This window comes from Dermochelys coriacea, chromosome 22, assembly GCF_009764565.3.
Source record: "Dermochelys coriacea isolate rDerCor1 chromosome 22, rDerCor1.pri.v4, whole genome shotgun sequence".
Lineage (NCBI taxonomy): Eukaryota > Metazoa > Chordata > Testudines > Dermochelyidae > Dermochelys > Dermochelys coriacea.
The window spans coordinates 11,182,558-11,644,751 of NC_050089.1; the positions used below are offsets into that span (position 1 = coordinate 11,182,558).

The 462,194-nt window shown below is 45.6% G+C and overlaps 3 protein-coding genes and 2 long non-coding RNA genes across 22 annotated transcripts in view; 2 read left to right on the forward strand and 3 right to left on the reverse strand.

The window, feature by feature from the left end:
- SC5D (sterol-C5-desaturase) overlaps positions 1-6,046 on the reverse strand; it is a 15,476-nt gene extending 9,430 nt beyond the window's left edge. Inside the window, exon 1 of one of the 3 annotated variants that reach the window (XM_038380433.2) lies at positions 5,893-6,046. The gene's annotated coding sequence lies outside the window, so the exon portion shown is untranslated. Of the gene's footprint in view, positions 1-2,022; positions 2,201-5,892 lie in introns of those variants that run through there. The other 2 variants (XM_043501050.1, XM_038380434.2) reach the window with 2 other exon arrangements.
- Positions 6,047-18,890: 12,844 nt separating this feature from the next.
- LOC122457230 lies at positions 18,891-34,617 on the forward strand. Of its 3 annotated transcripts, XR_006276693.1 has the most exons (7): positions 18,891-19,137; positions 19,936-19,990; positions 25,991-26,110; positions 27,146-27,358; positions 27,804-27,945; positions 32,874-32,995; positions 34,323-34,617. It is a non-coding gene; the product is annotated as an uncharacterized LOC122457230 (long non-coding RNA). The 3 variants fall into 3 exon arrangements; XR_006276692.1 differs by lacking the exon at positions 18,891-19,137 and having other exon boundaries at positions 19,785-19,990; XR_006276694.1 differs by lacking the exons at positions 18,891-19,137; positions 19,936-19,990 and adding an exon at positions 25,176-25,669.
- A 4,382-nt stretch (positions 34,618-38,999) lies between these two features.
- LOC119846594 (tubulin-specific chaperone cofactor E-like protein) lies at positions 39,000-137,086 on the reverse strand. Of its 9 annotated transcripts, XM_038380425.2 has the most exons (31): positions 136,933-137,045; positions 133,315-133,426; positions 128,846-128,995; positions 125,606-125,745; positions 123,123-123,304; positions 121,182-121,438; positions 117,230-117,356; positions 115,221-115,337; positions 99,177-99,241; positions 95,953-96,086; positions 93,882-94,169; positions 86,340-86,477; positions 85,114-85,279; positions 81,853-82,265; positions 80,834-81,404; positions 78,218-78,810; positions 74,950-75,523; positions 70,332-70,942; positions 67,763-68,324; positions 62,790-62,989; positions 56,625-57,008; positions 55,440-55,726; positions 53,247-53,527; positions 51,586-51,696; positions 47,434-47,636; positions 46,412-46,575; positions 45,426-45,674; positions 44,018-44,180; positions 43,063-43,150; positions 41,641-41,757; positions 39,000-40,708 (listed from the first exon to the last, which is right to left on the reverse strand). In XM_038380425.2, exons 2-31 carry the CDS (start codon positions 133,316-133,318, stop codon positions 40,608-40,610), a joined length of 7,440 nt encoding a protein of 2,479 aa, XP_038236353.1. In that variant the 5' UTR covers positions 133,319-133,426; positions 136,933-137,045; the 3' UTR covers positions 39,000-40,607. The 9 variants fall into 9 exon arrangements, 8 of the variants coding, with proteins under 8 accessions (XP_038236353.1, XP_043356990.1, XP_043356989.1 ...); XM_043501055.1 differs by lacking the exons at positions 115,221-115,337; positions 117,230-117,356; positions 121,182-121,438; ... (3 more) ...; positions 133,315-133,426; positions 136,933-137,045 and adding exons at positions 100,363-100,506; positions 104,144-104,221; positions 105,697-107,537; XM_043501054.1 differs by lacking the exons at positions 115,221-115,337; positions 117,230-117,356; positions 121,182-121,438; ... (3 more) ...; positions 133,315-133,426; positions 136,933-137,045 and adding exons at positions 100,363-100,506; positions 104,144-104,221; positions 105,413-107,537.
- Positions 137,087-137,324: 238 nt separating this feature from the next.
- On the forward strand, positions 137,325-175,428 carry LOC119846597. 2 transcript variants are annotated; one of them, XR_005289912.2, is made up of 3 exons: positions 137,325-137,354; positions 146,142-146,315; positions 171,903-175,428. It is a non-coding gene; the product is annotated as an uncharacterized LOC119846597 (long non-coding RNA). The 2 variants fall into 2 exon arrangements; XR_006276695.1 differs by having other exon boundaries at positions 137,331-137,358.
- On the reverse strand, positions 154,291-449,146 carry GRIK4 (glutamate ionotropic receptor kainate type subunit 4). Of its 5 annotated transcripts, none has more exons than XM_038380428.2 (20): positions 449,011-449,146; positions 346,904-347,035; positions 268,939-269,103; positions 255,350-255,447; positions 251,234-251,399; positions 243,666-243,844; positions 238,595-238,648; positions 218,652-218,813; positions 210,871-211,023; positions 209,374-209,478; positions 195,468-195,575; positions 194,279-194,482; positions 177,299-177,412; positions 169,085-169,194; positions 166,477-166,650; positions 166,003-166,168; positions 163,539-163,764; positions 161,897-162,025; positions 158,511-158,629; positions 154,291-157,871 (listed from the first exon to the last, which is right to left on the reverse strand). In XM_038380428.2, exons 2-20 carry the CDS (start codon positions 346,983-346,985, stop codon positions 157,506-157,508), a joined length of 2,880 nt encoding a protein of 959 aa, XP_038236356.1. In that variant the 5' UTR covers positions 346,986-347,035; positions 449,011-449,146; the 3' UTR covers positions 154,291-157,505. The 5 variants fall into 5 exon arrangements, 4 of the variants coding, with proteins under 4 accessions (XP_038236356.1, XP_043356993.1, XP_038236354.1 ...); XM_043501058.1 differs by having other exon boundaries at positions 166,495-166,650; positions 449,011-449,132; XM_038380426.2 differs by lacking the exon at positions 449,011-449,146 and adding an exon at positions 355,027-355,158.
- Between the last annotated feature and the right edge of the window lie 13,048 nt (positions 449,147-462,194).

Genomic DNA, 462,194 nt, shown 5'->3' on the forward strand with positions numbered 1-462,194 from the left:
AGACCACCAAGTCATTTCACAGCTCAGATCAAAAGTAAGCAGAGGGGACCAGATCATGATCCCTTTACTCTTAAGAGGTGACCTGTTAAAATACAAAGGCATGACAGATGTGAAGAACTTTCACCAATGTGAGTAAGGCATTCAGTCTCAAGAGTGACCCAAGCCAGATGAGAAGAACCAGTGATGTCACAAGAGGGACCCTTTTTTTGTTTCCAAGACACCTGCTGGAGTCTTTAAAATAGAAGACATTTACAAATGTCTCCTCCTGTGCAATTTTAGAAGGTAAAACTGCTCCAGTTAGAGATCATGCAAAGATAATACACCCCCGAAAAGAAAAGGAGCTGGCAGGTAGAGCGAAGACAGTTTCTGCCCCCATCTGCCACTGATGTGCATGCAGTGCATGTGCATGATACTCCCACAGCCAGAACTGAACCTCCCACCCTGATGAGATTGTCTCTGAACTGGGAATGTGGGGGTTAGTGCCTACCCCACCACCCTGCACCCCCTTATCATTCCCCCCATCTCCTGCTCCCTCCCCCCCTCACACTCCTTGGCTAAATCCTCCCTACTCCCCCTAGTTATCCTTCCCCCCCCCCCATCTCCTGCTCCCTCCTCCTGCACCTGCCTGCACCCCCTCTCCTTGCCTAACTCCCCCTGCACCCCCTAGTTATCCTTCCCCCCCCATCTCCTGCTCCCTCCTCCTGCACCTGCCTGCACCCTGTCTCCTTGCCTAACTCCCCCTGCACCCCCTAGTTATCCTTCCCCCCATCTCCTGCTCCCTCCTCCTTCACCTGCCTGTACCCCCTCTCCTTGCCTAAAAACTCCTCCCTACTCCCTCTGTACCCCCTAGTTATCCTTCCCCCCCCCCATCTCCTGCTCCCTCCTCCTGCACCCCCTCTCCTTGCCTAACTCCCCCCGGCACCCCCTAGTTATCCTTCCCCCCATCTCCTGCTCCCTCCTCCTGCACCTGCCTGCACCTCCTCTCCTTGCCTAACTCCCCCTGCACCCCCTAGTTATCCTTCCCCCCCATCTCCTGCTCCCTCCTCCTGCACCCCCTCTCCTTGCCTAAAAACTCCTCCCTACTCCCCCTGCACCCCCTAGTTATCCTTCCCCCCTGCTCCCTCCTCCTGCACCCCCTCTCCTTGCCTAACTCCCCCTACTCCCCCTGCAACCCTAGTTATCCTTCCCCCCATCTCCTGCTCCCTCCTCCTGCACCCCCTCTCCTTGCCTAACTCCCCCTACTCCCCCTAGTTATCCTTCCCCCCCCCCCCATCTCCTGCTCCCTCCTCCTGCACCCCCTCTCCTTGCCTAACTCCCCCTAGTTATCCTTCCCCCCCATCTCCTGCTCCCTCCTCCTGCACCCCCTCTCCTTGCCTAACTCCCCCTGCACCCCCTAGTTATCCTTCCCCCATCTCCTGCTCCCTCCTCGTGCACCCCCTCTCCTTGCCTAACTCCCCCCTACTCCCCCTGCACCCCTAGTTATCCTTCCCCCATCTCCTGCTCCCTCCTCCTGCACCCCCTCTCCTTGCCTAACTCCCCCTGCACCCCCTAGTTATCCTTCCCCCCCATCTCCTGCTCCCTCCTCCTGCACCCCCTCTCCTTGCCTAACTCCCCCTGCACCCCCTAGTTATCCTTCCCCCCATCTCCTGCTCCCTCCTCCTGCACCCCCTCTCCTTGCCTAACTCCCCCTGCACCCCCTAGTTATCCTTCCCCCATCTCCTGCTCCCTCCTCCTGCACCTGCCTGCACCCCCTCTCCTTGCCTAAAAACTCCCCCCTACTCCCCCTGCACCCCCTAGTTATCCTTCCCCCCATCTCCTGCTCCCTCCTCCTGCACCCCCTCTCCTTGCCTAACTCCCCCCTACTCCCCCTGCACCCCCCACTTATCCTCCCCCCCCCCCGTCTCCTTCTGCTCCCTCCTCCTTCACCCCCCCCCTTGGCTAAAAGCTCCTCCCTGGTCTCCTCCTTGCTCCCCGAGTCTCCCCCCAGTGGGCCCCGCGTGCACCCCCTCCCTAGTCTCCTACCTGCCCCCGGCCGAGCCCCTCCCCGCTGACGGCCCGGGCCCGAGTCCGCGGCGAGCGGCTGCAGGCTGAGATGGGGGCGTGGCCACCTCGGCTTCCCCCTCCCCCAGCGCGGCAGGGAGGCGGGGCTTAGCGGTAGCCTGATGAGGCGTCAGAGCCCGGCCCGGCCCGCGAGGTGCGTGACGCAGGCGGCGCGCGGCTGCAGCGCTCCCGCAATAGGTGGGCGGCGGCTCCGCCCCGCGAGCGCTCCGGGGGCGGGGCCGGGGGCTGCGCGCGTGCCCCGCGCCCTGCTAACCAAAGGCTCGGTCGCGGCGGCGGCGGCGGCGGGCGTGCCGTTTTCAGGGGTGTTACGGGGGGGGGGCGCCCCCGCGTGGGGGGAGGTTGGCACCTTTCTGCCGCTTAAACAGCTGCGAGCAGAGCAAGCAGCCCCCAGAAGGAAGGGCTAGATTAGTCGAGTGTCCCCTTGATCGCTGCACCGCAGGCTTGCGGCGATGGTGCAAATCGTGCTCTCCCTAACAAGATTACCAAAGGAGGTATTCGAATCCGACATGTAGGGCTGGAAAAGGCGTCTCCAGAGGAGATCAAGTGTAGCCCCTTGCACCCAGGGCCAAGTAAACCTAGACCATCCCTGGCGGATGTTTGTGTAACGTGTACTTAAAAAAAACCTTCATTGATGGCGATTGCACAGCCTCCCTATTCGCGTTTAGCTACCCCTATAGTTATAAAGGGCCAGAATCAGTGAGCTAGCTCTTGTACCTGGAAGCTTTTGATAACCATTGGCATGTCTAAGCTATCGAAGGGAGAACAAACAAGTCTGTTTAAAACAAAACAGGACCCATTCTGGGGACGTGGGGTTCTTGTATTGCCATGGAAATGGATGCTGTAGAAAAACCCCAAGGTGATCCAGTAGGTGTGGACTGGAGGAAGGAAGGAAAAAATACCTTCCAGTCATCTGGGAAATATTTCCCCAACCTTTAGAAAGGTTAGCTGATTACTCAACACAGAACAAACCGATGAAGTGAGCTGTAGCTCACGAAAGCTTATGCTCTAATAAATTTGTTAGTCTAAGGTGCCACAAGTACTCCTTTTCTTTTTGCGAATACAGACTAACACGGCTGCTACTCTGAAACTAGTTAGATGCTGTATGCCATGCATCTATTTTACTTAGATCAATCACTGTGGGGCCTGTACCACAAGATATCTGGTATGCATTTTAAGCAGTTCACTGCCATACCCTTTCTGAAGGGAGGTTACTGGCTGTTCAGTTAGAAGGTCCCAATTGGAGACTAATAACTACTCATCCTGCATAATGTTTTGTGGACTGTATTTTACAATACAACAAACATCTAAACTATGCTGCTGTGAACGCAGGAAATGTATCAAATCAAACCAGTGAACCATCTAGCATATATCCTAAGGTGGCCCATATCAGACACCTGAAGGAAGCTGTGGTAATGCCTGTAGTAGAAAGGGAGCAACCTGCTTTCAGGAGATGTTTCTTTCCAATTGCTATACATTGCTAAATGATCCTGATTTTCAAGCACCAATATATGTGCTAGTTTCTCAAAACCCAATAAAGCTACATTACTAACAAAGGCCCTGATCCTGAACTGTTAGTCAGTGGGAGTTTTACCATTGACTTGAATGGGTGCTGGACTAGTCCCAAAGAAAATACTGCCTAAACTCAACAGGACCTAACTACCAGTCACAAGCATACCACAATAAAAAGCCTATTTAAAATGATCTCATTAATAAAACAGGAGTGGCAACAACTGGTAGGCATTTGTTTCTCTCCAAATCTGTTAATGGCTTTGAAATGTTAGTTGGTATGCAAAATGGCTGATTCTCTGTCACTTAGGAAGGATTAAAACTCCTGCAACTTGTTCTATGAGCAATAACCACACAATTGAGTGCTTGGAAAGTCCATGCTTTGCAAATCTGAATTTCAATCAGCAGGTATCAAGAATTGCTCCTATAGTGTTCAAATGTTTTGTCAGTGCTAGGTTTTCTAGCATTATTTCTCCATAAAGCAAAATCACATTACACTTTTAAGGACTTGAAAGCATGCTGTGTATGACTTCCTTGTTTTATTCAGAGAAAAAAAATGAAATGTATAGTGTAGTTTGAGAGGGATAGAGATTGTTGCTGATACTGTTAAAACAGCAGACAGTCATCCCTTACTGTGACACCATTAACAATATTTGTTACAGCCATAGGAATAGGAAATGTATAATGGTGAAGATAGAGGACCTATATAGGGCTTGAGTCTTTGTTTCTCTATATATTCTACATGGATCTCTATGCATCCGTGCAGTGCCTCCCACATCTATACTGTTACTTTTAGCAGCATGACAGGTTTCAGAGTAGCAGCCATGTTAGTCTGTATTCCCAATACTGTATTAGTCTGGTCACTCGATTACAGACCTAAGAGTGGCTATCCTTCAACAAAAAAAGCTTCAAAAACCAGACTCCAACAAGAGACTGCTGAATTGGAATTAATTTGCAAACTGGATACAATTAACTTAGGCTTGAAGAGAGACTGGGAATGGATGAGTCATTACACAAAGTAAAACTATTTCCCCATGGTATTTCTCCTACCCCACCCCCCCACTGTTCCTCTGATGTTCTTGTTAACTGCTGGAAATAGCCTACCTTGCTTGTCACCATGAAAGGTTTTCCTCCTCCCCCCCCCCACCCTCCTCCCACTGCTGGTGATGGCTTATCTTAAGTGATCACTCCTTGCTTTTTTTCCCCCACCAAATGCATCCGATGGAGAGCTGTAGCTCACAAAAGCTTATGCTCTAATAAATTTGTTAGTCTCTAAGGTGCCACAAGTACTCCTTTTCTTTTAGGAGTGTAGCACCCTGCTGCCTTCCAGTTGCCAGAGTCTTTCCCCACCACAAAGACAGGCTCTAGCAGCAGTCAAAGGCTCCAGAGCCTTTCACTGCCTGATGTAGCTACACACCATAGTGACAAGCATGAATGCAGCCTGATTTCACCTTGGCGTGTAGCTACACATGCACTGCCTGTACTCTACAGTGCAACAGAAAGTGAAGCTGATCAGGGCATGTAGAGTCAAGGGCAAAGGAAGAACAGAGGGAACAAATGGTGAAAAGACCAAACTTATAACCAAAATTTTCAAACTTGACTGAATACAGACTAACACAGCTGCTACTCTGAAAGTTAACCCTGACTCAGTTATTGTTCTCCACTCCACCCCAGAGTTGCATCTAGTGACCTTACTAAAATTGGGGCCCCACTGTGTGCTAAGTAGTTAGTGCATACTGGAAGAGATGGTCTCTCCCTTGACTAGCTTATACTTCAAATATAAAAAGAGTGGAGGGGAAAGAGAGGTACAGACAGGAGGAGTGACTTTGGCCACCCTCACACAGCAGGTGGGTGGCAGAGCTGGAAGTAGAATTTGTGTCTCCTGGACTTCTTTTCCAGTCCCCTGTCTACTAGGCCAGGGGTTCTCAACCTTTGTCTGAGCTTCCCTCCCACACCCCACAACATGCTGTAAAAACTCCACAGCCCACCTATGCCACAGCAACTTTTTCTGTATGTAAAAAAATCAGGGCAAGCATTAGTGGGTTGTAAGCAGGGCATTTACCAGGGGCCACACATCACACAGTCCCCACAAATCTAAGTTACTTAGTGTAATGGGGTTCACTCACCACTGTGGTGCCTCCTGCTGGCTGTCCTGGGGATTAGCTCTGTTCACCAGTGCACTGTCCTCTGGTGGTGCCTCACCACCATCATGCCTGCTCTAGGACCCATGACTCTCTAAGGACCACAGCATCCTCTTCTGTAACAGCTCTCTGCCTGTGCTTCCCCCCTTCCAGGGGATCTGCAGTCCACTGTTCAGCCACTTACCTTACTTCAGTCAGCAAACCCCAGCAGCCATCCAGAAATTGTCTCTCACTCCCCCAGTCCCTGCTAGCAGTACTGCTCTGTCCAGGGTGCTGGTCATTCTTTCAGTCTTCCAGGAACAGTCTTTCCTCTATGAGCCCCCAGTAAAGAACTGTCCTCCAGTACTTTGCAGCTCTCTTTTTATATGGGCCTGCTTGGCCCTGATTGGCTGTTCCCTTCAGCCCTTCTCTGATTGGCTGCCTCCTGTGCAGCCTCCCTAGGGCTTTATTAACCCCTTAGAGCCCAGTGCAGGGCAGGCACCCCATCACACTTAGGCTTTGGTTTCAGCCCTGGGCGGGGCTCAGGGCCCCAGGCTTCAGCCCAAGAGGTGGGGCTTCTGCTTTCTGCCCTGGGACCCAGCAAATCTAATGCTGGCCCTACTTGGTGGACTCCCTGATATCTGCTCGTGGTCCCCACAGGGGGCCCCGGACCCCTGGTTGAGAACCACTGTACTAGACCTCTTCCATTTAGGCAACTAAGTACATATGGCCTACTCTTCAGAGGTGCTGAGATAACTGAAGTCCGTGGATCCTGTGGAGGCTTAGCACATCTGAAAAATCAGGCCACTTTTTAGCTAGGCACCCAAATATGCATTTAAGGGGCCTAAGCTTAAGTACTGTACCCAAGTTGATTTCAGGGGACTTGCACGGGCATAAAACTGGAGTGATGATGATGATGAATCAGACCCAAAATACATGTAGATTTTAATCTTGATCATGTCTGTTTATGAGGACAGTGAGGGGCATGACACAAAATGTAGATTACTGAAAATACATTCTACATTTCAAAGTCAAGTCAACTCCTGGTAAGGTGTTTGAAATTCCATTCTTGATAAAACCCAAGCTATCACTCCTTAGTTACAGCAACAATCAGCATAGCAATTGGAAGAGGCACAAACATTCGAGCTTCAGGTTTGTACACTCCAAAGAAAATGGCTATCAGATATACGTGAAATGAGGAGTACCGTTTTTTGAGCTGTTCAAAGTCAAATGATCCAGGTTATATTCAGACACAAGTGGACAAACGGTGCGTATTGTCTTGACATACAGCCTCTGTCTCATTCTTTTGCTTTTTCCTTACATATTGTCTTCCTTTTGTGCTGTAATTTAACACGATGCTGTTTGGAATATTTCTGTTTTTGCTGCAGCACAAGGTACAACAAGCTGGAGACAGTGTTTTCTAATAGTTAAAGCAGGAGACATGGATTCTCTTCGTACTACAGCAGGAGTCAGCAACCTTTCAGAAGTGGGGTGCCGAGTCTTCATTTATTCACTCTAATTTCAGTCTTCGCGTGCCAGCGATACATTTTAATGTTTTTTGGAAGGTCTCTTTCTATAAGTCTATAATATATAATTAAATATTGTTGTATGGAAAGTAAATAAGGTTTTTAAAATGTTTAAGAAGCTTCATTTAAAATTAAATTAAAATGCAGAGCCCCCCTGGGCCGATGGCCAGGACCCAGGCAGTGTGAGTGCCACTGAAAATCAGCTCCGTGCCATAGGTTGCCTACCCCTGTACTACAGCTACTGATTTACTCTGTGACCTTGGCCGTCACTTAACCTCTCTGTACCTCAGCTTTTTCTATCCATCTATTCTCACTTTAAATCTATTTACTATATTTTGCTGTTTCGAGTGATTTAACTTTTAAATCCCTAAAGGTTATGCCATAAAAATGCCTTAAACCTTCAGAGCAAGGTAAGCAGTACATCGTGTTATATTGCATATTGAAATATAGGGTCAGCTTATGAAAGGGTCATACAGTTTTTGCCATTTTTACTGACCCATCTGGGGAGGGCAGCTTATAAACGAACGGGCTACTTGGTACAAAAAATAAAACAGATCTGTTAAAGATCTCTGCCACTATGGCTGCATAAAACTGACCGTGGTTAGGCTTATGGTGGGTGAAGTCCACTGCCTATCATGCAAACTAGTTTTGTCTCTTTTTTCCCTTTTTGCTCCCTGCTCTGTCTATACCCATCTCTTCTTTCTTGTCTTACACTTAGACTATAAGCTCTTGGGGGGAAGAGCTGTCATTTTGTTCTGTGTTTGTGCAGCAGCTAACACAATGGGGTCCCTGGCCATGACTGGAGCTCCTACATGTTAACAAATAATAATAATAATTAATAATAAATAAAGTATCAATGTAGCCTTAAATATTTTCACTGGGGAAGGCACCCCAAATGTCACAGATAAATGCAAGATGGAACAAATTGTTTAATAGCACATATTCTAAGGGACCTTTCCCAAACCAGAAGAAGAATTGTGTGTAGCTCAAAAGCTTCTCTCTCTCACCCACAGAAGTCGCTCTAGTAAAAGATGGTACCTCACCTACCTTGTCTCTCTAATTTCCTGGGACCCACACAGCTACACTGCATGCATAACTCCACACAAAGAGTTTGGGGAGCAAACTACCTCCATTATAATATTCAGATCCAGGGTTAGGATACTCACCCAGGACATGGGAAAACCTTGGTCAGTTTCCTCTTTCTTCCTGGTGCAGAAAAGGGAGTTGAAGAGGATCTGTGTGTCCAGAGAAGAGGCCTCATCCATATCTATTAGCCCAGTGGTTAGATAAGATACAGGGGTGGTGGTAGACTCTGGGTCAGTTCTTCCATTCTAGCTCATGAGAATGGATTTGAATAGGGCTGTTTCTTGAACCAAGTGAGTGCCCCAATCACTAAACTAAGAGATATTCAGATGTTGGTTGCCCTTCATACATTCTTGAAACTGTTCCACTTTCATAAAATAATAATTGGGCAACAAAGAACATGAAAACCCCTCTATAGTCCAGGGTTTTGGATAGTTGACCAGGTATCTAGTGGGTCACGTTAAAATCCCCTTTCTTCTTAATGAAAAGGGAGTTCAACACAGATCTCTTGCCTCTTAAATGAATATTCTAAGTGCTGAGGTATTGTGAGCTGATGGCTCCCTCTGTCTTTTCTGTTGCAGGTGGGCCCCTTTCAGTAACTATTACTTGACAAGTGGGGGAGGCCCTCTCTGTGACTCCCTCCGTGGCCCTGTGGGTTGGCTACTTGCTTGCAAATGGGTGAGCCGCTGGTTCAAGCCCCCTTTCTGTTTCTTGAGATCAAGCCTTGGGACCTTAATCTCTTGCCTCGCAAGTGTTCCACTTTCACTATATATTAACCAGGGCAAAGGATGGTCTCCAAGCCCTCTATAGTACGGGGGTTAAGGTGCTCACCTGCTGTGTGCGTGCTCCTGGTTCAACTCCACTGGGTGCCGAGTCAGATGGCAGAGATGCCTCAATCTCTTACCGCTCAAGGCTTCCATTTTAACTATATATTAACTGGGGTGAGCTAAGCTCTTAAGTCCCTCTATGGTACGGGGATTAGGGTGCTCGCTTGACCCCAAGGCACTCCCCTTTTTTTTTCTGATGAAGCTGTTCCACTTACATGACATATTCATGGGGCCAGCAACCCACCCACCCAGCAGCCTGCTGTAGTGCGATGGGTGTGGTGTGCATCCAGCATGTGGGAGGCTGGGGTTCAAGGCCCCTTTCTTCTTGCTGAGAAGGGATTGGAACTTTCATCTCCTGCCTCTCAGGTGAATGGCCTAAGTGCTGGGCTCGGAGGTTTCCCCACGTGGGGGCTCTCTCGATCTTTTCCGTTGCGCCCTTCCTCTTGCTCGTGAAGCTGTTCAACTTTACTGAAGTCTTCTTGGGGTCAGCCGCCCCAGCAGCTCCCTGGGTAGTCCAGCGATTAGGCTCCTGGGCTGGCTTGTGGCCGCTGTGACTTCAAATCTTCTCTTTGCCTGTTGCGAGGGCCTCTGAAAAGATCTCCCCAACAGTTCTGGGGTGGGCAGGTCCCACGCTTTTTGCCCGCAGAAGGTGTTGCACGTTCATTATCTATCGTTTGGGCAAAGGCAGCGCCATCCCTCCTTCCCTGGTCCGGTGGTTGGGCCGTGGGTGTGGGATGTGGGGGCTGTGTGTTCGATTCCCCCGCCTTGTCCCTCTGCGGATGCTCCGAAGGCCTTGAGATCAGTGTCTAATGCAGGCCCGGTGGGTGCTCCCTGCTTTTGGGGTTCTGCATTGGGGGCCGCCTCCCTCTTGCCTGTGGAAGCTGTTCCACTTTAATTAAATGGTTGTCGGGCCTCAAGCCACCCCAGTTCCTTCCGTAGTCTGATGGTTAGCCTGGGTGCCTGGGATGAGGGGAGCTGTGGGTTCGAATCTCCCCCGGTGCGCGTGCTCGCGCTCGCCTCTTTCTTGGGTAGCGTTGGGGGGGGCCTTCCTTCTTGCCTTTCAAAGCTTTTCCGCTTTAATTAAATGGTATGTGGCCCTCCTCTTGACACAGCACCTGCTGTGGGCTGGTGGTCACGCTATGTGCCTGGGGTGCTGGAGGTGGTGGGTTCGAACCTCGCCTGAGCTTGGTCGGTGTCGCTGTTGGGGGGGGGTGTGTGTGTGTCCCCCTGGACCTTTCTGTATTAGCGAGGGCCTTGCCCGCTTCCTTCTTGCCTCTTGAAGCTGTTCCACTTTAGTTAACTGGGCTCTGGGCCGGCCTCCCGCCTACCCTCACTCTCTAGTCCAGTGGTTAGGATACTCGCCTGGGTTGTAGGAGATCCTGGTTCAAATCCCCCAGCTGTCTGTTCAGCAGGGATTTGCACAGGGATTTCCTGCCTCCTAGGCGACCGTCCTTTAGGGTGGGCCATCCTTGTCCGAACCCCCTCTCTTTCTTAAGAGGCCGTTGTCTTCTTGGGACGGAGAGGGGATTCGGACAGGGATCGCTCGCCAGTGACTCTCCCCAGGAGGTGGCGGCCCCCAGTTCACACCCCTCAAAAGAGCAGGGGAGTGCCCTGGGGTCTGCCACAACCTGGGCGTGTATCCTGATCACGGTGGACAAGAGTGAGAGGGGGGTTTTACCGTTTTGGGGCATGTCCTGTTGAATTAAAAAAGCAAGAGGCCCTGTGGCAGGCCTCTTGCTCAGGTAGGAGGGGGCGGCTCTCAACCAGCAGCAGCCCTCCTGTCCCACAGGGCGGGGATGCGAACCAGGGTCTCCTGCAATCCAAGCGAGCACCCTAACCCCCGTACCATAGAGGGACTTGAGAGGTTTGGTGGCCCCGGTTAATATAGAGTTAAACTGGAAGGCTTGAGCAATAAGAGATTGAAGCAGCCCCTGGCATCTGACTGGGCACCCAGGGGAGTTGAACCGGGAGCACCCACGGGGCAGGTGAGCTCCTTAACCCCCGTACCATAGAGGGACTTGAGCAGTTCGGTGGCCCCGGTTAATATAGAGTTAAACTGGAAGGCTTGAGCAATAAGAGATTGAAGCAGCCCCTGGCATCTGACTGGGCACCCAGGGGAGTTGAACCGGGAACACGCACACGGCGGGTGAGCCCCTTCACCCCTGTACCATAGAGGGCTTGGAGAGCGTCCTTGGCCCCGGTTAATATATAGTGAAAGTGGCACACTTGCCAGGCAAGAGATTGAGGTCTCAAGCCTTAATCTCAACAAAGAGAAAGGGGGTTTGAAGCAGCGGCTCACTGCTTCTGGGGCACGGAGCCCAACCCCAGGGCTACCCAGGGAGCCCTGGTGAGCTGGCTTCCCAATGCTCATGGAATATTTACTGAAAACGGCCCGCCTTCAACAGAAGAGAGCGAGGGATCCCCCACATCCCTCTGGCCAGGCACTTAGGCCTTTCAGTTGCGAGATAAGTCATCAAGGCTCAAGCCCCTTCTCTTCAAGAAGCAAGAAAGCAAGAAAGCCGGAGATTAGAACCCCAAGCTCCCCCATGCCGGTCAGCTCGCCAAGCCACTAGCCTACCCAGGACTGCTTGCTTTGCTTTGCTTTGCTTTGCCTTGCCTTTGGCCCAGTGACTATGTAACCGACCGTGGCCCTCCTGCCACAGAAAAGACGGAGTGAGCCCCCACATGGGGAAACCTCCGAGCCCAGCACTTAGGCCATTCGCCTGAGAGGCAGGAGATGAAAGTTCCAATCCCTTCTCCGCAAGAAGAAAGGGGCCTTGAACCCCAGCCTCCCACATGCTGGACTACAGCAGGCTGTTGGGTGGGTGGGCTGCTGGCCCCATGAATATGTCATGTAAGTGGACCAGCTTCAGCAGGAAAAAAAAGGCACAGGGGCCCAAGCGCCCCAGGAGAATCCCTCTTAGTCCAGAAGCTGGATCTTCACTTGCGAGCAGGGAGATGGCTGCTTAAGTCCTTCCTCAGCAAGCTGGGGGAGGAGTTGAACCGGCATCACCACCCACACACTGGGTAAGTGCCCAAACCACTGGACTACAGAGGGATTCATGCGGCAAGGCTGGCCAGTTGCCCCTTAATGGAAGTGGCCCAGCCCCGACAAGCTACAACGAGCAAGCCTCCTCAGGCGGTCCTTTCCTTCAGTAGTGGGGCTCACGCTGGAGAGAATGCAGAGCCCGCTTCACCTCCCCGGCACTCACCAGGCGGGGAGAAGGAAATCGACCCAGCGTCTTCCCCTCCCAGGTACCGCCCTCCGCTTGCCAGCCACGGCCAGGAAGCCCTCAGGTGACTTAGGCGCCTAACCCATTTAGCGTGAGCTGGTCAGGGACCGGCCGAACGCCCCACAAAACAGCCCAGGGGGAAGGAGACAGAGCCCCCCCCCACCCTCTCCCGCCCATGTAACTTTTAACCTCGTGGTTAGGGGACCTCGCCCGTGATGGGGGTTGGGGGCTGCTTCAGGTTCAGCTGGGAAAAAAGGGACAGTTGAGGTTGGATCTGATAGAGGGCTAGCCAGTCATGACTGGGATGGAGAACGTGAATCGGGACGTGCTATGTACCCCTTCACGCAAGGCAAGAACCAGGGGGGTCACCCGCTGACATGAGCAGGCGGCAGGTTTCACCCAAACCAAAGGCAGGACTTCTCCCCGCCACGCACGGTCAGGCTGTGGAACTCGTTGCCAGTGGCTGTGGGGTGGGCCAAAACCGTAAGTGGGTTTGAAAAGAACGACTGAGAAAGTGCGTGGCGAACGGGTCCCTCCGTGGCTATTAGCCGAAGCGGTCAGTGACGCGGCCCCCTGCTCCGGGCGTCCTTCGCACGCTGACTGCCAGCTGCTGGGGAGGGGGGGGGCGACGGGACGGACGGTTTGAGAATCGGCCTCTTCCGTTCACTGCCTTTGAAGCAGCCGGCGTTGGCCGCTCTGGGAAGGCAGGAGAGTGGGCTAGCTGGGCCATCGGTCTGATGCAGTCTGCCCGTTCACGTTCTTACCTCGCCCCTCTGCCTGATGAGCCCAAGGGATTTGCCAAGGGCTCACCTACGGCCCGGGTGAGTGCCCTAATCTTTGGGTCCTGGGCTACAGCGATGGGAGCACCCTCCGTTGAAGCTGTTACGCTTTAATGACAGGCGGCTGGGAGCAGTTCAAGGCAGTGGCTCCCTCTCTGATCCCGTGGTTAGGCTTCAGAGAGGGGCCATGAGGCTGGCTCGTTCAAATCCCCCTTCTCCCTGCTGGGAAGGTGGCGGGGGTTTGAAGAGGGCTCTCCCGGAGCCCGTCTAGGCTCTGGGGTTCCGCGGCTCTAGCGATGGGGGGAGGGTCTCGTGCGCCCTTCCTCTTGCTCGTGAAGCTGTTCAACTTTACTGAAGTCTTCTTGGGGTCAGCCGCCCCAGCAGCTTCCTGGGTAGTCCAGCGATTAGGCTCCTGGGCTGGCTTGTGGCCGCTGTGACTTCAAATCTTCTCTTTGCCTGTTGCGAGGGCCTCTGAAAAGATCTCCCCAACAGTTCTGGGGTGGGCAGGTCCCACGCTTTTTGCCCGCAGAAGGTGTTGCACGTTCATTATCTATCGTTTGGGCAAAGGCAGCGCCATCCCTCCTTCCCTGGTCCGGTGGTTGGGCCGTGGGTGTGGGATGTGGGGGCTGTGTGTTCGATTCCCCCGCCTTGTCCCTCTGCGGATGCTCCGAAGGCCTTGAGATCAGTGTCTAATGCAGGCCCGGTGGGTGCTCCCTGCTTTTGGGGTTCTGCATTGGGGGCCGCCTCCCTCTTGCCTGTGGAAGCTGTTCCACTTTAATTAAATGGTTGTCGGGCCTCAAGCCACCCCAGTTCCTTCCGTAGTCTGATGGTTAGCCTGGGTGCCTGGGATGAGGGGAGCTGTGGGTTCGAATCTCCCCCGGTGCGCGTGCTCGCGCTCGCCTCTTTCTTGGGTAGCGTTGGGGGGGGCCTTCCTTCTTGCCTTTCAAAGCTTTTCCGCTTTAATTAAATGGTATGTGGCCCTCCTCTTGACACAGCACCCGCTGTGGGCTGGTGGTCACGCTATGCCCTTGGGGTGCCGGAGGTGGTGGGTTCGAACCTCGCCTGAGCTTGGTCGGTGTCGCTGTTGGGGGTGTGTGTGTGTGTGTCCCCCTGGACCTTTCTGTATTAGCGAGGGCCTTGCCCGCTTCCTTCTTGCCTCTTGAAGCTGTTCCACTTTAGTTAACTGGGCTCTGGGCCGGCCTCCCGCCTACCCTCACTCTCTAGTCCAGTGGTTAGGATACTCGCCTGGGTTGTAGGAGATCCTGGTTCAAATCCCCCAGCTGTCTGTTCAGCAGGGATTTGCACAGGGATTTCCCGCCTCCTAGGCGACCGTCCTTTAGGGTGGGCCATCCTTGTCCGAAGCCCCTCTCTTTCTTAAGAGGCCGTTGTCTTCTTGGGACAGAGAGGGGATTTGGACAGGGATCGCTCGCCAGTGACTCTCCCCAGGAGGTGGCGGCCCCCAGTTCACACCCCTCAAAGTTGAACCGGGATCACGCACACGGCGGGAGAGCACCTTAACCCCCGTACCATAGAGGGCTTGGAGAGGGTCCTTTGCCCCGGTTAATATATAGTTAAAATGGAACACTTGCGAGGCAAGAGATTAAGGTCCCAAGGCTTGATCTCAACAAAGAGAAAGGGGGTTTGAACGAGCAGCTCACTGGTTTCAGGGTCAAGCAGCCAACCCACAGGGCCACCAAGAGAGTCACAGAGAAGTACTGGCCCAATTCTCATGTAATAGTTACTGAAAGGGGCCTAGTTGCAACAGAAAAGACAGAGGGAGAGCCCACATCCCACTACCTCCTAGCCAGGCACTGAGGCCCTTCGGTTGAGAGATAAGTGCTCAACTTCCTTCTCAGAAGAGGAAATGGGAGGAGAACCATCAGCCTACAGAGGGAAATCCGTCAGCCTGAGGCCCAACAACCATTTAATTAAAAGGAACAGCTTCCACGGGTAAGAGGGAGGCAACCCCCGCCCTTACATTGCAGAACCCCAAAGATCTGGGAACACCCACCAGGGCTGCAGTTGCCACCTGTCCAAATCTCTTCTTAGCACAGGCACAAGGGGGATTTGCAGCAGGGTCCCCCACAGCCCTTGTGAGGACCCTAACCATTGCACTAAAAGCTACACAGAAGGCCTGTGCCTCCTTCCCCCTCTGCTCACATCCTTTTTGTGGGGTCTTCAGCAGGTACATATCAATCTGACACAAAATGGTTCATGCATCTAAGTCACCTTACTCCAGGAGGGGTTCCTGGCTGCAGATCGCAAATAGATCTCGGTCCCGAACTGCTTAAAAGTATCAGGGCTTAGCACCGCCCCTCTTCTCAGCATCTCCCAGTGGCTAGCTTTGGCAGTTTAGTGCCTCTCATTCTTGTTTTTACATATCCCATTCTTTGGTACCTGTCTCTGTCCCTTCCTCCAAGACAGAGCCCAAGCTCCTAACTCAGGAATTGGGAATCCCATTGTTGTTCCAATGATTTTCTAGGCATCTGGAAGCCAGGGCAATGGTGAGATCTATACCCCTTTGTAGGTCCACAGTGCTGAGACAGAGGGGAGTGGAGACAGGGTATACTTGGTCCATATTACAGGCAAAGAGCACTGTCACTGTAAGGAAGCTGAGAAGAGACATGCCACAATCCTATCGCTCTGAGACCAGAGGAGAGGGGTTGCTGAGAGTGGGCATGCTCAGTTCATACCACAGACACATCACTAATATGTGTAGCCCAAAAGCGTCTCTCTTTCACCCGGAGAAGTTGGTTCAATAAAAGATATTACATCATCCACCTCTTATATCCTCTTCCATGGTCTCAACCACACTGCAAACAACATAAAATGTGCAGTCAGGTAATACTTGGTCAGAGCCTTATCCTTTGTGCAAAGATGCTGATGCTTCCCACAGTCCTCATTGAGTGATTGCTCCATGGCCATGTCATGCTATACATCACGAAAGGGTCTGGCAGTCTGGTATACTGCACCCTATCAACTAGGGCATAATATATATCTGGCTTCTCCTCCTCCAGAAGTCTTGCTTCTGCTGCATTTTACACAACCCCATCTAGCATAATTCACATGACCACACTGCAATTCAAGTGTAATCATCTCTGCCAATGTCTCAAGCGACAAGAACTTGTTATTATCTCTGTTTGCTGCACTGTATCCCTCAGGAGTTGGCCAACATCCATTACATAGTTTTCCCAGAGCAGAAATGTATCTCAACAGTTTTTCCACTTGGGTAACGTAAGTGTCCATGAGCTGGTGGATTGATTGGGTTCTATTCATGATGTCTGCCAGAACATTCTTTGCTTCCATGCTCTTTCCTCTGTGTGCCTTGTCCACATCTTCAAATGCTTCCGTGCAAGGTCAAGCTTTCTCCAAGATGCGTCTCTTCTCATCTGGGAAAACATCATTGTTCATGGAATCGCCAAGTGCCACCCCTTTCAAATGATTCATTGCTTCCTTCATAGGTTTCTGGATTCTCACATCACAGTTATGTGCTTTCGCTCTTACAGCATGGCTGATCACTGAAGCACCATTGATGCTTGCTTCCACAAGGAGGTCTTCAAACCCACTTTCCTGTATCACACTGCCTATGTCACCCAGGAAATTCACGGTACGATGCGCGCCTCCCATCTCAAAGGGGTCATTGTCAAATTCGGTTCGAATCCTCCATTTAATCAATTGTGCTTTGCAATACATTGCTTCATCATACATGACATAAGTCCAGTCTTGGCCCCGAGAGTGGAACATATCTTGAAAATATTTCATCCTGGTGTACGCTGTATTAACATCAGTTGCTGGTGCAGGAATCATTGCACAATAGCCAATATTCGTAACATATAAAATAGCAGACAGAAAAACTTCTCCAATCAGTCCATTCTACAAATAATGACAGATATTTTGATGTATTACTTGGTACAAAGAAATTCATACTGTCCTGTAACTACAGACTTCTGCTTTATCCAAAGACAAACAAGGACGGGAAAATGCACAAAACGTATCGCCCGGGGCTAAATATTTCCCACACTTTCCAAAACAGCACTATTTTGATTACATAGTTGCATTATCAATTGTATTTAGAAAATTTCTGCTGATTTCAGTGAAAATTAGACTGTTTCTTCGAGTTATGGCCCTTTTAATGATTTTTTGATTTTTTTCAGATTGGATGCCCACTAACATTTGAACATTACATGATATAGAATAACTGCCCCACTTCCTGCATCTGCAAACACCCTACTGATGACCACCAGATAGGTGCTTAACAGGTGCTTACTGATGAATTTTTTCTAGCTGATGTGTTACCTTAATTCATTAATAAGACCCCTTTTTAAATCTGACAGGTAGAGTAATGGGCAGGGTGTTTTTAGCACCTGTCTTCAGTGCCCAGCAAAAATGGGGCAACAATAGGGCAAGGTTGGAGCTGGCAGGTCTTTACAGGTTGCTTGTAACGCAGTGTAACTCATTTCATCATATGCCGAGCTGGGCTTTCTGTGACCCGTCAGCAAGAACAGTGGCTGGTAAATCACGCCTTACGGTCCCTTTTTGAGTGCAGTTATATTTAGTGCATTTACTCGACCATCGTTAAAACATTGTGTGTTTCTGGGTAGCTGGGAATGACAATAAGAAACAAGGCCCAGATTGCTGTCATTGGTCCAGCTGTGCAGGCTACAGCTGCATATTTAACATGTTATTCTTTATATCTAACCTCTACCCCCATCTCACGTTTTTACCAAAACAAGGAGGCAATCAGCTGAAAGGGGGCTTCTCCTTGAAGCAAAATGTTATAGATTTATCAGCTCCACCCCCCTTCTTTCCCTCTCACCTCCTTTTCCAAAGTGACTTGCAAGAAAAGAGATTCTTTTGCTTCTTGATGACAGAGCTGGAAGGCCTGAAAGTTCCCCTCGTGCCCTCAGAAAACACCCCTTTTCAGTGTTTTAACTTAAAAATAAAATCTGGTTTTGATGGCAATCTCCTTGGAGGAGCAGCAAACTGCAACCCGGGGGACTATTTAGAGACCTTTTCTCCCACCTGTTCAAGGAACATTTCCGTTCAGTACCTATTACAAAAATCCATTTATTTCTCTGTTCCTTGGATTTCACTTCTTTGCTGCTTATGTTGCCATTATCACACAGTGCTTGTCTGTTTCCAGTTAATTTCACTTGGGCTGGGTTAGCTGAGCACTCTGCTCAATGTAGAGGTTCTTACAGGTCAGGAGCTCTGAAAAGCAGATTAGAAAACACCATACAAAATTTTTTTAGAAAATCCTATCAGACTACCTTTACACATCAGTCAAAAAGAGGGATATCACCCCACCAGTCTCCCTTTGTGGACCAGCATCCAGACCCTCCAGTTAGCTCATGTCTGTTCAATTCCCATAAAATACAGTATCCATCCACTTTCTTCAATACTCAGTTATCCATTAGTACCTATCATCTCAGTCCTCCCTCAGAGCTTTTGATTAGAGAATTGCACCATAGATCCCTCAAAGTCTTCCCATCTGTATCCATACTAATAGTTACCTAAAGCTAGGCACATTTAAAGCCCCAGCTGCTGTAAGGGAGAAGTCATGCTTGGTGCATACTCATCAGATCTTTAATAATAGCTCTGATTTCAACAGCTATCTGGATTATGTACTGTCTGGATTATGAAAGTGAAGTATTGCTGTCCCATCTCACTGCATCCAGGCCTCTGATTGTTGGCTGGATTTTGATCTTTGCAGGTTAAAGGCTGTGACAGGGTGTGCATACCCTGCACTAGGCAGGAAAGGGTTAATCCCCCACTATGGGCCGAGAAAGCCCGCCCCTCAGACCATGCTGGGCATGCACCAAATGCTGTGCTAGTATAAAAGGAGAGCAGCTCAGCTCAATCTGGTCTGACTACCAAGAAGAAAGGATGTGTGGTGGAGGTTGTAGTACAGGAGCTGGAGATCCTGTGACCTGCACTGAAGACATGTTGCCCTGTGGACTGCAGCTTCAGGAGCCTGGTAGAATGTGACCTAGGGAGCGTGAGTGAGTGCTGTCTCACCCATCTAAGGCTAGCATGTTGAGTCTGGATTCTCTACTGACCCAGTGGTGGATCACTGCTATTGTTAGGGCACTAGGTTGGGACCCAGTGGAGTCAGTTGGCCTGGGTCTCCCTACCCTGGCTGCCACCCCATCTGGTGGTGGCCACTGGATCTAGCTGCTAGGCCATGCTGCCCTGCACCTGAGGGCTGTGGTAGGGACTCTGGCCATTGGACCTCATTGTGGTGATGCCCAAGACAGTCTGGTAGACTGTAGCTGTTGTCTCAGCACACCCACTATCCACCCTGCCAGGAGATAGGGTGTGCATACAATGCCATACAAACATGCAGATGAATGTTTTGAAATTACAAAAAATAAAAGCTAGTGTTCCTGGAGCAGCCCTTAACAGCTATGTTTTCCCAAGGCACAAAGGGCAGGTAGGTACCCTACTCCACTTTGTGCCTTTGAAAATCCACCCCTGCCCCTGATCTGCAGTATGAGCTTGGATTATTGTCATTTCCCCTCAGAAAATTTTAGTTGAATAAAGAAAACCATCCCTTTTACAGGCAATTGTAGCTGCATGAGGCTCAGTTGAGCAGACTCTCTCCCATTGGGGTATTGAAGGTGCTCCAGTCTGCAGGATCTTGTAACAATATTGGGGTGGGGTTGGAAACCAGACTAGGTTAGACAGTAAGGAGGAAAGGTGTTTACTCTATTTCCTTCTTCGAGTGCCCCACCCCAGACACCAGCATCCTATGTAGAGTGGAGACTATAGTACAACAATACTCTTAAAATACTCAACAGGAAAGAAGAAATTTGGCAAAGCAGTACCATGCATGGCCCAAGCTGCCCCTGTGAGGTAAGGGGAATTGGCTAACAACTGATTAACTGTATGTTGTTCGTTTTTACTTCATGTGCTCCATCTCTCAGACCAAGCAGCTTATGATCCTAATCGCTCCCTATGGGGGCAGTTCCTTCATAGCTCCTGCCACCAGTAGTTGATGTTTTGTAGCAGAAGTTGTGCTCCAGCTGTGTTACTCTTTACTGGGGAATTGTGATTAGGAGCACATGTCTTTAAACAGATGTCCTGCTTGTTTATTCAGAGTCCCTCTGAGAATCTCTCTTCTGTCAGGCCTGTGTCTTAAAAGTGGGGACAAGACAGGTGCTAAAGTGGCATAAACAGCTACACAACTGGCCTGCTAGATTGTGCACCCACATCTTAAACAGGCCATGAGCTTTGAACAATCAGTCCTTCTAAGGCAGGGGTGGGCAAACTATAGCCCAGGGGTGCCATCTAGCCCTTCAGATGTTTTAATCCATCCCTTGAGCTCCCAACAGGGAGCAGGGTCCAGGGCTTGCCCTGCTCTGTGTGGCTCCTGGAAGCAGTGGCATGTCCCTCTTCCAGCTCCTATGCATAGAGGCAGCCAGGGGCTCTGCATGCTGCCCCAAGCACCACCCCCACAGCTTGCAGCCAGTGGGAGCTGCAGGGGAGATGCTTGCAGACAGGGCTGTGTGCCTAGCTGCCTGGCTGCGCCTCAGTGTAGGAGCTGGAGAGGGGACATGCTGCTGCTTCAGGGAGCTTCCTGAGGTAAGAGCCATCTGGAGCTCTGACACCCTCCCCAGCCCTGATCCCCTCCCTCCAAACCTGTCTGTCCCAGCCCAGAGGACCCTCCTGCACCCCAGCCAGAGCCTGCCCAGCCCAAAGCACCCTCCCACACCCTGAACTCCTAATTTCTGGCCCCATCCCAGAGCCCACATCCCCAGCTGGAGCCCTCACCCAATTTCATGAACATTCATGGCACACCATACAATTTCCTTATCCAGATGTGGCCCTTGGGCCAAAAAGTTTGCCCATCCCTGTTCTAAGGAAATGAAGTTGACTGCAATGGGGCCAATATTCTTTGTATTGTCTCCTCCCTGGTGCCCCACAGTAGACAGAGCACCTGCTCTGTCAGAACAATAAAGCACTCTTCCTCCTGGCAGTCAGTGATGTCTTCCATCTAAGACCCTCCACTCACCTGCTGAGTGAAGCCACCTCCCATTCCAATCAAAACTTGCCTAGTCCAGGTGAAATCGACTGGAAACAGATGGGCACTACTGGCCAGATATTGAAAGGTATTTAGGTGTCTACAGATGAAGATAAGCAACCTAGTGAAGTTTTCAAAAGCTTCTAACTCCCATTGGTTTTTTAGTAGGAGTTGGGTGTTGGGGCACTTTGGAAAGTCTCCTTAGGTGCCTAAATACCTGATTCTAAATTTAATAATTTCTTCAGTACTGGGCTTGGAAGGCAATATTAGTATTTTTCCTCCTTTCAGTGCCAGTTTCAGCCTGAGCTCTTGCCAGATTCCAAAGGTGACATACTTGTACTACCACAAGTAATGCTTTGCACTGGTGCAGCATGTCTGCAGTAGGGGTTTGCCCAAGTGTAGCTATGCAAGTAGTCTAACGTCTTGTTAGATGAGCTCATTGTTTGCTAATAACTGTTTGTTTCCAAGAGCCAGAACTTAAACACAGATGCAGGTGAAAAGTTTTGTGCCAAGTTAACTATGTAATTGCAGACTTTACACACCCTGGCCCACATGTTTACTATAAAACTTTTCTCTTGCTATCCCCATCTTAGATTACTCTCCATGATTTATGACAGGTTTCAGAGTAGCAGCTGTGTTAGTCTGTATTCGCAAAAAGAAAAGGAGTACTTGTGGCACCTTAGACTAACAAACTAACAAAACAAACAAAAGCTTATGCTCTAATAAATTTTAGTCTCTAAGGTGCCACAAGTACTCCTTTTCTTTTCATGATTTATGAGGACTGCTTTCTTGCACATCCCTCCATTTTTGCCATTAAAGTGAACTGGTTTAACAAAACCAGAAAATGGAACTGACAAGGCCTGAATGGAAACCTTTGCTTTTAAAATTAAAAGCATTCTAAATATTTTATGCCAGTTTTTTACTGAGTTTGTCATGTGCAGCCTAAACAAAACCTTAAAATGAATTGTTCCCCTCTGATCCCTAAAACTGAGGAAAGGGCCAGGCTGTTTGAGCTAACCAATGTCAATTTTAGTGTTTCTCTTTTAGTCCCAGCTCTGCCACAGACCTGCTGGGTGACCTTGGGCAAGTCACATGCCTGCTCTGACTCTATTCCCTATCTGTAAAATGGGGATAATACTTGTGACTGGTTGGATTACAAAACCCCCTTGGGGCTGCCAGCTGATATGCCAAGACTACTTCTGCCCCTACCTTCCCTGCCAGCTTGGAACTTCAGAACCCTGCCTGGTTGTGCCAGACATGCTTGCTGGCCACAAATACAGACCCAGGTCTGAACTACATCCCAAAAACTGCAAGCTTAACTGAAAGCAGCTTAAGTGTTCCTGTCTTTAACACAAAGAAAAGGAGTACTTGTGGCACCTTAGAGACTAACAAATTTATTAGAGCATAAGCTTTCGTGAGCTACAGCTCACTTCATCAGATGCATCCGATGAAGTGAGCTATAGCTCACAAAAGCTTATGCTCTAATAAATTTGTTAGTCTCTAAGGTGCCACAAGTACTCCTTTTCTTTTTGCGAATACAGACTAACACGGCTGCTACTCTGAAACCTGTCTTTAACACAGATGCCCAGCTTTCAATGGGGTTTAAAATCCCAAATCTCTTTTTACCCTGTATAAAGCTTAGTGGGCAAACAATTTGAGTTTACCCTGGCTAACACTGATAGAGAGGCACAGCTGTTTCCCCCCAGGTATTACATAGTTTGGGTTAAATAATTAGTAAAAAGTGACTTTATTAAAGACAAAGTAGGATTTAAGTGGTTCCAAGTAGTAACAGATGGAACAAAGCAAATTACCAAGCAAAATAAAATAAAACCTGCAAGTCTAGGCCTGATACAGTAAGAAAACTGAATACAGATAAAACCTCACCCTTAGAGGTGTTCCAATAAGATTCCTTTTATAGACTAGTTTCCTTCTAGTCTGGGTTCAGCAATCACTCACCCCCTGTAGTTACTGTCCTTTGTCCCAGTTTTTTAGGTAGCTTCTCCACCCCCAAAGGATCTCTTGAGCCAGCTGAAGACACAATGGAGGGGTCTCCTGGGGTTTAAATAGGCTTTCTCTTGTGGGTGCACACCCCTCCCTCTCCCTGTGTAGAATCTAGCTACAAAATGGAGATTTGGAGTCACATGGGCAAGTCGCATGTCCATGCATGACTCAGAACTTACAGGTAGCAGCCATTGTTTACATGCTACCTTGAATGTCCTCAGGTAGACTATTTATGTGGATTGGAGCCTTCCAAGATCCATTGTCCATTAAGTATTTTTTTATTGGGCACTTGCACATTCCCCTCTCAAGAATCTGACCAAATGTTTTACTAAGGCTATTCGCATCTGATGAAGTGAGCGGTAGCTCATGGAAGCTTATGCTCGAATACCTTTGTTAGTCTCAGGTGCCACAAGTCCTCCTTTTCTTTTTAAGTCTACTTAGAAATCAAGCAAGTACACAGCCAATATTCCTAACTTCGAACACAAAAATGATACATGCATACAAATGGGAGGAATGTATTCCGTAGATCATAACCTTTAGAGATATTACATGGCAGTGTAGCATACAACCTATTTCAGTTATGTCCTATATACATTAACATATTCCCATAAAGCAGCATGGGGTGCAAGGTCACAATACTTCTTTGTAAAGCAGTTTGAGATCGAAGCATGAAGTGCTATGTAGCAGCTAGGTATTCCCACTGGATCAGGAAAGTTGGTTAGAATTAGAGGGCTCACACCAGGTTTGAAAATCAAACCAAAACAGTCTATCCTCACAACATTAAATAGACTTGCATTTTGAGTCATAGGGGTGGTATTGTTAACCCCCAGTAATGTCACTATACCTTACTTGTATCCCATTTGGCAGCTACTTAACTAGCATGTGGACCTGCTGTTACTTTATAGACTTGAAGCTCGGGTCACTATGATCTAGCTTGATTACATCAACACAGGTCAGACAACATCACCCAATACTCTCCATCAATCCCATAACCATATGATGATTTATGAGCTGGCATGTGCATCTACACTACCTTCTACTCCATGCACTCAGAACTGTTCAGCTGTGTCATATGCCCTATAGTGCCAGTAGCTCAGTTTCCTTCCTTCCTTCAGTGAGTGAGGGACTCTGCTTTTTGGAAAAGATCAGAGTACTTGCCCTAATATTATCCGCATGGCCATGATGCCTGGCATAAAGACAACTCTGAAGTTATCAGATTGTGGATTTGTAACTTTATAAGAGCTTCCAGGCCCCTCTATCCAGGATTATAAAGTGTTCATGGCAACCTTTGTGGGGGCTACCAAATACTAGTGCCAGCCAAGACCTACATTAGTCAGCAGTGGAGACACTGGCATAGATATCATTTGAAAATAACATGTTAAGTATGGTGTTGAGGAGAAATCCTAATTTACATGTCAGGATTTTTTGACAGACACTGGGAATTTTGGCACATCCTTTGCTGTGATAGTGATCTGTAGTCTATCAACTGACAAGCTTGCAATTTTTAGCTTCAGCCTAGAGTGAATTAAAGCCTCTGTTACCTTGAAATAGGTTTATAAGGGAAATAGCATATCTAAGACTGAGCTGCTGTCTGGAATAAGTTGCTCTAGGCAGATTGAAAAATCTCTCTAGTGGATAGATCAATTTAAATTTTCCACTGTACACTAGGCCAGGTAATTGGCTTTCAGTACAGGAGCTCACCACACTGATCCTAGGTGTTCGGTTCAGAAACTGCTCTGCACAGTTAGAAATGAGCAGAGGGGAAATTAGAGGGAGCTGTTCTAGTAAGGGAAGTGGCTAGATACCTGCTCCCTTTCCAGGACATCTTGCAGCTTGCCCCCATGGCTTCCCTGGGCAGTCCGGCTACCTGATGCAGGATTCGAGGGGAAATGCCCCAGTGCTGCACAGAAGCCTCCATTAAGTGTGAGATCCATGCACACGGAGGGGTTGGTAGGAGGTTGCAGGCTGACATCCTTCCCCTTCAGCTTCCACAGGAAATCTGTGGAAAAGCACAACCTTTCTCCAGCTGAACCCCCCCCCTCCCACAGTGAAGGGGGGTTGCAGAGCCAGCGGCTAGCTCGGGAGTACACACAGCATGGTTTCAATGGGGCTGCATTGCCCTGGAACAAGAGGCTCAGGGTCCTAACACTTTGCAGATCCTAGCAGGGATGGGGTGGAGGTAAAGGAATGGTCATTCCCTGGGGGAACCTCACATGTAAGAGCAGGGAAGACATGGAATATCCCAGGAGATTTCATCCCCTAATCTCCTTGGGTATTGGAGGAGGTGGATCTGGGTCTTGGTTTTCCTTCAGGTAAATAGTCAGTACCCTGAGTACTTTGTTTCGCCTGCAACATTTTCCTCTGCCTTCTAGGAACATGTAGCCCAGTGCCACTATTCCTCTGACCTCACACAGCTTGCACAGAACTTGGTCTACTTGTATATCTCCCAGCTTCTGTTAGAGGCGCTCGTGCTGGATGTGTTCCTGGAGACCTCTGCAGAATTTTTGAAGGTGCATGATGTCCATGCCTCTTGTTCATTCCTTGTTGTATCCAACAGGATGAATTTCCTGGTGGGGCTTTTGCAATGCAGAAACCTGTCACAAGACATCAGATTCTAAGATAGGGTTGTCATGTGGGTCTTGCTGTGACTTTGCATTGTGGGTGGCTGTAGGAGGTGACTTTGATTTCTCTGGTCCATTGTGGATTCCACAGCTATTTCAGTGACTGGGATTATAGCAAACAAGTGGCTCTGCGATTAATTGTACATTCATTAGATCAGTTTTCATCAAAAGAAGAGGAGTCTTTAAATGTTTCCTCTTTTGTCCCTGCAGGGGTTTTCTGTGCATGTAGAAATACACTTGACTTGTATCTGGCTCCTCTATTTGATAGGATCAGAGGCAGCAGGCACTGAAGTCCAGCAATGGGAGATCATCAAAGGGGAAAAAATCCAAGTGAGTTATTAAATCGTTCCTTGTTTCATTTGAGAATTAATGAGTGGCTATTCATGCCAAAAGATCATTGATCCGGTAATTTGCAAGAACAGTTGGCAATCTGAACAGTCTGGATTGCAGGAAAGACTGTTTTCTTTGGCCAATAAACTGACTGTTTCTAGAGATTTTGTTGGGGTGAAAACTAGACTCGCCTAGAGGTAAGGGGCAAGTCTAGGACTTGGGAGCCCTGGGTTCTATTCCTGGCTCTGCCATTGGCCTGCTTGGGAACCATGGGCAAGTCCCTGTAATTCTGTGCGCAAAAATAATACCAACCTCCTTTGTAAAGCACTTTGAGATTTATGGATAAGAGCTGGGTATTACCATCAAGTTACTCTACTGAATGACCTATATTGTCATTTCCCTTCTCTTTGCTGACTTCCTCTTTGTCCATGTGGAACAGATAGTAGTACATGTTAGACTTGAGCATAAAATGTCCATACCCACTGAGGTTTCAAAAGGCTGGAGCTAAGAGGATGTGCAAATGGGTACTGCTTCAAGGTGCACAGAAACCCAGCATCCCTCCATGAATTGTATTTACACTGCAGCCCTCACTTTTTTGGATCAGGGCATACAGAAACACAGCCATGAGGAAGGCAGCACTAGGCAGCTCAGGGCATAATGACTTTTTCATGAATATCACTGGCTCCAATCCAGCCCAGATCAGTAGCAACTAAGATACCATCTGACTATTCAGTGGCTTTGGCATGAGATGAGTTTGGTAGGTCTCAGTCCAGTATCTAGTGGGCTAGTGGCCATTTCACAAGAGCCCTTAGCAGTGTGCACTGACCTTCCTTACCAAGTCTCAGCAGAGGGGAGAAAAAACTACCTGAGGGGTGGGGTGTCTCAGTCATATGGGCACATAAGCCAGGAACAAAACCCAAAGACCTTGGCTCTCAGTCCTCTAGACATTCTTGCCTGTTGCAGTAGTTTGAACAGTGACCAGTCAACTAGGTGTGTTCAGAAAGATAGAACTTTGTTTTTTCACTCTTGTGCCAGGCGTCATTTAATGGAGTCCACTTCCACTTCCACTCTGAAGCATCTTCCTGATGTTACTGGATGAGATCTTTGTGGAAGTTCTCGGATCTCTCTGCTGATGTCTTCAGAAGTGCTATGAAGGATTTTGTGGATGACTACTTAACCAGGGCTGCTCATCTTGAAAGCATGGATGGAATAGTAACCAAGGTGGTTCAGATGGTCTTGCCTAGCATTGTGAGTAAAATGCATGTCTCTGTGCACATGCAAGCATGTGCACAAACACCAGGTTTGAATTTGGAGCTGGTGGAGGATGCTGGACTGACTGCCCTGCAGTGTGAAGCTTTCTAAGTATCTAAAGAACAGCTATAACAGCCAGTGGCAGGACAAAGTTCCTCACTGTCTCAGGCCTCCCCTGGGGGGACCACCACTAATGCTGAGGGGGCATATTTGGGCCTTAGCCTCTTGGCTAAGCCTGCCAGTTCATGCCATAGACTTCTGGCCATTCCTAACTGGACTTGGAACCAATGGCTTGGGTCACTGAGGCCACTGACCAGCCATCAATGACTTTTGGTCAGTAACCAGCTGGGCTGGATATTTTGCCCCATAGTTATCATAGCCTACCAAGCAAAAGTGCTAATCGCTTCAGATGCAGAAATGTTTTTCTTCTGCATTGACTCAGCTCCAAGAGGCATCACCAAAAGATGGAATATGAGGCTATTTTCCAAGAGGTCATTTCACAGGTCGTTGAGGACACTAAAGCCTTAGCTCACTTGGTCCTCGGTGACTACAATGCCAAGATGATAAAGCTGCAGCAAAGCCAGGTACTGTTGAAGCATGTGTGGCAGCATGGGTTATTCCATGTAAGAAATTAATTCCAGTGCCCTGGTGAGAAACCCACATGGGCCATCAGACATGACAGCAAGTCACCATCTGGTACAATTGAAAAGCCAAGTTCAATATACAGTACATCCAGAATAGTTCAGTAGGAGGAGCTTTTTAAAAGGATGGACAGACTCAGAGTTATGCATTCTCTTGATTATAAAATTAAGAGTACTGGACCATGATTAAGAGGCATCATCCCAGTATTGGAATAACTCTCTAACATAGGTTTTGTTAGATGTAATAGATAAAAACATGCTCATACCCCCAACATTTTCAAACCTGGGGCATGAAGTTAAGCTCCCAAACAGAAGTGGCCTGATTTTTTCCCCACGAGTCCCCCAAATGCCTAATCAAGATATAGACCCCCCTCTTTTCAGACACAGCAAGGGAGTGCCCTGAAGAGCTTGCAACTTCAGTGGACAAGACAGACAATTGGGGAAACTGAGGCACAAATTGTGATTGCCCTAGGGCCACACAGGGAGGCAGTGGCAGGGCTAGGAATAGAACTGAGATCTGACTTGTGGCCCTGTTTTATGTCATGAGACTCTCCTGAAACTGAAATCTTGCATTTTGAACATTACAGCCTCATTACTCTTGTTCACTGTTGGGTAACAGGGCTCCTCCCAGAGAGAAGGGGAGGACAGGAAGTAAAAGCTGAGCTGAACACCCTTATGAGCCATTATCCATCTGGCTGCCCAGTGCAAGTCTCATCTCGCTCCTCCCATAACTGTTGGGTTTGCTAGATGCCAATCAAAAGCCCCCTGGACCAAATACACCCCTGGTAAAACCCCACTGACTTCCATGGGGATGAATGAGTCAGTCTGTAGATATCTATAATGGAAAAGATATTACAGATCAATGACTAGCTGACACAATCCTCTTTATCACTTGTGTTGATATCATGGGCAACTCAACCCTCCTGTTCTCCCCTGCCCTGCCCTGTCCCATTCCCCACCACATCTCCTCTGCCTTCATGCTTTTCTTTTCACTAATCATCTCTGAACTAAACCCCATCCTCACCCCCCCAAAATTGTGGCACTAACATGACAGTTGCACTGTTATCTGGGTCACTGCATTGCTCGTCTGTTTAGATTGAAAGCTGCCTGGTTCAAGACCATCTACTACTCTGCATTTGTACAGTGCCTAGCACAATGGGGCTTGGACCTTAGTTGGTCCTGAGGCACTACTCTAAATAAGCATGATTAGTCATAAGACACAAGCTTTCTCAGCAAAGCAATAGTGGGAAGCATGTGGGGGTTTCCTATTGATCCCTTCATTTCCTGTGGGGGCAGAGACCAGCAGAAAGTGCCTTTCCTCCCAGTTACACAGAACCCAGGCAGACCACCCTTAAAGGAAAAACCACCTCACTACTGAGGCGGTGGAAAGGCACAACGTGAAAAGCTCTTTGGCTGGGCACTAAAGTAGAAACAGGACTTGATGTCTGAGTCACTAGCAGGTGAGGTATAGATTGCACCCTGTCAAATGGCAGGAACCCTGGTGTATATTGACATGGATTACATGTCTCTGAATAGACACCTTACAGTGTACAGAAAGCTTGTTTGGGGAGATTACACAGCCCTGTCTGATATGCAGATGCATGTAGATGGCTGGCTGCATTACACTTCACAATAATAGGAATGGCTTTCCAAGTAACTAGAGCTTGAAGGACAGAGCCTGGGCTGAATGATGGGCCATGCAAGTGAGCCACATTTCTAAGCGGTGAGGAGATGGGTTTGCTCAGCACAGCAAGTTGAGTGGAACAAACACCCCTTATTGCTCTCCAAGAGATTACAGGGAATTATATTAGTTTGATTGAAAAATATTTATTGGAATTGCAGCTTTAAGACAGTGTGCACAGGGAGAGGCATTTTTTCCTGCAGACAGTCTCTTTACCAAGTTTCAGAGTAGCAGCCGTGTTAGTCTGTATTCGCAAAAAGAAAAGGAGTACTTGTGGCACCTTAGAGACTAACAAATTTATTAGAGCATAAGCTTTCGTAAATGCATCCGATGAAGTGAGCTGTAGCTCACGAAAGCTTATGCTCTAATAAATTTGTTAGTCTCTTTACCAAATTAGCCCTTAGAACAGTGAGCCCAGGCCTTCTCATGGTAGCCTGACAATAGCTTGACCTGCTTATCAGCCTTATGTGCCTTCTCATTGCTAGTTCCCTTCCTCTTCCCATCTCTCCTCTGCTCTCCCCCTCCTGCCTCCCTGAGGTGCTATTTCCTTGTAGACCCTCTGTCCTTAGAGGCCCCAGCTGAGATTCAGGGCCTGTACAACAGTCCCTCCCCTGAGGATCTAGTGGTTTAAATAGACCAGATCAATGAAGGGTGGAGACAGGACACTGCTATCCCCATTTTACAGATGGGGGAAACAAAGGCCTGGAGAGATGAAGTGGCTGAATCTGTAGCAGAGCTAGGAATTGAACCCACATCACCTGAGTGCCCCTCCACTGCTTGAACCACAAGCCTGTCCTTCCATGTGTTCCCAGGGGTTCTGTCCCCCTGCCCTGCCCAGCAATCTGTTCTGCAGGTCGCATGCCAAGCACAAAACCAGGAGGGTTTTCTGCAGCAGGAGAAGAGCATGATGAGACTTCCTCCAGTGAACAGGGAAAGCCAGCTTGGAAACAGTCTTTCTCCCCAAAATCCTCCCCAAACCCTACACCCCCTTTCCTGGGGAAGGCTTGATAAAAATCCTCACCAATTTGCATGGGTGAACAGACCCAAACCCTTGGATCTTAAGAACAATGAAAAAGCAATCAGGTTCTTAAAAGAATTTTATTTGAAGAAAAAAATAAAAATCATCTCTGTAAAATCAGGATGGTAAATACCTTGCAGGGTAATCAGATTCAAAACAGAATCCCTCTAGGCAAAACCTTAAGTTACAAAAAGACAAACAGGAATCTACATTCCATTCAGCACAGCTTATTTTATCAACCATTTAAACAAAACAGAGTCTAACACATCTAGCTAGATTACTTACTAAGTGCTAAGACTCCATTCCTGTTCTGTTCCTGGCAAAAGCATCACACACAGACCCTTTGTTTCTCCCTCCCTCCTGCTTGGAAAGTATCTTGTCTCCTCATTGGTCGTTGTGGTCAGGTGCCAGCAAGGTTATCCTAGCTTCTTAACCCTTTACAGGTGAAAGGGTTTTTCTTCTGGCCAGGAGTGACTTTAAAAGTGTTTACCCTTCCCTTTATATTTATGACACAAGCAATGAGCTGCTTTCCTTTGGTGCTCCTGCTCTGCTTGCCCTTTGGAGAGAGGAAAGCTTTCCAATAGCTGAACAAATCTTTATGCTCCAGTTTCCTTTTTGTGAATATACGGCTACAGAACCAAACTTGGCAGTTTCACTTTGATGCATCCAATGAAGTGAGCTGTAGCTCATGAAAGCTTATGCTCAAATAAATTTGTTAGCCTTTAAGGTGCCAAAAGCACTCTTCTTTTTTGTTTCACTTCAGGGACTGTACAAACATTTGTTCTGGTGGTCATGTTGTAGATGCTAAAGGCCAAAATGCCTTGATCTCTTCCTGCATCTGGGCCAGCAGACCTCCCCTGCTCACTTCCACACATAGCCACCTAACTTCTGTTTTAGCCTGCACTGGAGAGAGCTCATCTGCATTGAACTCCCCTGCTCTCCCCCACCAACCCAGAGTTTTGCTTTGTTTCAAATGGTGCAATCGTTGCTGCCCTTTCTGTGGTCAGTCAGTAAAATGACTCTAGGCCCCTGGTGTTCAGCTGATGAACTCTGCCCTGCCCCTTCCACAGCTGACCCAGCTTTATTTATTATTGGGCCCTGGCTGATTAGCTGTATTGCCCATGTCTGAGCTAGGGATTCAGAATTGCTCCAGGAGTATTCATATTTCTAGCAAACTGGAGAGCATGGGACAGCTCCTCTGCACAGCTTTGGCATCCAGTGATATAGTTTAACCTGCTGTGGGGAAGACCCCCTTCCCTCAGTGGCACAGAGCAGCTGTAGTGGACCCTTTGCCTAGCCTTCTCCAGGGCCCATCTTAGCTGGTGTCCAGGGGCAAGGGGGTTGTCTGGGTGGGGCATCTGCACTCTTGTTGGCTTCTTGGGGCTACACCCCCCCTGGGAGGAGAGGGGCAATTCTGTTTCATGGAGATATCAATATTTTGATCATTGGGTTCATTCAGATTTCAGAACAAAAATCCAAAATTCCAATGTCCTCCATGAAAGGAATGGAGCTTTGGCTCCAGGGGAATTGAATCTAGTGGGCAGACAGCCCCAGAGCTGTAGGCCCTGGAAGCCCTGAGGTCCTGACTCCAAAGCAGTCCGGATGGCAAGCTAACTCCCAGGACTCCCCATCAGCTCACCAGGCAGGCTGGGGAGGAGCCACAAGCCTGGATTCTCAGGGTTTCCAGTCTCTCAGTTCTTCACCAGGCTACCAAGGAGCTGGGCAAGGGCACTGGCAGGAAACAAGATAGATTTTTTTGAGGTTGCATCAGAAACCTGTCTCCCTGAAACATTTTGATGGGAGGGGGTCTTGTTGGAATTTTGTCCACAAAAGTGGCTCCAAGGCTGCTACAGCTTACCCCCCTAGGGATCAGTCCCAGAATTGCAACCACTGCATGCATGGCATTAGGAGGGCATTGCCTGCTTGCCACCAGGCTCTGGATGAACTCGAAGGGCGTTTTAAATCCAGGGAGTCTGATGCTTTTGCAAACAATCTCAAACAAGCTCCCAGCAGCCCTTTTTATGCCAAGCCAGTGCTCTGACCTCTTCTGTTTACATGCATGTGAGCACAGCTGGCAGAATGGGGCAGTTGTCTCCAGGAGCAGCAAAAAAGGTTCTGAACAACTGGCAGAAAACTTTTCCTTTTGAAAAGTAATTAAGGCTTCTCTTTCAGATTACAGCAATTGCTAGTAAACAACTTATTGACACCTTTCTTCTGGAGCACTTGATCAGCATGACTAGTACATATGATCCTGGATTTGGAGGGAAGGAGCACGCCAGTGTTCTAGCGAGCAAGTGTTGAACAGCTGAGAAGGAGCAATTTCTGCACCTTAAACATTGTACATGGTGCTTATTTACACCTTCAATGTGAGCATCCAACATGCAGTTTGAAGACTGCTAGCCTTGCAACACCTGAATGAAGTGGGCAAATATTGTTACCTTAAGGGAGGAAGCATGACCTAGTGGGTAAGGCACTGCACTAGCAGTCAAGAGACCTGAACTCTGACTGTGGGCAAGTTACTGCCTCAGTTCCCCCCACAAATGGGAATGACACCTGAAGTGCATTGAGATCTAAACAGGTGTTATCTATGAGCTAATAGTATCAGTCAGCAGGTCTGAGCCTGACCCTTTAATATCCAGATGGCAGGGTGCCAAATTAACAAATAACTTACAGCAGGGTTAAGTGACTTGGGCAAGGTCAAACTGCAGGTCAGTAGCAGAGTTGGGGAAAAATATTGTAATCCCCAGATCTAACCGCTACATGTACTCCTTCCTATAACCTTCTGATCACTGGCTCACTGTCCAGATCACTTTACCTCTATCCATAACATTACTACTTTGATTTTGCACTAGCACCCACATGGGTGCAGTACAGTAGGTAAAATGTGCCTCAAACTTCTTCCAGTTGAAGGGCTCAGCCTAGCTCTATACTGAGGCCAACTGCCATAAGATGAGGCCCAAACAACATACATGGCTACAATACAGGAGCCACACAAGCATGGCTTATTTTCATTAAACCTGAAATGCTCCATAGGGTAGAGGGCTTTTTCAAAAACGGGCACCATCTCTGTATGCTAGTCTTCTAGCCATGGGGCGTTTGAGGCACAGTTGTTTGTAGGGTGCTCAGAGATGCTCAGAGGAAAGGCACTACTTAAATCTGCTTATGGGAACAATGAGACTATTGTAAACTTCTCAGGGCAGGACCCATCTTTCTGCTTTGTACAATGCCTAGTACAGCTGGGTCCTGGTCAGAGACTAGGGCTCCTAAGCACCGCAGTGGTTAATACCATGGCACAATCAGCTTTGGTTTGTGGGAGGTTTCAGGGGCCTAACTTGTCTGGATTAGGACTGCAGTGTATTGTTGGATACAGTGACTAATGGGCTCAATCTCACATGTCATTAATGTGAGCAGAACCCCTCTGTGCTGGTTGCTTCCCTTTACCTCATGCAAGAAAGTCATGCAGAACCAGGCCCCTAAGTGGAGGATAGGAAATGCTGTTTGTGTCTACAACTAGAAAGTAACCTGTGCTGATTTTCTCTCCCCTTCTTTCTCCCCCCCCAGATGTGGGTCCTCCACACAGCTGCTCAAAGATCTTACCTGAATCCTTTTTTCTCCACCCAGGTTGGATGTTTGATATTCTCATCAGGCAGTTCTTTAGCATTCAGGAGCAGCAGAAGACTACCTCTGATGGAAATCTCCCAGCGGAACATTTTCAAAAAGCTTTTATCGAGGTGGTAAGTAACCTCGTATTCTTAGAGGTTGATTTTTGCTGTCTTGTAGCTCCCCCTGTACAGCAAGGTGGGGGGGGGGGGAGAAAAATCCACCATGTACCACCAGGGCTAATTAAGGATGAAGGGTTGATTGTAACACAAGGGATTATACAGAGCCGTACTCTGATTTTGTTTTCTGCTGAACCCAGCCTGCTCTCTCCCCCATATTAAGATAGACCACCACTAATATTCTGAATTCATTTTAACCCTTAGGATGCTCAGTGTCCTCTTCTCCCCATGCCTCTTCTAGACTCTACACTTGTCCTTCTCCAGAAGGTTACATCACTCTGCATTTCAGCCCTTTATCCTTCAGAGGCAGGTATACTGAGTACTGCACAGCTAGCTATGCAGGAGACCTTTTTTGTAGGTGATGCCATACTCCACAGATCCTTTTTTCTCTGCACAGGCATTAAAGATCCCACAGCACATCTCATCACAATAGGCATTTGCCCAGATGCTAAGTGATGGCATTTCATTGTTTCCAGGATACAGTCCTTAAAATGACACCTGGCACACAAGAAAGTAGTACCTTAGCTTGACAGGAACATAGCATTATTTCAGAGTTGACTCTGTAGATTAGGTTGAATTGGAAGGCCCAAAGGCTGCACATAATTTCAGGATGAATTCAGGGTAAAGTTGTCTATTACATCTAATATCTGGAAATAGCCACTAGATGGCAATATGGTAAGCAATTTTTAAATTTATTGCTACATTAAAGGAACAATAGACCCTAAAATCCTTAATTTGTAGGTTTTTCCTGTGCCTTCAGGTTTTTATTTCTCAAGACTACAGCACCTTCACTGCCTCGGATCTGAAGGGATATTGCTTTTGTCTTGGATTACTCCAGAGACACAACTTTTAAAATCTGAAACAAGCTGTAGTTTGAGTCATCTCTGAAAATTGGATCCATCTTTTCAGCATGTCAAGTCTCCTTTATTTAGCATCACTTGCTAAAATACCTTGGTTTAAAGAAAGCATTAAGCTCCCTTTTTTTCTTCCAGATCAACTCCCAACCTCAGTTTTCCATATTAAGTCTGGGATTTCTTGTCTTAGATGTTACCTTGTCAGAACTAAACTGGCAGAGGAAGACATGGAAGATCTCCTGGAATATGAAAGGGGAGTACAGGCAGCTGGGTGAATGTCTTACAGGCTGCTTTTTGCAGAACTAAACAGTAAATGCACCTTCCTTAACAATGGATATCAACAGGCAATGAACAAATTCAGGTTGGAAGTTAGATTTCTAACCAGGTGGGGTGGGGGTGGGAGGCAAGGTTCTGGAACAGCCTCTGAACAGGAATTGTGGGGCAAACAACTTAATTATGGGCACATTTATGAATGCAATTAGGTGAAGGAACTGCTTGGGGTGCTAGGGGCCAGGCCTCAACATATGTCTTTATATTCCTAAAAGTCAGGCTTCAGGTTTCAGTTGGCCATCAGCAGGGGCAAGGAGGGGATATTCCAATCACCCTCTCTACCAGTGCATCATTTTTTCTCCCCTTCCTCTGAAGATCAGGGCCACCAAGAAAGAGGGCTAGAGCTGTGAGGTAGCACCAAGCATTCTCTCAGGTGCTGGAGTGGCTGGTTCTTGCTCATTTGATCAAGGTCTGATTGCCACATGGGGGGTCAGGAAGAAACTTCCCCTGGTCAAATTGTTAGTGGCCCTGGGGCATTTCACTTTCTGTAAGGGGTGAGCAGGTCACTGCCCAGGATTATCTGGGTGTCTCTCTCCATTACTTCCCTGCCAGTGTGGGGACCTTGGCCCTAGTGCATCTCAGTCTCTCCTATTCTCTGTGTGGTTCATAATAGTCTAGCCTTCTAGGGGCCACAATGCTTCTAATTTCAGTGGTTTAAGAGCAATTGCAGGGTTGTGCTGGTGCCCTATGATACACAGGAGGCTAGCCTAGGTGAGCTAGTGGTTGCTCCTGGCCTTTACTGCTACAGCAGTGTTCCTGTGAGAAAAAACATCACCTGTTTGCTATAAACATGCATGGCTACACTAGACCTTACTTTGGTATTTGCAATATACTCATGAAGACATAGTGCCCATTAAACCTTCCTTTCTCCTGGAGGAGAAGAGATCCTTCTGGTAGGCAGCACACCCCCTTTCCAAATTCTCAATCACCTTTCACCCCCTCCATAAGACACCCAATTCCAGCCCAGCTGTATTACCTTTACAACCCTTTTCCTTACTGCTGTTTCCCTCACCTCGATTTTAGGCATGCAGGCCCATCTCCCCAAGATCTGATCCCTCTGTTCATCACAGGAATAACACTTCTCCAATGTGGGGAGGTTTTCCTACAACAGCAGGAAAGGGGTGATGCAATCCTGTTTCCATCAGTTAACAGAAACCCTGCCCCTGATATCCAGACTAGGCCTTCAACACCCCCATCCCTAAGTGCATTGAGCTCTACAGACAACTAGTGCTATCTATGAGCTAATAGTATTAAAGACAACAGGTCTGAGCCTGACCCTTTAATATTTGGATGGCAGGGTGCCCAATTAACAAAAACTTACAGCAGGGTTAAGTGACTTGGCCAAGGTCAAACAGCAGATCAGTAGTAGAACCAGGTGTCCTGTTTACATCCTCTAGCCCTTAACTTAACCACCCTCGGTTTCCCTTTTTAGTCATGTTCCTCCAAAGCCACTCTTACTACTAAATAGGAAGTTCAGATCAAAGGATTACATGGAAATTACAGGGGAGAGAAAACAGCAGGGGCACTTAAGTTATAGGAAGGAGTACATGTAGTGGTTAGATCTGGGGATTACAATATTTTTTCCCCAACTCTGCTACTGACCTTAGAGCTTGTCCACATGGAGTTATTCAGGAACACCTACTACACCTGGAATTTACATCCAACCTTAATTGAAATCAACTTTCAAATGTAGAGAAGCCCTAAGACTTTTTGTCCATACTGAGCCGGTACAAATTAGACACAAGCATTTTTACCACTGTCACCAGGCTATAATGTCGTCTTGCAATATCTAAGAGAAGTATATCCTCTAAAATGCACAGTGCAAGTAGCTGCATCAGCCAAATACTCCACAAAATAGGATTGTGTTTTTTTCCTCACTTGTCAGTACAAAGCATGTTTGGTCCCTTTATTATGCTGCTGTTTTATGCATCAGCGAGATTTCAGCATGCAAAATTAAACCATCATTGCTAGAAAAGAGCCATATTAGTCGGAGCCGAGCAACAGCCGGCTCCTTCATCAGATTGCATAAGAGGAATTCACATGCAGTGAAAAAAGGATTGCTAAATATTACATGACAATTCCCTCCTCCTGTTATGTGCCTTTCCACACCTCACTGAGATAGCTTATCCTCCCAGATTTGTCAACATGCTGGGGAAAATAGGTTCTGGCATAAAATACAAGTCGCCTGCATTTCCCTCAGTGACATGGTATTGCAAAGAGGAAGATAGAGAGGCGCTATTCCAGTGATCTCTTTTGAATGATTTAGGTGTTTGCGTTTCCTAAAAGCAATTTAGCTTAGGAGCACTACACTGGAAATTTTCTTTCTCCAAGGCACTTATCATTCCCTCCAGGAGGCTGCTGCAGTAAAAACATATTGAGCCAGATCCTGACCCCCCCCAAATTTTGCTTGCTTTGCACAACTCTGGCAGTGTTAAGCAGACCAAATGCTGGCTTAAATGACTCCCTGGGTTAGGATCATAGAACACCGCTGCACTCCTCAGGTAGCAAAATAGCCTGTGCAATTTAGAGCTTTCTCTACACTGTGCCAAAGTCCTGAACTGGGGGAGGACTTGAAGAGGGTGTAACACCACCTTTTCCCTCTCACCTCCACTGAATGCAATTTAGCTGCTACAATCTCAAAGCATTGGCAATCCCCATTTTGCAGATGGAGGCATAAAAAGATTAAGTGAGTGGACAAAGGTCACAAATAAAACACAAACCACCTACTTTCACCACTAGACCAGGCTTCCTCCTTCAAAGCATAAGGTAGGCAGTGCCAGAACCTTAGGAGAGTTACCAAGAATGGAGCTGATTTCAGCCACCTTCAGAGCTGGTGGGTACCTCATTTAAAACAAGACTAAAGCAAGCAAGAAAATCCTCTTCACGTATGTTGAGATTCAGAAGGGCCCACAGTAACTTCTGAGCTTCACAGAGGACAGAACAGTCACAAAAGCACACGTTAGGTGAATAGATTCCAAGGCCAAAATGTACTATTGTGATCATCTAGTCTGACCTTGTGCATCACCCAGGCCAGAGACCCTCACCCAGCGATTCCTGCATTAAGCCCAATAGCCTGGGGTGGAATTAGTGCACATCTTTCAGAAAGACAGCGAGAGTCTTAACTTAAAGACTACAAGTGATGGAAAATGTACTGCATTCCTTGCCCATCTGTTCTAATGGTTAATTACCCTCTCTGTTAAAAGCATGCATCTTATTTCCAGCTTGATGTTCTTTAACTTGAAATAAAGAATCAGCCCTATCTTTGCATATGAAGTTCATGTGATCGTGTGTCCCCAGCTTTAAATAAGAATGAGCATTCAAGTGCACCAAGGAAATGAGAATATTTGAACACAACATTTATTTAAGAATAAAACATGTTTAAATTACTTGGCTGATTCATATAATAAAAAAAAGTGGTGGTAGTAGTGGGGAAAGTTTGCCCAGATGCAAACAAGAAAAAAACTCCAGTAGGGAAAAGCTGCTTTTTGGGTACAAAGCAATCATTATTTGCAGACAGCGTGCAGATACCATTAGAGGAAAGAAATGGTAGCTCGGGCTAAAAAATTTAAGATTTCAGAGCATGTCAAACCTTTCAATCATCTCAGCACTAAATTGCATCAGAGGCGATTCACTCCTCTCAATAGGCACGTTGCTGCAATGGAATTAAATGGCTGTTTTGCAATTGAGAGAACGACAGGGGTACAAGCTGAGAGGTGTTGTTATGGGTGCTTGACTCTGATCAATTACATTTATTATTGATAATGTCATAGACAGACAGGGTGTTTTCTAGTAAGTAAAAATAAAAAAATCCACATGGTTAGGAGCAGAAAATGTTCCTGCTGTGACCAACTTACGATCTAAAGACAGGACTGAGAAGAGAATGAACAGGCAGCACTGGAGTTATGTGGGATCATTAACACACTTAGAGCCAGAAGAGCAAGATGGGTCTGAAATGGATTTGCAAGAGGGGCTGAGAAGGAATTTGAAGGGTAAGAAGACTGTTTGATGTCCAGGGGACACGTGGGAGCTATCGAAGGAAATGAAAGCGGTGACCGTACTAGCAGACTAAACTAGTTATAGTTCAAACTGTTCATTGCGTCCATACTAACGATGTTGAATTGGTTTAAGAACGGTTTTGGGTATCCCGCGTCCACACTAGTGGTGTTCTAAACCATTTCCTCACCTCTCAGAATTCTCAGTGCCACTCCCAGAAGCAGTGGATTCTGGGAGAGATCAAAACACCTTGCGGACTAGTTGAACCCTCTTAGTTTGTCTGTTTCCACAGTGGAACCAAACCGGTTTAGACTGATCTGCTTTTTAGCCTGCTGAAAGCCTAGCCTGCTCCAACCAGTTCTTGCACCCCTATTGAAATATATCTGTGTGATACAAAGTGCCCTAAGACTAAACTGGTTCTTACACAGGTAAATTTCTCTAGCACAGGCAAAGCTAGAGGGAGCAGTCAGAAGAGAAACTTAGCTGGAGCTTATGGCCTGATCCAAAGCCCACTGAAGTCAAGGGAAACACTGCTATTGGCTACAGTGAATGGCTAATGGCTGTTAGGGGGCAGGATCGGGAAAGGGGAAGCAAGAGGGAATACTGTAAGCAGAGAGGCCGGGGAGCATTGTAAGGGTGTCAAAGAGGTGCCAGAAGTGAATATGAGAAGAAGGCAGTATGGAGACTTAAGAAAGGGGAAAGATCTTGGTCAAGTGTTTTCTGCTGTGGCTCCATACCTGAAATTTTGGCTGCTGTTACTGCCCATTGTATTAAAGTAGCTCGTAACTTCATTTAAATAGTTGTACCAGGCAACCGCCTTCAGCGTTGTGATAGTTAAAAGCATTTGTTGTTGTTTGTGGTACAGGTTGTGAGTCAGGGGCACATGCTTTTATCCTACAGGGATTCAGAGTAAGTAAATTACAGTACTTTAAATAGAAGCCTTGAATTGATTACGAGGTCGGCTCTGATTTATAGATAAAACACCATAGTGACAGCTGGGTTACGATGAGAAGAATGAGCCAGGCTTGAGGTCCAATGGAAGAGCTGGAGGCTAGAGGGAAAGACAGAGAACAGTTCTGAAAATCAAAAAAGGTGCAGTTCCAAATAATCCAAGGCTGTATCATTTAGAGATCAAAACGTGAGAGTCTCGAAAGGACAAACTTCTACACTGTGACAGCATGAGTCTGCCGATCAGGGGTATGAGTCACAGTAATAATATCGCCTTGCAATTTACTAGCATCCTTTGACCAAGGATCACCAGGTGCTGCACAAGCCCCCTAGTGATGAAGATGGTGATATTATTGTTGTAGATGGGGAATGCAAGGCACAGAAAGGTGAAAGCCCTGCGTTTTCAGAAGGGTCCGCTAAAGTGAATTTGAGATTCCGAGAAGTTGATTTTCAGATGTTCTGAGCACCAGCAGCTTCCACTGACCTCAACAAGATGTGTGTGTGCATGCTCAGCACCTTGGAGACATGCTGAAATCCCAAGGTATCTCCCAGTTGGGTACCCAAAAATGGAAGCACCCCAACCTAGCTGATGTTTGAGCAGGAATGGCTTTCCCAGGAATCAGCATCGAATCCAAGAGCTGTGACTTTCTAATCCCCCATCTCCCTGCTCTAGCTGCTAGATGACAATGCTCCTTCCCAGTTTTATTCCTTTAATGTTCTGTGCCTCTGAAACACACACATTTATTTCAGGAAGCTCCAAAGTCCAATTCTTTTTCCAGCAGTTCCCTTCAGTTCCATTCCTCACCATTCTCTCTTAATTTTGCTGATGGTTAATGGTAGAAATGGGCCCAAACCCTGGATCTGGATCTAGTTTTTAGCTTTGTCTCTTGGAGACAGAACTATTTTTCTATGGTCTTTCCATACAGATTTAAAGGGGGGTTTGCAAAGAAGAATCCCTTTTCCCATCTGCGTCACGCTGCTCATCTGTTCCATCTACCCTGGCCCATTCCCAGCCTCCCTAAGGCAGATAGTCACCTCTGCAGCTCTTGCCATCTTCTTGCAATGTCCCAGTAACGCAGCTGCACAGGGGCCCGTCGACCCTGCTCGTGCAGATCTGCTCGCAACCTCCGTTATCCTCGCACCAGTCTAACCCTGGAACAGGAGAGATCGGGGGCTCAGGAGAGAGCAGCACGCAGTTGTACGGAAAAGGGCATTACAAAGCTTAAGAGCTAGAAATGATCCTGAAAGTATTTCCTTGATTAAAGCATTCCCCCGCTCCCACCCTCCGTTGCATTTACACCCAGCTCTAGGGTGCCATTCAACCTGCTGCTGAAGGGTAGGGAGGCTTTGATTCAGACCCACCCACATCAATTCTTTAGACAGCCCTGCACTTAGCTTAGGAACAGAGAGTCTGCTCCCACTTAAGTCAATGGCAAAATCACTGACCCCAAGTGCACTGATCAGTGCTCATCAGGCAGAGCCTGCAAAGCACAGACCAGTGCAATCTTGGTTGGCCATGGGCTGGGTGAAGACCCATCTATCCATTCTTCCTCTAGATCAGCACACGGGAGAGTGGGTTGGAGAGAAGGAGGAAAGATGAACCTTCCGCTGGTCAGGATGGTGGGGAAATGGAGAAGAGAAGCTGAGGAAGAGGAGCAGGAGGAGAAGGAAGGTGTGGCGGAGAGGGGAGTTAGGATGGAAAGGAAAACTGAGGAGGAAGCCATTTCCTAGAAGAGTGGTTCTCAACCTTTTCCCAGTTGCCAACCCCTAAACTATTTTGAATGGAGATGTGGACCCCTTTGGAAATCTTAGACATATTCTGCAGTCAGGGGGCTGTGGACCACACAGGGTAAGAACCACTGCCCTAGAAATCACCTCACTGGGGGCTGGCAGTGGGTGCTTAGCGTTTCTAATAATGAGACTCTCTCTCTAGTTCGGTACCCAAGGACTGAGATGCCTAGAGCTGGTGGATGCCTTTGAGAAGTTGGGTCCAGGGTAAGAGATGCCTTAGACATACCTCGACTAAAGAGATGGGGAAGGACGGATACATGTAGGGATGAATGGGCAGACATGTAGCTTGGGGTTTTGGGTGAGGAAGTGGCTCCACAAGGGACTCTCTCTCCCCTACAAAGCGATGCACAGAACTGAAAAGAGTTGCGAGCTCAGGAGAACCGGGAAGTGAAACTGACCATGCATCAAACGTGAAACTGGCTAGCTGAGTTTTAGTGCCCTGCTGCATAAAATGTACATGTGACAAATGTAAACACAAATGGTGAAACCTGGACGATTAAAATGGGATGCTTCCTACTGTAATACATTCAGATGGGGTAAAAGGACCCTGTTTCTCAATATATTTATTATTTATCTTGAGTTTGTCCATTTAATAAAATCAAAGGTTCAGAATAGTTTACACAGGAGGGAATATTTTCCTCCACATTCTTAGCTGTGCATACTTACGCTTTCTCCGGATGGGCCCTACAGAGATGATCTGCTCCTTGGGCTCTTTGGTATACTCAGTGGCCATCCTGGAATTCTGGGGGCAGTTCTGAACAAACAAGAACGCAAGGGGCGATTACTGCAAGGCTTTGTGATCACCGTGCGCTAGTCTCTGATCTCAAACCCTGGGTTTGGCCCTGCTCCCATTGAGAGCTGTTGCACAGCTCCCGTTGAGGCTGCAGTGGTGTTGGATTAGCATCATTAAAGGAAAATTCTGGCCCTTCTTCTCTGATACAATGGACCTGAACTTGTTCTGCTGGGTGGGATTCCATGTAGCCTAATTGCACAGGGGCAAACCATGTGCCAGGATCTGGGAGAATGGGGGAGTGAGGAAAGGAATGTTATGTCAATAAGGAAAAGTTATTTGTTTGTTCCCCTAATATAAGAACTAGGGGCCACCAAATGAAATTAATGGGCAGCAGGTTTAAAACAAATAAAAGGAAGTTCTTCTTCACTCAGCGCACAGTCAACCTGTGGAACTCCTTGCCTGAGGAGGTTCTGAAAGCTAGGACTATAACAGGGTTTAAAAGAGAACTGGATAAATTCGTGGAGGTTAAGTCCATTAATGACTATTAGCCAGGATGGGTAAGGAATGGTGTCCCTAGCCTCTGTTTATCAGAGGGTGGAGATGGATGGCAGGAGAGGGATCACAAGATCATTACCTGTTAGGTTCACTCCCTTTGGGGCACCTGGCATTGGCCACTGTCGGTAGACAGGATACTGGGCTGGATGGACCTTTGGTCTGACCTAGTATGGCCATTCTTATGTTAATCTATTGGGCATTGCTCCCTTTGGAGCAATGCCCGGGAGTAGCCCCCAGGAAACTGTTCTCCTGCCACAGAGTGGCCTTGGGGAAATGATTCCAGCATGGACCACCACCCAACCCACAGAACATGCTAAGGCTGCACGCACGTACTATTTTGCAGGAGTATTTTTCCGAGTCACAGAGGGAGACGGCGCAGTGGAGATGAACCTCATCGTAATCCCCGATGAACTTGAAGACGGTGACGTGGAAGCGACAGGTCAGGGATACCCCATTCTCCTCAATCCCAATGGTGTTATCCTTAATATTTTGGCAACTAGGAGGAAAATACAGAGTCTCAGCTGGGTCCAGGAACGGTTGCGAGCTTTTAAAAAATTCCACAGATCCCCAGTGCTTGTGGGTTATGTCTACAGGGAAACTAAATGATCCTTTTCTCTAGATGTTACTTGAACTTTGTGGGAGGGGAGCTTGAACTCCCCCTTATGAGCCCTCTCAACTCTGGACTGTTCAGAATCCAAGCCCCAGTTTGTCAGCTCGAGGCCATGCCTTATTAAAAAAAAATTTCCCCTTCACTGTTTGCTGCAGTGAGGTAAGTAAACTGAGGTAATGCCAAGCTATTCTGATGACTAATAAAACTTTGAATTTCTACAGCCCCTGCCATCCAAGGATCTCCGAGCCTTTACACCAGTAATTAATGATGCCTCGCGACATTCTAGAAGCACTGCGGGGTTACCTGACTTGCCCACGTCATGCAAGGATTCAGTGGTGGAAGCAGATGTACATATTCTGTTCCCAACCTTGCAGTACAGAAGGGTCCACTGGCTCTACATGCCCAAGCTGCAACACTTGGGGCTTGATTTTCAGAGGTGTAGAACTTACAGGCTCCTGTAAGTTCAATAGCAGCTGCATGAGCCCAAAACTATCTGAACATCAGTCCCTCCTGGATGTCTTGTGTTGAGCATCCAAATTAGTGGACACTCTTGAACATTTAAGCCCTTCTCTTTTGTGCATCAATTTCTACATCTGCCATATGAGGGTAATGGCACCTTGCAAAGCACCTAGTCACTCCTGGATGAAAAGATCTATGTAAGTGCAAAGCTTTATTGTTATTAACTCCAAATGCAGGTGGTAACATATTAAAACTGTTAGAATTTCTTCCAGAAATAATCCACAAATGGGCCAACATTTAACCAGGTCTACTGATATCTGCAAACATCTGCCTGTCTAGGGAATAGCATGGAGTCCAGGTTCTCCACCACCAGAGGCAATGCTAGATATCCAACTACAGCCTTCTTCTAGGTTCTTAAACTGTGCTCTTCAGCATGACACTTGAGCGCCTCTGGCCGTTCACTTAGGATGCTAGGAATAGCCACAGAGGTACAGATCAGTGGTCCTTCTATTTTGGTATTGGACAGCAGACCTTAGTGCATGCATTAGAGGAAGAAATAAGCCTCCTGTAATGTTCATAGGTTCAGATCATCTGGTGCTTTACACCAGACAATGGTTTTTAGATCCCCAAAGGAAAGCAAAACAGAGAAAAATCTTGCCAGATGTCACTGACCCTCCTTCGATGATGAAGTATCTGAGTTTGTCATTGCTGTCCCGAGAAGGGGTTGCATAACATTTGTTCAGCGTTAGAATTAGGTGTGTGGAATCTGCCCCGACAACGAAGACCCCGACATAAAGCACGTCCCGGGTGGTTAGAACCACTTCACCCTGTCGGTAGGGATGCTTATAGGATGAGTTTTTGTACAATGCCATCTTGGTTGTGAAACTGCCTTCTTGTGTTGGGACTGTCAGGTTAATCACACTAAAGGAGAGAAATAAAGCTCATGAGAAAGCAACAGAAAGATCGTCCTCTACAAAGGGGGAGGGTAATGGATAGGGTCTAAGGGACAGGGACCAGGAGATGGAGCTTTTCGTATCTAGGTTACTAGTTTGAATACTGCAAAACTGAAAATTGTTACCATCCAATGGACGTTTGGTGGCTGATGTGATCCCACTTTGATGTTCTCAATCCCACAACTGACACCATAATTATCATCGACTGGCAGCATATAACGGAGGCCAAAGGCTGAATGGGCCATGCAAATTCCCTAAAAGTGCCCTCTACAGATCAAGGTTTAGACAAATTGTTGGAGCAGCATGAGAGAAGCTAGCCCTCCATGGCCCACACTGTTCTTGTACTGTGGATTCATAATGTAAAGACCATTATGATAACTGAGGCAAAGCAATTTCACCCAGTAATTCCTGCATTATGCCCATATCTTATGGTTGAGCTAGAGCACATTTTTTACAAAAAAAAAAACAACCCTCCACCCCTTCCATTCTTGATTTAAAGATATTAAGTGATGTAGAATCCACCACGTCCCTTGTGGGGGTAGTTGTTGTAGTTAGTTACCCTCACTGTTAACATTTCTAGCCTGAATTAAGCTAGCTCCCTTTTCCAGATTAAATAGAGGAGACTTTAACCTCCAGGCTCTCAGACCAGCATTAAATTCACACACACAAACAAGAAAATCTAAAGCACACACAGGCCAGTCTTACCTAAGCATTGGCCTCACTACTGAATCCAGAGAAATTTTGATATCAAGCTCATAAGCGCACGAGAATTCCACATTGATGGTTCGGTCCCGGGTAATTATGTTTCCAGTGTTGTTTGCACTTTCAATCCACACAGTGTTTTTGTACACGATATGAGTGCCATTGGACTGTGTAAGAGAAAACAAAACAAATTTTATTCTTTTTAGGGATTAACACATCCATCACAATTCCAGTTCACAGCTCTGAAAGCAGCACATTAAAGTCACTACATAAAAAATAATTTGCAGACAGATTGTGAACTGTTTGGCGGTAAGGATGGCTTTTTGTTTTATATTTGTGCAGCTCCTGGTCCAATGGGGCTTTGATCCCTGACTGGAGCTTCTGGACATTGCAGTAATAGACTATAAATAATAATGATAATAATAATAAATCAGCTTGCATTTACTACTAGACTGAAAAAAAAGACTCTAAATGTGTACAGAAGTTATGTTAAATTTATAACAGCACCATTCATCATAAAAGATCACAATGCAACATATACACACTACACGCACCGCTGAAATGCAACCACCTCTGGGGAAGAACACCATCTGTTTAACAGTCCTCATGAATACCATGTTCCAGTGAAATATCAGGGGAAAGTTTAAGTAGGCAAAATTTAAGCACCCAGTCTGGAATTTGGACAGTACACAAGCGCTAACACCTTGTATCTTGTCATGCACACTAAAGTGTTTGGAGCTGACTATTAGAACACAAAGATAGAAAGAAAGAACGCACACTGTGAAGAGTGTGTATGTGATCATCCCCTAATGTAATTTAATGAAGCACTGAAGCATTATTCAGCCATCGTGACATTTGAGCTCAAATAATAAACCTGACTCTAAAATGAATGCGTGTTTCTCTCTCTCCTTTCTTTGCTGTTTGGTTCTGTTCCATGGCATGTGTTTCCACATATCACCCCAGCAGCATCTACTTTGTAACCATGCGCCATTAAATATAAGCTGCCTCCTCCACTCCTCTCTCACCTGCACAATGTTTCCGCAGTTCCCCTTGGTGTTGTTGATCTGGAAGGAGATGAAGTCTTCTCCTTCGATGCCGGGGCAGTGGCGGTCATTCACGCGCACGCCTTCTCTCTCAAAGCCCAGCTGGAAGAGCTTGCACTTGGAGATGGACACTTCCATCTGTGCCGCTTTGCAGATCACCTCTGCGTCGATGATGTCATGCGTGTCTAGGAGCAACACGGGCGGTTTTAAAGGATGATAACAATTGAGAGTCGGCACTGAGCTGGCCAATCAGGACGGGATGTTCTGGGCACATCAGCGTTAGAGATTATAGAACTACCAGTTATTGTACCATCAGTAAAGTTTGGACCAGCGAAGGATGTATAGAATAGGGATGGATCTGATCCAGAATCCAGATGGATCTAGGTCCGACAGTCCCACCTATCCCCCTGACTTTGGGAAATTCAGATCCCGATCTGAATCTGAACTCATGACTCTGGCCCCTCACTACAGAAAGGATTTCGAAAAAATTGCAGCAAGTTCAGCAAAGGGCAACGGAAATGATTAGGGGGCGGGGGCACATGACTCATGAGGAGGGGCTGAGGGAACTGGGCTTATTTAGTCTGCAGAAGAGAAGAGTGAGGGGGGATTTGATAGCGGCCTTCAACTACCTGAAATGGGGTTCCAAAGAGGATGGAGCTAGGCTGTTCTCAGTGGTGGCAGATGACAGAACAAGAAGCAATGGTCTCAAGTTGCAGTGCGGGAGGTCTAGGTAGGATATTAGGAAAAACTATTGCACTAGGAGGGTGGTGAAGCACTGGAATGGGTTACCTAGGGAGGTGGTGGAATCTCCATCCTTAGAGGCTTTTAAGGCCTAGGATGATTTAGTTGGGGTTGGACAAGGTGACCTCCTGAGGTCTCTTCCAACCCTAATCTTCTATGATTTTACAATGTACTAAAACGGCCCCTACAATTCAGGCCCATCCCTAGCATAAACTGAACAATGAAATGACCCACAGTACCCACAGCTGTTAGATGAGATGAGGATAGAAGAGGTTAATTGTTCAGAAGGGTGAACTCCCTTTTGTAGGCTCAGTTTGCAGCCACGGTTCAGTTGAAGGTGCAAGGTAGATTAGCCAGAAATGCAAGTGCTCAGATTTGCACAGGCAGTTCATTTTGTGGATGCAGATTGCACCCACCGACAGGGAAGCTGGCACTAAGTCCTGGCCTGAAGCACTTGCAGCGGATGTGTGAGCTGCTGTCTTGAAAGTGACCAGCCAGGATTAGGCAGTGGGCTCTCCCATCCATACAGCATCAATGAATCACTCCAAAGACAAGCCTCGGAATTCAGAGGTAGATAGTATCTCACTTACACATAGTAGGCTGGGAGTTTGGCGACTAGATAGCAAGTGTGAAAAATCAGGACGCGGTGTGTGTGAGAGAGAGAGAGAGAGAGAGTGTGTGTGTGAGAGTGTGTGTGTGTGAGTGTTAAGTGCCCATACCCCCTAGAGTATGGCTATAACAGCTCATGTCCTCTATAGATGGGTATATGCCCAGTGGGTTATATGGGTAGCCCTTTGGGATGAAAGCTGGTACATAAATGTCAGTTATTATTATTATTTGTATTGGGATAGCTCCTAGGAGCCTACTCATGGACTGTGCTTGTCGTCACTGGACAGACATAACAAAACAGCGATCCCAAAGAGTTCACTATCTAAGTATCCTTACCCTTGCTATACAAATGAGGCAACTTAGGCACAGAGCAGGAAAAGGACTTGCCCAAAGTCACACGATGAGTCTGAAGACTAGAACCCTGGAGTCCTGACTCCTTGGGCACCAGCTGTAACCACCAGACCATACTCTCTTAATCTCCAGGTCTTTTCTGGAGTCTTATTTATTTTGTTAACTGAATGTTATTTGTGCTGCCTTCATAGTTCCATTATCTGTGCAAAATAAAACAAGGCAGATTAACTGTAACTTCATTAAGATGGTTATGCTTGGTGCTTAGGAGTGTGCGTTTGCATATATTACTTGTTCTGGTGGTGTGAAGCTGCTGTGATTGTACCCTGTATGCCGCCTCTTATGCATGCTACGTGGATCTGAGTCCCTGCCAACATGCCTGTGAGCTGGCTACTCTTCTGCATCGTCACGCTAGTTGGTCTGATGATGACACTGTGAGAAAAGTTGCTAAATTTCCTAAAAGTTCTTGGCATCTCAATCTTGTCCTGCAGCTTAAGCTGTCTTGATTCTTCTTTGCTCTTGGAGTTGTGACAACAGAACGAGTCTGAAACTTCAGGACATCTGGGTTCTTTTCTCAGCTCTGCCAAAGATTTACTGGGTGACCGTGAAAATGTCACTTAACTGCTCTGTGCCTCAGTTTCCCCCATCTCTAAAATGGGGGTAGCATTTCCCTACCTCCCAGGGTGGGGAATTAATTCAATGTCTGGAGAGTGCTTTGAGATCCTCAAATGGAAAGACTATGGGATGGGCAAAGTGACTTCCTTTGGAAGAGCTTTGGACAATGCTTTCGTAAAGGTTATTTGTATGGGGGATTGATAGGACATGGCTCAGGCCCTCTGTGCTGGCCCAGGCGGTTTTTGGGGAGTGGTGATTTTCTCTAGGGATTGTATCTATGAGCAGATCCAGGGGGACATTAGCCACCGCTTACCACATCTGTTTCCGTGCCCCTCCCCTCAGGGGAGGCTGGTTTGTACTGAAGGCTGAGGTTCTTTTCTCACCAAATCCTTTTCCTATATTAGCCAGTTTTAAGTTGGCATTTGTCGTGTTCTCACCTACCTTAGACTGAGCTTGTTTTGCACGGTCTGTGCCATTATGTCACTCGAGCTGGGGAGGGGAATGCATGCACAGTACAGAAGAAGGGTCAAAAATAGCTTGTAAAATCCAATGCCTCTGAACCCTGTTAATGGGACGGCTGCTCCCTATTCCCCATAACTGCAAGATGAAGAACAAAGCTGAGCAGGTTTTCATTGCCACTGAACTTAGATGACAAGCAATTTATATCCATTGATTGAGGAGAAGAGGACTGGGCAAACTGATTTTTGATTTTTAAAAATGTATGTAGGTTTGTATGGAAATTAGGTGAGGCTCTGGGGCTCCCAGCAAGTTGAAAACAAGGCTGACTAAAATAGCAGAAAATATACCATTGGAAACGCTTCTTCATTGGCCCTTGATGGAAACACTAGCTGAAATAATAGGAGTTTTCAATATCTAGGACTGAATCCTCATGTCATATAGATCTGCATAGCATCACCAAAATCAGAAGAATTATGCCAGTTTACATCTGCTGAGTATTTGCCCCCATATTTCCTTGATTGTATGAAAGTCTGCTTCAGGCAGGAGTCATCTTTCAGCATGGACAGGCTGTGTGATGTGTCTGTGGCTACTTGTGAATTTCTGGTTTTGGTTCATGGTATGTTATCCCACACACTAACATGTTGTGTGTCTGTAGTATTGTCTGGTTTTGTATTGTCCGGTCTTGCAACTTTGACAAGTTGTAAAATTGCATCATTCCATAATTTGATTGGAAATCGCATGATGCATGCAATATTTGGAAACATATATGAGCTGTAAAGTCATTTACCTTTTTGTACTTTTCATTGTCCGTTTCTTTATGAAAATCAATAAAAATCACAAAAAAATCTCCATTTTTACCGGTGGGACCAGATTTTGGATGCGATCTGACATGTTGGGAGTTACAAATCAACCCAACAGCACTTTGGGTTCTACAGCACATTCCATTTGAAGATCTCATAATGCTTGCCGAACATTAGTGACTTTAGGCTCACAACACCCATGTGAAGCAGTTATCATTAGCCCTATTTTACAGATTGGGAAACTGAAGCATGGGGAAGTGACTTGCCCAGGGTCACAATGCAAGTCAGTGGCAGGGACATGAGTAGAACCAAGGAGCCTCGACAACCAAGTCTTGGTGCTTTAATCACATAAACACCTTTCCTCCCTAGTGTATTGTAGCTCCACTGGATTTGAGGTTGGAACTTTTTGTGGGTCTGAGTGGGAAGTGGTTGCTGAAGGAGTTGGCTTATCTGTGTTCCATATAAATATGTAAGGCCCATTTTTAACTTAGTTAAAAACACGAGAGCCAATGTTGCAATTAGCTTCCTGAGACGCCAAGTGGATGCATGTGGGGTCACTCACTGTTTCCATAGGGTGGAGGTTCGATACAACCACACAACTCCCCTCCGTTGTCAAGCTCACAGCTTCTGTTGGGACAGTCGGCCCCCACACAGGGATCTTCAACCACTCCTGCTAAAAAGGAAAAGACAGACAAAGACAACAACTTTATTTTCAGACCAGTACCCAGACAATTCTTTATTACCCCACTAAACCCCTGCAGTGTAGCTAACTCCAGCAATTTTATCTCATGCTATTTGATGTGTTTTTAAAGCCCCAGCTCCTGGAGCCATGTGAATACATGAGAATATCAGCTTTCCATTTTAAAAAAAAGTGAGTTTCTAGCCCTCCTGGTTGCAGAGAAAAGCTTGAAAGCATAAAATGAGTCTGACCTAAAGGCTCAGGAACTAGAAGGCTAAGGTACCCACCAAATTATTTTTAAATGAATATATTTTTTTTAAAAAAATCTCATGATTATTAAGCCAATCTCATGATTTCTTGGGGCTGGAATTGTGATTTTATGAGTACTTGAGGTTAACAATGCTGCCCTCAAAGTCCTTACTCAGGCGAGGACTGGACTGGCATCAGACTCCCACTGAGTCTGGAGAAAGTGAAGTTCCCACAGCATGGACCGATATTAATAAACAATTTATTCAGCCTGGGCTTCTGGGTACTTTACCAACAAAGCATCAACTCAAACTATTTGGATCATTTACCACCTACCCCTAAAACAGCAGCAGGAGAACATCTCCAATGTCCTTAGCCCTAGTTCAGGCAAAAGCTTGCCACAGCCAGTATACTTTGGAGGTGAGCATGATCCAGTTGGGGTGGACTACTAGGGGGAACATGCTGCTTAGTTGAGGAGCCTCCAGAGACAGTGTCTTGTCTTTAGAACTGGTTGGAGAATGAAATCTGCCCTGCCCCTGCACCCCATGAAAATTTCCACTTTTCAGCAAAAACTTGAAAATCAAAATATTTGTATTCCAAAACGTTATCTATGTGCCTCATGGGAGTTGTAGTTCAGGGACCTCATGCTCCCTTTCTCCTCTATAGGCCAGGCTCCCTGGTCAGACTACATCTCCCATGATGCACCATGGTCTCCTCCTCATGTTGGTGAGAGGTTGCATCACAGGAGTCCTGGTCATGGTGCATCATGGGAAATGTAGTCTAGCTGGGGAGACCACAGAGGAGAAAGAGGACATGAAGAAACCAACCTACTGCTCCCATGAGGTACTGCAGCAGAATATCTGAATAAAAAGATTTTGGTTTTCAGGCGTTCAGTTTTTCAATGACACATCGAAATTCTCCACAGAAAGCATGCTCGCTTTGTGAAAAATATCAAGTTTATCCAAAACTCAGTTTTCTGTTGAAAAAACAAAAACAGTTTAGATGAAAAATTTTTGACCAACAATACTCGTCTCCACTCCTCAATCGAGGGCGAGCTACCACAGAAGTCCCTCTGTTGACTCAGCAGCCACAGTAGCACAACGGGATGGAGGTCGCCTCTAAGGTAGCCAGGTTCTAAACGATTTAGGGGATCTATCGCTAATTGCTCTGGCTCCTATCTCTCTGCATTAGCCTCATGCTGATTGAACCTGCAGTCTGGCTGGATACAGAGGATGGTGCTCCTAAGCGATAGGCACTACGGGCCAGGGAACGGAACAGGGTTAGAATAGCGCTCTTACAGCAATTCTCCTTCTCTATCCACTCGGTGCTGAGGATCCCAAAGGAGCGGCAGGCCTCCCCATAGGCGGCGAGAGAGCCGCAGAGCTGGAACTTCTTGTGATTGTAGCAGCCGTCGAGGAAGCAGGACTCGTAGAAGGGCAGGGGATCCAGCAGCCCGTAGCAGGGCTGGAAGAAACCTTTCATGTCCGTCAGCTTGAGGCAGTAGCCATCGCTCTGTAGCTTCTGGATCTGCACGTTGTCGCAGGCGGCAGCGTACTGGGAGTACTGGAGCTCGTTACAGCTGGGAGCGAGAGATTAAATGAAGGACATGAGCCTGGAATCGTGTGAAACAACCAGTCCCTAAATCCTCCCCTGAGGCGAGGCCACAGACAAATAGACCGCTCAGGTCAACTTGTTCTTTCCTCACTATTACCCCACGGTCCCCTCCCATGTATTTCCTAGTTCTTTTCACCTCTCATTACGAGACCCTCATGAATCCAGGGTGAAATTCACCCCTGTGCAGAAGGCCTGTACAAGACTATGGGCCACTTAAATCCCATGCCAGCCAGAGATCCAAGTGGGCCGTAGTCCTTGGGCTGGCCCCTCTGATGATTAGATTCCTCCCTAATCTTTAGTAAGCATCTCTTCACATCCAAGGCCAGGTTTTTACAGGGCTGGCCTCTCTTTCCATGTACAAGATTTGCATCTTCATTGCTTGCATCCATAATTCCTGGTGGGTGGGATTTGCAAATGTGATTAAGCGATCTATGAACCCAAGCATCACTGACTGATTTAGGTACTTTTCCCATCTTGCCCTCTTTGGCTAGAAGTTTCAAAGGAATCTAAGGGTACCCAAATCCTATTGAACTTTAGCAGCAGTTGAGTGCCTAACTCCCTTAGGCTATTTAGAAAATCCCAGCCTTAATTCCTCCTGCTTTCACAGCTAACTCTCTGACTTGCACCTCCAATCAGGTACGTAGCTATCATCACCTAAATGGTAGACTCTGTGTTTGCCATTAGCCATATGTGCAAGTACCATGGGCAGAACTTTGGCAGGTGCAGATTACTTGGGCAGAGGGAGCCATTGAAAACCTGGCCTGTTCCTGGCACACCTAAAACTCCCTCTAACTTCTGTAGAAGTTTTGAGTGTGTAGCCCATGCCCTCTGTCCCCCTCTAACGTCATCAGGGACTCCGAGAGGTCAATGAGCCTGTTCAGCTGTGGCTAACAGAGCCGGGTCTTTTGGTTCAGGCAGTTGCAGCACATGCTCTAAGATGCGGAGATCTCAGGTTCAATCCCGTACGCCAATGACCCACTCCAAGGGGGCAGCAAAGTAAATGGTGGCCCGTACAGGGATTTGAGCTGGGAAGATCTCTGCAGTTTAGGACAAGCCATGTATAGAGGCTGACGTGCCGACTGCAGTGCACCACTAGGAGTGCAGGTTAGGGCCCAGGACATATGTTTAAAGCTGACTTCCAAGTAGGTAAGGCCAATAAGCCTTATCTCTATTTACACAAAGGCTCCTTTACCCCATTTTGGCAGCGTAAAGGAGCCCTAAAGTGGGAGTATATGTAATTTACCCGTACGTTAAGGTCCCTTTGCATAACCAGAGTGGAGTGATATGGCCTTAGTGTAAATGATCTTATAGGGTTTAGGAATTGTCTTTTTGTCATATGTTTGTACAGCACCTAGCACAATGGGCTCTGGCTCCTAGGTGCTATGGCAAGGCAAATGAACAACACTAATGAGGGTAGGGTGACCGAACAGCAAGTGTGAAAAATCAGGACAGTGGTGGGGGGTAATAGGTACCTACATAAGACAAAGCCCTGAATATCGGGACTGTCCCTATAAAATCGGGATGTCTGGTCACCCTAAATGAGGGTGAAACCAACAGGGTTCTATCGAAATTACTCTACAAACCAAGAGAAATGAAGAGCAATGATCTTATTTCTATAGGTTTGATTTGAGCCTTCCTATGGGATTCTACAGGGGGATAGAATTCGCTATTAAATTCCATGGCAAGGTTCACACTGCTCCAGATTATTGTTCCCTATTAAATACTACAGGACTTTTCCTCCAGGGCTTGTTCCCCTGCACCCAGCTGTGGATGGGTTCCTGATACACAACGTGGGCGCCCACTGGCGTCAATGGTCAAACACTCACTGACTCCAAGAGGAGCCTCGGGCACATCTACACACGAGGCCCCAGGCTCACCTCTTCTGCATGCCATTGGTTTTCCAGCTCTGGGCCAGAACCACGCTGCTGATGACCGGCTTCCCCCTCAGGGTGACGTAATCGTCGGTCCGGTCCCCGTTGAAGTTGCCACATAGGCCACACACTTTGTTCTGCAGCCGCTCGCTGATGCTTATTTTGATGACATTGAAGCCATTGTAGAGGATCTGGATATCCGGGCTGGTGTCGATCACCAAGAAGCCCTCCATGCTGTAGATTTTGGTCGAGAGCCCGGTGACGAAGGGGATGGTCACCTGGGTGCCATTCACCTACTCAAGGGGAGGAGATAATGCTGAAGCCACTCACCTCTCAACACTCCAAGGGACAGAGTGAACCTGATAGGCACAGGTCCCCACAGCGGACAGCATGGGGAACATCCCTTCATGCTGCCCCTCCCTGCCACCAGCCAGCTCCGTAATGGAGGCAGGGCAAGGCCAGGATCCATCCTACTTCCTGTCCCTTTTGGAGTCATCTTAGCATTCTAGGAAGGAGAAGTGCCTGGGATGTGCATTAGATTGTACCAACCCTTCGCACGGGGTAAGCTCAGCTTGACGGAAATCGGGAGCTCTTTGAGACAGGGACCATCTGTTGGGTCAGCACCTAGCCCACAACGGGGTCCTGGGCCCACGGGGCTCACGCAGTACAAATAATCAGTAACCATAGGCAAACCGTGCTCAAACCCATCACTCACGACAGCTTCCAGGGAGGCAGATCCAGCGAGGAAGCACTGCAAAAACCTTCCCCTTTGATTTACCTCCCTTCTGCCCTAAGGAGAACAACATTCCCAGCCGCCGCCTTCCCCTCCCACAAGCAAAGCTTCCTAGAACCTAAAAAGGGAGATGAGCCAGAGGCTGCATGAACTTCCCTAGAGCCTTTGCTACTGCCAGCTGGTTACCCGGTGTGGAAGATGCTCAGATATTACGGTGATGGGCTGAGTACAACACCCTAACAGACAGTGAAGTCAGGGGTGACGGGGATGTTCCTAATGTGGGGAAGGGATGGCAATTGGCTTTTCCACTTTGGGGAATCCCAACCCAGCTCTGCTTCTGGGTGGCCAGATACTTTCCCTCCTCTCTGTCCCAGTGAGCTCGAGCTCAGCCTCGGGGAGTGGCTAATCCCCTAAGAGTTTCAGGGAGGAGCAGAGGAAACCCACGACCGGCACTTTACCTTGATGGTGTTCCGGTCACTGATGAGAATCTGCTCCTCATTGATGTAGAAATATACTGGAGAGATGATGGTGAGGTTGGGCGATGACCACTTGTCGAAGTTGATGATCAGCTGGAAGGAGAAGTCGGGGAGCTTCTGGCAGATGGTGGAGAGGACGAAGGCGCAGTTGGCCGGGAAGTGGAGGAAGGCGCCGTCGAAGGTGCGGAAGACCCCGCCGCCCGCTGCCAGGCAGTAGGAGCTCTTGGTGCTGAAGCAGCCACGGACGCCGTTGTGGAGGGCGCACTCCTCGTCTGACTTGCACTGCCGCGGGTCGCACTGGATGAGGTTGCGGCGGAAGCAACGGCAGCGCCGGGTGCAGTCGCTGCTCCAGAACAGCTGCTTGGGCTGAAGAAGGAAGCGAGAGGAAAAGCCATTTTACTGGGAATAACCTACTGTGCTCAACCATACGGCGCATCACCAGAGCCTCTGGGCTCATGTCAAATTGTGGAGTGATCTAAACTCTCTCAGCGCAGTTGCCCACCCACTGTCCTGGCCAAATCTTATGGAAGGAGATGGGCCTTATTTGCAGTAGTATTATCGTAATGCCAAGAGGTTCCAGCTGCGATCAGGGGCCCGTTATAGAATCATAGGCCCATAGGGTTAGACGGGACCGCCAAGGTCATCTAGTCTAACTCCCTGCCAAGATGCAAGACTGTGCTAGGCGCTGTACATACACACAGTAAGAGACAACACCCTGAAGAGCTGGCAATCTAAACAGGTAGGAGAGACATAGGGTGGGAAGAAGAAAGGATTATTATCCCCATGTTGTACCTGAGGAGCTGAGGCCCGGAGAGATAAGTGACTTGCCCATGGTCACCCGGGGAGTCTGTGGCAGAGCTGAGATGGGACACGGATTGCGCTGTAGGTCAACAGGCCTGGGCTCTGTCAGACCCAGAGAGGTTGAATTCTGGTTGGAGGAGCTTTCTGTTGCCATCTCCTCTGGAGATTTAAATGGCAGCAAATCAATTTGGACAGCTCAGGCTCAGCTAATCTGAACTGTGGGACAGAATTGACAACACTTCAGCCAGTAGCAGGCAGTGGTAGCACATACATGCTAGCAGTAATGTGGCAATCTCAGATCAGATCATTGATCTAGCCAGTCCAATATCCCACCTCGAGAAATGGCCAATACCTGATCCTTCAGAGCAAGGTGGAAAAAACAACAACCCTATAATGCCAATAGCACAGTATTGTACACAGGGCAAAGAGTCTTTGCAGAGCCCTGGAGAGGTTCAGCTTATGCCCTAAAGCCTGAAATTTAATTAGCCTTTTGCAGAAGCACAAAACAGTGATTAATCATCATAAAATCAGCCAGCCCTTTGAAAAAGCCCAGCTGCGGGATTGGACTGTACGCAGTGACATTCAATAGACAAAAGGGTGACCAATAGATAAAAAAAAATCCAACTGCACTGAAACCTTTGGAAGCTGCAGAATTGAGGAAATTTGAAGTTGCCGTTTCCACAGCAACCTTCCCCTCTTTCACTCAAGCTCACAGTGCTAAAAATATCCTATTGACCAACTTTTTGTACTGTTCCAGCAGAACACAAATTGACTTCAGCCCCTGTATCAGATTCATAGAACAATTGGACGTACGGGCTGGCTTTGCTTCTGATAAGAATGTAGGCACCACGGTTTTTGAAGGAGAAAAACAGCCCCCCCACGCAGGAGTATGGATGAAGACAACTAGTAAACAAGCCAGTCTTTTCAAGAAGCATCCTGCATTTGGGTTGATTTTTTTTGCTTTAACGAGAGACGTGTTAAATCTTCTCTAGAGACAGATTTTCAAAGGGTGGAATCCTCTCATGAGCCCACAACTTTCACCCACACCCACATACTTTTGGGCACGATCATCTTTGTATGTGGACTGTTGTCTTGGGCTAAATTCCATCACCCTTGCATGCAAAGAATGGAATCTATCACCCTGGCGTGCAGATAAGCTTGCAAAAAGCGCATGCAAAATTGGGTGATGGTAAGCATTTAGAAAGGTAAGAACTGAGACAGAATTGTGACACTTCTGAAAAGCCAGGACTGAAGAGTCCAGTTTTCAAATGTGGGCTCTGTAACTACACTCTAGTCTACAGAAAATAATGTCGACTGGTACAGTTATAGTGTGAATCCCCCTAGTGGAGGTAGCGGAGTTTCTGCAGGCACCAATATGCTTTACCAGTTTAACTGTGTCTAAACTGGGGCCTTTGCTGGTATAAAAGTTTCAGGGGGCAGGGGGAATCATCCCCCTAACCAACACTACTATGCTGTCAGAGGTTTCTAGACCTGGCCTCGAACAGTTGAGTACGCCCCAGCTCTAGACACGCAGATCTGCATATACATGCTCATCTGACACCCCTGTGTCAGTCAACCCCTGACCATGAAATTCAGTAAGTTAGTGGCAGTGAGGAATAGAACTCAGGAGTCCTGACTCCTGGTCCCCCTTCCCTCAGCTCATTGAACATTTCTTCCCTATACTGCTAAATAATAACATAGGGACTAGGTGGGTGAGGTAATATCTGTTATTGGACCATCTTCTGTTGGTGAGAGAGAGACAAGCTTTCAAGCTTACACAGAGCTCATCTCTGTCACCAACAGAAGTTGGTCCAATAAAAGATATTAACTCACCCATCTTGTCTCTCTGATATCCTGGGACTGTCATGGCTACAACAACACTGCATGCAAATAACATACATATATAGCTTCACTGATCTGACATTTTCAATGGGGAAAAAAATTACTCTGGGACTAATGTCCACCCATCCAATTGTCCCTCATTTTAGTCCCAAAGTTATGCATGTTCCACATAAATGGGGTGCCCTCACACTCTTACTGTTGAAAATTATTTCCATCAGAAATGCTGGATCGTGAAAATGCGGTGATAGACAGAGTTACTGACATTAATGGAAGGAATCCCACAACATTTTGGCTCTCCTCCAGCTACTGTGTACCCCTCATCTGAGGGCTTTCTGTGCTCAGCATTTGGGTCCGAGCATTTTGAGAGATGCTAACCAATTTTGGTGCCCAATTTATGCCTAAAATAATAAACAAGAACAACAACAGAATCGAGTTATAAGTTACTGAAAAACAGTGCGATTTAGTAGCAGGACAGCAGCTGAACCCTACCTATGACACAATGGTTCTGCTAGGCATGGCAGCATTAACTTCCAAGAGCACTAATGCCGCCACTTTATTATTGTTATTTGTATTACTGTAGTGCCTAGGAGCCACAGTCAAGAATCACGACCCCTTTGTGCTAGGCGCTGCACAAACACACAACAAATAAAAACATTTTTTGCATCTACAATAAGAAACCAAAGGTTTTTGGTCAATGAACTGTTTCATCCTGCAACCTAACGACATCAAAGCCTTGACTATTGGCACGAGATCCTTCTCTGCCGTTCCAGCAACCTAGACCAGCCTTCTCCTATCTCTCCACTTCATCCTTCTCATTCCATCTCTCTTCTTCCTCTTGATTCTTCTCTTTCCTCTGCTGTTTATTGTTTTAACCCTGTAAAATCCATTATGAGATTTGGGGAGCCTGATTCCCTCCTCTCACTTACATCAGTGTAAATTAAGAGTAAATCCACTAAAGTCAGTAGTGTTGAATGGGTTTAAACAAGGGAGAAATCAGACCCACTGCTATATGCAAATGATGCTATGCAAATTAAAGTTTCATTGTGTTGTATTTTTACTGCGAGCTAGACTAAGTTTCAGTCTCATTATTAAGAATTTGTTGTTCCATTGCAGGGATTAAGCTGATGAATATTACATAACCTGAAGAACTATATGGCTAAATACATTAAGGTTATTAATTATGCTGGTATCGGTCTCTAGATAACAGCAGGGAAACGTACTCTGCATTCCTGCTTCACAGTGCTGCAGCTAACAGAGGAGAGAAACTCTGTTAAATGGACCCACAAATTATCCTCCAGGAAGATTTCACTGTCCCACAGAGCTGGTAGCAGAGAGCAAAATAGAATTCCCATCTTTACATCCAAAGTTTATTGGAGGCCTGTCCAATTAGAAGGCAACAAGGGACAGAAGAAACCATAGTAAATGGAGAGTGTTTCCATTCTCCATCTCTGTTTTGTTCTTATTTAGGGACCATTTACTATGCAATTCCACAGGCAGCTCAGGGAAGAAAAACTGCATAATTTGCACTGTGCGCACTCAAATTTTACAATTTTTGTTATTTATTTTTTTTGCTGCTTGGCAGAATATAGATGAGGAGAGCTCCTTGAAGACACCCTTATTTAGATGCAATACCGCCATCTTCCCAGAAGTTGTTAGCTAAGAGCAACGGACACAGAGGAAAAACACAAGGCACCTGTACAGAAACAAAGGAGGGGAAAGCAGGACTTATACGCACAGTGGGACTGATTCTCATTTGCATTGTGGCCCCTTTACACCATTATGGCAGCATAAAGGGGTCTTGAAGTGAGCGGAAATTACACTGACTTCCCTTTACTCCGGCAGAGTGACGTGAAGTGGCATCAGACCCAATGGTCCCTTTAAGCTGCGAGCAAGTGCAGGCACACACCAATGTGGCAGCTACTGCACCCCTCATGTGTCCAGGAGCTCAGGCAGCACCCAGCACCCAGGTTCAATCTGCCATAACCCGCAGCTGCTCTTCTGGGCACCGGGGACCAGCAGGAAGCCACTAGCCAGCAGGGAGGAGAGGTAAGGAGAAGAATGAGAGAGGCAGGGGCTTTGGAGACCCCAGCAGGGGTCCTGCTCTGTCTGCCAGGCCTTCCTGTGGGAAGCCAGAGCAGCAACTCTTGGTGCCATAGGAAGCCTTGAGCCAGCAGGGAAGAGTAAGAAAAGTGGACTAGGGAAAGAGCAGAAGCACCATTTAGGTGGGTGGTGGGAGAGGCTCTTCACGATCCCATTCCAGGGTGCACAGAGCCAGCTGTGGAGATGCCAGTTCCTGCCGCTTGCAGGCTGCCAGGGCTGAAATGAGCCCTTGCCAGCCCTGCCCAGTGTGAGGAACGGGGAGGGAGAACCTGTGCCACCATCACAGCTGGGGCAGGGGTCCCGGTTCATGCACTCCTCTTCATGCCTGCTCTGGGCTGCAACAGCAATTCCCTCCTGGAGACCCCAGAGTCAGAGGGGAGAGCAGGGCTGGCTAAGGGACAGAGAGGGAAAAACCCTAAAATCCCTTCCCCCAAAGAAACCTCGAGCCTATAAGGAGCAGGATGGGAGGAGATAGCGGCTCCTGGGAGGGGCCGGTGGGGGCTCCCCCTCAAGGGCTGTATAGGGTCTCATGGGGGGGGGAGGCATAGCTCTTGGTTTCCTGGTTTTCTAACTTTGTATTCCAAAACTCTGGAGAGTTAATCGGTTCTCAGCCCACTCCTATGCATGCGTGTGCGACCCGGTATATCCATTAATGACACGTCACTTTACCAACACCTTACACTTTTCAATGCCATATAGTGTGAGACCAAAAAAAAAAAAAATGTGAGCTTGCCCAAGGACAGAAATGGAGTTTGCAGCCCACACAGAACAAAGAAAAGTTAGTGGGAACATTGGTCTGGCCGAGAGTAATGTTTTCAAAAGAGAACCCAGACATCTGGTCATTTAAGATCTTGGTACTTTTTAGAACATCAGGGTCTGGTAGCCTCAATGCCTTAGGCCGCTTTCAGAAGAGATTTGGGGCATATCTACACTACAAGTGACTGCGTCCACACACTGGCTTTAATCTAGCTAGCACTGGTATCAATAATAGTGTAAACAAGGTAACATGGGCTTCAATATAGGATAGCAAGCAACGTCCATACCCAGGCTCTCTGGCTGGTGTATGTTATGGTTGCTAGCCCATCCTGAAGCCCGCACTGACATATTCACACATCTATTGTTACAAGGCAAGGTTCTAGTGTAAATGGAAAGCTGGCTGTGGATTGTTTCTGCACGGGCACAGAGTAGCTGTGTGGGTATGCACCCCAGTGTGGATGCACGGCACTAGTGTAAAAAGTGATTTGCACAGGGGAAGGCCCCACTGATACAATTCACTTTTTACACTAGTGCAGCACATCTAACCCTATGTAGCTACATCAGTGGGGGGGAGGGTGGGGTACAACTCAGCCGGACAGAAAAAGAAGCAAAGAAAAGAGGGAAGGTGGAAGACGAGGACGGTCCTACCTCATAATATTTGCCATCTAAGTAGCAGCCGCAGTTGTGGGGAAGGATGCAGCTCTTGCCATTCAGGACGTAACCAGGGTCACACTGGCACCCTTCCACACAGTAATGGTTACAGTCGCTTTTCAGCCGGATGGCAGCACAGCGAGGCTGGCACACAGTCACACAGCTCTCGTAGTGACTGTTGGGTGGACAGCTGACAGCTGGAATGCAAAGCACAGGGTTTAGCATGCAGGAGAAAATGGGCAGTCAACCGCTTTGACTGAATTAACAGCCACCCCAACTCCTACTCCACAATGGCACAGTCCAGTAAGCTTAACTCGAGTGTTAATACTAAGCTATAGGGTAAAATGGCAGGTATTCTCTTGCCCCCTGATGGGGAGGAAAAGCTACAGTCCAGGTCTGAAGAGGTGAAAAGCTGATACATAGACTCCCTCAGCTATCCAGTCCCCGCCCCCCCCCCCAATTCCAAGAGCTAAAGAAGAGCAAGACTCAGAGGTCGGCCAATGGGCACATCCAAAGATCGCAAAGCACCTTGCAGGCACTGATTAAGATTCACCCCACCAGGTAAGGCACATTTATCCCAGTGTTACTGCTGGGTAAATTGAGGCACAGAGGAGGAAGTTGATCAAGGCAAAGAAGAGAACCCAGACAGCTAGTCATTTAAGATCTTGGTACTTTTTAGAATATCAGTGACTGATACCCCAGGTCCCTGAGCCAATTTTGTCCAAATTCCTCAGGCACTGAATTTGGATACAGTGTTTCATCCTCACTTGCTAAAGCCAAGGGACTGTGCTGCTGTGCTCTGTTAAGCTGCAATTTATATTCCACCCCAGAAACGGCTGCATTTTACTGGTGCGTGAAATCATCCCGATATTAGAGTAGCTCATTCATTTGGGATGGAAGCTGTTGCATTAATGTAAGATGATCGGCATGGTCCTAGGTTATTGTGAGCCACACTTAAAAGTTTCCATTTTAACATGAAATCCCCTAAAGCTTCAATGATGGGTTTGGGGTTGGGGAGATGTGGTCTGCCTGTGGCTTAGTCTTTCACCTCTAGAGGGCCAGCTTCAAATCTCAGAATAGGTATGGTTGGCCTCCCATCCTTAGCCCCCATCTGTGCACAGCACAGAATCCATTTTGAACGGCCAGTGGTCTTTGCCAAGAAAGACCCATAGAGTTATTGCTGGCTATGACTGAAGACCGTTAGCAGAACTACTACACCACTGTATTCTCAGCCAAGCAAGCGAACAGCCAGCAAAGCACCCTCACTTAATGTACCACCTTCTTCTCCTCCTCCTTCTCTATGCTTCTCTGGACTCTAGTGGTGCCCAGAAGCCATAACCAAGATCAGGGCTCCATTGGGCAAGGCACGATACACATGCTATGAACCAGTCCCTGCCCTGAAGACCTTACAAGCTTAAAATATAAGAAAGAAGAAGAGGAGGGGAAACAGATGGCCAGAGAGCTACGGGTGACTAGGCCAAACTCTCCCAACAGGCTAGTGCCAGAACCCTGGACTAGAACCCAGGGCCCCTGAGAGCCAGTCCAGCACCTTATCACTAGACTACACTACTTCTCTCCTTTCACCTATCCCCTTAGCTCCCTCTAATATTCCCACCTATGTATCACCTCTCCTGACTTCTCCTCTATTCAGTTCACAGCACAGAATGCAAGCCATGGAAGCCAACCCAGGCCCACAATGTACCTAGCTCCAGCACCTAGGAGCAAGTCCCTCTGACTCGGGAGCATTACGTTTTAAGTCATGACTTTGCGACTAGAAAAAAGAATAAACCAAATTTAATTTTAAATCTTGTTATTGATGAAAATTACTTTTTGTCTGATTTGCCAGATGGTCTGTCTGCCGCAGAGGTTTGCCGTTCCATTTATGAGGGAGTTTAATTGAACAATGCATTGTCATCTTATTGACAATAGCAGGCAGCATCATTAGAACAAACACAGAATCTTCCCCTCCTATATAACTAATCAAATTCTTATTTAACAAATGAAGAAGAGCTGCTCTCTTTTGAACTTTGGAGTTAACCCTTCCCCTCCCTGGATTTGCTACAAGATGCAAGGTGCTCTAAACTATGTGGCTCCTGATGATTCAATTGTGCTCTTTGTGGGTTTTCTACAGGGTTTAAACCGCAGACTTTCAGCACAGATCTTCTACCACTTGAGCTAAAGGAGTAGCTCCATTAGCAGGCATCAGTAGTAGGCTGTTATTAATTGGCCCAATCACTAGAGACGGGAACATGACACACTGTGCCAGTGTGCTACTTCTACATTACAGCTGTATAGAGGGAGGCAGCTACAACACACTCATGCCCCTGGTGCAATAAAAGCACCACCTATCTATACAGACACTTACCATCCCCTCCCTTGGGATGGTATCTGAGCGTCTCACAATCATTAATGTATTTATCCTCACAGCACTCCTGAGGACAGTATCATCCCCTTTTTACACTGGTGAAACTGAGACACACAGAGAGTAAGAGACTTGCCCAGGGTCACACAGAGAGTCTGAGGCAGAGCCAGAAATTGAACCCCCATCTTCTGAGTCCTAAGACATACTTTCTCCACAGATCCATTGGGCAGGGCAGAGGAGAAACGAATCAGGCTGTGTTGAAGCACTTGACTAGCCAAGATTTTAGCAGGGTCCAGAGACGACATTAAACCTCAGCCAGGTTCCTTTGCCACTAGAGCCATGCTCTGACTTGGTTGGGGTGTAACTGTGTTGTAAACGGGTTCCCTGACAGCTGTCTTTATAACATGAACAGGATCTCAAGCCCTGCCCACAATACATTTGAGTCCCCAGGCTTAGCCGGTTAGACAGTTCTAGCCTGGAGGGACTTGTTTCCAAAGGGAGCTGAGCCCCTGCAGCTCCCCTTGAAGTGCACCCGCCCTGTGTGTGAGATCCCTGTTGTTAAACCATGCTACAAGGCCCATCTGCAGGCTTTGTAATGTGGTTATCACACAACAGGCTACTGGCATAGCGCATGCCCACACAAAACATGGTTGAAAGATGGTCCGAAAGCGTGCCAGTGTCTTGTGCTTTCAGCCAGCTTGGGAGCAGGCCCGTGCCCGGGCTCTTGCATGGCTCCGCCACTGAATGGAGAGAAACGCAAACCAACAGCCTGTCTACAAACCCAGTCACGTTGGGGAATCCTGTTACAACTCACTTGCCTGCTAACCCGTTTACAGACATGGTTCCGATCTGTAATGCCGACTGGACCTTATCCAGGAGATGTCTGGTTTAAAGTCTTAGTCTCACCCGGGCTTTAGCCTTTTTGCGAAACACAGTGACAGGCTAGTGGCAGTGCATGTTGGAATCATGGCCCCAACACTGCAATTGGATCCATGCAGGCAGACGCTTTTTTACCAAACCCAAGGGCTTCACTGGGGCTCTGCAAGCGCTGGATTGCAGAAGTGGGGCCTGTGTTTGAAACAGGATTTGGTATCACTTCTCATGGTTTTATTTGCAGTGTGGACAGGGCTTAATCCAATGAAGGGCGGTTTGTAGCACCATCCCACTAACTCAGTTCTCAGGGAAATAAAAACCCTGTTCTCATCCAGATTGGGGAGACCCAACTAGAAATCTCCTAGCATTAACCACGGCATGCCACCAATCCTAGCACCTGAGTAGATTTGCATACAATACAAACAATAGCCCTCCTGACTGTTAAACAATAGCCCTCCTGATCTTTAAACCGCCCAGGCTCAGGGTTTTCCAACAAGTTTGGAGAAATACCCGGAGACAAACTTGTTTCCTGCCAAGTGCTTAGGAAACCTTCAGATTTAGTGACTGCCCCATAATTCATCCTCCTGCAGCTCCATTTCCTTTATGGATCTGTTGATATGAGAGAGAATCTCCCGTGACTCTGGTACACATCTCTTTCATGCTGAGTTATTTGTTGAACTATTTTTCTTCCCTGTCTCGTATCATCAGTATAATTTTTAATCCATTATTTTTGGTTTTGTCATTATTATGGGACCTAACCTTGGTTCTTCTCCTTAGGAATCCCCGGAGCGTCAAGGATTCCTCGCCCGAATATTCACCACCTCCCCCCAGAAAAGCCAGGCATCACGGCATACATACTCATCATTAATAATAATAACATTTGCATAGCGCTTTCCTGCCATGCATCTCAGAACATTCCCCAACACTAGGCCACCATGGTTCCTGTTCTACACAAGGAGGTTCAATGACCTGCACAAGGTCCCACAGCAGGTCAGTGACAGAGCTGGAAACAGAATTCAGGTATCCTGGCTCCCAGTTCTGTTCCCTTTCCACTGGGCAACACTGTCTCATGAGGCTCATCCCTCCACAGAGGTGTCTATGATGCTGCCACTTCTCAGAACTTTGCAGTGCAGCTCCATGTAGCTGCTACGGAGATTACCTACGCTGCTTGACTGGGACCTGAACTCTGATTCCCTCGCCTTGCCTGGTCACCAGACTTGGGGTGCTAGTGGAAAATGCCAGGCTGACAGTCTGGGAGACTGAGTTCCTCTGATTATGCATGGGTAAGGGCACTGCTCTGCAGGGATCACTGAGAACTAGCTCAGTCTCCATGGCCCACTCAGTGCCTGCTGCCAAGGTGGCCAACCAGGGGGCCAATTAGCACCAGTAGCAGTGGTAGTTTTGTGTTGCAGACACTTGCCCACTAGGAACTGGGCCAAGGCCACTAAATTCATCTCACGCCAGTCACCCAGAACAGCCATCAGATGGCACCAGTTACAGCCTGGATTTGAATCTAGCTCCGTCTACTGTGTATTGCCATTTTCTCACCATATCATCCCCCTCTCTTTGGAGAGGGAAGCTTTAGTTTTTGCACACAAAAAGATAGACCCTTTGGTGCAAAGTGGCATTGCTCTATTGAAGTCGATGGAGCGACACCAGCTGAGGACCTGGTCCGAAAGCAGACGATCATCCAAGTAATTTACGGGGCAAAGGTAGAAGGAAAAGTTCTGCTTACAGCACGAGGTGAAGTTCCTCCAGCCGGTGATGGCTATTCCCTGGGTTTGGCAGGTGGTGGCGTAATTCTGCAGCCAGCTGCAGGCAGTTTGGACAGATCCCCCATCAATGCAGGTGTCAAATAGGCAGTTCTTGTAGAAGAAGCCAGGGTTGACTTTGCTATGGCACTTGGCAAAGAGGCTGCTCTTGCTGGGGATTAGGCTGCACAGCTGCTGGGGTTTCCAGAACCCTTCCATCTTACTGCAGGCGGGGCACCTGTCACCACAGCCCACCTGGCAAAAGGTGTCCCGCTTCACCCAGCTCTGGCCGAAGTCATTGATGTTGGAGGCCACCAGCCCACTGGAGGTTTCCAGTTCATCGCCGGGATTGCCGTTGTAGCGGCCACAGAGGCCGTAGGTGTTGTTCTGGAGGTTTCGCGGGACGGTGACGGAGAGGAAGGTCTTCCAGTCATACACCACCTTCAGCCCAAAGTCAGTCTCCACCACAATGTGGAAGCCAAAGGCAAAGATGTTCACCTTCCCTTGGCCCAGCTTCAAGGGTAGGTAGAGACGCTCATTGTTAATCTGCAAGGACACAGAAGTGGGTGGGTAATCATTAATCAGCAAGGACTTGAAGGTGGGATCAAGGGATGCCATTTGTTTTAGGATATGCACCACATGGGAAATGCTCTATTGTGCAAGCTCTAACTGTGATGCAGATCTTAGAAGAAGAAAGTGATGATTACCATAATAATTATAACAACAACAACAACAACAACAACCACCACCTGGATGAAGCACAGGAGGATGCTGCATTGGGCAGGAGTTGGGCTAGATTTGGCTCCCAGCTTTTTCCAGACTGGGGTTCCCTTTTCCATACTGTGTGCTGTTTGTGAGCACCTCTGTTCCAGGACTGGTGTAGACAGTGCAAAGAAACAAGCTACCCAATGGGTACTTCTGTCCCGCAATCACAGGGTGTGACTGCAGCTCAAGTAGATGTACCTGAGCTAACATTATTCCAGCTACCTCGAGTACCTGAGCAGCGAAGCCGCAGTAGTACAAGCCTGCCTGGGACCCTAGATAATTACTCAGGTGGAGAGCTCATGCTGAAGCAGTTGCTGCTGGGGCTTCACTGTGCTAGTTCCCAACCTAGCCATATTAAAACGAGCTCACGTACGTCTACATGATTGCATTGACATGTCTTAAGAAAATACCCAAAATCTACATCACTGATTTTTTCTCTCACAACAAACCGATCTGCAGGTCCCAGACATCTGCTACCACTTGAAAGAGAAGCCACAAAAGTGACAATAACTAGAAATGGGCCCAGAGCTGTGAAGTTCTGACCCAGATTTGGATCTCAATCTGAGCATTCCCAAAGCCTGGGCACGTTTAGAATTCAGTGTTTTGCTTTGGCTCTTACTGGAAATAGGTTCTATTGGGACACCAGAATCCAGACTCCACAGACTTTTGTCTCACAGCCCCCAATGGGGGGAACTGACAGTATGGACAGCCCAGATAAGCGCCAGTGGAATATCAGCTCATCACAGGGAACTTCCTGCTGCTAAGAAGTGCTCCATGCTACCCAAGGACGCTGCATCATGTCTTACGGGGTGTTCAGTGATCACTTAAAGAAAAGGAGAACTTGTGGCACCTTAGAGACTAACAAATTTATTTGAGCATAAGCTTTCGGGAGCCACAGCTCACTTCACCGGATGCATCCGATGAAGTGAGCTGTAGCTCAAGAAAACTTACGCTCAAATAAATTTGTTAGTCTCTAAGGTGCCACAAGTTCTCCTTTTCTTTTTGCGAATACAGACTAACACGGCTGCTACTCTGAAATCAGTGATCACTTAGTGTTTCTGCTTTTTGCAAGAGCTCTGTTTTATTCAGAGTCCAGTTCCAGGTAGCTATGCATAACAAGAGCTTAAAGGCACTCCTCTAACACCACGCCGCAGCTTGTTTCGTTACCAGCTCCCAGGTTCTGCTCCGAAAACAATCAGACCTTGTAGGTCAGTTAGAACCTCACCCACTTTGCTTGCAGCTCCTAAGAGAGCTCAGAAATACAATCCCTTTCCTGCCTTGATATGGTTACCCAGTTATCCTGCAAGTCCTCCTCATGCAGCTCCCCCGTGGAGTTCCCACAAGAGTTTCATATGCACAGACAGGCTTGGACCCTCCAATGCAGCTTGCTGGGGCTTTATCCTTCCAGAAAGCATTGGTACAAACAAATATCACTATTGATCTCTATAAAATGATGGAGGAAGCACAGGGAAAAACAGAAGGCCCCTTAAGAAAGTCAAGTCAATGGTAGCCTCATGAAATGAAAGACGCGGAGCAAATGCTCAGAAGGAACCATAAGGAATTCTGGAGACAGAATTCGTTCAGGACTCAAGAGCTACAGCAGACGAGGGTGAACAAGACCATCGGTCAGGATCTACCAAAACGTCACCACTTTCCAATAGCGTCAACTCCTGCCCTGTCCCTGATTATCCCATGTATCCTGTGCTCAATTGAGTCCCACAACTCCAGCCTGCTGCCTCTCCCTCCAACTCTCTACCCTCTGGGTCATGCTGTGACCAGCCGACTCACCAGCACCGTGTATTTGTAGGCCCGGTGGATGACAATGTTGTAATTGAAGACGTCCACCTCAACTTGCTTCACCCACAAGGCCAGGGACGGGTCCCGGTCCTCGTTCTTGGCCGTGACGGTGAATCCTGGGAAAGTATCCGACCTCTCCACCCGCTGCCTGGAGATCGTTGTGCAAAGGACCAGCGGGCAGCTGCTCTGGAAGTCAAACGAGAACCCATCAAAGGTCAAGTAATGGCCATAGCCGGAGACGATGCAGGAGGCATCTGTGCGGGGCTGGCAGTAGTAGAGGCCGTTCTCCTCCAGGCAGTACTCGTCATCCTTGCAGGAGATGTTCTCGCAGTGCACGCTGTTGTCAGACCCGTTGCAGTAGCAGAAGAACTGGCAGTCGAGGTCCATCCAGAAGGTCTGGTTGGTGGAGAGCTGATGCCCCTCAAAACTGCAGCCACACTCACTCCTGGGGACACACTGGGACCCTTGGAAGGCAAAGCCCTCGTTGCACTGGCAGCCCTCCATGCAGGTGTCCACGCAGACGGGGCCGATGACCAGGGTTTCGCAGGTCTCGGTGCAGGTCATGCACTCCTCGAAGTGGCTATTTTCAGGGCACTGGAGAGCTAGAGGCAATGAAACACACACAACATCAATGGCTTATTGGGGAGAAAGGCTCCACGGTCATCGGCAATGGAGATTCAGGTCAGAGAGAAGAAGGATGTGGGATCAATGAGACAAAGAGCAAGTTGTGTTATTGGGGACAGTGCCACACAAGCTAATGTAAAAGAAAACAGAACCGTACCCCTCCCTGGCCCTTGCATCCTCCTGTCCCATTTTCACCTCCCATCTCCTCTGACTTCTCCCTCCCCATCCTGCCACCATATCTGGTTTCCTGTTCATCCCCCCTGCCTCCTGCAGAGGCTTCCTCTCCGTCTCATCTCAGGATCCAGTTCAGTATGGCCCTCTTGCTCTTTTGATAATTTCTGTGGATTTTCTTCCCCTGGCCTCCCTCAGAGCTTCTCCCCCTCCATCTCTCTGGTCTTGTCCTTCTCCTTTTCCCTTTGACTGCCCCATCTGTCTGAAACACCTGTCTTCATCAGAGATGCTGGCCTAGTTGACCGCATGAATCACACCTTAACTTCTTTCTTTTGCCTTCAGCTCACAGCTGCAACCTTGTCTGAGACTCACCTTCCTCACCCAGCATTGCCCTCCTCCATGAATCCCTTCCTGTCCCCTCCCTGCCACCACATACACACCAGCACATGGCATTCAGACTCTTTGCCCTTGCCTCCAAGAACTCCTAGCTCCAGGCCTCCACCTCTAGGCTCTCGCTTCCTCTACGTCTTCTGGTTCTCTTGCCTTAGTGCTCCCTTCATCTCTTTCACCCACTCTCAGCTTCATACCCTCGACCAATGCATCCCCCTACACCTGGATCAACCTCCCCTCTGCGTATCTGCTCCACCTCTCCTCCTTCTCCTTTAGGAATCCTTCCCACCTTCTTCTCTGCATCTTCCTGTTTATTTATTCTTCCAGGTCTCATCTCCTGTATCTCAGGACCACATCTGGGAGATGCTGAGAATGCTCAAGCCCCACTGGTCTCAGCAGTAGCTCAGAGGGCTCAGCACCTTGCTGGATCACAGTCCCTTACACGGCAAGTTCTTTGAGCCAGGGAACAGATGCTATTTACTACAAGTTTGTGCAGCAACTGTGCGCATTTGCAGAGTCATATCAGTGATCTGTATCAATAACCACAGACTACGTGTGACATGTCCTCAACAGCACGAAGAGACCATTATGTTCTACTGGGAGGCAGTGGATAGAGCACTAGACAGGACTCAGGAGTCCTGCGTTCTATTCCCAACTCTGCCACTGACTCTGCCAGGTGACCTTCGCTAAGTCACTTTCCCTCTCTGTGCCTCAGTTTGCCATCGGTCTTTTGATTTGGCCCTCCTTTGCAGTCTGTAGCATGGTGAGATCTACTGATGAAATGTGCTATATAAGAGCTAGGGATTATGATGTTAAACATCAGTTTGCCAACAGTTCATTCTAAACTGCAGGTGGTCTACTTTTCTGGACTCATTGTCCTCATCCTGCTTCTCTCCTATCGTCACCATTAATATTTGTATTACAGTATAATACAGGATAGTCCCTGGCTTAAATAATTTACAGTCTAAACAGGCAAGCTGGACAAAGGTAGGAGGGGAAACTGAGGCACGGAGCAAGAAAGTGACTTGTCCAAGATCACAAAGCAGGTCAGTGTCAGAGACAGGAATAGAACCTCAGGTCTCCTGACTCTGAGAGCCCTATCCACTAGATCATGCTGCCTCTCCTTCCCTCCCACTTCCACAGACTCCCATAAGCCCTCAGTTTGAGAGAGGAAGGCTGATTCATTGCCTGTTATGCACTTCTGCGGTGTGGGATTTTTACATGTGCTTTTGAATTATGAATGTTACAACATCGACGGCATGCTGACAGCGACAGCAAAAAAACACAACTTATTCAAATTACTTTCTGCTGATGGCTTACACTATTGTTAGAATCCATCTGCAATTCTGGAACACTCAGACACAGTGTAATACAACTCCTGATGTCTCCTGAAATGCCATCATGAAATTACTTAATTGGGAGACCTCTTTCTGCAAGTGCTTAAAAAAATAGCCTGAGCACAACAAGCAACAGCTTTGTGTCTTTGTGCCCAAACAAGATTACCTTCTTAATGTGTACAATTTTCCCATTTACTTGCCAATTCTTCCCGACAAGTATAAATGTTTTCTTTCTGCAACACAAGACTGTACTTTGCTACAATGCTACTGGGGCTGAAGCTGGTGCTCATCTGAATAAGGACCTGGCTACTATTTCCTTTTGTTGACCCCAATGCATGGCTTAAAATAGCGACATAAGAGACTACTTCTTCTTGCATCATTGGTTACTGTTACAAAAAACCTGTATTGACTGAAGCTGGTGAAATAGCAAAAAACTACCACCAATCCTTCATTTACAGAGATTTTTTGTGAATCAGAGGATCAAGTTCTGTTCAGTGAGGTCATACTGGGCTAGATGCAGGAATTACTGCGTGAAATTCTCTGGCCTGCGCTAGGCAGAATATCAGATAAGATGATCACAATGTTTCCTTCTGAACTTAAAATTTATAGGTGAAATTATGTCTCCTTTGAACTCCCATTGAATTCAACAGGGCCAGGTTTTTACCCTATGAATCTATGTTGCACTCAGACACCACCGTGATGGGCAACCTTATAAAAACCTAAACAGAGGAAACAATAGATACTATTAATTATGAATTATTATTATTTATAATAGTCATACACCAGGATATACCCGCTGTGCTAGGCACTGTATAAAACGCAGAACAAAAGACGGTCCCTGACCAAAAAAACTCACAATTTTCCATGAAAATGTTTGGTTTGGTCAAAAAGCCATTTTTTCCCCTCTCCAAAAATGTTGAATAGATTCATTGATTTTAAGGCCAGAAGATCATCTAGTCTGACCTCCTGCATAGCACAGGCCTGACAAAAACACGTTTTGACACTTTGCATCATGGTGTCACACCCCAATGGTGCCCCCTCCCTCAGGGAGTCTCCAGGGAAGGCAGATCAACATTGTATGGGGCTAACACTGTTGCAAGCATCGCAAAGCATTTTGGGGAGGGTCAAAGATGTGTGAGTGGAGAGTGGAAGTTTCCTTTGCAGAATACAAGAGGCCAGGGGGAGAGAAAAAAGAAGAGCAGAGAACGGGTTAACTCAACACTTCAGCTATCTACATGTGAAGATAAGACGCTGCCCTGGCCCAAAGTCATGGGCTTGACGAGAAATCAGCAGCTGCCCAGCCGTGAGAAGAGGAGAACTAAGTTGAGTAGAGCTCCAGAGATAGCAGTCAGAAGCAAATGAGACGGCGACAGCGAAAGCCAATAGAAGGGAAAACAATCTCCAGAGCCGGGATGTTTTGGGAAACTGAGGAGGCCACAGCAAGCCAGTTTGGACTGGCACAAAGAGCACCAGAAGCAGAGGTCCCTGAGTGGAATACCTCCCCCCTCAAGATGCCCAGGACTTAAAACCCTGCTGAGAGCGGAAGCAACTCGGAGAGCAACAGCAGACTTGGACGGCTTGGGCCCAGGACAGCACTCCCGTCCACCTTCCCTGCACCCTCTTCTTCTGACATTACACCCAGACCTGGCCAGTCTTGAGTAGTGCATATGTGAGTATGAAAGTGGGTTTGGGGCATTAATGCTTTCTTTCTTCCCCTGAGTGACGTGGGAGCATTCCCAACACTCTCTGCTGTTATTTTATTGTTTTATTAATAAAGCCTTAAAATTTAGACACTTGGTGTGCCTCGTCATCTCCTCCCCAAAAAGATCCTGTGGCCCAAGCCTGATCAACTGTGGCCTCAGGCAGATTGGTAATGAAAATCTGTCACAATGGGACAACTAAGACATTTTAGTCGATAGTCCTTAGATGCACAGGCTGGAGGTGCAGCTTTGAGGGGAAGGATCTGGGGGCGGAGGGGAAGGAAGGATGGCAAGGGAGGAGGGAAAAAAATGAACATATTTGTCCTCAGAAGAAGAAGTTCAAGTTCACCCCATCCAAAGTCAATCAAAGACTTTTCCCCAACTTACGGCAAAAGTTGAAGCTCCTCCACTGGCCGACCTCCACCTCCGCATTCTTACAGGCGCTAGCGTAACGAGCTACCGAGTCACAGAGCTCCGACTGGTTGCCCCCGCTCTGGCACAAGCGAAAGAGGCACGTTCTGTAGTAGGCCGACGCATTGACCACACCGTGACAGTCCAGGAAGGAGCTGTTGGTGGGGTCATTGATGATCCCACACTTGGAGCGGCTCCGGTAGTACTTGAGCAGCTCCGAGTCGTTGTTGCAGGCCTTGAGCAGGTCCCCGCACTCCCCATTGCAGATCTCGTCGAAGGTGGTCCAGCTCTGCAGGAAAACCACCAGGTTGTCCGTGCACTTGCCATTGGGGAAGCAGAACTCGTCACTGCTGTTCCCGTTGAAGAAGCCGCACAGTCCGGCAGTGCAGTTGAAGTAGGCAGTCGAGAGGCGTATCTGCAGCATGCCCAGGTTGGAGTACTGGATTCTCACAAGCCCTTTGGACTCAATCACTGTGCCGTTTTTGCTCCGGTAAATTTCCAACTGGCCGAAGGGGAGGAAAAACGGCAGCTCCACTTCATAGCCATTCACCTGCAAACGAAAGCGCACAGTGGATGTGAAATGCTCGCCGCGATGGAGGTGACCAATGAAAGCAGAGAGCCCTTGTGTCCTACTCCTGCAGCTAGCGGCATACAGTGCTATTGCTCTGCATCACATCGTCATCTGCGTCAAATACAGCCTGGACAATGAGCATTTAAACTGGTGCTAAGTTATTTTAAGAGTAGGTTGGACAAACACTTGTCAGGGATGATCTAGATAATACTTAGTCCTGCCATGAGTACAGGGGACTGGACTAGATGACTTCTCGAGGTCCCTTCCAATTCTATGATTCTATAATGGATTCTCATTCTGATGCTGTACTTCAAACCAAGCCTGCCTGAAAACAACCCATGTGCCACCAGTAGGACAAATACCACAGTACGAGAACCACTGATCTATGCTACATCTCCCATCACCCTCATGAGATCAGAATGAAAGAGTTAGTGGAAGAAACAGGAAGGTAAGGGAGGGCCCATTGTAAGCCGAGCAGGTTGAATGTTTTATAACAAGCCTGGGGTCGTCTAGAAACCGCATGGCTGCCTTCACCCTGCACACAGAACTCACTGGAACTTCATAGCAACATCTGGATTATAAACTCTTTGGGGTAGCAACTGTCTTTTTCCTGTGTTTGTACAGTGCACAGCAGATTGGAGTCCTGGTCCATGGCTGAGGCTCCTAGGTGCTGCCACAATACACGTAAATAATCTGAGATAGAACCAAAATTCTCCTTCAAGAAAGAGCACAGGTCTTAAGCTACAGGAGAATCCCCATTAGCAGTATGGAGCCTATGACACACAGCTCAACAGTTCTGATTGCCACCAGTATAGGGCAGTGGTGCATGTGCACACTACCCAGTATGTTGTGAAGCAGTGGTAAATCTGTGTAACTGCAAGCATGACAGAAGACAGAAGCATCACACAGATTCATGTATGACAGCGACACCCTTTCCATGCTGACATTCATGGCTGGTAAAACCAACGAATTTGGATCTGAATAAATAAGGATCGCTGTCAGCTTGACACCCCATGTTCTTAGAGCACATTCATTTGTAAGCAGCTCTGGCTTAAAACAAGGTTGCAGGGACTATTTGTAAGTAATACTGTAATGGATTTCAGATTTTTTTCTATCCATGTGTCCTGGTCAAAGTTGCTCACTCAAGAAATCAAACAGTGATTTATCCAACTGCCAGCAATACAGACTCGAACGGGAATTTGACCAATCAAGTTGGGCTCTTGTGGTGTCTTTCATCATCCTTCACCACTAATAACATTCAGCAAGCAGAATTCAGCTGAGAACTGCAACAGTGACTTTAGTTAACGATGCATGAGCCAGAAGAGCATCCTCGCTTCTCTCCTGTGGCTGTCCTGACTCAGCAAGGCTAAGAAGAGCAAAAGCTCACTGGTAACAATAAAGCAAGCAAAGCCTCACAGGGAGCAAAAACATTCAGTAAGAAGCTTCCTTGTTTTCCGTAGCTGCTTTGTTGACTACAACTACGCTGTAACCCCAGGCTCTGCAGGAAACGGTATTTTAATAAAACCCACAGACTTGCCATACAGGCATTGTACATTGATTTCCACCTACGTCCCTTTTGTCTTGGCATCCATTCAGAGTCTCCATGGGCCAGTCGCTCCCAGCACCAGCTTTCCCAAGCAGCGTCTGGATCTGCTACAAATTAAATCCTTCGTCTTCCGTGCTGTCTCATTCCAGGACGTCTGTTTTCTTGGCTCAGCCTCTATCTCCTCCACCCCCACCTGGCTTCACCTCTCTCAGTTAGAAGGACAAAACAATCAGGTGCAAATAATATACCCACAACTGGTCTGTGTCAGCTGACTGGGGCTCAGGCTGAGGGGCTGTAGAATTATAGTGTAGATGTTCAAGGTTGGGCTGGAGCTTGGGCTCTAGGACCCTCCCCACTCATGGAGTCTCAAAGCCTGGACTCCAGCTTGAGCCCAAACATCTACACGGCAATGTTATAGCACCACAGCCTGAGTGAGCTGGCGCAGTCCAGCCATGGAGTTTTGCTGCAGCATAGACATAACCCTCAGGGTCTTCGGAGATGACAAAGGTTAAGGATGGGATTTGGGGGCAGCTCTTTTGAAAATCTCAACCAAAATGTCCACCAGCATGTTTTGGCGTTGGCAGTGTTGTCTAGTAGGAAGAGTCAGGGCTGCTGGACTCTAATCCCAGCTGTGCCACTCTGCCTCAGTTTACCCCTCTGTAAAATGTGGATAAATACCATCTCTTTCTTAGGGAGAGGAACAGTGGGTTCATCGCTTGTATCATCAAGCCATCCTGCTTAGGGTAATGGCAACATTTGTTTCCAGTGGCCCCAGCAAAGCAGCCCTTTGGTTATTCCTCAGACCCTGGGAGTTTCTGTGGGCACCTAACGACAGCTACAGCCTAAAGGGCCTTGTGCTTGGGGTCCTATAGAGCTTGCCTCTGGTATATCCAGCATGCTGCCAAACCTCCAGGAGGTGGGGGCACCACAGCACTCATGGTTACCCTTCACAGTGCAGGTGGTGACAAATCACAAGACTTTATTGAGTCATATGTGTAAAGAGTTTGGCGATTCTCAGATGCAATATGCCATGGAAGCACAAAGCTCTCTTGCTCTCTGTGAGCAGCAGAGAGAGACTCCTCCCTGGCTTCCCCCAATTGAAGACTGTCCCTTGATAGGATTCTTACCTTGATTTCAGATGCACTGGAACCGCCAACTTTGACCTCCTGGCTGGCTACCTGGATTCTCAGGGGTCGGAGCCAGTTAGGTTTGGATTCGGGTTTCTTTTTGCTGATGTCAACCTCCAGGAAGTGTGGTCTCTCAGAGCAGGTTTTGAGCAAGGTGTAGGAATGCTCCAGGGGGAACATGAATGACACCCCATCAAAGGACTGTAGCACCTGGTTCTGGCTCACCAAGCACAAGCTCTCTCGCTTGGGGTAACAGTCCCGGTAGCCATTCTCTACCGCACACACCTCTCCTTCCTGGCAGGTGGCATTTAAGCAGCTGACCTCTGCACCGTCCTCACACCGGCACTGCACCGTGCAGTCTGCGGTGGCCCAGAAAGACTCCCCTACGGCATAGTACCTGCCGTCGACATCGCAGCCACACTGGTGGATGGGGACACACTGGTCCGCGCTGAGGACGTGGCCTTGGTTGCATTCACAGCCCTCGGTGCAAGGAGAGCTGCAGGCCAGCGGAGCTGTTAGATCCGAACATGTGGCTGGGCAGCTGTTAGTGCAAACTGAGTAGTGGCTGAATTCTGGACACTGGACAGCTGCAGCTAGGAGAGGGAAGGTTGAGGAGAGGCTGTTACAAGGCTACTCGTGTTATTCAGGGCTGAACTGTTTTCAACTATGGACCAGATCCTCTGCTGCGGTAAATCAGCAGAGCTGCACCAAAGCGTATGGGCCACTTTACACCAAGTGAGGATCTGGCCCAAAATTTCTGTGGTCACCTAACCCTGATTTCAGAGAAAGTGCTCCTAATTCACACACCTGAGAGATCACAAAGGAGCCCTCTCAGCACCCACACTAACTGTCCTTTTTCCGGTTCACACCCACAGCATTCCCCATCCCATCACAATCTCACAGCACTGTGGGTTTCTCTCCCACAGTTCCCAACACAGCTCCTCATCTGTGTTCCCCCTCGAATTTTCTACTTGTGAAACTTGTGAGAATAAGAGATGAAGGGAGGGGAGGAGGAGGAAACAAGAAATCAGAGAGGGGAGAGAACGGAAAGAGATTAAGGAAAATCAGGGATGGGACTATCGGCTGAGACATAAAATCTCCCAGAGAATTTCATAGACCCAGACACCATTCCGGTGGTGGTAGTTACATTCATTTAGATTCCCTCCTAACTCTGACTGCTATGCAATTATATGAATTATTACTCTTCCCTTATTACTCTTTGGGTTATTATTATTATTAGGCGGTCATATGCCATAACGATAAGTGAGATAATGTGTCAGTCTGTCTACCTATCTATGTAAGACAATGATCAACAGACAGATAGTAAGTATGGTGATGACAAATAGAAAAAGACACATTAGTATTCAATATTACCGCTGACCTACTATATGGATTTCTCTCTCGTTATCATCAATCTCTTATTGCTTTCTAATTTATCATAAGGCAGTATCATTTGCAATGTTGTAGCCGTGTTGGTCCCAGGATGTTAGAGACACCACGTGGGTGAGGTCATAACTTTTTCTGTAGGTGAAAGAGACAAGCTCTTGAGCTTCGAGGCTGAACAAGAGCGCTGTGTAGCTCGAAAGCTTGCCTCTTTCAGCAACAGAAGTTGGCCCCAGAACCGATTCGAGTTTGCCCACCTTGTCCCTCTTACCATTCAGCACTCTGATGCCAGAGAAATGAGCCTAGCATGAATCCCTAGGTAGAGAGATGCGATTAGATTGCCATTATTAATAAGTATTATTATCCCCTTACTGCTCTGTGGTTGACACCGCTACATACACTGGCCGGCAGAGGTAATTTAGCCACTTGCTTTAACCAGTCACATTTGTGGCGGAGGGTAGCCTGGAAAAAGGCAACCATTCCACTTCTGCCATTCTGAACTGGGACACAGGTGTTGCCACTGCACACTGGGTGCATCAGATTTAGCATCCTGTCTCCTGGCAGTAGCTGATGGTTCAGAGGGAGATAGGCGAAAGGCCTCCATTACACCCCCTTCGTCTCTAAATCACTGAGGTGATATCCCCCCCAGATTGCACTCAGTGAGTCAGACAGCACCACACACACAAGGAAAAGTCCTTTCCTGACACCTCACAGAGGGGGTCAGCTTACATCCTGCACTATGGGACGCGGGACCCCATTCTCCTCTCACTTGCACTGATATAAATCAGGAGTAACCCTGCTGACGTCAGCTGAGTTCCCTCTGCACAAAAGTGGCACAAGAGAGAAAGCAGATGGAGAGATTTAGATTTAGCATCTCAGCTGATGGCAATGGCCATTAAATGAGCCAGTCCTGTCTTGAGTCCAGCCACAATACCTGGCACACCAGCACTGAGTTCCATAGGGCGCTCAACTTTCCTTCTATTTGTTCAAAACACTAACTGCCCTTTAATTACTAGGCTTGCCCTTGTCCTTCTTGTATTGCATTTCAGGATTAAAAGGAGGGACTGCTCGGGTTTTACCGTAACGCTGCCTGCCTCAATCAAGTCCCCACCAGCTCGTCTCTGGGCTTATCTCAGGCAGGGTTTTCACTTCAACGGGAGTCTGCTGCAGGTCCCCGAAACCACTTCCCACCTCCTCAGGGCAGCCGTTCAGCCGGAGTACGTGCAGACTTACCACATCCTGTCTGGGTTCGCCAGTCTCCCACTGGAATGCCCAGGGCTTGGCACACCAAGGCGTAAGCCTGGATCGTCTGGCAGAGGCCAGTGCCGTTGTCTCGGATGCTGCACAGGTCATACACGCAGCTGTGGACGAAGGCCGTGGGGTCCACAATGGCACCACATTCCCACAAGGGGCCACCCGTCTTGTTGATGAAGCCACAATACTCGGGGGTGAAGTAGAGAGACTCCATGGCAGTGTCGCAGAAGCTGCAGTTGTCTAAGCAGCCTGGGGAGCATTTCCACTCTGGGTGGTACACTCGCCAGCTCTCCCCCAGGTCCAGCACCGACGCCGCTGGCCTCCCATCCGAGCGAAGGGTATCGTCTTGAGGATCCTTGTTGTAGTTCCCGCACAGCCCACAGGTGGCGTTGATGTAGGTGCCTGGGACAGAGATGGAGGCATAGTGTTGCCCATCGTAGGTCACCAAGACGCCAAAATCAGTCTCCACCGCGGTTGACAAACCGCTCTGGTAGATTTTTATGGCTCCCAGTTCCAAGGAGAGGGGTAAGGAGGTCACCAAATCGTCTACCTGCAGGAGCAAAGCAAAAGAGTAAAATCAGCAAAATGGCAGGGTTTCCACGTGGTTAGGAGCCCAGGGGGTGGTTCTGCCAGATTTCCACTGCAGCAGCTGAACTGGATCCTGGGAAATGGGCCCCTTCCAATGTTGGAATCTGAGCAAGATGGTGAATTGGGAACCAGTGATTTCAATCCAGCCCCAACAATATTTGGAGAGAGGGTTGGATTTTAAGGGTCTGGTTTGGGCCTTTCCAATTTTCAGCACTACCTACGCTAATACTCCCCCTCCCCACCACCTCCCCGCGGAGTCCTACAAGGCCTGGATTCCAGACAAAGACACTGGTCCAGATCCTGAGCTGCTACAAATCATCATAGACCCACTGACTTCAACAGAGCTAAACCGCTTTGCACCAGCCAAGGATCTGACCCAAGGAGTTTTCCTTCTTTGCTGGGGCTCTTACCTTAACTTTCCCAAAGCTCCCATTGGGGATAACAATCTTGTGAGAATAAACCTCCACCGAGATATCCTTCAACCAGGAGACGGAGGAGCCACCTCGGTTCTCATTCTTGGCCTCCACACTGAAGAAGGGCAGGTTAGATTCTGGCCAGCACTGCCGGGTGAGGAGGTAGGCACAGGAACCCTGGAAGTGAAAGAGGAAGCCATCGAAGGTGTGGTAGTGTGGGTCTCCAAACACCACGCAGGTGCTGCTCTCCACCGGCACGCATTGGTAGAACTTGTCCTTCTGCTCACACACTTCATAGGGGCCGCAAACCATCTCCTGGCAGAAGATCTCATTGTTAAAGTCCAGGCAACGACACTTGGTGGAGCAGTTGGCGTTGTCCCAGAATATCTCGCCTGGATGGAGAAACTGCCCTAAAAGAACCCCACATTGCGTTACTTGTCAGAACACAGGACCCATGACACGACTTAGAAGAACAATCGAGAGTTCCAAGTCATTTGTTCTTTCTGATCCAGGTCCAACACTTGAGAAAGTTTACTGGCCTTGAAAGCAGGACCACCAGCTCAGTAGCTTTCTAACAGGGCATCCCATGTGATATGGAAGTAACATCACACCGCCCTCTAGCATTACAACATGTCACAGCCCAATTCAGCAATGCATTGGAAACACATGATTAACTTTAAGCAGGTGAGAAGTCTCATTGACGTCAATGGCACTACTCAGATGATTAACATTAAGCATGTGCTTTGGTGAATCATGACCTCTGTTACTGATGGGCAAAATCAGGTAGATTTTCTAGTTTTGAGAACTGCTCAAACTATTTTGGGGAGGGGGGAGTGCACAGAACTAGTTTGGGTTCATGAACCTTTTCTCCCTGGAATTTGAAGTCATGTGTGCTTAATATATTGCAATATATTAAGTCAACCTGTTTTGGTTACCCTTTATAAGAGTGACTGTGAATCCAGTGTAATTATTCTGTAATTACACTATAATTAACCCTTTTGATAGCTGTAGTTACTAATTTCACACAACTGGAAGGTGACGGAGTAATTATGGAACAAACACAACATCGTCAATGTACCTGAATTCTAAAAAATACATATACTAACTATAAAACCAAAGGCATATTAATAAGTAATTCCATAACATAGTTGGCCTTGAGTTATATGAATTAGCAATTATTATCAAACAGCATAACAGCAGTGTAACTACACTTTATTGGGAAGTCTATTTCATGTTTTTCTAGCTGAATGGAGACCTGAAAGGAGGGAGGAAGAGCTAAGAATTCAGACTGGCAAAAGCGAGTGTCTTTCCCCCCCGACCCTTTAGAGTCTCTCTCTCTCTCTTCCATCTGCTCCCTCTTCACATCCTCTCTGTATGTTTTTTTTCACTCTGCCCACCCTCTGCTCATCTCTCCCCTGGATTTTCCTCTCTCTCACATTCTCTGTTCTTTTTCTTTTTTTCTTTCCACCACAAAAATCTCTCCTAAACATAATGAGACCCCAATTATGTTTGCTTTGGAGCCAACCTTTCAACCCCACGATATTCAAGTGGGTTCCAAATTAGGCAAAACAAACCTGCTCAGGCCCACTTCCTACTACTGTAAAGCTGAGATTCTTCTCTTACAAATGGCATTGAGCTGTCAGCTGTGATTTCCACGTTCATCTAAGGGATTTAGATGCACTGCTTTCATTAACCTGAAGACGGAATTGTGTGTTTAAGTCCCTTTGAAAATTTCAGCCTTCATTCTGAGCACTGGTGGGTCAAGCTTAGAACATAAGAATGGCCATACTGCATCAGACCAATGGTCCATCTAGCCCAGTATCCTGTCTTCCGACAATGGCCAATGCCATGTGCCCCAGAGGAAATGAACAAAACAGGTACTCATCATGTGATCCATCCCGTTGCTCATTCCCAGCTTCCAGCAAACAGAGGCTAGGGACACCATCCCTGCTGTACATCAGACCTTGAACATTTTTAGGGGCTACGCAGGTCCTTCGGACTAGCAGAGCTATATCAGCACTAGTCAAGGGCTGCTTATAAACAAACAAACTGCAGATCTCAGACCAGTATACATTTTCAATCCTCAACATTTCAGGCTTCCAGCAGCGAGTGAAAATTCTCTCCTGTTAGAAAGATTTCAGGAGCGAAGGAGACACTCGAGACAGTTTTATTTGTAAAATGATAATGCAATAATCTTCATGCCGCCAAGTCCCCCTGGTATCACAATGAGTGCTTCTATCATTTTATACCTATGCACAGTCAGTGGCACACTGACATACCCAGCAGGTTGTGCCGGGCTATTGAATTTATCCTATGCATAAAAGTGGCAATCCATAATTCAGAAGCAAGGGAAAGGAAATCAGAGTATTGTCTTTTCACACCGATGGCATTTCCATCAGGCCAGCCAGAAGTGTCTCTTTTGCTATTGTTACTCTAGCTTATCTGCAATGCCGAAAGTACAGGGATAGCAATCCTTACTGAGAATTTAAACCCCTAGTTTCACAGGTTTATAACTCTGAGGTGGGGGAAATGTAGGCTTTTAATTACAGCTGGATACTAAAATCACAGAAGGATGGGAACAAGGCCAGCGTATATTATAGCTTCCCATTGACATTAATGAGTTACACAGCCATATGCAAGACAAAAGAACAGACTCCCCGCTCTTTATGGGCCCATTCGCCCCTTTTAAAATGCCGTGAAGTTAGGCCTTCTCCGTGCTAGCAAATTGTCCTAATTACAGTCACTGGTGCCAAATGCAGCCACTAGTTTAGCTGCCGCAGCGCAAACCTCTAGTGGAGACAGGGAAAGCCGCTATTTGGACTAGCCCTGCTTGAAACCAAACTAACTTGCCCCAGTGCCAATTGCAGCTTATCGTGTCTTACCCAATCTACACCACTAAGGGTTTGCTACCCAGGGATGAAGTCTTGGCCCTACTGGCAAAACTTCCATTGACAACAGGGTCAGGATGTCATCCCTGGCATCGGGCGACCATCATTAGGAAATGTAGCGACCTCTGCAGGGTCTAGAAATGAAGTTTTCTGACTCTCAGTCCCCCACACCAACCACTAGGCCATTCTGCCTTCCAAAGAGGCAGCCTCTATCCCAGAGTGTTTACAATCTACCTTTACACAAGTTGCAAAGAATACGGGCAATACAATAGCAAAGCAACAGCAGCAGCATATTCTGTCATTAACTTTCAAACTGGGCTGTCTTGTGTTATATGGTAAATTTCAAAGACATGAAAGAAGCAATTTTTACCTCTAAGGCTGCAGCCATTGGCTGGGTCAATTTCTCTCCCATCTATTTTGAATACCCAGCGTCCAGGGACATTTACATTGGTTGTATCTTCAATATTGATTATCTCTGGGGTTCTGGACCCAGGAATGCTAAAATAATTGGTGCTGTTTCCACCGTTGAATCCTGCCTGGAACACAGAAAGAGCAAAATTCACCTGAAAACACAGAGACCACCCTTCCCTTAAGTCTGTTCTGTCTCATATTTCTTGCCATCACTGATGTTAATAACCCTGATTTGTCTGTAAATTTTGCAGTCGATTATCTTGTGTTCACCTCCCCTCTCACATAAGATCACATAAGATCCCAGTGGCAGCTACAGCAACTCTGTACATAGAAAAATCACACTGGGAAACTAATTGGAACTGATTAATTTTTTTTTAACCTAGACCTTTTTTTTTTTTATTACCATATTTTAAATACAAAAAAAGCTATTTGGCCAAAAGGAAATCTTTCGTTCGCGGTTGTTTTATTTGTCTGCTTGTTTTTGACACAAAAATTGAAAATTATTTTTTGTTTTGTTTTTTCAAAAACAAACATTTTCAGTAAAAATCCTGTTGTTTTCAATTTTCAGAAACAAAACAAAACTTACTTTTTCTTTTTGATTTTCAATGCGAAGCCAAACAATTTTTGGAAGGAAGGAAGGAGAGAAAATGGAAAGGAAAAGGGCGTGCGAGTGGATGGATGGAGATGAATGGATGAGAGGTTTTTTAATTAAAAAAATGTTTCTTTTCAGCCAGCTCTCAATTTCACGTATTTTTAGCTACCTTTACAATGTTAGGTGTTTAACTTTTATCAAAAGGAGTAAAACACACAGTTGCCTTCTGCTCTTCATTTCATATCCCTCCTCTTTCCCCTTCAGACTGGGAAGAAGAAAACAAACCAGCACCACATGACCAGCCAGGTCTCCTCCGTTCATCATCAAGTGCCCTGTGAACCAAATGATCTACAGACCCTGGAGGGATCCTCTCTGGGGAGTGAACCCGAGATCTCTGGATCTAAAAGCATGAACCTCGTGCGCTTAAGCTAAACGACCTGGTCTAGCCACTAGAAGACAAAAGCCATGCTGTGTTAAGGCGGGTCACGTCTTCACTAGATCATATTTCTCTGCTGACGCTGTCAGAACAAGGACAGGTTGGAGGTTAGAGCACAAACAAAGATGATTGTGAAGATGCACAGCAGGAGCCTTACCTGGGCCATCACTCCACCGAGTCCAGTTAAAGGATCTCCCCCACTTGCTGTTCCAGTGGTCCACAGGATTTCTTCATAATTAAACATTGCAAACGTGGACACCCCATCTGAAATCAGGAGAGCTTGAAAGGTGTTCACCTGTTTAAAACAGAGACAGGCAAATTCACAAAGTGAGATCGCCCTTCCCACATCTTTTGCGCCATTTTTCTGCGCTGCCTTCTTCTGCATCAATCTCATATGAAATGCAATAGGGAAGATTAATAATTAAACAGCAAAAGCTAAGTGTTGTATAGGATGCCACCCAACAGCTGATTCAATCCCCCTTAACTGCATCCATAGCTTTCCAAAGCGTGATTCCATCTGGGACACCATGGGAGACAGATTAAATCTGTGATCTATTTTAGCACCGATAGATGGCAGCATGAGAGCAAGCCCTGAGAAAGCAATCAGCTGGGCTTGGATTGCTACAACCTGTTATTTTAGCGTTCTTCTATTCATCACAGTGTTATCTTACTGGGTTACTTTCCCCATTTGGATGCTATAATAATGTTAACAATGGCTTCTATAAACAGTCAAAGTGTATTGTTCCCAAGGAAATCTTGCTTTCCCAAGCTGCAGGAATCCCAGATCAAACTGCAAACATTTATTTCAGGTTTCAGAGTAGCAGCCGTGTTAGTCTGTATTCGCAAAAAGAAAAGGAGTACTTGTGGCACCTTAGAGACTAACAAATTCACGAAAGCTTATGCTCTAATAAATTTGTTAGTCTCTAAGGTGCCACAAGTACTCCTTTTCTTTTTGCAAACATTTATTGACAACTTTCACATTGTTTTTAAACAATTCTTCAATTTTTAACTATAAATACTTCAGATAAATTCATTCAGCAACAAGCCAGCACCCCATGCTAGGAGGTACATTGTCATCTTCTAAAGAGGACATAAAAGAGCTCTTGACCATAGAATCCCAGAGCATTGTCCATAAAGCCCTATCCTACCTGGGTCCACATGAGCTAATTATCTTCCAGCTAATCCTGGAAATCCAGTTGCAGGATCTGCCCCTAAGAGCACACTGGCAAATTCCACCTGAAATAATTCAACCTTACCCATCTAAATTCCACCTGCATTTCCAACTGGATATGGTATCCTTCACTTCCTGTCCTAAACCATTCTACTTTGGTCACTCTATGCTGATTAACAGTCATGCTTTCCTCCCAAGAGTTGGCTGCATTTCAGTGGTGGGTGAAATTAACCATGTATGTTCCCTCACTTATTTTACAGGGATAGTGTGTGTCTAATTAACCAAGGTCTGGAAAAGTGATTTGAGATCTTTGCATGAGAAGTGGCTAAAGTAGTGCACCATATCATCAGGTAACGTTAAAAAGTCCAGATGACTCATGAAAACATACTGAGTCATCCAGAACCAGAGCCTCAGCTGATGTGAGCTGATAGAGCTCCACTGAAATCTAGGTAGCTATGCCAGTTTACACTAGCAGAGGATCTGGCTCACTGTAAAAGGGACCATGTCAAAGTGATATTGGTTTTGTAGAGACTTCTGATAGTCAATTCATGCCATTTTTATTTTTTGTTTAAAGTAAATCCATTGTTTTGATCATCATTTTAAAAAGAAGTCAGAGGCCTACATTCATTTCAGTTTATTATTAATTATTATTATTATTATTATTTGTGTAGTGATAGCTTCCAGCAGCCCCAGTAATAGACCAGGACCCCACCATGCTAGGCACTGTACAAGGAGAGAACCCAAAGGTGGTTTCTGCCCCAAAGAGTTTAAAGTCTAATTATAAGACAAAAGGCAACAGATGGTTGCAGACAGACTGATGGAGGAATACAAGGAAACAGTGAGACAGCATTGGTCAGCACAATAGGCTGTGGTATCAGAACACCAGTGGCCTAACCACTGTCATGAGTTTTGTAGGCATCACAACAATGGAGAGCTTGAAGAAGGATAACGAGGTAGCTTTGCAGATGTGAATGGAGAGCTCCTCCCAGCCGGGAAGGGCAGAATGGGAGACTGCATGAAAATTTAACAAGTGTATGATGGAGGCTGGCACTATTGGCCAATCGGTGGTGGGAGTCGACATTTCGATAGTGAATGAGAGATGACAGGTAGGCTGGGGATATACCTGGAATGGTGCTGAAGATGAAGACAAACACTTTGTGTTTGATATGATGGAGAAGGTCAAGCTACTGTCTTTAATGGCATTAGATCAGGGATAAAGCATGCCCAATAAATCTGAAAACCCACTCCAGAGTAGGAAAGAAATACTTTTCTAACTTAAACTGACATTTTTACTGATTTTTTTTTATATACTGACAGTCAATTTTTTTTAACCCAGCCAGTATATTTCCTGGTCTTTGCAACTCAATTTCCAATACTGCAAGGTATGAAACTTAAAATGCATAAAATCTATAGCCTGCAGTGCCTGTAGGAATGCAAAAAGAAAAGGAAAGGAAAAGGAAAGGAGTACTTGTGGCACCTTAGAGACTAACAAATTTATTAGAGCATAAGCTTTCCTGAGCTACAGCTCACTTCATCGGATGTAGGAATGCAGAACATGATGGGGAAAAAATCTTCCTCTCAGGATGTGATTTTCCCCTAAGTGCAGCCAGCTCCATAAAAGTGATATTCACCCCAGTGAATCATGAGCAGGCATGATCCAAAGCCCACTGAAGTCAATGAAAAGATCCCATTGACATCAAAGGACATTAGATCAGGACCTTAAGGTGTAGGTCTGCCTTAAAAGGGTTTACATAAAAATAGCACCTTTTTACCCAACCAGTTTACTCCCACTGGGTCCAATTGTGCCTCCAGGGAAATCAGTGTTAATGTTCCAATTGATGTCAATGATTTGTGGGAGGTCATTGTCACGCTCTACCTGGCCTTGGTGAGACCTCTGCTGGCGTACTGTGTCTTCTTGTGGGTGTCACCCTTTCAGACAGACATAGACAAATTGGAGGGAATCCAAAGGAGAGCAACAAAAACAATCACAGCTTTAGAAAATCTGACCTATGAGGAAAGGTTAAGAAAGATGGGCCTGTTGAGTCTTGAGAAAAGAAGACTGGGGAGTGGAGGGGTGGTCTGATAGTCTTCAAATATCACAAGGGCTGCTATGAAAGGGGATCAATTGTTCTCCATGCCTACTGGAAGTAGGACAACACGTAATCGGCATAATCTGCAGCAAGGGAGATTTAGGTTAGATAGGAGGAAAATAATTCTACCTATAAGGATAGTTAAGCACTGGATCAGGTTCCCTAGGGAGGTTGTGGAATCCCCATCATTTTAAGAACAGGTTAGACAAATACTTGTCGGGATGTTCTAGGTTTACTTGGTCCTGCCGAGGGGCTGAACTAGTTGACCTCTATGTTCAAGCTCTACATTTCCGTGATACAGGCTTGGCTCCCTGTGAGAATTCAGAGCCAGATCTGCTGGCTTTTGAGACAAAAATGAAGCTGCGACCTTGACAGCTGATCACAGAGGGTGAAGGGTGCACTTGTCTGGAGCTCCACTCACGTCAATGGGGCTCTGAGGGCTGCAGGAGTCCACCCCTGCAAAGCCAGCAGAGCTAAGAGAGCGTGAGCTGGGCCCCATTCATTTCATACATTCTACACAGATGAGGAGGGCTGCTCCTGCGGCCTGTGACTCAAAAGATCTGGATCCAATTCTCAGCTGTGTCGCAGACTCCCTATGTGACCTTCAGCAAATCGCTGCAGAACTTCCCGCTTCTGCCAAGTGGGGATTAACAATCCTTCCTTTCTCCTACCCCTTGTCTGTCCTGTCTATATAGATTATAAACTCTGATGCGGAGGCTGGCTCTTACTAGTGATATGTACAGCACCTAGCACTTGGGGCCCTGATTTTGGCTGAGGCCTCCATGCTATTACTAAAATAATAAAACTAAAGTTCTAGTCAGTTAAACCTGTGCAAACCCACCAAAGATGAGGGCACACAGACATCGCTGAGGTCCAATGTGGCCAGCAGAACCCTTATAATCGGAAATGATGTACCCAGACAGAAAGTTCCCCGTTTGAATCTCAGGACTGAAGTTTGCAGCACTAACTGGCAGGAAAAATCTCTTGCCAATTGAGCATACTTGATCCAGAATCACAATAACCACGGAATTCCAGATAAAGTTGGGTGAAAAACTGGTTTTTCGATTCACTGGCAATCCTGAAAATTACCTCCAGCTGCCCCCCCGCCCCCAATTTTTTATTTCAGTTCAGTCGGAAACCATGATTTTTCAAAATTTTTCATGAATCAAAAAAAGGGGGGGGAGTAATTTTTGGCTTGAACAAAAAAACAGTGCATTGAAAGGGAACAAAATGTTTTGACTGCAATATTTTCAAACTTTTTTTTTTTTTTTAACAAAATGGAACAAAATTTCAAAACAAAACATCATTCTGAACCAAAATCGAAAGGTTTCATTTTGAAAATGTTGAAAGGAAACAATTCAATTGTGGGGTGGATATGGGGGCTGAAGACAGGTGTTGACCAAAATAATTCAGCAAAATGAACACAAATTCTCAAAGCGTTTCAGTGCCTCCAAATCTGCATTTTTGGCTGAAAAAGTTTTCAGCTGAAAATTTTGGCCTGTCCCTAATCCCTGATGCCATTTTTACTGAGTCACTCTTCAAACCAGGCATTAAGAAGGTTTTGCACAGGTTTTCTGCATTGGGGTGTATTTGACCTTCAAAAGTAGCATATTCTATTTTACATGTAAATCAAACGCATTCTCTGATATTGTACAGGAAGGATGCTATATACCAAAATAAATTGCATTGTGTGCAATTTTCCCAGCAATACAGGGATCTCAGTACTGCTTCTGGCTCAAAACACTTTGGAACTGTGTGTCAATGAGATTGGAAAAATGCATTAAATTTCAAACAACCCTAACAAATGGAAAAGAACAGGGCTCTTTGTCATAGCTGACTTCTTAAGAGATCAGACTCTTTTGTGTTTATGGAATTAAAGAACAGCTAATCCAGCCAAATCACTGGCAGGGCTTTATGACCAATTATGATAAATCTTTTGCTGCACTGATCGTCATTGTGATAATGCTGCCAATAATCTTTTTGATTTCCTACATCTATTTGGGATTTCAAAGCAGCTGTTCGACTCGTATTCCTGAAACATCCTGACTGCTCGCTCTGATTAACATGGCTTAGAAATAAATGCAGCCATGGTCACAATAAAAACCCATAAGGTCATTTGTGGCCCCAAAAAGGACCCCATTCTCTGTCCCCAGTCACAGGTTTTTAAGAGAGCAGATTTCAGCCAAAGATTAATTTATTGTGGCTTCCTGAATATGAGAGTTTTCTTAAGAAGCAGCTTCACTTCTGGAGCCCGTTAGGGAGAAGAGAACTTGCTTTGCCTAATTTTGAATCCAATGTGGCCTTGGACGTTTGATTCTAGCTGAAAAATCATTTGGCTCACATTTAACTCAGAGTGGACGTGAGTGGGGTAGGAGCAGGGAGAGGGGGAGAGAGAGATTACAGAATCCAGTGAGGGGAAAAATAAGATGGACAATGGAGCAGTGAGTGGGAGAAAAAATTAGAATGAAAAGCTAAAGTCCCCCATCCTTCCTGCCCTCACAAGCCATTTGTTTCTTTCAGCCCCTGTTGTACTTTGTCTTTTATTTGCCCTAGAGAATCCACTGTGCTAGGTGCTGTATAGTCATTGAGTAAAATTACCAAAGAATTTACAACCCTATGCCTTGATCCTGCAACGCTCTCCATGTACACAGACTTTTCCTCCTACTCAGAGCCCCAGTGAAGTCAAAGAGGGCCCACCCATGCAGATCACATCTCGGAAGTAGGATATAAAGTTATAAATTCTTTGGGGCAGGGCCTATACTAAATGCCTGGCATTACGGGGACACTACTGTAATAAAAACATCTGTAGGCTCACCTGACGCAAACGCTCACATTCAAGATACTGCGCAGGGCTCTTGCTTGTGCCAGGGCAGCTGTTGGGAGGTGGTTCTATACAGAACACAGCACTGAATACTACTGTTATGTTCATGGCACACACACAAAGATAAAAACATATATACTGTGCCTGGAAGGTTGCAGGGTAATGCTATTTTATTTCTTAGACTCCAGAACCCTAACACACAACAACCCAAAACCAGCAAGAGACAAAGCAGGCTGCTCCCTTATACAAGGAATCACAATTCACCCCACCTTGTTCTAAGCTGTCTGCCTGCTGACTGACTCTGATCACAGGCTTCCCTACAAAGCTCCCTAGCCTGAAAGCAAGTTCAGGAAACCACTTACAAATGAAAGTGACAGCCAACAATTCCAATGCAGTTTTCAAATACTCCACACTTACAACTAGAAAAACTTGTCTTGAAATTGAATCATACTTTGGAAAAACTAAAGGACAGGGGATTAGAGAGTCTCTGAGAGTTTCACAGCCCCTTAATGGGAACAAATGTATCCTGTCCCTATTTAAAGAAAAAGCCCTGAATCAGTCTTCCATTAATAAATATTTGGCCCTTCTTTATAAAGTGTGCAGAATCCAACCTCTGAAGCACCTTGCAAAGCAGTTAAGTATGATCTCCATTTTACAGATGGGGAAACTGAGGTACAGAGAAGCTCAAGGGACTTGATCAAGGCCACACAGCAAGGCATGGATAAGAAAATAGACTCCACTCTCATATCTAATCAGTATATAATAATAACAATTAGCTGTTACTGTAATACGAATAAAGTCCTCAAAAGAGACTGGAGCCCCACTGAGCTAGCTACTGTACAAACACATGGTAAAAAGAAAAGGCGTACTTGTGGCACCTTAGAGACTAACAAATTTATTTGAGCATAAGCTTTCATGAGCTACAGCTCACTTCATCGGCTGCATCACGAAAGCTTATGCTCAAATAAATTTGTTAGTCTCTAAGGTGCCACAAGTACGCCTTTTCTTTTTGCGAATACAGACTAACACGGCTGCTACTTTGAAACACATGGTAAGAGACAATTAATCTTTCCTCTGATGAGTTCACATAACTAGATAAGACAGACTAAGGGTGGGAGAAAGGAAGGATTATTATCCTAATTTTACCAATGGGGACTTGAGGGCCAGAGAGATTAAGTGACTTGCCCAAGGTCATCCAGGAAGTCAGTGGCAGAGCTGGGAATTGAACCCAGGTCTCTTGAGTCCTACTTCATCCATCTGCCCATTAACTTAGGCCACATCTACAAGAGGAGTGCTTTACCAGTGTAGGAATGCCTGAATACCACCCCAGCATAGCATGCCTGGTGTGGACAGGTTTTATTATCAGTATAGTGAAACCACTCCCGCCAAGAGAAAGAAGCTGTCATGGTAGATGTTATACAGTATAACTGCACCTCCACTAGGGGTTTCTGATGGCACTGCTCTGTCGGTCAGGATCACACCCCTTCAAACTCCAGACCAACATCACTACGCTAAGGTCTATAGCATGTAGACCTGACAGCCGCCATTGCTGCTTCAGAAAACAACACCTTTCTAATGTCATCACACAAGTCAAGAGATTGAAACGTTTGCCCTTACAGGGGTCGTGCTGCTGCCTCCGTAGAAGGTGACCTCCTCCCAGGTGACAACAAAAAGCCAGACGGCCGAGAAAGAGGGCAAGTTTTTGAAGTACTTCCTGATGTCTTTAGAGACTTTCTTCAGCAGGGCGGGGTCCATGGTCTCCCTGTAGTAGATTTCTCCTCGGATTCCATTGTGAACGTCTGCCCAAAATGGAGCAATAAAGGCCCGGCCATCTGCAAGGGGGAAAGGCTCTGGGGTGAACTGGCTGACTAGCACATTGAAAGAAATCACGCCATTGTTGTTGACCTAGAAAAAGAGGAGAACGGTTTGATTTAAGCCAATCAAAGCCTTGGCTGCAAGCGGAGAAAAGTCATCTTAAAATTATACCTGTGCTGATGGCGTTTTTGGTGAAGGCTGGTTTATGCAATTATGTGATGGAAATAGGCCTATCCATCTAGGTACTTCTATGTCTCTCATCGCTCTAGCGAGCAAGGCCTGCGCTATGAAAGATCTTAAGCTGGGGCTAGGAAGACAGAGATCAGGAACTGCAGAGGGTACAACCCCACATAGATCAAACTGTGAAGGTTACTCAGCCACAACAGTTCTTTGAGATGAGCCCCTCTGGATCCACATCATAGGAGAATTATTTACCAGGGTGATTTTGTGACCGACATAACTGGCACCAGGTCACTGAGTGTGTTCAGATTAATCAAGTCCTTAGCAAGCAGTTCTGCAGAATCCTTGGTACTGGACTCATTTGACCCAAACACTTCCAGGGAGCTCAATATCTGTTATGTTAAGCACAAACCTGTCAGTGCCAGGCCTTCAGCACTACACTGGGGACACTGGTGTCAGAGAACCATAGAATCATAGAATATCAGGGTTGGAAGGGACCTCAGAAGGTCATCTAGTCCAACCTCCTGCTCAAAGCAGGACCAACACCAACTAAATCATCCCAGCCAGGGTTTTGTCAAGCCGGGCCTTAAAAACCTCTAAAGATGGAAATTCCACCACCTCCCTAGGTAACCCATTCCAGTGCTTCACCACCCTCCTAGTGAAATAGTGTTGCCTAATATCCAACCTAGACCTCCCCCACCGCAACTTGAGACCATTGCTCTTGTTCTGTCATCTGCCATCACTGATAACAGCCTAGCTCCATCCTCTTTGGAATCCCCCTTCAGGTAGGTGAAGGCTGCTATCAAATCCCCCCTCACTCTTCTCTTCTGCGACTAAATAACCCCAGTTCCATCAGCTTCTCCTTGTAAATCATGTGACCCCGGCCCACATGCTGGGCACCAGACAATGGCAGCAAGTGGTTCTACTACAAGTGGGAATAGGCAAAGGCCACCTGAAATAAAAACTGAGATTATTATCCCGAGCCTCCAGGAAATGACTGTATCGTGCACACGCTATGCATATATCACTGACACTGGGAGAGCATGGGTCTTTATCCCCCTTGGAATGGCTGGTGCACCAAGGTCCCACGTTCAAATCCCGCTGTTGTGCCAGACAGGGTTGGCCTGGGCTGGGCTCAGCCCAATAGCTGAATGGAAAATCCCTGAATCTGAGATCGGGATCAAATTTTGCTGACTCGGTCCCATCTTGAACACAGTTTTGATGCAGCAAAGTTAACCCTTTCTTAGCGCAGCCTGGCAGGTATCCTTCTCCCATGCCTGGCTTCCTGTGATGCCAATGGGAAGCAGCAAGACCAGCCCAGAACTTTCTCAGGCACCCACCAGAGAGTGGAAGAAATCCTTTCCCCCCCCGCAGCTCTGTATGTTCTTGTTTCTTGTCATGCAAATGGAATAATGCTCATGGCGTCAAGGCCTTAGCTTTGGCATTTAATCACCTGCAAAGGTAATTTATTGCCTTTTATACTCCTTTCCTGTGAACATTAGCCCATTAAGTACACCTTTGACTTTTTTAATCATAAAACCTATCAGTTCATGAAATCTAAGAACTTGTCAGGTAGGTACTAATAAATCTTCCATGTCTTGAACACTGGGAGAGTGTGCTTCAAATGCAGCTACTAATGAGGGGGAAACGAGTAAAAAAGCAGTGTCTGCCCCAGAGTTGCTCCTCTACTTACATAAATGCTCCTGTATGGGATTCCAAAAAAGATGAACGGGATGGACAGCTTAATCTCAGAGGAGCTTCCATCATCCACTTTGGGGGTTTTCGTATCATTCTGCCAGAACGGATACAAAATCTCCATGGACTGAGCTGGAAGAGGACAGTATAATTATATAATGATATAAGGACTGGTCCTGTTCCCACTGACTGCAATGGTACAGGATCAGACCCATAGCATCACACCTCCTGATGCTCTTTACATACTTTGTACTTCACCCACTACTGAAATGCAGCCACCTCTGGGGTGGAGAATGGCAGCTGGTTAATAACATGCCCCAGTACTATGCAAGAGTTTAGAAGAGGGGATGAAAAGAATAGTCTCTACAACTGCAGCTGCAGGAGGGATTTTGTATTGGTGGAATGTCGCTACCCAAACTGGAATTTGGCCAGGCATAAGATTTGATGTCACTTCCCTTGTATAAAAAGCTACAGGATCCTTCATGACCCCCAAACGGTCAAGGCCTCTATTTTACATCGTATTTAGCATCTTCAGCAGGACAGCGTCTCCTAACATAATAGCTGGGGCATTAGTTCAGTGCTATCTCAGAGGGAAGAACAATAAGGAGGAGGGTCCAGTGGTTAGGATGCTAACCTGTGACTCAGGAGACCCAGGGTAATTCTCTGCTTCTCCCCAGACTTCGTTTGTGATCTTGGACAAGTTATTTAGCCTCTCTAGGCCTCAGTTTCTCACGTGTAAGATGGGGTTAACAGTACCGCCCTGCCTCACAGGTGTGTAGGGATAAATACATGAAAGATCTGATATCACAGTAAAGGGGACCAGAAACATACCTAAGATAGATAGATGGATGGATAATGACATCTGCTGAATTAACACTCCTTCCTGTAGCACTCTGCCTTTTTCTTTGAACTCTTCCATTCACATAACAACCGGGCCTGGCCTTGTTTAGCTTATGAGAGGATATTAGGGGAAAGCCTGAGCTGCTATTGCTAGGACAGTTTAATCAAAAATTTCCCACTGAAATCAGGTTTTCCATTAAATTAAACATTGCACAGAAAGTAGCTTCTTTCCCCCTACATCTTTTGACAGAAAAAATTAAAAATCAGTTTTCAGCCACAGATTTTTTGTCGAAAAAGTTGAAATTTTCCACTGAAAATTTTGACAAAAACTAAACATGCTCAGTGAATTTTTCCACAGGGAACAAAACCCCATTTCCCACCTGCTCTAATTGCTAGGTCTACAATCGCGGATTATGCCTCTATAGAAAGAGCTATGCAGCCAATCCTGTGCCACTCGGAGACATCTGTTATAACATAATTCTCCATTTATTTAGCCCTATGAGGTGATCTACCACAGAGGGAACACACATTTCCTTAGCTAGAAAAGAAATGGACTGTCCTCATTATATTCAATCAATGCTGACCCAAAGAGCTAGGCTCAAAACAATTCCATCTGTTTAAGTTGATTCAGGACATTCTTTTATCTTCTAGGTCCTAACCTGCAATTTCAGAGGCTGCTAGCTGACGGGTGATTGCTCTGAGCCTGGGTTTTAAAGATGCATTGGGTTTTCTTCCCATTCCGTGCAAGTATAAGCTGTTCGGTTGTTGTAACATTTCAGATGTCCTTCACTAAAATCTCGTTTATAATAGGGACAAGGGAAGCTGACCCTTTTATGAAGGTTCTAACGGATACAGCTTTCTAGCTCAAAAGAAAAATACCTGAACTGAAAGTCAAAAAAAGGGCTTTTTTAAAAAGTGTGTGTGTGTGTGTGTATATTAATTTCCATGCTGGAGAGAGTTTAAGTGGTGTGTGACAGAATCCTGAATGCATGACTACACTTATATACATATTTTGTAAGGGCTATGGCAAATATCCTGTTGCCAGGTAGTAAAATAAGTCATTTCACAGCTGTAATGTATCCAGCAGGCTATTACATCTGAGGTCCAGCTATAAATTATAGCTTTTTTTTTTTAAATAATGTGATACTCAGCACAACCTTTTAAGCAATCACTTTTTAAGCACTAGCACTGGAGTCTAACTCTGCATGTATAGCCTCTCCTATCCAAGTATCCCAACAGGCTTGGCTAGCAAAGGAATCTAGCCTTAATGCCCTGAGCTTCAGGCAGATTATTATCCTCATTTTGCAGGTGGGGAAACTGAAGCACAGTGGTTAAATTATTTGCCTGTAGCCACACAAGTGAAACAGCAGGCATCAGTAACAAGATCTCAAGCCACATAGACCTAAACCTTAACCACTAGACCAGGATATCTCCCGCAAACAAATTAAATCAGTCATGTAATATGAATATGCTGAGTTAGCATGACAAAAAAAACACAAAAACAAACGCATCTACCCACAACTGGCCCCATTCCACTGTTCTTGACCCTCTTGAAATCAAATTTAAATTAAAAAAAAAAAGAAAGCAACAAGAAATCTTCTGGAGATTTTCCTGTCCCTTTTACAAAACCACACAAGGGAAAAAAAAAACAAAAAAACAAACACATGGATGGAAGTTTTGTAGAGTGAATGATCTTAATAAATGTTTCCTCAAAGCTATATAAACCACAGGGAATATCAATGAGGATACACCTAAGACTTGGAATTTGGATGACTCCACAAACAGAGCTGGAGCTCTAACAAAAGTAAATTAGCACACAGTGTTTGGTAGCTTGACTTCCCCGCAGACTCTTTCTACCCACCCGCCTTTCATTCTACATAAGTTTGTTTGGCAGGTGAACTGTCAAAACTCTAGAAATGTTTTAAAGTGCTGCTTTCATGACAATTGTGATAGCATCCCATACTCCTGAATTCTGCATGAAGAATGTGCAGAGACTCTTTAGTCTGTTGATTATTTTGACTTCATATTTGAAACCGAAAGGGCAAGATGTAAATTGGCCTAGCTCCATTAATTTCAGTGGAACTATGACAATTGATATGAGTTGAGGATCTGTCCCTTGCTGTGAATAAATGCCAGCGCTGCAAAATTATCATGTATATTTACCAGGCAAGGCACAAAAATCTACTTGTTTGCCCTTTGCTATTATGATTTAAAAATAAATTACCCTACTATTGTACTTGCTCTCAGACAAGTATCTGAGTAGAATTTTGCAAGGCTTTCTATGCACATGAAGTTTGCATGTAGCAAATTTCTGAGGCAAGCGCTTTCCTATTGTAAATGTAGAGTATCAGTATCCGAGGACCAAAAGTCAGAAATACTAACCTTGCTGCCATACAATCATGAACACAAAGGCCACCCAGGTTCTAATGAGTGACGGATAATTCATCCTAAAAGGAAGAAGAAAAAAAAGAGCAACTAATCATCAATCCAAAACCAGATCTGCTAAGCAAATCTCAGGCTAATGGCTAATAGTGCCTTGAAATTGTGTGATTGCTCCAGAGATGCAGAAAATTGGGAAATGTAGGTCCTTACCCATGACCTAGCCCAAAAATGACAAGCTAGTTAGGTAATATAATGAAATCACTGATGATAAAACAACTTGCCGTCCAGGTATTCTCAGGGTATATGTACAGCATGATTTCAGGAATCAGAAGTGAACCAGTATGTTGGAATTAATGAATAGCACACAGCTCCCAGTGTGTCTTCAATCCCCCTATTAATCCAACACAGTTCTTTGCTGATCTGCTTCATGTGAAGATATTACTGCAGACTTTAAGATGAATAGCTTTTCATTGTAAGAAAATGAGAGTGAATTATAAACCGTAGTGTGTTTATATAGTTAGAAGACTTCAAATGTTGGTTTAACTAATCCTTTGTACTGGGTGGTAATACAATGATCACTTAACATTCTTGACTGGTGTGAAGGAAGCACAAACATTTACACAGCTTGACAACTTCCTTGCTATACAGAAATTAAACTATATACAGAATGGGGTGGAAATACATTTGGATAAATTAAAGAGAAATTTTGTGTGCTTTTTTAATTTCTTTTATGCTTACTATAATTTGTTATATATTATTAATCAAAGAGGAAGTAGGACTACAGTAGCTGCTTTGATTTCATTACTTTATCATTTCTATTAATTAAACAGAGGGAAAGGGTTTTTATATACCATTTATATAAAACTACAGTGTATACACAATACACACAGTGAGTGAATGAAATATGTATGATCAGATTCAAGTATAAATTACAGTGATATATTTATACAGAGAGAATAATTACACTTCTATATTAAATATATATCTATTCATGCATTATATTACATATACGATTGTACTCCAACATTATAGACATTACATCTCTATATAACAAAATACATCTATAGACCTATTTATATAATGGAGTACACATATATAGCTATATCTATTTCTATATATACAAAAATGTAACATACATATATATATATAGCTAGATACATTGTCTGTATACCTACATATTACTTACACTTGAATCCAATTATAATGATGTTTGAAATAGTGAAACACCATATATAATCAAGTCGAATGACAGTTCCACACTTCTCCAATGCTTCTCAATGTGTCATTGCAATTAGATTGAAAAAATAATCTTGCTTACAGCAAAGTTGTTCTGGAGTGAGAAAAATTAATTTAACTATGAAAGGGTTCCGCTGTATTCCTTACTGTAGAAAAGCAGCAAGTCTCATGCTAGAATTTTATATAGATCTTAAATCTAAGTCACTGTGGATTCATTAATTGAGAACACACACAATGACTAGTGGAGAATATAAATATATTATATTAAAACTTAGAAGATGTTCCTCTGGGGAACATGACAGAAAATAAAAGAAACAATGCTTAATTTAGTATATCCCCTAAAAAAAAAAATATTTTTTTTAAAAAGTATGAAAAAAATACCAACCTGTTTTGCAGAGAAGGGAAGAAATTAAGTCCGAAATTTTAAATTGAATCTTGGTAAACCGGGAGGAAATCTTATGTCAATGAAGAATACATTTCAGTGCTCTTTTACCAATTATTGCTGATGTCTGAAATGATGTCTCAATCCCTTTTGCTCTTTCAATTGAAAATTCAGTTTTTCTCTGTGTTGTTTTAGGGCCAGAATAGTGTTGAGTTGCAATCAAAACTTTTTGCTCTATTAATTAATGGTAAATTAATCTACAGATCAGATTATGGGCTGTAAAAGCGGAGAGGTTTCTTTCTGGTAGAAAAAATCCCTAATCCTTCAGGTAGAGTTAGATGGAAATGTCAGTAAGTTGGAGCTGGATTTGTGGCTGTTCTGATCAGAATCGCTTTTCACTAGGGAAGGAAAAAAACAACCCACAAAAGAAACAAGCCCCTTCCTCCTTTGTGCAAGTGGAAAAAAAGCTTCTATATAGTGTTACAGAATTAGCATTAAACAGCATAGGGATTAAAACACTAAACAAAGTCAGAGCCCTTGAAATGTCCATGAAGTTAATTTTCCATCAAAGTCTTGTTTGAGTTTTCATAAACCAACTTAGTTCAGCTTTGGCCGAGAGGAAAATAAAAGCTATTTAAAGAAAAGTTCTTTCCAAATCTTCTTCAGGAGATTTTATTCTTACTCCTGATCCTACCACCCCTAAGAGGGAGTGGGATTGACCTGGTTTTAAAAATCTAAGGATTTTAGCAAAAATTAGTTAATATTTACATTGCAGCAGGATCTGGAAGCCAAGTATTTCAGCATTTCATTGTGCTAGGTGCAGTATGTGCACCATAAGTGAAGGTCTCTGGCCCAAACTGCTTATAATCAAAGATCCTGATCCATGTCCCCAGTTGAAATCAATGGGACTAAATGGTAGTTAAAAAAAAAAAAATCAGCACATGTGTAAGTGTAGTGCAAGACTGGGGCCAATAAATCAAACAAGCGGGTTGAGTAGGAGGAGTAAAAAGGGAATTTTTTGTTTTATTTTTTTTTTAATAGGAAGATTTAGGTTTCAGTTCCACAAATACGTCCCCATGCGCTTAATTTCATGCATTTGCGTAGCCCCATTGATTTTAGTAGGGCTACTGGTGTGTAAAGCCAAACATGGGAGGAAACATTTGCTGGATCTAGGCCTTCAAGTATGTTACCGACACAAACCTCCTACTTGTAAACCTGATTCCCAGTCTATTGAAGAGAAGAAAGCCCTCAAGGGGGAATATAGGGCTAGAGTCTTCTAATACTACCAGCCATTCAGTGCCTTTGGAGTCATTCCAAAGGCAAAAACAAAACAAAACAAAATAAGCCCATCTCTCTCTCTTCAGAAGGCTCTTCACAGATTACCTGCAAAGGGAAAATAAACCGGGCTTGTACTCCTATATGCTGCTTTATGATGAATACCGAAAATCGGAATGTATCCTTTTCTCCTCTGATTGTTTTATGTTTCAAATTCAGCTTCTGTCTGACTCAGGAAGTTCTATGATGACTAGAGCTGCTTTGATTTTACAGCTTGCCTGACAATTTGGAGTGAACTTTTTATCTTCCAGATTTTGTTTTTTCTTTTGTTCTGCATTGTACCGTGCTGAGCACATTATGGCTAACCAAATAAGTAATATTTTACTTTCCCCACTGAGGCTCAAGACAAGCAAATCATTCAAAAAGGTGGGCTAGAATTTCCAGAGGCTAGTCCTAAAGCAAGTAAGCGAAGGTCAAAATAACCACATAGATGGGAACTGGGTCATATAATTTCCCCAAGTAAGGATTTGAACAAGTCCAAAAAAGGTTTTCTGAAGCTGATGTTGGAGTCTGCTGGAAAGAGGATTTTTCCAGATAGTAATTTCCTCCAGGGAAGATATCACCTGTCTCCCCATTATATCTCCCTTTATTGCTTATTGCAGGACTGCTGGCCTGGCCCAGCCCTGCTACCTTACAATTGCCATCTGCACCTGTAGCCATTCCTCTACTGAGAGCTTTAACTCTCTCTGTGCTGCAGGAGAGGTTCCTGACTCGATTTCAAATCTGGTTGACAATTAAACCTAGACTTAGATCCAGGACTCTCAGAAATTAAAGAACGAAAAAGATCCAGCAGATGGGTTTCCTTCAGCTTTGCCAGTACAGGATTGCTCCCTCCCCACTGTGAGAGTGTGCCATCTATTCTAATTATAAATGGCATGCAATGGGGCTCCGGGAGACTACTCTGCAGGAGATAGATCTCTCTGTCAGGGAACGTTTGCTACTATTCAGATTAAATTTTCCTTTTAATTTCATCTCATTATCCCATTTATCTCTATCACTCCCTTTGAATGGTTATAGACACTTCAGGTTGCTGTATGGGGGTTTCTTCCCAAAGGTTAGTGTGTACCTAAAGATATGTCTGCACTGCAAATTGCGAGCTGTGATTGTCATATAGACACTCTGGAGCTAGCTTTAATCTATCTAGCTCTGGAAATGCAGCAGTGAAGTTACGGCAGAGTGGGCTTCAGCACGGGATAGCTACCTGAGTGATTACCCAGGTGGGCTTGTATAGCAGCGCTAAAGTCCATGCTGCTACGACTTCATTGCTCTGGTACCCAAAGTAGCTCGCTTAATGCTAGTTTGGGTACATCTACGTGAGCTGCAATCGCACCCCATGATTGCAGTATAGACATACCCTCAATCTAGCTGCCAATGCTAGAGAGGACGATTTACTAATTTTGGTACCAGACATAAGAATTTAATTACATGCTCTATACAAGAGAGAAAGACAAAGACAATGAGAGTAATTTTCCCTCACTTCTAGAGAAGGCATGTTAAACCATAGAATAATCTGGATTATGCAATTTAATATGCTCAGATTATTCAGTACAGGTGAGATACAATGTGCTGCATGTTGACCACAGTACACAAAAGGGACTTGGGTGATGCATGGGAAATGGGGGTGATTAAACCTTAACCTCTAGGTTGCTTGTGGACACCTAGGGCTATGTCAGCCTTGTTCTAAAGTTGTTAGCTAATCGTTGGTAGCACGTGTAGTAATAATATTTAGCTCTTTTATGCCATTTTTATCTGCAGATCTCAAAGCCCTTAAAAAGATGATTTACTCCAATTTTATAGATGGGAAAGCTAAGGCACAGAGAGGCAAAGTGACTTGCCCAAGGCCATCTAGCAAACCAGAGGAGCAGACACGAATCAAACCCCAAGCTTCCTGAGTCCCAATCCAGTGCTCTATTGCTGAGCCCCCAGTGCTTCCCAGTGACTGAAATGAGTTGGGGGGTCTCAGCTCAGTCTCTAAAAGACTAGCATCCACTTTAGAAGAAAAAACCCGCACAACCTGTATAATGGTATGAGCCATCTCATTCTACACGAGAAGTTCTTGTCGGATGTAGCACAGGAGGAAGTTGCTTTGTGTCTGAAACAATGGAACAATTCAAGGTCAGCAGGCAAACCAATATGTCCTTGAGAAAGGCTGTTAACAGCCAGAACATTAGACGTGCTGTTTATCTGCCCTAACACTGTCTAGCCCATGTGACTCTCCAGGAGTTGCGCTACATGTTAAAGAAACACTATGGGGTTAAGTCTTTCTTTACCTCCACGCAAACAGCGTGATGTTCCAAACCAAGTCAGAAGCCAAAGAAACAATTTTATACTTTTAAAATCAATTTCACATTCCATTTTTATTTCAAGTATTAGCTCCAAGCTATTTACAAATAGCCAAAAAATATGAAATCCAATAACCTGACCTTAATTTTAGTGCTTCTGTCTTTGCGGATAAAACTCATTTAACTTGAATGGCAGTGTGGTGAGTGGGTTTATTCCCACTTGTGCCACAACTGTAACACCCTAAGGCAATTTTGTTCTGCGGAGAAATAAGTACAGAAGCTTTGAGACTTTGTAAAGCATAGTAAGAATCCTCAATAGAAAATGCTCTATTAGGCCATCGCTATAGTACCTATTGCTGTGATATCCACGATTGTATTAAAGGTATTATCACTAGAGTTTAAGTTAACCTAGGTATATGGGACCAGGCTTTATATTAAAGTAGTAAATTATTTTGCATAGGTGCTTGGAGCTTGGTGGATGCAGGGAGGAAAAAGGGATGAAGAGATAAGAGCTTAAGGGTAGATTTTCCAAAGCACTTAGCCTTGGCCCAAACTCTGCTCTCACTCAAGTCTATGGGAGTGTTATCATTGACTTTAATGGGAGCAGAATTAGGTCAACACTAAAAGCTTTTCAAAATCCAACTCTAAAGCTGTGGGCTCCTGCTGACTTTATACCTGTGCTTAAAATAATGGCATGGGAACACTGAGCACTGACAATTCAAAATCACTTTCAACCAGTCTCAACAAGAGGAATCTTTCAGGAGCAAGACAACGTGCATTAGCTTTTGGAGACACAAACTGCCTTAACAGATATTTATTGCACCAAGGAACTGATGTTCTAACTATCCCAAAGGCAGAGAGGTTAGTATGCATGGGGTAGGGGGTGCAGGAGAAGTTTTGCTATAAGAAACAAATAAGAAAGTTGTCAAGAAACCCGCTGGACACTTTTTGTGTGTGCGCAAAAGTTCAAATAAGTTTATTGAAATGATCAAACCAATTACCTAATCGATGTGCCTTCCTCAGCAAACTCTGCCAATGAACCAAAAGGAGATTTTTGGAACAGGAAGCACATTCCCCCGACTCCAGTACCCAGGAGAGAAACCAGAACACAGGTGAAAAGGGAGACTTGGAGCATATTTTTCTTGCTAAAGATTACAGTTTTATAAATAGTGCTAAGAATAGACCTTCACATTTAAATCATACTCAAAAAAGGAAAAACAAAGGAATTTCCAGTAACTTCAGGAGACAAATCAGTGAGGCAGAAGGTTGAGAAATGGCTGACTACCTTCTCCATATAATGGAGAAGGAGTCTGCTTGAACATCTACAAAAAAAAAACCCAACAGCCAAATTATGATGGCACATGTACTGAGAATACACACCACAGCTTCTGGGATGCTTTGAATTTTCAAATCTGTACACGGACAAAACCAAAAGCATGTCATTTACAATCACAAATGGCAACTGATGGAGGAACAATTTTGTACTTGGAATCTTTAGGGTCCAATCTACTGTGGACAAAGAAACGGGTCACACTGTAGTGCAAAGACTATGGGTATGTCTATACTACATACGTTGACGGAAGGGGTTTTTCCATCAATGTAATTAAGCCACCTGAGAGGCGGTGTTAGGTTGACAGAAGAACTTGTCTGTTGACCTAGCTGCATCTACACTGTTGGTTAGGCCGAAAGGCACTCAGGGTGTGAAATTGTTCACAGCCCTGAGCAATATAGCTAGGTCAATCTAATTTTTAAGTGTAGACCAGGCCTATGATTACGTTTGTTATGGTTCGTTATGATTATGGTTTCCCAAGATCATGCTGTATATTAGGCCTAACTGTCCACCCGGAGTACATACTTAACTCCCATGAGGGTTAATAGCAGTTTCTAACACACACATGGATGCACCTTTTGTTACAACTGTACATCCCATACATTTGCTGTTTTAAGCAATCTAGCTGTACCATCTGGTCACATTGTGGATATTCAAGACGCACACAAATCATAAAGCAAAATGTCACAGCATTTAACCTCATTATACAAAGCTGTGTAATGTTCTGATTTGTAATTCCTGCCTAGTTCCCTGTAAACTAGGTAGTTAAAAAATCCACACTATGTAAAGTAACCAGGGGAAGCTTATGTGCATGAAGTAACATCAATAACAAAACAATAGCTGGCAAAAGTAGCACTTGGTTAAAGGATGCAGGAGGAGCAGGAGGGGTTTTTTGTGTGTTTTTTTTTTTAAATAAAAACATAACTGGACCATTTATTGAACTGGGAATGTCTACAAATACAGAGCATTTCGGCATTCTGGACCACTAGGCATCAACTAGAATTAGGTGAAAATTTCTGCAATTTTATTCCCTTTACAATTTTAGGTTTCCAAAATTCTATGAAATTGCTCACAAGCAACCTCATTTTAAATGGGAATATTGTGCAAAAATAGGACCCAATTTCCAATGGCAATAAAATTGGAAGATGATCAAATTTTGAGCATTTTGAATTTTGTGCAATTCCCGTCCCTGCATTCAAGGGCTGAGCATCTGGATGTGTAAAACATTCTCTTTTTTGGAGTGGCCTTTTTTCTTACCCAGCTGAAGTCTACTGAAATTTTTATACAAAATGCATAACTGGACAGACTGTGAATGGTTCTATAACACTGGCTAGAGACAGCCTGTTCCCCAGAGTGGTGAAACTGCAGTGTATGTGCAGTGGCTTTTGCAAACCTGGGTGGATCATTGATCTGGTTTATATGATAGTGCTAAATCTCATATCTGTGAAGAAGGCGTTATCCTTGTTCACTAAAAACCCTTGTTTTTCTACTCAGTTTTCCCGTTCCTACTAGGTCCATCATAAAAATAACATTTAACTGTTGTTCAGAGCCAACATGGCGACAGCACCAATTTTGTTTCTGGATATAATCAAAACTTTTCACAGGCAAAGAAACTTACAAGCACATAATTGGCCTTTTGTAAGATCCCATCGAATGCTTTAATTTACTTTATTTCCTTCTCTAAAACCAAGATATTTAATTGTGCTAAGACAGTTGGTCAATAATTAGTGTCTCGTTAATACCAGTTACAATGCCATAAATATACCCAAGATAGGTGATTACTGTTCTATAGAATTAGATCAGATATTCCTTTGTATCTGCATCAGTCACATAACCTGCACAAGCTTATGACTGATGGGCAACATACTCATACAGTAGGTCAACAGGAGAAATAAGCTTCTAATATTAAACAACCATATCTTCATAAAACTTTGCTTTATAATAAAATATCTTATTAAACACAACTTCTTCTATGTGTATGTATGTATATATCATACATGTGTTGGCTTGGCGTTCCATTGCAGGGCAGCAAATGGATTTACTGCCCAAATGGGCAGAAAATACATCCTCAGTTATGCTACAGCTTATAAAGCACATTCTGCAACAAGAGTCCTTAAAAGTAAAACTTTATATTACACTGTCACCATTTCATGGTTCTTTATTCTTATTGGATCAAGTCAGGTCATGTGGATTCCATATTAAACATGCAAGCCTTGGTCTGTTTTATATTGCTCATCTTGATGTTCCCAGGAGATCAACTCTTACAGCAGAAGACCAGGCACAAATAATTAACTTATCTTGAATCCTCTTATTTCTACGTTTACTCTAGATGTGGAACCAGTCTCAGCTGAATAGTTCCTGGATACTGAATCTGAAGCGTATGAGATTATATTCCTCCCTGGACAATCCAGGTAAAATATGAAAAGAATACACAACTCCAAGAATATAAAGGAGTTCAGTAACTCAGACAAAAGCGTCATGAGAAAGAAAGTGCATGGGGAGGGAGAGGATGTTAAAGAACTAAGGTCAGAAGTTCATACGTAACTAGAGCCCTGACTACACTGCTTGAAAAACATTTTTTAAAAATGTAGTTGCTTAAAAGTCAGTGTAAAGTCTTCAACTTGTCAAGGTGACAGAGGAACAAAGGAGGGCCCTGTAAAGGGAAACAGCTGTGTGATTTACAAGAGATACATAAAAGGGCTGAGGATTTCACAGCAGGATCATAAGAAAGAGACCCAGCTCTAAAGGAAAAAAGTGCCTATTTAAAATCAGCACACTATGCCCATGGAGAGTTTGGTGGAGGCCATGAGGGAGTGAATCTGAATCGTGAACATCTGCTTTACAATCAATGTAAGTGGTTTCTCATCTACTCACCTTCTACAAACTGATTTAAGTAAAACTGATACCTATCTTAAACAGGGGGTCCACATTAAATTGGTAGGTGAAAAAGTGCTAGATTAGGATAAATTCCTGGAGTAAGAGTAAGAAATAGGATTTTATAATAAGGAATAGGACTCCGTCAGGAGAATGATTTTAGTCTTTCTACTTTCAACACAAACTGTCCAAAGGGCAAGTGCTTGTTAGTGGATCTTGCAGGCAATAGGGAAAGGACATTCAAAGCAACTCCACTATGCTGTTCAGCATACTGTTGTACCATTAATTTGGATTCCCAGTTGACACAAAACCCATCCAAGAACAGCCAGAGTTTTCTGCAAATTAGCATATAAACATATTTGGTGAAAATACTGTTCATTCCAACCTTCGGTAACATAAGACGTGTCATTCAACTACACACAATGCCAGAGGGCTAGTGAAGTTGAATAGTTTGCACAAGATCAGAGTAGACGTGACTACTCTAGAGAGTGAGTTTTGGGAGTAAAATGTATATTTTTTTTATTTGTACATTTTCTCTCTCCCATTTTATTTACTCTTGCAAACCAAGTGTAGTTTAGGATGCTCTGAATACCTGAGTTCTAACTCAAGCTGAATACTGCTTAAAATCCTTTCACTAACCTCAACAACAACAAAAATTTAAAGACATCACTTTGCTGGATAAACAGCAATTCAGCTATTTATACCAGAGTCAAATAACTGGGTGGAAAGTGCCGAGTCCAATCTTTAATGTAACAGAAGTACTGACCAAATTCTGCATTGAGCTCTGACTCCCTTATTGATGGACTGTAATACCCCTCTTAGCTTGAAGAACTGACCATTCATGCTAAATTCACGAGTATACCGGAAGAGTAACAAGAACATCCAGGTATCAGACATCCTGAAACACACACACACACACACACACACACACACTGAAGTCAGTTATCTCCTCTTAAGTTCATTCACATTGGATGATGGCATGTCTCTTGCAGATTTGGGCACACTACCTGGGCTAAGAAGTCAACTGGTATAAAAACAAAACAAAACCTCAACCCATCAACCAACCTAAAAACCCTGCAAAAAGTCTTTTACTCGTGTGTGTTTGTGTGAATGCACAAAGCCAGAAGAGGTTATTTAGATTTGGGCTCCACAAAAAATTTGTCTCCATCCTGAATGCCATAAGAATGTAATGCCCGTGAGTTGTATTTCATCTCCTCGGGACCAAAGGGAACTTCGTGGTCAAAGTAGTAGAGCAACATGTTGCTTGTTGACAAATGCACTACAGTTTTTAATTGTTTCTTTAATTCTGCCACCGTCTGATCTAGACGGATGGATATTTCCTCCACCTTATCTTTGAAGTGAACTTCAACCTTTGCGCTGCTCCGGGGCCGAAGATCCACTACTGCTAAGGGTTCCAGCTTTCCGTATTTTGTTACTAGCTCATGATACCTAGAAAATAAAAAAATAGAAATCTACGTCATACCTGCTCATACAATTGTCACACTGCTCACAAATTACTTGTGCTCTGTAACTATAATACTGACACCTTCGACCTGCAGATCTCCAAGGGGTCTCTGCAGATAAGTTGCAAGGCTCAATTAATTCCTGCGAGTTAAGCATTGTAACCATTTTAGAGATTGGTAAACTGAGGCTCAGAGGGGTTGAAGGATTTGGCCAAGACACAGAGTGATTCAGCAATGGCCAAAAACAAAACCCAGGCATCTTAACAAGTCACCCTGCCCCTCTTTTTAACAACTAAACCACATGACATTCACCAGTTAATCTGCAATCAAGTTAAGAGCCAATCAATTAACTTGAGGTGAAATCTCTAGTGAAGACCATCCCCTGTTGCGTGAAGAACACTGTTTAAGACTGCAATAATTTAGAAGTAATACAGAGCCCTCCTCATACACTGACACTGTGCAGGAACAGCAAAAAATGCACCAAATATCTGGCTTCACATTTGCCACTAAATCTTGGAGATTTAAGGGAGGTCCTCGTTATAACTCACTAACTAAATGGACAATATTCATTCCAGATGAAAATTAAATGGCCTTCCACAAAGGATGAATCTAGACCATGATGTTTGTACTCGTATCATTTTCCATTACAATGCTTGGGAAGAAGTACACATGTTTTGATACGAATTGCCATACTAGGAACAAAAGCAGAAGAGCCATCTACTATAGTAACCTTGTCTCAGACTATGGCCAAAGCTGCAAAGGAGCAAAGACATTAGACTGAATGGAAGGCAGAATATAGTGGTTTTAGAAGAAGGCATTATCAGCAACTCAAGATATATATGGAATACCTGTGTACTGCTCTGAAAATACTCATTTACTCAGTTAAGGAAACTGAGAAAAGTTATTCAATAACTGGAAATTCAAACCACCTATCTTGACTTTGGGAGAATATTGTTCTAACCATAGCTTACGTCTCTTGCCCAAATACATGACAAAAAATATCAGAATTAAATAGTACAAAGCATTTTGATCAAAATTTTCAAAAACTAGTGAGTTTGGGTGCCTCAATTTTAAGGTACTTCAGACACTTTAAAGGAACCTGATTTTCAGGAAGTGCTGCACACCCATCAGAAGGCCACTTTGATCTGATACAACATTAGACTTCCTCTGAATCCAGCAAGCTGCAGCATGGATCACTGAACTTTCCCTGGCTGGAGGAGGGTGCGGAGAGAAGTACTGGCTTGGTGGCCATGAGGGTTTGATGGAGTTGTGAAAACAATGAAAGGCTTATCCGCATGAGGAAACTGACCCGTAGAACTACAACAATCTAACTATACCCCTGTTGCTATGCTGGGGTAATTCCCCAGGGGGACACACTATTCCAGAATAAAAGTGAATAATTATACCAGAATAAGGTAGCGTTTATTCCAGGATTACATCCACCAAGAATTATACTGCTACAGTTCTGCCGGCCAATTTCCCCATGTAAACGAACTTTAAGAATTGTCTTGAAAAGGTCCAGGCACAGAGAGACATTCCCTGGAAGAGGCAAGTCTCTTCTCTACTGCCCGCCGCAGCTGGTATCTCTCCCATCAGGAAAGAAAGGTAGCACTTCTACTGACGGGCTGGGAAAGTGGCAAAAAGTCAACACAAAGTACAAGGTAATTGAAATGACAAAGCTAGAGAGCTGCAGACAGGAGGTAACATTTCAGAGCCTCTCCACAGTGGGCTGCACAGAAAGCTCTTTTTGTTTCCCATCTGACTCAGGGATTAATGTAATCAGTGCTGTGTCACTGCCCCACTCAGGGGATGATGGAGCCTGGCAATATGGAAGCCCCCGGGGACTCATGTTAAAGGTAGGAACGTTCCTTCACAACAGCAAGCCCTCTGTCTGCACTGAGCGTGAAGTAATGGCCACAGCGCACTAGGATTTCCCTATCCTCTCAGGCAAAACAAGCCTTCAATGGGGAGGAGTGCCCAAATACAGGTTACTGTCCTGTTCTCACAATAAACAGGGAGATACAATCAGGCCTATTTAGAAAACCATTAGTTCTGAGAGGAGGAAACATATTCCTCATATTTTACAAACAAATAATTAAATTAGCATTAATCACCTTGACACCAGGAATGAGGATTTCCCCAGTACATTTCCTCATGCCTCCAGCAGGAGACAGAGTAAGAGAGAGAATGCACTTCTCCAGGAACCTGCTCTCTCTGCAGGGCATCTCCTGCTATTTAGGGTTGCCAATTTTGGTTGGACATATTCCTAGCAGTTTCGTCCCATGATGCAATCTTTAAAATTAAATCTTTAATTCCTGGAGACTCCAGGACAATCCTGGAGGGTTGGCAACCTTAATATTTGCAGAAAAGTAAAGAGTTTAGTTATGCAGAGAGCGTGGCAGACTCAGAAGGTCTGTGTGTACCTGAGATGCACCGAGCTCCTGCTGCAAAAGGGCTGCAGGTGAAAAGCGTGGATGAATAGGGGGACCAGTACAGTGGAAAAGGAGAATGAGGGAAAGTGAAAACACACACTGTGAACATGCTGCGTGTTATGAAACATTAGCCCATTTCCCCTCTTGGGGAAAAGACAGAGAAATCTCACAGCCTGTTTCTTGTACCATAATCAGATTTTGCAGTAAAACAACTGAATTCCCCCAAGTCCATAAAGACTAACACATAGTACTCGTTTGGTACTTCAATACCAAGATAATAGGCACCTCTGAGACTTACATAATCACCTTCCACAGCCTGATAGACACTGACTGCCAGTGAAGAGGATCCTGAAGAAGGGAACCTGGCTAAAACGGTTTGATGTTCTATGTATTAACAGGTTTCAGAGTAGCAGCCGTGTTAGTCTCTATTCGCAAAAAGAAAAGGAGTACTTGTGGCACCTTAGAGACTAACAAATTTATTTGAGCATAAGCTTTCGTGAGCTACAGCTCACTTCATTCGATGCTGTAGCTCACGAAAGCTTATGCTCAAATAATTTTGTTAGTCTCTAAGGTGCCACAAGTACTCCTTTTCTTTTTATGTATGAACAGTGGCCCAGACAAGCACGTAACTCGTTAGAAATCCACCGACCAGAGGTGTCACTCAAGAAGCAGGCCTTAGTTTTAACACAAGCCACTGAAGGGTGGCAAGTTCTACTATACATTTAACTCCTTTTCCGATTCATGCAGCATGTAGGCTGTGAATACTTACAATGCAATCGGGCTGATTTAAAGAGACAGAATACTATTTTCTTTACAGAGAGGTGTATCCTGTTATCTAGCCAAGAGAGTCATTTCTGTTTGCAAACTTTTCATGTACAGACATGTCCAGCTCAGCTGTTTTTGGGAGAATTTCCAGGATCCCTGTATGAGCAATGCAGACTGCATCCCTGCCAATTAATCAGCTATAGTTGCTCTTGATCTAACTAGGAACAGACTTTAAAGACAGGTTTGAGAGCAGATGCCAGACTTGGGGGCGGGACGTGAGAGAGGTAAGAAAATTCACTTCAGAAACAAGGGACACTAGGTATGTGTCGGGGGAGGGGATGGGGGTACAATGGTCCAGGAAGTGAAACCTGAACTCAGCATTGGAGACACCTCAGCCATCTGTAGCATGGTCTGAAAAGGCACACAAGCTCTCTGGAGTGGAAAAACAGCCTTTAAGGCTGCACAAGTCTCTCAGAGAAGCTGTAGGGATGAAGGCATTCAGACAAAGAGCTCATTGATCAGGAAGATGGATGCAATGGTCTTTAAAGGCCAGGAACTGGAGGGGACACACATTTCTTTCATCTTCACGTTAAGTCTTACACAGATAGTGTAGCGAGATAGCAAGCTGCTCGGTAAAGCTTCCACCCTAAATCTAAATACGCTTTACAGGAGTTAGATGATTATTACTATTTCAGACTGTGAGAGCATCCAGAGGACCCAACTAGAATCAGTTTCACTGTGCTAGGTGCGCACAAACACATAGGAGAACACAGTCCCTACCGCAAAGCTTACAATCTTCATAGAAGCTTGATGTATAATTGAGTCTAAACCCAATTCTCCTTCTCTCATTAATTTATCATTTAATTACATATAAGGCACCTATCACTGCAGTATTTAAACAGTCATTTTCACTGAAGTCATTCAGAGGCTGCATGCAAGAAACTGTTTAGTTCTTTTAGTACCATCTCCTGCCCCTCCCAAAACACCCTCAGGATGATTTATTAATCGACCCTTCTGATGTAGTGATTGCATAGGTAGGTTAAAACTGCAGAACTGTTTTTAAGCAGTTTTGCCTAGTTGTTAAGTATGGGACCAACCATCCGGACGCCTGGATTCTGTTCTCAGCTCTGCAACCAACTCCCTGTGTGACCCATTGTGTCACCCGAGTTCTCTGTTCCTCAGTTTACTCATCTACTTCCTTACCTCAGGGAAGGGATTTGTGAGGCTTCGTAGTTTGTAAAATGCACTAGGTCTCTGGATACAATGCAAAGTACTAGGAGCAATGACTTGATGCTTGATCGAACCTTCCTCATTCCATTAAGAAGCAGTAAACACATATAGGTATCAAAGGCTACTGACCGCACAGGTGCTATCGAAGTTTATTTGTTTACTGACATCAGATAATGGAGCATATTGTTTTTGGCAAAAAACCCACACAAGCTTGCGTTCTTAGTTTTTAGAAGAGGGAAAGCTTTTACCCCTATGTACATTCTACCCAACAGATGGCGTGAGGATTAGCCATTTTGTTTTGGCACCAGAGAGAAGTATTAATACGGGCTTCAAGAGACTCCAGGATGCAGGGGGATTAGTGAGATGGCAGTGGGGGTTGCCTAGAAGAGGCAATGAGGATCATGGGCAGAACAGTCGAACAGCTCTTGGAAGGGACAGTTTAAGGCTGGATCTGACACAGTAGTGAATCAGTAAGAAATCAGACACACCCCACGTAGGAGTGTGGCGAGAAGATCAATTAATATGGACTGAGGGAGGAAAGGATGGTAGGAGGGTAAGGGATTTTTTGGTGTTACAAGGCCCAGACCTGATTTCCAGTGTCATTTCTCAGCTGTAAGACACACTTTCATCTGAACACTTTCAAATTGTCTAGTGAACATCATTCTCCTTTCCTGTGCACTGCGCTTTCTCTGAATTCCAGCTCTGAAGTTCATACCTGAATGGGACTTCCTCTGGTGGGAAGTCCAGGTAATACCGAATGAAGAATCGCTCAGAGTCCTCTCGCTCCCCATCGGTAATGACACTCCCATTAAGCTTGATGATAGATGGCAATCTGCATGAATAAACCGAGAAACACTGTTAATGAGGATACGAAAACCTAGCCATGATGATCAGCAAGATTCTAGCTTGTGTCTAGCTTAACAGCAGCAGCATGTGATTTTATCCTCAGGGCCGCATAGCTTTGATCCCAAAACCTTGCTCTCAAAGTACTACGCAGAGTCTTGGACAGTAATTAGAATTATGCATCATTTGACTATATTTTTATTTCTGTGCATACATAATAAATAGTTAGCACTTCTCTAGTGCCTGACCATCAGAGGATTTCAAATCACTTTTCGAACATTTGTTACTTACCTGAAAGATAAGTACATTCCTACTATACCCATTGTACTGATGGTGAAACTGAGGCATGGAGAACTTAAGTGGCTTACCCAAGCACCATGACTCAATGGCAGACTCAGGAATGCAATCCAGAAGTCCTGACTCCCAGGATTAAGCATTAGAGTCACCAGCCTAAATTTTCAAAAGTGACTAATGATTTTTGGGTGCCTCACTGGAGACACATGAAAGCAGCCTACCACCCACCCTTTGAAAATGGGGCCCCTTTAAGCTATCTCAAATTGGTCCCCCAAAAGCATTAGTTACTTCTCAAAATTTAAGCCACTGCCTCCCACATTCTATAGAGGAAACTGCATCAGATTCACGTTCCTTCAATTAAGGTTCAGTTTGTGGTCTAATCAGGATATAAATTTCCTTTTAATTAAAAATAGTTCAGTATGTTAATATGGGTCAGTGTATTGTAGGTATTAATTAGAGCTGATCATCACTTTCATGGAAACTTTTCTTGTTTTTTGGACAATTTTTGAATTTTTTTTTCATTTTGCTCAAAAATGTCCCATACAATTAAAAAAAAATCAGTTTTTGGAAATAAAAAAAATTTACAATTTTCTATTTCCCTCTCCCACCTTTTTCCCCAGCGAGGGGAAGATGAGGGGGTGATTGGTTTTCAGTTTTTGGAATTTTTTGTTTTTCATCAAACAAATTGAAAACATTGTTTCATCCAGAATATTCCATGGATATTTATATAGCGTTTTTCTACCAACTGTAACAGGTACACAATATTATAGTATAGCATATATAATTGCACTTAGTTCACTCACACCAAAAGGGGTTGCTACACATTTTAACCATTTAGGGCACACCCAACCAAGAATCTTACTCACCTTCCTGAACAGCTAGGTATCCCACCCACTGGAAATGAGGGACCCCAGGAGGCATAATCCCAGCTTTCATGACCTTGATGCTACCCTTTTATCATATACTAAATGTTCTATTTAAAACACGAGAGATTGGAAACGTGAAAACATTCTCAAAGCAATATTTACTGTACAAATAGAAAAGCAACACAACCAACGTTTCCCCAATAGAGTGTCTAACTCGGAAATATCCAGTGATGCGGATTCTGTATCTGTTGAAACAAGTATTTAGAATTTTTAATGGACAAATAAGACTGTATTATTCAGAGATTTGAGATAATCCTAAATAACCTAATTGTTTTGAGGGCCTACTTCAAGACCCATTTTAAAGTCAATAGTCTTTGGACCAGTACTCATCGTTCCTGACAGACTATAATGGGAGCCTTCTATTTATGCTATTTCCACTTCCATGTCCTCTTCTCATTCTGCAGAAGTTCCAAGTCCTTTTGCAGCTAACATTATATAAGAATGGCCATACTGAGTCAGAGCAAAGGTCCATCAAGCCCAGTATCCTGTCTTCCGACAGTAGCCAATGCCAGGTGTTCCAGAGGGAATGAGCAGAACAGGTAATCATCAAGTGCATCTATACCACATGAATCAGCAGTGCCCCTAACAAACACTTCATCTCATTTCCCACCCAAAATTGTGCAGTATGTTTTACTGAGCAGAGCAAACTGAAACACCAGACCTGGCTATTAACAGCTTCCTGCGCTCTTCGGTGGTGTAGGACTGCAGAAGAGGGATTCCTAGCAATCTCACTTCCTCGAGCTTGGGGAAAGAGTTTAGTTTGTCAATGTCTTCCCAGCAATGCAGACCTGCTTTAAGAAATGAGTTGTTTAAACACACATACACACAGAGCATATACAATAGATCAAAGGTCGCACAAGACAGGTGTAGCCAATTCGTTCATTTTATCATCCATTTATCAGTGTGTTATTTAGCATACGAGTTGACCCTAACACTATTTCATGGATCTCAACAGGAGAATGACAATCCACGTTTGTTTGACAAGTCAGTGCATTGCCGATGAAATGCTAGAGACTGAATTCCTTTATTCATGGACATGAAGGAGCAGCATTAGCTTACCCATGCTGTCCTACCAGTCCGGAGGGACAATCTCTGAGAGGGGAGTTCAATCTCCATGGCCTATTCAATCCCTGGCATCTTGGCTGATTGGCAATTAGCATAACTTATTATGGCTATTTCGATAAAAAGGACTCTGGTTAGTACCACTGAAGCCAGACTTGTGTCACTTCAGGGACCACCAAGCAGCCATCAAATGTTAACTTTCAGGGTCTACACCAAGCTAGGTCTGGATTTGAACTTGTGACCTGCAGGTATCCTATTCCCATGAGCTTTCTGCAAATCTGTGCTGGGTTCTGAGAATTGAAGCAAAGTTGTGAGGAAAGCTGGGGATCAGGTGACAATCTATTTGCTTGTGTGTTCAAGATTAACTCTGATGCTTATCTTTTCTTCTGCCAAGGCAAAAGGAAGCTAGGTGCTTCTTACATGCATTGTCTAGCTGTTAAGTCTAACATACCAAGTATTACACGCTTCTGTTAGAAATTGGTGGAATGTTTTCACCACTATAATTGCTAAAAGGAAATCAGCATCTCTAAAAAATTAAAGCAAACCCAAGTCAGGTAATTAAGTAAAGGTCAGACACTTCTGTTGTTCCAGGGACTGCAGTGGTCTCAGAAGGTAAGTGATCATTCAGACCAGAATTGCAATTACTTTGTGTAGCAGGGCATATTGAAGAGAGATATTTGTCCCCTTCTTCCATGTCAAGTATAATATCCTAGTCAAGTCAACTTGCGATTAAAATACATTCCCTGGGTAATGAAGTCAGCCATGCGTGCATACCACAAGAACAGGGATACAAGTAACAGTGATACTGGCTCAAAACCCTTCCCGCTTCTACCTGTGGACCACTCAGCTGGTAGTGATAGCAGAAAATGATTGATGGGTAACTGGGTCATATTCATCCTCTCATTAAACTATTGCCAAGAACCTGGCCTTTGCAGGTCAAAATGATACTGTGCCTGGGAGAAAGCGAACAGTTCGAGGCAATTGCATTTGAAAAGGAAACAGCTTATTTATACTGCTGGAGGTGTCCATGCTGAGAAGAAAATCTGCTTGAACTCCCATTATCCCACACTGAGATGTTCCAGCACAACTCCTGTGAAAACCAATCACCTTCAAATCACTGGAGATCGCTGCTAAACCACAGCAGCCAGCAAGACAAGAAGCAGGTTTAAGCAGGACCAAGTTCATCAATATTCAATATGCAAAAGCCTCAGTAATATCAACAGACAATAGCTGTTGCAGGGGCAGGAACAGCAGGTATTAGACTAGGACAGGCAGAAACAAGGCTTAAAAAATGATTTAAAGTAGGCAGAGGAATGAGTAATAAACCCAGAAGTGTACGGTCTAATGCTTTAATTCACTTACGTTAGGGCGTGAATAAGACCACATCACTATCAACTATTCATCCTCCAGAAAATTGAAAGATATGGGATCTTGCAGCAGTGGCCATAACTGTTATTTCACCAGTGAAGCATGGCGACATTCTTTCAAACAGCAGTCACAATTCAACTAACGAATTACCAAAGCTATCCAAAATAAAGTGGTGCATTTCATCTATTTGACACCTTTTCACTCCATGTCATGCCTTTATTTAGATAGTTACTTTGGCAACTCCAGTGGCTGTGGAGAAGATTTTAAATGATCAGTTTTCAAGAAATCTCCATACCCCAAGTTCCCCCCTCCACATGCGATTTAATTCACGGTTATGTCCTCATTCGGCTTTCTGTTCAACCGGGGGCTCCTCAGATCATCAATGTGCTGCACAGATCCAACGGGGTTGAACGTCTGGTTCCATCCCAGCAAAACTGCTTCCCGCAGGATGCTCCTCTCAATGACTGAGCATTTTTCAAGTCTGATTTAAAAGGTTTGTTTTCCTGTAGTTAGCTGCAGTTTTATTAAATGGTGTCAGGTTTCAGAGTGGTAGTGGTGTTAGTCTGTATCAGCAAAAAGAACGAGGAGTACTTGTGGCACCTTAGATACTGCCTGGTGCTTACATTGGATAGCATGTTGATATCTGTGAAAGAGGCTTTATTAATACTTCAATCCCTCTATGGCTCTGTATAATAAACCAACAACAACTACAATAATGCATTAAGTGAACCTATACTAGAGTCTTTAACATGTGCATTGATTCTAATAAGTTAGGGAGAGGAAAAAGGCCCATGACTGCTGGTGATTATCAGGCAGCCAAACTGGAACAAAAACTCACCAGGAAATTCATGGCAGAGTTCTTGAGAATGAGCAGATCAAACAAACACTAGGAAAACAGCTATAATTGAGCAGATTTTTTTTACATAGCACTTTATTCCAAGGTTTTCCAAATTCAGCTAATGAAGCATGCACATCTGGGAGATGGAAGTCAAAAGTCATTTAGCACCTGTGATCTGTCCCATAGCTACCCATCATTGGGGCTTGGAGATACAAAGTGTGTTCACTGCTATGCCAGTTGCTTCTCCAGCCTCAGCTTTCGGATGAGAAAAGTATCTGGGGCATATTTGTAAGGAGGCCTCCACCAAAGCTCCTGGCACACCGCCTTCCATACGTACAGCTAAAGAATCTAACATCTAAACACAGGAGATGGGGTTTGCTCTACTTGATTCCCTGTGCGTGCTCCAGTAATGCACATAAAAATGTGTGCACCTGTAAGTGGATGCTGGGTCTAAAGGTTGATTAAACTGTAACCTAGCCTCAGAATGCAAACTGGCTCCTTAGTCACTGACATTCCAAACTACTCTGACTTATTCTTCCTGAAAACATGGTGGCTGGAGAGCACAGAATGCCTGCCAACCTTTTGAATCCATAGCAAAGTTGAATTTTTCATTACTGCTATCAGTGGTTTGTCCTCATCAGGATGGTAGCTCAACTTACTGTAGTGAATCTTGTGTACTTGGGTGTGAATGACAGCAGCAGGTCGAAACTTTAGTCTGAACCATTGTTTAGAGAGCGAGAAAGCGCCAGAAGTGGCAGGAGAAGCCAAAAGAAACAGAAATGGGTAGGCAGATGTCTTGTTTATCGTCTTCTCCTCACGTTTCTCAAGTTATCAGACTAGTGTGGTTTGGGGTTAGAGGGAGTATGACTTGTGTTAGACCATTCTCTAGCCCAGTTAGTGACCTACCACACTAGCCAGACAGCTTGTGTTACAGCCCTGCTTGGGCTACACTTATGAAGAGCTTTCAGACTTTGTTTAAAAGCTGGGGTAGACAAGACCGAAAACAACTGTAGTTTCTGGCACTAGTATGTCCAGTAAGTTTATGCTACCCAGAAGTCTAACAAGGATATTCTACTGTACAGGCTTGTGCTTTCCTCACCTTCTCTGATCTGCTTAACACACAAGTAGCCAGCAGGAAGCAATTGATTGCAGACTGCTCATTTCTAGCAAAGATGTAGGATGCCACTAGCAAAATAACATACCTCTCCCCACTCTGTTAAAGCATAGGTTTCAATTTGCACCAAAATGAGATTACTACTCCTCCCCTCTGCCAAAGCAAAGGCTTAGATCAGGCATTATCATTTACACATGGAATATAAAGAACATGCTGCTTTCAGTACCTCACCTGATCTGTGCAAGCTGATGGATCGCAGGTTAGGGAACAGCCTTGCCAAAGAATCATTTGATTCTTCAATGGTTGTCAGGTGATTGTTGGCCAGGACAAGCGTGTCCAGTGATGGAAACATAATTCCGAGCTTTCGGATTTCAGTCCAGTCTTGAAGATTATTGTCAGTTATGTGGAGTAATTTGAGAGACTGACAGCAAACTGGAGAACAAGACACTGTTTCATAGTCGTTAAGGCACAGAAAGAGCTCCTCCAAGCTGCACACAGAAAGAAATATGCTCTTACTTGAAGGCTTCTTGTTAAATTGTAACGGTCTTACCTAGAGGCCCCTGTACACACAGTTTTCAAGAATTACTTAAACATGAAGGGCCCCAGCACTCTCTGAAACCTCAGTGTAGATACGATTTCCTATAGCATCTTTCAGCTACATGGCTACCAAAGTGCTCCAAACTCCGGAGTATATTTTCAGCCTGGCCTCCACTTAGACACCATTTGTGAGCGTGCAGATTTGTGCATGTACTCCACTGGTGCCAGTACCCACTAAAAGTTCTGACAACTCTTTGGAATAGTTTCACAAGTAGCCTTTAAACGGTTAACACATGCACATAAAGAAATGTTAAGAGTTTATACCCAACAAAATCCATTGGCCAAGGCCAACTAATAGGTGTTGCAGGTGAAAACACCACTAGCGGAAGGGCTTGAACAAGCATGCTGTTTTTTAGCAATGTTTGCACCTTGCATCAATTTGGGCGTGAGTGGGCTCAACACTGCACAAGTGGAGGCTGAAAATTAATTCACATATATTAAATTTATGGACATTCCCATCACCAAAGTCATGGAAGTTGTAAAAGAGATTTAAAATGAACACCAGGAACATTAAAGATTGTACATACTATAACCCCTAGCTCCTGGCCAAAAGTCATCCACCACTCACGTGACTACTTTTAGGGGGAAAGGTGGTATGCATTTGTCAGATGACAGCAATGCTACCTAACTGCTTTAAATAAGGCATGACAAAATAAATAATAATAATGGTGAATCCCTTTAACTGGAAAAAGACTCTGATAAGCAGCCTCCCATCCCAAATAAGAGGCCAACAAAAAGTAATCGACTGAAGCCATTTAAAATGAAATATTGTACTGAATAAAGAAATTGGAATAAAAATAATGCTCAGTGGATTTTTTTTATTTTAATATTTACCACCTTTCTGTATTAAGACTGGAACTTAGAATTTCACATCTGATTAAATCTTTCTCAGACTACGTTGGCAATGGCCGAACATGTCTCTATTAGACAGAATTTATGCTACCATTGTCCCATTTAAGCAGCAATCATTACTATTAGCTATCAGTAGGCTAAACTGGTTTCCTGGGAACAAAGTGGCTGTCTCAATTAAGGGTGTACTGGGTAAGCAGAATACTGTAATAATAGATTTCTTTACAAATTTGCATGAAGAGGAATCTGGTATCCAACTGAAATTGCAAAGGCATTTCAGGGAGCCAGAGTGCCACTGTCAAGGTGGAAACTGGACAGGATCCTGAGATTAACGCATGAAAAGTGCGATGAGATCTTTAATGACAATTGACCAGGGCCTCAGATTTATGTCCCAGCCAAAAGCCATTAGCACAGTGCATTGCCATTCACTCAGCCACGACTGAGTGGAAAAGAGTGTCACATGCTGAATCATCAAGGCTGTAATATTAATTCATGCCAGTATTTAGATTTATTCAATGTGTGTATGCACCTATGCAAAGCTCTATGCAAGTTCAGATAAAGAAATACAATAAAACATTCAGTTTGCCCATTGGCAAGAGTTAAACCCTTACAAGTCCCAAAGAAACTAAATCCCATTCCTCTGCTCAGCTCACTCACCCCCACCCAGCAGCCTTTCCTGCTCTGAGCTGGGCACTTCTCCTTCCATACCATGCTCCCCATGCTTACTCTGGTAGTTCCTGCAGTATTGTATGGACTGTTTCCCAGGAAGCTTTGCTGTTGTTTAGCACCAGTTTGCGAACACCAGCGAAAGATCCAGCACATGTTCTCTCTAAAACTGACAAATTCAGAGGGTTGGAACTCAGGTTTAGAAACTCCAAGTGAGGAACATTTGACACAATTTTACTGACCTAGTGGGGGAGAGGAAAAAAAAAAACAAGAGAAAGAAGCATATCAGGAGGTAATCAGACCTCATTCAATAATATTCCATCTTGTAGAAAGGGATCCTCCAGCAGGATCGTGAGCCAAAGAAATTATATGGATACAAAAAAAAAAAAATAAGGCTTTTAGATAGCTATCTGTAATTCATACTTAAACTATTCACTGATCTCAATTGATTGGCTAATTGCACATTCACCTCAACAGTTCATTTAATTACACTCTGAAGGCAGCTTGATAAGGGAAAGCATATCCCTTGGGAGAGATCAGAAAGTCCACCTGAATACCTGCCTAAGAAATAGCAAGTCACAGAAGCCAGCATCTTAGAAGGCTGCTGGACCTTTCTCTAGGCAGAGAGAAGCAAGAGCATGTCCCTCAAGTGTACGATTGTTACACAGATCAGTTGCTCAGTTTTTCCACTGTTTCCCACCAGGAAGAGACCACACAATTTTGCCTAAAATAAAAGGCTGATAGAATTTCATTGTACATGCACAATGGATTCCTTATTAGATTCCATTAATCTATGAAAGTACCAGCTTTCTTACTCACATGGTGCTGGAGTTGAAAGGTTATGAATTCAATCCAAACATACATATAACAGTGCTTGGGGCTAGCTATTCCGTTGGCATGTATCAGGTGCATATGTGCATAGCTTGGAGTTAGGATGAATGATTAGAAAAAGAGGACAGCCAGGATATATGTATTGAGGGTGCAGAATATATTAAGGGGCATGTGATTGGGTGCGAAGAAGTGGGTGATGCAAATGACTTGGGGGAAATATAGCAGAGGAGCTGGCTGTATAAATGGGAAAACAGGAATAGGGACACCATCTGGGAGAGATGGTGAATGGATGTACATGCCTTTCAACTGATTAAGGCCTTTAGAACATGTTTCACAACTAAAATGAGCGCAACCACAAATAAGCACTCAAACAGACCAGATTGATAGAAACTACGTTACCAACTGGTGGACTTTCGGGGCCAAAATAAAATGAGCTGCTGGTGCTCTCACTCCTGCTCCCAATGAACACCACCACAGGATCATCATCACAGCTAGCACAAATGGACTCTTAAATTGGCAGTCGTCATAGAATGTGAACAAGCCCCAGGGAAACTGAACTCCTATCCTAACGCACAGAAAGGGCCCCTCCAGGTAAGCGCTGAGCAAAAAGCAGCACGGGAAAACCTATGCTGTCCCTGGCCTAGCAGATCTGTCCTGTGGTCAGAAGACTTACATCAATACAATATCCACTTGTGATTAGGAACTAATTTAAGATAATTTTTTTTAAAAATAAGGTTAGGTTTCAATTCAGCTTTTTTCATGTCAATTTCAAGTAATGAACAGTAGGATAAAAGCAGAGCGCGAGCAGGTAAGGACACAAGACAGTTTAATGTACTCTAATTATTCTACTACTACTATATTGCATTTATGTAGTGCATTTCATCCAAGCACCTCAAAGCCCTTTACAAGCATTAATTAATTAAACCTCACAAGACCCCTGTAAGGTAGACGAGTATTATTAATCCTGTTTTGAAGAGGAGAAATCTGGAGCACAGAGAGGGTTTCTAACTTTCCCAAATCATACAGAATCAGTGGCAAAACTGCGAATAGGACTCAGGAGTCTCAGCTGCCAGTCCTCTGCTCAAACCCTCTTGATTGCACTCCTTCTGTTAGTGATCCATATTGCTCATCAGCCTCTTGGTGCATGGAATGATGGTTCCAATGCTTTACACTGAAGGAAAGTATATTTCTCATCTGCAGGACGAGTTCAGAAATTACTAAGGAAAGTGAGTTAAATGCCTGAGAGCTGGTCTTTGCTATGAAGTCAGGTAAGCTTAACTACATCACTCGGGGCTATGAAAAATGTCATGCCCTGGGGGATGTAATTATGCTGACGTAAGCCCCAGCACAGACACCGCTAGATCGATGGAAGAATTTTTCTGTTAACCTAGCTACTGCCTCTCAGAGACGTGGATTTACTAATATTGACAGAAGAACCCCTTCTATTGCTGTAGTAAGCGTCTACACTACAGCTGTGCCACTGTAGCATTTTGAATGTAGACATACCCTGAATGTGGCATAGCGATCAAGTTTATTTACTTTGACAGCTACAGAGCAACAAACATGATCTTCAAATGTGAACTACAACACTCTATAATGGACACATTTACTTACTTTGAAATGACTGAGAAGATCCCATATCTAGCAATATAAATAAGCGAGAGCAGCAGTTATTGCTGCTATTTAGCAAGGCACAGGCATAATCGCTTTACCTCATGCCAGTTGTCAAGTTTGTTGTCAGAGAGATCCAGCTCAGACACATGAGCACAGAAGGCAGCAATTTCATTCTCCTCTCCCGCGCAGGTTATTCCACAGCTGTTCAACACCAACACACTTGGAAGGTTGAGGCGATCTGAAATGGGGGAGGAACAAGATGCCATCCAGTCAGCCTCATATTTTCCCAGCTATAGAAGATAATCCCTTAGTCTCATCAAAGAACACAAACAAGTAAGAAATCCAGCAAAAGGAAGGGATTAATCAATAATTTAGTAGTTATATAATAATTTACATTTGCCAAGCAAGTCAGGTTAAAGTCATACATTTTAAAACAGATAACTGTATTACCAACTCCATTTTAGATGGCTAAAATGGGGAAAAATAAGAATGTGAAGTAATTTCACTATTTATGCTGTTTGCATTTTCTCTCACCTATCTCAAAGAAAACACACGGGTCAGTTCCATTTTAGTTTCTAATCAGTTTCTAATCAATTTTACTTTTAGCACAAGGCTGCAAAATTTCAGTGGCAAATATGGCAAAAGAATGTTCATTTAAAAAACTGCCTCCACTGAATTTTTTACAAAACAAATCAAGGTAGCACTTGTATTGATCTTAGGTTTTATAAAAGCTTGGTTGATGTATACCATTACACAATTGAACCTGGGCTTAAATTTGACCTGAGAGAGACCCTTTGCTTAACAAAACTTCACTGTGATGCAGCTATTATGCTTATTTTATCAACAGGGAAACAGACACAAAAAAAGTTCATAGCCTCATTTTCTTAGGTGATGAGTACCCAAACATCCCATTGTAGATAATTGTAATTGTAGGTTCCTAGCACTTCAGAAAACTTAGGCCATGAGTGACTTGCCCTAAGACACAAAGGTCAGAAGCAGAGCCAGGAACAGAAACTGACTTCCAGTTCTGTGTTGTGACTACTATATTATGCTGCCTCTCATGGTAGAATTTCCACTGCCAAGAATTCTCTCCAAAAATGTTTGGTTTATAATAAGAAGCTATTTCAACAGGGAAAGTCATCATGTGGATAAATCGTACCATATTTTACACGTGTCAAGCACAATATAATTTTTTTCTTACCCACTCTGGTAAAGCACTTTGACATCTTCTGATACGCACAACATAAGAGATTATCTTCATAAAACTCTTTCCCCTAACCCCTTTTCCCTCCTGTATTTTAAAGTTACTGGACAAGAGAAGAACTGTAAGAGTAAGGGATTATTGGAGGTCAATTTGAGATTTGAAGTTACCTAGCTCATTGATGGTAAATTGTATTAAACTACATAACTGTAATTATCGTATTATTTGTAATTTATTTTTAAGTTATGTCAGGGGTGCCTAGACCATATGGATAGGGACCCTCTTGTTAGCTTCTGTAGCAATCTATATAAATAAGAGGGTACACTGAAAATTTTGTTAAGGTGATTCTCTACTGAGATTAACTTTGAGTGACATATGGTACATTTTGTCCTTGACTGAATTTTCTGACTTTTGTTCTCTGCTGTCAAACCCAGTTATCATTTTCACCCAGTGAATTTCCTTGTTTTTTCCTCCTTTGGGGCTGCTTATGATACAAACCAATCTGATGGGAATTTAAACTACAGTCACAACTAGAGATGGGCAAGAGGTTAACAAACAGTGGCTCTGGTTTGCTAAATCCCAAACCATAAATTGTCTGAATAAAAAGTGAACCAAATCCAAATACCTCAGAGTGTGAGGAAAGATTAGATAAAAGGTTGCAAAGTTGATCCAGTTCCAGCTAAAGCCTTTGGAAATAGGGATTTTTATTTTATAGATCCTAGGAAGTTCAGGTGTGGGTGTTTGTAATAGTAAGCCTATACCAGAGGACATGCATCTCTGGATCGGCCACAAGGCAGTAAGGATATTGGGTAAGGAGAAAGGAGCATTTCTTTAGGGTGTTGGTGCAATGTGTCTTAGTAGCCCTAGTGTCTGCATCCAACAGGCATCCCAAAGTAAATAGGAAAGCGACCTAACAGCATAAAAGACTGAAGTCATTGTGATTCTGCTGGACCAAGGACCCAAACCTGTGATGTGCTAAACCCCCTCAACAGCTATAGACTTCAAATCAGAGCTGAAGGCACTCTGCATGTTACTAGATTGGGCCCAGAAAATACAGAACAGCTGTGCTGGGTGGAATCCAGAGCAATTTTAAATGTTTAAGACACCTGTGCCAAATACACATTGCTGCAGCCACTGAAAAATTATTGAAATGGGGACAAGCTGGGCAGACTTTACATCCCTGGATCTCAGTGCTGTATAGGGCTTTACTTTATTGGCAAGAGAACCTTGCACCAGGATTCTTTCAAACTGGCAGTAGAGTGGGGTGGGGAGAGTCAAACTAATTTTTCAGCAACTGTCTCCTTGCCAGTAATTAAGAGCTTTAATTAACCTCTGAGTAACTGAAATGAGCAGGAGTTCGCATTTCACAGATGAGGAAATGGAGGTGAGGTAATAGTCCCAAAGTCAGAGAGGACGCGGAGAAGCAGACTGGGGACTACAACTCAAGAGTTCTTGGCTCCCAGTTTTGTGCCTAGAAACCTGCCCCAGCACCTTTGATCCAATCCTGTAAGCCTGTTCAATTTCAAGTGGCTGCTGTGGACAATGCCAGGCTAGCAGTGTGCATCTATACGGTGCCCCGATCCTAACTAGGGATTATGGGCCCTACTGCAGTATACATATTAAATAGTGATACAAGCCATACAGCAACACAAGTGTGATTATTTGGTTTTGTAATTCAGTAGGATTCTTCCTCCTGGATGAGAGGAAAGCTTGGTTCTCAACCAGGAGTCTGGGGCACCCTGGGAGGCCCAAGCAGGTTTCAGGGGGGCACCAAGCATGGCCAGCATTAGACTCGCTAGAGCTCAGGGCAGAAAGCTAGAGCCCTGCCACACGGGACTGCAGCCCCATCACCCGGTGCTGAAGACAAAGCCCAAAGAACTTAGCTTTGCGGTGCTCCCTTTTGTGTGGGGCCCCGGGCAATTGCCCTGCTTGCTTCCCCCTAATGCTGGCCCTAGCTTTTATATATAGAAAAACAGTTGTCATGGCACAGCTGGGCCAGGGAGTTTTTATAGCATGTGAGGGGTGGGTGGGGGGGCGGCATGGGCTCAGAAAGGAAAAGGTTGAGAATCCCTGAGCTATGGGATGAAATGATCCTGCCCTCAAGTCCTTGTACGCACAGCTCCAGTAGGAACCCTACCTTTCATAGGTGATCCCTGTGGCGTTGCTGGGACATGCACCCCCATTCCAGGACCTCGACGATATGGGAAGTTCTCAGGGCTGTATTTCTCACAAAGAACTTGCATGAAACTCCTTCCGCTGGGCTGATCCATGTTCCCTTCTTGGAATTCTACAGTTAATGCAGAAAACATCAGACAATATACACAATCCACTACTAATCAGCTCATCTCCGAAAGGCAGCAGTGAATCTTATGCTACACTTCCTTAAGTAGCGGACAATTTTTTAAAAAGCTAAGCACAGCTTGGCAGTAAACAGAGTATACCACCATATATTTTACTCTTCAACCCACAAGCACCCTGAAATACTACCAGGTACTTCCTCAAGACAGTGACCCACAGCAGAAATGGGCTGCTTACTGAACTTATCAGTAACCGTGAACACTTCCTAGACTCCCTGGATCAACAGGTTTGAATCCTGACAGAGTCAACTCAGCCCTTCATCACTGCAAAGGGGATAACACTGAGTTCCATGACGTTTACTGTGCAGAGATGTTTTAAACAGGACCATACAAATTAAAATTTTGCCTGCTCTGCATGGACATTTACGATCCCATGGAACTTAATTTAAAGCTTCGTCTCAGAGTCGTTGGCTAAAATCCCCAACCCCAAAGTTATGCAGCATGCTGTCTGACATGCTCCACCCCAGAAGTGGCTGCATTTCAGTGATGCCATGTGCATATAGTTCTTAAAATACATTGGGACGTGTCAGAATGAATGGCACTATGTAAATATTATAATCATTAGTCCACATACGATAGCCATTACACACCCAGAGAAACAACATATTGCTATTATTTAAGCACACAAGACACAGTAGTTAGAATTCCAAAGGAATTAATACAACTATACCCACGACAAAACTATAAAATCCTAAATTACAACTGAGCTGCCATTGTCATCATAACAATATCTTGCACCTACATAGCTCTTGTTTCCCCACAAGGATTGCAGAGAACTTTACAAACATTAATGAATCCTCATAATGCTCTTGTAAGGCAGGTAAGTGTTATCTCCATTTTACAGATGAGGAAGCTAAGGCAGAGAGGTGTGTGACTTGCTCACAGTCACAGGTCTCTGGCATAGCTTAGATCAGAACTGCAGGGTACAGGCTCTAACTCAAATTATTTATCTTAGGTTTGTCTAGGGAGCCCATCATCATAGACAAGAGTGCCTCATTCACAGCAAGTTTTAGTGTGAAAAAGATCATCAGCCTTTTTCAGCTGACCATTTCCGAAGGTGTTAAACTGGGACTGCTACCCAGGCATGGAGAAAGGATGGAAAGATACAGGCTTTTGATTTGGATGTTAAGACTGTGCCATGAATCAATAGCACAAACATATGAAGAAATTGCTTGGCCAGCCATAAAAAAAAATCTCGCAAGTTCAATTTTGCAGGTCCCTAATGTATTTCGAAGACGCATGTCACTTGGGTAATTTTGCACCGCATAAAGCGAGGTAACATGGAAATTACAAAGCAGAGGCTCTTTTATATACCAAATCAAAGGGCTTTGTGTATTGTGGTTTGCTGACCTTTACAAAATAGTATCAAATGTCGGCTGGCAATTACTCAGCGCCTAGATACTATGGTGACTGGCATTCTACATGTACCCCAGATAGAAGTTAGCTCATCTGTCCTAATTTCCTACCCAGGGGTAGGAACATTTCATAATATTTATGATAAAAAGAAATAGTATTTCATAAAGTCAAAGGAACTGCACAGCACAAGGACTTAATATAGCCCCTGCATCCTAAAATGTAGCCTGCAAGGTATCTGGGTTGAGGAGAAATCTAGAAAGACTAGTGATTTTAACAGCCCAGGGCACAAGTCTACAGTGACTTAGCGCTTTGAAGATGTTGAACAATACAGAAGTACTAAGGATTATTTTCCTCTATAAAGTCTCTGAGGACATCCTGTTTGTTTCAGGACTTTGTCTTTTTAAAAGAAACACTGCCATCCCACCCTTTCAAAGAGTCTGCAAAGGCTTCGCATAACTGCATGCAGGGTGGGGAAAAAGCTGAGCAACCGCAAGTTTTCATTGCTGCTAAACTTAACCAAAAAAAAAGTAGCCAGCTGTTTCGATTGCTGAAGGCAGCAAATCAAACCAAGAATATGGCACTGCCTAAAGTCAACTTGATACATCAAGTCAAGACACTGTGGTCTAGCATTTAGATCATTGGAACGGAACTCAGGAGATCTGGGTTCTATTCCTGGCTCTGCCTCTGGAAGAACTTGGGCAAGTCACTTCACCTTCCTGTACCTCAGTTTCCCTAATTGTAAAGAAAAATGAAGAAATGATAATGAGCTCCTTTGTAAAGCATCTTCAGATCTATTAATGAAAAAAAAATAAGGACTAGGTGTTATTATTATGTTTGCAGGACCAGGGCTATAACGTTCCCCCCCCGCAAAAAAATCCTAGCATACGAAAGCTGCCTAAAATTATTCTCCTAAATTTCCTGAAACACAGTCGAACAAGCATAAATGAGGTCAAAATTGGGCCACTGGTGTCTGAGTTTTCCAAGTAAGGTACAAATAATGGAATATTTTCTATTACCAACAGAAAGGTCAACTCAAGCTTGTACATTTCTCTTCATCAGTCTGGCGGCTCCAAGTATCTGCCTTCCCTCTACCTAACCAGAAGACTGTGTTCATGTCCCCTCCCCACTGCAATTTACTCTTCCTTAGATCCACTATGGGTGGAGATGGATGGCAGATTATGAAAGGAAGAGGAAAACATCTGCTGCATAGATTTCCCGCTGCTGTGAATGATCTGCTTGGAGACCGTGACTTTGCTTTTTCTTGGATGATTAATCTCTGGTCACAAGCTGTTGAAGTACCTCTATCACAAAGGAATCAAATATCATAAGCAGTGAGATGACCTAAACCTACCACCACCATTCTATAAAAGATAAGTTATGCTTGGTAGGTAGGGATTCTGAAGCCCTGTGCTACACAGAATCATAGAACCGAAAGGGAACTCGAGAGGTCATCTAGTCCAATTCCCTGCACTCAAGGCAGGACTAAGTATTATCTAGACTATCCCTGACAGGCGTTTTGTCCAGTGTGCTCTTAAAAATCCCCAATGATAGAGATTCTACCACTTCCCTAGGCAATTTATTCCAGTGCTTAACCACTCTGACAGTTAGGAAGTTTTTCCTAATGTCCAACCTAAACCGCCCTTGCTGCAATTTAAGCCCATTGCTTTTTGTCCTATCCGCAGAAGTTAAAAAGAATTTTTCTCCCTCCTCTTTGTAACAACCTTTTATGTACTTGAAAACTGTATGTCCCCTCTCAAGTCTTCTCTTCTCCAGAGTAAACAAACCCAATTTTTTCCATCTTCCCTCATGTGTCATGTTTTCTAGACCTTTAATCATTTTTGTTGCTCTTCTCTGGGCTTTCTCCAATTTGTCCACATCTTTCCTGAAATGTGGTGCCCAGAACTCGACAAAATACTCCAGTTGTGGTGTAGAGCGGAAGAATTACTTCTCGTGTCTTGCTTACAATACTCCTGCTAGTACATCCCAGAATGATCTTTGCTTTTTTTGCAACAGCGTTACACTGTTGACTCACATTTAGCTTGTGATCCACTATGACCCCCAGATTCCTTTCCGCAGTACTCCTTCCTAGGCAGTCATTTCCCATTTGTATGTGTGCAACTGATTGTTCCTTCCTAAGTGGAGTACTTTGCATTTGTCCTTATTGAATTTCATCCTATTTACTTCAGACCACTTCTCCAGTTTGTCCAGATCATTTTGAATTTTAATCCTATCCTCCAAAGCACTTGCAACCCTTCCCAGCTTGGTATCAACTGCAAACTTATAAGTGTACTCTCTATGTCATTATCTAAATCACTGATGAAGATATTGAACAGAACCGGACCCAGAATCGATCCCTGAGGGACCCCACTCGTTATGCCCTTCCAGCATAGCTGTGAACCACTGATAATACTCTCTGGGAATGATTTTCCAACATAGAACACAACAACACAACATATAATGGGAATAAAAGTATCTTCTGCTGAAATTCCATTTGTGTGGACACTATTTTTGTAAGAGTTTGCCATTTTGTCTTAAGCCACTTTTTCTTTTAAGTACTCTATCGTCACATGAGGCTGATCACCCATTTGGCGCACACTCCTTCCCCCGAGGCAGCTTCATTTGAGTGATGCATTGTGTAGCGTTTGTGAATGGCAATACTCAAGGAAGGGTCCCTCTCTCAGAACACACACATTTCATGTTGAAATGCACAATGTGCTGCAGGGATGATACATGCTAATGATCAAGGCTTTGGGCTGAAATGCCTTGATCTTAACATACAGTTGTAGCTCAGTCACACGGAAGAGACAGATATTTGCTACCAAACATGCACTCAGACCTTCTGTGTTGGAACTTTTAAAATTTTAGAGTTTTTAAACAAAAGAAACTCACTTACCCATAAAGCGCTCTTTCCTTTACTTAGCTTTTTAGTCAACTCCACCGCTGTTCATGCACTGAGCTAACATTGGTTGGAAAATTCCACATGAGAAAGTCACCTCAATACAACACTGAAAAAGAAAACGTCGGAAATAATTTAAAAAATATTTCATATTGAATTTTCAGCTTAGCAAACCAATTTTGTCTCCAGAGGACAGCAAGCTTAGGGTCTGAGTAACTTTCCCAATTCCCTTCCTGAACAGTTAACACTAGTCGTAATCATTCTAGATGCATTTTGCTTTTCCAAAGCTGCACCACTGTTCTACCATGCAAGTATGCATCAATATGGCAAAATATTCAGGGTTAATAATAAAGGATTAAACAGAAAATGCAAGGACAGCATATGGTATTTCATAGCATGTCTCACACATACAATGGAACAACATGATAATTTGCACTGTGAGCATTTTTACACAGCTGATTAAAGGGACATCAACTAGTTTAAAAAAAATCTTAATTTTGGATCTAAGCGTTAATGTGGAAATAACTACAAAACCTACTCTGAAAAGGTACCCATGATATTTTAAAAATGTCAATGAAAAGTGTTTTTCTGGATTTAAACATTCCTCTAAAGTGTTGTGAATTCAACCAACTATATGCTAAGTGTAAGAGAATCAGAAAGCTAAACTGACTAGTAACCAGAGTGAAACTGACTCATCCCAGCCAATGAAATATAAAAGAGACAAACCAAGGGAAGCGAAATGTATATCAGAATTTTATGCTTTCATTTCCAGTGATCTAAGGCACACAGAGGTCAACTTTAATGAAGTTCCAGAGCAGAGCCAAACCAGTCTTTCACCTAAACAATAATGCATTTTGATATGCACAAGGACACAAAAATACTGTTTTTTAAAGGGATGAATGCAACAGAACATGCTCTTTGCTTAATGAAGTTAGGATGTGCATCTCCCATGAAATACTGGGGAAAGTTATTTTTCAAGACCTTTAAAATATTGCACGAACGATAACTCCTACTCACTGTTATGAGGGTTTTGTTAGGAGTTCCTAAGACACATCGGAACACTGAACCATCTATCTGAAACGGTTAATACTACTGGGAGAAAGAAAAGAAACATGTGACAGATGCTAGTCATAACACTTAACATGCTTATGGAAGGGACTCAGACACTATGTTGGGGGACTGGGAACAAGAACCCGAGTAGAATAATGCTTATGTCGTTGACAGAAAACCATAAGCCCACATGCCGTACCAACTGGACAAGATATTCCTCACTTCCTGTCCTAGACAGTTGTATAGTGTTGCTCTGTGCTGTGAAACAGATGCCTAGTTCCACCCTAGATGTGCTTGCATTTCAATGTGGGGAAAAGGGTACTGAAAGGTTTCTTTAGTTAAATGTTATAAAGTATATTGAAATCTTTGGAGGGAGGGAGCAACAAGCAAGCTGTTCAAACCCAGAGAACAAGAACATGACAATAGCAGCCAACGTGGATTTGTCAAGTACAAATCGTGTCAAACCAAAGTAATTTCCTTTTTTGCCTGTGTAACCAGTCTAGTGGATGGGGTGAAAAGCAGTAGAGGGGAGATAGATAGATATATATATATATATATATATATATATATTTGGACTTCAGTAAGGCTCTTGGCACAGTCCCTCATGAAATTCTCAGAAGTAACCTAGGGAAATATTGTCTAGATGAAATTACTATAAGGTGGGTGATAAATGGTTGAAAGACCGAGTAGCTACCATAGTTCACTGAAAAACTGGCAAGTTATATCAAATGGGGCCCTTCAGAGATCTGTCCTGTCTGGCACTATTAAATTCTTTCATTAGCCATTTGCATGAAGGAGTGGAGAATATGTTTATAAAGCTTGCAGATGACACCAAGGTGGGAGGATTTGCAAGCACTTTCTAAGACAAGATTAAAATTCAAATATATTTTGATAAACTGGAGAATTGGTCTGAAATCAATAAGATGATATTCAGTAATGACAAATGCAAAGTACTGCACTTCAGATGGAAAACTCAAATGCACGAAGATAAAATATTGTAGGAAATAACAGCAGTATGACAGAAGATGATCCAGCGGTTATATTGGATCACAAATTGAGTGAGAGTCTACAGTGTGCTGCTGTTGTGGGGGGAAAAGGCAAATGTCATTCTGAGATGTGTTAACAAGAGTATCATATATAAGACACAGCAGGTAACTGTTCCACTCTAATCAGTGCTGGTGAGGCCACAGTTGGAGTACCATGTCTAGTTTAGTACTTTAAGGAAAATGTGGACCAATTGGAGAGAGTGCAGAAGAGCGCAACGAAAGTGGTAAGAGGTTTAGAAAACATGACCCAGGAGGAAAAGTTGAAAGAAATGGGCATGTTTATGTTAACTGAAGGCTGAATTTTCAAATACATAAAAGGTTGTTATAAAGAGAATGAGAGTACTTGAGGCACCTTAGCGACTAACAGATTTATTTTGAGCATAATAAAATAAATAAATAAATAAATTTGTTAGTCTCTAAGGTGCCACAAGTACTCCTTTTCTTTTTGCAAATACAGACTAACACGGCTGCTACTCTGAAACCTGTCATAAAGAGAATGGTGATCACTTTTTCTCTGTGTCCACCGAGGGTAGAAGAAGTAGTCACCTTAGTTTGCAGCAAAGGAGATGTAGGTTGGATATTAAGATAAAGTATTGTTATAGTTAAAAAGCTTGTTGCTTGGTAAGAGGTTACCAAGGGATATGGTGGAATTCACACCCTTTGGGGGGTTTTATGAACTAGTTAGACAAACACCTGTCAGGGATGGCCCAGATATACTTAATCCTGCCTCAGTGAAGGGGGTGCAGGAAAGGGACTAGATAACCTTTCAAGGTTCCTTCCTGTCCTACATTTCTGATTCTAAGGTGGGAGAAGTGCAGATTATTATAGCACGTATTAGGTACAGCCAAAACCAGTACAAAGTTAATACGCAGCTGAGTTTAACTGAACCTTATACTTTTTTTTTTTTTTTTAAGTCACATGCATCACTTTTTCTCCTCCATGATGTAGTGAAAATAAGCCAATATCTAGGACATTCATGCACTTGACTAGCGATACTCAGCCTCGGGAGGGCGGGCGGGGGGAGATCAAAAGATACATCTAAATGAAACTGGCTTATATCTGAACTCTCCAGGTGCAACCTGGCATTAAAGGCTAGTTTCACAGACGGTCCGAAGAAAAGCCTTCCCTCTGTTTCTCTCACAAATCACCCAGGCCCCTCGGGCCCGGCCTTCAGCAGAGTCAGGAATCGCCCGAAGATCTGAGGGATCCGGAGTCACTCCGTATCCCCCCCCCCCTCCCCAAATCAGGGCCACAGCACCCAGGGTGCAGCAAGCACTCAGCCCGCCTGAGGCCCGGGGGGCAGCGACCCCTCTCTCCCAGGGTTGCGCAGCCCCCCCCCCCCGCCCCCGCAACTCTCAGGAGCCCAGGGGGCACCCGGGGCGCAGTGCCCTGGGCCAGGGCAGCCCCCGCCCGCTGCGAGGAGGCCCTGGACGGCCCCAGCGCCATGGGGCGCCCGGCGGGACACTGAGAGGCCCCCCCCGGGGGTGGGGGTTGGGACGCGCAGGGCCCCGGCTCTCACCCGGCCCCGCTCTTCCCCCGCCCCGACGCCGCGTCCTGCACTGAGGCCTGACCCGGAAACAGCTTCTCGGCCACCCAACATCACGTGAGCGCCAGCGGCGCGGGTCACGTGAGCAACGGGCGGCTGGGGAGGGGGATGACAGGGAGGTTACCATGGCGACGGCGAGGCTTCGGGGCCTCGCCCGGCATGCATTGCGCTCCCCGGGGCCTGGAGGTCCTCTTTGGGGGCGTCCGCGTCCTCCTCCCCCGCCAGTGACTTCACACCTCATGACATCACAGTCACACGGGGGGGTGACATCATCGCATGACCCCAGGCTGCTGTGTTGCATCATCTCCGTACAACAAGCTGAGCACTGCAAAAAAACAAAACAAAACAAAACAAACCAAACCCCCCCCCCCCAGCAAGAAATACCCCTGGCGCAGGTAGGTGAGAACTGCTTATTGTTCATTACTGCTGATGCTCCTATTTGGAGGAGGGGTGCAAAGAGAAGCGTCCTTTCTGTTTGAAATGCACTGTTGCAACCCTAATCCTCGCACTGACATCACATCCTCGCGCTGCGCCATGGTGACCTCAGGCAGGGACATCCCATCCCGCACTCAGGTTGCCCTTGTCGGGCCATGACGTGGTAGCATGAGGCTGTGGCTTTGCATCATCACTCTCCTTCTTTGGAAGATTATTTGAAAAAGCTCTGTGGACATGCTGGAGACGGGGCCAAAAGAGAGTCTGGGATCCGAACCCCCTTAGCTGGAGGGAAGCTTAGCTCCAGACCCAAATTGTGCAACTCACACCCATCTGTAACCAACACAGACATGTCCTGCTGTAAATACAACCATAGGATACAGTGCTGCTGTTGCCCCAGGGAAACAGAAAAAAGTATTCTATGGAGAAAAAGTTATTGCTATCTCATCGATATTGTATTCCAAATTTAGAAAAAAAAATACAAATGAGGGCAAAAAAGAGTGACAGGGGTGGATTTTTGTTCCACAGATCTGAAACCTAATCCACAGGCAGTTTGGATAAAGGTCCTATTTTAAATACCGCACTGCCTTTCCACCCACCTTTCAGCTAATACTTACAGAGGCTTGCAGGAAAGCCCAGCCATCATTTACAAGTTTGTCTGTTTCTGTTGCTTAATCCCTCCGTCATGGCTCCTCTCTGCATGTGACTGGCCATGATGTCACAAGGGAGTATGATAAGATACGTAGAGGATAGAGCAGCAGCACTGGATAAACTTGCCTGGCAACAAATCTTCCTGATTTCCCACAAACATCCTCAGTGATACTAGACGATAAGAAGTAGAAACTGTCTAAAATGAGGGATTTCGCTTCTGCTACAAGTCATCAGTGAAGGAAATTTGTCAGTAGGGTTACATCAAGGATGGTGAAAATAAGTGGGTTAAAATCTTTCCATGAGACATCAGCAGCTCTGTACCTCTCCAGCATCACCAGCACAATACTACTGTTACAAAAAGGCACCTATCCACAGCACACGAAGACAATTGAAAACAATAGTATCATCATGGATGCTATCTAGATGGATAGAAGGGAGGCCAGTGTACAGCGGTAACCTGGGCTGCGAGAAACCCACATCTCTACCACATACTTCCTGTGTGACTTTAAGGAAGTCATTTAGTTTCTCTGTGCCTGTTTCTGTATTAGTAAAATAGAGATAATACCACTCCCTTCTTTGCAGGGTTATTGTGAGGGCAAATACATTAAAGACGTGTGGCATTCAGATATTGCAGTGATGGGGGCCAGCTAATTATATCGGATCTATTGTGATCTTTGGGATAGTAGCTTTGTCATCCTACCTAGCTAAAGCACATACCATGCTGTTGGTATAATACAAGTAATAACACAACTGATTGAGCTGAGGGCAAAACTCTTGGGACAGAGTAATATCAGCAGTTGCCTCCACAGTGAAACTCCACACCAGAGATCACAAAGGCCCAAGCCTGAGCATTTTCAGAGCACTCTGCTGTAATAGTAAAAAGAAAAGGAGTACTTGTGGCACCTTAGAGACTAACAAATTTATTAGAGCATAAGCTTTCGTGAGCTACAGCTCACTTCATCGGATGCATTTGGTGGAAAAAACAGAGGAGAGATTTATATACACACACACAGAGAACATGAAACAATGGGTTTATCATACACACTGTAAGGAGAGTGGTTTCAGAGTAGCAGCCGTGTTAGTCTGTATTCGCAAAAAGAAAAGGAGTACTTGTGGCACCTTAAAGACTAACAAATTTATTAGAGCATAAGCTTTCGTGAGCTACAGCTCACTTCATCGGATGCATTTGGTGGAAAAAAACAGAGGAGAGATTTATATACACACACACAGAGAACATGAAACAATGGGTTTATCATACACACTGTAAGGAGAGTGATCACTTAAGATAAGCCATCACCAACAGCAGGGGGGGGAAGGAGGAAAACCTTTCATGGTGACAAGCAGGTAGGCTAATTCCAGCAGTTAACAAGAATATCAGAGGAACAGTGGGGGGTGGGGTGGGAGGGAGAAATACCATGGGGAAATAGTTTTACTTTGTGTAAGTAATGATGATGAAGATGTCATCAATGTAGCGCAAGTAGAGTAGGGGCATTAGGGAACGAGAGCTGAGGAAGCGTTGTTCTAAGTCAGCCATAAAAATGTTGGCATACTGTGGGGCCATGCGGGTACCCATCGCAGTGCCGCTGATTTGAAGGTATACATTGTCACCAAATGTGAAATAGTTATGGGTCAGGACAAAGTCACAAAGTTCTGCCACCAGGTTAGCCGTGACAGTATCGGGGATACTGTTCCTGACGGCTTGTAGTCCATCTTTGTGTGGAATGTTGGTGTAGAGGGCTTCTACATCCATAGTGGCTAGGATGGTGTTTTTAGGAAGATCACCAATGGACTGTAGTTTCCTCAGGAAATCGGTGGTGTCTCGAAGATAGCTGGGAGTGCTGGTAACGAAGGGCCTGAGGAGGGAGTCTACATAGCCAGACAATCCTGCTGTCAGGGTGCCAATGCCTGAGATGATGGGGCGTCCAGGATTTCCAGGTTTATGGATCTTGGGTAGCAGATAGAATACCCCAGGTCCTGGCTCCAGGGGTGTGTCTGTGCGGATTTGTTCTTGTGCTTTTTCAGGGAGTTTCTTGAGCAAATGCTGTAGTTTCTTTTGGTAACTCTCAGTGGGATCAGAGGGTAATGGCTTGTAGAAAGTGGTGTTGGAGAGCTGCCTAGTAGCCTCTTGTTCATACTCTGACCTATTCATGATGACGACAGCACCTCCTTTGTCAGCCTTTTTGATTATGATGTCAGAGTTGTTTCTGAGGCTGTGGATGGCACTGTGTTCTGCATGGCTGAGGTTATGGGGTAAGCGATGCTGCTTTTCCACAATTTCAGCTCGTGCACGTCGGCGGAAGCAGTCTATGTAGAAATCCAGGCTGCTGTTTCGACCTTCAGGAGGAGTCCACCTAGAATCCTTCTTTTTGTAGTGTTGGCAGGAAGGTCTCTGTGGGTTAATATGTTGGTCAGAGGTGTGTTGGAAATATTCCTTGAGTCTGAGATGTCGAAAATAGGATTCTAGGTCACCACAGAACTGTATCATGTTCGTGGGGGTGGAGGGGCAAAAGGAGAGGCCCCGAGATAGGACAGATTCTTCCGCTGGGCTAAGAGTATAGTTGGATAGATTAACAATATTGCTGGGTGGGTTACGGGAACCATTGTTGTGGCCCCTTGTGGCATATAGTAGTTTAGATAGCTTAGTGTCCTTTTTCTTTTGTAGAGAATCAAAGTGTGTTTTGTAAATGGCTTGTCTAGTTTTTGTAAAGTCCAGCCACGAGGAAGTTTGTGTGGAAGGTTGGTTCTTTATGAGAGTATCCAGTTTTGAGAGCTCATTCTTAATCTTTCCCTGTTTGCTGTAGAGGATGTTGATCAGGTGGTTCCGCAGTTTCCTTGAGAGTGTGTGGCACAAGCTGTCAGCATAGTCTGTGTGGTATGTAGATTGTAATGGATTTTTTACCTTCAGTCCTTTCGGTATGATGTCCATCTGTTTGCATTTGGAGAGGAAGATGATGTCTGTCTGTATCTGTGCGAGTTTTTTCATGAAGTTGACAGATTTCCACTCTATACGGCTAAATTCAGTGCCTTGCATAAGCACAGGTTTCAGAGTAGCAGCCGTGTTAGTCTGTATTCGCAAAAAGAAAAGGAGTACTTGTGGCACCTTAGAGACTAACAAATGGATGAGTCATTACACAAAGTAAAACTATTTCCCCATGGTATTTCTCCCTCCCACCCCACCCCCCACTGTTCCTCTGATATTCTTGTTAACTGCTGGAATTAGCCTACCTGCTTGTCACCATGAAAGGTTTTCCTCCTTCCCCCCCCTGCTGCTGGTGATGGCTTATCTTAAGTGATCACTCTCCTTACAGTGTGTATGATAAACCCATTGTTTCATGTTCTCTGTGTGTGTGTATATAAATCTCTCCTCTGTTTTTTCCACCAAATGCATCCGATGAAGTGAGCTGTAGCTCACGAAAGCTTATGCTCTAATAAATTTGTTAGTCTCTAAGGTGCCACAAGTACTCCTTTTCTTTTTGCGAATACAGACTAACACGGCTGCTACTCTGAAACCTGCTGTAATAGTAGTTGTCAGCATAGCATCTAGGTATCAGTTACAAGGCTAAGAGCTGCATTAAGCTAGTTCAGAACTGGTCCTGCCTACTGCCACTCTTTGGTTCAGCCTCTTTCTCTGATTTCTCAGCTCTGCTAGTTGCTGAGCCTTCATTCATGCAGGAAGGCTTTTAAAATAAAATATTAGGTTTGCAACTGTAATAAAAAAAAGGCTGGTAAGAAATATATCGATTTCCTGGTCCCGGTCACCTGTCCTCATTCAGGGTTACAAAAGGTTCCTACCCTGTCAATGTCTGGTCAGTTACCACAGTTGCTGTCACAGTATGGGCCTGTGCTTTCACATGTTGCATCCCCAGTGTCACCCTGAAGTTTAGGTGTGTGTAATACCCTTGAAGTCAGAGCCGTGGATTTGTTACCATGGCAATATGCAGTGTTAGAAGCTACGCTATCAACACTCCAAAATATACACACAGCTTTCACAGGGCTGGTTTTCTTTTTAACAGAGAAGAAACACTTATCTACATGCCTTTGAATGGAATATTTGCTTCCTTTTATACATTCCTGAGAGTGCTTTGTCTCTGTTTTCTTTGCTTCCCACCTCCTCATCTGTTTTCATAAGAGAAAGAACCTAGATGCATTCAGAATATGCAGTCTTCTTCTAACAACCCTCATGTTTTTGCACAAGTTACCTAAACTATTCAATTACTAGTACACAAAGAGTAAGAATGTACCTTAGCTTATAACTTATGCCATCAGATGGCATTTTGATTCCAAATTCATTTTAATTGCTGTGTTCTAAAGTTACAGATTCAACTGGACATAATAGATTTCCTTGTTGACCTCTACTGGGTCAATACTGTGAGTGTGAGATTATGACCAGTACATTCCCATCGCTAAATACAAGTCTGCTTTAATGGGGATTACATAACTCAGAGAATTGTTAATGGGATATAGTCTTTCACCTCTAGCTGCCAGTCTGAATTTAGCCCAACCTGGTAGTGATTGAAAGTGCTTATCTGTTGGCTGTCTCATGGTCCATGTGAAAAGAGTTTGGTGGGTTCCAATCCAATTTGTAGTAGACCGGTATCCACATCATAAAACCACACCTGCAACTAAGTGCACCCCTTCGCTGACAGTCTCAGCAGAGAACTCAAGGACCAAATAGGTCATGGGAACTAAATTCACCTCTTCACATTTCCTCTAATGGTTGAGGACCCTGTAGGTGGGAAAATATGGGGGTAAGTTGTACTGCTACTTATCTGTAATGTAGCTATTCTGTGAATGGACAGTAGGCTTCACTCAATAGGGCATTAGTCCTGCATCATTCATCACTAATAAATTCATGCTGGGTGAAAGACGAGTTTAATCCTTATTTCATTATTCTGACACATTTTAGAGAGGAACCAGTACCCTGGATGCAAACATCCCCAAACCCAGAGAAAGTTTGGCTCAAGATTCATATCCCATGGCTTATGCCCAACTCTACTGTACCATATTTAATTTCACGTAATAAGAATGGTTGGGACCTATGGGAATGAGGCACCCAAGCCCCATTGATTTTCAGTAGTATTTGGGTGCCCTATTCACATTCCCAGCTAATAAAAATAATAGTTAACACCTTTAAAGCTATGGATCCAAACACATTTCAGAAAAGTTGGTAAGTCTCATTATCCCAAATTTACAGATGGAGAAACTGAGGCATGGAGAGGTGAGGTGAATTGCTCAAGGTCACACAGGGAGTCAATGGCATAGCCAGTATGAGTTTAATATCTACTGGATGCGGCTGCCTCCAAATCATCATCTAAATATTGAAATGATTCATTAGTTTTATTTTTTCATGTTTGGCAAAAATTTAAACATCTGTGGCTTTTTACTTTTTTTTTTTTTTTTTTTTTTTTTTAAGCTTTTACATCCATTTGCTTATTGGTTTGACAACCACTTCTTCCTTCACCCTTGGGGATTATTCTTCAAATCCTCAGAGAGACTTCAATTTTCTCACACATCTCTCTTCCTTTCACTTAATTTAAACATTTTTGGCCAATTTCATGATTTTAATAATGAGAAATAAATTTGGAGTTTTAATAAGCGTTGAGAGAAGAACTTTCATTTCGGCTGGGGATTAAGAAGGGAGTTAAAGGTGAAAATCCCGTTAGACATATCATCCGAACTTGAGCTCTAGAGTAGCAGCAGGGCCTGATCCTGAGAGATACTAAGGCCCTCCACTTCCATTAACATCAGTGTGGGTATGTCTATTCTGCATCTGAGAACGAATTTCCCAGCACAAAGCCACTGACTTGTGGTAGTGGGGCTTGTGCTAGCACACTAAAAATAGCAGTACAGTTGATGCAGCTCAGGCTGGAGCTTGGGTTCTATAACTTGGGGTGGGGGCAGTTCAGAGTACCGTCTACACAACTATTTTTAGCATGCTAGCATGAGTCCAGCTAGCACACATTTGTGGACCCAGGCTGTGGGGCTCACTGTCGAATACACTGTAGACATACATGGAGATTTTGAGGGCTCTGAGCACCTTGCAATACTGAGCCTTTTAAAATGTGATGCTATAATATAAATGCACAGCATTGGTAGCTCTCAGATATTTATCTAATAACTTTAAAATCCAACTTCACTTACAGCTATTCCCAACTGATCAGCTCAAAGCAGCTTCTCACTAAACCATTAATTTAAGGTCACAATTCACAATGACCTCAGATTTCACGTAAGAGCTTCATGAATCATTTTGTGGGTCTTTGTAAGTTATCCAGGACTAATGCAGTCTCGCGCTACTTTTCAAGTAGGCATCACTAGACTATAATCATTTAAGTATAATATCACCGCCTGCAGATATCACTTGATTCACTTTTGATTTAACAAAATCAGATTGCAAAGTAAAAAAACCAAATCAATAAATAGCACCACATTTCTGCTAGTTTTTGGTTGGTTTCTGAACTCACCTTGAGATGATCATGGGACAAAATGGACTTTAACCCTTTTGTTTAAGATTTTTCCTGCTTTCCTGGCTACCCATTAACAGCTAAAGGGGAGAGCTTTTCAGATAATTCCCTGAAACATGCAAAAGTCTTGTGCTGTCTATTTGCAGAGCAGATGAATTTTACCCAGCAAATATGCAGTGTAGCTGTAGCCATGTTGGTCCCAGAATATTAAAGAGACAAGGTGGGTGAGATATTTTTATTGGACCAACTTCTGTTGGAGAGAGAGACAAGCTTTCAAGCCACACAAAGTTGGTCCAATAAAAGATATTACCTCGTCCACCCTCTCACCCAGATAGGGAATAAACAGCTGAGCTTCCAGGCACACTGCAAGGTCTAACTTGCCATCAGCTACCTGATATTTAATAGTTTTATACAGTTTAAGGCCAGAAGGGATCATTAGATTCTCTAATCTGACCACTTGTATATCATATACCATTAAATTTCACCCAGATACCCTTATATTGAGCCCAAGGACATTTGTTAAATCAAAGCATTTCAGTCATCAGGGGACTAAATTGTTGTGTGCCCATGGCAGAGAACAGGAGTGACCAAGGTGCCACCAAATGTCCAAGGCCCCTGGAGAGGCAGATGCCCAGATGATCCCAGCAGGCGATCCACACCCCATACTGTAGAAGAAGGTGAAAAAACCCCAAAGTCCCTGAATAGGGCAGTGATGGTTTGAGACTCTGGCAGCGATTGCACAGGGAAGCTGATGAATGTTTGTTATATTTATGCTGTCTCTTTGATTTGGTCTGATCTGGTATAATTGATGAGTCTGTTAATTTATCTGTGTGTTTTTACAAGATAGACAAGGGAGGCCAGAACACTTCAGGTGGGGTGGTTTTTTTGGTACAGTTTAATAAAAATAGGGAATACATAACAAACAGATCAAGGGACTGTCGGAATGTCCCAGCTCACTTCTGTTGTCAGGTTACAGCACAAAAAAAGCAGGTGTTTCTGAGATACTATTATTAATTGTATTACCATAATGCCTCAGAGTCCCAGTCACAGACTAGGACCTCATTATGTTTGTACAGGCCTAGCACAATGTGCTGAGGTTCCAAAGCATAAATGTCTGTATAGTGCAAAAGCAATGCAACTGGCACCAAAACCAATCTGAGCAAACGGCAAACAGCAATATGGAGGCACTGCAGCCTACTGGTTAGAGTGCAGAATTTGGGGTTCTAACCTCAGCTGTGCTGCTGACGTATTGCGCAGAATTGGCAAGCCATTTCATGTTTCTGTGCCTTATGTGTAAAAAGAGGCTAATGATACTTACCTAGGATTACTGAGATAACGTCTGTACAACATTTTGAGCATGTTGGGTGAAATCCTGGCTCCAATGAAGTCATTGGCGAAACTGCTGTTGACTTCAATGGGACCAGTATTTCACTTGTAAAGTGCAATCTGAGTTGGAGTTTTGTTACCAGACATAGCAGTGAATGCGGGGGACCAAAAGGTGTTAATATGAATGCCATGATCACCGAGTAGGTGTGTCCCACCAAGAGAGCTGCCTGGTGTGTTAGCATTACAATGTATCCCCACTCAGAACACTGCTGAGGCCTTGATTGAGAAATACCTTCCTTGTATCCTCTATAGGAAAAAAGCTCTCTGCACCCACAAGGAATGGCAGACCTTCCATTCAGCTCCCAGAGCTCAGACACCAGCAGCACTAAGAGATACCTGAGAGGGCACCATGGGCATTAGCGTGCAAATCAGCTCAGCAAACTCTGGACTCCTGCCACATAACAACGCACCTGTGAAACACAGCAGGTATGAAAGGCAAGCATGGGCACAGATTATGCTAAGAGTTCTCACCAAGCTGAGAAGGGTCCCTGGTGCAGCCCACCTATACCCTCCTAAGGGGTGAATAACTCCTTCGGTAAGCTGGGGGGTTGTCTGTAATTCTCCAAAGAGGAGCCAGCACTATCTGTCCTCCGCACAATTTGCGGAGACCTGATTCTAGCTCATTCTCTGCCCAGAATGGAACACAAGGAGCAGCCAAGAAAGAATCCGCTGTCAGCTGTTCGTCACGTCATAGGGTCTGACAGCCAAGAGCACAAGTGGCATGAGAAAGTGTCAGCTTTCTAAACCCTAACCCAAAGCATCTATGGACCTAGCTAGAGGGGAACAGGTGATAAGGCTCCAGGCATGGAACTGGCTGGGCCTTCCTTTGCCAGCCCTGCTGGAGTATGGCTTCTTTCGGAGTTGGGAGGAAAAATCACGAGCTCTGTAGCTCTCCCTGATCTTGGAAAGGGATGTACATAGGATCTGGCCCTTGGAAAGATGCCGGCCTATTTATAGGATTTCAGCTTTCCTTATGTTGAAGCAATTATTATTTGCTAACACATGGCAATTCTCCAGCACCTTTCATCCAAAGCTTTCAAAGCCCTTTGCAAATGCAAATGAATTAAGCCTCACAATATGCCTCCCCTCACTCCCATGTATCAATCTACAGCGCTTATCTGGTCCCCATTGCCCTAGTATCTGAGTGTCACACAGTCTTTAATGTATTTGTCCTCACAGGGCAGTGCTATTATCCCCATTATACAGATGGGAAACTGAGGCACAGAAAGGCTAAAGGATTTGCTCAGGGTCACACAGGGAGTCAGTGGCAGATCAAGAAATTGAATCCCCAACTCTCCCAAGTTCCAGCTAGCGCCCTAACCGCTGCATGATCCTTTTCTTCATAGTAGTGATAATCTTCCCATTTTACTTGTGGGAAAATTGAGGCACAGAGAGGTTTAAGGAATTGCTCCAAGTCCCAGAGCAAGTCAGCAGGAGTCCCAACCCCCTGCTTTAACGATGTGGTTACTTTGTTCTCTGTAAACAAAATAACCATATGCAAAAGCAAGGACAGGCTGAGTGGCCAAGGACACAGCAAGGACACAGACTGAGGTATTGTGGCATGCTATGGCCCTCCATCTTTGGTTAGGTCCCTTTGACATTGTGATTTGTCCATGTAGGTCAAAGGTGTTCCCAACACACAGGTCATGTGCAGTGCTGATAGACTGGTAACATCAGATCTGATTTAAAGACAACAGGTCGAATACTACGTGGTGCCTCACAGGGAGTCCAGCCCAGTGTGTGCATGAGTGTTTGAGTTTCATAGTTTTGCACCTCTGGGATTCTGGGCTGTTCCAGGGACCAGCTTTAAGTCTCTGGCCTAAATTAGAGTAGCCTCTGGAGCTAGATTAATTTACAGCTACTTCCCCCCAGCCATCCGTGGTCTGTTCTGTAGTTCAAAATAGCTGGATTATCCCAGATGCTCCCCCTCCTGTCCTATGACATCCCTGGCCTCTCCCCAACACTGGTGATGGTGGGTACTGTAGGGGGTGGCACGCTGCAAAAGTTCCCCAAGGGAGTAATCCTGCAGTATTCTGCCTCCAGAATGGCACAAAGGGGCTCTAATGAGGGATGGGATCTTGCCCAGGGGCTGCTTGTGTGGGTTGGTAGTAACTGGGGTTTACAATTTACAGAACATGGGGGAGTCACTAGGATCCAGGGCTGTCTCTGCAAAGGCTGTGTCCTTATATTGTCTCCTGGCCCTGAGCTCTATTCAGTTCCTTGGTGATGGCTCTAGTAGAGCTATTCTGCTACAGCTGTGCTGGTCAACTTCCCCATGTAGCCAAGTCCTAAGAAATCTCAGCTGTTACTTTTGATTAGAATTTGGTATAGAAATCTGCATTACATTCACACACACATCTGCCCAGCTCCATGCCATCTGAAATTACCAACAAACAGACCCTCTTAATGTGAGAGTGAGTTGTATTGACACTGGACCCTTAGTACAGAGGCACTTAGCCGTGTCACTCTGGATTTCAGGGTCCTTACTATGCTCTGACCTCCATTTAGGCAGTGTATAGACTAAGCCTGTCATGGCTGATAAATGGCGCAGGAATAAAACTGGAGGCTGTGTGTTCATCTAGTCCTGGTTTAATCCTGCAAGCAATAATCAGAGCATCTCCTGTGATCCTCAGGCTGTTTATTGTAGACTGTGGAAGATCAATAGATGTTTGGCAGACAAATCAGTCATCTTAACTCTCACCTGGGAATAAGAGAAGTATTTTTTCTATGCTCATTTGCATTTGCTTTGGGCTTAGAAATAAATTACATCAAATCTCAGTTCAGCGAGAAAGCCTGGAGAAAGTCAAAGGATTAAACTCATCAACATCACCTGGGGCCTAGGGAAGGGCTGATGTGAGACAGGAAGTGTTCTCTCTTTGCCCCCCCAACAATTCATGTCGCTTTAGAGCCCAAACAGAGCTGCGGAGATACAGGGCCAGATCATCAACTGTATAAATCAGTATAGCTTGACTGATGTCTATGGAACTGTGTTGTTTACATGAGTGAAGGATCTGGCTCATATGGTGTATTAAACCCTCTCTGTGCTGCACTTCAGTTTGTGTCTATAATACACAGTTTGTGTTAGATCCCTAGCTGGTGTAAATCCTTTGAACATAATTCCCTTGAAGTCCATACTGATTTATAGCATCTGAGGATTTGCCTATTTAAGAATGCTAGCAGCTCATTAACAAAAACCTAAGCCTATTAGAAATGATTCCATTGTTAGTACCTTTAAATTCCAGTGGGCACCTTTAAGCAAACATTCCATTGCAACCCTAGTGCATGAGAACTGGAAAGCACAACTGACCAGAAACAAAAGTGAAACTGACTAGCCTATTCTCATAGATCCAACTGAGAAAAAGGGAATGCCAAATAACGTAAATAGTGCAAAAAGTAAATATTAAATCTTTTCAGTTTTGATAATCCAAGCTGTTATTTGTCACAGTGATAACAATGTTTCTTTTGAAACAAATGGTTCAGTATTTGATGTGTGATATGAAAATATATCTAGAAAATATATAATCACAAACATGACTGTAAAAAGAAAAGGAGTACTTGTGGCACCTTAGAGACTAACAAATTTATTAGAGCATAAGCTTTCGTGAGCTACAGCTCACTTCATCGGATGCATTACTGTGTCTGTCTTAAAGCTGGCCAGTGATATCTGGGTCTTAGAAGATTGACAGCTCTGTTGGTAACCACAGTGCTGGAGTATGAAGAGGAAACTAGAATACTGGGCTAATAAAGTTAGCTTCCTTCTCTTTTATTATTGATCTCTCTTTAGCAGACCTTTTTGGAAGCTGGTTTTATGTTGCACTTTACTGTTAAATGGCTGCCAGGTTCCACCTGAGAAGCAGCTGCACATTAATGGGGTTTTAGCTGATCCCTGCCTACAGTTTGTGAAGTACTTTTATCCCAAAGATGCAATATTATTTGCTGTAAAAGGGAGTATTAATTCAGCTGGAATGGAGTGCATTCCTTCCTGAAAAATCTCTGAGTTGTATCCATTGTACTGATCCAACTGATAAGAGACTGAATTTCTCACCATCGCATCAAGTATCAGAGGAGCCTGCTTTTACTGAATTCATCACTACTGCTTTCAGGTGTGTGTTTTCAATCAGTTTGTGGCCATCAAATCAGAATGGGATTTCTGGCACTTTGGGTTCTTTATATTCTACTCAGCAGGCATTTGTGCACATTTATCTTCTCCTTTACAAACTCTATTCAAGTTCCAGCTTCTCCTTTAATTTACAAATTATGCCCACCAGCATTTAGACTTTTCCCAGTACAGCAGCAGCATCTTTGGAAAGCAATTTATAAGACACTGGATTTTTAGGTATTGTGGTTCTCCCCAATTTTTCTTTTAGATCTCTAGTTAAAATCTGGTTTAGAATTTTTGCAGATTTAGGGCCCAGTTCTGATCTCATTTATGCTACTGTTGTATCAGCATAACTCTACTTGTTTCTATGGAGTTACTCTTGATTTACACCAATGTGAATTTAGCATCAGGCCTTTAAACGTACAACCACATCCCCATTTCCCCTGAAATCAATAGAACTATGCCAATTTTACACCTGCTGGCAATTGGGCCCAAAAGTCCTGTTAGAAGGGATAGGAAGGACAAGTGGGATACTATAGGTAATTACAGGTTTCATAGTAGCAGCCGTGTTAGTCTGTATTCGCAAAAAGAAAAGGAGTACTTGTGGCACCTTAGAGACTAACAAATTTATTAGAGCATAAGCTTTCGTGAGCTACAGCTCATTTCATCGGATGCATTTGGTGGAAAAAACAGAGGGGAGATTGATATACACACACAGAGAACATGAAACAATGGGTTTATCATACACACTGTAAAGAGAGTGATCACTTAAGATAAGCCATCACCAGCAGCGGGGGGGGGGGGGGGGAGGAAAACCTTTCATGGTGACAAGCAAGGTAGGCTAACTCCAGCAGTTAAGAAGAATATCTGAGGAACGGTGGGGTGGGGGGGAGAAATAACATGGGGAAATAGTTTTACTTTGTGTAATGACTCATCCCTTCCCAGTCTCTATTCAAGCCTAAGTTAATTGTATCCAGTTTGCAAATTAATTCCAATTCCGCAGTCTCTCGTTGGAGTCTGTTTTTGAAGCTTTTTTGTTGAAGGATAGCCACTCTTAGGTCTGTAATCGAGTGACCAGAGAGATTGAAGTGTTCTCCAGCTGGTTTTTGAATGTTATAATTCTTGACATCTGATTTGTGTCCATTCATTCTTTTACGTAGAGACTGTCCAGTTTGGCCAATGTACATGGCAGAGGGGCATTGCTGGCACATGATGGCATATATCACATTGGTAGATGCGCAGGTGAACGAGCCTCTGATAGTGTGGCTGATGTGATTAGGCCCTATGATGGTATCCCCTGAATAGATATGTGGACAGAGTTGGCAACAGGTTTTGTTGCAAGGATAGGTTCCTGGGTTAGTGGTTCTGTTGTGTGGTGTGTGGTTGCTGGTGAGTATTTGCTTCAGATTGGGGGGCTGTCTGTAAGCAAGGACTAATGCATCCGATGAAGTGAGCTGTAGCTCACGAAAGCTTATGCTCTAATAAATTTGTTAGTCTCTAAGGTGCCACAAGTACTCCTTTTCTTTATAGGTAATTAGTTCAGGACAAAGAGATCCAAATCCAGTTAGCTGTGGTTTGTCTCTTTGAACAAGCATATTTTCCTGTTCTCATAGGCAACATATAACATGGTTTCCTTAAACTCAGTGTTGAACCCTGCCTCTGTTTCTCCTTTCTCACATACCCTAGCAGACCAACTCACCAGACAGCTGTATCAATGAAACAAAGCTCTTTCCTTCCCTTTTCCCAGGAACCTATTTACTGTTCAAACAAACTCAATTTAACACTAGTCAAAAGAAGAATACCAGGTCCTGTTGCATGGCCCCTTGTAAGGTATCTACTTCAGAGGGCTTTAGCTTCTAAGGCTGCTTTCACTTTTACCCACCCAGGTCTTTCACCTAGCTAGCATTACACTAAACCCACCCTGCACCCTGTATCTCTCATCCCTGAGCTAACTTCCTGTCAGACCTTTCTCTCACTTGGAGGAAGGCAACTGATTAATCATAGGCAGGAAGGCTGACCCTTAAAGGGCAACCCCATCCTATGACACCACCATCAAGGAACATTTTTGGTTCTGAAAGGGTTAAACAGTCTTCTTCACTATTATCCAGTCAGGAGAACTGAACTAAAAAGAGATTTTTGTCATTTTCAGCTTGCCATAGTCCTGCTGGCTTGCAAGCCACAAAATGTCCCTCTTGTGTTTTAATGTTCAGTAATAACCCCTATGCTAGACTTGTGAAGGCCATGGGTCCACATCAACACCTTCCCAGTGCCTACAGTTAGTTACAGGCTAGACTTCAGGGAGTGGTGCTGAGTGAAAAATTAAACTGCCTGGAATGCAAAATGAATGAAACTTTCATCACAAAAGAATCCCCAGTTTTAGTTATTCTCATACTAGAGCCTCTCCTAACCAATAAGACTGGCCAAGCTGCAGGATGTGTTTTCTTGTATTAACAGGGGAGGAAGGTAACCAAAGGAATTTAGGTAATAGGAACACTCAGTTTACATGCCTCCTGGGTTCAGCAGTGAAGCTCTTGTAATGGAAGAGGGAGGCAGGGGGCTCTGGTGAAACAATTAAAAAGGATTAAAGCCCAGTATTATATTTTAATTGATCTAATCGTCGCCTCCCAGTGGAATCCACAGAGCTATCTTACTAGAATTACCCCCATTTTATCAAGAGATGGCTACGGTGGGAAAGTACAATTTGGATGGCAAACCACTCCAAATCTTGACCTTCATTAACATGTGAATGGGATTGGCCAATGAAAGAGGCCATCAAAATGGTTTCCAGGGTGAGAACAAAAAAGGGGGGGGGGGGAGGGAGCATGTGTTCCTGCTCTGTTTGTGTACTTATACGTAGGCCATACTTATAGGATGGGGAACTCTATCCCCGAAAGCAGTGACTATGAAAAAGATTTGGGGGTCATGGTGGATAATCAGCTGAACATGAGTTCCCAGTGTGATTCTGTGGCCAAAAGTGTGCATGTGTAATGTAGGGCTGCATAAACAGGAATAGCAAGGAAGCATAGAGGTTATTTTACCTCTTTAATTTGGCAGTGGTGCAACCACTGCTAGAAGTTAAAGCTAGATACATTCAGAGTGGAAATAAGGTGTACATTTTTAATGGTGTGAATAATTGGACCATTGGAACAAGTTACCAAGGTTTGTGGTAGAATCCCCATTTTTAATTCAAGGGGGGAAAGTTTTCTATAAAATATGGTCTCGGAATTATTTTGGGGCAGCACAATGCCCTGTGTTTGACAGGTCAGACTAGCTGAGCACAAGGGTCCCGTCTCGCTTTTGAGTGTGAGCGCATCATGTAAGCCTCTTCTCTGTGTGTGTTCTGAAAGACACCAGCCAAGGCTTTCAAACCAAATCAGCTTTTATCCATCCACTACTAGTTCAAGGTTTATTTATATTTTTATTGTAAACAATCTGATCAAACAAAAAAACCCACAACCCCTCAATATACAGACTCTGATAGAAAATACAGCCTGGGAAAGGAAAGCTGACAAAAAATAGATAAAAGTAAAGACAAATCAAGAGCGAACTGGGCTGGTTTATTTTTCCTGATGTCCTCAGTCTGAATGATGACTGGGAGATTCCCTCAGCCTAGCAAAAGGAAAAATGTCTGGCACTGTCAAGTTCCCTCTTTATTCACTGCGGCAACGGGGTGGGGGGGAATCAGATATGATAAATGATGGACGGGACTCTTTTCTTTTGCTAATCTGTAAATAAATTTTCAACAGCGAGTTTCTTTTGATGAATAGTGCCTGGCGTACATAAGAACATGTTGGCCTTTAAACAAACATAAGAGGTTTTCAGATGTCTCTGATGTGTTGAAGTTTTTTTTAAGTTTTTGTTTAGGCTGGCAAATCGTAGAATGCATGCTATGAGTTACCACTATTTGCCTTTAAACTCAACAGCCCACCTCCCCAGGTGGTAGAAATCCACTCAGCACAATTGGCTTTAATGCAGTGGCACTGACTTTCACCAGTGGAGGAGCTGGTACAAGGAGTCTAGCTAGATGCTAAGACTCAGAGCCCCAACAGTATTTAGGCTCCTAACTTCTATTGAAGTCAGTGGATGTTAGGTGCCTTCATACATTTGAGGATCTGGGCCTGCTTTGTGCTTCACTTTGTGTAAATTGAGCTGGCCCAATTAACATCAGTTTAGCTGTATTGATTTACACCTGTGGAAGATTTGACCCCAGGAATCTAGCTAGCTGCTAATATAATGCCAACTTTGGATGTCAGAGGTGGGGATCAAACCTGAGACCTCTTGAGCCAAATGATGTGTGTTTTCAGCTAAGGCTATAGCAGGCTCCTCAATAGCTACCTAGCCTAGCCACTGCTATAAGGGGACAGAGTGCCACACCAAGTAAGCAGGATTACATACTCCCCCGAGGCAGGATACTTCAGAGATTTCCCTGAGTTGAGTTCCCTGTATGAGCTATTACTTGTAATACCAACCATTTTGGATGTCATCAGCAGGGATCAAACCTGGGACCTCTTGAGCAAAATGCATGTGGTGCTACTGCATGAGCAGACAGCCACATTTCTCTTAGCTAATCCTGTAGTAGGCTTTTCAATCTCTGGTTGGCCTAGACACCAGTAGAGAGTGGACAGAGTGCCACACTGAGCAGATGTGGGTTACGCTCAGACTTTGCTCCAAACCCTCAGCTGGTGTAAGCTGCCCCTGACCCACTGACAAAATATAGCTACATTAATGTACATCACTTGAGGGGCTGGTTCTCTCTGCACACACTGAGCAGAACTCTGACTTAGGCCCTGTCCATATTTGCATCAAAAGAATGCTGGCTGTGACCATGTTAAAGCACACATTGCTAGCATGGCTTCCCTGCCCAAGAAGGAAAGGGATTATATTTTTCCTTCCTCCCCACCTTCTAGCTAAATGGTTCCAGAGAGATTTTAAGCAGCTATCCACCCAACCTTCCCTTCTCAGGGCAGAAGCGAACAATATCTGATGGGGCTAGGACAAATCTTCTCCTAAGGGCAGGTTACTCCATAACTTTCTGGTCTCTTCCAATCCCCATCCCTGCTATTCTGCTAGTGATGCTTGCCAACCCAGGTCCTTTTTGTCTACCTCTCCCATACTGCCCCCAGGCACGGGACACCCTGCCTGAGCTGCTCGGCAAAGCCACTGCTCTCTTCTCCCCAAGACTCACTTCTACGATGTCAACAAGTAACTAGCCACAACTGACTGTGGCAAGGTTTTGGTGTATTTGGGGGTAGTCTTGAATTGACTCACCCCTCCTGCTTCCAGCCAAGAACCCCAAAAGCATTATGAGCCAGATCCTCAGTGTAAATGTGTGTAGCTCTAAAGTTAATGGAATTATTTTGATTTACAGACCCTAAGGAGCTGGCCCTGTTACTGGAACATTGCATTATCAGAAAGTGGCCAATTCTCACATGCTCACTCTATGGGTACATTTCAATTTGTCTCTACCCTCCCAGCTCTGTTTGCTTGTTTTGTTTAGAATGTGGGATCTGCATAGATTCATAGATTCTGAGCTCAGAAAGGACCATTATGATAATCTGGTCTGACCTCCTGCATAACCCAGGCCAGAGACCCTCACTGAGAGCAGGGATTGTTCCCTTATCTTTTTTTTTTTGGGTGCTGCCAAAAAGAGCTACTATGTAATAATCTTCAGTGCCCATTGCTGGTATCTGCATTCTCTGGGGTTCTTTATACCCACCTGTAAAGTATCTGTCTACAGGTTAGGTGGACCATTGGTCTGATCTGCTACAGGGAATCCTATGTGTAGGGAAACTATGCTAGACCCTTTTCCAGCAATCTGGTTTAAAAGAGCTGTGGCTTGCGTTGTTCTGATCTCACTGCAGCATAGGGCCAAGGGGATTGTGTTATTTTTTCTAAAGTGACCATGTGTCCTGCCCAGCTTTTTTTCCTTTGTTTTCTTCGGGAGTGATTACAGACAATGACAGCAACAGAGGTTTTAGGTATTATGCAAGTAGCTAGAAATTTGCAGAGGCCAAAACAGCAACCTGCTGCAGTGAAGATCAAGTGGGCTGGAAGTACCTCTCTGATCCCCTGGGGGCGCTGTTGGGCTGCATCCATGAGTGATGGAACTCAAACTGCCTCAAATCTTTAAAAGTGTGGAGGGGGAATCATAATTGTACAAGGACATCTTTTATTTCAGTACATTGAAAATAAAAAGAAATAAAAAAATTCAACAGGATATACCTTTGCTCAAGGTTTGTGTTTATCACCACCCCCTATAACTTCTCCCCTTTTAATTTCACAATCAGAAATTGCATAGAATTTTGTTTTTCAATCAGAAAATTAAACTCTTCAATGTAAACCCCACATTTGTACCAAGCAGAGGGCAAACTGCTGCTGCTGTGGAAGGAAGGATTTTCTCACTGAAGACCCAGAGTAATCTTCCTATTGAACCTGACCTCTCTGCCCCATGACCTTCATTCAAGGACATTTGGTAGCAAGGAAATCTGCAGATCCCAGATGCCACCTGGGTCACACGCAGGCCCAGCTACTGAGCCTGGGGACAGTGTTAAGGGTTCATAGGATGGGAATGTTGTACCTATGAGCACCAGTTTCTATCATGATGTCTACAACTGTACTTTCAGAAGCCCGTGACAATGGGTAGTAAGTGCAACTGCCCTCTGCTGGGGGGAAAAGGCAGCATTCCTAAGAGAGCATATGGGATCCAACACCACCTGCCAGTTACAACTTCCTCAATGCTTCATACTCACCCTCCCTGACAGAAAAAAACAAACAAAAAAAAGACAGAGAACCCCTGAAATTCCAGGTGTTTCAAGGCCTCTTTGAATTCACTGTGTGTGTTGGTTGGTTTTTGGCATTTTTATTTTTAATAACTCCTTGAATGGACTTTCATTTCATCCGCTGCTTCTGTTTGGGAATCATCTCCTGTCCCTCCCTTCCACGCCCCACATGCCACATCGCTGCAAAGGAGGGAGAGTTCAGCACCTGAAATCTGGTGTGCTGGAGACTCCAGGCCCTGATGTACCAAAAATAAAATAAAATAAAATAGATTACTCCTCTCTTCCCCTCCCCCCACCCCATCAAATAAAAATACCTCCCAGAGAACATCCCTACTGAGTCTGTGTGATCAAGACAGATGACACTAGTGTCCTTTTCTCCTATCTTAGGATGGGATAGTTCTGACAATGACTCTTCCCCCCCTAGTTGGGGCATTTTTGGTATATGAATTGCCCTCTGTGTGTGTCGGACCTACCCCAAAACCAGATTTTTGAGGTGGAGGAAAGCTGCTGGAGACAGGCCAACCAGAGAATCTTTCACCTAGTGGTTCAGAATCCAAGTGGAATGAATGTCCTCTTAGATAGGAGAGGTATCAAAAATCTCTGGCTGGTTCTGGTTCTCAGCCTGAAGGTTTGTCTTGATCTTGATAACTGCTTTTAATTTAAAAACAAGTCTGACATCGTACAAGTCCATGTTCTGTAAAATGGAACATGAGTTTCTTTGCCCACCCCTGCCCCACTCTACTCGGGTTCGCTGCTGTTGGTGGCTTTCTCCCATTCCAAGCTCTCTTCGCTTTGTGCAAGTGAACCTGGAGCAGGCCGTGCCCGGAGGCCCTGGAACCTCCGACACTCTGGGCACACCCGAATGTGCGTGCAGCCTCGGGCCACCAGAGCGGCTTCTTGTGCAAGTCTTTGCGCCAGCGGGTCTGGCTCACCACCACCGCATAGTTTCCCGTTGCTGAGAGTGGTTGTACTGCAGGGTCGGCGTTCCTCCGCAATAATGGGCCGAGTCCGTATCATCCCCCCTCGCCTTCGCCGAGGATGGAAACTGTCTTTGCAGAGGATGATACTGCGCAGCTCTGTCACCATCTCCTGACAGACAGACACCTGGAAGGCACACACAAGCAAGAGGCCAATTTCCAAGATACTGCTCAGATCTCAACATCTGTACCAATTCTGAATCCTGATGCTCAACTGTTCTGAATGCCAAAACTAGTGCTTGGGATCTTCACCTGTTCTCATAATCGGCATTTAGCACTGCCACCTGTTCTAGATTCCACAAACTGGAATTCCCACTGATTCTGGACCCCAATATCCACATCAGAGGCCCTCATATGTTCTAGATCCTCAAGATCATGTCAGGGATCCTTATCCATTCTAAACAGAAATTCATGTGTTCTAAACCCCACCAACTGCACATGGAATTTCCATATGTTCCAGACTCCCAACAACTGCAAATAGAATTTGTAGCTAATCTACATCTTACTAACTACACATAAGATGTTTGTAAGTTCTAGACCTGGCTGAGCGCATTGGAAATTTTACATGCTCTATACCTGGAATTCTCTTGTGTTTTAGGTCTCACTGCCTGCAACATTCATACCTAGACCCACAACCCTCATCTATTCCAGACCCATCCCACTTTTTTATAGGCTTCTCTATGGTGCTCCTCACTGCAGTACCTGAGGACTTCACAAACATTAATGTGCATACTTCCTGCAACATCAGTGACAGTCCTGAGCCTACCTCTGTCTGTTCAGAGTGTCGTAGGCTCCACAAAAATTCCAGCATTGCCATAAAAATGGCTACGATTAAGCCACATATGAGAACCACAAAGATTCCACCAATATTCTCCATTCCCAGACCTGAAATAAAGCAAAGGAAAAAAATAAACTGGAGAGGAAGAGACAACAAATGTTGTGTTCGGAACCACATAGAAATCTTGACTCTTCTAATTATCTTTGAGCTCATCCACTCAGGAAACAAAAACAGTACAATGGGCCCTTTGCTGTCCAGTCAAAATTAACTAGCACAGCTTGAACTGTAAATACCAAATTACTTACAATGATCTGCTTGCGATTGAAGAATTCTTCCTAGGAAGTATGATTTAGCAAATAATTTCAAACAACAAATACCTCTGAGAGAAGTGTAAAGCTGTTTGCAGATAAACAAAGCAGGAAAAGGAAGAAAGATCAATCAGATAAATTATGTCCTACAAATTATTTACTCAGCGGTTGTCGCTATGAAGTCAGTAAATGGACATGAGAAAGCATCATTGACAAAGCAAAGAGAAGGAAGAGATGGAAATCAGAACATTAGGAGAGGGCAGGACCAAGAGCAATTCCTTCATTCACATGCAATAATGCTGATAGAAAATGATTACTATTTACATCTGGAGGACGCAACTGAGATCAGGGCTGCGGTTTGTTAGGTGACAGTAAGAGACAGTCCCTGCCCCAAACAGCTTAGAATCTAAATAGACAAGACAGGCAAAAGGAGAAACAGAAGCACAAGGAGAAGTGACTTAGTCAAGGTCACACATTAGGTCACTGGTGGAACCAGAACCCCCTCCGTCCCTCTCCAATGGCCTAGTCACTAAGACTACGCCCCAGATAAAGTTCAGGGAGCTGGGCCCGTAGCTCAGCATGTAGAATCCCAGAAATGACTTCTTTCAGCACTACTTGTTGTTCTAGGGTCGCAGGTGGACTGGACAGTTGATTGAATTGATGACAATGAAGCATAAGCTTTCGTGAGCTACAGCTCACTTCATCGGATGCATTTGGTGGAAAAGACTTATGCTCTAATAAATTTGTTAGTCTCTAAGGTGCCACAAGTACTCCTTTTCTTTTTGCGAATACAGACTAACACGGTTGCTACTCTGAAACAGGGCATAAAATGTATCCCATAGTCACAGCCCAGGCCCAGCTCAAACCCCACCTCCCATCCCCCCAAACTCACAACCCAGACCCTATCTCGGCCTCCCATAAACACTGCCCAATATCAGCTCAGACTCCCCTCATCCCCATGCCCGGCTCAGAGGCTTCTGCCCCACCCTCACCCACAGGCCTGGCTCAGCCTTCCTTCAAAGAATGGGTTAGAATATAGCTGGGTTTTCATTTAAAACAATAATCCTCCCAAGCACTTTTCATTACCTGCATGCAACTCTTACGAGCTGATTATTACCATCCCAGTTCCACAAATGGGGAAACTGAGGCACAGAACAGGGAAGTGACTTGCCTGATGCCATGCAGTGAGTCAGTGGCAAAGCCAGAAACAGAACCCAGGAGTCCTGGCTCCCAGTCCCCCTGCTCCGCCTACATCAGAACTGACCCCTTTTTCTAATTTTGCCCTTCAGGGTCTGTCTGGAGTTTGCTCTCTCTAGAGCTTGCTGAGTGCCCCTCCCCTCCCTGGAAGGTAATGCCTTTAATAATTTATCAGTTGATTTTCATCCCTTTGAAGCTCGGTTATGCATTTGGGATGTCAAGATAAAGCAATTAGCGCTCTCGCAAGTCACTGGGCAGCTGTTTCTGTCCAACAAGGCACTCAGAGACTCTCCTGTAATCCAATACTCCCAGTGAGAGGGGCCTGGAACTTGTGCCGAATGGCTAGAAATAGGGATTATTGTGTGATTTTAAGAGAGACCTATAGAGAATTTGAGCTACTTGTGCTGAGGCCTGTTTTGCTCACAATTGAAGGCCACTTGCAATAGAACAGAACAGGCCAAACCAGGAGCAGCGTACCTAGACATCCCCTCTGCTCCCCACACTTCCTTCCCCTAAAACTTTGGGGGTTTAACAGGTGTGAATGGAAACCCTACCGCCAAATATCCCTATGCTTTGGGTGGGCGTGGAATCCAAGGCAGGGTGCACATTTTCCAAATGGCTTCAAGAGACACTATCTGTAGCATTTCTCTGATGCCCATTACTGTAGGATGAGAGCATCTCATACTCTTTAATGTATTGAACCCCATAACCCGCTGTGAGGTAGGAAGTGCTGTTATCCTTGTTGCAGAGAAGGGGAACTGAGAGACAGACAGACAAAGGGACTTGTCCAAGATCACAGAGGAAATCTGTAGTGGAGCAGGGACTTGAACCCATGTCTCCCATGTCCCAAGTTAGTGCTCACTGGATCATCCTTCCCCTGGGAAAGTTAAGGGGCTGACCTCAAAACCCAGACCCAAGGAATTTAGAATCTAATTCCAGATGTTGGGGCTCAGATCACATCTGTAACTCCCAGCAACTAGCATTCTTCCCTGTGATCTAAAGTACACAGCAATGTTTCCTGATAGCAAAGCAGCATACAGAAGAAGTTTCCATGCCAGACAAAGCCCATGTGTTGTCCATACAATCTGGTTATAAACTGGAAAAAACCCCTCACATCAGATGTGCCATGAAAACGAAATGGCAATCAGAAGCTTGCTTGGCTCTTCGTCTCCGGGCTTGTAAGGATCAAAAGGCTGTTCTCTCAGCCAGGGAACCTTTTAGCCTGGCAGAAAAAAAAAACTTGCTTGCTTAAATTAGAGCAACTGCCAAAAATGTAGCGATTGCTTTAAGCTGGCAACTGTTTCTAACGCTGGGACATCAGCCTAAGGCCATGGCTTTTGTGGCAATTTGCGTCGCTTTACCCTGGGGGACTTGCTCTTCCATTTTAAAGCCTTATTAATAAAGTCCCCATTCCCCTTTTCCTGTCCTAAAGGAGCTTTAGATTAACCCATTAACCCAAGGTTCTGTGATGATATTCCATTTTCTCTTAAAGGAGTCCAGGATTTCGATACAATCCTTTCAGCCATCTATTTCCCCATGTAATGCTGAGAACATTCATTAGAAGCTAATTTACCCTCCATATGCCTTCAAGATTTGTCATTTGGTTGTTGCGACTATCTTTGCCCCAGGCAAAAACACACAGCATGAGGCTCAGCAGAGCTGTTTGGTTTTCTCCTTGCATTGTTATGGAAGAAATCTCAGGTCAGAATAATTGCAAAACCAAACGAAACCAAACCTCCGGCTGGTATCGTTCATGGATGATGCTTGAGCTCATTCTGCTAGCATCTATGATAATGTGACTGCTGTACATCCTTAATAATAGACTGTGTACCAGGCAGGAGGCACCTACATCTCAGAGTCAGGGTTTACCTTTGGCTCTGTGGTCTTCCTCTTTGGGGCACTTGCCCCCTTCCCACCACTTTCGCTTCAAGATTTCCAGGCGGTTGTTCTCTTGCAGCTGGAGAATGGCCAGGTCGAATTCATCTCGGAATATGGAGCCTGCAACACCCATGGGGAGGGGAGTTAAGATATAGTTCAGGCAGCTCCCCTCTCCACACCATATATGCTGCCCTGTCAATGTGCCTGAACTGGAGAGAACCCCCCTTCCAAGCAGATAGAGGGGAGTTCAGTCCTGATGGCCCATTCAGTCCTCACCATTGAAATGGCCAACAAATCAGTGCCAGCTGTGGGCGATGATTTGGTCCCTGTGGACCACATGGGGATCAAAAGTGTCTCCCACAGGCCGCCACACAGCCAGCATAAGGGAAAAACTTTTGGTCGCTGCCATGTGGGACAGGATTCAAATGGGCAACTGCACAACTCATTCCCATTCCCCTGAATTATCCAGTTCAATTCCCTTTCATTGTGCCTGTAACTGTAGCTCTGTTCTGGTCATCAATCTCGTATGGAGTGGAGGACAAGAATAGAAACCGCTCTCTGTCTATAGCAGCAATTAATCTCACCACCAGGCAAACCCAAACGCTCACTGGAAGCCAGGTTCAAGCCCCCAGCCACAAGCTCCCTCTGTATTCTTCGCTATCAGAGATCTAGAAGACAGACCCTCAGACAGATTATGCTGTACAACAGGGTAAATTCAGAGTAACTCAGTTAAATTCCACCAGTGTAAAAAGTAGCAGCATGTGCTTTATCCACTGCAATTCTACTGTTTCACAGGACACAGCCAGCTAGTTTAAGCCTGTAATTTAGATTTAGTAAATGAAAGGTTTTTTTTTAACAAAACCTAATAGAAATGTTAAAATACACAGTTATTCTAGGATTTAAACCTTCCTCTACAATAGTACCAATCAAAAAACAATCGCAATATGTATGAGAACCAGAAAAGAAGCTATTAATGATACTATTTCAGTGTTGCTAATCCCAGGTATTCAAAAGTCACGAAGCAGGCATCTCCTCTCCCCAAATCATGAGACTGGCCTAAGAATCAAGAGATATTTATAGATAAATTTGGGGTCTTTTTTATTTGACAGCTGGAGTTGGAACCTTTAAGTTTCATATTTCAGGCTTTTCTCTTTAACCACGAGGGCTAATGACATTTTCATTTTCCAAAACATGAAAGCTGAGATTATCTGCTAATAACCTGAATCCAGAAGCTGAGGCTCCAAGAAAAACACCAGACTTGTGATAAAATCCCTGGAGTTCTCAGCACTGTTATTTTACACCTGTGCACTGGAGCTAGAAGCAGGAAGTGAAACTAACAAATCTAGTCTTACTTTTTGTGCTGAGCGAAGGGCAAAACAGCAAACAACGAGCACAAATGCAGCAAAAATAATGGCATATTTTAAAAATCTTTCATTTTATATAATCTAAAGGGATGCAGATGAACAATTAAAGTATATTTGATTTTTCCTCTGGATGGTGTCTCTTTGAAATAAAAGTGACACACGGCACATCTGTGAAAAGTGACATTGCTTCTAGAGCTGTTTCAGCCTTTCAAATGCTCCGATCCTCTGCAGAGAGCTGAGAATAGCTATAATTTTTCTTCACCGCCTACCGACTGGCATGCCAATCCCGTAGCCCTTGGTGTCCAGAAGGCCCCCGACCTGCGTGAGGTTGCAATTGCGCTGACGGTAATACTCGTTCATGGTGGACTCCAGCAGGAAAGCGTAGTTGGAATTCAGCACCCTCGCGATCCCTTCCTCCGTGCTCTTCACAAACACACTTGGCTGCTTGGAGTACATGTAATTCCACATCCGCTGGTACGTTTGGTAACGGGAATTCTGCAAGAAAGAGGAAGAAAGAAGAGCTGTTGCAGAGGACCCCATCTGATAGGTTAGGTCCCAAATTAAAAAGCATATTGAAATAGAAGGCTGAGATTTTTTCAAGGAGCTTAAGGGGGCCAGATGCCCAATTCCCTTAGGCTTTCAGTTTAAAAACATTTTTAAAAATGATAAAACATGAAAATATGTTTTCACAGTGACATTTGAAAAACAGTCCAGTGGGAAATATTTTTGTTTGGCTGGTTTGCTTTTAAATCAACCAACATTCCCATGCAGCAATTGCAACCCAAATGTTGCAGCACTGAGTTAGTGCATGAGCATGAAAAAGCGTAATGGCCCAAAAACTCTAGGCCACAAAGTTTGGACCCAAACTTTCTTGGAGTCTGAAGATGTTTGGATCTGGGGTTTTGGTGCAGCCCATTGACTTCAATGGGCTTTGGATCAGGTCCCATATTGGGACCAGTAACAACATCCAATCTGAATTTCCCTCAAAGCTTACAGCTGTTGGAATCTAGGGTTTTGTGTTTGAAACAAAAGGGAAACTGACTAAGCTAATCTCTACTTCCCGAGCTGAGTGAAGGGCAAACATTAGACCAGCAGCATAGATAATGAAATTAAATTACAGTTCAAATGTACTCAGATTTAGTATTTCTAAGTTTTTATGTTTAATTATTATTATTTAATATAAGGGGGGGTTCTGTTGCCCTGCATCTTGTGCAATCGCTTATGCCAATGCAAAGTGATTGCAAAATGGGAGTAAAAATGCCACATTCTGATTTACTTTTCACTCAGTTTACACAGTATAAATGACGATGCAAAGTGCAATGGAGACTTAAGCCCACGATTTGTAACTTGCAGTGTCCCTGAAGAGAGCAGAACTAAGTAAATGCATTAGCCACAGTCTTTTATCCACTCATGCTCTGTTCCATTCGTGTTAGACATAGCATTCTGCTTAAGCGTCCCTTTGTCAAACCTCTTGGGTCTGCAAAATTGGGCTGGAAAGATCAGACTCACTCATAAGATTTTCAGGGCTTCCTGCTTCAATTCAAACCGAAAATAAAGCGAGAAAAGTGCTTGCCCCTTGGTAATTCAGCATTTAATAAATAAATAAATAATCCTTGTACATCTTTTTGTGTGTTCAAAGCACTATGCACAAGATTAACTCATTCATTCCCACTCTGGACAGAACAGGGAAATGCAGAGATATATGGAAGTCTATGATGGGCTAAATGGTGTGAAAACCTTTGCATGTGAGCAGACTCTAACACAGGCACGAACCCTGAATTGCACCAGCACACACAGGTCTGCTTGAGCAAATCAGAGTTGGCCAACACCTATGTGCTTATACAAACTGAGTCTTGTATATGCAGAAGTTAGGGCCGCCTAACAATGCATACACACTTATGAAAAATTGGCTCAGAATACTTAGTTGTCAGGGATGGTAGTATCAAATGGGTACAGCATATGGCTATGAACAACTTTACTACCCACTCTCTGGTGTTCCGTGCACAAACTGATCTTCTTAGTACGAGAAGCAAGGCATTTGCCTGGCTGTCCTGCAAAGATATCCCATGAATCTAGCCATCTAGCTTCCAAGGTGCGTTTCCATTGCTGTGCTAGAAAATGCCTGCTTCAAATTCCACCTCTTAGCCTTCCCTCACTTATCTCAGCTCTGGCACAATCTGGTCCCACCGCTTGTCTCTGAGCAACTTGGCCCAGCTCCTCAAAAATAGGATCTGGGCCTTTGTGCCCAACCCTGAGGACAACTCCCCTTAGATTTAGTCTGTCGCTCACCGAGAGGTTAGGCTGAGGATACAATCTGAATTAAGGAGTTGAGAATTTGGCCTATTGAAAATACAACCAAGAAAAAACAGAAATTTCTTTGTAAATAACCCTCACAAGCTCAGATTCCCCTCTTCCCATCCTAATCTCAGTCTATTCATATTTCTTGCTATATCATCAGTCTAATGGGCAAGGAACCTTGATTTCGTACACATCTATAAGGCACTGTGCACACAAATGGGACCATATAAATAATCTCATTATGGTATCAGTGACTATGAAATGGGCCCAAACTGCTATGGATGCCACTTGGTCTGGGCTCTCCTAAAATTTCCCCCCCCAAACCGGAGACTAAAATGGGACACACCGAAGACAGGACAAGGTGTGTTACCTGGGAAACATCTGATTCTAACAGAGGGATACTCCACTTCCTGATAGCAAGAGAATGGGGTTCACCTGGAAAAAGGTCATGCTGGAGCCTCCGTGAATGGTGCCGTACTCAATAGCTGTCTGGTCAGCCAGGTCATCCACTGATTCTATGGGCACATCCATCCGCTGCACAGTCAGAAAGGCTGCCAGGTTGGCTGTGTAGGAGGAGATGATGATCAAGGTGAATGCCCACCTGGGGAAGGGAGGATGAAGAAAAGGTGAACTGAGATTCCCTCTAGCATTCAATCTGATCTCATTCTTCTTAACAGAATTCCTGTTAACTGCAGGATTGTCCCAATCTGGAGCTCCTTTGAGAGGAGTGTGGAGTAATAACCTACTATCCGAGCCTCATCTGCTGTTGGCCAACACGTGAAAACCCTTGTAAAAATGGTATCATGGTGTTTTACCCTAAAGCTCCAAAACAGCTTTCAGCAGTGATACTACAGTGCCATGGACCGTGACTGTAGGCTGTTTACAGTTCTGATGGGCATGTTTCCTTACCAGACTCCACTGACGCACCGTGTGGACAGAGCTCGAGGGGCAATAGTAGATCCTTGCTGCATGAAACCCCCGACTGGAAACCACAGGCTGTTGCCGAGAGAGTACTGGTTCACTAGGAGATTGCACCTCCCTTGCGAGCAGGGGTGGGGGCTGTACCATTCGTATGGTGTTAGTCTACAGTGACAAGAAACAACCGGGCCAAATATGTTCATGTTACAGGAAATACCATATACAAAAGGGGGGAAAGAAAAGTGATGAGGCTCTAACTCGTCCCCTGAACAGGAGGCAGAATTTCTAAGTAGGAAACTTCGCTGGCAACAAGCATCAAGGGGATCATTACAGAGTTCAAACACAAAGTTGGAGCCTGGTGTTTAGAAAGTGCCATGTGCTCTGATTAGCTCACGGGGGTGGAGCTGAAATCCACAAGGAACACACTGTAGAAAGGATAGCGATTGCTAGATCAACCTGGCTGTGGAGTGTCATTGAAATGACCGTAGCTCATATCTCCAGAGTAGCACTTACTTTGCTTCCCATGTGGAATTGGTGCTAAGGAGGGACAGAACTCACTGGCATCACAGGTGAGGAGTTATCTGAGCACCTTGCCTGTGAATCAGCAAAGTGGCTCTCATTCCCCATCCTCAACTTCTACATCTCTTTCCTTCTCCTTCTCACCCCCCAGGCCCACGTCTCTTTTTCATCCCCTTTTTCCTGGTAGGAGGAGAAATCCTCTTGTGACTGGCTTGCTCCCACAGCCAGCATCCTTAGAAATGGGGCCCAGGCACACACGAGTTGTCAGGCTGGAGGGTGTCTTGTTCCTGCAGAGAAACTCTTTTCTGAGTGAGCGTTCTTCCTTTTCCTAACTGAGGCATGCACATGGCCCAAGGAATGGACAGACAGGTTTGCTGCAAGAGGGAACTGGTGCAAACTTTGTCAGTGTAATAAGGTGGCTGGATTCTCTGGCTGACTCAGCCGTTAAGCAGGGGTTTGGGACTCTATACAGATCTGCAGATTAATGATTGTTAGGGGTGGTATGCTTCCCTACACTCCACCCAGAATTGGGAGCAGCCCTCTGGGAGAGGGACCTAGGAGCTGAGGGAGATGGGGAGGAACCATAGGAGCAGCCAAACCGGGGGAGAAGGCTGGAGTTGAAGTGCATGTGGTGTTGTTATTAATAAAACCAGACCCCAGGCGGTTGATTTTTTGATGCTATGATTGCTGCTTGTGTTGGGAACTGGGTGGGAACTCCACCGGCTCTCACTGACATTAGCCAAACTACGGTACGTATTATTGCTTCTGTATCTCATTGTGCCTTGTGACTCCAGAGAGGTGGCGTTTCCTCTCTTTGTATGTTTGACAGCGAAATGCTGTCCTGAGAGAAGCTTTTCTGCCAATCACAAGGGCCAAAAGGCCCTGCAGGGAGCTACAAACTCCTGAGCAAGGTGGGAGAGTATTTTCTAAGAACCTGCCTCCCCTAAGATCAGAAATCACGTAAGCACCATTCTAGAGAATCATGTTTAAAACATGTACAGAAGGCTACCCTGGCTCCAAATGTCAGTGCACGTAGTGCCTGACTGCATTGTTAAGCGGTTTACAGAGCAGTGTTATTGAAGCTGTAACATGATTTTGAAAACCATTAAAGCCCTGTCAATCTTACAACTCCAGCCAGGCCAGGGGACGCAGTGACTACACAGTTCCATTTTGTAATGAGGGTTGGGTATTAGCCATGCCCTGAACAGTGCCCTTGGGCATGTCTTTAGCACACTGCCAGGACATAGAGAACATTTGAGGAGCCCATCTAGGCTCCCAAAAGAACCATGCACTAGGTCAGGGGAAAACAGCATTGTAGCACGGTCCCCGCCTCCACAACTGGAGAAATACTGCAGAGGAGCCTTCAGTAATATGATTACCCCTGACCACAGATAACCTGAGTTGACACCTGTCCAGCAAGACCCGTACTTAAACTGTGAGTCTCCAGAAAGATGCTAATGCTGTTTCCAATCTCTGTCCAGTCAGGGCCTTGACAGGGTAGGAGAAACCAGCATAGATCCTGGGAACACTTGTGAGTTTGTTTTCCGAGGACGATCTCTACATCCTGCCATCTGTCCGGATCTGCTGGCCTTCACGGTTCCCATTGAAAGCGCTCAGCTGGGCTTCTCCGTGCTGAGTTTAGCATGCAAACAGAGCAAGGCTCTGCCTGTTTGTGCTGCGTGAGACCTAATCTCAGCCCTCCCCCTTCCAGGCTTTAACGCTGCCTCTGGCACTGGCTGATGCCAATGCAGCCAAACACATGCGAATCTGACTGATCTGCTACTGCCCCAGTCTTACTGCAACGATGCCAATACCTCTCAGTGGGAGTCACGGGGCTGCCATTTGCATCAGTGGCATGTGTTTGGGCATGTGTCTGAACAGCAAAGACAGACAGATGTGGGTGGTGGATGATATGACACCCAATCCCTGTTACTGTTGCTCCCAAACTTTTGCCCGAAGCAGAGACCCCCCGGCACAACCTAACCCCTCCCCACACCACATCCCCCCATGGAGTTCTCAAATTCTGACACTAGGTGGCACCATGAGGATGGGAAAGGAACTGCAATAAAAGTAACAGTACCGAGCAACCAGGAAGAGGACACAGCTGACAGCCAGGTAGGCAAGTAACATGAAGAGCCAGACACCAGGAGAAAAGGGGTCCAGGAAAGAGAAGTAGCCAGGTTTGCGCCCCTAAGATGGAGACAAAAAGAGTCCAGCAGGTTTTTTTTTTTTAAATCAAAAAGTCCATTCTGCAACATAACACAATGAAATACATAGACCCGGCAGTGAAATCACAGGAGCAATGCAGGATTAATGCAGGCAAACAAGAGAAGAGATCAGTAAATGATCTGGAGGAGACGCAGGTGGAACAGAAAGCAAAAGGAACAAGGCATTAAGCTCTGCAGCAGCTCACCAGCCAACATACATTTCCCAGATTGGCCCTCTTCTTTACCCCTTCACTTTGATATATAATAGGAATATAGGCACATGGAAATCATCAGACCAGATCAGACCAGGGCTCCACTTAGGCCAGCATCCTGTCTCAGACAGTGGCCAGAACCTGCTGCTTCAGAGGAAGGTGAAATGTAATGGTATAACCTAACCTTAGAGACAGTTCCTTCCTGACTCACATTTGTTAGAGGTTGGCATACACCTTGAAGCATGAAGGTTTACATCTATGGGCTAAAATCACTGCTGGCATAACTCCATTGACCTCACTGGAGATACACCAGTGAGGTAGTTGCCCCAATATCTTTATCTTACATTTCTATAGTGAACCTGAAGGATCTCAAAAGTATGATTCCCTGATTCTGCAATCATTACTTATGCAAACAATCTTTACCTAGCAGCCAGGTAGTGGTAAATGGGAGCATTTGTAGGTGAGTAAAAGAGCACCAGATCCCATTAGAGTGAGAAGTGGAGAAAATGTTTGCATAAAGTTTCACATGAAAAAGAAATATTTGCAATGTTGTTTCTGCAGCCCTTGAAATGTTCCTTTTCTGCAAAGTTCAGTAAAATGGTTACTTTATCTCAGGAAATGTGTCTGAATTTCATGTAAAAAGAAAAGGAGTACTTGTGGCACCTTAGAGACTAACAAATGTATTTGAGCATAAGCTTTCGTGAGCTACAGCTCACTTCATCGGATGCATTGTGTAGCTCACAAAAGCTCATGCTCTCTAAGGTGCCACAAGTACTCCTTTTCTTTTTGCGAATACAAACTAACACGGCTGCTACTCTGAAACCTGAATTTCATGTGTTTTCTCTGCAAAGCCACCTTTGTTTGAAAACAGACACTCCTCTGGTGGAAAAAACAGGCTGTTTTTCTGTCAAAATACCTTAATTTTTTAGCAGAAAAAATGGTGAAATTTTGTGAAGTTTTCTAATTGGGGTGAATCTCAAATGTTGAGCATGTCCCGTTTTGCTGAGAATTTTTCTCACTCCTCTCCAAACTACACAGATACAGTGCCTCTGAAATGGAGAGGGCTACAATCCATCAGCACCACTGCACGCTGCTTACCCATGGGGAGGAGTAAAAAATGAGGCGAAAGACACTGGCATAAAGACTTGCTCTTTCAGAATAAGCTCCATAAGTTCCTTAATACCCATGCAAAGAAGAAAGCATCTTGTGACGTGTTATTCAGAGATTTTGGGCCCCGACACCTGCGTGGGCATTGTAGGTGCTCAGCATTTGTGCAAATCAAGCTACTTGATTTTAAGGTCTCAGCAGAAAAACCCACACAGCAAAAAGCATGCAACTCAGTGATCCACTATGGAGGGATGAAGGGCTTAGTTAACCCAGTTAGGATTTGAACCTGTTGCCCGTGGGAATCTACAACTTCCGCATAGATGGCTAAGTCACTTACACGATCACCAAACATCCTAGTGTATGATTTCCTAAAGCACTTGTAATCTTGAAGCCAGCTGAGACTTAGATCTTCTTATATTAAAGTCAGACTAGAAATGACCTTTTCTCCACCCTCTCTGCATCGTTTCCAGACTCTGAGAGATGGACATTGAGACGTGGTATATGGATCCTTCTATTACATCTCAGCTGAGTTCTCTGTACCTTCCTTATTGGTATCTCACTCTGATGCCTCTCAAAAGCATATACTGGCATTTGCTCAATTTGGCTCACTTGAGCAGTCACCTCCCAGTGTGTCCTGGAGAAAAAGAACTTCCAGTGAGGCAGCTGTTGAATTGCGAGATTGTTTGCTTTACACAGGAGTCATCTTCAACAGACAGCAACTTCATTTTCCCCTTAGTTCACTGGCTTACTATGCCCAGGTGTGGCACTACATAAAGTAATAACAACAATAAATAACACCTAACCATTACCGCCCCTATGAAACCCGCTTCCCTCACAAATCAGATTCCCGATTTTTTAGCTGTCTTTAAACACAAAGCAATTAATTTTTTCCCAAAAAAATTCCCTAGAAATATAGCCACAATATATTTTTTCCAGGCCCAGAAATGTCAGTGACTGTTAAGGGAAATTGTCCTGCAGAGGCCAGTTTCACAATGAACTATGCCTAATTTGAAGCAAAAATGGATTTTCATAGATTTTTGAACTTTGGGAATTCAAAACCAATTAGGATTTTGCTAAAAAATAACACCAATTTTTCAGCGAAAAAGCCCCCTTTGCTTAATTTGCCCTAGTTTTGGGTTGTGTTCCAAAATCCCATTTCCAACAAGGTCTATCATAATGTCTCAAGAGTCTTATAAAACAAATCAAGGCCCAAATTCAAGTCAAGATGGACCAAATCAAAAACCCCAGATTCAATGTACAAGTGAATGGGGGAGAGGAATGAACCGTGAAACAGACTACATTCATCTTTTGTTCCTCTCTCTTCCTTTCGTTACCCATTGTAATATTCTGTCTGTCTTTATATCTTTTCTAGAAAACAAGGAGGGAGACGAATGTGTGACTGCCAACACTTGGAAATGAACTGGGGACCTCTAGAACTGAATATATTAGCTCAAGCTATTAGAGACTCGAGAACCAGGCACTCAGGGATGTAACAGATTCACATCTCTGAAACAGGAACAGTGGGGAGCTGTCTAACATGCTGACCAGTGGCTTACACATATACTCCTGTGCAAAAGCTACTGATGGCTGCTGGATGCTACTATTGCTCATTGGAAGAGCCAGCTTGGACAAACCCTGCAGGAAGCACAGATGCAGCAAGTTCGTAAATGGGACTCAAAAGTTAGCCCGAGGCACAAAAACCCTGGACTGAAATAAGCAGCCAACACCTCTGGAAAAAGGAAGCTTAGCTATAAGGAAGCTCTGGTTCTGTGCTGGCTATTAGGTTATTGTGGGCCACATTCTTGATGATGTTTATAGCTATTTATAGTGACACCTTTGCTGTGTGTTTTTCTTTGGGCTATTTTTTGGTCCTTTCTTTCACCAACGTAGTGAGGAATCAAATTCTATTTCTTGTACCTTGTTGTTTATAAGCCAGCACAGCCGCTTGGTCTCTATGCCAGGTGAAAGCCAAAATGTTTGCACTTGGGACAGTTGTTACACTGGGGAGCTGTAGAGCTAAAAGCATGAGCTGTTGTGGGAGTCAGTGCTCCCCAGCTGGGGCTGTAGCTGACTGACCTAGTCTGTGATCAGGCATCAAGAGGGGACCTGTAACACACTCTCCAGTGGGTTACACACGTGCCCCTGGAGCCCAGCCTGCTGTGTTTTGCACAGCTGTACTTGTGACTAGGTGAGCAGAGTCTATAACACTGCACATTGTGCTGGCCCGAGCCACACTGCGTATTCATGCTTCATTTCCCCACCAGTTGGTCTGTGGGACCTGGAGCAAAGAACAACACTAGAGCGACACCGCGAATCAGCAGAAAGCCTGTACGTACAGGCCACGCCCAAAGCTGGCGCCGAATTCAGTGCACGAGGGCCGTGAGGTTGCACTGAAGTGGTCACAACTTCCACTGCACCAAGAATGCAGGAGGGGCACAGACCACAAGGGTAGTGGATGCAGTCAGGACAGCTACAGGACGTGCTGACTGCACCCTTTCACCAGCTGCTGCTGGTGCAGTTCTCATATAGTCCTGACTATAAACTAAAGCTCCCACTGGCACAGCACACCAAGGAAAGCAGTGGTAGTACCACCCCTTGAAATGAATACCTATTTCCCCCCCCCCCCCCCCGGGGCCAAGGAGTGCAGTGAATACCTGCCTGCACCATCGTCAGTGCATTTGTCCCTGCAGTGGGAAAGAGAAGCAGATTTACCATGAAACAAACTGTGCGGTGGCACGGGGCCCCCAATGACAGGGGAGGCCCCCCAAAATGCAGGACAAATATTTGACAACCTGCCCCTGAGTCCCGGCCGGCGGCGCAGCAGGGCTCAGGCAGGCTGCCTGCATGCTGTGGCCAGTGGCCCCACGCCGCTCCCGGAAGCTGCCAGCTACTGGCACATTTTTGCGCACCCCTGGTGGGGGGAGGTGGCTCTGCGCGCTGCCCCTGCCCTAGGCAGCGCACAGAGACCCGCTACCCCCTTCCCTGCAAGAAGGAGGGTGAAGAGGCGGATGGAGGAGGATGACGAAAAAAAGAATGAAAAACGGAGGGGGGAGGAATAAGAGAGAATGTTCTTTTTCTTGGCTGGGTTCCCAGGGGGGCCCCCAAAAATGAAGCTGCCTACAGGGCCCCACTAATTCTAAATCTGCCACTGGTGGAAAAGTAAAGAAATTGACCTGAAGAGGCAGAGTGGCCCAATGGGTAGAACAGCAGACTGAAAATCAGAAGATTCAGGTTCTAATCCTGCCTCCACTCTTCTAAAGAGGTTCTTCTACCACTTCCATTGCCATGGTATCTGAGCAACTTCCAGTAGTGCATTAAGTACCATGGCTAACATCTTCCGTTGATCTGCTGTGTGACTTTGGGCACATCGTTTCCCTTCCCACCCTTTGTCTGTCCTGTCTATTTAGATTGTAAGTCTTTGGAGGCAAGGACTCACCATGTGTCTGTGCAGCACCCAGCACAATGGGACCGTGATCTCAGCACATGTTATTGTAAGACAAATAATACTATCCTGCTCTACTACCCCCAGATGCCTACAGAAAACAGCTCCCTTCCTCGTCCAAACATACTTGTCTAGAGCTCATGTTCATTCTCTGCTTCTCTCCACAGTATCCCCTTGGCTGGACAAAGATTGAGGGGTGGGGGAGACACTCTCTCAGCAGCCTGTGAGTCAGAAAGTCCATTAGAGTCCCCGTATCAGAAATCCAGACTCGATTATATCACAACAAGTGAAACTGAGAAAAATGACAGCCCCATTTAAAGCTGCCATATTTGGTTATGTGTGATAGGAAAGACACACAGCACGGTGGTTGGATGGGGGCGGGGGAAGAAAGGATTTGGAACTGAAGTTAAACAGAAAATAAAATACAATGTCATTAAGCTGTGGGCGGGGGAAACTGAGACGTGGCGACGACTCCTCGGCAGGAAATTTATTTGTAGTTATTTGTTAGGAAACGTCTGATCGGAGTCATGGATTAACATACGTCAGCTGCAGTTCTCCATGTGCGGGGAATGGGAAAGGAGAAGAGCAGATGGGGATCTGTAGTTGCCTTCGTCTGCTCTGCAAACTGAATCCTTGAAGGAAAACCTCAAGGATAAGCTATCGTGCCTTCCCCTGCTAAATAAATATTTACTGGTTTAATTCGTTAATTACCACACTGCTCGTATGCACTACCTTCCTGCAAAGTGGGAAACCCAACCCACTCCAAGGGGGCAGGAGAGGGACCTAATGCAGGGCACCTGGGGTGATTCCGCTTTGGCTTGAGCGGTGGTGCTGCGGTGGAGACGGTTTGTGGCATCTGCAGCTACGGAATCCACCTCTAGGGATTGGGGGTGCTCCCTGCACAGCAGGGTTTGGAAGGATCGTGAGTGGGGAAAGAGTTATGCGGATGGGATCTGCTGCTAAACAGATCCACCAGTGATTGCTTGCCAGTGCCCCCAGGCAGCTGGGACACAGGAATTACTGCAGCCTCGGTGGTTCAGGATCCATTGAGTGGCGTTTGTACAGGGTGCCTTGCACCTGGCTGTTGGAGACAGACAACTAGTCTGATTCAGCGTGGCAATTCCTATGCACTGATGCTTGATGAGATAGCTGAGGATTTAGCCCTGAGTAACAGACCCATGGCATAACAACATTTGCAAAACACTTCCTAGACCTGCAGCTGTTTAAAATGTTTGTCTAGATTCAGGGGCAGCAACAGTTAATGCCACACCCTTAGAGGGCGTTACCTCTCCCAAGCCCTGTACTACTATCCTCAGCACTTCCCTGCATGACAGGTAAGTAAGGCTTGTGTTTGGGGTGAGGGAAGTTGCCCAAGGTCACAGAGTACGTCAGAAGCAGAGCATGCTCATTATTCCATTCCCCTCCCTTTAAATGTCTGAGAAAGAGAGAAAAGAAAAAGAAAAAAAAAACTCACCAGAACCCAAGCAGGTTGAAATTCTCAGAAACACATCTGGGACATAGAGGAAGCTGGGAGGTGAGGGGGGTGGGAGTTGCAGAAAGCATGCGTTGCAAGGCTGGAATATTTACACGCATTTGATATTGGAGAGCATGAAAGGGTCTGATCCTGTTTGATTAGTTAACTCATTGATCCTTCATTTTGCGCGTACCAAAGGAAATGGAATTTTAACTAGATTTTAATTACTTGTTTGTTCTTGGCAGGAGACAACCAGGCACACAGATATGTATGTGCAAGTTTGTTTATGTTGGTGTCAGATGCTGCATCTTTAACAGCCTTGTGTATTGAGACAGGGTGTGGGGAGGGATAGAAGAGGCTTTAATTGTTTTATCTTGTTGTTGTTGTTCAGCTGATGGGTAATCAAGACTGTATTTCTTATCGCCTACGGAGCCGTACAAAGCACATATCAAAACACCAACTGGGTATATTACAGCATCTTGTTATAAACAGCCTCAGTGCCACAGTCTGTCCTTGGTTACCCCTGGGAAGCTCTACTGACTTCAGGTGGCTCACATAGGCGGTAACTGGCAAATGTTGGAGCTCTGTTCCATGGGGTTCTGTTCCTAGTTCCGCAGCTGACTTGCTGCCTGTCCTACAAGTCACTTCACTTGGCTGTGCCTTAGTTTCCCGGCTATCATATGGCAATACTATCTGCCCACATTTATAAAGGGCTTTGAGATCTAAGGATGAAAAAGCATGATAGTAATATTATTTTGTATCTTGTCCAAAACACAGCCCCACCCGGCAGCACTGTTCCTTGGGGCATTGGATCAGTACAGACACAGAGCCATCTGAATCCCTAATGCCTCCTCTGACATCCTAGGTATTCCTCTATTGAGGGCCAGATTCGGTCACACAGACTCATATTGAGCTGAACCTTACGCTATGAGTAGTTTCACTGAAATCAATGGGACTGCTTGAGAAGTAAAATACAGTTTTATTCCACAAGTGAGTAAGGGTGACAGGATCAAGCCCCTGGTTTATAGCACCAATTTATACTTTAGATAAGCCAACTCTACAGGTCTCCAGTCCAAATACTAAATAGGCTCAATCCTGCTTGTCTTCAGAAACACCATGAAATGATGCCAGAAAATAGCATAGCTGGATAGTAATAAGCTGCAGTGTTTGTAATGGTAGTGCACCTGCTGCATTCAAAACCTGCTCCAGAGCCCGCAGAACCAAATGGGAGCCTTTCCACTGACTTCATGGGCTTTGGATCAGCCTTGTAGGGTACACCCACATTGCAATAAAAGAGCCGCAGTATGGCTGCAGCTGGGCTGGGGCAGCTGACTCAGGCTCGTGGGGCTAAAAATTGCAGGTAGACACTCAAGCTCAGATTGGAACCCGGACTCCAAAACCCCACAAGGGGATGGATCTTAGAGCCTGGTCTCCAAACATATACTCTGCTATTTTTAGCCCCTCAGCCCGAACCCCTTGAGCCCGAGTCGGCCAACCCAGGTGCCAAGACTCGGTGCTGGAGGGGGAGTGGGTTACTGCAGTGTAGACATAACCTTTGAGTCAGGTGGGGGCAGATCATGCAGTCCTCTGTGTGCTGAGCTCCCCCTGGAACCAGTGGGATTTGGCACTGGGAGTCTGAATGGCAGTGTCTCTACACTGAACCCATGCAACTGAAACAGGGTGTGGGGGGGAGGGGAAACAGGGGAGGGGGGTGGGGTTGGGGGTCCAGCACATTTGCATTTAAATAAGAAACCAAATATTTGTCTGAGTCATTCATTATTACCCTAAAACTATGTGCGTTTGCATGCAAATAACTATAATGACATACATGGTTATAAAATAAGTCTCTTACCATATGAACTCGGTAGAGAATGCTAATTCCCAAAGTCATGAAAGGTTTAGAGAAATCAATCACCTTCTCCCGTTCAGCCGTGATTGTCAGGCCAGCCACTGCCAAATCGGCTTTCTAAAGAGGAAGGAATGCAGAGAAGATCAACAGCCTGCCTCAAAGGCTGGACCCAAGGGGGCAGAGAAACCACACCACTAGCAGAAGGATCCCCAGCTCCGAAGGACTTGTCCCAACAAAACCCATGGCCAAGGACACCAACCTATTCACTATGGGGGAAATCCTGGCCCTGTTGAAGTCAATGAGAGTTCTGCCATTGACTTCAATAAGCCAGGATGTTTCCCTCCTGGGTGTAACTTCACCTTGAGCAGAGGACTTTGGGTAAGGCCTAGGCCCCACTCAGGCAGAGCCTAGGCCTTGTGCAGGGAATCTGCAAGGGGTAAATTTCACCCCACGTCACTGCAGAGTGTGGTGTTGTCCAGAAACAGTCAGTGCTCTCCCCCAGCCTTAGGCCAAGCTCAGAACAAAGACCAGTTGTCCCTTTTCAAAGATCAGAGCTCTGAGACACTCACCTCCCATGCTTTCTCCCTCTTCTTGACCATAATACGTGGGGGCCCGGGGAGTTCCAAGACTCTCTTACCTCCAGCCTCAGTTTATCCATCTGCAAAATACTACTCTCCTCCCTGGCTCTATAGACCATGGAGGTCCTTGGTTGTTCTCACAATTCCCCCCTGCTGCCTGTGGGCATATTTTCCTCTTTGATGGTCATTCACATTCAGAGCTCTGAGGTCTTGCTCAGTGTTATCACTCCATCTTCTCCATGGTCGACCATGAGGTCAGACACCATAAGGATGTCCTTCCATGAGACACTAAGCTGGTCTGTTGTCCATCATTCCAACTACATACCCAGGCCACTTTGGGATTCTTGGATGAAAACAGCCATAGAAGCACTGAGTGTTGTAACGGTTTGAAGAGGATACAATCCCGACCCTACAAGGCATGTCCTCCCCTCTCCAAACAGGATTCTTGTTACTTACAGAGTACCACAGGAGGGATCTCACAGTTTAAACAAGATCATTAGAGATGCCTCCCAAACCACAAAATCTGCAGCATTGCCAACCCCAAGAGTTCAAAAATCACGAGTCAGTCATGAAAAACAAAACAAAACATGAGATTGGCTTAAAAATCATGAGATTAAAAATAATAGTCTCTTTGCATTGACCTTCTAGGTTTTTGAACTTTTAGGTGGTGGCTCAAGTCACATTTTTCAAGCGTTTCTCCACCACAACCCTGCAGGCTAGAAATGTACTTTTAAAACAAATGAAAGCTGAGTGTCTCGTATAATCACTTGACTCCATGAGACGGAGCTTTTTAAACAAACTCGTAAGACTCCCGATAAAATCGCAAGAGTTTGGCACCATCTCCGAACTCTCCCAGTGATCAGAAGAGGTATTTGAATGCAAGCTTTGCATTGGGACGAGGAGCAGGATGACAGATCATGTGAAGGAGGAAAATGACACTGAGATGAAGGACTTGATGACAATGACACTGATGTGGATTGTGAACATCTGAGAGACAGATGGCAGTTTGGATAGAAGTCACAAAACAGCTCTAGTAAATCCTTTTTATACTCTTGGCTCCAGCTGACCCTTTCCATCCAGCAGCAATTTTTGAGGTTTCCACAATGGAACAAAGCCGAAAGCTTTTGAACATTTTCGCAAAAAACAGAATTGGGACTAAATGTCCATTTACAGAGCAAAACCTGAGCTTTTTAATTTGCAAAGGTGTGAGACTATGGTCTAGTGGTTAGGGTGCTGGCTGGTGATGTGGGGGAGACAGCTTTGAGATCCAGCTCTGCCTGAATCAGAGCAGAGTTTTTCATCACAGATCTCTCTGAATCAAACAGAGCAGGGATTTGAACCTCACGCTCCCCTATCCCAAGTCAGTGAGCTAACCGTCAGGCAATAGAGAATGAGTGAATCGATCCCTCTCTGTTGAAACCAATACATCCCCATTAAACATTTTATTTAGTCTTTCCAAGCAGTTCTCCTCTTGGGCAGAAACAAAAAGAGATCATCAGCAAGAAAGGAACCCCAAATAGCACTAGTGAAATATTTTGGGGACAAAAATTCACACGCCTCACCCAGTTACTCCTGTACTGAGCCCAATCACTTGGATTAGACTAAAGTAGCCCTCAGAGACCATTGTGTGCCACAGGCCGAGAAAAGGAGGGGCCAAGGTACATCAATGCACAAAGCCCCTGGAATGGCAGGGAATTGAAATATGTGCAGATCATCCTAGCAAGCAATCTGCGCCCTATGTTGCAGAGAAAGGCAGAAAAACACACACACAAAAAGGAAAAAAAGACCCCCTCCCCCCACCCATGTCCCTTTTGATCTGATTAGGGAAAATTTCCTTCCTCACCCTGAAAATGGCAATCAGTAAGAACCACCAGCCAAGCACCAGAGAAAGAATTTCCGTTCAGCCTCAGAACACCAGACCCACTCTCTCCAGTGTCCCATCTCCAGCGCTTCAGAGGAAGAAGAAAATAAAACAAATCCAGAATGCAAGGAGAGGGACTATTTCCTTCCTGACCCCGTAGGCAACCAGCCGAAGCCCTGTGCAGAATCTAATGCAGATCCATTAGTGAACAGTAGCTACTGCAACCTCAATACTGTAGTCGCACCTGTGGAGCAGTTCCATAGCTGTTTTGTGGCTTGGGAACCCCAGTGAATTGCAGCACAGTTTGGCTCTCTGGCTTGTGAGATGCATAGGAGACAACAGCCTACTACTGCTGCCTGCAAATATATTTGGTCTAATATGAACAGAAATGTTTGCATGAAATAAATGAACAACAATCAACTATAAAAAACAAAAACATTTTCTCCCTTTGCACTGAAACAGTGTCGGAAACTGCTAGCTAGAAGAGTTAGAAAATGAAATCCGTGATAAACCAAATGTGAAAATAGTCTTCTTAGATTCATTATTTAAGATCAGTTAAATTAAAACAAGCAAATGAAATAATCCCCCATTAGAGACCATCATCAGAATTTGAACTGTCAGCACTGTGGCACAGACCTGGGGTTAAAGGAATCTCTCCATCAGCTGGCAGCAGAAGCAGGCTGATATCCTCTATGTGGGCCAACCACTAGAGGGCAACACAACTCACATTCTCACAAGGTTGTAATACACTTAAGTGCCATCAATGGGGTAAAGCAAATCAGATTTTAAAAAAAATCCATCCAGATTTAATAATCTTCTAATGCAGCTAAGTGATTTTAATGTTAAATATGATTTTTATTATTGTAGCTCTCTTTAATGGCTTCAATTGCTTTTTTTTTTTTTTTTTAAAATAAGGTCTGCACTGTTCTCTCAAATATATGTTTCTGTTATTTGCGGGTAAGAGGGAGCTGTCCCAGTCATGCAGGTGGCAGGAAAAAACAGCTTGTGTTTGGCATCCCTGAGTTTCACAAGGTTTGCAAGGCAATCAATGCACTATAAAGTCTTGAAGGCCTGATAAAATACGTGACTTATTTCTCCAGATCCGTGCCCTAGTTGTAAATGCACTGTGAGATGGCAAGTTTGCATGTGTGCTTCCTTCTGCATGCTGTCTGAACCTGCCGTTGTTGCAGGATTTTCTTAAGAATAACTGGATTAATCATCTTCTGGCAGAAGTGGGCAAAAAAACACCACCACCACAACCTTCCTCCATTCAAAGTCTCTAGGCTAAAGAGCTATAAAATACAGGAGAAGCGGCAAGAGCAAAAACAAAATATTGGTTTATTGGAACTCTGCTTTATTAGCTGCAGGAAGAAAGGGGGAGAAAGGCTAGCAGAGCAGAAAAATCTACCCATGAGTTAGCAGGGTGCATGGGTCGAGGAGGTGACAGAATCATAGAACTGGAAGGGACCTCGAGAGATTATATAGTCCAGTCCCCTGCACACGTGGCAGGACTAATTATACCTCATGTCACATAAGGTTTATTGGAGTAACTGGTGCCAAATTCTGTGACTGTATGCAGCTATAGATGATGCTTATGAAGTTCAGGCTGGAATTAGTCATAGGTCAGGGGAAATTTCTATCTATCCAGCTTTCCACCTAAGGTATTTTAAAAAGGTATCTATCATCATAACCTGGCATGATGTCTAGATACTTGATTAACTGGTGTTATATAAATACCACCAGAATACAACAGATTGGATCTATTGATCTGCATGCCATGGTATCTAAGAAATTCTATCATTCGGAGAAGCCTAAGATAGATCAAACAGGAGATCGTCAAAGAGACTGTATCTGAGGTGCTAACCGGAATAGCACTAAGAATGCTTTTGTCCACATCAATCAACAGGTCAGTTTTCTTAATCCCTTCTCTGGTTGCAGAGCTTCTGTGTACATGGTCCTTCCCCGTGTCTCCCAATGCTAAAGGGGTATCTTCCCTGTTTCAGCTCAGCCGTGGGGCCCCTTTGGCCTTAGACGTGGTTGTGATCTACAATCAGCTGTATTGGCTGCCGTGACATCTCTTTCCAAAGCACAGCTGCAGCCAGTGCAAAGGATTCTGGGGCACATGTGGAACCTCAAAAGACACCCAGTGCAGATGACTGAGAACAGAAACAGGGACATGCTTTTCCAGGATGAAGTGACACAGGTCGGGAGGGGAGGCTTAGAAGGGAGAATTCAGAGGACCCACTGAGCCAGTATGATGACCTTTCTCTCTGCATAAATGGCATGGTGCTTTAAGGAGGAGGAGGTTTGTAACTCCACCTAATGGTAAGATCAATTCTGCCCATGTGCCAGGAACAATATCTGTGTGATAGCTGTTGATCAAAAGATAGGTGGGAGTCAGTGGACTTGTAGGCAGGAGAGCTCAGCAACTAACTCTGTGTAAGTTAGCAACTAACTGTGGTGTTGGTCCTGCTTTGAGCAGGGGGTTGGACTAGATGACCTCCTGAGGTCTCTTCCAACCCTAATCTTCTATGATTCCATGTGAGGAAAGTAGTACCCCTAAGAGATAATCATGGCCGGACATGGGGAGAGGCTACATGTTTGATACAACATCCCTGAGGGAGGAGAAACTAAGTCAGATTGTCTTGGCAAGAAGCAAAGCAACCTCTACGATCCTGGAAGACTGTGTTCCAAGGTTACCGCATCTCAGTGTCACAGTAAATCCTATTTCCTGTACTGTATGTCGAGAAGGCTTATACAAATTTGAAGAGATTGTTCGCCTGAGACTGTGGAGGTAGGAGAAACTATTCTTTTTAAAATATCCAGCTTCAGTGATGAAGAAGGAAAAACCTATATAAAGGAATCACAAGTGTCCTTTATTCTGAATATAGGCCCCTTGCACACAAACTCGCAGCATTTTCTTCTCCTGGTCAGGAATTATTTTGAGCATCTAAACTTGTTGGCCGAGGGTCAGATCCTCAACTGGTGTAAATTAGCATAGCTCCACTGATGTTAAAATACCAGTACAAAGGGGCAGTAAAGTAGCCAGACATAGCCAGCTGATAATGCCCCACCCTCTGATGCAGAGCAGGCATACCCAGCACCAATTCACCCTCAGCCCTGGCATACAGGTGAGCAGGGGATGGTGGCAGAGTTTACTGTGCTCCAGCTATCTCCAGCTCGCATACTTTTCTTTCACAACCTTTCCAGCTGGCAGAACTTAGAGCAGCCCCAGGTTGCTCTAACCTACACAAGATCTAGTGCAAATCCATCCCTCTCTGTGATGCACAGAGTGGAAACTCTGTGACTCAGAGGACCTGGGCCTTCATTTCTTTATTATTATTGTGCAGTATCTGAGGCTCTCTCTCACACACACTGGGAAATCACGCAGAGCTACATTCTGACAGCATTAAACTTTGGTGAGCCATCCCAGTCATATTCTGTGCCTGAATATCATCTGACTAGAAATTGTGCCTTTTGCCTCAAACGGCCAAGAGAGACAGGGTCCCCCCCCCCCATGACACACTGAGGTCAACGTATCTTAGTATCACTGGAAGCTTCGCAAATGTTAACGCTCTACATCCACTTCCCACTTGAACAAAGGCAGAAGTTATTTTGATTTCATACCGCTACATCTTGGGAAGACATGCGTCTTCCTTCCTTGCTGCTTTTGCACTCTGCCCAAGTTCAAGCCATTTGTGTGTCTCACGCTGCCATTGTCTACACTCTGTTCCAGCTATAAATGTTAAATACACTCAAAAAGACAAAGTGCATTATTGTAGCACAGCCAGATGCTTCCAGAGCAGAAGACTGCTGAAATGAGAACAAAACACTCGCTGGATCAGAGGATCCCCTCATGGACTGGTGTTTGAAATGAAATGTATGACCTGCCTTAACTAAAGCTGCCATTAAGCATTACTGCTGTCTGCGTTCTGAACACACATGCGGAAACACACTTGCGCTGCAGCTGGGAATGTTATTAACTGGTGAGGCTGAGCCTAGATTCTGAGCTGTTACACTATTAAACAGCCTTAAGAAGTAAAACGCTGGGATTTTCCATCCAGAAGACACAGCTCTCTCCTCCGGTACTGCCATCACTGTAGAGGCAGACATGGCTCATGCTGATGCTAAAAGAGATAGATGGCGCATGATGTCAGTCAACAGTTTGGTAAGAACGGACCTCATGCAAAAGTTCCCCATGGCACTTAGGACGGCCTGGGAGATGATCCCATCCCTGGCCCTTAATAATAGCAATGCCTGTTTTTTATAGAGCATTTCTCATCACTAAAAGAAAAGGAGTACTTGTGGCACCTTAGAGACTAACAAATTTATTAGAGCATAAGCTTTCGTGAGCTACAGCTCACTTCATCGGATGCATTTGGTGGAAAAAACAGAGGAGAGATTTATATACACACACACAGAGAACATGAAACAATGGGTTTATCATACACACTGTAAGGAGAGTGATCACTTAAGATAAGCCATCACCAACAGCAGGGGGGGGAAGGAGGAAAACCTTTCATGGTGACAAGCAGGTAGGCTAATTCCAGCAGTTAACAAGAATATCAGAGGAACAGTGGGGGGTGGGGTGGGAGGGAGAAATACCATGGGGAAATAGTTTTACTTTGTGTAATGACTCATCCATTCCCAGTCTCTATTCAAGCCTAAGTTAATTGTATCCAGTTTGCAAATTAATTCCAATTCAGCAGTCTCTCGTTGGAGTCTGTTTTTGAAGCTTTTTTGTTGAAGTATAGCCACTCTTAGGTCTGTGATCGAGTGACCAGAGAGATTGAAGTGTTCTCCAACTGGTTTTTGAATGTTATAATTCTTGACGTCTGATTTGTGTCCATTCATTCTTTTACGTAGAGACTGTCCAGTTTGGCCAATGTACATGGCAGAGGGGCATTGCTGGCACATGATGGCATATATCACATTGGTAGATGCGCAGGTGAACGAGTCTCTAAGGTGCCACAAGTACTCCTTTTCTTTTTGCGAATACAGACTAACACGGCTGCTACTCTGAAACCTGTTTCTCATCACTAGATCTCAAAGCCCTTTAGATCCTCCCAACACACCTGTGAGGTAGGGGATTATAATTATCCTAATGTTATAGATGGGGAACTCAGGCACAGAGAGGCTAAGTGATGTGCAAGGTTCAAAATCATGCAGGAAGTGGAGCAGGGAAATGATTGGGGTCTCCCACAGCCTAAGCCTGGGCCCTAACCATTGGACACAAAACTACCTCCCTTCAATTTCTCACGTGCTTCCTGCCAAGTTGGTGGAACGAAACTTAGTGAAAACCCCGAAGACTGATTTTTGGGCAGATGATTTTGTGTGACTTCACCCCTAGTGACACACACCAGGTTGACAGGCCTGGAAGCACTGGGCTTTAGGAGTGCGAGTCCTGGACTTCCAATGAGATCTCTGCTTCTAAATCCCTTAACAGCTTCTGAAAAATCCTGTCGTTTTATCCACAGAACAGGGACGGGATGATCAATGTCAGGGCAAGCTTCCTCCTGCAGTGCCCACTCATGTGCTTCTCCCCTGGACCATATCTGAGATAGAAAAGGGAGCTTCAATCTTCTTCACTCATTCAGTTCTTAAGACTGCCAACTAAGGGCCAATTAGTGCTATTACATGGCAACTACCTTTAGTCACTATGGAAACAGGCTTGATTCCAGCCGAAGACCTAGAAGATCTCGATGCAGAAGTCTCCATGGTTCATCACCCTTCGAGTCCATCAAAAGGGAGAATTTTCATTCTGGTTTGCCTAAGGGTGGAAGGGAATAGAGCACGATACCACAGCACTTGAGGGAGTGGCTGTGTGCATGCGATATTTTTACATCACATGCTAGGGATGGGAGAACCAGTTCGGACAAGAGCAGCGCTGCCAAATCACTACCCCCCCTCTATAACTGAACCTGAAACTCTCAATAGCAATGGAGCAAAGGCATGTGGGGCCCTTATCTGCTAGCAGGTAATGCCTTGCAAAACACTTGGCCCCACCCCAGCCTGTCTCAGCTGCTCCAAGTGGACACTTCTTCCTCCAGCTCCCACATGAGGCATCCTGCCAGCACCAACACCTGGCAGAGATCAGCTGTGCCGTGATCCTGTGCTTTCTCTGCTCTTAAGTCCCAAGGATCCCACCTGTATCCTCCCCTGACCCCAGAGTCTGAAATCTTTGGCTAACATTCCCCACCTTCCTATGGGTTTTTTGATGCCTCTGAACTACCCTGGCTGCAAGGGGAGGGGGACCTGAAATACCCCAGGATATAACTAATCTGGCAAAACGCCTAGTAGCCGGGGTGGCACCCTGCCTCTTTCACCTAATTTGTGCCATCCAAACTGTTTCCCAAGTCTAGTACTTTGGGGGGGGGTATTTCTTGCTGCCTTTATTCCCCTTCTCCCAACCCCACCAAATATATTGAGGCTTGCTCGATACTTAAAACTAATACAGGCATTGCTAAGTCAGCCAGGGGGAGTGAAAAACACACACACCCTAGTGACAAAGCTATGTCGACAGCTCTTCAAACCCCAGCGTAGACACAGCTGTGCCAACGGAAGACAGCTGCTGTCGACACAGCTAACATCACTTGGGAAGGTGGTGTTCTTACTCCTTCCATCAGCCTACGCTGCGTCTATACTGGGGCAATGTCAGCGCAGGCTCTCTATTGTAGACACAGCCTTATGTTTCTCACTGTCTGCAGTGCAGCTGCAATGCAGCTGAGCTCTCTGTAGGCTCACAAGGCTGGATGAGGAATTTTTAATAGCAGAGTTTGTTCAGCTGACAGCCTGCTCACCTGGCTAGTGGTTAGCGTGTGCTCAGGATTGCAAGGGAAAGTGTGATGCTCCAAACGAGTGGTCTGTCTAGATCAAATATGCTGAATTGCACTGTGGGTGTGGCTGGTCTGTATGGATCCACATACTGATTGTTTACACTCCAGCTGCCCACTGGGTTTTACAGTAGCCATTTGGCATCTGCTGCAGTTCCCATTGTAGTCAATGGAAGCAGCAGGATTGGGCCCTAGAACTTGATATTGTTACATACATTTGAATGAGGGAGCTGCTGTTTTTAAGGCCATGTGTGAATCGCCGGCTTGTGAATGGCAATAGACCAAAAACCCCAGGGGCTGAAGTCTGCTGTTCACCACAACACAGAGATCAGTAGGAGGACAAGCTTCTCCGCCAGCCCCACCTCCAGCAGTGTCTCTCAGCCCCAATGCTGAGTCACCACCTTCAGGAATGGAAGCAAAATTCAGAGTCTGTGGTCCTTTGGGTCCTTGGCAACAGCAAGGGTGAAAAACTGTGGGACGTGGATGCTTATCCACTGGGAACAAAAACACAACCATTTCACGCAGACCACCAAACAGCCACTAGCAGGGACAGCACTCGCTTCCAAGGCAGGCTGGATTCAAACAATGGCCTAGCAATGAAACACTCCACATCCCCTTAACAATCCTTAACAAGCCCTTCAGTCTCACCTGGTCCTAGAAGGTGTCAAGTACTCTCAGCGTCCATTGAAGTCAATGGGAGTTGAGGGTGCCCTACACTAAAAGTCTGCTTGGGCCTAATTTCAGAGCATGCCCTAAACCTAAGGGACCGCAGTCAGGACCCGTTAGGTTGGTGTAGTCAGCATGCTTCGTGATGGGAGACTGGCTGATCCGACCCAAGCCTGAGTGTGTGTGCTCTGCGGGTTGCACCTGACTGGAGCCTGACACTTGCACTCGGGTCCTGTCAGGTTTGGGTCTGATTGCAAGAGTCTACCCCACCCTTCCAAAGAGGTGTTCAGGTTCCAGGCAAGGTGAGCAGCCAGGTTGGCTGGAAGTGAACTATCCTAGAGGATCTGGTCCTATTTAAAGGAGCACTGATGCTTTCTGTCTACCTGCCCTCTGAGCTCTACTGTGGATTCAAACTAAAGAACAAGAACTAGCTCAGTGCGACTCTCAATGTGCTGAGAGCGAGGAGAGTTCTGCAGGATGTAACACAGGGCAATTAAAGACACCTCTGTTGGAAAAGATGGCTGCAAACTACAGAATTAGTCACACGGGGTCCATAGCTTACATGGCAGACTCTTCCTTAGATGGTGACATTCCCTTTGCTTATCCTCTCTATCTCTTCTTTCCACCCCCTCAATTTGTCTAGACCTATTTGTCTTATTTGGCTTTACATGAGTCAGATCTACCAATGCAGTATCACATGAATGTACTCCCTGCACCCCCATCCCCCCGCCCTGCTTTTCTAACTGAACACTGGCACCAACACCCTATGGTACTGCGAAGTAAAGAACAAACTGCTACCAGGTGGAGGGAAGGACGCAGGTTCCCACCTGCCAAAGGCACGTCACGTGGTTTTTAAATAGTTTGCTTTGTGCTTGATTACCTCACCCCCATAGGAAGATACTATCCTGGCCCATCACAGCTAACCCTAAGAACACTCACAGAGTTGTTCTTGTACCCACGACTAGGCACTTTCGAGAGATGATTGAAATGATGCCTACAGCAGCTGGCAGGGGACATCGGGTGCACAGCTAGTCTACCAGGGAATATGCTCATACAGTTATTACCTTGTCCTCCCTCTCTAGCAGTTTGTTTCACCCACCTGTTGCATCTTGTTGTTAACCTAGATGGTAAATGCTTTGGGGGGAGGGACTGTCTACTACACATCAGTACCTCTCTCTCACGGTGATGCTCTGATCCCTGATTCGAGCCTTTTACAAGCCACCACAACAGATATAATAAATAAGGAATGAGGATGACAGGGGTGCCTTGTAGCAAGGCTGCAGCTTAAGTTCCTGCTGATTAAGTTGCATGGTGAGCAACTTGTCCCTTAGTTTATCCTCATTCTTTATGAAAATGGGGGATGAGACACAGGTGGATTCCAAGCCTTTGATAGCTGTTGCTTCTGAATCCCTCAAAGCAAACCTTGCTCCCCAGCGTTGTCACAGCATGGGAGTTAATCCCTGAAGTCTCATCACAAGATGACGCACAGGCACTGCAAAGAGACATTGAGCATAGCCAGCCACTCGCTACCAAAAGGCAGCCAATGCAGTTGTATCAGAATAAAGGGGAAGCTGTCACATTGCCTTGAAAATAGCTATTGGCTTGTATCAGGCTAGTGAATGCATTCCGGCTCTAGGATGAGAGCGCCATCAGGGACACAAAGTGAGAGACGATATTGTAAAAGGAAAAAAAAGAGACATATTCTCTCAGCCCATCCCTGCAGGTTGGGGCGCTGAACACAAGGCAATGTGCAAGCTCTGTTATTCTGTCCTGTTTCCTTGTGATAGTCAGTGCTCATACAAGGTGTCAGCCTGACAACTGGAGACTGAAGTGTTCAATCCAGCCACAGGGTAGGAAGAGCAAAGGAAGGTATGATGCTGTCTTACTACTGTGCCTCGTTCCTGAGCCCACCTCTGAGGATGAGAAAGGAGGCCAGTCTTCACAGCCCTTGATTCACAAAGGCACCTATTAGCACGCTAGTTTCTGGGAAATATGGATACTTTTATTAGGAACTGGGTGGATTCCTCCCAAATTAATTTCACCTCCGTCAAACCGTCAGATGGTAACAATTTTATGTGACCACTGGCCCGAGCTGGATCCAAACTGCTGACCTACATATGAAAGACGATGGCCCTTTCACTAATCTCCTGAGTCGTCCTGTCTGCATGTTCCTCAGCTTTTAATTAGTTTTGCGTACAGGTCGATAGATATGCACTTGTCTATTTGGGTCAATAACAAACTTGTATTTCTATAGCATCCTTTTCAATCATATCTGAGGGCCCTGCAGAATTAGCCATAATAGAATTACCAGTACTAGAGATTTAATCAATGGCTGGTTAAATTAGAAGCAATACAATGAAATACTTTTTCCTTCCAGTGCCTAGTTGCTCTGTGGAGATTCAGTGCCCCAGGGGCTGGGGGTCATCAGGTCAAATACTGAAGCAGGATATTAAAATAGGGATGGATAATTTTCTGACCTTCCTAGTTACACAGGCAAAGAGCATGGTAACCAAATCTCATGCTTCTAGCCATTAACAGACTTCCTGCAGGGGTCAAGAAGGAATCACCCTCTAACCATTGTACATCACTGCATAAGCAATTAGGTGCTTTGCCTTCCTCTGCACCATCAGGTATTGGCCAATGTTGTAGGTATGGTAACATAGCTGAAGGACAAGAGGTCTGAAGTACTATGGAAAATGCCTCACTGAACAGCACAGAAATCACGGTCAAGGGGTACGATCCTAGGAGGGGTTACAGTGGCTTTAAAAACCTTTGTGCCCTGATTCTGGGCTGCTCTGAGAGCTGGAGGGGCCCCTGGAATAACTTAGACAGCTCTCGGGACCTGTCGGGCAGCCTCCCAGAGCTGCCCTGGGGGCCACAGTTCTGCCTGGAATCTCCACAGGGCTCCTGTCCAGAGCTTCAATTCTGCCAGGGCTTTTGAGGAGATCCTCAGAGGGCAGCCTTCCCTCTGTCATCCACAGGGACTAGGCTGTGAAAATCCTCTCCTGGTCAAATAGGGATTATTTAAAGCTCCCTTATGCCACCTTAGCCCTCTTATCCAGCTCAGGGGCCAAGAAAGGGCTGACTATCCTACCCCATGTTGTTACTGATAATCATTCATGGGTGGGGAAGCTTCCTCTTCATCTAATCCTGCTAGATCAACCAAGAAAAGACACGTTCCAAAATCTTACCTCTTTGGCATTTACAGAGCCCGATTTGTGGTGATGGCCACTAAAGCTCAGATCCTGCAAACACTTAGCCACGAGCTTAACTCTACACATGAGGGCAGTCACACCAACGTCTATGGGGCCACTCAGGTGCTGAGCGCGAAGTACGTGCAAAGCACCTGCAGGATCAATGCTTAAGTTTGTGGGTGCAAAAAACCCAGCAACAAAACCTGCAGATGCAAAACTATCTGTAAAATTAGAGGGTGGGCTGCCAATCACGCCCCTGGAAGCTAAGGTACTTTTGTAGTTTTATTCACTAAGCAAATGTGCATGTTTTATTTAAAAGAGAAAAAAAACCCACCCCACACACGTGTGTGCGCGTGCCCAGAAATGACTACGTCCAATTCAGTGAGAAACCAGAGTTCAGATTCTGTCCTAAATACTAATGAGGTACAAACCCTATTTCTGTTGTGAACTTAATTTCTGTTGGGTTGAGCTGCTTTTCCCAAATTGCTCTGAGCTGGGATCCAGATATGGGGCTGGAATACTTCAGACCTTTCGAATGGGAAGGGATGTTAGCAGCAGAGTTTGGTGGTTTTACTTAGGCCTTGTCTATACTGGCGTTGCAGCCACTGCTTAGCTGCACACGTGCAAACCTCTAGTGTAGGCATGATTTACACTGGAGCGGTGTGATCTGTACAGTGCAGCTTACCCCAGTAAAAGCTCCTGGCAGACACTAGGTGAATGGCCTTTAGTATACAGGAGTTCAGACTACATAATAAATAATAATAATACCTAGCTCTTATATAGCACTGTTCAACTATAGATCTTAAAGCACTTTACACAAGAGGTCAGTAGCATTATTCTCATTTTACACATGGGGAAACAGAGGCACTGAGAGGTGAAGGGACTAACCCCAGGTCATCCAGCAGACCAGTGACAGAGCCAGGAATAGACTCCAGGATTCCTGAGTCTCAGTCCAGTTGCTAACCACTTGGACCACTGCCCCCGCCGTGCATTGGATAATGGTCCTCCCCGGCCTTCAAAAAGTAAGAAAATTTGTGTCTGGTTAGAGACGTGCAACCGTGCAGGTACAGTGGGGTCTAGACTGGGAGTTCTGCCAAGTGAATTATTATTTAGTCTCTCGTGAATTATTATTTCTATAGCAATCATGCCTAGACAGGCCATTTGTCTGATTTTAAACTGGACAGTCCTGTTTTTAAATAGTTTGTCCCCTGTTTGCTACAGAGACAAAACTGGACATGGTTTTGCCAGTAGCCTGCACAAGGGATGCCATTTTGAAAAGCACAGGGATCCCCCCGAGGCCTGCAGGAGCTTGCATGCATGGTGCAGGCAAAGTCCTGCTGCCAGCTCGTCAAAATGGCATTCTCCGGGAGGCATGATCTCACACGTGCTGTGCATGCGAGATCATTCTGTCAGGGCTGGGGTCACGCCATTCCCATCCTAGCGGTGCTTCAGAGCCCCAGTCACGGACCACTATCCTGTTGTACTGGGTGCCACACAAACACCTAGGCGGCACATGTGGAGTTCAGTACGAGAGCCCATGTGCTGAATAAACCCAGAGAAAGTATCCTGTGTACAACCTCCCTCCCATTTCCATTGCTAGTGGCGCTGAGGGTGGGTTGAGTGGGAACAATGAGATGGAATTAAGAAGGAAGTTACATTTGTGCTGAATGTCAGGGGAAAAATAAACCTTCCTTAAGTATGAGCTCTATCTGGCTGCCGGATCTATCAAAGGAAGAAACATTTGAAGCTGGTCTGGAGAAAAACACTAGACATGATACTGTAGGGAGTACCCCTGCAGTGGCTGGTAGGGTTGGGAAAGACAGGGTCAGAACCAAAGTCCACTGAAGGCAACTGAAATATTCCAATGGCCTCTGACCTGCACAGGAACAAAAACCCTCCTGAACTAGAATTAAATGAGTTATAAATACTTTGTTTCTGTGTGGAGATGGTTCAAACATGTATGTTCCCAAAAAACAGCAGTTAGCATTTAATAGAGAGGCACTGTCAAGGTTAGTAGGCCAAAAATGTCACAGGTGTGTATCTTTCTTCCCTTTGTTTACAGAGATCACACACTGCTTTGTGTGCTTTCCTCCTCACCTTCTGAAAGAAATGTCGCAGCACTGTTTTATATATAGCTAGAGATGGATAAAATCTATGCCAACAGCCCAAAGGATTTGCAAACAATTGGCCAGAAAAGAAAAAGAAAAAAAAAAAAAGAGGCCAGAATTGTAGCTGGGGTCAGTTTCCATAGCTCCATGGGGAAGACGGATGGTTTAGGAGTTAGGATGCTAGTTTGAAAGAACTGCTCTGCCACAGACTTCTTGGGCAAATCATTTAACTCTGTGCCTCAGGATAATGGTACTTCCCCTACTTCACAGGGACAAGGGTGTTGAGAGGATAAATACATTAAGGGCTTGTCTACAAGACCATTTAGTTTGCGGCAAGATGGGGCGTGAATCTAGCCTGCCACACCCCAACTGTCTGCATGCACCCTGCTGACACATGCTAACTGCTGGTTAGGGTCCTTTGACCTCTGCCACTTTGAAACAGGAGTAGATTAAAGAGCGCTAACAAGGCCAGCTTGCTGCAAGCTAAATGTTCGTGTGGACAAACCTTAAGGATTGTGATCTGTATCTGATCGATACATCTGAAGAAGTGGGGTTTTTACCCACAAAAGCTTATGCCCAAATAAATCTGTTAGTCTTTAAGGTGCCACTGGACTCGTTATTGTTTTTATGGATACAGACTAACACGGCTACCCCCAGATACTTAAGGATTGTGAGGCACTCTACTACAATGAGAGGGGCCAGATAACTACCTTAGACTGATTTTAATGGAGCTATGGTGATTTCCACCAGCCGAGTTCTGCAGTCCAGTTCGCACAAGCACCCCTATAACACCAAGCCAGTGAGTAAACAAATACAGGTTTCAATAACACCACACTTAATCATTTGCTCTTATGTTCCTGGTTTTAACAAGGACCTCATATTTATTTAAGCCTCAGGGGGTCCCGAAGAAAGGATAATTATCCTGTTTTGCTAGTGGGGGGAAACTGAAAGATGGAGATGTGACACAGACTATCCACGCTCACACACTCAGGCAGTCACTGGCAAATCCAGAAACAGAACCCAGCAGAGACCTCAGATTTCCTGCTCCACCCACTGGACAACATTCCCAGCCACAGCTAGGAACAGAACCTGGCAGTCATGACTCCCAGGCCCCTAACTAGATAGACCCTGAATCCTGACTTCGAGCCTCCTGCTCCAAGCACCAGATAACATCCCCCCCGGCCCCTGAGCCTGGGCTAGGTCCAAAGAGGGGGGCTCATTGAAAAGTTTTTGCTGAAACTGTTTTTCTGTGAGAACTTTGACTGTCAGCTAAACAAAAGTTTTTGCAGAAAGTGTCTGCTTTTTTTGCAGAAACTGTTGTTTCTATCAAAAACTTTGTCTGAAAACCCTAAACTTGTGGATTTTTTGCCAAAACATGCTTTTCTTTTTAATGAAACATTGCAATTTTCCAGGGGGCGGGGAATGATTTTCCAACCAGCTCTACTCAGGACTCTCAGGCCCCTACTCCAACTACTAAATCACATTCCTTAATGCAGCAAAGGCAAGGATCCAGCAGGCCTAGTTCCTGCTCTAACCGCTGGGAACACTGTCACAGTAAGTTAAAATGCATTTACAATTATGAAAAAAAACACTTTTAATGCAGATATTCATGTCAGATTCTCATTTACTGAATAAAACCACAATCATCATCATCATCTTATGATTCCTTATAAGTACTGAAGCCCTTTGCTGTTGAGTTATTTAACTCTTATAAAGGCTTAAAACAAATGCTGTCTCACTCACCCGAGCAATGAGCTCTCCCACCATGCCAGTCCACGTGCCATTCACCTCGGGCACGCCATACACCCCGTCACCAACCAGGTGGATCTTGTAGTTGAAATGCAGGATCTCCGCCAGCTCCTTCAACATGTCCACGCAGAAGCCTTCATAGCGGTCGTTCCCCTCCAGTGCTTGGTGGTTCCCCTTCAGCATTAAATAAGGGTTTTCCTGCATTGAAACTGGGCAGCTGTCATTCCCATCTTAGCCATGGAATCACAACAGCACTGCATTTAGTGTGAATCAGTAAGCGGGGCTGATGAAGGGGGCTCACTGGGAAGTGCCATGGGAGGCAGGGGCTCTGGCAAAAGAAACCGGCCAGTGGAATTCTCTGAACATGTTCGATCTACCAAGGTGTAGAGGGCATTCTAGGCCGTGGCCAGAGTTCCAACAATCTTGAACTAGCTGGAAATAATTTAGAGCAGCCCCAAGGCTGCTGGGGTGTGTGTGTGTGTGTGTGTCAAACTGGCTTCTGTAGTCGCAGCCTTGGTGGCTGGAGAGTTAGGGAGGGAAAGACGGTATAAGGACACCTCTGCTGTAGTTTGGGTCTTGATTCAAGCAGAGCTCATCTGGACCCACAGAACTGGCTCCCAGCATGTTTCATGGGCATGTAGATGTTGGCAGCAGGGGCACTGGTAAAACCTCAGTGGGGTAGTGGACTCTGGGCAAGATGGGGGGGGGGGTAGGTAGCACAAAGACTTTGTGAGGTGAGGATGGTAGTGATGCACCCTCACAATCCCAGTCTATTACCATTACATTCATCTTAATCATTTTTTGTCATTTTTATGGAGAGAAGGGACAACTCTCCTGCCCCACCTAACAGCTGTATCCAGAACAAGAACATCACTCGGAGATGAATTTAAAATTGCAGCTTATCCCCATCACAGCCCTCTCCCCAGCTGCTTCTGAAGTCATCAAATATCATTTCCATATGAAACATCAACTTGAGTTTAATTACACTGTCATAAATTGTCCTCAGTGCTGTAATTAGATATTTGATCTTCTGTTCTTCATGAAATCAATGTGCAGTACTGAACTGCAGGGGGCAGAGGAGGGGTGGAAGAAGGGAATAATATCCTGGCTGACTGAGAATGACATCCCTAGACGCTGGGCTGGAGAAGAGCTAATGGGAGCTGTCGGTGACCCCCTCACTTACCAGGATGGTAGTGACGATGAGAGTGGTGTTGAAGAGACTATCTGATATGTTGGAGGAGAAGATTCTGCTGTCCATGGTAAGTCCTTCAGAAACGTGCCAGTGACCAATCTGTAGAGGTAAAGAGCAGAATAATGAAATTTACCGTGCAAATTACCATACACGCCCGCCATATGGCTGCTGTGACTGACAATGATCAGGCCAGCCCTGTGAAAGATATTTATTAACGCTCTATTACCTTTACAGTGCACCCCACCAACATTATGGCAGAGAGATTATTCCGCTGGTAGGCAGCCTTGGCACACACCACTTGTGCCACAGCGCTAGGAAGCACCCAGGTTCAAATTGCTAGCGATTAATTCAGGCATCTATACTGTGACCACAGCCAGGCGCCTGATTCGGAGAGATGCACAGTAGGGGGGATGGGGTGCCTACTGTTATTTGATGCACCAGGACTAAAGCTTTCTCTTCACAGGTGTGTTTTTAACACAAGATAACTACGCACCTGAGCTATCCCACTGTAAAATCCCAGTGGAGACAAGGCACTGTGGTTTTAGCGCAAGGTAGCTAGGTGGGATCAGTGTTATACCCCCACCCATGATTCATCCTCATAAAAACCACAGTGCTTTCTCCTCACCAGGATTTTACCTCAGGAGTTCCATTCCTGGTTCTGACACTGATTCACCAGGCAGCCTCGGGCAAGTGACTTTTCCTCACAGCTACCCATCTGCAGGGATCACAATACATGACTGACCTCAAAGGGTACCAATAGACTCAAGTCATGGTAAAGTACTCTGAGAGCCTTGAAGAATAAGCCCTACAGGAAGTAGTATCACAGCCTCCTGGCCTCCATTACCAAATATCAGACCTAACCGGTACAGTGCTGACACGAACTTCTTCTAACCCTGCCATGTGGCGTCACCTTAACAACGTGCTTAGAAACTAACCCACAGCCTCAGCAGCACTGCACAGTGATTAATCTCCCCAAGCCCCCACCCGCACTGCCGCCTGGAGATTAATTAACCCCCCAAACTACAGCACTTAGGCTAATCAACCCCAACAATTCTATACAGAGACTAAGCCACCCTATCCAAACCTTGGTGTTATTGTATTAAAACTAATTACCTGTCCAACGCCATGGAAGAGAGACACAATTCCTACCTGACGCTATGACATGCGTGTCCAGGAGAATACCACAACAAGGTAATGTAACGGGCAGCAGGTCTCATCCATTCCACCCTTGGCAGAGTCCCTTTCACACTGGGAAGCCTCTCTGCACCTTATAAGATCCCAGCCCTCAGCATGTTGCAGAGCTGATTGTGGAGTATATCCCTTGACCTTGATGAGGCGAGTTGTCTTTCTTGTAATGCTGCCCTAATAGCTAGGTGATGACCCCATAATGTTTGGGGTACCTGCAAGGAACTCTTTGTAGCAAAGGACGTCTGTTCCATGATGCTCTAATGCTGACCCAAGCAGACTTGGACACTGGAGTTCTAAGGCAGATTACCCCTTTGCTGCACCCTGGTTTGCAGAGTGTTAGGAATAAAACCATTTCCCTTTGCACCAAGTGTAATCTAATTATGTTAGGGAGCGAGACAGAGGAAGGTAACATAGGTTATAGGTGGAGCTGGCTGGAAAGCAGGAATTCCAGGTAGCAAAAAAATGGAGGGTTCAAAATTAGTTTTTCTTATGCATCAGAATGAGACAGACCTGCTCGCAAACTGACCCCCTGTGATGAGGGCACTCACTGGGGACGTGAGACACCTGGGTTCAGGCCCCGGCTCGGAATCAGGCAGAGCAGGACTTGACCCCGAGTTCCTCGGAAGCTTCCACAAAAGTTTTGGTTTCGATGAATCTGCTTTTTCCGATATGCTACGTTTCATTGAAACATTCCTGACCATCTCTAATTACAGGCCTGATCCAGACCTGATGTAAATGGGTGCATCACCATTGAAATTAACAGAGTGACATTGATTTACCCCAACTGAGGAACTGGCCCTGGGAGGTCAATGGCTTTTCTTGGCAGTACTTTTCCACCAACATGACTCATGTCTGATAACCAGTGTGGCTCCAAATCATTTCTCAATTCATTTTCATGATCCAAATGCAATCTGAAATAACAGCAACACTTCCTTAATAAGGACTGGGTGACTCAGAGAGCTGGGAATGGGAGGCAAGCTCTTTCACTTCTAGGGTGCTGGTTCAAATCCAGCTGAAAATGCTAACTGACCTCAAGGTGTTGTCCCCTAAAGCATGTTTGTTGCATCCGCCTCCCATCCCCATATCATAAGGAGGCACAAGTCGTATGTGGCAATGGGGCAGTGATGAAGAAGTGCTTGGAAATACCCAGAACCAGGGCAACTTTGTCTGTAGTCTCTGCACAGAGGCAAGGGACTGACTGGGCTGTCAAAGAGCTCACAGAGCAAATTTGCAGAAAAACAAATTAATGCAGAATTCAAAATAGCCACCAGAGTGTTAAAGTCCATAACATATCCAGTAGTCCTTCCTAGAGACCCAGGACTAGCACAGTCAAGGTTAGGCCTCTGGCCAAGCCAGGTTAGGTTAAGAGGGTTAGGGCAGGGCAAGCCACGCTTCCCTGTCCTGGCTTCACGTGGAACTGGCTCCTGGTGGAAGCAACCAGCCTTTTTATTTGGCCTGTTAGGCCCTGATTGGCCTCTGCTTGCTCCCTGCCCTTCTAGGGGCAACTCTTGCTGGTTCTGCCTGAAGCTGATCATGCGATGCCTCTCTAGGCAGCATTGGTGGTCCAAACTCCACCACCTTCTTAGGGCAAAGTGTGCGAAGGCAATGGGCAGCAAGCGCTTGGTACACCCCACATCAGGGCCATACACAAGGCATTTCCCCTCTCCTCCCTAGAGGTGGCATATCTAGGTTGGAGAGTGAATAGAGGAACCACATGGCAGCGTGTGGTAGTTCATGCTATATCTGCTCTGCAGATAGCACAGGGAAAGTTCAGCCTCCAGGGCTGCCAATCTGGCACCTTTCACAACATGAATAATGCTCTGGGAAAAGCATGTGTCACACTAGGATTTCAGTGTGTGCCATAGCCATTAACTCATCAAAGCTCACAGCCCCTCCATGAGGCCAGGAAGGGCCATTAGCCTCACCTGACAGATGGGGAGACTGAGGCATAGTGAGTGGCAGCAGGTCACAGAGCACAAGCTGGGAATAGAACCCAGGAGTCCTTGGCATCTAGACCAGGGGTGGGCAAACTACAGCCCACTTGCTGGATCTGGCCTGCCAGCGGTTTTAATCCGGTCCTCGAGCTGCCGCTAGGGAGCGGGTTCTGGGCCTGCCCTGCTCTGGTGCTCCAGCCAGGGAGCAGGGTTGGGGGCTGCTACACATAGCTCCAGGAAACAGCGGCATGGCCTCCTCCGGCTCCTACGTGAAGGGGCAGCCGGGGGCTCCGCTCTGCACATTGCCCCTGCCTCAAGCGCTGCCCCCACAACTCCTATTGGCCAGGAACCGCCTGGGCCTTGCCTCTGCATAGGAGCTGGAGAAGGGACATGCTGCTGCTTCTGGGAGCCACTTGAGGTAAGTGCCACCTGGAGCCTGCACCCCTGAACCTCGCCCCGCGCCCCAACCCTCTGCCCCAGTCCTAATCCCCCTCCCGCCCTCCAAACCTCTCGATCCCAGCCCAGAGCACCCTCCTGCATGCCAAACTCATCCCCAGCCCCACCCCAGAGCCCACAACCCCAGCTGGAGCCTTTGCCCCTCCTCCCCCCCCAACCCCAGCCCAGAGCCCCCTCCCACACCCTGAACTCTTCATTTCTTGCCCTACCCTGGAGCCCGCACCCCCAACCAGAGTCCTCGCCCCTTCCCACACCCCAACCCCAATTTTGTGAGCATTCATGGCCCACCATACAATTTCTATTCCCAGATATGGCCCTCAGGCCAAAAAGTTCACCCACCCTGATCTAGACCTTGTTGAACTCTATTAGAAAATCAGCCTCGGTTTAACTCAAAATCAATCTAGTTACCTCTGTGCAACCCCCTAATATAGACACATTGAAACAGCTTTCATTGTGCCTTGGCTGAGTGCAGTAATCAGTCTGGGGCAGTCCCTGCATTGAAGTCCATGGGAGTTTGGTCATTCACACGGTCAACAGTGTGCCCTTGTTGCCAAGAAGGCTAACAGCATTTTGGGCTGTATAAGTAGGAGCACTGCCAGCAGATCGAGGGACGTGATCATTCCCCTCTATTGGGCATTGGTGAGGCCTCATCTGGAGTCCTGTGTCCGGTTTTGGGTCCCACGCTATAAGAAGAATATGGAAAAATTGGAAAGAGTCCAGCGGAGGGCAACAAAAATGATTAGGGGGCTGGAGCACGTGACTTATCAGGAGAGGCTAAGGGAACTGGGGTTATTTAGTCTGCAGAAGAGAAGAATGAGGGGGAATTTGATAGCTGCTTTCAACTACCTGGAAGGGGGTTCCAAAGAGGATGGAGCTCGGCTGTTCTCAGTGGTGGCAGATGACAGAACAAGAAGCAATGATCTCAAGTTGCAGTGGGGGAGGTTTAGGTTGGATATTAGGAAAAACTTTTTCACTAGGAGGGTGGTGAAACACTGGAATGCGTTACCTTGGAAAGCGGTGGAATCTCCTTCCTTAGAGGTTTTTAAGGCCAGGCTTGACAAAGCCTTGGCTGAGATGGTTTAGTTGGGGATTGGTCCTGCTTTGAGCAGGGGGTTAGCCTAGATGACCTCCTGAGGTCCCTTCCAACCCTGATATTCTATGATTCTATAGATGCAGGATCAAGCCTTTAAACTCAGGCTTCACTGATGTAACATGATGGATTTTAGCTACACTGGACTTTATCACAAGGCTAGCACAAGCCCCCAGTCACCTGCTATAATGACTAGACAACATTCCCTCCCGTCTTGCTTCGCTAAGATAGCGATCAGTTCTCAGTAATGCATTATTTTGTCAGATCTGATAATGGGAGATTAGTGACAGATTATCTTTAATTTTAACAACTCTTGCTGTTGTCAGATTCTTCCCTTCCCTGCTGGCATACTGTAATTGACTGCCTCCTCCTCCTCTGGCATGACAGATGATTTGACCCTTCTTATAGCATAACACTGAGGCTAAATACATCGATATGTCAAGGTTATTCCCACTCCGTGCTGTGCTGGTACTGACTCCCTTGATGGTATGGTAATGGCACTAATTGACTCCCCACAATGCTCAGTGCTTCTGAAGTTTAATGTATTGGAAGATTACTAGGATCCTCCGATCTTTTCTCTCTCCAATGCAGATGCCAAGGAAATTTTAATCATATACGTATATGTGATTTTTATATACATGTATATGGTTCTTTATAGAAATAAAGAACCACCAATAAAATCTCTTCAATACACCTCAGAAAACAATCAGATACCCTATCCAGAACTGGGAAAGATGGCCTTGTGATTAAGACCCTGAGGATATGTTTACACAGTCTGTGGCAGCGAGCCTCCCAGCCTGGCTCACTCCACCGTGCTAAAAATAGGGCTTTGACATTGGTTATCAGGCTGGGGCTCGGCTCTGAGGCCCACCCTCTATCCTAGGCTTCAGAGCCCGAGATCCACCCTGAGTTGTAGCATCTACATAGCTACATAGAGTGAGTCCCACACACCTGAGTCTGTTGGCCCAGGCTGGGAGGCTTGCTGCCACGGGCTGTATAGATGTACCTGACTAGGCAAAGACTCAGGAGAGCTGGGTTCAGCTTCTGGTTCTGCTATAGACTCCCTGTGTGGCCTCAGGCAAGCTACTTAACCTAGTTTCCCTCTCTGTAAAATGGGGATAATTGCCCTTCCTTTGTCTATCTTGTCTATTTAGATTGTAAGCTCTTTTGGGCAGGGACTCTCTGTTACCAGGCATACGTACAGTACCTACCATACTGAGGCCCTGACCTCTGTTAGGGCCTCAAGGCATTACTGTGATAAACATAATGTGTATCCAGACAGGGCAGCTGAACCTGTGAAGAACAAGACAGCAGCCTTGACTGCATCCCTCCCTAACCTCCCTGGGCAGACGAGGTCTCTAGACTTCGCTGCCCCACAAAGGAGTGATCGGAATGTGTGATACCCTCACAGATTTATCATCTCCATAGAAAATGGCCGCCAGCTAACATAAGATGAGCATGGTGTGCCAGTCCCACTCCTTCAATCCCTTAAACTCCCAGGGTTGACAGGGATTGGCACAAATGAGCCTGAGCTCCCAACCCCTTAAAGCACAAGGTGACAAAACACCACTCAAACGAAGGATGGATTTTCATTACATGCCTTTTCCGCCCCACTCCATCTTCACCCCTGCAACTAGGGACCAGGGTAAAGCTGACTCTGAATATGAATGCCTTGAAACAGCTAGACACCTCCAGCATGATGAAGGTGGATTTCTTCTGAGCTCTGATTAGCAAGCGGTGTCATGCTGAGCTCATTTGTCACATACCCCCAACACACACACTCCTCATGCCCGAGAAAGAGAGTTCGCATTTGAAGAGCCTTGTCGATGCTAACAGGTAAATAGGAGGTTTCCGGCAGGAGACATAATTAGGCACTTGGCAAACAGCTCCTTATCAGCCCCAAGAGAGAGGGGGATTAGAATCTCTTGCAGAACAGAAACTTGAAGAAAACTGCACAAATCTGCTAGGCCTGCTGCTGCTAAAGGATGCTGGAAGACCCCTATTGCAGGGCAGTGAGCTCACAGCCTCTGAATGCCTAGCATGCTCAGAGGGGCTGGCAGCTAACATGTGGAGGGTCGCCTATTAAACCTGCATGACTAACAGACACACGTGACAAACCTGTGGGTCTTCCTGTCCCACTTCCCAGCTGGGAAGACCCTCCCTCGGCCCACTCCCCAGCTAATGTGACCATCCTTGGCACAATCCCAGAACACCGCCTAGCCAGGGTCCCCCCTGCCTACTCTCCCCTTGGGGCAACCTCTGCCCACTCCCCAGTCAGGGCAACATTCTCTCCCCCTGGCTAGGGTGACAATCCCCATGCCCAGCTCATTCGCAGGGCCTCTTAGACCCATTCCTTAGCTGGGGCAATAACCTCCAGAAGTTGTCCACTCAGGGCCTAATCTTTTGCTAAGAGTCTCCCATGAGGTGCTGAGTACCATCAGACCATAAGGAAGTCCATGGGAGACAAGGGCACTCATTCCTTTGCAGAATCAGGCCCAGAACCCACACCAGAGGCTGGGGTGGGGAGGAGCACAGGTCCTGAGGCAGCTGCTTAGCCATTTACATGCTAAAAGGGCTTGATGGGTTGAAGTGGCTGTAATTGCAGAGGGTCTCTGATCTGTCAGCTCATCTGCATCTCATCAGCATACCAATTAGGCACCCTCCTGCCATTCCCACCACTCTGTGTTTAGGCATGGAAGCCTTTTTGCACATAAGTGGATAATTGGACACCCCCCCCACAAAGAGGGAATGTGGTGTCTCGTGGAGGTGAGGCTGTGGAGATTGGTGGATTCTAATCCCAGTCTTGCCATTAATTCCCCCCAAATTTTCTTCCCCTTCTAGGGATCACCTGCAAGTTACACATACCCCATCTTCCCCTTTTAAAGTGCCAAATCCCAGTCCCCAGGGTTTAATCTAAACCCCAGAGAGATGGCTACAATGCTTTTTAAAAGGTGGGAAGGGGAGAGAAAGCAAAAAGAAATGTACAAAGTCAGCCCCGTCAGATCTCCAGATCCCAGACACATGCTAATGAGCTTCTGCCTTATCAGGCATCTTGTGAACAGAGGGCTCTCATACAGCTGAGGATATAGTTCCACAAGGAAATGCGTTCAGTGCATTACATAAATATATTAAAAGTTAAACACTTAAAGTCCTGGCTCTCCTGCCCAAAAGCAACGAGGAGTTTGAAAATCTGAGCATCTCAAATTTGTTTGCTAGCTGAAATCTGGATCAGCTTCAACTTCTGGTGAATTTTCTCTCAAAGCTGATGAGCTGGAAGCCCCTGTGGCTGAAACTGACAGACATGGGCAGAGAGCATGAGCCTGTTAAAAAGGCAACAAGGATGCTTCAAACAACATTAGACGGAAGTCAGCTAATTTGACTCTTGGGAGCAGTTTGTCTCCAGGACACAAATGTTTGCTCCTGAGTGGTGGATTTAGTTAAATGATTTCTAACCATTTATTTATTCAGTATATAATAATATGGGAATTCCTCCCATGGTTGGCTGAGAAGAGGAAAATTGGCAAATAATCAGCAGCCCACTAGAGCTATTCTAATCTCAAGGCATTATACTACTGCTGGGGTTTGAGGGCTCTTGATTCCCACTTGAAAACACGGACAATTAAAGGTGTGCTCAGCACCTTGCAGGATCCAGCACTGGATTTCAGAAACCTGGATCAGCACTTCCTACTTGGGTGAGAAGTACCCAGCCAGGCAGGAACTGTGCTCCATGGTTGGAGGCGGTCCAGATGAATTGATGAGGCTGGTGGGATGTTTCATCTGGGAGGAAGCTCGAAGATTCAGGAGTGGGCAGAAGACATGTTTTGGGGGCCTGAAAGGGAGAGCCTGAGCATGGGGCAGGCAGGGTATAAGAGCCTGCTTGGAGGGCTTGTAACTCGGGTGGACCTGGGCCCTGCTTAGCCTTAATCCGCCATCTAGGCATTGGCCTGACCCCCAGGTAAGAGGTGCAGGTTGGGGCTGCCTCCTCCAGCTCAGAGGTAGAGGCCCAGCTGAGGAATTATGCTGCCACTGGAATACAAACCAGCATTGTGCAGAATAAAGTCACCTGGACAGACTTATGACAAGGAATGATTTATTTAAGGCCACCAAACATTCTGACCAGGCAGCCGACACCAGCAGGGCTTTCCATTGTCCAGGTGCCTTGTCAGCATAACCTGTAGTAACTGATCACCTCTTGCTGGTGGGCTGTTTGCAAAGCTTAACTCCAACGGGAGATGTGCGATACCTCTGAAAAGCAGGCCACATACTTAGCTGCCTATGGTGCATAACCTGTGGTAGAAAAGGTTGCCCTTTTCTGGCTCCACCTATTGCTCCCAGTAAACTGGGATTTTCAAGAATGCACTTGTTCTTCAAGGCTCTGATAGGATCCTTCATGAATCCCATTCACTTTGTGCTGTGCTATCAGACTCTCCACATTGCACGTTCCAGGTACGTTACTTGGTTGGGATTGGTCACGTTAGTCACACGGCACCATCTCTGTTTCTGGATGGGTGTACTTAGCAGACAATGGCAGTGAACAGAAGTAATTCAGGTCAAAATTTGGTCTGTACAATCCTTACTTCTGGTGAGGGTTTGTGAAATAGAAGAACCCTAGAATGGGTTACCTAGGGAGGTGGTGGAATCTCCTTCCTTAGAGGTTTTCGAGATCAGGCTTGACAAAGCCCTGGCTGGGATGATTTAGTTGGGGATAGGTCCTGCTTTGAGCAGGGGGTTGGACTAGATGACCTCCTGAGGTCCCTTCCAACCCTGATATTCTATGATTCTAACCCAGCTGACTTCCAGGGGGAAGGTTGCAGGACTGGCCATTAGGGAAAAGCAAGGCAAAGCATTTTGCTACTTGTAAACCAAGCAAGCTTGATCTGGCATCAAACAGGGAACCCCGGGATGCCTCTTATCCAGTCACTGCTCTTCATGCAGAACTGCTCTTCGCCCCTTGAGATTGTATCGCAGCAGCATGTTTAAACACTGTCATCTGCAGGCAGACAGACCCTGGGTGTGTGAAACATTTGACTGGACCATTTGCCAGGTTTGTTCAACAAATAGAATATTCTTTTGCGTCCTAGAAAATGAGTCTCCCTCCAAACCCTAAAAGAGAGACAATCTCTTTTATTGGACCAGCTTCCATTGGCGACAAAGACGAGTTTTTGAGCTCCACAGAGCTATCTAATATCCTGCGACCAAGACGGCGACATCACCATTCCAAACCCTAAAAGTGATTGCCCGCTGACGGCAAAATCTTTGTCGTGTCAGACATTCTCCAGGAGCTGGAACACAGCTGTGAGACGAGCAGGGGCTTCCATGCACTCAAAACTTCACTGCAGAGCTCTCAGCAAAACACAGATTCAGAAGGATCTGCATATTTATGGCAAAACTCTCCCTCGCATTTAAAATGTATTACAAAAATATAGCAATCAGGTTGGGTATTAAAGCCATGTCTTTCCCTGGCTCCCGCCTAACGGCTACTCTCATTAGTGCAGGCGGGTTTGGATCTGTCACTTTTGTTCATAACAAGTGGGTCTAGGGAAATGGCTAAAAAGGGCTCTGATGCTGTAAGAGATCTCTCCGTGTCGGAAGTGACGGCCCGTTTCCCTGCTCACTCAGAGGGAGCTGAAGGCAGAGCTGTCACATGCCAGAGGTAGAAACTGGCAGGCAACATTCCAGCCGAGGCTGAAAGTAGCTGCTGCAGCAATGTAAGAACTTTCCTGAGGCCAGGTCTCAGGCAGAGCCGAGTAAGATGTCGCTGCTTTTGTTCTGTGATGAGGCACTTCCAGCTGGCAAACATCTGGACAACGGGTGGTCTCGGAGACAAGGGTTCTTGCCACTGGGCTGATCTGTAACTTCCCAGTGAGCTGCCCAGATAGGAATATTAAAGATGAGACCCCCCGTTCCAAGGCTCCTTAGTCTGCTTCATAGATCAGGGTTGCTTTCTCCTGGAAAACACAACCTCCATGGAGCGGCTTCATCCAGTCCTACAGAGCCTGGGCCAAGTTCCAAGCTGGTGTAAGCAGGTTCAGCTCCATCAACTTCAACGCGTGAATTTGGCACCCGGCTTCCACCACTGCACTCCTCTCTGCCCCACCCGACAATCTTGCCATTGTGGAACCCTTCTCCTCTGAAGCACTTGCCATGTGGCACAGCCTCCCTCTGGAATCTCTCCATCTCCTTGCAAACCTCAGCTAAAATCCCTCTTTCCTCTCCAGGCTCTCTCCAAAATAAACAGGCACTTCTTTATTAAAAATAGATAGGTTAGAAATAGAGGCAGTGTGACCTAGTGGCTAGGGCACTGGACTGAGAACCAGGTTCTATTCCTGGATCTGCCACTGGCCTGCTGGGTGATGTCGAACAGTCACGTCCCCTCGTCATGCCTCAGTTTCCCCATCTATATTATGGGGAAAATATATCTCATTTGTAAAGCGCTTTGAGATCTACTGTTGTAAGGTTTCTTGCACCCTCACTCGACACATCTGGTGCTGGCCATTGGAGACAGAGTACTCTGCTAAACGGACCATGGGTCTGATCCAATCTGGCAATTCCCATGTACTTAATATGGTGAGGTAAGTCACATCCACCCTGTCTCATTTTATCTGCCTCCAAAGTTAAAACGACAAAACCACCAATGTGGGAAAGAGAACAAAAATGAGCAGAAGAGATGGGCTGAGGAACTAGTTCAACCATTAATGAATTAAGTGGTGGGTTCCTGCCCTGCTGCAGAACCCAGAGGTCCATAAAGAGAACCACAGAGATACAGCACTGAATCTCTGTAGATGGCAGGAAATACACCAATACTCCTAGTCACCACTGAGAGCAGCAAATGCACAGAGTCTGGTGCATCTCATTGCTCCACTACCCCTTGGATCTTGCAATGACTCTGCAACCAAAGGGTCTGGCGTGAAGCCCCTTTGGGGAATGTCTACGTTGCGACTGGTACAGCATGTGTTGGCATTCCTGAGCTAGCAGTGCGGCTGTGGCTCAGGTCTGCCTGAGTAGGCTGCAACTGTGCCTCCCACCTGCTGTGCAGGCACATCTGTGTCCGTGCATTGGCAGGGAAGGAATCTCACTGGCCAGTTTCTCCCTCTGTCAGCTTGGGGCTGTAGCAATCAAAAGGCCGACTCTGCAAGAGACAGAGTGGCATTGGGTGAGCACCGAGAACGAGAGCACGAGAGAGTGAGCCATGGTTGAGTGAGGGCCGTTGAACAGCAGCGGCAGAGGACGCGGGGATGAGCGAGCGCTGTGCTGCAATCACAAGAGAGTGAACGAAGGGCAGACAGGTGTCGATACAAGAGCATTAGAGAATCAGGCGCATTAAATATGCCAAAGACTAACCACTTAATGGACTGTGGAGGGTGCAGATGTCTCATGCATAGCACAAATTCTATAATTCAATCAAAAAAAGTCACTATGAGCTGGAAGGATGAAGTGCTTCTTGCAGAAAAGGAAGCAAGCATGGATCAGTGCTACAGGTGATTTGGATTCTGGTAACTCCACCGATACACACTGATCAGTTAGTCTGCTGGGAGCCTTTCCTGGTGCACTAACCAGCCTCTACTCAGGCTGAAACGAGACTCCTTTTGCTCTGCATTTGCCTGGTTATCCTCCATCTCCAAGAGAGTCCAGCCAATGGGGAGGTGCTGAGTGGGGGGGGATTCACCTGCTGCTGGTAGGAGTCATCTCCTCTCTGGGGCCACTCTTAAGCCACCCCTGCCCAGGTGCCCATAAAGACTCACTGGCCAAAATGGTTTGCCTAAAGTTAGGCTCCTAAATCCTTACTGAGGCCCATAAATAGAAGTGACCTGATTTTCAAAGGTGCTGCTTTCCTGCAGGTTCATAGTGACTCCAGTGGATTTGTGGGTGCTTAGCACTTCTGAAAGCCTGGATGCTTATATAGGCACCCAGATTTGAAAACTAATGAAAGTCAGGCTGTGCCCCAACAGAACGGGATGGTTGTACAAGCAATACACAGGGAGGAGAAGAGTAGCTAGCCCCCATGACCAATACAGAAGGAGGTGCAGGGTAAGGAGGAAAACAAACAACAGGAGGGATTGGCAAGTAGTTTCAGGTGATGATTATTACAACTAGTCAGGAACCAGAATGTCTATTCCACAGGAAATTCTGATATTTGTGAGAGGGGAAAAAGATCTTTCCAAATTGGAACGAAATTTCAAAATTTTCCACAAAAGGAAAATTCCCCAAAGCTTTGATTCAGTCAGAACCACTGAAACATTTTGTTTCAATGTTATCGTTTTGATTCATTTTATTTAATCAACTTTCATAGTCCAGTTTTCCAGTTCAAATCGACTTTTCGTTTTGAAAGTTTTAAATACATAAAAAATGGCCAAAATCAGAAACGACGTGTTTCCATTGACCCAAACCAAACAAATGTTCAGATTTTTGATTCACAAACATTTTGGAGACACTTATTTTTCATCCTGATTTGGAAGGGGGAAAATTTTGACATCTTGAACATTTTCACAGGATAGGAAAACCATTTCCCAGCCTGCTCTAATAACAGGGCCTTTTCTTGGTTTAGCTGATGTCTCTTGACAATGGGTTTAACTTAAACTGAAAAAAAAAAAGCCACTCATATAGGAAAATAAGAGGGTCTACACAGTAGGTAAAGCCAGTATAACTATACCTGTGTAACTGCTAAAACTTTCTCATGTAACTTTCCCCCAAATCATTTAGGGATAGGTTTAAGATGACTTGAAATAAACCATTCTTAATCTGAAATAAGTGTGTCCACAAAGCAGTTTGCACCAGTTTAAACCAGTGCAAGTCTGTGTGCAAACATGGCCTGTGTGTGGATTTGTATCCAGGACATGCTTTGTAGGCACTGAATCTTATCTTCTTTTAGAGAGGGCTGCTGTCACACTGGGGCTGATGCTGGGTGTTGCTAGTCATGCTGGAGAGATGGTCCCTTAAGGTGGTAATTTAAAATGCTTGGAGATGTCTTGGGGTTGTCTCTTAACAAAGGGGAACATAGGGTTTCACTGTAAACTTCCTTCTAAGTCATGAACAATGAGAGAGTTGCAGCTAAAAACAACATTGGGGTTGTTCTTTGCTAAGGGTCAGGTCATGCAAGGCAAGGAGTACTCTCCACTCCCATTGACTTTAGGGGGAGTGGAGGTGAGGACGGGATCTCAGCACCTCCCAGGAGGCACTCAGCACCTGGCAGGTTCAGACGCTAGGAAGAGGCCTGCTGGGCCAATCTTACCTGTCTGAAGCCATTTCGTGTGTACTGCAGGATTTTCAGGGCATAGTTCGACCGTTGACCTTTGCTGTTGAATTCGATGTGGCCGGTGAGACCTTCCAATTCTACCTGTCCAAGAGAGAGAGAGTTACAGCACCAAATTGAGATCGTTCCCCCTTATAGTCTTGAACAGAGCCCACACGTGGCAGCTGTTTACCCAGTTAGTAGGACAGAGCTGTGGAGCTCTGACATCTATCCACGGGAATGGAGTATAAACAGTATGGCCATGGGACAATTCTAATTGCTTTCAGAATCTGCCTGGAGTAGAAATGAGACAGAAGAGAGGGGAAAATATCCCAAAACAAAACAAAGACTTGTAAGTTGCGAGGCTTCCAGAATTCCACTGCTCATGAAGGTTCCATTCATTACCTTTTTAGCCACTCCCCAGCCTGCCCTCCCCTGCAACCCCATTCCATCTCCATGGCCCCAAGGCTGCCCATTCCTGAGTTGCAGAGGTGAGTATTTAATTGCGTCACATTGAAAGAGGTGACTGGGGATTCTGTGGCAAACCATGCCGTGCCATTGCACTGCATGGAGCTTGGGTTAACAGGGGGTCACATTGCAAAGAGTCCCATGACAAGAGTCATATCCCACACAGCGGATTTAAATCCTGCTTAGTGCTGCTCAAGCACCTTATTAGCAGTGAGTACAAGTTAATGATACAAGAGCTGGAAGAAGCTCCGTCATTTTGGGGTTACGGGAATTTGTGTGAACATTTGATTAGGGATGGGGCAATGAAGTGGTGTTTAAATCAGGAGTAGGTTAATGTGTGTGTGTGTGGAGGGGGGAAGGAGTCAGATGTTGAGACCAAAGCCACATCAGTGAGTCTTTTACCATCTTGGGATGAAATCTCATGAGAGTAGCTGCTCTCATGAGATTTTAATTGCATCCAAAACAGAACCAGAAAAAAATGTTCAGACTGGATACAAACTGGAACCAAAAAAAACACACTACGTTCATTTCTGGGACTTCAAATTGAAACTCTCGAGGAATCTCAGGGGTTCAGACCTGGGGTTTTGTTTTGACCTGTAGTTACTTTTGATCCATACGAGTTCATAACACCCCAAGTTCAGAAAAGTCCAAATCAACCCCCCCGGCAGGAGAAACTCATCTACAATATCTGAGCTTCTCCTGGTTGCAAGGTGGGACCATAAATCAGCTCAAGTTCACTTGAAACTGGACATTCACAAAGCTTAGCCTGGCTTAATTTAAAAAGTTTGCTGAGCTTTGTGTTTGCCACAAAGCCTGAAAGTTGGCGAATTTCAAGTAGTTCCTAGGCTGGCTACAAACATTTCTCTCATGGCTTTCTCCTTCATTCCCAGCGCTACCTTCAAACAGGTTGGTATCCTGCACTTTGACTGCAGGGACATCATCTCACACACGTTCACATGTGCATGTCTTTTGCTCCTGGCAGTTGGGGGATGGATACAGATAAATCAGCAAACTTCAGTCACTTCTCACCATTCTTAGGTAGTTCATCAAGCTGGTGCCATGTTGCCAAATCTGTGCGGATCCACAGGACAGGGGTTTCACACCAATCTCCTGGCTCCGGTTTAACTCCTGCACCGCTGTCACCACAGCATAAACGGCATCAAACAACAAGGCAGAAGAGAGCTGTGGACAGGAGAGAGAGAGGTGGGAGCTCAGAGGAGCAGCACCAAAGGTTGGAAAATTAAATAAGATCCAACCTGCACTTAGTGAAGGAACAAGTCCATTGTTTCTGCCATATGTGTGCACACAATTACACACACATTGTAAAATAAATCTGTATGCACCCATACAGTACACCAGTGTAGAAGCTTACATCGGCTCACACACCATAGAGCAACTCCATTCAACACCATGCTACAGTTACCCTACCATATCTGTCATGCCTTGAGCTACCTCGCCTCACATCCCACTCACGGTCTGAGCTGGGGTTAGTGAGAAGGAGCTAGACAAGGCATCTGAGCCAGATTGCCCAGTGCCCTGTGCCTTGGGCAGTCACTCATGCTTGCGCAAAGTGAGCATAAAATGCTACCATTCTGATTTGGTACAGAACTAGATAAGTTTGTGGAGGATAGGTCCATCAATGGCTATTAGCCAAGAAAGTCAGGGAGGCAACTCTATGCTCTTGGTGTCCCTAAACCTCTGACGGCCAGAAGCTGGGAGTGGACGACAGGGGATGGATCACTGGATAATTGCCCTGTTCTGGTCATTCCCTCTGAAGCATCAGGCCCTGGCCACTATCAGAAGACAGGATAGATGGAGCATTGCTCTCACCCAGTATGGCCTTTATGTTCTTCGGTGTGAGTCATTGCACAAGGGTAGGACAACGGAGAATCAGGCCCATAGACTCCTTTAATCATCATTCTCTTGGGGTCTCCATGTCATTCATTGTGGTAGGCGTAACTCATGTTGCCATTCTGGATTCAAGTCCATTCCTTGGACTTCCTCCGCCTCGTCTCAGGCTTATTACCTTACCTTCCACATCTCGGGTAGTTTCTTCTTACTGCTCTTCGCATCCCCGCTTTCCTCCCTTCTGCACTTATCCACCTCTCTTCCTTTCTTTGTCCTCCAGTCCCCACACTGGCCTCTTAATCCCTTTACCATAATGCTCTGGTCCCCTTTTCCATTGCCGGCCGTCCTTCTAAAGGAATTGTTGCTACAGGAGATTTCAGAATCCATATTGACTGTTCCCCCTTCGACCCACTTGCTTCTAATCATTTCTATTTACCATCTTGTCTCATGCGGAGCATTACTTTCCCCATGCGCAATTGTTTCGATGTTTTTGATCTAGTTAACAACCGGTCATTTTCTATCTCCTCTTCATTGTTATGACTAAGATTTCACTTTCAATTATCGTCACTTCCTGACTGCATTGGCATTTGGTTGCCACATCTTGTTACTGTCAAAGTTCCATTTTCCTCCCCCCACCCTTCATAGAGTCTCCTCTCTACCATTGCAGCATCCAACAACATATTTGCTCTTTAGCTTGTTGAGCCTTCTCCTCACCTTCCCCCATATGTGGACATTTACAGTTCAACTATATCTATCGCTCAGGTTCCACTCAGATGCCTTGTCTAGCTCCTTCTCACTAACCCCAGCTCTGATCACATTTATTCTCTTCCCAGTTACCCTAAGGGGGGACAGTCTTATTAAATAGACCCTTTGGCTTCCTCCGCCTTATCTGTGTGTATAAAGTGAGCCAGATTTAACCCACTAGGCTTGATCCTACCCTGCTGAAGTCAACAGCAAAAGTCCAGCTGACTTCAGTGGTCTGGTATCAGGCTGTTAATGAGCAACTCAGGGCTTTGCAGACACTATGAAAAACTAACGCTTCTATGCTTAGTGCTATCAAACCCTGACCATCCGCTCTAATAATTCCCCAATTTCCGTCTCCCACCCCTCAACACCTCTCACATTTGTTCTATCAAGGTAGACGGAGCTCAGACAATTTGCTAGTACTTCTGGCATCACCCCACCTAATATGATGTCTAATTTTCTCCCTGCTCTAGTCTGTGTATGTTTTGACACCACCCTCCTCACCATAGTATGTGCGCACTTTCCAGGAGCGCACCCAGTGACAGGAGTAGCAACCATCATGTGTGATTTGTACTCTCGGGATCTGATTGATCTCATCTGTAATAATGATGAACCCTGTTGTCGATACCTGTTGCTGGAGGGCTTCAAAGCGCTCTCCAACTATGGATTAACTGAGCTTCAAGCCATGCCTGGCGAGTCGGTAAGTATCATTATCTCCACTGTGCGGAAGAGTAACCTGAGGCACAGAAGAGGATGAGTGACTTGCCCAAGGACACACGGGAGTTTGCGGCAGAGTTGGGAACAGAACCCAGGCATCCTGATCCCCAGTCCCCCTGTCTGAACCATCAGATAACATACCGTCCCTCTCTGCCTATCCCTTTGTGTTTGGCGATAAGTCTTCCAGCTTTCTCCCTAAATAGTTACATCGTCCTTTAAGAATTCCCCTCCAGGGCTGCATTTTCCAGAGTTGTTAAAGGAGTGAATATATCCTCCCTCCTCACCCCATTGACTCAAATCATCTCTTTGCTCTCCAAGTTCCATTGCTTGTTACTGCAACTAGGAATTCTCCATCCTCAGCTGGCTGGGTGCTCTGGCTTCTGTTCAGCAAAGTACATATGCACATGCTTAACTTCATTGGGACTTACATGTGTGCTTTTCTGTCACGGGGCTCTTATCAGTAGCGACAGGTCAAATTCTGACCTGGGGTAAGAAGATGCAGCTCCACAGCCATCGGGAGTTTCTATCCCCTTACCCCAGCTCTGAAAACTGGTCCCAGTTGTCTCTGGTTGGGTTTACATTTCCCTTCTCTTTGAGCAGCTAACGATCTTTTATTAGCTACTAAGCAAGAGGCTTGTAGATCTAAGTGAAGCATTTGACATTATTGATTGGAATATTTTACACTTTAGCCTCAGACAATTAGCTGGTATTTCTGGCGTTATACTTCCCTTTTCAAACATGCCTTTTTGGTTTGGTTTGCTGCCGGGGGTGACTTCTTCTGCTAAGGGGATCCTCCCCCATCCCCCAAGTCCTACACTTCCCTCTCTCTTTTCTCTACTTACAGCTTTCCTGGGAAGCACCTGATTTCCAATTCTAGCGCTGTGTATCAGGCCAGCCATTCCCTATCCACACGGGCTCAGAACTATGAGTCTATGCCAGTTTCATGATTTTGAGGGGCCTGATTCAGGGCTTTTGAACCCTGAGGGACAGCAATACTGCAACATGCACAAAAAGATCCCAGCACCCACCCTTCAACGTCTTCACCAGCTCCCCCCCTTTATTTCAGGAACCTGCTTTTAAAGCCCACTATGGACTTGCCCTATCCAAAATCATGAACTGTATTCTGCTCGAGTCCTCTCCTCGCTCCTTCTGGTCACCTAGTATCAGAATCCTCTATGCCACTTCCACTCTTCCCATTGCTGTTGGTGCAAGAGCCTTCTCCTCTTCTGCTTCTGCCATTTGGAGCAGTCTTTTCTGTCTCTCACTCTGGTTCATCAGCTCTCTGGCTCGTTTCAAATCTCAGCCAAAAACAATATTGTCTCCCTCGCCTGTGCCTCCTAATTGCTATTTCCGTCTGTCATTATTTATTCGTAAACTCTGTTAACTGTATTTAACTCAGTCAAGCAAATTGGGGTATAGTTTGCATGGAAGACGCTCGTGCAAAATTCAGTTGCATTTCACTGTAGCACAGCTGCTAGCCGATTTTTTGGTTCTTCCAACCACCTGGTTTAAAACTCATTCACTTTGGCTTCCCCAATCCCTCTCTCTCCTCTGCCCCTTATCAAATCTCCTCCTCCTCCTTTGACAAGGGTCATTTAAAAAAAAACATGTCTTTTTTCATTCTGACACTAAAAAAACCCAAACAATTTGCACCTTAACACGAGTCTCTCACTTTTGTGCATTCTTGATTTGTGCTGATTGTTGTCATTTTGTGCCACCTCCGTGGTGAACAGTGCCTGCGCAACATTGCATGTGAAAGACCCAACGGTTTTGATGGTGGTTCCTACTCACATGATCATGTGGGTGTAGGTGAGTAAAGAGCCGCCCCCCCATATCTTGCAGGGACGTCACTGCATGGCTGGAAAACCAGGGGAGCAACTCCCCAGATAGGGAGTAGGGGGATGGAGCATAGGTAGAGTTGTGTTCCTCTATGTGTAATCAGCTGCATGAGGAGTGAGTGTGGTACACCCTGAATCTAAGGGAGCATGAGGGAAAAGAAGGGCTGTCACTGTGTTATTAAGCACTGGGAGCAACTCGCTTGCAAAGGGGCAAGGAGCACACAAAGCCATAGCTCCGCCCCCTCGGTGCACAAGCCAGCTGGGCTAGTGGGGAGTAGGTTGCATGTGTCACAAGGTTACCCTCCCCCTGCCCAGCACAAACAAAGCATTGCAGAACGTGCTGTACCTTTCTGATGCAGGATACCCTCGATTCTGCCCCATGGCACGGCTCAGCTCCTCGCTGGCCGCCCCGTGCAGCTAAAATCTCCAGATCTAGCCCTGTGGGGTACAGCTACAGCGCAGCTGGGAGCAAGCCCCAGAGCCTGTGTAGGCAGTGCTGGCAGGGCTTGAGGTAGCGTACTAAAAATAGCAGGGTGGATGGTGTGGCTCCAGCAGAGGCTCGGGATAGCCACCCGAGCACGGACCCAGGAGATTGGGTGAGCCTGAGGATCAGAGCTGCCACCCGAGCCATGATGCTCACACTGCTAGTTTTAGCACGCTAGCTTCCGTCTGTCTACTCAGGCTTGGATGCTGGCTTCCGGCTGCAGTGTAGATATATTTACAGAAATACAAAGAGATCCATCATAGTTTAAAGAGAAGATTTTTGTTTTATTTACCAAAATCTCTCGTGTCAAGACCAATGTTTAAAGCCAAGCTGCTCTCCAAGGATTATAGGCAGGTTTAGGAGGGGTGAAGGGAAGTCATTCCTGAAACATTGTCATCTGTATATTTGCCCCCAAACATAACACAGAGAATTAAAACCATTAAAATCCTGTGAAATAGACTTTACAATCTGGATTTCATTCAATGAAATAAACACTTAATTACAAACATCTGTTTCAGCCTAAATTCTAATTACCTAATCTAGCCATCTGTAATTTTAATGATTTTCTCTGATTTCTTTTCCTTGCAACGTGATTAATGAGATTGGCATTTGAAGAAGTAGCTTCCCCCGCCCTTCCTTAGACTCTTTCCCATCTCTAGCAAGAAAGCCCAGGGATCTCAGTTTACACTTCACTTCCCGTTGAGTCTGGATGTTGAACTCCTTTCTTTACACAATCCCAGGAGCCTTCAGCTCCCTTACGCTACGGGGGTAAATCCCCAAATCCCTACGTAGACAGAGACTTTCCCAAAAACAGACCTGTCGGACGTTAACTGCAGCTGGTGTTTAAAACGAAAAAGACAGAGGCCAATTGATTGTGCCATGATAATGCTCCTAGTGGGCAGAAGGGGAGAAAATAAGCGCAGTACTTCTGACTTATGTCATTCTAACAGCCCCTCTATACCTGCCCTGCCAGATATCCGGCAGGGTTTAGTTCTTATCCCTGGGAGGCCGCATGGCTCAGGAATGAAGAATGATGCTCAGAGACCAGGGTGATGGGGGAACACGCACAGGGAGAACCTCTAAACAGGACAGTTAGGGTGCTCTTGTGGTTAAGACTCTGGGACTTAGGAGACCTAGGTTCAACTCCTGACTCTGCCACAGCTGTGGGGGAGGTCATTTAGTAACACTGAGGTGGTGTTGCCTAGTAGGTAGAGCATTGGATTGACACTTTTAGGAGACCTGGATTCTATTCCTGGCTCTGCTACTGGGTCACCCTGTGCCTCATTGTTCCCATCTGTAAAATGGGCATAAAGATACTGACCTCCTTGGTAAAGTGCTTTGAGATGAGAAGAGCTAGATATTATTACTTGATCTCTCTGTGTTTCATTTCCCCATCTGCAAAATGGGAACAATAATCCTTCTTTTCTTCCATCTTTTACCTCGACCATTTAGATTGAGAGATCTTTGGGGCAGGGGCTGTCTCTTGCTATGTGTATGTACAGTGCCTAGCACAATAGGGCTCTGCCCTCAGTTGGGGCCTGAATATGCTACAATAATAAACTGTAATAATAGTGAGGTCGGTAATAGCCGAAAATCATAACCATCTGATAGGTGGCGGGAGGGAGAGGGGGGGAATGTGCCATAAACTGGTAAGTTTCACTCCTGTCCCTGCTGGATGGGAGACCACACTGTGATTAACTGACATCAGGGCTAGCTTGCTCAATAGGATCAAATGTGCCAGGGCAACTGAACTCCCTTCCCATGCTCCTCTAGAGGTGGCCTTACCAGATCAGGAGTAAGCCTGCCCTGCTACCAAACCCGTTCTGTGCAGGAATTGAGCATCCAGCTGTATTAATATGACAGCAATGGAGACTTTAGACAGAGGCTCCCAATCCAACACCATTCACAACCCTGAAATACACTGAGAACTCTAAGGGGGGGAGCTTCCTGGCTTTTTCATCTAAAGAGCTTTTCTGCTCATTCATGGCCAACTGGAGAGAAGAGATCAGGATTATATTTTTCCCCTTAAGCACTTGGGTTTCTAGGGGTTATTTTTTGTTTGATTGTCTTATTCAAAAAGCTTTATTTTTAATGCATCTCAACGGCCCTGCAGCTGTCGCCCAAGCAGGCGGCTTCCAGGGAGAGATTGCATCAAGATTCAGCAAACCAGGCAGTGAGTTAGCTGCAGCCACCTGGGCTCAAGGGGTGGGAAGAGGATGTCAGGGAGGAGCTGGCTAGAACACCAAAGAGCAGTGCCTTGGTAGTCGTCGGGTGCGAACCAGGGCTGGCAGTTTGTGTCAAGCAAATGCAAAGTAGAGAGAACTCCTCATTTGTTCACGTAAGGTCAATTTGCAGCGAGAACAATGGGACTTTCAGGAATGCTGGCGCTGCCTCAGGAAATCGAGGGAATTTTTTATTTCATTTGTCAGCACATACATTCTTTGGTCATTGGCTTTTTCTCTCCCCTCCACGATCTGGCAAAGCTGCTCCGCAAACCTTCCAATCTTGTGGGGCAGATTTCAGCCGTGATTTCAGAGAAATTTGCAGCAGCATCAGGAGACACTGACATATGCAAGGTAGCACAGTCCAGGCCTAACCCCTTTGGCTTTTAGCTAAGCCCTGTGAGGCCTCCTACCTGAACATCCTAGATTATCCAGGTTTCGTCTCCCAGCCCCTCTCCAACGGCTCTAATGGCATCTGTCAAATAGATTTCCTTTAGCATTGGCAAGATTGAAGGGTCTCACCTTGCTATTCTCCAGAGCTAGAGGCTCTCTCATAAGTCACAGCAGGTTACCCCAAGGCCGCACCCACCTCCTTTACTCACCTATGACGTCCTCCTGGTTCACGTCTGTTTCTTTCTCCTGCCTCTATGCCCCTGCTCTCCTGATCTTTACTCGTCTCCCCATCTCCCACCTCTGGGGTACATACTTTATACAGCCACTGAAAAGCCCCCCTTTTAAAACCCAAGCTTCCTCCTCCCCACTCCAGACACCTTTTAATACCAACCTCAGGGCTTCTCCTCAGCTGATGGGCTCTTCAGCTGGGTTCCATTCGCAGCTGTCCCCCATTCAGGCCCTCCCACCCCCCATAGCTTGTCTCCTTTGCCCCAGCCACTTGCTGCCCCATTACAGGCTTCGACTACTGTTCCAAGTGCCACGGTGGGGACTATTTTTACTTACTGCCGGCCCAGTAAAGGGAGCATGATCACAGTTCTCCTGCCACGACTGGTTGAGGCTCTGGACAAACTCTTGGAAGAAAGCATGCAACTGGTTGAAGGTGGAAAATCCCAGGATGTTAACCCGGTCATCCAGAAAGCTGTCCAGCTGCTGGAGCGAGAACTCCTAAAGCATCCCAGCAAACAGAAAAAAGCATTAGGAGACAGCGGTAGATACTTCAAAGGCTCACAATGTGAATGAAGGAAGGGATGGCTCTGAATAAACGGCTGGGAAGACTTGCAGATGGGGTTTAACACCTCTATGTCGACAGTTCAAATACGCCAGGCCCAGGCAATCAGTAACCAAAAGTCAGCGTCATACGACTGTTAATTGGCCGTGACATGAAGGCAGGTGGATCCCTCTCTCAAGTTCTTAATGGGCACATGAGCTAAGCCCACCCCCACAAGTGGCAACTTGTGCAAAGAGGCCAAAGACTCGGTGGATTTTGGCACCTCCTTTCTCATTCCCTTGCGATGGGCGTTCCGGAGCGGAGCTGAAGCCCACTGGTAAGAGGGAAGCTTGTGTAGGGCCAGGGAAGGATGAAGCCACATTCACAGCAGCGGTGCTTAAATAAAGCACAGCGATCTCAGGCCCGAGAAGCATGGTTAAAACAATGTCAAACTGAGTGCTGAAAAGGGAAGTGCTGTGCCCAGCTGGGCCGCGGGGGTGCCATTCTGTGTGGCCCCCATCTGGCACAGCAGCATCACCCCCCACACAGTAAAAGAACCAGTGCGACGCGAGGGCTAGTGAGGTAGAGACTGGAGTCTTTCAACTGGGTTAACAGTTAGGACAGTCAGAGAGAAGCCCGATCCAAAGGGGTTGGAATTCTGTACGGGGAGGGGAGCCCAGCTCAAGGAGGCACCAGGCTCTTGCAACAAAGTTTTCTCTCCATGCAAATGTCTCTGTTCCTGTATATTCCTCCCAAGCCCCCGTGGCATTCAGAGTGCAGCATGAGACCTGCCACCACCCAGGCAAAAGTATCTTTCTGCAGACAAATAAAGACCTTCGGCATCCAGGCCTGTCACTCTGGCACATTTAGTGCTACATCCACTTCAATGATGGCTCCTCTCATTCCACAAACTGCTTTGATGGAGAGATGCAGTCCTGGACCAGCCCTCCTTGCTAATCCCCTCCATGGCTTGCTTCTCCAAAAGGCCCAAGGGATTGCTGCTCTTTTCAGACAGAGAGAGGAGCCCAAGCAACAGAACTGCTCCAGTCCCTGGAGAGATCTGTGACTGTGCTCTGTTTCCAGGCTGCAGCACTCATCTGGGAATCACAAGCGTTCCCTGCTACAGCTGAGAGCTCCAGCCAGGTACAGTGCAAGGTATACAGTTGTCCGTCCAAACTGAGGGAGGATTTCCAACCCTTCTGGGGTGGCAGACCATGGCGGCCCTTATCTAGATAGGATCTCATGCTATTTCATTACCTTCCGTTTCTAGCCTCTGCAATAACCATTAACTGGGCTCTGGCCCAAGGTACAGATACTGCTGAGTTGACCCCCATGGACCATTGCTGCCACTTTCCAGATAGGCAATTTCAGGGGGTTTGCCCGATGTTACAAATGGGACTTTCATTTAAACATAAAACCAGTCCCACTGCACAGGTCCAGCCTGGATTGTCTCCACCTGCTAGTCAGAGGGAATTAGCTCAAAGCCCTACTTCTTGAGGCGCACAGGAATTGGTTGGGCGGGAGGGTGAGTCCCAAGGCCCTTGTGATACTGGGGAGAGGGTAAGATGGGAGTATGGCAGGTGATCTTGCAATTAGAGCCAAAGACTGGGAGTCAAAAAGCTTCTGGTCTATTCCTAGCTCTGCTACCGACTTGCTGGATGACCTTAGTCAAGACACTTTACCTCTGTCTGTGCCTCAATTTCCCCATCTGTAAAAGGGGAAAATATCACCTCACATAACTTGTGACGCTTCATTGATGAAAGCCCACTGGGCTCCTCAGACGGAAGTTACTAGAGAACTTTTTTACTTAGATTGTCAGATCTTTAGGGGCAGGGAACATCTTTTTGTTCTGTGTTTGTACAGCGCCAAGCACAATGGGGCCCTGGGTCCATGACTGGGGCACTTAGGTGCTCCACTATACGAACAACACAAAACAATAAAAGCAAAGCAGTAGAGCTTTATTCCATTGATACCCACAGGGGAACCAGTGGTGCCAGAAAAACGTGGGGGAACTTAGTTCTCCTTGGGAGATACAAGTGCCTTCTTTCTTTCTTTCTTTCTTTTTGCTAATTGCTAAAAGGTAGCTAAAAGGCAGTGGTTACAGGTTTGGAAGCTGCCAGATACCCTTTCCCTCCCATCACTAATACAAATTCCCTCTTGCTTTGTGGAACAGGAATTTTCAGCCAGTCCTGCCCTTTGTGCGCACATGGGAAAAGTATGTCACTGAGTCAAAGAGGTGCAATTACAAGGCTCCTCCAGCACGGTGAACTCCTAGGAGGATGAGAGTCGACACAGGAGTCTTTTAGACTCAAATGCATGAACATTAGGTAACATGAAATTGCCTGTGAACTATTGATGCATTTGACTGATATTACCATCCTGCCTCCCTGACAGGTTATCCATTTACTCACTGCATCTCTGTCAACCTGCAGAACAAGGGCAGATGGCTAATGAGAGTCAGGGCCTGAGGAGATTCTGTATGCAGATGGTGTAGCCAGCAGCATGCCAACCCCTTCAGAAAACAACACCATCTCCACAGCTGAAGCCATGGGCAGGAAGGCAAAATGTTTGGGGCACAATGGATCGAATCCTGAGAGGTGCCCTTAGCGCTTGCTGGCTTTGTTGTGTTGGTGGGGAAACTGAGGCATGGCACCGGCAGATCTCCAGCTGAAGCCAATGGGAGCTACAGGTGCTCTGGACTCATGAAAGTCAGCCCATTTAAGACGTCTTAGGATGGACCTACCAAAAATGGAAGGGTCCAAAAATCAGTGGATTTAAAAAAAAACAACACTGGCCTTTGCGACGTTGATTTGAGGGCATTCAGCACCTTGCAGAATTGGTCCCCTAGTAATACTAATAGCCAGCTTTTATCTAGCACTTTTCATCTGTTGATCCCAAGCCACTCTGTAAAGGAAGTCAGCATCATTATCTCCCTTTTTGCATACAGGGAAACTGAGGTACACAAAGGTGACATGACTTGTCCAAGGTCACCCAGTGGGCCAGTGGCAGAGAATTGAAGCCAGATCCCCTGAACATCAAGTCAGTGCTCTATCCACTAAGCCCCACTGCCTCCTTTGCTGACTAGCCCGTAGGCGCCTGCTTACAAAACAGAGAGACAAATTCAAAATCTCTCCTCTGTTTTTTCCACCAAATGCATCCGATGAAGTGAGCTGTAGCTCACGAAAGCTTATGCTCTAATAAATTTGTTAGTCTCTAAGGTGCCACAAGTACTCCTTTTCTTTTTACTCAAATTAATGTTAACAAAAGACTTTTCCAGCTCAAATTACATTGACACTTTTCACTACATGGTTCTCTCTATTTTTCTAGGCTAACCTCCAGCTGTTAAAAAAAAAAGTTTTTATTTATCCATCACATTCAGAAGGCACCCATCACCACGGTATCTGGGCACCGAATGGCCTGTACATAAAGCCCATGCAGATGCCAGCCCAGCCACCCTGCATCCCCCTGGCCCCACCTCCAACCCCAGCCACCTCTCGGAAAGGTTTTTCTGCAGCTGTTCTCGTGGAAATTCTGTGCACCCAGGTCACAAATATGTAAATGAACCGAGAGTTGACTGTAGAATGAGATGTGGATTAAACAGCCCCTGGAGGAGATGCTTCATTTGGAATGGGATGAAAGAGATTTGGTGAGGCCAGAGGAGCAGTGGAGGGCATAGAGGTGACAGTGCCTGACTGATTTAGAAGCTGCCTGTGCAGCCTCCATCCCTTAGTTATTTTTTTCTTAGGGTCCCTGACACTGCTTGACATTTTCAGAGCCACGTTTTCCAAACAAAAACTCATTTGCAATTCAAGGCCTGTGCTGCCCAGCTGATTTCCAGTGCTTGATGAACCATCGCTCAGCTCCACTCTAGCTAGCACCAGCCAAAGGGAAGATGTGGATTTTCAATGACTAGCTGCACCTGGAGCAGTTCAGTGCTGTTGCATTCGATGCGCCGGTGCAAGGCAAATGGGAGTAGGGGGAGACTGCTCTTAGAGACGCTGCTGGCTAGGTTCTTATATGGCCCCGTTCACCACAGCACCTCATGTGCCTGACTGGATTTAGCCTCACAGAGGTAGGAAATTATTATCCCCATTTTAGAAATGGAGAACTGAGTGCTTACATGGTCATGTAGGAAGTCTGGAGAAGAGCCAGGATTTGAACCCACGTCCACCAACAACCCTTAAGATCTACCTCAACTTGCTACATAGAGGTAAAAGGTGATAACGCTACAGAAGGCATCTACACTACAGAAAATGTCAAAGTTAGGTCAGGGTTAGCTAACCCTGATATCACCTCAACCACTTCTCTTATCTAGGGTGCTTATATGGCTCCTATTACAATAATATCTGAGCACCTCAGAAACTTTACTGCATTTATCCTCACAAAATGCCTGGGAGGTAGGGCCATGCTGTTATCCTCGCTGCACATATAGGAAACTGAGGCACTCAGAGACAAAGTGACTTGCCCACAGCCACCCAAGAAGTTTGTGGCAGAGCACAGAACTGAAGCTGGGTCTTGTAGGTCCCAGCCTAGCACCCTAACTGCTGGATTATCCATCCTCTCTTTGGGCTTCCCAATCCCCATTCGACCACTGCTGAACCATCTGAAGCCCTGGGCTAACACATCTGTGTCAGTATAGCATTAGTATAATATGAGGTTACATACTATGCTATCATCATATAGCATGTTCTATATTTTGAGTAGGCCCAACCAATGCCTGGTATCAGAACTCCAAACCCGCACGGAAAGTTTGGAGCAGAAATTTGCACCTGGAACCCACCTCTCTGAAGGATGCAGCTATGGGCTAGCCACTTTCGGGGGGGGGGGGGGATGCAATTCACTCCCAGCACTACTCTGCTTCTTAGCAGCGAATTGGAAGGATCATTGAGGTGCGCACAGGATGTTACTGGTTTGCTGCCACACCCTGCCTTCCCTTTCCTCCTCTCTTTTAGTCACTGGTGCCTTTGTTCTCTCCTGTCTGCCGCTGATGGCCTGTGCTTTTGCAGGTTGGAAGACTGCATGTCATGTAATAGCTCCCAAGAGCAAGGAGCTGCCGAGAGACTAATTCATACCTGTCAGTAAATTCTATTTAGTTGCATACTCCAAGCCCTTAAACCTGCCACTCCAGCCTTCCCAGCCTCCTTTCCTGTGCTACCTCTCACTGATTGATCACCTTGGCCAGAGACAGGTCATGTGTCATTCACAGCAAACTCTGCACTCCCCATACCTCTCTCGGGACAAGAACTCACACACCAATGCTTTCATAACCATGCACACTCATACAAGAGACGCCTTTGGTCATCTGGCTACCAGATGAACCCACAAGCAGGTGCAAATGACAGGCAAGTAAGTACACTCATGGAAGTTACTCATGCACCAACACACTGACCAGAACATAAACAAGATAGGTTTCTCTCAGTAATAAAATAAAACTTAAAAAAAAAAATCTGTACTTTGCATTTCCATTGTACATTCCTTTGCAAGATCTCAAAGAGCTATACTATCTCTCTTGTACTGAGCCTCAAAGCAATCCTGGGATGTGACTAAGTATTGGTGTTATCCTTATCTTACTCGGGGGGAAACTGAAGCACGGAGACATCAAGGCCAAAAATGTCAAGTGTCCACTCTTTTTTAGGCACTCGATTCAAGACTCCTTGGGTCAGACTTTCAAAGATGTTGAGCACCCACAATGGCCACTAGCTTCATGGGACTGGGAAAGAGGGAAGGGTGCTGGAGGTCAGAAAATCAGGCCCAGAATGTCTGAAGTTGGGCACCCAAAATTGATGGAACCTTCTGAAAATAGAGGCCTTACGAGTGAATTGCTCAGTGCATCTGTAGCAAAGTCAGAGACTAGAACTCAGGTCTCCTTATTTCCAGTCCATGGCTTCACCCACAAAATGTGTACAGTTAAATGACACTTAGCAATTATATGACATGCTCTATTTTCAAAGCGCTAGGCACCCATTCACTAATTGAATAGAAAGGGGTTCCCTGGGAGACAGCACTGCAGGAATTATTACAGGCTGAAGTCACGCCTGGATTTCTGTTCTTCATGCAGTGCTTGGCCTGCATTCTCAAACCTAACCCTTTAGCTCATCTAGAGAAGCTGCCTAATAAAAACAGCACAGCCGGCCACTGTCAGTCACATTTTCAGCATGGGGAGCTTGAACTTGGTGGCTGTGAATTATGATCTTGAGATTTATGGAACACATTCTCCAGTCAGTGGGAATATAAACCCATCCCCAGGTTTCAGCATCTTGCTCCACACAAGTCTCTGACTCACACACAATGATTAAGGGCCTGACCTGAACTGGGGCTAAGCACCAACAAATCTCACCGCTTTCAGCCCACGCTGGGGACATGGCTGCTGTACTACTTGGATTGAAACCTTATTTAAAACTCTGTTCCCAACTTGCTAGGTCTGTCCATTCTCTTTCTATAACAAAATAGCAGAAATGTACTGCCCTCACATTGTCTCTTTCAGCAGTCTCTCTTAAAGTGCTTTGTTAATTCACTAAGTTCCGCATTCACCCTGACCAGGTAGCGGTGGTATTATGACCGCTTTACAGATGAGGAAATCAAGGCACACAGTTGCTAAGGAGCCAATCCCGCTTCAACTGAAATAATGGAAAAGCTCCCGTTGACGTCAGTGGAGGCAGGAATATGGCCTAAGACCATAATCCATTGCTGTTCAGCAATGCTCTTAAAGCAGGGACTTAGCGTGATGACCAGGGCTTGCACTGGGGGCCCCAAGAGCTAAAAGCATAAGCTAAAGAGCCCGGCTCTATAGCTGGGCAGCGTAACAATCCATATCCTCTGCGGCATGGCAAAGAAGGGGAACTCTAACACACACTCACCAGTAGATCACACAAACAAATACTTAAATCCTATTGAAATCAATGAGGCTCAATTCATAACACTAGTCACTCCAATTCCAAGGACCCCATCGACAATCACAGCTTGTACTAATGGGTCTTTGCATGGCTCCAGAGAGCAATTTGGGAAGAACAATATTTACTGCGCTGACCACAGAGCCATTTCCCTGCTTGATTTAAGTGAGCTGCACTTTGTTTCTATGCGTGGTGTTCTGCTGCCAGCTGTCCAAGGGGTTCTTAAAGTCATGGACACCCACCCTTATGTCATGTTGCCATGCCATATGATCTGACTCAAAGGTTGACTCAAATATTTTTCTTGTGCAGATTTTGGTTCAGAGCATCTCTGAAAGGTTCCATCTGCCCTCCATGCTTACAGTTGCCAGAGCTTAATTTTGAATATAGAATTTGTTTTTCTAGACGAGTCTCAGGCATATGACTGACATTACCCGTCCCTCTCAGTTGGACACAAATCAACTAAGCTGCAATTCCAACCGAACCAGCTTTTTCTAAGACTTCTATGTTGGACACCCGGTCCTTCCATTTGATACCCAGCAGTTGTCATAGGCGTCTCTAATGGAAACTGTCAAGCTTTTTAACGTGCCATTGATAAATGGTCCATCCTTCACACCCAGAGAGCAATGTTGTGAGGACAACAGCATTATACACTTGGATTTTTGTCTGTAGATTGTACACTTGGATTTTTGTCCATGTTGCTTCCAGATCATGTGCGGTGCTGGCTTTCTGAATTCACCCATCCACTTCGTGACTGTTTGTCACTTCATTCTTTAACATGCTGCCGAGGTAAGTGAATGGTTTGACGGCTTTGAGCACGGAACCTTCCGAGCGTATTGCTGGATCTTTGTAAAGTTGCTGAGGAACTGGGTGATACATAGCCTCAACATAGCCATAGTTCAGCTGATGGTAAGGCCAAAGTTACAAGCTGCCATAGCAAAGCGGTTTGTGAGATCTTGTACTGCTGTTTCAGAGTGTGCCACAAGGCACAGTCATGGGTGTAGAGCAGTTCCTGGATCAACACTTCAATCACCTTGCTATTCACATGCAGTTTAGAGAGATTAAAGAGCTAGACAGTGCGAAAGCATAGAAAGATGCTGTTTGAAGAACCATGGAGGGCGTCCTTTAGCATCGCAGTGAAGACTAAACAAAAAAGGCTAGGAGCGAGGCAAATCTTTGCTTCGCCCCAAACATGATTGGAAACGGGTCTGTTAAATCACAAATGAAACTTAAACACGTGGGTAAATGCTTTACTGAATCGGAGCCTAATGTCCAGAGCCGCAAAGGAATTTAGGCTCCTACCTTCCATAGAAATCAACGGAAGATAGGAGCCTAAATATCTTTGGGGTTCTGGCCCTAAATGACTTGTGCACGTTCCCAATGGCAGAACCAAGGATGGAGCAAGAGAGTCAATTTCAGGTCTTCTCTAGCCACTGCACACACTGCCTCAGTGTAACGCTGATCAAGATTGATCATGGTCTTGGAATTTTTTTTTAACCAATTCCTGTTTAAGATATGCACCCCCTCCTTACCACAAGTTCCAGGTACAATGGGTTAACACTAACAGTGAGAGGGAGCAGTGCTTAGGTGGGCGGACCAGGAATCAGGACACCTGGATTCCGTTCCCAGCCTGGGCTGCGTGACCTTGATCAAATCACCTCTACTCTCTCTGTTGCCCAATTTCCCCAATACTCACCTAGCTCACAGGGGAGTTGAGAGACTTAATTAATATTTACAAAGAGGTTCAAGAGTCTTGGTTGAAAGACATTAGGCAAGAGTATTATTGCTATTATAATAACCCAACGATAGGTACACGTATTTTAAACTCAAGGCTCAGAAGCCTTGAGATTTATCTGCATTGTCACGCTGCTGATTTCACATCAGTGATTGGCTTCTGGTAATTGCTCATCTCTTAATGCTGAGAAGGACAGTTTGCTATTGTTAGTTTCTGTGTGTCAGCTATTGAGTGCCTTCCACTTCTGTTAATTTGGCTGGCAATATTGTTCTGCGTCCCCTTTGCGCGCACAGAATCTCGCTCCTTTGCGAAATTCTTACCATGTTTTTAATAAACCAAGTCACCTGGGGAAGCAAAGTAACAGGGTCGCCTCTCACCCTGGGAAGAATTGCCAGGATTTGTTCTTTTTGATTGCAGTGACACTGAGACCTTGACACACACGAGTGTGTCTTCCCCTACTGATTACTGTAAGGGCTTCATTGAATTGGTAGCCTCCAAACGGTCCTCAAATGCTGCTGCTGCCTGGGTCTAAGATTAAATTATGGGTAGAGCCTTTCCAAGTTCATGGCCATGGAAAACGTGTCACAGACTGTGAAATCTGGTCTCCCCCTCCAGCCCCGGCCCCTGTGAAATCTGCTTTTTGTGTGCTTTTCCCATATGCTATACAGATTTCAAGGGGGAGACCAGCGTTTCTCAAATTGGGGGTCCTGACCCCAAAGGGAGTTGCAGGGGCGGTCACAAGATTATTTTAGGGGGATCATGGTGTTGCCACCCTTACTTCTGCGCTGCTGCCTGTAGAGCTAGGTGGCCAGAGAGCTGCGGCTGCTGACTGAGGGCCCAGCTCTGCAGTCAGCAGTGCAGAAGTAAGGGTGGCAACACCGTACCAGGCCATCCTTACTTCTGCGTTGCTGATGGCAGTGGCTTGGCCTTCAGCGCTGGGCTCCCAGCCAGCAGCCGCCGCTCCCCAGCTGCCCAGCTCCGAAGGCAGCGCCGCCACCAGCAGCAGTGCAGAAGTAAGGATAGCCGTACCGCAACCCCCCCTACAATAACCTTGTGGACCCCCCCACACTCCTTTTTGGGTCAGAGCCCTACAATAATAACACCATGACATTTCAGATTTAAATAGCTGAAATCATGAAATTTACTGTTTTTAAAAGCCTATGACTGTGAAATTGACCAAAATGGACCATGAATTTCATAGGGCCCTAATTATGGGACAGATCCCCAGCAGGCATAAATTAGCCAAATTCCAGTGCCTTCAGTGGAATCACTCTGATCTACCCCAGCTGTGGATCTGGCTCATTGACTTCAGTGGCGCTAGGCTGATTTCCTCCAACTGGGGATCTGCCCTGCGGGGCCAGAACATATTCACCTCTTTCTTTTTGTCTTTCTGTTTGTGTATGTGGGGGAAGGAATGGGGGCCTGGAAGGGTATTTAATAATGGCTCAGATCCTGAATTCCTTACTCCATCTTCATTGAGGCAAAACTCCAATTGATCTCAATAGCAGTTTTGCCCAAGTAAAAGCCGAGTAAGGACCTCAGGATTTGGTCTAACAATTTATACTTTGAAGTTACATAGCAGTTTTTATGCAAGGATCTGAAGGTACTTTACCAACATGGGGCCAGATCCTCAGCTAGTGTAAACTGGAATACCTCTATTGACTTCACTGATGATTTACAACAGCTGAAGTTAATGAAGTGGGGAAATTTCCATTATTAGTATTCCCATTTTAGTGCAAGAGGATGGACTTGATTACTTCTTGAGGTCCCTTCCAGTCCTATGTTTCTGTGATTCTATGCCCCTCTGTAGCAAGGTGTGCTCACCACCATGGTGCCTCCTGGAATTGGCTCTGTCCAGCTCTGGAGTGCCCTCTACGGGTGGTGTCTCACCCGTTGTCTGCTCTGCTGTTTGTGTTGACCACCGGGTAACGTGTCGCTCTCTGGACCACAGTGTCCTCTTCAGGACACTGCCCTCCAGTAGTGCCCACTACTCCATTCTCACCCCCTTCTGGGGGCGGGGGTGGGGGGTAACAGCAGTCCTTTGGCTTGCCCCGGCTCAGTGGCCAACCACAACCCAAAGTTTAGCCCCTCACCTCAGGGGCAAGTTGCAGCCTGTATCGGCCACACTCCTCCGCAGCCAGGTGCAGTGTAAGGGGACAGGGGAGAGAACCCAGGCCTGCTCGCTACTCTCGGTCCTGACCCAGGGACCCTCTAGCGGCAGCCTCTCTCTGCCCTCCTTCTCTCCTCTTGTCTGCCTATCTTCCCTGGGCCACTTCCCCTTTGGCCCTTGTACCTTCTTGACCATTTTTAGCAGGGGCTGCAGCTTGGCAGGTAATGGGCCAAAGCTTTCCTCTGCTCTCCCAAGCCTGACCACCACCGCTCTGTCCAAGGTGCTACCTCCTTATCTCAGGAGCCAGTACTCCTTCCTTACTAGTCAGGGAGAGACTGCCCTCTGCTCTCTGCTGCAGCCTTTATATAGGGCTCAGCCTGGCCCTGACTGGTACCCCACATGTCCTTGCTGATTGGTTGCCGATCTGCGCAGCCTCTCTAGCCTGTTCCAGACCTTTTTCTCATGGAGTGGGGCAGATGCCCCACTACACCCCCACTCCACAATCTATGAAAATGAACAAATGGACACACCAGACACCAATGTAATTACACCAGCCTTTTGTGTGTGGCTACGGGTTGATTTTATGAATGGGACACTTGAATATTGCACAGCTTTGTCCCTTAAGATAGTCAGTCCCTCCTAAACCTGGGGCACCCTTACCAATGAAAGCATGTTAGTCCTCTCCTATGTTAGGTGTAACACCAGGAGAAGACCTGCCTTTGGAATTTGATGCTCTCCCTGCTGTGGATTTTGTTGCCTTCAGGGTCCATAAATGCTGAATTGCTGAGCCTGTTAATCATTTCTAAGTTGCTCTAAAAAGCATATTTATTTGGTCACTAAAGTGTACAGGATTATGCTAAATGCGTTATGGCTTTTTTGAACGGCTCAATTCGCTTACAATATATTGACTGAGTCAATAATGGTATAATAAACCACAAGTAAAAAATCAATTTCCCCAGCAGAAGAAAGTCATTTGAATGATGAATTTTTGCTTTTTCCCCTATGGGTTCATTCAGACATATTGGGTCAATTGAGCATTCTGAGAGTTGTAGTCTTAATGACCTTCAAAAGTAGGGTTTCTTGGGGTCATCATCTTTATTGACAGGTGGATCTCAAAAGTTCCAGAATTTCTAAGCAGAACAGAATCCAAAACTTCCAATCCTTTTCAAAAGTTCATCCAAACACTACAGACCCCTTGAGATCAAAAGCAAGTCCCTGGTGCAACTCCACTGAATTTAATGGAGTCGCACCCAGGACGAATTAGGTCCTTTTGTGTCTGTAGAACTGAGACTTGAAATAGGAGAAGGGGGACTAAGATTTTTCAAAGGCATTAAGGGATTTGGACACCCTCCCCATTAAAATGAATGGGAGTTGTGTCTAAATCTCTGAGTCAGCCTGGAAATTCCCAATCAGGATCTTTTCATCAGGCCCTAAGTCTGGAGAGAAGTGTCTCACTCTGATGGCACCCCGACATTTCTTCTTTGGACCGGGAATGGGAAGTCGTGAGGCCACTGCCAAATTAAACAAATTTGGGGAAACAAGTTAAATACTTTTCAAACCTCAGCAAAATTAAGATCAGATATATTGAACCAGTAAGGGGTACAGAGAGCTTCCTCCATGGGCTGACTCTTCTATAATTGTCCACGAGAAACTTTCTTACACTCTCCTTGGAGACTGGATTGGAGGCACCAATGATGTGATTGGATATGGCAAGCCTCAAGTTCCTCTGCATCCTAAATGATGCTTTGGGCCACTTGTATTTTAACTGAATTGTCATTCTTAATCCCAATGGGTGAAATTCACCCCGGGTCAGAGTGCCGACCCAAGACCCTAACATAGAGAAAAGTTTAAATGGTATAAAGGGCCTTGTACCTGGACCCTTGGCACCGGAATGAACTCCACCCAAATACACGAATTAGAGATTGCCTCTGCAAAATTCAAATTTGGAAGGATGTTTATATCAATTTGGTTCAGGCCCATCATCTTTTTTATTATTTGTATCACAGCAGAGCTAAGTTGCCCCAACTAAGATCAGGGCCCCGTCATGCAAGGCACCGGACAAATGTGTAGCAAGATTCAGTCCTCACCCCAAGGAGTTAACAGCCTAAATAGACATGACAGACAAAGAGTGGGAGGGGAAACAGAGGCAGTGAGAGGTGAAATAACTTGCCCAAAGTCACATAGCAGGTCAGTGACAGATCCAGGAATAAAAATCTAGTCTCTTCACTCCCAGTCCAGTACCCTAATTCACCACACCACTTTATGAGCCTTCAGGAGGCAGGCATGAGATAAACATAAGTGGAGATAAAGTGATTTACAAACTAAAGCTGAAATTTTTTGAATTTGTCTACGGGATTTATCCACTAGATTCCCATTCATTTCTAACTGGGCATCCAAGCCAATTAGGTAGCTATCACAATCTCACCCTTTATATAGAAGAATCTTTTCCCTTCACTGAAAAAACCTTCACAGATTTACGCCAGCTCTGACAATGGAACAAAGCAGCAGTTATCATGGCACAGCAACAGGACACAATACTGTCAGAGAACACAACAACATACAAAGAATATACTGTCTGACTCCAGGCACTGCTAAAATTCCTTCATACCTTCCCTCTTGTACTAGTAATTTTAATAGTTTCAATTATTTCCATCTAATCTCCCTTATAAATATTTTGAAATTTAAATCCAGCCTCGGGTCCATATTTTAAAAAAGGGCAAAACAACAACAAGCTACATGGAATTAATGAGCTACAAAGAATTAATTCCATCATAGGATTTTGAAGACATCCAAAGCCTCTCGTGATCTGCTCTGGTGGTTTCAAATATTTCTAGGGCTAGGACATGCAATTATTTCCTTGCAATTCATGGTAGCTTATCTGCAATTCTATGCATCATCCTTATTATTATTATAAATCAAATGCCACCATGTCTACATTTCCTCCCCCCAAATGGTTATCAAGTCAAGTTTCTCTGCCAAAGAAATTTTTTCAATTAGGAATTTTAGTCGCTATGGACTAGACTGGGACTTGGCCAGCATATCCACATAAGCACTCAGGAAGGAGTAAGGCCTCTCTCCCCTATGTGCCCCTGCAGGAGCTACATGGGTCTGGATGCACACAGATAAATAGGTACTATGTGCCTGCTTACTTTCTGCTCCTGGAACACATGGGTGGTGAGTGATAGGGGGAAGGAGTGGAATTTTATCCCCAGCCAGCCAGCGCAACCAGGTAAGAGAATGGCATCGGCACCTGCTATTGAGTTAGCAGCAACTAGCTACAAGAGGGAAGACAAAGGGGGCATGTGTGTTTGTGTCTCTGAGATGCCATTGCTGTTGGGACCACTCCCAGGACAACGTAGATTACACACCCTCTTAAGAGATGTGCCTAAATGCACAGGCTAGCCCTGTATCTTTCAGAAGCGTGGGAATGTGTGTATGCGTGGGTGTTGTTTGTAAGTATGTGAAGCTGCCATAGGCTCCAGCACTGGGCTTTGGCTCTACTCCCTGTTTTTTCTCTTTTTTACATTTACATGGTCACTTTTCATCCCGGAAGAAATCAAAGTGCTTGGCAAATTTGTACATATGCACAGAGCACCACTGAAATGCCGCCACCTCTGGGTGGATGGTGAAAAACCTAGCAGTGTATAACACCTCATGAGCTAGTGAGGAGAGGGGACAATCTGTACAAGGCTACTGGAGAGGACTTCTACTTACAAAAAAGAGTGCTTCCTGAGAGCCTTAATGTTCCTGGGCCAGCCCAGATGACTATTTTTAAGGCCGCCCTCCTCTCCCTTGACAAGATAGCCACAGACAATTTAAAATTTCCCCCCAGGCTGGGGTGGAGGACAGAGTGTGGTTCAAAAAGACGGAATGGGACCAGGAATCAATAGAGACGTAGGTTCCATTCCTAGCACTATCACTGAGCTGCTCTAGGGCTTCATTTCCCCTCACTGTGCCTCAGTTTCCCCATCTGAAAAGCAGGGATGACAATACCCTCCTTGGAGATCTATGGATGAAAAGTGCTACACAAACTCTCTTTCATTAGATTTATTCTGATTCCTGGCCGAAAGTGTGGCCAAACTCCTCACGATGACAAAGAAAATGTTTACCCCGTGGTTCACTAGAGAAAGCCAATAATGAATTCACAGCTACCCATAAGTTATTCTATAGGTATTCACTTCAGAGCCCTTGCATCCAGCCCTCAGCCTATATGTAAATGCACAAAGGGCTGGAAGATCCCTCTGCCGGAGGTTGGCATTTGCTTTCACATGCCAAGCTTCCTCCCTGCTGAATTGACTAATTAGTAGAGTTTAAGCTCTGTGAATCACTGATCATTATATGTAGCAGCCAGCCTCCCCACTGGAGCCGCTCTGTGTGAAAGCTGTCAAGTCCCAGCAACCTGCCTCCATCCGGTGCCCCAGAGGAGAAAAGAAATAATATAGAGGTGCGTAACTGCCCATTGTTCAGGAAGCTCTTGTTGTAATGAGCTTAATGCCTGGAGATACACCCTCCAGTTCCTCCTGCCTGTGTTTAACTCAGACTCCAACCCCCCCGTCCTTTCTCTTACATCCGACTATTTTCTCCAGCTCCTATTAGTTTCATATCCATGCCTTTAACTACATGTACTGTCAGTTCCTCGTTTGGCAGGTTCTTCCTCCATTTAAACTGTCTTTCTGCCTGCTCTCCCAGAGAGCAGTTCACAGTGATTTTATCTTTTCTATTAGGCAGTGATTGCAAAACCGCAGTGGGTTCATTAGCGGCTTGATAATCCCTCCGGATTTATTAGTTTAAATTGCTCACTTCCATCTCTCATTCCCATTTAAATATTACTAATTTCCTTAAATATCTCTTCCATCTGCCCAGGTTTCGCCCAGCATCACCCTTCTTCTTAATGATCCCTGTCAAAAATCCAGTCAACTCTATGGAGAGCTGGTCTTTTTAACAAAGTGGAAAAATAAACTGGAGTAAATAGATGCTTTTCTTCATTGATCTCAAGCATGGCTCTAGGATTCTCTTCTTTCTAACCTATCGCTCTAAACTGGGTTAGAGAAACTGGCTTCAGTTGAAAACTTCAGATCCAGATCAAGAGTCAAAACCTGAACTGCCCCTCATGCAAATTCAGAGGTGTTCTTCATTTTTTGTATTGTGGTAGCCCACAGGAGTTCCAGTCACAGACCAGGACCCCATTGTGCTAGGCACTGTACAGACACAGATAATTTATTATTTGTATCATGGTAACATCTACAAGCCCCAGTCAAGCATCAGGTCCCAACTGTGCTAGGAGACAAGTAACAAAGTCAACAATCTCATCCCGAGAGAGCTACATGATTTAGTTGGGGTTGGTCCTGCTTTGAGCAGGGAGTTGGACTAGATGACCTCCTGAGGTCTCTTCCAAACCTAATCTTCTATGATTCTATGTCACAGGATGTGATAGGTGAATGAGACAGATACACTGGGTGGGGATGATATGAGGGGTTTGATTTAGGCCCATCTCTACTGAATATTACCATGGACCATTGCATACAGCAGGGCTCACATCAAGAACCGCTTAACATACACAATTTGGGGGTGTAGACTTCCATAACAATAGCTCTGGTAATAATATATTGCACTTTCTCTCAGGGAACCTCAGGGTGCTTATAAACACTAATAAATTAAGCCTCACAACACATCCTATGAGGCAGGAATTATTCTCCCCATTTACAGATGGAGAAACTGAGGCACATAGCTGTTAAAGAGACGTGCCCAAGATCACACACAAAGTCACTGAAAGAGCTAGGAATAGAAACCCAGGCTTGTGCTCTAACTATTTGGCAACACAGCTTCTGTTAGAAATAGTGAGGATGAGTTTATGTTTAATCGGGTTGCATACTAGTTGTGGGAGAACTAGATCTACTAGGAAATTTTAATCCCTTAGTACAGCATTGGAACAGTATTAGCTTTTGGAACCAGACAGTCTAGAATTCAGTAGATTTCACAATGGCCTGAAGAGTTAACTCATGAGAATGGGGAATCAATGGAATCAACTGAGCTGGGTGGGGGGTTTCCCTGGTCGTCTTCATTCTGGCTTGGGTTCCCTACAACCAAGAACTAACTCTGGATCTCAGTCCTCTGAAACCAACTGGATTTGCTGGGGTTAAGAATTAATCAGCTTGTTACCCTCCTGTAGTGAGGGCACAGTAGGGCTGATTCGCTCCATCCTGGCAGTCTGTAGGATTGACAGACAACCCACAGTCCAACTAGATTTAACATCCAGGCCAACTTGTGGCAACGGGATGAGCTTCTTGGCCGCTCTGTGATGGGAACACAAGCGGGTCGTTCTTTTTCACATTTGCCATACCCTGGCTTCCTGGGACACAGGTTACTTGGAATGACAGACCACACAGGGATGATACCTGCACACACAATCCAACCCCATTTTTGTTGGGGTCTTGAGGCTCAGGCAGCTCTCAGCCTTGATATAGGAGCAGCCCAACAGGGCCTCCTCTGCCTGGCAATCATATCTAGACTGAGGACTGTCTCACAACACCTCCTGCTCCTTACCCATTAGATGGAGCTATAGGAGAAGCAGAGGCCCCCCCTCTTATAGAGCTGGTACTTTACACCCAGTACTGATAACAGACTAAGTGATAATCCCAGATCTTGGGAATCAGATGTGCTGATACCAGTTGGCATCGAAAGCAAAATACAATGGTTGTCAGCAGGGACCAGGAACCAAATGATACTGACCGGGATTAAGAGCCAGCCCTACTGATGCTCAAGAGCACTGGGAACTAACTGAGCCTGATGCCCATCAGGCCTCAGAACCAACTGGGGTTGGGGGACTGATAGTTGTTGGGTTTGAGAAACAATTAAAACACCCATTGTTGGGATTGGAGACTGATAGGAATGATAATTCTTGGAACGGGGACACAATTGCATCAGCTTGTTTGGATTAGGAACTAAGGGGAAGAGTCAGGAGCCGGGACTATCTCTCACTGCGTGTATGTACAGCACCTAGCACAATATGGCTCTGATCTTCTTCAAGTCATCTTGGTGTGATGATACATAAAAGAATGCTCACTGGAAGGAGGAACCCTTGGACTAGAAATCACAATATGGAACCACCACCACCAGAATATAAAGTAACCCGACATTTGAGGATCCTAGCAGCTTGGGCTCTGCACTCAAGATTTATGTTACCGGCTGAGCTCTAGTAGGGCTTTTTTACTACTCACCCAGTTGCCAGTCATTTATATTAAATTAATTAGGACTAGGACCAAATGGACTAGTCCACAGTGGAACGGTATTGACTAAGGTTAGGAACGATGGAGTGGACTCTGAGCATGAACTGGAATTATATTAGCGCAGGGAGGGAGACTGTGTGGAATTTCTCTCTTTCTGACACCTCCTTTCACACTCCAGCTCTTCACATCACTCCCCCCTTGCTCTCAGTGTTGTCACCCATCCATTTCATTCTCTCTCTCCTACGTTTGGATCACCCTTCCTACACTCTTGGCTCCATCTGTTTCCGTCTGTCTCCCACCCAAATACATAGACACACAGCACGCTTCAGCTCTCGACTTTCCTGGCACTCATGCACCCAGGCATAAATATTCATAGAAATTATAGAATCAGAGAATCATATGGGCTGGAAGGCACCTCCAGTTAATCATCTGGTCCATCCCCCTGCATCAAGATAGGATAGATTTCATTATCCCTAAATCATCCCTACTTGATAGGTGTCTGGGCTCTTCTGAGCTATCCCGCACCCTGCTTGGCAGCTTGTTTTCAAGACCCGCTAGAGGGTAGAGCATTTTAGCCTGGCTTACCCCCTGCATTTACTTAAACCCACTGCCTCTTATTTAGCACAGTGCATGGGAATCTAGCCACATGATGTCCATTAGTGATAACAGGAGCTGTGAAGCTAACTCCAATCAGCCACGTTACAAAATATACCCTCTCCACCTGTTGCATTCACACAATCCCCTTCTTGTCTCACACATGCATTCCATCTCCCTCTCCTCATAATGCACACAGTCACTCCCCCTTGTAACACACAGACATATGTCTGAAATCCCTCTCTGTGTGTGACTCTGCAGCCCTCTCTCTGGCTACTGCAACAGCCTGCTCCCCTTTCGCCCAAGCTAGAGCTTCACGTGGCGTGAACTGGGATGGTGATATGGCTCTGGGCTGACTTCCGCCAGTTGAGAATCCAACCCAAATTTGTTACGGAGTATTTCCGCCTCAGGAAAACGTGGTTGATTTGGTTTGGTTTGGTTTTTTTAGATTTGCCATCTTTTTTTTTTTAATTTAATTTCCATCCTTGAGAATCGCAGATGGGCCAATGGAAAGTTTCTTTAAGGGATGGTTTAACTTTCAGCTCTGAGTTTACGCTACCAAAGCCTGTGGCTGCATTTAAAGCCTGCAGCCTTTACTCACACAAGAAGTCCTTGTTCATGCAAGTAGTCACACTGGGTAAGTAGGTGTTGCAGGATCAGTTGATTAGAGTCTCATCCAAAGCCCATTGAAATCAGCGCAAAGGCTCCCATTATCTTCTAAGGCTTTGGATCAGGTCCTTCGATTAGGACCTAAGCTGTAAATTATGCTTTTACCTACCCCTAACACCTCTTTATCCCAGCTCATCCAGGGGAGGAGGGATGGTCTTGTGGTTAGAGCCCAGCTTTCCCCATCAGGAAATCAGGTGTCTCTGTTACTGGTTCTAAAGAGCCGTACGTCTCAGTGTATGGAGTATGAGAGCCCCCTTAGTGTTTGTGTCTATGGACTGATGGTGCCTGTTTCCCATTCTACAGAATCGGTGCCACTGGTGTATTAAGCCTTTTTCACTGCACACACGTCAGAGCAAGGTCTTGGTTTAGATCTCCCCAGCATCTCTCCCCAACTTTATAAATCCTCCTCCACCCCCCTGAGCTTGTGGTTCCACCAAACACCACCAAGACGGAGCAGGGGTGCTGCCATTAACATGACACTAAATGCAGGGGAGAGGAGCTGAGAAAACAGTCTTACCAGATTAGTGAAGATATACGTGTAATAGGCTGACGCCATTCCCAGTTCAGCTGCCTGTGAAGGAGAGGAAAGGAGATTAGGCTGGAGTGTGACATTCTTCCATCTCAGCAGCAGTACTGGGGGAGCCTGTATCAGATTTTCTTTTCATATCTATCACTTTGCATGAAGGACTCTGTTGTCCTTTTAAAAGCCATAAAGGGTAGCACTCAGAAGCACCGTTTGGCCTATTAAAATAAAGACGGGGATCTACTTTTTCAGAGGGGCTAAGCAGTTGCAGCTCCCACTGAAGTTAATGGAAGTTGCAGGTTATTATGAAGTATTACTTAGTTCTATTTCAGTAGTGCCTATGGACCCAAACTGGCCCCATTGTATAAACAAACAACCCAAAGATGTATTGATTTTTTTAAATCCCAGATCATTTTGACCATCTAATTCAACCTCATGCATAATGAAGGACAGAGGATTCCTCCTTACATCTAGCTCTAACCCAGGATTTAGACAATTCATCACAGGTGAATAAAGACAAAGGGAACCAGGAAGGAAGACATAACAATCGAAATAGGACCATTTGCATAAACTACTAGTAAGAATGGTTTTAACAGTCCCCAGTTGCCAGATGACGTGTTGAAGATTAAACCCAGATTGTGGTCTTTACAAGATTCAATTCTAATATCAGGGCTGGTCTACACACAGAGTTGGTACCAGTGTAACTATATTGGCAAGGGAGGTAAGTTTTAAAAAAAAAATCATGATATTTCTACTGGTACAACCCCTAATGTAGACACAGTTATACCAGTATAAAAAGTGCCTTGTACCAGTACAGCATATTTCCGTTCCCATATGGAACAGAATCTTTATACTGGCATTACTGTATCCACACTAGGTGGGATTGCATGAGGTTAGCTATATCAGTAGAGTTAAAGCAGTACAATTTGTGTGCACGGACAATCTGTAAGGGAAGGAATAGACAGCAATGTATTGTTGGGTAAAGTAAAGAGGCACTGCTGAAAAATAATTCTGGTGGCACTTTTCATCCTCTTGTATCAGGTGGCTTGGTTCCCCTGTCAGTTTCACTCCTCTTCCAGTTTCAGTTAAATCCATTATTTGTTCTGCACTGTAATGGTCCAACCATTGAATGTGAATTTGCAATGTGCAGATCATCCCAAATTATTTTTGGGGAGCTCCTCCACTTCCCTTATTTTATCTGCCCCCCAGCTGGAGGTTGATGGTGTCAGGAAGTGGGGGGATGAAACAGATACAAACGAGGTGGAGCTCTTGGCCTCACTAACCAGCAATAGGTAAAGATTCAAAGCAAGGCAGACAATGCTGCTCCCTGCCTTCACCATGGAGGAGCCCTCACTGCTTTTCCCACTCCCCTTTCTCAGACAGATGCCTGTGATCAAAGAAACAGCAATGTAGGGCCGGAAGGGACCTCAAGAGATTATCTAGCGTACCCCGCTGTGCTAAAGCAGGATTAATTATACCTACACTATTCATGACATGTGTTTGTTTCACGAGTACTTAAAAATCTCCAGTGACGGGGATTCCACAACCTCCCTGGGAAGCCTATTCCAGAGCTTAACTACCCTTAGAATTAGAAAGTTTTTCCTACTATCTAATCTAAATCTTCCTTGCTGCAGATCACGCCAATTACATCTGGTCCTACTCTCAGTGGACCTGGAGGACAATTAATCACCATCCTTTTTATAACAGCCCTTCACATATTTGAAGACCATTATTATGTCCCCTTTAGCCTTCTCTTCTCTAAACGAAACATTTCTTTCAACCTTTCCTTGCAGGTCATGTTTTCTAACCCTCATCACTTTTATTGATCTTGATGAACATAACAAATCTACAGCCTCCACTGATGCATGAACAGCTGGTGCGATGCATCCTCTGCAGGGAAAATGAAAAGGAGATTTTCTGGCCTGGTAGCTATTTGCTGGGACCCTTTGCTGATAAGCTGAAAGCTGGAAAATGAAGTACAGAAAGACGGGGGGGGGGGGGGGAATCAGAGGAACTTTAACGCCAACACCACTTAGCACTTATGCACAACATGTTAGGATAAAAGCCTCAAAACACTCTGGACAACCTCTACTCCCCCGACATTGACATACCATTGACTTCTGTGGGAGCAGAATTCAGCCAAGGTTGAGTGCTTTAAAAATCCCGTCCCAAGAACTAGGAAGTGCTTTACAGACATTAAGCAGCTAATCTGCACAGACACCTCAATGACACAGATCAATAGGACACCCTGTCTTTTACAGGTTGGGAAAGGGAGACTGTGAGAACGTAACTTGCCCTAGAACACAGCAAGTCAGTAGCAGAGAGAAGATTAGATCCTCCGGCAATGTGCTCTGACCACCACCAGATCAGTGCCTCTCATCTTCTGACTGCTGCACATCACAGTTTTCACTGTCTGGGGAGAGCAGCAATGTCTGCTTTCCCTGTGACCTACTCTGAAATCAGCAAGTGGGATTTCAAGGGAAGAAAATCAAAGAAAGCAACAAGCTGTCTCCTTTCCTCCTTTGATCTCATCCATTTAACATACATATTGGCAAAGCTGGGGCAGGCTGGCTATATAAGAAGCAACCATGTGTCTCTAGACCATATGGGGAGGGGAATATATGAGAGGTTGTAGCTTCTGCCTCATTGTCCAAAGGTAGCAGAGCCCAAGAAAGGGCTGGTAATACAGAGTTTGATCCAAAGTCTTTTACAATTAATGTCAGTCTCTCTGTTTGGATTGAGCCCAAAGAAGGAAACTGTTTTATCATCATTATCTTCACCCATTGTTCTGCTTTCTCTCCCAGTATACAGAGAAATAACTTCCAGTTTCACCAGTTGCAAGAAGTTCAGAAATCATAAGAGCGGTGTTCATTTCCCTTTCCCCTTGGAAACCTCCCATAGGGCGACTGCATTAAATGTTATTGAATTACTGCAAAATCTTTTCAGTCTTTGACATCTTCATCAGTCATGGCCTGAGAATCCCCCAGTGATGGGAAGGGAGAGAGCGTGTGTCTAAAAAGCCCCTGTGCTCTGGCTGTGGAAAATTACTATGGCAACAGGCTGAGGGGCTAGCCCTCAACAGTGAGCGAGCTCATTCAAATTCTTTATTAACTCAGAGATGAAATTTATAAATAAATTTACAAATCCACCCCAACCTGAACCCTCTTCTTTGATTTCCCGCACATAAGAAGCTTCAGAGGGGTTAGTGAAATAACAAAAATCAAAAAAGGAAAGTTGTTCCTCAGTGAAAACTACTATGTTGTATTTACATGTGCAATTAAAACGATATTGGAATGAATTGATAAGAAATCCAGCTGGCGTCACTTGCGACAGTGCAGCCTCTATTAGCAGTCTTAGTCTAACGTCAGCCTCTGGACCAAAGTCTGGCATCTGTACCAGCAAAGATTAGCGAGGGGACGCACATCAGCCATCATGCCTCACGTCCCAAGAGTAGCTATCTACAATTGAAATTCTGCCACTGTTTCTTTGCATCCCCCAAGGCAACATTCGTATTTTTTTCACCATAGTAGTAAAGCAAAGGGAGCCTGAGTTGGTCAGGAATTTTTCAATCTAATGTTTTTTTGTTTGGAAAATACCAATTTGTGGAAACCGAAACGTTCCGCGGGAAAGGGTCAGCTTCGACGAAGTTCCCGTTTTGGGAAAAGTGTCAAAATGTCCCCTTTCCTCATTTTTAAAATGAAAAATTCCTTTTTTCAGTTCGAAATGATGTATCATTTTGAAATTTAAGTGAATTGTGGGGGGGGAATCTAATAAATAATTGAAAGGTCAAAATCAAAACAAAATGTTGGGACTGACCCAATCTAAGTTTTTTCTCCACATTTTGATCCACAAAAATGTTTGAGATGTCAACTTTTCATCCCGATTCAGGATGGGGACATTTTCCGAAATTGTGGAAATTTTCCTGGGATGGGAAAACTATTTCCGGTCGAGCTGGAAACATAACTGACTAGAGAGCATGCGCTACAGGTGTCCCCCTGTGCTGATTGACAGCGCATCTGAGTCTGTTACAGCTGCAGCATGGGAGCCTGGGTTCTTTAGCTCAAGCTGTAGCAGCTTATGCTTTTAGCCCTGGAGGTCCCCACTTCAATCCCTGATGAGTCAGCCAAGATGGCGGCTGTCATACAAAGTCTCACCAACTCTGGTAGGATGGTACCGTGGCACATGGTTTCCTTGTGGACAAGATTCTTTGTGGAAACTAGCATGTAGTTGTACAGCCAGTAGGACTGACAGTTGTACAGGATATCACGAGGCTAATACACCAGGCCTAGAAAACATGCATTCTGTTCTAGGAGTGAAAATGACAAACAGCATCATGGCCCTGATCCAAAACTCACTGAAACCAATGGAGAGTCCCACTGGCTCCAATGGCCTTTGGATTAGATTCCTTAGACTCAGATGATTGACTCCATACTACCACACCTTCTACACTGCCAGGAATCCCTCGTCTAGGCCCATTGGTATACTGAGAGATGAATCTATGGAGCCAGAACTTATATTTATTTCATCTGATAATTGGCTAAAAAGCCTCCCGTTCCATACAGGCTCTGGAGAACTGCACTAAAGTGGAAGCCCAAACTGGATTCAATGCTCCGATTAAATCAAACTCTCAAAACAAACACAACAACTGTACAGGAGACAATAAAATAAACAAACATAATCTGGTAAAAAATAACTAGACAGAGAAACACAACAGAGATGTACTCAGAAAAGAGAGTCCACACCGTCGGCAGACTGACTTTCAAAAGAGCTGAGCTACCCCTGCTCAAAGCCAATAGGAGCACTAAGAGTTTGGCACCGTGACACCTCTGGGGCATGCACTCGGAGTATTTAATCTATTTGTTCTACAGCTAGAATCCCGGAGGCAGTGAGCAAACTGTTGTTCCCAGGACCTCAGCATCGATCAGTGGAAATCTCCCTGTAGCGTAGATAATTTTCAGCTGCATGGTAGGAGTTTTTAAGCTACGGAACCATACAATGCGCATGCAGAAGGATCATTTGGTGGAAGCAAGGCAGTTTACAAAGCTGTAATTTCACCGCTGCCTACCTTCTGGAGGACGATGTGAGACATGGAGGCATTCGCATGTACAATGATGGTGGAGGTTTTGTCGTCTCTGATTTCTTTTAAGAGTGGGGTAGGATCCCCGCTGTCATCCAGCATCCGGACTGAGAGGGTGTCCTTCGAGATAAGGAACTGACGAAGCAACTTCTCTAGGTTTAAAAGGCCTTCAAATAAAAGAAACACAAACAGAACTTTTGAATCAAGAGTAGCCCACCCATGACAACAGCTATCCTTTCCCAGAGGAACCAGTCCTTTGCAAACCTATTGGACAAATGGTGTAGCAACATGCTGCAAAGCGAAGAAGCCACAACCAGCAGGGGAGGGGAAGGGACGGAGCAATTTGTAACTCTCTGTGGCCATCTGACGGAACAGCCTGCAGCCCTCTCTCAGAAGGAAGATCATCTTGACACCGGGCCTTTCTGAAGGTAATTCTTTATAAAGCTTTTTTCGGGAGGGGGCTTGTCATTCTGTGTGTGTATAGCTCAAGCACACTGGGCCTTGATCCCAGACTGGGCCTTCAAAGTGCTACCCCAGCACAAATAATAATAATAAACTACCAAATGTATTCTGCAGAAGAGCTCTGTGGAGCTCGAAAGCTCGTCTCTCTCACCAACAGAAATTAGTCCAATAAAGGATATTACCTTGCCCACCTTACTGCTCTAATATCCAACATGGCCACAGACCAACACAACAACCAAATGCATTCTAGGCATTTACAGAGAAATAAGAGGACACGGTAGAATGGCAGTGTGGTCTAGTGGGTGGGGCTCTGGGCTTGGTCTCTGGAGACCTTGATTCTATTCCCATCTCAGATCACTTCTCTGCTCGTCTTCCCACTTTTTTTTTTTTTGGTCTTCTCTATTTAGACCAGTGATACTCAGACTTCAGCAGTTCAGGAGCCAAATTAGCGATCAACATTACCCAAAAGAGCCACAGTAGTGCGAATGACAGGGAAAAGATTTAGTTGTTATATAGATTCTGACAGCATACAAGTTAATAACTTAGTGCAAGTTGATAACTTAATTGGTTAATCATATAGTAAAAGCATCCTGATTGATTAATAACTTGGACTAGTTAATAATTAAATCACACAGTGTTTTAATATCATGTGCTGCAAAGAGCTGCAGGAGACACATTAGAGAGCCACAGTCTGAGCATCATTAATTCACACTATAAGTTCTTTGGAGCAGTGGTTGTCTCACTCTGCCTCTGTGCTTTTTGGCACTTCTGTCATATAAATAACAACAACAAGAATGTCCCTAGCCCAAATACCTTACGATCCAAAGCCCTGATTTGGCAAACTCTCATGTATGCAATGAAGCCAGTAAAACTCCTGGCATGATGAAAGATTATGTGGCATCCGGCCCTATATTGAGATGGAAAGGGAGGAGTTTGTTTGGTTAGCTTTTTTCAAAGGAGGAATTAAACAAACGGAAACTGGACTAGTTAACTACCAGCATCCCTCCAAAGGAAGAGAACAAGGAACAGATCCCAAACCCAGAGCTTAAGGCCAGTGCCCTGGCAGTCAGAGGGGCACTCAGAGTAAGTCTACCCTGTAATAAATAAATAAACCTGTGGCCCTGAGTCTCCGAGCCTGGCTCAACTGACTGGGGCTTGCGGTACAGGATGAAAAATAGCCATGCAGACATTCCCACTTGGGCTGAAACTCAGGCTCTGAGGCTGACCTCTCTCACTTGGTTTCAGAGCTTGAACTCCAGCCCAAGTGGGAATGTCTACAATAATATTTTTGGAACTGTAGCGTTGAGTCCCGTGAACCCAAGTCAATTGACCTGGCTCTGACTCTTGCTGCCACAGGATTGTTTTTTGTTTGCAGTGTAGACGTACTCTCACCGTTCTTGTGCTTCGAGCCCAGCACTCAACTCTTCAACTAAATGTCATTTTGACGGCACTCAACAGTTTATTCACACAGAAAGTCAAGGTCTGGGGAAGCAATACAAGGCGGGACAATGCAATGCAATCAAGAGGGAGAGTGCTGCTCTCAAGAATGCCTAACTCTTTACAAAAGGCAACAAAGCGATGCATTAAAGAGATAAAGCCTAGATGAGTGGAGTCTCATTCACGGAGAGGTTTTTCAGCAAACCAGTGTGCATGCACTGAGCTCTTTACCATGTAGTGCCCCCTGCCTTTCCTCCTTAATCCAGGAGGAACTCATCTGGGGACTAAAGCAACTGCAGTCAGCAGGATTTCTCTGGGATGAAATTAACTTCCTAGTCTATTTCTGCATGGAGGGTGAAATTCTAAGAGGACCTATATGCCACCTGTTATTTTATGGGTTTAAGTGGGACCTAAGTGTTGTCTAAGTTTTGTGCCAGATCTCTGCATAGTTTAATTTTCTCCTCACCTGCAATCTCCTTTCCTACCAAGGAGCAGAGACACTTCCAGCAATAACTGTTGGTTATTATTAATCACGTTTATTGCGGTCATGCCTAAAGGCCAGCCAAGAATAGGGTCTCATCCTACCGGCATAGAGTAGTAGATGGTCACGGCCTCAGAGAGTTTACAATCTATAGACAAGCCAGACACAGGTTGGGGGAAAGGGTACAAATAAAACTACTCTGCTATTATTTAGGCAAACTCTGAACTGGCGCTCACATGAGAAAGATTTGAGAAGCACCTTCACTCACCACGATTCCATTAAGCCCTCAGAAAAGGAGGCTTTTGTGTTTCCTCTGTCTTTCTAAAAGTGGTCCAGTTTCATGGCAATTTTGCATTTCTCTTGTTTAAGAAAAGGACATTGAGGAGGACCCCTCCCTCCCCCCATCTTTCTGAATGAGCAAAACTGGATGCAAGTACCCAAGCTGCGGCTACCAACCTGAGCTGATTTTAAACCAGTGGTCTGGTGGTGAGCAGACCTCTGTCTCATTAACTGATGCCCCAGTACTTTAAATCTCAAAAGCTGGAATGGAGTCACGGGAGGATAATCCCAAGACTACTGGGAACCCCTGGGTGTGTTATTTCTTTGGAAGGCGTTCCTAAAGCAAACATGAATTATTTTGTATTATTAGCATTGCAGTCGTGACAGGAGGCTTTAACTGAGATCGTGGCCCCCGAGTGCTTGGAATCATACAAAGTTACAGTCAGAGACCACCCCCTGCCCAGAGAGATGTGCAGCATAGGCAGGACAAAGGAAAGATTATCACCACCATTTCACAGGTACAGGAAAGCGAGGCTCAGAGAGATTCTTGCCCAAGGTCACACGTGGAGCCAGGAATTGAACCCAGGCCTTCTGAGTCTCACGCTGGTGCCTTAAAAACAAGACAATCCATTGTCTCAATGACCGGATTTGGCCCACAACTCCCCTCTGAGGTTGGTCAGTGTCATTAGCCCCATGTGGCAGATGGGGAATCTGATACCCAGAGAGGAGAAATAACTTAGCCATCATCACACAGGACTAGAACCCCCACCTCCCGATTCCTAGCCCAGTAAATGAACAACATCCCCGCCCCCCCACTCCCCCAAAGCATAGCAGGGGGACTCTCATAGGAGGGCACTGGCTGTTTACAGAACAACAGTCACTGGGCATCTACAGTGCAACACCAAGACCACCAGGAAACATTTAAACTCTTCCTGCAAGGAGCAGCCGTAGGTTATGAGAATTCCACGGACACCCCTCCCTGCCGGCTTCAGTGGCAAGGCTAATCACACAATGACGGGAGGCAGTGCGGGCTGGCGGAAAGGGCACTAGCCCAGCAGCGAGGAGAGAAGCTGTCTACTCCCAGCACTTGCTGGGTGGCCTAGAGTGATGAAGTGAGCTGTAGCTCACGAAAGCTTATGCTCAAATAAATGTGTTAGTCTCTAAGGTGCCACAAGTACTCCTTTTCTTTTTTTAATAGTACTAGAGATTCAGATTTAAACAGTACGAGGGGAAATATTTATTTTTTATATATAGTATTATTATTTTATCAACTACAAGTGGTTAATAATGTAGTGAAAGCCTCCCGATTGTGTGATTTAATTATTAACCAATGTTTTAACGTCATGTGCTGCAAGGAGACACAGTAAAGAGCCACTTGTGCCTCGCGAACCACCGTCTGAGTATCGCTGCTCTTGTGGCTAAAGCCGGTGAGTGGGACTTAGGAATACGACAGTGAATAATAGAGTTTTCAGTCTGGGGCCTGAAACGACCGAGCTAAAAAAATGCTGGTCAATTCGAACGGAAAGCCTTCTTCCCCCCTGCACCCTGTAAATTGTTGTTAAAACAAAAACTTGAAAAAAATTTGTTTTAAGTTGATTCCAAATGATTTCGGTGGGGGGTGGGGAGGAGTTGTTTCAAGCCAACTATTTTTTCACATACCACTCCTCCCCCCCTTTATTTTTAATTGGCCAAATGTGGCCTTCTCCTTTGCTTTGAGCCACCCCTGGTTCTTGGACTGAATTAAGCAGCTTGCCTTGTTTTCCCTCCCACTGCCAGGGTGCAGATCACAGCTTGTACAACACATGGTCGAGATTGTGATAGCAACTGCGATCTCTACCCACGACAGATCGGAGCTGGAGTTGTGTCCTATTTGCAGCGGGTTTTCTAAAAACATGCAGCGCCTTCCAGGTTAGGGTGAATTATCCCTTGCAGCCTCTCTGAGATGGGGAAACGGAGTCACGGTGCCAGAGTCTGCTCCCGAGTGCACTGGTTTTGCACTGGCGTAACAACATGGACTGCAAGAGAGAGTTAATTTCTGTTCACTCCAGCATAGGTGACAACTGGCCCACAGCCGAGACTTTTCCAGGGTCGCAGTGAGAGTCAGTAGCAAGACTAAGAACAGAACCCAGGAGTCCTGTCACACAGTCCTGCGTCAAATCAAACAGCTCAGACTCTCTGCTTCTTGGGCTTGAGTTTCTAGCTATCGCACCAAAACAAACAACATTGTCCCTCAAAATGGAATTTCCTTATCAATTAATGGCCAGATTGTGTGCGGTCCTGGCTCGGCCAGAAAGGGGGATGCAAACAGCCCCACTCTCCCATGCCCTTGCTCAAGGACAGTGGCCAATAGCTGATTTCAGAGTAGCAGCCGTGTTAGTCTGTATTCGCAAAAAGAAAAGGAGGACTTGTGGCACCTTAGAGACTAACAAATTTATTAGAGCATAAGCTTTCGTGAGCTACAGCTCACTTCATAGCTCATGAAAGCTTATGCTCTAATAAATTTGTTAGTCTCTAAGGTGGCCAATAGCAGTCTCTGTGCTTGGGGTGCTGATTTCTGCTTTCCCCCACGGAGCAGGACTATGGTCCATTCCTGTCCTCTGTGCCAGCATAAAGGCTAGTGCAAAGAGCAGGATGCGGGAGTTGTAGTTGCATGAGGCACCTTCTCTCCTGGACTCCTCTGGGCCTGGGACAGGGCTCCTCCTACTCAGGGCTTGTGGCTAAATGTCACACTTGCCCTAAGGGGTAACTTCCTGGAGCCAGCAATTGAATTATCCAGCAGTTCCTGAATAAAGCTATCTGGATTGATTCAATTAAGGGTGGTCATTGAATTATTTAACACAAGCCATTTCGTTCCTCAGATTCTTCGATCCAGTTAAATGAAGGATCAAATTAACCAGGGACTGAATTAAGTGGGAGGCACCTGAGTGTGTCAGCTTGTGGATGGGCAGGTGCAGTCAGATCCCCAGTTATGGGTCCATGTGTTCCCGAGTGTGTGTGCATCGCACTGTGTGTTGCCGGGGGGTGGAGATAAGGAAAAGCTGCACATGAGGTATAAAAAAGATGTTATGAAAAATAGGTTCATGGCAATGTTAAAGGTATAGCCAGAAAAGTCAGAGTAAAAAAATACCAGAGTTAAGGCTGCGGCAGTAACATCAATGCAGTGTCGTTGCACACCTTGGGCCAGATCCTCAGCTGGAATAAACTGGAGTCAATGGTGATTTTGCTGATTTACACCACCTGAGGATCTGGCCCTCAGCAAGTGCACAATTTGGGAAGTGGGCACAAGGACCCTTTTGGCATCCATGCCGGAGCTGGTCAGATTGGAAGTCCTATTGCTCTCCTGAATGCAAGGACAGATCCAGGCTGCTCGCTTACATTTTGCTGGCACTAGGCTGCTTCCAGAAGGCCTTGTGCCTGGCTAAGTGATGCACAGTGTCCCCTGGAGCTCCCACTAGGGCAAAAAGAAAAGGAGTACTTGTGGCACCTTAGAGACTAACAAATTTATTAGAGCATAAGCTTTCGTGAGCTACAGCTCACTTGCATCCGATGAAGTGAGCTGTAGCTCACGAAAGCTTATGTTCTAATAAATTTGTTAGTCTCTAAGGTGCCACAAGTACTCCTTTTCTTTTTGCGAATACAGACTAACACGGCTGCTACTCTGAAACCCACTAGGGCAGTGCACCTCTTCACCACACCCTACAGCAGGCTCCTTGATACAGGAACACTTTAGCCCTAATGCATCCAGCTACCACTTTGAAAAGAAAATACCCACGTGCTAATGGGAACTCTTAACCATGTCATGTCCTGACTTCTGGTGAGGTTAGCTGCAATCTTAATGATATGTCCTGAAAAGACCCAAGCATGTGAGGGCACGGCAGCGAAAGGATGGTGCATGCATAAAAATGGGTGTTGTGTGCTTGTGTACACAAGTGTGTCTACCTGTGTGCAGCAGAGATGAGCCAAAGCTGCAGAGTTTGGATCTGAACTTCTCCCCGGTTTGTGGGTGGGTGTTCGGACCCAGAGATCTAGTATGGGCCCATCCGCATTGTACACAAAAGTCAGATTTATAAGGCCTGTGCTCATGCTCAGAGATGCACATGTCAGTAACCACCCAGATCTACATGCCTGCATGCTAACATCAAAACACATGGGGCCCAATTCCCCTCTCGCTGACTCCAGTCTAAATCGGGAGTGAATCCCAGGATGTCAATGGCGTTACACTGGAGCACAAAACCAGTGGAGGAGGGAGGCCTAATGTGCGTAGAAGTTATCAGGCAGGCTTACCGCTGTGCAATTACTGGGGCATGCATGGCGGCAGAATCATGCGCAAGTGAGTAAGTCAGCACCCAGGATTGCATAGAATGGGCTGGACATTAGCAAAATCCAGCGTGCACTTGGTTTAGGTCACAGACTGCACACAAGTCTCAGAAAGACGCATTTCCAAATCGTGCTTTATCAGAAACTGATCTCAGGCTTTTTCAGTTATGGAAACCCATCCATCAGCTAAAACGCTCTCTATGAAACCAAAAGGCAGCCAATGTCCTTCCCCCCAGCCCCATCTCTCACAAACTGCTGCTGGAAATATCTGGACTTGGTTCTAAATGTGGACCTCCAGCTGCAGGCCTCTCACTCGCCTCTGATTTCACCAAGTTCCCTTCTTGCCCCGGACAGGAAAGACCCCGTCATTAGTGAAATGGATTATTTTAGGCCACTATAATCAGAGAAAAGCACAGGCCTCCAGCAATTGACACCAGCTTTGCCGGTGGGATTTCATTAACCAGTGCTTAGACCCTAGAGGCATTTTTACATAGCAGAGAGAGGAAACAGATGTGGGAAGGGGATAAAATGAGAAGCAAGTGGAAGCAGCAGGGGGTTAACACAAACCAGGGCCACTTACATTCAGCTTTGGCACAGATGAGGCAGGCAGTGGTGCAATTAAAGAAGTTCAGGATCCCAGCTACGGCCACGCTGATGTCGGTGTTGCTGGGGTGGAGGTTCAAGGTGGTGAATCGCTGGAACTGGAACTTGAGGAATTCCTCTGGGGCAACTTTAAAATGAGGGACCTGGGAAAATGAGAAAGAACAGAAGATGCAGAAAGAAAGAGAGGAAGATCAATTGCAGAAGATGCATTTCTCCAGTAAAAAAACAGTCAACTCAGTGCCACATGGGAAGCAGGCGAGAGAAAAGACAACCCAGCAAAACTGCGTAGAATATTCTACTGAATGGAAAAGACAATGGATGGAAGCATAGGCACCAACTCCATGGGTGCTCTGGGGCTGGAGCCCCCATGGGGGAAAAAAGTGGGTGCTCAGCACCCACCAGCTACAGCTGATCGGCGGCACTCCTGATCAACTGTTTGGTGGCTGCAGGAGTCACTTGCGAGAGGGTGGAGAGCAGGGAGCGGCCAGTGCTTTGGGAGACGGGTTTGAGCATGAGTAGGAAGAGGTGGAGCGAGGGCAGGGCCTCAGGAGAAGGGACGGAGTGGGGGTGGGATCTTGGGGCGGAGCGGGGGTGAAGCACCCCTAGTTAAAAATAAAAGTCAGTGCCTGTGGATGGAATCCTAAATAGGTTTTTGCTCTTGTGGATCCTGAGAAGGAGAAAATCACAGCAGCAAGAAGCGTCTGACTTGGAGTGAATGGGAGAAATGGACCAGGGAGTCCCCAGCTGAGACCCTTAAAGAAAGTCTAGCAGTAAGAGCCTCGCTGAAACCTTTAGGAATGACTGAAAGAAGAACATGATGACCCCATGCTGGTGAATCTCATGAAAAGGAGAAACAGCTGCAGCAGCCTAAAGTTTTGCGCTGTTTGATCTGCGGAGAAGTAACAGGCTATTTCAAAAGGATCGGAGCTAATATTTCATTTGCCATTCATAAATGGGAGTGGAAGTAGCACTGAGACGCTGCATGCCAGGGAATACGGACAACTTGGGGCCAAGGAGCCCATGGTGCAGATGGAATGTGAGCGATGGGAGACCAGCAAGGATAAGGGTCAGCGGGACAGAGAAAGGATTTGTTTGTTTGTTTTTTAACAGCATGGATTATTTGGAAGAAACAGAACACAAAAAGGGGAACATCTGGTTCTGCTTCATTAGAGCAATGTCAAGTCCTTTTTGCTTCCATTAGCAGCACTTCCAGAAGCTATCACCCCACGCCTCTGATCCGTCTCCTCTTGGGGAAGGCTGTTAGTGGGCTGCGATGGCTGCTTTATTGGAGGCATAAGCTGTTTTGTTAGTAATAGAAAAGTTAAAGAGTAATAAGCTGCTATCTGCCTTGATCTCACTCCGCAGCCCTCAGCCTGGGCTCCATGAACAGGGAGAGAAGCAGACTGTATGCCACAGGCAGATTCCTTTAACTAATGTAGACGGGACATCTACAATCTGGGCTTGTTGATCATTCTCTGAAGCCAGATGGAGTCTGAGGCTCATGGCAAAGACGATTAATGAGACAGAGAGATGCGCAGGCAGAGGTGTACACTAGACCCCACCACAAACGTCTGCAGGGTGCGATCCCCAAAGAGGTGGGCCCAAGTCACAAAGCTGAGGGTTGCTCCAATCCACAGCTTTGGGTCAGCCCAAAACAGAGACAGGAGGTCTAATTTTTGTCTCCTTCCCAGTGGCTTTACGCCAGTGTACCGCCAGTGACTTCACCACAATGGTCTTTAGGTTAAGGCATTGGACTGTGACTCAGGAGATCTACCTGCTCCGCCACAGATGCCTTGTGTCCCCCTCAGGCAAGTCACTTCCCCTCTGCGTGCATCCTTTCCCCATTGGTACAAGAGCACTTCCTTTGTCTGCCTTGTCTGGTTAGACTGTAAGCTTTTCAGGACAGAGGTTGTCTTACTAATGTACTTAACACCTGGCACAATGGGGCCCTGATCTTGGCTGAGGCCACTAGGTGCTACTGTAAAACAAATAACGACAAGTCATTCCTGATTCTTACCAGTGTAAATGACAGCAGAGAGGATTAGGTTCAATAATCAGACAGATAAGACTGGATCTGAACTTCCTAGCACCCCAGCTTTGATTCAGGACCACCTCTAAAAAGAGGAAGAGAATTGCTTAGGGTGGAACATGGGGAGTTTAGCTAGAAATAACTAGCTGAGATCAAAGAGGCACAGAGTTAAGATGAATATCAGGAAAAACCTGATGCTCTGTTATGGCAGATTGGTCTTTGCCTGGGAAGTGGTGGATGCTAGAGGCAGTTAACCCTGCAATGGATCAAGCAACTAGAAAAGAAAGGACAGTAGCTGCAGTAGCTGAGGGAGTTGGGTCTAGCAGATCCCTTCCAGCTCTAATGCCTCTGATTCTAGGAAATAAAGCAATGCAAGTTATTTACAAACACAAGCTATTTACCATGTTGCATTTCAGACGTTCCTACACCGTGGAGGCACCCGAGACAGAGTCCAGTAAATGGCTGAGAGATGTTATCAGGCTATGAAGGGATGAACTATAAGAAGAGAGCTCAATTTCTTTTCCCCAGAGCATAGACGGATCAGTGTACGCCAGCAGTTGAGGGTTTATAAAATATTAAATCAGAGACATAATCTGGATGTAGATTAAAAAGGTCTGTAGTGAAGAAACATCACCAAACAGAAAGGGAATATAATCTTCCAGGAGGATCATGTACAAACTAATGACTGTCAGGAGCTTCTGCACTGAGTTATGTTGGCCAAGCAGGTGCTGGCTTTTGCGACTGTAACTGATGAGGCAGTTCTTGCTGGATCCTAGAGAAGTCAGAGGAATGGGTAGTGCAGGAGAAAGTGGGAGATGGGGTGAGACTAGCAGAGAAGCAGAAGGAGATGTGGTGAGAGAGAGGGGAGGAAGAACAAGGAGTTAAGAGAAGGGAATAGGAAAGATGGGACCCATGCACTAAATTACAAGTTCAGGTACACCTTGCTGCAGCCCACAGATGGTTAGAGGAAGGATGGCCTAGTGGACAAGGCACTGGACTGGACTGGAACTCAGGAGACCTGGATTCAAGTCTCAGCTCTGCCAGAGACATCACAGGGCCACCTGGGGCAAGTCGCTTCACCTGTCCTGTGTCTCAATTCCCCAGGTGTAAAATGCGGATAATAGCACTGCCCTGCCTCGCAGTGGTGTTGCGAGGATCAAGCCTGCTAGTGCTTGTGAGGTGCTCAGATACTAGGGTGATGCAAGGCTCTGTAAGTGCCCTGCTGGGCAGAAAGAAACTGACATAGCAGTAGTTAGACCCATGTTGGGGTCTGTGTGCGCATGGTGGGGCAACGGACAGGAAAGCAGCAAGAGGCCTTCCTAGGACTGGCGGAAGAAAAGCAGCAGCCAGACCCTGGAGAGGAAGAAGAAGGAGAGCAACAGTGAGGAGGAGCTGGAAGCAGAAATGGGTGGAGGAACGGCAGTAGTCCTTGGCTGACATCTGTGGGGGAAGAGAATGACAGAAAAGCAGAAGATGCCAGCGGGGACCCTATGAAGGAGAAAGTGACTCGGCAGCAGGACACCTTCCCTGCTGGTTCTGCAGAGGAGGCACTCGTGGCTCAAAGCCAGAAAGTCGAATGGGATCGGAACTAGGAAGGCGAATAATCATCTCATGTGCAGTTAATAAATCAGAGGGGAGATGCTGCGTCATAGGGCATTCAGGTAACATTCAGCAGAAACAGCAAAGGACCCACAGTCCCTCTAGAGCCTGACAGAGAGACGGAGAGAGAGAGAGGGTGGGGGGTAGAACTCTGCTTGAGGGTCTCCAGCAAAGCCTGCACTGCCCTGAGTCATGTGCGTTCGGAAGAGAATTTGCAGTGGACATGAGATTGTGCTAGAGTAGGGAAAAGAGACCGGGGGAACTATTCTGCACTCCTTCGACCCCCAACAGTGGGCTTCCTCCCTGTCCCAGACAGACTGAATTTGATGCCCTTCCAGTACAACCTAGCAGCCCAATGCCCTGTGGACATGCAATGCCACCATCAGGCTACGGGAGCCCTGCAAGGCAGCTCCGTCAGTCTCTCAGACAGCCTCGAGATATTCCCACCGGTGGGATTTCACTCACCTCTTTCTCTCCGCAGATATTGCTGATAATAGAGCTTGAGGCCGGACTCGACGAAGGTCCCAGGACAGCTACCACCCCTTTCGGAAGAATCTGGCACACTGGGGTCACCATGGAGAATTAGAGAGCAGGAGAGGAAATGTGTTAATCAATCGGGAGTTATTCCAGATTCTTAGTAAGTATCAAATCCTACTGTATCTTCTTTCCCATCCCCAGGGGCTGAGAGTACAAATTCATCCATGCCCCCACCCTACACAGAACCCATTGCCTTTGTACCCAGGACTTCATGGAGTCATCGCCACCCTGTTCCTCGTATTTCCTAAGGGGTCAAGTTCCTGACCCACAACCCATCTCCTGTTCCCTGGAATGCCACAGTCCCACTGCCCTATACGCCAGACCGTGCAGCATCCCAAACCTTGTGAAATCCCCACCACCCAAAGCCCATATCACCACTATGACAGGTTTCAGAGTAGCAGCCGTGTTAGTCTGTATTCGCAAAAAGAAAAGGAGAACTTGTGGCACCTTAGAGACTAACAAATTTATCACCACCATGCGTCTTCAGTCCAAAGCTCACAGCAAACCCAAACCTCACAACAAACCCCCCACACCAATCCCATGGAATCCCCCTCAATAACCCCGCTTTCCTGTTATCCCACCATGCTCTCCTTCAACCCCAGGCAGAGCCTCTTCCCTTTGCCTCATAACCAGGACATTTCTCTTTTCAGACCTGACGCTTTTTGGATCCACCTGCATTGCTGCAGGACATCTTTCATTGAAGTTTATGGAAGATACTAAAAGAAGGACATTACCCTGGTTAAAGCAACATTGACACAAGCCAAACCGACACAAATCTGCTAGCTCATCCTATGAAGAGCTGAACAATAAATATGAATTATTGTACTTGGTTTGTTTTTACCATGTGTTCTGCTCAGTGGCAGTGAGCACTCTGGAGCCATGCCACCAGTTTGCTACAATATTAATAGGACCCTGAAAAACTCAGGAAGCTGAATTGTCTCCCCCTCAGCCTCCGCCTGGGTTTAACAGGAACCTTTTGTGCTTTTAGTCGTAGCATGACTGAGCTGGATAGGGCTCCAAAGACTGTCCAATTGGTGTCAACTCGGTGGTGGAATTCAATCCCTACCAACACATCTAGGGCTGTTCCTCTGGAGTAATTTGTATAAGTGAAGCCTCCATAGATTGAAACCAGCAGCTTCGTCATTTCTGAGCCCCAAAGACACCTGGAAGGATATTCTGAATTTAATGTGGGTGAGGAGTTGTTCTGAAAGACATCATAGGCCCAGGGTAACTGAAAAACTGTGGTTGATTGAATACCCACCACTCTCCCACCTCTTCCCCAACCAGACCAAAGCAGCCCTGTGAGCAAATACAAAGCTGTATTTGCTGCACTAGCATGAATGTGAGTTTCTTCCAAGGAAAGAGGATACCACTGGTTCACCAGAGTCATTTGCCTTCCCTACAGGACCATCTTGTCAACGTTTTCAGAACCAAACATTTGTGAACTTCCCGATTTAAAAAAACAGGTCATGCATCTAAGTTGTGGTCTCTTAGATATCAAGTGGCTTGTCTGTCTTGAGGTATGATTCTTTCATAACAGTTGTGAGATTTAGTCAAAATTCAGTGGCTGGAAGTTGAAGCTAGAAATATTCAACGTGGCACAACGTTGTTTTCTTTTAAACAGTGAGGGTAATTAAACATTGGTGCTGCCTTGCCAAGGGATACAGTGGATTCTCCCTTACTTAAAGTCTTTAAATCCAGATTGGATGTCTTCCAAAAGAAGATACGTTTTCATTCGACAAGCTATTGGACTCAATGCAGGAATCAGTAGGTGAATGTTATGCAGGAGATCAGACTAGATGATCATAGTGGTCCTTTCTGGTCTTAAAATCTACAAAGTAGATAATTTAGTGGTTAGAGTAGAAAGTTGGGAGCCAGGACTCCTGGATTCTATGCTAAGTCCTGCCGATGACTTGGTCACGAATCAAAACTAGACATCACTGCACTGACAGCAGCAGTAGTTTGACAGTGCAGAATAACTCTATGTAGGGACCAGGGATAGCTCAGTGGCTTGAGCATTGGCCTACTAAACCCAGGGTTGTGAGTTCAATCCTTGAGGGGGCCATTTAGGGATCTGGGGCAAAAATCTTTGTAGACTGAAGTCAGGAAGTGAAGAACATTTCATTGAACCTGCTGTAAGGATTAATAGGATGTGGGACAATGCCTGTATTGGAATTTGGCTCCCTACTTTTCTGAAAGAGGGCAAGTGGCTAGGATGTCAGTTCTAGGAGTCATTTAATTCTTTGCTTCTCCAAACCATAGTGCCCCTAACAGCACAAAAATTCAGTCTGCTCCCCAGTAAATTGCCAGTCCCCTTCCTGCGGCTCCTAGAAGTTCTGCTGAGGACTCCATCCATGTACTGAGCTAGCCTGACCGTGCTTGGGTTGCAAGAACTGAAAGTGGTATGACTGTAGGCTTACTTATATGGCACTTATTGGTTGATGCAACAACACTGCCCCTCCCAGATTTGTGTTTGTTTCCTTTTGGAGAAGATACTTAAAAAAACTACTTTGAATTGTCTGAACTCGATGGAGTCAATTCTTAACCTCACAATCATTTGTTAAGTTGGGCACAAGCAAACAATCCACATTTTAACATAATCAAATGTAAATGTATACATCTAGGAACAAAGAATGCAAGCCATACTTATATGATGGAGGGACTCTATCCTGGGAAGCAGTGATTGTGAAAAAGATTTGGGGATCCTGGTGAATAACCAGCTGAACAGGAGCTCCAAGTGTGCCACTGTGTGGCCAATGGTCTAATGTGACTCTTGGATGTATAAACAGGAGGCTCTCAAATAGGAGAAGAGAGGTTATTTTACCTCTATCTTTGGCAATGGTGTGACCACTGCTGGAATACTGTCTCCAGTTCTGGAATCCACTGTTCAAGAAGAATGTTGATAAATTGGAGAAGATTCAGAGAAGAGCCACAAGAATGATGAAAGGATTGGACCACACGCCTTATTGTGAAAGACTCAATCTATTTAGCTTAACAAAGAAACGGGTAAGGGGTGACTTGATCACGGTTTATAAGTACCCCATGGGGAACAAAAATCTGATAATAAAGGACTTGTCAGTCTAGTAGAAAAGATATAATATCCAATGGCTGGAACTTAAAGCTGGACAAATTCAGGCTAGAAATTAGGTGCACATTTTTACCTGTAAGGGTAACTACCATTGGAACAAGTTACCAAGGTTAATGGTGGATTTTCTATCACTGGCCATTTAAAATCAAGGTTGGATATTTTTCCAAAAAAAAAAAAAAGTGCTCTAGTTCAAACAGGAAATTAATTCAGAGAAGTCCAAATGATCTGTGTTTTACAGGAGGTCAGACTAGATGATTACAGTGGTCCAATCTGACTTCAGGATCCATGTCTGTGAGTTCAGGCAAATCATGTCATCTCTCTGTTCATCTGTAAAATAGGGATGATGCTAACTCTAACAGGGAGATTATAGGGTTTGCTGAACTCATGTTTGTAAAGAGCTCTGAGTTCCTTGGGTGAAAAAAAACCTTGTGCATTGCAAAGTCAGTCAGTACATCATCCCAGCCTCCCTGAAATTTACATCCTAAAAATGAAAAATTAGATAGCTCTTAAAAAGTTCAATCCTAAAATTGGCAAAAAAGCAAGAAAGCAAACAAAACCAAACCACACATCCACACCTTAGAAAACCAGGATAAAATAATTCCAGGTGAACTGGGGAAATTTAATCACACCATCATCCTTCTCTTTGTTTAAAAAAAAAAAGTATCAATCTAGCACTGGTAAAACATGACAAATGAATACCACTGAAAACCTCTGTCCACAATATAACACAAGAAAGTACAAGCTTCCCACACAGGTCTCCTTCTATTTGCCTCCATGTTGATTGGAAGGAACCACCTCTAAGCCAGCAACTCAATGGCTGGCCATTCTGCTGCAAAATACCAGGATGTAATGGAGGGTTTTTTTTTTTTTTTTTTTTTTACCATGGGGAAGTGACTGAGATCAATCAAATTCATTTCATGTGGGACACCAAACATCCTGTAGATAGTTACAAATGACCTGGACTGGGTTTGTGCAGAAAACCTGGAGGTGAAAGGCTCAATATTCAACTACCAAGTTGTCCAGTTCCCAGGATGCTTCTAAGTTCTTACAGGAAGTTTAAATGCCATGCAAACATCTCCTCTTGGTTTTGTTCACTCTGTTCAGTCTAGTGGATGTTTGGTGGATGTTTTTCTCCAGCAACTTCATATGGATCTGGCACTTGCTTCTCTGTGCTTAGAAATTTGCAGACACTTATACCTCTTGAATAGCCTTTTTTGAATAAGAATATTAGCAATTTGCAAACTGTGCATTCTGCTTTAGAAACATTCATCAGTCCTTGGTGACAGCTGAGCGCCTTCAACTATTCTGCAGAGTATCAGGCACCTGCCAGCATCTAGGAAGAAGGTATGGGCTCCCTTTCCTGTTTGAGTGCCTTTGAATAAGTCAAAAGTCCTAGGAGGGATTTTTGTCATGCATGCAGGAGAAAGTTTGGCGAGCACTTTCCCTTTGTCTCGCAAGTAGCCAAGAAAAAGGGACTAGGAGAATAGGTTAAGTAGTCATAGCAACTGAGTTGCAACGATTGTCAGAGGAAGAACAGGCAGCTTATTACTCTCAGAGTGAAACACACTGAGGAATTACAGAAAAAACATTGCAACAAAGTGGAGATGCCTGAGGCAGAGGATTAGACCACGTAAGGAGAGCACCTCTTATAACCCAAACACTCTTCCTATCTCAGGGTACTTTAACCATGGAGATGAACTGCAGCAGGTAGCTCATGTCTGGATTCTAAGCCTACTACATACACCGGTCTTCTGTGCTCAGACACCAGCCCTTTGGAGGATGCAGAATTGTCCACATAATGCCACATTCATCCCTGGTGTAACTGGACTGATGAAAATGGACCCAGAGAACCACAGATGCTAGTACAGCCGCTGGCATAGAAGACTCTGGGAACTTCAACTGATGAATATTTATTAGACACTAGACTCTCCAGGCCAGATTCTCAGGTGGTATGAATTGGAATAGGTCTGCTGACAGTCCAAGATCTGGGCCAGTCTTCACCTGTGTTACCAGTACTATGCCCCTCCCCAACCCCAACTTTGGAACAGTCTCTTGGAGGAAACCCTTCGATGTGCCAGATCCCCAAGGAGTCAGACTCTTCCTTCAGGATCAGCCTCACTGCTCAGCCTGTCCAGCTGAAACGGACTGCTGTTTAGAGACTTGTACACTTTCCAGGGACTAATGCACCTCCCCCAATACTTGAAGTGACACTCAACCAGTGGTTCTCAAAACAGTAGGGTTTAATAATCAAGTGGAACCCAGCACTGGATGTCCTTAGGTTAGCACAGAGACATAAAAGTTTAAGCACTGTCCATTCTGGTCAATCCACAGCAATTCACCAGCGAACTCAATTTTCAGGCTCTCTCTCCCTCTAACTTTCTTCCTGAGTCAGTTCCCAGATGAGAGAGCTCCCAGCTTCTTCCAGAAGCCAACTGTCATACTCCTACCTCACACCTTTCAGTCCTTTGCTCTCAAGCTGGGATATCTGTTCTGCTTCCTTGATGAGAGTCAGGATAATTGTCCTCCCGCTGGGTCATTGGTTGCTCAGTGGCAATGTCCTGGTGACTGGGCTTTCCAATGTCTTCTCAGATTTTCCATTGATACGGGTCACCTTGGCCAGGTTTTTTTTTTTTAAATGACCCATTCAGCCTGCTCAGACAGCTAGGTGGCCCATACACCCCTATATCTCTTAGTCTTCCCTGAGAGCAAACTTAATCCTATTTCCCCCACTGGGTAGCAATGCAAAATACGGGGGGAAAGCTGAGAGACACTTCAGATTCATACAAATATTACAAAAAAATCCCACTTTGTCACACCACCCATCTTTGTGGTGTCGAAGCTGCTGTCATATGTGAACGCCCGGGCACATGCATGTTGAAATCATCAGTGGTACAGGCTGGGCAATCGTGGATTCAATCACAACCAGTGTTGAGGCTCCGGATGAAACCATCCTCCTCTAGGAAATGCCAAAAATTTCAACTTGTTCCGTAACGCTCTAACTCACCCCATTGTATCTGGGGATGACAGCACGTTCTGTGGGGCATGTTCTTTTGGAGATCCTGGTGATACCGAGAGATTAGGTCAGCTGGAGCCACAATATTCCAATGTTGTTTTGTAGCTGAACTTCTCAAAATTTCAGAAGTGGTGGATCCAGGGGTTGGGACTGGTTATGTCTCTGCTAGACACCAGGGCTCAAGATTTCAAAACTTCGTACACCACAACCCTGATTTAGCGATGAACTTAAATAGATGCTTGAAGTTAAGCTGGTTGTTACAACCTGGCCCGTACCCCACTGTATGGTCCCCAGTCTGTTGAGAGTAGATCCAGGCACTGGGTCCCACTTGCTTTTAAGCCAGCTAGGTGCAGGTAGAAGTCTAGTCACTATTTCTAGTTCTGGGCACAAAATCAGTGTCTGAGACCTCCCAAGACCCTCCTCTCAGGCACTTACACATATCCCCCAGAGCTCCAACTAAGTTTTGGCCACCCCAAGCTTCTAGGGTTAGCCCCTTTGGGGACAACATGGCAGGAAAGCAAGGAACACAAGCTTAGCAGAGGGATTTCTTAACCACACACACCTAACTCTTCAAGCACTCAAGAGTTAAAGATCTTGGAAACAAAACTGAAGTCCTGAGAGGCCCCCTTCGCCTGAGCTGATCTCACCTCTTCTTGTGAGTCCAAGGTTTGCAAGAGGTTCAGGCTAGGCAGAGTCCCTCCCTCACAGAGCAGCACCCAGTTCTTAGCCAGACCTCTGTCTCTCCTCTGTGTGCTTCACTGGGATGCTCCAGCCCCCTCCCCAAGTCATGCTGGCCCCACTGTAGAAAAAATGTTGTTCCACAGGAGTGAGCCAGTGGTGGAGAGTCATTCAAAGTTGGTGGCCCCAGATTCCCACCTTGATGGCTTCCCTGTGATAAGAAAAGGAGTACTTGTGGCACCTTAGAGACTAACAAATTTATTTGAGCATAAGCTTTCGTGAGCTACAGCTCACTTCATCGGATGCATTCAGTGTTCCCTGTGATAGTCCTTCAACTAGGTGTCAATCCCTTTTCCCAGATAAGGCACCTGACTGGAATGCATTTCCATAAGTTGCCCTCAGGCAAGTTTAGATATGCATTCAATGCATACTGCATAATATAATTTGATACAGACCTATCCCCCTCTGTGACATAGGTGTTTATGTGCTTTCCTGAATCAAGGCCTTTATACGAAAGTTAGGAAACGAGCATGGGTGTGCATGTTCAGACAAACTGCAAGATACATTTTAAATGAATCTCTGAGCAAGTAACGATTTCTGTAAATAAAAAACAAAACAGAGTTCAGATTAGATACATATAGCTATTTAATAAAGATGGTGGCTTTCATCTCTAAGGATCTCCAAGCAATTTGTATATTCATACATAAACTCTGTCACTATTGAAAGCACTTCACACACCAGTAAGTGCATCTACCTCAGGTGAAGACTGTGGCAGCTAGTAGGCAACACATAGCAACCCTTCAGAACAATATGGGACAGATTCAGTGGGTTTTAGCCCACGAAAGCTTATGCCCAAATAAATTTGTTAATCTATAAGGTGCCACAAGTACTCCCCCAAGTAAAGAAGAATATTGAATCCAAATGAAACTACACAAGGGGGTTACAAATGCAATTACCCTAGCTGGAATTTGGCGGGGTCTAACATCCGAGCTCTTGCGAAAAGCATTGTGGGATCTTTATTAACCACAAATGGCTAAGCCTTGTTTCTCTTCTGAAAGACAACACTTCCAGCAATGCAATGACCCCAGTGGAATACTAGGTTGCTAACTCCAAGTGAGACCACCGCTTACTGAAATTGCCAACACTATTTCATGCAGCATCCTGCATATTCCCACATCTTATTACTGACCTGGCCCAGCCTGTTTAGCTTGTGAAATCTGATGGGTTAACAGCACAACATGGCATGGCTACTACTATGGAAGCATCAGCTAAGCATGTAGAAATATTATTTTTGTGTGTACATTAAAGCCAAAAATCCCCCAGTTGGTCATGTTAGCGACTGAACTGCCTCTAGGTGTTTGGATGAGCAGAAGGAAGATTCTTAGAAGATACATTAGATCAAAGGAGACAGATTGATAAGTAGAAAAACAGTCCTTTCCTGGACCTCAAGAGAAGATGGTTTAGATAAAGATGTGATTAAACAGCCCATTTTGGATCTTTGTAAAGAGATTTGAACCATCAAACACACTGAGAAAAGCAGGCTTTACCTGTAATGACAAACTGCCCCATCCATAACCCTTTTACTGCAGGCTTACTTCAAACCATAGTAATTTACAGATGCTTTCCTTACAAGAACAAGTTGATACATTTGCTTCCCTTTAGATATAAAGCAGCGGTGGCAAACCATGCATGAATTTGATTAAGACCTGTTCTTTTTCTATCTGTTCTAGGAATGGCATATTTGTAGCCATATGCATTAAAATACCTCACTCAACCTAAAAAAGAAAAGAAAAATAGTTTTAAAATAAAATGAAAAGAAACCCACAAAAGCCTTTCTCCTTTCAAACTATTAATCATCTGTGATACAAAATGTCATTTTTCAGCTGCAATAGCAACATTCCTAGAAGCAGTCAGCTACATATATTAACTGTGATGTTTAGGGGCAATTCAAAAAGCGTGAAATCTGAGAACAATATTAAAGAATATTAAAATTTTTGCTGTGATAGGTTAAAACATCTAAGCTACTTTTATTAATATTAAATGCAATGACAGCATTAGCATCATGTTAAAGTTGAGAAGTCAGATATTCAAAAAGCCAGGCAATCCTTAACTCTAAAGGGCCTGGTTCTCCTCTAACGTTCATGCAAATCATGAATAACTTTATTGACATTAATCACAGAGCTGTGCAGGTACTGGCTTTTCTGTTTTGTGAGAGATTCCACAATTTAAAAAATAAATTAAATTCTGAAACAGAACAAAAACAAACAAAAAAATTGACATTTCCCGAGAAACAAAATTCTGAACAATAATAATTTTGGGTTAAATGAAATAAAACTGAAACATATTGTTCTGATTTCACTTTTATATTACACTATATGTTTCAGAATTTTAAAAAAATGAAAAAGACAAGTCATTGCAAAATAGGAATTCAAAGCGTTTTTCTCTGAAAAGGTTGAAATGGAACATTGTCACCTCATTAGATGCTCCATTCTGTTTTTTTCTTCCAAAACGAAATGTCGTCAAACTTGACATGTTTCTGCAAAACATTTCACTTCTGACGAACTGGCATTTTCCAACAGAAAAATTTTCCAGTGAGAAAACTTCCAACCAGCTCTTGTTAAATGTACACTGGTATAAGGGAGAGGGGAATCGGCTACAAGATTTTTACCATGTTAAATTTGGCCACCTTGCAAACCCTGCCTGTTATCTGGCAGAGGTTAAATAATACAAACAGTGATACACGGAGGAGGTTTGTGTTAAACAAAAAAAAAGGGGAATAGAAAATGCTACCATGCAATTCAAACACGTGATACAATGAGTGCGCAGAACAAAGAATCAAGGGAAACAATGCACCATTCTCATTTCCTCTCCTACTAAGGGCTGCTGGAAGGAAACGGGCTGTATTCTGGAGTGGGACACACTTGCCAGGGAGTGCAAATGGGAAATGGACCCTGGTAACACCCACACAGTTTGTTCAGCGCTCCTCTTCTCTCTGCCCACTATGAAGCAGGTTAGGGAACCTTCCCATGAACGATGCTCTACTTACTAGCTCTGCCTGGCCATGGGGGGAATAAAACAGAATGACCATGACACTAATCAGACATGAGGACTAGAAAAAGGATTATATGCAGGATCCTAAAGTGATCAACAGGCAGAGACAGAGGATTACTGCTTCAAACAGTCTCTCAGATGCCGTATGCAAGGCCGGGTCTATGCTTAAAAATTAGATTAACCTAGCTACGTCGCCCAGGTCTGTGAAAAAATTCACACAGTGAGTACTGTACTTAGGCTGACCTAACCCTGCAGTGTGGATGTGACTAGGTCAACAGAAGAATTCTTCCATCCACCTTGAGGGGGTGGATTATCTGCATAGACGGAAAAAGCCCTTCTGTTGATGTAGGAAGTGTCTATGACACTGGAGCAATACTGCTGCAGCCCCCTAGCTGTGCCGCTGTAGTGGTTGTAATGTAAATATGCCCTGAAGTTTTCAGCCTACCCGTCTCATGGGTGATGGGCTCATATGTACCAATAGAAATGCAAGTATTTCCTGACCTGTACGGTATTCACCCAATGCAGAGAAACGACTCCATGAACAACATAGATGCCTGTTTGGGGAATCAAGGAGCAGACTCTTGACATCACATGTACAGTGATGAGCACCAGAACTCCCATTAAATCATCTGGCCATGGAGGGGTCTCTGTACCATGCAGGAATCAAGGCCGAAGGTTATGAAAAGTAGTTACTGAAGATGTCCAGCCAATGCTCACTTTTAACATCCTACAGTCTCACCCTAATGGGAAAGCCCTACAGAACTAAACAGAGAGGAAACCAATAGGGTTCTATAGTCATTGAATAGGATTGCATAGAAATTGCTCTAAAAACTTACATAATTTAATGTTTGCAGTGTTGCTGTAATCATGTGGGTCCCAGGATACTAGAGAGACAAGTTTTTTCCACCAAATGCATCCGATGAAGTGAGCTGTAGCTCACGAAAGCTTATGCTCTAATAAATTTGTTAGTCTCTAAGGTGCCACAAGTACTCCTTTTCTTTTTAGAGAGACAAGGTGGGTGAGATAATATCTTTTATTGGATCAACTTCTGCTGCTGAAAGAAACAAACTTTTGAGCTGACAAAGAGCTCAGCATAGCTCGATAACTTGTCTTTCTCACCAATAGAAGTTGGTCTAATTAAAAGATATTACCTCACCAATCTTGTCTCTCTATGTAATTTCACATACTTTCTATGGGCTTTTAAAACCAACTGGTAGAGGAGAATTACAGCCTTGCTATACTATGCTCGAAAAGAGAAGACTGAGAGGAGGGCATGGGAGGGAAAGTTGTTTTATAACAAGGACGATGATCAATTGTTCTCCATGTCCACTGAGAGTTGGACATAAAGTAATTGTCTTATTTTGCAGCAAAGGAGATTTAGGTTAGATATTAGGAAAATCTGTCTATCTCTAAGGATAAGTAAGCACTGGAATGGGTTACCTAGGGAGGTTGTGGAACCCCGGCCATTGGAGGTTTTTAAGAACAGATTAGACAAAATACCTGTCAGGGATGATTTAGGTATATTTAATTCTGCTTCATTGTTATGGTCTGCACTAGATGACTTCTTGATGTCTCTTCCAGCCATGCATTTCAATGATTCAATCATCATCATGCTGCTAAAGTGTAATGGCCTGCCACATTGCTCCGCATATGAGGGTATGTCTACACATACTGCACTGCAGCGGTTATGGGTTAAACTTAAAAAAAATAATTCTATTGGAAGGTAATCATACACTATTGAATTCCAGAGGATGTTTCTGTAAGGGGCAGTCACTATAGGTTTGAGGGATTTTGGCAGGGCTGGGAGGACCACAAATAACCAAAGGACTTAGGTGACATCTGACTTAACACTCTTCAGTGTTAAAAAAAATAAAAATAAGGCCAGCTTTTAAGTCTTGGATGGGGTTGTGAAAAGCTGGTATCTAAAGCCACAAACCTTCAGGGCACATCTAGACTAGAGATTAATCTATATTAGGGAAGCTGACAGCAATATAGGGTGTAAATTTCCTCTAGGAAAACAGCTCAAGAGTTTTAACACACAACATACCACAGTTTAAAAAAAATTACTTAGCACCTAGTGTAAACAAATAAATTGGTGTCTTAAGATACTGGACCAGCTACCATGTTTGTCTCTGCGTGACAGCAAGCATTAAGCTGAGTTTAAGAATGTGTCAATTGAGAAATTTTTAGCTAACACATTGTAACCCTATTTCTTTTCCAAGCCTAGACATGCCCTAAGTAGATTATGTCTACACTTCAAACGCTACAGCGGCACAGCTTCAGTGTAGACTCTTATTACAGCAACCCATCTCTAGAATCAGAGAATCTCAAGGTTGGAAGGGACCTCAGGAGGTCATCTAGTCCCACCCCCTGCTCAAAGCAGGACCAATCCCCTGTTAATCCACCTCCCTGAGAAGCTGTCGCTAGGTCCATCCACCTAGAACTGCCTACAGTGGGGAGTTCGGTGGGCTTAACTATATCCTTCACGTGTGTGGATTTTTCACCCTCTAGAGTGATGTGGCTGGGTTGATCTAATTTTCTAGTGTAGACCTGCCCTGTTAGACAGCTCTGCAGTGGAAATTTTGTACTCAGGCGAATTTCAGGCCACATCTACACTACAGCCTATGCTGGCCTCATGCATGTAGCTCAGGGGTGTGAATAAACTGCCCCTCTGAGCAATGTAAGTCACATCGACATAAGCGCTCTTGTGCACAGCACTATGTCCCAGCACAGCTTCTTCTCTTCGCGGAGGTGGTTTTATTATGCGGACAGGAGAGCTCTCGCCCACCGGCATAGAGCCCCTTTACCAGACACGCTGCAGTGGCACCGCTGCAGTGCAGTATGTGTAGACATACCCTCATATGCAGAGCAATGTGGCAGGCCATTACACTTTAGCAGCATGATGTTGAGGTGTCTGAGGAAAGGGTAATACCCCTTTAAATAGCTTGTGAACACCACTAGAGGGCACACCAACTTTTAAAAAGGAAGACTACCCTGCTCCTATGCCCTACTTCACTTGGGGAGCTGTGACAAACCTGTGCCTTTAAGACACTATCAAAGCTAGAGAGCCATTCAGTGTCTGAACAAGGGGTTTTGATCTTCCCAGGGCTCGTGACAGAGTAGTGTTTACTACAGTGAGCGGCCACACTGGATTATAATGAGACTATTCGCCAATGTGGGCATCACAATCAGTATGAAACTTCTGCAGAACCCGCCCACTGGACACCTACGATGCCGTTGTAGAGAATCATAGAATATCAGGGTTGGAAGAGACCTCAGGAGGTCATCTAGTCCAACCCCCTGCTCAGGACCAATCCCCAACTAAACCATCCCAGCCAGGGCTTTGTCAAGCTGGGCCTTAAAAACCTCTAAGGATGGAGGTTTCACCACCTCCCTAGGTAACGCATTCCAGCACTTCACCAACATCCTAGTGAAACAGTGTTTCCTAATATCCCACCTGGACCTCCCCCACTGCAACTTGAGACCATTGCTCCTTGTTCTGTCATCTGCCACCACTGAGAACAGCCGAGCTCCATCCTCTTTGGTAGTTGAAGGCTGCTATCAAATCCCCCCTCGCTCTTCTCTTCTGCAGACTGAACAACCCCAGTTCTCTCAGCCTCTACTCATAAGAGAGGCACTTAGAGACACACAGACAAGAAAGGAATGGTGACATTGCGATGTACGTACTGGTTTCAGCTGTCTCATATTCGCTGTCTCTCAGCAGCTCAAAAATGTCCACCTCCACTTTGGCTTTCCCCGCTCGCTCTGGTGCACGGTTAATACAATTCTTCGCTAGAGTAATAGACAGCCTCTCCCCTCTGCTGCACTCCATCGGGTCATCCAAAATGGCGGCTAGGAAACAAGGCGAAAGGTCAGCAACAGAAATCGGTCCGACTATCCTGGCAAATTTTACTGGCCAGTTTGCAAAGCTGGTTTTCAATAGCGCATGAACCAGCTACATAATGATATCAATAAATAAGGCCCCAATCTTGCAGCTGGATCCAGGCAAACTGAAACCTACACCCAGGCACAGACCTGCTAAGGTCTTGTATTGTCATCAAGCCTTGCGTAGGCATAGGGTGAGCTACGCGCCTTTCCGCTAAGCTCTGTTTGTTTTACCGTCAACTTACCCACCCTCACCCTCTCTGTCTGTTTCATCCCCTCTCACATGTACATTGTGAGCTCTCCAAAGCCGAGCTTTGTTACCTGTCTGTGCAGTGCCTAGCACCGTAGGATTCTCCTCCTTGATTGAGAGCCCAAGGTGTTACCCTAGTACAAGTAGCATGTTGTGTACTTGGATCCATGGGCAGGGGCAAGTCCAAGATTTGTATTAATGACCAGAACCATTATGATTTGTTGAGATTTATGACATTCTCACACACACACAAACCCACACACACACACAATGGACTTTGTTCGTTCATTTAACAAAGTCTCTACGCTGCGCTAACACCAGCAAATCAGCTCTCACAATCTGGATATTTCTGGAAGCAAGTGGGCCCAGGTGGGAGTGATGGGAGAAATATTTTTCAACAGACGGCACTTGATTCTTGATCTTATCTCCTGGGCCCAAATTTGCTGTCCATCAAGGCGCAGTGTAAAACCATCTGCCTATTCAAATCCATCTTATGCAGGGGAGATATCTTCGTGTACTTAGTGTTTGTATGTTTCTAGAAGGTAAAAATAGATTGGAGTTTAGCAGCATTAATCTAAATACTTCACAGTGTGTTAGTAAAATTTCTGCAGTAGGGTTTTCTGAGTCTTGTTAATAACAGAGCTCATGCAGGGCTTAGCTATTAAATCTTAGCTGGGGAGAGAGCATTGTTTTTCAGTGTGTCAATAAGAAAGGGCCCAATGCTTATCTCCCTCACACTGGTTTTACAACAGCATCACATCCACCAAAACAGAGTTATGTGGGTGTAAATCTCTCTCTCACACACACACACACACACACACACACACACACAATACTAGCTACAGCGACTGGGGGCCTCGTTCAAGCTTTGAAATGCATCACTTTGCTGCGGAAGCTTTTCTGGCGAAAGAACTGACAGATGAAATAAAGCAAATTGGCTGTAACCTGAAGTGCAGTGCTGCTCTAACAGCGAAGGGAGAAAGCAAGAGAGTAGACATGCCGAGGGCATATGGGAAGTTAAAGGAGGATGTCGGCGAGGGCCAGCGGTTTTCAACCTGTGGTCTGCAGATCCTTGGGGGTCCACAGACTATGTCTAGGATTTCTAAAGGGGTTTGCACCTCCATTCAAGAATTTTTAGGGGTCCACAAAAAAGGTTGAATACCAGTGGGCTAGGCAAAAAGAGAAACTCCCAGCTGGGACCAAAAGATCACAAAGTTATCCCAAGAAGCTGCCATTTGAGCCAGGTGATGGTATCTCTGTCTATCCCAGTCATAGGAACTATAATACTGGATCAGACCCATGATTCATCTAGCCCACTATTCTGTCTCCAGGGGCCTGCACCAACTGTTTAAAGGGAAGGTGCAAAAATCCTGTGGTGGGCAGTTATGGAATAACCTGCGCCCAGGGAAAGTTTCCTCCTGATGCCCCATTTGCCAGATGTTTCAGGCTGAGACCCCCTGAGGGGCTGAGAACTAGACATGATTCTGGGATAAATGCATAAGGATTAAATTGTGGTTGCCCTGGGTGTACAAGGACACCCATGCAGGAGGTAGCTGCACCGCTTCTGAGCTCCTCTCCATGAAATTCAATCTATGGAAGGCATAATGCCGGCACTCCTGTGTTCCTCAGCTATACCCCACCCCACCTAGCCTCCACAGCCACAACCTGGACCTACACCACTGTCACCCAGTTTCATTCCAAAGACTTGGGAACCTGAGGAAACATTTTGAGCAACCTGGCCTACACTGAGAGTTTATAAGGAAACCCCAACTGGGCCCCTGGGATTTGGGGTTTCATTTCACACAGCTCCAGCTTCAGGCCATGACTCTAAAAGGCAGTGAGCTCTGGCTTTCCTCTCCATTAAGGGACAGAACTTCCACTGCAGTGAAAGGAGAGGCACACCCATGGATGGAAAGCAGGCGAGAGAAATAAGCCGGATATTGCGCACCCCCCTCCTCTCGCTCAGTTATTCAGGAGCATTCTGAGCTCAGTTCGAGAGCCCCAGAATGCCAGCCAATGCTGCACCAGGCAAGCTGGTGAGAAATAAATAAATAGATAGATAAATAAAGTTCACAGAGATCTGATCGCCTCTAATGAGAAGCGCTCCAATCTGGCACATTTCACACGCAGTGAAAGCTTGTTGTGATTTTAAAACAAGCAAAGTGGCTGCATCATTGGGGCTATTAAGGATGTGTTTCTGGAGTGTTTGGGCAGTTGACAAGCAGAATCATCTTTGCACTACAAGGTTTTCTCTCTCCCTCCCATCTGGCGTTTACAATAAAACAACATGTCATGCTCAAATGTCGGCTTGGTAGCTGGGTTCTATATGACATGGGCTAGTGGAAGACAAGTCAGACCTTGCAATGGCAGCTGTAAAGCCGTCAGTCATTCAGGGCCAGCACTTAGCTTGAGGTACAAGGAGCAGAGTATAAAAGAGACATGACATGTTGAGATTTCCAGTCAGTTCCATTTGTTTATTTTTTTAGGTCACCTAAGGAATTTGCCTGGCCGTATTATAGTTTGTACTGGGAATGAATGAGAAAGAAAGTGAACATTACAGAGACTGGTTAGAAATTAAATCAGTTCATTGAGTAGATGCAGGCATTGGAGTCTGCACTTTGTATTGTCCATACTATAGGTACTTGGATACGATGGGAATGTGTATCAGCAAGACAGACAGATGGGTGTGTATGGGGACAGATGAAAGACAGATGGGTGGGGGCAGGGGGATAGATAGATCCACTAAGGGACCTCCTCTTCTCGTTTTGCTCCAGTTTTCAGGGTATTAAATCCAGCCAGCTTCCGATAAGGAAACACATGGCAGCTATTCTTGTAAGATGGGTCTCCCTGAACAGATGTCTTGGCGAGTATTCAGTCCTTCAGGCAACACCAGTTCTTCTGCTCTGCTTACATAAAAGCACCATCGTTATCTGCAAAGCATGTACAGTCAATCTTTATCTCGCTATGTGACTAGAGGAGGTTGCACTTTCTTCTAAGGCCAGGACTACAGGATTTTTGAAAGTTGTTAATGGCTATTTTAAATGATAAAACATCCAGGAGTGTGCGAGTGAGGGAAAGCACCCCAAAAAGCCAACGGTCAACTTGCTTTTTCTTGGCTTCCTTTCACTCCCCTTCTTCCATCACTACAGCATAGAGAAGGCCCAAATCAACCACTGTACCTCCAGATCCCAAGACTTCAGCAGCTGAGATCTGAACTTTGTGGCTCATTCCTATTTCCATAAAGTCTCAATCTGAATGCACTTGAACTTTGCACCTTGTATTGAGAACACGTGTGTGAGAGGAAAGAAAATGGCCCACCGGCACACAGCACATTGCAAAAACTCAGAGGCAGCCTAAACACAGGGAACATAAGCACCTTCCTAGGACCCCAGTCTGCAGAGACTGCCAACATCTCTTATCTCCCTCTGACGGCAGGAATAGAGAATGGGTACCAGGTACCTCCTAGATTCCATCATCCTACTAGATCTGGGGTTGATGGGAATAAATATTACGGCTCATTATGTCCCCAGTCACTAAAGCTGGTTGTCAGAATCGCCTCTCTGTTTAAGGAGTCAAATCAATCCCAATTCTACCTACTGCAGTAACTCTCAGCACACCATGACTAAACCTAGCAACCAAAGTAGACAGTGGTCTACGATGCTCCAGCAAACATGGTTGGTCATCTAGGACTTCACCTGGAATGGTATACTGAACAGTCTGGTTTCCTGGAACTTCAGGTTGGGAACAGGGAAAGAACTTGGATCATCTCACTTGACAGCTGTCAGGATGGCAGGAGAGAGATTACTTGATCATTACCTGTTAGGTTCACTCCCTCTGGGGCACCTGGCATTGGCCACTGTCGGCGGACAGGATACTGTGCTGGATGGACCTTTGGTCTGACCCAGTATGGCCCTTCTTATGTTCACTATACTTCAAATTTTGCTGCACTTAGATCTTCATTGCAGCAGTGGGGAAAGAACTCAATTCCTCTTTCTCCAAAAGCACAAGATCCTAGCTCCTTGAGCTAAAGGAACTAGGACACACAGCTAAGCAGTTCTGATTCCATCCAGAAGGCAGAAGGGGCACCTATACAAAGTTGCCAGTTCCTTCAAATATCTGTGGCAGATTCCTAATTCCCTGCAGGGCTTGTAATTTTGTGTCTTTAGTTTTTGCACATCCGCATGCTTACTGTGAGACTAGTGCATTTGTACTAAATATTAAGCCAGCCCATGAATCTGACTCGGTAATGAGGATGAACTGAGCTTTATTTATCATTCCATCTAGCAGACCAAAAGATTAATTTAATATTTTAAAAGGTTGATTTTAAAACTTTATGTCTGGGGACACATTGCCAAATCTAGTCTAATAGCAGCCTCATTATGTGCAGACTAAAGTCCTTATTTAAATTCACTTTCATCTAGTCCCGTCTATAAAATATGGAGAGATGTATCAAGTAAATCTTAATCCTGAAAAATTTACACCAATACTTTGAACTTCGTTAGCCACAGAATGGCTTCACTGCTTCTCTCCCAGTCATAATAAATATCTCCTCCTTAGAACTTTCAGGGCTTTCCTGTTATAGAATCATGGGCAACTTTCAGAAGTGGCCACTTGTGTGTGGGCTTGATTTAAAACCATTTGGGATTTCAGTGCTACTTAGCAGCACCCATTTCTATTGGAGTCAATAGGAGCTGTAGCTGCTCAGGGCTTCTGAAAATAAGCCCCAAAGCATCTCAAGCAGAGCTGGTCAGGAAATGTTTTTGGTTCTTGTGGGAAATGTTGAAGATGGATAAAGTTTTAATTTAAACTCTTCCTAAAAAGTTTTCAGGTTTGCATAAAAAAACCCCAGATTTGCCAAAACCTGAAACATTTAATCTGAAACCTATAAAACTGTTGGGTCAATGTTCACATTTCGGCTGCCAAAAATATACTTTTGGTTTTCATTCTCCCCCCCTTCCCCCCAGCAGTTCCCCTCCTTCCAAAAAAAAGGTTTGGCAGAAATTGCCAACACACCCCACCACCCAGCACATTTTCTCTTGAAAAAGTTTTTCCAACAGTAAATTTTCAACCATCTCTAATCTTAAACAGGGCCTCCCAAATTAGTGAACACTTGCAAATTGGGCCATAAACACTTCATCTATTAGTTCTCCTGGTCGTTAGAGATATGGCTGATCATATTCCTCCTCCTTCTTTTATCCAGCTGCTAAAGTGCATTAGAAAAACAGCTAAAAATACAGTCAGTACGTTCCTCATATACCTTTTCATGTGAGTGATTGCTCTCATTGTCATGGGGATGAATGGGAGGGGATGTGTCCACCAAAGAGTCTATATTAAGAGTTGAATGTAAACTGCTGTAAATGTCTGCAAACCCCTGATGCAAGCTGTCCACTAACAAAGAGAGTGTTTCTAGCAATCTCCCAAGAGATGGTGGCTTCTACTACAGCCCTTGCTGTATAAGGGTATAAGACCCTGATCCCACAAACACACACAGGATTCATTTTAAACAGAGGGAAACTACTGAATGCATCTGATGAAGTGAGCTGTAGCTCATGAAAGCTTATGCTCAAATAAATTTGTTAGTCTCTAAGGTGCTACAAGTACTCCTTTTCTTTTTGCGAATAGAGACTAACACGGCTGCTACTCCGAAACCTGAAAATACTCAATGTGAGAGTTTTTACTGTAGTGTTTTCACACTAACCATAGCACAGGAGCAAGAGCGCCACCCTCTTCCAACTTCTCTCCCCTACTCTTGAAGAAATTCCTCTAGGAAAAAGAGAAGTGTTCATTCTCCCTGATTCAGTCAACCCTTGTCCGTTCTGCTGACCCTGCCAACACGAGGACCAGTTAGTTCCAACAGTCTGGATTGTTTTCATGACATGGAGAGCTGTCCACTTGGAGCTGCGCTGAGACTGACCAACTCACCCTATAAAGACCACCAGCCAATTTTCAGACAGCAATTAATTTAATCTGCTGCCTTAGAGTCAACCGGTGCCCAAGAGGCTAAAAGCTCTATATTCTATTCCTCTGAACCATCCACTTCCCTTGTGCTTTTAGTCTGTGAACAGTATTATAATATAAGCAAACAGATGAGACTATTGCATGTTTATTACATATCACTACTTAATTCATGATCCAACCAAGATCTAATGAAGTGGCATTTTTACAACAACAACAGGGAACAGATGGTACTGGAAGGTTTATATACTGATGCAACAACACTGTTTGTTGACCTTTCCCAGTTAAATTTATTAAGTGCCGTTAAATCTCTTAAGATGGCTTTCGTACCATTGGGAATACACTGACAACCGACAATCCATCAAAAGCAACTGTTATTTCCAAGTTACAGTCTTGAATATACAATGTTATGGAAGCATGGACTTGAGAAAAGGACTTCACTTCCTAAAGTACAGTACTCTGGGGTCAAGAGGTCCATTTAGCCAAGGTATTTTCAAGGTGTATATCACTCAGACATCTAATATGTACTTCATATTTTTTGTATTTATGTCCTAAATATACTTCCAACCCCTTGTATGTTCCAAGATGATTTGTAAGCTCAAAACTGAAGTTGTATCCTGAGTTCAACCCAAATAATGCAGAAGAGCTAGGTTCAATCCAGATGCGTGCTAGCACTTAAACTGAACTCAGAATCCTGGGGTTTCAATCCTGCCCTGACAAATGATCCAAAAGCATGCGATTTAATGTAGCTAGCTCTTTAGCACTGGAGCCAATTTAAGCATCCTGGGTGGTTCCAATTCTCAGAAATGTGTTATCCCCTTTGAAATGCCAAGAGCCCCATTCCGACACACCAGCAGTAATGCTCTGCCACAGAAAATGGCTCTGCAATGATAATTGTCCTCAAGTCCTCCCACACCTCTTTCCTATTCTTCTCTGCACGTCCTGCACAGATCATAGGCCTGCTGTGTTGATATTACCACATGATTTTACCTGCTCACAATTTAATCGGTTTTGTAACCTAAAATTGTTCGGCTAAAGCGGTAATTCCAATTTTTGGGTTAGGTTAAAGATAGTAGCAAGGTTTGCTTATTTTGTGACTTTCCCCTCTGCTGGTTACAATATCAGTCCTTCAGGCTGTCAATTCAGTAAACTGTGAGGAATTTACAAACTCCCTCATTACAAGTCTGTCAAGTAGAACTCCAGTGGAGAAACAGGTGCGTTTGTGTTTCCATTTTAGTCTCATTGAAAAAAGATACCTGAGTTTCAGAATCTCTCCTTCAAAAACAGACGATAGCATTCATCAGATCAGCATAGCAGAGGACTATTTACTGCTTTCGGCCAACATTTGAAATCTGCATTTAAATGGAGCTTTCCTCTCATTTATGAGATCCAGAGAGAGTGAATTCAGGAGAGAGAGAATGAGGGAGAGGTGGCAAGAAACGATAACACAGCACATGGCTTTGCATTGCCACTGCTTGAAATGTAGCATCTCTTTTCTCTTTCTTAATAATTGTTTTGTGTGCATTAAACAATGACAAAAAATAGCTATGCAACAGCTGCCCAAAATTGCCTAGGATGGCAAACAATGGATTCCAGCTCTGTCCTATGTCCCTGGTGGGCCTGCAAAAGATGCTGACTGTGGGGGGTGGGGAGGGGTGTTAATACGCAAATGCCACATGTCTACCAGACAACTATGGGAAAGTCTTATCTTTGTGTCTAGGTAAACATGGTCCATCTGAGGAAGAACGTTGCCAGGTTACTGGATGCTATTTCCTCCTTTCCACGGGCGGATGCACAATGTAATCTCAGGTAAAGCAGCTCTCGTTGCATGGAGAGGAGTGGTATCTCTTCCCCAGAAGTCCTAACCGCCTGCCACTGAGGCAAGACATTCACAGGCCACTGTACCTATGAGGGGTTGGTTTGATTCGCTCAAGGGTGAACTTCTCAGTGGCACTCAAGAGGAGCTGGATCAGCCCCATTCAGCCTTGCCTGGTCCCGCAGAACAACCACCACCAACAAAACACCCTTTCACAGTTGAAACAGAAAAACATTCAGGCTGTCATTCTGACGGCAGGTGCCTGGAAGATGGGTCTTGTCTCTTCCTCGCTCACTCCCCCTCCCTTCGCTTCACCGGTGGGAACAAACACTCTAATGAGACACGTTCCTGGTCTTCTGAGAGAGATCACCTGCTTTGCAGAATACAGAGTTTTGGGGACAAGGCGGTTAGCTGGCTGCACTAGCATGAAACAGCAACAGTCTGTTGGAACCAGAGACGAGTCTGAGAAACGGAAACTTTGGCTCAGAGTATTCTGTCTCTTGTAGACACCAGACGTGAAATCTTGGCTCCACTGAAGTCAATGGCAAAACCCACTGATGTCAAGGAAGACAAGGTTCCACCCCAGATGCAAAAAATGCCAAACCGTGACAAAGCTCCAATTTGGTTTCACAAATCATGTAGCTTGGGAACTGGGAAAACCTGTCTAGGTCCCAGAGACATGTGGGGTACAGTCCAAAATTGAGGCAGAAGTGTTGGGAGAAGGATAAGTAAATAGCTCAACCTCCCCTGGATGCTTCTGGGTGTAGGATGGTGCGCGGATATATAGGAGGCATATTAAGGCAAGGAATAAGCTGCTTGGGCTGTGAGGGGAAGGCACTATCCAAGGCACCCTGATCATGAGCAGAACGGGCCATGAGATCAGACAAGGAGGTCCTCTCCATCTATTCTGAGCAGTCCCAGACTGGATAATACCATGAATCCACATCTGGAGGGATCCAGTTTAGACCCTGCCATCTACCCTGCTGGTCAGAGACGTCATCCATCCCGATGGTGAATACCTGCGGGCCACCCTGCTGTGGCAGCCTCCGAGACAGCATCAGAAAGGTGCCATGAGATCCTGTAAGTTGTAAAAGTCACAGAGGCGGGGTCTGTGGAGCAGCCATTTGATAGTTTGAGACCAAAGCCATTCACAATGAACCCACGTTCCTTGCTCCTTCCTCTGACTCCACCTCAGGTGACTTGCAAATGCTGCCACACAAAAATGAGATTTGGAGACTCAAACCTTTTCTCAGCCAAGGTGCCCCTGCGAGGGGATTAACATGGCAACAGCAAAACTGGGCTGGAACCCTTACAAATCACCAGCCTCTTCGGTCCTGGGCAGAAGTAACAGGAGATAGAATGAAGGGGCCCCAGTTCTGCCCACTGCAGGATAGGAGTGAAATCAACAGACTTGTATCCCGCAGGAAGGAAACCAGAGCCCGGACATACAGAGGATTTCAGAAATGTTCCCCCACAAAATGGGCGAAGTTCTAGGGTGGGAGAGCAGGGTGATCATTTGATCTGAGTCAGTGTGGCTCATCTCTAGCTTTCATTAAAGATAAGAAGGAAATTGTGGATCCATATTTTGGTATCTTCTGCTGCCCCAAAGCACAGCATGGAAGCAGGAGACTGTTCTGCTCTTTAGGGTTGCTTCAGTCCATCATCAATATAGGAACCAACTAGGAAATTCAAATTCAGAACCTGGATCCTCCTTTCCCCCGCCTCCAAAGTCTTGAGGTCTTTGTAGCTGGAATTGTGTATCTGGGATCTTTTGTTTCAATATTGTCAAGTTGAGCTGGGCTTTAAGAGGAAGTTTTCCTGCCTGTTTCATGGTCTCGGGTGACCAGCTGCGGTTGGTACAAGGATAGCACTAAAAACCCTGACAAGACGAGCTAACTAGGCAAGACCAGGAGGCGAGCAAGAGCTTAATGAAGTCAGTGGAGAATTTGAACATGGGGTTGGGGGAGATATAGCTCAACAAACTCCCAAGCCCTTGCCAGACAAAAACCAAGGAAGCAAGAAATAATATTTAAAGATTCTAGGTCTTGTAAAGACAAGCCAGGAGGAGCCTGTCAGGGTTTATAGCAGCAATAATGGACATGAGAGACCCACTGTGTGTTTCAGCTGTTGGATTCTGCATTCGATAGACAGCCAGCAGCAGCTGGGTTTTGCAGAGAGATCACCCGCAGCATGGTAAGCAGAAAGAGAGACCACTCCAGTGCCCTAAGTGACCCTCCTACATCCATGACACTTCACCTCACAGACTGCTCAGATTACACTAACTAAGAAGATTCAGCTGTTAAGTCCATCTCCCAAGGAGTGTCCAGATTTCTCCAAATAGTGGTGCTAGTGAACGCCTGCTGAAGGGTGCAGTTTTCAGTTAAGTCTTATAACCAAGACCCTAGTCACACATGCTCACTTAAAGAGTCCACAGCACCTTCCCACCAAAGTCAGGAGATAGAAATGTATATGTCCTGGTTTAAATCTAAGATAACTGAATTTTGGTCTCTCTCTCTCTCCCTCCACCCTTCACCTTAGTTCCAACTGATATCTACCCTTCCTTTTCTGAAATGGCATAAAACATTCCTGATTGGCTATAATGTTTCACCCCAGAGGTGGCTGCATTTTACTGGTGAAGTATAAGGTTAAGTCTGTAAAATGCTTTGGAACAAAGTGTTGTGACAAGATCAATGCTTCTAATGTTGACACTGCTGTAGCTGTCCCAGATTGAGCCTTCCTTCAAGATTTGAGAGATTAGGGGCCTGATCCAGCATCAGTGGGTATCTTTCCATTTACTTCAATGGGTTTTGAATAAGCCCTTAAGTAAGCAGGGAGTGGGGCCCATATCTTTTTAGCACGTACTGCAAGATCTCTGCATCTGGCCTGGACAGTCATTTTACTCTTTCTTCAACATTTACTTCCCTCCTTTGAGGGACACTGGGACTTGAATATTACTAAACAACATCCTTGCTGAGTTGTTTCAGATTGGCAGTCACCAATGCATTGCAGAGGCTGCTCGGCTTGAATTGAGAGCCCAGTGTGCAGAGGTGCTAGACTCATATTTCCAAGCTTGCCACAGCTAATTGATTAATTGCATATATAGGGAAAGCAAATAGCCTCAGACACATCTCCAATATCAAGGTGAGAAGAGGAGAAGAATAGGAAAGATTTTGTGCTTTCTCCAATGGGGAGAGCTTCTGGATATTCACCACCTAGTCATAACAGCTGAAGGACCTAACAGAGATCGGGGCTTCATTGTGCTAGGTGCTGTACATATGCATAGTTAAAGACAGTCCCTGTCCTGAATAAGCAGATAAGGGAAGTGTGAAAAGATTATCGTCTCCGTATCATAGAGGGGGAAACTGAGGCACAAGGAGGCTAAGTGATTTGCCCAAGATCACAAAGGATGTGTGTGGCAGAGCCAGTAATTGAACCAAAGAAGTCTCCTGATCCCCTGTCCAGCATCTTACTGACAAGACCATGCTCCCTTTTTGGTTATTAACAACACTACCACTATTACTTAATACTTATGAAGCACCTTCCACCCACAGACCTTAAAGTGCTTTCCAAAATGGGGGGCGGGGGGACAGAGATGAGCTTTATTAGCCCCATTTTACAGATGGCAAAACAGAGGCACAGGGAAGTGATGACACCTAAACTGGTCAATGATTCAGAGCAATCTAGATTGCTTGGTAAACTTGGCACAAGCAAACAATATGCACTCTAATATGGCTAAATGTAAACGTACACTTCTCGGAACAAAGAATGCTGGCCATACTTACGGGATGGGGGACTCTATCCTGGGAAACAGTGAGTCTGAAACAGATTTGGGGGTCATGGTGGATAATCAGCAGAACATGAACTCCCAGTGTGATGCTGTGGCCAAGACAGCTAATATAATCCTGGGATTATGAAGAGGGTAATTTTGAGTAGGAGTCGAGAGGTTATTTTGCCTTTGTATTTGGCACTGGTGCAATCACTGCTGGGATACTGTGTTCGGTTCTGGTGCCCACAATACAAGAAGGTCGTTGATAAATTGGAGAAGGTTCTGAGAAGATCCACAAGAATGATTAAAGGATTAGAAAACATGACATATAGTGATAGACTCAAGGAGCTCAATCTATTTAGTTTAACAAAGAGGTTAAGGAGTGACTTGATTACAGTCTATATGGGGGACAAACATTTAATATTGGGCTCTTTAATCTAGTTGAGAAAGGTAGAACACAATCAAATGGCTGAAAGTTGAAGCTTGACCAATTCCAACAGGAAATAAGACATAAAACGTTAAGAGTCCGAGTAAGTAACCACTGAAACAATTTGCCAAGGGTCCCAGTGGATTCTCCATCATTGGCACTTTTCAAATCAGGATTGGAAGTTGTTCTAAAAGATCGGCTCTGGGAATTATTTTGGCGCAGTTCTCTGGCCTGTGTTATACAGGAGGTCAGACTAGATGATCACAGTGGTCCCTTCTGTCCTAGGAATCTATGACCCATCCAAGGTCACCCAGTGAGTCAGCAGCGGAGCAAGGGAATGAATGCATGGATGATGTGCTTGCACAGCACCATACCGAACACAGATAAAGAATCAGCCCCTGCATTAAGGAATTTATGGTTTAATTCAGACACAGGCAATGCACTTCAGAAACAGCCTGGTCTCTAAGTGGTGAAGATGACTTTGATGGATTGTAATAAGAAAGCCTCCAGGAGACAGGTGTTTTAGGGAGAGAGTTGAATGTGCAGCTTCCAGGTGGCTGAGCACTATTCAAATGTCTAGGCAGAGGTTGCTTGGTGCAAGAGAAAAGAGAGGAAGTTTTAAGAGTAGGAGGTGATTATGAATGCATAGAAGAATGATAACGAGGGAGTTCATTTCAGGACAGTGAAGGGGAGCAGAAAAACATGAGAGAAGAGATGGCAGGTAACCCACCGCCCACCTCACCCACATCACAAAAGCCCCAGACATATTAATTAAACTGCACGAAGGTGCTTTATTGAATTTGGAACAATGAGACCAGAGCACTGGCTGATGCACCTCAGGATCGCTTTCATCTCTTTGCTTTGCAATCGGAAAAAACAACAGTCCCCTCTGAGCTACATCAAAATGAGATGCTAAAGAGTTGCTCCACCAGTGGTGGAAACCTTTCAGATCCAATTTCCCTCAGTCTGTTCATCCTTTCCTTTTTACCTAGCCCCCAGGAATTTAATAGATTATTTTAACATCTTCATCCCTTCTCTCTGGTGTGCGGTGTTAATTGAGTTTTTACTAACTATTCTCTGCTCCTACAGGAGAAACAAGTCAGGGATCCTTTCCTCTGGACCCTTTTAAAATGGTTTCATTCCCTTGCAACCCTCATAGTTGCAAAAGGGCTTGTTGCACCAGTCCCAGTTTCTGCATCTGTTTGCTGCTTACAGAGAGAGTGACTCTGCGTTAATGGGTGAGAATTAGGCTCTCTGTTACTTTTGCAAACTGATGCAAGGAATGCAAAGCGCAGCTTTCATTCAACCCCAGATTAGCACTTGTTCCATTTATTTTTAGCCCCTCTCAGCCGCAGGAAGACTGCTCTGAGCTCGCTCCACAGAGTTGCTGCACTCACATTACCACCCTTGTCTCAGTTTGGGATCCACAGCGGTAATATGTGCACACACTCTTATTTGTGCACCGGTCCCGGGACACCTCTAATTGGTCCACGCATCTTCTACAGTGCCTAGGGAAACTAAGACTCTCTATGGCTCTGAGAATACACAATGCGTGGGAAGTGCAGCGAAAAACAAAACAAGCATGTGAGAGAGAGAATATGTGCACCCAAATATACATCATCAGGAGATGGTCGGACAGGCAGGCAGAGAAGACTGCACTAATAATCCCTTCTAACACACACCCACGTCATTTTTACAATACTTGGCAACGTTACAGTGCCTTCCATCCAAGGATCTCACTGCAGTTTACAGTCAATACATGAAGCCTCACAACAATCTTGTAAGAACATAAGAATGGCCAGACTGGGTCAGACCAATGGTCCATCTAGCTCAGTATCCTGTCTTCTGACAGTGGCCAACAGCACTATCTCCGTTTTAGAGATGGGTTAACTAAGCACATCAAGGTTTAGGCTAAAATTGTCAAGAGTAGTCACCTAACTTGAGCCATCTCTGGCCAGTTGCACAGGGGCTGACTACCTGCTATGCCAGCTGAAGTCAAGGGAAGCCTCTGGTGCTCAACTGTTCTCAGAAATCAGGCCCTAAGTGTCTCAGTTGGGTACCCAAAATACATGGTCACTTCTGACAATTTGAGCCTAAATGACCTACACAAATGGCTGAGATTAGCTCCCAAATTTCCTGATACCCAATCCTGAGCCTTAACCACAAGACAACACAACACAACACATCTTAGGCAACTATATGGTTTACTCCTGGGCAATTTCTACACCACTGCGCATGCACAGAATTCACGTCCCCCGCAGATTTCTTTGCTTCCCCAGCAGAAAAATGACTTTCTGACAGGGAAGCAAAGGCAAGCTGCAAGAGCAGTCATGTGCTACTCTTTAGCACAGCAGGTTAATCATTTCAAGCACCCAGAGCAGCTGGTGGAGAGGTAAATCACTGTAGTGCTGGGGACACCCCAGCCAGTGACTCCTACCCTGAGCCAGGATCAGCTGCTAGTTTTGGATGGACTGGAGGTAGGAGTGGATGGGACTTCTTCTTCCCCTGCAAGGAGTGGCTGAGTGTCACACCCACCCCCAGAAACCTCCTTCCAGCTACAGGAAGCTCAGTATCCTCCCCAGTTTCTTCCCCCCATTGCTCCTCAACTGTGGGGGGAGGGGTCACTGTACAGGGAGCTGCTCCACATCCACCCAACCCCCATCCATCCGGACCTTCCATACCCAGACACCCCCGCCAAGCCTCACCCCATATATCCAGAACCCCCCTACTTGAACCCCACCCCATTGAACCTCAACCTCTGCATCTGGATCCCCCCTGCACCCAGACCCCCTGAATCTGGACCCCCACCCCTTCACCCAGACCACCCCCACTGAGCTCCCTGCACTCAAACCCTCACCCTGATGCCTCACAGCCTGCACCACCCCGAGCCTCCACAGCCAGGCCCCCATGCCACTAAACTCCAGCTAGCTGCATCCAGACCCCTCCACCCCACCAAGTCCCACTCTCCCAGCATCCAGACCCCTCCCCTGCTGAGATCCCCACACCCAGACCCCTCCGCTGAGCCTCAACCACCTTAACCTGGAAGCCCCTGCAAATTCCCATTGCCCCTGCACCTGGAGCCCCCCCCCACCCATGAGCCTCTGTGCATCCAGACCCCCCCAGTGAGCTGCCTGCACACAGATTGTTCCACACAGATTCCTATCACCCCACACCTGGATCCCTCCACATTGAACCCCTCCACACTTGGATCATGCCTGGTTGAGCCTGCCTGCCCCACACCTGGTGCACCTGGCACAGAGGGGCAGGGCCCCAGGGTGTTTTTGGGACAGGCCCAGGCCTTGTGCTGTGTCAAGGTCGGGTGCAGACTTGCCACCGAGTCCGTGTTCCGGAGGTTGCGGGGAGGGGGCTGCAGGGTGATCACCCACCTTCGTGCAGCCAGTGGCCTGTACTCCCCGCTGCCATGCTGGAGCCTCTGCATTTATTTACTGACAAATAAAACTTGCAGAATTTTAAAATAGTGTGTGCAGAATTTTTAATTTTTTGGTGCTGAATGCCCTTAGGAGAAACGGTTCCCATCATTGTAATTTCTGAATAACTCAAAGGCTTTAATGTATTTGTCCTCATGTGAGGCACTGCAGTGCTTTTATCACCCTTGTCCAGATGGGGAACTGAGGCCCAGAGAAACTAAGTGACTTACCTAAGATCACACAATCAATCTGTAGCAGAGCAGGGAACTGAACCCAGCATCTCCCATGCTCGTGCTCTAACCACTGGCAAACATCCTTCTTAAGACTACCCTGAGGTTTCCAGTACAATGTTGTTCACTTTGCTACACAAACAATTTTTGTTGGACCGTTGGGTGGGCACTTCATATTGATTCTGCTGAATCTATCTGAGAGAGAAAAGAGGGAAAGCGTGAGAGAAAGAGGTTTAAAGATGATGAACAGAAACAGGGAAAAAATGGAAAAGAACCCAAGAGGCAGGAAAAATCAATTGTATAAAGTAAATTAAAAACCACAGTGGAAAGTGTTAGTGAAGAAGATGAAAGAAACACAAAGAAACATAACTCAGGAGACTGAACAACTCAAGAATTAAGCGTGAGAGAGGTACCAGAAGATAACCAGGCTGTAAGGTGGAACAGAATGGTGGGATTAGACTGAAACTGAGACCTACTCCAGTTCATGAATGAGAAATAACAAAACCAGTCAGACTTGAATTGTAAAGCAAAGGTTGAGTGGAGGTTCTCATAAGTGAATTACATCCCCAGTAGTTTATGATGATGCTTCTTAGAGAGGATATTGAATTAGTTACATTAATCCATCGAGGAACCGGATCAGGTTCACAATGATAAGCTTAAAGAATAGAGTTATCCAAAGGCTGCGGTTTATGTTATAAAAAAGCCAGCATTTGAGTTGATTAGTTAAATGAAGTAGTGGTTCAGATAGTTAAATCCCGCTTGCTTTTGCCCATCTTCACAAGAACACAGACGGCAGCCACAGACGCTCAGTGTTTGCAAGCCTGAGCACAAACGAAAAGGGAATCTTGGAAAGCTGGGAGAAGAATCTTGGAGAAGGCTCAGCTTATATTCCGGAAGGTGACACAGGCCTCTCACTGGGGGATTGCTCTTGATGCTGTCGGACAAAAAGCTCGGTTTGCTGGCAGCTGTTGACGTTGTATTTCACCCAGCTTTCAGTAGCTATGAAGGCATCGAAAGCGACACTAACAAAGGCTTTAAGACCAGTGGGCTACACCAGCTGCACTTACTGATTCAACTCCTTTGATTACTCCAGCCACCAAAAATGGCCTGGAAAAATGTAGTGCTTTATCATCCTTCCGTCCTCTGTGTAAATGGCGACTCTGAACCTTACGCTCCAGGAGGGCAATAGATAGCATTACAAATATTCTGACCTAGCACCCCTTCCTTCTTTGCATTCACATACAGGGTTCATCTACATTGCAGCTGGGGGTGTAATTTCCAACTCAGCAAAATGTACAGGGGCTAGCTTCAACTGAGCTAGCGGACTAAAAATACCAGCGTAGCCACAGCGGTGTGGGCCAGCCACCCAACGACTCTCCCTAGGGTCTCAGACGGTTTGTGCTCAGGCGGCTAACCTCGGCTGCCACCTGCACCACAGTAGCTATACAGCTATTTTTAGTGCTCTAGCTCAATCAAGGCTAGCGCGGGTACGTCTACCGAAGCTGGAAAGGACACACCCAGCTGCAGCATAGACGTCCCCACCGTTCTGACCGGGAAGTACAATCAACTTAGACTGAGATTCTGACAAGCATCCCTGCTCAGAGCAGCACATCAGCACATGAAGCGAATGGGTGAAATCCTGGCTCCTCTGAAGACCATGGCAAATATTTCGTACCATGGGACCTAAACACCTGCTTAAAGCTGTGCTGTCCCGAATAGAGATGGACTTAGGTATGTGCTTAAGTGCCTTCCTGAGTCAAGGCCTTACAAATAACAAAAATATCTTATGACAGGTGCTCCCTTCTCTTTCTGATTTCCCAGTTTCTCCCTAGTCTAGAGGTTTTACGCAGCTCTGGTGTTCCTGCCTCCAGCTGAATAACCTACTTAGGGGAGACCAAAGCTTGTTTAAACTGATCTGTCAGACCTGTTAATTCAAGGTCTGTTTACAAACGTAATTGTTATTTAGAGCAGATCAAGTTATTTGTTGTGGATCAATTACAATACATTTTTTGGTCCTGTCTTTCCTCCCCACCCCCATACACTTGTGAACCATTTGCAATTCTATCCTGATTCCTGAGAAAGTATTTGTCAAATATTTGTGGAGTGCTTCATGCAAACAGATTTCCACCTTTGGGACACTCTTGCAAACTATCCATCTTGACTATAAACTACCAGATATTAGTGATGTAGCAGTATAGATCAGTGTTTCTCAACCCGCAGCCCACGGGCTGCTTGCAGCCCAATCAGCACACAGCTTTGGCCCATGTGATATCCTCAGGGCCATACAGGCAGTATATACATTGTGTGGACACAGCCCATATAAAATAGAGTAGCTGCATATGCGGCCCACAATGGTAAATACGTTGAGAACCACTTGTATAGATTCAGCCCCAAGAGATGTGCATTCTAGGAGATGGAAGGAAAGCAATCTACTGAGACTGGAAGCTGATGTTTTAATTCCAGCTTTTTTATTATTCATAAACTCCCCAGGGAGCGAAATAAGGGCACCGCAAAAGGCAAAGGGAGTTTTGACTTCAGAGGGAGCAGGACTGGGCCAGGAGTCCCTATTGAACTCAGCAGAGGCTCCTAGGAATGTTATCGGCTCCTTTCTCATCCTTCTCTATTCTTTCTTTCTTTTTCTTTTTCCTCTCTGTTCTTTTAACGCAATCTTATCAGGTTGGGAACTGAATAATAATAATAAAAATAATAAACCTTGTTTACGACTGGCTGCGGAATTGGATGCAGTTTCCTTTCATCCATTTGCCGTCCAAGAAATTGCCTTTTAAGTGGATAACGATGATTGCGAGGGTCCAGTTATTACCTTGAAACCTCACATTTTGATATAGCCAATATTGTTCTGTTATATAAATAACAGTTATTACTGTAAAGTGATTTTTTCCCCTTTGCATTTCCAAAGGGTTCCTGCAGGAGATGGCAAAGAAAATGGAATCCATTAATATTACACTTAGGCCCTGTTGCTTTTACACTTTAACTCCCATCATTAATCTTCTAAAGTGTCTTTAAACAAATGTCATTTATTCCACCTTGCCTACAATTCTCCTCCCGCCTTCCAAGTCTCCCCGCCCTGCATCCTTTCCAGTGAAGTGGGAGCTCTTTACCTCCTGACTCATCAGCCAATGCTGTGTTCCTGCCAGACAAGGAAGGAGCACTTCTGGTCTTTTCCAGGCTGTTTGCTGGTAATTAAAAAAGCACCCACAAATGGGAAACACGAGTGGGAGTTGTGAAATCAGCGTTTCCATGCTCTGCGTAATGGGGGTAGGGGGCAAGAGACACAGGAAGCCTCTGCTTAGAGATGTTCTCTTATAATAATCACAGGGTGAAATTCACTTAAGTAGAGCTCACAGTATCTGCTGGCTCTCATCACTGAGCAAATTTCACCTGCAGTACAAAGCGTCTTCTACAAGCACAACCACCAGTTATCTGACATGGTTACAGCAACCTGGGGTGAGTTGTACCCACACAGCTGCTCCTTTCACAAGACAATCACATATCAGTGAGTTCTGGGAAAATCTGGGTCACTATCTAAGGTACTTATGTGGCCCGCATCAAAGTATACCTGAGCACCTCACAATGCTTAATGTGCATATCCTCACAACACCCTTTGAGTTAGGCTATTGCACCCATTTTACAGATGGGGAACTGGGTGGAGAAACTGATCATCTCAAGATTACACAATAAGTCTGTGGAGGAGCAGAGAATTGAACCTGAGTCGCAGGCTAGTGCCCTAACCACTGGACCATTCTGCCACAACAAGGGATAGAATGCCAGAGCACATGGGGCAATGTACTCTGCAACATCTTACTGTACAGATACAAGGACTGGCCAGGTCACTTACAGACACACCAATAGGTAGTCCCATCTATACTGCAGACTCACCAGACCAGTATGCTAAGCCAATTATAAGAGGACAACAAACTGCAAACCTCAGCTCTTAACAAGGACAAAATGCTTAGTTGCCATAGTGACTATTAACCACGCAGCAAATGGACATAAACTACAGTTGAAGCCAACCTTTGGGCTTACAAGCACTTTTTTGAGCATAGCCTAGACAGGGCCATTCATGGCTTGACATTGGGCTTGGCGAAAAAAAAATTCCATTTCATGAAAAATGTCAAGGTTTTGACATTTGTTTTTGTTCTGATGCGGAATGAAAACGAGACCAGTCAAAATGTTTTGCAAAAAACAAAATGATGAGAGAGACCAACCCACCTCAGAAAAGCCAATAACCAACTGGTTAAGGCACTGACCTAACACATGGGAGATCTAGGTTCCAGTCCCTACTCCATATCAGGCAGAGCAGGGGCCCAAGTGAGTGCCCTAGCTATTGCAGTCACAGTGTACACAACCAGAGTTAGAAACAAAAACATAAATACTTTTCCTGAAAGATTGCAACATAACACTACTATATTTCTAAAACTCCAGAATCTAACATACAACAAATACAGAGTGAGACAAAGCAGGCTGCTCTTTGAGGCAAAACTCACCCCATCTCACTCAACACTGGCTCTTTTGCAAACTGGCTGCTGATCACATGCTTCACTACAGAGCCCTCTCACCTGCAAGCAGGACCCTTTAAAAGTTAAAGTGATCGCTTGTAATTTTAAAACATCTCCCCAACACTTACTGCTTTGGAGATGCCTATGCCGTACCCACAATGTGCTAGATGCTGTCCACACATATATTGTAGGAAGACAAGCCACTCATTCTCTAATTCTCTTGCATTCCTACAGAATTTCCCTCACACACACACACACACACACACACACACACACACACACACACACTCTCTCTCTCTCTGCCTTGGCCACAGACATCCTGTGGACTTAATCTCTCTGTTCCTCAATTCCCTATCTGTAAAACAGGGGCAATGTTTCCTTTCTTAGACCTTTTGTCTTTTTTTTTTCTTCTTTTCTATTTAGACTGTAAGCGCTTTGGGTCAGTCATAATCTCTAACTGTATGTTTGTATGGTGCCTAGCACAATGTGGTCTCTAGGGACATCTATTACTCTCTTTCACACACACAGAAGCATTTAAACCAGACAGATAAATTGAGGGGATTATGTCAAGTTACAAAATTGCTTTAAGCTGCACGGGCTAATGGTTAGAGCAGGGGACTAGGAGCCAGGTTTCTGGGTTCTATTACCTACTCTGCCTCTGAACTTTGGTAAGTCGAGTCGTTTCTCTGTGCACCTATCAATTAGGGATAAAAATACTTAACCACTCCCCATGCACCCATCCTGCAAAGTACTGCCATCATTATCCTGGGGGTTCACACACAAACATGTTAAAGCTTTGGATTCAAGGGCTGCCTGCCTTAGCACGTGTTTCTCCATATAGGTGAAAAGAAAAGGAGTACTTGTGGCACCTTAGAGACTAACAAATTTATTAGAGCATAAGCTTTCGTGAGCTACAGCTCACTGCATCGGACGCATTGGATAAATGCATCCGATGAAGTGAGCTGTAGCTCACGAAAGCTTATGCTCTAATAAATTTGTTAGTCTCTAAGGTGCCACAAGTACTCCTTTTCTTTTTGCGAATACAGACTAACACGGCTGCTACTCTGAAATCCATATAGGTGGAGATCATTGCTCCTGTGGCTGTCTCCCATAAAGCCATTTGCCTCTCCCACGCTAAAGCCAGGAATTAGCTCTCTGATGAGGACATTCTGAGCTTCAATTGCCTTTTTTTCCGCCCTGGCCGGGAAAGCAGGCAGCCTGCAGGAAGCAGGTGGCTCTTTGCCATTGCGGGTTCTTTAGTAGGATGAGTCACTGATTTGTAATCTTCTCCCTAGCCCTGCTGCTCTCACAGCGGAACGGATATCATTAGAGATTCTTGGATTGTAGAGATGATATCTTCTCATCCTTGCTCTTCAGAATCTTAACTATATGTTCCTGGCTACAAATATGCCAGGTCCACTCTTTGGCTTTCTGCAGGGGTCTCCTCTAAGCTGCCCTGCTCCCTCAAAACTCAGCTTGCCTATCCCAAAAGCGCTTGACTGTGTTTGTCGTGTTCCTGATTAAACATCTATTGAGGAGTCTGAATCAGTGAGACCAAACAGGGAAAGCAAATTGGTGCCAAATGAGCCCTGATACCTTTCCAACTTACAAATAAAAAGCATTTTTGAGGGAGGGTGGGAGCAGGCTGTGTGGGTGTGTTAAAGCCATCAGTGAGCCTCGGAAACACGCATCACACATGCTATACATTGAAACATACTTAGTGTAGCAAAACCTGCATTAACAACATTCTTGCATGGGCAACACCCTCTGCTAAGCAACCACTTCAGAACATCCAAAACTGGCTTGCAGTACAATTGAGTATGACCACTAGCATCATTTCTACTGAGAGTGACGTTTTGCTCATCCCTTATGTGGGCAACTTTGAAGACTGGGTCGTTTTTGCATGAAAAAGATCACTTGAAAATCAGTTCATTTTGGGCATGAAAAACCCTGAAGATTTGGAAATGTACCCAAAATCAGGTAGCATCAAAGCATATGCAAACAAGCAAAATGGGTGGACTCCTCAAAGACCTGCAAAAGTGTCACATTAGACTGGAGAAAAGGAGAGGAAATATCTTTTACTGGCCCAACTTCCACCAGTAGAAGAGAGAAGCTTTTGAACAACACAGGTGTCTTCTTCAGGTCTCTGACTGGAAGATGTTTGGGGGGCAGGGACCATTTTGTTCAGTGTTTGTTCAATACCTAGCTTGATTGGGTCTTGCTCCACAACTAGGACTCCTAGATGCTACTGTAATACAATAATAATAATAATGATTCACCCCCATTATGAAGAATAGAATTTTTGGATTTGTAAAATGGGCTGGAATGAAATGACGACATTTTTGGTCAACCTATTGTCTAATAACAATCCAATCCCTCACCTCCCTGTTAACACATATGCACCATTTTATTCTAAGCAGGAATTTTGTCCTGCCATCCATCCACCCACCCACCCTCCCGATTCTAAGATACACAACAAGGTCTGTGACAACCCTTCCCCCTTCTAGGGCTGCAAGTCCAGTGTCTGCTTTGTGCTCCAGAGGTGTGTGGGGAAAATTTGGACTTTTCCCCACATTTTTTCTTATTACATTTTCTAACCTTTAAAAGACAAATTGCAAGAATGAATTAAGAAAACTCCACTGTGTTCAGTCTCAGGCACCTTTGCCAGACCACTCCTCTCTGGCTAGCCCTCTTAGGATACGTCCATACTGTGTTAAAAACCCATGGCCGTCCCATGTCAGCTGACTCAGACTTGGACTATGGGACTGTTTAATTGTGGGGCAGACATTTGCGCTCGGACTTGCAGGGTCTCTGAGCTCAAACATCTATACTGCAATTAAACAGCCTCATAGCTTGAGCCCCACAAGTGAGATCAGCTGACACAGGCCAGCCTCAATGTAGACATACCCTGAGAAACCTACTATACACACTGATGAAGATAGCTTGCAAAAGACACCATCTCCCTCCATTCATGGACTACTCCTCATTTCTCATGCAAAGACCTTGGCTCATAAGGACCTATAAAGAACCTGCCTCTGCAACAAACTCAACATCAGACCAGACCATCCTGTCATTCCATTTTACAAGGATCAACAGATTCTCTGACTTGGCAGGGAATAAATAGAATACCTGGACTGAAAAGGTTGCTGATGCCTATTTGCTTGGTATTTTGGGTCCCAATTAAATCAATTAGTGTACACATAGAACACTAATATTGGAGATGCAGAAGATGTTTTATTATCTACATAGAAAATCAGTTTGTGTGTCCAGATGGTCACTGGAGACACAGTAATTACTACTGTCACTGTAGCTATGCATGTTTGGGCCAGTTTCAGTGGCAACAGCAGCATTTAACTGTTTGGAGTGCCGCCGGTGCCATCTGGGCAAGGCTGGGTTCACTGCCTGCCTGGCATTGATGGAACACACACTACTCCCCAATTCACACAATTGCCACTTATTGGTAGCGACTTTCCAGGTACAGTATAAAAGGGGACCAGAGTGACACAAAACTCCTTTAGTGCCTAACAGATCGCCCAGACACAGAACCACCCTCCGGCACCAAGAGGAAAGGGTGGGGCTCATTTCTGTACCCGCAAAGCCAGCTATTCATTCAGGGCACTTCAGATGGGCCTGATCGACTCCCACTGAAGTGACTGACTTAAAGGAATGCGATCAAACTCCATAAAACCAAGGCTAGTAACAGTTTTTTCTCTCTCAAGCAGTGGTGCATTTGCAGGGGCATGGACTCCATGAAATGAAGACCCCCACAGCCTGAACTGTGACTGAGCTTTTAGCTCCCTGCCCCGCAATCCTGGGAGCATCCAGCAGCTAGGCAGCTACCTATCCTAAATTTGAGCAGCCTCGGGGCTGCTCTATTTTACATCTGCTACTAATGCCTTGAGGGAGACATTCCAGCTGCTAAAGTCACTCTGGCATAGGGATGCCTCATCAAGGTCTCCTTTTCCCTGGGTGCCCTGGGGTCAGGAGTTGGGGGGATGCCACTGGAGCCACTACAGTGGCTCTGTGCCAACCACATAGGGGGAGGGGCCTTCATGTGACTGGCTAAGCTTTCTTTGAGATTGCTGTGCTCCACCTGAGAGGTACAAAGCAGATTTAACGCACTAGAAGATGTGGCCCTATGTGTCTTTAACATGTCGCACCCACTTCTGTGATCCTCATCCAATGCCAAATTCCCTCTAATGACCCTCCCAACCTCCCCAGTGTGACTAATGGTTGCCAAGACTACCCAGTGTTCTTTTTGCAAGGGAAAGAGTATGACGGGAGGGCAGCCAGATGGTGGGCAGACTTGGGAGCGTGGGGAGAACTGCCACATGGGCCCTTGCCAGAAGCCCAGCCCCTGTGGTTAAGAATAGCCAAGCACCTTGTTTACATTCCCTTTCTGTGAGGCAGAAGTCAGGGGGTAGAAGCAGCTGCCTCTAAATAAAGCACAATCTCGTTAATTTACCTTGAAACACTGTCCCTGATTTTTTACAACAGAATTCTGGAGCAAATCTCATTGTGGGAGACTGAATGCTCTGAGGACTTTGGAATGAAGTGGCCGGCGATCCTTCTTTATTTTTTTAAAAAAAAGGGGGGGGGGCTGAACATGGACTTACTTGGCCAGATCCTTAGAAGATGTAAATCAGTGCAGCTCTGCTGACTGCACCAGAGCTGCGCTGAGTTATGCCCACTGAGAGGCTGGCCCTTTTCCCCGAGCCGGGACTTAGGAATCAGAGCTTCCTGCTGCTCCCAACAAAAGGATAATCCACATAAGTGGACTCTGCAACTGGAGGCTCAGTGTAAGGGAATCTCACACATTCAGAGCCCAGGCAGGGGAAGAACACGGCACCTCATCTCTCCAAGGAACTGTGCTGCCCTCTGTTCTCCAAAGCTGGGGAGCAGCATTGTCTAGTTGTTTGACAGGGACAGGGTATCGAAACTCTTAGATTCCAGTCTCAATTCTGCGCTCATGGCGTGAACCCTGAATAGTCACTTAACTGTTCCGTGCCTCAGTTGCCCCATCTGTAACACAGGGATAATATTTATCTTTGTAAAGAGAGGAAGAGTGTACTTGTGAGCTGAGACCTCAGGGAACTGGGATTATTCCGTTCTACCATAGACTCCCTCTGTGACCCTGGGTAAGTCACTTAGTCCTTCTTAGTATGTCTACACTGCAATCAGCAGTGTGGTTGCAGCACATGTAGATGCACTTGGGCTAGCTTTAGTCTGGCTAGCTCGGGTGCCAACAGCACTCAGGCCGCAGCATGGGCGGGCCACCAAGTACAAGGCTTCCAATGAGCCTGAGTACATACACAGGCAGCTAGCTGAACTGCTACTGGTACCCAGCCTTAGCTAAATTGAAGCTAGCAGAGATATGTCTATGCATGCTGCAATCATACCTCTGACTGCACTGTAGACACACCCTCAGTATCTCCACTTCCCATGTGCCCTTTGGGAATAATCACACTTCTCCACGCTTTGTCCATCTTGTCTATTTAAACTGTAAACTCTGTCTGTCTGTCTCTCTCTATCCATGCAGCACCTAACCCAGTGTAGCCAGGCCTCTAGGTTCTACCATAACACACTCATGAAACAACCTACATGAAAAAAGCACTCTAGATCTATGGCTGAAAAAATGCAAGATAAAGACCGTCATTATTAAAAAGAAAGAGGGGAGGGGAGAAACTTGGAAAATACTAAAAACTTACCCTAATTCTACTAAGACTGAACAGGTAACAGGCAGAATATCTCTTTATGAGACATGATTCATCCCTCTTCTGACCCTTTGTTGCCTTGATTTACCTTTCTTATTGAGGCAATCCAGAACCAGCATAGCTAGGTAGCAGATGGAAAGAGCCGCCTGTCTGAGAGGATAATTGCAGGGTTCTACAGTCTGGAATTATATAAAGAAATTTATTTTTCCTTTTCTTTCTTACACTTGATGGTTTTGAGTTCAGTAGGGAGGGGAGAAAATAACTTGGTTTTGGATTTTTTACTTCAGCAGAGAAAGATTCAAATGAAAAAACAGAATAGCACTAACTGGGAAATTGCATATAGGGGAGAGCAAACTGGCTGGGCTTGTCTTTCTCCATCCTCCAGGTCTATTTCCCCATTTTCCTAAACTGTCGCATTAACTCATTTTCAAGATAAGACAAATTACTCTTCTACATTTCCAAATTTTTAATTAAATAATCTCTATATAATGGGGAAAATAAGTAGGGATGGAGAAAATGTAGGAGGAGCCACAAGCCCTTTCGCTCATATCTGCAAACCTCTATCAGACTGCATGGGAACATACACCATTCTCCTTTCCTGGAAGCCACAGGTTCAAATCCCAGCCGGTGAAACTCAGCCCTTCACCCTTCTGTGGAAGATACACTGAGGTTCTGTGCAATTTATATCTTTGGGTCATTCAGAGATCTTACCAGCTGAGGTTCTAATTGGACATTAAAGCATCCATGGGAGATTTTGGGTGCATATCTGGGTGTTTGGGAAGGAGAATGAAGGACCTTTGTCCGAGACTCCTTGGCCAAAATTTCCCCTCTTCTAGTTGGTTACCTTTCTCCACCCCAGAGATGGCTGCATTTCAGTGATGCTGCCTGGATAATGTTTGCAGAGTATCTAGGATGCATCACATTGGAAGCTGCTTTATAAATGGAGGGAGGGATGTTCAGAAGGGCTCAGCATTGGCTTACATCTTCTCCCACTGAAGTTTACTATTACCTTCAATGGGAGCAGCTAGACCAATGCTACCCACATCAGAAAATCCCACCTATAAATATTTGAAGTAGGAAACATTTCATCCCTCTTCCTTCATATTGCTTGTGTTTGACTAAGAGAACCTCCTCTCCTTCCCTACTGTATCTCTTTGACAGAGAAATGTTAATATTAGTAGCACAATCAGAAATTATGGGCTTGATGCAGGAATTACTGGCAGCAATTATATGGCCTGTGCTACCCAAGAGATCAGACTGGATGATCATAATGGTCCCTTCCAGAGATGGGACAGAAGCAAAACATGCTCAAAGGCTGGGGAATTTAAAATCTGAATCTGAATTTTGCACTTCAGGCCCATCGCTAACTACTACGTTATGAAGAGATATTATAAAACCTTGTATTCCCAACCAGGCAATTTATCAGCATGTATCAAATCTATTCCTTTCCTGCATCACACTGGAGGTTGATTCTGTAACATTGATGCTCTGTGATCCAAATCTCATTAGACCACAAGACTGGTTTGTCATTGGACTTTAAAATTTTACTATAAATCTGAATAAATGGAAGAGTTAATAATCCAGGTTCACTCATAAAACAAACACAACACAGAGGTTCTGGTCCAAACTTCCCCCTTTTTCTGTGATTTGCACTTATTGTTAACTTAATGAGACCAAAAACTTGAAATCTAATCCTAAAATTTCTTCTAAGCTGGTCTGCTCCTCAAGTGCTCCCCTGCAGAATCTGTGTCTCACTGTCCATATCTCACAATACCCCTAATAGGACTCACCTGGTCTGCCTATCAGAGTAAGTCAGCAGAATAGCTCTACATTCATATGCAGGGTCCCAGAACCTGACACCCTGCTGAAAGACAATTTTGCTCTTTCTTTAATTTCCTACCTGATAGCTGCTGAGTGAACAGACTGGGGTTAGGGCCATCACTCCATTAAAACCGTGTTTTCTTATGCAACCCTCCAGTAGTATCAGCTGCTCTGCTGGAGGAAATTCTGAACCTTAAAATCCCAAGGTTTGCTCATTGCTGCAGTAAATCCACTTGCTAATGCCATCCAACCACCTTTCAGCAGAACAGAAGGCAACTCCCCTTTGGAAAAAGGGGTCAAGAGTGAGGTGGCAAAGTTTGCAGACAATACAAAATTACTCAAGATAGCTAAGTCTAAAGCTGACAGCAAAGAGTTACAAAGGGATCTCCCAAAACTAGATGACTGGGCAAGAAAATGGCAGATGAAATTCAATGGTGATATGTGCAAAGCAACACACACTGGAAAACTTAATTCCAACTATACATACAAAACAGTGAGGTCAAAATTAGTCGTTACCACTCAAGAATGAGATCTTGGAATCACTGTGGATAGTTCTCTGAAAACAGCTGCTCAATGTGCAACAGCAGGCAAAAAAGCAAACAGCATGTTAAGAACCATTAGGAAAGGGATAAACCACAAAACAGAAAATTTCATAATGCCAGTATATAAATCCACAGTACGCCCACTCCTTGAATACTCTGTGCAGTTCTGGTCATCCGATCTCAAAAAACATATATTCAAGTTGGAAAAAGTACAGAGAAGGGCAAAAGGAAAATGATTAGGGGGTATGGAATATCTTCCCCATATGAGGAAAGATTTAAAAGATTGGGGCTGTTCAGTTTAGAAAAGAGATGACAAAGGAGGGAATATGATAGAGGTGTATAAAATCATGACTGATTTGGAGAAAGTGAAATAATACATACTTTGAATCATATACACATAACACAAGAACTGGGGTGACCCAATGAAATTAATAGGCAGGAAGCTTATAACAAACAAAAGGGAATACTTCTTCACACAACACACAGTTAGCCTGTGAAACTCGTTGCCAGGAGATGTTGTGAAGGCCAAAACTATAACTGCGTTCCAAAAAGAATTAGATAAGTTCATTGAGGGTAGGTCCATCAATAGCTATTAGTCAAGATGATCAGGTATGTTACCCCAAGCATGGGGTGTCCCTAAATATCTGACTGCAGAAAGCTAGGACTGGATGACCGAACATAGATCACTCGATAATTGCCCTGTTCTGTTCACTGCCTCTGAAGCATCTGGCATCAGCCACTGTCAGAAGACAGGATACTGGGACAGATGGACCATTGGTCTGACCCAGTCTGGCTATTCTTATGTTCTTAGTCTTTGTGGTGATAATCTATGGTGTGATCTGGGCATGCATCCAGCTGCTTGGAAATTTTATGATGTCCCGTCAGGTGGAGCTGGGTCTGAAAGGACCAATACAGAAGCATCTTCAAAGTGTTTCCTTATTGTTGTTTTTTAATCTCTCTTTCCCTCTGTTACATTTATGTTGCTGGCAATTGCTTCACAGAGTCTCAGATTCTCTTGTGCTATGACTGGGCCAAGCTTCTCCAGCAGCACCAATGGAAATAGCTTCCCCACTGTGCAGAAGCACGGCCTGCCATTTCATTTCCTGCATGTACTTAATTTTAGTCCTGAATATATAGCGCTTACTTAAAAAACACAACCTTTCTCCCCACAGATGGAGGGCAGTCTGTGTCACATGCGCTGGAAAGTCTGATATTGCAGGAAGCTTCTCTATAAAGGCGATATGCAGGAGCCAGAGCAAGCAATGTTTAGGTGGGAGTCTAGCATTGGTAGGGGCACATTCTGAGACAGCTATTGCACGCCAAAGACTGGAAATATGGCAGCTGCCCCCTGCCCCTCCTTTGCATGGCTTCCTAGACATTAAGAGTAAAATCCTGGCCCCATTGAAATCAATGGAAGTTTTGCCATGCACTTGAAGGGGGCTAGGATTTCTCAACAGTTCTCACCTATGGGACTGATCCAGAGCTCACTGGAGACAATGGAAAGACTCCCACTTACAGCTCCTGCCCCAAGGAGCTTACAATCTGAGTATATGATGAGACACAACAGCTAGATACAACCGATGACGGGGAGCACAAGATAACAGATATTATTACTATTAGTGTAAAAGGATTCCTGCTTTGACAGGGTTACTGGGCTAGTGGATGCGGGGGAAGCAGAAGATGTGATATACCTGGATTTTAGTAAGGCTTTTGACATAGTCCCACACGGCATTCTCATAAGCCAACTAGGGAGATGTGGCCTTGATGAAATTACTGTAAGGTGGGTACACAATGGGTTGAAAGACCATACACCAAAGAGTAGCTATCAATGGTTTGCTGTCAAACTGGGAGGGTGTATCAAGTGGGATCCCACAAGGGTTAGTCCTGGGTCTGGTGCTGTTCAATATTTTCATTAGTGATTTGGATAATGGAGTGGAGAGTACGCTTATAAAATTTGCAGATAACACCAAGCTGGGAGGGGCTGGGAGCACTTTGAAGGACAGGATTAGAATTCAAAACAGCCCTGACAAATTGGAGAATTGGTCTGAAATCAACAATAATGATGTTGATTATTGTTGATTAATGTTGATCAACAATAAAGGTAAGTGCCAAGTACTTCACTTTGGAAGGAGAAAATCAAATGCACAAACTACAAAATGGGCAATAACTGGCTAGGTGGTGGGGGTGTAGAACTGCTGAAAAGGATCTAGGGGTGATAGCGGACCACAAATTGAATATGAGCCAACAACGTTGTGAACAGTTGTGGAAAAAAAGTGAGCATCATTTTGGGAGGTATTAATCGGAATGTCATATGTAAGAAACGGGAGGTCATTGTTCTGCTCTAATCAGCACTGATGAGACCTCAGCTGGGGCACTGTGTCCAGGTCTGGGCACCATGCTGCAGGGAAGATGTGGATAAATTGGAGAGAGCCCAGAGGAGAGCAACAAAAACAACAAAAGGTTTAGAAAACTTGACCTACGAGGAACGGCTCCAAAACCTGGGCATGTTTAGTCTTGAGAAAAGAACACTGAGAGGGGAAGACGGGGGGGGGGGGGGGCTGAGAACAGTCTTCCAATAGGGTAAGGGCTACTAGAAAGAGAATGCTGATCAATTCTTCTCCATCTCCACTGAAGGTAGGACAAGAAGTAATGGGCTTAATCGGCAGCAAGGGAGATTTAGGTTAGATATTAGGGAAAAAAACTTTCCAACTATATGGGGAAACTCTGGAATAGGTTGTGGGATAGCAGGGGACTGGACTTTGTGACTTCTTGGGATCCCTTCCAGCCCTACGTGTCTGTGATTCAATGGGTTTAGGATCTGGCCCTACCACAGGATCCCAGTCACCTAAGTGTAACCCACGGGTGAGTGTGTGTTCCAGGGCCTCTTCTGTGCTGATCCACAGAGGGTCTGAGTCAGTTCCAGTCCCAGGTATTCAGCTTTAGCTGAAGCAGCTCCTGCTTTTAGCACTTGCGGGGAGGGAAGGAGGGGGCCACAGAGCAAGCCTCTGAGCAGAGCAGCATCAGCTCCAAGCCAGTGCAGTAGCATTAAAGAAAAATCCACGCTGACAACCTCCACCAATAACACAATCAGTGGGTGCTTCTTTAGCACCTTTCCCCCCAGGGGATCTCACAGCTCTTCACACACACTAACTACTGAATCATCTCAATGGCGCCCTGAGGTAGGGATACATTATTATAGATGGCTAAACTGAGGCACGGCCTTTAGGGATGAGGTTTTCAAAGGCACGGAAGGGAGTTAGGCATCCAACTACCATTGACTTTCAATAGGAGTTGGGCTTCAAATACCCTTAGCCTCTTTTGAAAAATCCCAGCTTTAACCTATGTGCCTCAGTTTACCCGCCTATAATGGGAGATTTATGCTGGGAGTTTCAAAGGCACCTTAGGGAGCTGCCCCCACCCCAGGCTATACAGTGAGTGAGTGGCTGGCACAGCTGTAAACAGAACCCACATTTCCCAGTCTCCTGTTCTACGTTCGAGAACACAATTTTCTGGTGTTTTCCTGTATTCTTCTTCTTTGTATTGTGGGAACACTAGAAGTTCCAATCAGGGCCTTGTGGCGCTGGGCAGTGGACACTAGGTCTGCTGGAAAAATTTTCGTCAAAACAAAAGGAAAATTTCCACAGACGTGTTTGGCTTCCGTGGAAAATTTCACCTTTGAAAATCTTTTTTTTTTAATTGAAATTTTCCACAGCGCGTGTGCGCACGAGGAGACTTTCTGATCAGGCCTGTTGTAAACACATAGGAAAGAGCCAGTCTCTGCCCCAGAGAGCTTACAATCAAAGACCTAGGAATAATAATAATAATAATACCTAGCTCTCATAAAGGCACTTTGCATAAGTAGCTCTCAAAGCACTTCTGACTCTCTAATGCATTTATCATCACTGCCCTGTGCGGTAGGGCAGTGCTATTAGCCCCATTGTACAGACTGGGAATTGAGGCACAGAGAGGCTAAGTGACTTGCCCAGGGACACACAGGAAGTCTGTGGCAGGGAAAGGAATTTAATCCAGGTCTTCCAAATTGTAAGCTAATGCCCTAACCATTGGGCCATCCTGCCTCTATTCAACAGCAGATAACTGGTGGATACAGACAGGGGAAGCTCAGGGTAGGAGGGCGACTATTATGATTAGTGTAATAAGCATCAGTCAGAGTACTCCGGCTGCTTAGCCATTCTCAAAGTGCTTTGTATCATAGCAGCCCCCTGAGGCCCCCCAGTCAGGATCAAGGCTTCCTGCATAACCCAGTTATCTGGAATCTATGGAAAGTGATATTTGCTCTATTTGATTTGATAAGGTTAATTTAAAAGCAAACACAAAAAGACCTCCATGTTTCTTATTTCCCTTGTTATCTGATGAAGAGATTCCCATAACAGAAATGCAGCAAGGGGGGAGAAAATCCATATTTATTTGCCACAGACCCAGAGGAACAACAGAAGATTTCGCAAAAAGGCAATTTGTATTAAGCAAGAGCCAAACAAAAATTCATTGTTTATTGATCTCCACAGCCAGGCTGCGTTGGCTTAATTAGCCAAAACTAAGACAAAGGAAATGCTTCTAATGGTAACCTTGAGTGCACCAACTGCTCATACTGGATGTCGGGCCACATTCTGACCTTTGTCGCACCAACAGCAATTAAGATAAGAATCCAGTCCTTTAAATGCACTCCTCGGTAAGGGCACAATTCAGCGCTGTGTAGAAGGGCAGCCCCAAACCTATACATGCTGTAAGGCTAATGTGGGATTTAAGCAATTCATTGGCTATATGCTGTCCTTCCACACAGGCCTGAATGTCCTTTCCTCCCCTCCCACCATCCTTTGGGGCTGCTGGATTTGCATCGAAGTCAATGGCAAAATTCTCCCTGGCTTCCCGACAGACCAGCAGGTTGATGACCAGTTCTTTAAAGAGAGGCTTGCGGGGATAGGGCTAAGCAAATAAATTGATTTTTCAGTTCAGCCCATGAACCATAAAATTCTGTTCCGTTTGAACTCAAACTCAATTTTTTTCTTACCTAAATGAAAAAAAAAAGGGGGGTTGGTTTTTCAATCCGTTTTGGGTCATTTCCAGGTGATCTTCGCCCATTTGTTTTGGGTTTTTTTTGTTAATTACCTAAACTCTTGAATGAAATGTCTTTTTGAAACAAAAAGTCAAATGTTTTGCTTCAAAATGAAACCCTCTGACCTTTGGAAATTTTCCCCATTTTTTTTGGCCAACGGCTGGTCAAATTCAGCATGAATTTACAAGTAGCTTCAGTGCTCTCAATAAGGCATTTTTTTGGCAAGGATTTAGGTGGAAGTCCCTTCACCCAAGCTATTTAAAACTGGAGACGACCCTGTGGGGATAGACCCTGGATCGGCTACGGTGGGATGGAAACAATCACCCTTTAAGCCTTCTTTGTCTAATTTCTACAATTACCAAACAGTGTCTTGATCCTTACTGAGCATTTCTGTTATTAGGCAAAATTCATCCTTGTGCAGGGGGTCTGTGCCTCACCCAAATCCCACTAAAATCATGAGTGGGACTTAAAGGATGCACGTGCTTTGTGCTGGTTCTCTGCCTAGAGGTGAATTACACTTGGTGAGTTCCCATTATTTCAAAAACAATCCTTGTATTATCCTCTCTATTGCCTTGGTGCTGCCTGCACTCCCAGACGCCCTCAGACGGCTGAAGGAAAATATATATATATGTTACACAAAGCCAAGGCAAAAGCATGCGACTATCCAAGGCTGTGATATGAGTAACATCAACTAAAGTGTCTTTTATTGCCTCATTTTTTATGAGGAAACAGAAAATAAATGACCCCGGCTCTTTCATCCCTGGCAGCAGGTGTTGTAGCTAGACAGGTACTTAAAATAATAATAAAAAAAATCTGCCAACCTTTAATTCCATTCAGAATTTCCCACACAATCCATTACAACACCACAAGGAATGGGATGGATCCATAAAGGGGATTTATTGTACCACATTACACTTTTTCCTTCTCTGGGGCTGTCTAGTCAAGGATCACAACCCACAGTGAATGAAGCCTCATGACAACTCCCCAGTTCTGAGGGAGGCAGGTACTGTTGTCCCCATTTTATAGATTAGGAAACTGAGGCCCAGAGTAATTATATGACATCTGCAAAGTTACACAGAATCAGTGAATAGAACCCAGACCTTTTAAGCCAGACTCTGATCTTTTCACTAGAAGGCAGGTGGAGTTGTGCAAATGCAAAAAGCAATAGTTACCAGTCATGCAAAATAACTGTACTTTGCAGTTACAGAGGGCCTTTCACCCCCTAGGAATCCTAAAGAGCTTTACAAACCCAGGATCAAATCGCACCCTTATTTACATGGCCCATAACTCCATTGACTTCCCTACACAAAGCGTAAGTCAAGGCAGAATGTGGTCCTTAAATTATACAGAAGGATCATTTCACCTGCTAGGGAAATGCAGCCTGCTAGGGGATGAAACAGAAGCACTTCATGTTTACATCAATTTAGGCTATGAAGAGATATACAGCATGCAATTAAACAACAGGGGAAATGTAGGAATGCAGCCTGTTCACCCACGTGCTGGAATCTCGCCAGTACATCACAGTTAATCCCCTCCATCTCACCAAAAATGTAGCAGGAGCTTTCATGCTCAGGAATGGTCAAGGCCTCAGCATGGCATCTCATCCGCAACAGGGGACGTCCTACACCAAAAATGTCCCCAAACACCATGCTGGGGTCAGCACTGACTCAGAACGCAGCTACTGAGACCCCCTCGTCACTCTCTGCAGCAAAGCAGCTCTCAATGCCCGGCTGCAGCATCGCGGTCGGTACCACCTCGGAGGGGCTGCTCAGTGTGCAAGACCCGATAGCACAGCGCGAGGCCCGGCTGTGAGCAACACTAGAGCCACTGTTCCCTGATTGCATGCCACACATTTTGTTTTTTATATTTTGCTGCTGGATAGTACTCAACTTCTCCTCCATATGTTCTGGGCTTTTGCATAATCAGCAGTCCATTTGCCGGCGACATTGTGATGCTGCTCACTGGTCCCGTGCCCACTGCAACCCTAGCTGCTCACTCCAGCTCTCCGAAACTCGCATTGAAACCCTCCCTGTTCCTCTTTCCACCCGCTCCACGCAGAGCACGATTAGCCCACCCATACTAAAGTGAGTGTCGGAATGAGGGATATTCAGCTGCAGCAAAGCCAGTGCTTGGCGACTCTGCTGTAATAAAGCCAAGGACACACTCTGGATAGAAAACCCCACCCCATGGCCACCAACACATTCACCCTTCTGATACAGGGCGCACGTGACAGATGTTAGTTCATCCACCCCTGGAAGGCGCTCAGATATTACAGAGATGAGGACATGATAAAAAGCTATAGGGAACTGCATAGATAATAAGCCAACAGGATTTTCCATGGGGGGCAGTTTATCCCATAAATGCCTAATACATGGTTTCTTGTACCTTCCTCTGAAGCAGCTCTCACAGTCCTTAATGTGTTTATTCTCACAGCACCCCTGTGAAATTGGGCAGTGCAATATCCCCATTTTACAACTAGGAACTGAGGCAGGCAGACAGACTGACTTGCCCAGGGTCACACAGGAAGTCTATGGTAGACCAGGGAATTCAACGCTGGGTTTCCCACATCCCAGGCGAGCACCCTAGCCACTGGACCATCTTTCTTAAATCAACTCGTCAATATTTTTCAATACAACTGGTTGGAAAACAGCAAGTGTTTTCTGCTAAGGTTTTAGAAATAAAAATTATTGGGGGAAGCTTGAGGGGAAAAATGTTACAGAATTTCTTTTTTCAATTAAAAACACTTTTTTTTGCTATTCGAAAACTGCAGAATTTTAAAAGAAATCAAAATTTCAAGAAAAGTTTGTTTTTTAAAGTCCATTTAAAAATAAAATATATCGGAACAAAGCCATTGGACTAGTTCCATGTCTAAATGATTTCGGAGCCAGAGACTGATCCAGCCCAGCCTGGAAGACCTAACAGTATCACATCCCAGCATGGAAAATCTGCAAGCCAATGCAATACAATGGAAGACTGAACTAGATCAAAAACAAAAAGGAGTACTTGTGGCACCTTAGAGACTAACAAATTTATTTGAGCATAAGCTTTCGTGAGCTACAGCTCACTTCATCAGATGCATTTGGTGGAAAATACAGTGGGGAGATTTATATACACACACAGAGAACATGAAACAATGGGTTTATCATACACACTGTAAGGAGAAAGAAAAGGAGTACTTGTGGCACCTTAGAGACTAACAAATTTATTTGAGCATAAGCTTTCGTGAGCTACAGCTCACTTCATCGGATGCATTTGGTGGAAAAAACAGAGGGGAGATTGATATACACACACAGAGAACATGAAACAATGGGTTTTATCATACACACTGTAAGGAGAGTGATCACTTAAGATGAGCCATCACCAGCAGCGGGGGGATGGGGGGGGGGGGGAGGAGGAAAACCTTTCATGGTGACAAGCAAGGTAGGCTATTTCCAGCAGTTAACAAGAATATCTGAGGAACAGTGGGGGGTGGGGTGGCGGGGAGAAATACCATGGGGAAATAGTTTTACTTTGTGTAATGACTCATCCATTCCCAGTCTCTATTCAAGCCTAAGTTAATTGTATCCAGTTTGCAAATTAATTCCAATTCCGCAGTCTCTCGTTGAAGTCTGTTTTTGAAGCTTTTTTGTTGAAGGATAGCCACTCTTAGGTCTGTAATCGAGTGACCAGAGAGATTGAAGTGTTCTCCAACTGTTTTTTGAATGTTATAATTCTTGACGTCTGATTTGTGTCCATTCATTCTTTTACGTAGAGACTGTCCAGTTTGGCCAATGTACATGGCAGAGGGGCATTGCTGGCACATGGCATAGATCACATTGGTAGATGCGCAGGTGAACGAGCCTCTGATAGTGTGGCTCATGTGATTAGGCCCTATGATGGTATCCCCTGAATAGATATGTGGACAGAGTTGGCAACAGGCTTTGTTGCAAGGATAGGTTCCTGGGTTAGTGGTTCTGTTGTGTGGTGTGTGGTTGCTGGTGAGTATTTGCTTCAGATTGGGGGGCTGTCTGTAGGCAAGGACTGGCCTGTCTCCCAAGATCTGTGAGAGTGATGGGTCGTCCTTCAGGATAGGTTGTAGATCCTTGATGATGCGTTGGAGAGGTTTTAGTTGGGGGCTGAAGGTGATGGCTAGTGGCGTTCTGTTATTTTCTTTGTTGGGCCTGTCCTGTAGTAGGTGACTTCTGGGTTCTCTTCTGGCTCTGTCAATCTGTTTCTTCACTTCAGCAGGTGGGTATTGTAGTTGTAGGAATGCATGATAGAGATCTTGTAGGTGTTTGTCTCTGTCTGAGGGGTTGGAGCAAATGCAGTTATATCGTAGAGCTTGGCTGTAGACAATGGATCGTGTGGTGTGATCTGAATGAAAGCTAGAGGCATGTAGGTAGGAATAGCGGTCAGTAGGTTTCCGATATAGGGTGGTGTTTATGTGTCCATCGCGTATTAGCACCGTAGTGTCCAGGAAGTGGATCTCTTGTGTGGACTGGTCCAGGCTGAGGTTGATGGTGGGATGGAAATTGTTGAAATCACGGTGGAATTCCTCAAGGGCTTCTTTTCCATGGGTCCAGATGATGAAGATGTCATCAATGTAGCGCAAGTAGAGTAGGGGCATTAGGGGACGAGAGCTGAGGAAGCGTTGTTCTAAGTCGGCCATAAAAATGTTGGCATACTGTGGGGCCATGCGGGTACCCATTGCAGTGCTGCTGATTTGAAGGTATACATTGTCCCCAAATGTGAAATAGTTATGGGTGAGGACAAAGTCACAAAGGTCAGCCACCAGGTTAGTCGTGACATTATCGGGGATACTGTTCCTGACGTCTTGTAGTCCATCTTTGAACTAGATCAAGAAGGGAAGGCATCAGAGATGCAGCAAACTGAAATGTCTCTCCAGCTTTGCAGCCACTTGCCCCTCCCTCCCCCGCCCCCTCTTCTTTCTTGTTTTCAACTCTTCTCACACAAACTTTATGAGCCTTTCAACAACGCTCCATGACAAGTTATATTTTGCAATAACTAAGACAAACGATAATGCAATATTTCAGATTCTGGGCATGACTAGTGTTTACAGTGAACGTTGGAGACTCAGACAATAATTTTTAAAGCTTGTTTTATTGACTGATGGAATCCTCCCAACCTTGCCCATAAGAGAAAAACAGATGCACACAGAGAGAAAAACACAGGTTTGCTGCCTTAGCTTTCTCCTGGTGCAGCTGCTGCAAATATAGATTGCTCCACCCTTCCCCCCCCCCGCCAAAAAAAAAAAGGTTTGAGTTTTTGGTCTCAGCTCTAATTCCTCTGCCAATTTACTCAGTACAAAAATTCTCACCCTAGGCCATTTCTTCTCTTTTCTCTCAGTAGCCTCTCTCCACTGAGTCCCTAGGGCCACAAAATGTCAATACAAATTGCATGCTCTTTTTATGCAACTTTTGTTGCTTCTCTTCTCTCAGCAGGGAAAGAAAGTGAGGCTGTTTTCCTGCAAGAGGAGATATTGTATGACTGGACCGGAAATGGCCTATGTTAGGGGATGTGGTGGGTCTCAACGCACTGCCAGTGGGAACTCTGTGTTTCTGCTGAGCTGATTGCTCATGCAGTTCAAAGCCTCTCTCCTGACTCATGAGAGCTGGAGCGGCTAGCATGCAACTATTCAGTTGTTTTTCTTCCCGGTCTTCCTCTGTAAATCCTTTTTTAAAAATAAACCTGTATGTGTTCTGGCTGCATCTAACCACACTATAAAGCAGGGTTCTCTTTCCTAGGGTCACAACCCATCTGTGAGAGGTTGTAAATAGACGGCAGGGGTTGTACCCATCCTGTCCTGTGCTAAATAGGAGGGTGATCCAAACTAGTTGGGAAGGGAGTTCTGGTATGGAAAAAGAGTAAGGGCCACTTCTGTAAAGAACTGGCTGGCATGGGGGGGTACACTTGCATGCACACATGTGTGTATATTGGTATGTACCACTGCCCTCTGCTGCCTGAGCTCAGAACTGCTCCACAGTGTGTCACAAGCCTACTACTGCTAGTGACAAACAAAGGCCAGTACTGTTGGAAGAAGAGGCTCTGAGCCCTGTCCCCGGCAAAGGGCTCTTTCCCCCTGAAGGACAGCTATGCAGATCACGGGTTTGTTAATATATTTTGCCCTTTCATCAAAGGATCTCAAGATGTTTTTTTTCAAACACTAAGTAAACATAAGCCCCATAACTCCAGTGATATACTCGGAAATATCTGTATTATATTTTATTAAATAGGGTGCATGCCTCCGTGTGTCTATTTATGAGGGGTTACCTGCTATGGAGTTAGGTCAGCAGAGGTTGTTAAAGAAACTAAGCAGGAAAGGTAAAACATTGACACAGATAAGGGTCCTGCAGGAAACAAAAAAAAAAGCTTTTTATTGGGAAAATACCCCCAGTCTGGCTCCGGGCAGGCTGAAAATGGTTCAGTCTTCCCAAGGCTAAGTCTAGGATTAAAAGAAGGATGCTAAACATTAGAGGACCCTGGCCCTAGAAAGGGCTGGGGGTGGAGTGGCTGGCCAGAGATTTCCCAGGGAGTTTCAGTGAGACCTGGCAATGAGACACACATTGACAGGGACATTAAGTTGTGAGCAAGACAGTCTGCTTCTCCCAGACGGAGATGGGGGTTAGCTGGGCTGAGGGGAATTTACAAAAGCTGTCAAGAAAAGATTAAGGTGTAAGCAAGACGCACGCATATAGGCCTTCTATTGTTTTTACTCTTTGCTGTGCCTGCTTTGGGGACTAAATAAATCATGCTTTGTTTCAAAGATGTTGGCTTTAACCAGTTAAATTCTGCAAATGCAGTTAAACATGTGCATAATTCTTTACTCATGTGAGTAACCCCATAGAATTACTTGCAAGAGTAAAATTAGGCAGGTGCTTATAGTGTCTGCATGATCAGGCCTTAAATGTTGTGTGTGTGATCCTGCAAGCCACAACCTCTGTGTGGCAAATGCATCCTTGTGAAGTGGGGACACTACTGCTTGCCTGCCTCTCAGCGGGGTTGGGAAGCTTAGACCACTGATGTTTGTAAATTGCTATTTCTGGATAAATAAAGCCACATAAAAGTGGAAAAATCAAAGTTCCCCCAAGCCAATGGCTCATCAGGCTGACACAGTTAAGTCACATCAGTTTCATAGCCAATGGCACACCAGGGAGTCATACAGCCAGCATCACTTCCCTCCACCTTTGACTGTCCTATGGATCAGGTACCCATTTTGAAGCTGTGTTCACTGGTGGGGACCTTTCACTGTGAGATCAAGAGCGACTCGAACCCACAAGCTTCAAGACACTAGTTGAGGGCCTTAACCTTTCACTCACTGCACCTCATTTTAGAGTATGCTAATATACATCTGTAAATAGCATAGAAAGGGGTAATAAATGATGAGTAAATGATTCATAGACTAGTTAATCAATTGGTAGAGCGACTAACAGGTTACTCATAGCCATGGCTCCTAACTGACATGCCTAAACCATTAACCATCTATAACACTCCCTACTCATGTCTGTTACATGCTTAATTTGTATTGCAGCACTGCCTAGACACCCTTGGCACGGACCAGGGCCCCATTGTGCTAGGGCGCAGTGCAGACAAAGAACAAAAAGATGGTCACTGCCCCAAAAAGCATAAAATCTTTAATCATTTATTAACCATTTAGAAACTATCTACAAACGTAACCCTACTATGAAGTATGACCATGAAAAAAAATCAATATATTTTTGTCCCGCTGTCATTTACAAAACCTCATCTGAACGTATGGAGTGACATTTTAAACAAGTTATTGTTGCTGTTGTTATTTTTGCATTGGAAACCTTTGGATTCCCAATATGATCCTCCTTGCCACAAGAATGTGTTATTAGGAAGGGAATTTTAAACCCCGCTGGTCAGCTTCAGTTTGCAGCACAATGCTCATGGTAATGCTATTTTCCCTATGCAGCAGCAGTTGGCTTTTAAAAAAAATTAATTATTATTATTTTATTTTTGCTTTGCATTCCAAACAGCCGGGCAGCATCACTGTTCTGCTTCATTGAGTTTTCAGAGTAACATCAAAGTGTCATTTACCCAAGTGGTGTTACTGCAGCTCATGTATCATTGTTTGCTTTCTAGAGGGTGGATTGTTCACTTCAACCTTAGCATGGCAGAAAGATATTTGAACAACATAATAAAATTCCTTTCATCCTGAAGATCCTCTAAAGCACTTTACTGATGGGCCCAAAGATTCAAATCCCTCTGAACCCTGTAGAGGATTCAAAAGCCCCAAACCAGACCCAGATGTTCTGCATTTGACTCCTGTCTCAACAATGCGTCGAAGCAAAATGCCCAATGCGAACAGCTCTGAATTTTGCAGCCAGGGTCCATTTCTACACAAACTCTAGAACCGAGGAACACTCAACTCATCAAAATGTAGCCACTTCTCCTGTGAAATATGGCAGCTGGTCCTCTGGAAAGGAGTTCAGTACAAACTATAGAAGGATTCTGTAAACAGAAAATGTAATTATTCCAGTCTGACTTTGGTCAGTAATCCTTTCTCTGGTTAACGAGTATAGACTTTTTGCTTCTCATCTGAAAATCAGGTTTTCTGAGGAGCAACCAATCTCATTCTCACCAACTTTTGTGATTTAATTGCCAATAATTGGTGTTTCTCTTAAAGCGCCAGCTCCTGCAGTCATGTGATTGTGCAAGAATTTCAGCTTTCATTTTTTTTTAAAATACATTTCTAGCCCACGTGGTTGAAAATGTGAGCCTTAAAAGCTCCACCACTAAACAGCAAATAAAAAGATCAAAAATGTTTCATTATCTTTAAAAAAAACTCATGTTTTTAAGCTAATCTCATGATTTTTGAATAAGCAGGCAATACTGCAATGCCATGCTAGGACAGCGGTTCAACTCAGAGATGAGCGCCCCCTATTGGCTAAACAACACAACTGCCATCAGCACAGCATACGTGGGACCATTCTGGAGCAGTGGTTGTGCACCATCTCAGAGGGAAGAGCATCACCTCTTGAACCATCAGCACAATTTTCTGCAGCATTGCTTTCTCCTCCTAACCAGGCCCACACTCCTTGAGTATTTGAAGATCTGACAAGATCAAAGCCCAAGTGTTTCTGCTTGAATTTTGAAGGTAACACTTCCGTTAACTGCAAAATACATTACGTAGCCAGACCGTACAACTGGCTCCTGGACAAGACATGTAAACCCAGGCAGGGGGGGAGAGAGAGAGAGAGAGAACCACAGATGTCAGCCTCAGGCAGGGCCATCCTTAGGCATACACAGCATACGCGGCTGCATAGGGCAACCGAAAATTTGAGGCACCATTCCCCTAGCTGGCCGCGGCTGGAATCCTTTCTTCTCTGGCTCCTTCCCCACACTAGGCCGGTGGGCTTCTCCCCGCCGCCAACCCCACCCCATCCCTCACTCGCTCCTCAGCTGGGTGGCTGAGGGCTCCAGCCTCTGGCTCTGCCAGGCCAGCCCCCGGGAGACCAGAGCGACGCAGTCAGTCACTGGCCAGTCACCACTGCCAGGAGTGGAATCCCACCTTGGACCCTGCCTGCCTGCACCGCGCAGTCTCCAGCAAGGCTGGGCTGGGGCCAGGACTGGAGGAGCGAAACTTCACACACATTCTCTCTCTCTCTCGCACACACACAGACTGGCTCTCACACCGACGTATACACTGCATCTCACGAGTTACAATCCCCCGATACAGATTGAGACTGTCTCTCTCTCTCTCTCACACTCCCCAACACACACACTGTCACACAGTCACACACACACTGGCTCGCTCTCTGTCTCTCACACACACAGGCTCTCTTACACACACACACACACACACACACACACACACACACACACTTGTATTATTGTTGTTATTACTGCTTGGTACTTCCTGTCACAATGCTCGTGATGAGCCAGGAGTGGGGTGGTGGACCGTGGGCTCTGGCAAGATGCAGCCCCCATGTGACAGCATGAAGCCTGCCTTGAGCCATTGCTGCAGTGTCAGCTGCATACAAAGCTCAATGTGCGTCAGCAATGGGGGAGAGTGGAGGGATGTTCTGGGGGTCTGCGGACGGGGACAGTAGCTGTGCCCCCTCGACACACTGGGGTCAGCGGCGACAGCTGGGAGCAGCCTTCAGTGGAGCATAGGGGCACCAGTTTAATAATACTGCATAGGACCCCATAAATCCTAAGGACGGCTCTGGCCTCAGGGTAAACTCAGACCAAGTGAAAACATAATGTTAAATTAAAGTTCTTGTTGCTGCTCCAGTACCTCCTTCCCCTGGCCGGAAGGATCTTCTGCAGGGATGAACCGCACGGACATTAAGGAAGTGAAAATCCAGAGTGTTAACTGCTGTACCAGCCTTTGGCCTCTCTTCATGAGCCAGCTCCACCACGCGTTAGTCAGACTTAACACCTATGCCCTCCGAACGAACATTTTATAACTTGCTCTTGTTTATCTGTCTCTCTATTGCTGCTGTTAATATTTAATGTCTCCAGAGGAAAGGCTCTTCTCCAGCATAACAAGCCCTGCTGCAGTATTAATCAGAGCGTCGGCAGCCTCCAGAGCTCAGCTCCGCACTCATGGGTTCCCATGACACACTCTTAACCAGCGGCTGCCAAAGGCAGAGCTTAGAGGGCTGGCATCTAGCCAGAGCCACTGTACTGGAAACGCTGGCCTGCCCAGGCTGGAGACAAGGCACAAGGAGAGTCACTCGCTCGGATGCCAAATGCCTCCCCCATTAGAAGGATAGTGACTTTTTTTTTTTTTAAACTTTTCTTAAAAATGTTTGAAGTTTGAAAACACTAAAAAGATCAAAAACTGCACATTTTTACAGAAAACCAATGTTATTTCAGTTTTTCATCAGAAAAATCCCATCTGGGAATAAAATCAATAAAGGCACATTGCTATCACTCTAACTGTAGCCACTTTAGGAGGTCGTGCTCATTTAACTATAATTGTTTCTAAACTGTCTAAAAACCATGTGTAGATCAGCCCTAAGTATTTTGCTACATAAAAACAGCCACCTGCAGCATCCCTTTGAAAGCAGCATTCTGGAGTCAATAAAGACACCCTGCTAAGATCTCATTTTCTTCAAGAGATTTGTGCAGTTTTTGAGCACTTCAGTTTAGTTTAAACAGAAATCTGAAACATGCTTGACAGATACAGCTGCAACTAATAACACTCTAGGGTACACTGAGGGGTGTGTATGTGTTGGGACTAAGCTTTATTATAAACCATTACACAGTTGTCTGACTGATGAAGAGGGTTCTGATTTCCCATACCCGCAATGTGGGAGATTTAATTTTAAGAGAAATTTTCCTCCAAAAAACACCAGTTTCCAGCAGAACATTAACCAGATGCAATTAACCTTTGGAAGGTCCTGTGGCTTCCTGCAGCCACAAACAATCTTGTTCTCCAGAGGCTTTCAAAGACTTCCTCAGAGGAGCTGTGGGTGTCTCCCAGAGAAAGAAAGAAAAAGCTGGCCCTAGTTCAGGCACTGCCAATTTAGGGAAAAAATGCTGCACTAGCCAATTTATTTGCTGCTTAGGTGAAAATCTCAGCCAGATTCCTTTGAACTTCTGTGTTTGTTTTCCCAAGCTAATATTTGTAGTAGGATGTACATGTCCTCAGTCCCGCAATGCATTAGGAACATTCTGTAAATGGGGCCAGGGGGTTATTCATGTGTGGAAAAGCCTTTATGTCTGTCCAGTTTTTAAAGGCAATTGAGCGCTGATGAAAGGTACCAGATTGCTAGCCACAAGAACAGAAGCCCACAACTGAGCCACACAACAGGGGCAGCAGGAGTAGAAGCTTCCCACATGCAATAAGCTACTGATCTACCTCGATCCTCCCTTCAATGGAGCACCTGTACAGGTGAAGGGGAGTTCAGGATCCACAGCCCATTCAGGCCAGAGCATCTCTGTTGAGACTGCCAACAACTGGGCCAATTAGTACACGGGTGGAAGTGGCTTAGTGCCACGGACTTTTGTTTCCAAGGAAGCAGAGCAAGACCTAACAGGTCCGTTCACAGAGGTCGCCATGCGCCAGTTGACCTTAACTCATGGCTGATCTAGGCTAGATCCAAACCAGCCAGCTTGTGACAGCAGGTTCCCATAATATCCCATTACTAATCCCCAGGGCTATTCTGTCCCGCTAAGCACACTGCATGGCTGAGTCTTGTTCGGTACATGCAGCGTCCAGACAATACATGTTGTCCCAGCAATTCACGACAAGTGTCCTATAAAATGCATCTTGACGGCCAGTGGCTCAGAATGATTGTGGCAGAGTTATGGCACTTTACACTGTGGCCCCACCGCATGCATGAGGATTTCATTTGTTTGTTGCGTTGATTCAAACTGTCAGATGACCGAGCAGCAACTCCCATGGGGCCCTAATGTCTTTTCTCCCTCCCTCTGCTAAGTTGCTCAGACATCTCAATGGCCTTTTATGTCCATTTATAGTTAGAGATGCAACAGCCCCTTTTTAGTTTGGTTGACTAACAGTACAGAGCCCCCCTCCCACCTTTTCATCTGATATGGGGTTTGAACACAAAAGATGCAGCACATTTAACAAAGGGCAGCAGAGAAGAAGGAATGTGCAGCTCAATGGTTAGAACATAATACTGGGAGCAAGGAGCAGTGAGTTCCAGTGCCATTGACTAGCTATGGGACCTTAAACTGGTCAGGTTATCCATAATGATGACGACAATCTTTATCTACCTCAAGAGGGCAGCGTAATGTCTTCAGAGTGTTCTTGGGGGTGACCCAGATTTAACTCCCCCAAGAACTCAGGGCCATCGCAAACCTCACCCCCTTCTGCTCCAGGACCAAGGAGCATTTCTTTGACCCTTGCCTTTTTTAATATAAACCCAGAGCAACAGGTATATGTATCTTAAAACAAACCAAACCAAAACACACTATCAAACCAAGACACTCCACTGCACACGCTTCTCTCTCTGGGGAGAGGTCGGGAGAACAAATACCATGTGACAGATGTGTAGGCACACTGCTTAACAGACTACTGGAAAGTGCTCAGTGATGAACGCAGGATCAGAACCTACACAGAATAGAATAGAATGCTCTGAGATCCTTGGGTGAAGATCACAGAAGCATGATGTGTTATAAATTAGAAACAGATTCTGGTTTGGGCATCACTCCCACCCAGCCCCCCTGAACAATGGAAGGTAGCAGGGGGAAAGATAAACCATAATCCAGAATTTCACTGTTAGGGCCTCTCTCTACAAATAGCTGGGTTGGACCCCAGAATCCCAACACTCCTGAACTTGATACGTGGGCATTGAAACTCCCAGGATGAATCTAAATTTGGTAGCTCATTTAATCTCTTTGATGATCATTTATTACCATGTTTGTAATTCAAAAGCACTTGGAAACTGCAAGCCTGGGGAGAGCATATATTGCTGCCTGTGAAGGGTGTGACGGGATCCCCAGGGTGCAGCCAAGGACCACTGGACTGCTCTGCCCCCTGAACTCTCTCCAGCCTGGGCTGTTTCTCACAATGCCTTGCTGGTGACCAGAAGCAAACCCTTCAGGCGCTGTGATCACTCAGCACAACCGCATGTGGAGTCCCACAGCCACCTAAATTGCATGAATGCTCCCAGAGCCACTCATGAATCACACGGAGAAAGGCATCAGCCCAGTTCCCTCCCAGCACTGTACCCCAGGAATATACCATCTTGCACTACTCAGGGGGGTACCCATGCCTTCTGCTTTGTGCTAGTACATCTACCTGTGGCACACTGCAGTGCATACAACAGTGCTAACAGTGTATCCATCATGCATTTCTCCTACTTAACATGTATGCATTAATGTGGGCCAGACACCCAGCAGCCTCGGCTTCCCCGCTGGCCTGGCCTCCCTCCCTTTTGTTCAACTACAATTATCTGCACTCTTCCTCTTTCTGAACTTGCAAGCTGCATTCCATTATCAAATCCATCGTGTGGCAGCTTGGATTGAACTCCTTGGCTATGCACCTGACAGAGATCAGACCAGCAAAGCCAGTGAAATCAGGGATAATGAAATCAATTTAAGGGGGAAAAAATAACCAAGACTAATGCAACAAAGGGTCTGAGATTGATGAGCACCAGCAAACTCCAACTTGAGGCTCACAACTCGGTCTACAATGCAAACAACATTACGCAGAGATGCGGGAATCTGGGCAAACTTGGAGAGCCCCTTTTCTTTTGGGAGCAGACCTTACTATGCAAACTCCTTTCTGTCAGTATGATGCCTGGCAGAAGAAGATTTATGAGAAGCAGTCAGCTTGTTTTGCAATGTTAAATACCTCCCTCTTCTTCAGGCAGAAAACATCAGTGCAAAGAAGCAGGGCAAAGCAGTAGCAGCATTTTGTTTCTGCCAACTAGCAACAGGCCAAAATGAGAAGGTGGATTCCTAGTGCCCCTCGACGCTGAGGATGTTCAGATTCAGACTGGGCCTGACTCAAAGCCCATCAGAGTCTCCCATTGTTCTGAATGAGCTGCAGGCTTTAGAGACAGAGCTTTGCTGCCCAGGCCTGTCCATCCTTCAAACCATCTGGCTTTCGTGGGACTAGGACAAGGTTTTGCTCCAGTGGAACTATTATTCCGTTGACCCATAGCCACTCAACTCGCTGACTCACTCGTACACAAGGCAGAACCATCATTCTGTGCTCTCACTATGGTGAGCCCAAGACCGCTCACGCTTGTCTAATCTGTGGGACACCACTGACACCATCTTTCCATAGCCACAGTGGGCAATTGTACACCCAATTTAGCTCACAACTGTGCACCAGAATGCGCTGGGCTCCCCAGCACCAGTGTGCTTCATTAGCACATCCATTAGCGCCAGCTTTCTGCACCCCCACCACGACTCCTTACCTCTCAGCTACACACACCAACATATGCTACACTGGTTCGTCGCTGTTTCACACTGACTCACTACTGAGGGCCCTAAGCCATTCACAAATGGCTTCATTAAGCTGTTTCTGCCTGTGCCCACCCTATCCAGTTATTAATCCAGTCTCCACTGAGCTACAAAAGCAAGGGATCACTTAACTGGCTGCGTGACCAAAATACCCCATGCAAATTCAGAAGGGTTCTGGTCAGGACCTCACTGCTGCTTTCTATATGCACGCATGAAAGAGTCATGAACACATCACTACGCAGAGATATAGTGTCACCCTCGCAGCTCCCAGGGTTAATTGGCCCTCAGTGTCTCTGGGGCTGCTATCTCCTTTAATAGCCAATTAGATCATGTTAGCCGCATTGTCATTTACAACCTGACTCCAAGCAGCAGTCCTGAAGCTGCAGACTCTCTGCAGTAGCCCTGATTGCAAGACAGCGTGATCTTTTGCATTGCAAACAGCCCAGCGGACCAGGGCTTCGGAGCTCCAATAGGACCTTTTGGACTGCAGTTCACAAGTGTGCTGAAGTTGACAGTTACCAGCAGGGAGCCCACATAGAAGACCCAGCGATGGCTTAAACTGATTAGAGTCCAAACTCTTCTTTGTTACTCCTAATAGCCCTTAAAAACACTGCACACAGACCCATTAGCGGACAGCTAGCTACCCAGAGCCATCTGCCAGACCCCGCCAACACTGCAGAGTAGATCAATATATGAAGATGGCTAAGGAGGATGCATTTTCTACATGTAATAAAGTTGTCAGGTCTCTGATTCAGTCTCAAGTAAAAGTCTATTGTATTGAGCTTTTCTTTATGAACAAATTTGCGAACAAGACACAGTCTCTCTCCTTATCATCTCCTCTCTGCTTCACACTCCCTCTCTTTCTAGCCTAACCACAGCTGGGACCCAGGACAGCAGCCTGACCTCCTACTGACATACAGAAATGAACGTTCTGACAATCTCCGGCACGAGTGCCCTCAGAAATGAGAAGTCGGCATCTCGGCCCTGCCACAGAAACCCTCTTAAGGGTCTCACTCACTGGTGAGCCATGTGCAAATCCTCACCTTGCAAAGCGGTGCAGCAAGATGTAATGCTGAGCAGACAGGCCAAGCCTGCCACGCTGTGATGGGGCGTCACTGGGGGCCACAAACAGGCTCGGTGAAGGGTATTCATGGGGGAGAATAAATGGAGAGAAATGCGAGTCTGCTGAGTCCAAGCTCAATAAAAGTGTCTCTTCACTTATCTTGGGAAGCTCAGAAAGGAGCCGGGTCAGCTCACAGCCCCTCTGTGCTTAGAAATATACATCTCCCTACCATACACCTCCCCCCACCCCGCCAAATGCACACCTTCACACACACACATCCTACAACCCACAGCACTAATGACCTCCTTCCACTTAGGGATGACAATAAGGGGCTCGCCGTAAAATTGGCAAGAGGTTTTGGTACGAAGCCCCCCTGTATTCACACCCTTCACACTCGTGGAATAATCTTTGTACAAAATACACCTTGGGCGGTATCATTTGAAAACTAATAACTCGCTGATCATTAATATTCTTGTGCGACATTATGTATGCAGTGGGTATTCAGAGTTATGAATAAATGCTGGAATTCTGACTAAAGTGTGTCAACCAGGTACATCAGGAGAAGTTGTTAAACAGGTCTATCCTAAACAAAGGACTGTGTGTTTACCTCAATTTACATATAGGCAATAACCCGACCTATTAAGCTAACAGGGGGTGGAGGCAACCCTCACTCTAACAAGTCAGGGAGAGGAAAGCAGGGTGTGCACACCCAGCAAGAGAGAGAGAGGCTTGGTAAAAATGTACTGGTCTATAAAGACAGTGGGGCTGAACCTCAAGTGACAAGCAACCAACTGATTGTATCCTGCACTGTATATCGTAAAAGTGTATAGAGTTAGGTCTCTTCTGAAAGCTAATGACAGACTGGCGATTAATATAATCGTGAAATGTCTGGATTAACACTACAGGAGGAATTATGTACCCTCATGGAGATTATGTTTAAAGTATGTGACCAAACGAAGGAAGGAACAGTTCCTGCAAAAGTGGGGGTATTTGCCTGTCTCCTATGTAAATTAAGCATGGCAGAATCAAAACAATGGAAGCCCCATTTACATACAGGGAGATCGGGGAGCCCACAGGAAGGGAAGAACGTAGGAGGGTTTCCTGCCTCCTGAAGCAAGGTCATTGAACTTTGGGAAATATAAGCAAGGACAGAAGCCACTTGGCACCCATCGCTTGCTGGTCTGGATTGCACCCCAGAACACGACAGATGTTTTCAGGACAAATTCTACTGAGTTCGGCTCAGTATTGTATCATCACTTCAGACATTGTCTGGTGGGGGTCTTGGGATGGGGAGAAGGGATGACAGTTCCCCACATCCAAACAATGATGCTGAACGTGAGGGCTTACAAATGCAGAAAAGAATAAGCAGAAATGATACATTATGGCCAGATCCTCAAGCGGGGTAAATGGGTGAAGCTCCATTGACACCAATGGCTGTTTGCAGATAGGTTGTCTGACCCTGCGTCCATATACAGTGTTGTTAAGGTCCATAAGGAGTAACTAAAAACACACTGGTCTCCCTCTGATCAGTGAGACCAGCACTGGTTCTTTCCATATGCTTCCTGTACATCAATGACAACTTTGGCACACTTGCAAACTGCAATCCCAAAGCTCTGACTTTAACAGAGGTGCGCTGATTTACATCAGCTAAGGAGCTGGCCTTTCACATGCCAACTTCTTTTCTTTAAAAGGGACATGTTTCAGTGGAATCTGCTTGTATTTAGAAATATACTTGTTAGCAAAAAGACGAGCAATCTATTTCTATAGCATGATTCCTCCCCAAAAGATCTGAATGTGCTTTATAATTGGTTATGCCAACTACATATAAGCATCGCCTCATCCATTTTTGGAATATAATGCATCAGCTGTTTAGCAATGCACAGCAGAAGTACACAGAGTTTAGGGCAGAAGAAATCCATTTGCAACTAAAAGTCTATGGGAAAAATGTCCATGGACAGAAAGCGTTTACCCAATGTGGAACACTGGCTATCGCATTCCCAAGTTCTACCACAGTCTCTTTTCATCACAAGTGATAAAGCCTCTGTTTTATACCTCATCCAAGGGTTGGCATTTCCAGCAGCATAGCGTGATGGACACCAGCTTGGCGCACACAGCAGGGATGAATCAAGGCCCCTCCAAGGAGAAAAGCATGAGCTGCCACTAGCCGGGGCTGTAACAGACTCCTGTCCTCTGTGCATCAGGCAGAGAGGGTGACCCACAACATACAGGAACAGCAGCACCTCTTAGCATCATGCTGGGGCATCGGTTCCATCACTGACTTCCAGACCAGGGTTGGTCAACTCTTCAAGCATAACTGCTTCCTTGGCAACTCTTAGGTGTGCCTTGAAGTTCTCCCATCCAAGGTCCTTGCCTGATCTTGCTGAAATCAGACAAGACGACAGCCTGAGGTGATGTAGCTGCAGGTGATACTAACAGGAGATTGAAGCTTTGTTTTTCTAACCAGCAAAGAGAAATCACAGGTGGGAATGGGCTTGTCTATCATTCTCAATACGGCTACTCTCGCAGCACTATATACTGTTTTGGACTCCTCATTGCAAAGAAAGAGGGAAATCAGAAGGAATCGAAAGGACGACGATAAAAATGATAAAATGAATTAAAAGTCATGCTCTATAAGAGAGGTTAAAGGGATATAAAAGGGGCATAATATGTAGAGCTTACAGAAATGCTAACTGAAGGTGAGGGAGCATGTTATCTCTCCCATAAACATGCAAGAGGGAGCTGCATAAAAGCGGAAAAGTTATTTAAGGTGGTGAAGGATGGTAGTAAAAGGAGAAATGGTCCAAAATTACAGCGAATTTAAACTAAAGACATTGGGAAAGGAGACCACTTTGAGGCTAAATCTGCCCCCACTGAAGCTGGGATTGCTCAACTCCCTGAGAAGCTTTTATCATTGAACAAGATAAAACCAGATGTTTATAGGGCAGAGAAAAGGACAAAAGGAGGAGACCCGGGAAATCCTCGCCAGCCGTGTCGCCTAGTATTCACTTCATTCATGGGCCCTATCCCAGGGTCATGCACTTGTTGCACCACCTCACAGCTGTACCCAGTAACCGATTTCCATTTGCATGCGCGTGCACGCACACACACACACACACACCTGCTATGGAGTGCCTTGGAAATCCCTGCTACTCCCAGAGCAAACATTGGCATCTGGTTCATGTCTGAGTGCATCAGCTTCTGTTTCCCGAGAACGGTGCAGCTGCTCCTCTGGCTGCTGCTGAATTCCACAGCTCCAGCTTACTGTCCCCTTTCCTGCTCCATTCAGTTCAGTTCACCCACATGCACCTAACGCAGACTCGCTGCTGGGATGCAGTACACGCATGCTACTCATTGTCACACCTATGCACCAGCATTGCTGTATTCCGCCACCTCCATACATGTGAGTGCTCCATACCTTGCATGTACACCTTCGCTGCTGTGGACAGGTACTGATACGCTCAGTTTAAGTGTTTAGACATGCATTGTCACACTGCAATATTTTATGCAAACTCATTCGCTGTAACAGACAAGTGCTTTCATTCACGTTCCTGTTCATTACCATATATCTTTATTCTTACTGCGGTATTCTGTGCACCACACTTGCACACAATCACCATCCCAACAGCCCTGCAATATACCACATACATTCAAACCCAGGCAACGTTAGCCACATGCACCCCCGCTGCTTTGTTGCGCACAAATTCACAGACGTCTGCTATTATTCACATATCCTGTAATCTGTGCATATGCCTTTCCTTGTCACTACTATTCATATGTTTTCACTGCTGTATGTCCTGGACATCCATTCATGCACACTTGCTATTCAGGAGGTGGTGAGGACTTAGTGGATAGTGCACTAGACAGGGACTCAGGAGATCTGGGTTCTATTAACAGTTCTCCTATGCGACCTCTGGCAAGTCACTTCCCTTCTCGGTGCCACTGTTTTCCCTCCTCTCTTTGCTTTTTCTTCTCTAGTTAGACTGTAAGCTTTTTGGGGGCAGAGACCCACTCTTGTTAAAAATGTTTGGACAACCCCTAGCATCACTGTAATACAAACACATAATAAAATAGGCAACACACTCTTGCGGCTTTTGTGGACGCATGTTACTTCACTATTACACACCCGACTGTCAGGGATGTATCCTGGGCACCCTCTTCCTTCCGTAGACCAATGTAAATTGGCCCTGACTAGGGCCCCAGTAGAAAAAGATGAATTGTTTTCTGCTCTTGTGCGCGACTCTGTATTGGGTTATCTGTGTGGAAGCATCATTTGTTTGCTGATATCGCAATGCTGCCGCTCGCCCCAGGGATTAACATTCTGACAAAATCATTAGAAACCTGATGGAGTATTGGAGGCCCCCTGAGTCTGCAGAATGTTCATTCCTCAGCCTAAGGAATACCTTCCTTCCAGGCGAATGCTGCACCGCCATTCATTTCTCAGGTCCCTCCTGACACTCCACGAATAAACTCATTACCTTTGGTATCCGGCTCACCCCTAGATGCCCTAAAGGGGTGAATGACTCCCGGAACTCCCAGAGCGCTCAGAGAGGCATCAATGATTCTGCAGCACAAGGTTCTGCTGCAGGCACTCAGCTCGGAGGGGAAACCACAGCGCTCTGACTCCATGTTCACACCCAGGAGGGGTCCTGACATGCCCATCCATGTTGCCCTTTCTCCTTGAAATGGCAATGAGTTTGGAAGGAGAAGTTATAACCGCTTCTGAACAGCTTCAAAGCCACAATTGCACAACCTCAGCCTCCTGACATGCTACTATCGGACACACGCCACAAAAAGCCTGTATTCACTTAGCGTTCGTCGTCCATCTCAGCTTGCCCAATGATCCCCAGTTCTCTCCATATCAGCCTCATCTGCACCACCCACCCCCCCTCAGATTACCCAGGCCCCACTCTGCCCCACCCCCATACCACCAAAGAACCATCTCTCCCATTACTCACTCCCCGACCTTCCCAACTCCACCAGCCCTTCACCCTCACCGTACCAGTCTCCCAGGGTCTAGCCTCCCATTACCCATTCAGCCTCAGTGCCCCCCTCCTTATGCAGCCTATCAAAGGTACTCACCGGGTCCCCTTTCCTGTAGTATCTGAGCACTTCTCAACCTTCTGTGTCTTTAACCGAGCGCCCCGGGGAGGCAGGGCAGTGCTAGCATCCCTATTTCCAGGGAAATTGAGCCACAGAGAGACAAGTGACTTACCCAGGGTCACACAGGAATTCTGTGGCAGAACAGGGACTTAAACCCAGGTCTCCCAAATTCTAGGCCAGGACCAGCCTCCCTCTCTCATTCATTCTCCACCACCATTACTCAGTCTCTCCCTATGCTCCGCACACGTTTTCTGCTCCACCACATTTATCCACATCAGCTATACTCATATTTTCCTCCCCCCATAGCCGATTCTCTCAGTCACTTGCACTGGCACACCCCATGGAGCTGTGCACTCCCTTGATTCCCCACACTTTGGAGTGTCAAGTTGCTGACTAAATCGGGCCACACTGATCATTCGGCATGAAGTGCATGGTGCTAGATTCCTCACTCGCTTCCCAGCTATTCACTGCCAGCTCTTCCCTTCTCTTAGGTATTCCCGTTCCCACACAGGCACGCTGCACAGGAGACAAAACAGGGCTCTTATCCCCCCCACAAGCTGTCACCTGTGAATGACTGCACTCCTGCCCCAGGATATGCATTTGTAAACAGTCACTGTCACTCCTGGGTGAAAGGGAAAAGGAGAAAAAAAAGCATCCTCTCTTTTGCAAAGGCCTTGTCTACACTGGCATTTTATGGCGCTGAAACGTTCTCGGTCAGGAAAAAACACCCCCTGAGTGCTGCAAGTGGTAGCACTGTAATGTGGCAGTATAGACAGTGCACCAGCGCTGGTGCCACGACTACACAGCCACGTTAAAGTGCAGCCCCTTTAACATTGGTAGTGAAGACGTACCCAAACATTGGTAGTGAAGATATACCTGAAAATTCACTGCAGAGAACCTCAGTTAATGCAGCCACCTTCACGGTGTTAAAACTTCTTCCACAGCTAACGGCAGACTGTTTTCCCATTGTCTTGTCCCCAAGGTGACTTGATCAAAAATTTCTTCCAATCAGCGCTCTAGGTGACACTGAGATTTGAATTTCAATTTGAATTCATTCTTATGGTTCAAGTGAACTGCTGAAATACCTCTCTGCGTGTGCATGCTCTCTCCCCCTCTCTCACATATATACACACACACACACACACGTATGTATTTTTAGCAGTGATCACTACATTACACAAAAGTTGCCTTTTAAAAGAGCAGTTTTATTGCCGAGCGATATTATCACAAAGAACAAAATCGCTCCTAATTTTTATAAATTATCTCATCATCTACAATTAATTAGCAGCTGCCAAGAGCTGGGAAATCACTCATTCCCCTAGAAACACTTCGGCTCAGAGTGATGCAGAGCGGCCACTGTCCCTTATGGTCCAAATTGACAGTGTCAGAGTCTAGCTTGGGTCATCGCAGTGGGTCCATTGTCTGTTGCATTATCGGGTCAAAAGTTACACACACACACACACACACACACACACACCCACCCATAGCTATGCCACTGCTCTGAATGGTTATGATCTAGCTTAGCTGGAAACTTTATTAAAATCCAATCTAAGCAGGCTGTTGCCATTATCCATTCTCATTACCTCCTCTCTGCACCTGTGTGAATGTGTCTATAAAACTAAATGAGCAAGCAGGCAACAGCTAAATGGCACTTAATCAGAAGAGAATGTATGCCCCAATGGATAGTAAACAGTTATTAGGGCAGGGGGAGATGGAAGGTAGGGAAGAGGGGAAATAATAAGTGATAAATGGACAACAAAATAAATCTACTGTCATTCCAAGCAAGTGAGCATCTGGTCAGGTGCCACCTCCAATGAGTGGTGAGCAAAATATTTATTTGCCACAAAGCACCTGGCAGGAGAGAAGGGAAGGGACTGTGCCTGAGAGCTAAATGCAGATTTCATTGACCTCCTACCTCCCTGCCTGCCTGGAGAGGTAATGTCAAAGTTGAGTCCCTGGCCTTTTTGGTTGTTCCAAAATCCAATCTGAAGCACCTGACATTTAGAGCCGTGGTTTTGTCGGGGTCTGCACAGGACTGCGTGATTGGAGCGGGGTCCTGTGAGTGGATGTTCCATTCTGGCAGGCATCCGTGGAGACAGGGACAACCAAAGCTCAGGAATGACTGTTCAGACATCTAAAGACACCTCCCCCTCTCTCCATCGCCTCTTTGGGTCCTCAGCCCAGTCCCTACCACGTTCCCCCAGACAGGCGAAAAGGTACAGAGGAGCTGCTGCTTGGCTTCCCCGTGCTACCTAGACAATGTCTAGTGCCGGGTTTGGTGCTATAAATCCTGAAGGAGACATAGGCCTCCGGCCGCAGGGAGCTTCATGAATCAGTGCACTGAGCCTCAACTAAAGAGAGTGTGATTCAGAACCAAGGCAAGTGCTGCTGGGAACAGGATGCTGCTGTGCTGGGCATATCACCATGGTTTAATTGGACACTGGGGCCCAAGCCGCCTCTGAGACGCTGAACATCCTCACAGCGCCAGGCAAGAACAGGCTCTAGCTGAGGGAACATATTGGAGTGCGGACCCAGCAAACCTGACCCAGCAAACCACAAGCTTATGTCCTGTAACAGGGCTCCACTCACTATTCTGGTGCCCCTGCTGGTCGCCTTGGGGACTAGCTCTGCAGGTCGGTACATCCGCTCCTGCCAGTGCCTCGCCCACCATCACTTCTGCTCCTGGACCCATGTCACTCCAAGGACCGCATTGTCCTCTTCATGGCACAGCCCTTTGGCTCTGCCATGATCTGTGCTCCCTTCTTCTGGGGGCGAGTGCTACAGTTCAACTGTCCAGCCGCTTCCCCACTGGCAACTGCTGCCAGTTGTCCGGCCACTCCCCTGCAGATGCAGCATCCTCTTCACCCTGGCCTCAGGGCATCAACCTGCTAATCCCAGCACATGACCAGGAGCTCTCTCTAACTCCCCTGGTCCCTGCTAGCAGCCCTGCTCTGTGCAGGGCGCTAACATCCTTCAGCTTGCCAAGCACACAGGTCTCCCTCCTTGAGCTCCAGGGAGTAACTGACCCTGCTCTGCCCTGTAACTCTTCTTATTTGGGCAAGCAGGCCCTGATTGGATGCTCCTCTCAGACCCTCTCTAATTGGCTGTCTCCTGCACTGCCTTCCTAGGACTCAATTAACCTCTTAGAGGCCAGTGTGGGGTCAACTCCCCATCACAGTCCCATTCAAGTAACTGGGTGCTTAAAATGCATGTGAGAAATACATGTGAGAACATCCCGTTTCACCAAAACAAAGAGAATGCTGTGTGGGAACTGGCAGAGAAGCCCCTTTGCTAAACATCTGTTAGTTCCCTCTCTCACTTTTCAAAGGAAACTTGTGCTCAGTCACGATGCACAAAACAAATAAACGAACACTTTGTTCTTTCCATCAGTAGGTGGCAGAGCATTTTACAAGATTAAACTCCCTGTGCTTCAATTTCCCTACAGCGACTTGCCCAGAGTTATAAAGTAATTCAGCGACAGACTGGAAGAGAACCCAAGTCTTCCAACTTCCAGTTCAGTGCTCTGCCCACCAGTTGATGATGCCTCCCAAGAAACAGGCTCCCTTCCCCGGAAAGAAATCTGCTTGACCATACTAGTTGGACATCAACTGTCTGACCTGAAAGACCAAGATTTTTTTTGCCATGTTGTTGTAGATGGGTTGCTCCTGGGATACAAGAGAGACAAAGTGGGTGAGCTTAAGCTGTTAAAAAAACGATCGCACTTTACCTCAGAAATGGCTGCATGTCTACAGCAGGAGAGGTAAGACTCAGTTCTGGATGCTCTTCCACGCTGCTTTGCCGAACTGCAGAACCTTTCCCAGGGTAGCCTGTCACTCATTTTTCAGCATACTACTATTCTTTTTATTATATCAACACCTAGAGGCACAAACTGAGCTCAGGCATTGTACAAACACACAGTGAGAGAGAGAGTCCCTGCCACTTACAATCCAAATAGACAAGGTGGACAAAGCATGGGAGAAGATACAGAGGGGACGGGATGTTCACATAGAAAGCCAGTGGCAGAATCAAGAATAGAACCCAGGTTTCCTATCAGTCCAGTGTCCTACCCATTAGTCCATGCTGCCTCTTGAACACCACATGAATTTCTCTCACTCACAGGTCTAAAAACAATTCTCCAACTGACCTTTGTATGACAGGTTTAATAAGCTCCTGCTCTGCAGCGTGTCTAGCAAAAGCACCTAGTCTGACCCAAAATAGCCACGATGGGCCATCAATTCTACAGTCTGCTAAGCAGCAAAAGAAGCTCTGACTTGATAAACAGTAACTGCTCCTTGGGAGCCATTATGGGCTATTGAGCAAATGAGATATGTTATAAGGAAAAAAGGGTCTGTATTTACACTGGAGACTGTAATGACTCCATCCATCGTGTCAGCTTCAGGCGCTTCGGCAGGACCGACTCTCATGCCAAATTTTATTCTCTTGACTTCATTTTATTTCCCTTTATAAAGCAAAGTGTGGCAGCTAAAAACAAGCCCTGTATGGGTATTTTTCTTTCAGGTTTTCCAGGTTCAACTCGAGACTCTTATCATTCCAGCGCAGGCATGAGACTGGGGCTCTATCTGCAAGTATCCCTTCTACCGGAATGAAGCAGTGTGTTCTCAAGCAGGTTCTGGGGTTAGCTGAGCCACTGAAGTGTGCAGGTTCTTTAGCTAGCACCAAATATCTCATCTCATTTTTCTGAGCTGTGTTTTCCTCCCTCTCGCTATCCAGCAGAGGTAGAAAGCTAAACAACTGGCAGGATTATTGTTTAAATTTCTTTCGCTGTTGACTGATCTTTGACCCACCGAGCCTACGAGTTTATGATTCATTTTGTATCTATTGTGAATGGCGTGTTATAGAGTAATGGGCAGAGATTGATGAGTCCATGTCCTGTAGCTCTGCTTTGGTACTCTAGCACATCAGCGGGAAGCAGAAACAGACCGGGTGGCTCCAACAGGAGATGCTCTCCATCATTACGGCGCCACTGCCCCAGAATGGCACCAGGAAGTGCTGTTCTGCTGAAAGAGTTTCCAAGTGCAATGTAAAATCATGGATCCGACCACTCTGTGGCTATTAAAGATCCCACGGCACTTTTCATAAGATTCTAATGCTACTGTTTACAGAGCCTCTTGCTGTGAATTTCCCATATAGTTTCAGCTGGATAAGGGATCCTTCACTTCAGGTCCTAAAGCAGTGTGTAGAGCCATAGTGCGTTGTTAAGAAGCTCCTGTGATCTGCTCCAGAGGTGGGTGCATTTCACTCATGAGAAGAATAAGCCCTGTCTATAAAGGGTGTAAGTGGATGAAAGCAATCTCACACACACACTGTTTAAAAAAAGGATCTGACCCTTCCTACAGTGGGAGGATCCTACATCCCCTTTAAATCTTGTGAGCAACATCTTTTTTTGGGGCGGGGGGCACGTAACGCTTCATTTATTATTTATTATTTTTACTGCAGCAGCACCTGGCAGTCCCAGTCCTGGACCAGGACCCAGATGTGCTAGACGCTGTGCTAGAACACAGAGCAACGAGATTACCACCAAAGAGAATATAATCCTTATTTCGTCCCCCCCCCCCATAATTCTTCTATTTATTTCAGGGAGGGGCTGGGTAAAGTGGGAACTTAAAATGCATAAAATTATTATTCCCTTTTCACCAGGACACATCCCTTGTTTCAAATTCCCTTTCCCAAATCACCCCTCAAGTCATTAAGCCACATCCGTGCAAAAATGCCGCTAGCCCTCATGACTGCAAGGAAACGTTCCAAGGCAGAACGTTCCGCTGAGGCTCCCAGAATGTTCTGTGCTTGGTATAAGCTCCTCAGAGCAGAGACCTTCTGTGTCCCATCCTGCAAAGGTCACACCATCAGCACTTCATTTCCCCTCAGCTCGCATGCACTCATCCTTCTCCTATCCCCAATTGCATCTACAGCGATGCCATCCATTCTTGCCATCAGGATTCTTTCCGGAGCTACTTCGATTAGCCCTACCAGAAAATCCACTATAGTCTTCACATCAGGGAGCTGAGACAATCACTTTGGGAGAGTGCTTCCTTCCTTAAGGAAATGATTTTAACTTCCTCACCACCAAGACACAGTCAAACTGCTCGCACATAAAACCCTAGAGCAGGGGTAATCAATAGGCGGATCGTGCGCCAAATCTGGACCAGCAGATGCTTTTGAACAGATCCCAAAATCATTTTATTTACTCATTACTGTTATTTTTTAAATTATTTTCTCTGGAGTCTGGATCTTGACTATACTTTGACCAAGAAATTTGGAACTTGACAAAGAAATAATTGGTTACCCCTGCCCTAGAGCCTTTGCATATGACACTGACCACTCCACGTACTCAATAAAGATCTCTTTCTTTCAATTCTGCCTGCCTATTGCTTTGCTCATTGCTGATGAAACACTGCATAGGATTTATACACACAAGTAAAACAGGCTCTCCAAATGCAGGCACTAGAATGAAAGTGCTTTGCACGAACACCAATGTATGGAGACCTTCAGGCCAAGAAAGACAGAAAGAGCACTGCAGGTTACCCAGTCTCAGACGAGGGCACGGGTGCATGCACGCGACAGACAGTTGCCCAGTGAGTGCCATAACCATGAGAGAGGTCCTGTTTCAAGCCCCTGCTCTGCCTGATTCAGGCACTTCCCAGATGAATGCCCTGCAACAACTGGGCTATTGGTCTCTCTTTTTCGTTACTTTTTCTGAACAATTTCAGTTTCATTACAATGAAATTTTGAACCCTTGATTTTTTTTTTTCACAAAACAGAATTCTTGTCTTCCAACCAGCCCTAGCTGTTTGTCTCCTTTGCCCTTGCAATGGATCAACTAAGATTGTTTCTGACAGAACCGTTCTGGTGGGTCAGACACACCACGCCTGACAACCACAGTCCATTCTGGGACATCGGCAGTATCCATCCCATAGTGTCACCCAACATTGTTGCTGGGGTCATTGTGGGACTGTGTTTGGGAGTCTGGTGGAATTGCAACATTCCTGGCTTTGGGAGAAACCACTATAGATTGCACCATTTTGGTTGATCCTGACAGACTGTCTGCCAGGCCCTGCACCTGGCATGGCTGTCAAATGTGAATGCAGCATGACTTTGCACAGATGTTGCAAACTCTTGCAATACAATAGCTTCCCGCAAGGCTGTTTTATTTTGTGACCATGCGCATGTTATTTATCTACATGCATAAAAACAGCGCTTCCACCCAATTGCACCAGTCCCCTAGAAGGGACAATCCTGCAAAAAACCCCATGTGCAATTGAAGTTAATAGAACATAACTGATATTAAATGCCAAAAGTCTGCAACTGCCAAAGCATCCTGGGGACAGGGGATATGGTACAATCTGCTTTAAAATGCAGGAGCCAAATGACAAAATAACCTTTCCCCAACTGTTTTCATTCGGAGAGGGGACGGCGCTGGGCGGGTGAAAGCAGTTTGCATAACAAATCTGCGAGGAGATCACAGAGGTGAGAAGAAGCAGGCCCATGTTGCGATTATAAAATGGAATTTTTCAGATGCGGCTTCAGTGCACACTGGAAGCCAATGGAAACATGCACGTATGCCCCCCTCCTCACCTCTGTAGGTAGCTGCAGGTTATAAATCACTCTAAGCAACAAGATCAAGTAATTCCTTCTATTCAAATTGGCTGATTCAGATCCCAGGGCTGGGAATGGGGAGGGAGGGGAACGGATATTTGAAATGGACCCTGGAACCCCACAAACGAGCTCACATTGCTGGCACTCAGGCTTCATTACCAACTGGGCTCAGCAAAACGTTTGCAAACCTTGCCAGCTCCATTGGGAGGGAACCTGCGGTCAGTGCCTGGGTTCTCATCACAGCCTGCACTTCAGCGTGGGTCTGACATGAAACTGGGCAGGAGCTCCCGGGCAGCACGACGTTCACGGATGACAGCCAACAAGTTCTGCAGAACTCTTCAACGGTGGCTGATTTATGGCTATTCCAGCACAGGTAAACTGAGTGTCTATGGGAGCAGAGAGTCTTTCCCTTCCCCTTCTCTTCCAGCTTTGCTGTAGCAGACCTAATGCAATGCCCTAAGCACAAGATTGGCAGCCACTAGCACTTCCAGCAGCATCAAATGCTGCCGAGGGTTGCATGCCCCATCCTATCCATGAGTTTGTAGCTGGACAAACTACCCCTATTCTAGAGATACTGCAGGGGCCAATGGTAAGTGCATTGATCTCCTGTGTCCAAGGCATCACACTTGCTCCTGGACCTGTGAAGTAATGACGCCTTCTCAGCCACTAGCATTTGGCCAGACAACTGCAGCCTCTGTCTGGTGCCAGGAGCCTCAACTGAGTCCCATACATGGAGTGTGCTCTTGCCACTGGAACACCAATGGACCACTAGACAATCACTAGGGGAAACTATGTTCAGCACAGATCCTGAAAGGTATGTCAGCTCCTACCTTCCATTGATTCCAATGGGAGTTAGGTGCCTAAATCCCTTTGAGGATCTGGGCCTTAGTGCCTAATAGACTGCTGGAACTACAGCTAGGCTCTACACACAACTGCAACGGGGCTCTAGAAGGACCACAGCTAAGTCGATCATGCCCATCCACCCCTGCTTTGGGCATTCATTTTTGTCCAAACGGTGCCTCTCGCACTGAGAATTATTTTTAAATGCTGTTGCTGGGTGGTGGTGGGGATTATTTTATGGGTATATTTGAAAGCCAAAGAGAATGATCTCAGTGGAGAAGCTATGGAGTCACTCCAGAAAGACCAGACTGTTTCCTTTTGTCTTTATGGTTCTTTTGACCTAAGAGCAAAACAGGAGACTGGCTGGATAAGCTGAAAGGTAGCAAGCATGGACATTATTACTGTACAGCAGGGGATGGAGGCAAGCAAAAGGGAGACTAGAACAGCGCCTGCATAAGCCATTCAACAGTTCCTCCATCCCTGGGCAAAACAGAAGTAGCTCAGGAGTGGGGTGCAGGAAGAAAACAGGAGAGGGATGTGGGTTAACAAGGGGCTTGGGCATCAGGTGACTATGGAGACCTGGAGGGATCAGAGGGAGCCCTAACGCAGCACACTCTAGAAGTTCAACAAGGAAAATGTAGGACCCGATCAAAAGCCCACCGATGTGAATGTGGATCCTTCCATTTGACTTCGAACGGGCTTTAATGAGCTTAAAGCATCAGTGGAGAAGTGGGTTGGGGATGGCAGATCAGGGGGAATGGTGGAGAGAGGAATGCTGCATAATCTCAGGGTCCGGTATAATGTAGGTCCAGTGTACTACCTAGGAAACCTGCATCCAAGCAAGAGGCTCAAATCTCTTTCCATTGAGCTGGGCCTCCCAGCTCCTTGATGGGAACAAATGCGTCACCACTGGCCCCAATCAGCCCAACCCCGCGATGACATGACTCTGCTAACATCACACTCGTTGTCTATCTATTTCAAAGGAGTGACCTGCAATAAACACCAAGATTACTACATCAATCTGATAAAGTACTTGCCAGGAAATATTCTCTTCACCGGCTTCATTCCCACCTTCAGTACAGTTTCAGATAGGTTTAAATCCACACGCGCACACATGCACAATTCTAGTCTGTGCTGTGGAGCCACGAATCTGCTCTTTAGTGTTTGTCTGTCTGTCTGATTTCCGTGCCAAGAATATGAACTCTTCTACAGAGATGCCCACAGGAGCTGGCTCTCAGGGAAGATGAAGAGGCACTCGTGCTCTGAAACACAAGATAGCCCATTGCTAGGAAATAAGTTCCCCTCAGCGAGAAGCTGGGAAAGCAATTCATTAACCCTTCTCCACTCACCACCATCACCTGATTGTCTGTGCAGCCCACATGCCCCACCGCTTAGGGCTGGTAACCTTACCTAGATCATCTCCATGTTAGCGGGGGTCCCCAACTCACCCCCACTGGGCTGGCTGCCAGGGAAATTGTTGCAAGAGAAGCAATGTGGTCTAGTAGACAGGGCACTGGATGGAGACTCCAAATGACCGGGTTCTACCCTCAGCTCTGCTCCCGAGCTACTGTGCGATATTGGTGAGTCGCTTCATCTCTCTGTGCCTGTCTCCCCTCCCACCCTTGGAGCATCTTGTTGATTTGGATTTTAAGGCCTGTGTGGTCAGAAAGCACGGGGAGGCCCCGATCTTGGTTGGGACCTCTAGGTGTGGCCGTATACAAATCATAATACTGATCTAGGGCCCAATTCTGCAAGGAGAGTCTGGGGCACCTGGAAACTCACAGGATTGCACCCCAACTTTTTAAGCGTCTGCTTGCTGAGTTCCCTTTGCTTCTGGGAGCTGAGGGTGTTTAGTAGTTCCAATGATTGGGCCCTGCCTTTAGGACACAGTTCCCAAAGCATCTGGAGCAGTTACACTTTTCTAGCCCATCATAAAAACAGACAGGTCAGACTCACCGTCAGAACGACAGGTTACATCTGTGTTTACCCTGGCGGCCAGGTAAGTTAGGCAAGAACATCTGCTTCGATTCTTTTGCTGCAATAGATCTACTCTAACGGAAGAGGATAGTTAGTACAGGTTTATAATTATTAACCACGTCTTTATGATAAAATCTCAGCCTATTGTTTTTGCCTTCTAAATGCACGAGGTTCCGTTTCTTTGCATTTCTCCTTTCCAATGATCACATAGGACCGTAACTCTATTGGCCACAGGATGGCTTAAATGATGCACAGTTTCTGCATTGGCACTTGGCACCATGGTGAATTTCCCCCAGAACGCGTATTATTTAAGTGGCAGCAACACTGGAATGCTTCCATTTTGCCAGCGAAAGAGGAGCGTGAGCTGGGAACAAGGAGCAAGCCATTTTTCAAGCAGCAAACAGGATCTTCATGGAAATGTGAAACCATCACAGGTAAATAATTACCAACCCATCAGCATGTCCCCCTATTCTGGAGAGGCACAGCAGGTCCAGTTCTTCCACCAGCACCACACACATACCCCTAAAAAGCGGTGCCTTTACTTCAGGAATCCCTGCAGCAGATTAAAACTCAGTTTATTAAAATAAAGCAGTGCTCTAACAAGGGTAATCCACCGATAATTTCACTCATTTAAGCCCTATTTCATCTCAACCAAGCAGACTCATTTCCATTTAGCATTCTTAATTCTTTTAGCACTCTCAGTCTCCCAAATTGGCTTTGACCGTGGCATTGACATTCAGCCATCATTTTCAGATAAAGTTCCATTTAGTCTCTCCAAACCCCCACAGCTTCGGGAAATGCAAGTGGAATTCATTAACAGCGTCCTTGGGAGAATAACCATTCCACCCTGCAGCCTTTGCCAGCTGAGAGCCACTGGCTGGCAAGGGTTGAACCAAGATGGGCTACCGCTAGGCTACGTTTCACTTCCATGGTGGATTTTCTGTGCTCCCTCATCCCACACACATGATGTTCAGATCGATAACGGAGCTCTGTGCAGATATCAGAGCAGCTGCTTTGGTATGATTCAGTGGCAGATTGTTCTGATTTCATTTGCGATCCACAGGCTAGATGTCTGCCTGTTAGATCCCCATTGCGGGTAAACTTTATGAGGGACAGTCTCATGCTCCTATTTCATTCCAAAGGAGCAACGTCCTGTCAATGCAGGCAGCGGAACTCAATGGGTTTGGGGAGGCTCCTTCCCCGGGGACGTTTGCTCACATGCATTTTGGTGCAGCCTCGTGTAACTGGGCTAAGAGTTCCGAAGCCATATGAGGGTTTTGGGAGCCCAGTTCCCATTAATTGTGAATGCAAATCCCTTAGATGGCTTTGGAAACTTCAGCCTCTGTTACTAACCAAAAACACAAATGAATTTGCTGTGAACCCCAATGGGCTCTAAATCAGTAAAAATCAAACCACACGGTTCCAGTGTAATCCATCAATTGGATAGCTGCTTCCCTCACTTGGCCAGGTCCCCATAAGGAGGGATTGTCAAGCAAACAGACCAGAGCTGCATGAATTCCTCCAAGCAGCCAAGAAAGTGAAAGGAGAGGAGAAATATTCCCTTTTCCCAGCCTCCAAGAGTGAAAGAAAATATAAAAGAGGTGGGAATCCCAGGGGAGCCACCAAATAACTATGGCCTGGCATCCTGAAACAGTGCTGCACCAGCTCTGCACCAAGAGTGGGGAAAACAATGCGACATCATGCCATAACTAATCTCTCTCTCTCTCTGTGGCACCATTCAGTGTTATAAGGGGCTTCTCTGTGCCACAAGCCTGCAAGACACTAATCTACATATTCCATCTGGCCTGAAATACATTAGAGCCGGATGAACAATCTTTCAATGATTTTCTACTTCTTTTGCTGGTGAATTCCTCTCTACAAGTTGCCTTATGTTTATTAATTATCTGACATCATTTGTGAAATAATTTCTGCAAATAATTCTTTAACAGTGGCCAGTTGATGAGAAGTTTACTGCAGATAATTGCAATCCCCATGGTTTTGATTGGCCTTAGAGGTCACATGGTATTTTTCAGTTCCCTGACTCGATGGGCAGAACGCTTACCTCTGCATTGTGAACATTTCCGATAACCAATTAGAAATTTGCTTTCAGTGAATATTCATCTGTTTTCACTTGACTATCACTGGTCCCCTCTAATGTTCCTGCAATATTCATTGTGAGTGAACACAAAACAGAGATGTGAACATTTCTGAATAGGAATCTTTTTAAAATTTAAAAACTGGAAAATATTCCACAGTATTTGCCCAGCTGTACACACAACCTACTGGCTCCATTGTACAAGCATATAAACAACATTTAGTACTTCCAGTGCCTTTCTTTGGGAGAGGCAAAGCACTTTACAAAGATGGGGGTGGATAATCAGCTCCATTATGCAGATGGAGAAAATGAGGCACAGAGGGGAAGGGGGAATGTCTATTTATCTGCACAGTCATATAGTCCTATCATCTTGGTACCTGAGCACCTTCCAAGCACGTATGGATTTTACCCTCACACAGTGCCTGTGAGATAGGGAAGTATCATGAACACCCAGTTTTTAGAGAAGGGGAATGGAGGCAGAGAGGGACAAAGTGACCTCCCTCAGTGCGTCTGCGACTGAACTGGGAACAGAACCTAGATCCAGCCCAGTGCCTTGATTACATGACCACGCTTCCTGCCCCAAAACTTGTCCACACACACAGCTGGGAATAGTCCCAAACTCGCAGTCTGGTACCATCTGCTGGAGGTCCCCAACTCACTCCAGCTCATGCAAATGCTGGATCTCTTCTCAAGGGCAAATACCACTGGCAAGGCCGGATCCACCATGCTGCCTTTATCACCTTGAGCAGCCTTTCCAGAGAGTCTAACAAAGTCCATTCTCAAGATCCATATCCGTTCTCCCTGCCCACTGCTATATCTTCTACAGATGCTGCCCCATGACCACACCCAGGACTGGCTGAAGCAGCTGCCATGATGCATGAGGTCGGGCCAGCAGCCGGGGGGCAGGCAGGACTCCCCAGCGCAGCCTAGCCTTCTAGCTACCGTGGGTTCCAGCTGAGACATCCAGCCCAGGGGAGAGGCAGCAGCATATGTGCCAGATGCCAAGGTGGGGTGGGGGAAAGGGCACTGGCACCTGGGTGACGGACATTGGTGCACAGGGCATCAGCCATCCACTGTGGGGTGAGGGGGGGAACCGCACGCCAGCCACCCAGGAACTGCCAGAGGAATTGCTGTAGGAGCTACCAGGATGCCTCTTCACAGCCTGAAGCCAGCTGCACACTTCGCCCCCGCCTCCAGTCTCACTAGCTCCCCTAGCCCCCTCCATTCCTGCCATTCACAGGGAGTTTCTGTGCCCACGCAACTTGGTTCAGAGAAGGCAGCTGAGGTCATAGCAGGTGCACATCATTACTTATCAAGCATCTCAAAGCAGCTGACCTCTCTGAAGGATGATGCAGAAGGAAGTGCTAGGGAACAGCTGGTGCAGGCAGTGCTGTGGGTATTATTCTGTTTTGCTTGTCCTGCCACGTAAGGAACAATTCAGCTTCAGGACTCTGAACACTGATGTTTTTAGTTTGAGTCACTAGAAAACCAATAAATACAAGCCCCAGAAAGAGGTGATTTTCCTGCAGCAAAGACCTTTGTGACATGTGGCCTCTTTAATAGCATTGCCCTGGGACTTTGTGAGTATGTTACAGTAAAAACTCGAGCCCTTCTGTGGTAGATATGACAATATCCTAGACAAACCTTGTGGAATTAAGTTTAATACGTTGGGGATCCATTGTATTCAAATTGTGGTTTTGTGTGTGTGTGTGTGTGTGTGTGTGTGTGATCTCTAGCAGACTAACTAATGCAATCTCTGGGAAGGATTAGGAACTTCAATGGACTTTTGGAGACAATACGTTAAGTGTATTTCCTAGGAGGGGTGAGGGGCATACAAATGACCCGCCTCAGCATCCATCCTTTTGAAGCTGCACCTGGAGAAAAACCCATTGCCTACTAAGAATCTGCTCCTCGAAATTCCAGATCAAAGACCACCCAACTATGTAAAGGACCGACTAAACTTGTCACGAGTGCTCAGAAACATCCGACAAACTTAAGACAGAGAGATTGACACAGTCACACAGGGTGTCTGTGGCCAAGACAAGAACCGAAACCCCTCTCTTCTGAGTCTCACTAGTGCATCCTTCCTCTCATCTTTTGGATGCAGCCTTAAAATCTCAGCTTCTGTTCACATTCTCTGGACATTAAAGATCCCTTGGCAGTTTCAATAACAGAAAGCAATTAACCAAACTTTGCACACCCTCCTCATCCCCAATATTGTGCAGGGTGCTGACTGGTTGCTACCTTCCCACTTCAGAAGTGGCTAGCATATCAATAAAGCTGTTTATGCTAAGGGCAGCTTTTCACTGCAGTTTTAGCTTGAGGTACAATTTGAGAGGTGCCCCTTACCAGACTCCCGTCCACACACCAGAAACCCTAGTCCCAATGGTGCTTTAAACTCAAGCTAGCTGGCCTGTTGGGGAGCGGGTAGGTTAAAGCTTGAGGCTTGAGCTAGTAACGGCAGTGGGGATGTAGCTTGAGTATTGCAGTGTGATGGCTCTCACTCAAACCAGGCTAACTCCAGAGGTGTTAACTTGAGTGTAGATAACTCCAGATACCTGTGTAGCCAAGACAAGCCCTACAAAGTGTGTGTGAAATCCACAATACATAGCCTAGCTCCTGGCAGAGGCGAGGGAAAGGACTGGACATTAGCTATTTATAACACAGACTAGTGCAGAAGCCCATCTCATGCTGCATAGGAGCTTTCCATGGATGTTCTAGCTTCAGTGATGGCTGGGATCTGGAACTAATTTTGGCAGCTGTTTGAGTATCCAGGGAGGCAGGAGTCTTTTGCTTTCATTCACATAAAGGATATTTTTTAAGCTAATGAAAAATGACAAAAATAGCTTTTACTATGACTGGTTTTCAGGCTATTAAAGAAAAGAGACATGTTAAAAAATGGCTGAACCCTAGACACACTGAAAACCCTGCTCAGCAGCAGTATGGTACACAGTCACGAGCAGTTTATCAGTGTTGCATTGCTCCCATTTCCTGACCTCTGGCTCAGACACAGGCTTGCAGCATATCCAGGAGGAGACAATAAATCAGGCCTAGAAAGCATGTGTGTGTGGGGGGGTGTCTACAGTGGATGTATGTCCCTCTCTCCCATCATTCCTAAAGTGGCTGTAGTGGACTTATACCTTAAAGAGATCTGACATTTAAGTGATCGGCCCCGTTCTCTGGCTGCTGTCCTTAACATAAAACTTTCCACTTCCTCCTGCTGCATTAGCACCTACAATAAGACCTATGCAAATTTCAAACCTAACACAATGTAGTGCAGCACACGGTACCATTCTGCTGCAGTATCCAGTAGTTCCACAGTTTTACTAGACTCAGCCAAAGCATAAACCTTGCACTACACATAACGGTTAGTATTAACTTGCTAACTGTGTGGCGTGATCAGCACCCACAGCCAGGCAATGATTTCACAGTCAAAACAGTTTATGCACACATATGAATCCGAACAAAGCTTGGGGCCTTTCTGGGCAAAAGCCACCAATCTCCATACAACATTGATCCCATCCGTGCCAGTTTTACATGCCTCTCGGATATTACCAGACACTAAGAGATCAGTAAAGATAATTCAGTCCAGTGGAAGCAGGGGAGGGAACGAACCCAGCCCAGATGCACAAACAAGGCTCAAAGGGGTCGTTTGTCTCACTGAATCCAACTCTCTTCTTCCTGCTTTCCAGGTGCTCAGTCCTAGCCAGCCTCCATCGCCTGCAAAGCGGACACAGTAGGTCTGCTTATCAGGAGTAAGGAGTGTTGACTGCAACTGCTGCGGCAGTAAAACTAGCCAACACTGAGGAAGGGACCAGACTAGATAACTAGGCTCTGCCAGCACAAACATTAGACATACCACTCTGAGACAGATCCACAGATACAGTAAGACAGCATTTCCTCATTCGTTTTGGGCCAGATGCTGCCACCAGTGTTCACACCGAATATTCCTTTACTCTGCAAGTAGTCCCAACAGTGAGTAAGGGTGTCAAAGGCCAGCCCATTATTGTTTAAAATCTGAGAAGATTCACTGGGCTTGCCAGCCATGGCTGAGTGTACTTAACATGGGAACCGCCTGTGTCTGGAAGATGATGGCTCAGCCTGATGCATCAGAGGAAGGTGAAGCCCTGGCCCATTTGTGCAGTGCTGTACAATCCGCTTGCCTCACACAATTTACAACCTACAGCACAAAATGTGATTACCCTTCTCTTAGCCTGTATGACTACAGCGGTTATTAAGGGTCATAACATTATCCCAGTGCCTTTTAGAAAATCCAGCCACAGCCTCTGGATCTGTGACCCTTCAGGGCAATGAATTTCACAGGCCTTCTGGAAAGAGAGAGAGAGAGAGAGAGAGAGAGAGAGAACCGAAGTTAAGGAAACCAAGAACAGAAGCATGGGGTGCAGAGGGGACGTCATGCAGAGAAACCTGCCTTATGCAATTACTCAAGTGACCGACAAATATCAGTTGCATAATGGAAAGGTCCTCCACGGAATATGGAGCAGAGTTGTACTGGGAGAATTTGGGGTTCCTTTGAAATGGGCTATTAATGCGGCAAGTTGCATATGCAAAGTGGATGGATAGTCTCTTCTGTTGATTTCACTTGAATGACTAAGATTAAAATAAAATGACAAGAACAATGTAGAGTAAGCGAAGAGGAGACAGAAGAGACATTCCGAGATTTGTTTGGGATCCCTAGATCCCAGAGACCACTGGTTCAAATGCTGCCAGGGCTAAGTTAGGCAGATTAATTAAGAACCATGCAGGTTACCGTCTGGAGATCTTTCTGATGGGACCTTAAAAACCTGATGTCCTAACTGCTCTGTGTGGATGTTTTCAGAAAAACAGGGCTTTGGCCAAAATCTGACACCCCCGCCCCACTGTAGGACAGTTGGTTCCTGCCCTTCACTCCAGAGGATAATGTCAGGTGAGAACGGTGCTTACAAGCTACTTAGGTTCAGCTCTTCTCTTGGTGGCCATATCTAGAGATCCCTACTCAAGCAACATACTCCTTAGCTTTCAATGGGAGTGAGAGTGGGCACTTTTCTCAGCTTGCTGTGTAAACAAAGTCCACATGCTCTCCAGACTCAAAAAACTTATCCCTTTCTGCCGTTTGATTTTATTAACAAGGAAAACAGAGTAATTAAGTTCAGCTCAAACCTTCTCCTCAAGCTTGACTGCTCCCAGAGTTCCTCCCTCAGAGCTGCTCAGCCCACATTCTAGATCCTCTCTCCTCAGACAGCCACTCCCATTTCCCTGCATTCAGGTGGTGTTAATGAGTCACCTGACTCTGTGAGTTAGCAGAACCCATCTAATCTTTTCCCAGAAGGATCATCAGCTGCTAACAGGGTGGGGTGTTTCGGGCAAACATTGATAATATGCTGCTACAGAGAATTTTGCCTGGTTATCACTTCAGGATTTAGTGCATGGAAAGAAAACTGACCCCCTGCCTCAAATAAAGAAACCAGTTCTGAAACCACACAAGGCAAAAAAATGTGCCTGCTCATTTAGACAAGAATGAGTCAGATGATAGACCTCAGCTGACATGGGCACTGCAGACCCTCTTTCAGCATGCAGATGTCATGGACAGAACAGTATCAGGAGGCTTTTCCCACAGGGCTAGGACTCCTTTTTATTTTGGAAGGGCCCACTGTGTCCTGGCTGTCTGGAAAGACTGGCATCTTTAAAAGCCCCATCAAGGACCTGAAGGCTAGGGCTAAGAGAAGTGGTATTTTTATCAGCTGCTGTTTTCCCAGGCAGACAAGGTGCGTGAAGTAATATCTTTCACTGGGCCAACTTCTCTCAGTGAGAGAGACAAGTTCTCGAGCTTATTCTGAGCTCTTCTTCAGCTCTTGAAAGCCTGCCTCTCTCACCAACAGAAGTTGGTCCAGTGAAAGATGCTGCCTCGCCCACTTTGTCTCCCTAATATTCTGGGACCAACACAGCTACAACTCTTCCTAGGCAATCAGTCACTGGGATGGGGATATGTGGGGAAAAATCAAAAGAAATCAAAGGGCATTTCCAGAAGATGAATTATGGAAGGGGCTGGAATGTTTGGGGATTTATGTGCATATCTTGGGGAGCATAAATAAAACATCACTCTTCTAGAAGAACTGTAAAAACATAATTAAGAGGCTGAAGAGCGAACAAATGAATATTGTACTTTACTGCACCTTCCTCCACACTCCAGTAACAAAAGAAGAACAACAATGAATCTATTTCACCTTAATGGACTTGACTGGGATTTCTTTACAGGGGGAAAAAAATGGAACATTTACAATGTCACAGCCACACTAATTTAGTAGAACATGCATCAGCAAGGATTTTATTTATGTTATGTTAGGTCCCCCCTTTCCCTCTCTCCCACTCTAAAGATTCCTTTAAGAATGTGATCTGACAACCTTGAATGAAATATAAGAACGACAATGACTAAAGAATTCTTCTGTTGACTAGCGACCGCTTGTCAGAGAGGTGAATTCCCCACACTGACACAAAACCCCCCTTCTGTCGATGCAGGAAGCATCTACGCCATGGTACTACACTGGCACAGCCGCAGTGCCAGAGCTGTGCTGATGTAGCATAGATATACCCTGAGAGTCATGAGTTCCAGTCCTAACCCTGCCTCTGATCTGCAGTGTGATATCAATCAAATTACCTCCCTCCCCCCGCCCCCGTGCCTCACTTCTTCTGCCTTTGAAAAAATGGAGATGAAGATACTTCCCATGCTGTTTCTTATGCATTGGAGGAGCTCCTGTAAAAACTACATCCTCCTCCAGGCCTTTCTTTAAGCTTCACCTCTGCTGCAATGCCTACAAGATGCTAGGCAGGGAGCATGCTATAACTATTCTTTATTACACCAAACAGGATTGTTTCACTGTTTCCATCTGTCACCTCATTGTTGGCAAGTTCCTTAGGACAAGGACGGCCCTTTTGATGTACCTGTACAGGGCCTAGTACAACAAGGTCTGATCCTTAACTGGGGCCTTGAGGCACTACTGCAATCCAAACATAAAGAGCTTGGAGATCTCTGGATGTAAAGTGATGCGTTATTTATAATAGTGGCTTTGCTCACACATGTCCACTAGGGCATGAAGTTATGCGGTGCAGGGGTGTCCACAACTTTCAAAGTTACCTGTGGTCGATTTAAAAAAAGGATTATTTTTAATCCTTTAACAAGACTGCTGTTCGAGTCCGGTATACAGGAGTCAGCTAATAACATATGTGTTTTATTGACCTACTTTTTTTCCCCAGTTCAGCTGTTCTCCAGTCCGCTCTGCTCCCTTCTGACTAGGTGTAATTAGTTCCTCTCCCTTCTGAATAGGTGGCACTTAAATCTATTGTTCCCAGAATAGGTGTGATAAGTGGGCAAGCAGTGCACTAATTACAACTAGCCAGAGGAGCTCAGTAGAGTTAATGGCCCACCAGGAGTTTTGTTTTCTTAAATGTTGTTCATATTTATAAGTGGAAAGGTTTTCCAGCACCAGATCCTTCTCTTGGCGCATACAGCTCATTTGCTCCTTGCTTGGAGCATTAACCCAGCTTCAGTCGCCTCCTTTAGGTCCCAAGGCAAACTAAGGCCTTGTCAAAAAGAAAAGGAGTACTTGTGGCACCTTAGAGACTAACAAATTTATTAGAGCATAAGCTTTCGTGAGCTACAGCTCACTTCATCAGATGCATTTGGTGGAAAAAACCAAATGCATCCGATGAAGTGAGCTGTAGCTCACGAAAGCTTATGCTCTAATAAATTTGTTAGTCTCTAAGGTGCCACAAGTACTCCTTTTCTTTTTGCGAATACAGACTAACACGGCTGCTACTCTGAAACCTAAGGCCTTGTCTACACTCAGGAATAGCAATCCATGGCCAGACATTATTGTAGTTGCATTGATATCAACCATTAAGGCCTCAGTTATGCTGGAAAATTCCACCACAAAAGAAAATGTGTGAGCATACTTTGTCTAACATGATGTTCAAGGCTATTTGGAGTGACTGTGGGTAAAGACAGGTGCATTTAAAACTCATGTGAGCTGCTGGTAGTTACATGGAAAGGATAGTAGGGTTAACCACAAGCCTTTAACACAGTTTTAAACATGACCTTCCTTGTCATGGCTATTAGCCAGGATGGTCAGGGTGTTCTGGGTGTTCCTATACCTCTGATTGCCAAATGCTGGGGCTGGACGACAGAGGATGGATCGCTCGCTAATTACCCTGTTTTGTTCATTGCCTCTGAATTACCTGGCGTTGCCCGCTGTCGGAAGACAGGGTACTGAGCTAGCTGGACCATTGGTCTGACCCAGTCTGGCCATTCTTTTGACCATACTAAGTGCATTTAACACTGTCTTAATAACTACTCACACATTTCAAGTATTATTATTTATGATTAACAACCTTCCTTTGCAGTCCTTAGAGAACATTTTACACCTAAGCCCACACAAAATATCCCCAGCACTCTCCCCAGTTACTTGGGCCGGGCAGAGGATTTGTCCATAGGCAAGAAATGAGATCCAATCAGCAGAGATGATGCAGTGCGATTGTCACATGTGAACCACAAATGCTGGAGACATAAAATACTCAGCATCCAGAACCTTTAGATTTTTTTTTTTAATGAAAGAATGTATGCGAGTCAGTTTCCCCTCCCCCCGCCCCATATGTTACCCACCAGGTACAAAGGGATTAATTTCTTTCTTGAAAGAAGACAAACAAGGGCGGGAGGAAGTCACCTAAAGCATGAATGAATTACAAGGAACTAAATTCACTGGGGAGTAATTAATGCAAACCCCTCCAAGGTAAACAAGTCTGCAGAAGTACCGATCTCTGGGGGAAACTGCAGGGCATGATTTGAGCATGTTCAAGAGGCCCAGCAAACAAAGAAATGAAATCCAAGAACCCATGCGACTGCTGTGACCAAGAGGGACGGACCCTGCAGGAAGGCTCTGAAGTAGAGCTGGTTGGAAAATATTCATCAGAATACCAAGCAAAAAAAGTCTTTTTTGCAAAACTGAAATTTTCCACGGGCAAAAAGTGAAATTGACAAAAGCTTCCCAAGAGGGCTGCCAGGCTGAGCACTCTTTGCCCCTCCAACAGCTCTTGTTGATTTCATTTCCAAAGTTCAAGTCCTGGCGGGAAGCCGAAAAATGACTTTCAGGTCTCCCAAAAAAGGATTTTATTCTTGAAAGCCCTTCTTGCAAAAAGCTTCACCAGTTTGACACATTTTTTTAAACATGATATATTTCACGGGAAGGGATTTCCATTTTCCAGCCAGCTCTAGTTGGAAGGATTTTGAAACCTACCAGGGTCTTCAGAAAGAAGATGAGTGACAAATGGTATGACAGATCTGCCTAAAAGCTAGGTTTTTGTTTTTAAGATATTTTTTTTCCTGTAATGCTTTTGTTCTAAGTAAGTCTCTTGCTTTCTCAAGGCTGGTTGGTCACTGGTTATCCCTGTTGTAGCCCCAGGAAGAGGACAGGAGGGCAAGTACTGAACTAAACTCAGACTTGCTGAAGTGGTCAGAAGGACAGGAAGAATTGCAATCTAAATCCTCCCCAGTCTGGAGAGAGAGGAACATGATTTCCACCCTCATAAAGGTGATAGCTTAAGGTCTGGCATGCCCACAAGGAGGCCATGAAGGACTCAGAGGTACAGTTACCTCACGAATGGAGACATCCCTCACCCCAACCCCAGCCAGCGCACGATCAGCCCTTGCCGTATTTATCAGCTGTGCCGTGCTCTATTAGCAAAGCGGAGAAATGGGTTTATTCTAGCTGTCACCTGCATGTGTCACAAACCGGGAAGAAAATAGATTAGCCTCTTATCTGCTACAAAGAGTTAATAAAAGCAGCATGCAGCTCCAGCGACAGCAGGCGGGAAAGCTGTTTCCTTTCTTAACAGCAGAGCAAAGTGTCCATACAAGGCAAGTTTCATTACCGGAGTTTCTGGCTGCATTTCTTTTCTCTAACCCACACGGGCAGCGAATAAATGCCGATGGTCCCTGCTTCCCAAACGCCTTTTAATACACACAGGGACGGCTGAATAAACACGGGTCCCTTGTGAATTACACGTCTTGGAGATAGTAATGGCTCTACAATGCTGCTAAACTGCATTCAACTTCAGTTCAACGTTTCTCAATCTCCCCAATGCGAGGACAAAAAATATATGTATTTTTTGCTGTGGAAAGACTTTTTGTTGTTTGTGTGTAGAGCGCTTACAGAAGCATTCAGCATGAAAGCCGAGGGAAAATCAAGTTATATTCCATAGCTCTTCTTTCCTAGGTGGCTTTCACCACAAATTTATCTATAAAAGGGTAGCAGTAACTTGAGGAAAACAGTGCAAACATGAATACTCACCACAAGCTGCATTTGATTTATGCTCCTGTAGTGACGGCACCATCCCTAGCAGAGAGCTAAATCTAGGTAGCTACAGAGGCCTGGCTCACTAGACTGCTGGCTTGATATGGAGAGTTTGTGAGACTAAATCACAGGTTTAAACAGCAGCCTCGCTTTACGTTCCCAAGCGCCCAAGTGTGGAGTAAGACAAGAGCGAGCAATAGCGGACTCGGGCTTTGTATTTTCATCAGGAGCAACAAGTGCCTTGGAAGGGTGATTAAACCCGGCGTGTGCAGGAGGTTTCTTACTCACCGATCCTCAGGGAGTGGGGGCTGGCAGCGATCTTCATTAGCCACACCAGAAGGAGCACCAGAGGCGCCAAGACCCGGGGCATCTTCTATAAATCCTCATGGAGCCCTGTGGTGATCTGGGCATGACATAACTCTGCAAAGAAGGAACGTTGTAGTGTTAGCAACATCAGCTGTGGAACCAACATTGCTTGCAGAAGCATCCAGATTGAAGGGACAGTTCCTCTTGCCTCCCCCAACCAGAGGGAAATTGGGCAAGAATGACAGGGAGCCAGATCCACTAACCATACATCCCCGACCCACCAGCCACTCCCCTGATTGCTACTCCCTGACCCAGATTCCCACCCAGGTTCATAGCCCAGGTTCCCACCTCCAAAATCCAACCCACTAACTCCATTAAAAGACGAGTGGTGGAGGGAGCCACTTGGAAACACAGAGCAAAACATTGATATAAACTGGCACTTTAAACCCTAAATACCCATATTGGTACCTACGGCGCAATTCGAGCATCCAGCTACTGGACTAGGGCACCCTAACTTATTTGCCAGCATTTGAAAACAAGAACAAACTGGTATAAATTGGCCAGCAATAAATCCGAAGGTTTCTAGCCACCAGAAGAGTACGTTTCTGGAGGAGCAGTGGGGGCAAACAACCTAAGTAGTTTGAAGATGGAGCTTCACAAATTTGTGAATGGGATTATATGATGGGGATGCCCGTGATAGCAGGGGACTGGACTTGATGATCCAGAAGGTCCCTTCCAGTCCTATAAAAATAGTATATTATATACAAATCAAGAACAAGCCCTTGTGCCTTAGGGCGTCTCTCCTTGCTTCCAGGATTGTGAGATTTTTTGCCCCCTATTTTAATAACACCTTGAAGAGCTTTGAAGATATCGATCTCTCCGAGGGTCACTGAAATATGGAGCAAAATCTCACAATCCTGGAAGCAAGGAGAGACGCCATGAGGCTCTTGCTGATCATCAAAGCCAAAAGACATGTTTTCAAAAGCTGTTGTCTAGAAAACAGACATAGCCAAGCTACAATGACTCCACTGCTCCAAGCCCTGGTTTGGGAGCAAAGCTCTGGTGACTCCATTGCCCTCCGCTTGAACTGGTGGTGGGAGGTTTGCTTCTATCATTAAGCCTGATGTGCTAATTATCTGTCACAATCTATCACGATCATTTTGCTGATCTATAGCACGGGGCTGTTGCACTATTGATAGTGGTTTTCCTTCCATCCCGGGAGGCAGCTGCAGAACTGCATAAAGCTCACGGTGACCAGAGGTGAGAGGAAAGGAAGCTCACGGTGACCAGAGGTGAGAGGAAAGGGGACATTTGCAGAGGGGAAGGGTGATCACGGGTTGTTAATATAGCAAGAGGCACTTATTTACATACAACCCGTGGACACAGGATTTAAAATTTTCCTTTGTCATCTTGTTACCCTTAAAACCAGATTCATACAGATCCAAAAACATACACGGTGTTTTTAGATTTGTGGAATCAGACATGGCCCCAGCCCTGAAGAATTTTCAGTCTAAACAGGACAAGACACTGGTCAGCAAGATTGGAGCAGCGATGAGGAAAAGACTGTTCATGAGGGGATGGGCAGGAAGGACTGCGTGGAGGAGGAGAGGGGAAACATGGCATAGGTGAGACCAAGGAGAGGAGCAGCAGGATAGAAGGGAAAACAGAACCCTTTGCTGATTCATAGCTCTGGCATCCAGGGATCTGCCAGACAGCCAGAGGGATGGAGTGGTGTGAAATGACAAATGAGGGACAAGGAAGGAAAATAGGACCAAGGTGGCAGTGATCTCCTATAAGAACCTTCCTCTGAGGGCTTCAGCAAAACCCATTCACTGCAGCTGAGCTGACAGCACGTACGCACCCAGGGTCATGTTCACAAGCAAGAAGCTTTCTGACTTCTCTCTGGGTGGAGATGGGAGACTTTCAGCTTTGAACTCGGTGCAGATCTAAGAAGGCATCTGCACTGTTCAGGGCTGAGCCCTGCCAGATAATTCATGAGAGAGTTAAGCTGTTCCCACTGCAGTGATTTAGCAGAGAACTGATCTCCGGGAGACATTTCCAAGCACTTCACCACCAGGTGAGGGACTGTTGGGTCGAGGGGACATGGAGACATTCACCCCAGATCTCTGACTTTAATCTACCTTAGGCCACCAGTTCAAACCCACCCCAGCTTGGTAATGGCTGGAAGTTGTTACCATCGGATGGCAGCTTAGAGACCTGAGAGACAGTTGGTGTGTCTCAGTGGGAAAAGAAAAAGACACTAACCACACGGCCCCCATGCTGGCACTCCCAGCAGAGTGACCTAGAGTTCAATGGGCCACAGAGGCTGGAATGAATGCCCATCCTTAAACAGGGACCAAAGTCCAGACACACATGGTCAAGGGTGTGCGGGGGAAGCTTGCATTGCTCATTCTGACGCAGCATCTGTTGTGTGGCTGAGTAGTGATTCCAGGATTGTGCATCTTGGCATGACCATTAAATCCAATGGGGCCCTTGTCTATTACAGAAACTCTAGGAGCTAGCGCAGTACAAATAACTAGCCAGCTGAGATTGTCAAACTCTCAGCAAACCCCCACCTGGAAAGCCAGCAGTAGTGATTTGAGCACTCTGTGCTAATAGGTGCATAGGTGCTCAGAGTTCCTTCTAAGGAACCACTGCAAATTTCACCCCTTTCCTGCACACCTCATCCCCCAGGCCACCCTGAGACTGCAGCTGGGGGACCCTAGATGAGATACAATTTGGCTCTGATTCAGCAAAGTATCAAACTTAACTTTAAGCACTTGATTAAGCCCCAGGGAAGTCAATGAGAGTTGAATACAGGCTCAAAGTGAAACACACACGTTAAATGCTCTGCTGAGCGGAGGCCTTTAGGTACTTCATTGCTGTGGCTAAATCCCACCCTCTGCAGCCAGCCTTGCTATGAGCCTTCATAGCACCCGGGGGCTGGGGTGAAGGACTGCTCCCCTATCCAAAGCTGTTCAACGGCCCCTACTGCTCCTCTAAGCAACTCCATGTGGGGTAACTCATGGCCGTTCCATGTGGCAGTGGATCCACTGACCCTGTCCCACTACTGACCACCAGGCTTCATTGGGTGGGGATGAATGAGAAGCCCCAACAGAGTCGTACATAAGCTACCCAAATCACGCCCAACCCTAGGAAGTGGAGCTGTATTTAGAGCTCTTTGTGTCATGGAGAAGGGGCCAGGGTATTCGCCCAAGGGCAGCATTTGCAGGGCACTTCCTCCTCCCTCCTGCTATTCTGTGCTTCTCGCCTGTCATCCTGGCAAGAAATGAAAACCAGGAAGTGCGGGGACGGGAATACAGTGATGACAGTGCAAAACTAAATGTAATTTTTTTTTAAAAAAAAAAGTCTCAGATCATTCCCAATGATCATTAGGAACTGCCCCTCCACATTCCCAGCAGAAACAGGACTTTAAAGGGAAAGAAAAAGGCAGAAAAAAGGAAAACAATCAACATTTCCACAAACATTTTGCAAAGCAGCAAGTGCTCTTACAACAAATCCATCTGCTGCAGCCAGACACAATTACCATATCATCTCTTAGCCACAAACATGAGGAAAGTAGGATAAAGAACCCTGGTTCCTCAGCTCCACACACTCTGATCTCTTGTCACTTCAACAAAACGACATCTTTTCCAGTAAACACTAGTAGTAGTAGGTCTCACAGCTACTCTCCACATACAGCCACTAGAGGGCATCACTGCTCACTCGGACAGAGACTCACTGAGTATCGCTTACTGCTGGAGCTGTGCAGGAGGAGCTGTACAGGAAGAGCCGGGGTCAGTCAGAGGAAGCGGCTCATTCTAGTAACTGAACGGGCAGCACCATTTGATCTTTAAATATTCAGGGTAAATAGGCCTAATCCCCTGAGATGGGATATTAGATGGATGGGATCAGAGTTACTCAGGAAAGAATTTTCTGTGGTATCTGGCTGGTGAATCTTGCCCATATGCTCAGGGTTTAGCTGATTGCCATATTTGGGGTCGGGAAGGAATTTTCCTCCAAGGCAGATTGGAGAGGCCCTGGAGGTTTTTCGCCTTCCTCTGTAGCATGGGGCACGGGTCACTTGCTGGAGGATTCTCTGTTCCTTGAAGTCTTTAAACCACAATTTGAGGACTTCAATAGCTCAGACATAGGTGAGATTTTTCGTAGGAGTGGGTGGGTGAGATTCTGTGGCCTGCGCTGTGCAGGAGGTTGGACTAGATGATCAGAATGGTCCCTTCTGACCTTAGTATCTATGAATCTATTAGAGAAGAGGTGTTTTTAACAGGCCTCATTAACATCCAAAGAGAGATTATAGCTTATAGACGAAACTACTGTCCCTTGCGCTGATGAATTTATTTCCATTGGCAAAAATGCCCTTAAAATACCGACTTTGAGTATTCCATCTAGTCATTCATTTGACCCTCCTCCAACCCACTGGGGAATATATTTCTTATCATCTGATTTCTCTAATGCATAGGGACAAATTCTGAAGTCTGGACAGAGGCAAAATTTTGAATCTGCGTTTGAAATCATGGAGAGTTTTGCCAGAGAAAAGACAAAACTTTTGGCTAGTAATTTCATAATACCGGGAGCTGATTCTTACCATGCTAGCTAGCAATTTCCTGCTCTGCCACAGACTTCCTGTGTGACCACAGGCAAGTCCCTTAGCTGCTCCGTGACTCAGTTTCTCTTCTATAAAATGAGGATAACATTCCTGCCCTACCTCCCAGGACAGTTGGGAGGAGAAACACATTAAAGATCGTGAAGCACTTTGAGATCTACTGATGAAAGGCATAACGTAAGAGAATGGGGAAGTGGGAAATAAACTACCTTATATCACACCTTATCACACACCTGTGAGCTATTATTCCCATTTTAAAGATAGGGAAGTGAGGCAGAAAGAGACAACATGACTTACCCAGGGTCTAAAAGGAATCCTGTGGCAGAGGAGGGAATTGAATCCAGGTCGCTGGCTAGTGACCCTAACCACTGGACCATCCTTCCTCTCATTCCATTCAAACCCTCTTATTTGCAAACAGGGGACAGGATTTTCAGAAGAGACTTAGGCCCAGATCCTACAAGGTATTCAGGCACCTAGCTTCCTTTAAGGAACCCCAAATCACTGAAGCCCACACCCTCAGTGTTTGGGTACTTGGTGTGAAACATTATAAAGGGTCTGAGATTTGCAGAAGGCAGGTGGCCAGCACATTCTGAAAATCAGACCCTTTTAAGGTACCTCATGTGGGTCTCCCAGAACCCTGGGCCCATATAATCACTGCTCCCCTTCTGAAACTCCATCCTTAAGGATTTTTTGTTTTGTTTTGGTGATCGCAGCAGAACACTAGCGGGGATCAGAGAGCCCTCAAATGCTAAGCGTACGGTAACCTTGTTCCTTAGAAGTATTTGCAACAGCACAATCAGACTGTGGAGCAACGTATCCTTTGAGCATTTTGCAGATTTTATTTCAAAACTTTCCAGGTTATTGACAAAAAACAGCAGGATCAAGTCAATTTTACTCTAACTGGTATTAAAGCCAGACGTGTGGAACTAGCTCGCTCTTGCCACGCTACAGACACGCGCGCACACACAGTTTCTTACGCCTATTCTGAATGAAAATAAAACAAGATCCTGAGAAACAAGGAGAACCTATAACTCTCATAGACTCTGACGGCATCCAGAACCTTGCAGGACTGGATCTAAAGATACTTGAGAAGCCCTGTTATTTTTCTCTAAGCTCCCTTCTTGCACTGCTTCCTCAATTCAGATGCAGTGATGCTATGAGCAACCCCCTCATTCCCTGCACAGGATGCCAGACTGGTATTTGCCTTCCTTCTCGCCCACTCCCTCTGTATGACCGAGAGAGAGACTCTAAATACCTTTTCTGTCTGAGATGCAGTAAAGAAACTTGGCAATTGCTAGTTCCCCCACTACAACCCTGCTGCAGTCTCCCAGCCACTGACACTTCAGCTGCCAGTTTGTTCCAAAGAGCAACCAATCACAAGATATATTGTACTGGAAACTAGCAGAAGTTTTGGAAGCTTCTTCACTGCACTGGCATCGTTAACATGTCACCTGAGTTCCGATCCACTCTCCTGCCCGCACCAATCCAACCTCTCTCTCTCGCTCACTCTCTTCTTCCATGGCCTGCAACTCGTCTTCCTTCCCAGCCTTCACATTGCCGGCTATCAGTAGCATTTGGGAAGCAGACCTCTAGGAACCAGCAGGCCATCGTTGCATGATTCAGTCCCAGGGAACGTTTCAGACCTGTCAGTGTTTGTTAAATGGAATGTAAGGGATCAAGAGTGCTAACATGGAAGCAAATTGGGCTTGTCAGGGATGCAACAATAGCCATGTCGCAAAACATGATGAAGAGTGAAAAACCAAATCCCTCTATCAAGGTGCTGTCCCAGCTCCCCTGATGGAGAAAGTGGCAAGATGGAGCTGCTTAGCCTATGACTATCTCCCCAGCTATGTATCATTCCCTCCTTAATAACAGCTTATATGTTTCTCATTCCCAAAGGACTTTGGCAAACAATCCAACGTGCCAGCTAGTCACAGCTAACACTTTTCATCCACCACAGAAATGCAGCCACCTCTGGGGAAGAACACACCGGTATGTTAATGGTGCATGACACTTAGATGAGGGCAGGGTATGAAGAAGGTTGTCACAGCCAATCGAAGCGGCGGTGGGAATTCAGTTAAAAAGTATCCACACTGGAAATTGGCTGAGATGCCTAGCTCCTATATAGCACTTTCCATCAGTAGTCCTCAAAGTGATTTACAAAAGGAGGGCAGTTTAGTTATCCCCATTTTACAGATGGGAAAACTAAGGAATAGAGCAATGAAACAACTTGCCTTGGTCACTCAGCAGGACAGTGCCAGAGCTCAGACTCTAACCTAGATCTCCTGAGTCCCAGTCCAGTGCTCAATCTACTAGGTTATCATTCCCCCTTTCTTGAAAACAGTTGCATGGGATCATTAACGAACAGGCGGGGATTCATTTTACAGCTCCCCAAGAGCACAGGTGTGCAGCGGTGGCTTCTGGATCTGCATCCTTGCTGACTGAACAAACAGCAGCAGAGATCTGGGGGAGACTCAGGTCATTGGCCCTACGGCGGTGACCTCCAGGCCCCCTCCACGGCTTGCAGCCAAATGCCACCTGGGTGTGGTGAAAGGGCAGAATGCAGGAGCCATGGGGAAGCTGCTGCCTCAGCCTCACCAGCCTGGAGCTCATAGTTAAAAGCTGAACGATAAACACGGCACGTGCTGGGCATGGTTACAAGACCAGCAGGGTTGTAATTACCTAGAATGTGGAGCACAGAGGGAGGCTGTGGTCACCCAACACTTATCCACAGCTAGGAACAACTTCCCAGCGTTTTGATTGCTCGCGTGAACCCGAGGAACAGCTGGCAGGGAGAGAAAGGTACATTGGCGTTTGCCAAATGGCAGACGCTGAGCAATCACCCCCCACCCTCTGCGCACACACATCCCCCATCTGGATCATAGGCTTTGACGTGCCCAGAGAAAGCAACACAAGAACCCTTCCCCCCCACCCCACCCCACTCCCATTGCTAGATCCATGCAACAGAAGGTTAGGAGCAGACAGAAAAGCAGCAAGAACCTCTTAGTCATACATCACCAGGGTGTCGCACTGCCATTTAGGAAGGCAAAAAGAGAGCCTTGCGAGGTGCCTGCAGCGGATTGTTAGAGCTGCCCTTTCCTCCCAGCCTTCCCGAGCCCACCTCCCTCCCCTGCTCAAAATTCACTCGCTCGTTCACTTAATTGAGACACAAAAAGGTAGCAAGCACTGCTCTCCGCTTCCCTGCACTGGGAAGTTCCTTTTGCCTGAGCTGAAAAGTTCCCCGTTCTCCCGCCATGCTCACTTCCTTGTCTCTCTCTCTGTAGCAGTGCGGCCAGTTACTGAGCACCCTGTCCCTATTAGCCCCCCTTCCGAGCACTTCCATATCGCTCCTGTTGTGGCTCCCAGCACCCCTTCCCGGGGCCGTTTTACTAGCAGCTAAAGTCCTTGGTCACAAACAATCCAAGCGATCCTCAATGCATCCTCAACATCGAATCCGACATCCTGACTCGACAGTTTATACCTCACTCCGGTTCCTCAGCCACCTCCAGGACTCTTTCTCAGTCAGTTTGCTCTGGCTGGAGCTCAGCCTTCTGCCCTGCTTCCTTCACCTATTAGTGTGTTCTGATTCTGGAGCGTCTCTTCACCACACCACGCTGCAGCCCGTTTTAATAGCTGAATTACCTGCTTCCCCACAGGTGGGACTCATCTTGTAATCAGCGCTGGCTTAGCCTCAGGCTGTTACACTCTCTCCCATGCACCTGCACTTTACTGCCATGAAATACACCTTCCACACAAATTTGCTTGATAGAAGGCTTCAGGGCTGGGGTGGGGCATTTGTTAACAAACCACACACTCACCTACTAAGAGGATATCCATCCTAATAACACAGAGAAGCTTCCACAGCAAAGGAGAGGGGGGAAATAAATTCCCATCTATGGCAAATGGGGGGGGGGAATGCCTTCAGAATTGTTCTGATCGTCTTTTCTCAATTGAGCAAGAAGAGGAAAAGGGAAGGCATACAATAAATGGCTGCACTAATCCTTCTGTCCAAGGAGGACATGACCTGCAAGCTTCCTAGAAAGAGACAGATGGCCTTTGTTAGAGTCTCTGTCCGTGGTCCTGAGGCCTTTCCCAAGCCAGCAGGTTTGCAGGGAAGCCGCATGTACCTACTTTGCAAAAGCTTCTATCTGTAGCACTGAAGACATTCCAAAACTATAAACTACCCTGGAAAGCAGATCGCTGTTTGAAGCACAGAGCATCTGCTATTGTTTTAGGTCACGATACTCCAACATCCTTAAGAATATGACCCTGCCAGATAGAGAGAGGACAGATGCAAGATGTGTCTCATAAATCACTTATAGCAGTAAATGATCTAAAATCTTTGGCTACTCTCAGGACAGGAAAAAAGTGTAGTTTTTGCTGTAAACATTTTAGGCTTGAGTTTTAAAGGCATTTAGGCATTTCTACACTGAGAGTTGCAATGCCTGAATGATTTAGGAGCCCATATCTCTTTCAAAAGTGATTTAGGCCCTTAGGAATCTAAATCCCATTGGTTATGGGATTTGGCTCCTAAGTACCTCAATCCCTCTTCAACCTGAGAGTTAGGCTTCTAAATCAGTTAGGCATTGCAACACTGAGTGCAGCAAAGCCTAGATACCTTTAAAAATCTGGGACTTCAGCTATGAAACTTCAGGAGGATGAAATTAAGAGAGACTGTGCTGATGGGGTGTTTAGAAATTTTTACATAAGGTTCACATCTCAGAGTTAGCAGCTGCTCCTGAAACTACTTCCACACATTTAATGTGCTCTCTTTTATTTTACTACCAATACACTTTCCTGTGTATGTTATAGCATCTTTCTGACACAGAGAGATTTCTGTAGGGTATTTCTTACTCATCACAGCAAAAGCCAGAGGGAGAATAAACTGTTAAACCACAGAAAGCATGTATGTCTTTTCTACCGCTGCTTCTGTCTGGTGGGAAAGATAACTCTGAAAAAGCAGGTGCATCTTCCACATAGCTCCGTCTATCAGTGCGGCAGAGAACACTCCTGAAAACTGCACTTCAGCACGATGGGGAACCAAATTTACCTCCTGCATCAATGTTTCTGTTCACCCAGCCTCCCAGCTCTGGTCTACACTGGGAACTTACATTGGCATAGTTATATCTATACCTTGAGAAATATTGCAATGATGACCCAACCCCCGCCGTAGACAGTACTAGGACGACAGCAGAATTCTTCCATGGACCTCGCTGCTTCGCCTGCAAAGGTAGTGTCTACACTGAAGCATGACAGCAGCGCCGCTGTAGTGGTTTAAGAGTAGATATCAGGAACCAGGCATGCCTTCTCCATGAAAGCTTTTGTTCCTCCTATTGGAAAACAAAACCCCAGCCCACCGTCTGCAGGCTCCCTTGAAAACCAGCAGTAGCTCTGATACTTGGAGATGGCTTTAATTTTCTCGATGCACCTGGAGAGGCAGCCTCCAGCCCAAACATGGCTGTGGTCATGCTGGATCTTGGTGCGTCACCAGAGGAAGTCTGACAAACAGCGAGGAAATGCAATTTGAGCAAAGCTACTGTGACTCTCACAGCTGAAATAACAAATTAGCAGCTGCAGAACAAGGAGGAATTTTGAAAAATTGTCAGGAAAAATCAGCAAACAACATAACGGGGTCTTTTTCATTCTTTTGACAGACACAGTGAGTGATTTCCCTTTGCAAAGCTTCATCTGTGGAGAGGTTCAGATTTAAATGAAACTGACAAGAGGGAAAGGATCTGAATCAAAATCCAACAGTTGGGCGTAGCTGGGTTTTATTGCGTGGGGCTGGTTTTATATATATTGTGTGGAGTTGGTTTTATATACATTTTTGGAAGAGTTACAAACCACCCAAAGACACGTTCAGTGCAACTAAAATTTAAAACTGATACAAGGAAATACATTCTCCCCCATCACACCCACACAAAACACACAATTCACCTGTGGAACTCATTGCTACTAGGTATCATCAGAAGCAAGAGCTTAGCAGGATTCAAAAAAAGATGTGACATGTATATGACTAACAAGAATATGGAGAATTATAATAGTAAGGATTACAAGAATCGAATAATTTTGAATGGGATCTCAACCCTCATGCTTCAGGGCACACACTGAATTCTACCCAATGCAGGTAAGGAAGGAACATTCCCTAGTTATCCCAAAAAGGAGGCCTTCTTACATCATTTTCTGAAACAGCTGGTATTGAACTGGATGGAGAACTGTGCTGATCCAGGCTGGCATTTTCTCTGTTTCTGTAATAACATAGCTCCTTTTAGATTTTGTCAACAATGTATATTTAAGGGAACACACTAAAGATCGTACTTTACCCCTTTATCAACCTACACAGTTGCCCTGTGGTTCCTCTCCCTGCATTATCATCACAGTATTTGCACTGGTTTCAGAGAAGCAGCTGCGTTAGTCTGTATTCGCAAAAAGAAAAGGAGTACTTGTGGCACCTTAGAGACTAACAAATTTATTAGAGCATAAGCTTTCGTGAGCTACAGCTCACTTCATCGGATGCATTTGGTGGAAAAAACTATTTGGTGGAAAAAAAGTATTTGCACTGTGGCTTGTCAGGTATTAACTCATCTGAGGTGAGACACAGTTGGGTGGTATCTTCTTCCCCAAGCGTCAGCAGGATAAAAGCACCTCTCTCTCTCTCTCTCTCTCTGTCACACCATAGTGAAGACATAGCTGCAGGAAGGGTCATTCACTTAGCGTATCTCAGCACTGGAGAAGATGATATGCAGCGGAAGATGATATGAAAGATAAATACGTGTTGGGCTGAAACATGAAATGGAATTTTCCCCCTGCCCTACAGCGTTGTTTTGTTTGTTTTAATTTCCCCAGCCCCTTTCCCCCCCAACACACGCACACACACACACCTAGCTGTGTTGATTAGGAGAGTGGGGGGAAACATCACACCCCTTTTTACAGGTATAACTGCCTCTGCACAGAGGCGTTCGAACATGAGGTGTGAGATGCTCAAGATTGTGAGGTGCTCAAATACCATGATGGGGGCCAAGTAACCTGAGATAGCTAGGCTGGGGTACTCAGCATTTTCCAGGTGGCTGCAAGAGGAGCACTGGAGACATACCCTCTATGCAGAGCTGGAGGAGGAGGAGCGGTTGAAGCTATAGCTCAGATACTGTGGTGATGAGATCAATATGTTCCTAATAGCTCATGCTTCAGGGTTTCAGCTGGTCACCTGCAGGGGCAAGGGAGGGATTCCCTACCTAGCAATGTATTCGTGGGGAGGGTGTTGGGCCCAGGTTTCAAGGGTGAAACCTACGTATTATGAACTGCAACATCCAGTGGGGTGAGAAAAACTGCTTATTCTAGTTGTTGCCCAGTCTAATAGGGTTGAGAGTTTAGACTGCGGGCTTATATTTTATTTTGGTAACTTATTTTGACTTTTTGCCCATCACTTAATATATCACTTAAAATCTATCTTTTGTAATCAATAAATGTGCTTTACTGTTTATCTTTACCAGTGAGTTTGCCTGAAGTGTGTGGCAAATCTGCTCAAGTTTGCAAAGGCTGATGTACATCCACTTTCCATTGATGAAGTGGTGAACCAATTAATAAATCTGCAGTGCTTGCCTTCAGTAGTGCAAGACGGTATATTCCTGAGATATGAGGCAGGGGGCTGGGGGGTTGGCTCTGGTGCCTTTCTGGGTATGATTCATGAGTGGCTCTGGGAGCATTCACGCAACCTAGCTGGCTGTGGGGGTCCACATGCGGTTGTGCTGAGTGATCACAGCACCTGGAGGGGTTTGCTGCTGGTCACCAGCAAGGCGTCGTGAGAGACAGCCCAGGCTGGAGAGTTGAGGGGGCACAGTGGTCCCACGCTACACCCCGGGGATCCCATCACACAAGTTTCCTGAGTCCTAGGTCAGTGAGCTATTCACTAGCTCCCACTGCCTCCCTACGCCTTTAAGAAGTAGCACAAATTACTCCCTGCCACCATGGAGCCAAGAAGCCCAGGATGTGCCTCCGAGGCCTGGGTCCTTCCTGTGCCTCCATGTAGTGGGGCACCGACCTACCATGCCTTATCATGAGCTGGGCCAATCTAGCCCTTACAACACTTCCTTGCTTCAGTTTGCCCCGCCCTCGGTGCTGGCACCATCACTCTTCTCTGAAGCTCTCCACCTGTGGCTGGGCCACTTGAAAATTTTTCCTTTAATGTTTAAAAAAAAAAAAAAGCTAAAATCCTAAGGTTTCATCATTTTTTTTTAAAAGGAGTACTTGTGGCACCTTAGAGACTAACAAATTTATTTGAGCATAAGCTTTTGTGAGCTACAGCTCACTTCATCGGATGCATTCGATGTAGCTGTAGCTCACGAAAGCTTATGCTCAAATAAATTTGTTAGTCTCTAAGGTGCCACAAGTACTCCTTTTCTTTTTTGCGAATACAGACTAACACGGCTGCTACTCTGAAACCTATCATTTTTTGAACTGCTCGGGATTTATCTTTGTGAACAAACAATGAAAGTTTAAGCCCCGTGATCTCAAACTGCTATGAAGAGCCCAGGAAGCCATCCCCATTTCAGATACACATTTGTTTTACGCTGGTCCCTTCAAGTAAAAGGCCAGGAGAAGGCTAGAGGAGGACGACAGGTGCAGCGGTGGCACCTCAGCAGAGAAAAGGAAAGAAAGCAAATTCATTCCCAGCTGAGGGGGGTCTGGAGTTACCATTGAACAAGGGCGGGTGCTGCGTGCACACTCACTGCTCCTCTGACTTATAGAGCTGTAAAATCTTGACATATTTAACTGCTTTAAATATGCTGATAATGAGAATTACCAGGCTGACAGCAGCGTAACTTGGATACAGCTTCTGGTTAAGTCTGACTCTAAAAATCCTCTTCAGTCAATCCTAACCCTCCCTCCTCCCCACACACCTCCCCCATCTTCTCCCTCCTCAGCACCCTGGCCTCACACATCCCCTCACCAGCTGTCAACTAAGCTGGTGCTTTCCTATTGTCGCATTTATCTAGCAGAAGGACCCTGAGTACTTTGCAGGTCATCACTTCAACGAAGCAACCTCTGGAGGATATTGCAACAGCCATTCTGCACGGCTACCCTAGAGTGAGTGAGTGTGTGAGGGGGGTATGTGTATAACAAGTAGTAGTATTAGGTGAGCATAATCAAAATCACCCGAAATGGAATTAAGTCAGGGCACTGGAGCTAACAACCCCCACTCTTACAAAAAGAGCCATGGGATCTTTGATGACAACAAGCAGTCAAGATGCTGGTTTTATATCAACTCAGAGGGGCTTGCACCTCCAATAGCACATCATCCCCTCATGCCACTGCCTAAGTACTCAGAGGGAAGAACGACACCTACTGATTCATTAACACCCCTTTCATTCACCTTGCCCTGGAGATTTCCAACCCTCATACAGACCAGGCCCTAATCCGTGCAATGTATGAAATAATTATTAATTGTATCATGGTAGTGCCTAGAGGCTCCAATCAGATTGGAGCCCCACCATGCTAGGTGTTGTTCAGACATACAGCAAAAGACAAAGCCAATCCCAAAGAGCTGAATCTTAGGCCATGTCTAAACTGAATTCAGAGGCGTGACTGCAGCATGTGTAGACCTACCCAGGCTAGCTCTGGTCTAGATGGCTCCAGTAACAACAGCAAGAAAGCTGCTGCAGCATAAGCTGTACAAACCGTCACAGTTTAGGGCAACTGCACCTGTATTTCCCCTCAGTGGTACAGCCAAGCAGCCAAGTTCAGCCTTCCAGCTCCCCAGCCATTGCCTTTTGGACGGAGACCCGTGTCTCGTTCCCTGGTGACTGGGATATTTCCAGGGTGCCAGCTCCCTGCCTTCACTGTGTTATTCCCAGTAGAGGCAGGCTGTCCGAGCACCCCTGCTCACTTGCTCTCCAGAGACAGTCAACAGAGAGAGCTCGTGGTTATTGACACCACACAGGGGAGTACCAGGCAACAGTAATACCAGAGGGAGCGTACTTTAATATTTAAATTCTGTGTAGACATACCCCTATATCGCACTGTTCCTGAGTATCCCCATCTATAAATCTGGTCTAATACTTCATACGCGGAGTCAAGAGACGTAATATCTCTAAAGCACTTTGAGATAAAGTGGGATGTAAAAGTGCTAACTATGCACCAAGTTTCTCCCTACAATATGCAGCTGCATGTCAATATCACTTCCGTTTATATTAGTTCAAGGCGATACAACACACAATGCATGGGAGGAATGAGAGCGTCACTTGAGCATCTCTCATTCGAGCATGATAGGGGCATACAAGGTGACAGACATTTCTAGGACCTCAGCTTTAATGTGATGGTAGATAGAGATCCTTTGAGAAAGGCCTGACCATGGTGTCTCCTTGGTACAACGGGTTCCACAAGATCACAAAAGCATTAGAGGGGCTCAGGAAATGACTTCCCCCGCATGACGAATTTTAATATAATGCACTTCCCTCCAGGTTTGGTCAAACTTTTTCCAAGTTTCTATTGAAAACTCCCCAAATGTATGTTGTGAGCCACCAATTAGCATTTCTTTTTTTGGTTTACAGCAACTGAAATTTTTTTTTTAGTTTAAACACAAAACAGTTTTGGTTGACAAAAAATGACAATTGGTCAATTTTGGGGGAGTCAGTTTTTCAATAAAAGCCTAAGACTTTTGGAGGAAAACAGATATTTTTCCAACAAATTTTCATCTAACTGAAAAGTCATTTTCCACTGGTAAACATTTTGATGGATACATTTTGACCATCTCTTAAAAGCAACAACAACAAACAAAAAATCTTGTTTACTGGTAGTTGGAATTCCTCCTTGCTTGTTCACTCTTTGCATAAAGTGTGTTCTACTGTATGAATCAGATCTGAGAACATTCCAGTGGAGTTTTTTTTTTAAAAGTAACAAAAAAGAAACCCAACCACACCATTCTTAAACGTATCAAAATGCTCTCTGGGCAAGAGAAGGAAGATTAATCTATCTATTTCACTTACATCTCTAGCAGAGTCAAAAAAGAAGTGGAGTGGCTTCTACCAAGGCCACCTAAGAGAGGCAATTTATGGCCAAAAGACTGGGTTTGCTTCTTTTCATGTCTGTCAGAACTGGAAGTGAAATAAATAGATTAAACTTCCATCTCTTGCCCAGAGATTATCTTGATATATTTAATTGATGCTCAATGAGTCTTTTGTCTGAGTTAAGGAACAGGCCAGTTGGGAATCACTCTCTAAAACACCTGCAGGCTAGGCCGGTTTGTATGTTGTATTTCAGCAGGAATTTCTCTGTATAAGTGCGCACTTCTAGGAGAGTTGGAGAGTACATTCGAGAGTGCATGTGAAAGAGGGCAGTATGCCAGACTAAGAATATGCACAAGAGAGCATGTGGATAATGCTTTTGAGAGAGCACAGCCGTTAGCATGAAAGAGCAAGAATGTGCTCAAGAGAGCAGGTGAAGCGACCGGGCTAATGTGCAAGGATAAGAACATACACAAGAGAACAGGTGTGTAAGCATGCAAGAGGGAACATGCACGAGGAAGTCTGAGATATCGCACACTCGTGCAACAATAGCAACGTATGTGAGAGAGCACATGTGTAAACATGAAATGTGAGAGCACAAAAACATCCACACTAATCCACATGCTCGCTCAAGTGAGAACCTGCACTTGAAAGCGCAAGAGTTAAGAGTGCATGCATGCAAGAGTAGGAAGCTACATATCAGAGCACATGGGTTATTGTGCATTCATGCAATCTATGGAGCAACAGAGAAGCCTGCAGCAATAATAAATAAACAAACATGCAATCTCCCAGCAAAGAAGATCCAAAACACGAACCAAGTTCCTGATGTTACATGTAGAAGGGATTTATTTGTAAGAGTGAAGCTTTTAATCTTGGCTGTAGCATAAGAGGCACAAAAAAACTTCAAACCAGAAACGCGTGTTTGATGAATGGTTGAACGCCAAGCAGTATCCAATTAGAGGCACAGTGCTGCAGCGTGGCTAAGATGAAATGTCACGCTCCTGAGGGGGTGGGAGAGAACGGGCAGCTCCGAGTTTCCCTTGCTCACAGTAAAAGACCAACTCCTGAGAGGCTCAGCAGCTGTGGGCCGCAGGGGAGAGAAAATAACCTGGGGCCAACAGACACCACAGAGACAAATTCCAACTTTCCAACTTTGCAACTTTTCTGCCAAAATCTCTAATCTTCCTAGCTGGGTCATGGTAGCTGGAGATCAGCCCAAGGGCCTGGGATCTTTCATGCAGTTTGAATAGGGATTTGTAAAGAAAGATTGCTGGGCACAGGGTAGCAAACCCAGGACTTTCATGTCCCGGGCTTACACCCTCACCATTAGACTATTCTTCCTCTCTTTGCTCATGCACTGAATGAGAGCTCTAGGGCAGGCATACTTAAATGGTCAGAACACATTGGGAGACCGCAGCCCTTAAGGTGCTCGAGTCTGAGGCCAACTCCCCCTGTGGCTTTGAGCAACTCACTTACCGTCTTTGCCTCAGTTTCCCCATTTGCAAAATGGAGATGATAACCCTTACCTCCTACCATGGGTTGTGAGGAGTGAATCATATTTTCAGAAGGGATTTGAGTTTGTTATAAAGGCTGGCTGAGATTTTCAAAGCTTCCTACGGGATTTGGACACCCTATTCCCCAAAACTTTAATGCTTTGAAAATCTCACAGTGAAATCCCAAGAAGAGCTTTGTCACTGACTTAAATGGATGCAGCATTTTCCCTTCAACTGTCAAGTGTAGGGGGGTCAGCATGTGCCAAGTCCTTAAGTCCTTATCGAGTGTTGACTCCGTCCTTACTCAGGTAAAACTCCTTTTCCAAGATACAGCCCAACAGAAACAGAAAGGGGACCACCACGCTCAGGCGGATCCCATCCCTGAAGTTAAGTCTTCAGTGGTCAGCGTAGGACCACTCGGCTTCCATGAGACAAGTAGCATCTGGGCCTATACAGGAACACCACAATCAGACAGAGGGTCAGAAACAACTCAGCACCTGGGCTGAAAATATATCCTGAGAGGATGAAAGGAGACAAAAAGCAACCAGCAGGCTAACCAGCAACCACACCCCTAACCTAGCAGTGCTCTGGAACTACTCCCAGAAACACTTGTCCTCATCCATGATGCTTGAATCCAGCTGTAAGCCCTGCAGGATCCCATTCTGGGGTGGATTTTCAATTGGTCTCAGTATTGGCTTAATGCTGGTCTCAACCAAATGAACTGACTTCACAGAAGCAGAGCTATGTTCAAACTGAGTGCTTGTAAAATCCATGTATCACACCTTCTAGCTGTGAGCCCAGGGTCACTCACTCTACTGCAAATGCCACCTGTGTGCATTGATTATCCTTGTTAACCAATCCTAGCCCTGCTCCGATGCTGGGTATCCCCATCCACTTCAACGTCCTAAGCCTTGTGGAACGCCATCTATCGGCCTAGGTAAGTACATAGCCTCCATAGTTCTGTCGTACCCAAGCACCTCACAGACATCCATGAGGACATCCGCACAACACCTCTCAGAGGTAGGGAAGGGTTGTCCCCCTTTTACAGAGAGGAGAACTGAAGTTCACTGAGATTAAGAGACATGTCCAAGGTCAGAAAGGGAGTGTGTGGCAGAGCAGGGAATTGAATCCAGGTCTCCAAAGTCCCAGTCCAGTTATCTTAACCACATGAACCTCCTCCTGGTGACATTTGAGTTTCCTTTAACCTGCTCTCTGACCCAGGAGCTTTTCCAGCCCTGATGCCTGTGGGCTTCGCTCCAGTTTAGAAGTGCTCCAGCAGGATGCAACTCTGTATAGTTACATTTCTATGCAACTCGTCTCAAACCAGCTACAAACCCAGCAGGCCTCCAACTACCCCAGATGCCCACTACTCTTCAGCCCAGCTTATTGTGTGTTCCCAGCTGTCAAACAGCAGCCTCTGGAGAGACTCCTAGACCCAAAAGAAAAGCTGCAAACTCTCCATTTCCCATATCGCTCCCTTACACAAGTGGCATGGCCTTTGCTTGGGAAAACCTGGTATAAAAGGGGAGCAGGAGAGACAAGAGTGGATTTTGAGAGTGAATGAAACCAGTTATTCATGTCACCTTCAAGCCATTTTCTCTCCCTTTCCTGCTGCGGGAGAGCAGTTCTCTATGACAACGGATCGTTCATTCTGGTTAACAAAGAGTTAAATCCCTAATGCAGCTGTGGTCCCCCCCCCATCAGAAAAGACATCCCAAAAGAGCTGACTGAAGAGGAAAGCAGAAATGTTGAGATGCCTGATTTACAACCAGGGCAAGCGGGCAGGTCTGTTCTGTGCTGTGCCGAAAGGACCCTGAATTAAAACCTCAGCTCCTTCCTGGTTCACAAATGGCTCCTGCCCTGAAGACATGACCCTGTACTGAATGCTCAACTGTCTCCACTTAGGATATGCCTGCAAAGCAGTTGGGAGCCTGCTTCCCAGCCAGGGTAGAGAGAAAATAGCAGCACAGCTGTGGGTAGGTAGCCCAGGCAGCATCTTGGACTAGCCACCCCAGTACACACCCGGGGCGCCATGCAGGTTTGTACACATGCATTGGTGCTGGAACTACAGGTGCTGCCGCACCCTGGCTTGAAAGTGGTTTCCATCACATCCAGGGTTTACAGTTTGGTTCAAGGGCTCTCAGCACCTGCACTATAAACCTTGTTCCAGCACCCCCTATCCTCAGATGGCGAGGTCATGCTGCCCCTCTGGCTATGTTGCTATTTTTAGCACACTAGCTTGAGCAGAGCTAGCACATCTCTCCACCCGTCATGGGACACCTGCTCCCAGCTGCAGTGTAAACATACCCTCAGACAGCTGCTTCACCAGAGAGATACCCCAACTGAGAAGGATCTTGCTTTGGGAAGGCTGTTACACACCTGAATCTCAAGGACCGATTTGAAAATCATCCGCTGGGACCACGTTGTTCATGATTGATCGTTATATTCTGAACGTGGTGGGTGTGTGTGTGTGTGTGTGCGTGCGAGCACGTACACATGTCCCTGTGGGTATGTAATGTGCAGAGGATGGGGTCTGGGAGGAAGTTTGATTCTTTCAACAGGGGGCTTAGGGAGATAACTTAGCTATGAATGATCAGTGCAAAAAGGACTGGTCCATAAAACCATTGACACCACAGTGCAGAATACTCCCAGAGTAAACAGTGTGCAGTTTCCTATTAATGACATGGTGCTGGATTAACTCTGGCTCTGTAAATGTCCTTAGACTTATCACTCGATGGTACCAAGCCTGATGACAACCCCAGGAAGCCACTCGCTAAAAGCCAAGCGAATGCAGTGCCCCATTAGATGAACCTTTCTCCTTCTCTCTGCTCAAGTGACAGTAAGACTCTGCAATCACTTGAGCCTCCTAGGAAGAGAGTTAATTTCTCTGGATAGCCAGAGTGGACATTTGTCCTGATGTCTCTGTTCTCAGAACTGTTTTACACGCAAGCTGTATGAGTTCAGTTGCTCCCCCAAACCTGGCAGTGATCGCTCAGGCGTCAGGACAACAGGATACAGGAAGTGGAGGCAGCTGACCAGACTCCTCTGCCTTACACAGCTGATTAAGTAGTGGGGCTTGTCTACCCGGCAAGGTAGTGAGCGACCAGTCCTGTGGATCTACAGCGCACTAACTGGCCACGCTAGTGCGCTTTGACGTACTGCACAGTCCACGGGGCGAGTTAGTGCGTGGGAAGCCAGCGTGCTGTAGAATGCTGGCTTGCCACGAGCTCACTCACCATGCAGACAAGCCCGCAGACTTCTTCATGAGATTCAGAATTCCCTTTCCCCTCCTAGTAGGCATCCCGCCCTCTTTCCTCTGCTGCCCTCCAAGGAGAAAGAAAAGATGAGCACCTCCTTCTCCACTGCTATTTTAATGCTGGCCCCTGGGACAGATCTCATTGTGATCCTCGTCGTGGATATCTATTTTAGGTGCTTACATGAGCCCCATCACAGTCACCTGGACACCTCACAATCTATAATGTATTTGTCCCGACAACAACACTGTGAAGTAGGGCAACGCTATTATCCGAGACACAGAGTGTCTGGGCAAAAGACGCACAGAAGTCTGTGTCAGAGCAGGGAACTGAGGTCAGGTGTTCCTAACCCCACGCTAGCACCCTCACTACCAGACCATCCATCCTCTCAGAAGGGACAGAGGGAACTGTTGCAGCACCACGCAAGGCAGAGCAGGGCAAGCCATCCTGGGGTTTATTGGAAAAACTATTTGACGTTCACACAACGAAAGGGCTATGCAAACTATACACCACACATCGCCCCAGTGAAATGCAGCCACCTCTGGGGTGGAGGGCAGCAGCCAAATCAGCACACGATGCGTTGCACTACAGAGGGTGGGGGAAGGAAATTTTGGCCCAGGACACCAGAACAGCCTTCTGTTCTTCGGAACAAGTTCCTTGAGATCTTTTGGGCCAGAACCTCAGTTGGTGTAAATCGAAGAATAACCACCACCTGAAAATTTGCCCAGTTGCCTCAACACTGCACAGGTGACTTCAACCATTACGGTCTCGTGCCCTTTGTCGTAGCCACACAATGTAATGCACAAATTTCTATTTACCTCTTTGAGAAATATGGAGGGTGGATCTCTTCCTGTGGGGATCTGAACCTGGGGTTGCTCTTCACTAAATGCTTGAAATGTTAAACCCTCGCTTTTCCCTTTCCTCTCTGCACCCAGCCTGCTGCTAAGCCCCTTGCCCAGAGCACCCAACTGGCTTTGCTGGGCCTGCAGCGCTAGGAGGAAATTCTCCATCTTGCTCCGGCTCTACCATCTCTGAGAATCCAATAAAGATAAAATCAAGAGCCACTAGCTGTCCCGGCCCTAAGAACCCACAAAGCTCTTCATCCAAAACTCCCTTAGCTGGCTGGTAAGGGAAACAGTTTGGCAGCATTGAAATCTTTGCTCTGTCTCTCCTCCCCCATCCTCTCCCGCCTGCCTCCATGCTCTCCTCTTTGGAGTCTTACTGCCACGCAAGTGGAAATTGGTCTCTGGGGAGGAGAGGGAGCATGGGATTTTCAAATGCCTCTTTTCTGAGCTGACAGCAGCCCTTTCAGCCCAAATGTTGCTCAAAAAGGTTCATGGAGACGGATATGTATTTTTATGAGCGTCCCAGAATGAAATCTTTTTAAAAGCTCCTTTTCTTAAGCACTTTGTAATAATTAAAGTCTTCCATCAAATTACACCAAAGATCTCTCTATGAAAAGCCTTTAATTTCCATCCACATCATGTAACTTCATCCAAAAGATGAACTCCGTGGGCTTTTTTTTTAAATATTATTTTTTCAAAAAAATATCATGCCAGGAAAATGTAATTTGATTTTAGCCTGACTAGAATGTTGGACAACGCAATGTTCTGTCAGCAGATCACAGCTGCAGCGATAAATCACAAACCCACCCGCTTCAACCCGTTATGTTCAATCAGTTCAGAGCCTGCAGGAGCATATAGTCCTGCAAGGGTAACCCAGAGTCACTGCAAAACTTGAGCATCAGATCGTTCCCTTAGAGATGCTTCCATTCCACAGATTGAGGCAGGCCAAAAAGAACAAAGATCTGGCAAGTGCTCACTCATGGCGGAAGAGTCAAATATTTATTAAAACAGGTTGGGAGCGGAGAGCTACCAGTTTAATCTCTGCTTCTTAGGGTTTGTCTACACTGGAGCTGGAGTAGATCTAAAGTGCCTAGCTTTGGTCAAGCTAGTGCACCAAAAATAGCAGTGTAGCTGGGAGGGGCTATCTGTCTGCATATGTACCTATCACCTTGGATGGGAGGGATTGTTCTTGGAGCAGCTAGCCCAGTCTGCTCCCTCACAGCTACATCACTATTTTTAGCTCACTCAAACCTAGTACCATCATAAGATGGTGCAAAAACAGGAGGCTGCAACCCTGGGCCCACTGAAGTCAATGAGGTCAGGATTTTGCCCTGCAAGTGTAGTATTAGCAGCAGACTCTTAAGTATTGCTCCACGGGCTCTATTTGCATTAGAAAAAGGGCTGTCTGGATTTCATTTTTCAGAGTAGCAGCCATGTTAGTTATTCGCAAAAAGAAAAGGAGTACTTGTGGCACCTTAGAGACTAACAAATTTATTTGAGCATAACCTTTCGTGAGCTACAGCTCATTCCTGCTCCTGCACTGTAGTCACTTAAAGACTATTTGACATTAGAGTCTGCTCCTCAAACTGGTTGGGCCATTTGTGTGAGGTTTATGTATTAGCATCTCCGAAGGGCAAGTTTCAGGACACTGAAGACTGGGATCTAGAGCACAGGGAGAAGGCATCCAGAGGCTGCTTTCTCCTGTGCTCATTAAGCCATGTATTTCCACACAGGAAAGAGGGAACCATCCACCTCCACCATGCTCCTCACTGTGGTAGCGGAGCACCCGCATATCGGGGTGTCTCTACTTTCCCGGAGCAAGAAGGAAGCTGAGGGAACAAAGCCAACATTTTGGATTGCATCAGACAAGCAAGAGGAAGCCCATGAAAGCAGCAGCACATGGGGCAATAGTCACCAGAGGCATTCAAGCGAAAGGGCTTCGGAGAGTTTGATCAGCAGATGTGCTGATGCTAAATCCCCCCTCAATATAAGCGTCAGGAGGTAGCCTCCTAAGGACATGGGGAAATGGAATCCCTTCCCACCCCCATCTGAAATAGCTCGGATTTGCCAATTTTCAGGGCCTACTAGAGGGTCCAGTTTTTTGACTATCTTAGACACTTATGTGGTCCCCATTACCGTAGTATCTGAGCTCCTGAGGTTGGGTAGCACTTTTATCCCCATTTTACTGATGGGAATTGGGAGACTGATGTGCCCAAAGTCACAGAGGGAGTTTGGGGTGGAGCAAGCAACTGAATGCATGTTTCCCAAGTCCCAGGCTGGCACCCAAGCCAGGGATCATCCTTCCATTCCACCCCGTCTCTGAGGAGAATCTGGGGAAAGCAGAGCACTGGCCCACGCCTGGGGTGTTGCAATTTGTATTCAGAACTGCTGCTTGGTAGGAGTGAGTGAGTGATTGTAGCTTGCCTCTGATTTTGTCATTGTCAGCTCATGGCAGAGTGCTCTGAGCCAGTGTGTGGACACTCTTTATGGTAAAAAGAAAAGGAGTACTTGTGGCACCTTAGAGACTAACAAATTTATTTGAGCATAAGCTTTCATGAGCTACAGCTCACTTCATCGGATGCATGCAGTGGAAATTACAGTGGGGAGATTTATATACACAGAGAACATGAAACAATGGGTGTTACCATATACACTGTAACAAGAGTCGTTTTAGAGTAGCAGCTGTGTTAGTCTGTATTCGCAAAAAGAAAAGGAGTACTTGTGGTACCTTAGAGACTAACAAGAGTGATCACTTAAGGTGAGCTATTACCAGCAGGAGAGCGGGGGGGGGAGGAGGAAAACCTTTTGTTGTGTAATCAAGGTGGGCCATTTCCAGCAGTTGACAAGAACGTCTGAGAAACGGGGGGGGGGGGGGAGAGAAATAAATATGGGGAAATAGCTTTACTTTGTGTAACGACCCATCCACTCCCAGTCTCTATTCAAGCCTAAATTAACTGTATCCAGTTTGCAAATTAATTCCAATTCAGCAGTCTCTCATTGGAGTCCGTTTTTGAAGTTTTTTTGTTGAAGAATTGCCACTTTTAGGTCTGTAATCGAGTGACCAGAGAGATTGAAGTGTTCTCCAACTGGTTTTTGAATGTTATAATTCTTGACATCTGATTTGTGTCCATTTATTCTGTTATGTAGAGACTGTCCAGTTTGACCAATGTACATGGCAGAGGGGCATTGCTGGCACATGATGGCATAGATCACATTGGTAGATGCGCAGGTGAACGAGCCTCTGATAGTGTGACTGATGTGATTAGGCCCTATGATGGTGTCCCCTGAATAGATATGTGGACACAGTTGGCAATGGGCTTTGTTGCAAGGATAGGTTCCTGGGTTAGTGGTTCTGTTGTGTGGTTGCTGGTGAGTATTTGCTTCAGGTTGGGGGGTTGTCAGTAAGCAAGGACTGGCCTGTCTCCCAAGATCTGTGAGAGTGATGGGTCGTCCTTCAGGATAGGTTGTAGATTCTTGATGATGCGTTGGAGAGGTTTTAGTTGGGGGCTGAAGGTGATGGCTAGTGGCGTTCTGTTGTTTTCTTTGTTGGGCCTGTCCTGTAGTAGGTGACTTCTGGGTACTCTTCTGGCTCTGTCAATCTGTTTCTTCACTTCAGCAGGTGGGTACTGTAGTTGTAGGAATGCATGATAGAGATCTTGTAGGTGTTTGTCTCTGTCTGAGGGGTTGGAGCAAATGTGGTTGTATCGTAGAGCTTCGCTGTAGACAATGGATCGTGTGGTGTGGTCTGGATGAAAGCTGGAGGCATGTAGGTAGGAATAGCGGTCAGTAGGTTTCCGATATAGGGTGGTGTTTATGTGACCATCGCTTATTAGCACTGTAGTGTCCAGGAAGTGGATCTCTTGTGTGGACTGGTCCAGGCTGAGGTTGATGGTGGGATGGAAATTGTTGAAATCATGGTGGAATTCCTCAAGGGCTTCTTTTCTATGGATCCAGATGATGAAGATGTCATCAATGTAGCGCAAGTAGAGTAGGGGCATTAGGGGATGAGAGCTGAGGAAGTGTTGTTCTAAGTCAGCCATAAAAACGTTGGCATACGGTGGGGCCATGCGGGTACCCATCGCAGTGCCGCTGATTTGAAGGTATACATTGTCCCCAAATGTGAAATAGTTATGGGTGAGGACAAAGTCACAAAGTTCAGCCACCAGGTTAGCCGTGACAGTATCGGGGATACTGTTCCTGACGGCTTGTAGTCCATCTTTGTGTGGAATGTCGGTGTAGAGGCTTCTACATCCATAGTGGCTAGGATGGTGTTTTCAGGAAGATCACCGATGGATTGTAGTTTCCTCAGGAAGTCAGTGGTGTCTCGAAGATAGCTGGGAGTGCTGGTAGCATAGGGCCTGAGGAGGGAGTCTACATAGCAAGACAATCCTGCTGTCAGGATGCCAATGCCTGAGATGACAGGGCGTCCAGGATTTCCAGGTTTATGGATCTTCGGTAGCAGATAAATACCCCAGGTCGGGGTTCTAGGGTGCGTCTGTGCGGATTTGTTCTTGTGCTTTTTCAGGGAGTTTCTTGAGCAAATACTGTAGTTTCTTTTGGTAACCCGCAGTGGGATCAGAGGGTAATAGCTTGTAGAAATGGCTTATGGTCTCACTGAAACAAACAAACATGAGTACATGCAGAATAGACTCTCATTATAGCCGGTAGGTCCAAAAGCAAACAAAATGTCTGGAGAATCTCAGCCTGCTAAGGGAGGCAGCGAGGCCTCCCTGACAGAGCCCTGGACTAGCAGTCCAGACACCTGGGTTCTATTCCCAGCTCTGTCTGTGGGCAAATCACTGCCCTTCTCCCTGCCTCAGTTTCCTCACTTGTAAAAGGGGATGATGATACTCCTTTGGGATGTGCTTTGAGCTCTGCTGATGAAAAGTGCTAGATACGATTAGAATAAGTGGGGATGTCACCAGCTTGGGAAGAAGAACCCTGATTGTCCCACTTAACTGCATCCTTCAGCAGCCAAGAGGCTATGATGCTGAGCATTGTATCTTTCCAGCAGTGATATACCTCTCCCCTCAAACCCTAGGTGGCATAGTAGGGAAATGAACTCTTTTGCCAGGCTAGCACCCTAACCACTAGGCCAGTCTCCCTTTCTAAAGGAAGCTGAAGTAAGGATCATGGGAGCTCTGCCCTGCATGCACTCCTGGTCTCATCTCTCCCTGAGGTCCAGCCCCACGGCTGATGGGAGCAGTATCCCTGACTCCACACCTATCTCTGGGTTCTCAACCTGGTGGGTCACCTTTGGCCTGGTTTGCTGATGCCAGCAGCTGGCCTGAGAGTCACTTCCTGCACTAGTGGTAGCGGGCACTCAGGTCCCAAGTCACAACTCCATTCGCTCAAGTTTGGACCAACCACCCCCCTGCCAAACCTGAGATGGGGGCCCTGTGCTACTGCACATTGGCTAAGCCGGGCCTGATTTCTGTGGGTGCAATTTCACACATAGGTCCCACTAATGCCGCCCCAATGCACTCAGTTTTGGGGCAGGAAAGCTGTTCTGTTGCAGAATGCATGCCTGTAGGGACTCAATCCGGCAACTTGTGCGCACTCTAGCTGCAATCCAAGCATTTAAGCACATGCTTAATTTCAAGCTCGTGCGCAGGCTCATTGACTTCAAACAAATTACTCATGTTTAAAGTGAAGCATGTCCAGAAGTGTTTGGCTGGATAGGAACCGGAGTGCTCAGCACCTTGCTAGAGGGAGTCCATACACTGCAGATCATGCATGTTGGGTGAGCCTTTGCTCTGTGCCTTTTGTGTCACAGTGAGTTGGGAAAGTAGCCAGAGCCGGAACCTAAAATTTATTGGCCTCTATGGATCAATCTCAGACCCTTCCCACTCCACAATGTCATGATTTTATAGTGAGTATTTGTTATTTAATTTCCTTTTTTATAGCAGTATTAAAAAGGGAAGGTTTTAGAATTGTTCCTGAATTAAAACCCAGAAGCAGAGGCCTACATGGAGGTTTGGACAGACTTGCATAATCTGCTTGTCATTGACAAAAGAGGGGATGTAACAGTTCCTTTGGGGGCAATGGACTAGATTGATCCCTAACATAATGGCACCAAAGTCAGTGGAGTGAAAGCAGCCACGGATCTGGCTCACCAGGCAGTAACACATGGCTCCTACAGACCCGATTCAAAGCTCAGTGAATTGAGTGTTTCCATTGACTTCATTGGGTTTTGGATCAGGCCTGTCAAATATTGTTCATCCGTAGGCTTGTGAAAACAGCAAACCTTCCCCATCATCCTCCCACATTTTCTCCACATCCTTCCATTCAAAGCCCTGCTCCCCTCTCCCGGCCATGCCGCCACATGTCCACTCCTATGTGCTCTGCTAGCACCTCTGCTCCCATTTTAAACCTGCGCCTCTACCACATTCAGCTTCTAAACACTGACATTCAGCGACCGCAGCCAGAAGGAACCACCGACATCATGACACACATTGGTGTCGATACACACACAGGTACGAGAGCTGGCTGTGACAGCAGACAGCAGGAATATGAATGTTGGAATAACTCCCCTGAAGTCATTACAACCTATTATTAGCTGAACCTGGGGCTCCTTATTACTTGGGTTATTGACCCAGTAGCAGCCACTGCAGTCTGCCAAGTCGGTTGGAACATAAGGACTCAACCTGTTGATTAGGACAGTTTGGCATTACTCCAATCTACCGCATCAAGGTGGCAATAGAGAAGCACCTATATATGAATAATCATAAAGCACAGGTAGTTGTGCCTCCTTCTTGACCCTGAGGTCACACCCTGGCAGCTGTCACTGCTGGTGAATCATCCTGTGTTGATCTTATCAAGTTAGTTGAGTAAAATCATCCCTAACTTGCAATCCTTACAAAATATTTGACAGATAGCAACTGTTGCAGCTACCTCTGGGGTGTAGGGTAGCAGCCAAGTGGAACACAGCACCCTACAGGAGAGCAATGGAAGAGGCAACTGTGGCCAAAAGCACCTCAGCAAGCTCCTAAATCTGGTGAAAAGTGTCAGGGGATCTGTAATGTCCACGCTGCCCTTATGAAAGATGTCCAGATTGCCCTTATGAGGAAAGGGGCCATAGAATTTAATAGAGAGTGATGAGGTTTCTGTAGAATTTTTAAGCCAGGCAGGGTTCTATGTATGCAGTGGGGTAGCCGTGTCGGTCCCAGGATAGTAGACAGACAAGGTAATTGAGGTAATATCTTTTACTGGACCAACTTCTGTTGGTCAGAGAGACAAGCTTACACAGAGCTGAAGAAGAGCCTTGTGCATGCTCAAAAGCTTGTCTTTCCCCCCAGTAGAAATTGGTCCAATGAAAGCTATTATCTCACTCGCCTTGATTCTCTCTAGGATTCTATAGCAGGCATAGAATTAGCCAGTCAAATTCTACAGGCTGGAGTGAGGAAGTGGCATTCCCACCCTGCTCCCCAAATTAAGTTTTCGCAGGCGGGGCAAGGTCAAATGTACATCCTTGTTGGGGGATTGCCTTTATAGCTAACAACCCACACTGAGCCTCCAAGCTTTCTCCCTAAGTATGGCAGTTCCTAGCGTTTCCCACAGGACCTCCCCAGCCATTGTTCCCTCTGCTCGGAAAGTCACCCCTATTTTACTTATACCTTAATGGAACTATCTCGCCGCCCCCTGCCACAATGAATCAGCAGAAATTACTCGCCAGATTTATTATTATTTAAATTGTGGTAGTGTAGCACATACTTACCCATGGGTTACTGTAGCACCTGTAAGGCTCATTGAGCTAGGTGCTGTGCAAACATACAAGGAAAAGACAATCTATGCCCCAAAGAGCTTGCAATCCAAGGATAAAATGAGAGACAGGCAAACAGGGGGGAGCATAAGGTACCAATGAGACAATTATGATGAGAGAGGCAACAGTCACAGATTTATTGCAGGGTTCTAACTCCTGTAGACAAAACAGGTCAGTAGAAGATCCCTACATCCTTCTGTGGTTTCATAAATACTGGCACTCTGCTACAGCCGGCTTGAAAATTACTAGAGAAACAGGTTAAAATGGTCTATTAAATTACATTGCTTTTCTGAGTCATTTCCACTGAACACCTTTCATCTCATTCTGATTAAATTCTTTAAGACTTTTCCGTAAGGGGAATACTGAAATCCATTTTTTTTAAGTTATTATTACTAGAAAAGTAATTAGAACCAACCAACAAGCAAACCCTATAAAAATCAGCCAAACCACAGTTAGGTTAAGATCATACACACAGCCACAGGATACTGCTGCAGCGACAGGGAGACGGAGCCAAGTGACTTAGGTAGGATGTGCCATCAAACGCTCTAGGGGCTTCATTTGTGCCTATTATCATTTCAGACAAAGGGAATAGAGAGAAGGAGTTAGCATGTCATGGCTGCATGCAAATGTGGCCTAGTGGGAGGATGGGAGTAGGGTTAGTAGGTTGCCAGAACGGGATAAATTCATCACAGTTCTGACTGGGGAAGGTTCGTCAGGTAATTTAATGAATAAAGAGCATTCCTATTCATCAACATTCAAAAAGTCAATAAATACTAAAAACCTTAAGCAGTAATTACTATGGCTTGTTTGTTTGATTTTGTTTTTTCCTTTGACAAATGGGATAGAACTGAGGATATTTTTACTAAATCAGTGGAAATAGCAACACAAGGTTATATTTATTAATAAGAGGCTGGAAAAAACTTGGCCACTCTCCCTGGGATTTCACTCCTCCTCAGATTTTCATTTTCATCAATCAAACGAAATATGCAGAGTGGATGGCTACAGATTTGCCTTCCCCCGTCCCTCTCCATTCATTTAATGACTTTGCCAAAGGAGAAAAATTCACATGTGACCAAGGACAGCAATATTGATTGTTTTAGCCTGTTATATTTAGTTATAGATGTGATATAACTTGCGTGATCGCCTTCTGTTTCTGGAATGAATGACACAATCAACTGCCACCCCATGCATCTGCCTACACCAGTTATGTTACAACATAAGGGCCAGATCCTGCTTACAGTCTCTGCCAGGTATAGTGTTGGCGACAGCAAATAATCTCAGTGAGACAATGCTTACTACTCCAAGCGGTCTCAATGAAGTTGACAAGACTACTCACTAGCGTCAATGCTTGCGCAACTCATGCTAAGAGATTGAGAGTCTATGCCACCATCTAGGCGCTAATCCACGGAAGAAGTTTATGAAACTGCTACAGCTGCCCGCTAAGGGGCTTAAAACTGAGTGCTCTGCATGGTTGAGCCCCACCGACTAGCATAAATGGAAGAGACTCTTGCTTTTACTTTCTTTTTTAATATATTAAAGAAATATAAAAGCTGAGATTGTCATAAAATAACAACTCCAGGATCTGGGGCGTTTAGAAAAAAATACTCCTGTTATTGTGAGATTTGTAAATCATGAGGCACCGAGAACACAGTTAGACATTTTAGTGCAGGCTGAGCATAATTGCTTCCCCATGACTGGATTCAAGCCTTGCGCCATCCAAGGATATCATTCAGTTACAAGGACATGGCTAAATCCTATCTATACTAACAGCTTAGCACTGTGTTGAAGCTGGATTTCCTGGCCCTGTGATGGCTGTTGCCCCGATAGGATTTAAATCCTTGCAATCAGATCTATGTGGCTGGATCCCTCACCAGCACAGGGTTCTGCTGAAATCAGTGAGCTCTGTATTGACCCAGGGAGCAACCCACGTGGGTCAGATTGAGAAATAGGGCCTGATTGAGAAATACGGCCTAAGCCACTGACCTCCCTTCCAAAGAAAGATTTGCACCTGCGTACACGGAAGAGCAGGAGGGGTTTACGAGACACAAGCAAGCAACACGCACGCACATCGCGTGCTATAGAAATTAATACAAACAACAGCAGCTCTGAGTTAAGTCCAGACACAGAGAGAGAAAGAAGGGTGCTGATTCCTGCATGTCACATGGACAATCACAATACTTCTGACTGCGTTATGGATTAATCAAAGGCTTCCATCTCCAGCTCTTCCAGAGACTCCATAAGTGCAATTAATCACAATAATTAATGTTACGGGGGTGGATCCCAGAGACAGCTAAAAATCAGGAAGGGAAGCAAGCTTTCCCTAGTTTCTAATACGTTACCTTTTACTAGCCCTCTTTCCCAGAACAGATCCTCTCCCACCAACAATAAAAAAAGCAGATGTGGATTCAAGGCCATATCATGTCCTTCATCATGTTCCCAGATGAAGAAGAAACAGCCTTTTGTACACCTCTATTTGCTTTGTGCATTGCAATTCAGTTACCCAACCCCCCCCCAAAAGGGGGGGGGGGAATAAGGATTAAGAAACAAAACTTTATTGGTTGATTTAAAATTATGCTTTGAAACCAAACCCTCTGGACTGGCAACAATGTTTTCAAGATGTAAAAAAATGGAAGAACAGAAGAGGCACACGGAGGAATAAACAACCTCATCTCAGAGCGTATATTTTGTCTTCATTATGCCACTGAGAAGGTGTTAATATACAAGATACAGTTTATTAATCACCCCTCTAACTTCCAAATGTGAAATGTATCATTAACACTCATTGTTTTCAATTAGTTTGCTGCACTGGAAAGAAGGGAGGGAAGGCAGGTTTTCTCACGAAAGTGCGCTGTGTTTTTGAAAGTCTCAGAATCAGAAAAACCAGTTTGGGTGAAACTCTTGCCCATCTACCACATACAGAGACCCGCTGCTGCTGAGCTGCAAAACAATGTTGAATTGCTGTGACTATACGACGTGTTCTCTGGTGCCTGGGATAGACTATGGATAACTTTTTCAAAAGCATCTAAATGACTTAGGAGCCTAAATCCTATTGTCAAAAGTGACTCAGGCACTTAGGACCAGAATTTCAAAGGGATTCCAGTATCTAAAGATACAGATAGGCTCTGACCAGGTCAAGATTGGAGAGGCAGGAGCATTAATATATTAAGGGTAAAATTTTCAAAAGTGACAGGCATCTATGAGCTTAAATCACATTGACTTTCAGTGAGAGGCTCTTAAGAGTAAGATTACCAGTGGCATTTGCAAACCTAAAGATGGAGATTAGTGCTTTTGAAAACTAGGCCCTTAACAGACAAGGTGCCTGTCTGCAACTTTAGGCACCTAAATACCATTAGAAATTATAGTCTAGGTGTCAATGGAGGCCAATGTGATTTAGGCTTATAAGTGCCCAGGGTAAATAAAAATAAATTAATATTTTAATCTGATTTTTAATTTAAATTAAATACATTTTTGTTTTTTAAAATAGACCTATTTAAAATTAAATGTGAAATTATGACAAATCTAAAGACTTAAATTTGCTACAATTTATTAAAGTCATTTAAATTAAATAAAAATAATAATAAGCAAGACCTGTTTAAATAGTTTTTTTAAAAAGTAAAGCCACTGAACTGGTGTAAGCCACTGACTAAGCACCAGGAACATAGTTCGCTGAAGTGTTATACCAGCTTTTGACAGCAGTCGGTCTTCTGCAGGGGCAGAGAAAATAACTCTTCTTCATTCCAGTTCATTCCATTAGTTTAGTTAAGAAGCTATGGAAAGTTGAAAAAGCAGGAAACTTGTTTGCCTCTTCCAATCTCTGACTAAAAACTACATGGGAGAGGATGAGATCTACTAGTTCTAAAATCTTGAAAGACATGATAACAAGAAACTATCAATCAACCAGTTCATTAACTACAAGTAATACTTCCTCTCTTTAATAACTCAGTTTTAAAAAGCATTTTATATATCTAGCATATTTAAAGTAGTTTTATGTTACTAATAAAAACAACTATTAAAATATTGTTTTGTGTATTTAATTGAACTCCAATTTCCATCCAAATAGAGCCTGACATAAAATCATAAAAAATAATCTTCTAGTAAATTAAAATACACCATTCACTGTTTTTTAACATAATAAAAAATGTAAAAATTAAGAATCTGAATAAATGTATGCTAAGCTATACAACCCCTTAAATAAACATGTGTAGATATAGAAGATCCTCTTAGTTAGGAAAAAGTAGAAAATGTAGTGCAAAGGTTACATTTATTTGCAAATATATACTTAGGTGCCTGTCACTTTTGAAAATGGGACTTAGGCACTTTTAAATATTTTAACCATAACCTGTTAATGCTCCTGCTGTTCCAAAGCTCGACCCGGTCAAAGCCTAACTACATCTTCTAAAGGCCATATTTTCAAGAGCTTCGATTTAGACACCCAAGTAAATGGCCAGATTTTCAAATGAATTTGGTTCAAAAATCACATTGGGTACTGAGCTCTTTGAAAATCTGCCTCTTTTTTGAAAGTCGTCTTCAGTAAACATAGATTCCACCATTAAACCTCGATCACCGTTTCTAGGCCAACTTTGTAGGATAATCGCAGTCCTATCTGAGAAGCACCATCACCTGGGTGGCTCTATGGAAACATGACTCCAAACCCAAACACACTGTGCAAACTCCAGATCACCAGGAAGGCCCATATCCTCACAGACCATTCATCCAGCCGTAGTGGAGCAGCATTCAGCAAGCCAGAATATAGCCCTGGGTCAAGGCACAATAAAGGCTGACAATTCAGGCATTTCCAGAGATGCAACAGAGCTCAGATCAAAGTTCTGGAACTGTTCCTCTCCCTAAACTTTGGAACCAAGATGGGACATCGTAATTAGACTGTCCCAGCTCCATGGTGAACTGCACCGTAGACACCCTCTTGAGGGCATACCTGAGGTGAAAGACCTGGTTTCCTGCTTCTCGCTCTGGATAGATCCACTTGTGCTTAGACTGGATCTCTGGCCTGCAGCCCCCCAGTTCCTAATTACAAACACAGCTCAAGCCCAGCTCAGCTTAGCACTGGTCAGCCCTTTCACTCCAAAGACCTGTGACCTGCAAGCTGGCGAAAGTAATACATAAAACAGCATCATCTTTGTATGCCTCCCCGACAGGTACATAGCACACAGCGCAGAAGGTAAAACAGGAGGCCTAATCACACGGCTCCTCCCTCCTTTAACTTTCCATGTAGCTTTTTTAAGCACCCCCCCACCCCCGTCTGCCCAACTAACTCAGTCTCTGGCAGGGAGAAGCGGACTACCAGTGTGCTCCCCAACTCCGCCCTCCCACACACACACCCTCTGCCTGCCCAGGCAAGCATCTCTAAGGTTTTAGTAGAGCCTCCTAGGCTCAGCTTCGGAAAGGTCAACCTTGCCAGCCAGGGAATATTCCCTGGTTGAGAGTTCCCATCCTCTGTTTCCTCCAGGAGTCTCATCTCTGCCATTGTGTCATTTGATGTTCATTTCCCTCTTTTATTTCTGGCAGCCAAGCAGGATAATCTCAACCAGATAAACCAAGATGCATATGAGATTTATAAATAATAATAGTAATAATAATAACAACAAAACCAACAACAAAATAATAAAATACAGATATTTCCAGTTCTCCACACAGAGGGTCAGGAGACCAATGAGAGTGTCCTATTCAAAGCAGCCCACAGGATCCAGCAAGGGACAGAGTGTGTATTTTATTTTGGGGTGGGAGGTGTGAGATTAGATAGATAATATGGGCCTTGATCTCTGTTACTCCATCGCTGCATTCAGCTCTAACTTACACTCTGCTTCCTATGACCGTCTATGGGCGGCAGGCACCAGAGAAGAACTGGAATCCAATGCATTCTGACCATGCTCCCCATCTCCCTGGCCTGCCCCTATTGCAGGAATTAGGAGCAGGGGCTGGTTGAGGGTGGCTCTAACAGCTCTATCCAGCCGGGAAGACCCCCTGTACAGACAGTAGTTCCTGGTGGTCCTCTCAGCCCATTTTGCGTCCCCTGTAAGGCTCCAGAGCAATAAAGATTTGGGGCCCAATACTTTACACAGATACAGCACATTTCATCTCACAGCCTTTAACAAAAGGGGAATGCATGTTACTCTCCCCAAAGAGGAATGGACCAACACAGGAATTGAAAATGATTTGCCCAAGGTTACACAGCAAGCCAAATAACTGAACTGGAACTTCAGTCCAAGTGTCCAGAAGCCCAGCTACCCGGTCTAACTGGTAGTTCAGGCTGCCCTCTACTATAGTCTGCAGAGGCTGGAAAACTCTTTGCGTTGATGAGCTCACACAGCAGGTCAGAAAGCAACAAGATTTAGCTGTTTCTCCCCAAAGTGAGAAGCAATAACTAAAAACTCCCGAATAGATCAGGACTGAGACAGATGCTGAGCCTTTTCTAATTAACAGGAGTTATGTGCATCGCCCCCTAACAGTGGCAGCAAATCCCATCTAATCCCCTCATTACATCATGTGAGCTGTTTAACAAAACAGTCTTTTGTTTAAAGATGACACTTTTATAGACAGACAGATCTGCCTGCCTCTAAAATTTACAGCCAAACTGTAGATGGCCCCTTCCCTATTACCATGCCCTCTTTTAGGTGGCTAATATATATCCCATATATAATATCTGGCCCAAAGGGTTTCATATATGGGATGACCCAGGCAAACTGTTCTCACATGATGTCCAGGCTTAAGACTTGAAGCCACACGCTGGTATAGGTTGCTACGGTTGCCAAGACTTAATGCAAACGGATGCAGGTAAAAAAGAAAGTAGCTTTAAAAGACAGTAAGATAAATCTGGGCCTTTTGCCATGAAAATGTGAAGTTGTCCTTGACTCCAGTAGCAAATGAGGCAAGAAACATATCAAAATGAGATATTCAATATGTGGATGCATTTAATATTTTATGAGACTAGAAATCTTTTCACAAAAGGTTTGGGCAATAAATCAAGCAATGAGAGGCCATTTTTTTTATTTTGTATTTATTTATTTCTTTATTTTTGCGTTGTGAGCCAAGTTTGAGCAGCTGTACAATTTGCAGGAGGGAAAAAGAAAAATCACTGTGGTAATAAAAGAATTTGAAAATCCCAGTTATGAAAACCAGAAATAACTGACATAGCCATCAAGAGGAAAGATCATCATGAATCCCACGTGTTATTCCGTTTACATACCGATCTTTCTATGATTCTTCTTCACTGGAGGTCCTCAAAATAGAGCTTTAGGGGTTCATAGACCTCATGCTAACCCTCTGCACAGGGGGGAATTTCACCAGGTAGATTAACCCAGTTAACTCTTTATGGTTTTTATTTTATTTCTAAATTGTGGGGTATGATGGGTCACATGAGTCACATGCATTGTTTCTGCTCCCTACTGGACAGCAGACTTTTCAAGCTGCAGAGCACTGAACAATAATGAGCAGTGCTGCAAACTCTTATGATTTGATCATGAGTGTTGCGATATTTGGTATTTTTCTTAAAACCCCGGCTCCTGGAGTCAAGTGATTATTTGATTGATTTCTAGCCTTCGTGGTAGTGGAGAAAAGCTTAAAAGCCTGAAGTGAGTGAACCCTAAAAGTTCAGAAGTTTCTATTTGTTGCTCCCTGAATTAGCACTGTAAAACAGAGTCAGTTCTTTTTGAATGTCAGACTTCCTTTGCAATCTTGGGCCCCAATTCTGTAATGTATACCTGTGCAATGGATACCTGTGCCTTCCCTCCCTTCCTTCCAGTGCAGCAAACTAATTGAAAACAACATGAGTGTTAATGATACATTTTTTCATTTGGAAGTTAGAGGGGTGATTAATACATTGTATATTAACACCTTCTCAGTGGCATAATGAAGACAAAATATACACTCTGAGATGAGGTGGTTTATTCCTCCATGTGCTTCTTCTGTTCTTCCATCTTTTTACATCTTGAAATATATGGTTGCTAATCCAGAGGATTTTGTTTCAAAGCATAATTTTAAATCAACCAATAAAGTTTTATGTCTTAATCCTTATCCCCACTCCACCCCCTTTTCTTTTTTTTTTTTTTGTTTCCTTGCCATTGTTTCATTTGATGTTCATTTCCCCCTTTGATTTCTGCACAGTTCCACTGCACAGTTCCAGTTGTAAGATTGGGGCCTTGGTTAGCACTGATTCAAATATTTGGTTCAACTTTCATTATGGCCAATGCCAAGTATTAAAAAATCATGACTCCAGCCCTCAAGAGTTGTGAAATTGGCTTAAAAATCTTGAAATTTAAAAATAAATAAATATGAGGTTCTTTTTACTTCCTTTTTATTTCTGAGCCTTTTTGGATGCACTCGAGTAACATTTTCAACCTTCTCTCTGTAACCAGGAGGGCTGAAATTTGAATGATAGCTGAAATTCGCAAAAAGAAAAGGAGTACTTGTGGCACCTTAGAGACTAACAAATTTATTTGAGCATAAGCTTTCGTGAAGTGAGCTGTAGCTCACGAAAGCTTATGCTCAAATAAATTTGTTAGTCTCTAAGGTGCCACAAGTACTCCTTTTCTTTTTGCGAATACAGACTAACACGGCTGCTATTGTGAAACCTGAAATTCTCACAAAATCACAGGATTCCAGGAACTGGGGATTTAAGAAAACACACCAAATATTGCATGACTAGCTACTGTACTTTGACTATTAGGGTTCTTTACTCACCCCTCTCTCTGGTCATAATTTTTGGGGTTTAGGCAAAATCCTCTGTTTTTCATTTCTGCACAGTCTCTTCCTTATGCAGAGATTATTGTAATGATCAAATAAATAGAGATTTGAGATTCTTTTTTCCCCTGTAACCATGATCCCAGTCTGCCCGGTACAAAATTTAAATCCAATATAAAAATGGGAATAAACAATTTGGTATTTTTTAATCCTCAGACTATGGCATCAAGACATAATCCACAAAGCGGGTAGCTCAGTTCTTTGTGACTCAGAAAGAAACAGAATGATCACTGAGCAATCTTTTTGTGAGATATGTCAAATCCAATCTTAGAACTCCAATCATGGCTATTGATCCCACTAGACCTTCCTTCAAAAGAGTTTTAAAACCTCCTATCTCCATTTCACACTGATGAAAGCAAATTAATTCAAAGTAGACGGGGGGGAAATACACCATCAACTTTTGAACCATGAGAATTCATCAGGAGGAGCACAGTTTCTACATAAAAGGATCCATCAGTACAGTTACTAGGAGAAAGATCAAACACACGTTTCCCCCATCCTCTCATTTCCAAATTGCACACATACAGGCTTTAAACTTTTCGTTACTGGCTCCAGTTAAGCATTCTTGGGAAAATGAGTAACACTGAAAAGGGAAAATGACCTTAGGAATGTCTTATCAACAGTGGGGGAAACAGACCATGTTGTAACACGTTAACTAACAAATAGTAAAGATGATTTAGCCTTTAGCAGATAAGGGCTACAATGTTTAAATCATGTCAGATAGTCACAGTTAGTCAGCTGGACATGGTTAACCCTCCAAGACTAGCAGATTTGATTTTAAGAAGGACACTACTTGTCTGCACTAAGTATCAAATCATATTTGCCATCATGTTAGCAACACATGTTCATTAACACATCTTATAATGCAATCCAATTTCCAAGTGAAAACTCATTTCCCAATTGCTTTGTAGCAGGGTTTTTCCTCCCTTATTTCACAGAATACTAAAATACAAGAGACCAAACTGATCCACTGAATTTGAATTGGATTACACCAGGGATAAATCTGGCCTAATAGTTCTTACCCACCTCTCAGCCATCCCCTTGCCCCTTCCCCCTAAATATATTTGTAACGCTTTTTTCCCCAGTCTACATTTAAACGCCCCAAGCAATGGCATTTCCGTAGCTTCCCTTAGAAGTTTATTGCTCTGTCCAATAGATTGCACCCTATAATGGTTACATACTAACAACAGTTGAAGGCTTAACAATGCTCAGCAAAGCGACAGAGTCCCTGCTCCATTCACCTGTACACCACGCCAATAAAGTTTAACTCTCTTTCTCCACTTAGATGGGCAGTGGGATACCTTCCTTCCTCCCTGGCACCTTTCTGCCCTAGCAACAAACAAGAACTCTGGACCATCTCTGTGTTTAAATCACTAAGTCTGTATGGTGCATTTGCTTCCATCTCCCAAAATGAATCTTGGGGCATGGGTACAGGTTTAAATCAGATTTAAGGGGGAAGTTGGGAAGTAGGGGGGATGTCCCTTCACAAGTTTCTTCGCAAGCAGAACATAAGAACGGCCAGACTGGGTCAGACCAATGGTCCATCAAGCCCAGTAACTGGTCTTCTGACAGTGGCCACTGCCAGGTGCTTCAGAGGGAAAGGAAGTGGAGTGGATTAGGAAGCAGAGGTCTGGTGTCTCTGTGAGTCACCTTTCTCAGCCAGCTCCCTCTCTCTTCCAGGCACGGCTGCAACCTGATTATCTCCACCCACCCACTACTGCCTGGAATAGGCTCCTCCTAGCCAAAATGCCCATATCCCTGCAGATCCAGGCACTGCTTCCCAAAGGCCCCGCAGCCCAGCACCCTACATCACCCCGCAAACCCATGCCACTCTGCTGCTCACAATCTCTCTCTATTTTAGCAACGGCAAACTGCAGATCAGCCCAAATCCATCCTAACAGCAACATGTTCCTCTGTCCTGGCATACTGACTAGTTCTACAGACCCTGCTAACCCAACACCCTGGACCAGATTCTCAGGGGCTGCCTACACGTGAAAGTTACTCCAGAATAAAAGCAGGGTGTCAATCTATAATGGGTTATTCCAGATTAACTCCATGTGCAGATACTCTTATTCAGAATAAAAGTGCCTTATTCCCAATTAGCTTCCAGACTGGATTAAGCTAATTCAGAAAGGGGCACTCTTATTCCAGAATAACAGCATCCACACACAGAGTTAATCCAGAATAATTAATCAGGAATAGATCTTCCCAAATAATTCCCAGGGTAGACAAACCCTCAGCGGCACTAAGCCTCTTTCACACCATTGTGGCAGGGTAGAGGTCCTAAAATGAGCATAACTGTAATTTATATCACCAAAGTGGTGCTCTGAGAATCGGTCATTCCCTGCAGAGAAGCCCAGGTGACCGGCACTTGGCCTAAACAGCCAGGTTAGCCTAGCCCAGGTGTGAGTGTCCCCACTGAAACATTATACCCAGTTACTGTGTCCTCACTGGCTCTGAACTTGCCCGTGTGTATCTGGTGGCATGTCCACTAATTCTTTGGGCTGCAGCTCTCTACGGCTCTTTCCCAGTCAATTGTGGGAGAACTTGTCTGTCCTTCAGGGGGAACTGTGGCAAAGCACTGGAGGACTACCAGCAGTCGAGGGACTTAGCGTGTGTCTTCACTGCCCAGGGGTCAAGTTCCAGCCTGAGTTAGAGTGGATTCCAGGTTCTAACCTATTTGCCCAGCTGAGTAAAGCTGGCCCAAGTTTGAAGCACTTCCAAACCCAGGTAAAAGGTATATAGGTAGTTGGAGGGTTGTGCTGGGGGGCTAAAACCCAGACAAGAGCCCAGGTTAACTACGCAGCGAAGACAGACCTCATGTCACTCTATATAGCCCCAACCCAGTACTTGAAATTTCTCTTGATTCTTGGTGCTGCCAGTGACCAATCAGCACAGATCCGTCCTAACTACCAGCCAGCTACTCCAGCCCAGTTTCCTACCAGCACTCTGCAGACTCCAACAGACCTATTACACCATAGCTCCTAACTCCAGCTCTCCAGGAAAGATGCACTGGCATAATTTTTTCTCCTAAACCCAACTGCTCGCATCAGCCTCTGACTCACTTGGTTTTTTAATCTGTTGGGGGGATGTGGGGGAGAGAAAAGAAAAAAGAAAGACATTTCCAGGCGATATTCTCCACCTCAGCAACTCCGTAAGTAAAACGTACACAACACAATGGTTTTATTCATTTAATGGAGAAGTAATTAGGAGCAAGAACAGGAATCTGAAAATGTAGATGTTATCCTTCCTAAAAAGAAGTCAGATTTCTAATTAGTGAAAGGAGCAGCTTCGCTGGGATTCTCTCTCCAAACAGTTGTTGCTGTGGGCTCATTGATTTTGTCATTTCTCTTTCTTTTTTCTCTTCTGCAGTAAAACGGGCATTTTAACTACCTCTGTATTTGTATAAAAACATCTTCCCCACCTCCCATTTTCATCAAAAATGTTCAGTTATTTGACAACACTCCCCTTTAAAAAGGGGGGGGGTGTATTTTTACAAAAATTTCCAGCTGATAAAAAAAAAATGAAAACCATTTCTACCAGGTCTGTATGGACAGCTGTGAACAGCAATAACTTTGGAAAGTTTGCAGAGTTCTTTTGATGAAAAGCTCTGCTTGACTGTAAAATGTTCCATGTGGGATTGCCAAGCCTATAACAATGATTCAGTACTGCCATTATGAGACGATCCAATCAGAGGAATCTCTGACAGAGACCAACCCATGTCAGATAGCACGCGCGCACACACATACACACACACACGACAGCATGTTCACATGCTGAGATCAAATCCATGGAGAACAATCCAAATATACATGACATACACAGACAACAAGGCAATCCAGTGATGTGTGTGTACACGTTGTGTTAATGCATGCACACACATGCAATTCAGGCAGACACACTGCTTCATGGAGAGATGGTAACTGAGGCATACATAAACACACTGTGTGCACTAGATACCATATAAACAAATACACCCACAAAGGCAGTTCAAGCTCTATTGGTTTCTGCTCCAATCTGTGTGTTGCAGTTCCTAGTTCTGGACAAGAAACTGAACATCATGAATATAGTTTGGGGTAATAGGTGCCTATATAAGATAAAGCCCAGAATATCAGGACATCTGGTCACCCTAAGCACACCACTATGTGGTTCATCCAAAGCAAGCCTCTCTCTCCAGGCCACAGCCTGAGAGACAGCGAGCTGGGCATTTTCACTCAGATGCAACAGCACTGAGTCAGCCTGCAGGGCCCTCCGAGGAGAGCTCTAGTATTCGACAGCTGAAATGGTTTGCATAAACAACTGCCTCCAAGTGGCCCCCAAGGGGCCTCGTGCACCTGAATATGCTCTGAAACATATTCCTAAATACTCCCCGTCAGAGAGATACTCACACATATACAAAGCCCACACACAACATTTACCCAAGCACATATATGTTCAGAGAGAGACTCACAGAATAGACAAAGGCACTCTCCTAAATAAATATGTCACACATGTGCATGCAGGCACACACAATACGCATGCTAACCAACTCATTTCCTAGTCCCAAGTCACACAGGAGACAGAACAGACATGAAGACAAGAAATCACATATATACAAGGAGGAACAAGCGTGTGCAGACATTCAAAACACAAATATTGCATAGGGAATCAACCTGACCCGGCACACAGATGTGAAAATACAAAGCATATGCAAAATGAAGAACAGACGCAGCAACAGAGTACACAAGTGTGTTCTTCCTGTCCACAGACATAAATCCACCAGGAGTACCTCATTCCAGTTCAGGGTGCAGCAAATGTGACTGTTTAAATTGTAGAAATGTCTCAGATGTGGAATCATCCATTCCCTTTGCATAAGGGTCAGGGGATTTGCAGGCAGCATGAAGTGTCCAATAACTGAAATCATGTTTGGGGAAAATGGGGTCAGAAATCACAAGGGAAAAACTAGAAAGAGGCATGTCTCAGTGGTAATTCTTCCCCTAGATCATGTATTCCCTCCACTAAGCCAAAGCTTGATCTCTCTCTTCTCAATTCCCTCTACCCCAGCCCTTGTTATTCATTATATTTACATCAGATTTCCTTTACACTTCCACTCCCCTTATTTCATCTCAATCCAGTGTTGCGAACCAACTCATCATAAACATCAGCTTGATTACAGAGACTGGTGCTTCCAATAAATAAAAGTGTATAATATATATCTAGGACACAAGAGACACCTCTATATTTTTGGTTTTGAAAAGACAAATAGCCTCGATTGTTTAATCAATAAGTATGCCTCTCCAACTCCTACTGTTATTACAAAGCAATTTCAGAGAGAGTGAAAAAGAACCATTGCATCTATATTCCTGTCAAAGGAGACAGCGGCTGATTCAGCCAATGAATGAAACACCTGGACATGTTCTCAATGCTAGGCTTAGAATGCCTGGTCTTACCCAAGAGCTCTCCCACAGCTACACAAAAGGGGAGTTTGACTCTTTCTTTCTATTGCTGGATCACCCTCCGTTCCCAAGTGCCTCCTTACCACCACGATTTCATTAGATTTATTTTAAACTGTTCCGTTCATGTAACTGGGGATCCAGGAGCAGATAAAATGCACAAGCAGAAAATACAGAGGGGGCAGGGGCTTGTAAATTGAGCAATGGCAATTGGAGCACGTGAGGTGTGATATTGTGAAGGCCAAGACTATAACAGGGTTCAAAAAAGAAGTAGAGAAGTTAATGGAGGATAGGTCCATCAATGGCTATTAGCCAGGATGGCCAGGGATGGTGTCCCTAGCCTCCGTTTGCCAGAAGCTGGGAATGGGTGACAGGGGATGGATCACTTGATGATTACCTGTTCTGTTTATTCCCTCTGGGACACCTGCCATTGGCCACTGTCGGAAGACAGGATACTGGGCTAGATGGACCTTTGGTCTTACCCAGTATGGCCATTCTTATGTTTTTATGGTGCTGGCCTCGAGGAATCACGGGCATCAGTGCTGGAGCAGTTGGAGGTCCAGGAGTACTGAAAGGGGTATGGTTTGAGCAAAAGAGTTCTGAAACGGGGACTGGAATCGTTGACGCTAGGTGCTCGAGCGGCAGGAAGCACGAGTTCCGCAGCAGAAAGAAGCCGCGATGCAGATGGCAGAGTGACTAGAGCAGCAGGAGATGCTGAAGCTGTTGTTTCTGATCATCAGTGTTATTTTCCTCGTTGGAGCAGCATGGACCAAAATTACATGACTAAGGTGAAGCGTCAACACCATGTGCCTCAAACTAATCACGTCCCAGCTCACCACTGCCCGGATTAGCAGTGCCCGATAAACTCCAACTGCAATAGTGAAATGCTGTTCCTTAGTAATTTCTCCCCACACTCCTTCCTGTGTATCTGGGTCCCTCCCAAACTCCTTCCCCTAAAAACCTGCAACATGCCTCAGCGTCACTAGGGAAAGGTGCAAGGTTTTAAATCATTTGGCGGGAAGGGACCTGGACACTGTGTGATGAAATCCCCTGGGAACTAAGGACCCTCACAAACCTCAGCAAGGCACAGTTCCTTGACTTCGTCTTCTCAAACATAAATGCAGAGCATCATATACATTTAAAAAAAAAAACTACCAAAACAAGACACTCCACACAAGGCACATTCTTCTCCCCCCATGAGAGGCTGAGAGAACAAACAACTCATGACAGATGTGTAGTCACGTAGCTTAACGCACTACTGGAAGGTGCGCTAAGTTTACGGCGCCAAGTGTGGGACAAGGACCCATATAGAATAGACTCCGTCCCTCATAACCTTAAGCTGATTTGCAGGTTTAAAGCCAAGTTTAGCTCTGGAATAAGTGGGCACAGCCCCCTGCATAGCTGAACGAGTGTCGAACCTCTCATGCCAGGTCTAAATTCAGTGTAAAAGCCCACAAAAATGAGGATTAATGGGAGAAGAGGGGACCAGCTTTCTGGCCTGTATGTCCCAATGCAACCCTAGGGTATGGTCCGGTGCATTCCCCTTCTGCAGCAGGAATTAACACGGAAGTGGGAAACCCAAGAGCCTTCCCTCCCACTCTGCGCTGAAGGTGAGAAACGCATTGGGCAGACCATTTGCCTTCCCACCCAGCCTGCCACTAAAGAGTGAGTCCAGCCTACCCCTGGGAAATGCTGAGCCATCGGAGGAAGGGCGAGGCTGGGGGTGTAATGCTAGTGCCCAAGACCAGCGGTTGCAAGGCAAATCCCAAGAGACAAGCAGCAGCAACAGTGGCACCAAACAATCGCATGGACAGTGCACAGGGGTGCTGTGAGAACAGGCACTAGATAGAAAAGAACGGAGCCCAGCATCCCAGGTGAACTCCATGCTCCGCAGCTCAGAGAAACATTCATCTAAAAAGAAAAGGAGTACTTGTGGCACCTTAGAGACTAACAAATTTATTAGAGCATAAGCTTTCATGAGCTACAGCTCACTTCATTGGATGCATTTACAAAGCTTATGCTCTAATAAATTTGTTAGTCTCTAAGGTGCCACAAGTACTCCTTTTCTTTTTGCGAATACAGACTAACACGGCTGCTACTCTGAAACCTGTCATCTAAAAAGGAAGCTTTGCTGTGCTCAGAGCTGCACTTGCACACTGTAAGAGACAGTCCCTGCCCCGCAGCGATTACTATCACAATAGACCAGATTGACCAAAGGTGGGAGAAAGGAAATATTATCCCCATGGCACACAGGGGGAGCTGATTCAGAGAGACAAGGGCAGGAGCTTAGAAGGAGCCTTAAGGGCTTTGGGTGCCTGAATCCCACCAAGTTGGGACCTAACTCCCTTAAACTTCTTTGAAAGTCCCAGCCTAAGCGACTTGCTTAAGGTCATGCAGGGAGTCGGTGACAAAAGCCAAGACATGATCCCAGATCTATGGAGTCCCAGTCCGGGACCATCCTTCCACCCCCTGGAGGACAGATCCATTTCTACCACACCCTCCATCATCTCAATTTAACCATGATTAAAAAGGAAATAGGCTAGAGACGCTGCTGCGGAAAGCAGCTCCCTCCACCCTCCAAGAGGATGCCGTTTGCATTGACTAGGCCCCAGCAGCAGGATCCCGCTAGCAGAGGAGGGGGGAGAGAGATGCAACATTTCCCCATATCACTGCATGGGCTCTTCTGATATGTTCCTCCACGAGGTTCCCATCTTCGTGGAGCTGAGAAAACAGGATAGTCAATTCTATGACTAATTTATTGAAAAGAACCTTCCTTTAAGCAACAGTCAAAGGGTTGATTTTTTTTCTCCAGGCCCCTCCTGGAGACAGTAAATTGACTGTCAGTTCGCCAGTTATTTGTGCCCTTCTTTCCCTGGCTTTTTTCCAGATCTCCAGGGTGTTCATTGCTTTTTTTCTTCTCCCTGATTCTCGCTCTTTTCTCTACCTTTCCTATTCATCTCCTTGTGTCCTCCCACTCCCCCCAGGCTCCTTTATCTTTGCATCTCCTGTCTGGAGGACCGGTCCTCACCTAACATTCAATGATTCTGATTACAAAGATGCAGAACGCCAGGTCAGCAAATCCTTATCCTTGCCCTTGAGCCCTGGGAACAGAACTGGCACCTTTCCCTCTTTGGTTACAAATGCTCAGCCAAGTTTCTTCCACCACGGAGGTGAGAAATAAACAAAAACAGATCTCATAATATCTGACCGAATCACTGCCCAACCTGCCCTGTCCGAGCCCAGCGACTAACAGCAAAGAATTGCGGGCCAGGAAAAAGAAAAAATTCATTTGACTTATCAGAGGGAAAGAGAGATTAAATAAGTTAGGAGCCTGGAGACAGTCAGTTATGGGAGATAGAGGCTGGTGGCAGTGGATTTTCTTGTGCTGCAGATAGCAGCAGTGGGAGAGGAGGGGTAAGAAATGGGTAAGGGGGTGTGAGGAAGCTGGGGCCAGACTACAATGGGAACAGAATAGACTGGAGGAAACAAAGCTGCCCAGGACCATCCACTAGGTATTTTCTCCAGCTCTGACTTCTAAAGAGTGAGAGGAAACGGAGGAGAAAAAACTAATTTCCTCCTATTCCCTTCGCCTCTCCCCTCGCTGCCCAGCACAAGGAGTTTGTAAGGGGTCAACGTCAAAGAATAATAAGTAAAAAAAAGAGATAAATATCCATTGTCTCTCCATCACTTCCAGTCCCCCCCCGTCCTCCCTTTCCATCTCTCAGTCGTCTGGATCCGATTTAGGTTCAGGAAACTTGGCATCCTGTCAACTTGTCAAGTGAGCGATAGACACGGTGGGGATGACGGATCTCGAACATCATCTTCCCCACCCCCTAAAGTTTCCCCTCAATCCTCTTGCCGCTGCTGTGAGCCCCCACCCTGCCCTGCCCCCAACAGCTCCAGGGCTGCACTCCAATTCCCACCCTACTCCTTCCCATATGGTCACCTCCACCGAATCTCGGTTCCACACTCCAAGGAGCAGCCAGCCTTGTCCTTGCAGGGGCAGCTTCAGAAGCCTGCTGCAGCAGATCAAGGAGACGGAAAGGATATCTAGGCTGTGGCTGCAGTCTCTGGAGTGGAGCATGAGTGGCACACAGGCCACCAGATCTCTGGGCTGCTCCAGCCCTGCTCTGGCACAGAGCTTGTTCATTAAGCTCCCGGCCATGCTGAAATACTGCCCGTTACTCACGTCTGGCTAAAAGCTCGGCTGAAGTGCTGCCAGGGTGAGTTTTCTCTAGCAGGTGAGAACACGCTTGTTCAGGGATTAGCCTGGCCGGGAGACAGGAACAGAGGGGAGATGGGAAGTATGTGTGTGTGCAAGAGGAGAAAGGATGGGGCAAGGGGAGGAAACTGAGAGGTAAATGGGGATCAGAGGCTGGTCGTGGGGAGGCTTTAGCAGATGAAAAGCATGTTCTCTGTCTCACCTAGCGCAACAGGTCTTGATCCGTGTCTGGGACTCTAGGTGCTACGGTACTTCACATAACGAACAATCATGATAAACAGCTGCCCAGGAGCTCCCTGAATTATCTACATGTCAGGCCCCTCCTGGCCCAGCCCATCTGAACACTGACATTGACCAACCACATTCTCCCTGCAACCAGGAAGCTCCGATACCAGAGGAGAGGGGTCCCCAACACCCACTCGCCACGACTCTGCAGGGACTAAGCCAATCCTGAGGTCATTTCCAAGTGGCTGCAGCTGAAAAGGTGAGTACTGGGGGAGGGCAAGATAGGAGGCAACGTGCAGGGTTAGGGAGGTAGGGGATCTCCCACACAAGCAATAGATCGAATGTGCTTTCTTAATGCAAGCCCTGGTGACTGGAATATACTTATCTTAGGGTTCTCTCTAGCGCCCGTCACCCTCACCTCTAAGAGCTGCTTGGATTTCTTTATGGGACAGCGAAACCTCACTCTTCCTTTCCTCCCTAAACCCCCTCTAGTCCCAGCTCCAACTTCCCAGTGAAGAATTGCATCTCCCTCCTCCACCAAACACACCTCCTCTACTCTAAACTTCCCCACGGTTTGCACTGTGGTTTGCCAAGGAGTGGCTGGTTCCCAAGAGGTGCCAAAAACCTCCGCTGCTCTCGAGTTCCCCAGGAGTGCTCAGCACTTTGCAGAATCAGGCCACGCTGCACAATACTCTGTTCACTGCGTCTTTATGGGGCTTCCCTCCTTCTAAGAATAACACAATTAATCCCCGAGCAGGAATGAATGGGGAAGGGGGTCACTTTGGCAAACAGGTTGCCCTTAGATTTATTACAACCAGCCCTTGTCTATCCACCTCCCATGACCCTCTGGGGAGAACCTCTCCCAATTGAGATGAGGACCCCATTGTGCTAGGTGCTGTACATACACATAATAAGAGAATGTGTCTACACCAAAGAGCTTGCGATCCATATAGACAAAGGTTGTGCGGAGAAACTGAGATGAAGTGATTTGCCCAAGGTTACACAGCAAATCGGTAGCAGAGCCGGGAATGGAACCCAGGCCTCCTGATCAGTCCAGTGCCATAGCCACTAGATCATGCAGCCTCTGGAGAAAGAGATTAGCATCATGCCTCTAAAATGGAAAGTGGGGCATAACACACACACCCTGTCCAACTTTCCCCTGTCTGAGCCCTGGAGCCTGACACTATACAGACACAAAAGGAAGGGCGATTTGCTCAGAGCCTGCCATTAGGAAATCACAAGGCCTGCCTTGGCCGGGAAAGATTAGCACCGCAAGTTTGATATCTCCCCTAATGTTTTATGAGCAAATCCATTTTGTGATTTTTGCTACTGCCAAGCTGTAATATCCCAGCAAATTTGCAGTCAGCGACAATAAAAGCCACATCAAAATAAGCTGCCCAAAAGGTCGTTAAATGGAATACATTTTCAATAAAAGAAAAAGGTAACACAATAAACCATTGTTTTCATTGAGAAATCTAGATACCTCCTGCCAGTCTCATTCACAGCCACCTTGCTAACTAGAACTGCCCTACATTCCCTTTTTTGTGAAGGGCTCTATGCAGGGATTACTAACAACTGTTTCACTCGGACTCTGTGTTCTAGCCCAGCAGGCTCATGGGGACAGTCTGATGCCTTCTCTTGGGAATGGATGTCCTTACTGGACAATCCAGACACGTGCACATGGAGGAATGATGTTCTTCTATGGAATGGAGTCCAAAAGATTCTCAAAACACTAACAGGACAAATTAGAGACACACAAAGATCACCTGCATTGCAGCCTCCTCTGGGGTGGAAAATAGCTGTGCCACAGCAGGGCACAGCACCACCACACAGCAGAGGGCTGGTCTACACTACAAAGTTAGGTTGGCTTAACTCCATTGCTCAAGGCTGTGAAAAACGGCTCGCCCGGTGAGACGTAAGTAAATGTACCTAAGTCTCTGTGCAGACCGTGGTAGGTGGGCGGAAGAATTTTTCCATCGACTTAGAGGAATGGATTTACTAGCGCAGGGGTGGCCAACCTGTGGCTCCGGAGCCACATGGGGCTCTTCAGAAGTTAATATGCGGCTCTGACTCCGGGGCTGCAGCTGCAGACGCCAGCTTTCCAATGTGCCGGGGGGGGGGGAGGAGGAGTGCTCACTGCTCAACCCCTGGCTCTGCCACAGGCCCTGCCCCCACTCCACCCCTTCCTGCCCCCTCCCCAGAGCCTGCCATGGCCTCGCTTCTCTCCTTCCCTCCCTGCAGAGCCTCCTGCATGCCACGAAACAGTTGATTGGGAAGTGCGGGGAGGGAGCGGGAGGCGCAGATCAGCGGGGCTACCAGTGGGTGGGAGGCGCTGGAGGGGGGCAGGAGGGAGGGAGTTAATGGGGGGCTGCTGATGTATTACTGTGGCTCTTCGGCAATGTACATTGGTAAATTCTGGTTCCTTCTCAGGCTCAGGTTGGCCACCCCTGTACTTGAGCGATGAGAGATCCAGTTCTGTCACTCTGGTGAGTGTCTACGCTCCAGCCCCTGCAGCATTTCCAGTGCAGACATACCCATAGGAATTGGAGTATTGGGTCAGACCAGTGGTACATCTAGTCCAGCCTTGTGTCGTAACCACACCGTTCTTTCAAAGCAGCGTACATTTATTTTAGGATTAAAAAAAAAGAAAGCTTAAGAAAATTAAAGGATTTCAATGCATATTTATGCTTATCAGACACCCACCCATGCCCTGCCCCATCAGTCCTCAAAGGAATCCCAGACAGGTTCCAGGGTCTTTCAACACCCTCTCTAAAGGATTGCTTCTCTTGGTTATCAGGGCATGTCATTTTGTAGTTCACGATGCCCCCTCTGTCAGATCAAACTCCGTCTTTATACTCCAAAAGCCTTTGTTCGGGGGCCTCCTGAAATAGCTCAAACCAGTCACAGCCTCTTTCCCCAGAGAGAGAATCCTCAAACACTGGTTATCCGCACAACCAGCCTTGGGAATGTGCATTAATCGCCCCCTAATGATTCCTGATTCCAGATGGAGACCCCCCCAGCAAGCCAGGAACACACAAATATATACTGATTCAAAGGTCTGTGAAAATTCTGTGGGCTCATATTGTCTGGCCCATCTCAGAATAATAGTCTGAAGTTTTTGTGATTTCATGGGTTAGCTTAAACATATGCTTAACCTTTTAAAAGATGGAACAATAGTTCCTAAAGATGCAGCATGTCACAATAAGTTTCCTCCTGACTCCTATAAATCAAGTTATGCCCTAAAGCATGAGGGTTTATAACTCTTGTTTATTTCATCATTACTATAACAACTCTGGATAGTTGTATCAGCTCTATAAATGTCCAATCATGCCCTCAAAAGTTATATTACAACTTGGACAATGAGTCCCCCAGGCTAATCGTGCATTGTGTGATAAAGCATCACCTTTTATCTGTTTTTAATTGGCTACCTTCATTCACTGTCCCCATGTTCCCTGAAAGTGAAAGGCAGTTAATTTTAAAAAGTGAAAAGAGAAAATACTTCTTCACAAAAGATTAGTTCCAGAAGAATCCCATATCCAGGGGGAATTTAGGTGGATGGAATGTAACTACCTGCACTTGAGTTGAGTGAGGCCATCTGTGTTAACACCCCCCTTCTCTCACAAAAGGTACCACAAACCCCTTAATGCCCAAAAGTCCTGTTCACAGTTTCACTAAACTCAATAGAAAAGCTCTTGATTTTCAGGCCCTTTATTTTAAGTTCTATCTAGCATTTTATCTTCATGGAAGAGCTAACTCAAGCTATACCTCAAGTCGCTCCACTTATTCAAGTCCCATTCAAATACAAAAACCCGCTGAGTATTGCGGTGCTGTTAACTGGCTCGTCAGAGGAGACGTGCTAACGCAGGGTTTGTCTTCACATACAGCAGTGCAGCCGCGCCAAGTAGCGCTTTAGTGAAGATGCTACCCTGCCGATGGGAGAGCGTGTAGTTAATCTGCCTCCCCGAGAAGCTCTCCTGCCAACACAGTGCTGTCTATCCGCAGGGTTAGGTCCGTATAACTATGTCATTCAGGACTGTGATTTTTAACACCCCTGAGCGACGTTGTTATACCGATATAGGTCTGTAGTGTAGACTTGGCCTCAGGCTGCAGTCTAACTCATCAGCTGCTAATACAATCACTCTGGGCAGCTGAGTCTTCATTGCTATTTGAACCAGAGTTAGCTCTCGGGTTAAAAACACCCCCTTTTTGCAGTGTAGACGTACCCTGAGGGTTATTTCGCAGGGTGACTCACTCCCATTCGATCTAGGCTAACCTGAGATGGGTAAACTCGTGTGCAGACATCTTGAGTCAACTCCCCAGTGAAGATAAAGTCCAGTAGCCCGGCACTCCTTAGCACCACATAGAGATGCGGGGTGCAGTACTGACTAAGGATCCAAAACACTGACTATCCATTGCTGCACCTGTGGCTTTTTATCAGAATTCTCCCATCCAGCTATTGACCCTGTGCTTAGTTGAGGACTGGGAACTTCATAGAGGAAGAGAAAGTGAAAGGGAGAGTGGCGAAGAGTGCTGCAATCTGGCAAGCAACACCACCCCCCACACACGCCCTTCTCTCTCTCCACCCTGTAGAACTGCTTTCCCCTGTCATTCTCCATTTCCAGCAACACGCTCTCCTGCTGCCGCGCAGTTGCTATTACCATTCCAGGCACACAAACGGCTGCAAAAGGGACAGTGCTGTTCCCTCTCTCCTTCAGTATTACTCCAGCATTCTCCCTAGCAGGGCCAGGAACTTCAATCAAAACCTTTAATGCTTCTCCAGCGGCTCCTCTCCCAGCGAGCCCAATGCACGAGGGAGGAGGGGGTGGGATACTGCAAAACATTTGGGCCTTTCTGAAGTGCTCTGTTATGGCAGGGGAAGGAGGGGAATCCATAATGACCTTTTATTATTCCTTCTATTTTAAAGTTATTGTTGCACGTTCTTAAGACGTCAACGATGAAGAATCCTATTGTCCTCTTAATTAATTCAGCAATCTTATTGAAATAATAGGAGTCATGATTGTAATTCTGAGCTCACCCCTGGAACACTGGAATCAACTAATTAAATAACAATCAGCACTGCCGTTTGCATTGAGAAGTTGGACTATTCCCTTTTATTGCTGCAATTAGAGAACACACTCCATAATCAGAATGAAATACAAATTTACTCAGGAGCCCAGTAAATTACGACAATTCACACTTTGTTTTCTTTGCATCCTGGCAAAAAGAGGGCAATTTTTCTTCTTCCTCCCGCCCCCCCCCCCCGAAGATGCAAATTGAAGGGCATAAGGGAGGAGTGCTAGTTGCAGCCATGACCCTGCTGTGTTGGGGCACGTCTGTTTTCAGCTGAGTTTGGATAACCTCTGTGCTTTTGTTCAAGGTCCCCTGTAATAATCTCAAACAGCATTCTTTATTAAATAAATCAGCATGAGCCACAGACTTGTCTACACTGACATTCCGACCCCAGGCATAGCTGCACTGATGCAAATGGTGTTACACCAATGCAAACTGTGCTTGTGCGAGGGTCTGGCATTGGTGCAGCACTACGGGTTGAAATCCCAGTGGAGACAAAGGTTAGACAGAGGCAGCCCAGCCCAGTGCAGTGAGGACCGTGCTGAGATTCAGGACATGCAGATTCTAATCCTGGTTCTCCTGTTCTGGACAGGTGACAGCCTTTCTATGCCTCAGTTTCCCAATCAGTTGATTAAAATTACTTACTCCCCTCTCTCAGGGAGTATGTTAATATTTGTTTGGTGCTTTGAAAAGATAAAGTGCTTGATGTAAGTGCTAAGTATTATGAAAGGGGGTAAAGAGGAGGAAACAGGTCTTGAAAGTGATTGCCTGGGATTATGGGGATAAAATGCCCTTCTCAGAACCCCTTCTTTCATTTAAGACATTGGGGCCCCAACCGATTGCCAGTTGACTTGAGATACCTAGCACCTTTGTAAAGGCTAGTGTGTTTGTTTGTTTCAGGCCACAAAAGTTTGGTCTTCACCCTCGGGGTCAGCCGTAATAAATTAACCGGATGAGAAAACAACTCTACTCAAGACAAACCCTTCAGGTATGTCTTCACTGCAGAGTTAACCTGGGTGATCGGCACCTGCATCGGAACCGACCGGTTAGCCCAGCCACACAGTGCAAAGCCCTACCCGAGTGACCATATCCTCACTGGTGCCGCGCTTCCCAGAGTGAGTCACTAGAATTTCTGGCACACCTCCCAGGTGTCTTTGCACTGCAGTAAGCAGAGGTGTTCTAGCGAATTGTGGGATCCTATGTCTGTCCTTCTGGGCACACGGGGGAAGGCACTGGAGGACGATCAGCACTCAAACAGCTCAGCCTGCGCCTTCACTGATAAATGAGTGCGTTACCAGCCCGACTGAAAGCAGCACCCAGGCTCCGACAATATAGTCCAGGACACATCAGCTAGCTCAGGTCTAAAGCCCCACTAAACTCAGGTAGATGGTCTTGTACATGGACAAGAGAGAGCCTGGAGCAAAACCCACGTAAGAGCTCAAAATACCTCTGCAATGAAGACAGACCTGTAGAGCTTTTCTTTCACTAGGAACCTAGACTGAGGTAGTAAAACCTTGATGTGTTTTCCTGACATGAACACACCTTTAGGCTCACCTGTAGCAACATCCTGTGAGGTACACAACACCCTGAACATAGGAAAGAGACCAGAGTGAGCTGTAATGGCTACAACCTGCCTCTGCAGAACTGGGCTCCAGATTATTTTATTTTATTTTTGCAGTCCATTGAAGAAGTTAAAAGCATAAAAACAAACAAACCCCCAAAGCTCCCTGAGTGCCCACCTGGACTAATCTGCCAGCACAGAACATGAAGCCTCAACCACAATCCACAGCCTGGGTGAGCCCTCATGACTCAGACTCTACCTGCCGAGACTTATTTGAAAAGATGGCACCACTCTGAGAAGTTTCAGAGTAGTAGCCGTGTTAGTCTGTATTCGCAAAAAGAAAAGGAGTACTTGTGGCACCTTAGAGACTAACAAATTTATTAGAGCATAAGCTTTCGTGAGCTACAGCTCACTTCATTGGATGCATTTGGTGGAAAAAACAGAGGGGAGATTGATATACACACACAGAGAACATGAAACAATGGGTTTATCATACACACTGTAAGGAGAGTGATCACTTAAGATAAGCCATCACCAGCAGCGGGGGGGGGGGGGGGGGGAGGAGGAAAACCTTTCATGGTGACAAGCAAGGTAGGCTATTTCCAGCAGTTAACAAGAATATCTGAGGAACAGTGGGGGGTGGGGTGGGGGGGAGAAATAACATGGGGAAATGCATCCGATGAAGTGAGCTGTAGCTCACGAAAGCTTATGCTCAAATAAATTTGTTAGTCTCTAAGGTGCCACAAGTACTCCTTTTCTTCATGGGGAAATAGTTTTACTTTGTGTAATGACTCATCCATTCCCAGTCTCTATTCAAGACTAAGTTAATTGTATCCAGTTTGCAAATTAATTCCAATTCAGCAGTCTCTCGTTGGAGTCTGTTTTTGAAGCTTTTTTGTTGAAGGATAGCCACTCTTAGGTCTGTAATCGAGTGACCAGAGAGATTGAAGTGTTCTCCAACTGGTTTTTGAATGTTATAATTCTGACGTCTGATTTGTGTCATAGATTCATAGATACTAAGGTCAGAAGGGACCATTCTGATCATCTAGTCCGACCTCCTGCACAGCGCAGGCCACAGAATCTCACCCACCCACTCCTATGAAAAACCTCACCCATGTCTGAGCTATTGAAGTCCTTAAATCATGGTTCAAAGACTTCAAGGAGCAGAGAAGCCTCCCTCAGGTCAACCATGCCCCATGCTACAGAGGAAGGCGAAAAACCTCCAGGGCCTCTCCAATCTGCCCTGGAGGAAAATTCCTTCCCGACCCCAAATATGGCAATCAGCTAAACCCTGAGCATATGGGCAAGATTCACCAGCCAGATACCCAGGAAAGAATTTTCTATAGTAACTCAGATCCCATCCATCCAATATCCCATCTCAGGGGATTTGGCCTATTTACCCTGAATATTTAAAGATCAATTACTTACCAAAATCCCATTATCCCATCATACCATCTCCTCCATAAACTTATCAAGTGGAATCTTAAAACCAGATAGATCTTTTGCCCCCACTGCTTCCCTTGGAAGGTTGTTCCAAAACTTCACTCCTCTGATGGTTAAAAACCTTCGTCTGATTTCAAGTCTAAACTTCCTGGTGGCCAGTTTATACCCATTTGTTCTTGTGTCCACATTGGTGCTGAGTTTAAATAATTCCTCTCCCTCTCCTGTATTTATCCCTCTGATATATTTATAGAGAGCAATCATATCTCCCCTCAACCTTCTTTTAGTTAGGCTAAACAAGCCAAGCTCCTTAAGTCTCCTTTCATAAGACAAGTTTTCCATTCCTCGGATCATCCTAGTAGCCCTTCTCTGTACCTGCTCCAGTTTGAATTCATCCTTTTTAAACATGGGAGACCAGAACTGCACACAGTATTCTAGGTGAGGTCTCACCAGTGCCTTGTATAATGGTACTAAAACCTCCTTATCCCTACTGGAAATGCCTCTCCTGATGCATCCCAAAACTGCATTAGCTTTTTTCACAGCCATATCACATTGGCATCTCATAGTCATCCTATGATCAACCAATACTCCAAGGTCCTTCTCCTCTTCTGTTACTTCTAATTGATGCGTCCCCAATTTATAACTAAAAATCTTGTTATTAATCCCTAAATGCATAACCTTACACTTCTCACTATTAAATTTCATCCTATTACTATTACTCCAGTTTACAAGGTCATCCAGATCCTCCTGTAAAATATCCCGATCCTTTTCCGAATTGGCAATACCTCCCAGCTTTGTATCATCTGCAAACTTTATTAGCACACTCCCACTTTTTGTGCCAAGGTCAGTAATAAAACGATTAAATAAGATTGGTCCCAAAACCGATCCCTGAGGAACTCCACTGGTAACCTCCCTCCAACCTGACAGTTCGCCTTTCAGTAGGACCCGTTGCAGTCTCCCCTTTAACCAATTCCTTATCCACCTTTTGATGTTCATATTGATCCCCATCTTCTCCAATTTAACTAATAATTCCCCATGTGGCACGGTATCAAACGCCTTACTGAAATCTAGGTAAATTAGATCCACTGCATTTCCTTTATCTAAAAAATCTGTTACTTTTTCAAAAAAGGAGATTAGGTTGGTTTGGCACGATCTACCTTTTGTAAAACCATGTTGTATTTTGTCCCATTTACCACTGACTTCAATGTCCTTAACTAATTTCTCCTTCAAAATCTTTTCCAGGACCTTGCATACTACGGATGTCAAACTAACTGGCCTGTAGTTACCTGGATCACTTTTTTTTCCTTTCTTAAAAATAGGAACTATATTAGCAATTCTCCAATCATTCGGTACTACTCCTGAGTTTACAGATTCATTAAAAATTCTTGCTAATGGGCTTGCAATTTCAGGTGCCAATTCCTTTAATATTCTTGGATGAAGATTATCTGGCCCCCCCGATTTAGTCCCATTAAGCTGTTTCAGTTTTGCTTCTACCTCAGATATGGTAATATCTACCTCTATATCCTCATTCCCATTTGTCATGCTACCATTATCCCCAAGATCCTCTTTAGCCTTATTAAAGACTGAGGCAAAGTATTTGTTTAGATATTGGGCCATGCCTAGATTATCTTTAACCTCCACTCCATCCTCAGTGTTAAGCGGCCCCACTTCTTCTTTCTTAGTTTTCTTCTTATTTATATGGCTATAGAACCTTTTACTATTGGTTTTAATTCCCTTTGCAAGCTCCAACTCTACTCGACTTTTAGCCTGTCCATTTATTCTTTTACTTAGAGACTGTCCAGTTTGACCAATGTACATGGCAGAGGGGCATTGCTGGCACATGATGGCATAGATCACATTGGTAGATGCGCAGGTGAACGAGCCTCTGATAGTGTGGCTGATGTGATTAGGCCCTATGATGGTATCCCCTGAATAGATATGTGGACGGAGTTGGCAACGGGCTTTGTTGCAAGGATAGGTTCCTGGGTTAGTGGTTCTGTTGTATGGTGTGTGATTGCTGGTGAGTATTTGCTTCAGATTGGGGGGCTGTCTGTAAGCAAGGACTGGCCTGTCTCCCAAGATATGTGAGAGTGATGGGTCGTCCTTCAGGATAGGTTGTAGATCCTTGATGATGCGTTGGAGAGGTTTTAATTGGGGGCTGAAGGTGATGGCTAGTGGCATTCTGTTATTTTCTTTGTTGGGCCTGTCCTGTAGTAGGTGACTTCTGGGTACTCTTCTGGCTCTGTCAATCTGTTTCTTCACTTCAGCAGGTGGGTATTGTAGTTGTAGGAATGCACGATAGAGATCTTGTAGGTGTTTGTCTCTGTCTGAGGGGTTGGAGCAAATGCGGTTATATCGTAGAGCTTGGCTGTAGAATGGATCATGTGGTATGATCTGGATGAAAGCTGGAGGCATGTAGGTAGGAGTAGCGGTCAGTAGGTTTCCGATATAGGGTGGTGTTTATGTGACCATCGCTTATTGGCACCGTAGTGTCCAGGAAGTGAATCTCTTGTGTGGACTGGTCCAGGCTGAGGTTGATGGTGGGATGAAAATTGTTGAAATCATGGTGGAATTCCTCAAGGGCTTCTTTTTTTTTCATGGGTCCAGATGATGAAGATGTCATCAATGTGAGAAGTGTCTCTGTAGAGACAGCACCCTGCAATCCTTTGTTTGTGTGTTCCTCACTCCAAATCAAACGAGCAAGCTTATCTCATTTACCAAAAAAAGAGCTTTTCCCTCCCTTTCCCTGCCAGCCCCACAGACACCCATGGGAATCTGAGAGTCATGCTGGGTCCTTTCTTTGTCATAAATCGTCACCAGTCATAACGATCCGGCAGGCCAAATGCTGTCTCCTGTTACAGCTGTGCATGCACAATGGGTTCATGGAGTTACGCTGATTTACACCAGCTGAGAACCTGGCCCCCATTGTCTTCACGAGTAACTGACTGATGGCTGGCCCTTCAACTAGGACTCAGCACTTCTGTTGATGCACGAGCCAGATAAAACTCCAGCTTCCTCCCCCTGTGTTGCTTCTCTCTGCAGGGCTAGCAGGAGCAAAAAAGTAGAACAAATTTATTTTTATCACTCTAGCTAGCAGATAGGACTAAATAGACACAGGGCGCAGAAATACTGAATATAAAAGGGGCATTTTTACACAGCGACTTTTCAGGGTAAAAAACACACTTGAAAATCACCATTACCCTATAGAAACCTGACAACTCCACAGTCGGCAGCAATTGACGTACAATGACATACCTGATGTGCAGTGGAGATCCAAGAGCCCCACGGAAAGGGAAGCAGAGGCTATAAACAAACAAATCCACTGTGTCCGTTGAATGGAATACAGGGTCAGACTCCAGCCTGGAGTATCACATGCTGCTGTTGTTTCCGGAATGACATTATCAACCAGGGACATCAAAACTAGAGTTATGCAGAAGTACACAGCTGATTTGTTGCTTTGCAGAGGTTTAGATATGGAGGGTTCCTTTGGTTTCACTTCATTTGGCACCCCCTAGCTCCTTCCCAATTTTGATTTGGAGTTACAGGTTCAGTTGAAGTCAATGGGTCAAAGTCACCCCGGCCGTTACTAACGTTAACAAACGGGAAAACTTGGCTCACAATTTCAAAGCAAAATTCAGAACCAGAACTTCCCAATTCTACCCAACTTTGCGTTGAAGCAACAGCTTTTACGATTACAGTGCAACACCAGAAGTAATCCTGGGTCTCACTACTCATCAGGCCGGACTGCTGCACCAATCTTGTGATACCCGGTGAATCTTTCCAAGAGCTTGGTCTCTATTCTGGTTTGCAGTACCATCCCAACCCAGGTAAATTTTGTGCAGCTCTGGCTTTCCTTGCCAACATTTCTCTAACTCTAGTTACACACAAAGTTCTACTGGAGATAGCTAGAAAGCAAATGGATCATTTTAGGTTATGGCAGCACCTCCAAACAAGATTGGTGCCGCACTGTGCTAGGTACTTTACACACAGCAAATACAAGCCCTGCTCCAAAATGCTACCAATCTAAACCCTGTTCTGCACTCAGATTTTGTACCAGTATGTTGGTTAGGGGTGTGATTTTTTTACCTTACCAGTACAACCCTTGGTGTGGACACAATTATACCAGTATAGCTTATTATCCTTCATGTACGGGGGGCGGGGGGAAGCTGCATCTGCAGAAAGAAAAGGAGTACTTGTGGCACCTTAGAGACTAACAAATTTATTTGAGCATAAGCTTTCGTGAGCTACAGCTCACTTCACGAAAGCTTATGCTCAAATAAATTTGTTAGTCTCTAAGGTGCCACAAGTACTCCTTTTCGTTTTGCGAATACAGACGAACACGCCTGCTACTCTGAAACCTGCATCTGCAGAAGCACCTTTATAACTGTGTCCACACTAGAAGACTTATACAACTTTAATGATACCAGTCTAGTTAAAGTGGTACAACTTGTGTTTGTAGACATGGCCTAAGTAGATGAGGTAGACAAAGGATGGGAGAAAGGGAACATGATTCTCCCCATTGTACAACTGGAGAACTAAGGCAGAAAGACTCTAGTAGAAGAAATCACTCATGCTCAGGCTTATCTTTACATCAGTGGGATGGAAGCATATGGTGCAACTGCATTCTTTACTTGGGGGCAGAGGAAAGAACTGACTTTCCCAGGGAGTCTGGAATTGAACGCTGTCCCCGTTTACCATCTGAACTACACAGCCCTCCTGCATCTCCATAAGAAGAGAGCCCCAGAGGACGTATCACCTCATTGGGTTCACGGGTGCCTAGCTAGTTGGCGATTAAAGAAAGCAGAGTTCTCCGCGCAATAGCTGCACTAATGGGAAAAGCCCGGCAGCCCACTGCAGAGGATCAGAGATAAACCAAGGCCAACAGGCTCCAGGAGAAGCACAGAATGAGGTGTGAAAATCCAATCCGGTAAAAGGCAGCTGTTTGGAGAGGACTGCAGATGGAGGGAGGGGAAAAGAGAGAGGGGAGGGAAGCAAAGCAAGCAGCTAAATGGAAAGATATTGGTGTTATGCTGCTATCACAGGCGCTTCAGAAAGGCACGTGTCTGCCTCAGGTAGAGGAAGTAAGAGGAGCTTTAAACTGCACAATCAAATCATCACTGAGGGTCTGCAGAAAAACCAAGGCACCTTCACACAGATAAGCTAACACTATTCCTCTGCCCAGGGAGAGGAGCCACGTAATTAGAAGCTCCTGCACTGCACAGCCAGAGGTTAGAACAGCAGGGGTCACAGAGACAGGTTTTGCTCAGTCAGTCTTTCGGCTAAGTTTGGGAGGGAAATCTCCTGGCAGGCCAGCAGAACTGTGAGGTGGAGTTTCTGGGGTCCAGGAGGTGGGCTTCTTGGGAAAGCAGGGAGACGTCATGCTGAGGTAGCAAAACTGCTGCTTCTGGTCAGCAGCACAGCAAAGGGGCGAAGGATACACAGCTTAACCCTTAAGTTCTGTCTAATCCTGAGAGGTTGCAGCCTTCTGGCCAGTTCCTGAAGGTTTGGAGAGGCCTTTGTAGGCGATTAAGGGGCACCATGCTGAATAGGGACTGTAGCGATTCTTCTGGGCAGAGGCCAGTCCCAGCCAGACCTACTTTCATCCTGCTGGAAATTCTCTCCCTAGAACTACTTTCCTGTCCTGCCCCATTTGCGCTAATGCAGGACAATGCAGATGGGACCAGAGATTTGCCACCTCCTTGCACCATTCTGCAGTCTTGCCAAGTCCCATCTACACTGATCAAGACCAAACCATATTTTAGTCAGGTCAGGGATCAGCTTATTGTCACCAGATCCCCAACAGGCCTGGATTGACAGTAGAGATGGGACCTTTGTCCCTGCCTAGCATGGTTTGAATTCAACTGGACACAGGGCAGGTCACTGCACTCACTGCAGGGTGTAGTCTCTACATGTCTCAGGCACCAGTGCCATGCACATTATTTCAGGTGAAATAAGGCAGCACCTACACTACACACACAAACAAGTGTGGTTAAATAACATTGTGGTCAAGACACATTATAACTAGAGCTGGATGGAATTTTTCCAATTTTGTTTGGTTTAAAAATGGCCTTTTTCATTTCTTCAACATTTTCCATTTTGAGGGGCCAAATCCCCAAAGTAACGTTTTTGCATTTTCTCCCCTTTTTCAGTGGCTACATGGAGGAGAGAGAAAAAAAGAGAAAGGAAAAAAAGAGGGGGAAAGGGGGCAGGTTAAAAAAAAGCAAAAGTAAAAGAGATACTTTTTGTTTTTAATAGACTAGATGAAAAGTCGATCCTTTTCAAAAAACCTCAGGAATTAAAATTATTTTTTCTGTGACAAATCTTTAATATTTTGGGACCAGCTCAAATGATAACATGGTTTATTCTTCCCTGAAGAGACAGTTTATATACCTGTGTAAGAGCCACATCATCTGTATCTACCAGGGATGAGACAGGACTCACTAATCTGGTTACAAGATGTTTTCCTGTCCACACAAGCAAGATAATGTAGCATCATAATGTGACTGAGGACTCTTATTGCTTGTATGACAGTAATGTCAACCCATCCGCGATCTGGGACCCATTGTACAAGGCCCTATATATGCACCTAGTGAGAGACTATCTGCCCTAAAGAGCTTACTATATAAATAGACAAGATGGACAAAGGGGAAACAGAGGCACAGAAAGGCCTAGTAGATAGAGCACTGGATTGGGACTCAGGAGATCTGGGTTCAATTCCTGGCTCTGCCACTGGCCTGCTGGATGACCTTGGGCAAGTCACTTCCCCTCCCAGTGCCTCAGTTTCCCCATTGATACCGACCTTCTGCAAGAGCAAGGAATTATCATCATCATCACAGAGCAGGACTCCCAGTCTAGCATCCCATGCACAAAAAAAAAAAGCCTCTCCAATGCGGTTATTTTTGTAGCATACAGATCCAAGTGCTTGACTCAGTAATCTGGCTGGTATTTTAGCCCTCTAAACATAAGATAGTACCCTATTTGATTATAATATTTATATATTTGATACATTACCATTTTACTGCTTTATAGTGCACTTACTGGCTTGAAGGCTTTTGCTATAATAACATTGTGCATTCAGGTTCTCTCTCCTGAGTAGTATTCTGGATGACAGCGCACATTTTGCCTAGCCTGGCTTTCTGTGCTACAGACTAACTATTTATACTCATCTTCCTTCCCAACTGCATTTTATCTGCTGCTGCTATTTGCTGTTATGAATATCATGGGCAAACACAGCAACCTTGGAAGACTCATCATATCTAATATGAGGATTGTAAATGTAAGGTTAGTTGGACAGGACAGTTAGACCCTGTCTTTAGTCATGAAACAACACGCAATTGACTATCCACTAGTTTAATTGCCGAAATTATCAAAGAATAAAACCAATCTGTTATCTAGGCTAATCCTGACCTGACTGTTCCCTGTATTTCTCAGTGCTCTATCCAGTCTAGGGCTCAATGTCAAATGCACTGGAGCTCACTTAGACAGAGAAAGGTGCAGTGTGACCTAGCTGGTAGTGCACTGGACTGGGAGTTAGGTGACCTGGATTCTATTCCAGGCTCTGTCACTAGCCTGCTATGTGCCCTTAACCAAGTCACTTTGCCTCACTGTATCTCAGTTTCTCTTCCCACCCTTTGTCTGTATTTCATTAGCAATAAATGACACAGCAAGAAGCAGAGTAGGAAAGAGCCTGCACAGAGGTCAGGGTTACATACTGAGCTAACAGCCTGGCCCCAACTTGTATTCCTGACCCCCAGTCCCATAAGACTCAGCACACCACCCCAAATCCTGACCAAGTTTCTCTTTGACCCAAGGAGGAGGGATGTCCTTCCTAAAACCCTAGTTTTTCTTTTATTTTTCTTGTTTAGTCCTTGCAATTTTAACTCTGTGTGGTCTTGTTATTCATATAAATGGCCAATCCTGCTGAGTTCTTGCCTTCAGCAATACATATGGCAATGAGTTCCATGGGCCACTTATGCAGGCTGTGAAAAAGTACTGACCTACCTTGACAAGTCGTGTCAAACAATTTTCCAACAAAAAAAAAAAAAAAAGAACTTCCTATGGAAAATTTTCTACCAGCCATAACCGTTTCCACTCCTGATCAATTTTCATCGCTGAATTACCAACTCCCAGAAAGGCCACGTCTACATGACAGACCTTACACCGGCACAGCTGTACCACTGCAGCTGAGCCACTATAGGGTCTCCTGTATAGCTGCTCTATGCCGGTGGGAGAGAGCCCTCTTGCCGGCATAATTAAACCACCCCCAGTGAGCTGTGGTCATTGTCTCCTGCCGACATAGCGCTGTCCACACCGGCGCTTTTGTCGGGGAAACTTATGTTGGTGATGGGGGTGTTTTTTCACACACTTACCTGACAAAAGTGCTCACATAGACACAGCCAAAGAGCAAAAAGAAAAGGAGGACCCGTGGCACCTTAGAGACTAACAAATTTATTAGAGCATAAGCTTTCGTGAGCTACAGCTCACTTCATCGGATTCTCTAATGGGAGAGGCAGAGGAAACCTGAAGCAGGAATTGAGTGAAAGGTGTGGTTGTAATTACCATGTTAAAAGCCCAAATTATAACCCTATAAATCGGCTTTAACCTGATCAACCTGTTTGAGTTGGGCGAGGTTCCTCCTGCTGGTATTGGTGGTTGTTCCTCTTCCAATATTTGATCTGTTAAATGCTTTACATTCCATTTACCAAAGAGAGGATGATTCAGATGGAGATGGAGCTATTACAAATTCAGGAGGCACAGCATACCACTTGCCTGTCATGTTTCCCTCACCCTCTCTCTCTCTCATAAAATTCGCCACACTAACACGAAGACAGCTTCTATCAGGTCCCTCCCACCAGCTTGCGTCCCCCACTCATGCAGTTGTTAAAACCTGTCCCGATTCCTGCTCACTAATTAAAAAGAGAAGAAAATTCTGTAGCTAATCAGGGAGATATTTTTTCCCCCTTGGTTCCATCATCAATATCTCTGCAGCAACTTCACGCTCACTCTGATGTTTCCGTAACTACTGTGCTGTAACCTACATGATCTCAGCCCTAATGAGGACAGACATCTATGCAGCTGTAACCGGAGCATCAACTGCTGTCTGAATTTTGGGCACCCCTTTCACATTCCAGGAAAGCTCAGGGACAAGAGTTCCCAGGGGCAACGTGCCATCAGTTTTGCTTCCCTTCCAACAAATGCTATTATTTATTATGCAGAGGCAGAAAAGTGCAGGGGGATGTGCGATATTTAGGATCAGGGTCTGAATAAGTAGTGCTGGAGGATAAAAACAAGAAAAAGAAATGCACAGACACGTGGGAGCCCTTCCTCCATCTGAGTGCACAAGGATAAATATTCAGTAGGTTTCCCTTGATCAACAGGATTCTTTAACTATGCTTACACTATTTATTGCAAGGATATGGTGCAAATTAGATTCTGAGCAGGCAGGGGACTTGCCTTCTCACCTCACTGCAACACATTTAGAACGCTGGTGAAAAAGAGCAACACACACAAAAATCTCAATAGTTACTTAATTTGGGGTCTCCTTGCCACAAGAAATCACTGAAGGCAAGAGGTTAAAAGGGTCTGACGAGAACATCCAGAGTTGCATTGGACAGGGTTTCAGTATTTTAAAGAGGAAGCTTGGGAGGGATATAGATCCTCCCTCTTGAAATCATAAACCAAGCTCTGGTTCGGAGGGGGAGGAAGATAGTTCCACTATGGGTAGGTTATTTCACAACTGCCCACTTTAGGGCTCTTGGAACTGCTCTGACAGTGATCCGCACCAACACGTAGATCCTTGGAAGTAAGTCCACTGGCCTGATCTGCTGTAGCAGTTCCTCCATTCTTGTGTAACCCTGCACATCTGCATTTGTTTGATGGGTGGTTGCACCACTTGCCTGCACAAGGGGTGTTTTGCACAAGCAAACAGATGCTCTTGCATCACCAGGTACTGACGGTATATGCTGCAATGATGTTTATTCATTTTTTAAGCTTCATTTATTTTATCCCCTTCTCTGAAGGGTCACCCCAACTTGGAGCCCTTTGGCTGACACAAGGCCTCAGGGAAAAATAAATATATACAGTGTCTTAATGTTCCCGGCAGCAGTTACAAATACTGATGTATCTGTCCAGTTAATTACTTTGCGCAGTAGCCTGCTAGCTTCATAAAAAAGATGAAAAAGACCCAATTATCATTCTGGGCAGCTCCCTCAATCCCAGAGCAGCAGCACATCCCCAGCCTTGGCCTTTGTTGCCATTTTAAGCTGACTAACAGCAAGAGAGAAGTGCTTGGCAAGACTTTCTTTATTCTGGTGTGATGAGGGCCAGCGAATTTCCATCTCCCACAGACACTGAGATCTCTATTTTAGTGCCATCTCTAATGCTGCGAGAAGCACCCGATATGGCTCTGCCCCACTCCTTCCTCTTCCCACAATCTCTTCCTCTTCACACTTCCCCATCCTTCTCATCTCCCTCCTCTTCCCACCATCCCCTTCCTTATCCCTCTCTATCCTCTTCCCATTTCCTTCCTCTTCCTGCCATCCCCTTCCCATCTTCCTCCTCTTCCCACTGTCCCCTTTCCCATCCTTTCCTATCCCCTTCCCATCTCCCTCCTCTTCCCACTGTCCCCTTCCCCATCCTCTTCCCATCTCCCTCCTCTTCCCACTGTCCCCTTCCCCATCCTTCTCTATCTTCTTCCACACCTTCTTCCTCTTCCCACTACTCCGTACCCCATCTCCCACATATTTTTCTGATCGCTTCTCCCATCACTCCATTCATTAAACACCACCACACCCACTGCTCTCTATGGCTATTTCTAAAGATTAGGCCAAGAGCAGCCCCTGGATACTGTTCCCCACCCAGCCCTTCCCTCACCCATCAGCTCAACTAAGACACCTTGAAGCCCACAATCAGCCTGGTCTGACAGCTTCCCACTGTGCCAGGGTATTCTGGGTGCCCCTGTGGGTACCCGGTGGGCCCCTGGCTGGTGGGAGGAGGAACCCGGCTGCCCTGATTAGCATGCGGCAACACCTGCCACTGGTTTTCATCCGCAGCTCGCTTCGGTCCTCGCTCCTTATCCGTGCACGCATGAATAAGTGTACAAATGGATGTTGGGGTCATTCAGTGGAATAAAGACAGGAGGCTTCGCTCAGCCTCTGCTTCAACGAGAGCATTTTCCCCAGAACAAGGGGCTGAATTCAGCTGTTTGGTGCTGTCTTATCACAGCTAGTTGCCAGAGTAACCCGGACATGAGAGTCGCCAGGGCCACACTCCAGGAGAGGGAAGGGACTGCTGGCTTTCAGATCTAGCACTCACCTTAACTCGGGGGCTCAGAGGCACTGAAAACAAAGAAGGGAAACCCCACCCTCTTCGGGAGGAAACAGGGAGGGGAACTCTCCTTTGGAGGCTTTTTCTCCACTGGGGGCCGCTCCCCACTGCTTTTATTTGGAGGGTGCTTCTTCCTTGCAGGCGTGTTTGCATCTCTTATGTCTAAGACTCTGGGCTGGGCCTTGTGAGATTTGGGTTCAATTCCTGGCTCTGTCCCAGGCCCCTGGGCTAGTCAGTTCATCTCTCTGGACCTCAGTTTCTCCATCGCTGACCATTTTTTAATCCAGATGGGATGCTTTTTCCCAAAAGCTCTGCTCTAGGAATTATTGTGGGACAGGACTCTGGCCTATGTTATGCTGGAGGACAGACTGGACACGCACAGGGGTCCTTTCTGGCCTTGGATTCTATGGTGCTGAGGGCCATGTAAATTCGTACCTTGACAGACGTGCTTACAATCAAAGGGCCTAGTCCTGAACGAACCTACTCACCAGAGAGTGGCCTGGGTTTCGCGATGACGCTTCACAGAAGGAGGCTTGCAGGGTCAGCCCCAGATTAAAATGAGAATGAGAGACAACACTGCATGAAAGCATCACTGAAGGGCTTTAGCACCTCTAAATGGGGAAGGATGGGCTTTATGCCATCCACTGGGAGGCTAATGCATGGGTCTTTGAGATGCCAGAGCAGGTTTTGGTTTTTTTGTTTTTCTTTAAATTTGTCTGATGTAGTAAAATCCTGGTGTAGGGTCTCAAGAACCCCACAAAGATCAGGGCTTAACAGAGGTGAATGTCTTATAAAAGGGGGAGGAGATTTGGGCTCAACACATTGGGGACATATGGGACAGTCCCTTAAGGTAGCACACTCCCTAATATGAGCTGGTATCTTGTAAAGGGTTTCCCTGTACTATGTAAAGTACATTGTGATTTCTTTTTGTAAATGTGGAATCAAGGAAACATCCCCCTATACACACACTCCCCTCAAGCTCTCTGGTCACTGACACCATTGGCTCGGCAATGGCCCAGCCAACAAATGTATTTTTCCTCTCACCCATCTATTCCCGAACTGCATTTTCACTTGCTAAATAGATTGTGACCTGCTACCTACCTCAGGCCACATCCCTGCCTCTGAGGGATTTAGCAGATTATTATACACTGACGTGATGACATCCATGTATTCACACCCCTAGTATCTGCAGTGCTATGGTACAAGAACCAAGGGCACCATGGAAACACCTCTAAATGAGAACATAAACATGTCCATACAAGGTCAGACCAATGATCTATCTAATCCACTATCCTTTCCTCCGACAGTGGCCAATGCCAGATGCTTCAGAGGGAAATAACAAAATAGGGCAATTATCGAGGGATCCATCCCATGTTGTCTATCCCCAGCATCTGACAATCAGAGGCTTAGGGACACCTAGAACATGGGGTTGCATCACTGACCATCTTGGTGAATAGCCATTGATGGTCCTAGCCTCATAAAATTATCTAATTCTTTTTTGAACCCAGTTATACTTTTGGCCATCACAAAAATCCCATGGCAATGAGTTCCATGGGTTGGCTATGCCTTGTGTGAAGAAATATCCCCCCCCCTTTTTTTTTTTTTTAAGTAAAATAAAGAGACAGATGCAGGCTCAGTTCTACACAGACAGCTCTCTCTGCCATGCCCATCCGTCCCACCCCAGGGCAATCAGCCTCCCCTGGGTTACGGAAGAGCTCTGTCTCTCTGATGATTCCCACCCAAAGCATCCTCTCTGAAGGCTCGAGACCCAGCCACGCACATTGGCTTGCTTCCTCGCTGCCTGTTTTGCAATTTTAATTTCTCACCTTCCTAAACAGCAAAAGATTTATCATGCGCTCAACAGAACTATTTAATTTTCCAAATGTCTTTTTATTCCAAAGCTAAGGAAATCCTGAGGCATCATGTTTCCACATTAATGCCTTCCAACTCGGTGGCAGAATAAAGTGCTGGATGAAATAAAGTGCTGCAGGTGGCATAGAGCAGGGCCTGGGGCTGGTGCACGCAATGTTCCCGGGGCGGCAATCCTCCTGCACTCGAGGTCGGCCTTCAATGGGAAAATCCAAAAGGGCCCAGAGAAAATTTAATTGTAGGTCCTGATCTGGCCCCCATTAGAACAGTATTGGAGCACCTCAATCTCTAATGTACCTCACCCACCCCAGCAAGGCAGGGCAGGGGTATTATTCCTGTTCACAGACTGGGAACTGAGGCACGTCCCCAGTGTGAGAAGACAGACATACACCAGCTCTCCTTGAGCTGGGGCACTAAAAACAGCCATGCTGCCACCTTGGCTTGAGCTAGCCACCCAGGGGGGTCGGGCGGGATTGTACCCGGGCAGCTCGGCCAAGCCACTGCTCGGGCCACCATGGCCACACTGCTGGTTTTGACACACTAGCTCAAGCAGAATTAGCGCACAGCAGTCTGCCCACGGTGGGCCGCATGCTCCTAGCTGCCATGCAGACATACTCCAAGTGATTTGCCCAAGGGGCCTGTGGCAGAGCTGGGAACTGAACCTGGATTTCATGAGTCCTGGGCGAGCTCCCTAACCACTGCACCATCCCTTCTTCCACATAAACCTCCCTCTGGTCTCGGGTGATCAGACAGCAAATGTGAAAAATCGGGACAGGGGTGGGGAGTAATAAGAGCCTATATAAGAAAAAGACCAAAAATCAGGACTGTCCCTATAAAATAGGGACATCTGGTCACTGTACTCTGGTCACCAGGGTAGCATTGAACCAGCCTCACTGCCATTTAGCACCATGGAGCAGGGCAGATAAACCTCTTTGATACGGCCCTTGTGGACTACATTGGGGAGTGTGTGGCTTACTACAGTTGAGCTGCAGTAATCTGAATTCTGAGTCTTCTGCTGGTAGATGGAGACACACTGTGAAGCAAATCCACTGGAAGATCAATACTGGCCAAGACTCTGGAACTGGGGTTTTGGTGGCAGAAAGTCCCTCAGGAGAGGTTCCAGCAGGGTAAGCTAACCCAACCTCCCCTTCACCAGGCAGCCAGCCAGCCAGCCCCACTCCAAAAGTAGGCAGTATGGTTCCTGGGAACCCCGGTGGAAAACTGCCTTTGCCGAAGAGAGGCAAAGTTAAGGATCATTTGATGCCTACCAGGGAGAAGGTTTCTGTTCAACAGTTTGTGGGCATATACTGGGCATTAAGGTTGGTATCAAAAGGGTTTTTGTAACCTTGGCTTAGGGTTTCCACACTTAAAAAATAAATAAACCTTAACAAATGCCATTAAGGGTCCATCTCATTTGATCTGCACTTAGCAAGTTTAACAGCAACTCAGCATCTTGGTGTTATTGAGCTTATTACAGTCCACATGCACACAGCACGGCTAACATAAAAATGACAACACAGGATATATGCAAGTGTCAAGTTGGGAACCCACAGAATGAAACACCCTGAATCACTGATCAGCCTTTAAAAAATGTTAGACATTTAAATCCAGTTTTAGGCTAGAGCTGGGCAAAAGTTTCAAATCAACAGTTCAGTAGCCCAAAAATTCAGTTTTGGAGAGATAAAAACTATTTGTGACTTGAGACCAAATTTGGTGGATGGTTTCAGACAAAAAAAAGGAGAGGGGGAAAAAAACAAGAGACGTCTAAACGTTTCTCCTGTTTGTTTTAAAAAAATGTTTCATTTAGAAGTGCAGTTAGATTTATTAACAAACAAAAAAGGGTAAAACAAAACCCACCCGAAAGTTAAACAAAATGCAAAACCAAAACAAGATAGTTTGGGGCTGAACTAAATGTTTTGTTTGACTTGAAACTATTTGATTATTTTGTTTTTCATTTCAGTGAGAAAAACCAAAACAGTTCCATTTCGGGTCAACCCAAACAATTTTTTTTCCAGATTCTTCATTTTGGCCACTGAATCAAAACAATAAAATAAAATAAAATAAAATAAAATAAAATAAAATAAGTTACTTGCTCAGCTCCAGTTTAGGTATCTAAAGAAGTAGCCTGATTTTCGGGGATGCTGAGAACCCAGAGATGCCATTCCTATCAACAGACCCTCCTATAACCAGGTTGGTATTTAAATACCCAACTATCATAGCTGCTGGAACTAGGGGTGCCCCAGCACCCCCTGACTTGAAGTGGTTTCCATCACATACAGGGTTTGCAGTTTGGTTCAATGGCTCTCAGCACCCCCACTATACACATTGGTCCAGCATCTATGCTAACTATGCATTTATGGGTCTAGCTTTAGGCTCCGAACATTGAAAACGTTGGCTGGTGGCATTAGGAATGCAGAACGAGAGGAGAGCAATATACAGTGCCAGATATCTAGGATATAGCAACAGCCAGTCAGTCCTCAAGCAATGTGAGTTTGGTGTATGGTGTGCATGAGGGGAGGGGAGGGGAGGGTTGTAAAATAATATCTGAAAGATTTGGAGTATGCCAGAAAACAAATCCATAAACTGTCTTAGAAATGGCAATGCAAATGAGAGACCGACAAACAATCCCACACCTGTTGCTGAAGCAGAAGCTCCAAAAAGCCTTTATATTCACAGCTCCACTTCTCAGCTTCACTCTTCTCTGTGGGGAATTTTCCCAGTTGACTTAGCCCCACTCCCCCTACCGTCTGAGCAAACCCAGTTACCAAAACATTACCACGTTGCCTCCTTACCAACTCCCTGAAACACATTCCCACCTTATGAACAAGGCAGTGCTGCTCCTACTTCAGTTGGTCCCCGGTTCTGTCCTGTGTGGAATCCAGCATCCTCCTAACTGGGTGGATCCTAAATCTATCTGTGCTCCCTGTTTTGCTACCCTCCTCAATGACAAATGTTGTACAGTACATAAACAAAGGGGCATCTTTGCACATTACCTCTAAGGAGCTCACTGGTCTCACCCAACCTCAGCCATTCTTCACAACCCCTCCCCCCCCACCCCGGTGAATTAGGGAAGTTTTTGAGAAAGGGGAACTGAGGGACCGTGAAATTAAGACACCTGCCCAAAAGCACGTAGCAGGTCAGCGGCAGAATTGGGTAACAGAACCTAGAATAGCCGAAGCCCATTCCTGTGCTCTGAGCAGTGGCTGATGCTTGCTCCCCGAGCCAGGAGCAAAACTCTATCCCAGTGGTTCCCAAACTTGTTCCACCACTTGTGCAGGGAAAGCTCCTGCCAGGCCGGGCCGATTTGTTTACCTGCCGCGTCCGCGGGTTTGGCTGATCGCAGCTCCCAGTGGCTGCGGTTCGCTGCTCCAGGCCAATGGGAGCTGCTGGAAGCGGCGCGGGCCAAGGGACGTACTGGCCGCCACTTCCCGCAGCCCCCATTGCACTGCGAACCGCAGCCAGTGAGAGCCGCGATCGGCCAAACCCGCAGACACGGCAGGTAAATAAATTGGCCCAGCCCAGCCCGCCCGGGGCTTTCTCTGAACAAGCGGGGTCCCAAGTTTGGGAAACACTGCAGTAACCTATTTCCCAATTGAAATCTTCTCACAGGCATACGTTCCAAGGGGAATGGGACACAAGCCCTTAATATTCACATTAGACATTCACAACAGCATAGAAAATGATTTGCAATCCATGCTCCCTCTGCTGAATGCTATTTGTTAAAACACACACCCTTGTACCTCTGTGTATTGTATCCATTTGCTGCTTGCCATTCCCATAAAGAACTTTTCCCTGTCATTGTTAGAGGCAGTGTCCTTTCACATGCATTGAATGACTGTTCCCCATGGCTCCATGCTCCTTCATTCCTTTCAAATTATTCCTTGTTATTTCACAGCCAAAACAAAGTAACAATACCCCAAATACAAAGCAATCCCAGGTGCGCTCACACAATATGCAATTTGCCATATGCAGGACCGAATAACTGGCATGTGAACACACACACACACTACATACACTGGACCAGATAGCCAATGCACTTTCACATCAGCCAAAACATATTCACACTCCTCCCCACCACTTTCATTAAACACATACTGGAAAACACACACTCATGCACGCAGCAGCTGCTTGATGATCTGCTTCCACGCGAGTGCATTTTCTTCCACTCACCGGGGGCTTCTAGCTGCTATAACGAGGCTAACTCCGGTTCCACCCACAGAGCAAAGTTCCATAACAGAATCTAAAACACATTTCAGCCTATTAAAAGTCAGATTCCCAGCACATCAGCTGTCTCGCTGGGGATGCCTGAATTACCAGAATTACACAAGTCAGTGGCTTCCTTCAATTAAGAAAATGTCATCTCAGCCATCTTTCGGTGCTAAACATTTTGTCAAGGACAGAAAGTTTGTTTTAAAATTTCAATTTAAAAAATGTAGCTCAGAACAACAGATGCTTATCAAGAGCAACTGATTGAGTCCTATATTCCAGAACACAGATGCCAGATACTAAGAAGACTACACTTAGAAGAGATAAAGTCAGGTCAGATTTGAAGTTGTGTAAAATTTTAAAGTTTTAAGTTGTGTAAAAAACAATCTTTTGCAAATATTTTCTCTAAACATCCAATTTAAAGCAAATATTCCCCCAGAGCGTTTACTATTCAGAACACTGCAGTGGTTTCTGTCCTGAGACACTGAAAGTGATACAGACCAGAAATAAGCTGTAATCAAGAACAAAACTGACTATTTTATAGGCTGGAGCAGGTTGACATTTTTTCAAACCTGCAATGAATTTTGTTTCCAATGCTGTTTATCCAGCTATTTCTATTATTTGTGCTGCGGTCACACCCAGAGCCCCAATCAGGATCAAAGCCCCATTGCGTGAGGCAGTGTACAGACATAAAAGATCGATCCTGTGCCAAAGATCTTACAGACAAGGCCCCAGTTCAGGAAATCATGCCCATATTCAGGAAGGGTGGCTGAGTTCATGCTTAGCTGGAGGTACATGCTTAAGAGCTTTTCTGAATCAGGGCTTCAGAGATGGGTCCATAACACAACGAATGTAGGGGGACAAGGGAGACAGTAACAGAAGCACAGGGTTGTGCATGTATTTGCTAAGGGCCAGACTGCAAACCTTTTACTCACACAAGCAACTCCATTGATGTGAACAGGAACAAGAGGCTCCCAGTCTAGCCATGAGTAGCTAGTCTTGTCTCTCTTGATGGAACTGAGAGAAAAGCAAAAGCCTTATTGATGGCCCACGTCTCTCTACAAGGCTGGAAGCACCACGATGTAAAGTGATTCTGGCCCTGATCCTATACCTATGGAAGTTTTGCCATCACCTTCAGCAGACGCTCAGGATGAGGCTTTCTCACCCGATTCTGCCCTGTGCTGCACAACTGGTCTGTTCAACTACAAGCGAGTTTAGCAGCAAGGCCAGAGCACTGGCATGTCACCTGCTTACATACCTTTAAAGCCATTAGTGAAACAAACAAGGCGCAGGATAGTGATCTAATCTTCCCTGGGAGCTGCTTCTGTGAAGTCATTTCTATGCGTAGATACAGGCTCTCAGGATGACATCTGGCAGCCCTTCCTGGGGAGCAGGTATCAAACCCAGGCACGGCCATGCAACCGTCAATCCTCTAAAATCCAGGCCTCTTTGCTTGCACAAAGCTGTCAGCCTGCAATCTTGTGTTCAACTTCATATGTGCCACCACCACCATCCCTCGCCTGCAAAAGCTCTGCAGCCCTTGCTCTGTGAAGCATGCCTGGTGCCATGCAGCCCTTTAATTAAAAGAAAGTTTAAAAGCCCTAAATGCAGAACCAGATGTGCATAGGGGGCACCTGGGGGTGAGCCTGTTATGGATACAGAGCAGTAATCACACAACACTCCCACAGGCATAGTTTATCCCAGTTCTGACAGGGCAATGCTTGCACTTTTGCCCTGCTGGCAATGCACTCAGCTACACTGTGGGAGACTTTCAGACATTAGCTACCAGCTGGAATCTCCACTCCCACATGTGAGTTTCTCCCCTCCGTGTCTTCCGTAGGCCCTTAAGCATGCTTCATTAATGCCTTTGTACCTACTGTACTGCCCTCGTTAGATGGGCTAAATGTAAAAAAGAGGCACAAGGAAATACAGAAAGAACAATAAGGTAGTGCAGGGCAGGGACAGGAAATATCCACCAGAAGCTTTAAAAAAATCTAATTCAGCTTGAAAATGTCACGGTTAGAGCAAGAGACTGGAAGTCAGGACTCCTGAGTTCCATTACCAGCTTTGGAAGGAAGTATTGTCTAGTGGTGAGAGCTAGAGAACGGAGATCAGGATTCCTGGGTTCCATTCCCAGCTCTGTCAAAGGCTCACTGTGACACATTGGCCAAGCTGCATCATTTCTCTGTGCCCGTTTCCCTGCCTGTCCAATGGGGATCATACGGCCTCACGGGAGTATTATCGAGTTTAGCACATCCCTAGAGATCCTTCCATGAAAGATGCTGGCTAGGCACAAAGTAGAACAATTATGTTTATGATTATGGCAATATGCCTGGTCCTAACATTTACTGAGGCCGTTTAGCGAGGGAGATTTCCTTCCTTTAAAGGGGAATGCCCCACATTCTCCAGCACTCGTGGAAAACATCGCCAAAGCTAAGAGTCACCTCCATGAGTCACAGAAAAGGAAATTAAGTTTTCAGCACAACCTGCAGAGAATTAGCCACTAAACTCACTTTCACCTGAGGAGAAGCTGTGCAAACTGAGTGCACCAACACACAGGCTAGGAGACAGATTCCCTCACTCAGAGGATGTGCGGGAAGGATGGTCTTGTCAGTAAGGCACCTGACAAGGATTCAGGAGGCCCAGGTTCAACAAAGATATATTAGAATTGGAAAAGGTACAGAGAAGGATAACAAAGATAATTAGGGGTATGGGACAGCTTTCGTAGGAGGGGAGATTAAAAAAACCGAGACTGTTCCACTTGGAAAAGAGACGACTAATAGGGAATACGATGGAGGTCTATAAAATCACGAATGGTGCAGGGAAGGTTAATAAGCACTATTTACTACTTCACTTAACACAAGAACCAGGGGTCACCCAATGCAATTAATAGGCAGCAGGTTTAAAACAAACAGAAGGAAGGACTACTTCACACAACACAGAGTCAGCCTGTGGAACTCGTTGCCAGGGGATGTTGTGAAGGTATAACTGGGTTCAAGAAAGAATTAGATAAGTTCGTGGCAGTTAGGGTCCATCAGTGTCTATTAGCCAAGATTGTCAGGGATGCAACCCCCATGCTCTGGGTGCCCTAAGCCTCTGACTGCTAGAAGCTGGGACTGAACGACAGGGGATAAATGCAGCTGGAGCATCTGGCACTGGCCACTGCCAGAAGACAGGATACTGGGCTAGATGGACCATTGGTTTGACCATTCTTAATTCACAGCCTGGTCGGGGCTTGTCCTGTGCCCTTGGGCAAGGCACGTCATCTCCTGATGAATTAGTTCCATCTGTAAAACGGACATAAGGATGATTCCTTTGTCTGTTTTGCCTGTTCAGACTGTGAATTCCTTGGAGCAGGGCCTGCCTCTCCCTAAGTGTCCGCACAGCACCTGGCACAATGGCGCTGATCCGGATTGTAACCTCTCACCTCGCCATAAAACAAATAAGCAATTGGGTTGTACGGCAACCAGCAAGGTCCAGTTGTGGCAGCTGCAGACAAGGGCATGGCTTGAGAGCCACCTGCTCCTGCTCACCTCTTCCCCACTGCAGAACCAGCCTTATGGGTCACAGCAGACTCCAGCTCAAAGGTCCAATTCACCTCTGGGTCAGCAGCTCCAATTCTGCATTCCCAGCCAAACCAATCAGGATTTCCCATCAAAGTGGCACCCTGGCAGCAGTCAAAGCCGATCAGCTGCATTTGGATGGAGCTGACCAGATGCAGCAGGTCTGCTCTAGGCAAAGGACAATTATTATTTTTTGTGATGTCTACTTCCCCTTCCCAGGAGCGCACTTGAGGTTGGTTGAGCTCTGAAAACAGGGAGTGCCAGAGGAACATCATCTCAACCAGCAAAAGCAAAATCAGACCAAAATCAGCGAGAGCAGTTGGTCTAACAGACTCCAGCTCATCTGCTGAGCTTCTCACCATGGAAGACAAAGCTTTACACAAAGGAGAGCCAGAGAGAGAGAACAAAAATCAGGGCACCAACCAAGCATCGAACACAAAGCGACTCAGCTGTCCCCACCGCACATTTGAGACACTGCGTTCTCCCTCGCCAGTATGATCCAGACAGGAGACACCAATCGCTGTCTGCATTTATTGACCATCAAGTAAAGCCATCACGTGTCCTGGAGCTTCCCAGGAGAGCATCCCAGGACAGCCTAGATAGGGGGCCAAACGGACTTCACAGTGGGAGATGTCAGGTGCTCAGATCTTGGAAAGTCCAGCCACTTATTTAGCTCCTTAAATATGAATATTAGGTGTCTATTTAAGAGGCCGCGACTCACGAGCTCAGGTTCAGCTCCTGGCTCTGCCACAGACTCCACATGTAATCTTGGAGGAGTCACTTAATCTCTCCAGAGCCATGTTCCCAGTCTGAAAAATAGATACAATAATCCTTCCTTTCTCCCAACTCTTTGCCTTGTCTATTTCCATGGCAAGCTCACCAGGGCAGGGACTGTGTTTATGAGTTTGCACAGTGCCTAACACACTGGGGTCTTCGTCTCGGCCAGGCACTCCAGGACCCATCACAATCTAAATCAGAACAGAGATGGGGACACAAGTGTTTCACACTGGGACGTACCAGGTACACAGAATCTTTGAAGGTCAAGGGGCCTATGTGGGTGGATGGATAAAGATTTAGGATCCTTCCTTTAGGTACCCAAGTTTGAATGTAATGGGTCATCTGCCTGCAGTGATGATAAGGATCCTGTGAGCACACAGGCAGCAGCAGGACACTCCCCGCCCCAGGCCTCATGAAGCCTGTGACAGTACCCACCTTCCCTGCCCAGAACTCTCTTCAACTCTGGTTGAAAATTGTTCCATCAAAACTCTGTTGACAGAAAACCGGGTTCTCAACTAAACAATGTTTTTCACCCAAAGTGCCCACTTTCTTCAGTTTTTGAAGTAACCCCCAAAATACCTAAAACCGGAAGTATTTTGATTCTGCTATCCCGCTGCAGCAGCTCCCAGGGGTTGGAGTTTGGGTTTCTCATGTCCACATTCTCTGCTCTGGGCCAAGCTCTCCTTCCAGGACACATCTCCCGGGATGCAACCACTACCCCTCACCAGGAGAGGGACCGAGGTAGGTCACGGGAGATGTAGTCTGAGCAGGGAATCCAACCCAGGGGCGCATGAGACACCCGAAACACAGCTCTAATGAGGTGTTGTCACTGCCACAGCCTTTCTGAATCAAAATGTTGCTGGCTTGCAATTTTCCCTGGAAAAGCCAAACTTTTCTGTGGAAAATTTCGGAAGAAGAAAAAGCCACTGCACCCTGACCAGCGCTAGTTACCTCATTATAAAAGACTCACAGCAGAAAACTCTATTAGTCATGACCAGCAAACTTGAACAGAGTAAGAAAACTAATGACTAATGCAAGGCTATAAAACATAAATCTAAATAATAGAGAAAGCAGCAATCTGTGCAAAACTTCCATGTAAACAGAACTATGGAAATAGAAGTACATGCACATAGACTCATAGGCCAGAAGGGATGATCATGATCAACTAGTCTGGCCTCCTCCATACGGCAGACCACAGAACCTCGCCCACCCACTCCTATAATAGACCCCTAACCTCTAGCTGAGTTACTGAAGTCCTCAAATCATGGTTTAAAGATTTAAAGTTATAGAGAATCCACCATTTACACAGGTTTAAAGTTGCAAGTGACCCGTGCCCCATGCTGCAGAGAAAGGTGAAAAACTCCCAGGGTCTCTGCCAATCACACCCAGGGGAAAATTCCTTCCCGACCCCAAATATGGCGATCGCTGTTAGACCCTGAGCATGTGGGCAAGACCCAGCAGCCAGACACCTGGAAACATGGGCAGCGGGTATAATAGGCCAGGGGAGATTCAGCCTCTCCTGGCGCTGCTGCGGGTGCCGGACCCCTGGTTGCAGGGTTTGGGGCTGAAGTTTTTGACTTATTATGCCCCATGCAGGTTCCAAAGGGTGCAAGATCCTTTTCTACCATTGAACACAAAGACAAATCAGAGGAACGCCCAGTGCGCACAAGAAGCAAACCCACTAGCACCAAAGGGGTACAGCCCTCAGAAAATTACTTTGGACCCATAGCAGCCTGATCTCTATAGGCAATGATCACTAAGACAAAAATTCCACTGTGTAAAACAACTCAAGGTTATAAAGAGCCTTGGGTCAGAGTGCACTAAACATTAGCAACACCCAATTTTCAGACCTGAAAGTGACATGTGCACCCCATGGTAGCAGAGCGCAGTGTTGCCCACTCTCAATTTTTGGGGTGTTCTTAAAGCCCCAACTCCTGGAATCAGAAAGCTGCAGGAGACTCTCAGATTTCATTTTTTTTTTTTTTAAAAAAAGCTTCTTACCCTCAGGGTTGCAGAGAAAAGTGTAAAAAAACAAGAAGTGGGTGCAACCTAAAGGCTCAGAAACAAGAAGGCAAAGAAGAACACCCATTTTTTTAAAATGTTTATGTTTTTTAAGCCAACTTCATGATTTCTGAATGCTTGAAGCTGGCAATCCGGGTAACCAGACTGAGAGCATTGCTTCGAGCATGCACTAATCCACACACACGCAATAGTGGATGGGGAGAAGGCAGAGCTACAATCCTGTGCGAATACTGGGGCCATGCACATTCCATTTCTATCAGGCTTTTCTCCAACGATTAATCCTCTGTGTTACAATCTCTGCAGGAAGATATGTCAAGTCACACATGTGGGAGCCTCCACCATGCATAACAATGTTGGGACCAGGAGTGTGGGAGGAAAAGGGACCCCCTTACTCACCTGCAGCAGCTAGCCACAGTGTAGAGAAGAGAGGAAACAGCCTCCCCTCCCAAGCAGGTAGGTGGGTGGTAGTGGGGAGTGAGTGAAACGTTGGCTCCATGCCCATCCCCCAATGCACCAGCTAGAATAGTCCCGACCGAGGGGAGGAGGGGAGTAATTTTTGCAGGTGTAAAGATGACACTGGTTACTGGAGCAGGACAAAGAGAGAGGAACTGGGAAGCAGATGGTGATGGAGGCCAGGACTACAGCGACCCTGACCACAGGAGGAAAAAACTCCTTCCTGCGCTGTACCAAGTGTCTACGATACAACAGCAGAACTGCAGCTGAGTCACTTCAGTGTGGACACTACAGGGACAGGAGGGGTTCTCCAGGTGGTGTTATTCATCCACCTCACCAAGAGATGGTTGCTAGGTCGATGGAAGTTTGCTTTATCTTAAGATGAATTAACTAACTTTTCCTGACTGTTCCCCTGTAGCCAAGCATTTAGAATCATAGAATCATAGAATCATAGAATATCAGGGTTGGAAGGGACCCCAGAAGGTCATCTAGTCCAACCCCCTGCTCAAAGCAGGACCAAGTCCCAGTTAAATCATCCCAGCCAGGGCTTTGTCAAGCCTGACCTTAAAAACCTCTAAGGAAGGAGATTCTACCACCTCCCTAGGTAACGCATTCCAGTGTTTCACCACCCTCTTAGTGAAAAAGTTTTTCCTAATATCCAATCTAAACCTCCCCCATTGCAACTTGAGACCATTACTCCTCGTTCTGTCATCTGCTACCATTGAGAACAGTCTAGAGCCATCCTCTTTGAAACCCCCTTTCAGGTAGTTGAAAGCAGCTATCAAATCCCCTCTCATTCTTCTCTTCTGCAGACTAAACAATCCCAGCTCCCTCAGCCTCTCCTCATAAGTCATGTGCTCTAGACCCCTAATCATTTTCGTTGCCCTTCGTTGTACTCTTTCCAATTTATCCACATCCTTCCTGTAGTGTGGGGCCCAAAACTGGACACAGTACTCCAGATGAGGCCTCACCAGTGTCGAATAGAGGGGAACGATCACGTCCCTCGATCTGCTCGCTATGCCCCTACTTATACATCCCAAAATGCCATTGGCCTTCTTGGCAACAAGGGCACACTGCTGACTCATATCCAGCTTCTCGTCCACTGTCACCCCTAGGTCCTTTTCCGCAGAACTGCTGCCGAGCCATTCGGTCCCTAGTCTGTAGCGGTGCATTGGATTCTTCCATCCTAAGTGCAGGACCCTGCATTTATCCTTATTGAACCTCATTAGATTTCTTTTGGCCCAATCCTCCAATTTGTCTAGGTCCTTCTGTATCCTATCCCTCCCCTCCAGCGTATCTACCACTCCTCCCAGTTTAGTATCATCCGCAAATTTGCTGAGAGTGCAATCCACACCATCCTCCAGATCATTTATGAAGATATTGAACAAAACGGGCCCCAGGACCGACCCCTGGGGCACTCCACTTGACACCGGCTGCCAACTAGACATGGAGCCATTGATCACTACCCGTTGAGCCCGACAATCTAGCCAGCTTTCTACCCACCTTATAGTGCATTCATCCAGCCCATACTTCCTTAACTTGCTGACAAGAATGCTGTGGGAGACCGTGTCAAAAGCTTTGCTAAAGTCAAGAAACAATACATCCACTGCTTTCCCTTCATCCACAGAACCAGTAATCTCATCATAAAAGGCGATTAGATTAGTCAGGCATGACCTTCCCTTGGTGAATCCATGCTGACTGTTCCTGATCACTTTCCTCTCCTCTAAGTGCTTCAGGATTGATTCTTTGAGGACCTGCTCCATGATTTTTCCAGGGACTGAGGTGAGGCTGACCGGCCTGTAGTTCCCAGGATCCTCCTTCTTCCCTTTTTTAAAGATGGGCACTACATTAGCCTTTTTCCAGTCATCCGGGACTTCCCCCGTTCGCCACGAGTTTTCAAAGATAATGGCCAAGGGCTCTGCAATCACAGCCGCCAATTCCTTCAGCACTCTCGGATGCAATTCGTCCGGCCCCATGGACTTGTGCATGTCCAGCTTTTCTAAATAGTCCCTAACCACCTCTATCTCTACAGAGGGCTGGCCATCTCTTCCCCATTTTGTGTTGCCCAGCACAGCAGTCTGGGAGCTGACCTTGTTAGTGAAAACAGAGGCAAAAAAAGCATTGAGTACATTAGCTTTTTCCACATCCTCTGTCACTAGCTTGCCTCCCTCATTCAGTAAGGGGCCCACACTTTCCTTGGCTTTCTTCTTGTTGCCAACATACCTGAAGAAACCCTTCTTGTTACTCTTGACATCTCTTGCTAGCTGCAGCTCCAGGTGCGATTTGGCCCTCCTGATATCTTTCCTACATGCCCGAGCAATATTTTTATACTCTTCCCTGGTCATATGTCCAACCTTCCACTTCTTGTAAGCTTCTTTTTTATGTTTAAGATCCGCTAGGATTTCACCATTAAGCCAAGCTGGTCGCCTGCCATATTTACTATTCTTTCGACTCATCGGGATGGTTTGTCCCTGTAACCTCAACAGGGATTCCTTGAAATACAGCCAGCTCTCCTGGACTCCCTTCCCTTTCATGTTAGTCCCCCAGGGGATCCTGGCCATCTGTTCCCTGAGGGAGTCAAAGTCATTTAGATTTGGTTCTGATCAGATTACCTATGCTGCTGTAGTGGTTTAAGTGTAAACATAGCCTAGGGCCACCCTGCTTCTGAATGAAAGCACAGGGTGGTGATGGGGAGCATGTAATGCACTTTAACATCACACCTTTCCTCAATTGGTCTTAACTTGCCTGAGCGTCCTTGACTTTCTCATAGCTTTGGCTATGCAACTTCAGGGTATAAATCATGAGGATTTTCCTAAACCATGATAATATTCCAGTGGGTCGAGGAGCTCTAGAGTGAGTTCTTATGCAGTGTGATAATTGGCTCAGCCTCCAAAGAATAAACATGTCAAGATATGAAAATCATTTCTTCACTTACCAATGAAGCAAAAAAGTGATTGAAAATGTCATGCTTTGGATGTATGAGCAACAGTCTCTTAACTCATCATCCAGAATAAACTCTTCTATCATTTGTGCTATTTAGAAGCTATTCCAAGCCAGACAAATAGAAAGCAGGAGTTTAAACATGCCAAAAACTGTACAGGGAATCTTAATTTTTTCCCCTATATAGTCAACTGTTGTTTCATATTTAGGAGTATTAATCTTTCAAAAATGACTCAGTGCACCAAACATTCACCATAGCTGCACACTGCAGAAAGAGACTTTAGAGATCAGCTAATGGCTTCAAACAAGCCTGATGCAAATTTGAAAATTTCCTATGAACTAGGCAAAGGCGATGAAATTGGACATGCAAAATTGCACAGGCATTCCAATTTTATCCCATGAGAGTTATCCTTTGAAAACAATGCAATTACACTGGATATGTTGGGTTGTGCTATGGATATGTAAGAGGGAAAGGAGTGTTGTCTAGTGATCAGAGACCAGTGGAGCTGGGCATCAGGATTTCTGATTTCTTCTCCCAGCTCTTATCATCATTTGTCTTACAGCAGCACCTAAAAGACTCAACCGAGATGAGGGTCCCATAGTGTTAGGTGCTGTTCAAAGATGCTGTCCTGCTCTAGACCGTGCTGCTGCTCTCAGCTCTGCCACTGATTCACTGTGTGACCTTAGCCAAGACACTTCACCATGCTTTGCCTTAGTTTACCCATTTGTAAAAACTGGTTAACAATACTCCCCACGCACACATGCCAGTGGGGGCTTGCAAGGCTGAACGGAAGTGCTGAAACATACTTTGATGGTATCTGATAAAAGGCATTATACAAGTGCACATTTTTCTATTAGTTGGCCAGAATAACTTCCCCATGATTTCTCGACTGCTTAGTCATTTATGTCAAAGACACCATAAAAGCACTCTTCGGATTACATTGTTTGTGTCTATAAAACAATTCACTTCCATAATTGAACCTGCAGCAACAAAGAACCTTTAATGAGTGAATCAGTTTCCGGGGAGAAACATACCCTAAATCCACACACACAGCTGATACTAGATCAAGTACAAATGCATCCCTTGGTTAAGTTATCATCTCCGGCCACTTAAAAATCCCTGAAATATCAGAGACATTAAAAATGATTGTAAGAGAACAAGGACAATGTAAGGACTGAGATCCTGCCAAAAAAAAATTGGTGCTAATTATAAAGCCAGTAAAAGAAAAGTATTGAGTGAGGAGGGGAAAATGATCAAACTCAAGACCAAAAAATGATGCAATAGCAACTAAACTACTTAATCAGTGGAATCTATCCGCTTGGAAGGAGAGTAATTGTCTGTCACTTCTTTGATACAATCTATCAATGAACACTCAAATTAACACTTACAATATTACTAACTTAACTGAAATGGGTTGGGTTTTTTTGCAATTGGAAATCTCTCCCTCTCATTGATACAACCCTAATTCGATTCTTACCAATGCTCTGAGAGCATCCATTCCCCCAAAAATCCAACTCCAACCTGACATGCATCACCTATTGACCCAGCAAATAAGAACCAGAGCAGCGAGGACATAAAAAAGGTGGCTAGGGCATACGGGATGACTTTCAAGTCATCATTTACCAAATACAATTGAGATGCAGTGTAGTCCAGCACATAGGGCACTGGACTGGGAGTCAGGAGACCCGTGTTCTTCTGACAGCTCTGCCACATGATCTTAGGCAAATCATTTCCTCTCTCCGTTTCCTCTTCCAACTTTTGTCTGCCTTGTCTATTTAGACTTTAAACTCTTAAGGGCAGGGACTATCTCTTATTATGTGTATGTGCAGCAGCTAGCTTAGCCCTGATCTTGACAGGGGACTCTAAGCACTACTGTAATGCAAAATAATAATATTACCTTATTGCATAAAGAAGGGTCCAGGAAGTGTAATAGTTTCACATTCAAACAGACACAGACAGACACACACAGGGAAAGTGTGTATTGTTGTTCCTCAGCCGCACCTCCTCCCCACGTGGCTGGGCCACTAAAAGATAACAGCCTACTACCACTACCAGCAACGACTAATGAAATTACTCCTTTAGCTCAAGGGGCTATCATCTCTGTATTGTTGCTGAAAGTTGCAGCTTCAAGTTCTGATAATAGCCTGTAGACAAAGTTCATTACATAAATACACTTGATTTAAAGATGCTGCTGCAGGAAAATCTAGCTGGGAGACACATGCTATCTGCAGTCAGATGAAGACAAAGGTGCGGCGAGAGGATCCTGTCTCCACTGTTACTGTATACCAACCCCAGCTCCTTGACCCAGGAAAGAACATGCTCCCTTGTTATTCCAGTGGGGAAAAAAACAAAACAAAACAAAACTAGATTGTGGATGTGTTATACATCAAGGACCCACCACACATTACTACATGGCAGCTGTGAAAAGAGTAGTGCTTATTCCAGCATCCCCAACAATTATGGGCTAGCAGCATCCAGGAGAATTTTTTCAGCAGTGGGAGAGATTAGCCTGGGCTGGCAGAAGCTCTCTCCCATTCCCTGAATCAGTTTCCTTGCTCAGGGAGGGAGGATGGTGAGGAATCCTTACCCATCACCCTGGTCCCTTCCTCACACGCTCAACAAGCCACTACAGCACCACTGAGAGACCAGCTCGGCAGCATCTGCCTGGGGCCCTCGAGCCGTGTTGTGAGATCTGCAAAGCAAGTGTCACGGTTGGATAGGACAGAGAGTCAAGCTGTGAAACCCCTGGCCTGGATTTATCACGCCAAACCCATGTGAAATCTCAGCCTCAAGGCTCACAAGATATCACATAGTCCTGGGCTGTCCCTCTCACCACCTCTGCATGGCTCTGTTGGGCAGGAGTGACAGAGAAACATGGCGGCAAGAAAAAGTAACTTTCCCGAATGCACTGCATGCTGTACTTAACACACCAGCCACTGACAGAACAATAACAATGCCGCTTAATCTCCTTCCCTGCATTTGCTAAACACATCTTGGGTGATGGCATGAGGGATTTGCATTTTCAGCCTCCTTTGTTTCTGTGGGGGCATCTGCTAGAGATTCTGTAGCAGTGCTGAACCTCTAACAGCTGCTTTATCAGGTGTGCGAGAGAGGGGGTGGTCTGATACATCAGAACCACCTCAATCCATGGGAGCCTTTCTAAGCACCTCCCTTTAAGAAGGCTAGAAGGGGGAAGAGCTCACTCAGTAGGTCAGATGGGGGGAAATGAACAGCTCGTTATTTTTACACAAACACTCTCATGATGCAATAACAGACTGCCAAGTTATATGTGATAGGTGTAGATAAAAAACTGTGATATATGTAATGACACCAGTCAGTGGTTACAGATTAGTTCCCCATAGGGGCATCTGTAGGCCTGAATCTGCCTGAACAAAATGCTTAGAGGCCATCACAAGAGCAAGTAAGGTATGGGCAGGGACTGTCTTTTCTTTCTATGTTTGTACATAGCAATGGGGTCCTTGCCCACGACTAGGCCTCCTACGTGATACAATAACACAAATAATAATAAAAAAATAACATGCCTTTAGCCACCTCTCTGCTGCAGTCACATAGGGGACCCAGCCAAAGGTTTGGAATTCAGGCTCAGCACCCAGAAATGTAGATGGTGGACATCTTGAGCCAGCAAAACCATGCTGGCAATGGGGCTACAGAGCAGTGGAACCTGGTGACAGCCTTCAAATATATTAAAGGCTGATATAAAGAGGACAGTGATCAACTGTTCTCTGTGTCCACTGAAGGCTGGACAAGTAGTAATGGGCTTTTTCAAGGGAGATTTAGGTTAGATATTAGGAAAATCTTTCTAACTCTAAGGGTAGTTAAGCTCTGGAACAGGCTTCCAAGGGAGGCTGTGGAATCCCCATCACTGGAGGTTTATAAGAACAGGTTGGACAAACACCTGCCAGGGATGGTCTAGGTTTACACAGCCCTGTCTCTGTGCAGGAGGCTGGACGTGGTCACTCCTTGAAGTCCCTCCCCGCTCTGCATTTTTATGATCCTCCGATTGTGGGCGAGGCACTGGCCTGGAACTCTGAAGAGCCAGGTGCAGTTCTTGTTCTGCCACAGATATCCTGCATGCCCTTGGGCAAGTCACATAGACCTAGAACTTCCCAAGGTAATTAGGCATCTAACTCCCATTGATTTCAATGGCACCTAAATACCTGTGAGGTTCTGGGCCTAGTCTTTCTGGGCCTTATTCCCACATCTGTAAGAAATACAGAGGTAACAGCCTGGGACATGGTGTGGGTAAATACTCAGTGTGCTCTAAGACACTACAGTGCTGAGGGCGCTTTAATGAGATAGATTATTTGAGCACTTTTAAGGTATGTCTGCACTGCCGACTAAACCAGGTTTGAGCCCAAGCGCCACTTCAGTCCCCACACACATGAGTCTGACTCATGTCAGCAAGCACCTGGGACCCAGATCTTAGGGGGTGGGTCAGAGTCTAAGTCCTGCTGTGACTTGGGTCCCATCATTTTCCAGTATGGATGCAGCTCAAACTGCAGACCCGAGTGAGGAGGTCTGCATAGTGCAGTATGGATGCATTAGCATGGCTGAGAGATTCAGGAGCAGCAACTGTAAACCCAGGTTTACAATGCAGTATGGATGCTAATGCTTGGGCTGAGAAAGGAGTCCACAAGCCCGGACCAAGGTTTACAATACAGTGGAGACATATGCCTGAGTTTCATTCAATTCTTTGGCACCTAGAGATGGACCCTGTGAAAACCTTTTCCAAGATGTTCTATATACACAGCCCAGCCCCTCCCTGGAGTTTGACTTTATCAATAAAGAAATCCATAGACTTTTAAGATCATTATGATTGTCTAGTTTGACGTCCTGAAGATTACAGCCAGATAATCTCACCAAGTGGCTCCTGCGTCAGGCCCATAACTTCTGGGGATGCTAGAGCATCTCTTTGAGAAAGATATCTAGTCTTGATTCAAAGATTTCAAACACTGGAGAATTCATCACATCCCTTAGTAAATTGTCCCCATGGTTAACTGCCTGCACTGTAAAAAAAAAAAAAAAAAAAAAGGGGGGGGGGGGGTTGCCTTATTGCTAGCCTCAATTTGTCTCACTTCAGCTTTCAGTGACGATCTTGTTCTGACGTTGTCTGTTAGATGAAAGAACCCTCTACTATCAAAAATCTCTCCCCCATGTAGATACTTACAGACTGCAATCAAGTCACCTTTTAACCATCTCTTTGATAAGTTAAATAAATGGAGCTTCAGTCTCTGTAAGACAGGTTTTCCAGACCTCAAATCATTCTTGTAGCTCTTCTGTAAGCCATTTCCAAGTTGTGAACATCCCCTTTAAAGTATGGACACCAGAACTGGATGCAATATTCTGGTATTGTCTGACTACAGCTATATGCAGTATCCCTCCCTAGTTCTAGTCAATATTCCCCTGCTTACACAGCCAGGAACAGCATTTGCTCACTTAGCCACCACATTCCACTGGGAGCTCATGTTCAGCTGCTTTTTGGGAAGATAACGTTTATCTCAAACCTCCCATCCTGGCTTGGCAGCTCCCAGAATTCCTCTCTGGGCTGCTCAGCCTCCCCCCAAATCATCTCTCCCCAGAGACTTACTACCACTTCACTTATATCCATGGGATAATGAGCCACCTGACTCAGGTGAGTCAGAAAAAAACACTTTCCCAGCAGAATCAGCACATGTCATCAAGGTGGGGAATTTGAGACAAACACTGCCTGAATTTTACAGGCTCAAACCAGAACATCTGGAACTGGATCCAGCTCTGAATTGCAAACACATTCAGCATTTGGAAGTATTGAGACCCATGGGTTTGCTTTCGGGACTTCTCTATCCTTAGTCTTAGCATTAGCAGTTGGAAGCTAATGTCTCTGAATTTTTCCATTGATAATAATAATCTGTCATAGAAAATGTGTTGAATGTTGACATCTTAAAACAGAAAAGATGCAGCTTTCTGAACGGTTTGCAACACATTATAGAAATACATTCTGTGGGACTATTAAATATGGGAATTATTGACTGGATAAGCTGCAGCTCAATGGACTAGCTTGCAAAATATGTCTTCAGACAATTCTTAAAATGCAGGTTAATTAGCTAACAGACCAGAGCAAGATATTTTTCACAGAGTTTTTAATGATCTGTTACATAAACAAATATCCAGACAGTTTTGTTTACATTTGTATTGGCTGCAATGTTCTTCAATAAGCAAGCAGTGACTGAGAAGATTAAAATCTTGTTTATGCTCGCCAGGAATTATAACACACAGGCACGTCAGCCCAGTTCACAGAAAACCAGCTCTCTCCAGAGCCCATCATCAAACTTCTACTGCCACAGTATTCTCGCCCTAGGCTATGTTTCTGGATTTGAAATCTGAGCCCTCACCATGTGTTGATAAAGACCTATCTTTTGATGTTTAATTAGACTGCTAATATTCAACTGGCATCTCAGTCAGCCCCCATTGAAGTGGACAGGGCATGTCCACCTCAGAGGTTTCAAGCTCTCTGCAACCTCAGGCAGACATCACTTGCGTCAGTTACACTTGGGTCACATTTTGAAGGTTTTCTCAGATTTTTAACGGCAGAAGGGACCTTCACCGTTATGACCTCCTGTATAACCCGGGCCAGAGAACCTCACCCAGCAGTTCCTGCATCAAGCCCAGAACTTTTGATTGAATTATAGCAGATCTTTTAGAAAGAGATCCAGCTTTGATTTAAAGATTGCAAGGGATGGAGAATCCACCGTATTCCCTACGTATACTCTGCCAATGGATAATTACTTTCACTTTTAAAAATTTGTGCCTGATTACCAGCCTGAATTTGTCTAGCTTCATCTTCCAGCTATGGGTCTTTTTATGCCTTTGTCTTTTCATTTTTCTTTTCAGCAGGAAAAGCTCCAATAAAACATTAACATATTCACTTGCACATACTTTTACTTAGTCAGGATCAAGTTAATATTCAGAAGAACCTAGCTAAAGATTCTGGCTTGCTGGCTAGGGAGCCCTCCACCTCCAAGTACACTAAAAAGGATACATCTACCTAGCCTCTTTTTGATGCTTCTCTTGTATAAGTCTCAGACCATTACAAGGACAGGCCATATTTATGCCTTTCTCTGCTGGATTAAAGAGCAGTTTACTCTCATAACCAGTGCAACGTGGGTGTAAAATGCTCTTTTTCTAACCTGGTTGTGTTTCATTCCAGCTTTCCACTAGTGTAAATGAGAATGCAAGGTCGAGGGCAATGATGAATTAGCCCTCCCCCCCCCCCCCAGGCTCTCTGGAACAAGCGACCAGCTTGTGCAATGAGAAGAACAGGAATAAGCAGGGAGCACGACAGGAATCCTGTAGAGCCAGGACCCAGGAACTAGTGAGTTGTAATCTGAGCTCTGCCATCAGCTCAGTGAATTGCTCTAGGAAAGTCACTTAAAGCATTGCTCTACCATCGAAAGAGACTATGGCTCCTTTTTAGCCATCTTGGGTGAAATTCATCCCGACGCAGAGAGCCAGCACAAGGCGTTGGTGACCTGTGATAGACAGAAGGTCAGATTGATGATCTGGTGGTCCCTTCTGGCCGTAAGCTCCATAAGTCTATGTGAATCCTCCTTTAACTCTCAAACCAGGGTGTAAGTGGGACGTCGGTGATGCTTTCTGAACAGGGGAGTGAGGCCGGTCAAAAAATTTCCATTCAAATATCTGTTTTTCTTTTTGCAGAATGTCCATTTTCCTCCAAAAATTTAAACTGTTCATTGGAAAAGCAAAAATTCTTTGGTTTTCAACAAAAGGTTGCAATTTTCTGTGGAAGGGAAATGAGCTTGTAGAGGAGTGAATATTACCTCTCACGTAAGAGCTGCTGCATTTTAGCTGCTGCTAAAACTGAGCGTTTATCATGACAGAACCAGCATAACCCTGGGAGAGAAGGCTTGCTTATCAGCAATGGGGCTCGAACCAAATGGACACGGGGCAAGTCTACAGGGCTGGCAGCATGTCGGGGAGGAGGGAAGGGATATCAAAAACCCGGCAACATCTTTTTACTTGTAAACGGAGCAAATTTGTTCTGGAGCTATCGAGACACCACTCAACTGGTCTATTTTACACAGGCATTTCCCAGAGTAGGATTATATTTTAACTACTCTGTGCCTCACCTGTTGAGGGGCTAATATCTCGGACCTATCTGCCTCAAAGGGGAGTTGTGAAAATTCCTTAGGTTTGCACAGGGCTTTGAAGTTCTGAAGCTCAGAATAAACACCGAGGTCAACAGTTCCCTATAATGATTTTGGATTTCTTGGTTCCCAAACTTTACAGACCTTGGTGGCTCATTTTCAGAGGTGCTGAGCACCTGCAGTTCGCACTGAGACTGGAGTTCTCATTGCTTAGTGTCACAGTTTTGAGGAAACTGAAGCTCTGAACCGCTCCGCGGTCTGCTTGAAAACAAGCAACCAAAGGTCTACATGTATACGTAAGCTTACCAGAGGTCCTTCAGTCTTTCCTCTGAGGACCCTGACCCTTCAGCAGGGTCTGCCTCTCTTGGTTAACAGTCCATGTCAGTTTGCTGGACCAAAATGAGGGGTCCCCGTTAAGCATTTGATCCTGGGCCTTTATATCACCAGCTCATTGCTTCCTGTATCTCTTGACTCTGGTTTCAACCAGTCTATGCAATTCACCCCAGCAGGTGCTCCTTCTCTGGAGCTGTTTACCTATCCCATGAATGATAAACAGTAATTACCAACCGTTAATTCTAGTTCCTGGACGGAGCTCAGCAACCCCCTCAACCAGCCAGCATACAGACCATGGCTCACAGAGATACAGGTAGCATTTACCCAGATAACATTTATGAAGCGGCTTTGATAGTCTCCGGATACGCTGGCATTCACCACATCTGTCACACTGAGCACCTCTGAAAATCAGGCCCAGCTAGGGTAGCCATTCCCAGGATTCGTTTTTTTGTTTTGTTTTGTTTTTAAGACAGCTGTCTTAAATCTGCAAGGCTGCTCAGTACACGCTGCCAGCTCACCAATTTTAGGGACTCAGGGTCATCCCAGATGTCCCGGGTCTTTTGCACGTAAGTGGTGGCAACCTAGGCCCATGATAGTTTAGACTGGGCACCCCAAAATTCCACAAAAAATTGAGATGCAAGGGCCAGAGGCTCCCCTCCTTTGCCCCAGTGTCAGTCTGGAATGACTTCCCCAACATCAACGGTGTGCGAGACGCATCCATCTGCAAGTATTCTCATGATGATGAATGGACCAATCCATTTGCCTCCTGTTGTTTCTTGATGCCAAATCCCATGACAATGACAGGACGGAAAAGCCACCTTTGAAAAGCAGTAAAATCCTCACCCAACTGTGGCGAATGCCCAAGCAACCGTGGGTGGGAAATCTGTATTATGACAACTTTCTGCTCAAGGGGGGCTGAGACCTCACGACTCGTGACTTGTTTGTGCCCAGAATGAATTTTTGCAGACTTGTTATAAACCTTTGAGAAGCAGGGTTTATAAGGTCACAGCAGCATTTCCATTAACTCTAGGTTGGCTGGGGACTGCCAATGTGATATACGCTCCCTATTTTTGCATAGAGACATGCGTATGAAATGAAATCAAGACAAAGCTTTTTTGCTTTATTTCCACATCACTGTGCTGGATGCTGCGCTAACCAAATACACTAAAAAGGGAGGGAGGATGGAAGGGGGGGGAGTGTGTGTCTGGCTCTTTCCCTCATGAAGGATGCAAATCAATTCCGCAGACTTTAAAGCAGCGTGATTTCAGTAGAGATGCAAATCCCCGCATGCTGGATGGCTCACTGGGTGCTCAGCTGAGACATGGGTTGGAAATTACATTATGCAGCTGCTTCTTTGTAGAATAAGCCTTGCAACTCTGTCCCATCACCTGGCTAGGATCTGATATGGGGATTTGCAGCTGAGCAGGAAAAAAAACATGTAAAAGCTATATAAATCCCGCATGTTTCTGGAGATAAAGCGTTATCTTCGGAACCATTTAGGGGAGCAGTCCCAAGAGTCTCCTCTTAAACACACACCCGATTGTCCTGTTCACTGCTTCAGAGGACTCACCTGTTGGCTTTCTGCACCATTACCTCTCCTCCCCTGCAAGCTTCACACTATGCAGAAAGCAAGGTTGGGAGTACTGCATAGCTGGAAAAGACATGTGGGATTTGTCATACTACTGTCAACTCCCTAAGTACTAACAGAGCACCAAGAGAGGGACACACCACCCCATCAAGCATAGCATCCTGACTCCTGCAGTGCCTAGTCTCTGCTGTGCCAGGGGAAACCCTCTGGTGCTCCTCGGCAATGTATCGACCTGTCAGCAACGCTATAGGTGGTCTTTGGGTGGGGAATTCCCTTCCTAATACCTAGGGCAACCACAGAGCTCAACGTTCTTTACTATAGAGAGATCCATTTTTTTGGCTAAAACTTTTCTCTTTTCCCTGGGAAAAAACACAGATTCAGCATCATCGAAAGGTTTCAGTGAATTGTTCATATATTTATAAAAAGAATAAAAAATCGGAAAAGTCAAAACGTTGCAACATTTTTTAAAGGTTTTGATTTTTCGATCCATCACGACTTCAATTGAAAATTTTCTTCCGTTTGATTTAAAAGATTAAAAACACTTGAAATCAAACCAAAACTTTGGCTTATGAATTCTTCTTCAGCGTTTTGGGTCACCAAAAATTTTTTGGTTTGGGTCAACCCAGAACTTTTCTTTTCTCTTTTTTAAACTACCAGAGAACCAAAAACAAAGAATGGTCGTTTGCACAGTTCTACTCTTTACCAAGGAAAAGATGATGGATGGGGAAACTGAGGCACAGGAAGGCGACGTGACTTGCCCTAAATCAGCCAGCAGGCCATTGGCAGAACCACAAACAGAACCCACATCTCCTGACTCCTAATCCAGTGCTCTATCCACTAGATGTTACTGTTTCCCCCTCTTTACTGCTGTCCTCTAGGCTTTGTTAATATCTGCTCCGCACCCGGTGATCAAGATTAGATCAGATGAGACCATCTGCTGCAAGGTCAGAATCTCTTTCCATGCTAACTTTCTTTCACAGTGCTCCCACACAGCCTATTTTCCTTTTAAACTACTACTACATGCAGAACAGATTATCTTCTGATTGTTCCTGTGTCTCTCTGTTCCTCGGAAGATCCCACAGATTCACAGCCTGCCTGCCTCCAGGAGAGAAGATTCAGACTGCTTTTTCCAGCGTGCATTACTTTGCGCATTTATTCCAGTTAAATCCCAGCTGCCAGGGTGCCGACCAATCCCCTGATGTGCTTCTGTGCTGTGCCTCTTAAATCTCCTCAGCATTTAGTAACCAAAGCGAGTTCTTTTCAACAGCAAAATTGTCTCCTACCCCATCCCTGGTCCACTTCCTCCTCCGAATCATTAAATATAATAAACAGCTCCAGTCTCTATGCAAGGACCTCGCTCCTACCCACCAATAACCTCTTTGCCCTCTGAGCAGCAGCCTCCCATTACAGCTTCATTTTCTGTTACTTACCTAGTTAAACCACCACCAGACTTTGCCCCTTAACCTATGGTTATTTACTTGCCTCACTCTATTATTTATCTCCTTTAATAGTTTCTCACGAAGGACCTAATGGAAAGCTTGATGAAAATCCAAATAAATTATGTCCATTGGGTCATCATCAGCTCTCCCGTTCATTAACTTGCCTCGTAATCTCTACCAGGTTAAAGGGACAGATTTCCACCCTTGTCCATGTTGGTTTGACCGTGCAGGTTCGGCAGATCCAAGTATTTGAGCCTTCATTAGACTGTCAGTTGCCATGAAACAGAAATGAGATTCGCTGAGCTGATTTCCTGGAACTTCTGTTTTTATTTTACTTTTCAAAGGCATCACAGGCCAAAGTCATCCCTGCTGCAATGCCATTGGATCCATGGAGCCAATCCCCACAACAGTATCCTTCTAGCCTCAGGAAGAGTTGCCACTTTCAAGTTAATACTACAGAGCCACGTTAATATCTCTGCTATTTCACACTTTATTTCCCCCAGAGCCCTCAGATGAACCATCAGGGTCCTGCTGATTTACAGCACCCATGTTTCTCAAGTTGCTCCATTACTTCCTCCTTTGAGAGCTCACTAGCTGCTAATTTCCTGTGAATGGGAATTTCTCCAGCATCCAGATGCAAAGGAATCCTTGTACTTCCCCTCCACCCACCTCCTCCCTTCATTTTCCTCTTCCATTGTTCCTTGCACAAACTTTTGCCCCTAGGGGCTACAGTCACCTATGCAGCCTTTTAATGTATTCCCCGAATTTTGTATTAGTCTCTTCAATACCACTGCATACATAGGGCCAGATCTGCACCTGGTTTCAACCAACTTAGCTGAACTGATGTTGTCATTTGATCTGGTCCATACTCTCTTACCTCTCTTCACTATTGGCATTGCCCTTGCACTCCAGTCTATGGTCTTCAGGTGAGCTTTCCACTCTACAAGAATGCCTTTTTCGAGGCCTAATAAACTGGCCCACTTGAGGCAGAGTAAATAGCTAATAAGACAGGTTTCAGAGAAGCAGCCGTGTTAGTTTGTATTCGCAAAAAGAAAAGGAGTACTTGTGGCACCTTGGAGACTAACCAATTTATTTGAGCATAAGCTTTCTATAGCTCATGAAAGCTTGTGCTCAAATAAATTTGTTAGTCTAAGGTGCCACGAGTACTCCTTTTCTTTTAGCTAATAAGAGAGGGACTGCAGGTCAGGACTCCTACATTCAATCCGATTTTACCTCTCTCACTGGCTCGCTTCCCTTGAAAAGTCACTTCACCTCTCTGTGCTCCCATTTCACTGTGTGTAAAAAGGGGAGAAAGACACTCACCTTCTTTTGTAAATTACTTTGCAAGGTGTGCAGGGAAAGTACCACAGCAATGCTCAGTGTTCTTCATGCCAACTCTGTTGCTTTCTATTTGCCTATGGGTTTTTTTTTGTACTCTGACATCTACAAAGCTTCAGTACCTCGACTGCCACATCCCTAAATAGCTCTTTGGGCTGCTTGTGGGAGGTTTAACATTGGTCTGTTTCTCCACTTTTCCCATCAGCCTCCAGTCAGCCAATTTCCTCAACATTTTCAAACCTGCCCTTTTATAGTTTGCCATCATTGCTTTATCCCTAAGGGAGTCACTCACGATTACATAAAACACAATCGTGCCATGGTCACTCGCCAATAGAGCTGCTAAATCCACATTCTTGTCTATTACAAGAAGCTAAATCAAGAGTTACCATAGGTACCAAAACATGCTGCTCTAAAGAGCAGCTGTTTATTAATGCCATAAATTGTTCCTCCAATCCAGGCCCAACATACCAGACAGTGTGTTAATACTGGGGTAGTTAAAACTGTTAATTAGGTTCCATCAGATTTTGAAACTTCTTTCACCTCTATGAACACACTAAGTTCTTTATTGTTCTGAGCTGATCCCCGATGCTGCACTCCTAGAATTATATTAATATTTCCTCTAACAGGGACTTATAACCAAATAAATTGGACTCTGTGGTCTCCTCTGCATTGGAATAACCTTACGATAGTATCTGGAGTCTGTTTTCTGTACACAGAAATTCCCCATTTGGATAACTGAGTTTCCCATTCCCTTCAGCAAGGAATCACCAATATTCTGCAGATTTCTATCAACCCACTGAGTCTAGGAGATACCAGTTATGCTGTTCTTAGACAAGAATTATAGTTGCTCCCCAGTTGAAGCTCTGGGTTAGCATAGACAGCTGAACACTTTGTGAGAAGCCCCCAGCATGGAATGGGGGCACTTCTGAAAAGGCTAATGCAGGAGCTTATGGTCTTCTATCTAGCAGTTTAAGAAAGCTAGGGTGTGATTTTTACACGTGCTCGGCACTCACAACTCCAGCTTAGGTCAACGGGAGAGGAAGGTGCTCAGCACCTCTTGCAAATCAGCCCTTTGGCTTTCAGGACTTTGTTCCCCTATCAAACCAGGATGCACTATACCAGCAGTCCCGCACACACAACCCAGCGCTCGCTCTTGCGTTCATGGGATCCAACTGCCAAAGGCAGGTACTCTCTTGCGGTTCTTTTGTCACTAGTGGATATGAAGAGAGGCAAGGATTCTGGGAAAACAACCTGAGAAGTAGGGCAGTCTTGCAGTTAAGGCACAGAGGACTAGGACTTGAGAGACCCAAGTTCAACCTGCAGATCTGCCAGACTCACTGTGTAACCTCATTCTTTCTGCCTCAGTTCCCCATCTGTAACATGGGGATCACAACACGCTCTCACCCCTTGTCTGTTTAGGGAAAATGCTCTTTGAGGCAGGAACTATCTTACTCCGTCTGCACAGTGGGGCCCTAATTTTGGTTGAGGCCTCTGGATGCTAATGCATTACTAATCAGCAAGCCAAGAAGTCCATTACACAGACATTAGACAATGAACATCACTTCTCCTCCCACTTCCATACTTCCTTCTCGGGTGCCCACTAAGCCCAGAATGACCTCCCTTCCAATGGTTAAAGTAAATTGAAAGCAGAGCTGGAGTACGATCCCTCTGGACGGGGGAGATAGGCCCACTTCCACTCCCCCTTGCCTGTAGCCCTCCTCCATTCTTTCCCAGCCTCTCTGCTTTCAAATCCCATCTCAAAATCCACCCCCTTTCACTCAGGTCAATGCAGGGTAGGGGGTTAACGGTGTTCAGTGCCTCACAGGATCGGGCTCCATTTAAGCCTCTCGATTTATTAGTAATTTGCTCATTTAAATATTATTTTTAATTAACTGTTTGCCTTTCAACTAGCTTCCCTTATATTTTAACCAGCCTATTTTATCAATTTCTTATCCAAGTAAATTTTCCTCTTTACTTCAGCTCTTAATGCTAACTGATTCTAAATGTGTATTTACTCCTCTTCCCTACTTTCTCACCTCTGTCACTTTCAACTCCTTCTCTTTCTACTTTCTCATTTTCTCTCCTTCCCATTTCTTCACTGACAGGAGGACCTGTCCCCAACCCAGGCAATCTCTTTCCACCCCCAAGGAGCCAACATTCATTGTGGGTTCCTGAAACAAACTTCAAACTTTCCATCAAGCCAGAGGAACTGGATGCCCTTCCTGCTTCTCTTCTGGCCCTTAACCATTCAGAAAGCAGTTTTCCCCCCCAGGTAAGGACCGTTCAGCAACTGGACTGAAGCATCCCTTGTGATCCCAAAGGGACAGAACTTGGCTGGAATGGACATAACAAAGAGGCTACTGGACAAGGACTGACCCTGTGGTTCTTCCTCCCAGACTAACATAGCCTAGAGTCAACAAATGGGATCTTCCCATAATCCTAGCTGATTCTTAACTCAGTAGGTAATTGCTCACCTACTGCTCTATTACAGGGTTACATAATCAGCATGCACATGGGATTGTGCAGATGGGATCTCTTGACACACTTTAGTATATAGGTAACAAAGTCGTTCCAAGGCGGTAATATGTACAACTGCCTGGATCCTCCTTTGATGAGCTCTCTGAAGACCAACTCCCTTAAATTATCCACCACTCTCCTACCAATTGCCAAACGTTTTTTGGCTTCTGGGTATTTAGGTTCACATGACTATGAGTAAAAAGAAAAGGAGTACTTGTGGCACCTTAGAGACTAACAAATTTATTAGAGCATAAGCTTTTGTGAGCTGTAGCTCATGAAAGCTTATGCTCTAATAAATTTGTTAGTCTCTAAGGTGCCACAAGTACTCCTTTTCTTTTTGCGAATGCAGACTAACACGGCTGCTACTCTGAAACATGACTATGAGTGACATCCACAGCTCAGTTTGTCTTCACACAGACACTGGTAAAGAAAATCTTGAGCAAGAAACATCCAGTCAACAGTAATGCAGTCTTTCCTAAGCACTGCAGCATGAATGCTGAAATCCCAGCACATAGCAAGACTTTACAGGTGGCCTGTCCTCTGGATGAGAGGAAATTTTGCTGGGCAGATCATCCCCTGGTTATCAGGTGCATCTCCCTCTCTTCCAGTCCCCAACCAAGGCGCTGGAATTGGCATTCCCCTGATCTCAGCCTGTGGCTCATTATTTTGAAGATTTTCAACCTTTCATGGAACCTGCCTCTAAAAATGGAAGTGGTGGAGAGAATCTGTATTAGGAGCGAGTACACGAAGGGTTAACAGACTACATTTTAAAACATCTTTCTCCAAGGATTTCATGCAATTCATTTTGTGCGGCTGAAAGGTTCCAAATGGACAATGTATGCCCACTTTAACTCCAGGACGGAGGCACTGACAGTACAATTTTCCTCCATGCCAGCACTAACTTTAGTAGTTCAGTCTCCATGGCCCATTCATCCACTGCTTTCTTCCAGGGATACTAATTTATGCCCGGTCTGGTGATGTAAAAGCCTGTCCACCAGGAAATAGATTAAGCCAAACAATTATTTTCATACACACCACCAAAGGGCACTTTGGCAGTTTTCAGTCATTATTAATCTGGACTGGATTTGAACCAGCAGCCTGCATGTGAAAGGTTCAGTCGCTCATTACCTCTCTTCCCAGCCAGCCAGTTCCTCTAAAATACAACAGTTACACTAACATTCAAATGTTAAAATTGTCTTATGTCAAGAAAGCTTTTAAAGTATCCTGCCTTGGCACTGCAGGAGACTAGCTGCAGATTCATCTAACAAAGCCCTTTTCTATTCCTATGTGAAATGTAGCAAAAGAAAAGCCCCGGCACAAAAATAACAAGTCTTGTTACCAGCAGCCTCCTACCTGCACACACATGCCTTGGTGGCTAAGGGATTTGGCTCCTGCTAGTGGTTCGAAAAGGAGGATTCTGCAGCAGGCTGTGGGTATTAGGTACCAGTTCCTGCTGGAAGTAAGAATAGAAGGCTCTGCCCCGCTAGCTAGCCACAGCAAGATGTAGACACTAGGTACTGGCTCCTGAAGCATTTGGAAGAGGAGACTGTCCTGCTACAAGACATAGGCACTTAGCAACTACTTCCTGCTGGAGGCTAGAAGGGGCAATTCTAGCCTGGATGCTATTGCTCCAGGATATGGGCATCGGCTCCTGCTGGAGGCTGGAAAGGGACAGGACATTGCCCTGTATGCTACTGCAATAAGACCTGGGCGTCGTACACTGCCTCCTGCTAGAGGCCTGGAGGCAAATCACAGCTCCCGTACACCCAGGCAATAGCTCCTCAACAGGAAATGAGCAAAGTGCTGAAAATTAAACAAGCCCAGACTGAGTAACGTCTGCATATTAGATTAACTCTCCTGAGGGTCGCGACCTTGAGGAATGAATCCTGTCAGTTTGGGAAAATAATAAACCTGATTAATGATGAGCAATGCGCAGTATCTACAGCAAACATCCCCCGCCCAAAAGGCTCCCGTTCAGAGTTGCAGGACATGCTTGAGATGAAGCATCTCTGTTACGGCAGAACAAAGCTGGGCCTAGGGAGGCTTTTGGAATCCATCCGCACCTTACAAAGCTACACTATTAACAAGGGTCTGCACAAGGATTACTCCTGCATTTCCAGGTAACCTTCTCACACACAGAGAATGAGGTATCCCAGATGGAAATCGCATTAGGACAAACTCACCCCTGGTGAAACTCCATTGAATCCAGTGAGGTGACATTATGGATTAGTTTGACCCCATCTTCTTAACCCAAAGACACTGGGAAAATAGCCATGTAAAAGTATTTACAAAAACGCCATTACCTGCAATCTCTGGGCACTAAAATAGCCACTTCCAACTACCTGGCAATCATCCACCTCAGCCAGCTCTGCTCCTGTACTCTGTGAAACTACCACGCGCTTCCCATGACATCAGGGAAGTGAAATCATGTCCAGGTAATCCACAGGAATTGGGCTCTGTGCTTTATTCCTGCTCTCCTCAGGTTTCGGCTTTGCTGAAGGCTAGGGTACAGAGCTCAGTTATTTACAACTCTTGATATGCTAAAGTATTGTGGCCACAAATCTGTCGCCATGGCTGGTGGGAGAGTCCTTGACTAATAGATGGTATAATGGATAACAACAATGTAGTTGGGAAGCATTCATGCAATGGTACATTTCTGTTGGTTAAATCTTTTAAAAACAGTTTAGACTGTGAAGTCATTACAAGTCCACATAGGATGCCAGAGTCCTACAGGGGCGGGAAGAAGAGCTCTCCTGGCCACCCCTTCTCCAGGAAACATAGATCAGGACATTTTCAGGAGCCCTGCTATGGAAACAGTGTCCGGAGGTGCCCCACTGCTCACAGCCCCCAAGTCAGCCACAGAGAAAGGGTGGTTGCTCAGAGAAATAGATGGCACTTGAAAGACTCTTTATAAGTGACCATGACTTTATAGCCAGCCATGCCATCCCTTCATCCATCTCTCCCTCACCCACCAGCTGCCATGCCTCCATCCCATTCCTCCGTTCACTGTTTTCTTCTCCAACCACACCACCCACCACCACTGCATCTTCTTCTTCTTCTCCTTCCAAAACTCCCTCCCACCCCATCCTTCTCTCTTCTACCTATTCATCTCTCTCTCTCCCCCCACTCCAGGCCCCCTTCATCCTTCACCCCCATCCCTCTCTAGAACATCCTCCCAGCCCCGCCTCTCCCCCATAGCATCACGTCCGGGGGGGGGGGGGGGGTTATCTTGCACAGTATCTATTTTTATTAACAGGTAGTTTTTTAAACATTTTTTATCATCATCGTGAAAGATCTGGTGGAAATCTGAGTCATTTCAAACACTCCACAGACCGTTCAGCGCCTGCTTCTCACCTCCCAAGCCATGGCACAGCCAGCTCCTGCAGTCCAGCCTCTTCCAAAGAGGATCGCACAACTGGACCCAGTTTTCCGTCCCCCCCCTTCCTCCCACCCCCACCCCGACACCCAGCCTCTTCTCCCAGCTAATACAGGAACTCTGGAGTTGCTTCTTCATTTCTTAGCCACCATCCCCCTCCCGGCAGATTCTGATGCGGACTCCCTCTCCCCTCCTCCCCCGGGGATGATCCTAAACCCCAGGGCAAAAGGTGGCCCCGATGCAGCGGGCACGGGGAATGAAGAGGGCAAGGGGGGTGGGGGACCCGAGAGGAGGCGCTGGGAAGCAAAGGAGTCCGGGTGGGCGAGGGCGTACGGCTCCAGCGGGCTCCGGGCAGGGCACAGGCTGGATGGGGCGCAAGGAGGAACCGGGCGGGGACGAAGGCGTCTCTCCCCTGGAAGCGGCTGCAGGAGCCCGGGGCTGGGCGCGGGGACCCCGCCGGGGGGCCGGGGCTGGCCGAGCCGAGCCGCATCCTACCTGAGCGGCTCCCCGGGGCTCCGGGCTGGGCAGCGGGCGGGAGCCGGGGCTTTTCCCGCAGGCTCGGCGTGATCCGGCAGCGGCAGCGGCAGCGGCAGCAGCGGAGAGACCGTGTCCGGCAGCACCGGGGAGGAGCGGAGGGAACGGGGGGGGGCCCCCGGTGGAGACCGGGGGAACTGCACGGAGCTGGGGGGGTGCAGTGCCGGGGAGCTCGGCAGGGGCTGCTGTACCCGGGGAAAGGGGGGCACATGGCGGGGGGGGGTGCACTATCCGGAAGAAGGGGGGCCTCGGTGGGGGGGTGCAGAACCCGGGGGAGGGGACACAGCGGGGGGGGTGCGGTACCGGGAGGAGAAGGAGGGGATGTGGCAGGGGGTGGGGGGCACGGCGGGGGGGGGAACAATACCCGGGTGGCGGGGGGGCAGGAGTCGGTCCCGGGAGCGGGGCCCCCTGCTGGAGCCAGGGGGAAGGAGCCCGGCGGGGAAGGGCGGCTGAGGCCGCGGGGGGAGCGGAGCGGCCCCGGCCCCTGGCTCGGGAAGCGGGGCGGGGGAAGCCGGCTAGGGCCCGAGGCAGCAGGGGGGCCCCCGCGGAGGTTGCTTTAGGGAAACGGCCCCTGTAAATAAAAACGACCCGGGGCTTGGGAGCTCCTGGAGGGGCCCGGCTTCGAGAAGCGTTGAGCGCCCCCCCCCCCCGAGAAATCGGCACCCCTGGCCCAGGGGGCCGGAGCTGGGCAGCCCCATCAGTAGCTGCTGTGGATCCCCGGCGCTGGTATGTTGCAAACGATGGGATTTTACTGCCTGGACGCTGTTTCCTTCCCTGGGGTTGGAGCTTTGGCCAGGACCGGGTTAAATGCCTTTGCTCACAGCTCCCAAACTCTGAGCCTTCAAGGTGAGCATCTCTGCCTCCTCCAGCACCCCGTGTTGGGAAGCCATGGGGCACTTATTTCCACCCAAGGCAAAAACAATTCTTGCACCAATTGCTTGCCAGTAATATAGTCAGATCAGATAGGAGTGGGCAGAACTGGGCCCTTCTCTTACTGTAAAACAACAAAAAATACCTGGTAGCAGGCCCTAGGACTGTAGTAACACTGCTGTAAGCAGCAATCCTATAGAGCGGTGCTGTTCAATACTGTAGTTTTGGTTTATGGGGTTTTGTTGAATAGTAAGAAACAAAGCTTTTACCCCTCCCATTAACTGGACTTGTGCATTAACAAAGAGCTATTATTTCAGACAAACTCATCTTCCCCTCCTGCTAGGAAGAAACAGCATTGAGAGAGAGGGGAACAGCTTCACTGGGGGGGTGGAAATGCCTCTGCCCCAGAAACAAATTGCTCATAAGACCCACAGGTAACAGCCCCTGGGTGCTGTGAACTCATCCTCTTCGCCCATCATTTCTCTTAGGACAATAGCTACAAGTCTGTTACTCCTTAAATCATCCCTGAGCCTTTGCATCAATGGGCCAGCCTAATCATTTATTATTCTCTGTGTGACAGAGCATTGCCCTAGGTCGGGGCTGCACTTGCTTTTCAGTTTCATCTATGGCCCCCACGCTCCTAGACTTGTGGCGGTCTAGGCTGCAGCACTGAGGAAGGTGGGGGATTGCACCACCATTTGAATACAGGGGCAAAGGTGGGAGGGCGGTTCTGGCCAGAAAAGAAAATGAGTCTGGATAAAAGTAGAGGCTGGATAATTTTGTGACCAATAACAGCTTCTGCACTTGAACAGGCTAAAACAGGGAGGAATCACGATGGCAGGCTTCAGGGCATAAGGTGGCCATTGCTAGAGTCAGGAAGGAATCCCTCTATCTGCTCATTGTAGGCCAGATCCTAATGAGTGCAGAGTTCCTGCCATTTTGGCATTTTCTGTCTTTGGAGCGGTTTACTTTGCAACCTGGCTGTTCTCCAAATGTCATTCTTTTGTACTCAATATAGATTCATTCTCTACTTTGTAGAAAGTCCTTTAAGATGTTCTTGTGAGCTTCTGCCTTGGGGGTAGAGTTGTAAAAAGAGGTCTACAGAACTGGAAAGCTAATCCAAGGTCTTGACTTTAGAAACTCTCAGGGTCAAATTCCCAGCAGCTGTAAATCAGCATAGCTTTAGTGAAGTCATTTAAGCTTTCACCTTACAGCAGCTGAGGATCTTTCCCTTAGCATTTAACAGAAGGGAGGTAGAGAGAGGTCATTCCCCAGAAAGCAACATCAGAAAGACAAGTTCATGGCCGCAAAGGCCCTGGAAATCCAGGAGGCAGAGATGCTGACCCACAAAAGCTTGGCAAGGTGGGAAATTGAAACACAGGAATGCTGATATGAGCCTCTTGTTCTCCCATTTTCCCTTTTGCCCTAAAGTGGTCTAGGCCCACAGGCAGGAGCCCTGAAGCAGGCTTAGAACTAGGACAGCTCATTGCCCTGTCATCAATTTACTTTGATCGCACCGTTACCTGCATAGACTGTTTTATTTAAGACACTTTGGGATCTCAGTTTGTTTCTGGGATCATTCAGTAGGGAAATTGTTGATAATAAGTGCTACCATAGCATATTTACAGAGACCAGAAGTGGGCTTGGGGGCCTATTGGGAGTGGTGCCATATAAAGACAGGAAGAGACAGATACCTGAGATAGGTAGAAAGACCATCCCTGCCCCAGAGACAGAAATGTCCTCAGTCAGGGACTATCTGTGGCCTGGTCCACCCTGAAAAGTTTGATCAGCATAGCTACATCAGTTAGGGGCATGAAAAATCTTCCCCTGACTAATATCGCTGAGCCCATAAAAGCCCCAGGGTAGACGCAGCAATGTTGATGGAGAAGTTCTCTAGGCTTCTATCCCATGTTGCTCAAAGAGAAGGTGTTCCTACACAGACAGAAAAACCCCTACCCCCAGCCTGTACAGGGCATAGTTACAGCAGGGTGCTCTCCAGTGTGTAGACAAGGCCTACGTTTAAGTCACCGATCACCATGCTCAAAGGCACCTACATTGTATGCACTGCAGTGATAGAGCTTTTGTGCTGTAGCACAGACACTTCCATTCCTACAGTGATGGAGCGGGTTTTCTGGTGGAGTAGTGCATCCTCCCACCAGAGAGCTGGTAGCAAGGGCAATGACAGAATTCTTCTGTTGACTTAGCAATGGCAGTAGTGGGGCTTAACTGCAGCGCTCAGGCCTGTGAATTTTTCACACCTCTAAGGAACATAGCTAGTTCAACCTATGTTTTAGATGTAGACCAAGCCTCGCACTCCCTCTTCAAGAGATGTTGTGAAGATACTGACTGAGGCCTACAAGGCACAGAATGAAAATCAGACACATGCAAGGAGTGATCAAAATAGAGGACCAAAAGTGATGCTCATAGGAATTGCCCTACAGTACCAGACCAGTGCTCAATCTAGTGTAGTACCTATCTCAGACTGGCCAGCAGCAGTTGCTTCAGGGAAAGATGCAAAAAAAAACCTGCAGAGGCAGCTCTGGGATAATTTCCCCAATTTATAACTAACACTGAAATTTGCAAAACAGTTTGGCCCATCTAATAGTCTATCATCCATTAACCCCAATAGCCTAGCCGACTTCCCCTCCCCCCCCCCCATCAGTAACAACGTTTTGTTCATCTAGGTGCCTATTAAATAGCAAAACAAATTACTCCTGCATTTTCAGTAGCAGTCAGGGTATTTTTCTCTTCTTAAACAGGCATGTAGTTGAGCTCTGCACCATGTAAACAGCTGCTGCACTTAACTCCAGAGGTGGCTACATTTCAGTGGCAGAATAAATAAGCTCCCTGCATAGGAGTTAGTTAAAATCGGTAAAGCATTGTGAAATCCTTCAGGATGAAAGGCGTTAGAGAATTCAATATACCTCCCTTCACTGAAATAGAGGCAAAAATCTGTTGTATGATTTTTCCTCATTAATATTCAAAATGATTTTTTTTTTTTGCCAATGAATGAGAGAACATGTCCAGATTACATAATTCTACAGACAGACTTAGCCCTGAAAGGACAGCTCTAGGTAACAGTAGTAACAAAAAACAAACACTAGACACCCCACCTAATTCTATATTTCTAACCAGAGACTGCTCCAATGAGTTAACTAGACCAATTGTGTAAATAAGGAACATTTGTGAAAAATAAACTGGGGTGTTTTTGTTTGAAAAAGTAAAAAAATCTGTTCAAATGTAAAAGGGGATTATAGTCCAAAGAGGGGCTCTGACCCCACTCTCACAAGCACTTACACATGCAGGTCACATTACTGTGAATAGCTCCACTGAAGACACGAGGCCAGATTCTCGGCTGGTGTAAAATGGGGTAGCCTCACTGAAATAAATGGAGCTCTGATGATTTACAGCAGCTGTGGAGTTAGTCCCACAGGTGATTCACAGAGGTAAAACTAAATACATGAGCCTTGGCAGAATACAGGTCTATAAGTGGGAAGAAAAAACAAAGCACTAAATAATCATTGTAGATGTCACTAATGCAAAATACTTTTTATGATGGGTTTTGAGAAGTGAATAGTTGTTTGCCAGGTCCTTTGTTGGTAAACTGTTTGGGGCAGGAACTGTCTTTTCATTGCATACAGAGCCTTGCACATAGGGTTTAAATCACCAGTAGGACCTGTAGGCTCTGTTTATGCAAATAAAAAACAGAGCTACCATTCCGGAGTGACAGCTTTCAGTCACTACAGCCTTGGACTACATTCAAATCATGGCCTACACCAGGAAGACTCCATATCCCATCGTCAGTTCCTACATCGCTCTTCTTCTTCATTATGGGCCTACTCGCCAGAGCTGTGAAGTAGCTTCCCCTCCTCCCGGCATTTCCTAACCTTTGAATGAGTAGCTTTGCAATCATGACAGATTTTTTTCTCCTTTGGAACACAGCTCTATTCTCTGACTCACACAAATTCATTCCTTCAATAGATGAACTTTTGCTACAACCAAGCCAAAATCCTACTCTTCCCTCATAGCCCCCCTCTCCCCAATCTCTGACTTGTATCTTTCAAGCCACCCATTGCCTGAACTCTCTCTTTTTACTTTCATTTCTATTCCAGTTTCGCCAAGAGGCCTCACTGAGAGTGGAGCTGCAGTGTAGGAGGTGCTGATTATATCACAGTGAGATTGTTTGTATGCAAACTAGCTTATATCAATAGACAAGTCAAGGGTAGGAGAATGGAAAGATTTCTACCCCCATATTTCAGATTATGAACTGAGGCATGGAGACATTAACTGGCACAGAGCCATTAAACCCCAATCTTCAAAGCTCCAGGGACCTAGCTCGCACTGATTTTGAGTGGGAGTTAGGTGCCCAAATACCACTGCGGATCTGGGCTTATATAACTTGCATAGGGTCACTCAGGGAGTCTTATGCAAAGCCAGGAATTGAACTCAGATGGCTAAAGGCCTAGTACAATACTGTAACCATAGGAAGTTTTTTCTTTTTAAATGAGAATAATAAAAACACCAGATTGCTGTTTGCAAAGCGTTGTCCTTGATTCAGATCTGTCAGATTCTTTATTGTTCTGGTGTTCATTCCCTTGTAATTACTGCTATTAAAATAGGTTTTCTTCTACAGGTTTCATTCATGTGCCAAAGAAAAATTAAAAGTAGTCATTAAAGAAAAACACTCCTCTTTGAAATGTGGTGAAAGCACAAGAATTAAGACTTTAAAAAGAGAAATGTTCCAGCAATAGGACCCACTCTGCATGAAGAATGAAATTGACTTCAGAGAGCCAAGATGCAGTGTGGTTGCAGAGAGCAGAGCCTAGCTGGAAAGTCAGAACCCACAGGTTCTAGGCCCAGTGATGCCACACGACTTTGGTAAAAGCATTTCTTCTCTCTGTGCCCCTTCTGACCCTTTTACAGTCTAAATAGACAAGACAATTTGTTGAACCCAAGCTCATCTCTTGCTACATTTGTACAGTGCTAGCACAATAGGGCCCTGCAGGCAGTACTGTAGCATAAACACTAAATATCTGCTCAACAGCTTCATGGCAGAGTAACTGTGGACACCAAAGCTGTGACTGTAGAAGAACACTATGAAGACTGGAGATGATAGATTTCGATTGGATCTGGCTGAAATGGGAAGAATTTTCCTTTCCCTGAACTACAAAGCATTTTAAAATCCTTTGAATGAAGCAAGAGAAGAAGACCCAAACGAAGCAGCAGCTGCAAAAAGCTGAAAGAAACTAGGTAGAATTTAGGAGCCAAAGTTCAAATCCAGAATTGTTCCTGAAAGGAAAGGCAGGGGAGCCTTGTTTCAACACACTCAAACAGCCATACGGCTAAGCTATTGGCCTAAGCAGAGAGATACCTTCCAGGAACTCGTGTTCTAATCCCACATTGGAACATGACTCACTTTGGGACTACAGGCAAATTGCTTTGGTCTTATTTTTCAAAAAGTATCCACTGATATATAATGCCTCAATTTGTGGCCACCTCTTTGGGCTGATTTTCGGAGACGTGGAGCACCTGCATCTCAGTGCTTTGCACTAGAAGCGCAAGTACATCAACCCCATGAAAAATCAGGCCCGAAGTATCTCAAAAAGTTGGGTCCTTACCCAATGAGATGCCCCAAATCCGTGCATGTTTTTGAAAATTCATCCTCTGCGCATCTGAGTTTCCTCACCTGTGAAATATCAGATACGTACCCATCTCATGGGGATTTGGAGTACTAAGTCTGATAAAGTACTTCAAAAAGGAAAATATTATAGATACAGGGCCAGATCCTCAGCTGATATAAAACTCAGCAGAGTCCACAGACATCAGTAGAAACACATTGATGGACAACTGCTGTGGATCTGGCCCAGGTTAAAACACTCCCTTTATTATTTCAGAAAGGCCACCCCCGATCATACACCTCTGCCCCCACCCCCAAAAAAAGACTGGCTTAAAACTGAGATTTTAATTTTATATATTTACTTCCTCCCCACCTTTTTCTTCCAGTTTGAGGGTGCTCTTGGGTCACATTTTCAAGCTTTTCTCTGTAAGCACAAGGACTACAAATGCATTTAGGAAAAGAAAGCGGAGTTTCTTACATTCACACAACTCTACCAGCTGAGGCTTTAAGAAAACCACCAAATATCACAACAGTTGGCAATTAATTACTATGGAACCTGACCGGACACACAATGTTTGGGTATCTTCATTTGAAGCAGGCCAAAGCTGACAACATTTCAACCACCAGTTCAGCTATAGCAAGGGAGAGTTGGGGCTGTATCAGGTCCCCTGGAATAACTCTGTTTCTGTGTGTATGGAAATTACATATGAAAGCATACAAATATCAATAACTGTAGGTAAAAGATAGGGCAAGAGCACACATCACTGAATGGGCAGTTTGATCAACACAGGAACCCGACTGTAAATCAGAAGACACCAGGATACATGGTGAAAAGGTAGCAAAACCCTCTGTAGTTCAATGCCATCTACTAAGACTTCAGAGCTGGGACAGGCTGGGGGAGGTGCGCAGATACAATTTCAAAGCAAAATGAAAAAACCCACAGAGTAGGAACATTTAATCTCATGGTCCTCATAAGGGTCGCACTGAGGACAGAAGCAGTCCCTTTTGAAATGGCGAGAAGGCAATATTCCAAAAGGGAGGAGGTGAGTGGAGAATACAGAGCTTTCCTTCTCATGTTAATTCAAGACACTGTGTTGTTTCAGGCTGGGAAGCAGAACCTGTATTGAAATTTCAGTGGGGGGGGGGGGAAGGGCACACACAAAAATAACCCATCCCACACTGATTAATATCCTAGTATAACAGTAACTTCCCATAGTCTGAATTATTGCAAAACCTTCAGAGAGCCGATAGAAATGTAGATTTACTCTCCCATCCATGGAGCTCCATTTAATGTCGTTTATTCAGCAGCTCTGAGTAAATATCAAAGGGAAAGTTAAAACATTGATCAGGGAAAAGGCTTCATGCTAAATAAGCCACAGACATCTGGAAACAAACCAGTTTAAGGAAACAGTGGAGAGAATCAGGGGGGTTTATTCCACTGAAAGCCCAGCTGATGACTTGCAGCCATAAAATAGCAGCTGTGGGGGTGGGGGACCAATACAGGCTCTCACATTGGAGAAATACTGAGGGAGGCACATTTCAGTTTATTGCTTTTTCATGGCACAATCCAAGAAGCTATGTGCATAGTCCTGTCCAGCAAGGACGGGGATGGTGCAGGACACAGTTTCCAAGATTGCTTGCAAGGAGGAGGCCAAGGGGATCACTGGGGTTGAAAACTTATTTGTCAAGCTCTCAGCCCTGACAGGGACTTACAGGCCTCCCCAGAATCATTTGGATGGTGCTAGCGGTAGTAGAGGCTCTCACTCCTCCAGTGGATGCACTGCTCCATCTACCCTCTCTCTCAGAAATCCCCTTACATTTTCCAGTCTAGGGCATGTCTCCAGGGGACCTAGTCTCCGTTCTCCAGTTGCCACAGTCACCAGGGTGCCCTCTTTGTGGGCTGTGCTGGCAACAGGCCAGGAGGCAGAGAGCTGCCTGTGAACAAAAAAAAAAAAAAAAAAACCACCAAACATTTTTTGCCTGCACTTCAAGGTTTCTTGATAAAAATTGATGAAAGTTACCCAGCAATGAAAACCTGCCACACAGCTGATCAGCATTAAGCTCCCCCTGTGGTTACAGAGAGACCAACAGATCAGCCATGGGTCCACATTTTATAACACTACAGCTGTCTTTGATCTTCAGCCTGCACTTAGAACTCCCCTGCTAGCCTGAAGTCAGAACTGGATGGCTTCAGCCTTCATTAAATTTTCCCCCAATCTTCCCTACGCACAGGCAAAGAGACTGCTTCAGCTGCATGCCCAGTCCTGGCCCTTAAAATCCCTTCTGTCCTGCAGGGTGTATTCTATTGAATAGCAAAGTTTGTCTTTTCAAAGAATAATCCTCCTCCTGTATAGCAGGGCAGGAGAAATCTTTAAAGGGCCACTGCTGTAGTACATTACCAAAGAATTCAGAGGCAAATGATCAACACAAAAGGCACACCGCCCCCAGCACTTTCCAGTGGGGATGAGGATTTTCCTTCCTCTTTTTAAAATCAAATGCATTTGGAAAGTTCTGAAGCATGAGACTACCAACATCAAAATGCAGACACACACTGGATGCCCCTCTCCAACCCCTCCCAGTTCGCTTGGGCAGTTACTGTCTGTAGATAGAAAAGTAGTACTTGTGGCACCTTAGAGACTAAAATAAATTTGTTAGTCTCTAAGGTGCCACAAGTACTACTTTTCTTTTTGCGAATACAGACTAACACGGCTGCTACTCTGAAACCTGTCTGTAGATAGTTGATCATGCCTAAATGGGAGATGAGAGCTTCCTACTTCTGTGGGACATGTTCTCACTGGCTGAGCCTGTTTCTCAGATGATACATTCACTCACAATAATCAGACCAGCTGGCTGGATCACATGCCAGAAACTAGACAGCTTTCATTTTAGTCCAAACTTCATAAATATTTGAGGAAAAATAACTGCATCGACTAGTTGATGAAGGGAAAAGGTCACCTAGAGACAGGCTGAGTGGGGGGAATACACAGGCCCTCCTACCCCGTGAAAGACCTTCAGTGGAACAAGATGGCATATAAATCCTGCCCTTGCTCTTTGGAAAGCAGCACTAGCCTGCTTTCCAGTTTACTGAGAACAAGGAAATACTTAGGATGCAAAGCAAGATAGGGAAAAAAAATCCAAGGAAGTGAAGAATAATTTTAGAGGCCCCATGGAAAGAGCTGGAAGTGGAGCACACTGCACTTCTATAGCAGAGGATCTCAAAGCCATTTGCAAACTTGAGATGGCAAGCTCTTTGAGACACGGACAGTCTTTTTGTTGCATCTGTACAGCATCAAGACCACTGGTTCATGACTACAGTTCCTAGGCATCACTGTTAGGTGCAAATAATAACCATTACCAAAGCCCCAACATCCCTGTCGGGTAGGCTACATCACTGTAATGCTACAAATAGTTAACCAGAGAATCTGTGCACACTTGTCCAAAGTGTAACAAATCTGTGTCAGACTCTTGGAGTCCTGGCTCCAACTTCCCTACTCCAATAACCGTGGCAGCCAGCCAGCAGGGTGATGAATCCCAGAGAGACTTGATCCTGCAGCCGAAAGAGCCCTGAAAGACACAGCACCTTCTGATTGTTACAGTCCTCCTCTCTCCCTAGCTGGGTTCGAGAGCACTGGCTGCAGAAGTCACAGAGCAGCACTTGATTGGTTTATTTTGAATAATTTATTTACAATAGTGCAGCAGAAGGAATAGATAAAACATTTAAATAGGCAAAAAACACAAACAGCATCATTTGGAAAGCACAACAGAGCTCAGATTACCAACTGTAATAAAGCCATTCTCAAGGAGCTGTAGACACACATTGCAGAAGGGGAGAAACAGGACTCCAAAAGTTTAGGAAAAAATACCAGAGACTTGGCTTTTCCAGATTTGTTATCTGCATCGGTGCCATGTCAAATGCCAGGGAAGCCAGAAGGTGGGGTGAGGGGCAGAACTAAATAATGGGAATGTGTGTCTATCACCCTCTGCAGATAACAATAAAATATAGGCCCAGGGACAAGAATCTTAGCACAGATGTTCACTACTAAAATCTCCATGTATAATAGCAAGTTCAAATTTTGCTTCCTCTTCAAATTTCTATTCGATCTTGAGGGAAAAACTACTGCTGAATGAAAAAAATTCAGAGCTTGTAACACTCCCGCACACGGATATACAGTCTTCCATAATGTGGCTTCCGCCACGGGAAAGTCATGTAGATCTTCAGGGTTTGTCTGTGCTCCAATCCAATGAGGGATTAGAGCCCGGGTGGATATACTCATGCTAGTGCAGCTAAAAACAGCCGTGTGGATGCAGGGGCATGAGGTTCAGTGCAGGTCACTAATACAATCACATGCTTATAGAGCCCGCATTGAAGCATCTGCGCTGCTATTTTTATCCATGCTTGGACACGTCCAACTAGCACTACAACATCCACCTGAGCTAAAACCAGCACCTCGACTGCAGCGCTGATGTCCCCTAACTTGTGAATTAAGGACAAATCAAACAGCAAGAGAAGTTCAAACTCACGGGGAAGAGTATAGGGAGGAAAACAAAGCAGAGGCTGGAGGGGAAAAATAATGGCCATCTTGTCAACCTACGTTACTTCTACACTGCAGCTAGGAGCATGCCTCCCAGCCCGGGCAGATGGATTCATGCTCGTGGGGCTTGAGCTAATGTGCTAAAAAAATAATGTGGACACTGTGGCTTAGTCAGGAGCTCAAGCTCTCAAGCCCACCCGATCCCCTGGCTCTGAGCTCGGGTGGCTAGCTCGAGTCTCCACTGGAGTGCGCTATCATCCACACGGCTATTTTCAGCATGCTAGCTTGAGCCCCGCTTGTGGGAGTCTGTCTATCCAGGAACACAACAGCTCTTTATATGCCCTGCTGGCTTTGTTAGCAGCTCCATTTTAAAAAGATGTCTGGACTTCTTCCATGAAGGGCTAAGTTTAAAAAAAAAAGCAAAGATTCAACAGATGATGATTCACTTTCGGGGAAGCAAACAAGCAATAACATAAGGACTAATGGCGTTTTATAGCCACCTGAGAAATAGTTTGTCAAACAGACACTTTGTATAAATCTTCAGCCTTTCAGCAAGACAGCTGAAGTGCTCATTCTTGTGTTTGTGTAAGGGGGGAAAAAACAGTCCAAAAAACCTTGACAATGAATAGACTGCCAGATTCCTTAACTACAGCACCTTATTAAAAGGCCTCTAGCTGTCAGAATATTTTATGCTGAAACATTTAGATTTTACTTAAACAAAAAAAAACAAAAAAAAATTTTAAATAAAACCCCCAAGTATTTAATTGCATTGGGGAATGCTTCTGGCTGGACTTAAACATCCTTCTGTGGTGCTAGAAACCTAAGGGCAACTCATTATGTGTTAAATGCAGGAGTACGTGACAGTGTAACTGACTAGAAATGGGAAGTGAAACTAACTGGTCTAATTTCACTATCAAAGCAGAACAAATGGACCAGAAAGTCCATGTGTCTGAAGTGTTCATGAAGTTGCTATTTGTGACACAGGGAAGGAAATGGTGAAAAACAAGCACCTTCCAGTCAAGTAATACAATGGGGCTGCATCCAAAATTCAGTATGAAGTCTAAACTTCCACTGGCAAGTCATCTTGTGCCCATTCACTCCCACAAACACAATCGATGATGATCACTGGCATCTTATAGACGTGAGTAGCAATACTAATAGATCACTTAGCATTGGGAACCTCCTGCATTATAATTCAGCAGTTGACCGATTGAGGAGCAGTGTTATTTTTGTGGCTGAAAGCCCAATTGTTTGGCTTCCATGACAAAGAGAATTCTGGCTTTGGGCTGAGCAAGAACACCATGCAGGGATATTCCTGGCCTTAACGCTGAAGAAAGCAAATGGAAGGGGGATGGCACCAAGGGTTGCCCTTTCTAGGGGAGTTAGGACAGTGTTACTGTGCAGAAGAGTGGATAATGTCCTATGTCAAATGCTTCCCTTTGCCTAGGCCCTTTACTACTTCTGCTCCATTCGACCATAAGAGCAAGCATGTGGACTTTGTATTGGGACTGCCACACTCAGCCCACAGGGGTGAAGAACCACAGACAAAGACGTGACAAGCACAAGAACATTAAATAACTTCCCGAACACAGCGTAACTAACACTGGGGGGAGGGGAGCCATGACAGGTTTTAAGGAAAGCCTGAGCATTCAGACACTGCAAACAGGAGTATTTTTAAAAAAAATCACTAGCATGTATCTAGAAACCTTTCAGGGAATCATAGAAAAGAACGGAAAGACCTGTTAGATTATCTTGTCCATCCCCACCGGATACAGGATTGTTCTCAGCCATCTCCATTGCTTTATCAAGACACATTGAGAAAAATGTTATACTCACTCCATTAAAGCTTCAGGCAATTTTAAAGGCTCAGACTGGAATTCACTGGAACAAACAGAAATAGGTCACTTAACAAGTTGGTGTTTAAGTCTTATCAGGAACTGTGTGGGGTACAGACCCCCCAGCCATAAAAAAGCATACAGATGCAGAGTGGGGTTGGCATATCGGTCACTATCAGCAGGGGGTACTTGTATGCGGTCGAGAGTTCAGGGGTGCTAAGTGTCAAGTGAAAAAAGTATTAAGGGTTAAGAAGTGTGGAGAATAAAAAAGAATGTGTTGCTAGTAAAAGC

What these genes read in the sequence shown, in the direction of transcription:
- LOC119846594 (XM_038380425.2), bottom strand. An exon ending in ACCTCCACCCTATGGAAACA is followed by an intron (nt 47,637 to 51,585) that starts GTGAGTGACCCC and finishes TGTTGCTCCTAG; the next exon opens with ACACGCATGACATCATCGAC. An exon ending in ACTGCGGAAACATTGTGCAG is followed by an intron (nt 46,576 to 47,433) that starts GTGAGAGAGGAG and finishes TCTCTTACACAG; the next exon opens with TCCAATGGCACTCATATCGT.
- GRIK4 (XM_038380428.2), bottom strand. Translation starts at nt 346,985, where the DNA reads ATGCCCCGGGTCTTGGCGCCTCTGGTGCTCCTTCTGGTGTGGCTAATG. An exon ending in ATATGAGACAGCTGAAACCA is followed by an intron (nt 255,448 to 268,938) that starts GTACGTACATCG and finishes TGGTGACCCCAG; the next exon opens with TGTGCCAGATTCTTCCGAAA. An exon ending in CTCACATCGTCCTCCAGAAG is followed by an intron (nt 238,649 to 243,665) that starts GTAGGCAGCGGT and finishes TCTCCTTCACAG; the next exon opens with GCAGCTGAACTGGGAATGGC.